General features: G+C 40.3%; 3 protein-coding genes across 7 annotated transcripts; all 3 read right to left on the minus strand.

Annotated features, from left to right (window-relative positions):
• Positions 1-725: 725 nt before the first annotated feature.
• Positions 726-124,975, minus strand: LOC136875923 (pancreatic triacylglycerol lipase). 2 transcript variants are annotated; one of them, XM_068228356.1, is made up of 10 exons: positions 124,857-124,975; positions 102,459-102,618; positions 82,390-82,546; positions 77,777-77,880; positions 75,710-75,849; positions 52,314-52,439; positions 40,661-40,756; positions 23,920-24,019; positions 12,112-12,248; positions 726-1,188 (listed from the first exon to the last, which is right to left on the minus strand). In XM_068228356.1, exons 1-10 carry the CDS (start codon positions 124,960-124,962, stop codon positions 1,100-1,102), a joined length of 1,215 nt encoding a protein of 404 aa, XP_068084457.1. In that variant the 5' UTR covers positions 124,963-124,975; the 3' UTR covers positions 726-1,099. The 2 variants fall into 2 exon arrangements, 1 of the variants encoding a protein (XP_068084457.1); XR_011018459.1 differs by lacking the exon at positions 23,920-24,019.
• Positions 124,976-140,254: 15,279 nt separating this feature from the next.
• On the minus strand, positions 140,255-483,691 carry LOC136876268 (inactive pancreatic lipase-related protein 1-like). 4 transcript variants are annotated; one of them, XM_068228354.1, is made up of 10 exons: positions 483,561-483,691; positions 453,152-453,311; positions 438,589-438,745; positions 434,218-434,321; positions 432,584-432,723; positions 408,031-408,156; positions 394,075-394,170; positions 391,593-391,692; positions 157,763-157,899; positions 140,255-140,717 (listed from the first exon to the last, which is right to left on the minus strand). In XM_068228354.1, the coding sequence occupies exons 1-10, from the start codon at positions 483,661-483,663 to the stop codon at positions 140,590-140,592; spliced, it is 1,251 nt and encodes a 416-aa protein (XP_068084455.1). In that variant the 5' UTR covers positions 483,664-483,691; the 3' UTR covers positions 140,255-140,589. The 4 variants fall into 4 exon arrangements, with proteins under 4 accessions (XP_068084455.1, XP_068084456.1, XP_067006176.2 ...); XM_068228355.1 differs by lacking the exons at positions 140,255-140,717; positions 157,763-157,899 and adding exons at positions 369,022-369,397; positions 388,453-388,589; XM_067150073.2 differs by lacking the exons at positions 140,255-140,717; positions 157,763-157,899 and adding an exon at positions 369,317-369,397.
• On the minus strand, positions 211,519-347,539 carry LOC136876267 (uncharacterized). The gene is given in 8 exon segments (XM_068228046.1): positions 211,519-212,143; positions 219,134-219,366; positions 219,368-219,871; positions 219,874-220,057; positions 260,199-260,302; positions 266,538-266,694; positions 313,974-314,133; positions 347,422-347,539. Coding segments are annotated over 8 exon segments (2,073 nt in total). The 5' UTR covers positions 347,528-347,539.
• Positions 483,692-547,337: the final 63,646 nt, after the last annotated feature.

Below are 547,337 nucleotides of genomic sequence, written 5' to 3' on the forward strand. Positions count from 1 at the left end.
TCCCTGAATGGATGGACTTTCGCTGAGTTCTCCCTCCGCAGTAGATATACCTTTGTTGAGTTCTTTCCTCCGAATAGATGTGCTATTGCTGAGTTCCTCCACAACAACATTTACTTAATTGAATATATTTCCTTCATCAGAATACGAGTACCTGTCGAATTCCTACGCGATAATATTTAACTGTGGAATCCTTCCTCACAGAAATTGTATCGGCCTAACTTCTTGTCTCCTATGATAAGTTTGTACTCTTTCAGACACAAAAATGTGGCAGGCTCTTGTACGGAACAAACTTTGCTTACCTCTTTGGTCTTCGGTAATACGTTATTTTTTGTCATACTCTCTGTCTACGTCCAATACAGACATTGCAAATAAATGTCGGAAGTTACGTTACTTTAGAAAGGTGACAAGAAGTGGTTAACGCAATTTTAAAGGAATGTTATCATTTAAATCACTTTTAAGTTCCCCCTATTATTGACAAGATGTAGATAAGTCTTAAAGTGTTAACAAGCCAAAAACATTTGTACAAGAATGTTTTCCTTTCTTTTGGTTGTGAAATTTTCAGTCTTTCTCCTTTCTTTATCAGGAAGTTTACTTACTTTAATATCTGTTTGTGACGGATAATTACTTTTACCATCTACTAAAATTGACTTATTCTAATAAGAGCCTATATTAAGTGGTTTTGGACATTTAATTTGTGGCGTATTACTTATCTAAAACGCCTGTATTATTCACATGATAAACAAGTTTATTACATATCTCGCTAAGAATTACATTTCAACTGCAAGGGAGTGTTTTTCTTACAAGTTGCTTTACGTCGCATCGACACAGATAGATCTTATGGAGACGATGGGATAGGAAAGGGCTAATAGTGAGAAGGAAGCGGCCGTAGCCTTAAGTAAAGTACAACCTTTGCCTGGTGTAAAAATGGGAAACCACAGGAAACCATCCTCAGGGCTGCCGACAGTCGAATTCGAACCCACTATCTCCCGAATACTGGATACTGGCCTCACTTAGCGACTGCAGCCATCGAGCTCGGTAGGGAGTGATTTAAAGTGAATCATTATACTCCTTCCCAAGAACACTGTTGCAACTGAACTTCTCAAAATGGTCCATACTTCATCGTCATGGGCTGGAACTTTCCTTGGTGATACTGCTTGTAAGCCTGCAGGAATTCCATGACACTGCGAGCTGCGGACAAGGAAATCAAATAACAATGTAGTGGTGTAGTGAGGGTTGACATATTATGAGGGGTAGGAACTCCAAATACTTTTAATCTATTACCAGAACAAAAATTAAAATTTTCTAAACATTTCTGCATTTGAAAATTAGAACTTTTCTGGACAGTGCGATATAAAATTATTTTGTCGCACATAAATATTCTGTTCTTCTATGCAATCCCTTGCCACCTATAAATCATAGCCTTGTCCATGTATTAAAAAAGGCACGCGATTGTTATATATAATATCAATGAATACTTACTATACAATAACGACGAAACGAAGAAATCCCAATAACGCCATTACGTTACATAAACCTTACTTCCTATTAATATGTTCTACTATTCTTGTTAAAAAAGTAGATAAAATTATGTATTAAATTTTTACGGCGTGAATCTTTTCATACCCTTATAATTTTAGCACTCGGCTAACGGCTGTTGCTTAAATCCTTCCACTAAAGGAAAAATGTCTATTTCACGGGCAAATTGCGTAACAACCTCTTCTTTCTTTCTTTCTTTCTTATTGTGCTCGTGGATTGACATTGCACTAACGTATATACAAACTAAATATCGTCAATAATGGCATAAGGAACGGATAGAACTGGGGAAGAGGCACCGTAGCTTTAATTTAAATATAGCTCCAGCATTTGCCTCGTGTACATTATGTGTACAGTACATGCCTGGTATCCATTCTGTGGCTGGAATCAAGGCCAGGAAGCAGCTTGCGCCTCAATATGTCCTTGCCCGACTTCACGCCGTCTGATGCGGCATGCAAAACAGCGCATGCTGTTCTTACTTATATCTCAAAAAGTAATATTTCGATTTTGAAAATACTTGCATATTTGAACTTGTACGCAGATGAACTTTAAAATCAGCTGTATGAATTTGTGCGGTTCCGTTTAAAAATATGGAGTTAGTATCAATATCTCGGTTGTTAATCACCCCATGAGATTAAGTAGCACGTTATTTTACAAGACCCTGCGTGCCATTTACGAATATAAAAACAAAATGCTGATATCTTTAATGGTTTAGAAGTTATTTCCGTGTAACCTGTTAGGTGAATAACCCTGCATATACAGATGGAAAGGAGAAAGGCTGTACGCGCGCACTTGTGGCAGTTTTTTGAGATGAGGCCACATCAACGATGGACTTCTCACCCCTGAGTTAGCAAGCGATGAGACATTTTAAATCATGACTGATGATTCTGAGAAACATTTGTTCTCTGCGCATACAATTAGTAGGATTGCCGTTTCTGTAATCTGCTGTTAATAGTCAATTAAAATCTGATGGACATGAAAGTTTTGTCAAGGTTAATATCTCCGTTATACGTCACTGAACTGAGAACGACGTGTTGCGTCAGAGCTTGTCATTGAGTAGTTCATGGTGTGGTGAAGAGGCGCCGTAGCTTTAATTTAAATATAGCTCCAGCATTTGCCTCGTGTACATTATGTGTACAGTACATGCCTGGTATCCATTCTGTGGCTGGAATCAAGGCCAGGAAGCGGATGAATGAATGGTCCGCCACACTGTTAGGGATGGGTCGTACCAGTTCATTCGTATGAACTACTTCACCGATTCTCAGTCTCTACTGTGAATCGTTCGAATGAAGTAGTTCGTTCAAGAAGTATTGAAGCCTGACAAAGCTGCTCACTACGTCATTCAGCAGCGACCTCGTTCACAGTGTCTCACTCACTAAATAAAGCTTCCTAATACAGAACTTAATAATATTACCATCAGATTGCAGAGCTATGTAATTATGGATAGAGCCCTGCGCGGATATACAAAATAATATCCGAATCCGCTCTGCATCCACACTTCCTTGACCCGTACTCGCATCCACATCCGCGCATGGTTATCCACATCCGCGAATGATTATGTATTTATGTTGAGTGTTCAGCCTGATGGCTGGTTTGGACCTCAACAGGCGTCACTGAAGAGGTGTACTAGGGAAATGAGTGAGGTAGTTTCCCCCATTGCTTTCCTCACTGAGCCAGAAGTTGCTATTACCTATCAGTCTGCCAAGCCCACTGAAATGCCCGCACCAACTGACCCTAGGAGCAACATTTTCATACCATTCATAACAGGGACTGGCTGCAGAAGAAATGGCACTACTAGCATTTCTTGTACCCCAGTCGCTTTCATATTGTCAAAGTCAAGGATGAGACTAAGACAGGTCAATGAAAGTAACAAATTTGTTCTAGCCCACACCCGAAGACATAGTGCACTGTAAACACTAGATCTTGCCAGCAAAGGCAACGCGAATGGTTATTCGCGGATATTGAAAATATTTAACTACCGTATATTAGACCATCCAAGGTACTGAAACGGATAGGTCTGAAACAGAACCTCTACAGTCACAGGATAACGAGGGATTTCTCTTGCGACAACAACGGACTATTGACTTGACTTTTGTTCCTTCCTTCCATTAATTGTGGGCAGGAGCCAGTCAAGCTTAGGTCAGATTTACGACTTAATGGTCTCAAGGCTATTTTATATCGCCACTCTCCTATACCAATGTCAAGGGTCGCCTAACTACAAGCAAACGTAAAAGTATAGCAAAGCAAAGCAAAGTCACCTCCGTACAGGCCATGAAGGTCCTTGGAGGAGCGGAAGGTAAAGGCTTCCACCATTGTTAACCTCGACACGTGATGGGGTAGAGTGGTTAGCTATACGCCCGGCCGCCTTTGCCCCCAGGAATTAACCTGGTACTCATTTTTGGTGTAGGCTGAGTGAACCTCAGGGCCATATGCACCTCCGGAAGTGGAAATCTCGTTTCTTAAATTTTACGGCTTCCTGACAGGGATTCGAACCCACGTCCTTCCGGGCGAACCGAGCACGCCTTTACCCCCTCGGCCAGGCAGCCCCTAAAGTAAGAGTATAACTGAGTGAAAATTAATAAACTTCATTATCAGAAATTATTAGAAAAATTATCCGCACTGCCATACAGTTTGCATCCGCCAAGACACTAATATCGCGGATATCCGCAGATGCATCCGTTCAAGGCTCTAATTATGGACACTCAATGCCTTACCCGCTAACATCATCTAGATGATGGTTGATAGGAACAAGGAAAAGATAAACAGGGAGGCTTGTCTCATATAAAGAAGGAAGTACGTTTAAAAACACAGTACACAGGTGGGATGGGCCTGGGTATGAAGGGGTTAGTGACGTAATGACTCAGATAATGGAAGGGCGAGGGCAGCGAGCGACAGACGAATCGAATGAGTTTTGAATGTTATGAATTGTGAAGTGTTTGAACCACCAGTTCATTGAAATTGAGTAGTTAGTTCACTCTACACAGGAGTGAAGCGTTCGTTTTGAACGACTCATTTGCGAGTTACCCGTCACTACATACTACAGTCTGTGGTTCATATCCAAGAATATTGTAAATATTTCTGGACTGTGTGCTGGAATGGAGTTCACTCAGCCTCGCGAAACCGACTGATATGCAAGCAATACGGCTGAGTATGTCTCCACGCTGACCACGTGCTACCCCAATACCTGCAGGCCTTCAGGCTGAACAGCAGTCGTCTTGGCAGATCAATGCCCTTAATGGGCTGCATGTGCCGCCGGTTTGCTTGGTAACTTAGAAGTATCTTTAAGGAACGAGGTATTAAGAAAGAGTACCGTAATTTGATAGTGGCATTGCCTCTGGAAACCCGGCCAATGCATAAGGAATTTTTCAAACGAAAGTTCATGTGTCTGTAGCTCAGAATTAACGTAAAACTCAAGGTTCCGATGCTAACAATAACATAGAACTGCAAGCTTGCTTGCTTCCTTGTCTTTTGTTTGTTTGGTTGGTTTGTTTAACTTGTTACCGGGTAAGTCAGTGTGTGAGGGAAATTCTTAAGACTGGCCCTGTTATGACAACTATTAACAGTTCCGTACAATTACAATTTTGTCCGTTCGCTTTGATAACGTTAGCGTGCTGCTTAGCAGTGAAGATTAGGTTAAATCACTCAGAACGACGTGAATAGGATTCTCCTTGAATTTACTTCCGGTTTTGAAGAATTACAGGGCGCTGGTATTCACTTAAACTAGAAACTGTACCGGTATATTTCCGGAGGGTTAAGGCCATGTGTAGTCCAGGTTCGTTGGCAATTGATCTGCATCGTGGCTTTCGATTTGGAGGGTCTTCGATCCGACTCACGGTCTGGTCGGGTATATTTTTACAAATTGCTTTACGTCGCACCGACACAAATAGGTCTTATGGCGACGATGGAAGAGAAAAGGTATTGGAGCGGGAATGAAGCGGCCGTGGCCTTAATTAATGTGCAGCCCCAGCATTTGCCTGGTGTGAAAATGGGAAACCACGATAAATCACCTTCAGGGCTACGGACAGTGGGGTTTAAATCCACTATGTCCCGGATGCAAGCTCACACCTGCGCGCCCCCCTAATCGCATTGCCAAATCGCCCAGTAGGTCAGGTATTTAATCTGCATCTGGTTCATTCTTCTGGTTGGAAGTCTGGGTGTTTGTGTTTATCCCTATACACACCTCTTCATCTACATACTGCACACCATAGTACGAAACACCACAGAAACACGCAATAGTGAATGCATTCCTCCATATAGGTTTAGGGCTAGAAAGGGCGTCTGGTCGTAAAACAAGGACGCATGTGTGGGACACTTGCATCCGAGAACCTACCAGGGTGTGGAAAGTAAGGGATAGATGTCGTGCGAAGGACACTGCTCGCCATTCCATTTGACCCATTCCTCAGCTGGTTGGTATATAAAAATGCTTAAATGCGAGAATCATGCCAATATACAGTAAAGTTAATATTATTATTATTATTATTATTATTATTATTACACCTCTACACCGCACATTTAAATCTTGCGCCAATTAGAATTCCTCTACAGGAGAAACTCTGAATTTGGAACTAGACCTATTTAAACCTTTCCTTTGAAGATGTCACTGTGTGAATTTCGATTTGTTGTTGTTTACTATTTATCAAGAAGTTTGGACATTCTCTCATTGGTGTCACTGCCGAAAAACTATGATCATGCACCCTGGTGCGAAGTGAAGGAACCTTTTTGAAGAAATTTTTTTTCTTTACTAAATTTCGTTCATTCTTTTGTGGGTTGGCAATATTTAGCTTTTCCTTCCGCCAGTCTTGAAGTTAGCCAATCAATAATTTCTGTAATTAATTTTCAGCCAATCCCGTATTTCTTCTTCGACTTTGAGTGTACTTTCAAGATTGACCAATAAAAGTAAGAGGGTGTGCCTTGATTATTCATGAAAGGTCTCGAGCTTTCCCCGAGGGTTTATAAACTGCTGATTTTCACGGCTCTTGGCCACTCAATCAACATCTACCTAAGTGTGTGGACGTAAAGCAGGAGGCGGAAAGCGCCACTTTCATCAAGCAGCAGGTCTTCAGCAAGGTAATGGCCGTTTAACATATTTATTTCCTGCTAGCTCAGCAGTTAACCCGCGGGAAAGGTCCGAAACTTTTACAATGTAACCTAACTTTCTAAAAATGTAATTTTCTGCCGGCTTATGTGAATACTTCAAAATCTGTAACTGTAATTCGGGGATAGATAGTGATTTATCCTCTCGAGCTCCCATTCATTTAGGTTTGAGGTGACTACGTTTTGGTAACTGATTTTCTTCTTTTCCTTAATGTTTTAAATTTCTTCCTTATACGAGTCACCTCCATAGTTTGGGAATAGCCCCTGTTTCATCGGCCTAGTGCTTTTTATGTTTTAAAATGAGTATTTAGGAGTGCAAGTACACGCCTCCATTCTTTTTTGTATTTCGGGCCATTTACTTATCCTGTTCTATTTCTGCTAAGGCCCTGTAGTCTGGGTTCGAGATACCCCTGTTTCATTTTTGTAAGTTGTGCCTTGATGGTAATTTATTGTAAAGTATGGTATTGCCTTGAGTAGGCTTGAAAAACTGAGAGCGTGTCTGCTCTTTTCTGGGAGGCTTGACATTGCAAAGTGGGAGCAAGTGTTCCAAGTTATTAGGGGATTTCTGCCCTTGAAACAAATTTGGGTTTGGAGCTAGAAACTCAAAAATTGTAAAAGTAAGGGCTTGTAGCCGAAGTGTGTTAAAGATTTAAAATCTTGATTTTTTTTCCTAAATATTGTTTTCAATTTGCTATGTAATTGTTATCTCACGAAGTGAGAATTTGGTAACTTGCTTGCTGTTCGAAAATATAACCTTCCATTTCAGTTTAAATTCTTTCTTGACAAAGTAGTTAGACCCATTCACCCCAGCACCTTCTTTCACCTCTGCTGATCCACAAACCCTGGTAATTATTATTATTATTATTATTATTATTATTATTATTATTATTATTATTATTATTATTATTATTATTATTATTATACCGGAGGTACACCCGCCCCGAGCATTTAAAAATAGCGCCTTGATGAAGGACCTCTAGATCAGGATAGCTGAAACTCATTTCGGAGATTGTGTGAACAATTCTCAACAGATGTCTCTACTATCAACTTATGTTGTATCCTCTGGGGTGAAGATGAACTATTAAAATTCAAGATACATTTCGTATGTTAAGTTTTACTAAGGTGAATTGTTTATAGTTTGTTTTCGGTGTTCTAAGGTTTACAACACTTCTGTCTCTTCCCGCCAACTTAAGATGTTGTCCAATGAAAATTTTTGTATATTTATTTTTCTGCCACTTAAAACTTTCTGGTACTTATTTGATTATCCAATGAAAATTGGGGGTGTGTCAGGGCCTTAGCCCAGAGTTTTCTGGAACATTCCTCTCCGCTATAAAAGCCGAAAGCTGGGGGGCCATGATGTCTTTGTGATCACTCCAGTCTACAGTCTAGTGTGTGTTCGTAATGGAGGCATTTAAGATAGTGAATACTGATTAAATTTGTTAAATGTAGGTTGTGCCTATGATAGGCCTGGAAATTGTAAATTTGTAGAGGAAAGGTGCTCGTAATTGGGAGATCTGTCTCCTTGACTGTTTGTTGAAGAGAGCAGTTGTGCTCATGTAAAATTTGTAAGTAAGAAGCTTCTGGCTCATGTTGTAAATTGTTGTTTCGTAAAACTCTGTTACGCAAGCTCTCGAGCTAGATTGGTACCTGATCCATTGTTATTTGCTCAGCAAAGTGTAAGTGTTCAAAGTTTGAAAAGAACGGAAAGAAAGGTTAAGAAAATAAATAAAACTGCCAATTTCAAATTTTAAAGTGATCTTTCGACTTTCGTATATCCACCCATTCATGCCCGCACTTTCTTTCACCTCTGCGTTCCACAGAATCCCCGGAACAATTATTATGATATTATAGTTTATAACTTCACGGCCTATTGTCAGTACGATTGGTGCCCCAACATATGCCCTTTCTAAATATGTAGATAGTCTACTTCAACCACACCTGGGTAACACCCCTTCCTATATTAAGGATTCCACACACTTCATTGAGAAGTTAAAAACTATATCACTTCAGCCAGGCGATATCTTGGTGAGTCTCGATGTGGTGTCTCTATTTACGAAAGTACCTGTCGATGGTGTTATGTCTCTCATTAAGAATATTTTCACTGAAGAGATCGCAAAGCATTTCTACCACTGTATGACCTCCTCCTACTTTCTATAGAATGGGAAATATCATGAACAGACAGATGGTGTGGCCATGTGAAGTCCTCTCTCTCCTGTTGTGGCTAATTTCTTCATGGAAAACTTCGAAGAGAAAGCTTTGTCGTCAGCACCTTGCAAACCGAAGATCTGGTGGTGATATGTGGATAATACGTTCGTCGCATGGACGGAAGGTGAAAACAATCTTGGTCACTTTCTGGATCATCTTATTCGCCAGCACCCTTCCATTTGTTTCACCATGGAAATGGAATCTGACGGCAAAATACCATTTTTAGGTGTTCTCGTCACCAAGAAAGTGGATGGATCTTTAGGCCCAGCGTTTATCGTAAACCTACACACACCAATAGATATCTCCACGCAGATTCTCACCATCACCCTGCCCAGAAACATGGTATCCTTACAACTCTGACTACCAGGGCCAGGATGATTTGTGAAGTGTCAGCTCTACAAGATGAAATTAACAACTTGAGAACCACCTTTGAGAGCAACGGTTACAGCAGAGCTTTGATATCAAGAGTTCTGAAATCGACACATAATCGGACGTCTATTAAGGAAAAAGATGTAAAAGGAACTACTTAACTACCTTACATACATAACACGACTGATCGTATTGATAAAATCTTACGTAGGTACCATGTACGAACTGTTTTTGGAACATCAATTAAGATTAGGCAACTCCTGCAACCAACTAAGGATAGTTTGCCTAAATTGCAACAATCTGGTATCTACAGAGTTCCCTGTACTTGCGGCAAGGTTTGTATTGGACCAAAAAGAAAAAAAACATACCAGATGTTTCTGGCTCAAACAACAAGCTGTTGCTGATCATGCCTTAACATCTGGTCATGATGTCTTGTTCCAAGAAGTGGATGTTCTTGCCCGTATAAAGCAATATCGCCCAAGAATTATCAGGGAGGCGGTTGAAATACGTAAACACCCTGATAATTTCAACCGCGATACAGGCTACAACCTCAGTGAATCATGGCTACCTATTAACAGAACCATTAGAGAGTAATGCTTTACTGTTGCCATTCGTTGTCTCTAGCTGGGGCTAAAATGGCGTCCCTTTTACATCTTAGGGCACTACTTAAAGTTCCTTGTTGCTTTATCCTAGCAACCTTCAGTGCGTCGTTTCATTTCTCTGTTGTCTCCTGATGAAGAAAGGCATGATTCCTTTCGAAACGCGTAGAATGTGTCTTATAATTAATTACACGGCATAAGCCCAAAAATTATACCTCATGAATAATTATTATTATCCTGACGTTGGTTAATTGTGGAAACGTTTGCCTTCCACTTCTTCAGTGTACGCCGTAGACAGCTGTTTAATCTGCGGTGTAGTGGTAGTGTGCCTGCCTTTTTCTGGGATATTCCGGGTCCAATTCTCGCGTTGTCTAAGGAGTTTGGTTTGAGGTTTAGAACAGGGCCTTTACTTCACTTGAAAAATGTTTGATATGAGAGGTAGTGAACACGACCATGATTGTCAACTATTTCAGCTGAGGAAGTGTCGCACTAACCTCCTGACAATCCAGTATTTACCAGCTTAAGTCTCTTAATGGGTCTTGTTGAATATGATTCTTATTTTGTCATGACAAGTTCAAGAAGACATTCAAGTGTGCGTCTAAGAATTCCGAACCTCATCGGCTTAACCGAATGGCATTCTTTTCTCCCAACAATTTGCTTTGCGTCACACCGACACAGATAGGTCTTAGACCAAGCGAGTGGCCGTTGCTTTGGGGCGTGTATCTATCAGCTTGCATTCGAGAGATAGTGGGTTGGAACCCCACTGTCGATAGCCCTGAAGATGGTTTTCCGTGGATTCCCACTTTCACACCAGGCAAATGCCGGGGCTGTAACTTAATTAAGGCCACGGCCGCTTCCTTCCCACTCCTAACCTTTCACTATCCAATCGTCGCCACAGTACTTCCGTGTTTCGGTGCGACTTAAAGCAAATGTATTTAAATTTATTTATTTATTTATTTATTTATTTATTTATTTATTTATTTATTTATTTATTTATTTATTTATTTATTTATTTATTTGGCGGCATTAGTAACTCAAATAGTTGAGCGCTGGCCTTCTGTCCCCAACATGGAAGGTTCAATCCTGGCTCAGTCCGGTGGTATTTGAAGGGGCTCAAATACGTCGATTCGATACGGGTTCGATTTCCGGCTCTGCTACGAAATTGAAAAGTGGTACGAGGGCTGGAGCGGGGTCCACTCAGCCTCGCAAAGTCAGCTGAGTAGAGGGGGTTCGATTCCCATCTCAGCCATCCTCGAAGTGGTTTTCCGTGTTTCCCCACTTCTCCTCCAGGTAAGTGCAAGGATGGTAATATAATTTACGGCCGCGGCCGCTTTTTTTCCCTCTTCCTTTTCTATCCCTTCCAATCTTTCCATCCCCCCACAACACCCCTGTCCAGCATAGCAGGTGAGGTGTCTTGGCGAGTTACTTGTCCTCCTCCCAGTTTTATCCCCGACCCAATGTCTCACGCTCCAGGACATTGCCCTTGAGGCTGTAGAGCTGGGATCCCTCGCTGAGTCCGAGGGAAAAACCAACCCTGGAGGGTAAACAGATTAAGAAGAAGAAGAAGAAGAAGAAGAAGAAGAAGAAGAATAAATAACACTGCCTTTAATGATTTCTACCATATTCGCGAGCATTATATAAACAGTATGGTTGTACTAATGCCATAAAGAAGCAGGTGCTAATATTATTCGGATGTCTATGATATTTTCGGTAGTTGGGTTACCTACCTCCGAAAAAATAAGGGGCTGGTGAACCACCCTGTATATGTGCCAATAATATCCTACTACCAGAGAGCTTACAGCGTCAGGAATATACAAATAAGACGACTGCTTCTGGGTGCTAGTGAGACCACAGACTGGACAGAAATATTCAAAACAAAATTATTACCACGATTATAATAATCTCGGTGGCAATAACGGGATTTTTCTTTTAAGAAACTTGTTGGTTGTTCTGTGTCATTTAGCAAACACGTGTTGGTGGCAGAATAAATAAATAAAAAATAAGAGGAAAAGTTTTGTGGAAACAAGATAATAGTCATAGTAAGGAGGCGAACTGAGCTTAAATGTAATTGTGAAATTGCTGTTTATCCATTGCATGAACTACCTATTTTCTAACCTTTGCCATTTAGTGTCGATATGCATTAAAAATTAAGCGGGTACTGAAAGTCGGAATTTCATTTGATTTAATTGGAAGAAAATTATCGGTTATTATGAGTATACACGATCCCAACATACACATATTTCACAATTTGATGTTGCTTAAGTAGTGACGATCGCTAAAAACCTTCAAGTGGGTGATAAGAGTTACTTACAACAAACCCTACGAGTGTCCACATCAACTATGCCCCTGGCTGGCAGATGTACCGGGTCGTCAAGTGTGGAGCACGCGTCCAGTTCACAGGCTTTCACCAGGGACTCCACATTGAACGCGTTGCTGTGCCCGGAGCTCCTGTAACATTCAACAGGTACACATTTCAGCTGTGACGTTCTTTAGCATGTAAATGAAATAATAATAATAATAATAATAATAATAATAATAATAATAATAATAATAATAATTGTTACCGTGGTATGGTGGATTAGCAGAGGTGAAAGAAGGTGCTGGGATGAATAGGTCTCAATATACGAAATTAAAGTTAATTTAAAATTTAACAAGGTTATATTTTCTTTTTAAGATCAAGAAATAACAAATATAACAGGTACTCAGTAGCCTAGCAACAAATCGAGAATGTACAATTACAGTGTTACAGGATTTGGGCTCCGAGAGCCAGACACATAATTCTTGAGCAATTAGCCCAACTTTAGCCAGATACCAGGTTTGACAAAGGGGCGGAAAACACCAATCATGCCCAGCTCTTGCTCCCTATTACTCAGTAAAGCCTGCTCGAGGCACACAGAAACCAAATTTAAGAAATAGCAACCCGCTCTTAAAGTTCAAGCCTATCAAAGGCCACACCAAACTCCACCTTCAAGCGGACCTCCCAGCACATGAAAACAGGGGTAAAAATACCCAACCTACTGAGGCCTACTCAATAAAGAAACAGGACAATTACATGGCCTCCAAAATACCAACTTGAGAGGAGGCGTCCTTGCACTCCTAATACACTTTATTTAAAACCTATTTGGCACTAGGCCGCATATGCAAGGGCTAATCCCATACTAAAGAGGTGACACGATAGGAAAACTTATTACATTACGAAGCGAAGAAAAATGGTTGAGAAAACGTAGTCACCTCAAAAACAATATGAAAGGGAGCTCGAGAGGGTTAGGCACTCTCTATCCCAATTTGTAGTTTAAAGAGATAGAATTTATACCAAGAGTCTATTACATTTTAGAGGAAAGTTACATAATAAAAGGTATCGAACCTGCCCCGAGAGTTAAACTGCTGAGCTAGCAAGAAAAGAAGTTATTAAAAGGCCATTACCTTATTGATGAACCGCTGCCCGACGAAAGAGGCGCTTCCCGCCCCCTGCTACATAATTTACACAATGATAGATGTTACTGAAGTGGCGCAGAGACCCGAAAATCAGCAGTTTATATACCCTCGTGGAACATTCGAGACCTTTCAAGAATAAGAACACCCGCCCACAAGCTTTTTATTGGACGGCCAAAAGATTACATGTCAAAACTGAAGAAGAAAACCAGGATTGGTGGAAAATTAATTACAGAAATTTATGATTGGCCAATTTCAAAACTGGCGGAAAGAAAGGGTTAACGTTGCCAACTTAAACAATGGCAGAAAGAAATTTAATAAAGAACAAACTTATAAATACTAAATTTCTTCAAAGAAAAGTTCCTTCACTTTGCACTAGGGTGCACAATAGTAGTTCTTAAGTGGTGCCATCTAGGAGAGAATGTTCACACTTCTTGCTACAGAGAAAACAAATATGAATCGAAAAGGACACAGTTCAGAACACTTCAAAATTTATAGTAATGACATCTTCTGATAAACTTGAGAATTCACCCAGTAGTTAAAGTTCAGTCTTCCTCCAGTAGAGGAGTTTCAACTGGCGCAAAGTTTGAATTAGCGGCGTGGAGGTGTACCACCCGGTACAATAACAATAATAATAATAATAATAATAATAATAATAATAATAATAATAATAATAATAATAATAATAATAAATACATACATACATACATACATTACCATTATAGACTGTTATGCCTTTCAGCGTTCAGTCTGCAAGACTCTGTGAATTTACTAAACGTCGCCACAATCCTCGATTTGCAACTAGTGTTGTGGCCTCATTTAGTTCTATACCTCTTATCTTTAAATCGTTAGAAACCGAGTCTAACCATCGTCGTCTTGGTCTACCTCTACTTCTCTTACCCTCCATAGCGGAGTCCATAATTCTCCTAGGTAACCTATCTTCTTCCATTCGCCTCGCATGACCCCACAACCGAAGCCGGTTTATCCGTACAGTTTCATCCATCGAGTTCATTCCTAAATTAGCCTTTATCTCCTCATTCCGATTACCATCCTGCCATTGTTCCCACCTGTTTGTACCAGCAATCATTCTTGCTACTTTCATGTCTGTTACTTCTAACTTATGAATAAGATATCCTGAGTCCACCCAGGTTTCGCTCCCGCAAAGCAAAGTTGGTCTGAAAACAGACCGATGTAAAGATAGTTTCGTCTGGGAGCTGACTTCCTTCTTACAGAATACTGTTGATCGCAACTGCGAGCTCACTGCATTAGCTTTACGACACCTTGATTCAATCTCACTATGTTACCATCCTGGGAGAACACACAACCTAAATACTTGAAATTATCGACTTGTTCTAGCTTTGTATCACCAACCTGACATTCAATTCTGTTGAAATTCTTACCTACTGACATCAATTTAGTCTTCGAGAGGCTAATTTTTATACCATACTCATTGCACCTATTTTCTAGTTCCAGGCATTCGGCACAATCTGCCATTAAGACCAAGTCGTCAGCATAGGCCAGACTGCTTATTATATTTCCACCTAACTGAATCCCTCCCTGCCATTTTATACCCTTCAGCAGATGATCCATGAAAACTACGAACAACAAAGGTGAAAGATTACAGCCTTGTCTAACCCCTGTAAGTACCCTGAACCAATAACTCATTCTGCCATCAATTCTCACTGAAGCCCGATTGTCAATATAAATACCTTAGATTGATTTTAATAATCTACCTTTAATTGCATAATCCCCCAGTATGGCGAACATCTTTTACCTCGGTTCCCAGATCTATGAAACGTAAACACAACGGCCTACTCCTCTCATAGCATTTTTCAATTACCTGGCGCATACTGAAAATCTGATCCTGACAGCCTCACTGTGGTCTGAAACCACACTGGGTTTCATCCAACTTCCTCTCAACCACTGATCGCATCCTCCCTTCCAAGATGCCAATGAATCCTTTGCCTGGTATACTAATCAACGAGATATCTCGATAGTTGTTGCAATCCTTCCTGTTCCCTTGATTATAGATAGGTGCAATTACTGCTTTTTTCCAATCTGAAGGTACCTTACCAACACTCCATGCTAATTTTACTACTCTATGAAGCCATTTCATCCCTGCCTTTCAACTATACTTCACCATTTCAGGTCTAATTTCATCTATTCTTGCTGCTTTATGACAATGGATTTTATTTACCATCCTTTCCACTTCCTCAAGTATAATTTCACCAACATAATTTTCCTCCTCCCCATGAGCTTGGCTGTTCGCAACACCACCAGGATGATTTCCTTTTACATTCAGAAGATGTTCGAAATATTCCCTCCACCTCTCCAGTGATTCCCTGGGATCTATTATGAGTTCACCTGAATTACTCAAAATACTGTTCATTTCCTTTTTCCCTCCCTTCCTATGATTCTTTATTACTGTCCAGAAAGTTTTCCCTGCTGCTTGACCTAGCCTTTCCAGGTTGTTACCAAAATCTTCCCATGACTTCTGTTTGGATTCAGCAACTATTTGTTTCGCTCTGTTTCATCTACGTACAAATCCCTGTCTGCCTCGGCCCTTGTTTGGAGCCATTTCTGATAAGCCTCCTTTTTACGTTTACGAGATTCTCTCTTTATCATTCCACCAAGATGTTCCCCTTTTCCCATCTTTACACACAGCTGTTCCTAGGTATCCCCTTGCGGTTTCTACTACAGCATACCTGTATGCCACCCATTCACTTTCTATATCCTGAACCTGCTTACTGTCTACTGTTTGAAACTTCTCACTAATCATATCCATGTACTTCTGTCTAATATCCTCGTCCTGGAGATTTTCTACCCATATTCGTTTGCAGACAGATTTCACTTTCTCTACCCTAGGCCTAGATATACTTAGTTCACTACAGATCAGATAGTGGTCTGTATCATCGAAAAATCGGCGGAAAACTCGTACATTCCTAATAGATTTCCTGAATTCGAAGTCTGTTAAGATATAGTCTGTTATGGATCTAGTACACCTAGCCTCCCTTGTGTAGCGGTGAATAGCCTTATGCTTGAAGATTGTATTCGTAACAGCTAAACCCATACTAGCACAGAAATCCAGCAAACGCTTCCCATTCCCATTAGCTTCCATATCTTCCCCACATTTACCAATCACCCTTTCGTATCCTTCAGTTCTATTCCCAACTCTCGCATTGAAATCTCCCATTAGCACTATTCTATCCTTGCTGTTGACCCTGACCACGATGTCACTCAATGCTTCATAAAACTTGTCAACTTCATCCTCATCTGCACCCTCACATGGCGAATATACGGACACAATTCTAGTCCTAATTCCTCCAACTGACAAATCTACCCACATCATTCGCACATTTACGTGCGTAACAGAAACTATGCTGCGTGCCCTACCCCAGACTCTGCCCTTCCCTTTCTAACACCCGTCAAGTACACTTTATAATCTCCTATCTCTTCCTCGTTATCTCCCCTTACCCGAATATCACTTACTCCTAGTACATCCAAATGTATCCTCTTTGCTGACTCAGCCAGTTCTACCTTCTTTCTTGCACAAGCCCCATTAATACTGATAGCTCCCCATCGAATTCCATTTCGTTCGCCAAGTTGTTTCCAATGAGTCCCTCGCCTGTCAAATGGGAGTGGGATTCCGTTATTCGCATAGGTCATTCATAGACAGGTTTGATGCAGCCCTCCATGCAACCGTATCCTGTGCTAACCTTTTTCATTTCTACGTAACTATTGCATCCTACATCTGCTCTGATCTGCTTGTCATATTCATACCTTGAACTACCCCTACCGTTCTTACCCACAAAACTTCCCACCAAGAACCAACTGCACAAGTAGGACCTACTGGGTGTCTTAAAATGTGTCCTATCATAATATCTCTTCTTCTCGTCAAATTTAGCCAAATCGATCTCCTCTCACCAATTTGATGCAGTATCTCTTCATTCGTGTTTCGATCTACCCATCTCACTTTCAGCATTCTTCTGTAACACCACATTTCAAAAGCTTCTATTCTCCTTCTTTCTGAGCTGGTTGTCGTCCCTATTTCATTTCTATACAATGCCACGCTCCAGATAAAAGTCCTCAGAAACATCTTTCTAATTCCTCTATCAATGTTTGAAGTAAGCAAATTTCTCTTCTTAAGAAAGCTCTCCCTTGCTTGTGCTAGTCTGCATTTTATGTCCTCCTTACTTCTGCCAACGTTAGTTATTTTACTACGCAAGTAACAATATTCGTCTACCTTCGTTCGAGACACTCCATTACTATTGTTTTGGACTTATTTATTTTCATCTTGTACTCCTTACCCAAGACTTCATCCATACCATTCAGCAACTTGTCGAGATCTTCTGCAGTCTCAGATAAAATAACAATATCAGTAGATACTTTTGGACAGTTCTGCAGCATCTGGAACCCGGTGGCCCCTGGACGAGGCCTGATCAGGTGAGTGACGTCATAGCACGGTTCGGGCTGCTAGCTTAGAGGGTGCCCGTTAGCTAATTTGGTTAAGAGCGTGCTATGACCTTACGCTGACTACATGTTCTGGCTTTACTTTACAGACCTCGGGTTCGACCGTAAGCTTAAGGGCCTAAGACACAAGTTCGATGCCAAAAAGTGCAAGCTTACCCTATGCTTAAGAGGGGAAGCTTAGACTTAAGGGAGCTTGGAGATGAACTAATAACAAGATGGCGGCTATAAGACTTAATACATATGTGTTATTCATAGGGGTGAAACATTGGAAAACGACTTAAGGGGGCTTGGAGATGAACTAGGAACAACATGGCGGCTATAAGGCTTAATATGTATGTTTTATTCATAGGGGGCGTATTGTCGGAAGGTGACTTCGTGCTGAACTAAGAAGAAGACGACCGAGCTCGATAGCTGCAGTCGCTTTAGTGCGGCCAGTATCCAGTATTCGGGAGATAGTAGGTTCGAACCCCACTATCGGCAGCCCTGAAAATGGTTTTCCGTGGTTTTCCATTTTTACACCAGGCAAATGCTGGGGCTGTACCTTAATTAAGGCCACGGCCGCTTCCTTCCCATTCCTAGCCCTTCCTTGTCCCATCGTCGCCATAAGACCTATCTGTGTTAGTGCGACGTAAAGCAACTAGCAAAAAAAAAAAAGAAGAAGACGGCGGCTGCACAGAGAACTAGGGAGGTGGTGTAAGGCTTAATACATGTACTTTCATATTTTTAGTGTCTGTAACTTGGACTTTGACCTAAAACGAAGATCGATATTGGAACCCCCTTGAACAAAAATAGAACTACTGCGGGACTAAATTCTTGCACGTCAGCTGCTCTAAAATATATTTAAGAATTACGTTAAGAGAATATCATTATTAATAGTTAACCCAAACAGATTTTGAGTCTGGAATTCCCTTGAACAAGAAAAGAACGACTATGGGACTAAATTCCGGCACTTCAGTGTATCTAAAAGCCGTTAATAGGACATAAACATTATTAATATTCGACGCAAAACAGAGATCGAGTCTGGAGCGTCCTTGAACAAAAGTAACATTAGTCAAAATATCTAACCTACACAGAGATCGAGTCTAGGACTCCCTTGAAATAAAGAAGACCGAATATCGAACTTGGAACTCTCTTAGACTGAAGCTCAACATTAACCAGGAAAATCTTGGACTGAACCGACCCGATTAGGATTCGAACCCACAGCTCCTCTACTTGGGTGGCTAACAAGCATAACTGTACATTTAAAGCTTGCGCGTTTAATTGAAACAACACAGCTCAAGTGCCTTCTGTTTAATTCGATACACTTAACGTTCGAGCTGTGGGAAATCACCACTCCGACTAGGATTCGAACTTGGAGCTCACATGGACTCAGAACTATAGAGCTTAAGTGAATAAGAGGGAAAATCGATGGTGAACTGGAAATGATGTGCATTTTAGCAACAAATTGACTGCACTAGCAAGTTGATTAGACTTGGAAGTATTTGCTGACACAGGGAATACAAGTTCCATTGTTTCCAGTTCTTTTATGTGACAGTAAAATCTACTAAGACGGGCTGCGCAGCTATCCTCAGTGTTTACCCTGGTGTCCAAGAGTAAGCGAATACCCGCTGAGTAGGTGTCAGGAGGCTAGCACCTTAACCGTCTGAACTACTCAGCCCGACATATCAACTATTAAGTGCCAAACACACACAGGTGGTGGTGATTCTTGTCTTAAGAGGAGGTACAACTAGGCAACCATCCTCTATGTGACCCTAATCAGAGAAAAAAATAGAAGGGATCCGACACTTCGAAAATGAAGGTATCAATCAAACAATGAGAAGGCTACGAATGGCGTGAAATTATAAGACTCCCTAGCTCTCGTAAACCTAATAGCGTTGGGGTTGGAAAAGAACAAGAGTTGACCAAGGAAGGTCGGATAGAATAGATGAAATCGAGGAGCCTGACGCAAGTAAGTAGAAGCAATGCCAAGACTCAGAGAAGAGCCCCGTGGTCGACAACCAACGCTCCAAAGTTCAGAGCCGCTGGGGCACCTTTTTAGTCGCCTCCTACGACAGGCAGGGGATACCGTAGGAGTTATTCTACCATTCCCATCGACAGGGACATACACACACGCCTTTCGTAGCCCTTGTCATTATTTGACCGATGCGTTCATTTTCTATTTTCTCTCTCTGTATACCAGGAAAAACAGCCACATAACTCGCCACCTGAACATGTCCTCGGACACTACTGGCACTAAAAACCCTACTCTAAAATAATAATAATAATAATAATAATAATAATAATAATAATAATAATAATAATAATAATAATAATATGTGTCCATCCCGATATAGATAATAGAATACCAGGTATGTCTAATGACAATGATATGTTATATTAAAAACACATTTTTAATCCTTCCATTTGTGGCTATATCTTAATGAATGAAGAATTTTTTGCACCTTCCTCTTGACGCAGGCCTGAGCTAATTGTAGCTTCCAGTGAAATCAGAAGCCTTAGTTGTGGCTATGACAGAATGGAAGCTGATGGAGAGAGAATGTTTCTGAGTCGCGACATTTGTAACTCGTCTAGTGTAACTGGATGCTGTGAAAGGTGCTACTGAGAGGGTCAGTGGTGCTTCATCAGGACTCTCCGCCTCAGTGAGGAAAGCAATGGCAAACTACCTCCGTTCTCGTCTTGCCTAGTGCGCTACGGATTTTGCTGTTTCCTCATAACTGCATAACTTTTGGCGGTGCTATTTGAGGATCCACCCAGTCTTCGGGCTGATAAAAACAAGAATGATTATGTCAAGTTATTTCTTTGTTTTTTCCTTCTATTCCTGCCCCTTTGTCGTTTCTCTGTAAATTTTCAGGCGTTTGTATAGTAGTATTTAAAATTATTATTATTATTATTATTATTATTATTATTATTATTATTATTATTATTATTATTATTATCCGACTAATTGGCTGAATGGTCAGCGTTGAGGCCTTCGGTTCAGGGGGTCGCGGGTTCAATTCCCGACTGGGTTGAGAATTTTAATCACCTGTGATGAGTTTGTGTTCGTCCCAACACCTTCCTCTTCATATTCAGACAACACACTACATTACAAACCACCACAAAACATGCAATAATGATTACTTCCCTCCATATAGGGTTGGCGTCAGGAAGGGCATCCAGCCGTAAAACACCGCCAACTCCACATATGTGTGACGCATTTCGCACACGCGACCCCACAGATATGGGAAAAGCGGTAGATTATTATTATTATTATTATTATTATTATTATTATTATTATTATTATTATTATTATTATTATTTTACCATCTATTTAATTCAATATCTCATTAACTTGGACATACTGATGTGGACTATCCAATATCTTCTTACTGAAAACTACTACTGTCAAATATTTAGTCTGGTTGGTGTTCCTGAGTGTTGTGGAGACATGATAGCAGAGTGGCATAGTGGCTGGCTTCTCACAAAGGTGGCTGGGATTGAAATCCTTGACAAGACTTGACAATCCCAGCCAATGCATATGAAATATTATATTATTAAATGTGAATCTTAGTAAGAATACTCGGCTGTAATTCCCCACTTAACTAATAGTTATCCCTATATTATAACATTACATGATGACGATTATTATCATATTATTATTATTAAAAATATTGTTTTTTTCTTTCTACTGGTTTAACTTCACACTAGTACATCAAAGGCTTTCTGTGACGCAAGGATGGGATTGGTAAGGTAGCGGCCGTGGCCTGAATTAAGGTGCAGCTCCAGCATTTGCCTGGTTTGAAAGTGGAAAACAGTGGAAAACACTCTTCAGGACTGCCGCCGGTGCGATTCGAACCCACCATCGCCTGAATGCAACCTCGCAGCTAAGTAATGTTGTTATTATTTCTGTTAATTTCTCCGTAGTTTTATATCATTATTTTATTTACGAAGCGGTATGTAATTATATTTTTTGTATGTTATATAGTGTATTGGATATTTTATATACAGACCAGCATGGTGGGGTAGGAATTAGATTCAGATTTTATGTTACTCGTGCATTCACAGTATTGGTCAAGTGTAAGGCAAGTGTCTCCAACTTTGCTAGTGAAATAAATCATGTGTCTATATCCCCAACCGGGCGAGTTGGCCGTGCGGTTAGGGGCGCGCAGCTGTGAGATTACATTCGGGAGGTAGTGGGTTCGAACCCCACTGTTGGCTGCCCTGAAGATGGTTTTCCGTGTTTTCCGATTTGTACACCAGGCAAATGCTGGGACTGTACCTTAATTTAAGGCCACGGCCACTTCCTTTCCATTCTTAGTACTTTCCTATCCCATCGTCGCCATAAGACCTACCTTTGTCGGTGCGACGTAAAACAAATTGCAAAAAAGAGAAAGAAGAAGAAATCTATATCCCGAAGTTTGAGTTTCCTTATAAGACTGCAAGACTCATGGATAGGAACACGATACCAACGGTCACATAAAACTACAATCTCTCCATTGTGTTTCTTAACGTGGTGTTGTAACTCTGACTGCAATTTCTTATCCTGGTACAAAGTATGAAACTATCATTCGAAATATAACAAGAAGACTTCATCACTCTTGGGATCTTCATACATCATATACTGGTTATACAGTGGTCTACTTCTGAACCAATTTTGCCCCTTGAGACCCTATCTTTACTTTCTTATTATTTCATTGCCCATTGTTTCCCATTTTCATTACAGACAAATGCTGGGGCTGTACCTTAATTAAGATAAGAATAATAATGTTATTTGTTTTACGTCCCACTAACTACTTTTTAAGGTCTTCGGAGACGCCGAGGTGCCGGAATTTTGTCCCGCAGGAGTTCTTTTACGTGCCAGTAAATCTACCGACACGAGGCTGTCGTATTTGAGCACCTTCAAATACCACCGGACTGAGCCAGGATCGAACCTGCCAAGTTGGGGTTAGAAGGCCAGCGCCTTAACCGTCTGAGCCACTCAGCCCGGCACCTTAATTAAGGCCACTGTCCATACCTTCACCATCTTTCCGTCGCCGCAAACCTGCAATGTGTTAGGGCGACGTTAAACCACTAGCAATATGTATTACACATCATGTCAAGAAAGGCACCTCGATCCAAGTTCGAAAACAAGTGAAAGTTCCGTCAATACTTTGTACCTGACAGAAACATGTTGCAATCCTGATACAGCTAAAGCTGATAGTGTGAAAGTAAACATAATATTCACATACACCATCTTGTCAAAAGCATCCTGAAACCCCTCTTTATACCTAAACTGTAGCCCAGATATCATTACGTCTGTCGCTGCTGCAATAAAAGGCGGCTCAATGCTCGATGGTGCTCAGTCAGCGCTACAAGATACTTACTGAAAGGGTGGAGCAAGGGTGCTTAATGACTTTGAACGTCATTTTGTTGTATCAGTAAACAATCAGTCAGGGCTATTTCTGCCCTGCTCAAGTTGCCCAAGTTGACTGTTAAGGTCCTGATTTTCAAGTGGAAACGGGAATACAGAACAACAATAAAGGTACTACCGTATAGCGACGTGTGTTGGTCAGGAAATACGGTTGAGCTTTGAAGAAGGTAGTACCGAAAATCTAACAACATAATCTGATACCATCACGCGTGAAATCCTCACCATGCCTGTGCGCCAGGAGATACGAGAATTGGGATTCAGAGCTCAGGCACCAGCTTATAAACTGCACTTTTTTACCGGTGAACACTAAGCCCATCATTTGGTGGTGTAAGGAGTGCCACCTGAGGTCCTTTGGCGACTGAAGAATCGTGATTTTGAGAACCGAATCATCCTTTAAAGTGGGGCAGTCAAATGGGAGGGTTTGGGTGTGCACAGCACCCAGAGGAGGAGTTGAGATGAGGGTCTAGGGGTGCTTTTCACAAAAAGGACTTAGTTTTCTCCTCATACTACAGAGCAGTTTAAAGGCAGAACGATGACATCACTCTAGACCCCAACGGCCATCATCACTAAATACATATGCCACAGTGCTACAGGAAGTTTGGTATTACATTCCCTCGGGGACGTTCCAACAAGAGACTTGCGCATAGGGGACAGTTTCTGGTAGATATCTGGATATTATTGATCAGATGTGGCATTGCACTTCACCAACTCTAGGGGCAAAAGAGATCGTCACCCTAACCTTACCACCAGATAAGCTACAGTTTCTTCATTAAATGAAAGCCATCAACTGCTCAACCACGTTGTAGAATAAATTGTTTGTTTTCTCACCAGGGGCCACTATTAGCTTGTACTCCCCAGTATCGGCAATTACGTGCGGTCAGCGCGTCCGTCAAGTAGTCGACTGCCATGAAGTGGCTGCACGCATGCACTGGAAGAAATAAATTTGCTGACGTCAGTTATAGAAGTTATAAAAAGACTCTTGTTTTTTCTTGGGTAGATCACTCACATAGTCACTCTATCACTTATTCATTCATTATCTCAAACAACCAATCTGTCATTTAGTGTTTTTATCATTCATTCACTCTTTCATTTACACAGTCATTCTATCGCTTATTCACCCACTCACTCACTCACTCATCGGTTCATTCACACAACAATCTGTTACACACTCAATCACTCATACAGCCTTTCCATCACTCATTAAAGAATTAACTTACCCATCGACGCACTCAGCCATTCTATCACTCACTCATTCATTCCGCCATTCGTACTCTAACTCACTCATTCGTTTATTCTGTTCATCATTCATCTGCAACTCACTCTGTCGCTCGCTAACTTATTCATTCTTTAATTGATTTATTTTATCACTATTACTTCCAAGCAAAATACTCAGTACAATATTACTTGATAGTCTAAGTTTAGTTGATAAAACGGTTAATGAATGTTGAAAAGTAGTTTTTAATCATCATCATTACGTTCGAATGAAAGTAGATCATTTTCAAGGATTCATTAAAATAAAATTTGTCAATTGTTTCATTACCGATGAAAATATGCATTAGGATTGACTGTACGTTGTTAGAGAAAAATAATTTAACATAAACAGAAAATCAAGGTATATTTGATCTTCTTGTGAATATTTCCATATACATGTGATGGAAGACAGTAGAACATTTTGCAACATGTTACGGGCACTTGGATGTGGAACCTGCATGTTGTAAGGACTCTTTTGCAGTTTCGTTCGGAATACATACAAAATACCATCTATTTATGTCTATTAGTTCATAAACAGGAATGGGAATAGCAACAAAACACGTTTAAAATTCTAATTTCTGCCTCAACTTTTGCACCAATTTTTACAGAACAAATCAGTAATAATTTCTTTCTGTTTATTCAAGTTAGCAGCACTATTATTTATAATAAAGACTGATAAGTCTATCCAGAAAGTATTTTTCTCTATTGAAATGAAATGGCGTATGGCTTTTAGTGCCGGGAGTGTCCGAGGACAAGTTCGGCTCGCCAGATGCAGATCTTTTGATTTGACACCCGTAGGCGACCTGCGCGTCGTGATGACGATGAAATGATGATGAAGACGACACATACACCCAGCCCCCGTGTCAGGGAAATTAACCAATTATGGTTAAAATTCCCGACCCTGCCGGTAATCGAACCCGGGACCACAGTGACCAAAGGCCACCTCGCTAACCATTTAGCCATGGAGTTTTTCGCTATTGAAATTGGCACTCGAAACGAAAGTAGTTTTCTCTTAAATATGCTGTGGTTACTGCCATAATAATATTTTGGAGAGAAGTACTTTCTTTGCAAAACTTCCTTTCAGCTTACAGCCAATTAAGGAAGTGCACTCAGTTTGATGTAGCTCTTATGGTTACTGAGAAAGTGGATCTAAAGATTCATTTCTGTACTTTATTGGAAATATAGTGTTAGCTGGAAGTGATAGTGGAGTTGCCATGTTTATATAGCCATTTAGAATGCACGTCTGGTCAGGTGGTGCTGGTGTTAATAGTCACAGCAGGTGCCTCCCCGACCGACCACATAGTAGTATCGACGCTACCGTCCACGTCCAAGGCGCATTCGACGCGTCCGCGCTCGAAACCGCCCTTTGGCATTTGCGCTGACGAAATTCCTTTGATCCTGCGCACTCTGTTTTTGATTCTGAAGGGATTAATTTAGTCTCATTTTGTTAGTAATTTAGTCCTCTTATCCAGCTAGCGTCAATTCAGTGCGGAACAATTTCTGAGCCAGCTGAACGAGGATGGAGGGTATATGCTTGACGTAATACGTACTGAAGGTCAGTGGGGAATACACATAATCCTCACACTACACGACTTTCAAGCCTGTGTTTCCTTTCAATAAATGCATGGATCCCAAAATTTTAGTTACTTAATCGCGAAAATGTACTTATTCAGGGCATATTGCACAATGCTCCATTTTCCCTTATTGATGAATAATTTTGTTGCCTTGTTAATCTGTGTCCTGATCATTCCATTTGATCCCTGCTCCAAATAATAACAATAATATAGTCATTCTTTCTTCCTTTCTTTCTTTCCTAATCCGTTTATTCTCCAGGGTAGGTGTTTCCCTCGGACTCAGCGAAGGATCTCACCCCTACCGCCTCAAGGGCAGCGTCCTGGAGCGTGATACTTTAGGTCGGGGACAAAACTGACGAGGAGGACCAGTACCTCGCCCAGGCGGTCTCACCTGCTTTGCTGAACGGGAGTCTTGTGTGGAGGGGATTGGAAGGGATGGGCAAAGAAGAGGGAATGAAGCGCCCGTGGCTTTCAGTTAGGTACCATCCTGGCATTTGCCTGGATGAGAAATGGGAAACCACAGAAAAACATTTCGAGGATGGCTGAGGAGGGAATCGAAACCGATCTCTACTCAGTTGACCTCCCGAGGCTGAGTGAATCCCGTTCCAGTCCTCGTACCTCTTTGCTAATTTCGGGAATCGGGCGTGGCGACAAATCACACTAGCCACTACACCGCAGAGGTGGACATAATATAATATAATATAATATAATATAATATAATATAATATAATATAATATAATATAATATAATATAATATAATATAATATCTATATAAATAAAATTGTTTCTGTTTGTCTGTTTGTCTGTTTGTCTGTTCCACCATCACGTCGAAACGGCTGGATAGATCTCAACCAAACTTCATATTTAGAGTATACTCATCCCGGGGAAGGTTTCGATATGCATATCATTTTAAAATCTTTGAATACACGGGGGGTTTATACGAAAACCAGAATGGTTTTTCCACCATCACGTCCAAACGGCTGGATAGATCTCAACCAAACTTCATATTTAGAGTACACTCCTCCCGGGGAAGGTTTCGATATGCATATCATTTTAAAATCTTTGAATACACGGGGGGTTTATAGGAAAACCTGAATGGTTTTTCCACCATCACGTCGAAAAGGCTGGATAGATCTCAACCAAACTTCATATTTAGAGTTAACTCCTCCCGAGGGATGGTTTCGATATGCATATCATTTTAAAATCTTTGAATACACGGGGGGTTTATAGGAAAACCAGAATGGTTTTTCCACCATCACGTCGAAACGGCTGGATAGATCTCAACCAAATTTCATATTTAGAGTATACTCATCCCTGGGAAGGTTTCGATATGCATATCATTTTAAAATCTTTGAATACACGGGGTGTTTATAGGAAAACCAGAATGGTTTTTCCACCATCACGTCGAAACGGCTGGATAGATCTCAACTAAACTTCATATTTAGAGTATACTCCTCCCGGGGAAGGTTTCGATATGCATATCATTTTAAAATCTTTGAATACACGGGGGGTTTATACGAAAACCAGAATGGTTTTTCCACCATCACGTCGAAACGGCTGGAAAGATCTCAACCAAATTTCATATTTAGAGTATAATCATCCCGTGGAAGGTTTCGATATGCATATCATTTTAAAATCTTTGAATAGACTGGGGTTTATGGGAAAACCAGAATGGTTTTTCCACCATCACGTCGAAACGGCTCAATAGATCTCAACTAAACTTCATATTTAGAGTATACTCCTTCCGGGGAAGATTTCGATATGCATATCATTTTAAAATCTTTGAATACACGGGGGGTTTATAGGAAAACCAGAATGGTTTTTCCACCATCACGTCGAAACGGCTGGATAGATCTAAACCAAATTTCATATTTAGAGTATACTCATCCCGGGGAAGGTTTCGATATGCGTATCATTTTAAAATCTTTGAATACACGGGGGGTTTATAGGAAAACCAGAATGGTTTTTCCACCATCACGTCGAAACGGCTGGATAGATCTCAACCAAATTTCATATTTAGAGTGTACTCATCCCGGGGAAGGTTTCGATATGCATATCATTTTAAAATCTTTGAATACACGGGGGGTTTATAGGAAAACCAGAATGGTTTTTCCACCATCACGTCGAAACGGCTGGATACATCTCAACTAAACTTCATATTTGGAGTATACTCCTCCCGAGGAAGGTTTCGATATGCATATCATTTTAAAATCTTTTAATACACGGGGGGTTTATAGGAAAACCAGAATGGTTTTTCCACCATCACGTCGAAACGGCTGGAAAGATCTCAACCAAATTTCATATTTAGAGTATACTCAACCCGTGGAAGGTTTCGATATGCATATCATTTTAAAATCTTTGAATACACGGGGTGTTTATAGGAAAACCAGAATGGTTTTTCCACCATCACGTCGAAACGGCTGGATAGATCTAAACCAAATTTCATATTTAGAGTATACTCATCCCGGGGAAGGTTTCGATATGCATATCATTTTAAAATCTTTGAATAGACGGGGGTTTATAGGAAAACCAGAATGGGTTTTCCACCATCACGTCGAAACGGCTGGATAGATCTCAACCAAATTTCATATTTAGAGTATACTCATCCCGTGGAAGGTTTCGATATGCATGTCCTTTTAGAAACTTTGAATACACGGGGTGTTTATAGGAAAACCAGAATGGTTTTTCCACCATCACGTTGGAACGGCTGGATAGATCTCAACCAAATTTCATATTTAGACTATACTCATCCCGGCGAAGGTTTCGATATGCATATCATTTTAAAATCTTTGAATAGACGGGGTTTTGTAGGAAAACCAGTATGGTTTTTCCACCATCACGTCGAAACGGCTCGATAGATCTCAACTAAACTTCATATTTAGAGTATACTCATCCCGGGGAAGGTTTCAATATGCATATTATTTTAAAATCTTTGAATAGACGGGGGGTTATTGGTTCTGGTTTTCCTCCATTTTATCTTATACTATTGATTTTCTGTAAGCTTCGTTTACCGTACGTGAAACGTCTCCTCATTATAAACAACTTTCGTTATGTTCATAATTTACCTTATTCTTTACATGACGGAGAAATTTACAATTTTCTGCTGGTACCATACTCTGCATTGAGTGACCGACAGACCGACAACGAACCTACAGGTTACCATGGCAACGTCTCTGACTGCATGCCAGCAGGGAAGTAACGCATTGCCATTTTCCTCATCATGTTTTTAAATTCGTGGTTGTTCCTTAGGTAGAAGGCAAGAGAGGCGTCAATCGGCCTATCTGCGGGATATTGGCGGAATATCGTTGGATGTTATAACCGCCTTCGAATAGATTAAGTAATAACACCATTAGTCATCTTCTTATTATTTGTTTACCTAGGAATCAATGGACCTAAATTTCTCCTCTGTTACCGCTTTATTATATCCATAACTCACACTAGCATAATTTATTGAGGGGCATTTGATTTTCCAATACATTAACTTGGCATTTACATATTTGTCGTTATCCGGCTGTCCTCAGTTATAATCCATTTTCTATTACTTTCAACTCTCTTAACTGTATTATTTTCTTCCTTAATTACGCCGTATGTACGCGAGTGCTACAAACTACTGGATGTATTTCCACCAATACTCATATTTAGAATACACCTGTCCTTGATAGGTTTTAGGGCAAATATTGTTTCTAAATCCCTGAACTGACTGGGGGTTTATACGAAACCGGAACAGTGATTTTGCACTTCCACAAAATATACACAACCAACGTTAATTTAAATCTACCTGCCTTGGTAGAAATTAATTTCTAAACCTTTTTTCTCATGTGCATCATTTCGATACGAGGATTAATAAGGGAGATATCATTAACGGACCGTTTTTTTGTACAAGTCCCATCGGACTTAACTCACGAGCGGGTGCGTGTAAAGCGTATTCCTTACAACTTGAAAACTACTGAAGACATTCTAACCAAAATTCATATTTAGCATCCACCTGTCCAAAGGTAGGTTTTAAACGTAAATAACATTTCATGTTCCGGAATGGACTGGCGGTTTATAGGGAACCGAAATGGTGATTTTACTCTTCCACAATATATACAGAACAAGACCAACCTGACTGGAAATCGACCAAACGTGATGGAATTCCACCTCTAAACCTTTTTTCATGTGCATTTTTTCGTCAGGAGGATTAATAAGGGAGATATCATGAATGGCCAGTTTTGCAGGTTAAGTCCAGCGGACATAGCCAAAAAGGTGTTTTACATGGAGCAGATTCCTTATCTATATAAATCAAATCGTAACGACTGTGTGCCTCTACACTGACTATTTTGGCGAAATTTTCGTACAGCTTTCCGTTTAAGGGGTAATAATGACCATCTGCATAATTTTTGGTTTAGTTTCCTGAAAGTCCTAATTTTTACCCGCCTCGCCCAAAATCCAGATTTCGGCATAATCTGCCAGAAGAAAAAGAAGATAATTGAAATTTGACAAAATTATACGTTTTAGCCTGTAACGAACGGAAAACATCCAAGATCATTACATTTTTCACTTTTTATCCCCGAAGAATATCGAAATATGCAGGCAATTTTAATGATGGTGCAGACCTTCGGAAATTCCTATCACATAACGGATTGCACAATCTCCGTTTAATTTGGAATGATCCACAACCTTGGTCTTATGACTTTTTGCCGTATCTCTATCCCTTTTACGTTTAATTTTTCTCTATTAATCGATGTTAAGTCAATTTGGAATTTTCACATGCATAATTCATACTTTCAATTACTTAAATCAAATACAGAATCATCAAACTCTTCACGAAAATTGGCCCACCCAGTAGCCATATGTGAGCCAAATGCTATGTATGTAGCTGTCACACAATTATCCGAAAAGTAATGTAATGTGAGATAATCTTACAAGAACGTTACCCTGTTCCACGTTTCTAACTCAATCTGACCAAAGAATAGATGACATATCATAGGACCAGCCATTTAGGCCACTAAATCCGGCCTCTCTTATGGTATAATCCTTTGTCGATATGACATACGTTTAGTAGCAGTTAATCTGTAAGTGAAGGTCTTCAATATTGTAAACACGCATATACTTTCGTATGTCGATCTATATATATTCACTGATGTCGATTTGTAGTGATCGAGAAAGGGTGGGTCTGCTATTGTAATCAGTGCTCCCCACACCGACTTTGACTGGCAGTATGAAAGGGTTCTTTCTCCAACTCCTGTGTAACTGTCATTAGTAAGGAAGGTCTACAATTGGAATGAATATTTCACTTCTCGATTTGACTTGCAGAAGGCAAGTGAGCATGCAGTTTTGTTTAAAACTCCCCTACCCGATTGTGTTTGGCAATAGGCAAGGGTGCCTGCCATTATAAAGAAATGTCCTCATCTAAAATGTGACTGGCATTAGGCATAGTGACCTGCTATTTTGATGGAAACTCACCAACTTGGTGTGACTGGCAGTAAGCTGGCTGGAAATAGGAAAATGGGCCTGGCATTATAATGATAACTGCACAACTCAATTTCGAGTGATAGTAGGGTAATTGCCTGCCATTATAATAAAAACTGTAATCTGTCTGGAAGTAGGAAAGGGGGGCTGCCATTTTAACGAAAACTCCCCAAATCGATTCTGTCCGCACAGTAGGCAATGGGGCTTGCAATTATAATGTAAACTTCCCAACTCGATTGTGAATGGCAGTAGGCAAGTGAGCCTGCCGTTATATCACAAATCCGTAACAAACACTTTACATTGGAAACAACGTACGGGGACCTCCCCATGCTCTTCCTCGGATAACGCTAAGAGACATGCAATTTTAAAACAATCTTATTTACTGCATGCACACTATTTACTTCGATATTCGAATACAATGTAGAATACCGTAGCGAAGCACGGGTACATTCGCTAGTAATATAATATAATACTGCAAGTACCGCCACGGTATGCAACCCGCCTGTCCGATGCTCTCTTCCCATGTGGCAGCCAGCCGTCCCGTGCGGAGCAAGTAAGGCTTGCTTGCTTGCTTGCTTGCTAGAGCTACTACTTAAAGACGTCTGCTCTCATCATTAGTTTAGTAATCAGTTGCTTTCGCTTGTTTTGTTTTAAACTTGGACATCCCGAAAATTTGACGAAAATTCCACATTTTTCCGAAGAGACGTCCGTCGCTAACAGATTCATCAAATGAAATGGTTTTACATCGTTTTATAGGATATATCTTAACCTTCCAAACGACACTTCGTTTTCCGAAATCGGCCTGACTCTTCCGAAATTATAACGATTGTCTTCGAGAATGGTAGTAGTAGGGCAAAGTGGTTCACACAGCGGGCCAATCAGAGCCGCGGATCGGGTCACGTGACGGCTGACGTTGCAGCTGCCATCTTTAAACAAGAGCGCATCGCCAGTGCTGTCATCCTTATGGCACTTAACCTCATAGCTGCTACCTTACGCACTTAGTGGCGGGCAATTTGAAATTCCACGTGCTTTTTTGGCTGCTGTCAAGGTGACAGCCGTTATCTTTAAACAAGACAGCATCGTGCTGGCAACTTGACGGGGCTAAAACTTCATGGCTGCCACCTTATGTACGTAGGCACGTGAAATTTGAAATTCTACGACTATCATCTTTAACTACGTAGGCTAAACTAAGTAAATGGTTATGCTTTATTGACTTCGGAGGAGTAAGGGGGGCTTAAAGATGTAGTCCTCTTTCCCCTATCTCCCCGTCCAAAAAGTAGGGGATGGAGAGATGTGCTCTCTCCGTAGAGGTCCACCCCCTTGGTAGTCCATTACCAAAAAATATTGCCCGGCTAAAAAGCTAGGCACGGCCGCCTCTCTCTTCGGAGAGAATGGCAAAGAATAGACACTATGCACTGCCTTTTTCATTGCATCGGAAAGCGGGTAGAAGGTGCGCAGACCGATGAGTAGTAGATAGCGGGGAGGTGCGCGCGCACATGGGATCGTTGAACGCTCTGGCGGAAGAAGTTTAGTGCGATAGTCGATGTATATACTTATCGATAGGTGCGCGCGCACGCATGCGATCGTTGTATCTAGCGGAAAAAGGTTAGTACGTTAGTCGATGCATGCATAATCGATAGGTGATGCGTACAAGCACTAGCGGTACAAAATAAAATACTTACTGACACTCTGTTCGCGAGATTTTTAAACATCGCTATTCTTACTGCTGCTATGTTCACAATTTTCAGACATAGCTATTCTTAGTGCTGCTATATTGACAGATTCTAAACTTATTCCTCCTACTGATTGCTGCAAGGCTAGAATCGAACACTATACTCGATGTCGTTACCTACAACACGTGTTGAGAACACTGATTGTTATGTTCAGAACACTAAATAACTGATGAAAACATGTTTACTGCATAGCAAGGGATACCTTTGTCGTAAGAAGATGTATTCGAACGGAAAAAATTTTTACTGCTGCTATGATCACAAGATTTTTAAACATTGCTATTCTTAGTGCCGCCCTGTACACAAGATTCTTAAACATAGCTATTCTTAGTAGTGCTGTCTCGACTGATTCTAACCTTATTGCTGCTACTGTATGCTGCAAGACTAGAATCGAACACTATACTCGATGTCGTTACCTACAACACATGTTCAGAACACTGACTGTTGTCCTCAGAACACTAAATAACTGATCAAAACATGTTTACTGCTTAGCAGGGAACACTATTGTAGGTGACGACACAAGCTCGGTGATCGCAAATTTACAAATATAAATACAGCTAACGTACATCTTCTATAATTTGCCAAGTGCGAAAATCAAAAACCGCGTAGCCATTCGCTCGGTAAACGCTAATTTACAAAATATGAATACAGCTAACGTACATCTTCTATTATTCGAGAAGAACAAAAATCAGAAACCGCGGAAACACAAACCGCGTAGCTAAATCGCTCGGTAAACGTTAATTTAAAAATATGAATTCAGCTAACGTACAACTTCTATCATTTGCCAAGTGCGTAATCAAACACCGCTGAAACACATACCGCGCGGCCAACTCGCTCGGTAAACGCTAATTTACAAAATATGAATACAGCTAACGTACATGTTCTATTATTTGCCAAGTGCGAAAATCAGAAACCACGGAAACACATACTGCGTAGCTAACTCACTCTGTAAACGCTAATTTACAAAATATACCTCACTCCTTATTTTATACACTGATATACGCACACACATCTCTCCTTTTTCGAGAAACTCTATACAGAGATATACGAATTACCTAAAATACTTACATGTAAAAAATGGCGGAAAAAATCAAATCATAATTTTGTTGTATGTATTCATGTAGTCTGTGCCAAGTCATAAGAGCAAATGAGAGCAAGTCTGTGACATTCTGGTACTGCTTGCAAACGTGAACGGAAGTCACTTGACAACGCAGCAAAATACTCATCGCCTTGTTCGGGCATAGACAAGTAAGACACACATTTAGTTTGAAATAAAATGCACGAATCCGCCGTTCAAATCCCGGTGACTTAATGTCCTGTTACTTATTAGACGTAGTAATTACATCTTAGCGTTGGCGTTAGGATGGGCATCCGGCCGTAAAACAGATTCTTGTGATTGTTTCGGTTCTCTGTTTCTTGATAGATCCAGTTTCTAGTAATGACATCTTAGCGTTGTTGGCAGGAAGGGCATCAGGCGGTACAAACAGTAGCTTTGCTTCTGGCTTTGGAACTAAAAGCTCACACAACAAACAGGCACACTATGTTTCTCATTCACCTACCACGTTATGTCCACCGTCTGTTAATGCCCGCTACTCGAAAGCGCCAAGTTTGATTCTGCAGGACCAAATTTACATGTGTGCCCAGTTCAGGGCCCCAGGGTCGCCAACTCACGCTCCCATATTAAGAGCCCCTGGAGCCCCTCTTAGTCGCCTTTAACGGCAGGCAGGGGATACCGTGGGTGTTATTCTACCGCCCCTACCGATAGAGTGATCTGAATTAATATATATATGTTGTACCAGGAAGGCATAGCCCCTGGCACATATGTGTTGTAAAATCTTTATTCATGAGAGGACGGCTACGTTACGATGTACGAACAAATTTACGAGAGAACGTTCTTGACTCTACTGCTCTGCGTGAGGAAGACAGCATGAGAGGGGCAAGGTCGAGTGACGTCAGCACTGCTTGTTGCTCACCTCCCCGCAGAAACAATTTTTAAACTTCTCAACGACTCGAGCAATAAATATGCAACTAACACAAAATTGTAGCTCACATTTTAAAAGTACAACATTGCAAATTTGAGATTAATCCGCCTAGTGGTTTCAAGGATATGACGAGTTGAAATTTGGAATGTATTTCCACCCCTCTGACGCCTGACTCAGAGAGCTGCTCCCAGCCGAATATAAATAGGTCGACGACCCGATGGTATAGTCAGCGTGTGTGTCACAGTGTATCTTAAACTCTATGACTCAATCATGACTAGACGTCGCTATGCTCCGTCGCGCTTCGCGAGAGATATGAAAGTTATACTCTAGAACTTTGAAACTGTGCGAGATCGTCGCAATTGAAATTTCAACCGCGTCGTGACGTGTGAACTGTTGTAAAGATTTACGAGTGTCTTGACTAAGTGAATTTACGATAGAGACTGTCCATTGAAGTATAACTGAGAATTCAAGTGTTTAATTTACCAATTGACGGTATTGTGGACTTTGTCAATCTCTCATAATTTTGAACTTTGTCATTGACAGTGATAGCATACAAGGACATTGTGCGTGATAAACTGAACTTTCAATTTATGACAACTTAATTTTGAGACGCATTTCTCGTATACTATTACGATTTTGAACTGTGTGAGATATCATTCCACTAAATATTCAATAATTAACAGGACTAAATGTGACTATTTTTCACGTATTTTTTCGAATTTTCGATTATTACCCTGAGAAACTAACTGAATGTTAAGGATATTTTATGGCAATAATAGGTCATACGAATTCGTGTCATATAAATTCAATCATAAAATCCTCTTAATCTATGAACATTAGTATTCCAGAGACTGTTATAGGAGTGATATTAATTGCACTTTCTCGAGTGTTTCATGGACTGTGATGGTTATTCTACGATTGAACCTAAGACGTAATCAGTGACTATTATGTACTGTGACAGTGTTCAAATCATGTTCTATAGACTGTGAGTGAATGAATGTGTTTCCCATTTTTGAAAACGACCTCAGGTCATTACTGCATTAAGTTGACTTATGGATCACACTGTAGCATAGACTGTGATATTCTGAGTCATGTATTTAACATCGTAAAACAAAAGTGAGAATACAAACTGTGCATTAAGAGTTGTGTCAGTGTAAAATACCAATCTTAATGATAATTAAGACTTCTACAACCCATTATATTGTGCCAATTGAACTTTCCGTGTTTCAACATTTCTGTTTAAAAGAACATCGGAAATCTTGGCGAAGTGTCGTGATATTACACTACGTAGAACGACATCTCCAGCATGGGATTAATCGTGGTTTCTTCGATCGTGGTATCCAGCGAGGGACTGGTCGGAGTTTCGGCGAGGGATAATAACGTGGTGTCTTCAATAAATGAAACGTGTCACGCTGCTAGTACTGAGTTCGAGTCTTGGCTGCACGCTGCAGAAAGTTCCAGTCACCAAGCCGCGGGACAGTACTTCATCAATCTTTATAAGCAGATTAAAGTGATATAAGTGTTTTTCATATATTTTTTGAATGAGTAATTCCACTTAGACACTAACTGACTTTTAACAAAGCACTCAATAATTCATAGTGCTACATTCGTCAAAAGAAAAGCGCTTCGTGTGGATTCTAATCCTTCTGTTCCTAATAATTTTAGGAGGATATTCAAGAAGACCTCAGGTCCTGTTTTGAACTGTAGATTTCTCTTTAAAATTTGTATAAATTGAAGTCATTTCGCCTTGATGAACTATAGGGTTTGCCATAAAACAAGTGTACTATTTTATTTTATTATAAAATCGATTTAGATGAACTGTAGGAGTATACAACAAGTAATTGAAGACATTCATTTGAACTAGCAGATTATTAATGGAAGTGTGTGTTAGTATTATGTTTAAAAATCTTAGAAAACTTGTAGGTTTGCATCACAAGTGATGGACTTCATTTTTACGCAATCTAGATATTTGGTTAAATGAAGTTCTATGTACAAAGTGTTATTTTGGAATTTAAATCTATATAAGAGATCCTAGATGAACTGTAGGGTGTTTAAGATCTCAGGAAATTGGTATTCAGCTTGGACATTTTTAACATCAAGTGGATGTCTCAGAATATAACAGCGCCTATATTTCATTTTTGCATTCTGAAGAGATTGATTGATAATTTAATTTCGATAAATCAACAGCAGAGTGATTTACGTGAAAATATTGTAAAAATTTTTTAGTTACCATCTATTATTCGCCCTGCGAAATTATCCTTCTCTGTACCTGCTCCAATAAGTAACCGCACACTACCTGAGTTTCTTCCCATGCTCTGGCCCCATAATCATTTCCTGGTACAATATATGTATATAAATGCTTTTTATTTTGTTCTGCATTACTTTAAATAATGCTATAAACAATGCGTGGGATGGCGATCCTGGGACCCTGAGCTGGACACACATGTAGATTTTGTCCTGTAGGGTCATACTCGGCGCTTTCCAGTAAAAGGCATTAACAGACGTGTGGATATAACGTGGTAGTTTAATAACAAACATAATGTGCCCTGTTTGTTGTATGAGCTTATAGTTCCCAAGCCAGAATCGAAGCTATTGTTTATACCGCCGGATGCCCTGATTTGATCTTTTCCCCCCATTTTTGCATGTAAGTATCTTAGGTAATTCGTATATATATATATCTGTGTAGAGTCTTTTTTTGCTAGTTGTTTTACGTCGCACCGACACAGATAGGTCTTACGGCGACGATAGGACAGGAAAGGGCTAGGAGTGGAAAGGAAGCGGCCGTGGCCTTAATTAAGGTACAGCCCCAGCATTTGCCTGGTGTGAAAATGGGAAACCACGGAAAACCATTTTCAGGGCTGCCGACAATGGGGTTCGAACCTACTATCTCCCGAATACTGGATACTGGCCGCACTTAAGCGACTGCAGCTATCGAGCTCGGTCTCTGTAGAATAAATTAAAACTCATGTGTAAGTATGTGTAATAAAATGTAAGAGCTATCTCGCAACATTCCTGCCCGTGTGTTCTATTTTCGAAAAAGGAGTGATGTGTGCGCGTATATCAGTGTATAAAATAAGGAGAGAGGTATATTTTGAAATTAGCGTTTACCGAACAAGTTAGCTACGCGGTTTGTGTAATAAGCGTTTCCGCGGTTTCTGATTTTCGCACTTGCAAATGATGAGAGAAGTACGTTCGCTGTATTCATATTTTGTAAATTAGCGTTTACCGAGCGAGTTGGCTACGCGGTTTGTGAATATGTGTTTCCGCGGTTTCTGATTTTTGCACTTGGCAAATAATAGATGTACGTTAGCCGTATTCATATTTTGTAAATTAGCGTGTACCGAGCGAGTTAGCTGCGCGTTTAGAGCAATATGTGTTTCCGCGGTTTCTGATTTTTGCACTTGGCAAATAATAGAAGTAGTACGTTAGCTGTATTCATATTTTGTAAATTAGCGTTTACCGAGCGAGTTGGCTACGCGGTTTCTGATTTTCGCACCTGGCAAATAATGGGTGATGTACGTTAGCTCTATTAATATTTTGTAAATTAGCGTTTACCGAGCGAGATAGCTGCGCGTTTAAAGCAATATGTGTTTCCGCAGTTTCTGATTTTCGCACTTGGCAAATAATAGAACATGTACGTTAGCTGTATTAATATTTGGTAAATTAGCGTTTACCGAGCGAGTAGGCTACGCGGTATGTGTTTCCGCGGTTTCTGAATTTTGCACTTGGCAAATAATAGAACATGTACGTTAGCTGTATACATATTTGGTAAATTAGCGTTTACCGAAAGAGATGGCTACGCGGTTAGTGTTGCCGCGGTTTCTGATTTTCGCACTTGGCAAATAATAGAACATGTACGTTAGCTGTACTCATATTTTGTAAATTAGCGTTTACTGAGCGAGTTGGCTACGCGATTTGTGCTTCCGCGCTTTCTGATTTTCGCACATGGCAAACAATATGAAATTATAGAAGATGTACGTTAGCTGTTTTTATATTTTGTAAATTTGCGATCACCGAGCTTGTGTCGTCATCTACTATATTGTTCTCTTCTTAGCAGCAAATATGTTTTAATCAGTTATTTAGTGTTCTGAACACAATAACCAGTGTTCTGAACACTTGTTGTCGGTACCGACATCGAGTATAGTGTTCGATTCTAGTCTTGCAGCATATATAGGCAACAATAAGATTAGAATCTGTCAAGATAGACTACTAAGAATAGCTATGTTTAAAAATCTTGTGATCATAGCAGCACTAAGAATAGCGATGTTTAGAAATCTCGCAAACATAGTGTTAGTAAGTATTTTACTTTCTACAGCTAGAGCGTGTACGCATCACCTAACGATTATGCATGCATCGACTATCGTACTAAACATTTTCTGCCAGAGTGTGCAACGATCGCATGTGCGCGCGCAACTCCCCGCTATCTACTGCTCATCGATCTGCGCACCTCCCCTGCCGCTTACCGATGCAATGAATAGGCAGTGCATAGTGACTAATCATTGCCACTCTCTTGGAAGAGAGAGGCGGCCGTACCTAACTTTTGAGCCGGAAAAAAAATTTTGGTAGAGGGCTACCAAGGCGGTAGACCTCTACGGAGAGAACACATCTCTACATCACCAATTTTTTGGAGGGGAGATAGGGGAAGGAGGACTACCTCTTTAAGCCCCCTTACTCTCCCTAAGTCAATAAAGCACAACTCTTTGCTTAGGTTAGCCTACATAGTTAAAGATAATAGTCATAGAAATTCAATTTTCGCGCGCCCTCGTGCATTAAGTGGCAGTCATGAAGTTTTTGCCCCGTCAAGTTGCCAGCACAATACTGTCTTGTTTATTGTCACCTTGACAGCTGCCAAAAAAGCACGTGGAATTTCAAACAGCCCGCCACTAAGTGCGTAAGGTAGCAGCTATGAAGTTTAGTGCCGCAAAGATGGCAGCACTGGCAAAGCGATCTTATTTAAAGATGGCAGCTGTCAGCTTGACAGCTGTCAAAAAGCACTTGGCTTTGTTTACAAACAAGAGCACGTGGCTTTGTTCACAAATTCAAACTTCGCGCGCGCCGAAATCAAATTTCCAGCGCTGCTGACGTCAGCAGTCACGTGATACACTCCGCGGCCTCTGATTGGTCGGCTGTGGGAACCCCTTTGCCCTACTACTCATGGTACCACCAAAATGTGGTCTTATTTGGCGGGCATACTGTTTGGACATTTGACGTCACAGATTTAGGTTTGCTTGCTTAAAATTGTAGTTTAAGAGTTTTCTTTGCCACGATACAATTATAATGGCGAGATCTTTAATAGATACGGAGGCATCAGCTTTGCACAATAGCGTCACGTTTTGCGGCAGGCGTTTTAACGCTAGTATACACCGAACGCCAGACCGAAAACAAAGATGTTTTCAGGTCAAAAAATGAGAAAAGAATTTTGAACTTGATGATTATTCACGTCCACGTGCTGTTACATATTACTATATTTGAACGATAACTTCAGTCTCATAGTGAGGTTAATGCAATATACAAAATCTCTTGAGAGAATCTTCTGAACTCTTAAGCATTCCACATCATACTATCACTAATAACACTTACTCTCCTGCACCGCTCTAGTTTTGTTGACTTCTCCAGACCCTGCTTCAGCGCACTCTGGCATATAATGACCACCATTCATGACGAAATCGACGTCGCCTGCAACAAACCAATGAAAAGACAAAGGGTAAGTTTATATAAGGGTCATTCAAAAGGAAACGAGCCGGAGGTTATGAAATTAAAACCTGTATCGTTATTTCAAAAGTATTGCCCAGCACTGCTGAGGCACTTGTCCCAGTGCGACACAAGGCGGTGAATGGCCGTCTCGTAACATTCCTGGGGCTGTGTTATAAACCCGTTCCGAACGTACTGCTTGACGTCGCCGTCCGAAGTAAATCGTTTGGCTCCTAGAGCATTCTTTAGCTAACCTTGGATTTTTTGGGTCCTGGAAACCGTGCATGCTTCCACTGGATATTTTGTCGTTTTGACTCGGGTTCTAAGTGATCACACCATGTCTCGTCTCTAGCGACCACTCGTGACAGGAACTCATTCCCTTCCTTCGCACAATGCAGCAGATGTTCAAGAGAGAGGTCCATTCGACATGCTTCCTATGCTGGTTGAATACTGTGAGGCACCCACTGGGCGCACTTTTAGCGAAATTTCAGTCTGTCCTTTATAATGGGGTGAACACTTTCGACGCTCACTCCGACCTCTGCAGCAATGGCTGCTACCGTACCTCGCCGGTCCTGCAGAATGAGGGCATCCGCCTGTTGGACAATGGCATCGGTAATGCGTTGTGGCGTTCCAGACCGTGCATCTTCGGCCAACGACATCCGCCGTTCGCTAAATCGCCTTGACACTTGCAACGGACATGCAGTGTTCTCCGTACATTTGTGCCATTCTTCGATGAATTTTCGTTCCCCTCACTACTTCTGCTGTCAGGAACGCCTCTACACACATTTGCTCTGTTTTTGAAGCCTCCATTTCATTGCGGTCACCACGATTGGATGCAGTGAGCGTGAGCGCGCTCGATCTGTCGTCAAGTGTTGTGCACCCATTTCCTTCCAGCGGCGAGTTTAGGACCTCAATGCTCTTATAGGGACTGCACCTTCTTCTGCAGGCAATTACATTACGATACTTTTCATTTTATATTCTCCAGCTCGTTTCTTTTTGAAATGCCCTCATACACTCAACCGCACAAGAATTGGCCGATGTTCTTTTAAAATCTTCCTGTTTGAATTGGGATGAAAATTATTGTGCAGGTGGTAGGATGAAAATGGTCATGTCTTCGACTACCGGCTAACCACAATTTACGAATGTCGTTGCGTTTCAAGAATCTGTAAAATTAAGTTTATTCGTGGCCGGCCAGTTTTTGTGCGGGTGAGAGGAAATGATTCAGTGAGTATTGTGTTCGAGTGCTAGGAAGATGGGTTACTGTACACAAGCCGACCATCGCCAGTTCACTCGTAGGCGCCGTCAAATGCTATTAGATATGTTCATTAGCGTACAAGGAAAGCGTAGAGGTGCGAAAATACTAGGTTTTTGTACTATTACATGACATATAGAACACTGAAGGGTACACTATATAGGACTGGTAGAGCACATGGCGACCATATTTATTTGGTGACGGAGGGGTGATGACGTCATAGCTGACGCCATTAAATGTTAGAGAGAGAGAGGGAATTAGTATGTGCAAACTTAGTGTGAATTTTCGCTACTGCGCATGCGTGACTGATTTAATTATTTAATATTTTACCATGGACATGCAGTACGTCTTATCCATATACTAAATACTAAGATTCCTATGAAATCACTCACTGAAATACAGCTACAAGAACATGAACGTGCTACAAAATGCAGTATTTGTGATGGTGAATTTTCAGAAAATGACTCTAAAGATTTCGATCATGGCCATTTTACTGGCTTGTACAGATGCCCAGCTCATAATAGCTGTAATCTTAAGTACAGAGTTCCAAAATTTATTCCTGTAATTTTGCATAACTTATCTGGTTACGACTCTCATTTCATTATTTCACAATTTGGAGCTACAGATGAAAAAATTAGATATAATCCCTCAGAACAAAGAGCGGTATATTGCATCTACAAAGTGCGTAAAAGTAGATGAGAAGCATACTATAAAACTGAGATTTCTTGACTCGTTTCGCTTTATGGCGAGTAGCCTTGATAAACTTTCCAGTAATTTGCAACCAGAAAAATTCACAGAAATTCGACGTGTTTTTCCTGAAGAAAAGCAGTTTATTTAATGCGGCGTAAGGGTGTCTTCTGTTAAAAATATATTGACTGCTTAGAACGCCTCGAAGAACGCACCTTACCATCAAAACAATAATTTTACAGCTCGCTGAATTCAGCTGATATTAGTGATGATTACTATGTACATGCACAACGTATCTGGGAACAGTTCCTCATTCAAACGCCAGGCGAATACTCTGACTTATATATAAAGACGGATGTACTTTTCTAAGCTGATGTTTTTCAAAATTTTCGCTATGTCTGCAAGAAAACATACAGCCTTGATCCATGCCAGTATTTTACAGCGCCTGGGTTAACTTGGGATGCCATGTTAAAATACACGCAAGTGAATTTGGAACCGCTAACAGATATCGATATGGTGCACTTTATAAAATCGTCTATTAGAGGTGGCTTAAGTCAGTATAGTGGGCGGTATTCTAAGACAAATAATAAGTACATTCCGAGTTTTGACTCTAGTCAGCAATCTCAGTATATTGTTTATCTTGATGCTAACAATCAGTATGGCTGGGCAATGAGTCAGCATCCACCATTAAATGGTTTCCGCTGGCTAACGCAGTGCGAAATTGACGATTTACAGCTGCACACCCTAGAAGTTGAAGCTAATAAAGGGTATTTTCTTGAAGTCGACTTACAGTATGCTAAAGAGTTACACATTTCCCATAATGACTTACCGTTTTGCATTGAAAATATTAAGTCTCCGTACATCACATCATCAACAAACATGCTAATCACCTATTTGTATGACAAATTTAAGTATGCCATTCATTATCGGAATTTAAAGCAGTGTTTGCAGCATGGTTTGAAGTTAACAAAAATTCATCGCGTATTAGAATTCTATCAGTCACCGTGGCTAAAACCATATATCGATCTCAACAATGATTTAAGAACAAATGCAGTTAACGAGTTTGAGAAAGATTTCTATAAGCTCGTGAATAACAGTGTGTTTGGTAAGACTATGGAAAATGTTGACAAACGAGTTGATGTAAAATTGATTACAAACTGGGAAAATATTAGGCAAAAATATAGTGCTAACAATTTAATAAGTAATCCGAATTTCCATAGCTGTACTATTATACATGAAAATTTAGTCATTATACAGATGAATCGTGTTATGGTTAAGTACGACAAACCTACCTACGTTGGCTTTGCTGTACTTGAATGAGCTAAAATACTGATATATGAATTCCGTTACGATTATATGATGAAGAAGTACGCTCATAATGTGCAATTACTCTACACAAATACCGATTCGTTTATTTACCAAATCAAAACTGATGACTATTACAATGATATAAAGCCAGACTTAGGTAGGTTTGATACTAGTAACTATCCTGAAAATAATGCTTATAACCTGCCATAAGTAAACAAAATTTCTAGGTAAAATGAAAGACGAATGTGCTGTAAATATTATAGATTCATTTGTAGGTACTAAATCCAAATCATATTGCATAATGCTCTTAAATAAGCCACAAAGAAATAGATTGAAAAGAATTAAAAATGTAGTTCAGAATGAGTTAATTTTGTAAAATTATGATCATTGTATACATAATAATCCGCCTGTTTTACATAAGCAAATGGCTGTTATTAGAAGTAAGAAGCATCAGTTCTACACTCATTTAATTAATGAAGTAGCACTTAAGAATGAAGACTGTAAATGGTTTGTCATTCCAAATTCTACCAACACTCTAGCCTGCAGACAAAGTGGTATTGATAAGTACTACTTCACCGAAAACAGTTGTGTGTGTGTGTGTGTGTGTGTGAATACACTTTTTGAATATTATGCTGGAGCTAACTACTTTGTAATATACTCTGTAATTTTAAGCTGTATTACTTCACAGATAACTGTATATATCTTAGTATTTAAACACAATTTTGTAAATATACTGTACACATTGTATAAAAGATCCGGTAGCTGGTGCTATCATACTTTGTAGTAAACGCATTTTATAGCTGTATTACAGTTGATATAATATATGATAAACTAAAACATGATTTATTTATTTCTTTGTTCTAATAAGCGTATACCTTTAACTACCACTCCTATTACCTCAATTAATTTCTGCTTTCATCAACGGACATATGTACAGCTATGCAGAAAATATTTTTCACTGTGATAAAGATAGGTATTATTCCATGCAGAAGTTTTAAAAGATTAGCCTGGTATCAAATCCTAGGGATATAGCGTCTACACATTGTACTGATAGGACAAGGAAGCGTACTGTAAGACTTAATACATGTGATATATTGATTGGATTCATATGATGTTTGCATTAATAAGGAAGAGGGAATGTAAAAGAGGAACGTAGCTATGCCTCGTCCTTATCAGATACCCCTTTACGCCTTACACAATCTCCCTAGTACCATGTCAAGTCCTGGGAGGTTAATGCGTGGTCAGCGCAACGTTAGGCCTGCAGGGGTATCGAACGTGAAGCGTAGGTAGACAATAAGCGAAATCCTGCAGAGCTAAATATCGGCACCTTATTAGGTATTCAGTATGAAGATAAGTACCTGCATGTATGTACCCCAGTCGCGAACTTTAGAAACAATGAAATTTGCATTCCCTGTGTCAGCGAATACTTCCAAGTGGCCTGTGCAGCCTTGCTGACATGTGCATGCTAGGCTAAAAGGTAAAAAAAGCAATGACCTCGCTATTTCATGTCTCCACAAAATAACTCCTGACAAGTACTTTTTCCTGTTACGACTTGACTTTAGCAAACAAAAGGTGCTTCTCCCTACCGAGACCCGATTTTATCTCTGTGTAGGTCCTACTGAATACGTTTTAGAGTCGGAATTTATCCCCGCAGTATTTCAGACTCAATCTCCGTTTTAGAACTTCAAAGATGCTTCCCAATATTACACTATATATCCCTAGTCCTATGTGTGTAGCCGTCAGCTTCTACCAATCTCGGCACCAAAGTCCCTGGATCATGTCTAGTTAGGTTGAGCCTCAAACTTGAGACTGTAACGCCCTTTGGTGTCAAATGCGTGGGCTAACCTAGCACTCTTAACCATAATCACGTTGGTAGTTAGCTTTCTAATGTCCTGAACAGTGTTCACAACAGCAGCTTCGTAAGTACAAAGGGCACTAGGGAAGTTTTACAATGTGATTGAACGCTTTAGACTTTTTCAAAATAATTTCCATCGCATTCAGTACACTTCTCCATACGTCGAATCCAGTTACTGAACTAACTCGGCCACTTTTCTTCGGGTACATTTTCACACTCTTGATCCCATGCTGCCAGAAGCTCCTCGTCGGATGCAAAACGTCGCCCTTTCAGCTTCATTTTCACTTCTGGGAAGAGTGTGAAGTCACATGGGGCAAGAGCAGGACTCTATGGAGGGTGATCAAGCACAGTCAAGCCTGACCTGGCAAGAAAATCCATTGTTACATTAGCACGATGTGCTGGAGCATTGTCGTGATGCAGGAGTCAAATGTTGAGCCGTGACCTTGGGCGGAGCTGCTTGAGAGCCTGGATGATCTGAGGCAGACAAGTCTCACTGTACCACTTCGCAGTAACTCTCCTTTGTGTTTCTATCACAACCCGAGTCAGGATGCCCCGTTTAGTGAAGAATACTACAATCTTCCTTTTCTTCACTGACCTTGACTTTCGCACAGTCACAGGAGTACCCTCATCTTCAAATAGCCACACCTTGTTCTGGGATTTTGTTGGGACATCGTAATAATAAAGCCAAGTTTCGTCACCTGTAACGATGCTATGGACTTTACGTGAAGTCCCATTTTCAAACTGTTTTAGCATTTTTCGGCACCATTTCACTCGATGTGTCCTTTGTTCCTCTGAAAGAGAATGGGGCACCCAAAGGGAACAAACCGTTCTAAAATTGAGATGGTCGTGTAGAATTGAATGAATAGCTCGTGCAGGGATGTGGAGGGTCTCTTTTACCTGCCGATATGTCAACCGCCTCACTTGCTGCAACATTTTCCTCACAGCTTCAATGTTTTCCTCAGTCACCGATTCAGACGGTCGCCCAGAACGAGGATAGTCTTCAACCCCAAAATTTCCCCTCTGGAACTCTTTGTACCAGCGGAAAATTGTTGTCCGATGTGGACAGTCTTTCCCCAGCACAGGAGTAATTTCCTCCAGGCACTTGTCAACAGTTAATCCACGAACAAAGTTATAGCGGATAATTGCGCGATATTCACCTTTAGACCACACTGACATCTTAACTTGCTTTCAATCCCACTGCTTGGTAACAACTGGTGTGGAGGTCGTGCATTGCTGTCATCTAGACCGGACTTTACCCCTCTTTTCATCCCTCACCGTAACAGGGGTGTCAAGCCAATCGTTTTTGCGTAATGCAAAACTTTCCTAGCGCACTTTGTATGTGAACAAAGTCTTGGAGTGTTGAAAAGAACAGCTTGGTTTAAAAAACTAAGTTCTCTAAGAGAAGTATCTCTTGCTAAGCAGTAAACATGTTCTGAAGAGTGTTCTGAACACCTGTTAGTCGATTCTAATGTTGAGAAGGACCGCTTAGTAAGAATGTGAACGAAGACTTGGAGTGTTGAAAAGAGCAGCTTGGTTTAAAAACAAACTTCTCTAACAGAATTATCTCTTGCTAAGCAGTAAACATGTTCTGAACACCTGTTGCTCAATTCTAGTCTTGTTGCAGTAAGCAATATCTATTTTTTCTGTTGGAATCTATCTACAAAAGTATCTCTTGCACATGTTCTGAACAGTGTTCTCTACAGCAGCTTCGTAAGTATGTCAACAAAGTTTTAGAGTGTTGAAAACAGCATCTTAGTTTAAAAACTAAGATAATAGTATGTTGAGAAGGGCAGCTTGCTTTATAACTATGATCGTAGGAAGGGCAGCTTGCTTGCCTGTCTGTTAAATTCCGCGCTATAAAATTTACTTTCGTCAAGATAACAGTAGGCCATGTGCATGTAGTTAAATATGGCGGCTGACAGCTGTCAAAAACCACGTGGAATTATTCAAATTCCCCGCTATCTCGTGCATAAGGATCTTGTTTAAAGATAGCGGCCTGACAGCTGTCAAGAAACACGTGGTTTTGAAGAGCACATGGCTAAGCTATGGGGTTTAGTAGCGTGAAGATAGCAGCACGATGCACTGTTGTTTAAAGATGGCCGCTGTCAGCTGTCAAAAAAGCACGTGGCTTTGAAGAGCACGTGGCTAAGGTAGTAGCTATAAAGTTTAGTGCCGTAAAGATGGCAGCACGACGCTCTGTTTTTTTAAGATGGCCGCTGTCAGCTGTCAAAGAAGCACGTGGCTTTGAAGAGCACGTGGCTAAGGTAGCAGCTATAAAGTTTTGTGGCAAAAAAGATGGCAGCACGATGCTCTGTTGTTTAAAGATGGCCGGTGTCATCTGTCAAAAAAGCACGTGGCTGTCAGCTTGACAGCTGTCGAAAAAGCACGTGGCTTTTTTTACAAACAAGAGCACGTGGTCATGACCTTGCCAGAGGTCAATGAGGAGGAGGCCTCTGCCGAGGACCGGAGGAGGAGACGGTACCAAATCCCGTGAAAAACAGCTACTGTTGTTGCCTCAGATATTACTTCCACCTTGAACTTCATATCTTTGAAATAGACGGTATTTTAGATAAGCCCGTTTGTTTGTGAAAGGCGATGTAATTTGTCTATTTGCTATGTCGTCCTCATATAAGACCATCCTAATATCTTCCGTAGCAACATTATCGATCACATCGTGGATCAAAAGGTTGAACATTCGATGATCTAACGGGTCCCCTTGGAGAACACCGTTAGTTTTGAACGATGAGACCAGAATGTACTCCTCTGCCTCTAATTGTCAGTAGGTTATAGCACAGTATATTTTCAATCAAATGTATAAAGGAATTACTGTATTATGTCCAATTAGGCAATATCGTTTCTTAAATAGTCTTAAAAATCATATCTTCCCTTGTAGGTATTGAATTCGCCAGCCCTTTTCTTCAGTTTCTTTGTCATAGAACCACACGTTAACTAGTTTACAAAGAAGATTTTCTTTTCCAGAATAGTCTATTTTTCTCAGCCCGTCTTCGCTTATTCATCACAATATTTCGATCAGATTCGTGCCGGTGCAGTTCCACAGGCAATCCGATACTGAAATTCAAGTTCGTCACGCTGAATTCAAAAATGAATTGTGTTTTTCCGTACAATTGTACAAAACGTTATTTTGTCGTTACGTAAAGTTATCGATGCTTAGTATTGGTTAAATTACGCATGCACAGTAGAGAGATAAAACATGCAACTAAATAAGTTAACAAGCAAAGTAAATTATACATAACTTTAAGGCTCACTCAAATTTACTCGGTCGTATTTTTATGTTTCTCGTGGAATTTGCGGATTTAAGTTCATGAGAGGTCTCTGGAAGGGTCGCCACGTGAAATTGACCAATAGTTATCAGCCATCATATTCACATCCCAAAATCCCTGGTAGCGCGGTTCTACAATTTTGAGATCCTGGTAGAGTCCTTACCTTGCTCTTCACTTACGGCTCTTAAATTTGGAAGGAAGTAGTCCAGATATGACTTTAAGAAATGAAAATGTATGTTCGTATTACAACCGAGTTGATTAAACTTCTTCAATATGATTATTACAGTTTCTTTATGTTGCCAAGGGTTTTTCTTACTACTTCTTTGAATGAGTTACAAGCATCTTCCTCAATTTTGGTCATCGTTTCTGTGAAGTACTCGTATTTGTCCATCATCAGATTACGAATCTGTGGTCCATCAAATACTCTTCCTAATCCTTTCCTGTGATCATGTAGAAAATTTCGTGCATAAATATTTGAAGCATGGGCTAGTTTTGTTCAACGCCTTAACATAGTGTTTCATGATTCCCAATTTGATGTGCAAGTGTGGAAGTAAATTTCTTTCATAGTCAATAAGACTTACATTCAAGACAGTTTTCGATCCTTGTTGAAGTTGCGCTCTTTCAGGCCAATCTACAGTATCCCAATGTTTATTCCGTGCCCTGCTGTCCCATTCGCTTAGGAAATAGGAAACTTGTTTTTTTGCTACTTGCTTTACGTCGCACCGACACAGATAGGTCTTATGGCGACGATGGCATAGGAAAGGTTTAGGAATGGGAAGGAAGCGGCTGTGGCCTTAATTAAGGTACAGTTCCAGCATTTGCCTGGTGTGAAAATGGGAAACCACGGAAAACCGGCTTCAGGGCTGCCGACAGTGGGGTTCGAACCCACTATCTCCCGGATGCAAACTCACAGGTGCGCTGCCCTAACCGCACGGCCAACTTGCCCGATAGGAATCTTTTTGTAGCGTTTTTGTTGTCCCAGCAGCAATCCTGTATCGCCATAAGACCTATCTGTGTCGGTGCGACGTAAAGCAAAAAATAAATATTTAAAAAAATTCCTATGACCAAATCACTGCTCGTAATATTTAATTCCTTCCAGCACCAACTTGAACGTCAAGTATGATTCGGACGGCTTTGTGGAGTGTGCAAGTTGTATGGAAGCCAGAACGTTACTGTTATGAAGCAAAACAACCTTAAGACTTCTTTTGGAAGAGTCATTAAAAAGGCGCCAGTAGCTAGGATAACATTCTCCCCAAGATTTCCAACATCCGTACAAAATAAAACTTGATCTTCTTGTGTATAATATTTTCGAAATCCTTTCTCACGGTTTCTATACCAGGAAAATGTAACTCCGGATGCCAACATATACTTTTCGCGTAGTCTTGAGCCAAGTAATTCACTACTTTTTTGGTTAACTCTAAATCGCTTGTCAAATCATTCAATTCGGATTGTATAAATTTGTTTGTTGGTCTGTTACATTGATGTGGCTCGAAATCCATTTCTTCAGCGTCCGATTGCAAAGAACTGCTTTCGGTTTCATCACTCAAGTTACCAGGTAGAGTAGTTACTGGTAAGTCAGGTCCATGATTAACGAGCCGAATAGCTGACAAGCGGTTAGGATATTTAATAATTTTGTTTTGTTTTTCTCATTGCAACCGAAGACGTTTGTCATGCACAAATAACAGTTGTCATAATTATTGTTCTGCTCTCGCCACTGCATGGGTATGGAAAATGGCACTGCGTTTTGTTTCCACTCATATCAGTAACGAAATCCCTCGACACAGGTATTGCATGCAGTATGAGGGGCGGAAGATTTATCTTAATCTCCATCGTTCAATTGGAAGCAAGAAAAATAAAGTTTCTTCACAAGTGAGAATATTTGATGCACCTTGGAATAAATTCCACAAATGTAGCAAAACGTTTGAGGACTTTGTTTACACTGCCTTATGTGCATTCCTGATGTACTAACCACGATGGCCTTAAAATTATATGATAAAAGTTTCATGAATAACGATCGATTGAAACACAGTTTCTATATTCACATTAATACACACACACCCGGATACAAATTAGTATAAAAGACGTACGAAGCGCATAATTATTAGGATGTGTCTCATCCACAACTGACTGTATCAACCTGATTATCTAAAAAAGGAATGACAGCCCACCATAATCACTGGAAAAGGATAAGGATATAAAACAAATCTGTTGATACATATGTTCTGAGATAGCAACTCTACTCTGTCATATGTGCAATCGAGCTTCCCCCGCGCTCTTAATATTGCATGTTTAAATTCCTAGGAAACAGAACCCGGAACTTCGGCCCTCGCTTACCTCTCGATCTGTCATCTTCACGCACAGGAATAATCACGTGTTTCCCTCCCTTGGTGCATAATGTGCTATTATTTCAAAGTGAGTTGCGTGAGAACATCTCTCATCGTTACATCTTACGAATGCGGATACTACAAAATAGAACTGAGTCAAAACTAGACGTGATACAAAAATTACAACATTTTCCATTCAGGGCATCGATTTCCATAAAAGAAATATAGTTTCTACTTTCTATCATGTTGGCTAGTGTAATGACACGTTTGATGTACTTTTGGTTTTAAGAGACGCCAGATTGCCTTAATTTGGTCTAAAAGGTATTCTTAGATGTGCCCGTAAATATAATAATAGTCACAATATACTAATAATATCTTGTGTTTTGAACATGTCTTTGAAAATGTGTGGGTTAAGAACAAACGTCGGTAGTCCTGAAGATGGTTTTCCATGGTTTTCCATTTTCACTCCAGATAAATGCTCGAGCTATTCCTTAATTGAAACCACGATCGCTTCTTTCCTAGTCCTCGCCATTTCCTATCCCGTCACCGTCAAAGAACCTCTCTGAGTTGCGCGACGTTACACCACCAGCCATTTAAGTTGCGCTACGATCTGTAATAGCGGTTACGTCAGAACACTCATGACAATGAGCCATTTCTCTACAACATGCATAAAAAATAACCCAAATCGGTATTTACAAAGTTTATTAGTCATCTTACGATTCCTTAGGATTCTTTGGATGGGTGGTAGTGAAATATTCAAAGATAGGCCTACTACAACTAATAATGACATAATTAGTATAACATCACTTATCAGAGCAATCGACTTTTTACTTACCCAGATTCTCGTTAATACCCAGCACGTATCGATCTGTGTGAATTACGTCTACGAAGATGGCATCATACGGGCACAGACGAGCTTCTGGAGGCAGATTTATGAACCCGATTCCTGCTGGATCCGCACCTGTTGTTACAAGAATTCATTTAACATGATAATAGATTCAAAATGAAAGAACAGGTGGTAGTTCTCATTTAACTTAATTTAGTTTTCAGTATTAATGTCTGACTCATTTTCTGAATGGTCAGCGTTGTGCCTTCAGTTCAGAGGGTCCAGGGTTCGATTCCCGGCCGGGTTGGGGATCATAATCGCCTTTAATTAATACTTCTGGGCCGGGGACTGGGTGTTAGTGTTTGTCCCAACACTTTCCTCTTCATATTCAGACAACACACCACATTACCAACCAGTGGCGTGCGGTGAACATTTTCGTTACCCCAGCTGCAAAAATGTTTCTTAAATATAAGCAATCGTAGCCCACTACACTCTCTAAAGTCAACATTACCATTTTATGAACTCACTTGAGAACTAAGTGGAAATATAACAAGCAAACAGACCAAACAATAAATGTGCGCTAATCCATCCACTACACAAGAAAGGGGATAAAACGAACATCAATAATTATAGAGGAATTAGCTTGATACCAGTTGCTCACAAAATTTTTTTCCCAAGCCTTGCTCACTAGACTTGAGAAACAAACAGACCATCTAATTGGTGAATACCAGGCAGGTTTCCGAAAAGGAAGATCTTGTACAGAACAAATCCTTAATCTCAAAACTAGCCTCCAAATGCGCAAAACCAGGCAAACAGTCATTACTTTTGTAGATTTCAGAAAAGCATATGACTCTATAGACCATCAAACACTTTTCAATACTCTAGAAGAATTTCAAGTGGATAAAAAAACAAGAGAATTAATCAAACAAACATTAACTGGCACAACTTCAAAAGTTAAATTCCTATGCGAAATATCTGAGCCTTTTCCTGTTAACACCGGGGTCCGTCAAGGGGATGGTTTATCGCCGTTACTGTTTAACTTGGTACTTGAGAAAGTAATCAAGACCTGGGAAAAGGAAACTAAAGGAATAACCCTTGGAAGACTACGTAAAGACAGAATTCACGTGCAATGTCTGCCCTTTGCTGATGACATAGCAATCCTTTCCAATAATAGGCATGAAGCAATTCATTCCATTGAAAAACTGCATGAAATTGCCATCAAAACGGGACTTCAGATTTCATATGAGAAAACTCAGTACATGGAAGGAGCCTCACGATACTTAGATGGACAACCTATGATAATTAAATTAGGCAAAATTGTTCAAGTGAACCAATTTAAATATTTGGGAGAAATTATTCAGCCCTCTGGTTTAAACCGCGAAGCAAATAAAGAATTTCCAAATTACAGAAAGCATACAGGATCACTTGGAAGAGGTATAATAAAAAATCAATATCTCGGAATGCAAAACTTAGACACTATAATACAGTGATCAAACCTGAAGCGTTATATGCCTCAGAAACCTTAATCATTGGTGGTGGATCTTTAACCAAAGACATTAAGAAACAGGAAAGGAAAATTTTACGAAAATTTTTTGGCCCAGTTTTTAGAGATGGAATATGGAGAAAAAATCATCCCAGGAGATATATAGTCATTCTGAAAAAATTTCTCACACTTTTTGGAAAAGACGATTGAAATTTTATGGACACAATATCAGAATGAACACTAATAGGCTAACTAAAAGAATTTTCAACCTGGCCCTTTCGTCTAAAACCAAGAACTGCTGGCTTCGTGAAATTGAAACAGATCTCCAGGAAATCAACATCTCAGAAGACGTTGTACAGGACAGATGTAATTTCAGAACCAAAATCGACAATCACCACTTTGAAGACAAACCCAACATTAGAGCTATTATAACTTGGACAGAAGAACGAAGGAAGAAGCTCAGCGAGAGGTTGAAGAGATTTTGGGAGGAAAAGAAGGCCAACACATCAGCTAAGCAAGTTCAACCGTGCTTCTGAGTAGGGCATAACGATGTAAATAAATAAATAAATAAATAAATAAATAAATAAATAAATAAATAAATAAATAGACAAATAAATAAATAAATAAATAAATAAATAAATAAAGGTATTTTAGGTATTGAAGAACTTTCGAAATTATAACTCACATGAATTATTTTTGGAGGTGAACTCAACTGCGTATATGCTCAGTAGCTGGTACTATGAAGTCGGGAAGGGGGGTTCAAATCCAGTCGAGATTTGTAATGTAAAGTAGAGTTTGGTGCACCTTGAAGAATTCCTTCGAGATGATATTTTGCCATTCTGCCAATCGTTTTGGCCGCTAAAGTAGTGGCAGTAAATAACCAGATTATTCATTTCATGTTGCTTAGTGACAGAGTGTTCCGTCCTGAATAATGTCGACAACGTTGACATCCTCATTTTAAATTGAACTCCTTTTTATATCCTGAGAAGCAAAGTAGCGAACAGTTCTTTCAAAAAATGAATCTTTCTGGCGAACGTCTTCCAGTAATGCTGCTTCAATGGAAAACAGTGCCAAGCTTGAAAGTCGTTTTTTCTCCTGTTCTGTTCATTGAGTAGGTTTTTATTCTTTTTAAAGCTGAGGTCCTTTCCACCGACGCAGTAGACACTGGTATGGCACAAATGATCACAATTAACTTAGGAAGTGGTGGGAAACAACAAATCAATGATCGTTCTGAAAAGAGGCTCACTAATTCAAATGGACTCTTTTCAGTAAACCCCTCGCTACTGTAGAACACCGTTAGTTCGTTTCTCAACCTAATTTCATCGAAATGGCTAGGGTATGAATTTAGAAGACTAGAAATTTCAGCTTGAGGGATATTTTCTGCTAAATATCATACTTTCCTTTCTCCACAGATATTAGTCCTAAGAAGTTCAATTTCCTATAATCCTGAAAACGCATTTCGAGGTGATTGTCAACATTATCATATATTCCACAGTAAATTTTTGTGTAATCACGACTGTTTCTTTTTGTTGGCTCACCTATTTCTTGTGCTGTTTCTGCATAGATGGACTCAAATTCGCCCATTGACGAATAAATGACCTTCCGAATTTCATCAACTTTTCTCCGGCAGAAAATGATGTCGAAAGTTTTCGTCTGGAGGATATTGTAGAGAAAATCAATGAAAGCAAATATTTTGTTAAATGTCCTAAGGAAAAAACAAAATCTGAAATCATTCAGCGTGAGGAGTTAACCTTTCACTGAAGCTAAAATTTCATTCTCAATTTCGAGGGAATTGCATAGCATTGAGTTAAAAACTTGGCACAAATCACTTCTGTGAATGAACGCGGTGCTCACTAACCTCTTTGTTTAGTTCCACCTAGTAGGTTAAACACTGCAAACACTCTTCCAGGAATTTAGCCCGTTTAGCTGAACATGAAAAGAAAGCAGCAATACCGTTGCGCCCTTCCCACGTCCAGGTACGACTCAGTAAAAATTTCCCGACAGCCAGATGTAGTCTCAGGGCAATTCTTCTCACAAGAAAAATATGTAATTTTTCTTCTTATGCTTAGATTAACGTGAGCTCCAAGAGAAGACAGGGATTGCACGCGACAATTATCGATGAACATCTCCATCCTGTCGCATTCTTGAATAAATCAATCATTCACCGCAAAAATTCGAAGAAAGTCGTATGAAAAATATCTTAACAACTAAGTCTATCTATAATCAACCTCTACAAATTATAACTCACTTGATAAAGTATTAAAATAAGACATTTATTAAATTAATCATGAATGAAAGAATAGAGAACTTGAATTGTCACGAAATTCCATAATCGACGTTAAAAATCAATCATTGTTCACAACACCAGATATGTCAGCGCTGGTTTAATAAAGAAAATGAATTCATTGGTTCTGAAATGAACTTGTGTCTTCTAACATTTTATCATGTCTGAGAATTAAATCAATTATTCAATTGCCGTGTAAATAAATAATTAACTTAAAAAGGAAGTTCATGATTCATATCAATAAGACAATAACATTGAAGTTAGAAAAACTCAAATATTTCCTTAAAATTGATAAATTTTGGATTTTGTAATCTGAATTCGTTATTCAAGTCATTCACTGGCGTAGAATTTTTTTTCTGATAATTGACGGACTAAGGTTACTATCCCTATTGCCTATCAAAATCTAGGCTCTTAACATCCTAGCCTATCATCTAAAATATTAAATAAATTATTAATTACCACTCAAGAATATAACAATAACCTACAACACATTTCTAACTAAATAATTCTTAATCCGCTACTATATGGCTCAATATGCATACACTCACTCACTAGGCTCATATTTATTATATCAAGCTTGTCCAAGTGACTCCGAAAGTACTTTCCTTATGATATCCCGATACTATTTATCTACGTTGTTCATGATGGCTATATCTCTCACTGCATACATGTTACGAGAATATATCATATGATACAAATATTCTAATATCAACACCTATATTTGACGTTATGGTAACTCCTTAATCTTAACTATACACATGTATCCACCATTCATACCTTGCGTTATATTATTCCCACGGCGTATATCTTTCATTTTGCTTGCATCGCTTATTTGATCCTTCTATGGATATCTCAACATTTACCGACCATATTTACGTCTTATTATCACCTAAATTCGCATTACCTTTCTCAAATTGCTTCATGTAACTTCATTCTCAACTATTTAACCTTCAATCAAATCCATATCATCATTATCAATACCACATTTCATATCTCATAACCTCTTCCTAAATAAATGCACTTATTAAGACGTATTGTTCTTCTTTGCATTAATACTTCGTTATATGTATCAATTCTCTTCTCATATAACGATGCTTAATCTTAATATTTCATTCATGCATCTAGTGACGTTATTTGACAAGGAATAACTCGTATATATATCCCACTTCTTCTCATATCATCCATTTGTGACGTAATCATAACCTGAATGGCTTCACGAGATCCGTAAATAATATTTAACATTCGCAAATACTCATATTTAGCTGTTCGATAGTCTACCTTCCTTCTCGTAATCTCAATTACTGTAATTATCCACTTAATTTATGCATAGCCATTTCCCTCGAGATATCGATCTAGTTACATGCTAACTTAATATAGCATCAACAAACTATATGTAACACACATCACTTCACTGGATCACTTGCACTTCTAAGTATCTCACACATATAATACTTTATATTATATGCATATGCCTAGCTAAATTGAGAATTAATATATTTATAGTAAGACTTAGCTCGTCATTCATGAAGTAAGCCGTCTGTAGCTCTCTTTCTCCGTCACATCGCTGGTCACAACTGGCCACGGGCTGCGGTTCGGCTGGAGTCCTTCTCTCACATCATGTATGGTCTGCTGGCTGGATCATATCACCCTCCAGGTTGGTCCATCTCGAGTTTAGCAAGACATCTTCTTCATAGTACAGCTGTCAGTATCATCAAACAAGTTCGACAAGTAACCGTTCATTTTGAAAATTTCTTAAATAATATTCTCCCTTTAAAGTATTCTAATTATTTTTCTTTGCGCTATATTATTTAAGCTTGTGCCCGTTCACATCTCGAAGACCAACAACAAAATGGCGGCGTAGGAAGGTATGGCCCATGCGATCTACTAAGGCAATGAACTTCATATCAATGCAGCGAATAGGAGGCTATGCACGTCATGGAAAGGATAAATTTCGAAGACACTGCAGAACAGTAGAGGCTCATTTTGAATTGTTTAAAAAAATATAGCAGCGGGAGGATTGTTTAAGAAGTCACTCCTAAAAAATTACCTTCGCGGAGACAAGACGCAGAAACGAGCGGAACTACATATTCGAAGAATATTCTTAGCTATTGAAGAAGAATATTATCTATATATATCGGCGATAGCATACGAGTAAATTATTCACTGGTGTATACTAGTAGAAGAGGCGAGAAAAGTATATAAATATATATAATTTTTGGTGATATACGACGGACTTGGTTTAGTGAGCACCAACTCAGCGATCGAAAGAATCAGAATTCACCATTTTATAATTTTGAATAACTTCATACGAGAAGATAGTAAATACCGTAGCAGTAAACCTAATAACTATTTACGGAGGAATCTTTTCAGAGCAAAGAAAAACTTCGACGATTTCCTTAAATATTAGAAATATGGAAAATATCATGACTAATTACAGCACACATGGAATTCTTTTCGTTGTCTACAGATATAAGATGATGACTGTCTGCTAATTTAACAAGATGGACCGAACTGGGGATATGTACCGTCGAGCCAGATGACCTGCTGTGGATGATTGGACCGGCCAACCAGTGGACATGATGACGTGGATGAGCACCGGCCAGCCAAAAGACCGGACGAGAAGGAGTGGTCCGACGAGCTGAGTGACCAGCTGATGACCATGAACGTGCAATCCAACCAGAGATCCATATCCGATCTGAGGGTCTAGCTGCAACCGAAGGATGGAGCAACCACCAGACCAAACGTAGCAACTGACGAGCTAAGTCCATACATTTCTTTAGTAGAGTAGTTTCTTGTAATCTGCACCCTCAATCTATTTTGGCATGTGCTGAATATTTGGTGATTTTTGAAGTAATTAAGAACGCGTGTGTAATATAAGTGAAGTGTGAAATACTTAAGGCTTTAAGATAAGATGGAAGTGTAGAATTAGAATGCTAATGTGACATATACGGGTTACCGCACTAGCATATCTACAGTGGAGCTAGTTTGGATAAGAGAAAGAAGTGTCACTTGTGAATTCCTTGTAGCAATGAGTCTAGCTTACTAGTGAAATTTCGATAAATCTCGCTTACCTGATTATAGATTACGTCACGAAATACCTGCGCGATGCGATGATTATTGTCAAATTAAGTATTCCTTTCATCATAGAAAGAGGGCATTGAACTCGTACTACTGACGTTAAGATAATGGTTATTAACTGCGTACTTTTACAAAGCAATTCTAGAATATTTAGCATATAGTTTTGTGAGTAATGGCTATATGCATACGGCCATATGGAAGCCGGTATTATGTTAAAGTGTCTTTGGAATAGTGTTGAAATGTGATTATTTATTGGAGTATATTGATGAATGGTTAAAGTATAGATGTTTGTTTATGTTCTACGGGAAGTGTAAGAATTGCTATTCGACGTGATAATGGTATATTAGAAATACAAGGTGAGTTTCTGTGCCGTATTTGAAAGTATATGACAAGCAGAGAATAACGCGCAGATGACCATTCTAAGGTAAGATAAACATGTATTATGTAGAATTGTGTATCGTGACAGTTATATTTATGTCTGACTTCGGTGAATAATAGGTACTGCGTATGAGAGAGTGTTTTAATATACGATTCAATAGACTCATGACTGAGTATATATCTAATATTTCGTGGTGCGGTGACGTTACAGGATAATCCGAATTCATTCTATACTATCCATACAAGTTCAGTAGCACGTATATATTATATGAAATATTGAGACAGTGCAGATCGCAAGAGTACATTGAGCCAATAATAGAGGAGTGTGTGGATAAGAAACTACTTGAATAAATAGTTAGATATTTATTTCTTTTCATACAATAATTATTTCAATTTGGGAATTTTAAATATGAAGTATATTACTATGCTTAGTTAGGAGCCATATGTCGTAGGCTTTAGGGTGGTATTGCCTTAGCTCGTAAGTTAGTTACTTGTGCGTACTCAAAATATGTGACCAAATAGTCAGAGTTCAGATCTATGAATGAATATAATCTGTGAAAGACTATAACTTATGAATGGAAAGTTGGAGGACACTTTTACAGTCTAATACTCACAAAAGAGTATATTTGGGAAATAATTACGTGAAAATATGAGCAGTTTTGCGTTTACAATTTAACTTTTTCCTATGTAATTTGATTACGTTTTCAAGTTAACAAATCATTTATTTTACCACAGTATGACGTCTCATATGTTGTGAGGATAATTTTAATAATTAACAGAGCAGTATTTACAATATGTAAACTTTATTTGATTCCATGAATGCTCAGTGATCGCGAATATAATTGGAGAAAATGTAATACTTTCGGAACATGGCTACGAATATTCAGATATGTTTTAATTGGAATTTGAACATTAGTTATGAGAGAATGTTAGCATTTTTTTAAGCTTTCATTATTTTATTTTATTTGAGCCAGCGCTGACTCTAGTTTTTTCAAATGATTAAATAATACAGAATTAATACTACCCAGATTTCACTATATCTCGAACATTATTTTAGTCAATAAATAATCTTATATATTTTTTCTTTAGTAAGTGACTGTGTTTTAATTTTTGATCGGGTAACGTCTAGTTCTAAGTTAGTCAATAAGTCTTCTAGATGTAAGCAATTGATATGTTCTTCAAACGAAAAGCGATATCCCTTTGAAGTTATCGGTCACAGGTTCGTTCTTGTGCGTTTAGATACTTCCGTGAAGCGTATCCCAGCGACCAATTTCTCTTTCGAAACCACGTAAAATAATCATATATAAAATCACAGATTTTATGAGCGGAATTGGATACCCTGAGAAGAAATAGAGAGCCACCGGGATAACTTGGCACTGACCGCTACATGAGCGGGTGCAAGCTATATGATCTCTCAAAATCCTACACATTTCCTCAGTTTTTAGCATACATCAGAGCTGTCCTCAATGTCGACCTACTATCTGCTTCTTCTTCATACATTGTCACAAAAAATTCCATTTTAATTTTCTCACAATAATAATTGGTTTGCGTTTCATGATTCATAAAACTACCATATTATGATCTCCATTACACATGTTTCTGACATTTGAGGAACTTTTACATTACAGTCACTCTCTTCACTCGCAGAACTTCGTAAAGGAAAACATTCTACCATTTATTTACTCTTCCAACACATATGATACGTCACTTCGCACACGCCTTCTTGATGCATGATTTTAAGTTACTCCATGGCCTCTACTATGACGTTTCCCGGACTAAATGTTATGTATGACCTTTTCTCTTCACAGCTGTTGACATAATTTCTCATTACTTATCTCTGCTTTGTATCCGAATTATTCTTAACTCAATCTTCTGTATACCACGGGGTTCTGAGCTTGATTTTTCTACTTCATTCCGTAAGATTCACCATAAATATGCGAGTTGTATCGGTTTTCATACGTGATGGAACGCATAAGCTGGCCTATACCGGCGATTCACGTACTTCTGTGCCGTTCCCATTGAGCTGTTTATTTTATAACTTTCAATGAATCCTTCGCTCTCGACCTCGACATCATTGAAAGGTTATATTCCCCCCTTTCTTGGAAAGAAATTTCTTATGTATGATTCTAGAAAACAGGATCCCTTTTTCCTCTTCTTTCACAAAGTGATGTTAATGTCCGACTTCATCTCCGAACAACTCGCAATTTATTTTCTTCAGATCGAGACTTGTCAACTTCTCCATAGTATCCCAACATCCTTACTTTCGCTGGTATATTTCACAGTGAATTCCACAGCTGTCTTCTTCTCCTTCCGTAAGATTATCTTCACTCAGTTCATCACCCGTTGTATAATCCTCGTGAATGATGTTGGCTCCTTCTTCTTCTTCACTGGTAACGGGGATGTAGTTTTGCCTTAAGTTTACCGAGTTGTATATAGATACATTCTTGGAGTCCAGACTTTGAATCTTGTAAGCATTATTGCCTAGAACTTCTATAATCTTGAATGGCCCAATATATACACTGACTGACAGTGACAATGCAACACCAAGGAGGAGTGGTTCGAAAGGGATGAAAGTTGGGGAAAAAACAGAGACGGCGCGGATGAATAATTGATGTTTATTTCAAACCGATATGCAGGTTACACAATGCGCACGGCATCGAATCAGTAGGATGTAGGACCATCGCGAGCGGCGATGCACGCAGAAACACGTCCAGGTACAGAGTCAATAAGAGTGCGGATGGTGTCCTGAGGGATGGTTCTCCATTTTCTGTCAACCATTTGCCACAGTTGGTCGTCCGTACGAGGCTGGGGTAGAGTTTGCAAACGGCGTCCAATGAGATCCCACACGTGTTCGATTGGTGAGAGATCCGGAGAGTACGCTGGCCACGGAAGCATCTGTACACCTCGTAGAGCCTGTTGGGAGATGCGAGCAGTGTGTGGGCGGGCATTATCCTGCTGAAACAGAGCATTGGGCAGCCCCTGAAGGTACGGGAGTGCCACCGGCCGCAGCACATGCTGCACGTAGCGGTGGGCATTTAACGTGCCTTGAATATGCACTAGAGGTGACGTGGAATCATACGCAATAGCGCCCCAAACCATGATACCGCGTTGTCTAGCGGTAGGGCGCTCCACAGTTACTGCCGGATTTGATCTTTCTCCACGCCGACGCCACACTCGTCTGCGGTGACTATCACTGACAGAACAGAAGCGTGACTCATCGGAGAACACGACGTTCCGCCATTCCCTCATCCAAGTCGCTCTAGCCCGGCACCATGCCAGGCGTGCACGTCTATGCTGTGGAGTCAATGGTAGTCTTGTGAGCGGACGCCGGGAGTGCAGGCCTCTTTCAACCAATCGACGGGAAATTGTTCTGGTCGATATTGGAACAGCCAGCGTGTCTTGCACATGCTGAAGAATGGCGGTTGACGTGGCGTGCGGGGCTGCCACCGCTTGGCGGCGGATGCGCCGATCCTCGCGTGCTGACGTCACTCGGGCTGCGCCTGGACCCCTCGCACGTGCCACATGTCCCTGCGCCAACCATCTTCGCCACAGGCGCTGCACCGTGGACACATCCCTATGGGTATCGGCTGCGATTTGACGAAGCGACCAACCTGCCCTTCTCAGCCCGATCACCATACCCCTCGTAAAGTCGTCTGTCTGCTGGAAATGCCTCCGTTGAAGGCGGCCTGGCATTCTTAGCTATACACGTGTCCTGTGGCACACGACAACACGTTCTACAATGACTGTCGGCTGAGAAATCACGGTACGAAGTGGGCCATTCGCCAACGCCGTGTCCCATTTATCGTTCGCTACGTGCGCAGCACAGCGGCGCATTTCACATCATGAGCATACCTCAGTGACGTCTGTCTACCCTGCAATTGGCATAAAGTTCTGACCACTCCTTCTTGGTGTTGCATTTGCTCTGTTAGTCAGTTAAATGAGCAAACTTAGAAATGAATCTTGTCTTAGGGTCAGAAATAGCAGGTTTCTTTATTAAAATGTAAGTTCCAATTTCTAGTGGTTTTCGAAATCTTTTATATCTTAATTTCTTCGCTTTTCTGCTTGCTTTATCATGCGCAACCGAGCTTGTCACACGTTTTCTTCGGCATCAGGTAATTCATCCGCAGGTCTATGAATAATATCGTTCCAAGGACGTTTACGATGACGATTCATATGAATTACACTTGGGATATTGTGTATGGAATCGTGCCAAGTGTTATTTATACACTCTGCAATCGTCAGCATAAATGTTGCACATGCACAATGACGTTCCGGACAAAAGATCCTACAATGTTTTGATATCTTCCGCATAATTCTTTCAGCAACATTCGATTCCGGATGCCGTATTGAACTGAACCTGTGCTGTATGTTCATTCTCTTTAGCTATTCGGAAAACTCTTTCGATGTAAATTGAGTTCCGTGGTCAGTAATAATGCAGTTCGGCTTTCTCATCTCCGGTATTACATGTCTCTCTAAACTTCTGATAATGGATTTTGAATTGGCCTTTCTAATCAGCTGCAGAGACATAAATTTTCACATCTGATCTAAAACCACAAGAATGAACCGGTCCCACGTTTGCTGACCGGTAACACTCCGTACAAATCTATTGCGAATATCTCTTTCGGTTTTTCCGGTATTTTTTGAATTGGTTGCCGATAAAGGAGTATTGAACTGTGCTTTACACGTTGACAAATGTCACATGTTTTAACTATCTTCCTGATGGATCTCCTAAGTCCAACCCACGTGAACGTCTCTCCAACGGTTGCTGTCAGCTTATCTATTCCCCCGTGACCAATCATACGATGCACGTACCATATCAGTCTACATCTTAGTTTACGCGGGACGACTACTCTCAGTTTCTTCTTCTCTTTATCCACGAATTTATACAAAAGATTATTGTCATAAACTTACTCAGCTGTTGGCGTATTTATCTCTTGATTTTCCGGATCATTATTGGCTCCTTGACATATCTCAATTATTGCTCTCAAAGATTGGTCATCCAACTGTAACTCCGACAAACGTTTTAAATCTCGGAGACATTCCTCATCCTCAGCTGTCACCTCTATAACATTCATTTCCCGTACGTCTTCTGGCGGGTTCCTGTTCAAGCTATCAGCTAGTATGTTAGACTTTCCAGTGCAATATTCTATCTAGAGATCAAACTTTTGCGCATATAACGCCCATCTGGAGACTCTTTCACTTGATAACGACGATTTCAACACAAATGTCAGAGTCTTAGGGTCGGTTCTTATAACAATCGGATACCCATAAATTATTTTCTTCCATGTTTGCAACGCATATATGATTGCCAACATTTCCAGCTCCGTAGTGGTGTATTTCATTTCATGGGAACGCAGCTTTCGGCTCACAAATTCTAAACATATCTTTGCACCATTCTCAACTTCGTCTTCTTGAAATAAAGCGGCTCCCACTCCAACAAGCAACGCGTCCGACTGTATAATAAATTTCAGATTAAAATTTGGATAGTCTTCTTCTTCTTCTTCTTCTTCTTTTCTAGCCTATTTCAATCCACTGCTGGATATAGGCCTCTTCCATATGTTTCCATCGTCTTCGGTCTTGAGCCACTTGGAACCAGCGTGTTCCAGCCAACAGCTTTATGTCGTCGAGCCATCTCTTCTGGGGTCTTCCAATGCCTTTCTTGTGTCCCCATGGTCTCCAGTGAACAATCCTAGAGGTCCACCTGTTGTAGTCTTGTCGAGCTACGTGTCCTACCCATTGCCATTTTAGTCTTGCTACTCTCTCTAGGATGTCTGTTACATTAGTTCTTCTCCTGATGTCCTCTGAACGGATCTTATCCCTAAGGCTGATCCCTATCATCTCTCGCTCCATAGCTCGTTGTGTTCGCTGAAGCTTGCGAGCGCTTTCCTTCGTCAGAGTCATCGTTTCCAGACCGTAAGTTGTAACTGGCAGCACGCACGTATTATAAACCTTGGTCTTCAGGTTAATTGGAACATCCTTGTTGGTGAGGATGAATCTTAGTTTTCGGAATGCAGTCCAACTCATACCTATTCTGCGAGGAAGTTCTGCACGTTGGTTGTCTTTTCCAAGTTTTATCTTGTGTCCAAGATAGATGTACTCATCGACAGCTTCTATATATTGGTTTCCCATTTTAAGTGGTCGACTCTCTGGGCTTAGTATTTTCGTTTTATTAATGTTCATTTCCAAACCAATCTTAGCAGAAGCAGTTTTTAATTCTTGGATCATGCTTTCTATTGACAGCATCCTTCTTTTGTTGCTATTGATATTGTAAGCTTGTTGCGCCTACGCAATCTGCGTTCATTTCCTGGTTTCGTATCGCATCTTCCCATCGCTTTGTAACTCGCTGTCGCTTCAATTCCTCAAGGTATTTCCTTTTCTCTTGATCAATATACTCTTCTTGATTTTCATTTCTCTGACTCGGTCTCCCTTGACTCCTATTCCTCTGATATGGCCACCTATCTCGATGATGATTCCATCGCGATGTCCTTCTAAATCGTGGATATCTTCTGTTTTCATTTTGAGGTGGTATCCATCTCCGATATTGCTGGCTATCTTTTTAGTTTCTATATTTTTCCTGTTTTCCTCCTTTCGCACAATGGCACTGATTACTTCCTCTACCTATTTCTTCTGGTTCTACAGGCGTTGTAACGTTCACAGTTGGATATGCATGCCTCACTATCCGGTTGCCAGCCTGCGTATTTGTACAATCAAGTTGCCTTAAGATCGCTTCGGCATGTACCGCGGATTGTACATTTGCTGCTGTCAATAATCGTTGGACATCCGGAGGAAACTGCTTGATTATGGCTCGGACCATTTCTAACTCCGTTGGCGGTGAATCTAACTCTTTCAACCGATGAAACTGCATGGTGAAATAATCAGAGAAACAGCTTTGTCCACTAAGAGATTATTTCTTGGAGTACAATTCTAATCTGACGTTTTGCTGAACGTCAATGCTCCAAAATCGTTCTAGGAATGCCTGTTTGAATCCAACGTAGTCCTCGAAGATGTACCGTACCTAAATGCCTTATGCCAAATTAATGGTGCTCCGTCTAGATGTCGTTCTACTGCTTTAAGTTGCATTTCTGGCACTATTTCAGCCTCTCGGAAGTATTCCTCAATCTCCAGAATAAAACCACGACGAGTCATGCCAGACTTTATATTTCCTGTGAATTTCTTCGGTTTATCCTCATTCGTACGAATAACGTTAATTATCTGGGTTCCGCTTCCCATGTGAGTAACGCTGTTTTCGCTACCGTCGGTATTATACATTGGTATTTCAAATTGATATTCCGCCTCTGTTCTTCTTTCATTATCAGTCGACGACTGTCTTTCCATACTAGCCAATACAAGCTTCTTAGTTATTTCACTATCAATTTTCATATTTTGCATGTCTTTTTGTACCATCTCTAATTCATTACTTCTTCATTTGCTGGCCCGCAAGAGTTCGATTTTTATCCGACTCTTCAATGATTGACTTGAATTTCCTATTAATGTGCTCCTTTGCCGTCGTCATCTCCTTGTAAACATTTCTATTGGCTTCTTCAATTTCTTCCGATATTTTCTTTGCCCTTCACACTACCATCATCAATTACTAAGCAGTGTCACCGTAGAATCCAAGAAGAAATTTAGAGTGAATTTTAAAAGTATAGCTTGTTTGTTCGAAATAACACGAGCCCAGACTACTAGTTCCTTCACTAATACATTTTCTTTGAAATTCCGAAGCTTCAGAATACACGTGATTTTCTCAAAGCGGAAAACTCCTCCCAATATTAATTACTGCGTTGTTGGTGGTGAAAGTCTCCATGGGGATCATCTCTAGGTGTTAACATAAGGAAAGAACTTCACGGGGTAATCACATAAACGATGTTGTAAAAAAAGGTTACGGTTCTCTGCACATGGTTATGCGGTTATTTAGGCGTTGTTGTAAAGATGTATAGGAGAGGGCATGTAAGTCTCTGGTAAGACTACAATTAGTGTATAGGACCTTCACCAGTATTTCTTGATTAGAGAACTGCAAAAAGTCCAAAGAAATCCTGCTCGGTTTATTCTGGGTGATTACCGATGAAGGAGTAGCGTTACAAAAAATTGCAATGCTTGGGCTGGGAAGACTTAGGAGAAAAGAGACGAGCTGCCCGACTAAACGGTATGTTCCGAGCTGTCTCTGCAGAGATGGAATACATCTACTTGTAAAATTTTCATCAGTCTGCATATCACGACTTTCATCACCGTCATATTCATCAGACTCGCTGTTATCTATTTCACTTGGCACCTCTTCATCTACTTCTATCAAAGTCTCATCTTTTGATAGATCACCTACTTCATTTTCACTCCCTCTGTATCACGTGATTGTGTTGCTATTATGTAGGTTAAATATTTTTTCTTCACTGCATTTTTATATACTAGGAAAGGTACTGCGCCATTTTCATGGCAGGTTATTCATTACTCGTGTTCTAGTTCGTACTTGAACCTGTATATCTGTTTCTCTTATGCTTTACTCAGTCACTTTAAAGTCCGGCTCCATGGCTAAATGGTTAGCATGCTGGCCATTGGCCACAGGGGTCCCGGGTTTGATTCCCGGCAGGGTCGGTAATTTTAACCTTAATTGGTTAATTTCGCTGGCACGGGGGCTGGGTGTATGTGTTGTCTTCATCATCATTTCATCCTCATCACGATGCGCAGGTCGCCTACGGATATCAAATCGAAAGACCTGCATCTGGCGAGCCGAACTTGTCCTCGGACACTCCCGGCACTAAAAGCCATACGCCATTTGTTTTTTTAGTCACTTTAAAAAGTCAATGTTTCCTAGTTTTGCCATCAGATGGCAGTGCTACGCCATCTTTAATTTCCAGGCCTTGCTTCCTGTCGTAATGATGTAATGATAGTTATTCCTGTTTTTTTTCAATGGAATCGAGGAGTATAAACAACAAGATGGACTCCACACTAAACGAGACCGCTTTTCTGACTTATCAGGAGGTTTTTAGCAGATTTAAAATATGAGTATCCCTATCTGACTATTTTAATTGTTCCTTTATATTTCTCAGGTACGTACATTTTATTAGAATTTTTCGGGACGTTGATTTTTATTTTACCATTTCGTGCGTGCTGTTCTGTCCTTGAGCGCACGGTTGTGTGTGTGTAAATGTGTCGGGCGAGTTATTTGCCTATTTGATGTACGGTCCCTGTGCTTTGAAATTTTGTGCCTCTACATTAAACGATTCCAACTGAGGTGCTCTCATGACCCGACCGGCCCCGGCGCTGTGCTGTAGCCCCGGTGAGGTGGTGGAGGAAGTAGGGGAATTGGCAGAAGCAGAACTACAGGTCGTCAAGTCAGCGCGCAGCTTACGAAAACAATATTATTTATGATAATTCTGTGAACACATAAACAAACAATTTATTCTATACATACATTGCGTTTGCCTTAATCTACATTTAGCGTTTAAGTCGATTGTTGACATCGTTTTGCGGCGACTAATTTACCAATATTGGGTACAATCGATATGGCAGTAGAAATTCTAAGTACAGCCTCTAAAACAACATCAGACAGAGAAGTCCCAGTTCTACATTTATGTAAATTCAGAATTGAGAACATCTGTTCGCATTCATTAGCTGTACCGAACATTGACGTGAATTTTAAGGCAGGTGCATGAAGTCTGGGAAATTCTTGTAGCTGTAGCGGTAGTACCTGTCCTTTAGGAAATATGATGGTGATTTTTCAGGACGCGCTGAAAATGAGTTCATAAATACTTCAAGTTGAGGTGCCATATCATGCATTTCTTTGAATTGGGCATTGAATTCATGGCACAAAGTCTGTAAGGACGTCTTATAATCTCTAAGATTTTCGTAAGTAGACAAATGTAATGATTTTAATGAAGTAAAATTGTCAAAATTTCGGGCTTCAATCGGACTTTTCAATAACAAACTCTGCATTTTGAAAGCCTTAATTCTATCACACATGGTGCTAATCAGTGTGTTTCTCCTTTGCAATGAAATATTTAAATCATTTAAATAAGACGTTACGTCCGCCAAGAAAGCGAAATCAGCTACCCATTGTTTATTCCGCAAATTTGGTTGTGGAGCACCTTTCCTCTCTACGAACAGAGCAATTTCTTCAATTGTTGAAAAGAAGGTTGCTAGCACTTTCGCGGAACTTATCAGCGCACAATGCAATAAAAGGGAATGTCGCTACATTCTGGCTCCAGATCTTTTAAAAATTATTTGAACTGCTGATGGTTCAAACCTTGCTTTCTGCAGAAATTTACACATTTTGACACAGTATCCATAACAGATTTAAAGTTGCGAAAGTTTTTTGCACAAAATTGTTCTTGAAGTAAAATACAATGTACTGCGTGGAGTAGGTGAGGAAGGAGGGGAACGGTGCTACTGAGTGCAGCGCTGGTGCGCCCCAGCACTAAGTGATCGAGTTGGAAAGGCCTGTTCTACATTCTTCGATTACATGAGTGTTGGTCATTCGTGTCAGAACCTGTATAATTGGCTCTGTACGGATTGTGGTCTCGTACACCTCGTGTATCTTAGTTTGCCTATCGCATGAACCTTGTGTTCGATGCTTCTCATTTCTACGGAATACTGTGTCCCTTATATTGAGGCAGTCTATTTTGGTAACCCGGCTTGATGGGGAAACCGTTGTGTGTGTAGTTGCCCTTGGTACGGACCGATGGCCTCACGCCACATATTTATTATTGTTTTCGGGCGGATGGTTGTGCGTGCGTGGGTGTTGTGTATATGAATTGGACGGAGCAGTAGCAGCACTAAATTATGTATATTTTGCCCTTATTAATTCATGTGGTTTTTTTATATTGCTCCTCCATTTTTGCTCGTACCTGACCGGGCCTTGTGTCTGACTTATTTTTTATGGTAGGCATTTTATTTCTCATTCACGGGTGTTTTTTCTTATTCTTCTGCTTACTTGACTGTTGATGTGCGCAATCTCGTGGTTTCCAGCCACGGAGGTTCATAACTGATTTCCTCGGCCCTCTTTGTCCTCTTTGACGCATGCATTTTTCTCCTTTCTGATGAGTCATCTAATGATTGCTATAATGAGCTAAGAGTAACAATATAAGTAAGTGAACATCGACTGTGTGGGCGTCTTGATAAAATGGAGAGAGAAGCATAAATATATGGTGTAATTGAACTTTTAAAATTTGAGCTATATTATCGTTCGCTATTTGGTGGGAAGCTTGGCCGAGAAAGCTTGGATGTCATGCTCTATGTGTATGTATTTATTTTTAACATTTTTTATTTCTTTTTAACATTTTCTATTCGTTATCCTATTTGCATGTTTCATTGATTAATTTTTCTGCTCAATTTACTCTTTCAATAAACTGGAAATTTTTGTGCTAATTCGCTTTTAATTCATAGTAGCGTTAGTCCTTTTGTATTATCACTATCATTAAGGGACTGATCTCCATTTCAAAGCTGATATTTTATCGCCTTTCCCTATAGCGATCGCTGGACCTTGTGTTATTTTTGCAAGCATTCCCTCGCGTTTCCCGCATTGATTCTCTCGTTTGTAATCTTTTCCCGGGATACGAGTGCGCGTATTGGCTAAGTACTCATGTAGAACACAGACGTAATCCAATAATCTACTGAACTAAAAGTGAATGCAAATGTCCAGCAACAACAGACAACAATTTGAAATACTGGAAAGTCATATCAACAACAACAATGGGCAAACAACGGCTGATAAATTTTTTTACAACATTATCTACTAAGAGGAGTCAACACAGAAATAAAAATTCTCTTAAGAGCCTGCGCTGTTCTCTAACATGACATGTAATTATTGGTAATATTGTTACTGATCTTACGTCCCACGAACTATTTTTACGGATTTTGAAGACGCCGAAGTGCCCCAATTTCTTCCGGTGAATTCTCTTACGTGCTAGTAAAAATACCGATACGAGGCTGATGTATTTGAGCACCTTCAAATACCAGCAGACTGAGCCAGCATCGAACCCGCCAACTTTAGCTTAGAAGGCCAACGCTCTGTCTGGGCAGCCTGGCTGACAAGTAAGACGGAACGCGAAAGATGATTCAGAGGTGCGGTTTTGTTGTCAGTTTTGCGTTCAAGTTCGGTGAATCGTGCACGGAGTAACATGTTGGTGAAACTTTTGGTTTACACCCCTGTAACATTAGCTTTGAGATCAAAAGCAAAAAGCGAGGACTAGATCAAAATAAAAGGCTTTGTTACTAGTTAAGAGAAACTGTCGCATATAAATTTAATGAGATATTTAATTGAACCGGGTGATCGGTACAATTATTTAAGTATGGTCTTCGCGTATAATTATCATCTGACCCATTTCCGGACTTCTAAGAATACTTGACTTTTTCAATTCGTATTAATTTTTTACCACTTCTTCTTGTTGCTTCGAGATCAGTTTCCGCCAACTTAACTCGTGACTCTTCATAAGCAACGATCTTTTTTGTTTTTATCCGTGTACTCTTCAAGGTTCGCCTGAATATTTTTGGCCGGAAGGGTAGGTGAGGTACTGGTATACAGTTTCTTAGTTTCTAATAATCAGATCCAAACCCCATGGCGCAACAGCCCCGAAGGGCCATGGCCTACCAAGCGACCGGTGATCAGCCCAAAGGCCAGCAGATTACGAAGTGTAGTGTGGTCAGCACGACGGATCCTCTCGGCCGTTATTCTTGGATTTCTAGACCGGGGCCGCCATCTCACCGTCAGATAGCACGTCAATTGTAATCACGTAGGTTGAGTGGACCTCGAACCAGCCCTCAGATGCAAGTAAAAATCCCTGACCTGACCGGGAATTGAACCCGGGGCCTCCGGGTAGGAGGCAAGCACGCTACCCCTACACCGCGGGGCCGGCTTCTAATCATCAGGTGGCGTGCCAAAATCCTGGATTCAGTTCCAGACCTCTACGTAGTACTCAAATATAGTGACGTCTGTGTCGCTGTTGATGGTGATTCGTCTGTCGGATGTAGACGTTAAGCCTTGAGCAGACTACATGCTCCTACTCGACGTGAGCAGGCTATGTGCCGGTACCGGGTTTCACCCTCTCTCTCTTTTTACTATGATATATCACGTCATTCATTTCATCTTATTAACTCTTCGGATGAGGTTGTCGTCAGGAAGGACATCCGGCCGTAAAACTCGCTACGAAGTTTCATCTCACTTCATACTCGAAGGAGTAGGAAAACGGGACAAGGACACACATCCACAGTAAAATACCAGATAACACTCCAAGAGATTCCATCGTCGTCGCCATCGCATGAAAGAGTTGTGTGTATCTGTTTCAGAGTAAAATCGTACCATCTGTTCAGGCACACCACCGATAGAAGTGAGCTGCATGCACCTTTTTAATCATTCACCAGCAATCCTGACAGTCTTAAATTTGTGGTAGTACTGGCAACCGAACCCAGACCTTTGAAGAACGGTCATTATACCAAGGAGGTGGACTTCTGCTTTTGTTATGCTCTATTTCATTACACCAGGGAATAAAGAAAAACATATGAACTTATTCCATCTAACTACAGTACAGTAATTAAGGTTTTATCGTTTAAAGTACCTTAAGGTTGACTGCTAAAAGAGTCTCGTCTCGAGAACTTTTCAAAATAATGACTGTAAGCAGAACAATTAATGCGTTCTTTTATGACTCGACATGTATCGAGAACTTAAAATTATCTAATATTTTGACATATTGGTCTTACTAGTATAAAGTGCAGCACCAAGCAAGCAAGCAAGCAAACTTTTCGCTTTACGTGACTACCGATATCGTGATTATGACCACCGAACCTCCAGTTTTATGTGGAATCCAAACCACAAGAACCTAACTTTCAAAAATTCTCAAACATCGCTCATACATTGACTGGGATTCGAACCGCGGCTGCCTTAGTGAGAAGTAAGTGACGTTATCATGCCTTAATTTGCATTAGTTAGACGTGTTTGTTATGTTGCCCTGCAAACAATTACGAAATAAGAAGGGGAACGGTCAGAGCTATTCATTTTAGCACTATGTTATTGTAAATGATGAAAGCAATTTACGATCTTCTCACTCAAATATATGATCTTAGTGGCTTCTGCTGAACAGTTGTAATGTACACGTATAATAATAGTTATTATTATTATAACTTCGTGTGGCTATTGCTAGCCAGGTGCAGCTCTTGTAAGCAGACCCTCCGACGAGGCTGTGCGGCATATGTCGTGTGTAGGAAACCGCTTGTTATTATTGAACCGTGAGTTTTATCTCTCCCCGCCTTAACGAACTTGATATGTGCGGCACTCCTAGTGAGCTCATTGAAATTTACTGTAATTAATTATGCGTGTTTCTGTCTATCTTGGCCATTGAGATGTTGTAATAAATGTGTTCGCTCCCTGTTCCTCACTTATGGCTCCATGGGCAAGGAATTCGTTCCGTCCTGGGGTGTCCCTCCGTTCTCGCCTTTCTCTTCGTATGTGTATCTTCTGCCATGCCCCCTCGCGTGCGCTTACCCCCTCTCGGCTGAGTGGACAGAATTACACTCCTGCTGCACTTGGAGCAGAGCGCTTCTCTTCATCGAACCAAGGACCGTGAGCGGGGCATGGGAGGTAAGATCTTCAGGTTTTCTATATGTTGGTAGGATGATGGGAATAACTAGGAACTACGATACGGATATGTAAAGCCATGTATCTGGCGACTTCAGGTTGTAAACTGATTACAGAAGGCTTGGTGCCGAGGTATTATTGAGTAATGAACTTGAAGTGTTATAGCTCTTAATTTCTATGTTTCTTGTATCATAACCTATCGGTGGCCACTAGAGCCTACGTTATCGATGTTAGTTTGTAATCAAGATAGGAGCCAAGGAAAGAGCTCACGCAAATGATATGAAGGTTCCAGAATGTTCTTGGTGTGTAGTTCGAGAAGCGATGTTTTACGTTTGCTATAGTACCCGAAAGGGATGTTAACTTGATGTTCACTTTAGACGAGGTAGCTGGTGAACTGTGCATACGTAGAAGCCTAGCAGTGATAAGTTTGAAGTTTGAAGTTTATATGGTACCAAGTCAAATAGTTATGTTCATGTTAGACCTCTAGTAAGAGGAGAGGATTACCTTTCTGTTTTACTTAAGATGAATGATGGAAACGGGTCAAAACCCTCCTTTTAACCATGTTAGTTCCCAAGCGCTTCCGAATATGTTGTAATTGTGTGTAAAATAAATGTTCTAGTCAAGCTGTTCGAAACTTGTCTTGACGTTGTACCTCTGGGTTGGTCCTTACGTTTATTAATCCAGATCCCTGGCTCTATCCTTTGGGTCGTCCTGCCGGTAGAGTCACGACACAATTATAGTGGAGGATAATGTTGCATGTGGTGTGTAGAGTTGTCACTTTGGTTAAAAATTATAAAAAGGAAAATTTTCATTGACATTTTCTTGAATAACTCATGCCTTCATAATTTTTATTAAATGCCATTTTCGATCAAAACTCATACATGTCTTAAACCCTATTGCTTCGTAACATGTTGGTATTTTGAAGATGATTTAACTTTATGTAGCAATCTTCTGTTACTATTAGGTAGTTAAAAACTCTTGCAGGGCATGCCGAAATTTATTACAATTTGAAGCTCTGATTTTATGAATACTGGTGAACACCTGCTCCTAACATCAGTCCACTTGATGCTTTCAGGGGATTTCACGATATTAACAAAATCTCTGGTACTTTTAGATGCTAATATGTTTTTCACTAATATTTCTGCCTTCATCTTGGCACAAGAAAGTTGTGTCTGGGTCTGCGAATATACACGACATCAATTTATTGCCGCAATCCAAACTAGCATAACTGAGGCAATGATAGCAGAGATAATAATCAAAATAATGTGTATTTTTAAGAATTGTTATGGGTTCTACAATAAGCCAGCGCCAAATATTGAAAAAGGAGGAAAGTCCTATACGGGGAAATAAAAAACGCAAGGCTAAATTAATAGTAACAAAGTAATAATACAGGAAAAGCACAACCTGTAAACGCTAGTGGTATGCGAGATGCGGCAATGTTGGGGACAGTAGAAAAATGAAGTCCCGAGCCATTTAATGATAAAATCTCCGATCCGGCTGGAATTCGAAACCAGGTCCCTCGGAACCGAAGAGCACTTCGCTGATCGTTTAACCAAGAAGCCGGACATTTACACGTTATAGAACGGGACAGATGAAACTGAGCTCTTGTCTCAGGGACTCACCTGTTATCCTCTCGACTGGATGATATCCTCGCCGTTTCAATTCCTTCCCGGCGTACCCACAAACCTGAGCACCGAGACTGTGACCAATAAGATGGAAATATAGGTCGGCGTGTAGAAGCTTACGTAAGTGCACAATGAACCTGCGAAATGAGATTTATACTGTTATCAGACGTGAAATGTTTGAAGCAAACATCTGCTTTGGAATAAGGATTCAATCGGGAATACGATAATCGGTGAGGAAATTTTGGAATGACAATATTCGAAGGAAATTTGAATTTCATAATAAGTTTCTCTTTTGTGTCATCTTCCAAAAGGACGCTGTCGGTCACCATAAAGTAGTCATTTCTACTCTGTCCTCGTGGTATTAACGAGTTATGAATGTGAAACCATTCCCGAACCAGTAAACGTATGCAAAATCACTCCACTTACAGTAGCCCAGATTATCACGTTGGTGGGTTCCAACACTGGTCAAATACGACAGCCTCATGTCAGTGGATTCATCGAAACGTGAAAAACTCCTTCAGGACAAAATTTCCTTTCTGTAAACCGTAAAAGTAGTTACTGGAGCATAAAATCATAGATTTATTAAAAATGCGTACAAATTATTTAATCAAGGAGTATACTATTGTTGTACTTCGTAATGGGACGTACAACCTATGACGATATTAACTACAGTGTGAGCCTCAGTAATGTTGCCCGTTATTCCTGCGCAGTCTCTGGGCAAGTGGATGAGCAATAGCCGTCTGACCCATATAGCTCATCTAGTCTGCGATAAGTTGCCGTACAGCGTGCAACGTGATCGCTTCTTATACGGCAATAACTGATCGGTTTATTGCATTTCATGGCTCCTGAATTAACTGTTGAACAGCTGTACTGTAGATTTTGAAATGTAATTTGGACAGACATTTTGAAAATTAATAAGGCTGAATTGCAAAAAGTGAACTGGAATATCATCACATACTACAATGCTTGTCGGCAGGTTGATGGAGAGCAATTTCAGCACTTACTGTTATGGGGTGTATGTCCGACTCGTTGGCTGAATGGTCAGCGTCCTGACCTTCGGTTCAGCGGGTCCCAGGTTCGATTCCCGGCCGGGTCGGGGATTTTAATCGCCTCTGATTAATTCTTCTGGCTCGGGGACTGGGTGTTTGTGTCCGTCCCAACACTCTCCTCTTCATATTCACACAACACACTACACTACCAACCACCACAGAAACACGCAATAGTGATAACATCCCTCCATATAGGGTTGGCGTCAGGAAGGGCATCCGGCCGTAAAACAGGGCCAAATCCACATGTGCGACACAGATCGCACCCGCGACCCCACAGGTGTGGGGAAAAAGCGGTAGGAAAAGAAGAAGAAGAACTGTTATGGGGTGTATATTGTTATTTTTATATCTGATTATCCATTCATCGAAGTTCTGTTTTCTACGGGCGTATGGAAACGGTGTGAGGGCAACCACGCTCTAGTTTACCGGTACGCGACATCCAGAAAGGACGGCTATCATTGCAGGACTCGCCCTACACGTTTACGGTTTTCACCGAGCGAGTTGGCAATGAGGTTAAGGGTGCGCAGCTGTGAGCTTGCATTCGGGAGGCAATGTGTTCGAACCCCACCGGCAGCCCTGATTGGTTTTTTCCGTGGTTTTACATTTTCACACCAGAAAATGCTGAGGCTGTTCCTTAATTAAGGTCACGGCCGCTTCCTTACCACTCCTAGAGTACGGTAGCCCTTTCCTATCCTATACTCACAATAAGACCTATCTGTGTCGGTGCGATGAAAAGCTATTTGTAAAAAAATACGGTTTTCGGAGACATCAAGGTGCCGGAATTTTGTCTGCCAAGAAGAGGCTGGCGTACTTGAGAATCTCTAAATGATGATCTGGGTTCGAACCCGTCAACTTGGGCTCGGAAGTCCAGCACTCTACCATTTTATCCACACAAACCGACGACCTACTTCTTTTAGCATGCTACAAGAAGAGACTCCTCTACCAGTGGGATGCCCCATTCGGCTTGGTCATAATAGTCCGGGATACCTCAGGATCACTGAATATTATAGTTGCTCACCTGGCTAAAACCGCTCCCACCACTCTGGTGTCCGATACAGACTGAGCGTAGTCCTCCGCACCACTAAGTGTTCCCCAATTCACCATCAGCACGTTCACATCCTCCTGTCAAGAAATTCAGATGATAATATAATATTAATAATTCAAATTAAAATATTTCTATGGATCGGAAACTCAAATTCTCAGCCTTCGCCTTCCTCTCACATGATCCGCCTGGATTCATTCTGGCCAGCCAATGATGAGTAGATACTCTAGTGAAGACCACGCCCTGAAACTCTTCCTGGTCCCCAGACTATAACAGACTACGGACTAGGGTGTTTCACATGCGTCATAGAACTTTCCTACTACAACAAGTCCATCTCATCAGACACTGGGATATACACATGACTCATCCAAATTTTCTAAGTTCAATATAGCAATGTTTTCCCAGCCGCTGTATCAAACAAATTACTCATACCACATATGGAGACCTCCCAGCTACAAATACTAATGACAAAATATACAACTGAAATACAGATAATAATAATAATTATTATTATTATAATAAATCGAATACTGACAATAATATCTCTCACTTCTACATATAGTGCGCGGGTGTGATGTATGTACTATCACATCGTCTATAAGGAATTATCCAATAAACAGGGGCAATGAGTGACCATTCTAAATGGCCTTAATGTAAAAATAAAAGGTTTAACACGATCGGCCATTAACAAAAGGCTAGCAGGCGAAACACTCCTTTCAGTAAATACTCTTAAAACCCTAAATGGGGTAATGGCCCGAAGTTGCAGAGGCGGAGCCTATACTACGGAGTGGTGACGAAACGAGGAATATTAAATGCAGAAAAAGTGGTAAGAATTTAGACTTTTAGAAAGTTTTAATCACCCCATACCAAGTAGAATGGGAGTCAACAGAGGGTGATCACTCTTTGTTCCCTTAATTTACATGTGTCCCAGCAGGGATTTGAACAGAGTACTCAAACTTGCCGAAAATCTACATTTAAAACCTTAATTGAGGATTTTACATAAACTAAAGAAGTTTGAAATCTTCCCCTCAAGCTCTCTGCCTGGAGGTATCATTTTTAAGAAATTTCTGTCATTACCATGAGGAGTTAGGCCTTCCGAACGCCGCCCTGCAGTCCCTGCCTCCGAATAACTCGCAACACGCACAAGACCGGAGCGATGAATATGGCAACACGGCTCTAAAGCGCTTAGCTTTTATAGCAAAATATTGTTTCATGTGTTATGTTGTACAATGAGGGAATGTAGAGCTGCTTTACACACAAGTTCAAACACAAATGAAATGTAAGTGGCAGAGTGTAGGTGTGAGCCCTCAACTGAAGTGCTACTTGCTTCGGCCCAGAGGGGCGAATGTGATGTTCGGAACATCACAAGTATGTAAACAATTATCGAACTGTGTAATTAATTGGAAAGATGTATATATTTAATTAGTGGTTGGTCATTTTTAATTATTATGATTGTATGTAGGGTTTTTAGTCACCCGTTTCACATCATCATATCATTTCTTTGTATCACGGCTATAACGTATTCTGAACGAACGACTTCTTCAGTAAGGTATTACAACATCACTCGTATTAATAGCTTGGAGTAAATTTCCAGTAGCTGAGGTCACGTGACCGGACTCACCATACTAATTTTGGCCCTTTACCAGAAAAAAGGCGTCATCAAGCTTGCAAGAGTCCTTACCCCTTCCATACTCTGAAGAGACAGTTAAAGCCTTGTTAACGCCTACTTTTCGAAGTTCGCTACATGACGTTTGATTCCCCGGGAAAGTTCAACCTATGTGAATGGACGTTACGGAACAAGATAATGGATATACAACGATGGATAGGAGATGGGATAGTACATCAGATCTTACTGGACCATGTGATATGGCACATGGAGGGATATTTTGGAGCCTATATACATCCACGACAAGAGCTGGAGAGGGCAATTCTGTCGGTCAGTTGTAATCTATTCTATCATGACATCGGAGGAGGTCTGTACGTCTTGACATCGTAGAAGGTTTTAACTGCTGAAGACCATAACTTAGTTCACGAGCACTACCCAAAATTACTCTCATTGAGACCTGATTATTTCAATGACGAGAGTTAAAGTCAACGAGAGATCGATTTTGACTGGTATAGGACAGGAGAAATTTTGTTATGTATTTAGTTACGCTACAATTCTGTAATACGGGACGTAACCCAAGGTGGTTTTGCTATTGAAATTAGGATTCATTACAACTTTATGTAAGGAGTGTTGTAGGAAGTGTTAAAGTCAGGAAAGTCATTGTTCAATTAGTGAGCTATGCACGAATCAGAAATAGAACTGGTACCTACAACGAGAGATAACGACGCCAGCACGAGAGATCCCTCAAATATCAGCTATTAACACAGATTGTGTCTAGATAACAGAGTCTACAAATGGTGAGCTAATGGCATAAATTACAAAGTACTGCAAGTCTCCGTGGAACAGTTCAGTTTATTAAATTTTATTTCATCAATTTTTCTTTTGCTTCCGTAAGTTCAGAGTTCGTAAATGCGCCGTCACGTTTTTCATCCTAATAGATAGTTATTTAATTGGTCATTGCAGAAATTCTTACTGAAAATGAAAACCTACAACCTGTTTTCCAGTCATTGACTGGGTCAGGGATGGAATGAATGAAGCAGATATAGGCTCCCAAAGTGATTTATTAATGACTGATAGATGCTATGAAATGAGAATGGAGAGCGTTACTGGAATGAAAGATGACAGGGAAAACCAAAGTACCCGGAGAAAAACCTGTCCCGCCTCCGCTTTGTCTAGCACAAATCCTACATGGAGTGACCGGGATTTGAACCACAGTATCCAGCGGTGAGTCCGACGCGCTGCCGTCTGAGCCACGGAGGCTCCCAGAAATTCTTACTAACGATCCTTAATTTCCAAGTTAGTGTGTATTTAATGGTCAGTGTTATGTCACCCCACCTGTGGGAGTATTTAGTCTCATTACCTATTATTATTATTATTGTTATTATTATTATTATTATTATTATTATTATTATTATTATAAGTTTGAAGGCTGGCGCCGATGGGATATTGCTTATGGAGAAGTATATGAGGAAGAATTTATTGATATTAAAATTAAGGTGACCCGGCACGTCACATATTGTCGCACATCTGTTTGCAAGAGTGGGTACGTCACAACCTTAAGTTTTGTAGATTGTGTTTTTTCATATGCTATTGTTGTCAACACTCCTACGTCTTCCTTCTTTTTTAGTTATTAACCAATCGGGGATTTTGATACAGGCATTCTGTCTCGCTCTATAGAGTTCTGGAAGTTTTCCCTCTGAGCTACTATAAAAGCTGGGCGCTTTAGGCACGTATTGCCATCTTCATCGCTCCGGTCTAGTGTGTGTACGTGTAATAGGAGTCAGGGGCTGTAGGCCCGCATTCGGAAGGCCCAACAGATCAAGGTAATAGCAGACACCTCTTAACATGTGATAGCCCCAGGCAGATGACTTGAGGGGAAGGTTTCAAACTTCTTTGATTAATGTAAGTTTCTAAAATCTCTGTATAAATGTACATTCTCTGCAAGTCTGAGGACTTCGTTTAATATCCTGCTGGGAAACATGTAATTTAGGGAATAAAAAGAGTTCACCCTCTGTTTATTCCCATTCAACTTAGTATGCGGGTGATTAAGATTTTCTAATCATCTAAATTTTTCACACTTATTTGGTACTTAAGATTTGGCATCTAGTCACCCCTCTGTAGTATAGGTTTAGCCTCTGCAACTTCGAGCCATAAGCCGATTTAGTATTTTAGTGTCTTTCAAGAAGGAGTGCAAGTGTTTCTCCTCGTAGACTTTTGTTCATGGCCCATCGTCTTAAACCTATTATTATTTTTACATTAAGGCCATTTAGACGAGTGTGTCGATCAGAAAACGTATTATCTGAAGTTTGTCAAGCATGATTGTGTAAGAAACTTGTGCCTCCAAGAGGCTGGATTATATTAACCTTTAGAGCACAAACTACTAGAAGATGTAAGTGAGTGGAGCAGTGTACCTTCAGAGATATATTGCTTATCCCTTGCAAATTATTGTGTCTATACTTTTCTTTATTGTACCTGATTTTCGGACTAGTTATCCGAGTTCACGAGCTCTTTAACTGTTATTTCTTGTTGCTTATTTAGATTATCTATAAAAAATTTTTAAAGGAAAGAAATTAATTTCAAAATTTAGTGCTTTAACTTATGCTCTGGTCATTTCCCTGTCCACGCCTTCAGCCCGGTACCTTCTTATACTAATAATGCCTCAGCTACCGGATGAAGGTGTTTTATGCGACGTATTTTGGGTTGCCTGCCCTTCAGTTTCGACTTCTTTTTGCTATCAGATTGGTGTCATTTAATGAAATTACGTATTATTATTTTTGACGGAGTAACACTTCAGGTGTCGCGTTTCCTTTTTATGTGGACGGTAAGCAGAAGAAGAAGAAATGACAAACAGAAATGCAGCCGAACATAGTTTCTACTTTCGTATGCCTAATCTAAAATAATAATATATTTGATAAAAATTCAAAGTTTACAAAGGAATGGGCATACACAAATCCTAAGTATAGTTATGAAAATTCAAATTTACCTCTAGTAGTTTGTTCTTCAAGCGTTGAAGGTCAAGACCACGACTGCTGCCGGCGTAGCCGTGGACAATGATGTAGTTCTTCAGCTGCGTGTTGAAGTCTCGCGGAATATAATAGCTCCAATGAGAGTAGAATATAGCGCTATTGTATTTTGTTTCTCTGAAATGTATGGAAATTAAAGAGAGTCTATTGCATTGTATGATATCCCTTACTAACTACCCTTATTCTCTATATTCTATAAAACAGTAATATTCAGTGTGGTACGCGGGGTCGTCTCAAGAGATACGCAAATGTATCGTAGCTTTTGTTTTCAGTGACCAGTTCAGGAAAGATCCGAGCCTGCTCATTTTCAATAAAAATCTTGTTTTGATTTAGTGTTGTTGTCTACTACTACACGGAGTCCCCTTTCCGAACTATTAATTCCAAAATATGTGTCAGTTTACATCTCCAATTGACTAGGTACTTAAAAATTCTTACTCATGGCGCATTAATCTTCTTGTTTCGAATCCACTCATTCCCTTCAATACCAGTGTATAGGCCTATGCAGTACAATAGTAATTGTTACATCAATAATTATACTTGTGCACATATAGTTCCTAGTCAATGAAACCTCGTAATTCCACACATGAGAAAACCACGTTTCTCCATCTACCTTGCCGGGTTGCCTGAGAACGGAACAGAAGACTCCAATGGTCGAACAATTGGGCTATCGTTAAGCGATGAAAATTCCTGGAAAAGTTCGCCGGCCATTGTTGACCGCTCAGTTTTCGACTTCTGCGAACTTTACTCTGAAGGAGTTACGAGGTTTCTTTTTCCCAACGACGAAATATATAGAATGCATTATTGTTATTATTGGGTAACAGGGTGGTGTAACGGCTCACCTTCATCTCGGTGACTTTTGTTTGATTCCCGGTGTTGCTGGGGTGGGATTTTCGATTGAAAATCCCATTGTGTCAGGATGTTCTTTCTGGTATTATCACAGTATACTCGTACGTCGGGGGTACGAAGGTAAAATAATTGGATTTTGGGGGCACACCAACCAAAAAATTTTGAATACCACTCTTCTGAAATATATTGCTGGATGTAGAATCCGTCATTTTTAGGCAGCAATTCCAATTTCGACCTGTCATGTAGCCTTATTGGAGCTGCGTAACACGGGTGGCAAAGGCATCCTCGGATCACTTAGAAGGACGTGGATTCGATTCCCCTCCGGGTGGCCACAAACTTAGAAACGACGTTTCTACTCCTTTAGAGGCACTGAATCCTGAGGTTCACTCAACATACACCAAAAATGAATACTAGGTTAATTCTTGCAGGCAAAGGCGTTAGGACATGGAGTTATAAACCCTATCCTTCCTGCTGATGAACCTTTATCTTCCACTCCGCAAGGTTCATCACGGCCTTTACGAAGAAGTCTTCGCTTTGCTTGTTTTATAGCCTAATGATATACACTAGTGTCCAAACGTTAAGCATAATCACCAAACGAGGCCATGCCGCCTGATAGGAATGTCAGACGGATTGCTGAACAAACGGAAGCTGACTCACACACACCATAATTCACACAACTTGTGCGAAAAAACGGTGTCAGGAAGGTTCTCATAGCTAAGGTACACCTTTGACAACAACTAACAAAACTTGGCAATGTCTTCCACAACAAAATATGCTGTTAATAGGGTGTATGGTTACCCCTAACGGCCACACATGCTTTGCAGCGATGTGTCATTCTCTCTATCCGATGGTCCAAGGGCTCTTGTGGCAGTCGATCTCATACCTCCGAAAGGACAATGCGAATGTCTTGGAGGGTCTTTGGTGATTCTGACGGGATGCAATTCGCCTCCCCAATGCATCCCAGGCATGTTCTGTAGTATTCATATCCGCTGATTTCGCTGGCCAGTCCATGCGATGAATGTCTTCCCCAGCCAGAAATTCATCCACCATTATCGGTCATCATCGTCCATTAAGAGGAAGTCTGGAATAACTGCACGTCTGAAGAGTCGAACATGTGGTCTCAGTACCTCATCCCTGTGTCAGAGCGTTAACAGTGCTCCTCGAACCGCCCATGAAGATGTGCAGGACCGTACGGCCATTCAACATGATGCCGCCACCACCAACACCATATTAGTCCCGTTCCACGATGTTTCTGTGGTTGTATCGGCTACCCAGTTCTCTCCAGACGAATGTGCGACGGAAAATCGTTCTGCAAACTGAAGCGGGATTCATCTGTGAAGACCACATGCCTCCATTCATTCATGGTCCAGTTTCGATGTTGACGGCTCCACAGTAAACGGGCCCGTCTCTGTGCTGGAGTGAGCGGGACGCACAACGCTGGACGTCGGGCAAATAGCTCCGCCGACACTTGCCTTACAGGTGCACTCCGATTACGTCGGGCAGTTAAGGCCAGATATCGGTCATGCTGTGGGGTGGTTACCCTTGGTCGACCTGGTACTGGCCTACGACTAACATCTCCTATGTCTCGAAATCGTCTCCAAAGCCTGGAAATGACACTTTGTGGCACATTTAAGGATACGGTGACTTCGGTCTGTGTCTGGCCTGCTTCCAGGCGGCCAAGTGTTCTATCCTGCAAAACGGGGTCCAAACGGCGTCGTTGTGCAATTATGTTGTCACGTTCACCACGAGGTTACACTCAGCACACTATAACAGGGCTGAAACGACTGAGGGAGTATGGAGCGGAGGCAGTGGCTGTGTTTACTTTGCGGTTACGCCGCTAGTCAAAGTAGGGAACAGTCCTTTCCTATAGAGAGCGAACACGTAAGGTTGGTAGGTGCATATGGCGTGCAATTTACGGTCTACTTCCTGTTGCCCTGCTTATTCGTAACTTATGATTAACTTTTGGACACTAGTGTAGATGTTGTTTCTCATAGGGAACCTGAAGTATTTGTCCCGAATGTCCAATAACGGACCAACTCTATTGGTAATACTACCCCTAGGCAAATTAATATCCTGTTGTCTATAGTCCCAACAAAATACACTGTTGTCGTCCACGCGAAAGGTAGTGACATCATGATCGAAGCCCCCTCAGTGCTGTGTCTTTAAAGTTTGACTGTGTGATCATAAACGTCGTACTCGTTGGTTTATAGTTAATTGGGTCTCCAGAATGAAAATATCCATACAGAGTCTGTTGCATACCGTACCATACTGTACCGAGCTCGATAGCTGCAGTCGCTTAAGTGCAGCCAGTATTCAGGAAATAGTAGGTTCGAATTCCACTGTCAGCAGCTCTGAAGATGGTTTTCCGTGGATTCCCATTTCCACACCAGGCAAATACACCACTTAATTAGAAAATTATCGTTTTTTTTTGTTTGTAGTCTCATCTGAAAGACATTTTCTTTCTGAAGATATATACGAAGTTTTATTCAAAAATATTCATAATTCGCTGAGTTATTGCAGTTTTAATAATAATATGTGCTGTTCTGTCAGCTGAGTGGGCGTGGCGTGACAAGGAGATATATTTGCAGAATTTTTTTCAGTGAATCGTTTCAATCTTGTTGGACTAACTATGGCTGCTGTATGTTCTGGTTACTACGGAGATGTTCTGGTAACTATGGAAAAGGAGGTTGCTTTCTTAATTACTCCTTGGCGACTGTGTATTGTTTGTTTTGATTTACCAGTCACGTGGTGGTAAGTTGCTTTGATTTGTGCTGTCTGTGTGATATTGGTGCACTATGAATAAGAAAAAGAGCGTTGCTCGTTATAAAAGAGGAACTTTTCACGGTAATCGGTATTCAAAACGTCAGGGTGATGAAAATTCTCCTAAGAGTTCTGAAACACATAATAGTGCTTCTGGTAGTGTACCTTTCCAAGGCATCAGTACATGAACCAGTTACCATTGTTCATAAATATGACGTTAGAATGGAGCACCATCGGTGAGCCTCGAACTCAACCCGGTTGTCGAAGCCTCACCCTCCCCTACTAGAATAATTCGCTAGCCGAGTCGGTATCGCATTTTCGGGTCTGTAAACTGTCCGATGGGGCGGTAAGTTCTTTAGTAATAGTCTCTATAGTAGGGGAAAAGTTAATTATGAGAGGAATACCATTTCATTACTAATGAGAAGAGAGACAATATCTTGTATAACAAATTTTTACTTATACTAGTGAAACACATTATTTACATGGATATGCCATACAAACACCTTACATACAGTAATTTGGGTGATCTTGACGTTTAAATGTTCGGTAGTCTTTTTCTACACTTCATTATATGTTTAAATATTCAAACTTAAGAAGGCGTTCCCTTTTGGGTTATTTACACTATCTCAGATTTAGAGGGGCGCTTCCTCTCGAATTATTTCACTCTACACTTACATTGAATCACACACACATATTTAATCAGTATGGACACACCCCGCCGTAAATCTGTTTACCTGCCAAGAATTAATATATTCAATTTGCATCAAATTATGATATAAGTTTGCTAGAATCGGATGAACAGAAATAGGCAATTTTCACTCCCAATCCTTTGAAAGTCGCGTTACAACACTTCCTTAAGTTAAACGTTGCCAAATATGCAGTATAATAAACACGCTCATTTCATTAGGATTTTTATCAATACATACATCAGGACATTATTTACACAACGTTGCTACCTATGGACAAGCACTTAGCGACTTCAATACCAGACATCATAAACAAAGTATCATAGCACTACCTGCGATAAATGGACAAGAATATATACATTTCACACACACACAATGAGTCACAGATGGTACAAGCCACCCGCTGTTGGTAACAGTGAACATAAACTTTCACTGTCTCCTGGAACGAACCCAAGATCTTCTGAGACGGGGTATATCTAACCTGGAATTCCCTGCACGCTATAAGTAATTAAGAAAAGAAATTGGGGGGATCCTTCCTTTAATGCTCATTTGGGATCTCTGCGACGTTGGCTCTATTTAAATTAACACACATAATCTCTGTGCCGAAAGGAAAGAAACTTGCCACTTGTATCTGTTCTATTTCACTGAAGAAAACGCCTTCACTCCCCCGTTTAAAGGGGCTCTTAAAACTCCAGCTGTTAGTTGCCCGTGACACACTTCCAAAGAGCGGTCCACTAAGCCTTCTCGGACAATGGTTTCACGGCAAATAATCTATCTTACTTCTTTTCTCTCGGGCCACAATGGCATTACCACAACTCTCGGCCCTATATCCGGCCGTACTCAACATATTCACATCGCGATATGCACCTCGCGTATCTTAATGACAGATTCCAAGGGAACTTCACATTTTCATTTCACAATATATATTATGGCTACAGCCTGTTCAGCCATCTCATTTCTCCTCTCGGTACATTGACTACGATGCAGAATTATTGATGATCTCCTGCCACCAGGGTCCAAATTAACTTGCGCATTTGCGAACTAATTAATTAACGATGTAATGTACCCGCTGTCTCTATGCCTTGTTCCAGGTGCCTTAGTTACTAATTAGGAGGGATCTCTACCAGGTGAAGCGCACCAAAAAAAATGAATTACTGAAAAATCTTGATGACTCGTATATGCTATGGAAAGATGATAACTGGAGTCATTTTTACAGAATATTTAAGCCATCTCTACTTGACAGCGCTTCACACATAATTAAGCCAAGGTCCTTATAATTACGTCATGCATTATCGAACCCTTATACAAGGATGGAAGTAAAATATGGTCGTCCCAAAACCATGATGAAAGTATTCTATAAAAGACCCAAATAAAAATGAAATTATTATTATTATCCCTCTGAAATGGCGTGCTTGCAGTCTACGTTACATCTATGTGAAAAATCTGCATATTTACAATGGGACACGACCTTCAAAGATATAAATACTTGGACATGTACTCAGCCTTCTGGATACCACGTTCACAGCTTTACAGGGAGGCAACCATGGTTTACTCGGCTTCCATCACGTCATCAGCGATGCGAAGACCCATGATGACTTCCTGGCAGGTCACGCACATGACAGCGACGTTCCAGACGTTCTCTGCTACCAGGCGAAATTCCGGCACACAGCTAGATGTCTCGTTCTCCCCGGTACACAGGCAAAACTCTGGCATTCAGCTGGATGTCGACGTTCTCATAGACATGTAAATGAGGGGAAGTTATCTCATGTGAATGCGTTAGTTTATTACACATCACAATTTGAATATATGGTTGGATATACTCATTAGCACGAGCATTCCAACACGATGTCGGTAATGTCCCAGAAACCCGATATTGATCCTTTCTCATTTATCTATTCTTCTTGTAGGCAGCTATTATAGGCCCAGAAATTTCACTAGTTTCCCTAGAAACGACAGTGGTTAGGCCACTAATGTATTAGCATTCTCGTATTTCATGATACTAGTTCAGGCCTGTTCTATTGCACTTAGCCGTAAGTCGAGCTCTCAACTGCACTACGGATTACTTTAACGTGGCACTGTCCTCAATTGGGTCGACAATGAGCCGTTCACTGACTTTCTTGGTAATTCACATTTATATCGAGCACGCTCGCTCCACACACTTCGCTAAGTACGTCCCTATATATGTTAACTGAGCCGTATTAGCTTAGATACATAGGAGGCTCGATGTGCGACCTCTTCTACACACGGACATCGGTTATTGCTGTTTCGCACCGTTCCTATTTTATTAATTAGCGGCACACTGTACACGCTAACATCTCACTCAGAGGGTGATTATTTCCACATACGTTCACAGGCTTTAATGAATCACTGCATTACACTGCTCAAATTACAAGATTATTTCTTCACAAACGACTCACACACAAACCACGACGAAATACTACCGTACTGGCGTTGCACTGAAAATGCACTGGGTAGTGTCTGCCTCTCAGCTCTTGAATACATAGGCGAGCTACGCGAGAGACCCGAATGCTGAGGGTGGGGGAAAATGCAACCCTTTCTCACACGTTGGTCCGTTAATACGCAACGTATAGTGACGAACAGGATATCAAATTGTAGCTCTTGCATTCTCATTTCCACTGAGTGAATGTTTTTGAAATAGCTTCGTAGATTCTCAAGCAATCTTAAAAGCGTCCTTTTGTCTCTGGCGGTGAATGATGACGAGCACTGGGGATTCCTTGTGTTCGCTGGCACGGTTAGGGTCCAACATCTGTTAGTCATTAGGACGCACCCTTATTTACAGCGTAGTTACCGCTCTATCAGTTAAGTAGAGCACTTCTCGGTCTCATAATTATGCGTAAAATTCCCTGATTCAAATGAATGTTTGCGCTTAATTATCCATTGGGTATTTTGCGATTTATAAAAATTAACAAAAATAAAACAGATGAATGCGATAAGTTGGCAGTGGTCAATGAGCGAGGAAAACAGGGTATAATGTTAGTTTTCACGTTGGATATACTCTCTGGGCTCAGCTAGTGACCTAGATTCTCTGTCACGTGATAACGCGTCCCTTTTCATCTCGCTCGCGGTTGGAGTGAGAAAACTTAGAGTACAAGCGCTCTTGCACTGCCTTGCTGCTAATTACCAGCAACTAGAGCTGGGTCGCGTGACTCTGGATACTGCAAATCGAGTCCTGGAGCTGGCAGAAAAATTCTAACTTGGGCAGGTTTTATCCCAGAATGACGCGGAAAACGGCATATTTCATCTCCTGGATATCATGGCATACCATAGGTGACGTTGTGAACGGTCACAATAGGAAGCTAGGTTTTTTTTGCTAGCGGCTTTTCGTCGCACCGACACAGATAGGTCTTATGGCGACGATGGGATAGGAAAGGCCTAGGAGTTGGAAGGAAGCGGCCGTGGCCTTAATTAAGGTACAGCCCCAGCATTTGCCTGGTGTTAAAATGGGAAACCACGGAAAACCATCTTCAGGGCTGCCGATAGTGGGATTCGAACCTACTATCTCCCGGATGCAAGCTCACAGCCGCGCGCCTCTACGCGCACGGCCAACTTGCCCGGTAAAAGAAGCTAGGTTTAGAGGTTAGCCCTTGTTCATCATTACGTCCTGACGGCAGTGAGTGTAACAGTGATGTAGGGTACAGAATTATCCATCTTCCCAGTTTGATGAAAGCTGTCAGTGAATATGTAAGTTGTAAAGTGTGTCATAATGAGATCACTTTAGTTGAAACTTCAGTGCTGGGTTTAGCAAGTACATTGAATTTTCAATGTGCTGTCTGTGAAGGCAAGAAAGCAGTTCTTTAGTTCTCCAAGAAGTAAATATAATATGCACGAAATCAATCGGAGAATAGTTTATTCCATGAGGTGTCTCGGGCAGGTTTTAACAAATATACAGATGTTTTGTGGTATTATGGACTTGCCACCACCAGTAAAACAGACGGCATATACTCTGATTGTTAACATAATTCTTAGTGCAACAATACCTGTGGCCAACGAATCAATGAAGAATGCTGTGGAAGAGGAAATAGATCTATCTGATGACCCATCAAGACGAGAAATCACTGTTTCTGGGGATGGAAGTTGAAAAACCAGAAGGGATATATCACGATATGGTATTGTGTCGGTAATTGGTTCAGAAAGTGGCAAAATTATTGATTTTCAAGTCAAATCTTCATATTTTAATTTGTGCGTGCAGTTGAAACGGGCACTGAAAGGGCCAGAACATAAGGCAAAGGTTGAAAAACACGCACATGTTTGCTCGGCAAACCACCAGGGGAATGTTGCGAGCATGGAATGTAATAGACTTCAAGAAATATTCAACAGGTCAGGGCGAAATTATAACAACAATAACGTACAACGGGTGATTGAAATATATTGACAGGGCGGACCAAACAATCACTCGTTGTACGTTATTGTTATTACGAGTCAATACGGACCAATTAAGGACCGATATGGTCAAGTTTGTCGACTTTCAAAATTATAATGTCAAGTGAAATGAAATGTCGTATGGCTTTTAATGCCGGGATATCCCAGGAAGGGTTCGGCTCGCCAGGTGCAGGTCTTTCTATTTGACACCCGTAGGTGACCTGCGCGTCATGATGAGGATGAAAATGATGATGAAGATAACACATACACCCAGCCCCCGTGCCATTGGAATTAACCAATTAAGGTTAAAATCCCCGACCCGGCCGGGAATCGAACCCGGGACCCTCTGAACCGAAGGCCAGTACGCTGAGTACATTGGGGATGGAGACACCAAACGCCGTACGGTCCAGATATCCATATAAGAAAAGTTGAATATGTGGGCCACGTTCAAAAGAGAATGGGTACCAGGCTCAGAAACTTGAAGAAGTGGTCAGGCAAGAAACTAAGTGATAGCAAAGGTATTGGTGGCACTGGTAGATTAACAGATGCTATTATTGATAAACTGCAGCTGTATTACGGAAATGCCATCAGGGAAAACAGAGATGATGTTAACAAAATGAGGAAAGCTATCTGGCCCATGTGGTACCATGAATCTTGAACTGATACTCAACCACAAAACTGGATGTGCCCATCAGGCCCTGATTCATGGTGTGATTATCGCCGAGCTGAGGCGGAAGGAGCTGAAGTGCACTACAGGCATTCCCACCCAATCCCAATGAGCATTATGATGGAGGTAAAGCCGATTTTCAAAGACCTAGTAACTACAGAACTTCTACGAAGGTGCCTGAAAGGTCGCACGCAAAATGTGAACGAATCTTTTAACAACAAGGTTTGGTCAGTGTGCCCCAAAACCAGTAATAGTGATCACAAGATAGTCAGAATTGTTGCTGCTGATGCATTAGTTTCATTCAATGATGCGAATAGCAGTAAATTAGAAATACTGAAACAATTGGATGTTGGTGTCGGGAAACATGCTAGGAGTGCACTGGGTTAACTTGATTTTGAAAGGGTGAGGTCAGCAGAAAAGCATCTTCGTGAGTCCACTAAGGAGGCATGGAGGACAAGGAGAAGGCTGAGACTCGAACAGCACAACAAAAACATCGAAAAGGAGGGCACAACATACTCAGTTGGAGCACTTAATGAAGTATGAAAGCAGTTTTTGTTGTTTTACTTTTAAAGCTGATTCCCCAAAAGTTGCTAATTCAGTTACAAAAAACATGATAACTCCCACATTTACCGCTCAAATTACGTGAAACTTTGCAAGTACATTACTTTTAACAAGTTCTAGTGGATGTACTAAGATAATTAAAACAATAAAAAATCAATAAAATGTTGATAGACATATGAAGGTAAAATCAGAATTTTTACCTAACTGAAACTTAAAAATATGTAGAAATTTTAATAATAGCCCCATAGCATTCTTACTAGTTCATCCTCGGGTACATGTCGTTTGCTACTCATAAAATAAAATTCAAACTAATATCATGAGTAGTTTTGCTAAAATCGTGTTTTTGTGAGATGTTATCATAAAAAGTTGGATAATTTTTCTTTGTAAATATTTTCATCATACTACTAAAAAACAAGTTTATGGTAGACGCAATTACAACGTCTTCTTTGTTGGTTTTTAAATTTCATGCTGTTAAATCAAAAAACAACGTAGATAGAGAGTTTTGAATCGTAACAATGCAGAGATGGCTATGAGCGGTGTATGAGACCCCTTAGGCCACGGCCAGTTCCTTCCCACTCCTAGCCCCTTCCTGGCTGTCGTCGCTATAAGACCTATCTGTGTCGGTGCGACGTAAAGCATCTTGTAAAAAAATACCACACTGCTCTGGTTTTGAAGAGGGAAACTACTTAAATACAGTTCTTATTTGATCTCGATCTCTAATCAGGAGTCAGTCGCAATTTTGGCAGTAGAACTCGGGCCAACCGTTCGAAATCTATCATGAAAAGACGACGGTAGTTTCACGGTAGATTAAAAAAAACGTAAATCTATATAAATAAAGTTGTAGGGGGTCCGCTGCCTGTAATTTCGTTTGTTTTGCCAATTTTCAGATACTTATCCATTTTAGGTAAACTCAAGACCGAATCGGTGGTTTTTATTTTTCGTGTCTGTTTGTCTGTCTGTTTACCTGTTCCGCCATCACGGCGAAACGGCTGGATAGATCTCAACCAAACTTCATATTTAGATTATACTCATCCCGAGGAAGGTTTCGATATTCATATCATTCTAAAATCTTTGAATAGATGGGGTTTATAGGATAACCAGAACGGTTTTCCTCCATTTTCGCTTATACTATCGATTTTCTGTAGACTCCGTGGATCGTATGTGAAACGCATTTTCATTATAAACAACTTTGGTCATGTTCATAATTTACCTTACTCTTCAAATGACGGAGAAATGTACTATTTTCTGCGGGTATCATGCTCTGCATTGAGTGACCGACAGACCGACAACGAACCTACAGGTTACCATGGCAACGTCTCTGACTGCATGCCAGCAGGGAAGTAACGTATTGCCATTTTCCTCATCATGCCTTTAAATTCGTGGTTGTTCCTTGGGTAGAAGGCAAGAGAGGCGTCAGTCGGCCATTCTGCGGGATATTGGCTAAATATCGTTGGAGGTTATAACCGTCCTCGAATAGCTTAAGTTATAACACCATTAGTCATCTTATTATCTGTTTACCTAAGAATCCCTGCGCCTAAATTTCTCGTCTGTTAGCGCTTTCTTATATCCACAACTCACACCAGCGTAATTTACTGTGTGACATTTGATTTTCCAATACATTCATTTGGTATTTACATATTTGTCGTCATTCGGCTATCCTCAGTTATAATCCATTTGCTATTAATGTCAGCTTTCTTAACTGTATTATTTTCTTCCTTAATTATTCCGTATGTATGCGAGTGCTAATCCAGAAAGCTGGACACACTTTTCTTTGGAAAAATATTCTAAGCTATGCAAATGTATGACTTTGGCCCCGGAAAATATCATTGGTTATTTCTCTGGCACGGGGGCTGGGTGTATGTGTCGTCATCACCATCATTTTATCCTCATCATGATGCGCAGGTCTCCTAAGGCAGTAAAATCGAAAGACCTGCACCTGGCGAGCCGAACATGTCCTCGGACACTCCCGGCACTAGAAGCCATACGCCATTTCATTTCATTTTCTAAATCCCTGTATTGACTGGGGGTTATACGAAACCAAAACCGTAATATTTCACTCCCACAAAATATACACAACCAAACTTAATGGAAATTTACCTGCCTTAATGGAATTTAATTTCTAAACCTTTTTTCTCATTTGCATCATTTCGATACGAGGATTAATAAGGGAGATATCATTAACGGACATTTCGGTACAAGTTCCACCGGACGTAACTCAAGAGCGGGTGCGTGTTAAGCGTATTTCTTACAACTTGAAAACTAATGAAGATATTTGCATCAAACTATATATTTAGCAGCCATCTGTCCAAAGGTAGCTTTTAACGGTGAAATGACATTTCATGTTCCCGGAATGGACTGACGGTTTATAGGGACCCGAAATGGTGATTTTACTCTTCCACAATATACACAGTACAAGAACAAGCTGATTGAAAATCGACCCAACTTGATGGAAATCCATTTCTAAAGCTTTTTACTTTCATGAGCATTTTTCCACAGGAGGATTAATAATGGAGATGTCATGAATGGTCTGTTTTGCTGGTTTAATACAGCGGACATAGCCCAACATGTTTTGTACGTGGAGCAGATTCCTTATTTATCTATATAAATAAAATCGTACATTGACTATTTTGGCGACATGTACGTACAGCTACCCGTTTAAGGGGTAATAATGACCATCTGCATATATTTTTTTAGTTTCCTGAAAGTCCTAATTTTTACCCTCTTCGCCCAAAATACAGATTGCGACATAATCTGCCAAACGAACAAGAAAATTGAAATTTGGCAAAATTATATATTTTAGCCTGTGTAACGGTCGGAAAAATTCCAAGATCTTTAAATTTTTCATTTTTTTATCCCCGAAGAATATTGAAATATGGAGGCAATTTTAATGATGGTGCAGACTTTCGGGAAGTCCTATCACATAACGGATGGCACAATCTCCGTTCAATTTGGAGTGATCTACAACCTTGGTCTTATGACTTTTTGTCGTATTTGTATCGCTTTTACGTTTGATTTTTCTCTATTTCTCGATGTTAAGTAAATTCGGACTTTTCACATGCATAATTCATACTTTCAATCACTTATAGGAAAGATAGAATCATCAAACTCTACACGAAAATTGGCCCAGCCAGTAGCCATTTGTGAGCCAAATGCTATGTATGTAGCTGTCACGCAATTATCAGAAATGTAATGCAATGTGAGATAAACTTACAAAAATGTTACCCTATTCAACGTTTCTAACTCAATCTGACCCATGAATAGATGATATATCATAGGACCAGGCATTTAGGCCGCTAAATCCGGCGTGTTATGGTACAATCCTTTTTGTCGATATGACGTACCGTTTTTCAGCAGTTAATCTGTGAATGAAGGTCTGCATTATTGTAAACATGCATGTACTTTCGTATGTCGATCTATATATATTCACTGATGTCGATTTGTAGCGATCGAGGAAGGGTGTGTCTGCAATTGCAATCAGTACTCCCCTCACCGACTTTGACTGGCAGTAGGAATGGGGTCCTTCTCCAACTCCTGTGTAACTGGCATTAGTAAGGAAGGCCTACCTTTGTAATGAATAATTCACGTCTCTATTTGACTTGCAGAAGGCAAGGGAGCATGCAGTTTTGTTTAAAACTACCCTACCCGATTGTGTTCAGCTGTAGGCAAGGGTGCCCACCATTATAAACAAATGTACTCATATAAAATCTGACTGGCATTAGGCATAGTGGCCTGCTATTTTGATGGAAACTTATCAACTTGGTGTGACTGGCAGTAAGCTGGCTGAAAGTAGGAAGACGGTCCTGTCATTACAATGATAACTGCACAACTCAATTTAGACTGGCAGTAGGGAAGTTGCCTGACATTATAATAAAAACTCCTTAACTGTAATCTATCTGGAAGTAGGAAAGGGGGTCTGCCATTGTAACGGAAACTCCCCAAATCGATTGTGACCGCGCAGTAGGCATTGAAGCCTGCAATTATAATGTAAACTTCCCAACTCGATTGTAAATGGCAGTAGGCAAGTGAGCCTGCCGTTATCATCACAAATCCGTAACAAACACTTTACATTGGAAACTAAGTATGGGGCTAAGAGACATGCAATTTTAAAACAATCTTATTTACTGCATGTACAGTATTTACTTCGATATTCGAATACAATGTAGAATACCGAAGCGAAGCATGTGTACATTTGCTAGTCTTATAAATAAAATTGTAGGGGGTCCACTGTCTGTAATGCCATTTATTTCGCCAAATTTTGGTATATTTTTCCGTTTTAGATCAACCGGAGATCATATCAGTAGCTTTAAGCTTTCGTATCTGTTTGTTTGTTTGTTTGTTTGTTTGTTTGTTTGTTTGTTCCAACATTACGGGTAAGCGACTGAATAAATGTCAACCAAACTTCATATTTAGAGTCCAACTCATCCAGGAGCAGGTTTCGATGTGCATTATCATTTAAAAATCACTGAACAGACTGGGCGTTTATAAGAAAACTAGAAGAGTTTTTTCAGTTTTCACTAAGACTAGTGATTATATGTCGACCAAAATTCATATTCAGAGTCCATTCAGTCAGGAGCATATTTTGATATGCATATCTCAAAAAATCACCTAACAGACTGGGGTTTATAGGAAGACCAGAAGAGACTTTTTCAATTTTATTTTACAGTATTGACTATATCTTGATCAAACTTCATATTTAGAGTCTACTCATCCAGGATCAGAAGAGATTTTTTTTTCTTACACTATTGATTATACCTCGACGAAACCATGTTTAGAGTCTAATCATCCAGGAGCAGGCTTCAATATGCATATCCTTAAAAAATCACGAGACACTCTTATTTCCCTCAGGATTTAGTCTTCAGGAAATTGGTTGTACAACTGTGTGGTGATTAGCTATTGTTTTTTCCCTAGGAATAGCCTTCTTCCATAACCTAACTCTTTCTTCATCAGAAGGAAACACAAATACTGGAGTGTACGCTCCTCTCTTATAATTTGCTTTGCAGCCAGGCCCACAGCAACTCTTAGCATGGCGATTTCTCTCACTGATAACCTTAATTCAGTTATATACACATCGTGGTTGATAATAAAACGCTGAATGCACTAACTCAATTCATTTTACACTATGGATATAACACTACACAAATAAATTACAGAATTAAAACACTGCAGAGCGATATTCTTAACCCTCAAGCACACGCGCCAAATCTTAGGACGCAGACACACGCGTCGGGGTGCTTTCCACCCCACATATCATTGTATTGTAAAATACGAATTACTGTATTAATTGGAGATTTTAAGATAGATTATGTACGAATGACTCTTTCTGCAGGGATCCAGACAGAAATGTACAAGAGCGGGGAGAGCACAGAAAAGGTATTTGTACACTTCACTAAGAAATAAAATGACCTGGGGTGGATTCCACCCCATACGCGTATGTTTGAGGGTTAATCTATTTCCCCACATGAATACACGCTCACACTAAGTTTTCTTCACTAATTGAGGACTTGTCACTTAATAATGCAGTTGATAACGACTCCGTCTGAGTAAACATGCGGCCAACGTTAAAAATTTCAATAAAACAGCGAAGAATTCACATGTAACTCAACTAACTCACGTGCTAAACTTCCCCCCTAACGATCAGCTGATTGCTTTACCGCGCTTGCTACAGTACGGCCTGTACTTCACGAAGGCAGTGCCTCAACATACATTCTCGTGCCAACTCGCTGTGTTTTGACAACCGCTACATGGCTGCCCTTTATTCACTTGCTTCCTCAGGGAGCGCTAATGTCAGGCATACAGCTCCTCTATGTTATTCTAGTTCGTTGGATCCAAACTATGCCGAAGTTCTTTGGCGACTTCTTGGTCACCTGGTTCAATATATTTAAAAGGAGATTCACTCTGCTCGTTCAGTCCTAGGACATATTCTTTCTTATCTATTGAGGTAATTAATCCAGAAGGGCGAAAGTCATTAAAAGGGGAATCCACATTTTCTGATTATTGGTAGCATTTGATGTTTACTGTAAGTGCAAAACAAAAACGAACTGCTGCTTCTGCTCCATGATGAATTCAGATGTGAATTTCAAAAACGAATTTAGGTTTATTTGAATTAGGTGCGGAGAAATAATGGCCAACAGAACACTGGTGGGAACTTAAACTGGAACCTTCTGCTACCGGGGCATTTCATGGTTGACTTTCAAATTAAGATACCAAGGTATAGGTTTTGAGAACTATCAAATGAACCCATTCTTGATAAAATGCATATTGAACCAATACGATATATAAAATGATCATCCTGAATGATTTGTCATACAAAAGAAGTTCAGTTTTGTTGTAGATAACATGAAGGTTTGTGATCAGTACCTTCCTTCTTTCGCTGTTCTTCGTGCAATTTAAATGTCTGCATTCATCATTTCGTGTCAGCCCCATTATATACAGGGATAGTGTGACTGTCGGGTTTCAATGCCGGCCAGTCCAGGGCTTTTGTTTGTGGAATGGGGTTAAGTCAGCCTCGTGAGACTAGCTATGAGAGGCAGTATATTCCGTCCCGAAAGCCGAACAATACGGCTGACAACTAGGCATATCTGCACACCATCTGACTGGGCAGGAATTATCTTAGCAAAGCAGGGCCCAAAAAGTGGGCTGTAAGGCCTGAATAAGTTTTAATCAGCGGGCGAGTTGGTCATGCGGTTAGGGTCGCACAGCTGTGAGCTTGCATCTAGGAGATTGTGGGTTCGAACTCACACTGTTGGCAGCTCTGAAGATGGTTTCCCTTGGTTTCCTATTTTCACCCCAGGCTCTACCTTGCTTAAAGCCACGGCCGTCTCCTTTCCACTCTTAGGCCGTTCCTTTCCCATCGTCGCCATAAGACCTAGCCGTGTCGGTGCGATGTAAAGCAAATTGTAATCGCTTTGTGAACTCTCGTGATGACCACAGTGTGAAATATAAATCTTGTCTCCTATAGATCATCCTCCTATTCAGAGCCAGATGCTTTCAACGTCACCCTTTCATCATTGTCGTACGGATACATTTTTCCATTAGTATCTGATATTGTGCATGCGTACTAGACATTGTCGGTCATTCAATGATATTTGCAATATTTAGATAGATGCTTTCACGGCCCGTAGTTGCACACAGGGTACTAAGATTTCTGGTCTTTTGTTGTGACAGAAAACAAAGTAAAATTCTTTACGTTTCGCAGAGAAATTTACTCTGCGTCTTCAGAAGAAAACCTCGTCTGTTCACGAGCAAGACTTTACTAATAATCTTCTTCTTCTTCTACCACGTATTCCCACACCTGTGGGGTCGCGGGCGGGAACCTTGTAACACGTGTGGAATTGGACCTGATTTACGGCCGGATGGCCGTCCTGACGCCAAACCTCTGGAGGGATTTATTCCCTATTTCGTGTTCCTGTGTAGTGTGTTGTCTGTGAATTAAGAGGGAAGTGTTAGGACAAACACAAATGTCCAGTCTCAGAGCCAGAAGAATTAATAACACGCAATAAAAATCCCCGACCCGGCCGAGAATCGAACCCGGAACCCTCTGAAACGAAGGCTTCAACGCTGAATATTCAGCCAACGTGTTGGACCGAAACTTTTCTAATAATGAAAGTTTGAATTAAGAACGCTTTACCGTCAGTCTATAGTAAGTGGTACTCTCGATCGTCACTAGATGGCTGACTGTGCGCTAGGCTTCCTGGTGGGAAGTGACGGCACCATGTTAGATCCAATTAAGCAAAATCTTGGGCGAATCAGGGACGAATGTGGTACACCTGTTACGGTATTATTCTTACTCTGAGACTGATGAGGTAGATGTTAGGCCCATTTAAACAATAGGAATTGTCAATACCTTCGTAATGTACTTCACGAAGGCAGTAGTATTGTCATCATGTTCTTACTATTTTTCACTTCCTTGATTTCTTCTACCACACTCGTCCCTGATTCTTCTGATGACCTTTCTGTTTACGCACATACGATGGAACTAAAAACATCTTAATTGGAGCTAACATGGTGTCCTCAGTTCCCACTAGGAAGGCTAGCGCATAGTGAGCCATCTAGTGACGGACGAGAGTACGACTTACTATCGAACACGATCAAGCGTTTTAAATTCAAACCTTTATTATTCGAAAAGTCTTGCTCGTGAACAGACGAGATTTTTTTTCTGACGGCGCGAAGCGAAGTTCTCTGCGAAACGTAAAGAATATCGCTTTGTTTTCTGACACGGCAAAATCCCAAAAGCTTAATATCAAGTCTGCATTAACAGCCTTGTTATTTGTTGAACTCAAAATGGGTTAGCTTTAGCACTTAACATTTGTATTTGAACACGACTGCAGTATCGGGGGGACAGACAAAGCTCGCTCTTCCTCAATATTTATTTTGTTCGGCTGGGGTGCCCCATCATCTATATCTCCGCACCACGCCGATTCGCAACATCATAGGCTGCCCCCACGTTGGTGGACTGCCGTACTCAGCTATGTATTCCTGTTTAGTCCATGATGTCGACCCAGCTCTCTCGCTCGAGGATATTACTAACGAACTTCGCCAGCTCGGTGTCCTACTCTGGTGCTGAACCTTCAACTGAAGTACTGCTTCATTTTCCTGCTGCCCGTACCTGCACGTCTCTTCAAGATACCGGAGTGGTTCTTCATCGCCGCCTTCATCACGTGACCTCTACTCCAGCTTACATCAGCGCTCAAGACCCTACTTCGCCTGTTGTACGATCATCTCCACCCTATTATTCACCCCCTCTTCCTCCGTCTTCCTGTTTCACAACTACTACCGTTCCTACCATCTCTGCTCCCGCCTCTCCCGCTTCTCTCGACATTTCGCTTACCGTATCCGTCTTTACCACCACAACTACCACCACCACCACCACCACTACTTCTGCCCTGGTTTCTTCCAACCCTCCCATTACTACTACCACTACGTCCCATCCCTCTCCCCTCCTGACCTCTCACCCTCTCCCTCCAAACCCCGCTTCTTCAAGTCCCCAGCAAACATCTCAACTGCCTTCTGTCGAGGGACCTTCTACTGCTCCTCCTGTGAATACGGAACGACCACCTTCGCCGCCATCACCATCAGATCGCCCAACAACTTCCAGCTGTGTTCTTCGTGGGATGGACCCCAGCCTGGCATCTGACGTCATCACCTGTAAGGAGAGCATCTCGAATATATAACATCGATGGTCCTACGTTCCTGGTGAGACTTCAGTTGCCGACCCACGCCGATGTCCAACGTCTCATCGATCAAGGAGTCCACCTCTACGGTCGTTATCATAGAGTGGAACCTTCTCATTCTCTACAACAGTCGCACCGTAATTCCTCGTCACGCAGTCGCCCCCGGCCTGTCCCACCTCCCCAATCCTCTCGTCCCTCTCTTCGCTTTTCATCTGCCCCACCCCATTCCACCTACTGTGCACCTCCATTATCTTTCCCAGACATTCTTCGCCTTCTCATCACTTCCCTCGTTAACTTCTCTTCATTTTACCACATTCTAGCCCTTCATCTACTCCCTACCACCTTTGTGTAAAGCACTGTTTCTCATCTCTTGTATTGTACTTAGTACCTCTTTACAATAAAGCTATGTATTAAAACAGAACAAAACTTAGGCATAGGAAAAAATTCATCTCCCATATCCTTCTTCTTCACATCGTTTTACCCACCTCCTTCTTCCATCACATCTCCTCAACCCACCCGCATCTCTTGGCCAGAGAGAGGGCGTAACCCTCTAGGTGGCCCGCCCCACCCCTTCAGGGTGGGGAATGAAAACTTTCTCAGCAGCAGCAGCAGCTGCAGTATCACAAGCTGGAAATAATGCAATTAAATTTAAACTGTTTTCCGTTTTCCTAAAAATTAATGGTGAGTTATTCTTTGACGAAGGTTAGGTTAATCTGAATAGAATCAACAGAAGAAAGTCAAAGCGAATTGCTAGCTATGAGCGACCGTCGCTCCAAATAAGGTAGAGAGGGCTCAGAGTAGATGTTTACTATTCTATACCAAAGATCTCCTACCATTGTTATGCCTCTAAGAAACACCAGTCGATATATTCGGTTTCAGCTCTATTCCCTGTTACTCAGACTTTCAGCCCTCCCAGTCTGATAGCAGCAGCCGCTACTTCCAGCTGTATAGTATCTTACCTGGTGTACAATAATATAGTTGTGTTGAGGGATTGTGGTGATCTTGGTGGTGGAGCTGGCTTCGTGGCGAAGAAAATGTTAGTATCTCGATATACAAGTCGATTCCAAGGAGGTAAGGTCGAGAAACAGCCTACCTTGTCATAACATACTTGATGTTTTCCTGTAAACAATGAGAACGCATTTATATTAAACAATATAGTTCACTTGGGTATTTCAGGTGTAATTATTCCGAAAGGAATGAGGAGAATTAAAGTGACAGTCATTTGAAAATTTCTACATTTTTATACTCACATTTCACGCGGAAAATTAGGACAAGCCTTTGCCGCCTCGGCTAAGCAGTCCCTCTGCTTATAACTTCGGTCACTATAAACAGTTCAGAAATTCACTGAAAGGTAGTGAGACGAATAAGGGGAAATAATGATATATCGTTACTTGACAATCGGAAATTCATCGTATCCATCAAGGGTTCCAGGACAAGGGTACTGGGGAGACATGCCAATGTTCGTTTCGGCGTTTCACCTTTGTGCAATACGACATTCAGTCATTTTGAATTTATGTCGGAGTTTGTTTATTTATCGATACTTCTGCTGCTGCATATTTCCTGTCGATAGTAAGGAAAATTGGATAACCTTTTTGATACCAGTATTGTGAACGTCTAGCAGCTCGTTAAATGGGGTAGAGGATACATCATGTTGAGAACGTCAAAACGAGCAGGTGGGTTATACAGGTATCTTCAGCTATAGTAGGACTCAGGGTCACCTGCCTGCTGTAGGGGAGAGGGTTTCTAGGAATAGTGCATTCTGTTTACTGCTGCACAAGTTATTCCGTATCTAACAAGATTCTAGTGTTTTTAGCGAGTCAATGTGGGTCAAGTTGTTGCTATATAGGAGAAGCATACACGCCTCCAAAGCAAATTGCTCATGCAGTGCCATGCAAACTGGAGTCTGGAGATGCACTGAAGTCTGACCAGCAGGTGGTGAGCAAGACTTACGAGACCATCGAAAGCAACATAAAGGAAGAAAGAAACGAAGACCACCCCTGAAAAAGACACAGCTGCTCTTCGTCCTACAGTGGAAAATCCTTTCCGTACGCTCAGCAGCATGTTTAAGAAATTTGGATTCTCTTCTGACGACGGTGGGATAGGAAAGGCCTAGGAGAGGGAAGGAATCATCCGTTGCCTTAATTAAGGTACATCCCCAGCATTTTCCTGGTGTGAAAATGGGAAACCACGGAAAACCATCTTCAGGGCTGCAGACAGTGGGGTTCGAACCCACTATCTCCCGAATACTGGATACGCAATTCACATAGTTTAGACACAGATTTGACTTACTCTATCGTCATGTTGTGATACTTGTATACCGTATCTGTTTGTGTGTGAACAAGTATGAAAACGTTTTGGTCGCGTAGATGTCAGCCTCCATTCCGAAGATGATGGTTTTGAATTCCACCGTCGGTAAACCTGAAGATGATTTTCTATGGTTTCCAATTTTCACACCAGTCAAAGGCAAAGAATAAGGTAATACCTTTATTACGGCCAGGGCTGCTTCCTAGTTCTTTCACGTCCTTGCGCCAGGAAAAAAATTTACGTCCCAGTACGATGTTAAAACAACTAGCAAAATAAAAAAGCATCAAACCTGAAATGAAATAGCCGGGGCAGATGACTTTCATTCCATCCTATATATTTGAGAATGAGCTCAGATCCATATCCAGTGTAATATAATTTTAACAGTGTCTTAATCCTTTTTTGGCGTGACGAAGGAGAAGCAACTGGTGCATGAGCTATATTAATATTAGTAATACCTTCCATTATGTAGCCAGTCCCTGTGATGATATGCAAAGGTGTTGCTCATACAATTGAAAAGGCCTAAAGCACTTAAATGTTTTTAAGATACACAAAGCTAGAAGTCTCCAGAACTCACAGCGGACCCACTGAGATTCATGCATAAACCGACGCTATGTATTTTGGTGTAATCATGTCACATTTACTGTCGAGTATGCTGAATACCCGTGCGCCATTGCTTTCATTGAGAAACAGGAGATGAACCCTGCGGCTATTTCAATATCAGGCGCAATACGTCGACGCTTAGTTTGAGTGATGCCATGGACTGTTTTAACCATGACGTGGGTGTAAATCATGTGACAGTGTAAATAAGGGGAAGTTGTATCCCATAGCAGAGTCAGTTGAATGCCGAGCCTTGCCATAGAGACTTGTAGTGAGATGGTAGTGAGCAGTCATGTGGCTAGTTAGGCCTATTATTTTTTTTTTGCTAGGGGCTTTACGTCGCACCGACACAGATAGGTCTTATGGCGACGAAGGGATAGGAAGGGCCTAGGAGTTGGAAGGAAGTGGCCGTGGCCTTAATTAAGGTACAGCCCCAGCATTTGCCTGGTGTGAAAATGGGAAACCACGGAAAACCATCTTCAGGGCTGCCGATAGTGGGATTCGAACCTACTATCTCCCGGATGCAAGCTCAAAGCCGCGCGCCTCTACGCGCACGGCCAACTCGCCCGGTAGTTAGGCCTAAGTCAGCCAGTCAGCTAGACGGAGAAAAAAGCAATTGTATGGATACGGAGTCTTCATTGAGGAGATGGATTAGATGTTCGAAGTGTGTTTCCATATATATGTTCGGTTGAGTTCTTGTGTCCGTTCGGTAACAACCGAAGATTGAGTCTTTGTAATGTAGACTAACAGTTCAGTGAATTACGTGTAAAGTTTATTGTGCAGTGTGGTTATGTTATCAAGCCATGATATCTCTCGTTTGTGAAACGAAAAGGATACGTCACCAAATCAGGTTTGAGATACCTACAGCTGATGCCACTTCCAAGGAATACGTCATAATAACACTCAAAGTGTTCAACATACCGTTAAGTGAAACAATGAGGGATACATTTCTTGTACAGATTTCAAATATCCGGTCAAGGGTATTTTAAATTTAATGCCTAGAGCTTCATTATACTTTATTTTCAGGGTTTTATATTGTAAACTTTATTATCGCAGTAAATCTCACAATTCTATTGAAAATTTAAAGAATATACACTGACTGACAGAGCAAATGCAACACCAAGAAGGAGTGGTTCGAAAGGGATGAAAGTTGGGGAAAAAACAGAGACGGCACGGACGAATAATTGATGTTTATTTCAAACCGATATGCAGGTTACACAATGCGCACGGCATCGACTCAGTAGGATGTAGGACCACCGCGAGCGGCGATGCACGCAGAAACACGTCCAGGTACAGAGTCAATAAGAGTGCGGATGGTGTCCTGAGGGATGGTTCTCCATTCTCTGTCAACCATTTGCCACAGTTGGTCGTCCGTACGAGGCTGGGGCAGAGTTTGCAAACGGCGTCCAATGAGATCCCACACGTGTTCGATTGGTGAGAGATCCGGAGAGTACGCTGGCCACGGAAGCATCTGTACACCTCGTAGAGCCTGTTGGGAGATGCGAGCAGTGTGTGGGCGGGCATTATCCTGCTGAAACAGAGCATTGGGCAGCCCCTGAAGGTACGGGAGTGCCACCGGCCGCAGCACATGCTGCACGTAGCGGTGGGCATTTAACTTGCCTTGAATACGCACTAGAGGTGACGTGGAATCATACGCAATAGCGCCCCAAACCATGATGCCGCGTTGTCTAGCGGTAGGGCGCTCCACAGTTACTGCCGGATTTGACCTTTCTCCACGCCGACGCCACACTCGTCTGCGGTGACTATCACTGACAGAACAGAAGCGTGACTCATCGGAGAACACGACGTTCCGCCATTCCCTCATCCAAGTCGCTCTAGCCCGGCACCATGCCAGCCGTGCACGTCTATGCTGTGGAGTCAATGGTAGTCTTCTGAGCGGACGCCGGGAGTGCAGGCTTCCTTCAACCAATCGACGGGAAATTGTTCTGGTCGATATTGGAACAGCCAGGGTGTCTTGCACATGCTGAAGAATGGCGGCTGACGTGGCGTGCGGGGCTGCCACCGCTTGGCGGCGGATGCGCCGATCCTCGCGTGCTGACGTCACTCGGGCTGCGCCTGGACCCCTCGCACGTGCCACATGTCCCTGCGCCAACCATCTTCGCCACAGGCGCTGCACCGTGGACACATCCCTATGGGTATCGGCTGCGATTTGACGAAGCGACCAACCTACCCTTCTCAGCCCGATCACCATACCCCTCGTAAAGTCGTCTGTCTGCTGGAAATGCCTCCGTTGACGGCGGCCTGGCATTCTTAGCTATACACGTGTCCTGTGGCACACGACAACACGTTCTACAATGACTGTCGGCTGAGAAATCACGGTACGAAGTGGGACATTCGCCAACGCCGTGTCCCATTTATCGTTCGCTACGTGCGCAGCACAGCGGCGCATTTCACATCATGAGCATACCTCAGTGACGTCAGTCTACCCTGCAATTGGCATAAAGTTCTGACCACTCCTTCTTGGTGTTGCATTTGCTCTGTCAGTCAGTGTATTTTGTGTAGTATCAAGTTCAGTTAAATGTTTTATTTTATGGTAGATCAGGTAACCCCAATTTTTTTTATTTGCTGGGGGCTTTACGTCGCACCGACACAGATAGGTCTTATGGCGACGATGGGATAGGAAAGGCCTAGGAGTTGGAAGGAAGCTCTCTCTGCTAGGGGCTTTACGCCGCGCCGACACAGATAGGTCTTATGGCGATGATGGGATAGGAAAGGCCTAGGAGTTGGAAGGAAGCGGCCGTGGCCTTAATTAAGGTACAGCCTGGTGTGAAAATGGGAAATCATGGAAAACCATCTTCAGGGCTGCCGATAGTGTAATTCGAACCTACTATCTCCCGGATGCAAGCTCACAGCCGCGCGCCTCCACGCGCACGGCCAACTCGCCCGGTACCTCAAATTTTAGTTGGGAAACCAAACGTCAATATCCTTTTCCCAGAACCTGTATGTTATGCTGTAAAAGTAAGCTTATTACCCCATACCCTAGAGATATTCAAGATTCTCATCCTATTATTGTTACATGTATTTGTAGCTGGCTCCCGTCATCAATTAAAATGTTAGTATTTCTGGTTACTTACTATGGAAACCCAAAGTTAAGTACAAAGTGAGACCGCAGTGTGTAACGATCGAATATTTCATTTCATTCATATTGTTACATGTATTTTTGAGCAGTCACACTACAAACTCTCGCGAAGTGCCGTATGTGAAACCACACACGTTCACACAAGCAATCGTGATGTCCTCTTTTATCTCTTCGGTTACCTTCATATTATTTACTTACTAGCAAATTTACTCGTGCTTTCCTACGGTATTCTACAATGTATACGGATTTCTCGGTATATTACTGTAAAGGCAGTGAGTAAGATTAAAATTGCATGTCTCTTAGCGCTAACCGAGAAACAAATCAGGGAGGACATCATACGTTATTTCCGATGTAGTGTTAACAGTGCACTATGTCTTCTGGTATGGGCTATATCAAATTTGTCACTTTCATTGACCTGTCTCAGTCTCATACTTGGCTTCATACGCCTCTTCAGTGCCGCCTAGGCTATTTATGACAGCTGTTGGTGGAGCTGCAGAGGATCAAACCAGCCTTCGGGCTGAATACCCAACAAACATACATACATACATACATACAAGGTAGACATTGGAGAAATGTTGTTGATAATTCAGGCCACATTTACTACTATCAATCACAATCAGGTTCCGGAATTTCTACTACTATAACGCCAGGCTCACTTGGCAACTCCCATTCACCAAATATGGAGAGTTTTCATTATAAATGCAGACCCGTGTTCCTAATGCCAGTCAAAATCGAGCTGGAGAGATTTGGTTATAATCGAGAAGTGCAGTGCTATCTAACGTATCAACAATCGACAAACGACATTAAGTCATACGACCAAAGTTATAGATGTCTCCAAATTGAACGGCGATTGTGCTATCTGTTTTGTGATACGACTTACCGTATAGCCACCAATTATCCCAAAACGAAGGTCTGCACAGTCATTAAAACTGCAACCATATTTCGATATTCTCCGGCGCCAAAAGTTATACGGTTGAACAGCTTGAAATTCTTCCTCAAAGAAAAGATTGCCCAGATTTCAGGATTAGCACTCGCATGCATACGGAGTAATTAAGGAAGAAAGTAATAAAGTTATGGAAGTTGAAATTAATTGCAAATACGACTATAACTGAGGACAGCCGTATAGGACAAATAAGTAAACACCAAATGGATGTATTTGAAAATAGAATGCCCCTCAGTAAATTGTGATGGCCGGAGTTACGAATATAAGAAGGCGGTAACAGAGGAGAAATTTAAGTGCAGGGATTCTTAGGTAAGCAGATAAGAAAAATACTTATGGTGTTATTACTTAAGCCAAAGAGGCAAGGCAGAGGTATGAAATTAAAGTGGAAAACAGAAATAGAATAGAAATACAGTAAAAATTATACAAAATGCTAGAAAACACCTTATGGTGTGAAATAATGGGCTACATTCCGCGGTACTGTTCAAATATTAACAACGCCCCTTAGTGTTATTCGAGGACGATTGTAACCTCCAACGGTATTCCGCCAATATACCGCAGAATGGCCGAATGACGTCTGTCTTGCTTTCTACCCAAAGAACAACCACGAGTTTACAGGAATGATGACGAAAACGGCAATACGTTACTTCCCTGCCGGCAAGCAGAGACATTGCCATAGTAACCTGCAGGTTCGTTGTCGGTCTGTCGGTCACTCAATGCAGAGCATGAGACCCGCAAAAAATAGTCATTCTCCGTCATTTGAAGAGTAAGCGAAATTATGTACATAACAAAAGTTGTATATAATAAAGGGGGGTATCACATATAGTCCATGGATTTTACAGAAAATCAATAGTATAAGAGAAAATGGAAGAAAACTGGTCTGGTTTTAGTATAAACCCCCTGTCTATTCAGAGATTTTTAAGTCATATGCATATCATCACATTGCTCAGGATGGGTATACTCTAAATATGAAGATTGGTTGAGATCTATGCAGCTGTTTCGCCGTGATGGTGGAACAGCCAAACAGACACGAAAAATAAAAACAACTGATACGGTCTTGAGTTGACCTAAAACGGATAAATATCTGAGAAATTGGCAAAGCAAACGAAATTACAGACCGCGGACACCGTACAAATTTATTTAAGAACTTATATATAATGTCTATAGCGAGAGCTATCGTCGCTTTCTTAACTGAGCTAGGAGATGCTATTACATATCAGTGTGTTAAGCCTACCGTGTCGTTTCTCATTTCTGTATGGTAACCTAGATATGTCTAGCTGATTCTGGCATACTACAATGCGTGTGTAGCTACTTTTCCTTTCCTCACTAAGCAAGGAGGTGGAAGGGAATAATGTGTGAAGTAGATTTTTCATTGCTTTCTTAGTCTGTATGTTAGTGTCGTGCATCGAATCAGCCCCTACATACGTATAAAAATCCCTGACCTGGCCGGGTTTCGAACTTGGAGGCCTTTGGTTACAAGGCAGACATCCACTGCTATGAGCTGAGGAGGCCCGGGTTCGATTCCCAGCTCTGTTACGAAATTTGAAAAGTGGTATCAGAGCTGGAACAGGTCCACTCAGCCTTCGCTTCGGAGAGTCCCGGGTTTGAATCCTGCCTGTGATAGTGATTTTATTCTCGTTTAATTAATTATTCTGCCACGGAGTATGAGTGTTTGTGTTTGTCTCAACACTTTCCTCTATATATTCGGACAACGCGCTGTACTAGGAAAATCCACATTATATAGGCTATCAGTTCGCACCTGCGAACCTACAAGTAGCGAAGAACCGTGTCATTATTATTATTATTATTATTATTATTATTATTATTATTATTATTATTATTACTCGCCTCTGTGGTGTAGTGCTTGTTGCGATTAGCTGCCACCCCCGGAGGCCCCGGTTCGATTCCCAGCTCAGACAAGACAATTTGAAAAGTCCTACTAGGGTTGGAACGGGGCCTACTCAGCCTCGGGCGGTCAACTGAGTAGAGGCGGGATCGATTCCCACCTGTACCATCATCGAAGTGGTTTTCCGTGGTTTCCGAATTCTCCTCCAGGCAGCCACGGCAGCTTCCTTCCCTCTTCCTTGTCTATCCCTTACAAGTTATAAATCTTATTTTACAACCGTATTGGATTTCAGAATAAGAAATTATTATATTAATAAAAACCACCTTTCCAATACTCAATGTCCTTTATATTTAGGATAAAACCATTTAATTATAATAATTTCTTACTTTGTCTATCCCTTCCAATCTTCCCATCTCCTACGACTCCCCAGTTCATCTTAGCAGGTGAGGCCACTTGGGTGAGGTACTGATCCTCCTTCCCAGTTGTATCCCCTAATCCAAAGCCTCACGCTCAATGACACAGCCCTTGAGGCGGTAGAGGTGCTATCCCTCGCCGAGTCCAGGGAAAACCAGCCCTAGGGGATAAACAGATTAAGAAAGAAAGAGAGAAAGAAAGAAAATTATTATTTTTATTATTATTGTTGTTATTATTATTATCATCATCATCACTGGACTAAAAACATACGGTAAGCACAATGTGCTTAAATACTATAATGTGACTGAAGTCCGTATTTCTGATCGTAGCGATTATAAGATTTGTTATGTGTTATGCAACCGTAAATGTGTTGATTAATATATCATGTCTTCTAGAGCTGCGGATTTTTTGTATATGCGTGTTATATGCTGAGTCGTGAGCTGATTCTTGCTTACTGCAATGCATGTGTAGTGCGGTTGAGTCACTTATGCAGCATGAGTGTCAATCTTTAAAAAAATAAGCTTATGTTTGTCACTCAGCACTGTTAACTTATTAGACAAGAGTCATAGCGTTAGCTATCTTCTGTACGTGTGATATGTGAGATGAGATGAAGGGGATGAACTAAGTACAACAGTTTACAGTAGCCTATAGCTGAGTCTGGCATACTTCAATGCACGTGTGAGTAGTCTTAGTTGCTAGAGTTGTACAATTTCTGAAAAGGTGTCATCTGCCTAGTTTGTGTATCAATACATATAAAGAACTATTGCGGTACAAAATTTCGTCTCCACTGAAAATACAATTTTCAACCCTTTAATTTCGTGTTTTTACGTATACAGTGTCCGGCTCCATGGCTAAATGGTTAGCGTGCTAGTCTTTGGTCACAAGGGCCCCGGGTTCGATTCCCGGCAAGGTCAGGAATTTTAACCATTATTGGTTAATTTCGCTGGCACGGGGGCTGGGTGTATTGTGTCGTCTTCGTCATCATTTCATCTTCATCGTGACACACAGGTCGCCTACGGGTGTCAATTCAAAAGACCTGCACCTGGCGAGTCGAACATGTCATCGGACACTCCCGGCACTAAAAGCCATACGCTATTTCATTTCACCGTAAATAGTGTGGAATGTATTATTGCATACGTACGTTTCAAGCTTATGTTCCAGTTCCAAGATTTATCAATGACGTAAGTATCACAGACATGTTAATGTTAAAAAAAGTGGTATGTGTTTTTTTGAGCACGAGTTTAAAGATTTAATTCATGCAGGCTTCAGGTCATTCTGCTGCTAAATGGGTGATAGGTGACCTGAAAGTAAAATTAACAGGTGTGTTTTCCTAACACAGGCTCTTTACCGTCTGCTCTTAGAAAAGCTTAATCAGTTTGATAACATGTAGTTGAGGTTAGAATCTTATTATGACATTATAACCTAACTTTGTTACTAGAAACGCTAACCTAACCTCCAACGCGATATTTCTTGACTCCCCTTAAAGGAGTTGAGCACGTAAGGTAACTTGTAGGTGAGGTTAACACATGTGTTAACCTAACCTTGCCTATAAACACTAACCTAACCACACACTGTCCCTTTTAAAGTGTCTCAATTACCGACTCCTCTTAGAAGTGTCAAACTGGTGAGGTTCATTCACCCAAAATAAACATGTAGATGTTCTTTTATGTTTAGAACACAAGATATTGTATGCTGACAGTTCAAATATTTTCTGTTCATAACAAAATACATGTAGATTTGAAATTCATGGACAAGGAAAGATAACAACCGACAATGCATGTTCTAAACACAAAATATAGGTTGTATGTACTCAAAATTGTCAAGTGTGACGCCATCTTGCTCACTTCCGCTACTTGATAGAGGATGCATGCTGTTCATTCCCCTCTACGCACAATTCATTCCCCCTACCTCGCACACCTCTATACTCCTATGAACAGGGTAATATAATATCAGGAAATGTACGTGCTTTAACACACAGAACAGTTGTATATTGACAGGTAAGCCTACCATCTTGCTCGCATACGCAACCTAACAGAAGATGCACAACTATATGTTTGTCCTATGTGTTAGTCATTTTCTTGTATAAACTTTCTTCTGTGTCGGTGCGACGTAAAGCCATTAGGAAAAAAAACCTCAATGTCCACGTTCAGACTTCACATTCCGGCCTAAATACTCAATTCCATTTCACCCCCTTAGAAACTCTTGTCTGAACCCTGTCACTTATCCCTCGCCCCTACCACTGAATTTTCTCTTCGGTGTACATTGAAGCGTCCAGTCAGCAAATGGCACTACGATGTGAAAGAAAGCCACAAAAATCACATCGTCGGCAATCTGCAATCACACTTCGCCTTCCAGAAGGATCATCCATCATCTTCTAACTACTCTGTATTACTCACTTCTTTAAATCATGTTACGTATTTTTTTCACATCAGGATACCGTAAAACCTCTCTATAAGGGACACCTTCGAGACCGAAAAAAATGTCCGTTATGAAGGGGTGACCACCCGAGAGAGGTTATGAAACCGGTACCATTAAACATAAGTTGGAACACAATAACCCATGTATTGTATGTGTTAACAATTCTAGCAAATGTACCTTCAATTGTATACTGTATACAGTATTGTACAATATACTGGACTGTACTCACATGAGAAAGTTGTACTGTAGATGGGCTGCAGCAGCTGCGATGTACTGTATTAAGGAGACAAAAACACTTCTATGGAAACCTCTATTGAGCACACTGCACACTATTACCGTTCACCATGTTAAAATTAAGAACATACGAGTGTTTGAAACTTTATTTCAATATGTAGATGTAGCAAACTCTAGCACAGTACAGTAAAACATTAGCACTTGAATAAATCCTTAATGTTTGTTTGGTTTGTCCATTTCGATTTAGCAATGATATTTTCACTATGTGCTATTAAATTCTGGGTCAAATTTACACCTTTTTCATCATTTTGTTTATAATAGAATTATTTCAGTCGCTTAACAAAGCCGAGAGCTTCACTGTACGAGGTTATTAGCAGCACATTAATTTACATATTTTCTTCAAAGTCGTCATTAGCATCACCTTCACTCTCGCTTTCGTCAGAATATTTTTGTCCTTCTTCTCTTGGATTGACTGAAGAATAGTTTTCGTGTCTCCACTCTCACACTCTGTTGGAATATCTGAATCAATTTCGATATAGGTGTTCACTTGTACACTGTAACCTGCTGCATTAATCAACTGTTGTGTTGTTTCCATGCTGTCAGGAAGGGTATCCGATTCTATTTCGGGATGTCCACCACTATCGGGAAACCCAGCTTTCAGAAAGCAGTTACGAATTGTTGAGTCTGTAACGTTTCTCCATGCATTGGTTATCCCCGAAACTGCTTGGAGAACATTCAGTCGCTTTGTCAGTGTTTGAAGGCTTACTTCATTCCCTTTAAGTTCTGATACTATGTGCTTCATCGCTAAATGTCTGTACATAACCTTGAAGTTCTGGATCACTCCTTGGTCATGCGGCTGAGAAACTTATGTTACATTTGGTGGGAGAAAGACGATCTTCACATTTTGCAACTAAATTGTATCCGGATGCGATGCTGCATTATCGAGGAATAATAACACGTTTCGCTCCTGGCTTATCATTTTTCTGTCCAATTGTCCTAGCCACTCTGTCATTATTTCGCTGGTCATCCATGCTTTCCTATTCGCTTTCCATTCAATGCCAAACTTCGTAACGTCCATATTCTTAAAATACCTTGGTTTTGCAGCTTTTCCTATTACAAGGGGCTTCTCCCGTCCTCCACTCATACTTGCACATAACAAGACCGTAAGACGTTCTTTCGCAACTTTTCCACCAGTACAACGATTCCCTTTGAAACACAAAGTTTTGTCGGTTAAATCATGGAAAAATAATCCTGTTTCATCGGCATTCAAAATATTTTCCGGAGCATACCCGTCTATGACTGCAGGTAATTTCTCTTGCCAATGTTCAACAATCTCCATATAACACTGGATGATGCTCCGCAAATCACCCTGAAGTTGATACCATGTCGCTTTCTGAATCTTTCTAGCCAGCCATTCGAGGCTTTGAAATCTCCAGTACCTAATTCTGCCGCGAATTCTAACGCTTTTGCTTGTATCATTGGTCCTGACACAGGGACATTCTGACTTGTTATTTTAACGAATCACTCTAACGTTGCCTTGTCAATGAGAGCTCCACTACCATTTTGAAACAGCTTAATGCCCTACTCCTCGCCTTTTAAATGCCATTCTTCCACTTGTTTTCCCACAATTTCATCTGCCTGTGTCTTTCCAATCTTGAACACTTCGGACAGTTTACGCACACCACACTTCTCACGTTTATGATAGTCTATTATGCCTACCTTTTCTTTTAGAGTTAAAAACTCCCTCGGAGCCATGTTTATACCAACTTACTAACATAAAAATGAACACATCAAAAGCCCACCAAAGACAATGAAAAGCAACCTGACAGTGAAAGTACGAATTCCAGCGCTGTCGGGCATGTCAGGTCACACAAATTCCGAAAGAGATAGCGTAGCTTAGTGTTGCCTGGACCAAACGTTATGGTGTCTGCGATTCTTGGAAGTACCGCCTGTGCAAAAAGTAAGCGAATACATGCTGTACAGGATACAAATACAGTATTTTTTGAGATAAAAAGTGTCCGTTAGGAGAGTTTTAATTGGAGTTTCTCGTGTCTATGGTGTGTGCGCGTCCGTAATAAAGGGTGTCCGCATAAGAGGGATACATTACTCATACACAACATGGTATTTAATTACAGACCTAGAAAATCGTCCATCGGTGAGAGGTGTCCATTAAGGCAGGTTTTACTGTATATGCATACTTTATGTAAAAGCAATCACTCTCCAGACCAACAAAAACAAAAAGCAAAAATAATAAAATTTAAAAAATCCCCTAATAAAGCAACCTTAACAAAGATACCGCTACCCTCCCATATCCACCTGAAATTCCTCAATCTCACTTTACCCACCTTCTTCCTCCCGTGCATCTCCCTTAACCCTCATCTCTCCTGGCCACAGAGAGGGCATTACCCGCTAGATGGCCCGCCCCTCCCATTCAGGGCATGCAATGAAAACGTTGATAGATAGATAGATAGATAGATAGATAGATAGATAGATAGATAGATAGATAGATAGATAGATAGATAGATCTCACTGCCACTTTCCGAAAGCCGGCAATATCTTTGGTCGAGAACCGGGAGGTGGTCCTCTGAGAGAGAGAGAGAGAGAGAGAGAGAGAGAGAGAGAGAGAGCGAGAGCAATCTCTCTCCCTTCCCCTAATTTTGGTAGGGGGCTGGGAGGTAGCCCCCAGGGAGGGAGAAGATGACCCTCTCCACACTCTCAAAAAGACCTCGCTCCCTAGCCTAACTCAATTAGGTTAGGTTAGCGTCCGTGGTTGCAGGTTAGGTTAAGACGTCACAATGACGTAATTGATTACGGGTCAATGACCTCGCCTGCACCAAAACATTTTGCAGACTCAGAAAAAAATTAAAATTTTCCTCCAAAAGCGTGGGATTATGCTGACGCAGCACCCATTGTTTTAGTTTTGTCTACTTCTAGAGTGGTTTCAGACAACAGAAGGGCTAGAAGGGTAAGATATTCAGAATGAGTCAGGTAATTGAAAATTGCTTCGAGAGGAATAGACAGTTTCGTAGATCTAGATCTAGAGAAGCCATATGACAGGGTACCGAGGGAAAAGATATTAGCCGTACGGGGGATTATGGGATTAAGTATAGATTTTTGCATGTAAAAGTAAATTGTAACCAGGTGAGCGGCAATTAGATTTAATCTGTGTTTTATTGACGTGGTAACTTGTACTATTTATCACTGACCATAAATGTAAAGATTTAATTACGCTACCACAATTAACATACTCATGAAATATGGTGGGGACATGAACTACTCTTAAATTTAGTGAGATAAAGAACAGTCACTAAAGATGCCAGTTAACAAACCGACGTTATTGTATCTGACACGGTGATAGAAAATGTATGGCGCCGATTAGTGTTCGAATCAATGTAGGAAGGTGCTTGAACGTCAAATTATGTTGTAAATTCAATGTAGATACTGTATTACAGGATTGTGTGATTTTTTAAAATTCTATTTTAATGAACACTAGGTTTGACAGTGTTGTATATAGTTGTATATAATTTAAAGGGTGATTTGATTCTTTAATTTAGTAAAAGTCATTGTTATTAAATTTCAACATTTCTCATTACCTTATTGAAGGACATCGCAACTAAATCATCACAACAATTAAATGTAACTGAGAAAATATGTCATCTCATTGAACCGACCTTGATAAATTAACTTCATGTCAAAATAAATGCTGCAACGTGGTTTGATTAAGTGTGCGGAAACCTGCCGCAACAGCACATAACATAATAAGTTGTAATTAGAAGGGTTGTTAAGTGTGATCAGCGGTATAATTTCTATAGGTGTAGAAAGGCGAGTTCCATTGATCAATGGCAGAACAAAATGTAGTCGTAAATCCTAAAGGGTCCAATGACTGTCACAGTGAGTAATATAAAATTATATTTTCATGGCTGATGTTTATGTTGGGTATTCATCCCGAAGGCTGGTTTGATCCTCTGCAGCTCCGCCAACAGCTGTCATAAATAGCCTAGGCATCACTGAAGAGGCGTACTAGGGAAATGAGGAGTGAGGTAGTTTCCCGCTGCTTTCCTCACCGGGCCAGCCGTTACTATTACATATCAGTCTGCCAAGCCCACTGAAATACATGCAGCAACCGACCCTATGAGCGATATTTTCACACCATTCATAACAGGGATTGGCTGCACAAGCAATGGTATTATTAGCATCACTCATACCTCAGTCACTTTCATATTGTCAAAACCAAGGATGAGACTGAGACAGGTCAATGAAAGTAACAAATTTGATATAGCCCTTACCAGAAGACATAGTGCACTGTAAACACTACATCTCGCCAGCAAAGGCACTTCATGGCTGATAAATGGTATTAATCAGTCATTTGTATTCAATTTAAAGACGGCCATAAAAGATAGCACCAAGACATTTGATAACAGTGTGTGAGAAAATATCACTAAAATTAATTACGACATGTTAAAAAATGAGAGAGTGTGTTCATGGTCGAAATGGGTTTGCACGATTAATATTCTGCAATGCTAGGTTACCAAACTATTTTGAATTAATAGAATTATCGCTGTAATGAACTAATTTCATTGATGATGTTTGGTCTTAAGAATTAATTGTGTTAAGACTCTTGAAACAGTTGGAAAAAATGTATTTCATTTTCTTTGACGATAATTCATTATATAATTTAAGTTGATTTTGAATTATTCCTAAGTACAGTTAGGTGATGGTTTTACTTTTGATTTTGGTTTAAACTTTAGGATTTCTTTCACTGCAGAATCATGGTTACTATGTATTATTTACGCTCTGTTAGCGGGATTAAATTCATTTCAATTTTGCCACATTTCGGTTGAATTGAATTTCGTTTGATTTCATTTTTTATTGTCAATAAATTTTATCATTTGGTTTTAAATCAGTCTGGGCTACGTTATTGTAGATTAGCTTGACCCATAGTAGTTGTTTGGAACCCCCATCGGAACATGGACGTATAAGCCCTGAGGTTAGTTTCTACGTACGCGATGAGTAGAGTTTTTTGTCAGGAGCCGAGGCAAGTCTACAGAACGACCACTGCCACACATGCCATCACAAGGGTACAATATGTATGTAGTTATTTTTTTTGTCCGACTCGTTGGCTGAACGGTCAGCGTACTGGCCTTCGGTTCAGAGGATACCGGGTTCGATTACCGGCCGGGTCGGGGATTTTAACCTTAATTGGTTAATTCCAATGGCTCGGGGGCTGGGTGTTTGTGCTGTACCCAACATCCCTGCAACTCACACACCACACACAACACTATCTTCCACCACAATAACGCGCAGTTACCTACAAATGGCAGATGCCGCCGACCCTCATCGGAGGGTCTGCTATACGAGGGCTGCACTCGGTTAGAAATAGCCACACAAAATTATAAATTATCTTTATTATTATTATTATTATTGTTATTATTATTATTATATTTATTATTATTATTATTATTATTATTATTATTATTATTATTATTATTATTATTTGTATTGGTTTTACGTCTCACTAACTACCTTTACGGCACTTTCAGACGTGGAAGTGTCAGTATATTTTCCCTCAGGAATTTTCTCACGTCACGATAAATCCACAGACACACGGCTAACATATTTGAGCGCTTCAAATACCACCGAACTGAGCCAGAATCGAACCCGAAGTCTTTTGGCCAAGAAGAGCAGCTCTTCTACCATCTGCGCCACTCAGTCCTCCTGTATTATTATTCATTCATTCAACTTCGCTAATCGGCCAACTAGGGACCACGATAAGCCTCACTTTACATTCTGGCATTTGTTCAGTTTTCGCTTGATCCACATCGTCTTCATTAGCTCACTGTGTTTAGCACGACGTTCTTCTGTCCATTTAGCACCAGTTGCCCGTTTTTCGTCCCGGAAAGTCCCAAAAGTCTTGATGGCTGCTCTGAAAAGATTTCGGTCTTGTGCATCTTCTGCTTGTAGGCCCAGTTCTTTAAGATCTTTCTTGACATTAACGTACCATGGCATTGCCGTTTTTGGTTTTGAGTCAAATATACTGAAGATACGTTTCGTCCATCGAGAGTCGATCATCCGTCGTGTATGACCGTAGAAGCGAACTCTGCCTTTACGCATTGTGTCCGTGATCTTCTCTATCTTAGAGTATATTTCCTGCCTGGATTTTCTAATGTAGATGCCATTTTTGTAGTTTGGACCAAGTATGGTGTATAGGATCTTTCTTTCTTTCCTCTCTAAATCCGCAAGCAAACATTTCTCGGACAGGATAAGGCATTCAGATGCATACAACGATACTGGTTTGATGACAGTGTTGTAGTGACGAATTTTTGTGTTCAGGGAAAAGCACTTGCGGGTGGTGTGGAAAGTGACTTCCATTTTCTTGATTCTTGCTGCTACGGCCTCTTTGTCAAGTCCATTTTGCTGAATCCATTCCCTAAGGTATTTAAATTTACTAACACGGTTTATCGTTCCATATTTGATGTTTAGTTGTGCCGTATCATCTTTGATATTTGACATTACTTCTGTCTTTTGAAAGGAAATTTGTAAACCTGTTTGTTCTGCTACTTCCTTCAACACATTGATCTGTTCTGTTGCACTGTTCTGTATTATTATTATTATTATTATTATTATTATTATTATTATTATTATTATTATTATTATTATATCAGACCCATGGTGGCCATGATTATTATGGCATCGAGTCATTATGCTGTGAACACGTGGTTAGCTAGTTCGATTCCCTTTGAAAGCAAAAGGTTTCATCAGAATATTGGTCGGCAGATTAGGAAAGGTACAAAATTTATAATCGCGAAATTGCGAGCCAAAAGCCTGAGTTCAGTTCTCCTGAGTGTTAATATGATGTGAGTGCACGTGACACTGTTGATGGTGGTCCGTCAAATGGAGATGTTAAGCTTTGATCAGCCCTCTTGGTTGTTACTGGACTGGAGTAGGGTATGTACCGGCACCGGGTTTCGCCCACTCCATACGATACCTTATTCACATCATCATCACACACACAGACGCGCATTTCACCTTGGGTGTCAAATAGAAAGACCTTGCACCAGCTCTTTCGGAAGGTTTTGAACTTGGGTAATTTTTTATTTTGCTATATTTGAGTTCATACTCTCCACTTCGTACCTGTAAAACCGTAATACAATTGATAGACCCCTTACTATGAAGATAGTGGATTGAAATTAGTAGGTTTTTAATTTTGTTAATAAGTTCAACGTACAAGTTTAAGTAATATTTATACCTGATAATGAGTTTATTTGGTTTTTAGACCAGTCGGAATTGCTTGTACAAAACATAAATCTACGTAATAATTAGTACAGAAATATTACGTGTGATTTATTCGGTCTCTTCAGTTGGTATAAATCACTGTTGCTCACGCACGGCCACCGTTACGTGCACACTATTGTCTAGTCGACACAGTTCTGAAACTATTTGAATGGAAGAATATGACTTGTAGAGCTGTAGTTTGCTGCCATCTATGTTTTTTTTTTTCGAGAACTGTATGAACCAAATCTTACATTGCAGTGCCGATGAATGCACACAGTACGTTTGTTTCGTAGTAAGAACGATGAAAACCAGAGAACGTACGCCGAGCGGGCTTCGTTTTCTGCAATACCTGCAGGGCACAGCCCATACGGCGTACGGCCTCCGACCACAGTGTGTTAATTTGCTACAGATGTGAATGAACGCACGAGTGTCAGAATTTTGTCTCTCAGTTCATTAACTTAGTTTCAGTAAGTTACAGGGTGTTATCGCATTTAGGTAGGTAGGTAAGGGTTTTTCTGCCCGAAGACAGGTCCGAACCTCCCCAGTGGTGTTCCTGAGCCGGTGTTTACGTGCGGTAGGGTGGCCAGTTCCTCTCCGCTCCTCCATTCCGTTACCCCCCACCAACAGCGCGTGGCAACCCATCCAACTCCTGACCACGCCCAATGTTGCTTAACTTCGGAGATCTCATGGGACCCGGTGTTTCAACACGGCTACGGCCGTTGGCTAACGCATTTAAAAACCCTCTAAAACCATTGACCTCAGCGAGGATCGAACCCGGTTCCTTTTGCTACTTCTTTAACGTCGCACTAATATATTGAAGGTTTTCGGCGATGCGAGAATGAGAAAGGGTTAGGACTGCGAAGGTAGCAGCCGTAGTCATAATTAAGGTACATTCCCACATTTGTCTGGTGTGAAAATGGGAAACCACGGGAAACCATTTTCAGGGCTGCCAACGGTGAGAAGTGAAGACACTATCTCTCGAATGCAAGCTCACAGCCACGCAACCATAACCGAACGGCCAACTCGCTCGGTTAGAAGCCGTTCACTTGCGAACTTTCTTGACAACGACTGCTCTGTCGGAGTCTGCACACTTGGAATTAATGTACATCGTATTTTATGTACGAGTAATTCCCAAATTCACTGTTTTAAACCTATAGCTGATTACATGGGATATAAAAGGAGGGAATAATTCAGCTGCAATTGTATGATGTTCTTAACCGCACAATGATCACTGCTCAGAAGGCTCGTATGATTCAACGAGACTCGGTCAAGTTTTCGTGTATTCTTTTCTAAGGCACTTACATCCGCTCTCCATAGAGTTATAGATGTCAGTCGACATAATAAAAGTAGAGATCATTAAAACTACAAGGGCAATGCTGGGCTACTCACTAATTTATGAACAGTGGATGTATTTTAAGTCGTTCCGCTGGATTAAACATCTTGAGGGAAGTCAGCTACTAATTCAATTCATGCGTAATAAGGACCATCTGTAGAAAATATGTAACTTACGAGTAATTCCCAAATTCTCTGTTTTAAACTTTTAACTGATTACATCTATACTAATATTATAAAGAGGAAAAATATGTTTGTTTGTAACGAATAGACTCAAAAACTACTGAACCGATTTTAAAAATTACTTCACCTATAGAAAGCTACATTGCGAGTGAGTAACATGGGCTGTATTTTATTTTCAAAACAATTCGAGGTGGGGGGCACGGGGGGGGAGACATAGAAATAATAGGCTAATATAGGCAAAATATCGAATTTGTCGTATAAGGACGAGACAAAGCTCATTTTAATCCTCTTGACGCAAAAAACAAAACTCGGTAAGCCCCACGGGCCCGAAAAACCATGTTTTAAGGCCCTAAAACCAACCGTTTCGGAGATATTGGCACCACACTACCCCTGCTCTAGGAATCGGATAAAGTAATGAACTGCCGTAACCATGGCGACGTCTGCTCCAGGATTCTACAGCAACGAAATTATCTTCAATAAATCACAAAAACTTAACATGTTACTGATATGAAAATTGATGTTTGGAATCCCCTTTAAAAATAAAAGAACACAAATATTCGCTTTGTAGAAAATCCACTTAAGGTGGGGGGGGGGGGTTGAAAGGAAGCGAGGAAGGAGTTGAATTATTTATATGAGGATAATTTACATATATCTAAAAAAATGAAGATGTTACAGACTTTAAAATTGGTACTTGGAATCTTCTTTAAAAATGAACACACTCTTTTTGGAAAATCCACTTAAGGGGGTGAAAACAATAAAAAAGTGAGTGAATTTTTAAAAATGAATATCTTCTTCTTCTATTGCTTTACCCACATCTGTGAGGTTGCGGGCGAGAACTGTGTCGCACATGTGGATTAAACCCAGTTTTACGGCTAGATGCCCTTCCTGACGGCAACCGTATGTGTAGGGATGTAATCTATACTTCTATACTAATATTATAAAGAGTAAAAAATGTGTATATTTGTTTGTAACGGATAGACTCAAACACTACTGAACCGATTTTAATAATTACTTCACCTATAGAAAGCTGTATTGCCAGTGAGTAACATGGGCTGTATTTTATTTTCAAAACAATTCGAGGGGGGACGACGGGAAGAGATATAAAACTATTAAAATAATATGCTAATATAGGCGAAATCGAATTTATCGTACAAGGACGAGACAAAGCTCGTTTTAAGCCCCTTGACGCAAAGAACAAAACTCGGTAAACCCTTCGGGCCCGAAAACCATATTTTAAGGCCCTAAAACCAACCGTTATGGAGATATTGGAACCACACTATCCCTGCTATGGGAATCGGATAAAGAAACGAACGTCAGCTCCAGCCAGCTCCAGGATTCTACAGCAGCGAGATTATGCATGTACGTTTGGGCATAACTGCCAACCAAAATTGATACACATATGCACATATGACTTACTATTTGGAAAAAATAAACTGTTGTGTAAGAAGCTCATAGCACTCCTTTGGCCGGGGATGGAAAGGGAGTGAAGTATAAAAACAATAGCCCCGGAGATCTCCGTAGTACAGCGACCAGCGATTGCCGACAAGCATCCGTTTTTACGTACTGTCTTAGGTTTCAGCATTTTGCGGAGTCTGTTACCTATAGTTTAAACTATTTTCTATCAAATAATGGAGTAGTAGGATCACTGATGTTATTAGTGCCGATATTTTGGTCCACTTTTACGATCATTTTAACCATGAAAACAACCTATATACTGTACCCAATTGTCAAGATGGTGCGCCCAGAACTTGAAAAAATTTCTCAACATTTATACTCAGATTCATTATATGATGTGCGACATGAGTGACAAGCCCTGATAATTATAATTCTCGATAATTATATTAGTTTCTTTTATGCATCGCGTATTTCCTTGATCATTTGTAATAGTTACGAAATGTCGGATCAAACAAATACATTCAAATAATATTTATATTTGTGGTACAATCTGGCGAAAGTATACTTACACTAAACCGGCAGCTTTGTGAAGGGAGCTGGTATATCTAGCTGGGAATGAAGGAAAAACATGGTAGCAAAAGATCTTAGAGGTCGACGCTAATTAGGAACTAATATTTAGAGGCCCCCATGAAGAAAAGAAGAAGAAGGTAGGCCTACACTATAATTCCAAACATGACAAATAATTTCTACGTACTTAAGTAAATACACCAGTGATATAAATTTCTAATGAAGTCAGTCACACCGATAGTATGAGTAACTAAAGCCAGTTTCTGATAACACGTACGAAGAACGGGTACTTCTGCTAGTGAAGTAAAAAGGGAGGGAGTAACTCAGCTGCAAGGCCGAGAGTTCGACTCCTCGTTAGACAGTCAAAATATTTAGAAACGAGGAAACACTTTCAGAAGAGGATAAATGGCTCCGGATATTAACAATGTCCTAAATTCAATCAAAATGATTTAGTGAATTTATGTGTATACGATAACATAAATTGTGAAATTTGGGGCTACTTTATTAAATACCGGCTTAAAAATTTGAACCTACACATGCTTTTGTAATCTGAAATGTTTGAAAATTGAAATAATATTCCTCGATTTTAAAACTAGTTTTCTGCTGGTCAGTGGTTTTCAACAAATGGATTTAAGTATAATTTGTAATTGTGGTGCCAAATTTCGTGAAAATTTAGTGAAAATATTTTAAGAAGTAACTTCAAAATAATTAAAATTTGAGAACGTTCTCACATTGCCGTCAAGGTGAACTCTTACCTGCACTGACATGCCGGACGAAGATGCCTGGTAAGAGCCAGCTGAAGTGGAGGAACTGGACCAGCGCCAGCATGTGAAATAGCAGCGGAGAACACAATATACGCATGGTTCAGCGCTCTATGATCTAATGTCCAACAATTGACTCACTCAGCGACTTATTAACATGTCCGCTATCACAAAACATTGCACCGCCGTTCCGTGACCAGAAATAATTACGCTCAGATTGTAGTTAAGTCACGTTACTTGATTTCATGAGTCCATGATAGCCGTCCTTGGCACTCGAGTTCACTCGTTCACTTTGATCGTTATACTCTCGACATGTTTATTGTAAGTCTGTAAAGTTTAAATTCTGAACCTGGGGCCGATGACCTTCCATGTTAGGCCCCTTAAAACAACAAGCATCATCATCATCATCATCATCATCATCAAATTCTGAACCACACTTCTTACGTAACTCAAATTAACCTAATGAATAGATCATAAATTGGTTTAGTTTCATTATTTCTGTATGTTATTTTTCTTGACAGGACCCGGTGCCTCTCTCTTAAACGGCTATTCGGTTGAGCTCAAAAGATCCATTCTAGTTCAGGATTAAAATCAGAGTACCAAATAGAGAGACAAGCAAGAAATTACAACAGAAAACTAGTTAGTAATTTTGCAAACGTGTCTGTTATAGTCAGAAAGAATGCTCTCCTAGCGTTTACATGCAACGGGCCTGTAATTCATCGCCTTAGCATTACAACTAGGTACCTTAGCAATAGCATTACCGTATTGTAAAAAACAGAATTGAAAATATCCTTGAACCGTAGGAGAAAAAGTTTTATTTCATTCACAGCACTCTTTAACATACAGAGACGCATATCTTACAATGAAATCATACAAAATAGATTCAATAAATTTGCACCAAATTAATTTCTTATGCATGAAAATTTTGGCAGGAAATCTTTCAAATGTGCTCGCCAAACTTCTCTTGTTATTTTGTATTTGCATAGTTAGCTGTCTGTTTTCATGCTGATAGGCATCTATATTGGTTTATCTTTGGAACCGAGTTAATGGTGAAAAGTGTTGTTTCCAGATTTCCCATTCAGTTTAAAATGTATATAATCATGAGGGGAATGAAAGACAGTTCAGGTAAGAGTCAGTGCAGATATTCAGAATTAGCCTAGGCCTATAATGGTACTAGTGAAACTACTGTAGAGCAATATTGTATTCCACAGGTTGCTGTTAAAAATAATAATAATAATAATAATAATAATAATAATAATAATAATAATAATAATAATAATAATAATAATAATTTATTATTCCCGGCTGGCTCGGAGAATTTTAACCTTAAATGGTTAATTCCCTTGGCTCGAGGACTGTGTGTTGATGCTGTCCTCAACATCCCTGGAATTCACACACCACAGACAACACCATCCTCCACCACGATAACACACAGTTAACTACACATGGCAAATGCTATTATTATTATAAATTTTTTTTAGTTCCGTTTGGGCCTGCTATGGACCATGTGGTTCTTATCTCTAGCAGCTTTCTTCTTTGACCAGTACTACTTCATTCTTGCACTGTGAATGTCTTTTCGCTCCTGAGTCCGTTTCACACCTCCTCCCGGACGTACTGTTTTTTCTGTTAGTGACTGGAGAGAGTTTGATGTTCTGATCAACGTTCTGCACCTATTTCTGTCATAAATTTCACTGGGAGCAATGCCCAATTCTTCTTCTTCTTCTTCTTCTTCTTCTTATTATTATTATTATTATTATTATTATTATTAACAGCAGCCTGTGCAATACAATATTGCTCTACAGTAGTTTTACTAGTACCAATATAGGTCATTAATGCCATTTCTAGGAAGGTGCAGCCCTTGTAAGGCAGACCCTCCGATGAGGGTCGGCGTCATCTGCCATGTGTAGGGAACTGCGTGTTATTGTGGTGGAGGATACTGTTATGTGTGGTGTGTGAATTTCAGGGATGTTGGGCACAGCACAAACACCCAGTCCCCGAGCCAAGAGAATCGATCGTAAAGGTACTTAAACGAGGGCATAAGTGAGCCAAGGGTCTCTGTACTTAGCACGTGTGTTGGGCTTCTTGGTCCTTATGACCTGTTTAAGAATAGGGATCCCTTGGTCGTTAGACTGGGTTGAGAGTATCCTGGACTTAGCCATTTTAGCTACCTTGCGAATCTGATATCTAATAGGGAGGATTCGAATGTGTCTTCTTATCTCCCTATTGGATCTCAACAATGGAGCTTTTGTCATTCTACGAAAAATTTTGTTTCGACAAGATCGAATTCTATCCATTGAAGTTTTTGGAATATAGCCCCAGGCATCACAGCCGTAGAGCAAAATGGGCCTGATGCATGCTAAACATAAATTTCTCTTCATGTTATTAGAGATTTATTTATTATAAACTAGCTGTTGTACCTGTGCTTCGCTACGGAATTCTACATTGTATATATTAGAATTCTACGTTAGGTAGTGTACACGTTGTTAAGACTGTCTTAGTGGTGTTCCCAACTGAAATGAACATAGCTAATTACAATGACGTCAGTAGGTTTGGCGCGATTAAAAGCAATGCTTTCATACAAAATACTCAATCAAACGAAAAACCATACGTCTTCTCGCTTTTAACAGACGGTACTACGCTGCCGATCTAGCAGTCCAAAATTCCAGAGCTGGAATGACCAGTCCGCAGACAGCCGTGATCCGTGAGCACTCTTCGTTTTCTGGATGGGAGGGGGGTGGGGGTGGTCGAATAATGGAGATTCCCAGGGCAAAAAACTATGCCCTTTTATCAAACTGTTTCCTAGGAGTACCCGATGGGTCGGAAAATCTCAATTCACTGTACTGGCGGAAAAATAAATTCTGACTTGGAGCCTAACTTTTGCTCGAAGCCAGAGGTGAAACTCCCTTTTCACTGCTAATCTGGAATAAAATTAATATAGAATTTAATAAAAGTGAAGATGAAGAAGCTTTTCTTCAGAAACGGCTCTTTGCAGGGTTGAATTTTTTGTTATTTAGTGAATTGTAGTGCTATAATTTGAAATAGGCCTAAATTGTAACTACACAGAGATCGATAGTTGCAGTCACTTAAGTTCGGCCAGTATACGGTATTCGGGTGATAGTGTATTCGAACCTCACTGTCGGCAGCCCTGAAGATGCTTTTCCGTGGTTTCACATTTTCACACCAGGCAAATGCTGGGGTGTACCATAATTAAGGCCACGGCCGCTTCCTTCCCACTCCTAACTCTTTCCTGTCCCATCGTCGCCATAAGACCAATCTTTGTCGATGCGACGTTAAACAAGTTGTAAAAAAATGTAATTCAAGACCAGGTCGTACAACTACTACTAAGTGAGCCTCTGCCTTAAGTGTGCACACTGCATATTCAAAACTGCGCGCCAAAGTATGTATCGAATAGACGGAATACTATGATGAACTAGTGTGCGTACCAGCAGTATAAGAAAATGTATGAACCAGAGGAATGGCATGCTAAAGAAAAAAGTTATCTAACTCCCCAGCTGTTTCGCGCTAATATTCAGGCAGGCTGTTATACTCGGTACGCAGCAGTAATCCCATTTATCGGAGTTGAGTGGTAGGATAAGAGACAAAGAACATCACATTAAAAAATGGTCGATGAAATGTTATTGTTGATCAATTTTGTGCGCTTTCCATATTGTAGGCCTTCACATTTAGTCTTTCTCCGACTCGGGAATACCACTCTTATCATAGTTGGTACGGTAAAACTGAATAAAACATAAATGATCGGAAATTGTATTCTGTATAACTTTTGTTATGTAGTACTTTTCGATATGACCAATAACATAGGTATTTAAAAATGAAATATTCGGCGTCTTCATAAATATTGAGAATTAAATTTTAGGCCTTCCCCTAAACTACCATTTCACTCAGCGTGAATAAAATGATTTATACTCTAGATTGTAGTGGCTCATCCAACGACTTTACATAACGATTTTCATTAAATCTACCTATAATATTTTAAAACTAGTTTAATTTAAAAATTGTGCCCTCTGGTGTGAAGAGGAATTATTAACATAGTTAAGAAATATTTTATTTTAAGGTTTACTACACTGTGTTGATTATTCTTTGTTTTTGGTATGTTAACGTTGACAACACTTCGGTCTCTTCCTGCCAACTTAAGATGTTGGCCAATAGAAAATTTTGTATATGTATTTTTTTTAGCGAATCAAACTATGTATAGTATTTATTTAATTACCCAATAGGAATTGAGAGTGTGTCGAGCCTTAGCCCATAGCTCTCTAAAACCTGTCTCTCGGGTATAAAAGCTGGCACATTTTTCGACCAGGTGGTCTTATTCACCGCTCCAGTCGTGTGTATGTGTGTGTTTATTAAGGAGGCGGGATGCCTCGTCCATCATCGAGCAGTCCATCAGCTCAAGGTAATGGCAGTCCGGATTTTAATAAGTGATAGTCTTTGACAGTGATCTCGAGGGGAAGGTTTCCGATTTTTTACTATGTAACTTAAATTTTCTGAAATGTAAATTCCAAGTCCAAATATAATTTCAAACAAGGCGAAAGAACTTAGCTGAAATCAGGGAACAGAGGGTGAGATACCCTCTGTCGTTCCCTATCAGCTTAATTTTGAGGTGACTATGATTTTGTAACCGTTTATAATCTCTGTAACGTAAATATTTTCTCCATCTAGTCACCTCCGTAGTATAGGATTAGCCTCTGTAACTTTGGGCCATAAGCCCAAACAGGGTTATATTTGGTTAATTGTAAACTTCTAGGAGTACAAGTGTTCGTCTCCACACAATTTTTGATGTTTGAGCCATTAATTGATCCTGGTGGGGGTTTTAATCACAAAGGCCTGGTGGAATGGGTAATAAATACTCCTGTTAAACATTATTTCATACCTTTAATGGCAGACGGTTGAACATCGAAGACAGTTGATACGGTTTTATTAAATGTAGGTTGGGCCTTTGATACGCCCAGACATTTCTAGAAATATGTTCATAAGTGTAAATTTTATTGAGCAAAGAGGCTCTGATTATTAATGTAAAAGTTGAATGGTGCCTTTAGAAGGCTGTAAAGAGCGCAGTCTCCTACGTAAATTTGTAGAACAAAGTTGCTCTGATTATGATGTAAAAGGTATGGGGAGATCCTTCTACTCGACTTTTTTTAATGGAGCCGCAGTGCTCTTGGAGAATGTACAGTTAGGGAGCTTCTAGCTCAAAGCTGTTGTTATTCGATCTTCTAAAGATGTTACCTAGCTTGTAAGTAAAATGTTGGTACCTGAATTTATAAAGTGTGTCTTTGAAAAGAAAAAAATATAGCTGAGAAAGAGATATAACCATAATTTTAAAGTTTTAAATCAATCTTCAGATTGCCTTATATTGACCCATTCACCGGGCGAGTTGGCCGTGCGCGTAGAGGCGCGCGGCTGTGAGCTTGCATCCGGGAAATAGTAGGTTCGAATCCCACTATCGGCAGCCCCTAAGATGGTTTTCCGTGGTTTCCCATTTTCACACCAGGCAAATGCTAGGGGCTGTACCTTAATTAAGGCCACGGCCGCTTCCTTCCAACTCCTAGGCCTTTCCTATCCCATCGTCGCCATAAGACCTATCTGTGTCGGTGCGACGTTAAGCCCCTAGCAAAAAAAATATTGACCCATTCATGCCCGCACCTCCTTTCACCTCTGTCTACCACAGTATCCCCCGGAACAATTATTATTATTATTATTACCGTATTATATATACACTGTCTGATAAAAAAATTAATCACTCAGAGGGGAGGAGGAAGATATATAAAACTTCACATGTTAAGAAGGTATATGACCTAATTTCAGTGATCACAAGGTCGAATCAAATTTACAAAGAATTTGGCGGTACGAGCCCGCTTGTTTATATGACGTTGCACACCCTCTAGCCTGGATACATGTACTGATTCGGTCGGGAAATGTGCCATAAAGCCGTTGTATTCTCTCCTCAGACAATTTGGCCCTCATCTGTCTTATCTGGTCCTTGATGTCCTGGATACTGGCACTGGGACATAATTGACGTCCGAGCTGGCCCCACACAAGTTCTATCGAGGACAGACTGGTGATCTTTCTGGCACACGGGAGTACCTCAACATCACGCAGACAATTCATAGACACACGTGCTGTGTGTGGACGAGCATAGTCGTGTTGAAAAATGATACCACGGTACTGTCGCATGAGAGATAATACACGAGGACGCAGGATGTCCGTCACGTACCGTTGTACCGTCAGAGACCCCTCAATCACTACCAACCGTGACCTGAAATCATACCCGTTGGCTCCCCATACAATGACGCTACGAGTAACACCGCTGTACCTCTCCAAAACATTGGAAGAATGGGACCTCTCCCAAGGTCGCCGTCATACTCGCAGACGATGGTCATCTGGGATAGTGCAGAACCACGATTCATCGCTGAACACAATGGGACGCCATTCATCAGATTCCTGGTCACGGCACCACACCAAACAGAGCCATTTATGTTGTGTTGTTATCGGCAGTAGTGCAGCTGCTGCTAGTCTCCCACCAATGGTGCGGGATGACGCAGAATGTTGCAGAGAGTTCATTACTTGATCTCGGATAGCAGGTGCAGATGTGCTTGGTGCACAATACGGCGATCCTCCCTTGTGGTGGTCAGACGTGTTCGAACGGGACCTGGGCGACGAGTAAACCTGCCCTCAATTTCCCATGCAGTTCAACATCGGGCCACTGTCACATCAGTATGCCCCACAAATCTGGATATTGCAAGATTTGACTTGCCGGCCAGGTGGAGACATACAATGAGGCACCTTTCAAACTCTGTCAGGTGATGATAACGCTGTCTCAAACTGGTACGCGCCATTCCCGTGTCCTTCAGTGATCACTCAACATCTGACGCTGTTCACGCCCCTTATATACCCTACAAGGCCTGGTAGTAACATTAAACACGAACAACACAATGCAGCCGTGCAGACGTGCATGCATTGTGTCGTACAGATGCCGGGTGTCACCTTGTGGGATGGTGTTTCATGCTTGTTGCACTTGGTCTGTCAATACAGGGACGGTTAATGCCGGCTGTGGATGACGCTTGAGTTGTCACCCAATGATGTCCCATACGTCCTCGATTGGGGACAGATCGGGGATCAAGCAGGCCAAGACAACATGTCGACACTCTGTAGAGCACGTTAGGTTACAACAGCGGCATGGGGGTGTGTATTATCCTTTTGGAAAACACCTGTTGGAGTGCTGTTCATTAATGGCAGTACAACAGGTTGAATCACCAGATGGTCTTACATATCTGCAGTCAAGGTGCGTGGGATAACCAAAAGAGTGCTCCTGCTGTCATAAGAGATTGATCCTTAGACCAGAACTTCCGGTGTACGTCCAGTGTGTCGATGCCGCTGACAGGTAGAATGCAGGCTCTCGCCTGGCCTCCTACTAACCAACACACGACCATCACTGGCACCAAGGCAGAACCGACTTTCATCGGAAAACACAACGGATCTCCACTCCATCCTCCAAGGAGCTCTCGCTTCACACCACTGAAGTCGCAGACGGCGGTGATTTTTCGGTAAGTGGAATTCACGCTCCATGGCATCTGGCTCGGAGCTGTCCATCATGTAATCGATTTCGAACAGTTCGTTGAGTCACTGTAGTGCCAACTGCCGCTCGAATTGCTGTTGCATATGCAGTCTGCTGCGCCAGAGCCATGCGCCGAATACGGCTGTCCTCCCTCTCGATGATGCCACGGGGACGTCCGGAGCCCGGTCTTCTTGCGAGCGTACCTTCTCATGACCACTGCTGCCAGCACGAATGCACAGTGGAGACATTCCTGCCAAGTCGTTCTGCAATAGCGCGGAAGGAATATCTACCTTCACGTAGCCCAACTATACGGCCTCGTTCAACCGCAGTGAGCTGTTGATACTGACTTCTTCGTCGTCGTAAAGGCATTCTTGACCCACTCACAGTAACTCCGTCCAATCTCACTGGTAACCAACGCTCTCGCACAGTACAGTCCGTATTTAAAGCAAACTTGATGTGCAACGTCATGCGGCCGCTACTAGAGCCACGCTAATGCGATATGCGGGAAATTTGATTCAGCGTCATCTTTCAGATGTATAAACACGCCTACCAACGTTCGTTAATCTAGCACAAACACTTCTCAGTGTTTAGACACTTTCTTCCGCCAGCGTATTTACGGCTCACCGATACAGACGGGTCTTTTGGTGACGATGGGTTAGAAAGGAAGGGTGGGAGGGAGGGAGGAAGGAAGGAAGGAAGGATGGAAGGAAGAAAGGAGACAAACTGGGTCTTAAGGTAACATTCCCTGTTGTGAAAATGAGAAGCCACCGAAAACCATCTTCATAGTTGCGGATAATGGGATTCCAACCCGCTATCTCGCGAATGCAAGCTGACACCTACGTGACCCATACCGCTTGGCGAACTCTCTGATTATTATTATTATTATTATTATTATTATTATTATTATTATTATTATTATTATTATTATTATTATTATTCCGAGGTATCTGTGGAACAGCAGAGGTGAAAGAAGGTGCGGGCTGGAATAGGTCTCAACTACAAAATTAAAGTTAATTTAAAACTTCAACAAAGGTTATATTTTCTTTTCAAAATCAACAAATAACACAGTATAACAGGTACCAAGTAGCAGATCAACAAATCAAGAAATTACAATTCGTTACCAGATTTGGGCTCCGAGCCTCAAGATTAATTTCTGAGCTCTCAGCTCACCACCACAATTACTAAAGGGCAGAAAAACACCTAAATGCATGGAGCCCTTGCTCCCAACTTTTAACTCAAGCCTCCGAGAGGCACTTTTCACACCCAAAAAAGAGCAGATGCGCTCTCAAATTCTTCAAGTTTATTTAAGAGGCCCTAAACACTAACTGCCCTCAAGGCACACATATAATGGCACTGGGGTACCTCGTACCCAATCTACTGGACCTTCACAAGAAGAAAACAAAATATCAGGTTAAGTTACTGGCCCAAAATACAAAATAGAATGGAGGCGATAACTTGCACTCCTACACAACGTTTTTGCCTAAAAACCTATGTGGCGCTAGGCCGATCATACAGGGGCTAATCCTAAGCTAGGGAGGTGACACGTATGTGAAAACTTACTACATTAAAGAAGAGAAGAACGATTATGAAAACGTAGTCACCTCCTTTTCAAAATGAAGGGGAGTTCGAGAGGGTGAAGCACTCTCTATCCCAGTTTTACAGTAAATGAGATTGGTAGTTTTTACATAGACTGAAAGGAAATTTACATTTTAAAGGTAGGTTACATGAGAAAAGTTTCGAACCTGCCCCGTAGGTTAAACTGCTGAGCTAGCAAGAAATAAAGTTATTAAACGGCCATTACCTTGTTGATGAACTGCTGCCCGAAGAAAGAGGATCTTCCCGCCCCCTGCTACATATTCACACACTAAGCAAGATGTCGATGGAGTGGCGACGAGCCATGAACCTCAGCAGTTTTATACCCACAAGGAAGCTTCGAGACCTTTCATGAAATAAAAGCGCCACACCCCTTCCCTTTATTGGCTAACATCAAAAGTTACACACAACATGAACAAGAAACCTAGGATTGGAGGAAAATTTAGAAAATTCGGGATTGGCTGAATTCAAAACTGGCGGAAACAGAGATCAATATTGCCAACCCAAAAACTGAAAGAAAGAAATTTAACAAAGAACAAACTTACGGATACATCACTTCGCACCAGAGTGCACAATCGTAGTCTTCTCTCTGTAAAGACATCTAGAAGAGAATGTCCACACTTCTTGATACAGGGCAAAACAAACACAATTCGAAATAGACACAGTTCAGAACACTTCAAAATTACACAATTTGCAGGGGTGACATCTTCCGAGAAACCGCTGAGTTAATTCAGTTTGTTAAAGTTCAGGCTTTCTCCTGTAGAGGAGTTTCAACTGGCGCAATATTTGAATTAGCGGCGTGGAGGTGTACCGCCCGGTACAATTATTATTATTATTATTCTTATTATTATTATTATTATTATTATTATTATTAAGTAAACTCGTGTCCTCGTACCCGTCGGTATGACATTGCTCTGTTCAGGCACACGTTTTGGTGATGTGATAGTCGTGTGGCATAGACACTAGTTGCTCACCAAGGCGAATGTGGTTCGAATTCCGGCCAGTGCATGTGGGTCTTTTTAATTGGGAGGTTACGTCCCAGTAGTTCCTATTTCAAGTAAAACTGCAGGTGGTGTGTCTACGATCACGATATCAAGAGACACATACAACTTTAAGCTTGCCTTTTAAGGCAAACCCCCGATATTGATGAACTGCTTGTACAATCATTCGTAAATAATGTGCGTATGGTATTGTGTAAATTCTTCGCAGGTACACTTTTATCAGAGACAATTGAACCTATATATATATGTATATATAATGATTGTTTTGCATATCCACAGGGCTTGTATCTACACGAAAGTAAAACAAAGTCATTTCCGTACAGGCAATGAAGGCCTGAGAACGCTTAGCAAAATGGTGGCGAAACGTTTACTTCCGTTACACGGCAGAAACCCAAAAGATTACCATGTATTATTTTTCTTCTTAGTGTCCTTTTACTCAGTTCATTGATGTTGTCTCTTGAAGCGGATTAGGAACAGTTTTAAGGACGGATGCCCTTCCTGACGACAACCATATGTGGAGGATGTATTCACTATTGATGTTTCTGTGATGGTGGATTGTGTGATGTGTTTTATGTAGATGAAGAGAAATATATTAGGACAAACACAAACACCCAGTTTCCAGTTCACAGGAATGAACTATGCCCGGACGGAAATCTAACCTGCGGCCCTCTGAACCTAAGGTCAGAACGTTGACCATTCAGCCAAGCAACCGGAAAAATGATTATAATGTCTATCGTTTAGAATTATCAGTGGTTAGAATTGGCAAAAGGCATATATGATTCAAAAGTTAGCGAAATGCATCATTTGATATCTGGGCAACGCTCTAAAGACGCGTTCAAAAGGTTTGGTGGCTGATCTCCTACTACATGGATAGTTCGTATCGTAATAATAATATAAGAGAATTTATTGGACACCAACCTATTCAATACATTACAGGATGTTAACATTTTTAGTTAAACATCGTTAAAATGGAGACATGTTTCGCCCTCCATGTGGGGCATCATCAGTCATATCAAAGCACCTCAAAATTAAACCAGACGTCTAGTTGGAAATTATGAACATAATATGTAAGAAAGAATACATTAAAAACACGTACAAAGTCCTATCCTAAACGAAATAACAATAGACTAGTTACACATAGTAAAATACGCTAGTGGTTTCTTAACATTAAAATGAGGTCATCATATGCACAGTATAAAAATGAAAGTAATCAAAGTCTATATGATATTGAGTTCGATGGTAGTTCTACGTAGTATATACAAATGGTGGCAAAATAAAACACAATTTATAATTACTGTACACTTCATTACTTGTAATAGTTCGTATCGTTGTCGGTAGATACGATTAGTCCATAGGATGAAGATTAGTTAATTGCATCTATAGAAGGAAGAAATGCATCGAAAACGGGTGTTTGGGGAAGAAATGAAGAATGTGAAGCAAGAAAATAAATGAGCTCCAAGTGTTGGAGTGACATATAACTTCCAGGACGAAAAACACCTGCACAGAAGACAAATGGCATATTTATTTTTGAACTTCCAAGGAAGTAAAAGCAGGTAGCAACTGAAATATTCTCTTCTTGATATCAAAAATAAGAGTCAACATGGTCTCGAGAAATGAGAACGAAGACAAAATTCAGGATCTTGGAATCGAATCTGAAATCAGTAGATACTCATCTACGAGCGCGAAACCTGGAAGGTGATTAGAAATATAACACGTAAAATCCGGACTTTCATCAACAAATATTGAATGATCATTTGAGGAGTGCGATTACGAATTGAATATTGTGGGAGCGCGCCGCACAACGTGTGCCTGAAATGCAGATCAAAGAGCGCGAATGAAAATACATACTAATACATACATACTAATACATACACACTAAGCAGAGGTCCTGATAGCATACCAAAACACTCTTGAATGGAATCCCGGAGACCAAGTATAACATGACGTGGGATAGTTGAAGCAGAGGCCGTTGGAAAGACCTGGAAGAACATTAAGGCCGTAGAATGGCTCCCTTAAAAACCTTTGGAAATTGTGAATAAGTAATATATAGTGTATACCCAGTATTTTCAAAAATAATTTCTACAATTTAACCTCATTGGAACATTCGTGGATTTCCTTTGCTACTTATCTTTAAATTTCTTCAGTGTGACTTCTAACTTTTAAATTAATTTCAGTTTAAATGAAGGAGATTAGCGAAATAAATCACTTGGAGTGAACTTCAAAGAAAGTTATAAATCGGCTTCCTATTTTTATTCCCTTTGAAATATTTTTCAAGGAATGTGCTTCCTACCATAATTTTGGGTAATATGATTCCTCCTTTTGAAATCTCAATGGAATTTCACTGCTTCCATTCTTTGCAGTACGGTATATTTCACTGTTACATCTCCCATCTTAGATTTTATTTTTCAATAAGAATATGCTTCTATTTTATCCATTTACTAGTAATTTACTGTGGAGTGAAACTTGGTTGGAAGTGTTTCTCATTTTCGTTTTCAACGCACTACGTAAGAAAGATGGATGTGGATGTGAGTTTCGTGATGGCTATTTAGCATAGTCAGTTACCGTCCGCACTGCATGAATCATTTTTAAAGGCATTTCTCATTAATTCATTAACAATGCAGTTTTCGTGTAAAATTGGCTTTTAAGTCGTTCCAAGACATGAGAATTAATGTGAGCATAATAATTATATCCTAATTTCTAGTCTGTCCGGTTGAGTAACGCTCCGCAAAAGGACTAGAAGGCCGCATAGTTACAATAACGATTTTGCTTCTTTCCTGGAGTTTCCAACTTAACTTCAGGCCAGGTTTTGTTTTATTCCTCAATTCAAGTCCTAGAAATTCTATAAAATTCGTAGCGTAAGGACTAAAAGTTACATTCATACTGCTACAGACTCCGCAGTAGTACAGACTGTGAAGCAAATTTAAGTATACGAGGCTGATGACCAGGGATCACTCAAGTCATAAGGACGTTCCCATGTATTCCCAACTCTGGAAGTTATAGCCGAAATCAGTTTTGTGGGGCGACAAAACAAACAGCAGGGTTTTTTTTTTTTTCACAGAATAAGAGTTTGTCCCTGAAGAGGTTTAAATTGAAAGCTTTCGGGACACAATATTAAAATAAATGTTATTTCCCGTTCTCTTTCCTATTGACATCCCTGAGCTAATATACGACACGTGTGTGAGGAAAGGCTTTTAATGGTCTCTAAAATCCCATCAGCGTGTGGTTTCTTGTGTGTAATAGGCAATTAACACTGTAGCACGCGCCAGGAAACATTCGCTGCGTGACACAATAGATAATAACTGTAGCAGACTTTATTCCTGCAATATCATGTCACGGACCCTTCAGAGCAATGCCGACAACCAATTTTGTGATTAAGGACGAAAGTATCCTAATAGGGTGAGGAAGGAATAGGGTTGACGGGATGATTTCCGTCGTAGGGGAAGTGATCCTTGGGGAGTTCTTTACTCAGAATTGTTTGTTCAGTTACTTGGCGAGGGAAGTTGAATATATTCCTTCCCGTACGTTTGTACCTCTAATAATAATGTTATTTGCTTTACGTCCCACTATTTACTTTTACAGTTTCCGGAGACGCCGAGGTGTCGGAATTTTGTCCCTGAGGAATACTTTTACGTGCCAGTAAATCTACCAACACATGACTCACGTATTTGAGCACCTTCAAATACCACCGGACTGAGTCAGGGTCGAACCTGCCAAGTTGGGGTCAGAAGGCCAGCGCCTCAACCTTCTGAGCCAATTAGCCCGGCCAAGTTTGTACCTCTATTGAGTCCCTTGTTGTCCCTTTATTGAGTTCTTCCCACGAAGATATGTATTTTAGTTGAGCACCTTTCTCAAAATAAACGTACCTTACTTGAGTTTCATCCTTTGAATGAACCTTTGTTGAGTTTCTTCCTATACATAGACCTACTTTAGTTGAGTGAGTTGCTTTCTCGGAATGGATGTACTTTTGTTATATTCACCCCATTCCTTTGTTTTTCCTAAAAGGAGATGCACTTTAGTTTTTGTTAACAATTTTCCAAAGAATACACATCCTTGCTCATAATATATGTATCTTTATTGAGTTTCTTCTTGTGAGATGATGCACCTTAGTTGAGTTACTTCCTGTGAGATGATATACGGTAGTTGAGTTACTTTCGTGGAATGCATTTACCTTTTTTGAGTTCTTTCCTCGGAATAGATGTACCTTTGTTGAGGTACTTCCCGGAATAGGTTACTTTTTTGAATCACGTCCCCAGAATAGATGTACCTTTGTTGAGTTACTTACTCGGAATAGATGTATATTTGTTGAATTACTTCCCCGGAATTGGTGTAATTTTGTTGAGTTACGTCCCCAGAATAGATGTACCTTTGTTGAGTTACTTACCCGGAATAGATGTGCCTTTGTTGAATTACTTCCCCAGAATTGGTGTACTTTTGTTGAGTTACTCACCCTGAATAGATGTACCTTTGTTGAGTTACATACCCGGAATAGATGTACATTAGCTGAGTTCTTTTCCCGGAATGGATGGACTTTCGCTGAATTCTCTCCGTAATAGATGTACCTTTGTTGGGTTCACTCCTACTAATAGATGTGCTATTGTTGAGGTAGTCCACAACAATATTTACTTAATTGAATATATTTCCTTCCCCAGAATACAAGTACCTGTTGAATTCCCACGCAAAAATATTTAATTGTTGAATCTCTCCTGACATAAATTGTATCGGCCTAACATCTTGGCTCCTATGAAAAGTTTGTACTATTGCAGACACAAAAAGTTGGCAGGCTCTTGTACGGAACAAATTTTGCTTACCTCTTTGGTCTTTGGTAATACGTTATTTCTTGTCATACTCTCTGTCTACGTCCAATACAGACATTGCAAATAAATGTCGGAAGTTATGTTACTTTAGAAAAGTGACAAGCAGGCTTTAACGCAATTTTAAAAGAATGTTATCATTTAAATCATTTTTAACTTCCCCCTATTATTGACAAGATGTAGGTAAGTGTTCAAGAGTTAACAAGCCAAAAACTTTGTACAATAACGTCCTTTCTTTTTGGTGTGAAATTTTCAGTCTTTCTCCTTTCTTTATCAGGAAGTTTACTTATTTTAATATCTGTTTGTGATGGATAATTACTTTTACCATCTACTAAAATTGACTTGTTCTAATAAGAGCCTATATTAAGTGGTTTTGGACATGATAAATTGTGGCGTAGTACTTACCTAAAATGCCTGTATTATTCACATGATAAACAAGTTTATTACATATCTCTCTAAGATTTACATTTCAACTGTAAGGGAGTGTTCTTCTTACAAGTTGTTTTACGTCGCATCGACACAGATCTTATGGAGACGATGGGATAGGAAAGGGCTAAGAGTGAGAAGGAAGCGGCCGTGGCCTTAAGTAAAGTACAACCTTTACCTGGTGTGAAAATGGGAAACCACAGAAAACCATCTTCAGGGCTGCCGACAGTCGAATTCGAACCTACTATCTCCCGAATCCTGGATACTGGCCTCACTTAAGCGACTGCAGCCATCGAGCTCGGTAGGGAGAGATTTAAAGTGAATCATTATACTCCTTCCCAAGAACACTGTTGCAACTGAACTTCTCCATATGGTCCATACTTCTTCGTCACGGACTGGAACTTTTCTTGGTGATACTGCTTGTAAGCCTGCAGGAATTCCATGACACTGCGAGCTGCGGACACAGAAATCAAATAACTGTGTAGTGAGGGTAGACATATTATGAGGGGTAGGAACTCAAATACTTTAATCTACTATCAGATAAAAAATTCTAAACATTTCTGCATTTGAAAATTAGACCTTTTCTGGACACTGTGATATAAAATTATTTTGTCGCACATAAAAATTCTGTTCTTCTATGCAATCCCTTGCCACCTATATATCATAGCATTGTCCATGTATTTAAGGGGCACGCGATTGTTATATAAAATATCAAAGAGTACTTACTTAGATACAGTTATGTATGCAATTTTTACGGCGTGAATATTTTCATACTCTTATAATTTAAGCACTCGCCTAACGGCTGTTGCTTAAATCCTTCCACTAAAGCAAAAAATATCTATTTCACGGGAAAATAGCCTAACGACCTCCTCTTTCTCTCTTATTTTGCTCGTGGTTTTGTATTGCAGTGACATATATACAAAGTAAATATCGACAATAATGGATATAACTGGGGAAGAGGTGGCCGTAGCTTTAATTTATATATAGCTCCAGCGTCTGCCTGGTGTTAAAACAGGAAACCATAGAAAACGATATTCAGGACTTCCAATGGTGGGGTTAGAACCTAGAATCTTCCGACTGCAAGCTTACAGCTGCACGGCCCGAATGACGCAACCAGTTCGATCGGTGGTGTTAAATATCCCATCCTTTCTAGCCTGGAATCATTCTCCGTAATGCTTGTTGCATCAGACGTAGAATAAGATAATTTGAGTCCTCCAAAACTTCCTGAGCAACAACATTGATTTTGAAACAGAGCACTGTCAGGATGAATTATTCTCTGAACTCACACTGGTAGACTTCCTCTTTTGGAGCTTTTTTTAAAAATTTGCTTTACGTCGCTCTTACACAGATAGGTCTTATGGCGACGATGGGATAGGAAAGGCCTTGGAGTGGGATGGCAGCGGCCGTGTCCTTAATTAAGGTACGACCCCAGTATCTGCCTGGTGTGAAAATGGGAAACCACGGAAAGCCGTCTTCAGGGCTGCCGACAGTAGGGTTCGAGCCCACTATCTCCCGGCTGCAAGCTCACGGCTGCGCGCTCCTAATCTCACGGCCAATTCGCCCGGTTCTTTTGGAGCTAATTCAATATTTGTGATGACATGTATACCGGTATTTCTCCTTTCTGTACCAGCTGTTTATGATTCAAGAAAAAATGGACTCTTCGCTCTATTTACAGTGAATTTCAATATTTCTGGATCAAGTTAAAGGACAGGGAATAACGGGGATAGAGTTAAACTTTCCGCACCACTCTACCTCGCAACCTGTCAATTTAGGAGCACCGAAAACGGGGAAAGAAGTTTTCTTAATCCATGTTTCTGTCACTTCGTTATGAGGCTATTTCTTTCAGAACGAATTATTTCCTAAGTAATTTAGCTGAGTGATCCTCAGATAAACGATATTTTGTTATTATCTTTCTAGTAACGCAAAAAAGTATACTTTACGCACAAATTGCACAAATGTATATTTTTCGCGAATTAACGTCGTGTATGTATTTGAGAGAGTGCCAACTTATGACGTGCAAACGATCTTAAAAGGAGCATAAGATGTATAATTCGAAGAATATGTCTTTAGATATATTTATCTTCTTTAGTCTTCGCGGATTTTTCACACTTAGAGTTGGTACTTCGTGTGTATTTGGTTCAGTTCTACGGTCGGATGCCCTTCCTAATGCCAGCTTTACGTGGAGGGATGTATTCTCTATTCCATGTGATAAGTTGTGTGCACATGAAGGGATGTGTGTTGAGACGTACACAAACACCCATTTCCAGAGAGTGAGGAATTAACACTAGGCAGTTTGAAAACCACGGACCACTCGGCTGATCATTCAACGAAGAATGTGGATACATCGTCTGATGTACTGCCGTTTAATACGTGTTGGAAAACAGATTTATATTATAATAATTATTTGGGGATATTAGCTCGTGTAATAATAAATAAATACCAGCTGACGCGTTTCAATCCTGCGACCAGGATCGTCTTCAGAGCAACAACAAAGCAAAATGGCTACGGTCTCTCCATAGTAAACAGACTCAAGATAGAGAGACGCTGTTAGAAATGTAGTTCATTCCAGGGCCTCCAGAGTCACGGAGAAAGATGTTGACGAGTTAACTATGGAGGGTAGCCATGATCTACTCAGTATATAGCCGTCACCTTTGTTAAAATTATTCGGGCGTTTAGCAATTTCTATCGCCTCACGAATGATTCTGGGAATAAAATGTTTCTCTTTACAAATGACAGAAGTAGCATCAAAAATTATTTGATGGTCATTATGTATGGCATGTTCTGCCACAGCAGACTTCTCTGGCTGGCAAGGACGTAAGTGCCTGCGATGTTCTTTAACCCTTGTTTCTACTTTCCTACATGTTTGGCCGACATAAACCGATCCACAGGAGCAAGGAATCATATATATTCCAGCGCAGTTTAAACCAATAGGATCTTTGACAGATCGCAAACAATTGCCTATGGTGACGTTAGGCTTAAAAATGGTCTAGATATTGTGCTTTCTGAGAATATTGCCAATCCTATCCCTGACAGATTACACGTATGGCAAGAAGGCCAGACTCAAAGGACGAGAATCACGTGACAATCTGTATTTTGGCTTAGGATGTAGCACTTCGTCAATCTGTTTCCCTGAATAGCCTTTGCTAAGAAATGTTCTGGATAGGAACTCAAGTTCACCGTTTAATTTATCCTCCTCACAAACTTCCCTTGCTCGGCTGATAAGAGTGTTAAGCATAGCACGCTTTTGGCAAGGATGGTGATGAGAGGACCCATGAAGGTATCTATTAGTATGGGTAGGTTTACGGTAAACCGAATGACCTAAAGTTCCATCTGATTTCTTAGAAACCAAAACATCCAAGAACGGCAAACATCCTCCACCTTCAGTCTCCATGGTAAATTTAATGTTTGGATGTATGCTGTTCAAGTGATCCAAAAATATAGATAATTCGTGTTCACCATGGGGCCAAATAACAAATGTGTCATCGACAAATCTCAACCAGATGGACGGCTTGAGCGTGCAAGATTGAAGACAACGCTCTTCAAAATCTTGCATATAGAAATTAGCGGTGACTGGTGGGTGGCGAATTATTTTCATAATTCTAAATTATATTCCCGCTGATGTCCCTACATGAGTTGCCATCTCTTAGCAGAATAAGTAGGTGCCTCATAATACGAAAAACGCAAAATTAAGCAATTTCCTCAATTGTGCCGAAAATTGAAGGGCGAGAACGGCCGGAAAGATTACAAGTTGTGGGTCTTATATAACTCTATCAAACCAATAAATAAAAATCGAAAATCACTTCCGGCCTAAAAGTAGTTCCGGAAAAACAGCCTAAATCCGCTAGTTTCTTTGCTCGTTTTCTTTTTATTCACATTCTAGCCAAATTAACTTATTTACGTAATTCCGTCTGCAATGTGTTCTTTGGTTCAATATCCAGAGGTGGTTTATGATTTTTGGAAAAATGTCCACACCGAATGTAGTTATAAGAGCTTAAGTGAAACTCTGCAATGAGTGGAATAAAAAGGCAAAATGCCATTCTAATCGACCGGATAACGTTGATTAAGAAAAGGATTGTAATTTTTACGAATAATAAAGCATTTATGATCATATGTTATTACTTTTTACCTAAATTTCGTAGCTCATATCCCTAGGATGTTTACAACATTGAGTTGCTTATGGAAATTCTAAGTTCCCATGGAGGGAATTAGATTCTTTTCCACCAATAGAGCATATCAAAAATCAGATCAAAAATTAGATGGAAGGCTTTTCCGGCGTTTGCTCTATTAACCAGCGTTTCGTCTTAGGTCTGACACTAGACTCTTCAGAGTGGGATGTGTCAGACCCTACCCACTGACGCTGGGGTGTATGCAGGTGTATCAGACTGTGCTTCATAAATAAGCTTCTGATAAGTTCACCTGCATACACCCCAGCGTCAGTGGGTAGGGTCTGACACATCCCACTCTGAAGAGTCTAGTGTCAGACCTAAGACGAAACGCTGGTTAATAGAGCAAACGCCGGAAAAGCCTTCCATCTAATTTTTGATCTGATTATTGAGTTGCTTGCCTGAAGGGCTAGAACGGTAGATTTTTACTCACTCTAATTCTTGCTAGGAGTGGTCGTGTGTTGTGATGCTCCATCTGGAAAGAAACTTAATTTATGTGCGTATTAAATCTTATTTTGATTTTTCAATTTGACAGTGAATTTGTTTTTAAGTGATCGTCGATAAAAGTCGTATGGCACTTATCAGACTATCACACATCGCGGTGTCCTACAGTACCGGTCATTGCTAGTTGTCGTTTTTGGTACCATATGGCAGTAGCTTATAGGTGGCATATGAAGGATGTTAAACACTGCGGTCCAAAAAATTATCCCCACCCTCGTTTTGCTCCATAGTGAACGCTTAAAACAACATTGGTGGTGATTATGATAAGTGTTATGGATTGAAATTAACATTTGGTGCAATTAAATTAATTTACCAGACAAATATCAACAGTTTAATATTCAGTGTACTTCACACGGGCTTTCTTGAGAGACTGAATCCTTCTTGGCATTGAGTGAACCAAACTTTCATACAACGTTAAGATCAATTTCGTGGTATCAGACATGAACGATTTTCTCTATCAGCTCAATGCTGGATTCACAGGAATACTGACTAAGCTTTCTTGACACTAATGACCAGAAATTCCTAATGGTGTTCATGTCTGGGGAGTTGGATGGCCACCAGTTTCAGTGCTATTTCTTCCAGGGGCCATTTCGTCCAGCAACAAATTTTCTTGAAAAACGTGCCATTTCGTCCAGTTCGGTTTTACAAATAATTACACAAGTTAATGAGTGCCATCTCGTCCAGACGAAATTTTGATAAGGGTTGAAGCAGTGCAGGTAGCCGGAGGTCAATGACCCCTGTGCTTACGTGCACGACCACGTGCTCTTGTTTGTAAACAAAGCCACACACTTTCTTTGAAAGCTGTCATCTTGACGGACGGACCCTAACCTCACTTTTAAGGACAATAGAGCATCGCTAACCTCACTGCTGCCATCTTCACGGCGCTAAACTTCAAGGCTGCCACCTTATGCATGTCGTAGCGCGGAATTTAAAATTCATCAACAGAACATCGCTAACCTCACTGCTGCCATCTTGAAAAGTTCAGTGTTCCAAACACTAAATACTATCAAGCAGATACTGATTTTTGTCAGAAAAACGCAACTCATTGCACCACTAGTAGGTCGGGGATTTTATTCTTTATAAGGTAATTATGATAAGACGTGGCCCCTAGATTCCGTTCCCTGTAATGTGTGGCATGAATTTCTTCGTTTCTGAACACAAAACTATTTACCAATAGAGATTAATTTGCTACACTTAACAAAGTAGAAGCGTTCCTGCTGATAACAATCGATGAGTGTGTTACTGCTGTTAAAATGTACCAACTTCAGCTAATTCCTTCTAGGAGGAGGAGGGCGTGGTGATGTGGTGGAGGAGGAGCCCTTTAGCCCATTAGCCTTTTAGCCCATTAGGCCTTAGTCCTTTAGCCCATTAGCCTTTTAGCCCATTAGGCCTTAGTCCTTTAGCCCATTAGCCCTAAGAGGAGGAGGAGGAGGACGCGGTCAGGAGGATGAGGTGGAGGAAGGGTCCTTTCATCCTTTTGTCCTTCTGATGGGTTCCATTCAATATCATGTGTGTAGCACGGTTATTTTTTCGGTTCAGCATTTTACATAGTAGCCCTCTCCTGCACAAGCTACATGCTTGTAACCCATGCCAACAGATTGAAATAATATGTTTCCGAACCGATATTTCATGTTACATGTTTATGCGATAACTTGTTCGACGTGCGGGACTTAAATGTAAGCAGATTATTTCTTATAGCACTAGGCGTTCTGTTTAATTTCACTTTCCATGTTTGCGATGAGAGAAGAGGGTTTTAATCTGTTTTTCTATTGTAACTGAATCAGATTATCATTTATCGAGCGAGTTGGCTACGTAGTATGGTTTTTGTTCTATACTTTTTGGTTTTCGCACAAGACTGAGAATGCTAATCATTTGAAGTTGTACGTTTGATATATTCATATTATCGTCTACCGAGCGAGTTGGCTACGCAGTATGTTTTCTCTGTAGTTTTTTATTTTCGCACAAGAAAAATGATAGAAGGCAAATCATTTGAAGTTGTACTTTCGTTGTATTCATATTATCGTTTACCGAGCAGGTTGGCTACGCAGTATATGCACTTCGTTATGCATAAGATCGCGTTGTATGTTCGATAGATATATAAAGCTATGCCTTACCCGAGCGGTAAGAGGAGGAGGACGTTATAACAGCCGCTATCTAGCACAAGCTGTTCAGAATTCTAGCCTTATTATTCTTTTTCTCTCTTCGAATCCATCTTCTTAGAACAAAGGTATCCCCTGACATGTTCTGAACACATGTTGTAAGTAACGACATCGAGTACAGAGTTCGATTCTAGTCTTATTATGTTTTAATCACTTATTTAGTGATCTGAACACATCAAACAATGTTCTGAACGCATGTTGAAGTTAACGACATCGAGTACAGTGTTTGATTCTAGTTTTGTTACGTTTCAATCACTTCTTTTGTGATCTGCAAGTCTAAACATGCATAATGATGTTATCGCTTCAATACGTGCACACCCTTGCATTCGCGATGCAGGTTAAACTTGTTCGATAGAGATATAAAGCTATGCCTCGAGAGTGGAGGAGGAGGCGGAGGAGGGGAGGTGGGGGAGGTGGAGGAGGAGGAGGCCTTAACAGCCTATGTATAGCCGCCATTTTTAAAGGTGGCCGCTGACAGCTGTCAAAAAAGCACGTAAAATTTTTCAAATTACCCTCCACCACATTTCAAAGGTATAAGGTTTAGTGCTGTAAAGGTAGCAGCACGATGCTCTGTTGATTAAAGATGGGAGCTACCAGAAAGCACGTGGAATTTTTCAAATTACCCTCCACCACATGTATAAGGATGAGGTTTAGTGCCGTAAAGATAGCAGCATGATGCGTTGTTGTTTAAAGATGGCGGCTGACAGCTCTCAAAACTACGTAGAATTTTTTCAAATTGCCCGCCACTACATTTCTAAGGTAGTAGCCGCTGCTCTGTTGATGAAAGATGGCCGGTGTCAGAAAAGCATGTGGAATTTTTCTAATTGCCCGCTACCACATTTCAAAGGTAGTAACTAAAGATGGCAGCACGGTGCTCTGTTGATTAAAGATGGCAGCTGTCAATAAACTCTTGGACATTGCCATCACCACATTTCAAAGGTAGTAGCTAAAGATAACAGCACGACGCTTTGCTGATTAAAGATGGCCGCTGTTAAAAAGCACGTGGAATTCCAAATTGCCCTCCACCGCATGCATAAGGATCTTCATAACAGCAGCCGCCATATTGCGCAGTAGCCTCTAAGGTAGCTTTCTTGATAAGAACCCATGTATAGCCGCCATCTTGCGCAAGCGTCCCTAGCGTGTCTCATAAGAGCCTAAGTATAGCAGCCATCTTGTGCGAGCACCCGTAGGACGTCTTATAAGGAGCTGTGTATAGCCGCCATCTTGTAGAATTAGATATCCGCCATCTCGCGGAAGCATCCCTAGGGAGTCTCATAAGAGCCCATGTATAGCAGCCATCTTGTGCAAACGCCCTTAAGCCGTCTAATAAGGAGCTATGTATAGCCACCGTCTTGTAGAATTAGATAGCCACCATCTTGCGCATGCATCCCTAGGGAGTCTCATAAGAGCCTATGTATAGCAGCCATTTTGTGCGAGCATCCCTAGGCCGTCTCATAAAGAGCTGTGTACAGCCGCCATCTTGTAGAATTAGATAGCCAAGATCTTGCGCAGGCGTCCGTAGGGAGTCTCATAAAAGCTTATGTATAGCAGTCATCTTGTGCAAGCACATTTAAGCCGTCTCTTAAGAAGCTGTGTATAGACGCCATCTTGTGCAATTGGCGTCAGGAAGTGCATCCGGCCGTAAAACTGAGGTTAGGCTCCTCCATGAGGTTAGGTGTGCTCCCTTATGCTAATCTCCATTGCCCTACTACTCAAATAACGTCTCGAGAATACCCATTTCCCTACTACTCAAGATAGCGTCGGGAAGGGCATCCGGCCGTACAACTGAGGTTAGGTTCCTCCATGAGGTTGGGTTTGCTGTCTTGCGCGTAAAAAGTAAGGTTAAGCCCCTCCAAGGTAGCGAATGTAAGGTTAAGCTCGTTCTTTTAGGCGTCAGGAAGGGCATACAGCCGTAAAACTGAGGCTAGGCCCTTCCATGAGGTTAGGCTTACTGTCTTGTGCGTAAAAAGTTAGGTTAAGCCCCTCCAAGATAGCGTCTGTAAAGTTAAGCTCACTCTCTTAGGCGTCAGCAAGGGCATCCAGTCGTAAATCTGAGGTTAAGTCCCTCCATGAGGTTAGGCTTGCTGTCTTGCACATAAAAGTTAGGTTAAGCCCCCAAGATGATAGATGTGAGGTTAAACCCGCTCTCATAGGCGTCAGGAAGGGCATCCGGTCGTAAAACTGTGGATAGGCCCTTCCATGAGGTTAGGCTAGCTCTCTTACGCGTTAAAAGTTAGGTTAAGCCCATCCAAGATGGCACATGTGAGGTTAAGCATGCAGTCTTACCCAGCGCAGTCAGTGTGGATAAGGCCTCTGCGGAGGGCCTGTGGAGGTGGAGGCCGCAAAACCCGTGACTTACGCTACTCTTGTGGCTAGGGGAATGGCTGTTTGTGTTTGTCGCAACACTTCCCTCTTCATATTCACACAACACACCATACTATCAACCATCACAGAAACACCCAATAGTGATTACATCACTCCACTTAGGGTTGGCGACAGGAAGGACATCCGGCCGTAAAACAGAGCCAAATCCACAGTGTGGCGCAGTTTGCACCCGTGACCCCTCAGGTGTGGGAAAAGCGGTGGAAAGAGAAAAAGTATTATTATTATTATTATTATTATTATTATTATTATTATTATTATTATTATTATTATTATACCGGAGGTACACCCGCCCCGAGCATTTAAAAATAGCGCCTTGTTGAAGGACCTCTGGATCAGGATAGCTGAAACTCATTTCGGAGATAGTGTGAACATTTCTCAACAGATGTCTCTACTATCAGCTTATGTTGTGCCCTCTGCAGTGAAGATGAGCTACTAAAATTCAAGATAAATTTTGTATGTTAAGTTTTCCTAAACTGAACTGTTTATTGTTTGTTTTCGGTGTGCTAAAGTTTACAACACTTCTGTCTCTTCCCGCCAACTTAAGATGTTCGCCAATGAATAATTTTGTATAAGTTATTTATTTTTCTGCCACTCAAAACTTTCTGGTACCGTAGTTACTTGATTATCCAATCAAAATTAGGGATGTGTCAGGGCCTTAGCCCAGAGTTTTCTGGAACGTTCCTCTCCGCTATGAAAGCCGAAAGCTGGTGGGCCATGATGTCTTTGTGATCACTCCAGTCTACAGCCTAGTGTGTGTTCATAACGGGGGCGGAGGCGCCTCGTCCATCTTCGGGAGTTTAACCAGCTCAAGGTACTGGCAGATTCAGTATAACTATGTGATAGTCCTTGAAAACTAGCTCGAGAGGAAGGTTTCCAATCTTTAGTAATGCAACTGTTCTTTTCTCAAATGTAAATGTCAAACAAGTCGAAAGAGCTTAACCGAAATCAGGGAACAGAGAGTGAGGTACCCTCTCGTATTCCCTCTTAACTTGATTTTGAGGTGGCTATGATTATGTAACCTTTTATAGCTTGTAATTAATTATTTTTCTCCATCTAGTCACCTCCTTAGTATAGGCTTAGCCTCTGTAACGTCGGGCCACAAGCCCAAATACGGTTTCAGCAGTTCATTTAAATTTCATAGAGCGCGAGTGATCGCCTCCTTACCGTTTTGCTTTTCGGCCAGTAACTTTAACCTTTTGTTTTGACCAAAGGCCAGGTAGAATGGGTACTTGTTACCCCTGTTACATTTAACCTTATCAATTTCAATTTAAGGCAATCAAAGTTTTGGGCATTTAAGATAGTGAATATTTTTAAATTTTGTTAAATGTAGGTTGTGCTTTTAATAGGCCTCGAAAGTGTAAATTTGTAGAGAAAATGTGCTCGTCCTACTGGTGTGAAAATTGGGAGATCCGTCTCCTTGACTGTTTGTTGAAGGGAGCAGTTGTGCTCATGTAAAATTTGTAAGTAAGGAGCTTCTGGCTCATGTAGTAATTTTTTTTATTTATTTTTTTCTGATTCTGTTACGCAAGCTCTCGAGCTAGATTTGTACCTGATCTGTTGTTATTTGCTCAGCAAAGTGTAGTGTTCAAAGTTTGAAAAGAACAAAAAGAAAGGTTAAGAAAAGAAATAAAATTGCCAATTTTAAAGTTTTAAAGTAATCTTTCGACATTCGTATATCCACCCATTCATGCCCGCACCTTCTTTCATCTCTGCGTTCCACATAATCCCCGGAACAATTATTATTTTCCTGACGTTGGTTAATTGTGGAAACGTTTGCCTTCCACCTCTCCAGAGAACGCCATAGACAGCTGAACATGGCCTTGACTTGTTTAATCCGCGGTGTAGTGGTAGTGTGCCTGCCTGTTTCTGGGATTTCAGGGTCCAATTCCCGCCGTGTATAAGGAGTTTGGTTTGAGGTTTAAAACAAGCCTTCGAGAGATAGTAGGTTCGAACCCCACTGTCGGCAGCCCTGAAAAAGGTTTTCCGTGGTTTCCCATTTTCACACCAGCAAATGCTGGGGCTGTACCTTAATGAAGGCCACGGCCGCTTCCTTCCCACTCCTAGCCATATCCTGTCCCATCGTCGCCGTAAGACCTATCTGTGTCGGTGCGACGTAAAACAACTAGCAAAAAAATAAAACAGGCCCGTTACTTCAACTTGAAAAATATTTGATATGAGAGGTAGTGAACAGGACCATGATTGTCAACTATTCCAACTGAGGAAGTGTCGCACTAACCTCCTGACTATCCAGTATCTACCGGCTTATCTCATAACGGGTCTTGTTGGATATGATTCTTATTTTCTCATGACAAGTTCAAGAAGACATTCAAGTGTGCGTGGAAGAATTTCGGACCTCATCGACTTAACCGAATGGCATTCTTTTCTCCCAACAATTTGCTTTGCGTCGCACCGACACAGACATGTCTTATACCAAGCGAGTGGCCGCGTGGTTTGGGGCGCGTAGCTATCAGCTTGCATTCGGGAGGTAGTGGGTTCGAACCCCAATGTCGACAGCCCTCAAGATGGTTTTCGGTGGTTTCTCATTGTCAGGAATAGTTGTTTAAGTTAATAATAATAAATATACCAGTAATATTCCGAATAAGGTGGTGAACACCATACAGCTAGACAGCAGGCCCATCACGATCAGCGAGCAATACTGTGGAACGAAACCAGAAGGCAAGGTCGTGGTAGGTACACGGACATTAGGTTGAATAGGGTAAATAAATATATCCCCTTTTTTTGAAAACAACGTTAGAGCAGAGCATATGTATTTTCAAAATTGGTATCGAAAAATTTAGTTATAACAACAGGATTAAAGTAAAGTGTTACAATTTTCCCTTTTTTGTTGTTGTGATACTCAAAAGAAACAATTTCGTACAACATCTAAGACCAACAAGGCCATTCAGCGAGTAGTTTCAATATGATTAGGCACAATAGTGATCCTGACTAAAATTTCTACTATTTTTACACGATAGGAAACAACACCCTTTGCATTACAGTAGGAAAGTGCACAAATATATTAAAGATCGTAACCCAAAAGAAGGTACAAAATTTGAGGGAAAATCACTGATTGTAATAATACCTACAGTACACATACGGAGTGAATAAAATCACTAAGATTGTACAAAGATTATCGACGATCGACAAAAATCTCACGACTAGAAGAAAGAAACAGAGTAATAAAGCACTTCTTACAAATGAAAGGGATCGAAGTAAAATGAACAATTTCACATGGAACAACGACTAGATCAGCACCAAAGTTGACGAGAAATGGTAAAACAGGCCAAAGCTAAAAGGAATTGGGATTTGTGAGCCACAATTTTATGAATCCCATAATACAATCTCTTTTGAAATCACCTTAATTGTACAAAATCGGTGTGAATGACACAACTAATTAATGACTGATCTAAAACATGATCATTTTCCAACTTTTGGTCCTTCACTTCTTTCTTTCTTTTGAGGATCAAAAGGGAATGACACAGTGGAAAGGTGAGGAGAGAGGATTAAAATGTCCGCGCACTGAAAATTCTTGACAGTTCCCACAAAATAGGTACATTCTATGAGACACCCATTATCAAATTCAAAATCATATGTCCACAGTTGAAGATACTGCCGCAACACTTTCCAAAATTCGGGAATTTCAAGGCTTGAAATGCTACCAAAATAGTTAGTCCCTGTTTCAAAAGAATTTTTACTGAAATGAAGTTTTGTATGTCAAGCCAGAAGGGCAACACCAATAACTCAAATATTCGTGTGCATGTTGTTTGCTCACCCACCTCGTTGTAGAAACCAGTTCGTAGACCAGAAGAAGTACAGTCTACTGTAGCTGTACAAGGACAAATAAATCCCTCCACATAAGTATCACCTCATATCCTAACTCGCCACAAATAAATTTTTTCTTCCCCCCCACCCCCACCTTAACTTTTCATTCCCGCCTGAAGGGCGAGGCGGGCTCCCTAGATCCACAAAGAAGATCAACGTGAGCTGTTCTAGGAGGAGGGTAGGGAACACAGAAAATGCGAGAAGGCTGACGTAATACGTGACGTGAGCGGAGGAAGGAAGGGAGCAAAACCATGCCCAGTAGGGATGGGCTAGAGCGCAGCTCGAGCAGCTCCAGCAGGTGATGTTACAGCTCGATGTTGGTCGAGCAGTACTGGAGCAGGAGTATGGCCCGCCATCTATGAGTGATATCCTTGTACTAAATCAGTTGCGTGGCAATCTTCTTTGCTCTTTGATGTCAAATACCGTGGTAATAAGATAAGTTTATATCGAAATATGTTGAATTATTAACGACTAATCCACTAGAATTACAAGAACATAATACCAGCTCTATGTGTCCAGTGATGCATTTTCGCAACATGCAATATGTACGGATTGTGAGATGTAATTTAAAAATCCTGAAAGTTTAGTTATATCCTATCTGGCTCAGGAATTCAGTTCTGTTCAAATTTTCTTATTATTATTACTATTCTCCCTCCTTTCCCTTTTCCTAGTTAGCATATACGGCAGCAAAGTAATTATAAATTGAATGGATACAAATTAAATATCGAAGGTCCCGTCGTACCAATGGTGTATTGTATACAGTCATGTCTTCATGTAGGAGAAATAGTACTATAGCACTATAATAAAATGAAAAGAATATGTTATTAAAATGTTACATCCAATGATCAGAAGAACCAGAATTGGAAGTAGCAACCAAGTAACGACAGACAAACCACAGAAATATTATCACTATGCAGAGCTCATCTTCATGTCGAGCACTCAGTCCCATTTGATAACAAAAAGTTATTCTGGGAATATATGGGTTTAACAAACTGATGCGTCCACTACGACTTGTGGTACGTCTGTACTTCTGTAGAATGATCGCTAATTATTACTCTACTACAACGTAGTGCCGGAATGTGAAGAACAAAGATAATTAGTGAAGACGGAAGTGTGTCTCGAGTCACACGACACACACGCCCTGCTTCGAGTGCATGCAAACCTTCGTCACGAAGAAATTTTGCGCTGCTCGATCTTGCTCGATCAAGCTCGACACAACAGTTCATGACGGCAGCACTCGAACCTGCTCGAGCAGGCGATCGAGTGGCACATCCGTAATGCCCAGTAAACGAAGAGCCAGCCGGGCGAGTCGACGGACAGCTGATCAGATGCGACACATAGCAGCAAGCGGCTCGCAGAATGCAGGATAGCAGGATCACGAAACATGTAAGATAGGCGAAGAAAAGTAGAGTCCCAAGTCACACAATGCAGCAGTGAGAGTACGTGATATCATTTTCACACCAGGCAAATGCTGGGGCTGTATCTTAATTAAGGCCACGGCCCCTTCCTTCCCACTCCTAACCTTTCACTATCCAATCGTCGCCACAAGACTTTCGTGTTTCGGTGCGACGTAATGCAAATTTATTTGAATCTATTTATTTATATATATATTTATTTATTTATTTATTTATTTATTTATTTATTTATTTATTTATTTATTTATTTATTTATTTATTTATTTATTTATTTATTTGCCGGGATTAGTAGCTCAAATAGTTGAGCGCTGGCCTTCTGTCCCCAACTTGGAAGGTTCAATCCTGGCTCAGTCCGGTGGTATTTGAAGGTGCTCAAATACGTCGATTCAATACTGGTACGATTTCCAGCTCTGCCACGAAATTGAAAAGTGGTATGAGGGCTGGAATGGGGTCCAGTAAGCCTCGCGAGGTCAGCTGAATAGAGGGGGTTCGGTTCACATCTGAGCCATCCTCGAAGTGGTTTTCCGTGCTTTCCCACTTCTCCTCCAGGTGAATGCAAGAATGGTACCTAACTTAAGGCCACGCCCAGTTCCTTCCCTCTTCCTTTTCTATCCCCTCCAATCTTACCATCCCCCCCACAAGGCCCCTGTTCAGCATAGCAGGTGAGGCAACACGGGCGAGGTACTGGTCTTCCTCCCCAGTTGGATCATCGACCCAATGTCTAACGTTCCAGGTCATTGCCCTTGAGGGGGTAGAGGTGGGATCCCTCGCTGAGTCCGAGGGAAAAACCAACCCTGGAGGGTAAACAGATTAAGAAATAGAATAATAATTGTACCGGGCGGTACATCTCCACGCCGCTAATTCAAACATTGCGCCAGTTGAAACTCCTCTACAGGAGAAAGCCTGAACTTTAACAACCATATTAATTCTAAGGTTTCTCAGAAGATGTCGCTACTGTAAATTTTGAAGTGTTCTGAACTGTGTCTATTTCGATTTATGTTTGTTTGCTCTGTAGCAAGAAGTGTGGACATTCTCTTCTACATGTCACTACATAAAAACTATAACTGTGCACTCTGGTGCGAAGTTAACGAACTGTTTTTGAAGAAATTTTGTATCCCTAAGTTTGTTCGTTGTTAAATTTCTTTCTTTCATCTTTTGGGTTGGCAATATTAATCTCTGTTTCCGCCAGTTTTGAATGCAGCCAATCCCGAATTTTCTTAATTAATTTTCCTCCAATCCTAGGTTTCTTGTTCATGCTGTGTGTAACTTTTGGTGTTAGCCAATAAAGTGAAGGGGTGTGGCTCTTTTATTTCATGAAAGGCCTCGAAGTTTCCTTGGGGTATAAAACTGCTGAGGTTCATGGCTCGTGGCCACTTCATCGACATCTTGCTTAGTGTGTGATTATGTAGCAGGGGGCGGGAAGCGCCCCTTTCTTTGGGCAGCAGTTCTCCTACAAGGTAATGGCCATTTAATAACTTTATTTCTTGCTAGCTCTGCAGTTTAACCCTCGGGGCAGGTTCTAAACTTTTCTCATGTAACCTATCCTTAAAATGTAATAGACATTTGGTAAAATTTTGGCTCTTTAACTATAAATTGAGATAGAGAGTGCCTAACCCTCTCGAGCTCCCACTCATATTGTTTTGAGGTGACTACGTTTTCATTACCGTTTTTCTTCTCTTCGTAATGTAAATAAGTTTTCTTATCGTGTCACCTCCTTAGTATGGGATTAGCCCTTGCGTAAGCGGCCTAGTGCCAAGTAGGTTTTAAAAGTGTATTAGGAGTGGAAGCTACGCCTCCATTCAACTCAGAATTTTGGGCCATGTAATTGACCTGTTTCTTTAATGAATAGGCCTCAGTAGGTTGGGTATTATTACCCCTGTTCTAGTGTGCCTGGAGGGAAGATTGAAGGTGGAGTTTGGTGTGGCCTTTGAGTAGGCTTGAACTTTGAGAGCGGGTTTGCTCTTTCTTAAAAATGCACTTTCTGTGTGCCTCGAGGAGGCTTAACTGGGTAATTGGGAGCAAGTGCTCCTTGGCATGATTGGGGTTTTCTGCCCCTTTGTTGAACTTTGTACATAGGTAAAGTTGGGCTCATTGCTCAAGGATTGTGAGTCTGGGGCTCGAAGCCCAAATCCAGTAACAAACTGTAATTGTACATTCTTAATTTGTTGATATGCTACTGGGTCCCTGTTGTACTTGTTATTTCTTGATCTTGAAAAGAAAATATAACCTTTGTTAAATTTTAAATTAACTTTAATTTCGTAGTTGAGACATATTCCAGCCCGCACCTTCTTTCACCTCTGCTGGTCCACCAAAACATGGTAACAATAATAATAATCAGAAGAAGAAATAACACTACGTTTAATGATTTCTACCATATTCGCGAGCATTATATAAACAGTATGGTTGTACTAAGGCCATAAAGAAGCAGGTGGTATTATTATTCGGATGACTATGATATTTTCGTTAGTTAGATTACCTACCTCCGAAAAAAATAAGGGGCTTGTGAACCACCCTATATATGTGCCAACAATACTCTACTTCCAGAGAGCCTACAGTGACAGGAATATACGAATATGACGACTGCTTCTGGGTGCTAGAGGAACCACAGACTGGACAGAAATATTCAAAACAAAATTATTATCACGATTATAATAATCTCGGTGGCAATAATGAGATTTTTCTTTTACGAAACTTGTGGGTTGTTCTGGGTCCTTTGGAAAACACGCATTGGTGGCAGAATGAATAAATAATACCACGAAAGGTTTTGTGGAAACCAAATAATAGTAAGGAGGCGAACTGAGCTTAAATGTAATAGTGACATTGTAGTTTCTCCATTGCATAAACCACCGATTATCTAACCTTTGTCATTTAGTGTCAATATGCATTACAAATTAAGAGGGTACTGAAAGTCGGAAGACATTTGATTTAACTGGAAGGAAATTATAAGTTATTATGAGTATACACGATCCCAACATACACATATTTCACAATTTGATGTTGCTTAAGTAGTGACGATCGCTAAAAACTTTCATGTGGGTGATAAGAGTTACTTACAACAAACCCTACGAGTGTCCACATGAACTATTCCCCTGGCTGGCAGATGTACCGGGTCGTCAAGTGCGGAGCACGCGTCCAGGTCACAGGCTTTCACCAGTGAATTCACAATGAACGCTTTGCTGTGCCCGGAGCCCCTGTAACATTCAACAGGTACACATTTCAGCTGTGACGTTCTTTAGCGTGTAAATGAAATAAAATAATAATAATAATAATAATAATAATAATAATAATAATAATAATAATAATAATAATAATAATAATAATAATAATCTCGGTGGCAATAATGAGATTTTTATTTTACGAAACTTGTGGGTTGTTCTGGGTCCTTTGGAAAACACATATTGGTGGCAGAATGAATAAATAATACCACGAAAGGTTTTGTGTAAACGAAATAATAGTAAGGAGGTGAACTGAGCTTAAATGTAATAGTGACATTGTAGTTTCTCCACTGCATAAACTACCGATTATCTAACCTTTGTCATTATTATAAGTGTTCTGTTTGAGTCATCGTTCCATAGACTGGTTTGATGCAGCTCTCCATGCCACACTATCCTGTGCTAACCTTTTCATTTCTACGTAACTATTGCATCCTACATCTGCTCTAATCTGCTTGTCATATTCATACCTTGATCTACCCGTACCGTTCTTACCCACAACACTTCCCTCCAAAAACCAACTGCAGAAGTACTGGGTGTCTTAAAATGTGTCCTATCATAATATCTCTTCTTCTCGTCAAATTTAGCCAAATTGATCTCCTCTCACCAATTTGATGCAGTATCTCTTCATTCGTGATTCGATCTACCCATCTCACCTTCAGAATTCTTCTGTAACACCACATTTCAAAAGCTTCTATTCTCCTTCTTTCTGAGCTGGTTATCGTCCATATTTCATTTCCATACAATGCCACGCTCCAGATAAAAGTCTTCAGAAACATCTTTCTAATTCCTCTATCAATGTTTGAAGTAAGCAAATTTATCTTCTTAAGAAAGCTCTCCCTTGCTTGTGCTAATCTGCATTTTATGTCCTCCTTACTTCTGCCATCGTTAGTTATTTTACTACGCAAGTAACAATATTCGCCTACCTTCGTTCGAGGCAATCCATTACTATTGTTTTGGACTTATTTATTTTCATCTTGTACTCCTTACCCAAGACTTCATCCATACCATTCAGCAACTTCTCGAGATCTTCTGCAGTCTCAGATAAAATAACAATATCACTAGATACTTTTGGACAGTTCTGCAGCATCCGGACCCCGGTGGCCCCTGGACGAGGCCTGATCCGGTGAGTGACGTCACTGCACGGTACGGGCTGATAGCTAAGAGCGTGCCCGTTAGCTAATTTGGTTAAGAGCGTGCTCTTAACCTTACATGACCTTACGCTGAATACATGTCCTGGCTTTACTTTACAGACTTCGGGTTCAACCCTAAGCTTAAGGGCCTAAGACCCAAGTTCCATGCCAAAAATTGCAAGCTTACCCTGTGGTTAAGAGGGGGAGCTTAGACTTAAGGGGGCTTGGAGATGAACTAATAACAAGATGGCGGCTATAAGACTTAATACATATGCGTTATTCATAGGGGTGTAACATTGGAAGCTTGGAGCTGAACTAGGAACAAGATGACGGCCATAATTCTTAATATGTATGTTTTATTCATAGAGGGCGTATTGTCGGAAGGTGACTTCGGGGAACTCTTAGTTGAACTAAGAAGATGACGGTGGCTGTACAGGGGACTAGGGAGGTGGTGTAAGGCTTAATACATGTACTTTATTCATATTTTTAGTGTCTGTAACTTGGACTTTGACCTAAATGGGAGATCGAGTTTGGAACCCCCTTGAACTAAAATAGAACTACTGCGGGACTAACTTCTGGCACGTCAGCTACTCTAAAATGTATTTAGCAGGACCTTAAGACAATATCATTACTAATAGTTGACCCAAACCGATTTTGAGCCTGGGACTCCCTTCAACAAGAAAAGAACGTCTATGGGACTAAATTCCGGCACTTCGGTGTATCTAAAAGCCGTTAATAGGACATAAACATTATTAATATTCGACGCAAAACAGAGAACGAGTCTGGGGCGTCCTTGAAGAAAAGTAACATTAGTCGAAATATCTAACCTACACAGAGATCGAGTCTAGGACTCCCTTGAACAAAAGAAGACCGAATATGGAACTTGGAACTCTCTTAGACTGAAGCTCAACATTAACCAGGAAAATCGAACACTAGATTTTTTCTTGGACTGAACCGACCAGACTAGGATTCGAACCCGCAGCTCCTCTACTTGTGTAGCTAACAAGCATAACTGCACATTAAAAGCTTGTGCGTTCAATTGAAACAGCACAGCTCAAGTGCTACTGTTTAATTCGATACACTTAACGTTTGAGCTGCGGGAAATCACCAACCCCACTAGGATTCGAACTTGGAGCTCACTTGGACTCAGAACTATAAAGGCACCTCGATCCAAGTTCGGAAACAAGTGAAAGCTCCGCCAATACTTTGTACCTGACAGAAACTTGTTGCAAACCTGATACAGCTCAAGTTGATAATGTGAAAGTAAACATAATATTCACATACACCATCTTGTCAAAAGAATCCTGAAACCCATCTTTATACCTAAACTGTAGCCCAGATATAATTACATCTGTCGCTGCTGCAACAAAAGGCGGCTCAATGCTCGATGGTGCTCAGTCAGCGCTACAACATACTTACTGAAAGGGTGGAGCAAGGATGCTTACTGACTTTGAACGTCATTTTGTTGTATCAGTAAACAGTCAGTCAGGGCTATTTCTGCCCTTCTCAAGTTGCCCAAGTTGACTGTTAAGGTCCTGATTTTCAAGTGGAAACGGGAATACAGATCGAAAATAAAGGCACTATCGGGATGGCGACGTGTGTTGGTCAGGAAATACGGTTGAGCTTTGAAGAAGGTAGTACGGAAAATCTAACAACATGATCTGATACCATCACGCGTGAAATCCTCACCATGACTGTGCGCCAGGAGATTCGAAGATTGGGTTTCAAGGCTCAGGCACCAGCTTATAAACCGAACTTTTTACCGGTGAACACTAAGCCCATCATTTGGAGGTGTAAGGAGTGCCACCTGAGGTCCTTTGGCGACTGAAGAATCGTGATTTTGAGAACCGAATCATCCTTTACAGTGTGGCAGTCAGATGGAAGGGTTTGGGTGTGAACAGCACCCAGAGGAGTTGAGATGAGGGTCTAGGGGTGCTTTTTACAAAAAGGACTTAGTTTTCTCCTCATAATACAGAGCAGTTTAAAGGCAGAACGACGACATCACTCTAGACCCGAACGGCCATCATCACTAAATACATATGCCACAGTGCTGCAGGAAGTATGGTATTACATTCCCTCGGGGAAGTTCCAGCAAGAGACCTGAGCTTAGAGCACAGTTTCTGTTTTTTTTTTTTTTTTTTTTTTTTTTTTTTTCAGATGGGCATTGCACTTCACCAACCTACAGTTTCTTCATTAAATGAAATCCATCAAATGTTCAACCACATTGTAGAATAAATTGTTTGATTCCTCACCAGGGGCTACTAATAGCCTGTACTCCCCAGTATCGGCAGTTACGTGCGGTCAGCGCGTCCGCCAAGTAGTCGACTGCCATGAAGTGGCTGCACGCATGCACTGGAAGAAATAAATTTGCTGACATCAGTAATAGAAGTTATAACAATACTTTTGTTTATTCTTGGGTAGATCACCCACATAGTCACTGTGTCACTTATTCATTCATTATATCAAACAACCAATCTGTAATTTAGTGTTTTTATCATTCATTCTCCCTTTCATTTATACAGTCTTTCTATCGCCTATTCAGTCACTCGCTCACTATTTCACTCACCCACTCAGCGGTTCATTCACACAACAATCTGTTACACACTCAATTACTCATACAGCCTTTCTATCACTCATTAAAGAATTCACTTACCCATCGACGCACTCAGCCATTCTATCACTCACTCATTCATTCCGCAATTCGTACTCTAACTCACTCATTCGTTTATTCTGTTCATCATTCATCTGTAACTCACTCTGTCGCTCACTAACTTACAGTATTCATTCATTAATTCATTTATTTTATCACTATTACTTCCAAGCAAAATACTCAGTACAATATTACTTGATAGTCTAAGTTTAGTTGATAAAACGGTTAATGAATGTTGAAAAGTAGTTTATCATTTTTACGTTCGAATGAAAGTAGATCATTTTCAAGGTTTCATTAAAATAAAATTTGTCAATTGTTTCATTACCGATGAAAAATGCATTAGGATTGACTGTACATTGTTAGAGAAAAATAATTTAACATAAACAGAAAATCAAGGTATATTTGATCTTGTGAATATTTCCATATACATGTGATGGAAGACAGTGGAACATTTTGCAACATATTACGGGCACTTGGACGTGAAACCTGCATGCTGTAAGGACTCTTTTGTAGTCTCGTTCGGAATACATACAAAATACCATCTATTTAAGTCTCTTAGTTCATAAACAGGAGTGGGAATAGCAACAAAACACGTTTAAAATTCAAATTTCTGCCTCAACTTTTGCACCAATTTTTACAGAACAAATCAGTAATAATGTCTTTCTGTTTATTCAAGTTAGCAGCACTACTAATTATAATAAAGACTGACAAGTGTATCCAGAAAGTATTTTTGCCTATTTAAATGAAATGGCGTATGGCTTTTAGTGCCCGGAGTGTCCGAGGACAAGTTCGGCTCGCCAGATGCAGATCTTTTGATTTGACACCCGTAGGCGACCTGCGCGTCGTGATGACGATGAAATGATGATGAAGACACATACACCCAGCCCCCGTGCCAGCGAAATTTAACCAATTATGGTTAAAATTCCCGACCCTGCCGGTAATCGAACCCGGGACCACAGTGACCAAAGGCCACCACGCTAACCATTTAGCCATGGAGTTTTTCGCTATTGAAATTGGCACTCAAAACGAAAGTAGTTTTCCCTTAAATATGTTGTGGATAGTGCCTTAATAATATTTTAGAGAGAAGTACTTTTTTTGCAAAACTTCCTTTCAGCTTACAGCCAATTAAGGAAGTGCACTCAGTTTGATGTAGCTCTTATGGTCCCTGAGAAAGTGGATCTAAAGATTTATTTCTGTACTTTACTGGAAATATAGTGTTAGCTGGAAGTGATAGTGGAGTTGCCATGTTTATATAGCCATTTAGAATGCAAGTCTGGTCAGGTGGTGCTGGTGTTAATAGTCACAGCAGGTGCCTCCCCGACCGACCACATAGTAGTATCGATGCTACCGTCCACTTCCACAGGTGCATTCGACGCGTCCGCGCTCGAAACCGCCCTTTGGCATTTGCGCTGACGAAATTCCTTTGATCCTGCGCACTCTGTTTTTGATTCTGAAGAGATTAATTTAGTCTCATTTTGTTAGTAATTTAGTCCTCTTATCCAGCTAGCGTCAACTCAGTGCGGAGCAATTTCCGAGCCAGCTGAACGAGGATGGAGGGTATATGCTTGACGTAATACGTACTGAAAGCCAGTGGGGAATACACATAATTCTCACACTACACGACTTTCAAGCCTGTGTTCCTTTCAATAAACGCCCGGATCCCAAAATGTTAGTTACTTAATCGCGAAAATGTACCTATTCAGGGCATATTGCACAATGCTCAATTTTTCCCTTGTTGATGAATAATTTGGTTGCCTTGTTAATCTGTGTCCTGATCATTCCATTTGATCCCTGCTCCAAATAATAACAATAATATAGTCATTCTTTCTTCCTTTCTTTCTTTCCTAATCCGTTTATTCTCCAGGGTTGGTGTTTCCCTCGGACTCAGCGAAGGATCTCACCCCTACCGCCTCAAGGGCAGCGTCCTTGAGCATGATACTTTAGGTCGGGGACACAACTGACGAGGCGGCCTCACCTGCTTTGCTGAACGGGAGTCTTGTGTGGAGGGGATTGGAAGGGATGGACAAAGAAGAGGGAATGAAGCGCCCGTGGCTTTCAGTTAGGTACCATCCCGGCATTTGCCTGGATGAGAAATGGGAAACCACAGAAACACATTTCGAGGATGGCTGAGGAGGGAATCGAAACCGATCTCTACTCAGTTGACCTCCCGAGGCTGACTGAACCCCGTTCCAATCCTCGTACCTCTTTGGTAATTTCGGGAATCGGGCGTGGCGACAAATCACACTAGCCACTACACCGCAGAGGTGGACATAATAATATAATATAATAATATAATACTGCAAGTACCGCTACGGTATGCAAGCCGCCTGTCCGACACTCTCTTCCCATGTGGCAGCCAGCCGTCCCGTGCGGAGCAAGTAAGGCTTGCTTGCTTGCTAGAGTTACTACTTAAAGACGTCTGCTCTCATCATTCGTTTAGTAATAAGTTGCTTTCGCTTGTTTTGTTTTAAACTTGGACATCCCGAAAATTTGACGAAAATTCCACATTTTTCGGAAGTGACGTCCGTCGCTAACAGATTCATCAGATGAAATGGGTTTACATCGTTTTATAGGATATATCCTAACCTTCCAAACGACACTTCGTTTTTTGAAATCGGCCTGACGATTCCGAAATTATAACGATTGTCTTCGAGCATGGTAGTAGTAGGGCAAAGGGGTTCACACAGCGGGCCAATCAGAGCCACGGATCGGGTCACGTGACTGCTGACGTCACAGCTGCCATCTTTAAACAAGAGTGCATCGCCAGTGCTGCCATCCTTATGGCACTAAACCTCATAGCTGCTACCTTACGCACTTAGTGGCGGGCAATTTGAAATTCCACGTGCTTTCTCGGCTGCTGTCAAGGTGACAGCTGTTATCTTTAAACAAGACAGCATCGTGCTGGCAACTTGACGGGGCTAAAACTTCATGGCTGCCACCTTATGCACGTAGGCACGTGAAATTTGAAATTCCACGACTATCATCTTTAACTACGTAGGCTAAACTAAGTAAATGGTTATGCTTTATTGACTTCGGAGGAGTAAGGGGGGCTTAAAGATGTAATCCTCTTTCCCCTATCTCCCCGTCCAAAAAGTAGGGGATGGGGAGATGCGCTCTCTTCGTAGAGGTCCACCGCCTTGGTAGTCCTCCACCAAAAAAATATTGCCCGGCTAAAAAGCTAGGCACGGCCGCCTCTCTCTTCGGAGAGATTGGCAAAGAATAGACACTATGCACTGCCTTTTTCATTGCATCGGAAAGCGGGTGGAAGGTGCGCAGACCGATGAGCAGTAGATAGAGGGGAGGTGCGCGCGCACATGCGATCGTTGAACGCTCTGGCGGAAGAAGTTTAGTGCGATAGTCGATGTATATACTTATCGATAGGTGCGCGCGCACGCATGCGAACGTTGTACACTCTAGCTGAAAAAAGGTTAGTACGTTAGTCGATGCATGCATAATCGATAGGTGACGCGTACAAGCACTAGCGGTAGAAAATAAAAAACTTACTGACACTCTGTTCTCGAGATTTTTAAACATCGCTATTCTTACTGCTGCAATGTTCACAATTTTCAAACATGGCTACTCTTAGTGCTGCTATATTGACAGATTCTAAACTTATTCCTCCTACTGATTGCTGCAAGGCTAGAATCGATCACTATACTCGATGTCGTTACCTACAACACGTGTTGAGAACACTGATTGTTATGTTCAGAACACTAAATAACTGATGAAAACATGTTTACAGCATAGCATACCTTTGTCGTAAGAAGATGTATTCGAACAGAAAAAATTCTTACTGCTGCTATGATCACAAGATTTTTAAACATTGCTATTCTTAGTGCCGTTCTGTTAACAAGATTCTTAAACATAGCTATTATTAGTAGTGCTGTCTCGACTGATTCTAACCTTATTGCTGCTACAGTATGCTGCAAGACTAGAATCGAACACTCTGCTAGATGTCGTTACCTACAACACTTGTTCAGAACACTGACTGTTGTCCTCAGAACATTAAATAACTGATTAAAACATGTTTTCTGCTTAGCAGGGAACACTATTGTAGGTGACGACACAAGCTCGGTGATCACAAATTTACAAAATATAAATACAGCTAACGTGCATCATTTCCCAAGTGCGAAAATCAGAAACCGCGTAGCCATTCGCTCGGTAAACGGCAATTTACAAAATATGAATACAGTTAACGTACAACTCCTATTATTGGATAAGTGCGAAAATCAGAAACCGCGGAAACACATATTGCTCTAAACGCGCAGCTAACTCGCTCGCTGATCGCAAATTCACAAAATATAAATACAGCTAACGTACATCTCCCATTATTTGCCAAGTGCAAAAATCAGGAAACGCAGAAATCAAACCGCGTAGCCAAACCACTCGGTGAACGCTAATTTACTAAATATGAATACTGCTAACGTACATAGTCTGTTATTTGCCAAGTGTGAACATCAGAAACCGCGGAAACACAAACCGCGTAGCCAAATCGCTCGGTAAACGCTAAATTACAAAATATGAATTAAGCTAACGCATAAATTCTATAATTTGCCAAGTGCGTAATCAGAAACCGCGGAAACACATACCGCGTAGCTAAATCCCTCGGTAAACTCTAATTTACAATGTATGAATACAGCTAACGTACATGTTCTATTATTTGCCCAATGCGAAAATCAGAAAACGCGGAAACACATTGCTCTAAACGCGCAGCTAACTCGCTCGGTAAATGCTAATTTACACAATATACATACAACTAACGTACATCTCCCATTATTTGCCAAGTGCGAAAATCAGAAACCGCGGAAATACAAACCGCGTAGCCAACTTGCTCGGTAAACGCTAATTTACAAAATATGAATACAGCTAACGTACATCTCCTATTACTTCCCAAGTGCGAAAATCAGAAACCTCGGAAACACAAACCGCGTAGCCAACTCGCTCAGTAAACGCTAATGTGCAAAATATAAATACAGCGAACATACATCTTCTATTATTTGACAAGAACAAAAGTCAGAAACCGCGGAAACACAAACCACGTAGCCAAATCGCTCGGTAAACGCTAATTTACAAAATATGAATACAGCTAACGTACATATCCTATTATTTCCAAGTGCAAAAATCAGAAACCCTCGGAAACACAAACGGAGTATCCAACTCGCTCGGTAAACGCTAATTTAAAAAATATGAATACAGCTAACGTACATCTTCTATTATTCGACAAGAACAAAAATCAGAAACCGCGGAAACACAAACCGCGTAACCAAATCACTCGGTAACGCTAATTTACAAAATATGAAATCAGCTAACGTACAACATCTATCATTTGCCAAGTGCGTAATCAGACACCGTGGGAACACATACCGCGTGGCCAACTCGATCGGTAAACGCTAATTTACAAAACATGCATACAGTTAACGTACATGTTCTATTATTTGCCAAGTGCGAAAATCAGTAACCGCGGAAACACATACTGCGTAGCTAACTCGCTCTGTAAACACTAATTTACAAAATATACCTCTCTCCTTATTTTATACACTGATATACGCACACACATCACTCCTTTTTCGAAAAACAGAACACACAGACAAGATGTTGAGAGGTAGATTTTACATTTTATTACACATACTTACACACGAGTTTTAATTTACTCTATAAAGAGATATATGAATTTCCTAAGATACTTACATGTAAAAAATGGCGGAAAAGATCAAATCATAATTTTGTTGTTGTATGTATTCATGTAGTCTGTGCCAAGTCATAAGAGCAAATGAGAGCAAGTCTGTGAGATTCTGGTACTGCTTGCAAACGTGAACTGAAGTCACTTGACAACACAGCAAAATACTCATCGCCTTGTTCGGGCATAGACAAATAAGACACACATTTAGTTTGAAATAAAATGAACGAATCCGCGGTTCAAATCTCGGTGACGTAATGTCCTGTTACTTATTAGACCTAGTAATTATAGCGTTGGCGTTAGGATGGTCATCCGGCCGTAAAACAGATTCTTGTGATTGTTTCGGTTCTCTGTTTCTTGATAGACCTAGTTTCTAGTAATTACATCTTAGCGTTGTTTGCAGGAAGGGCATCCGGCGGTACAAACAGTAGCTTTGCTTCTGGTTTTTGAACTAAAAGCTCATATCAACAAACAGACACACTGTGTTTCTCATTCACCTACCACGTTATGTCCACACGTCTGTTAATGCCTGCTACTCGAAAGCGCCGAGTTTGATTCTACAGGACCAAATTTACATGTGTGCCCAGCTCAGGGCCCCAGGGTCGCAAACTCACGTTCCCATGTTAAGAGCCCCTGGAGCCCCTCTTAGTCGCCTCTAACGCAGGCAGGGGATACCGTGGGTGTTATTCTACCGCCCCTACCGATAGAGTGATCTGAATTAATATATATATATTGTACCAGGAAGGCATAGGCCCTGGCACATACGTGTTGTAAAATCTTTATTGATGAGAGAACGGCTAAGTTACGATGTACGAACAAATGTACGAGAGAACGTTCTCGACTCTACTGCTCTGCGTGAGGAAGACAGCATGAGAGGGGCAAGGTCGAGTGACGTCATCAATGCTTGTTGCTCACCTCCCCGCAGAAACGTCTCGAAACAATTTTTAAACTTCTCAGCGACTCGAGCAATAAATATGAGACTAACACCAAATTGTAGCTCACATTTTAAAAATATAACATTGCAAATTTGAGATTAATCCGCCTAGTGGTTTCAATGATATGACGAGTTGAGGTTTGGAATGTATTTTCACCCCTCTGACTCCTGACTCAGAGAGCTGCTCCCAGCCGGATATAAATAGGCGACGACCCGAGGGTATTGTCAGTGTGTGTGTCACAGTGTATCTTAAACTCTATGACTCAATCATAACTAGACGTCGCTATGCTCCGTCGCGCTTCGCGAGAGATATGAAAGTTACACTCTAGAACTTTGAAACTGTGCGTGGTCGTCGCAAGTGAAATTTCAACATCGTCGTGACGTGTGAACTGTTGTAAAGATTTACGAGTGTCTTAACTAAGTGAATTTACGATAGAGACTGTGCATTGAAGTATAAATGAGAATTCAAGTGTTTAATTTACCAATTGACGGTATTGTGGACTTTGTCAATCTCCCATAATTTTGAACTTTGTCACAGTGACAGCATAGAAGGACATTGTGCGTGATAAACTGAACTTTCAATTTATGACAACTTAATTTTGAGACGCATTTCTCGTATACTATTACGATTTTGAACTGTGTGAAATATCATTCCGCTAAATATTCAATAATTAACAGGACTACATGTGAGTATTTTTCCCGTATTTTTTCGAATTTTCGATTATTACCCTAAGAAACTCACTGAATGTTAAGGACATTTTATGGCAATAACAGGTCATACGAACTCGTATCATGCAAATTCAATCATAAAATCCTCATAATCTATGAACATAAGTATTCCAGAAACTGTTATAGCAGTGATATTAATTGCACTTTCTCGAGTGTTTCATGGACTGTGATGGTTATTCTACGATTGAACCAAAGACATAATCAGTGACTATTATGTACTGTGACAGTGTTCAAATCATGTTCTATAAACTGTGAGTGAATGACTGTGTTTCCCATTTTTGAAAACGACCTCAGGTCATTACTGCATTAAGTTGCCTTATGGATCACACTGTAGCATAGACTGTGATATACTGAGTCACGTATTTAACATCGTAAAACAAACGTGAGAATACAAACTGTGCATTAAGAGTTGTGTCAGTGTAAAATACCAATCTTAATGATAATTATGACTTCTACAGCCCATTATATTACGCCAATTGAACTTTCTGTGTTTCAACATTTCTCTTTAAAATAACATCGGAAATCTTGGCGAAGTGTCGTGATATTACACTACGTAGAACGACATCTCCAGCGTGGGATTAATCGTGGTTTCTTCGATCGTGGTATCCAGCGAGGGATTGGTCGTGGTTTCGACGAGGGTTAATAACGTGGTGTCTTGATTGAATGAAACGTGTCACGCTGCAAGTGCTGAGTTCGAGTCTTGCCTGCACGCTGCAGAAAGTTCCAGTCACCAAGCCGCGGGACAGTACTTCATCAATCCTTATAAGCAGATTAAAGTGATATAAGTGTTTTCATATACGTTTTGAGTGAGTAATTCCACTTGGACACTAACTGACTTTTAACAAAGCACTCAATAATTCATAGTGCTACATTCGTCAAAAGAAAAGCGCTTCGTGTGCATTCTAATCCTACTGTTCCTAATAATTTTAGGAGGATATTCAAGAAGACTTCAGGTCTTGTATTGAACAGTAGATTTCTCTTTAAAATTTGTATAAATTGAAGTCATTTCACCTAGATGAACTATAGGGTTTGCCATAAAACAAGTGCACTATTTTATTTCCTTATAAAATCGATTTAGATGAACTGTAGGAGTATACAGCAAGTGATTGAAAACATTTATTTGAACTATCAGATTATTAATGGAAGTGTGTGATAGTATTATGTTTTAAAATCTTAGAAAAACTGTAGGTTTGCATCACAAGTGATGGACTTCATTTTTACGCAATCTAGAAATTTGGTTAAATGAAGTTCTATGTACAAAGTGTTATTTTGGAATTTAAATCTATATAAGAGATCCTAGATGAACTGTAGAGTGTTTAAGATCTCAGGAAATTGGTATTCAGCTTGGACATGTTTATCATCAAGTGGATGTCTCAGAATATAAGAGTGCCTATATTTCATTTTTGCATTCTGAATAGATTGATTGATAATTTAATTTCGATAAATCAACAGCAGGGTGATTTACGTGAAAATATCAATAATAATTGTCGAAAATTTTTAGTTACCATCTATTATTCGCCCTGCGAAATTATCCTTCTCTGTACCTGCTCCAGTAAGTAACCGCACACTACCTGAGATCCTTCCCATGCTCTGGCCCCATAATCATTTCCTGGTACAATATTTATATAAATGCTTTTTATTTTGTTCTGCATTACTTTAAATAATGCTATAAACTATGCGTGATATGGCGACCCTGGGACCCTGAGCTGGGCACACATGTAGATTTTGTCCTGTAGAATCATACTCGGCGCTTTCGAGTAAAAGGCATTAACAGACGTGTGGATATAACGTGGTAGTTTAATAACAAACATAATGCGCCTTTTTGTTGTATGAGTTTATAGTTCCCAAGCCAGAATCAAAGCTATTGTTTTTACCGCCGGATGCCCTTCCTGACAACAACACTAAGATGTAATTTCTAGAAACTAGGTCTAACAAGTAAAAGACAACAGAAACAAACACAGGAATCTGTTTTACGGCCGGATGCCCATCCTAACGCCAACACTAAGATGAATTTACTAGGTCTATCAAGTAACAGGACATTAAGTCACCGGGATTTGAACCGCTTTATCGTGCAATTTATTTCAAACTAAATGTGTGTCTTACTTGTCTATGCCCGAACAAGGCGATGAGCATTTTGCTGTGTTGTCAAGTGACTTCTGTTCACGTTTGCAAGCAGTACCAGAATCTCACAGACTTGCTCTCATTTGCTCTTATGACTTGGCACAGACTACATGAATACATACAACAAAAATTATGATTTGATCTTTTCCCCCCATTTTTACATTTAAGTATCTTAGGTAATTCGTATATCTCTGTGTAGAGTAAATTAAAACTCGTGTGTAAGTATGTGTAATAAAATGTAAGAGCTATCTTGCAACATTCCTGCCCGTGTGTTCTATTTTCGAAAAAGGAGTGATGTGTGCTCATATATCAGTGTATAAAATAAGAAGAGAGTTATATTTTGTAAATTAGCGTTTACCGAGCAAGTTAGCTTCGCGGTTTGTGTAATATGCGTTTCCGCAGTTTCTGACTTTCGCACTTGCAAATGATGGAAGAAGTACGTTAGCTGTATTCATATTTTGTAAATTAGCGTTTACCGAGCGAGTTGGCTACGCGGTTTGTGCAATATGTGTTTCCGTGGTTTCTGATTATTGCACTTGGCAAATAATAGATGTAAGTTAGCTGTATTCATATTTTGATTAGCGTTTACCGAGCAAGTTCGCTGCGCGTTTACAGCATTATGTGCTTCCGCCGTTTCTGATTTTCGCACTTGGAAAATGAGGAGAGATGTACGTTAGCTGTATTCATATTTTGTAAATTAGCGTTTACTGAGTGAATTGGCTACGCGGTTTCTGATTTTCGCACCTGGCAAATAATGGGAGATGTACGTTAGCTCTATTCATATTTTGTAAATTAGCGTTTATCGAGCGAGATAGCTGCGCGTTCAGAGCAATGTGTTTACGCTGTTTCTGATTTTCGCACTTGGCAAATAATAGAACATGTACGTTAGCTGTATTCATATTTGGTAAATTAGCGTTTACCGAGCGAGTTGGCTACGCGGTATGTGTTTCCGCGTTTTTGATATTCGCACATGGCAAATAATAGAACATGTACGTTAACTGCATTCATGTTTTGTAAATTAGCGGATACCGAACGGGATGGCTACGCGGTTTGTTTTTCCGCGGTTTCTGATTTTCGCACTTGGCAAATAATGGGAGATGTACGTTAGCTGTATTCATATTTTGTAAACTAGCGTTTACCGAGCGAGTTAGCTGCGCGTTTAGAGCAATATGTGTTTCCGCGGTTTCTGATTTTCTTACTTGGCAAATAATAGAAGTTGTACGTTAGCTGTATTCATATTTTGTAAATTAGCGTTTACCGAGTGAGTTGGCTACGCGGTATGTGTTTACTTTGTAAATTTGCGATCACCGAGCGTGTGTCGTCATCGTTTTTCTAAGCAGTGAACATGTTTTAATCAGTTATTTAGTGTTCTGAACACAATAACCAGTGTCCTGAACACTTGTTGTCGGTATCGACATCGAGTATAGTGTTCGATTCTAGTCTTGCAGCATACAGTAGCAACAATAAGGTTAGAATCTGTCAAGATAGCACTACTAATAATAGCTATGTTTAAAAATCTTGTGATCATAGCAGTACTAAGAATAGCGATGTTTAAAAATCTCGCAAACATAGTGTTAGTAAGTATTTTATTTTCTACAGTTAGAGCGTGTACAAATCACCTAACGATAACTATCGTACTAAACCTCTTTCCGCTAGAGTGTACCACGATCGGATGTGTGCGCGGTCAACTATCGGTAAGTATATACATCGACTATCGTACTAAACATTTTCTGCCCGAGTGTGCAACGATCGCATGTGCGCGCGCAACTCCCCGCTATCTACTGCTCATCGATCTGCGCTCCTCCCCACCCGCTTATTGATGCAATGAATAGACAGTGCATAGTGTCTAATCTTTGCCACGCTCTTGGAAGAGAGAGGAGGCCGTGCCTAGCTTTCTAGCCGGGCAATATTTTTTGGTATAGGGCTACCAGGGCGGTAGACCTCTACGGAGAGAGTACATCTCTACATCCCCAATTTTTTGGCTGGGAGATAGGAGAAACAGGACTACCACTTTAAGCTCCCTTACTCCCCCGAAGTCAATGAAGCATAACCATTTACTTAGGTTAGCCTACGTAGTTAAAGATAATAGTTATAGAGTTTAAATTTTCGCGCGGCCTCGTGCATAAGGTGGCAGCCATGAAGTTTTATCCCCGTCAAGTTGCCACCACGATACTGTCTTGTTTAATGATAGCAGCTGTCACCTTGACAGCTGCCGAAAAAGCACGTGGAATTTCAAATTGCCCGCCACTAAGTGCGTAAGGTAGCAGCTATGAAGTTTAGTGCCGTAAAGATGGCAGCACTGGCGATGCGATCTTGTTTAAAGATGGCAGCTGTCCGTTCGACAGCTGTCAAAAAGCACTTGGCTTTGTTTACAAACAAGAGCACGTGGCTTTGTTCACAAATTCAAACTTCGCGCGCGCCGAAATCAAATTTCCCGCGCTGCTGACGTCAGCAGTCACGTGACACGCTCCGAGGCCTCTGATTGGTCCGCTGTGGGAACCCCTTTGCCCTACTACTCATGGTACCACTAAAATGTGGTCTTGTTTAGCGGGCATATTGTTTTGACATTTGACTTCACAGATTTACGTTTCTTTGTTTAAAATTGTAGTTTAAGAGTTTTCTTTGCTACGATACAATTATAATGGCGAGATCTTTAATAGATACGGAGGCATCAGCTTTGCACAATATCGTCACGTTTTGCGGCAGGCGTTTTAATGCTAGTATACACCGAGCGTCAGACCGAAAACAAAAGATGCTTTCAGGTCAAAAAATGAGAAAAGAATTGTCAACTTGATCATTATTCACGTCCACGTGCCGTTAGATGTTACTATATTTGAACGATGACTTTAGTTTCTTAGTGAGGTTAATGCAATATACAAAATCTCTTGAGAAAATCTTCCGAACTCTTCAGTATTCCACATCATACTATCACTAATAACACTTACTCTCCTGCACCGCTCTAGTTTCGTTGACTTCTCCAGACCCTGCTTCAGCGCACTCTGGCATATCATGACCACCATTCATGACGAAATCGACGTCGCCTGCAACAAACCAATGATAAGACAAAGGGTAAGTTTATATAAGGGCCATTCAAAAGGAAACGAGCCGGAGGTTATGAAATTAAAACCTGTATCGTTATTTCAAAAGTATTGCCCAGCACTGCTGAGGCACTTGTCCCACTGCGACACAAGGCGGGGAATGGCCGTATCGTAACATTCCTGCGGCTGTGTTATAAACCCGTTCCGAACGTACTGCTTGACGTCTCCGTCCGAAGTGAATCGTTTGGCTCCTAGAGCATTCTTTAGCTAACCTTGGATGTTTTGGGTCCTGGAAACCGTGCATGCTTCCACTGGATATTTTGTCGTTTTGACTCGGGTTCTAAGTGATCACACCATGTCTCGTCTCTAGCGACCACTCGTGACAAGAACTCATTCCCTTCCTTGGCACAATGCAGCAGATGTTCATGAGAGGTACATTCGACATGCTTTCTATGCTGGTTGAATACTGTGACGCACCCATTGGGCGCACTTTTAGCGAAATTTCAATCTGTTCTTAATAATGGGGTGAACACTTCCGACGCTCACTCCGACCTCTGCAGCAATGGCTGCTACTGTACCTCGCCGGTCTTACATATTGAGGGCATCCACCTGTTGGACTATGGCATCGGTAATGCGGTGTGGCGTTCCAGACCGTGCTTCTTCGGCCAACGACATCCGCCGTTCCCTAAATCGCCTTGACACTTGCAACGGACATGCAGTGTTCTCCGTACATTTGTGCCATTCTTCGATGAATTATCGTTCCCCTCACTACTTCTGCTGTCAGGAACGTCTCTACACACGTTTGCTCTGTTTTTGAAGCCTCCATTTCATTGTGGTCACCACGATTGGATGCAGTGAGCGTGAGCGCGCTCGATCTGTCGTCAAGTGTTGTGCACCCATTTCTTTCCAGCGGCGAGTTTAGGACCTCAATGCTCTTATAGGGACTGCACCTTCTTCTGCAGGCAATTGCATTACGATACTTTTTATTTTATATTCTCCAGCTCGTTTCTTTTTGAAATGCCCTCATACACTCAACCGCACAAGAAATGGTCGATGTTCTTTTAAAATCATCCTGTTTGAATTGGGATAAAAATTATTGTACAGGTGGTAGGATGAAAATGATCATGTCTTCGACTACCGGCTATCCACAGTTTTTTTTTTTTTTTTTTGCTAGTTGCTTTACGTCGCACCGACTCAGATAGGTCTTATGGCGACGATAGGGCAGGATAGGGCTAGGAGTGGGAAGGAATCGTCCGTGGCCTTAATTAAGGTACAGCCCCAGCATTTGCCTGGTGTGAAAATGGGAAACCACGGAAAACCATTTTCAGGGCTGCCGATAGTGGGGTTCGAACCTACTATCTCCCGGATGCAAGCTCACAGCCGCGCGCCTCTACGCACACGGCCAACTCGCCCGGTTATCCACAGTTTAAGAATGTCGTTGCTTTTCAAGAATCTATAAAATTAAGTTTATTCGTGGCCGGCCAAATTTTGTGCGGGTGACAGGAAATGATTCAGTGACTGTTGTGTTCGAGTGTTAGAAAGATGGGTTACTGTACACAAGCCGACCATCGCCAGTTCACTCGTAGGCGCCGTCAAATGCTATTAGATATGTTCGTAGGGTACAAGGAAAGCGTAGAGGTGCGAAAATATTAGTTTTTGTACTATTACATGACATATATAGGACTGGTAGAGCAGATGGCGACCATGTTTATTTGGTGAAGGAGGGGTGATGACGTCATAGCTGACACCATTAAATGTTAGAGAGAGAGAGGGAATTAATATCTGAGTGTGAATTTTCGCTACTACGCATGCACGACTGATTTACTGTAATTATTTAATATTTTACCATAGACAGGAAAATTATCGAGACATCATAAGTATGACGTCACGCCACCCCCTGTACCTCTATACACAGCACATGTGGTACATCTGCGAGAATGTGACGTAAGGAAGAGCTACCAACCCTTCCACCTGGAAGGAAGGGTGCATAACACCCGCGGTCCTTATGAGCTTGGATTCATCTAAATATACACATATGCGTGTCTCGTAACGGGTTATTGAGAAAATGCATAACCACGATGAATAAACATTGTTCAATTTTTAAGTACAAATGTAATCATATGATTTTCTTTCTTCCTAAATAAACAGGGTAAGATTGGCGTTAGGGGTTGAAGGCAATCGTCAAGTGGTTACGTTCGTTAAGTTGGTACTTCTCATGCGCATGTGAAGATCGAAGTTGGAGGAGCGGTTACATGCAGCAATTACCACCTAGACAGTTGTGCCATTACTGTCAATTCAATTTATCATATTTATTTAAGGGATGCACATGGTGCGTTATTATCTAGTTAACTAATTAATGAATTATTCGTACATTCAAGGTGGATTTATGTGCGTTTTAGGTGTTTAATTATATATAAACTCAGTCTAACTCTCACTGACTGCAGGCAGGTCGTTCCTCTCTTATATACCTGCGCTGGTTCTTCTAGAATCGTCCGGATGCTGGATGGATCCAGGAACATCGCGAGATGGAACACTCCAGATTAATCGTGGAGTCATTTCCATACTCCTCTGCTACAGGACCGCGAGCGGAATCGAGTGGGGCTGGCCTAGCACTTAGCGCTGCTAGTGATTGGCGCAGTTGAAACGTAAGGGGTGGGTCTATACGGTGCCGGGCCGGGCCCACCACCAGTTGACATGGCGGACGCTATGACTATTACAATATTATTATCATACCTCTCCCTTCTCTTCCAAATAATTCTCAACTATACCTTAATTTGACGCTTGGAATCCTCTATCAATTATTCACTTGATAAATCCATTTCTTCTCAATTAATTTCATTACCACTTCATATTACTCTCATATCCACATATATAATTTTATTCTAATTTCATATGGCACTGTTTAATCTTCATACCTCAAGATATTAACCATCACTCACTTATAACCTTAACTATTCTACCGATATGGATCTCATAATTCATACATAATAACCTTTTAACGTTCTTAAATATCACTGCAATGGCACGTATGTATTGTTCACTTCACATTTCCTAGCCAAGGATTCGTTATGTTATTCAGATGACTACCTATTATCCCTGTATTCTGACATAAGTAGTAGTAGTAGTATTTATTCATTCATCATGTCGTTTACATATTTACAGGACTCTGTTTTATATATACATAACTCTTCTAATAACATTATTACTTGAGAAATATTAATCTTATAACTAAACCACATATATTACAGAAGTAGTAGTATTATTATCAACATATTAATACTTAAAATAAATTGAACTTGCAACTCTCTCTTGCACACATTAAATAAATTATTATTATTATTATTATTATTATTATTATTATTATTATTATTATTATTATTATTATTATTATTATTATTATACAAAATCACACCAACCTCAACAGAGTCGAGTAGTAAAATACCACGTAAGGCGAAACATTGTGTGTGGTAATTTAGAATTTTAATCACATAGTGAGAAATATATTTTAAATGATGCCTGAAATACGAGTATGGGTATGAGTGAATGACGGATATGATCAACAGCACATGGTGGAGCATTGAATAGAAATTGGATATGGTGACGTGATATTCTCATTTAGTTATTTCTTCCATAACACTTTTAATATCCCTGACAAAAGACACTTCAGACTCATTTTCTGACCTAATAAAGTAGTTTGGAAAGAACCGGGAAGGACATTAAAGAATTTTGGAATCTAAATCTGAGCTAATTTGAAGATTACAACGCTTAACTATCTATTCACCATCAAATATTAACGTTTATATTACAATTTGCAAGATTTAACTAACTTACTACGTTAAGAAAGAAGACTTATCTTTTTCCGTCAGCTCAACCGGGATTGAATTAGATGCTCCAGGACATCTGTGGTTCTAACTCGGCAATTACATCTTCTCGCTGGTCATCAGAATGCTCTGGGATAGGTAAGATTCCTTTGCCGTCACCTCAGCTCAGCCCCCTCCAGTTATCTCGCCATCGTCTTCGTACAACGTCATGAGAGCCATGTCATGCGCAAATATAACAGAATTAAACATATATGAAGTTAGTTGCGTCATAATACAAAATTCATAGCCTTCTAACATTCTAGCTTTAATGTGAATTCTGTCGTTTTAACTTTAGTGTTAATAGCGTCTGTAGACTACCTAAATGTCTACCCTTGTCTGAGATATCTGCATTTAAGTTGTTATTTTTTTGAGTTAAGTTAGCTATTTCTCGTTACCCTTGAGATTTTCTTCCTTGTAATCGTATCAGTGGTTAATCCTTCCCGTCTTCATAACCCAATGTATGCTCGTCTTTCTAATTTACTTCTTGTTTCGCAGATTTATTTACGACTTCCGTATTTATGCGTTCTTCAGTAACATTACAACTATGCGTGAACCTCTACTCTTTTGTCTTATCTCTTTTTTTTTTTTGCTATTGGCTTTACGTCGCACCGACACAGATATATCTTACGGCGACGATGGGACAGGAAAGGGCTAGGACTGGGAAGGAAGCGGCCGTGGCCTTAATTAAGGTACAGCCCCAGCATTTGCCTGGTGTGAAAATGGGAAACTGTCTTATCTCTATTGATAAATTGTTGTTCTGTTCAAACCTCAAGCTGGTTACGGTATCTGAATTTTATTAATTGAATTTTCATTTCTTCTAGTTGTTTAACCTTGCGAATCGAGAGAAGGACATTCAACTGAAGAGCGTGATTTGGCTGAAGTTGATACATTCTTTGACAACGGCGGCAACACCCTCATCGATCGTTATCTGCAAGAGTCCTTCTATTTTGTTATGTATGGAACATTAATCTCTAATAGTAAACTGTTTGATTCTTCTAACTTTAAACTCGGTTAAAACTTGGTTTATTCCGAACTTTACATCTATGTGTGTCTCCGTTACTCTGTTAGTCTGTTGTAACTTCAAACTCGCGACGATGTCTGACCTCTACATATTAAAACTTGGTTTCTTCCGAACATTGCAACAAAGTGTGTCTCCGTTACTCTTACATTTAATCTTTATTAGTAAATGGTTGGTCTCTTTCATAAGGTATTCTGCGAATTATTAATTTAATGTATTTGTTTTTCGCTCGAGATTGAACAAGCTGCAGCAGTTAACTGAAGTACTTTTATCAGCATCTACTATGTTTTAGAGTGATCTATGTATTAAGAGCTTTGCAAGGCGTGACAACCTTGTCAGACATAAAGATGCTAAACACAGTAACACTATGTTCCCCTGCGGCCAGTGTGATGCACATTTAAAAGACGGGGTAACCTTGCACGTCGTATTAAAATAAAACATCCTAGCATAACATCTGCTTTATGTGAAGTTTGTGGGGTATATTTTGCTAATGTAGAGCAGTACCAGGCTCACTTAGTAGAAGTACATCACCAGGCTCAGGTATCTACTTGCGTCTATAACCCTCAGGTTACGCGAAGAAAGCGTGTAAATACTGATGTAGATGAAGAAAACAGTAGTAAGAAAAACCTAAGGAAAATGAAATCAGTAAAGAACTTCAAACTATACACTGCGAACACTGTAACACTAATGTACTATCTTCACATTTTCAGGGCCACCTAAGAAGTAATGCACATAAAAACAATGCTTGTAGAAGTGCAGCTGATACAAACATCGAAGTAATGGACAGTGCATTTAGAAGTAGGATTTTGAGTTGCAGAATTCGTACTAGTCCGAAGTTTCAAAGCACTGAAAACTTTTTAATTGCGTTAAACTGGATGTGCAACAGCTTCTTAACAAAACTTTGTCTGATCATAATTTATTTAAAGTTTATTTTGAATTTTTTGCGTTATATATTAAGAGCACAGATGAAAGTGAAATAAGAGATATTAAATCATTTGATACTTAGAATATAGTTGTAAGTAAGTCAACTGATTTTAACCGAGCTCGATAGCTGCAGTCGCTTAATTGCGGCCAGTCTCCAGTATTCGGGAGATAGTAGGTTCGAACCCCACTATCGGCAGCCCTGAAAATAGTTTTCCGTTGTTTCCCATTTTCACACCAGGCACATGCTGGGGCTGTACCGTAATTAAGGCCACGGCCGCTCCCTTTCCACTCCTAGCCATTTCCTGTCCCATCGTCGCTACAAGACCTATCTGTGTCGGTGCGACGTAAAGCAACTAGCAAAAAAAGAGCAACTGATTTTAGTAATGTTTTTGGAGATATCTCAAACGTTATTTCAACTAAGAGTGAAGCGTTTCCAGAGAAAGAATCAGGGTGGTCTTTAGTTGAAATTTTGTATCTAGAGGTTAATGTCTTTTTTTTCTTGCTAATTGCTTTACGTCGCACCGACACAGATAGGTCTTATGGCGACGACGGGACAGGGAAGGGCTAGGAGTTGGAAGGAAGCGGCCGTGGCCTTAATTAAGGTACAGCCTCAGCATTTTCCTGGTGTGAAAATGGGAAACCACGGAAAACCATTTTCAGGGCTGCCGACAGTGGGGTTCGAACCTACTATCTCCCGAATACTGGACACTGGCCGCACTTAAGCGACTGCAGCTATCGAACTCGGTTGAGATTAATATCAATAAGTACAATCCCTTGCGAGGATCTTCATACATTTAGCTGCCGACATGGATTAAGCGAGAAAAGGCTGTTGTGGACGTTGAAAACAATGACGAGGCGAGTTTTGCATGGGCTATTGTGTCGGCTTTAAATCCTGCAAAATTAACTGCAGTAAACAGAACATCATCGTATCCTCACTACTCAACACAACTTAGATGGTATAGAATTTCCTATGCAGTTAAAGGACATTAAGCGCTTTGAACAACTAAATAATTTTAGCATTAATGTGTATGGTGTAGACAAAATGTCTGTAGTAGATCCTCTGTATTATACAAATAATAATAAGAGCACTCATTTTAACTTACTCTATATAGAAAATAGTGAGAATAGTCACTTTCGTTGGATAAAAAATTTGAGTAGACTTGTTAGTAGCCAGTTGTCAAAAGAAAAATGTAATATGCGATGGATGCTTGCAGTATTTTAGAACTGAAGATCAGTCAACAAACCATTCTAAAAATGACTGCATTCATGTACGTACAGAGATACCTGCTACAGATAATAATGTTTTAAAATTTACGAATTATAACAAGCAGCTGTGGGTGCCTTTCGTCATTTACGCAGACTTTGAAGCCATCCTCAAACCATTTAGCACATGCGCGCCTAATCCCGACAACTATTTTACTAATACTACACACATGCATGTCCCGTACAGCTTCGCGTATTATATCAAGTGTAGTTATGATAGTACGCTTACCGGGCGAGATGGCCGTGCGGTTAGGAGCGCGCGGCTGTGAGCTCGCATCCGGGAGATAGTGGGTTCGAACCTTACTGTTGGCAGCCCTGAAGATGGTTTTACATGGTTTCCCATTTTCACACCAGGCAGATGCTGGGGCTGTACCTTAATTAAGGCTACGGCCGCTTCCTTCCATTCCTAGGCCTTTCCTGTCCCATCGTCGCCATAAAACCTATCTGTGTCGGTGCGACGTAAAACAACTAGCAATAAAAAGCGATAGTACGCTTAACATGTTAGAGCTGTGTCGAGGACCTGATGCTACTGAAGTATTTTTAGAAAGACTTGAAAGTGATGCAGTACGTCTTATCCATATACTAAACACTAAGATTCCTATGAAATCACTCACTGAAATACAGTTACAAGAACATGAACGTGCTACAAAATGTAGTATTTGTGATGGTGAATTTTCAGAAAATGACCCTAAAGATTTCGACCATGGCCATTTAACTTGCTTGTACAGATGCCCAGCTCATAGCTGTAATCTTAAGTACAGAATTCCAAAATTTATTCCTGTAATTTTGCATAACTTATCTGGATACGACTCTCATTTTATTATTTCACAATTTGGAGCTTCAGATGAAAAAGTAGATATAATCCCTCAGTAGATGAGTAGATGAGAAGCATACTATAAAATTGAGATTTCTTGACTCGTTTCGCTTTATGGCGAGTAGCCTCGATAAACTTTCGAGTAATTTGCAACCAGAACAATTCACAGAAATTCGACGTGTTTTTTCTGAAGAAAAGCAGTTTAATTTAATTCGGCGTAAGGGTGTCATCTCTTATGAATATATTGACTGCTTAGAACGCCTCGAAGAACGCACCTTACCATCAAAACAATCATTTTACAGCTCGCTGAATTCAGCTGATATTAGTGATGATGACTATTTACATGCACAACGTTTCTGGGAGCAGTTCCGCATTCAAACGCCAGGCGAATATTCTGACTTATATATAAAGACGGATGTACTTTTCTTAGCTGATGTTTTTAAAAATTTTTGCTATGTCTGCAAGAAAACATACAGCCTTGACCCATGCTAGTATTTTACAGCGCCTGGGTTAAGTTGGGATGCCATGTTAAAATACACGCAAGTGAATTTGGAACCGCTAACAGATATCGATATGGTGCACTTTATAAAATCGTCTACTAGAGGTGGCTTAAATCAGTGTAGTGGGCGGTATTCTAAGACAAATAATAAATACATTCCGAGTTTTGACTCTAGTCAGCAATCTCAGTATATTGTTTATCTTGATGCTAACAATCAGTATGGGTGGGCAATGAGTCAGCATCTACTATTAAATGGCTTCCGCTGGCTAATGCAGTGCGAAATTGACGATTTACAGCTGCACACCCTAGAAGATTAAGCTAATAAAGGGTATTTTCTTGAAGTCGACTTACAGTATCCTAAAGAGTTACACATTTCTCATAATGACTTACCGTTCTTCCTTGAAAATATGAAGTCTCCGTACATCACATCATCAACAAACATGCTAATCACCTATTTGTATGACAAATTTAAGTATGCCATTCATTATCGGAATTTAAAGCAGTGTTTGCAGCATGGTTTGAAGTTAACAAAAATTCATCGCGTACTAGAATTCTATCAGTCACCGTGGCTAAAACCATATATCGATCTCAACAATGATTTAAGAACAAATGCTGTTAACGAGTTTGAGAAAGATTTCTATAAGCTCATGAATAACAGTGTGTTTGGTAAGACAATAGAAAATGTTGACAAACGCGTTGATGTAAAATTGATTACAAACTGGGAAAATATTAGGCAAAAATATAGTGCTAACAATTTAATAAGTAAACCGAATTTCCATAGCTGTACTATAATACATGAAAATTTAGTCCTTATACAGATGAATCGTGTTAAGGTTAAGTACGACAAACCTACCTACGTTGGCTTTGCTGTACTTGAATTAGCAACACTGATATATGAATTCCTTTATGATTATATGATGAAGAAGTACGCTCATAATGTGCAATTACTCTACACAGATACCGATTCGTTTATTTACCAAATCAAAACTGATGACTATTACAATGATATAAAGGCAGACTTAGGTAGGTTTGATACTAGTAACTATCCTGAAAATAATGCTAATAACCTGCCATAAGTAAACAAAATTTCTAGGTAAAATGAAAGACGAATGTGCTGTAAATATTATAGATTCATTTGTAGGTACTAAATCCAAATCATATTGCATAATGCTCTTAAATAAACCACAAATAAAGAGATTGAAAGGAATTAAAAAGAATGTAGTTCAGAATGAGTTAAGTTTACAAAATTATGAAAATTGTATACATAATAATCCACCTATTTTACTTAAGCAAATGGACGTTATTAGAAGTAAGAAGCATCAGTTGTACACTCATTTAATTAATGAAGTAGCACTTAAGAATGAAGACTGTAAACGGTTTTGTCATTCCAAATTCTACCAACACTGTAGCCTGGGGACATAGTGGTATTGATAAGTACTACTTTACCTAAAGCAGTTGTGTGTGTGTGTGTGTGTGAATACACTTTTTGAATATTATGCAAGAGCTAACTACTTTGTAATATATACTCTCATTTTAAGCTGTCTTACTTCACAGATAACTGTATATATCGTAGTATTTAAACACAATTTTGTAAATATACTGTACATATTGTATAAAAGATCCGGTAGCTAGTGCTATCATACTTTGAAGTAAACGCATCTTATAGCTGTATCACAGTTGTTACAATATTTGATAAACTAACATATGATTGATTTATTTATTTGTTCTAATAAGCCTATCCCTTTAACTACCACTCCTATTACCTCATTTAATTTTTACTTTCATCAATGAACATATGTACAGCTATGCAGAAAATATTTTTTACGGTTATAAAGGTAGGTGTTATTCCATGCAGAAGCTTTGAAAGATTAGCCTGGTATCAAATCGTAGGGATATCGCGGCTACACATTGTACTGATATGACTAGGAAGCGTACTGTAAGACTTAATATATGTGATATGTTGATTGGAATCATATGATGTTTGCATCAATAAGGAAGAGGGAATGTAAAGGAGGAACGTAGCTATGCCTCCTCCTTATCAGATACCCCTTTACGCCTTACACAATCTCCCTAGTACCATGTCAAGTCCTGGGAGATTAATGCGTGGTCAGCGCAACGTTAGGCCTGCAGAGGTATCGAACGTGAAGTGTAGGTAGACAATACGCGAAATCCTGCATCGTAATAATAAATCGTAATAATAAAGCCAAGTTTCGTCACCTGTAACGATGCTATTGACATTACGCGAAGTCCCATTTTCAAACTGTTTTAGCATTTTTCAGCACCATTTCACTCGATGTGCCCTTTGTTCCGCTGAAAGAGAATGGGGCACCCAAAGGGAACAAACAGTTCTAAAATTGAGATGGTCGTGTACAACTGAATGAATAGCTGGTGCATGGATGTGGAGGGTCTCTTCTACCTGCCGATATGTCAACCGCCTAACTTGCTGCAACATTTTCCTCACAGCTTCAATGTTTTCCTCAGTCACCGATTCAGACGGTCGCCCAGAACGAGGATAGTCTTCAAGCCCAAAATTCCCCTCTGGAACTCTTTGTACCAGTGGAAAATTGTTGTCCGATGTGGACAGTCTTTCCCTAGCACAGGAGTCATTTCCTCCAGGCACTTGTCAACAGTTAATCCACGAGAAAAATTGTAGCAGATAATTGCGCGATATTCACCTTTAGAACACACTGACGTCTTAACTTGCTTTCATTCCCACTGCTTGGTAACAACCGGTGTGAAGGTCGCGCCTTGCTGTCTTCTAGACCGGTCTTCACCCCTCTTTTCATCCCTGACCGTAACAGGGGTGTCAAGCCAACCGTTTTTGCCCAATGCAAAACTTTCCTAGTGCACTTTGTATGTGAACAATGTCTTGGAGTGTTGAAAAGAACAGCTTGGTTTAAAAACTAAGTTCCCTAAGAGAAGTATCTCTTGCTAAGCAGTAAACATGTTCTGAAGAGTGTTCTGAACACCTGTTGGTCGATTCTAATGTTGAGAAGGACCGCTCAGTAAGTATGTGAACGAAGACTTGGAATGTTGAAAAGAGCAGCTTGGTTTAAAAACAAACTTCTCTAAGAGAAGTATCTCTTGCTAAGCAGTAAACATGTTCTGAACACCTGTTGTTCAATTCTAGTCTTGTTGCAGTAAGCAATATATTTTTTTTTCTGTTGGAATCTATCTACAAAAGTATCTCTTGCACATGTTCTAAACAGTGTTCTCTACAGCAGCTTCGTAAGTATGTCAACAAAGTCTTAGAGTGTTGAAAACAGCATCTTGGTTTAAAAACGAAGATAATAGTATGTTGAGAAGGGCAGCTTGCTTTATAACTATGATCGTAGGAAGAGCAGCTTGCTTGCTTGTCCTGTTAAATTCCGCGCTATAAAGTTTACTTCCGTCAAGATAACAGTAGGCCATGTGCATGTAGTTAAAGATGGTGGCTGACAGCTGTCAAAAACCACGTAGAATTATTCAAATTGCCCGCTACCACGTGCATAAGGATCTTGTTTAAAGATAGCGGCATGACAGCTGTCAAGAAACACGTGGTTTTGAAGAGCACATGGCTAAGCTATGTAGTTTAGTAGCGTGAAGATGGCAGCACGATGCTCTGTTGTTTAAAGATGGCCGCAGTCAGCTGTCAAAAAAGCACGTGGCTTTGAAGAGCACGTGGCTAAGGTAGTAGCTATAAAGTTTAGTGCCGTAAAGATGGCAGCACGACGCTCTGCTTTTTATAGATGGCCGCCGTCAGCTGTCAAAAAAAGCACGAGGCTTTGAAGAGCACGTGGTTAAGGTAGTAGCTATAAAGTTTAGTGCCGGAAAGATGGCAGCACGATGCTCTGTTGATTAAAGATGGCAGCTGTCAGCTGTCAAAAAAGCACGTGGCTGTCAGCTTGACAGCTGTCGAAAAAGCACGTGGCTTTTTTTACAAACACGTGCACGTTGTCATGACCTTGCCAGAGGTCAATGGGGAGGAGGCCTCTGCCGAGGGCCGGAGGAGGAGGCGGTACCAAATCCCGTGTAAAACAGCTACTGTTGTTGCTTCAGATAAGGATATCGGTGCCTCAGATATTACCTCCACCTTGAACTTCATATCTTTGAAATAGATGGTATTTTAGATAAGCCCGTTTGTTTGTGAAAGGCGATGTAATTTGTCTATTTGCTATGTCGTCCGCATATAAGACCATCCCAATATCTTCCGTAGCAACATTATCGATCACAGCGTGGATCAAAAGGTTGAACCATTCGATGATCTAACGGGTCCCCTTGGAGAACACCGTTAGTTTTGAACGATGAGACCAGAATGTACTCCTCTGCCTCTAATTGTCAGTAGGTTATAGCACAGTATATTTTCAATAAAATGTATAAAGGAATTACTGTATTATGTCCAATTAGGCAATACCGTTTCTTAAATAGTCTTAAAAATCATCTCTACGCTTGTAGGTATTGAATTCGCCAGCCTTTTTCTTCAGTTTCTTTGTCATAGAACCACACGTTAACCAGCTTACAAAGAAGATTTTCTTTGCCAGAATAGTCTATTTTTCTCAGCCTGTCTTCGCTTATTCATCACAAAATTTCGATCAGATTCGTGCCGGTGCAGTTCCACAGGCAATCCGATACTGGAATTCAAGTTCGTCACACTGAAGTCAAAAATGAATTTTGTTTTTCCGTACAATTGTATAAAACGTTACTTTGTCGTTACGTAAAATTCTCGATGCTTAGTGTTGGTTAAATTACGCATGCACAGTAGAGAGATAAAACATGCAACTAAATAAGTTTACAAGCAAAGTAAATGATACCGAGCTCGATAGCTGTAGTCGCTTAAGTGCGGCCAGTATCCAGTATTCGGGAGATAGTAGGTTCGAACCCCAGTGTCGACAGCCCTGAAAATGGTTTTCCGTGGTTTCCCATTTTCACACCAGGTAAATGCTGGGGCTGTACTTTAATTAAGTCCACGGCCGCTTCCTTCCCATTCCTAGACCTTTCCTGTCCTGACTGTATCAAGCTGGTTTATCTTGAAAAGGAATGACAGCCCACCATCAACATTGGAAAAGGATAGGGGTTTAAAACAATTCTGTTGATACATATGTTATGAGATAGCAACTCCACTCTGTCATATATGCAATCGGGCTTCCCCCTCGCTCTTAATATAGCATGTTTAAATTCCTAGGAAACAGAACCCGGAACTTCGGCCCTCGCTTATCTCTCGATCTGTCATCTTCACGCACGGGAATAATCACGTGTTTTCCTCCCTTGGTGCATAATGTGCTATTATTTCAAAGTGAGTTGCATGAGAACATCTCTCATCGTTACATCTTACGAATGCGGATACTACAAAATAGAACTGAGTCAAAACTAGAGGTGATACAAAAATTACAACATTTTCCATTCAGGGCATCGATTTCCATAGAAGAAATATAGTTTCTACTTTCTATCATGTTGGCTAGTGTGATGACACGTTTGATGTACTTTTGGTTTTAAGAGACGCCAGATTGCCTTAATTTGGTCTAAAATGTTTTCTTAGATGTGCCCGTAAGTATAATAATAGTAACAATGTACTAATAGTGTCACGTGTTTGAACATGTCTTTGGGAATGGGTGGGTTAAGAACAAAATGTCGGTAGTTCTGAAGATGGTTTTCCATGGTTTTCCATTTTTACACCAGACAAATGCTAGAGCTATTCCTTAATTGAGACCACGGTCGCTTCTTTCCTAGTCCTCGCCATTTCCTATCCCGTCACCGTCAAAGAACCTGTCTGACTTGCGCAACGTTACACCACCAGCTATTTAAGTTGCGCTCAGATCTGTACTTCCGGTTACGTCAGAACAGACTCATGACGATGAGCCATTTCTCTACAACATGCATAAAAACAACCCAAATCGGTATTTACAGAGTTTAGTAGTCATCTTACGATTCCTTAGGGCTCTTTCGATGGGTGGTAGTGAAGTATTCAAAGATAGGCCTACTACAACTAATAATGACATAATTAGTATAACACTACTTATAAGATGAGTCGGTTTTTTACTTACCCAGTGACTCGTTCATACCCAAGAAGTATCGATCTGTGTGAATTACGTCCACGAAGACGGCATCGTACGGGCACAGACGTGCTTCTGAAGGCAGATTTATGAACCCGATTCCTGCTGGATCCGCACCTGTTGTTACAAGAATTCATTTAACATGATAATAGATTCAAATTGAAAGAAAAGTTGGTAGTTCTCATTTAACTTAATCTAGTTTTCAGTATTAATGTCCGACACATTTTCTGAATGGTCAGCGTTGTACCTTCGGTTCAGAGGGTTCCGGGTTCGATTCCCGGCCGGGTTGGGGATCTTAATCGCCTTTAATTAATACTTCTGGGCCGGGGACTGGGTGTCTGTGTTTGCCCAACACTTTCCTCTTCACATTCAGACAACACACTACACTACCAACCAGTGGCGTGTGGTGAACATATTCGTTACCCCAGCTGCAAAAATGATTTTTTTAAATATAAGGAATCGTAGCCCACTACACTCTCTAAAGCCAACATTACCATTTTATGAACTCACTTGATAACTAAGTGGAAATATAACAAGCAAACAGACCAAACAATAAATAAATAAATAAATAATTTTAGGTATTAAAGAACTTTTGAAATTATAACTCACATGAATTATTTTTGGAGGTGAACTCAGCTGCGTATTTGCCCAGTAGCTGGTACTCTGACGTCGGGAAGGGGGGTTCAAATCCAGTCGAGATTTTTAATATGAAGGAGAGTTTGGTGCACCTTGAAGAATTCCTCCGAGATGATATTTTGCCATTCTGCCAATCGTTTTGGCCGTTAAAGTAGTGGGCAGTAAATAACGAGATTATTCATTTCATGTTGCTTAGTGACAGAGTGTTCCGTCCTGAATAATGTCGACAACGTTGACATCCTCATTTTAAATTGAACTCCATTTTATATCCTGAGAAGCAAAGTAGCGAACAGTTCTTTCAAAAAATGAATTTGTCTGGCGAACGTCTTCCAGTAATGCTGCTTCAATAGAAAGCAGTGCCAAGCTTGAAAGGCTTTTTTCTCCCGTTCTGTTCCGTGAGTAGGTTTTTATTCTTTTTAAAGCTGAGGTCCTTTCCAAAGAGCAGTAGGCACTGGTATGGCACAAATGATCACAATTAACTTAGGAAGTTGTGGGAAACAACAAATCAATGATCGTTCTGAAAAGAGGCTCACTAATTCAATTGGACTCTTTTCAGTAAACTCCTCGCTACTGTAGAACACGATTAGTTCTTTTCTCAACCTAATTTCATCGAAATGGCTAGGGTATGAATTTAGAAGACTAGACATTTCAGCTTGAGGGATATTTTCTGATAAATTTAATACTTTCCTTTCTCCGCAGATATTAGTCCTAAGAAGTTCAATTTCCTATAATCCTGAAAACGCACTTCGAGGTGATTGTCAACATTATCGTATATTTCACAGTAAATTTGTTTGTAATTACGACTGTTTCTTTTTGTTGGCTCACGTATTTCTTGTGCTGTTTCTGCATAGATGGACTCAAATTCGCCCCTTGACGAATAAATGACCTTCCGAATTTCATCAACTTTTCTCCGGCAAAAAATGATGTCGAAAGTTTTCGTCTGGAGGATATTGTAGAGAACATCAGTGAAAACAAATATTTTGTCAAATATACTAAGGGGAAAACAAAATCTGAAATCATTCAGCGTGAGGAGTTAACCTTTCACTGAAGCTAAAATTTCATTCTCAATTTCGAGGGAATTGCATAGCATTGAGTTAAAAACTTGGCACAAATCACTTCTGTGAATGAACACGGTGCTCACTAACCTCTTTGTTTAGTTCCACCTCGTAGGTTAAACACTAGGAAGTCTTCTCTGCAAACACTCTTCCAGGAATTTAGCCCGTTTAGCTGAACATGAAAAGAAAGCAGCAATACCGTTGCGCCCTTCCCGCGTCCAGGTACGACTCAGTAAAAATGTCCCGACAGCCAGATGTAGTCTCAGGGCAATTCTTCTCACAAGAAAAATATTTAATTTTTCTTCTTAGGCTTAGATTAACGTGAGCTCCAATAGAAGACAGGGACTGTACGCGACAATTATCGATGAACGTCTCCATCCTGTCGCATTCTTGAATAAATCAATCATTCACCGCAAAAATTCGAAGAAAATTGTATGAAAAATATCTTAACAACTAAGTCTATCTATAATCAACCTCTACAAATTATAACTCACTTCATAAAGAAATATTAAAAGAAGACATTTATTAAAGACATTTATTAAATTAATCATGAATGAAAGAATAGAGAACTCGAATTGTCATGAAATTCCATCATCGACATTAAAAATCAACCATTGTTCACAATATCATTTTGTCAGCGCTGGTTTAATTAAAAAAATGAATTCATTGGTTCTGAAATGAACTTGTGTATTCTAACATTTTATCATGTCTGAGAATTAATTCAATTATTCAATTGCCGTGTAAATAAATAATTAACTTGAAAGAAAGTTCATGATTCATTGAAGTTAAAAAACTGAAATATTTCCTTAAAATTGAAAAATTTTGGATTTTGCAATCTGAATTCGTTTTAAATTCATTCAATGGCGTAGAAATGTTTTTGATGATTGACGGACTAAGGTTACTATCCCTATTGCCTATCAAAATCTAGGTTCCTAATATCCTAGCCTATCATCTAAAATATTAAATAAATTATTAATGACCATTCAAGAATATAATAATAACTAAATAACTAAATAATTCTTAATCCGCTACTATATGGCTCAATATGCATACACTCACTCACTAGGCTCATATTTATTATATCAAGCTTGTCCAAGTGACTCCGCAAGTATTTTCCTTATAATATCCCGATACTATTTATCTACGTTGTTGATGATGGCTATATAGACCTAATATATCTCTCACTGTATACATATTATGTCATATGATACAAATCTATATATATATAAAATAAATTGTCCTGACTGACTGACTGATTCATCATCGCCGAGCCAAAACTACTGGACATAAAGAAATGAAATTTTGGGGATACATTCATATTAAGATGTAGGTGCTCGCTAAGAGAGGATTTTTGGATATTCCGTCCCTAAGCGGGTGAAAAGGGGGGTTAAATTTTAAAATTAGTGTATCTATATCTCAAAACTTTAAAAGTTTACAGATGTAAAAATTGGTATTTAGAATCTTCTTTAAAAATAAGGAAACACGTATTTTTTTGTTTTCAGAAAATCCCAATAGGAGGGGTGAAAAAGGGTGAAAATGGGGAAAAATGGGTTGAATGCCTTTAATCAGGATACCGGCACATATATCTCAGAAACTGAAGATATTACAGACCTGAAAATTGGTACTTTTGATCTCCTTTAAAAATAAAGAAACACGTATTTTTTTTTTTCGGAAAATCGCAATAGGAGGAGTGAAAAGGGGTGGAAAACGGGTTGAATGCCTTTAATGAGGCTACTTATATCTCAGAAACTGAAGATATTACAGACCTGAAAATTGGTGTTTGGGATCTCCTTTAAAAATAAAGAAACACGAATTTTTTTGTTTGTGGAAAATCCAATTAAGGGGGGTGAAAAGGGGGGTAATATTTTAAAATGAGTGTATCTATATCTCAAAACTTTTAAAGGTTATAGATGTGAAAATTGGTATTTAGAATCTCCTTTAAAAATAAAGAAACACGTATGTTTTGTTTTCGGAAAATCCTAATAGGAAGGGTGGAAAAGGTTGAAAAAGGGGTCGAATGCATTTCATGAGTCTACTTATATTTCAGAACCTGAAAATATTACAGACCTGAAAATTGGTGTTTGGGATCTACTTTAAAAATAAAGAAACACATATTTTTGTTTGTGGAAAATCCAATTAATGGGGGGGGGGGTGAAGAGGGGGTGATTTTTTAAAATGGGTGTATCTATATCTCAAATATTTTAAAGTTTATAGATGTAAAAATTGGTATTTAGAATCTCCTTTAAAAATAAAGAAACACGTATTCTTTTGTTTTCGGAAAATCCCAATAGGAAGGGTGTAAAAGGGTTAATAATGGGTTGAATGCCTTTAATGAGGCCACTTATATTTCAGAACCTGAAGATATTACAGACCTGAAAATTGGTATTTTGGGTCTTCTTTAAAAGTAAAGAAACACGTATTTTTTTCGTTTTTGGAAAATCCAAATATTGGAGGGTGTAAAGGGGGGTGAATTTTTTAAAATGAGTGTGTCTACAACTTAAAACTTTAAAATTTACAGATGTAAAAATTGGTAGTTCGAATCTCCTCTAAAAAGAAAGGAACATGTACTTTTTGTTTCCTGTAAATCCTAATAGGAGGGGTGTAAAAGGGTGAAAAATGGGTTGAATGCCTTTAATGAGGATACATATATCTCAGAAACGAAGGATATTACAGAACTGAAAATTTGTATATGGGATCTCCTTTAAAAATAAAGAGACACGTATTTTTTTAGTTTTTGGAAAATCCAACTAATGGCGGTTAAACAGGAGTGACAAATTGGGGTGAATTTTTTGAACGACTATATCTACAGATTATCTTGGAAACGTACAATGTTACAGACGTAAAAATTGGGTGTTTGGAATCTCCTGTAAATGTAAAGAAACAGAGGTGATTTGTTTTTGGATACTCCACTTAAGGGGAACTCAAAAGGGGTGAAATTTTAAAATGAGAATTTTTACAGTATATCTAAAAAAACTTAACATGTTTCAGAAGTGATAAATGGTATCTTTTATCTCTATTAAACATAAAGAAACGTGCATATTTAGTTTTCGGAAATATCACTTGGGTGGAGGGGGGGTTAAAGTGACTGAAAATGGTGTTGAATTCTTTTAATTAGGCTACTGATATCTTAAAAATGAAGATGTTACAGACGTGAAATTTGATATTTGCAATCTGCTTTAAAAGTAAAGAAACACGTATTCTCGGAAAATCCAATGAAGCGTTGGGGGGGGGGGGTGAAAGAATTGAAAAATTAATTGTCTTAATTGTATAAGAATACATACATCTAAGAAAAACTAAAGTTGTTACAGACGTGAAAATTCGTATTTGGATCTCCTTTAAAAACAAAGAAAAACGCGTTTTGGGGGGAAACCATCTTGGAGGGCGGGAGTGTAAAGGAGATGAATTCCTTTCATGAGGACACATAAATCAAAAACTGAAGAAGTTAGAGTCGGTGATAATTGGTATTTAGAGGATCCTTTACTATTAAAGAAACAAGTATTTTTTGCGGGAAAATTCACTTGGGGAGGGGGGAGGGGAGTAGTGTGAAATGAAGTGAAGAAAGTAAATTATTTTTATGGGGATACTTATATCTCAAAACTGAAGGTAATAGACGTGAACATTGGTGTTTGGAATCTCCCTTAAACATATAGAAACAAGCCTTCTTTTATTTCTTTTGGGGGGGAGTGGGGTGGTAAATAAACTTAACGGCGGTAGGGTGTAGAAGGAGGTGAGACCAATTGATTTTACTGTTATTAATGTACTTATAAGGATCCTCCGTTGCTCAGGCAGCAGCGCGCCGGCCTCTCACAACTGGGTTCCGTGGTTCAAATCCCGGTCACTCCATGTGTGACATTCGTGCTGGACAAAACGGAGGCGGGACAGGTTTTTCTCCGGATACTCCGGTTTTCCGGTCATCAGCCATTCCAGCAACACATAATAATAATAATAATAATAATAATAATGTTCCGGACCGTCATCAAATGTGCGGACCGCGCTGGAAACGGCTACTGGACGGGTAATGACTAAGAATGCAGTCCGACCGCCGGTTCAGTGCCGCCAAGGCACCCAATATAACACCACGCCGGATCTCCTGAAGGATTTTATCCATATTAAAAACGATTATAGGAAAAGATGGCAAAGATTTACGTACACAACTGACCGGGAAGAATACCTGAACCTAGCCCGGGAAGTACGAACTAGATTGCTGGAAAGGAAGATTGAAAAATGGGAGGCAACGTGCCGTAAAATAAGAGAAAACGAGTCAGATCGGGAATTTTGGTGGATTCTCGCAGAAAATGAGTCAGATCGTGAATTTCGGCGGATTATATATCTAAAACAATAAGCATTCAATTATAAATTTCAGTATAATACCGTAGCGAAGCACGGGTGTCTTGCTAGTCTATATATATAAAATAGCTTGTCCTGACTGACTGACTGACTGACTGACTGACTGACTGACTGACTGACTGATTCATCATCGCCGAGCCAAAACTACTGGACATAAAGAAATGAAATTTTGGGCATAGATTCATATTAAGATGTAGGTGCTTGCTAAGAAAGGATTTTTGGATATTCCTTCGCTAAGGGGGTGAAAAGGGGGTTGGAATTTTAAAATGAGTGTATCTATATCTCAAAACTTTGAAAGTTTACAGATGTAAAAATTGGTATTTAGAATCTCCTTTAAAAATAAGGAAATACGTATTTTTTGTTTTCAGAAAATCCCAATAGGAGGGGTGAAAAACGGTAAAAAAAGGGGGGTTGAATGCCTTTAATCAGAATACCGGTACTTATATCTCAGAAACTGAAGACATTACAGACCTGAAAATTGGTACCTTTGATCTCTTTTAAAAATAAAGAAACACGTATTTTTTTGTTTTTGGAAAATCCAAATAATGGGGGTGAAAAGGGGGGTGAATTTTTAAAATGAGTGTATCTATATCTAAAAACTTTTAAAGTTTATAGATGTAAAATATGGTATTTAGAATCTCCTTTAAAAATAAAGAAACACGTTTTTTTTTCCTTCGGAAAATCCCGATAGGAAGGGTGGAAAAGGGTGAAAAAGAGGTTGAATGCCTTTAACGAGGCTACCTATATTTCAGAACCTGAAGATATTACAGACCTGAAAATTGGTATTGGGGATCCACTTTAAAAATAAGGAAACACGTATATTTTCGTTTTTGAAAATCCGGATAATGGGGGTGAAAAGGGGGGTGAATTTTTAAAATGATTGTGTCTATATCATAAAACTTTAAAAGTTTACAGATGTAAAAATTGGTATTTAGAATCCCCTTTAAAAGTAAAGGAATAAGTATTTTTTCGTTTTCTGTAAATCCCGATAGGAGGGGTGAATAGTGGGTTGAATGCCTTTAATGAGGATACATATATCTCAGAAACTGAATATATTACAGAACTAAAAATTTGTATATGGGATCTCCTTTAAAGACAAAGAAACGCGTATTCTCGGAAAATCCAATGAAAGGGGAGGGGGGGAAGAATTCTAAAATTAATTGACTTAATTGTATGAGAATACATACATCTAATAAAAACTAAAGTTGTTACGGACGTGAAAATTGATATTTTGATCTCCTTTAAAAACAAAGAAATGCGCGTTTTGTGGGGGAAACCATCTTGGGGGGTGGGAGTGGAAAGGAGTTGAATTCCTTTCATGAGGACACATAAATCAAAAACTGAAGAAGTTAGAGTCGTGATAATTGCTATTTAGAAGATCCTTTACTATTAAAGAAACAAGTATTTTTTGCCGGAAAATTCACTTAAGGGGGGGGGGGGAGAGAAGTGTGAAAGGAAGTAAAAAAAGCGAATTATTTTTATGGGGATACTTATATCTCAAAACTCAAGGTAATAGACGTGAACATTGGGGTTTGGAATCTCCTTTAAACATAAAGAAACAAGCATTCTTTTAATTTTTGTGGGGGGGGGGGGGGGGGGTGGCGGTAAATAAATTTAACGGCGGTGGGGTGTAGAAGGAGGTGAGACCAATTGATTTTACTATTATTAATGTACTTATAAGGATCCTCCGTTGCTCAGGCGGCAGCGCGCCGGCCTCTTACAGCTGGGTTCCGTGGTTCAAATCCCGATCACTCCATGTGACATTCGTGCTGGACAAAACGGGGGCGGGACAGGTTTTCCTCCGGATAGTCCGGTTTTCCCTGTCATCAGTCATTCCAGCAACACATAATAGTAATAATAATAATAATAATAATAATAATAATAATAATAATAATAATAATCCGGAACGTCGTCAAATGTGTGGACCGCGCTGGAAACGGCTCCTGGACGGGTAATGACTAAGAATGCAGTCCGGCCGCGGGTTCAGTGCCGTCAAGGCACCCAATATAACACCACGCCGGATCTCGTGAAGGATTTTATCCATATTAAAAATATTATAGGAAAAGATGGCAAAGATTTACGGACCCAACTGACCGGGAGGAATACCTGATCCTAGCCCGGGAAGTACGAAATCGATTGCTGGAAAGGAAGATTGAAAAATGGGAGGAAACGTGCCGTAAAATAATAGAAAACCAGTCAGATCGGGAATTTTGGTGGATTCTCGCAGAATACGAGTCAGATCGCGAATTTCGGCGGATTATATATCTAAAACAATAAGCATTCAATTATAAATTTCAGTATAATACCGTAGCGAAGCACGGGTATCTTGCTAGTAATAAATAAATATGAACCAGAGGAATGGCATCCTAAAGAAGAAAGTTATCTAACTCCCGGGCGATTTGGCCGTGTGGTTAGGGGCGCACAGCTGTGAGCTTGCATCCGGAAAATAGTGGATTCGAACCCCACTGTGGGCAGCCCTGAATACTGTATTCTGTGGCTTCCCATTTTCACACCAGAAAAATGTTGGGGCTGATCCTTAATTAAGGCTAAGGTCGCTTCCTACACAGTCCTAGCCTTTTCCTCTCCTATCGTCGCCATAAGACCAATCTGTTTCGGTACGACGTAAAGCAAATTTTAAAAAACTCGGTACGCAGCAGTAATCCTATCTATCGGAAATAAGTGTCAACAGAAGACACAAAGCACATCACAACACACAATGGTCGATGAAATGTTATTGTTGATCAATTTTATGAGCTTTCTTTATTGTAGTCCTTCACATTTAGCTTTCTATCGAGTCTGCGATATTAGGGCGTTTTATAAAATTATTTTTTAGCGTAGACTGTAGTTCCTCATTCTCCGACTTTACATACCGATTTTTATTAAGTTCGGTTTACCTATTTTCTCGCGACTCGGCGCTGATATGGACTTAGTAACAAAAGTCTAAATTCATGACTATCTCTGTGATCATAGCCGGTACGGTAACAATGTATAAGAGATAAATGATCGAAAATTTAATTCTATATAACTTTAGTTATGTCGTATTTATCGATACGACCATTAGTAACAAATATTTAATAAAATTGTAGGCTTTCCCCTAAACTACCATTTCAATCAGCGTGAATAAAATTATTTATAGGCTAGGTTATAGCGAACTATTCTACGACTTTGTATATCGATTTTCATTAAGATAGGACCGCTAATATAAATATTTGAGACTAAAATTTTAGGCCTTCCCCTAAACTACCGTTTTTCTCAGCGTCAATACAATTATTTACAGCCTAGATTATAGAGACTTGTTCCCAGACTTTGCCTACTGATTTTAATTAAGATACGACCACTAATAACATAAATATTTGAAAATTACATTTTAGGCCTTCCCCTAAACTACCATTTCACTAAGCGCGAATAAAATTATTTATGGCCTCGATTGTAGCAACTAATTCCCCGACTTTACATACCGATTTTCATGAAATTCTCTTCAGCCGTTTTCTCGTGACGCGTGTACATACAGACATACATACAGACAGACAGACAGACAGACAGACAGACAGACAGACAGACAGACAGACAGACAGACAGACAGACAGACAGAAATTACGGAAAAGAAAAAAATGCATTTCCTTGTTACTGTGGACATGACCGATGCAGAAATACGGATGTACAGAAATGTACAGACAAAACTCTTACTTTATATATATAGATAGATAGGATTACTGCTGCGTACCGAGTTTTTAAAAATTTGCTTTACGTCGCACCGAAACAGATTGGTCTTATGACGACGATAGGAGAGGAAAGGGCTAGGACTGTGTAGGAAGCGACCTTGGCCTTAATTAAGGATCAGCCCCAACATTTTTCTGGTGTGAAAATGGGAAGCCACGGAATACAATCTTCAGGGCTGCCCACAGTGGGGTTCGAATCCACTATTTTCCGGATGCAAGCTCACAGCTGTGCGCCCCTAACCACACGGCCAAATCGCCCGGGAGTTAGATAACTTTCTTCTTTAGGATGCCATTCCTCTGGTTCATATTTATTTATTATTAAATAAATCTCTGGTTCATACATTTTCTGATACTAGGGTACGTAACACATTGGTTCATCATAGTATTCCAGCTATTCAATCCCTAATCTGAGGCTTGATTGGAATGATCAGTGTGCATATTTCACGGAATAATGGCAGAGGAGTATTCACTGCTGTCTGCGGCCTGGTCATTCCAGCTGTGGAACTTTGGACTGTTAGATCGGCACCGTAGTACTGTTCGTTAAAATTGAGAAAATGTTCAGTTTTTTATTCGATCGAGTATTCTACAGTACATGATAACATTGCATTTAGTCGCTACATTCCTACTGGCGTTTTTTTATGACGTATGTTGCCTGGCCGAGGCGGTAAAGGCATACTCGGTTCGCCCGGAAGGACGTGGGTTCGAATCCCCGTCAGGAAGTCGTAAAATTTAAGAAACTACGTTTCCACTTCCGAAGGTGCATATGGTCCTGAAGTTCACTAGCCTACATCATAAATGAGTACCAGGTTAATTTCTGGGAAGTGGGGGCAAAGAAGGCCGGGCGTAGAGCTAACCACTCTACCCCACCAAGTGCCGAGGTTACGGATAGTGGAAGCCTTTACCTTCCACCCCTCCAAGGGTCTTCATTGCCTGTACGGAGATGACTCTCTCTCTGATGTTGACTTCAGTTAGGAAAACCACAAAGACAGTCCTTCTGAGAATCCCGTAGCGAAGCACGGGTAAATCAGCTAGTATTCTAATATTTCTAATATCAACACCTATATTTGACGTTATGGTAACTCCTTAATCTTAACTATACACATGTATCCACCATTCATACCTTGCATTGTGTTAATCCCACGGCGTATATCTTACATTGTGCTTGCATCGCTTATTTGATCCTTCTATGAATATCTCAACATTTACCGATCATATTTACGTCTTATTATCACCTAAATTCGCATTACCTTTCTCAAATTGCTTCATGTAACTTCGTTCTCAACTATTTAACCTTCAATCAAATCCATATCATTATTATCAATACCACATTTCATATCTCATAACCTCTTCCTAAATAAATGCACTTATTAAGACGTATTGTTCTTCTTTGCATTAATGCTTCCTTATATGGATCAGTTCTCTTCTCATATAACGATGCTTAATCTTAATATTTCATTCATGTATCTAGTGACGTTATTTGACAAGGAATAACTCTTATATATATCCCACTTCTTCTCATGTCATCCATTTGTGACGTAATCATAACCTGAATGGCTTCACGAGATCCGCAAATAATATTTAACATTCGCAAATACTCGTATTTAGCTGTTCGATAGTCTACCTTCCTTCTCGTAATCTCAATTACCATGATTATCCACTTAATTAATGCATAGCCATTTCCCTCGAGATATCGATCTAGTTACATGCTAACTTAATATAGCATCAACAAACTATATGTAACACACATCACTTCACTGTATCACTTGCACTTCAAAGTATCTCACACTTATAATACTTTATATTATATGCATATGCCTAGCTAAATTGAGAATTAATATATTTATAGTAAGAGCTCGTCATTCATCAAGTAAGCCGTCTGTAGCTCTCTTTCTCCGTCACATCGCTGGTCACAACTGGCCACGGTCTGCGGTTCGGCTGGAGTCCTCCTCTACATCAGGTATGGTCTGCTGGCTGGATCATATCTCCCTCCAGGTCGGTCCATCTCGAGTTTAGCAAGACATCTTCTTCACAGTACAGCTGTCAGTATCATCAAACAAGTTCTACAAGTAACCGTTCATTTTGGAAATTTCTTAATATTCTCCCTTTAAAGTGTTCTAATTATTTTTTTGCGCTATAGTCAATCGGTTATCTATATTTGCTTAGAATATTCGGTCCTTTCTTAGCAGAATCTACTATTTTAAATTATTTATCCTCTGAAAACTCAATTATTCCTTAATTCTTCCTCTCAAGGAATGATTCTTGCGTATCTTTCTCTTCCTACAACACTTCTAGATAATGAGCTCCGATGTTGGCTCTATTGGCGAACTATTTAAATAAAATACTCGTATTTTACGACGTCCTTATATATTTTTACTGTACTTTAGCAAGTATCTTGCCGTATTTTCTTATTTAGAAGCAGTAATACTTCTAAAATTCCGATATAGTCGTGATTATTCCTCTTTTCCGACGTAGTGGTAGCGACTTGCTTCCTATCGCCTTCAGCTCAATTTTTCAAGGGTGTATATTAATAATATATAATATTTTACTTGTTTTTTTGAAACAATTCACCTGACATTGCCCTGTTCTTCACAACTTCTTCTTCTTCTTCTTGAAAGGTGTGGTTGGACTCATGTGTTATCGTCCAGTCACGAAAACATTAATTACTTAACACTGACACATGTATCACTCGTATTGTACTTTAAAAAGTAATTGATAGAAAAAAAAAAAGAAAAAAAAACATTCCATAGGAGTCACACAAGAAACGATGATAACATATAGACAGAGGGTAAAGAGATTTATATCCTACCAAAATTATGATAAACATTTTGCAATGGAAGAGAGAGCATAAAGAGACTGTCAGAGGATTATAATATAATATGTGCTTCATCAAGAAACTGATTTATGCTGTTCACAAGAGTAGGAGTTAGAGAGGATAATAAACACGAAATACTTGTGGGGAAGGGGATGCCCATGTTAAGCAAAGAGGATAGGAAGCGCTGGCGGGGAACATCAAAAGCAGGACATTGTAACAGAAGATGATTACTGTCAGTATCAGACAAGCCACAAGCACAGGAAGTTGGGGGAGGAAGATGAAAACGATTTTTATATTGGGGAGTAAGGGCATGATTAAAACGTAAACGTATAATAGATGTGATATGGCGCCGAGAGTACGTACCATAATAAAACCACGGTTTAAGAGGAATAACAGGTTGTAATTGATGATAAAAACATCCCTTTTCTCGTGACGTTTCATTCCAATCGGACTGCCAATGTTGATATGCTATTTCCCGCACTTCATGAATGAGATCAGAAGGGGGGATCGCAAGAAAAAGAGAGGGGGATTGTTGTGATGCTCGTTTAGCTGCCTGATCAGCAGTCTCATTCCCCATGATACCAGAGTGACTGGGAACCCAAACTAGAGTTATATAAACACCAGAACGAGTAAGGATATATAAGAGATACTTAACGCTATATAAGTACCAATTAGGGGAAGAGAGAGGCGAGCATAAGGCATGCAGAACATTTTGTGCATCCGTGAAAATCGTAACCTTATCATACGCATGTGACCTGATGGTAATGAGGGCTTGTCGAATAGCAAACAGTTCGGCGGTAAAAACAGAAAAGGCAGAAGGGAGGGAAAACTCAGAGAGAGTATACGGTTGGGGGATATAAAAGGCTGCTCCAACGCCGTGTGCTGATTTTGATCCGTCAGTAAAAATGCTTACTTCCCTTTTGTAGAGGGAAAGTCGAATACGTTTAGTTGCAAGAGGGGAAAGAGGAGTGGAATGTGTTAGACAAGAAAATGATTCAGAACAAGATATAATTACTTGAGGACAAAAGGGCTGACTGTTATAAGGGATAGAGTATAAAGGCAATGTGGGTAAACGGAGGAGCTCATCTTCTCTTGGTATAAGAGAACGAAATGCGGTATATAAAGCAGGGACACGGTTTCCACGGGGAGATTTGGAAGAATAATAAGAATGTAAAATTCGTAGCTTGGGGATAAGCTGAGACCGGGTGACAGTAAAATGTTTGAGGACATACTTAGCGGCTATAGTCTGTCGCCGAATCTTTAAAGGCTGTTCACCGGCTTCTATTAATAAGGCATTGGTTGGTGTAGTTTTAAGTGCTCCTAAACACACACGTAGTGCGCGGTATTGTATTGTATTTAAACGTGCAAGGGTGGTAGCAGAAGCGGTGTCGATAAAAAGAGCACAATAATCTAGTAAGGATCGAATAGTTGCTCTGTAAAGGAGAATAGCTGTAACGGGGTCAGCGCCCCAACTTCGACGGGTGATCGTACGTAATATAGAAATAAAACGATCAGTTTTACGTTGAAGAGAGACCACATAAGGAGTCCATGATAATTTGTGGTCCAATATCACTCCAAGGTAGGGATGCTGATTAACAAAGGGGATAGTAAGACGATCAAGAAGGAGAGGAGAACGGTTAGGTGCGCGAGTATGGGTAAATAGGATTGCAGCACATTTGGAAGGCGAGAGTGAGAAACCATGTTCATGTAACCAGAGAGCAACCTCATGAAGGACACATTCTATTTTTCTCCTACACACATCAACACTATCATGTGATACGTATAAAACATAGTCGTCTGCGTAAGCTAAAACTCGTGCGTTCTTTGTAATTATACGTTCTAAATCTCGCATATAAAGCGCAAAGAGGATACCGCTTAGTATATCACCCTGTGGGACTCCATGCGAAACGTATCTTCCTGGAAACGGGGGGTAGGGGGATTTGAGAATGAGAGTGCGAGAAGTATATAGGCGTTCTAATAGAGAAATAAAAGCAGAGGGAAAGCCAAGCGAATCAAGGCAAGACCATAATAGGTGTAAAGGAACGGAATCATAAGCTCCTTGAATATCAAGAAAAACAGTAATAGTGCTATGTTTACGATGTCTAGCTAGTAGGAGATCAGTCAACAAAATATTGAGTGGATCTTGTGTGCTACGTCCTTTAAAAAAGGCATACTGATATTTAGGAAGGATCTGATGTTTCTCCATAACCCAGAGAAGACGCCGTAGTAGAATTTTTTGAAAGAGTTTCCTAACACAGGAACTTAAAACAATGCCACGATAACTTAAAGGAGAAGAGGGATCTTTCCCAGGTTTAAGAATTGGGACTAAATGAAAGTTGTTCCAATGTGCCGGTACCTGTAAGGTGAGAAGGATATTATTAAAAAGAGAAAGTAAGACAAGAAGACCGGTATGGGGTAAAAGTCGGAGCATAGTGTAAGTGATACTATCAGGACCAGGGGATGAACTACGAACTACTTGTAAAACGGACTGTAATTCGGACAGTTGGATGGGTTGAAGTAAAACAGAAAATTGGGGGGATATGGGACGGAAGGAAGAAAAGGGAGGCGGAATTGTGAAGTCAGGTGTTATAGTATATAGAAAAGAAAGAAGGACATTAGGCAGAATAATCGAATGCGCAGGGTGTACAGAAGTAACACGGGTAAGTGCGCGAATGGCGTTCCAAAGGGATGTTGCAGATACGCGATGATTAAGAGAGGAGATGAAGGCCTTCCAAGACTCGCGTCTCTTTGCATTAAATATGCGTTTGATACATGCATTATGACGTTTCAATGTTAAATAATTAGCTAGTGTCATATTCTTACGATACAATTTAAATAAAGCTGTTCGCCGCAGTATTAACTTGTGACATTCGTCGCCCCACCAATGTATTTTCTGATAAGGACGGGGGCAGAGGAAGGGGATAAATTTGAATGGATGGAAAGTCTCAACATATGAGGAGAGAATGCGTAGAAGGGTAGGATAGTCTAAGGTATTGGGCGTGTATTGAAGGAAATGGGTGTGAAGGAAACTACAATACGATTGTTTATCAAAATTTCGGAAAGACCGAATATTACTGAGGTGAGAGGGTGGGGATGAGGAAAAGGGTGGTTTACAAACACCAAAAGAAATAATAATAGGGAAATGATCACTCAGATGAGTGTCACTGAGTATATGCCACACGGTATTAGGAGTCATGTGGTCATGGCAGAGCGAAAGATCAACAGAACTAGGGGGTGAACCAGGAGGGGTGAGTCGAGTTGGGGACCCGTCATTTAAAAGGGTAAAGTGATGGGATTGAGTTGCCGTAAGAAAATTTGTCCCTTTAGATGTATCTTTAGAACTACCCCAGGCAGTATGGGAACAATTAAAATCACCAAAGAGAAAAACATTGTCTATGGAATCAAATTGGGTAAGGAAGTGGGACCAGTGAGAGGTAGAGATATAAACATCAGGAGGACAATACACATTGATGAAATATATATTTCGCACGATAATACCTAAAGCAAGAGTATTTGGAATGCAATGCGTCAGAGGAAAGGGGACATATGGAATAGACTTATGAATAAAAATGGCAAGGCCTTCACTTTCATTAGTATCAAGGCGTTCGACACGAAAATCAGGAAGATGAAAAAGGGTGTTTGCATAAAACCACGTTTCTTGTATTATAATGATGTTAGCACATGTTTCCTGAATTAACAGTTGAAGTTCATGTTTTTTATGAAAAAGACTTCTAGCGTTCCACTGCAAAACGCGTATCATATAGGGTAAGGATATGAGCGATGCGATCTCGTAGTTGATAAATTACCGGTGAAATGGGAGACTCTCCTCCCACATTCTGAAGAAGCAAGAATAAGATTTGTTGGATTTCTTGATGTACTTGGTTTCTTTGTATTAACAGTTGAGAGTCGTGGGATCGGGGCGGGTAACTAGGACCCGAAGTAGAGGGAGGTGATGCTGTGGGAAGAGAAGATGGTGTTGTAGCAGGCGGAGGAGAAGAAAATGGAACCCGGCCCGTAGAACCAGGGTCAGGGCGTACCAAGGCAAGATAACCAGTTCTATCATAACCCGGAGTCAAAGGCGGAGGGGCAGATTTCTGGATTACTTGTGTAAATTTACGTTTTCTAGAAGAATCTTGAACAGGGGAAGAAGAGACTTGTTCTGGTACCAGGGGGGGAAAATCCTGGGGGTGTTCAGACGGATGATAATGAGGGAGGGAAGTCTTGTTCTTAGCATCTTGAAATGAGATATGTTCCGTGCTCATGACCTTCTTTATCTCTTGTTGGTATTTGTGTTCCGGACAAGTTATTGCTCCCGTTGGATGTGGGCCTTTGCAATACACACATTTTGCAATCTGAGATGTACAATGATCGGTGGAGTGCTCCATTGAGCACTTCCCGCAGCGTGCTACCTGTGCACGACATTGGGCCTGTGTATGACCATATCGGAGGCATTTTCTGCAAAGAACAGGGGGAAAAATGAAAGGCTCAACATGCAAGTAGACTTGGAAAAGAGACACTTGTGTAGGCAACTTATGGGCTCGAAAAGTAATTTTAATTGACCCAGTGGGGACATAACCAACACCATCATTGGAAACAATGCGACGATTGAGACGTTGTACTGCTTTAACCGGTACGGTTGAAGTAAGATAAAGTCGAATGTCGTCTTCAGAAAGGTTCTTATCCACATCTCTAATAATCCCCACACGAAAAATATTAGATGACGGGATGTATGCCTTAAGATGTAGAGATGTGAGCAGAGGGTGGCACAGAAAATCGTTGGCTTGGCCCGCATTATTAAAAATTATTTGTAGGCGATTACGACCTTTACGGGAGATAGACTGGACGGGAATATTACGTTCATAAAAATGTCTCCCAAGGGCCATAGGATGGAGTTGCCCTAAATTTTTGTTTTCCAGAGATTCAACGTACACAATATAAGGTCCAAGGTGTGAATGGGAATACTGTTCACGTTCCATAGGCGGCAGTACATTGACACCATTAGAATTAGAATTTTGTGATAATTGTGAGTCTGTCAAAATTGATTGAGTTGCCAGGTTTCCAGAAGATTCGTCTTGCATCCGAACTTCTTCCTCCTGCGCGACAACTAACTTATCTCCTAACAAAAGGCTATCACCTCCACTGGAGGCAGCCATAATAACACACGGCACTAGCACTAAAACAAGAAAAAAGAATCCTCACAACCAAATACTGAAAACACGGAGCACACGACTAAGCGTATCGTAATGTGTAAGTATTAGGTAGCGACTGGAGGCACAAAGTTCTTCAAAATATACCAGTAAATAAACTTCAAACTATTTGCTGAAGTTCAAACAACACCTCTCACGGTTGCCAAGGAAAAAAATGTGTGACAAAATATTAATTCAACACACCACTACTTTGTTCTTCACAACCTTTTAAAAGTGTAGGTCCCATGTTAGTCATGGCCTCCTAATATACTCATATCTCGAGATTCTCTTGTATACAATCTTGACCTGTGTGGTCCATACCTTTCCTTGACGCCATTTTGTGATAGTCCGAAAATGCAATGGGCACACCGTTAAGAGAGCTAAAAAATATTTTGCATTCAGACAACTTGTTCACAGTTTGGTACAAAACTAGATTTAAGCATGCGCACAGCAATGAAGCTTGAGGATGTGTTCTTTTAAAAGCTTGCACTCCATTCATATGCCCGGCCATTGAAGCAGCTCTATGGTAAGATTGCGCAATTAACTTGTTATTACAGTCAAACTCAGTCAAATATTGTCTTACGATTTCTGAAATTCCTAAAGCTGTTCTGTTTTTACTGACGTCACTGTACCCGATAAATCTTCCCTTTGTGCCCATTGTAAAGATAACGTATAACAACGGAGAGTTGTGCAGTGTTTGGAGACATCAGTCGTCTCGTCCTCTAAAACTGAAACAAAGTTGGCTTCTTTCAATTCAGAATTCATTCCTTCCAGCAACGTGTTTGCCACTGCATCAATTAAATCTTTCTGAATTCTGTTTGATACATCCCTAAAAACTGTGGATGGCTCCAAGTCGGTTTTCAAAGGAGGGTCATATTCTACAGTGTATTTTAACAGCTCGATGTAGTTAGCCCTATTAACTGAGGTTTCACACTTGTCATGCCCTCGGAAAGAAAGTTTTTGCTTACATAAAAAGAACACAACATTAACGAAACGCTTCAAGAGTTCCCTGTTTTGTTTTACCCTCTCGTTATGAAATGTGATTCCCTGTTTGAGCTGGTCATCTAGTTGTTTGTCCATCCTAAGTGTACCAAACGTCGCTAAGAGATAAGATGCTCTGATGTGTCGTATAGACTCTTCGTGAGAAATAGCTGCATTGTAAAAATTCCCAGATTAATGTACACTGTTTTAGTCCAGCTGGTGTTTCTGTCTTTACCGAAGATAAGGCAAGACCAACAGAACAGAGCATTCACTTTGGTGCATCCTGTCAACCAAACATATTTTTCGCTCACCCGATTGCACGTGTAGGTGCCCGAACACTTCCGACATTAAAACAGCCCTAGGAAGTGGCGCAGCGCCAATGCAGTGGCGCTCTGGACAATCACAAACATACCGTCACACCTAAATGTATCACATTTAACAATAACAAGAAATGTTGAATTTAAATTGAACACATAGTCATATTATGTTCTTTCACCAATACATATGCCGGTACGAAACACGCAGAACTTCAACCAATATAAATGAGCAAAAATGTACACAGATGTTTAAATAATGAAACCTAAATTAACAAATTCAAATCCTACAATAAAAAGTACAGCACTAAACACAAACAATAAAGGACACTGATCATAATTAAAATCTTACAATACAAGAGCAAAGAATTTAACACCAACAAGAAATGAGACACTGAATGTATTTGCAAGTATCAGTCTTGAGCTGGCAATGGACATAACTTATGTACAGAACGCCTCAAAATTCCATTGCTGGTGCGAATTGTAACCGTACGCACTCGTCCGTCCTTTCCAGGATTAGTTTCCTCGACCGTTGCAAGTCGCCAAGAGAAAGAGGAGGAATGTTGTCGTCCTTAACTAAGACGATAGTTCCAGGCTGAAGATTAGGCTGACTTGTCAACCATTTCTGCCGCTGTTGTATGCTATTAACATAGTCATTAGACCACTGTCTCCAAACGTTCTGCTGCAGCGCCTGAATGTAGCGCCATCTGGAAGTATAACAGTGCATACTATCACTAAGGTCAGGTTCAGGGAAGGATAGCAGGAGAGCTCCGATCATAAAGTGGCCAGGAGTCAGGTATGAGGGTTCATCAGGGTCGTCCGAGAGTCTAACGAGCGGTCTTGAGTTTAGGCATGCCTCTATTTGGCTACGTATAGTATACATCTCGTCATATGTCAAGCAGGCATTGCCAGCGGTTCTTCGCAAATGATGTTTCATGGATTTCACTCCAGCTTCCCAGAGTTCCCCAAAGTGAGGCGAATCAGGAGGAATAAAATGCCAAGTGAATCCCTCTTGCGCTGCGTTGTTCAGCATTTCTGTCTGCCACTGTTCCGACTGGTGCACCTTCAACAATTCATTTCTAGCTCCTACAAAGTTAGTAGCATCGTCACTGTATAGGTTTGTACCCTCCTGGCCGCGAATCTCCGTAAGGCGGCAATAAATGCCTGTGTGGTCAAGTCCCGAACTAATTCCAAGTTTATTGCCTTGGTGCAAAGGCAAACGAACAATGCTACGCAGCATTTTACCTTGACCTTGCTCCTGGTTGCACCCTGTTTAATGTACAACGGGCCAGCGTAGTCAACTCCCGTATTCAAAAATGGCCGCGAAGGAGTCACTCGAGGAGAAGGTAGCTGCCCCATGAACTGCGTTGCTGTTGAGGCTCGTAGTCTGAAACACTTCACACATTGCTGAATGACAGTCCGTACCACTTTCTTTATGCTCACTACCCAATATCTTGTCCTAAGAGAAGCTGCTACATGATTCGCACCAGCATGTAGCAGCCGAATATGCTAGTTAGCCACAATCAACTTGGTTATATTATGACGCTGAGGTAATACGATTTGATGCCTTTCTGCAAATGGTTTCAAAGAGTTTTGTAAGCGTCCCCCTACTCGTAATACATCGTTCCCATCTAGGAATGGGTTCAGATTTATTATTGAACTTTGCGGTGAAACTGATGAGTTCGACTTCAACTCGCCTATTTCCCTTGCGAATGTCACCGTTGAGCAAGTTTGATACATATCTGAAGTCCCATTGTTAGCTCTTCTGCAGATAACGGTCCCGTTCTTCTTACGTTGTGTCTTCTGGAATTGAAAACAAATCTGTTTCAATAAGCCATCACCCTTTGTAGACGACGGAGAGATGAGAACCGTGTCGTGAGTTTGTCAGATGGAGTGGCACTAACTAAACATTGTACCGTATCCCTTCTTTCTGGAAGTTCGTCTGCAGAATCGTTTGAAACCTTAGTGGGCCAGGTACTTGCGTCTTCCACTAAACATGCCGGCCCATGCCACCATTGTTCATTATGTTGTGGGCTGAGTGGTCCTTCTCCCTTTGAAAAAACATCGGACAGGTTGTCTTCTGACTTAACATGACCCCACTCGGCTCTTCCAGTCAACTGCTGTATCTCAGAGCCACGATTTGCGACGAACGTTTTCCATCTTGTCGGTTCAGCTGCAAGCCACGAGAGTACTATTGTCGAATCAGTCCACAAGAAAGTGTTGTCGATTTTCAGATTCAGGGTGTTGGTAGTCTTATCCATCAAACGTACCAACAAAAGAGTCCCACACAGTTCTAATCTAGGTAGAGACTGTTGTTTCAGAGGAGCAACTCTGGATTTCGAACATACCAAATGTACCGAAACTTCACCGTGTTGATTGGTACTGCGGATATACACACACGCTGCGTAGGCCCGTTCAGAAGCGTCTGAGAAGCCATGAACTTGTATCTGGACGACTCTTCCCGTGCAAAGAATCAACCTATCGACATGGATGTTGTTCAGTGTTGGAAGATCAGTAAAGATTTTAATCCAGCCCTCAAGTAAAGGAGATGGTAGTGGTTCAATCCACCCTAGTTTTTCTTGCCACAACCGCTGCATGAAATTTTACACATTACGATTACCGGTCCTACGAGCCCTAGTGGATCAAATATAGAGGCTATAATTGAAAGCACCTTCCGTTTCGTATGGCCTCCATTGTTCTCCTTGATGTGAACCTCAAACTGGAACTTGTCAAGAAAGGGATGCCACAGCAATCCTAGCGTTTTAATATTGTCTTCCTTATCAAATCGTAGGGGTAACTGTGATTCTCTCAGTTCTTCTGGTATCGTCTCAAGTACAGCGGAGTGATTCGAAGTCCACTTGCGGCGCGGGAAGCCTCCGCTTTGCAGCAACTCTTGTAGTTCTTCACGCAGCTGTATAGAATTTTCCACTGTATCGGTACCACACAATACATCGTTCATGAAGAAGTCCCGCTTCAACACGTGAGATGCTGTAGGAAACACGTGGGCTTCTTCTTCAGCCAGTTGAGTTAGACACCTTGTGGCTAGGAAGGACGCTGGGGATGTACCGTATGTTACAGTCTTCAGTTGGTAGGTGCGTAGAGGCTCGGATGGATGTTTTTGCCAGAATATGCGCTGTAAGTTAACATCCTTGTCATCTACTCTGATCTGACGGTACATTTTTGTAATGTCTGCCGTGATCGCAATCTGATGTGTACGAAACCTTATCACAATTGATAGTAGATCTTGTTGAACAGTAGGTCCCACCGCGAGAGTGTCATTGAGGGAAACGCCATTGTCAGTTTTGCAGGACGCGTCGAATACAACCCGTGTCTAAGTAGTGGTACTTCCTGCCTTCAAAACTGCATGGTGTGGGAGATAGCAGAATGCTCCTTCGTCTTTGCATAGATCTGGGGCCAGCTTCATATGACCCAGGATCTCATACTCCTCCATGAAGTTCACGTAATCAGCTCGCAGATCAGGTCTCTTCTCAAGCTTCTTTTCCAGTAGTCTGAATCGTTTCTCTGCTATTTTGTAAGAGTTTCCAAGTTGCAGACATTCTGCCTTCGTAGGCAACCTCACAATGAAACGTCCACTGTTGTCCCGTTTGGTGTGAGTTATGAAATGCTCCTCGCAGTACTGCTCCTCCTTGGTTAGGGGCATTTTTCTAGCTGTCACTTCTTCTATTGCCCAGAATTTTTCCATCTTCCTATTGAGGTCATCTTCCTGTCTGAGGAAAAATGATGAAGTGGGTGGAGTTTCTGCTCTCTCACTAGTCCGAGCCCGCGATTTTATTGGACCTGACAGTATCCATCCCAATACAGTGTTCTTCAAGATGGGTAGCTCATCGCAGTTTTTCCGCTACCCTTCTTGCAACAACTGCATAAAAATCTCCGCACCGATGAGCATGTCCACTGGTCCTGGCTTCTTGAAGTGAGGATCCACCAATGTGATATCCTCAGGCAGGTTCCACGATTTACAATCAATATGGTTCGCTGGAATATCGCCTGTTATGTGAGGGAGCATAGAACACGTTATAACAGTTTCGAATCTGGACACATTAGAAATGATACGAACGTCAACACTTTGAGATGCGGTGACAGCAGTGTTATCTATACCACTAATTGGAATACAGTTTCTATGTCTCTGCAGCCTCATCTTACTTGCAAGCGACTCGGTTATGAAATGTGATTGCGATCCATTGTCAAGTAGAGCTCGGCACTGGTAAATTCGACCATTGTTGTCTGCAACTCCTACTATTGCAGTGGACAGCATTACTTGAGACTGTGTCTTGAATTTTAGTGTGCAGTAACTAGCATTACTCTGACCTTGTTCGTCGTCTCTAATACCGGTACCTCTACTAGCTAGTGTATCCTTGTTTGTAGTCGTTTGATTGTGTGTGGCACTGTCAAAGTGAATCAGAGTGTGATGTCTACGTTGGCAAGTCTTACAGCTACCAGTATTGCACACGTTGACACTATGATGCCTAAAACAGTTAAAGCATAAACCCTTTCTTTTGACAAAATCATACCGTTGTCTTGTGTTAGCTTGCAGAAATCCTTCGCACCGATGTAATGAATGATCTAAGTCACAAAAGTCACATTTCCCCCATGTAGATACGTATGAGTTAAGAATTGGGCTTTCATTGTTTCTCACATACTGGTGTTTAGCTGCATTTGCCGCGCACCCCCTCTGTTCCAGTGTTGCCATCATCAATTCTAACACGTGTGCTCTCTCTTCCAAAAAGGTGGATACCTCAGCGAGTCTCGGAAAATCATTGCTTGGAGCTTTCATTTCGAACTCTTTACAGGTAGCGAGATCTAACTTGTCTAACATCAGCTGCTGGAGTAAGGCTTCGTGTAAAGGCACTGAAAGGTTGAGGTTCTGAATAGCGTTTAAATTGCTTACTAAGTGGTTGTTCAACTTCCCAAGGTCTGATGCTATATCTTTGTGACATGTAGGTAATGACAATAGAGCCTTGATATGTTGTGTTGCTATCAGTTTTCTGTTGTCGTACGTCTTACATACGATTTCCCAAGCTCTTAAAAGTTAGAGTTACAAACAGGAATGTTCTGAATTAATTGATGAGGCTCGCCCTTGAGTGCTGAAAGTAGATAATGAAAACGCTGAACGTTGGATAGTTTTAAATTGTCAACAATTAAAGCCTGAAACGTGTCTTGAAAATGAGTCCAAGTCTCATACTGCCCATAAAATGTAGGGAGGTCAATGACGGGCAATCGTATTTCCATGGAATTCGGTTGGGAATTACCGCAAGAATGCTGACATAACTGATCGATATTCTGCTCGGGGTCTGTGCTCTTTTCTATCAGTGTGGTCATCCTCGCCTCCAAATCGTAATAGTTTTCTTCGAACTGTTCCCTATCCCGTTCGTGATTTTCGTAGTTCTTGTCGTCATTAATCTCGAGATTACACTGAACATGCTTATATTCTTCCCAGAGTGGAGGCAATTGTTTCAACCTGCTACGTAATGCATTAATATCGGAGCCCGCCACAAACGTGTCTACATATTTACATATACGTGTCAGTGACCCTTTAATGACCGCTCGTTGTTTCACTAACAGGTTTTTCTCATTAGACTCCATGATATGAGTTAGGAAAGACAGGAAAATTTAAAGGAATGACTGACCTCTGGTATACTGCTCTGATGTGCACTTATCCTTTGTCCGCCTCATCTAGTTCAGCATGCCGCAGGGATGATGATATACGTGCTCCAATATTCTCTCCACAGGTTGTCAGCACTCGAAACATACACTCGCAAACACCGGAGGACCACGTAATATTATAGCATTACGAAACTTTCAAGAATCCGGCCCGGTATGACCATGTTCCGACCTCATACGGACAGGTCCCCGAGAACACGTGGTGCTAGGAACCACATGCTGGTTCATACACATAGAAAGATGAACTGTACTTAATTATACAAATACTAGGTTTATTACGCTATATACACATCGTGATACATTTGTTTAACATGTCGCTCACGCGATGGTTTAGATATTTACAGAACTTGTCCGCATAGCACATTTTAACATAGTACGGCAGCCATGTTGCCTTCTCTAGTCACTCGTCGCTCACCCGATTGCACACGAAGGTGCCCGAACACTTCCGACATAAAAACAGCCCCAGGAAGTGGCGCAGCGCCAATGCAGTGGCGCTCTGGTCAATCACAAACAAATATTTTCCACTACACACCCACACATATTTCCAAATTGATATTCGCGGCAGTGACGACACCATCATAACTTAATCTACAGCGTCACTACGCTTAATACTCGTTATATTGATGAATAATGGCACATAACTCACGAAACCTTCACCTGTAATCCAAGAGGACCGCTACAAAAATTCACTATATACCACCATTACAGACAACCAAATAAAATATTCGCTTAGCTCTGTGTTCATGCTGGGCAACCTAAATATTTTGCTGAGACTATCGGAAAACATACTGTACACATGTCATCAATGAATTGCTCGAAAAAACTTTATACGTGCCGAAATCTAACAATAAAATATATTCTTTTATATTACTATTGATTTCATAAACAGGCTCTATTTTTGTTAGCAAGACGATGAGTAAGTGGCTAACTGTTAACTTGTTGATATTTTTATTATAGCCCCTAGTGTGTGGCGTTGAACACTTCGAGTGTCAAGTATTAAAACTAACAGGCCCTACCTAAGCTAGCTGGCCTGTCACCGTAAATTGCTATCTGGGGAGGGGCCACAGCTTCAAGGTTTAAACTTTATAAAAAGCGTTCTAAGGAATAATAAGGAAATATAAATACAAAGTTATTTACCCAAGCAGCGATGGGGTAGATGGGGTTCAGTGCACGCCACTGCTACCAACCACCACAGAAATACGCAATAGTGATTACATCCCTCCATATAGGGTTTGCGTCAGGAAGGGTATCCGGCCGTAAAACAGGGCCAAAATCACATGTGCGACACAGTTGCCAACCGCGACACCACAGGTGTGGGATAAGCGGTAGAAAAAGAGGAAGAGATTTCAATACTAACCTTATCAGCTTGATTGTGCTATGTGGGGCAGCTTAATAGTAAATTAATAATTTACTGTGTTTACCAAACACGATTATTCGTTGTCAGGCACAATTTCGTTATAAATGGAGATCAGTGTAGTGATACATAAACCTGTTAACCTACAGAGCCAGGTAACCGTTCTTATGTATTTACCCGTACATGCCCAGTGTTGCGTTTTCGCAACGCAATATACTGCTTTGAAATCTGTTGCTACAATTCAAGCATAATAATGGAAATGAATGAAAACCTACAACCTGTTTTCCCGTCAATGACCTGGGCAGGAATGGGATGAATGAAGCCCTCAACTTGTGGTGGGGACAGGAATTGTGCCGGCTGCCGAGGTCTGTCGCACTCCTCTGGGGTAATGCTTAATGACTGAAAGATGAAATGAAATGATAGTGGAGAGTGTTGCTGGAATGAAAGATGACAGGGAAAACCGGAGTACCCTGAGAAAAATCTGTCCCCCCTCCGCTTTGTCCAGAACAATTCTCACATGGAGTGATTGGGATTTGAACCATGGTATCCAGCGGTGAGAGGCCGGCGCTCTGCCGCCTAAGCCACGTAAGCTCATAATAATAGAAATACTGCTTTTAAATTGTCACTGAGCAATCAACAAATTGTATGACATCACAATAGTATATTTCTTCCTTCTATACCAAGATTCTGCCTGCTGTCACTTCTTGATGGATACAGTACTTTTGCATCCATCTCTTGGCACAGGCCAGAGTAAAGTGTAGCTTCCACCGAAGTCCCAGTCAACATCCATGGCTGTGACAATATGGAAGTTGCTGGGGTATGGGTAGAGCTGAGTAATGACATTCAAGCATGACTAGTGCATCTGACTGTTATGAAAGGTGGTGCTCATAGGGTCAGTCGTGCTGCAATAGTACTTTCTAACCCAGTGAGGAAAGCAATGGCAAACTACCTCACTCCTCATCTTGCCTAGTACGCCTCATTTTGGTGTTGCCATTGGTTTTTGGGGTTTCCTTATAACCGCATAACCTTTGGTGGTGCTATTTGAGGATCCAACCAGCCTCTGGGCTGATGACCTAGCAGACAGACATACCAAGATTAAATTTTTGGCAGTTTTTGAAGGTCTATTGAACTTGCTGCTACACAAAGGGACACTAAACACCAAAATGAAAACAGCACAAACAACAAGAAGAAAACAAGCACAATACTTACCGTAAGGGCAGTAGCACAAAATATGAAACGTGGAGGGCATAGCATGAATAAAAGGGCAGGATCTTATCATTAACGGTTGACAGGTTGCCAGGCTAATATTGCTAACTACCAAATGAGAGACCAGATTAAATTGAAAATGAAGAAATTTTAATAAATAAATAAATAAAAATGAAAATTTAAAATAGGTTAGAAACAATTAAATTTACATATATTCTTCTCTTTTAAAAAATCATAACGCAATTAAAACTCAAAAGGTGAAACACCATTTTATAATTAATTTTATATTAAGGTAAAATGAATCAGCTAACAAGATAGGGTTTCTCAAATAAATACTGAATTACTCAAAACAGACATCACTGAATAAAATTCTCAATAAGATTTACTTAAAATATGGGAGGAAAATATTAAAATAGGTTGCAACCTCTTCAAATAAATTAAAAGATAAACACTAGGAAATTAGTATATAGAAATTCATCGTTATTTTTAGAGTGATGATCATCAGTATACGGGCCCGCAATTACAAATATAGCTTAAAACTGAAATTTGCTACACTACAAAATAGTTAATTACAAGTCACACACAAGGACACACGAAAAGAGGAAAAATAGTGGCTCCAACCGCGAATAAAAATTACATTAAGTAACCGAACAAGATGAAAACACAATGAAATTAAAGTCGACAGCAGTCTCAACTAAATGAAGTACAGTATATCAAAGGAAAATTACAATGAACGTTCCTCACAAAAAATTATAGAATACGGAAGCACACCCTAGGAGCTACCAGTACCGACGCCAAGCCATAATCCAGTCATAGTCATCAAAGCCACCAAAATTTACAGCGGGTCAATCAGATAAGATAAGAAGGGATAATTACGTAATGAAAACAAAGGTACGGAGCCCAAAACAATGAGCAGAAGGAGACAGCAAAACGTAAAGGGGTCGGCATATTTAAGTTAAATATCGACCAGCAAATTTCAATCTTTTACAGACTCAACCTTATTAAAATCATAATAATAACTTTTTTCACTACTCCCATGGGTTACAATGCGAAATTACATTTACTTTTGTTAAACAGTACGCCAACTGCCTAAATAATTTAGAAAGGAAGGGGCTTTGGATCACGCCAAGATGCATATATGAGGTGTCACTTAATTTAAGTCCCAACAACGCAAATAACGATCACATCAAAATAATAACCAAGTTGAGGCAATAGTAACAGGTAGAAGGTAAATACGAACAACGCGGAAAATTAGGGAGGAAAACACACCTCAACATTAGTATCAAAATAATAATAATAATCCACATCATGAAGAGCAGTAGGCAAAAATGCACCACGACAAAAGCATAAGGTAAAACGACATACACAAAATACCACCTCATAGACGCATACTTAGCGATCCCGAACTCCCTACATTACATTAGTTTTGTATTTCATACTGATTAAGTCCAAAGATGATACACAAGATTATGGTTACAAAGTTATACGATGCCGAAAGGGTGCGTTTATGATGTTGGTCAAATCCACGATGAAATTACTTACTTTTAAATGTCTGCTCGTACGAAATTCCTTTAATTAATTGTAATTTCCAGTACTTACTTGGAGTTAGGGTATCCAGCTTACAACACTTTTAAAACTCCATACCGGAAACGGTAAGAAGACACAAGCTTACTTTAACACTAAAGAAAAAAAAAACAGGTTGGAACACACTAATAAACTTTTAAAATAGTAAGGGGCATTGCCCCAACATTCACACTCTTATCCTCCATCCGTAACTGTCTTTCTATGCGCCAAGATGTCCTCTTGGGAGCTTCACACAACACAGCCATCTTGGACTGTAGCGGCGAACGGACTGTTCGAGCTCACACTAAGCAAGCAGGAAGAAGCTACTTCCCATGATTCAAAGCGTGCGCGGCGTGATGCGCGCACCTCTCAAACGATAATCCCGCGAATCAAGTTGATCCACCAAATACGTAACAATCGGGAAAGGTTATTTGAATTAAATTTGCCTGGTAATTTCCACAGTTAGGCAACAGTTCAACAATGGCCGATAATGTAGATAGCGTCCCCACACATAAGTATATATGTCCAACGAATGAGGGTATCTTAAATTATTAAATTAAATTATTGTCTCAGTAGACAAGAGCTGAATGTTCGTTCTCGTTGATCTAATATAATCATTTTATAATGTGTATCTAATCAGTATGAATCCGCTGATAGATTATTATAGTATCTTGAGTTCTAAGCTCACCGGACCAAAAATCAGTCACCCTAGTGCACGGTGCATAAAGTTGCTGATTTATTGGTGTTTCGTAGGGGACTGTTACGTGTCTACAAGAGTGGTGTACTACACGTGGCCACGAAACATGACGTCAGAATTGTGGTTGGAAAAAGATCCTGAGTGAGAAGGACCGGAGACGCGTTTCACAGGTTGTGAATCAAAATCGCTTCCAAACTCGACAGGAATTGCTTCAGTCGGTGAATGAAGGTCCATCCCAACCTGTCAGCGTGAGAACATTGTGACGGGAACTGCATGCAATGAACCCTTGTAGTCGGTCACTTCGCAAGTGGCCATTGCTCACACAGGCACATAAAGCTGCGTGTCTTCAATGGGCTAGAAATCACCGAACGTGGACAGTAGCTGACTGCCGGAACGTAATGCGGTCTGACGAATCACGTTTTTGCCTGTATTTCAATGACGCACGTCGTCAAGTGCAGCGAAGGCCAAATGAAACATTTCATCCTCAATGTGGGCAAGGTCAGGTTTAAGCCGGAGGTGGGTCTATGATGCTTTGGAGGTGTTTTTCTTATCATAGATTTAACGTTCTACGGCTATGGAGATGAGCGGCTTCGAACCCCACCGTCGGCTGACCAGAGAATAGTTTTGTGTGGTCTCACGTTTTCACTTCCAGGCGAATGTCGGGGCAGTTCCTATTCATAGGCCACTGACGATTCGTTCCACCTCCTTACCCAGTTTCATTTACCATCATTAACTGCTCAATCGCGGTTGTGACGGGAAGGGCATCCGGCCGTAAAAACATTCGATATCATTTTATCTCACTAAATCGCTCAGCCCGTATCAGAAAACGGGACTAAGGGTACTTATAAGTACATTAATGATCTCCGCTTTTATGATACTTGTCTTAGAATCGATAGGAACTGAAAGAACTTAAACATATTGAATGAAATACAGGGTGTTTCAAAAAGGACTTTACAACTTTGACAACTTACTTACAGAAATGGTTTTGGTGTCATCTTAACTGACAATAGATTAAGTTTACCTAAACAGGTTGAATGGGACCTCCATCGGTCATGGGGCACATCTGAAGTCGATTTCTTGAAAAACTCGCTGCAGCATATCAGGCGTGACTCGTTCAATTGCGATGCAGGTTCTACATCTGAGTTCTGGTAGAGAAGCCGGTAAGGGTGGAACAAACACTGCATCCTTTACGAATCCCCATAAGAAAAAGTCAAGAGGTGTCAGGTCTGGTGAGCGTGGGGGCCATGCAATTGGTGCACCTCGTCCAATCCACTTACCCGGAAAGCGTACATTCAGGAATTCGTGGACGTCGGAGAGGTAGTGTGGCGGTGCGCTATCTTGCATGAAGTGTATGCTGAGTTCTTGGTCATCAGCGTCAATCTGCGGGATTAAAAAGTTTTCCAGCATATCTAAGTACACTATTCAGTTGATAGTTTTCTCACTGAAGAAGGAAGGCCCGTAAACTTCGCTCTTGCTCAATGCAAAAAACACGTTCAATTTTGGGGTATCACGTTCATATTCTAGCACTTTCACTGGATTTTCACTGCCTCAGATCCTACAGTTGTGTCTATTAACTTTACCACTTAAGTGAAAAGTTGCCTCATCGCTAAAGATAATCTTTCCAATGAAATGTTCATCTTCTTCCAACCGATGTAACATGTCCACACAAAAGTCCTTTAGAGCAATCTTATCAGTGTCTTTTAGTTGCTGTGTGGCATTTTGAACTTGTATGGTTTGAGATGTAACCGTTTTCTCAACACGCGTCAAATAGTCGTATGTGCGACGCCCAGCTCTCGAGAAGCACGCCGTGTCAATTTTCGAGGACTGTGCTCAAAGCGTTGTCTCACTTGCTCTACGACATCGTCAGACGTACGTGGACGACCTGAGGATTTCTTATGGCTTATCGAACATCCAGTTTCAATAAAGCACTTATGCCACTCATAAATAATATTATTTGTTTTATGTCCCACTAACTACTCTTTTTACGGTTTTCGGAGACGCCGAGGTGCCGGAATTTAATCCCGCAGGCTTTTTACGTGCCAGTAAATCTACCCATACGAGGCTGACGTATTTGAGCACCTTCAAATATCACCGGACTGAGCCAGGATCGAACCTGCCAAGTTGGGGTCAGAAGGCCCGCGCCTTAACCGTCTGAGCCACTTAGCCCGGCATGCCACTCATAAATAGTAGGCCTACTTGGAGGATCTTCACCATACTTTTTACGAAAATTACGTTGCATAGTTGTCGCCGACTTCGACTCTTCAAACCAAAACACACAGCGAGTGCGCTCGAGACCGGTGAAGGCAGCCATCTTTGCTGCAACTGTCGCTAGCGCTTGCAGTGGCGCGATTCTGTACTAGGGTACCACGCGAGTCAAAGCGTGATCTATTGTCAGTCAAGATGACACCAAAACCATGCCTGTAACTGAAATGAATAAATAACTTTGAGCTGTCAAAGTTGTAAAGTCCTTTTTTTGAAACATTCTGTATTCCAGCGATGAAATAACCCGCACTAGGATTTTTGGGTGGGGCTACACAACATAACATGACCATGACAAAGGCGAATACTGACATTTTGTGAGCGGGAGCGTGGAACGTAAGGAGGTTGAATCGCATAAGAATCTGCAGAGGATAACCAACAGGATTAAGTCGGAAAATAAATAATGCTATTGGATTTACGTCCCACTAAACTACTTGTATATTCCTGGAGACTCCGATGTGCCGGAAGTTTGTCCCGCAGGAGTTTATTTACGTGCCGGTAGATCTACTGGCACGACAGAGATATATGTGAACACCTTCAGAGACCACCGAACACACCAGCTTGGGCGTATAAAGATAACGTTGTACTCTCTGAGTCACTGGCGTGGCTAATTAAATTAGGAATGACGGGTATAATTGTGGTGTATTGAAATAGGTGGCTTGGCCTAAAAGCGAAAGCAAAATCATCTCTTTACATGCAATGAGGACCCGTGGAGGAGTGGAGGATTTTACCGTGCTATTAGGGTCGCGCAGCTGTGAGCTTGCATTCGCGAAACAGTGGGTTCGAACTCCACTGTAGGCAGCCCTGAAGATGGTTTTTCTTGGTTTACCATTTTCACATCAGGCAAATAATGGGGCTGTACCTTAATTAAGGCCATGGCCGCTTCCTTCTCACTCCTGGCCCGTTCCTATCGCATTGTCGCCATAAGACCTATCTGTGTCGGTGCAAGATAAAGCCAAAATGTATAAAATGTATATATATATATAATAAAAACCGGGCGAGTTGGCCGTGCGCGTAGAGGCGCGCGGCTGTGAGCTTGCATCCGGGAGATAGGGGGTTCGAATCCCACTGTCGGCAGCCCTGAAGATGGTTTTCCGTGGTTTCCCATTTTCACACCAGGCAAATGCTGGGGCTGTACCTTAATTAAGGCCACGGCCGCTTCCTTCCAACTCCTAGGCCATTCCTATCCCATCGTCGCCATAAGACCTATCTGTGTCGGTGCGACGTAAAGCGCCTAGCAAAAAAAAAAATATATATATATATATAATAAAAATTAAGATAGAGTGGTTATCTCTATACCTGGCCGCCGTTGTCCCGATGAATTAACCTGGTACTCAGTTTTGGTTCTGGTACAGACTGAGTGTCTTTCTGTAGAAGTGAAAAATTCCATTTATTTTTCGACTTGATGGCTCACGTCATTCCAAGTGAACCGAACACACCTTTACCATCTCGACTAGACAGCGAAAGAATCAGGACGTTCTGTGAAGATAAGCAAATACTGATTAGAAAACCGTAAGTAGGCCTATTAAGTAAAAACAAGGGAGGAAAAAGAAAAACCCATTCCCTCCATTGCTATAGACTACATTTTGAGAGCACCGGGATGTCAGGTAATGTATCGTTGTTGTGCCTGAGGAAACCTCCCTCTCCCCTCTCTCTATCTCGCTCTCTCTCTCTCTCTCCCTCTCTCTCAATCAATCAATCAATCAATCAATCAATCAATCAATCAATCAATCAATCAATCAATCAATCAATCAATCAATCAATCAATCAATCAATCAATCAATCAATCAATCAATCAATCAATCACTACTGATCTGCATTTAGGGCAGTCGCCCAGGTGGTAGATTCCCTATCTGCTGTTTTCCTAGCCTTTTCTTAAATTATTGCAAAGAAATTAGAAATTTATTGAACATCTCCCTTGGTATGTTATTCCAATCCCTAACTCCCCTTCCTATAAACGAATATTTGCCCCAATTTGTCCTCTTGAATTCCAACGTTATCTTCATATTGTGATCTTTCCTACTTTTAAAGACACCATCCAAACTTATTCGTCTACTGATGTCCTCCCACGCCATCTCTCCACTGACAGCTCGGAACATACCACTTAGTCGAGCAGCTCGTTTCCTTTCTACCAAGTCTTCCCAGCCCAAACTTTGCAACATTTTTGAAAGGCTACTCTTTTGTTGGAAATCGCCCAGAACAAATCGAGCTGCTTTTCTTTGGATTTTTTCCAGTTCTTGAATCAAGAAATCCTGGTAAGGGTCCCATACACTGGAACCATACTCAAGTTGAGGTCTCACTAGAGACAAATATGCTCTCTCCTTAACATCCTTACTACAACCCCTAAATACTCTCATAACCATGTGCAGAGACCTGTACCCTTTATTTCCAATCATATTTATGTGATTACCCCAATGAAGATCTTTCCTTATATTTATACCTAGGTATTTACAATGATCCCCAAAGGGAACTTTCACCCCATCAACGCAGTAATTAAAACTGAGAGGACTTTTCCTAAAACCCACAACCTGACTTTTATCCCCATTTATCGTCATACCATTGCCTACTGTCCATCTCACAACATTATCGAGGTCATTTTGCAGTTGCTCACAATCTTGTTACTTATTACTCTGTACAGAATAATATCATCTACGAAAAGGCTTATCTCTGATTCCACTTCTTTACACATATCATTGATATATAAGAAAACATAAAGGTCCAATAATACTGCCTTGAGGAATTCCCCTCTTATTTTTTACAGGGACAGGGACATAGTACCACTCTCTCACTACAGAGGGTACAAAACGCATGTGTTCGTTACGTGACAAATGCCAGGCGTAATGAACGCATAACACCCTATTACATATCGCTGCAATGGTTGAAACTCCATGAACGTCGGGAAATCCCAGTAGCTGTTGCTAAGCACAAAATGTTCAAACTGAAGACCCCATCCTACCTTTAAACCTATGGAATCGGTACATAACAGAAATAATAGGTTTACAAAAACTACCCTTCAAGTTCCCCTTCATCGTACCACTAAATTTAACAAATCTTTTGTTTTGCACTGCATCACGTATCATTAACGTCTTTAATCTTCATCGTTTCGCAAAAAACACGAACTGTGCCCAACTAAAGCAGTCAATACCTGTCTTCCTGAAGGAGTGCGCAAGGGGCTAAGATCAGGCATTCTTGTGCCTAACAATCAGAAATATGTGTATTTCTTAGAAAATTGTTTCTCTGTTTTAGCTTTGTATTCTTTAGATTATTCTAGTCCAAAATAATAATGAGGCTTAATGATTTACTTTCTTACTTATTATGTAATGTATGTTTTAATTTTACTGGATTTAGTATCTGTATTTTAAAATTTTTAAATTTGAATGTTTAACTGAATATATTAATATTATAGACATGCAGTTAGTGTGTTCATAACCCTGCATTGTATTAACCTGGTACTCAGTATATACTGAGTGTGTTTCTCTAGAAGTGAAAAATTCCATTTATGTTTCGACTTCCTGGCGGGGAATCGAGAGAATCCGCCAAAATTCGCGATCTGACACGTTTTCTGAGAGATTACGGCAAATCTTTCTTTCCAGTAATCGATTTCGTACTTCCCGGGCTAGCTCCAGGTATTTCGCCCGGTCTGTTGGGTTCTTAAATCTTTGCCATCTTTTCCTATAAGCATTTTTAATATGGATCAAATCCTTGAGGAGATCCGGCGTGGTGTCGTCATGGGTGCCTTGGCGGTACTGAACCCGCGGCGGACTGCATTCGTAGTCATTACCCGGCCAAGAACCGTTTCCAGCGCGGTATGCACATTATTATTATTATTAGGGTGAGCGATATTAGTTAAATTTACGTTATTATTTATTTATTTATTTATTTATTTATTTATTTATTTATTTATTTATTTATTTATTTATTTATTTATTATTATTAATGTTCTGAGTCCCGCAGCAAGATGCAAGACCGCTACTTGGCGGTAAATTACATCTGCTGCCATTGTCATTGCTAACAATGTGACCAGCACCGTTATCACGCGTAGGCAATTGCGCGGGATATCTGGCGATACGAATGATATACTTCCGTGCATTATTGACCTTATTATAGAGGTGAAAAATTGCACGGTCATTATCATTCCTATCGTTATTTTCAAATGTGTTTACATTTTTATTTTTATGCCAGGAGAATATACTGTAATCTAACTTTAAATTCTCCAAAGAAAAAATGGCTCTTGAAAACGAACCAAGGAAGGATTAAAAATGATCGGTTTATGACCAGAATTAAGGACATTGTGAACAGTAAAATTAACTGGTCTCAACTCCTTTTTCAACGCACCGCCGTTGATTTAGCCCCTCCCCCCCCCCCCCCCCCACAAAAAAGAAGAAGGCGTGTTTCTTTATGTTTATAGGAAATTCCAAATACCAATGTTCACGTCTGTTACCTTCAGTTCTGAGATATAAGTATCCCCACAAAAGGAAATAACATTTATCACTTCTTTTCACACTTCCAACCTTAAGTGAATTTTCCGGAAAAAATACTTGTTTCTTTACTAGTAAAGGATCGTCTAAATACCAGTTATCACGACTGTAACAACTTCAGTTTTTGAGATATGTGTCCTCATAAAAGGAATTCAACTCCTTTTCACCCCCGCCCCCAAGATGATTTCCCCCCAAAAATGCATTTTTCTTCGTTTTTAAAGGAGATTCAAATACCAATTTTCACGTCTGTAACAACTATAGTTTTTATTAGATGTAAGTATCCTCATACAATTAATTCAATTAATTTTTCAATTATTTCACCCCACGCCTCTTCATTGGATTTGCCGAAATAAAAGAAATGCGTTTTCTTTTAATTTTAAAGCAGAATCCAAATACCAATTTTCATGTCTGCAACATCTTTTGTTTTTGAGATAATAGTATCTTCATACAAATCATTCTACTGTATTTTCAATTCCCTCCTTCCTTTAAGTGGATTTCCGAAAACAAAAAATACGTATTTCTTTGTTTTTAAAGGAGATTCCAAATACCAATTTTCACGTCTGTAACATCTTCAGTTTTTGAGATATCAGTATCCTAATAAAAAGCATTCACCCGCATTTTCAGCCATGTTTCTTTAATTTTAATGTAGATTAAAAATACCATTTTCACTTCTGTATCATGTTAAGTTTTTGAGATATACTGTGGACATGCTCATTTTACAATTTCACCCCATTTTAATTCCCCTTAAGTGGAGTTTCCGGAAAGAAATAACCTATGTTTCTTTACTTTTACAGGAGATTCCAAATACCAATATTTACGTCTGTAACATTTTACATTTCTGAGATGTGTTGTAGATATAGTCTTTCTAAAAGTTCACCCCATTTTTCACTCCTGTTTAACCCCCGTTAATTGGATTTTCCAAAACAAATATATACGTTTCTTTATTTTTAACGGAGATTCCACCTTCCAATTTTCAGGTCTGTAATATCTTCAGTTTCTGAGATATGATTATCCTCATTAAAGGCATTCAACCCCTTTTTCACCCTTTTTCATCCCTCCTAATGAGATTTTCCGAAACAAAACACGTGTTTCTTTATTTTTAAATGAGATTCTAAATACCAATTTTTACACCTGTTAACTTTTCAAGTTTTGAGGTATAGATACACTCATTTCAAAAATTTCTAAAAATTCATCCCGTTTGTCACTCCTGTTTAACCCTTATCAGTTATTTTCCAAAAACCAAAAAATTCGTGATTCATTATTTTTAAAGGAAATTCCAAATACCAATTTTCAGGTCTGTAATATCTTCAGTTTCTGAGATATGAGTATCCACATTAAAGGCATTCAACCCCTTTTTCACACTTTTTCACCCTTTTTATCACCTCTCCTAGGGGGATTTTCCGAAAACAAACAATACGTGTTTCTTTGTTTTTAAAGAAGTTTCTAAACCAATTTTTACATCCGTAAACTTTTAAGGTTTTGAGATATAGTTACAATCGTTTTAAAATTTCACCCACCTTTTCATCCCCTTACCGGCGGAATATCCAAAAGTCCTCCCTTAGCAAGCACCTACATTGTAATATAAATGTATCCTCAAAATTTCATTTCTTTATGCCCAGTAGTTTTGGCTCGGCGATGATGTATGTGTCAGTCAGTCAGGACGTGTTCTATTATGTATATATAGAACATTTGTAAGACAAACCACTAAGTGATAATATTGTGCGATAAATACTGACCTGCAGCATATGTACCATCAAGAGCAAGAAATTTTTGACACCGGGCGAGATGGCCGTGCAGCTAGGGCTTATAAAGATAACGTTGTACTCTCTGAGTCACTGGCCCGGCTAATTAAATTAGGAATGACGGGTATAATTGGGGTGTATTAAAATAGGTGGCTTGGCCTAAAAGCGAAAGCAAAATCAATCATCTCTTTACATGCAATGAGGACCCGTGGAGGAGTGGAGGATTTTACCGTGCGATTAGGGTCGCGTAGCTGTGAGCTTGCATCCGGGAGGTAGTGGGTTCGAACCCCACTGTCGGCAGCTCTGAAGATGGTTTTCCATGGTTTCCCACTTTCAGACCAGGTAAATGCTGGGGCTGTACCTTAATTAAGGCCAAGGCCACTTTATTTATTGAACTTTAAATGACCGAGCAAAGTTGTAAGCTGAAATATTTCACACAGCGGTTTTCGCAGTTGCAACAACGGTATTCTTCAAAAAGAGAAGGAGACCAAAATCAGAGAGTAAAAGCATTTAAATACCCTTTAGAATGCCTCCGATCTCAGCCGGGGTCGAACCCGAAGGGCAGTGACCAGCTGCCTGCCCCACTGAAGTACTAAGGACGAAAATCCCATGAGGGCCTTGACCTGCCGAAACCAACGCTACTCAGCGAGGTGGCCACGTGGTCAACGTGATGACATACTCAGCCTATTGATTGGCTTTCTTGACCGGTACGCTGCCTCTCTTTGGTGCTGTTGTTGAGACCGAGTACATGAGAGTCCCAGGGCGAAAACTATACTCTTTACTCATCTGTTTTCGCGACGTGCCGATGAGTCGGAAAACCTCCATCACGTACACTGGCGGAGGAGAAGCAATCTGTCGTGTAGGAGTAAATTTACTCCCATGTCAGGGATGAGAAACCCTCTTCGCTAAACTGTTAAAAATCTACTTTTGGGGTCGCAGTAAATTTAGAAGAAGAAGAATTTAGAGAGGGTGGAAAGCTTCCCTTCTTAAAACAAACGGCTCTTTTCAGTGGGGGGAGGGGTTAATTTAGATTTCTAGTAATTGTATCAACAGCTCATCAGCTGGTCTCACGGGGTAGAGAAAAGTCCGTTCCAGCCCTTAATCCAGAATGGAAATCCTGGAATGGCCGCAAATCGAACCTGGGGCTTCCAGATGAGTAAAGGAGTAGTGATAAAAAGGGGACTCTGGGCCAGGGGCTAATGCGCAAGATGGCCGCCGCGCGCAATCTACCTCTAGGGCTACCGCGCAAGATGGCCGCCACGCGCAATCTACCTCTAGGGCTACCGCGCAAGATGGCCGCCACGCGCAATCTACCTCTAGCTACGCGCTACGTCCTCGGACACCTTCAGAAAATAGGATGTCGTTATCTTATGGAATACTGTCGAAAGAGGCTACTAAAAGGGATACCTGACTTGGAAGAGCAAGTGTTAGCGAACTAGGGGTCATTAGCTGAGCCTAGGTATGATGTATGCTAAGCTGTTGTGTATAACCTCCCTTGGCCAACTCCTGTAGGTCACTTTATTCCGAGGGGGCGGGGTTGATCAGAGTAAAGCTCCTCCAGGGGCACCGAGCAACCTGTGCTGTTGTTGTGTCTGCAATGGCGAACTTAGGTTTTTTTTACCTGAGTCTAGCTATGATGTGTGCTAAGCTGTCGTCTGTTTAACCTCCTTGGCCAACTCTTGTAGGACACTTCATTCTGATGTGGTAAGGTTCTAGCAGAGTAAAGCTCCTCCAGGGGCACCCTTGCCTTAGGTAGGAGCCGAGCAACCTGTGATGTTGTGCCTGCATTAGCGAACTCGGTTTTTTTTAGCTGGGTGTAGGCATGTTGTGTGCTAAGCTATCGTCTATCCAACCTGCTTGGCCAACTCTTGTAGGGAGTACTTCAGCCCTAGAGGAGCAGAGTAAATGCTACTCCTAAGGATTCGAACGTGGAGTTGACATAAACTCAAAACTAAAGAGCTTAAGTGCAATTCAAATATCCTCACCCTGATTGAAATATGTGTACGATGTGTACTGACTACAGTAAATGTGGAGACATGTTCATCTCAGCAGAAAAAGAATGATTTTGCGAGCTAAGCTGTATTTTCCCCTACCTGGTGTAGTACTAAGAAATGTTGACAATATGTTATGATGCGAGACACTTGACTTGAGAGAGAACGCGGAGTCTTCAGCTACAGGTCATAGCTTGTTCGCGATGACGGAACTACAGCTCTTGCTACCAAGATAACGTTACTCTACTTAGATCTGAATTGTTTTATGAGGTAGGGTGGAGGGGTAGATTTTTATTAATGGTATACTGCTAGTCGTAAGGGTAACTAACAGGGATGGGCTAACTCAGGAGAGAGCTGTGCTAGGACACAGAGGTAATTAGACATATACAGAGCCTTATAGACGCATTCTCTAGTTTTCTTCTTTCTTTCTTAACCTGCTTACCATCCAGGGTTGATTTTTCCCTTGGACTCAGCGAGGGATCCCACCTCTACCGCCTTAATGACAGTATTCAAGAGCTACAGACTCTGGGTCGGGGGGATACCAGTACCTCGCCTTACATGGCCTATCGTTAACTTCTTAAGACTTAGCTGCTTACCTGATTATGGTTAAGCGTGCTAGGTTAACCCATGCATATGACGCCAGGCTTAACTTTACAAGGGCGTTACAGTCTCAAATTTGAGATTCGATCTTACGCTCAACCCAACTAGACGAGATAAGACATGATCCAGGGACTTTGATGCTGAGATTGGTGGAAGGACTAGGGATATGGTGTGAGGTGTAATACAAATGCTTTATTTACAGACAGCGTAATATTGGGGAGCATCTTCGAAGTTCTAAAAACGGAGAGCCTAGCATAACATAGAAGAAATAACTGCACGTGCAAGTTGACTAGCTTTCGATGTATTTGCTAACACATAGAATACAAAGTATTTTTTCCCTACAAGTTTGCATCTTAGGTACAATCACGCAGGAAGACCTTACCTATCCTTGTACTGAATACCCAATGTAATACGTAAAATTAATGTGGTGCCGGAATATAGCTCTGCAGCATTTCGCGTATTATCAGAATTCCCGAATACAGAATAAAATCCTTACTTACACTTTACGTTTGATATCCCTGCAGGCCTGACGTTGCGCTGACCACGCGTTAACCTCCTAGGCGATGGTGTAAGCCTTAATACATAACATGCTTCATTCATTGAGACGTAAGGCTGAAAAGCAACCTTAGGTCCAGGGGAGATGAGCGACCGCGCAAGGTATCAGCCAAAGAAAGACAAAGGCTACGAAAGGCGTGAAAATTAAAGATTCCTTAGCCTTCGTAAACCTAATAGCGTAAGGGTCGGAAAAGAACAAGAGTTAACCGAGGAAGGTCGGATAGGATAGATAAAAGTGAGTGACCTAACACAAGTAAGTAGAAGCATGCGTATACATGGGGTCTTATGGCACTAACCCGGTGGAGGCTGTGCTAGGGCTTTTTGCCTTGTATCTAATAAAATCCATGACCCAGCCTGGAATTACCCTAATTCGAGGTTCTATCCTCCTAACCGGATGCCCTCCTAACTTGCAACTCTCGGTGGAGTGATGTAGGAGGGTGATGGAATACTGCTGTAAGAAACGACTAAAAAAGGGGTGCTCGAGGGCTTTTAACTTCCGAGCGTGGTATAAGCGACAAGAGGACCTCAAGCTGAGTCTGGCATTAATTATAGTTGTTTAACATTTTTGAATAGGGAATCGAAGGTTTAGTGACTCGAGAACAATCTTCTACTCACAACCACGAGGCTTTAGGAATCTGCTGACAGTGTAGCCGGTTACGCTATGTAAGCAACTCAGCTGTCGCAGAGATGCATGCCGTTACAATTGACATGAATGAAATATCTGACCCGCACACACTTCGACTCTTTGAATACAACTCTGCATCTGTTGGCACAAAGGGGTCTATAGCTGAGTCTGGCATAAGTCTGCAGAGCTACTTCAGGGTTTACAACTTGTAACTCATAAGCTATTAGTTTTTATTAGCTTAACATTCGGAACAAGGCTACTATGCAAGATAGCTGCTATACTTTATTCGTTTAGACTTAACTAGAGGGCTGTCTCATAGGCTGACAACTTGTACCTTAAGACCTCATGCATTACAATTGTGTCAAACACGGAATGTAGCGTACAGGACCTGTTATTTCTCTTTCTTCTTCTCCTCCTTAACCTTTTTCTCAATATATTTGGATTAACACGACGAAAAGCATAGTTCGCAAGCCAGAAAACGTAATCATGCACAGTTAAATTTATGACCCAGCCGAAAATTAAATCTAAGCCCTTGTTGATGTAGATGAAGAGAAGTTTATTACGACGGAAACACTTAGTTCTCAAGCCACAAAACATAATCATACGCAGTTAAAATCACGACCCGCCGGGGATCGAACCCAACGCCTTGTAAACTTAAGGTTAGTATGCTAATGATACAACCGAGGAGCCTTGTATCTAATAAAATCCATGACCCAGCCTGAAATTACATCAGCCCTCGACAATACAAACTATTAAGTGAACTACGAGGGGTTATTAACTGTGTGTCTCTTATTACTCTTAGAAAAACTGATAAAATGTTAGTCTCTTCTATCTTTAAAGTCGCAACGATGTCGCAACGTCCATTGGTTAACACTTGGTTTCTTTCGAGCTTAACATTTAAACTATATAGGCTATACTCGTATATATAACCTGTAGCGTGCCTGCCTCTTACCCAGAGGCCCCGGGTTCGATTCCTGGCTAGGTTAAGGATTTTTACCTGGACTTGTGGGTTGGTTCGAGGTCTACTTAGCGTACGTGATTAGAATTGAGGGGCTATCTGACGATGAGATAGCGGCCCCGGTCTAGAAAGCTAAGAATAACGACCGAGAGGATTCGTCGTGCTGACTACACGACACCTCGTAATCCGCAATCCTTCGGGCTGAGCGACGGCCGCTTGGTAGGCCAAGGCCCTTCAAGGGCTGTAGTGTTATGGGTTTTGTTTATGTGTATATAACATTTTACTCTTACGTCTAACTCTATTGATAAATTGTCGTTCTCTTCTGACTTCAAACTGGTTACCTATCTGACCTTTATTAATCCAAATTTCGTTTCTTCTAATGTTTAACTGCCTGTTGTCATTTCTTGATGGATACAGTACTTTGCATCCATCTCTTGGCACAGGCCAGAGTAAAGTGTAGCTTCCACCGAAGTCCCAGTCAACATTCATGACTGTGACAATATTGAAGTTGCTGGGGTATGGGTAGTGCTGAGTAATGACATTCAGAGCATGACTAGTGCACCTGAGTGTTATGAAAGGTGCTGCTCATAGGGTCAGTCGTGCTGCAATAGTACTTTCTGACCCAGTGAGGAAAGCAATGACAAACTACCTCACTCATCATCTTGCCTAGTACGCCTCATTACGGTGCTGCCATTGGTTTTTGGTTTTCCTTACAGCCGCATAACCTTTGGTGGTGCAATTTGCGGATCCAACCAGCCTCTGGGCTGATGACCTAACAGACAGACTAATTTTTAAACTTGCGACTCGACGGAAGATCATTTAACGATTCAGCTGAAGTTGGTACATTTTTGATAGCAGCAACACCCTTATCGATTGTTATCTGCAAGAACGCTTCTACTTTGTTAGGAATAGCAAATTAATCTCTATTGGTAAATGGTTTATCTCTTCTAACTTTAAAACTCGTGACGATGTGTAACCTCTGTTGTTCATGGTCAATGACTGTTCACAATGTACCTTACAGTAATGTAATCTATTCGTGTTGTGTATATCTGTGGTTATTCTTCAATAAACAACTGCACTGGATGATCTACTAGACTTATGGTTTTTGTTATAGTCCTTTACTATAAGCAGTTACAACCTAAGCTTCTCAACATTGTGTATTATTCCTGCTAAGGTACACGGGAAAATGATAAATGTCTGATTCTAAGAAAACGAAAAGTTTACCGTGCTAATGACAATGAGTTAAAACTGTGTGTTCAAAACCAAAAAGAAATTCGTGCTAAACACATGTTAGTGAACGGAACCCGGGACTTACGTCTTATTATAAGGCAAAAGGGCTTCCACCTCCTAGCAAAAGAGCAAAAGGGCTTTCTCCTCCTATCAAAAGGGATCCTGCTCCTAGTAAATGGGCTAAAGGGATCCTCCTCCTAGCAAAAGGGCAAAAGGGCTTTCTCCGCCTATCAAAAGGGATCCTGCTCCTAGCAAAGGGGCTAAAGGGATCCTCCTCCTAGCAAAAGGGCAAAAAGGGCTTTCTCCTCTTATCAAAAGGGATCCTGCTCCTAGCAAAAGGGCTAGAATTGAACTTGAAACGGAACAGTAACACGGGACTAGGAAAAAATGTAAACGATTTAATACTTATGCTTTTCACATAGGGACATAGCGGCTACACATAGTATTGATAGGGCTAGAAAGAATAGTGTAAAGCATAATGCATGTACTTTATTGATAGGGACAGCCCTTTTGCCCTTTTGATAGGAGGAGGATCCCTTTAGCCCCTTTGCTAGGAGCAGGATCCCTTTTGATAGGAGGTGAAAGCCCTTTTGCCCTTTTGCTAGGAGGAGGATCCCTTTAGCCCCTTTGCTAGGAGCAGGATCCCTCTTGATAGGAGGAGGATCCCTTTAGCCCCTTTGCTAGGAGCAGGATCCCTTTTGATAGGAGGAGAAAGCCCTTTTGCCCTTTTGCTAGGAGGAGGATCCCTTTAGCCCATTTGCTAGGAGCAGGATCCCTTTTGATAGGAGGAGAAAGCCCTTTTGCTCTTTTGCTAGGAGGTGGAAGCCCTTTTGCCTTATAATAAGACGTAAGCCCCGGGTTCCGTTCACTAACATGTGTTTAGCACGAATTTCTTTTTGGTTTTGAACACACAGTTTTAACTCATTGTCATTAGCACGGTAAACTTTTCGTTTTCTTAGAATCAGACATTTATCATTTTCCCGTGTACCTTAGCAGGAATAATACACAATGTTGAGAAGCTTAGGTTGTAACTGCTTATAGTAAAGGACTATAACAAAAACCATAAGTCTAGTAGATCATCCAGTGCAGTTGTTTATTGAAGAATATCCACAGATATACACAACACGAATAGATTACATTACTGTAAGGTACATTGTGAACAGTCATTGACCATGAACAACAGAGGTTACACATCGTCACGAGTTTTAAAGTTAGAAGAGATAAACCATTTACCAATAGAGATTAATTTGCTATTCCTAACAAAGTAGAAGCGTTCTTGCAGATAACAATCGATAAGGGTGTTGCTGCTATCAAAAATGTACCAACTTCAGCTGAATCGTTAAATGATCTTCCGTCGAGTCGCAAGTTTAAAAATTAGTCTGTCTGTTAGGTCATCAGCCCAGAGGCTGGTTGGATCCGCAAATTGCACCACCAAAGGTTATGCGGCTGTAAGGAAAACCAAAAACCAATGGCAGCACCGTAATGAGGCGTACTAGGCAAGATGATGAGTGAGGTAGTTTGTCATTGCTTTCCTCACTGGGTCAGAAAGTACTATTGCAGCACGACTGACCCTATGAGCAGCACCTTTCATAACACTCAGGTGCACTAGTCATGCTCTGAATGTCATTACTCAGCACTACCCATACCCCAGCAACTTCAATATTGTCACAGTCATGAATGTTGACTGGGACTTCGGTGGAAGCTACACTTTACTCTGGCCTGTGCCAAGAGATGGATGCAAAGTACTGTATCCATCAAGAAATGACAACAGGCAGTTAAACATTAGAAGAAACGAAATTTGGATTAATAAAGGTCAGATAGGTAACCAGTTTGAAGTCAGAAGAGAACGACAATTTATCAATAGAGTTAGACGTAAGAGTAAAATGTTATATACACATAAACAAAACCCATAACACTACAGCCCTTGAAGGGCCTTGGCCTACCAAGCGGCCGTCGCTCAGCCCGAAGGATTGCGGATTACGAGGTGTCGTGTAGTCAGCACGACGAATCCTCTCGGTCGTTATTCTTAGCTTTCTAGACCGGGGCCGCTATCTCATCGTCAGATAGCCCCTCAATTCTAATCACGTACGCTAAGTAGACCTCGAACCAACCCACAAGTCCAGGTAAAAATCCTTAACCTAGCCAGGAATCGAACCCGGGGCCTCTGGGTAAGAGGCAGGCACGCTACAGGTTATATATACGAGTATAGCCTATATAGTTTAAATGTTAAGCTCGAAAGAAACCAAGTGTTAACCAATGGACGTTGCGACATCGTTGCGACTTTAAAGATAGAAGAGACTAACATTTTATCAGTTTTTCTAAGAGTAATAAGAGACACACAGTTAATAACCCCTCGTAGTTCACTTAATAGTTTGTATTGTCGAGGGCTGATGTAATTTCAGGCTGGGTCATGGATTTTATTAGATACAAGGCTCCTCGGTTGTATCATTAGCATACTAACCTTAAGTTTACAAGGCGTTGGGTTCGATCCCCGGCGGGTCGTGATTTTAACTGCGTATGATTATGTTTTGTGGCTTGAGAACTAAGTGTTTCCGTCGTAATAAACTTCTCTTCATCTACATCAACAAGGGCTTAGATTTAATTTTCGGCTGGGTCATAAATTTAACTGTGCATGATTACGTTTTCTGGCTTGCGAACTATGCTTTTCGTCGTGTTAATCCAAATATATTGAGAAAAAGGTTAAGGAGGAGAAGAAGAAAGAGAAATAACAGGTCCTGTACGCTACATTCCGTGTTTGACACAATTGTAATGCATGAGGTCTTAAGGTACAAGTTGTCAGCCTATGAGACAGCCCTCTAGTTAAGTCTAAACGAATAAAGTATAGCAGCTATCTTGCATAGTAGCCTTGTTCCGAATGTTAAGCTAATAAAAACTAATAGCTTATGAGTTACAAGTTGTAAACCCTGAAGTAGCTCTGCAGACTTATGCCAGACTCAGCTATAGACCCCTTTGTGCCAACAGATGCAGAGTTGTATTCAAAGAGTCGAAGTGTGTGCGGGTCAGATATTTCATTCATGTCAATTGTAACGGCATGCATCTCTGCGACAGCTGAGTTGCTTACATAGCGTAACCGGCTACACTGTCAGCAGATTCCTAAAGCCTCGTGGTTGTGAGTAGAAGATTGTTCTCGAGTCACTAAACCTTCGATTCCCTATTCAAAAATGTTAAACAACTATAATTAATGCCAGACTCAGCTTGAGGTCCTCTTGTCGCTTATACCACGCTCGGAAGTTAAAAGCCCTCGAGCACCCCTTTTTTAGTCGTTTCTTACAGCAGTATTCCATCACCCTCCTACATCACTCCACCGAGAGTTGCAAGTTAGGAGGGCATCCGGTTAGGAGGATAGAACCTCGAATTAGGGTAATTCCAGGCTGGGTCATGGATTTTATTAGATACAAGGCAAAAAGCCCTAGCACAGCCTCCACCGGGTTAGTGCCATAAGACCCCATGTATACGCATGCTTCTACTTACTTGTGTTAGGTCACTCACTTTTATCTATCCTATCCGACCTTCCTCGGTTAACTCTTGTTCTTTTCCGACCCTTACGCTATTAGGTTTACGAAGGCTAAGGAATCTTTAATTTTCACGCCTTTCGTAGCCTTTGTCTTTCTTTGGCTGATACCTTGCGCGGTCGCTCATCTCCCCTGGACCTAAGGTTGCTTTTCAGCCTTACGTCTCAATGAATGAAGCATGTTATGTATTAAGGCTTACACCATCGCCTAGGAGGTTAACGCGTGGTCAGCGCAACGTCAGGCCTGCAGGGATATCAAACGTAAAGTGTAAGTAAGGATTTTATTCTGTATTCGGGAATTCTGATAATACGCGAAATGCTGCAGAGCTATATTCCGGCACCACATTAATTTTACGTATTACATTGGGTATTCAGTACAAGGATAGGTAAGGTCTTCCTGCGTGATTGTACCTAAGATGCAAACTTGTAGGGAAAAAATACTTTGTATTCTATGTGTTAGCAAATACATCGAAAGCTAGTCAACTTGCACGTGCAGTTATTTCTTCTATGTTATGCTAGGCTCTCCGTTTTTAGAACTTCGAAGATGCTCCCCAATATTACGCTGTCTGTAAATAAAGCATTTGTATTACACCTCACACCATATCCCTAGTCCTTCCACCAATCTCAGCATCAAAGTCCCTGGATCATGTCTTATCTCGTCTAGTTGGGTTGAGCGTAAGATCGAATCTCAAATTTGAGACTGTAACGCCCTTGTAAAGTTAAGCCTGGCGTCATATGCATGGGTTAACCTAGCACGCTTAACCATAATCAGGTAAGCAGCTAAGTCTTAAGAAGTTAACGATAGGCCATGTAAGGCGAGGTACTGGTATCCCCCCGACCCAGAGTCTGTAGTGTAACGGTTCAAATCCCGTTACAAGATGATATCTGTATTTTTATTATTGTATGATTTTATCTGTATTATTATTATTATTATTATTATTATTATTATTATTATTATTATGTCAGTATTATTATTATTTTATCTGTGATATTGTACTATTATTGTAATTATCCGTTTTATTCAATTTTGCAATTGCCTGTTGCTTGCAAGATTGCACTTAGATGTATGCATATATACGTATATGTAGTATAACACTCAATACCTGTACAGTGAGAATTGTTGTATATATCAGAGATTGGAAGTGACGTTGTTATATTGCTATACCAGTGGCGATTCTGCCAAGTCATCGCCGCGCCTTGGCTATGTCATCGTTTTTATTTAGGATATGCGCGCATCGACTCGTCGCCGCGGGGCTATTTCACCACTGGATGTAATATCTGTCGCGTAGGTGGGAGTATGTCATTGTTATTTCTGGAGATTACGTAGCTGTGTCAACCAAAGTCTATATAAGGTGGGTGCACATTGTAGCGTCAGTCATTAGTTATACGGATGCAGTACAGTGAACAAGTCTACTAGATCAAGAGGCCTTAGTTGGCCAGTGAACGAGAGATGGTGAAGACTCAGTGAGCCATTATTGGTCATTGAGAGAGTGAGACCAAATGGTTGGTCCGTCACTTAGTGGAAGATGCGGACGCAAGGCTTACCAAGGAGTCAGAGAGGGCAACCCTGGACCTGCCAAGAGGTCATACCATAGTGACTTACAAAGAAGTCAGAGGATATGGAGAAGAAGCAGTTTCAAGGATGTATCACCACGTTAGGCGTGACACATCTACAGTAAACACCAGAGCAATGGATTACGTCGTAATTACACTCAAAGTGTTGAAGGTACAGTCAAGTGAATCAGTGAGGGAAATATTTCGTATAAATTGTTAAATGTCCGGTCAAGAAGAATTCAAATTCATGCCTAGTTTCTTTCAATTGCAATGTCATAATTTCATATTTTCATCTGTTTTATCGCAACAAGACTCACTATTTTTTGATATATTATTTAAAGAATATATATTGTTCTATCAAACGAATTCATGGTTTCATTTCATTGACAGTAAAATATTTTAACCTCAAAATTAATGGGGAAACCGAACGCCAATCTCCTTTTCCCAGAACGTATATGGTATGTTGTCAAAAGTAAGCTTATTACCCCACACCCTAGAGATGGTCAAGAGTCTCATTCTATTATTGCTGTACTGAGTGACAGCTGGCGCCCTTCAAATAACGTATGTGTAAGTAAGCAGGTAACAAGTAAGTGCGAGTACAAGGTTCAACAAGTGTGTATTTTATTTAATGAATGTTAACTTTCATAATTTCCATTTTAAATGCAGATATTCAGATTTTCAAGTTAAATCCAGATTTATATGTTTGTAAAGTTAGTCAGACAGATAGGAAAGTCTCATTTTGGCGCCCAACGTGGGGCTCGAATAAATTCAGAATTTGTTCTGAATGACAGCATATCATAGGTTCATTTTGGGAGGAGTATGCGCATTTAAGCCAACGGAAATTATTACCGGTAAATTTCAGGACTATAATTTTGTGATATATATTTGTATTTTGGGGATATGTCAAGGGATTTGAAGAGGGAAATTAATTTGAGATCGCGTACTATCACTAGTGAACCAAAGATGGACAAGGAAGACAATAACAAGTCATATGACGACGAGGTCATTGCTTCTGCGGACATCCAAGGTGAAATTCAGAGTAGGGAACAGGTGAATACGATGGAAGCTTCTGAGTTAATTCAGGAAAGTGCAGAAATTGAGAAGCACACAGAAACTCAGAAGGAAGTCCCAGGGGGGAAGAACCAAGATCAATTTTCCTTGTTGATGGCCTTAATAATTAGTAGAAATGAAAGTCAGAAAAGAATGGAGGAAAAGATTGATACTAATAATGAAAATTTTAATAAACATATTAACTCTGTGAGTAGCATGATGGGTCAATTAATTAGCAGCAATAACCTAAATTGTAATGTGATCATTAGTAATATAGATACTAAGATATTAGAGATAAATAATCAAACATCTAAGTCAACATGTAAGTTAGAAAGTAAGTCAGATGAAGAATGTGTTGAAATTGAAGGTGAAATGAAGTTGAATCGGAGCGATTTTCATACTCAAATTAAGCATGATAAAGGAACTGGTACAGAGAATAGCGTAGAATTAAGTGATAAAAGTTCTAGTAATCGGAAAGAAATTCATGAGGTACCGGTAATCGAGAAGAGATTGGACGGGATTTGCAATGCAGTTGGGGAAGAGATGGGGGAACAGATTAGTAGAAATGAGCAAGTCGAAAGCAAACTTGTGGAGGTCACTGAACTACGGAACGAACAGGAAACGCTATCACAGCAGGTAAGAGAAAGAGAGGAAGAATTGCAGGATGACGTGAGAATAGTGGAAGAGAATGCTGAGAGAGCAGCGGAAGAAGAAGAAGAAGAAGAAATTTCGAGTTGCCAGGGAGTGATACGGCAGAAAGGTACAGGTGAGACGGCGAGAGAAGTGGTAATAGCGAGTGGTTTGTTAAGTAGGGATTGTGATTTAACCAAGTTTTCTGGAAAACAATTTAATCCTATGGAGTTTGTGAAAATAGTTGAGAAAAGATTTGCAAGTAAGTTGAGGAATAATGTTATTGAAAGGGAATACGTGGTGGAAATCTTGTCGAATGTTTTTATCGGTGAAAGTAAAATATGGTTTCGAGTGTACTGGGATAATATGTCTAATTTGGGAGAATTTAGAGAAAATTTCATTGACAGGCTTTGGAAGGAATGTGTGGAAGGGCGCGCGCGTGAGAGAGAGCGCATGATAGCTGAGGAAAGTAGTATAGTAGAGAGAGAGGGGAAAATGTTAGCCGAGTATCAGAGGAGAGGGGGTGATCATGATGAGCAGAGGATTAATAGTTGTGTTGATGGTGATAGTGGTCGGAAGAGTAATCAGAGAGAATTGGAAGATGGGAGGCGTATGTATTTGAGTTATGAGAGAGAAGGTCAGAAGAGTAATCTGAGAAAATCGGAAGATGGGAGGCGTATGTATTTGAGTTATGAGAAAGAAGGTCAGAGGAGTAATCAGAGAGAATCGGAGGATGGGAGGCGTACGGATTTGAGTTATCAAAGGGATTATGATAGTCTTAATATGAAGGTTATCAAGGTGTCGTTATCGAGCCAGAGTATCTCAAATTCACAGGGAATCGGGTAAATTAAGTGAACAGTCTGAAGGTAGTAGATGAACAGGTATTTAGTATAAGTAGTTATGTAGTGAAAGTAAATTTAAGAGTAGTGTGATTGTAACCTAAGTAATGTTAAGTGAGATATTTAAGTAATGACGTAATCGCAGATAATGAAGTAATTAATAGTAGTAGTAAGGTAGACGTAAGAAGTGTTCTGTTAAGTGATGTAAGTACTTGTAATGCCGAGAATGTGATGTAAGTAGTGAGGGAATAACTCCGATGATGGAAATTGTGATATGAAGAAGGTAAGTGAAGGTACTATCAGATCTTATAACAGCCGTTGGGTGAGTCAAAGTGAGTAAATAAAATGACAGCAGTACCGATCATAAGTAAAGATAATTGTAAGTTTCAGACATGCCTTGTTGTACCAGAACTTGTGTATTCAGTTGTTTTAGGAGCTGACTTGGTTGCAAATCATGGAAGTAGAGTAGACTTTGATTTAGGTAGTGTGTGTTTGTTCTATGAGGAAACTAGCAAAGAAGTACGTGTTAATTATGATGGTCTGAGGTAAGTGTGTTGGTGACGTGTGTTCTTTGAAATATATGAGAGGTAAGTGAAGTTGTTCCTAGTGAGAGGAAATGTGTTGTTGGGTGTGTTACGTGTCTATACGACCAGGATCTGAGGGATCGTCGGTATGAGGCAGTGACGTGAGGTAATTTGAGTGAATTACAGGAGGGGTAATTTTGTTCGATGTTAGGTAAGCATCGAGATGTATTTAGTGGTAAGTGAGGAAGAACACGTATATGAACATAAATTTGTAGTACATGACCATTGATCGTTTGTGGGAGGTAAGTACCCCAGTCAACTTAAAAATGCTAGTGAAGTCCAAGAACAAATAAACATTATGCTGGATTACGGAATAATTGAACCATCTTGTAGCCATAGTATTGATTTTTTAATTATTGTTGCCAAGTAGGATGTGATTTTTTGAGATATGTAAGTTAATGAGGGCAAAATTGATTCGTTTGAGTGACAGAGTGCTACTCAGAGTTCCATTTCATCATCTGCAGAGGCGGGAAATATGTTGAAGTTATTTTTATCAGGGGTATTTCACTATTGTGAACCGTATCGGGGAGTGTGCATATTCTTATAAAGTTCAGGAAGGGGATATTGTCGGTATTTATAGTATAATGAATGTAAAGATGTACTTCACGTGAGATTTGTTGAGATAATAATAAGATGATTAAATTTTGTGAGAAACTGGCAAAATAAAATTAACATCTGCGATTTGCGTGTGAACCAAGTGTCGTATTGGTGTATTGGAAGAATAAGTGCTACATTGTCATGTACTGTGTGACAAAAAAACGGAGAACAGGACATTGGACAGTTATCTACGATAACAATATGCGAGAAAAGTTCTCATATAAGTGAATTTTCACAAAATATTTTGATATGTTAAAAAAAAGGAGAAGAATGTTGTATATTGATTGAAAATTATTTGTGTGTGTTAAATTAAGGGCTATGCTCTTGTGAATTGTATGAGAATGGGACACTGAACAGTTATCTACGATGGCAATGTGCGAGAAAAATTCTCATATGTGATATTTTATAAAATGTATGGATGTTGAAAAAGAAAATTATTGTTGTATACTCATTTAAAGTGTTTATCTGTGTCTGTCATATATATATATTATGTTGTTCATAAATCAATCGATTCTTTGTTCATGTAAGGCGAGGTACTGGTATCCCCCCGACCCAGAGTCTGTAGCTCTTGAATACTGTCATTAAGGCGGTAGAGGTGGGATCCCTCGCTGAGTCCAAGGGAAAAATCAACCCTGGATGGTAAGCAGGTTAAGAAAGAAAGAAGAAAACTAGAGAATGCGTCTATAAGGCTCTGTATATGTCTAATTACCTCTGTGTCCTAGCACAGCTCTCTCCTGAGTTAGCCCATCCCTGTTAGTTACCCTTACGACTAGCAGTATACCATTAATAAAAATCTACCCCTCCACCCTACCTCATAAAACAATTCAGATCTAAGTAGAGTAACGTTATCTTGGTAGCAAGAGCTGTAGTTCCGTCATCGCGAACAAGCTATGACCTGTAGCTGAAGACTCCGCGTTCTCTCTCAAGTCAAGTGTCTCGCATCATAACATATTGTCAACATTTCTTAGTACTACACCAGGTAGGGGAAAATACAGCTTAGCTCGCAAAGTCATTCTTTTTCTGCTGAGATGAACATGTCTCCACATTTACTGTAGTCAGTACACATCGTACACATATTTCAATCAGGGTGAGGATATTTGAATTGCACTTAAGCTCTTTAGTTTTGAGTTTATGTCAACTCCACGTTCGAATCCTTAGGAGTAGCATTTACTCTGCTCCTCTAGGGCTGAAGTACTCCCTACAAGAGTTGGCCAAGCAGGTTGGATAGACGATAGCTTAGCACACAACATGCCTACACCCAGCTAAAAAAAACCGAGTTCGCTAATGCAGGCACAACATCACAGGTTGCTCGGCTCCTACCTAAGGCAAGGGTGCCCCTGGAGGAGCTTTACTCTGCTAGAACCTTACCACATCAGAATGAAGTGTCCTACAAGAGTTGGCCAAGGAGGTTAAACAGACGACAGCTTAGCACACATCATAGCTAGACTCAGGTAAAAACCTAAGTTCGCCATTGCAGACACAACAACAGCACAGGTTGCTCGGTGCCCCTGGAGGAGCTTTACTCTGATCAACCCCGCCCCCTCGGAATAAAGTGACCTACAGGAGTTGGCCAAGGGAGGTTATACACAACAGCTTAGCATACATCATACCTAGGCTCAGCTAATGACCCCTAGTTCGCTAACACTTGCTCTTCCAAGTCAGGTATCCCTTTTAGTAGCCTCTTTCGACAGTATTCCATAAGATAACGACATCCTATTTTCTGAAGGTGTCCGAGGACGTAGCGCGTAGCTAGAGGTAGATTGCGCGTGGCGGCCATCTTGCGCGGTAGCCCTAGAGGTAGATTGCGCGCGGCGGCCATCTTGCGCATTAGCCCCTGGCCCAGAGTCCCCTTTTTATCACTACTACAGGCGGCGGCCATCTTGCGCATTAGCCCCTGGCCCAGAGTCCCCTTTTTATTACTACTTAAAGGAAATACGAGATTCAAGATAGAAGAATATATGAAAAGTACCTAGGCCCCTACTACTACTACTACTACTACTACCACTACTACTACTACTACTACTACTACTACTACTGTACCAAGAGGAACTCTCCTTCGTCATGAACTTTTAAATTTACAATTCATACAGATCGATCTGCATATATTATATCTTTGTAACATGTGTGTTTTTTCTTCCTATCTTAATAAAGTACAAATGTTGTCCCGTTCCCTTATGGCCCCAGGGAAATGCGAAATTATTTCCGCCCTGGTGGCACCCTCCAAGTTGTGTTGGCAAGCCTTCCTCCGACCTGCGCACTTGTCGTGTTCTCTCTCCACCTTGCCCCTCCTCGCCTCTGCCGAGGGATGGCACGGTGCTCGCAGAAAACTTCCGCCAGTTCGCTTGGAGCGAGCAAGCAGCTTGGTCATCTAGCCGCGAGCGTAGAGGTAGGAAAGCTTACCAACCAACGTTAGGCTTAGGGAGGAAGTTGCCTTATATTGAGAATGTAACGTATTTGTTCTCTTGTTAATAGAGGCTAAGAGCCTCAGTAAATAGAATAGTAAGAGGGTTTGCTTCTGTAAAAGTTAATGTGTTAACGGGGTTTCTTTTAATTCAACATGTTGTCACTAAAAGGAGTTTGTTGAGAATTGAGAGTTGTAATATTTGAATTGTTGGAGGGCAGGTCCCCCAAATGAATACGGACTTCATTTGTGCGCACTTATTATTGTAATAAATGTTCAGCATTACAACGACTCAGTTTTCGCTGACTGCGTTATGGCTCTCCTTGCCCGTTACTGGTATTCAGCCTTCGGTCTTGAAGCCCGCACCTTCCTTATTTCCACATCGCTGCCAATTTTACTGGGTGCAGCAACTACTACTACTACTACTACTACTACTACTACTACTACTACTACTACTACTACTACTACTACTACTACTACTACTACTACTACTACTACTACTACTACTACTACTACTACTACTACTACTACTACTACTACTACTACTACTACTACTACTACTACTACTACTACTACTACTACTACTACTACTACTACTACTACTACTACTACTACTACTACTACTACTACTACTACTACTACTACTACTACTACTACTACTACTACTACTACTACTACTACTACTACTACTACTACTACTACTACTACTACTACTACTACTACTACTACTACTACTACTACTACTACTACTACTACTACTACTACTACTACTACTACTACTACTACTACTACTACTACTACTACTACTACTACTACTACTACTACTACTACTACTACTACTACTACGTTCCTGAAATCAACAGCCTTCAAACGTCTACCTAGAAAGGCCAAAACCTGGGAGAGTCCAAATCCTATGCTTGGTGAATTCCAATTAGACCCTGTTGCTATAGCACGGCAACATCATATGGACACACAGAACGTCCGGGTATTACGAGGAGCCAACGTAGACTCTGATCACTACCTTTCACTTGTCAACATTAATATGCAACCCTTTAGGAAAACACCAAATCTCCAAAATAGTCATAAGATACCCAGGTTCAACACTCTGCGACTACACGATGAGGATTATAATTTTCAGGATACCCTCAGGAAGAATACAGATAAAGAAGGATGGCCTGCATTACAAAAGGCCTGGCTGGATGCTGCCGCTCAAGAAACTATACCTGCCTCATCAACCAAAGTCAAACACCCATGGTGGAGTACAAAGTGTGACGAGGTTATAGAAGATAGGCGTAAAGCCTGGACTAGGTAGAACCAACATAAAATTGAAGCCAATTATGAAGCCTTCCTCATGCAAAGAAAACCTACAGCTAATACCATCCGCCGTGCTAAGAGAAATTACCTTAGGAGCCTAATGCAACAGGCTGAAAATAATTTTCAGAGAAACAACTCAAGAGACCTGTACAAAGGACTTAAGAAGCAAACGACCCAGTACACAGCTCCTACCCTCATCCTCCACGGGCCAGATTGAAAACTTCAACTGAACCCTAAAAAACTGCACCAAAACTCTTGCAGATTATTTCCAGAAGCTACTAAACGCGGAGGGACCTGAAGAAAAGCTTATTTTCCATGAGCCTTCACACAGGAATCCTGATTCTCAACCATATACGAAAGAAGTAATGGACATCATCGGTGGTCTCAAGAACAACAAGGCTTCAGGTGAAGACGGCATAGTTGCCGAGATGTGGAAACATGCAAATGACCAGTCTTTGCAGAGCATCCATCAAATCATAAAGGACATATGGACAACAGAGTCCCTACCCGAAGGATGGACGTCTGCCGTGATTCATCCCCTCCACAAGAAGGGAAGTAAGACAGACCTCAACAATAAAGAGGTATTTCCTTGTTACAAGGTCCTCTTTGTGGCCCTGCTCAATAGAGTCACCACACAGCTAGACTCACAGTTAGGTGAATACCAAGCTGTTTTCCATTAGACTAGATCTTGTCCAGAACAGATACACAATCTAAAGACAGTTCTCAATTACAAAAGCCGAGGTGGACATCCCTGGGTGGTGGTCCTAGTAGATTTTCAGAAAGATTATGACTCTGTGGACAGAGACACCCTTTTCTCCATACTATGGGAACTTGATCTAGACGGTAACGCCATCTCTCATGCCAGAGACATGTTCGGGCATGGTGAGGGGATTGGCGGCCGTGGCCTATACTAGGAGCTGTCCTGGCATTCGATTTAGTACAGGAGAATGAAAAACCACGGAAAACGATTCTCTGGACAACCAACGGTGGGGACCAGCCCCTCTCCGTCTCCCGAATGCAAAGGCGTAGAGATGCGGTGGAGCCGCTGTCGCCCCTCCCCTGCTCTGTTGGTCAGTGGGGGTGCAGAGCTGTCGAACCACGGACCAGCCGTGGCCACCTGGAGGCCGAAGCCTATTCTGCATCAAAGAAAAGTAAACAAAGAACAAAGAGTTGAGAAAGGTAGTTCACAGGCTGTGTTGTTTAGTTAGTAGGGCTCTTGTACAGGATATGAGGGTGAGGTCGGACTTAATTATGTACTGAGTCATGTTTAATTAACTCGCGGCTACACGCCTGGGTGACAAATAACTGCCCCATTATCTTGTGAAGCTGTGAGGACGTAATCGTGTGAGCTGCTCTGCGCAAGTCTTTGATACATACACAACGTAGAGTTTATTTACGATACTTACAGAAGGACAGGTGTACCTTGAACGATCCTTCAGTTTAATGACCTTAATTGTGTTCGCACCTTTGAAAGGAACTGTGATAAGGAGTACAATTGGTTACGTACGTTAAGTGGATATTCCTGAGTATGTTTGATCGCTTGTGATGGAGAAGTTGACAGTTATAAGGATCAAACCAACATGATTAACAGTCCCTAGTGTGGTGTATTATCTGAATATGAAGAGGGAATTTTAGGACAAACACAAACACCCAGTCCCCAAGCCAGAATAATTAATCGGACGTGATTAAAATACCTGATCCGGCCGGGCATCGAACCCGGTGCCCTCTGAACTGAAGGCCTCAACGCTGATCATTCGGCCAAGGAGTCGGACTTTACCCTTCACACTACCATCTTCAATTACTAAGCAGTGTCACCCTAGAATCCAAGAAGAAATTTAGAGTGAATTTTAAAAGTATAGCATGTTGGATCGAAATAATGCGAGTCCAGACTACTAGTTCCTTCACTAATACATTTTCATTGAAATTCCGAAGCTTCAGAATACACGTACTCGAGTTTTTCACAATGCTATCCTTGTCAAGATAGTGCGGCATTTGTAAGCCTCCACCCAACTTGTCAGCGTGTGATTTTCTCAAAGCGAAAAAGTCCTCCCACTCTTAATTACTGCGTTATTGGTGGTGAAAGTCCCCATGGGGATCATCTCTAGGTGTTAAAATAAGGAAAGATCTTTATTGGGGTAATCATATAAATGATGTTGTAAAAAAAGGTTACAGTTCTCTGCACATGGTTATGCGGTTAATTAGGCGTTGTTGTGAGGAGGTATAGGAGAGGGTATGTAAGTCTCTGGTAAGATTACAATTAGTGTATAGGACCTTCACCAGGATTTCTTGATTAGAAAATTGCAAAAAATCCAAAGAAATCCTGCTCGGTTTATTCTGGGTGATTACCGATGAAAGAGTAGCGTTATAAAAAATTTGCAATGCTTGGGCTGGGAAGACTTAGGAGAAAAGAGACGAGCTGCTCGACTAAGCGGTATGTTCCGAGCTGTCTCTGCAGAGATGGAATACATCTACTTGTATAATTTTCATCAGTCTGCATATCACGACTTTCATCACCGTCATATTCATCAGACTCGCTGTTATCTATTTCACTTGGCACCTCTTCATCTACTTCTATCAAAGTCTCATCCTTTGATAGATCACCTACTTCTTCATTTTCATTCCCTCTGTATCACGTGATTGTGCTGCTATTATGTTGGTGAAATATTTTTTCTGCTCTGCATTTTTATATACTAGGAAAGGTACTGCGCTATTTTCATGGCAGGTTATTCATTACTCGTGTTCTGGTTCGTACTTGAACCTGTATATCTGTTTTTCTTATGCTTTATTCAGTCACTTTAAAGAGTCAATGTTTCCTAGTTTTGTCGTCAGATGGCAGTGCTACGCCATCTTTTAATTTCCAGGCCTTGCTTCCTGTCGTAATGATGTAATGATAGTTATTCCTTGTTTTTTTTTTTCAATGGAATCGAGGAGTATAAACAACAAGATGGACTCCACACTAAACGAGACCGCTTTTTTGACTTATCAGGAGGTTTTTAGCAGATTTAAATTATGAGTATCTCTATCAGACTATTTTAATTGTTCCTTTATATTTCTCAGGTACGTACATTTTATTAGAATTTTTAGGTACGTTGATTTTTATTTTACCCTTTGGTGCGTGCTGTTCTGTCCTTGAGCGCACGGTTATGAATGTGTAAATGTGTCGGGCGAGTTATTTGCCTATTTGAAGTACGGTCCCTATGCTTTGATTTATGTGCTTCTACATTTATTCTTCGATTACATGAGTGTTGGTCATTATTGTCAGAACTTGTATAATTGGCTCTGTACTGATTGTGACCTCGTACACCTCGTGTGCCTTAAGTTTGCCTATCGCATGAACCTTGTGTTCGATGCTTCTCATTTCTAAGGAATACTGTGTCCCTTATATTGAGGCAGTCTGTTTTGTTAACCCGGCTTGATGGGGAGACCGTTGTGTGTGTGTAGTTGCCCTTGGGACGGACCGATGGCCTCACGCCACATATTTATTATTATGTTCGGGCGGATGGTTGTGCGTGCGTGGGTGTTGTGTGTATGAATTAGACGGAGCAGTAGCCGCACTACATTATGCATATTTTGCCCTTATTAATTCATGTGGGTTTTTTATATTGCTCCTCTATTTTTGTTCGTACCTGACCGGGCCTTGTGTCTGACTTATTTTTTATGGTCGGGTTTTATGGTCCCGGGTTTCTTTTTCTTACTCTTCTGCTTTCTTGACTGTTGATGTGCGCAATCACGTGGTTTCCAGGCACGGAGGTTCATAACTGATTTCCTCGGCCCAATTTGTCCTATTTGACGCGTGTATTTTCCTCCTTTATGCTGAGTCATCTAATGAATGCTATAATGAACTAAGAGTAACAATATAAGTGAACATCGACTGTGTGGGCGTCTTGAAAAAATGGAGAGAGAAGCATGAAGGATTCTCACAGAAGACAGGAAGGAAGATAGGACTCCCTCAAACAATGTACCGGTTACAGTAGGTGTACAAGAGGGAGGGGAAGGAAAGGGAGGAGTTGTAGAAGACAGGTGGTCTAATGTTCTAAGGGGAAGGAGATTGCTGGCTAAGGTCTCTATTCAGGATCAGAATTCAGGACAGGTGTCTGTGCGAAATCGGTACGAGTCACTCCAGGTAGAACAACAGAGGGAAGATGAGGGACAGGGAACTGTTGCTGAGATGTGTGGAAGTAGGAGGAAGGGAAAAGGTAGGAAAGGAAAATGTAGAGTAGAGGATAGGAAAATACAGGTGGAACTAGGTCATGGGAAGGAGAAAAGGGAGAAGGAAGTAGCTTTTGCAGCTATCAGGAAAGATAGGGCTGACCAGGAGGGGAGGGGATCAAATGAGGTGGGTAGGGTTGAGGCTCTGGTCATGGGGGATTCCATCGTTAGACACGTGGGGAAAGTGTGTGGAGGAAAGGGTACCAGGGTAGAGTGTTATCCAGGAATTAGGTTGAGGCAGATGTTGAGGAAAGTAGAAGAGAGGGAGAAGGGGAAGGAGAAGGTGGTAGTGTTTCACGTTGGTACCAACAATGTAAGGCAAGCTGATATAAGTACCAACATAGTTGGAGATGTGTGGGATCTGGTAAATGCAGCACGGGTGAATTTAAGAAAGCGGAGATTGTTATTAGTGGAATACTGTGTAGAAGGGATACTGACTGGAGGATAATGTCGAGATAGAGGAGGAGACTAAGGCTAAAGAAGTAGTACAATTAACATATGATAACAATGACATTTACAATAAGATACAAAAGTTGAAAACTAGAAAAGCGGCTGGAATTGGTCAGATTTTTGGGGATATACTAAAGACAATGGGTTGGGATATAGTACCATACCTGAAGTACTTATTTGATTATTGTTTGGTCGGAGGAGCTATACCAGATGAATGGAGAGTTGCTATAGTAGCCTCTGTGTATAAATGAAAGGGTGATAGACATAAAGCTGAAAATTACAGGCCAGTAAGTTTGACATGCATTGTATGTAAGCTTTGGGAAGGCATTCTTTCTGATTATATTAGACATGTTTGTGAAATTAATAACTGGTTCGATAGAGGGCAATTCGGTTTTAGGAAAGGTTATTCCACTGAAGCTCAACTTGTAGGATTCCAGCAAGATATAGCAGATATCTTGGATTCTGGAGGTCAAATGGACTGGATCGCGATTGACCTGTCTAAAGCATTTGATAGGGTGGATCATGGGAGACTACTGGCAAAAATGAGTGCAATTGGACTAGACAAAAGAGTGACTGAATGGGTTGCTATATTTCTAGAAAATAGATCTCAGAGAATAAGGGTAGGTGAAGCTTTGTCTGACCCTGTAATAATTAAGAGGGGAATTCCTCAAGGCAGTATTATCGGACCTTTATGTTTTCTTATATATATAAAAAAATATGAGTAAAGGAGTGGAATCGGAGGTAAGGCTTTTTGCGGATGATGTTATTCTCTATAGAGTGATAAATAAGGTACAAGATTGTGAGCAACTGCAACGTCACCTCGAAAATGTTGTGAGATGGACAGCAGGCAATGGTATGTCGATAAACGGGGTTAAAAGTCAGGTTGTGAGTTTCACAAATAGGAAAAGTCCTCTCAGTTTTAATTACTGCGTTGATGGGGTGAAAGTTCCTTTTGGGGATCACTGTAAGTATCTAGGTGTTAATATAAGGAAAGATCTTCATTGGGGTAATCACATAAATGGGATTGTAAATAAAGGGTACAGATCTCTGCACATTGTTATGAGGGTGTTTAGGGGTTGTAGTAAGGATGTAAAGGAGAGGGCATATAAGTCTCTGGTAAGACCCCAACTAGAGTATGGTTCCAGTGTATGGGACCCTCACCAGGATTACCTGATTCAAGAACTGGAAAAAATCCAAAGAAAAGCAGCTCGATTTGTTCTGGATGATTTCCGACAAAAGAGTAGCGTTACAAAAATGTTGCAATGTTTGGGTTGGGAAGAATTGAGAGAAAGAAGAAGAGCTGCTCGACTAAGTGGTATGTTCCGAGCTGTCAGCGGAGAGATGGCGTAGAATGACATTAGTAGACGAATAAGTTTGAATGGCGTTTATAAAAGTAGGAAAGATCACAATATGAAGATAAAGTAGGAATTTAAGAGGACAAACTGGGGCAAATATTCATTTATAGGAAGCGGAGTTAGGGATTGGAATAACTTACCAAGGGAGATGTTCAATACATTTCCAATAATTTGAAATCATTTAGGAAAAGGCTAGGAAAGCAACAGATAGGGAATCTGCCACCTGGGCGACTGCCCTAAATGCAGATCAGTATTGATTGATTGATTGATTGATTGATTGATTGATGAAAGTATGGTGTAATTGAACTTTTAAAATTTGAGCCTTATTACCGTTCGCTATTTGGTGGGAAGCTTGGCCGAGAAAGCTTGGATGTCATGCTCTATGTGTATGTATTTATTTTTAACATTTTTTTAAATTTCTTTTTAACATTTTCTATTCCATATCCTATTTGCATGTTTCATTGATTAATTTTTCTTCTCAATTTACTCTTTCAATAAACTGGGAATTTTTGTGCTAATTCGCTTTTAATTCATAGTAGCGTTAGTCCTTTAGTATTATCACTACCTTTAAGGGACTGATCTCCAGTTCAAGGCTGATATCTTATTGCCTTTCCCTATCGCGATCGCCGGACCTCGTGTTATTTGTGTACTCATTCCCTCGCGTTTCCCGCATTGATCCTCTCGTTTGTAATTTTTTCCCGGGATACGAGTGCGAGTATTGGCTCAGTACTCATGTAGAACACATACTACATACTACATACTACATACTACTACATACTACTGAACTAAAAGTGAATGCAAATGTCCAGCAACAACAGACAACATTTTGAAATACTGGAAAGTCATATCAACAACAACATTGCCTAGTGCGCGGCCAAAATCGATTTGGGGAGGTTTCATTACAATGGCAGATCCCATTTCCTACTTTCAGATAGATTACAGTTGAGGAACTTTTAATATGTTTGCAAGGACCTTCCTTACCGCCAGTCAAAAGTGAGTTGCGTTCTTATCATTATAACGCCAGACGCATTTTCTAATGCCAGTCAGCTTACTGCCAGTCACATCCAGTTGGTGAGTTTCCATTATAATAGCAGGCCACTATGCCTAACGTCAGTCACATTTTAGATGGGTAAAATTACTTATAATGGAAGGCACCCTTGCCTACTGACAAACAGGATCGGGTAAAAGAGTTTTGAAAAAAATTCACGCTCCCTTGTCTTCTGCTAGTCGAATCGAGAAGTGAATTATGCATTAAAATAGTGCACAGGATATGGAGGACGACCCCATTCTTACTGCCTGTCAAAGTCGATGTGGGGAGGAGTGAATACAATAGCAGACGCCCTCCTGACAGTCACTATCGATTTGCAAAGTATTTAATAATAATGGCAGATCGCTAGATCGCTACAAATCGACGTCAATGAAAGAATATAGTCGTCATACGGAAGTATATGGATGTTTACCTTTATTTACAGAATAACTGCTGCTAAACGGTACATCAAATCGAAAAAAGGATTGTACGATAAGACGCACTTTCTGGCCACATTTAGCGATATAAATAGGTGGTCCTATGATATGTTAATATTTATATTTACATCGTTCCAGACCGGCTTGCTTTTATATATATAGATGACGGATAAGCATGAGCACGTTGAAAAGTGCAGACTTCCACTTCTAGATTCATAACTCCTAAACGGTGCATGATATTAACAAACGGTTTACGCCACCAGACGCCTCATTTATCTCTCTATATGTTTGGTTCTTAACCATTTCCTCATATCTCCCCTATTTAGTGGGTAAATTGAGTTCAAAGTTTGAATAGGGTGAAATTTGGGTACATTTGTAACGTTTTACATTACTTTCTGCCTACTTATGTATAAGCTAGAATCATGAAATTTGGTCCACATATGGCCCTTGATCGTGCCAATGTGCGAACCCAACTTGACGATCCTATCATTCATATAAGTGTGTCAAACAATGAAATGTACTTGTAAAAATCACCAAATTTACGAACAATCCAGAAATACGGTCAAATCTAACGTATAAGGGAGCGATATACGACAAAATGTCATAGGACCAAAGTTGTAGATCACTCCAAATTAAAGTGAGATTGTGCCATCCGTTTTGTGGTACGTCTTACAGTTTAGCCAACAAATAGCTCAAAACGAATGTCTGCACAGTCATTAAAATTGCCACCATATTTCGATATCTTTGGGGGTAAAAAGTGAGAAATTTGAACATTTTGGAATTTTTCCGTTGGTTAGGGACCAAAAGCTATAATTTCACCAAATTTCAATTCTCTACCTCGTCTGGCAGGTTGTGCCGCCATCTTGATTTGGGGGACGGAGGATAAAAAAATAGGAAATTCCCGCACATTTTTAAGCCGCGAAACCTATAGGTTAACGTTTTGGATAAATTATACGACTGCGTTATTGTGCTGAGCCCAAAATTTGAGGCCCCCAGCGTGCCCCCTTGAGGGAATTTTGAGAATTTTCGATTTTTCTAGGGATCCTGGGGTCATCAGCTTCTCCCGTACCAAGTTTCAAATTTCTGAGATTTATAGAAGTGCCTCATTAATTCACGTCTTTTTTCATTTTTAAATATTTATATATACATCGCTCCAGGTCGACTTGCTTTTATATAATTATATAGATGACGGATAAGCATGAGCACGTTGAAAAGTGCAGACTTCCACTTCTAGATTCATACCTCCTAAACGATACATGATATTAACAAACGCTTTACGCCATCACACGCCTCATTTATCTCTCTACATGTTTGTTTCTAAACCATTTCCTCGTATCTCCCCTATTTAGTGGGTAAATTGAGTTCAAAGTTTGAATAGGGTGAAATTTGGGTACATTTGTAACGTTTTACATTACTTTCTGCCTACTTATGTATAACCTAGAATCATGAAATTTGGTTCACATATGGCCCTTGATCGTGCCAATGTGCGAACCCAACTTGACGATCCTATCATTCATATAAATGTGTCAAACAATGAAATATACTTGTAAAAATCACCAAATTTACGAACAATCCAGAAATACGGTCAAATCTAACGTATAAGGGAGCGATATACGACAAAATGTCACAGGACCAAAGTTGTAGATCACTCCGAATTAAAGTGAGATTGTGCCATCCGTTTTGTGATATGACTTACCGTTTAGCCAACAAATAGCTCAAAACGAATGTCTGCACAGTCATTAAAATTGCCTCCATATTTCGATATCTTTGGGGATAAAAAGTGAATAATTTGAACATTTTGGAATTTTTCCGTCAGTTAGGGACCAAAAGCTATAATTTCACCAAATTTCAATTCTCCACCTCGTCTGGCAGGTTGTACCGCCATCTTGATTTGGGGGGACGGGGGATAAAAAATAGGAAATTCCCGAAAATTTTTAAGCCCACGAAACTTATAGGTTAACGTTTTGGATAAATTATACGACTGAGTTCTTTTGCTGAGCCCAAAATTTGAGGCCCCCAGCGTGCCCCCTTGAAGGAATTTTGAGAATTTTCCATTTTTTCGAGGGATCTTGGGGTCATCAGCTTCTCCCGTACCATGTCTCAAATTTCTGAGATTTCTGGAAGTGCCTCATTAATTCACGTCTTTTTTCATTTTTAAATATTTATATATACATCGTCCCAGACCGAGTTGCTTTTATATATATAGAAGAGGAGTCAACACAGAAATTAAAAAAAAATTCTCTTAAGAGCCTGCGCTGTTCTCTAACATGACATGTAATTATTGGTAATATTGTTACTGACCTTACGTCCCACGAACTATTTTTACGGATTTTGGAGACGCCGAAGTGCCCCAATTTCATCCGGTGAATTCTTTTACGTGCTAGTAAAAATACCGTTACGAGGCTGATGTATTTGAGCACCTTCAAATACCAGCAGACTGAGCCAGCATCGAACCCGCCAACTTGAGCTTAGAAGGCCAACGCTGTAACGTCTGGGCAGCCTGGCTGACAAGTAAGACGGAATGCGAAAGATGATTCAGAGGTGCGGTTTTGTTGTCAGTTTTGCGTTCAAGTTCGGTGAATCGTGCACGGAGTAACTTGTTGGTGAAACTTTTGGTTTACACCCCTGTAACATTAGCTTTGAGATCAAAAGCAAAAAGCGAGGACCAGATCAAAATAAAAGGCTTTGTTACTAGTTAAGAGAAACTGTCTCATAGAAATTTAATGAGATATTTAATTGAAGCGGGTGATCGGTACAATTATTTAAGTATGGTCTTTGCGTATAATTATCATCTGACCCATTTCCGGACTTCTAAGAATACTTGACTTTTTCAATTCGTATTAATTTTTTACCACTTCTTGTTGCTTCGAGATCAGTTTCCGCCAACTTAACTCGTGACTCTTCATAAGCAACGATCTTTCTTGTTTTTATCCGTGTACTCTTCAAGGTTCGCCTGAATATTTTTGGCCGGAAGGGTAGGTGAGGTTGTGGTGTACAGTTTCTCAGTTTCTAATAATCAGATCCAAATCCCATGGCGCAACAGCCCCGAAGGGCCATGGCCTACCAGGCGACCGCTGATCAGCCCAAAGGCCAGCAGATTACGAAGTGTGGTGTGGTCAGCACGACGGATCCTCTCGGCCGTTATTCTTGGATTTCTAGACCGGGGCCGCCATCTCACCGTCAAATAGCACGTCAATTGTAATCATGTAGGTTGAGTGGACCTCGAACCAGCCCTCAGATGCAAGTAAAATCCCTGACCTGGCCGGGAATTGAACCCGGGGCCTCCGGGTAAGAGGCAGGCACGTTACCCCGACACCGCGGGGCCGGCTTCTAATCATCAGGTGGCGTGCCAAAATCATGGATTCAGTTCCAGACCTCTACGCAGTACTCAAATATAGTGACGTCTGTGTCGCTGTTGATGGTGATTCGTCTGTCGGATGTAGACGTTAAGCCTTGAGCAGACTACATGCTCCTACTCGACGTGAGCAGGCTATGTGCCGGTACCGGGTTTCACCCTCTCTCTCTTTCTACTATGATATATCACGTCATTCATTTCATCTCATTAACTCTTCGGATGAGGTTGTCGTCAGGAAGGACATCCGGCCGTAAAATCTCTCTACGAAGTTTCATCTCACTTCATACTCGAAGGAGTAGGAAAACTGGACAAGGACACACATCCACAGTAAAATACCAGATAACACTCCAAGAGATTCCATCGTCGTCGCCATCGCATGAAAGAGTTGTGTGTATCTGTTTCAGAGTTAAATCGTACCATCTGTTCAGGCACACCACCGATAGAAGTGAGCTGCATGTACTTTTTTAATCATTCACCAGCTCTCCTGACAGTCTTAAATTTGTGGTAGTACTGGCAACCGAATCCAGACCTCGAAGAACGGTCATTATACCAAGGAGGTGGACTTCTGCTTTTGTTATGCTCTATTTTATTACACCAGGGAATAAAGAAAAACATATGAATCTATTCCATCTAACTACAGTACAGTAATTAAGGTTTTATCGATTAAAGTACCTTAAGGTTGACTGCTAATAGAGTCTTTTTCAAAATAATGACTATAAACAGAACAATTAATACGTCCTTTTATGACTCGACATGTATCGAGAACTTGAAATTATCTAATATTTTGACATATTAGTCTTACTAGTATTAAGTGCAGCACCAAGCAAGCAAGCAAGCAAGCAAGCTTTTCGCTTTACGTGACTACCGATATCGTGATTATGACCACCGAACCTCCAGTTTTATGTGGAATCCAAACCACAAGAACCTAACTCTCAAAAATTCTCAAACATCGCTCATACATTGACTGGGATTCGAACCACGGCTGCCTTAGTGAGAAGTACTAAGTGACGTTATCATGCCTTAATTTGCCTTAGTTAGACGTGTTTGTCGCGCGGCTGTGAGCTTGCATCCGGGAGATAGTAGGTTCGAATCCCACTATCGGCAGCCCTGAAGATGGTTTTCCGTGGTTTCCCATTTTCACACCAGGCAAATGCTGGGGCTGTACCTTAATTAAGGCCACGGCCGATTCCTTCCAATTCCTTGGCCTTTCCTATCCAATCGTCGCCATAAGACCTATCTGTGTCGGTGCGACGTAAAGCCGCTAGTAAAGCCGCTAGCAAAAAAAAAAAAAAAGACGTGTTTGTTATGTTGCCCTGAAAACAATTATGAAATAAGAAGGGGAACGGTCAGAGCTATTCATTTTAGCACTATGCTATTGTAAATGACGAAAGCAATTTACGATCTTCTCACTCAAATATATGATCTTAGTGGCTTCTGCTGAACAGTTGTAATGTACAAGTATAATAATAAGAATTATTATAACTTCGTGTGGCTATTCCTAGCCAGGTGCAGCTCTTGTAAGCAGACCCTCCGACGAGGCTGTGCGGCATACGTCGTGTGTAGGAAACCGCTTGTTATTATAGTGGAGGATAATGTTGCATGTGGTGTGTAGAGTTGTCACTTTGTTGAAAATTAAAAAGGGAAGATTTTTCATTGACATTTTATTGAATAACTCGTGCCTTCATAATTTTTATTAAATGCCATTTTCGATCAAAACTCACACATGTCTTAAACCCTATTGCTTCGTAACATGTTGGTATTTTGAAGATGTTTTAACTTTATGTAGCAATCTTCTGTTACTATTAGGTAGTTAAAAACTCTTGCAGGGCATGCCGAAATTTATTACAATTTGAAGCTCTGATTTTATGAATACTGGTGAACACCTGCTCCTAACATCAGTCCACTTGATGCTTTCAGGGGATTTCAGGATATTAACAAAATCTTTGATACCTTTAGATGCTAATAAGTTTTTCACTAATATTTCTGCCTTCATCTTGCCACAAGAAAGTTGTGTCTGAATCTGCGAATACACACGACATCAATTTATTGCCGCAATCCAAACTAGCATAACTGAGGCAATGATAGCAGAGGTAATAATCAAATTAATGTGTATTTTTAAGAATTGTTATGGGTTCTACAATAAGCCAGCGCCAAATATTGAAAAAGGAGGAAAGTCCTATACGGGGAAATAAAAAACGCAAGGCTAAATTAACAGTAAAAATGTAAGAATACAGGAAAAAACACAATCTGGAAACGCTAGTGGTATGCGAGTTGCGGCAATGTTGGGGACAGTAGAAAAATGAAGTCCCCGAGCCATTTAATGATAAAATCTCCGATCCGGCTGGAAATCGAAACCAGGCCTCTCGGAACCGAAGAGCACTTCGCTGATCGTTTAACCAAGAAGCCGAACATTCACACGTTATAGAACGGGACAAATGTAACTGAGGTCTTGTCTCAGAGACTCACCTGTTATCCTCTCCACTGGATGATATCCTCGCCGTTTCAATTCCTTCCCGGCGTACCCACAAATCTGAGCACCGAGACTGTGACCAATAAGATGGAAATAAAGATCGTCGTGTAGAACCTTACGTAAGTGCACAATGAACCTGCGAAATAAGATTTATACTGTTATCAGACGTGAAATGTTTGAACCAAACACATGCTTTGGAATAAGGATTCAATCGGGAATACGATAATCGGCGAGGAAATTTTGGAATGACAATATTCGAAGGAAATTTGAATAACTTAATGAGTTTCAAAGTTGATTTTCTTCTTTTCTGTCATCTTCCAAAAGGACGCTGTCGGTCACCATAAAGTAGTCATTTCTCCTCTGTCCTCGTGGTATTAACGAGTTATAAATGTGAAACCATTCCCGCACCAGTAAACTTATGCAAAATCACTCCACTTACAGTAGCCCAGATTATCACGTTGGTGGGTTCCAACACTGGTCAAATACGACAGCCTCATGTCACTGGATTCATCGAAACGTGAAAAACTCCTTCAGGACAAAATTTCCTTTCTGTAAACCGTAAAAGTAGTTATTGGAGCATAAAATCATAGATTTATTTAAAATGCGTACGAATTATTTAATCAAGGAGTATACTATTGTTTCTCTGCGGAGGTTCGGACCTGCCTTCGGGCAGAACAACCCTTACCTTACCTTATACTATTGTTGTACTTCGTAATGGGACGTACAACCTATGACGATATTATTAACTACAGTGTGAGCCTCAGTAAAGTTGCCCGTTATTCCCCGTGCCGTCTCTGGTCAAGTGGATGAGCAATAGCCGTCTGACCCGTATAGCTCATCTAGGCTGCGATAAGTTGCCGTACAGCGTACAACGTGGTCGCTTCTTATACGGCAATAACTGATCGGTTTATTGCATTTCATGGTTCCTGAATTAACTGTTGAACAGCGTATTTTCATGTGCTGTAGATTTTGAAATGTAATTTGGACATACATTTTGAAAATTAATGAGGCTGAATTGCAAAAAGTGAACTGGAATATCATCACATGCTACAATGCTTGTCTGCAGGTTGATGGAGAGCAATTTCAGCACTTACTGTTATGGGGTGAATTTTGTTATTTTCATATCTGATTATCCATTCATCGATGTTCGGTTTTCTACGGGCGTATGGAAACGGTGTGAGGGTAAATACGCTCTAGTTTACCGGTACGCGAGATGCAGAAAGGACGGCAATCATTGCAGGACTCGCCCTGCACGTTTACGGTTTTCACCGAGCGAGTTGGCAATGAGGTTAAGGGTGCGCAGCTGGGAGCTTGCATTCGGGAGGCAATGTGTTCGAACCCCACCGGCAGCTCTGATTGTTTTTTTCCGTGGTTTTACATGTTCACACCAGCAAAAAATGCTGAGGCTGTTCCTTAATTAAGGTCACGGCCGCTTCCTTCCCACTCCTAGAGTACGGTAGCCCTTTCCTATCCTATAGTCACAATAAGACCTATCTGTGTCGGTGCGATGAAAAGCATTTTGTAAAAAAATACGGTTTTCGGAGACGTCAAGGTGCCGGAATTTTGTCTGCCGACAAGAGGCTGGCATACTTGAGAATCTCTAAATGATGATCTGGGTTCGAACTCGTCAACTTGGGCTTGGAAGTCCAGCACTCTACCATTTTATCCACACAAACCGACGACCTACTTCTTTTAGCGTGCTACAAGAAGAGCACTCTTCTACCAGTCAGATGCCCCATTCGGGTTGCTCATAATAGTCCGGGATACCTCAGGATCACTGAAGATTACAGTTACTCACCTGGCTAAAACCGCTCCCACCACTCTGGTGTCCGATACAGACTGAGCGTAGTTCTCCGGACCACTAAGTGTTCCCCAATTCACCATCAGCACGTTCACATCCTCCTGTCAAGAAATTCAGATGATAATATAATTTTAATAATTTAAATTAAAATATTTCTATGGATCGGAAACTCAAATTTTCAGCAGGAAAGTGAACATTAAAAACATTCTGAAGAAGGAACCCAAAATCTAAAGGAAAATACTTGGCTCAAAACGCACAGACGAACAATAAACTTTCTGATACAATGATGAAATCAAATAATACCCAGAAACTTCACAGTGGCATTAGAAGATTCACAATAAGTTTTACGGTACATGAAAATAATGAACTCCGAGAGACTTACAAAATGTAGTCGAATTATATTAAAATAGGGGTTAAGCCAAAACTGACTATGAAATACAAAATGACGTTATATTGGCAACACTCACACAAGAATACATCCGAAACAGGGAGATATTTAGATCTAAAATTCACAAATGGCAAGTTGATCAAGAGGGTAAACCGAAGAAAACAACGAACAACTTTGGACCGAAGAGAGAAAAGAAACCCACGGCAGAATAACGAAAGAAATGTTGGCATAAAGGAAGGCAAAAAAAATACCAATAAGAATTTTGCGTAGTCCTAAATGGGTTTATTTCCAACTAGTGAATAATTAATAATAATAATAATAATAATAATAATCATAATAATAATAGTAGTAATAATAATTGTTACGGAAATATCGTGGAACAGAGTAAGAAGGGGCCGAGGTGAATGGGCGGACAAGGAAACGACCAGAGCATAAGTTAAAGCACAAAATTTTGAAATTTTATTTCTTTCCTTCTTCTTTTTTATTTTAAAAATTGATTGATAGAAGATTTTGAACAAACAACAACAAATGAGATCGTCAGCTCTGATAAGAACAGCGGATTATAAGTCCAAAACTCAGGTACAAACTAGAGAACATTATCGATACGATAATCTAAAAGGGATGAGCAATATAGCTCTAAACATTTACAAGAGCATGTTTGCTCCACTCATTTACATTCTAGGAGACTGAGCTCCGAATGTTACTGCAGTCCAGCCTCTAAGAAGCACAAGCTTCTTACAAGGTTATGCTTGACAAACTACAAATACTGTGTTTACACTCACTGCTGCTCATCAGTCGTTGTAACTATGTGTGAATACCATTAAATAATAATAATAATTAACTATAATCATTGCCCCACACTTGGGTGCAATTTGTAACTTTACTCTTAATAATAATAGTAATAAAATAAATGACTGAGTAAATAACATTACACAAACACTTAATAAAAATAATTAACCGAAATGTCCGTAGTATGGGCGCCAGAGTTCACCAGAATGGATCCCTCGAATTTAGATATACCGTGATAATTCTATATCTCCCAGAGCGTGTACATAAAAGCTGCGTACTGGTCCATCTGCTCCAGGCCTTACCTAACCTTCTGAAAACAACTAAATAGGTGGGAACTGCACCTAGGTTCATCAATAATTCCACTAATTCTAAAATAACTAACTATATTCTCAATAAAATCCTTGCATGAGCACCTCATCAACACACCACAATATACGTATAACACACACACACAAAACATTGCTGGAAGACTCCATATTTACAAAAACAACAACAACAACAATGAAAGCAGTGAGAAAACGAAGGCGAGAATTAAGCCACTAATTGTAGTTAGTCCGTTGAACAATGTACATATATGTAGATAAGAACCCTTCACTGTCTCTGTATCAACACGACTTGCCGATTCTCATAATCGGCAATTATTATATCACACATATACTGTTCCCCATAATACTGTGTTCACTGACTTTAACACTTGTTTTAAAGATATATACATTTGAGCAACACACGCTTGTCGTTCCTGAACATAAATTATGGAAAGTGTGAGATATAGCGCCTCCCAGCTTTCAGCAACATGTAATACCAGACCGCCACAAGTGCTACAAAACTTAGTACCTAAGCACTCCACAATTGTAGGTCAGCCACGTTCCACAAACATAAAAAGACTATATTCCTCAAACGTTGGAAGTCCAGTCCAGTATAGTGCAGCAGTGCCACTCCACTTCCGTATATCCAGTTTCACTCCCGTATCGCGTGTCAGTACTACTTCATTCCCGTACAGTGTGTTCTCCCACTCGCCGTATCGTGTCTTCATATTTAGAGCTCAGCCTTCACCTTCCTCTCACATGATCCGTCTGGATTCATTCTGGCCAGCAAATCATGAGTAGATCCTCTAGTCAAGACCACGCCCTGAAACTCTTCCTGGTCCCAAGACAATAACAGACTACGGACTTGGGTGTTTCACACGAGTCATAGAACTTTCCGACTACAACAACAAGTCCATCTCATCAGACACTGGGATATACACATGACTCATCCAAATTTTCCAAGTTCAATATAGCAATGTTTACCCAGCCGTTGTATCAAACAAATTACTCATACAACATATGGAGACCTCCCAGCTACAAATACTAATGACAAAATATACAACTGAAATACAGATAATAATACAGATAATAATAATAATGATAATAATAATAAATCGAATACTGACTATATCTCTCACTTCTACATATAGTGGCGGGTGTGATATATGTACTATCACATCGTCTATAAAGAATTATCCAATAAACTGGGGCAATGAGTGACCATTCTAAATGGCCTTAATGAAAAAATAAAAGGTTTAATACGATCGGTCATTAACAAAAGGCTAGAAGGCGAAACACTCCTTTTAGGAAATACAGTTAAAAACCTAAATGGGGTAATGGCCCGAAGTTGCAGAGGCTGAGCCTAAACTACGGAGTGGTGACGAAACGAGGAATATTAAATGCAGAAAAAGTGTTAAGAATTTAGACTTTTAGAAAGTTTTAGTCACCCCATACCAAACTGAATGGGAGTCAACAGAGGGTGATCACTCTTTGTTTCCTTAATTTACATGATTCCCAACAGGGATTTGAACATAGTACTCAAACTTGCCGAAAATCATCATTTAAAGCCTTAAATGAGGATTTTACATAAAATTAAAGAAGTTTGAAACCGTCCCCTCAAGCTCTCTGCCTGGAGCTATTATTTTTAAGAAATTTCTGTCCTTACCTTGAGTAGTTAGGCCTTCCGAACGCCGCCCTGCAGCCCCTGCCTCCGAATAACTCGCCGCACTCACAAGACCGGAGCGATGAATATGGCAACACGGCTCTAAAGCGCCTAGCTTTTATAGCAAAATATTGTTTCATGTGCTATGTTGAGCAATGAGGGAATGTAGAGCTGCTTTACACACAAGTGTAAACACAAATGAAATGTAAGTGGCAGAGTGCAGGTGTGAGCCCTAAACTGAAGTGCCACATGTTTCGGCCCAGAGGGGGAACGTGATGTTTGGAACATCAGAAGAAAAAAAATTTATCGAACTGTGTAATTAATTGGAAAGATGTATATATTTAATTAGTGGTAGGTCATTTTAATTATTCTGATTATATATAGGGTTTTTAGTCACCCGTTTCACATCATCATATCATTTCTTTGTATCACGGCTATAACGTATTCTGAACGAACGACTTCTTCAGTAAGGTATTACAACATCACTCGTAATAAAATAGCTTGGAGTAAATTTCCAGTAGCTGAGGTCAGGTGACCGGACTCACCATACTAATTTTAGCCCTTTACCAGGAAAAAGACGTCATCAAGCTTGCAAGAGTTCTTACCCCTTCCATACTCTGAAGAGACAGTTAAAGCCTTGTTAACGCCTACTTTTCGAAGTTCACTACATGACGCTTTGATTGCCCGGGAAAGTTCAACCTATGTGAATGGATGTTACGGAACAAGATAATGGATATACAACGATGGATAGGAGATGGGATAGTACATCAGATCTTACTGGACCATGTGATATGGCACATGGAAGGAAATTTTGGAGCCTATGTACATCCAAGACAAGAGCTGGAGAGGGCAATTCTATCGGTCAATTGTAATCTATTCTATCATGACATCGGAGAAGGGCTGTACGTCTTGACATCGGAGAAGGCTTTAACTGCTGAAGATCTTAACTTAGTTCACTTCGCACCTTAGTAGAGCACTACTCAAAATTATTCTCATAGAGACCTGATTATTTCAATGACGAGAGTTAAAGTCAACGAGAGATCGGTTTTGACTGGTATAGGACAGAAGAAATTTTGTTATGTATTTAGTTACGCTACAATTCTGTAATACAAGAGAATACAAGTGCATTCTCTCCATGAACGTAACCCAAGGTGGTTTTCCTATTGAAATTAGGATTCATTACAACTTTATGTAAGGAGTATTGTAGGATGTGTTAAAGTCAGGAAAGTAATTGTTCAATTAGTGAGCTATGCACGAATCAGAAATAGGACTGGTACCTACAACGAAAGATGACGACGCCAGCACGAGATGTCCCTCAAACATCAGATATTAACACAGATCGTGTCCAGATAACAGAGTCTACAAATTGTGAGCTAATGGCATAAATTACAAAGTACTGCAAGTCTCCGTGCAACAGTTCAGTTTATTTCATCCTAATAAACAGTTATTTAATTAGTTATTGCAGAAATTCTTACTAACGATCCTTAATTTCCAAGTTAGTGTGTATTTAATGTTTAGTGTTCCTGCAGGAGTATTTAGTCTCATTACCTATTATTATTATTATTATGATTATTATTATTATTATTATTATTATTATTATTATTAATTAACTATTGTCTTCAAGCCATAAGTTTGAAGGCTGGCGCCGATGGGGTATTGCTTATGGAGAAGTATATGAGGAAGAATTTATTGATATTAAAATTAAGAATTAAGGTGACCCGGTACGTCACATATTGTCGCACATCAGTTTGCAAGAGTGGGTACGTCACAACCTTAAGTTTTGTAGATTGTGTTTTTTCATATGCTATTGTTGTCAACACTCCTACGTCTTCCTTCTTCTTTAGTTATTAACCAATCGGGGATTTTGTGTGCAGGCATTCTGCCTCGCTCAATAGAGCTCTGGAAGTTTTCCCTCCGAGCTACTATAAAAGCTGGGCGCTTTAGGCACGTATTGCCATTTTGATCACTCCGGTCTAGTGTGTGTACGTGTAATAGGAGTCAGGGGCTGTAGGCCCGCATTCGGAAGGCCCAACAGCTCAAGGTAATAGCAGACATCTCTTAACATGTGATAGCCCCAGGCAGGTGACTTGAGGGGAAGGTTTCAAACTTCTTTGATTAATGTAAGTTTCTAACATATCTGTATAAATGTACATTTTCTGCTCGTCTGAGGACTTTGTTCAATATCCTGCTGGGAAACATGTAATTTAGGGAATAAAGAGAGTTCATCGTCTGTTTATTCCCATTCAACTTAGTATGCGGGTGATTAAGATTTTCTAAACATCTAAATTTTTCACACTGATTTGGTACTTAAGATTTGGCATCTAGTCAAACCTCTGTAGTATAGGTTTAGCCTCTGCAAATTCGAGCCATAAACCGATTTAGTATTTTAGTGTTTCTCCTCGTAGACTTTTGTTCATGGCGGATCGTCTTAAACCTTTTATTTTTTACATTAAGGCCATTTAGACGAGTGTGTAACAGACTGTCGATCAGAAATGGCAGTAAACGTATTATCTGAAGTTTTTCAAGCAAGATTGTGTAAGAAACTTGTGCCTCCAAGAGGCTGGATTATATTAACCTTTGAAGCACAAACTACTAGAAGATGTAAGTGAGAGGAGCAGTGTACCTTCAGAGATATATTGCTTATCCCTTGCAAATTATTGTGTCTATACTTTTCTCTATTGTACCTGATTTTCGGACTTGTTATCCGAGCTCACGAGCTCTTTAACTGTTATTTCTTGTTGCTTATTTAGATTATCTATTTGCTTTAAAAAAGAAAGAAATTAATTTCAAAATTTAGTGCTTTAACTTATGCTCTGGTCATTTCCCTATCCACGCCATCAGCCCGGCACCTTCTTATACTAATAATGCCTCAGCTACCGGATGAAGGTGTTTTATGTGACGAATTTTGGGTTGCCTGCCCTTCAGTTTCGACTTCGTTTTGCTGTCAGATTTGTGTCATTTAATGAAATTATGTATTATTATTTTTGACGGAGTAACACTTCAGGTGTCGCGTTTCTTTTATATGTGGACGGCAAGCAGAAGAAGAAGAATTGACAAACAGAAATGCAGCCGAACATAGTTTCTACTTTCGTATGCCTAATCTAAAATAATAATATATGTGATAAAAATTCAAAGTTTACAAAGAAGGGCATACACAAATCCTAAGTATAGTTATGAAAATTCAAACTTACCTCTAGTAGGTTGTTCTTCAAACGTTGAAGGTCAGGACCACGACTGCTGCCGGCGTAGCCGTGGACAATGATGTAGTTTTTCAGCTGCGTGTTGAAGTCTTGCGGTATGTAATAGCTCCCATGAGAGTAGAATATAGCGCTATTGTATTTTGTTTCTCTGAAAGGTATGGAAATTAAAGAGAGTATGCTGCATTGTATGATATCCCTTACTAACTTCCCTTATTCTCTATACTCTAAAACAGTAATATTCAGTGTGGTACGCGGGGTCGTCTGAAGGGATACGCAAATGTATCGTAGCTTTTGTTTTCAGTGACCAGTTCAGAAAAGATCCGAGCCTGCTCATTTTCAATAAAAAACTTTTTTTGATTTAGTGTTGTTTTCTACTACTACACAGAGTTCCCTTTCCGAACTATTAATTCCAAAATATGTGTCAGTTTACATCTCCAATTGACTAGGTACGTAAAAATTACTCTTCTTGTTTCGAAATCCACTCATTCCCTTCAATACCAGCGTATATATAGTACAATAGTAATTGTTACATCAATAATTATACTTGTGCACATATAGTTCCTAGTCAATGAAACCTCGTACTTCCACACATGAGAAAACCACGTTTCTCCATCTACCTTGCCGCGTTGCCTGAGAATGTAACAGAAGACTCCAATGGTCGAACAATTGGGCTATCGTTAAGCGATGAAAATTCCTGGAAAAGTTCGCCGGCCATTGCTGGCCGCTCAGTTTTCGACTTCTGCGAACTTAACTCCGAAGTAGTTACGATGTTTCTTTTGCCCAACGACGAAATATATAGGTTGCATTATTGTTATTATTGGGTATCAGGGTGGTGTAACGGCTCACCTTCATCTCGGTGACCTTTGTTTGATTCCAGGTTTTGCTGGGGTGGGCTTTTCGATTGAATATCTCATTGTGTCAGGATGTTCTTTCTGGTATAATCACAGTATACTCGTACTTCGGGGGTACGAAGGTAAAATAAGTGGATTTTGGGGGTTCACCAACCAAAAAATTTTGAATACCACTGTTCTGAAATATATTTCTGGATATAGAATCCGTCATTTTTATGCAGGAATTCCAATTGCGACCTGTCATGTAGCCTTATTGGAGCTGCATAACCCGGGTGGCAAAGGAATCCTCGGTTCACTTAGAAGGACGTGGATTTGATTCCCCTTCGGGTGGCCACAAACTTAGAAACGAAGTTTATACTCCTTTAGAGGCACTGAATCCTGAGGTTCACTCAACCTACACCAAAAATGAACACTAGGTTAATTCTTGCAGGCAAGGACGTTAGGACATGGAGTTATAAACCCTATCCTTCCTGCTGATGAGCCTTTATCTTCCACTCCCCAAGGTTTATCACGGCCTTTACGAAGAAGTCTTCGCTTTGCTTGTTTTATAGCCTTATGATATACACTAGTGTCCAAACGTTAAGCATAATCACCAAACGAGGTCATACCGCCTGATAGGAATGTCAGACGGATTGCTGAACAAACGGAAGCTGACTCATACACACCATAATTCACACAACTTTCCGAGAAAAACTGTGTTAGGAAGGTTCCCATAGCTAAGGTAACCTTTGACAACAACTAACAAAACTTGGCAATGCCTTCCACAACAAAATATGCTGTTAATAGGGTGTATTGATACCCCTAACGGCCACGCATGCTTCGCAGCGACGTGGCAATCTCTCTATCCGATGGTCCAAGGGCTCTTGTGGCAGTCGATCCCATTCCTCCGAAAGGGCAATGCGAATGTCTTGGAGGGTCTTTGGTGGATTCTGACGGGATGCAATTCGCCTCCCCAATGCATCCCAGGCATGTTCTATAGGGTTCATATCCGCAGACCTCGCTGGCCAGTCCATGCGATGAATGTGTCTTTCCCAGCCAGAAATTCATCCACTAGAGAAGCGCAGTGCGATCGGTCATTATCGTCCATTAAGAGGAAGTCTGGAACAACCGCACGTCTGAAAAGTCGAACATGTGGTCTCAGTACCTCATCCCTGTGTCTCCGAGCGTTAACAGTGTTCCTCGAACCACCCATGAAGATGCGCAGGTCCGTACGGCCATTCAACATGATGCCGCCACCACCACCACCACCATACTAGTCCCGTTCCACGATGTTTCTGTGGTTTTATCGGCTAACCGGTTCTCTCCAGATGAATGTGCGACAGAAATCGTTCTGCAAACTGAAGCGGGATTCATCTGTGAAGAGCACATGCCTCCATTCATTCATGGTCCAGTTTCGATGTTGACGGCTCCACAGTAAACGGGCCCGTCTCTGTGCTGGAGTGAGCGGGACGCACAACGCTGGACGTCGGGCAAACAGCTCTGCTGTTCTGAGCCTCCGGTACACAGTTTTTCGGGAAACGGCAACTCCTGAGACGGCTGCACGCTCCGCTGACACTCGTCTTACAGGTGCACTCCGATTACGTCGGGCGGTTAAGGCCAGATATCGGTCATGCTGTGGGGTGGTTACCCTTGGTCGACCTGGTACCGGCCTACGACTAACATCTCCTATGTCTCGAAATCTTCTCCAAAGCCTGGAAATGACACTTCGTGGCACATTTAAGGATACAGCGACTTCGGTCTGTGTCTGGCCTGCTTCCAGGTGGCCGAGTGTTCTATCCTGCAAAACGGGATCCAAACGGCGTCGTTGTGCAATTATGTTGTCACGTTCACCACGAGGTTACACTCAGCACACTATAACAGGGCTAAAACGACTGAGGGAGTATGGAGCGCAGGCACTGACTGTGTTTACCTTGCAGTTACGCCGCTAGTCAAAGTAGGGAACAATCCTTTCCTATACAGAGCGTACACGTAAGGTTGGTAGGTGCATATGGCGTGCAATTTACGGTCTACTTCCTGTTGCCCTGCTTATTCGTAACTTATGGTTAACTTTTGGACACTAGTGTAGATGTTGTTTCTCATAGGGAACCTGAAGTATTTGTTCCGAATGTCCAATAACGGCCCAACTATATTGGTATTAATAGCCTTATTCAAATTAATATCCTGTTGTCTACAGTCCCAACAGCATACACTGTTGTCGTCCACGCGAAAGGTAGTGACATCATGATCGAAGCTCCCTCAGTACTGTGTCGTTAAAGTTGGGCTGCCTGATCATAAACGTCGTTCTCGTTGGTTTATAGTTAATTGGGTCTCCAGAATGAAAATATCCATAGAGAGTCTGTTGCATACCGTACCATACTGTACCGAGCTCGATAGCTGCAGTCGCTTAAGTGCAGCCAGTATCCAGTATTCGGGAGATAGTGGATTCGAACTCCACTGTCAGCAGCCCTGAAGATGGTTTTCCGTGGATTCCCATTTTCACAGCAGGCAAATACTCCACTTAATTAGAAAATTATCGATCTTTTGTTTGTGGTCTCATCTGAAAGACATTTTCTTTCTGAAGATACATACGAAGTTTTATTAAAAAATATTCATAATTCCCTGAGTTATTGCAGTTTTAATAATACTATGTGCTGTTCTGTCAGCTGAGTGGGCGTGGCGTGACAAGCAGATATATTTTTCAGGAATTTTTTCAGTGAATCGTTTCAATCTTGTTGGACTAACTATGGCTGCTGTGTGTTCTGGTTACTACGGAGATGTTCTGGTAACTATGGAAAAGAAGGTTGCTTTCTTAATTACTCCTTGGCGACTGTGTATTGTTCGTTTTGATTTACCTGTCACGTGGTTCTAAGTTGCTTTGATTTGTGCTCTCTGTGTGATATTGGTGCACTATGAATAAGAAAAGGAGCGTAGCTCGTTGTAAAAGAGGATCTTTTCACGGTAATCGGTATTCAAAACGTCAGGGTGATAAAAATTCCCCTAAGAGTTCTGAAACACCTAAAAGTGCTTCTGATAGAAGCTAGGTTTAGAGGTTAGCCCTTTTTCATCATTACGTCCTGACGACAGTGAGTGTAACAGTGATGTAGGGTACAGAATTATCCATCTACCCAGTTTGATGAAAGCTGTCATTGAATATGTAAGTTGTAAAGTGTGTCATAATGAGATCACTTTAGTTGAAACTTCAGTGCAGGGTTTAGCAAGTACATTTAATTTTCAATGTGCTGTCTGTGAAGGCAAGAAGCAGTTCTTTAGTTCTCCAAGAAGTAAATACAATGGGCCGGAAATCAATCGGAGAATAGTTTATTCCATGAGGTGTCTCGGGCAGGTTTTAACAAATATGTTTTGTGGTATTATGGACTTGCCACCACCAGTAAAACAGATGGCATATACTCTGACTGTTAACATAATTCTTAGTGCAACATTATCTGTGGCCAACGAATCAATGAAGAATGCTGTGGAAGAGGAAATAAATCTATCTGATGACCCATCAAGACGAGAAATCACTGTTTCTGGGGATGGAATTTGAAAAACTAGAAGGCATATATCACGATATGGTATTGTGTCGGTAATTGGAGCAGAAAGTGGCAAAGTTATTGATTTTCAAGTCAAGTCTTCATATTTTAATTTGTGCGTGCAGTTGAAACGGGCACTGAAAGGGCCAGAACATAAGGCAAAGGTTGAAAAACACACACATGTTTGCTCAGCAAACCACCAGGGGAGTGTTGCGAGCATGGAATGTAATGGACTTCAAGAAATATTCAACAGGTCAGGGCAAAATTATAATAACAATAACGTACAACGGGTGATTGTTTGGTTCACCCTGTCAATATATTTTATAATTTATAAATTATTCGAATACAGAAATGCCATCAGGGAAAACAGAGATGATGTTAACAAAATGAGGAAAGTTATCTGGCCCATATGGTATCATGAATCTTGAACTGATACTCAACCGCAAAACTGGATATTTGACAGGGCGGACCAAACAATCACTCGTTGTACGTTATTGTTATTACGAGTCAATACGGACCAATTAAGGACCGATATGGTCAAGTTTGTCGACTTTCAAAATTATAAAGTCAAGTATACCGAGTACATTGGGGATGGAGACATCAAAAGCCATACGGTCCAGATATCCATATAAGAAAAGTTGAATGTGTGGGCCACGTTCAAAAGAGAATGGGTACCAGGCTCAGAAACTTGAAGAAGAAGTAGTCAGGCAAGAAACTAAGTGATGGCAAAGGTATTGGTGGCACTGGTAGATTAACAGATGCTATTATTGATAAACTGCAGCTGTATTACGGAAATGCCATCAGGGAAAACAGAGATGATGTTAACAAAATGAGGAAAGCTATCTGGCCCATATGGTATCATGAATCTTCAACTGATACTCAACCACAAAACTGGATGTGTCCATCAGGCCCTGATTCATGGTGTGGTTATCGCCGAGCTGAGGCGGAAGGAGCTGAAGTGCACTACAGGCATCCCCACCCAATCCCAATGAGCATTATGATGGAGGTAAAGCCGATTTTCAAAGACCTAGTAACTACAGAACTTCTACGAAGATGCGTGAAAGGTCGCACACAAAATGTGAACGAATCTTTTAACAACAAGGTTTGGTCAGTGTGCCCCTAAACCAGTAATAGTGATCACAATATAATCAGAATTGTTGCTGCTGATGCATTAGTTTCATTCAATGATGGGAATAGCAGTAAATTAGAAATACTGAAACATTTGGATGTTGGTGTTGGGAAACATGCTAGGAGTGCACTGGGTCAACTTGATTTTGAAAGGGTGAGGTCAGCAGAAAAGCATCTTGGTGAGTCCACTAAGGAGGCATGGAGGACAAGGAGAAGGCTGAGACTCGAACAGCGCAACAAAAACATCGAGAAGGAGGGCACAACATACTCAGCTGGAGCACTTAATGAAGTATGAAAGCAGTTTTTGTTGTTTTACTTTTAAAGCTGATTCCCCAAAAGTTGCTAATTCGGTTCGATATGGAATGATGTGGTGGTTGTTAGGTTTGCCAAGGAAATACAGGTTGGATGCAGGGGAGGGATAAGACAAGATGTATACTTTGTGGAGCAGTGAATGATGAATTTCATTTGCTAAGAGATTGCGAGGAAACGAGGGAGATAAGACATGTATTATTGAGTGAAGAGCATCGGAAAATATTGGGAAGGGGGGATGAGAAAGCAATCTTGAGATGGATTATTAAGCAGTGGGAAAAAGGGGGTGAATTGAACAGGTATTTATGCGCGGCAAAAAAGGCCTGCGAGAGTAAAATGAAGGAGACTGAGTTAGAGGTTGGACAAGGGAGTAGGGGGGTGGAATAGTTTTGTATGTATATGGGAAGAGTGTGTATATTAGTAGTATTTATTTATGAACAAACAGGCTTTCCGCCCCATTACATGTTCACAAAGCAATAAGACACAATATTAATGATTATAATAATAAAAATAATAATAATACTAAAAATAATAATAAAATAATGATAATAATAATATAATACATAAAAATATAATAATGATAGGAATAAATAATAACAAAAATGATAACAATTCTGTAGCAGTCCTCGGCTCGAGGATCCAGCAAACTCATCACTTGTCCTTATGCCTACAGCAACTTTCGTCACATTCATTTTCCCTGACATACTCCCGATCAATACCAAAACATCGACAGTCAGCACTTACATTCTAACCAGCCATAACACAAACAAAAGTCCTCCACGTTCACAACAATAAATAACACAATCCTAACCCAGCAGAAAATCATAATAACTTACAATCAAAATTTCAACACTGGTCTCCCTCCACACTCACCTTAAATACCACTTTTATTTCAATGCATTACTACCTCTCATGTTGCAACTTGACCATTCTTTAGCCATGCTTAATCTCATTTTAAAACCCAAGCCATGCTCAGCATTACATTTGCTATCGCAACCACCACTCATTACGTGTCCTTGTGGATTCAGCACATACGTCATCTTCATTGTCCTCTAACTTACTCTCTGTCCAAACCATAACAACCAACATTCCGCAATTGCCCTTCAGTCCATCATACACTATATTTACCAACCCGCACTTAATACAATCATCTCTCCAACTCCAAAAGTTTCAGCAATAAATTAAACCATCTCATTACCAAACCATCTTCGCCTATACCAACACTTCTCCCACACCACATTTTGTTTCAATCGATAAATCTAAACTAATTCAGCAATAAATAAACCATCTACATACCAACTCCCGGATTCAGATACCACCTCTTACCCACAATTTCCATTCCAGATCCACCTCATATACCTTCCACAATACACCACTAAATCTAAATTTACAACATCTCAGATTTACAAAATAACACCGCTTAACACCGCTTCTCACCATATTTCAACCATAGTCCTCAATAACTGCGACCATTTTATACCACCACTTCTCCAACACCTCATTTCAGCAGTATGACACATCTTACCTTAATCGTATCTAGATACCAGGCCATCTTCACCTTAAAATACCAAACACTCATATACCATCTCTTCACCAACACCACATTCCAATCTCTACCATCCAAAACTCTTGTCCCTCTTAACACTCACTTAGTTAGCATTAAATAAACCTCCTACCAAACCAAAAGCTAATACAGCTACCCTTCAATACCAACACATCGCTTCATATGCCACCTCTCAATCTCATACCACACTATCATGCTATCCTCTCTCTTATATACATCAACAATAAATATACCACTTCACCATTGCCACATTTCAGCCTTCACAAATAATTACCATCACAACCTGATAAATTTACAGTGAATAACAATTACTGACATATCATAAAACTTACCAATCATCGTCAACTCCAAATATCACAATAAATATATCACTTCACCCTTACCACGTCTCAGCCTTCACAAATTATTTACCATATTTCAGTCTTCACAAATAGTTACCATCCTAACCTAATAAAATTACAATGAATAACAATTACTGACATATCATAAAACCAACAGACCATGCCATCCTGTCCTCTTACCCAACTCCCCTAACTAAATACTCAGTCCCTATATACACTAACCATTAAAATTTTAACCTACTATCTCCTTCCCTTATACAGATAACTATTCTACCCCCCTATGTATATAAGGGAAGGGGATAGTATGATAAGATTCAAATGAGCTAGGGAAGATAGGAGTTGTGTACTTAGTTGAGTATAGGGAGTTGGGTAATGATATGGGATTACATGAAGGCAAGGTCTTTCTGTTTGTGTTAGAGTTGGTGGGAATGCAAGTGTTGAAATGCTGAGTGGTGTTGTTTGCAGTATTGATTAGGTGTAGGTCAGTAACAATAAAGTGACGAAAGCGCAGAACGAAATAAGGACACTTGATGAGCATGCTTGAATATTGAGTAAGAGACTGCTACAGCAAATGACTGTTACGAATAATACTCTTATACATAGATTATTATTATTACTATTATTATTACTTTCATTATTATTATTACTATGATTCTCTCTTTTAGTTTTACTCTCTTGATTCTGGGGTGTTAATTCTACGGAATGAGGGGCATGGCACGAGGCTCTGAGGATGACTGCTGTGTTGGCTCTACTTTAGGGGTTTCACGTTTCCGGAGTGTCTAACGAGCCTTATGACATGCCCAGGGGATACGAAAATTTTCTCTTCTTTTTCTTTTTTTGGTGATCTGAGTGGTATATTATTATTATTATTATTATTATTATTATTATTATTATTATTATTATTATTATTATTATTATTATTATTATGAAATTAGGGCAGGTGCCTTTTCTCGCCATTCATGCATATTAGGGGGGGGATAAGGGAGGATGGGCAAGGGAAAATGACGGGGTGGGTAAGGCCCACTCCAAATAAGCAAAGGAAGGGAAGAATGCGATAGGTGGGATAGGAGAAGAGAGTGGATCCAGTTAGATGTGGTTTGTTGCAATGGAATGGTGAGAATAAACGCACTGTCATCTGGTTAGGATTGTTGGGGTTTCGCCTTAGGGCCCCATAGTTAGTGCCGGCTGTGTCATCATGAGTAGGGCGGCCTTTTTCTCACCAGGGTGATGACACGGCCGGACGGTAGCAGTAGTTAGTAATTTGTATTCTCTATTGTTTATTCTTCCTTTTCTCTGTATGTGAACATGTATAGGGGCGAAATCGCCTGTTATGTTCAATAAATGTTCAATGTTCAATGCTAATTCGGTTACAAAAAACATGATAACTCCCACATTTACCGCTCAAATGACATGAAACTTTGCAAGTACATTACTTTTTACAAGTTCTAGTGGATGTACTAAGATAATTAAAACAATTAAAAAATCAATAAAATGTTGATAGGTATATGAAGGAAAAATCAGTATTTTTACCTAACTGAAATTTACAAATATGTAGAAATTTTAGTAATAGTCCCACAGCATTCTTACTAGTTCATCCTTGGCTACATGTCGTTTGCTACTCAGAAAATAAAATTCAAACTAATATCATGAGTAGTTTTGCTAAAATCGTGTTTTTTGTGAGATGTTATCATAAAAAGTTGGATAATTCTTTCTTTGTAAATATTTTCATCATACTACTAAAAACAAGTTTATGGATATTAGACGCAATTATAACGTCTCCTTTGTTGGTTTACAAAATTCCATGCTGTTACATCGAAAAACAACGTAGATAGAGAGTTTTGAATCGTAACAATGCAGAGATGGCTATGAGCGGTGTATGAGACCACTTAGGCCACGGCCACTTCCTTCCCACTCCTAGCCTCTTCCTGGCTGTCGTCGCTATAAGACCTATCTGTGTCGGTGCGACGGAAAGCATCTTGTAAAAAAAATACCACACTGCTCTGGTTTTGAAGAGGGTAACTACTTAAATACAGTTCTTATTTGATCTCGATCTCTATTCAGGAGTCAGTCTCAATTTTGGCAGTAGAACTCGGGCGAACCGTTCGAAATCTATCATGAAAAGACGACGGTAGTTTCACGGTAGATTCACAAAAACGTTAATCTATATAAATAAAGTTGTAGGGGGTCCACTGTCTGTAATTTCGTTTGTTTTGCCATTTTTTCAGATATTTATTCGTTTTAGGTCAACTCAAGACCGAATCGGTGGTTTTTATTTTTCGTGTCTGTCTGTCTGATTTTCTGTTCCGCCATCACGGCGAAACGGCTGGGTAGATCTCAACCAAACTTCATACTTAGATTATACTCATCAGGAAGGTTTCGATATTCATATCATTTTAAAATCTTTGAATAGATGGGGTTTATAGGAAAACCAGAACGGTTTTCCTCCATTTTCGCTTATACTATTGATTTTGTGTAGACTCCGTGGATCGTATGTGAAACGCATTTTCATCATAAACAACTTTGGTTATGTTCATAATTTACCTTACTCTTCAAATGACGGAGAAATTTACTATTTTCTGCGAGTATCATGCTCTGCTGCAGAGACAACGAACCTACAGGTTACCATGGCAACGTCTCTGAATGCATGCCAGCAGGGAAGTAACGTATTGCCATTTTCCTCATCATGCCTTTAAATTCGTGGTTGTTTCTTGGGTAGAAGGCAAGAGAGGCGTCAATCGGCCATTCTGCCGGATATTGGCTAAATATTGTTGGAAGTTACAACCGTCCTCGAATAGCTTAAGTTATAACACCATTAGTCATCTTCTTATCTGTTTATCTAAGAATTCCTGCGCCTAAATTTCTCCTCTGTTACCACTTTCTTATATCCATAATTCATACCAGCATAATTTATTGAGGGACATTTGATTTGATTTTCCAATACATTCATTTGGTATTTACATACTTGTCGTCATTCGGCTATCCTCAGTTATAATCCATTTGCTATTAATGTCAGCTTTCTTAACTGTGTTATTTTCTTCCTTAATTATTCCGAATGCATGCGAGTGCTAATCCCGAAAGCTGGACACTCTTTTCTTTGGAGAAATATTCTAAGCTATGCAAATGTATAACTTTGGCCCCGGAAAATATCAATGGTTATTTCTCTGGCACGGGGGCTGGGTGTATGTGTCGTCTTCACCATCATTTCATCCTCATCATGATGCGCAGGTCGCCTAAGGGAGTAAAATCGAAAGACCTGCACCTGGCGAGCTGAACATGTCCTCGGACACTCCAGGCACTAGAAGCCATACGCCATTTCATTTCATTTTCTAAATCCCTGAACTGACTGGGGGTTATACGAAACCAAAACCGTAATATTTCACTCCCACAAAATATACACAACCAAACTTAATGGAAATCTACCTGCCTTAATGGAAATTTATTTCTAAACCTTTTTCTCATTTGCATCAAAATATATATTTAGCAGCCATCTGTCCAAAGGTAGCTTTTAAAGGTCAAATGACATTTCATGTTCCCGGAATGGACTGACAGTTTATAGGGAACCGAAATGGTGAGTTTTCCACAATATACACAGTACAAGACCAAGCTGATTGGAAATCGTCCCAACTTGATGGAAATCCATTTTATTTTCATGTGCTTTCTCGACAGGAGGATTAATAATGGAGATATCATGAATGGTCTGTTTTGCTGGTTTAATACAGCGGACGTAGCCCAACATGTTTTGTACGTGGAGCAGATTCCTTATCTATATAAATAAAATTGTAGGGGGTCCGCTGTTTGTTTGTCTGTTTGTCTGTCTGTTTGTCTGTTCCACCATCACGTCGAAACGGCTAGATAGATCACAACCAAACTTCATATTTAGAGTATACTCATCCCAGGGAATGTTTCGATATGATATCATTTTAAAATATTTGAATACACGGGGGATTTATAGGAAAACCAGAATGGTTTTTCCACCATCACGTCGAAACGGCTGGAGAGATCTCAACCAAACTTAATATTTAGAGTATACTTATCCCGGGGAAGGTTTCGACATGCATATCATTTTAAAATATTTGAATACACGGGGGGTTTATAGGAAAACCAGAATGGTTTTTCCACCATCACTTCGAAACGGCTGGATAGATCTCAACCAAAATTCATATTTAGAGTATGCTCATACTGGGGAAGGTTTCAATATGCATATTACTGTATTTTAAAATCTTTGAATAGACGGGGGTTTATAGGAAAACCAGAATGGTTTTCCTCCATTTTCTCTTATACTATTGATTTTCTGTAAACTTCGTTTACCGTACGTGAAACGTCTCTTCATTATAAACAACTTTCGTTATGTTCATAATTTACCTTACTCTTCACTTGACGGAGAAATTTACAGTTTTCCGCTGGTATCATGCCCTCCATTGAGTGACCGACAGACCGACAACGAACCTACAGGTTACCATGGCAACGTCTCTGACTGCATGCCAGCAGGGAAGTAACGTATTGACATTTTCCTCATTATGCTTTTACATTCGTGGTTGTTCCTTGGGTAGAAGGCAAGAGAGGCGTCAATCGGCCTATCCGAGGGATATTGGCGGAATATCGTTGGATGTTATAACCGCCCTCGAATAGATTAAGTAATACACCATCAGTCATCTTATTATTTGTTTACCTAGGAATCAGTGGACCTAAATTTCTCCTCTGTTACCGCTTTATTATATCCATAACTCACACTAGCATAATTTATTGAGGGGCATTTGATTTTCCAATACATTCACTTGGCATTTACATATTTGTCGTTATCCGGCTGTCCGCAGTTATAATCCATTTTCTATTACTTTCAACTTTCTTAACTGTATTATTTTCTTCCTTAATTACGCCGTATGTACGCGAGTGCTACAAACTACTGGATGTATTTCCACCAAGACTCATATTTAGAATATACACCTGTCTTTGATAGGTTTTAGGGCAAATATTGTTTCTAAATCGCTGAACTGACTGGAGGTTTATACGAAACCGAAACAGTGATTTTGCACTTCCACAAAATATACACAACCAAAGTTAATTTAAATCTACCTGCCTTGGTAGAAATTAATTTCTAAACCTTTTTTCTCATGTGCATCATTTCGATACGAGGATTAATAAGGGAGATATCATTAACGGACCGTTTTTCTGTACAAGTCCCATCGGACTTAACTCACGAGCGGGTGCGTGTAAAGCGTATTCCTTACAACTTGAAAACTACTGAAGACATTCAAACCAAAATTTATATTCAGCATCCACCTGTCCAAAGGTAGGTTTTAAACGTAAATAAGATTTCATGTTCCGGGATGGACTGGCGGTCTATAGGGAACCGAAATGGTGATTTTACTCTTCCACAATATATACAGAACAAGACCAACCTGACTGGAAATCGACCAAACGTGATGGAATTCCACCTCTAAACCTTTCTTCATGTGCATTTTTTCGTCAGGAGGATTAATAAGGGAGATATCATGAATGGTCAGTTTTGCAGGTTAAGTCCAGCGGACATAGCCCAAAAGGTGTTTTACATGGAGCAGATTCCTTATCAATATAAATTAAATCGTAACGAATGTGTACCTCTACACTGACTATTTTGGCGAAATTTTCGTACAGCTTTCCGTTTAAGGGGTAATAATGACCATCTCCATAATTTTTGGTTTAGTTTCCTGAAAGTCCTAATTTTTACCCGCCTCGCCCAAAATCCAGATTGCGGCATAATTTTCCAGAAGAAAAAGAAGATAATTGAAATTTGACAAAATTATACGTTTTAGCCTGTAACGAACGGAAAACATCCAAGATCATTAAATTTTTCACTTTTTATCCCCGAAGAAATATGCAGGCAATTTTTATGATGGTGCAGACCTTCGGAAATTCCTATCACATAACAGATTGCACAATCTCCGTTCAATTTGGAATGATCTACAACCTTGGTCTTATGACTTTTTGCCTATCTGTATACATTTTACGTTTGATTTTTCTCTATTAATCGATGTTAAGTCAATTTGGAATTTTCACAGCATAATTCATACTTTCGATTACTCATATGAAATACAGAATCATCAAACTCTTCACGAAAATTGGCCCACCCAGTAGCCATATGTGAGCCAAATGCTATGCATGTAGCTGTCACATAATTATCCGCAAAGTAATGTAATGTGAGATAATCTTACAAAAACGTTACCCTGTTCCACGTTTCTAACTCAATCTGACCCAAGAATAGATGACATATCATAGGACCAGCCATTTAGGCCACTAAATCCGGCGTGTCTTATGGTATAATCCTTTGTCGATATGACGTACGTTTAGTAGCAGTTAATCTGTAAATGAAGGTCTTCAATATTGTAAACACGCATATACTTTCGTATGTCGATCTATATATATTCACTGATGTCGATTTGTAGCGATCGAGAAAGGGTGGGTCTGCTATTGTAATCAGTACTCCCCACACGCTTTGACTGGCAGTATGAAAGGGTTCCTTCTCCAACTCCTGTGTAACTGTCATTAGTAAGGAAGGCCTACAATAGTAATGAATAGTTCCCTTCTCGATTTGACTTGCAGAAGGCAAGTGAGCATGCAGTTTTGTTTATAACTCCCCTACCCGATTGTGTTTGGCAGTAGGCAAGGGTGCCCGCCATTATAAAGAAATGTCCTCATCTAAAATGTGACTGGCATTAGGCATAGTGGCCCGCTATTTTGATGGAAACTCACCAACTTGGTGTGACTGGCAGTAAGGTAGCTGGAAGTAGGAAAATGGACCTGGCATTATAATGATAACTGCACAACTCAACTTCGAGTGATAGTAGGGTAATTGCCTGCCATTATAATAAAAACTCCTCAACTGTAATCTGTCTGGAAGTAGGAAAGGGGGCTGCCATTTTAACGATACTCCCCAAATCGATTCTGTCCGCGTAGTAGGCAATGGGGCCTGCAATTATAATGTAAACTTCCCAACTCGATTGTGAATGGCAGTAGACAAGTGAGCCTGCCGTTATATCACAAATACATAACAAACTTTTTACATTGGAAACAACGTACGGGGACCTCCCCATGCTCTTTCTCGGATAACGCTAAGAGACATGCAATTTTAAAACAATCTTATTTACTGCATGTACACTATTTACGTCGATATTCGAATACAATGTAGAATACCGTAGCGATGCCGGGTACATTCGCTAGTCTATGTATATAAATAAAATCGTACATTGACTATTTTGGCGATATGTTCGTACAGCTACCCGTTTAAGGGGTAATAATGACCATCTGCATATATTTTTTGTTTGTTTCCTGAAAGTCCTAATTTTTACCCTCCTCGCCTGAAATACAGATTGCGACATAATCTGCCAGACGAAGCAGAAAATTGAAATTTAGCACCATTATACGTTTTAGCCTGTGTAACGGTCGGAAAACTTCCAAGACCTTTAAAAGTTTCACTTTTTATCCCCGAAGAATATCGAAATATGGAGGCAATTTTAATGATGGTGCAGACTTTCGGGAAGTCCTATCACATAACGGATGGCACAATCTCCGTTCAGTTTGGAGTGATCTAGAACCTTGGTCTTATGACTTTTTGTCGTATTTTTATCCCTTTTACGTTTGATTTTTTCTCTATTTCTCGATGTTAAGTAAATTCGGACTTTTCACATGCATAATTCATACTTTCAATCACTTATAGGAAAGATAGAATCATCAAACTCTACACGAAAACGGCCCACCCAGTAGCCATATATGAGCCAAATGCTATGTATGTAGCTGTCACATAATTATCAGAAATGTAATGCAATGTGAGATAAACTTACAAACATTTTACTCTATTCAACGTTTCTAACTCAATCTGACCCATGAATAGATGATATATCATAGGACCAGGCATTTATGCCGCTAAATCCGGCGTGTTATGGTACAATCCTTTTTGTCGATATGACGTACCGTTTATCAGCAGTTAATCTGTGGATGAAGGTCTGCATTATTGTAAACATGCATATACTTTCGTATGTCGATTTATATATATTCAATGATGTCGATTTGTAGCGATCGAGGAAGGGTGTGTCTGCAATTGTAATCAGTACTCCCTCACCGACTTTGACTGGCAGTAGGAATGGGGTCCTTCTCCAACTCCTGTGTAACTGGCATTAGTAAGGAAGGCCTACCTTTGTAATGAATAATTCACTTCTCGATTTGACTCCCCTACCCGATTGTGTTCAGCTGTAGGCAAGGGTGCCCTCCATTATAAACAAATGTACTCATATAAAATCTGACTGGCATTAGGCATAGTGGCCTGCTATTTTGATGGAAACTCACCAACTTGGTGTGACTGGCAGTAAGCTGGCTGAAAGTAGGAAGAGGGTCCTGTCATTACAATGATAACTGCACAACTCAATTTAGACTGGCAGTAGGGAAGTTGCCTGCCATTATAATAAAAACTCCTTAATTGTAATCTATCTGGAAGTAGGAAAGGGGGTCTGCCATTGTAACGGAAACTCCCCAAATCGATTGTGACCGCGCAGTAGGCATTGGGGCCTGCAATTATAATGTAAACTTCCCAACTCGATTGTGAATGGCAGTAGGCAAGTGAACCTGGCGTTATCATCACAAATCCGTAACAAACACTTTACATTGGAAACTACGTATGGGGACGTCCCCATGCTGTTTCTCGGATAAGGCTAAGAGACATGCAATTTTAAAACAAACTTATTTACTGCATGTACAGTATTTACTTCGATATTCGAACACAGTGTAGAATACCGTAGCGAAGCATGGGTACATTTGCTAGTCTTATAAATAAAATTGTAGGGGGTCCACTGTCTGTAATGCCATTTATTTCGCCAAATTTTGATATATTTATCCGTTTTAGATCAACCAGAGATCATATCAGTACCCTTAAGCTTTCGTATCTGTCTGTCTGTTTGTTTGTTCCAACATTACGGGTAAGCGACTCAATAAATCTCAACCAAACTTCATATTTAGAGTCCAACTCATCCAGGAGCAGGTTTCGATATGCATTATCATTTAAAAATCACTGAACAGACTGGGGGTTTATAAGAAGACTAGAAGAGTTTTTTCAGTTTTCACTAAGACTAGTGATTATATGTCGACCAAAATTCATATTCAGAGTCCGTTCAGTCAGGAGCATATTTTGATATGCATATCTCTTAAAAATCACCTAACAGACTGAGGTTTATAGGAAGACCAGAAGAGATTTTTTCAATTTTCTTTTACAGTATTGACTATATCTTGATCAAACTTCATATTTAGAGTCTACTCATTCCGGACCAGATTTTGATATATATATATAATTTAAAATTAACTGAACAGACTGGGGGTTTATAGGAAGACCAGAAGAGATTTTCAATTTTCCCTTACACTATTGATTATATTTCGACCAAACGTCATATTTAGAGGCTACTTATCCAGGATCAGGTTTCAATATGCATATTATTTAAAAACCACAGAAGAGACTGGGCGTCCAGAAGAGATTTTTATATTTTTTTCTTACACTATTGATTATATCTTGACGAAACTTCATGTTTAGAGTCTACTCATCCAGAAGCAGGTTCCAATACGCATATCGTTTAAAAAATCACTGAACAGACTGGGGTTTATAGGAAGACCAGAAGAGTTTGCTTTTCAATTTTCTCTTACACTATCAACTCTATCTCAAACAAACTTCAGATTTAGAGTCTAATCATCCAGGAGCAGGCTTCAATATGCATATCGTTAAAAAATCACTGCAGAGACTGAGGATTTATCTGAAGACCAGAAGAGGTATTTAGTTTCTATTTCCTCTTACACTATTGATTATATCTCAACCAAACTTCATTTGTAGAGTCTAATCGTCCAGGAGCACGTTTTAATATGCATATCATTAAGAAATCACTGAATAGACTTGGAGGTCTATAGGAAGATCAGAAGAGGTTTATTCAATTTTCTCTTACACTCTTGATTATACGTAAAATCTGTGGGCTGTATGTGAAATCCCCCTTCATTTTAAATAAGTTAGTATTTATTTACGCCTGCTAAGCTGGTGAGCGTAATAACGGGAAGTCTTCATTCCAGTAGAGTAGAACGCAACTTTCTGAGTCAGAGAATCACAACATAGTTTAAATACACTCGCGGTAAAACTAACAACCGTGCGATGCAATCCAAGAGACTCATGAGCCTCAGCAGGACGTATGGATCAAGAATCGAACCAAGTAAACATTACCACACAATTTTCCAGCGGAGTTCATTATGCGTACGAAGCAATAACGTGGGACAGACCCAGGAGGTAAGTACATAGACATCTGGATGAAACAGGAAAAGAAGAAATGCCTTTTCTTCTTGGACAACCAAAAGGCAGCAACAGTATGAATTTTGAAAATAATTATTAAGAAATTTACAAACATTAGGACTAAAAGAAAATATTACAATATTTTTCTCTATATAATGCTCGAAATGTAGTTTTTTCACAACACCCAAGTCCAACAGGTCCGTCCATAAAAGGTAGCCACACAATGTTTAGGCATGACAATGAGTCTGACTCGAATTTTTGCACGCCTCACGCGTTATTGGAACTAACATCATTTGCAATACAATAGAACGACACACGAAAGGTCAAAGGTCATGGCACGAAACAAAGTGCGAAATTTGAGCAACAGACACTGCTCGTAATTTTATTTAGAGTAAGCATACGGTGTGAGTTGTTCCACAATGAAATAAACCACCAGGGTTGTACGAAACATTAGTGAAGAACGAAGGTAAATTTCAAATCTAAAAGCAGAGTAAATTAAAAGAATAAATCGTGGTAAAAAAACCATTTTGAATGGAAGAGCCACAAGGTTTGTATTAACATTTAATAGAAAAAGTTAAAGTCAAAAAATGGGATAGTAAGCCACTGTTCACAATTTCCACGATGTAATCTCACTTCAAACCACTCGAAATAGAATGTCCATAAGGGTGATACAACTGATTAATAAGGAATAGGAACAATTTTTACAGTTATTTTCTCTTTTTTACTTTTAACGAGAAGCAGAGAGGAATAGACACATTACAAGGGTGAGGAGAAAGAATGGGAAGGTCTGCTCACATAAATCCTTGATAGTTTCCACTAGCTTAATTCGTACTAAAAAATAGGCACAACAGTCCCAAGATCTACGAGACACCCATAGTTAAGTTGAAACTTAAATGTCCACAGTTGGAGATACAGCCGCAATACAGTTCAAAATTTATCAATTACGAGGCAATAAGTGCCTCAAAAATGGTGAGATCACTTTCAAATAAGTTTTGACGGAATTTTAAATGTCAGGCCAGAGGGGCGAAACCAATAGGTTGCAACAAGAAACGTTTGTGTGCATGTTGGTTGCTCACCTACCTCCACGTAGAAATAAGTCCCGTAGATGACAAGCAGTACAGTCCAGCTATACAAGGACAGAAAATACATCCACACAAAAATCACTCCATAACCCAACTCACGCTGATAACACCAACGCGAGCTTATATAGGCGGGAGGTAGCGAGGTGATGTGTAAGATGACGTGAGCGGAGGACGGAGGGAAGCACAGTAAGCGTAGAGCCGGCCGGGCGAGGAGACGAAGCAGCTGACCAGATGCGTCACACAGAAGCAGGCGGTTTGCAGAATGTAGAACGGCTGAATTACGAAATATGAAAGGTAGGCGAAGAAGTGATAACTGACCCGTTTAATTAGAGCTTCCACACCGAGCTCGATAGCTGCAGTCCCTTAAGTGCGGCCAGTATCCAGTAATCGGGAGATAGTGGGTTCGAACCCCACTGTCGGCAGCCCTGAAGATGGTGTTCCGTGGTTTGCCATTTTCACACCAGGCAAATGCTGGGGCTGTATCTTAATTAAGGCCACAGCCGCTTCCTTCCCACTCCTAGGCCTTTCCTATCCCATCGTCGCCATAAGACTTATCTGTGTCGGTGCGACGTAAAGCAAATAGCAAAAAAAGAGCTTCCATAATAATAATGGTTATATAATAAAAATAATACCAGGCGAGTTCGCCGTGCGGTTAGGGGCGCGCAGCTGTAGGCTTGCATATTTGATATTTATACACAAAACCTGTTTGTCACACTTTGTCCTCTCGTGCTAACCACAATATGAAGTTACACCTGACTCATCGCCAAGAGACCTGGTTCTGGTCTTACGCATAGTATTCTGTACCACCGAACTGAGCGAAGATCGAGCCTGCTAAGTTGGAACCAAGAAACCAGTGCTTTAACCGTCTGAGCAACTCAGACTGGCCACTTTTATTTTAATAAATTTATTAAGCACTGCAAGGACAGCAGTAAGTTATAATGCTTCTTTTTACCATAACACATATGCTTTTCGTTTGCAAGCACGAAATAATAATGTAATTTTTTTACGTCCGAATAACTACTTTGATGGTTTTGGGAGACGCCGAGGTGCCGAAATGTTGTACCGCAGGACTTTCGTAATGCAATTAAATCTACAGACACGAAACTGGCATATTTCAGCACCTTCAAATACCACCGAACTGAGCCTCCATCGAACCTGCCAAGTTGGGATCAGAAGACCAGCGCTCTATCGTCCGAGCTACTCAGCCCGGCATTAGAGCTTGGAGTAAGTTGGTCGCACGGTTAGGGACGCGCAATTGTGAGCTAGCATTCGGGAGATAGTGGGTTCGCACTCCACTGTCAGCTGCGCTGAAGATGGTTTTCCGTAATTTCCCATTTTCACACCAGGAAAATGTTGGAGCTGAACCTTTATTAAAACCACGAACGCTTCTTTCTCACTGCTACCCCTTTTCTGTCCCATCGTCGCCAAAAGACCTATCTGTGTCGGTGCGACGTAAACCCAATTTTAAAATGTCATCATATGTAGGACATTATACAACTTATGCCAGTGTAGCGCCACCAGTGAATAAGATGTGTAGTGGTAGTGCGTCTTATATTCATCTGTTAAGAAGAACTGCGCTTAGTTTGTGGTTTCCAGAGGGTATTTGTGATTATATTTTGGGTTCTGAGTTTATGCTAGTGTTATCTAGTGAGTCCACATTCATTTAATAGTGTTTTAGGGTCATATTTACTATCAGTTTTGTGCCATAAATATCTGCCATCTTGTTCATTGTTACAATAGTTCCACAGATATCACTACTTAGATGGAAACTCGTTATATCTATTTTAAACATTTTGCCCTAACTGGCACCCATTTTGTCTCGTCTGCTATAACTACCATGGAGATCACAAAGTAGATGTGCACTCTACTCTCTTTTCACCCGGTTGCCTAGGACACAGAGACTGCCCATTTTGTCAGCCGTCTTAGGAAGGGCAAATTTTGATACGACGTGTAGCGTCTGATCCAGAGTGGGCGGCTACACCCAGCGTCTGTTCTCCATGTTAGGAATGGCTGTATTCATACAGGAAAAGGCAACGGGAAACCACCCCAGTGGCAATATTCCCAGGAAGTTACTATGGAGAGGAAGAATAAATCAAAGGCCCCTAGTCCCGGGCAGCCCTTAAGTGGCAAGGGGTGCTAAGAATCCCCCGGTTTAACATAATTAAATATCAACTACGTATAGCTACATGGAATGTTAGAAGTTTATATGCAGCAGTTGGAAAGCTGGACAATATGACTCAAGAAGCCAGGCGATTGAAAATGACCATCTTAGGAATCAGTGAGCTACGCTGGCCATGTTCTGGGTTGTGTCGCCATGAACATGGCACACTCTACTGCTCTGGCAGGAACCCGCAAGACCGCAATCACTGGAATGGAGTAGATGTGTTCGTTTCGGTGAACTATGTCAGATATGTCAAAAACTTCATACCAATCTCTGACCTATAATGCTGTTACAGATGCAGTCAGCCCTTTAATGTAAGCATTATACAAGTATTTGCTCCAACAGCAGACACAAAACATGACAATGACGTTGATGAGTTCTATGAAATGCTAAATAAGGTGTGTAAAGGACTCAAAAGCCCTGACATAATATCAGGAGATTTCAATGCCAAAATTGGGCAAGGTAGAAGGTATGACTTACTGGGAGAATATGGATTGGGTTCAGCTAACCAAAGAGGTGACAGACTATTCTAATTTTGCCAAGAGCAAGATATAGTTGTTTGTAACACTTGGTTCAAACTTCATAAACGGCGCCTCTACAGATGGATTTCACCACTAGAAAAGGAAACAGGAAGACCAATCAGGAATCTGATTGATTATATTCTGGTTAACAAAAGATTTAGAAATATTGTTAAACGAGCAACAACGTATCCTGGAGCAGATATTGGGTCCGACCATGTGCCATTAGTGGCAGATATCAGATTGAAATTGAAAACCACCACATCAAAGCAAGTGTCTAACAAGTTTGATGTTACCAAATTGCGATATGGTACAATTAAAAAACCAGTAATACAAGATCTGAACAACAAAATGCAAACCAACAATAGCAACAACAATGACAACAGTACAGAATATCAATGGAAAATATTACATGATACACTGTTAAAAGTCTGTAAGGATCATCTTACATCAACAAGGCAAAAGCAGCAGAGATGGATGACTGATGAAATACTTGATCTAATGGAACGGAGAAGATAAGGAAAGGGCAGAGAAGACAGCTACCGACAGATACAAAGGGAGATTAAGAAGGAAATCAGATTAGCCAAGGAAAGATGGATGACAATGAACTGTGAAGAAATGGAGGAAATAAAGACCATGATAGTTTCAAGTTACACAAGAAAGTAAAAGAGATAGCTGGGCTCTACGGAAAACAGACGCCAATGACTCTCTTTGATGACACCAGCGAACCCATCCTAGATAAACAAAAAATCATACAGACCTGGACAGAATACATAAACGAATTGTTCAGTGATGACAGAGGTGAAATTGTGTACTTACACAATGCAAAAGGTCCAAAAATAACAAAAGAAGAAGTATTACATTCCCTCTCAATATCACCTAATGGTAAAGCAGTAGGTCCAGACCAGATACCAGCTGAGGTTCTAAAACTAATAACTGAAGAGAATGTTGACCAAATTGCTAAATTTTCAATAAATTTATGATACTGGAATAATCAAAGACGATTGGTTGCAATCGACATTCATCGCAATACCTAAAAAGTTTCATCAAATCAAATGCAGTGACTACCGTCTCATAAGTCTGATGAGTCATATGCTAAAAGCATTCTTACATATAATACACGCACGCATTAGAACGAAGTGCGAAATAGACTTGGATGACAACCAAATGGGTTTCAGAAATGCCTTTGGCACACGAGAAGCCTTATTCAGCGTCAATGTCCTGCTCCAAAAATGCCGCCAACTACACAAAGATGTATTTGCATGTTTCATTGACTATGAGAAAGCTTTTAATAGAGTGAAACATGAAAAACTGATAGAGATTCTCCAACGAAAACATCTCGATGGAAAAGACATACGCTTCATACAGAATCTCTACTGGGGCCAACAAGCAATAGTCAAAATCAACCAAACCAAAACATCAGATGTAAAAATCAGGTTGTATACTCTCGCCACTCCTTTTTAATATCTATTCTGACATAAATTTTAAAGAAGTTTTGCATGATGTTGAACTGGGTGTGAAAGTAAATGGTGTTTTGATCAATAATATTAGATATGCAGATGACACTCTGATTCTGTGCAATACTACAGAAGGCCTTCAAGATCTCCTGAACAGAATCCATATCTAAGGTTTACAGTATGGTCTCAATATAAATGTAGGAAAAACTAAGTTAATGGTATTTAGTAGAAACAGTAATGCAAATGTCACCTTGTCATTAAACAACTGTAAAATAGAACAAGTCCATCAGTTCAAGTACCTCGGCAGCATAATAACAGACAGTATGGATCCAGATAAGGAAATCAGATGCAGAATTGAGAACGCTAGAGCTGCATTTCGCAGGATGAGCTCTTTGTTCTGTAATAATCATCTGAATCTGAAGCTCAGACAGAGATTAATGAAGTGCTACATCTGTCAGTACTGTTATATGGAGCAGAAACATGGATCTTAAAAGTAACAAGTATCAATCGACTTGCCGCCTTTGAAATGTGGTTGCACAGAAGAATGCTTAGAATACCCTGGACAGATATGATAACAAACGATGAAGTCCTAAGGAGAGCTAGGACGAAGCAAGAACTAATAACAACTATAAAAGTTCGCAAAACAGCTTATCTAGGCCACATATTAAGAGGAAACAAATAAGGCCTCATAAAACTCATTCTCCAAGGTAAAATAGAGGGCAAATGGCGAGTTGGCAGACCCGAGATAACATGGTTACACAACATCAAGCAGTGGACCGGTATTGAGACAACTGAGAGACTCTTCCGACTAGCAGAAGACAGAAAAACTTTCTCCAGAGTAATCGCCGAAGTCTGGGCAACCGGATATGGCACTTGAAAAAGAAGAAGAAGATACAACAGTCGAAATCCATAGTTATAAACGATGAGAAGTATTTTCTGGGCAGATATTATTGGCGGAGAGTCAATAATAATAATAATAATAATAATAATAATAATAATAATAATAATAATAATAATAATAATAATGGCTTTCGCGTTCCACTAACTACTTTTGACGGTTTGCGCAGGCGCCGAGGTAGCAGAATTTTGACCCGCAGGAGTTCTTGTACATTCTAGTAAATCTACCGATTAGAGATTGACATATTTCAGCACCTTCAAATACCACCGAACTGAGCCGGATCGAACGTGTCAAGTTGGGGTCAGAAGGCCAACATTTTATCGTCCGAGCTGCTCAGCCGGGAATTACGTAGAGCTTAGGGCAAGTTGGTCGTTCAGTTAGGGGCGCGCAACTGTGAGCTTGCATTCGGGAGACAGTGCGTCCAAACTCCACTGTCGGCAGCCCTGAACTCTGTTTTCCGTGGTTTCCCATCTTCACACGAGGAAAATGTTGGGAATATACCTTAATTAAGGTCACGGCCACTTATTTCCTACTCCTAGCCCTTTTCTGTCCCATCTAAGACCTATATTTGTCGGTGCGACGTAAAACCAATTCTAAAATAATGTCATCATATGTATGACACTTACACAACTGTTGTAAATCATAGTTATAAACGTTGAGAATTGTTTTATTGTAATAACGTTATTGACGGGCAGTCAATTATTATTATTATTATTATTCCCGAGCGAATCGGCCGTGTGGTTAGAGGCGCGCGGCTGAGAGATTGCATCCGGGAGATAGTGGGTTCAAATCCCACTGTCGGCAACCCAGAAGATGGTTTTCCGTGGTTTCCCATTTTCACACCAGGCAAATGCTGGGGCTGTACCTTAATTAAAGCCACGGCCGCTTCCTTCCAACTCCTAGACCTTTCCTATCCCATCGTTGCCGTAAGACCTATCTGTGTCGGTGCGACATAAAACAACTAGCAAAAAATTATTACTATTTTATTATTATTATTATTATTATTATTATTATTATTATTATTATTATTATTATTATTATTATTATTATTATTATTATTATTATTATTATTATTATTATTATTATTATTATTATTGTTCCGAGGTATCTGTGGAACAGCAGAGGTGAAATAAGGTGCGGGCTGGAATCGGTCTCAACTACCAAATTAAAGTTAATTTAAAACTTTAACAAAGGTTATATTTTCTTTTCAAAATCAACAAATAACAAAGTATAACAGGTACCAAGTAGCAGATCAACAAATTAAGAAATTACAATTCGTTACAAGATTTGGGCTTCGAGCCCCAAGATTAATTTCTGAGCTCTCAGCTCACCACCACAATTGCTAAAGGGCAGAAAACCCCTAAATGCATGGAGCCCTTGCTCCCAACTTTTAACCCAAGCCTCCCAGAGGCACTTTTCACACACAAGAAAGAGCAGATGCGCTCTCAAAGTCTTCAAGCCTATTTAAGAGGCCATAAACTGACTTTACACTAACTGCCCTCAAGGCATACATATAATGGCACAGGGGTACCTCGTACCCAATCTACTGGACCTTCACAAGAAGAAAACAAAATATCAGCTTAAGTTACTGGTCCAAAGTACAGAATGGATTGGAGGCGTGAACTTGCACTCCTAAATACACTTTTAAAACCTAAGTGGCTCTAGGCCGAAACACAGGGGCTAATCCCAAGCTAAGGAAGTGACCCGTATGAGAAAACTTTAATATTTTAAGGAAGAGAAGAAACGGTTATGAAAACGTAGTCGACTCCATTTTAAAATGAAGGGGAGTTCGAGAGGGTGAAGCACTCTCTATCCCCGCTTTACAGTTCAAGAAATAGTAGTTTTTACATAGACAGAAAAAGGGAATTACATTTTAAGGAAGATGGATTACATATTAAGGGTTTCGAACCTTCTCCGAGAGTTAAACTGCTGAGCTAGCAAGAAATAAAGATGTTAACAGGCCATTACTTTGTTGAAGAACTGCTGCTTGAAGAAAGAGGCGCTTCCCGCCCCCTGCTACATATTCACACACTGAGTTAGATGTTATACTAGTGGCCCCGAGACAAGAAAATCAGCAGTTTTTATACCCTCGTGGAAAATTCAAGACCTTTCAGGAATGAGCATACACACCTCCTCAATTTTATTGGATAGCTAAAAGTTACACATCAACATCGAAAAAGAAAGACACTATTGGTCAGAAATTAATTACAAAAATTAGTGAATGGTTAAATTCAAAACAGGCGGAAAGAAAGGATAACTGTTGCCAACCCACAAACCACAGAACAAAATTTAGTAAAAACAAAACTTGGGAATACAATATTTCTTCAGGAGAGTACATTCCTTTACACCAGAGCGCGTAATCATAGTTTTTAGTAGAGACATCTGGTAGAGAACGTCCACACTTCTTGATCAAATGCAAACAAAAACACATCAAAATTCACACAGAGCTATCTTCGGAGAAACTGTTGAGTTAATACAGTTTGTTAAAGTTCAGGCTTTCTCCTGTAGAAGAGTTTCAACTGGCGCAATGTTTGAACTAGCGGCGTGGAGGTGTACCGCCCGGTACAATTATTATTATTATTATTATTATTATTATTATTATTATTATTATTATTATTATTATTATTGCATATGACTTCGCTCCATTGATTTATTCCAAAATATATTCTTATTGTTTACTTTAAATGTACCCTTTTGAGCCTCAACACACTGTTAATTCTACGTAAACCAATCACATGAGGAAACGGTTTGACGCAGCTGTTGCACATTCAGCGGTGGCGCGTGAACAAGTGAATGCGGCACTGGACGTAGGCTCCACCCACTGCCCCATCGTCATTGCTGGCACGTTGTCACTTGCTGTACCCCAGGCGTGCGACAGTTGTAGAGCTAACATCACTGTATCCAACTGATCAGATAATGGAAACATTTACGTTTTCAGAATTAGCTGATATTCACCTCGTTTACGGTGCAGCAGGAGAATCGGCACATGCAGCGAGGGAGCTGTACAGACAATGATTTCCAAACCGCCGTATTCCCAATAGCCGAACGTTCGTCGCTGTGCATCAAACGCTCCGGGACACAGGCTTGCTTCTTCCTCGGATCGAGGGTCGTGGACCGCATCGTGATCTGGCGGAGCTTCGGCGGGAGGAAGAAATGTTACGACTTGTCGAAGACAGACTGTCAATAAGAACAAGGAGCCTGGCAAATCAAGTAGGTACATCTAACTGGACTGTTCACCATACATTGCGTGAACAGCTATTGTACCCGTACCACTACCAGAGGGTTCAGCATCTCCAAGAAGCGGATTACCTACCAAGAGCTGAATTCTGTACCTGGTTCTTGCAACAATGTGAAGGTAATGCAGACTTTCCGCACGATGTGTTTGTTACAGATGAGGCATCTTTTACTCGTGAGTGTATCATTAATTTTCACATCGCCCATACATGTGCAGAGGAAAACCCTCATGCCATTCACCAAGGTCATTTCCAGCGCAGGTTTTCTATAAATCTTTGGGCCCGGATATTGGGAGATCAGCTTCGATCATTGGAACTGCCTGCACGATTAACTGGCTCTAGTTACCTCCATTTTCTACAGTCTTCTCTACCAGAGCTTCTGGACGACGTCCCACTACAGATACGTCAGCGGATGTGGTTCATGCACGACGGGGCACCTCCTCATGTCAGTACGGACGTTCGTCGATTTCTAGATCGCTGTTTCTCAAATCGTTGGTTTGGTAGGTATGGTCCCGTCAGCTGGCCATCGCGCTCCCTCGATTTAAATCCACAAGACTTTTATATCTGGAGGCACCTCAAAGACTTTGTGTACCAAGTGGAAATTGCCGATGAAGTAACCCTACGACTACGAATCTGGGATGCCGTCGCAACTGTGGGAGATGACGTGGATGTGTGGAGGCGGTTGAGAGCTTCGTGGTGTCACCGCATGGAAGCTTGTAGTCGAGCTAACGGAAGGCTTTTCGAGCATTTCCTATGAAGGAATTGAACTGTAACTTTGGACGTTCAAGTACATGTTCGCCCGCCTCTGTGGTGTAGTGGTTCGTGTGATTAACTGCCACCCACGGAAGCCCGAGTTCGATTCCCACTCATCCACGAAATTTGAAAAGTGGTACGAGGGATGGAACGGGGTCCACTCAGCCTCGGGAGGTCAACTGAGTAGAGGGGGTTCGATACCCACCTCAGCCATCCTGGAAGTGGTTTTCCGTGGTTTCCACTTCTTCAGGCAAATGCCGGAATGGTACCTAACTTAAGGCCATGGCCGCTTCCTTCCCACTCCTAGCCATTCCTCTCCCATCGACGCCATAAAACCTATTTGTGTCGGTGCGACGTAAAACAATTTGTAAGTGCATGTTTCGGTAATTTCCGAGACATGTCTGCAATTATAATATTAATAATAATTCGGACTATCTTTAGTGTTTTCTGACAGATTACGAGCTACGAAGTTTGAGTGGGGTGATTAACGTTTATTTTCATAATAGTTAGTAATAATAGACTAACACAGTTGTTATTATAATAATATTGCTAGTGGCTATTCGACGGATGCAAGCTGACAGCCGCGCGCTCCTAATCGCACGGCCAGCTCACCCAATAATAATAATAATAATAATAATAATAATAATAATAATAATAATAATAATAATAATAATAATAATAATAATAATAATAATAATAAATCTTTACGTGCCAATGGAGACGCGCGGTGTCGAAATTTTGCCCACAGGTATTCTTTAACGTGCCTGTATATATATCGATCAGAAGCGGTCGTATTTGAGCACCTTCAAATACCAGCGGGCTGAGCCAGGATCGAGCCTGCTAAGTTCATGAAACCAATGCTTGAACCGTCTGAACCACTCAGCCTGGCAACGTTTATTTTGATACGTTTAATAGGCACTGCAAAAGCAGCAGTAAGCTAGAATGCTTTAATTTACCATTACTCATGTTCTTTTCGTTTGGAAGCACGAAAGGAAGGTACGTTTAATTTATTTATTTTTATAACATGTCCCTTATTGGTATGAAGCAAAACGTTCGATGTATTTTGACAATTCTATTCCGATACTACTCACTTGGAAATCCTATCCCGTGCATTCTTGCGTTGGCGTAATAAACTTTATTTACGTACAAGTCAACACGGGGTGTTTCAGCATACGGCGAGTTGGGCTCCCAAAAATCCATGATATTGAAATCGCACTGTGGGAGAATATTCCACGTAAGCAGTTCGACAAAAGCACTAGACCTGTCACGTGCCGGTTCGGTTGTCTGCAGTTCCTAGCGACGGGGATATGGTTGGACGGGTTCCCCGCCCCCTACATGAAAGAGAACTAGAGGTATGAGCTGTCTGTCTGACCTTGACCTGAATAACAGCTGTCTGAGATGCGAATTATCGTCCGTACTAGTACGCGAGTTACTTCGTAGTAGTAGCATCAGTAGTAGTATTTGAATAATGCCAGTGTATGAATACCACGAATAACATGATATGCTGCTAGTGTATCATGTGGCAGAACAGAACACGGGTCGCCCTCCATGCATCTATCGGGGAAGGATTCGAGCAATTTATATTTTGTTTCTTATTCACTACGAGTTAAAACAGAAGACACTTTGCGTTTATAAGAGCCGATGACCTTAAAACAGCAATCATCATCATCAGCATCATCATCATTATCACGTATAAAAATTCAATGCAATGATTGTTTTATATTCATCACTACTGAAATAGGAACTACACTTAAGAAAATGGAAATTGCAACACCATGAAGGCATTGGTCGTTTGCGTTGATTTTCAAGATATGGAACGATGCCATGTGGGTATGTAAACGATCAACGTTTCAGACCCATTGGATTGGTGCAACAGGTCTCCCCACGTGATTGGTCGAGGAGGAATCAACTCCAGTATACGGACTCTGGTGTAGCGTAGTTGACTTGCAGTCTGTGCAGTGAAGTGTTCCCCGTCAAACATGCCTCGACGACAGAGAAGAGCACGCTATCAACAACTGTGGCCGTTTGAGAGGGCTCGGATAATTGGGCTGTGTGAGGCTGGATTATTGCTAAGGACTGTCGCTGCACGTGTTGGCCGACAGGCATCTACGGTACAACTTTTATGACAGCAGTGGTCAAATGAAGGTACCCACACTTGTGGACCTGGCACAGGCCCAGCGCGACAGACAACTGTGAGAGAGGATCGCCGTATCATTCGAATGGCCCGGATGGAACCCTATGCAACAGCAGCGCAAATTCGAGCAGCTGTGGCACCCCACGTTACACAACAGTTGGTAATCGCGTGCGTGCAGCTGGCTTACGAGCCCGTGTCCCTGCAGAAAGTGTTCCATTGACCCCACAAGAGCGACGTGTAAGGCTGGCCTGGTGTCGAGGAAGATCAACGTGGGTCGATGAATGGCGTAGGGTCGTCTTTAGTGATGAATCGCGCTTCTGTCTTGCCCGCAGTGATCGCCGGAGTCATGTGCACCGACGTACCGGGGAGAGGGGCCGCTCAGATCTTATTGTCGAGAAGCACACAGGGCCAACACCAAGCATTATGGTCTGTTGAGCTGTTGGCTTTAATGTGAAATCACAATTCGTGCTTGTTGAGGGCACCATGACTGGTCGACAGTCCCTTGATAGGGTACTCAATCCAGTGGTTGTCGCTATGATGGCGAACATTGTTAATGGGATGTTTCAGCAGGACAATGCCCGGGTTCACACTGCACGCATCTCCAGAGAAGTTCTCCACGACATCACAACCTTAGAGTGGCCCGTCAGATCCCCGGCCCTCAGTACTATTGAGCATGTGTGGGATATGGTGGGTCGACAACTGGCCAACCGTCCTCAGCTACCCACAACTCTGGAACAACTGACCCGTGCAGTGCAACAAGCATGGACCACAATTCCTCAGGAAGCGATCCAGGGCCTTATTGACTCCATGCCTCGACGAATTCATCAATGTATTGTAGCTCATGGTGGTGACATCCTGTATTGATTGTTGTCCAAACTTGCGGTCAGAGGGACCTAAAATTGTAATCATCGAAGCAAAACCGAGCACTCCTCCTGTATGTTGAATTGCAGCAATGTAGCACCACTCCTTCTGGGTGTTGAAATTTCCATTTTCTTCAGTGTATAAGTTAACACTTAAGAAGGTTGCCAAGAGTGTTTTGTTAATTTACGAAAGAAAGATTAAAATTTCTTTTAGTGCAAGGCAATCTGTATGTTTTTGTTTTCTAAACTGTTGTACTGTAATGTTTAACATAGGTACATTTTTGTTCATAGGCGTTTTCGTGTACGTTCGTAAATCCGTGCTTTTCTATTCGAGATAATCTTGTTACCGTCCACCTGGAATTACGGAGCCTCTACTGTATGTTTGTTCATTATTTTCTACAACAGAGTGTTACTAATGCGACTGTAGTTCCTACGACCACGCCACTCTTATGTCTGTGTCACTAATGCGGGCCTTGTTCGGCTCTGTCCTGCTTGACTTTGTGGATCTCGTTACCTTCTTCTTCTACTGCAGCCTTATGTCTTAACAGGTATAGTGTATTCTATCAACATCATCTTAACACGCAGTAGCGTAATCTGCTGCGATTTGTTATTAGCACCATCATAGTAAAATGTAGGATGTAGTTGTGGCGGAATCTTCTTAGATACGTTCAACATCTGTGAATTGTGTATAATTTGATAACTCATCTGTACTCATGAAAGCGACCGTCGGCCTGGCGTTCAGGTTAATAGCTACATGTCTCTAGCGTGTAACTGTAACCTTGTTTATGTTTCTTAGATTTGTTGATGTGTATGTTTGATGTTTATACACAATACGAGATTGCAGCTGACTCATCCCCACGAACTTGACCTGGTTCTCGTCTTACGCATAGTAATCTGTAGGTAACTACTGCGATCGTTGCTGCCTCACGTGACGTACATTTCATCTTATTTCCTCTCAAACCACGCATATTTTACTATTTTATTCCACGCATTTCAGCTTTCAATGACCTGATAATAATAATAATAATAATAATAATAATAATGTTACGTGCTTTACGTCCCTCTAACTACTTCTACGGTTTTCTAAGACGCTGAGGTGCCCGAATTTACTCCCGCAGGAGTTCTTTTTGTGTACCAGCAAATCTACCGACACGAGGCTGACGTACAGTATTTGAGCATCTTCAATTACCACCGGACTGGGCTAGGTTCGAACCTGTAAAGTTGGAGTCAAAAGGCCTGCACCTCAACTGTCTGAGCCACTCAGCCCGGAAGGAGCCACGATTTGTAGGTACGTTTAATTTATTTAGTTGTATAACATGTCCATTATTACTTTGAAACTAAACGTTCGATGTGTTTTGATAATTCAATTCCGATGCTACTCATTTGGACATCCTATCCCATGACTGCTTTCGTTGGCGTAAGAAACTGCCACCTTTCTTCTACCTTTATGCAATGCACAATGGGGATCGTACCGTATTTCTCGTCCCGGCGCGCCTATCCCAACCAATAATTACATCGCAGGCTCATACAGGTCCCGCAATGATACAGGTTTTCAGGTCATTTCCATACTCACTAGACCACAGGGATGATGACCACAGATATCCCAATCCCCTAAAGGACGTAACAGCAAATGAACCAGTATTAACGCTGACAATTCGGTACATCTCCAGAGTCCGAAACCGATGGCCAGGATTGTCTGAAGCCCCTAAGACGGAAGCTAAATACTAACAACAACAAAACCAGTCTGGCGAGAATGTAATGTAACATGGCATACACTACTGTAGTAGCCGCTTTCAGCTGTTATCGTAGTTCAGTTGCTCTTAAACATAAGACCAGTTTGACAAGTATGTTACGTAACATCTCGTGCATTGCATAGGTAGCGTTCAGCTGTTACAGTAGTACATTTGCTCGTAAACGTAAACAGAAACCAGTTTGGCACGGATGGCGCGTGACTCGCCTGTTCTCAAAGGGAAGCTATTCATTCAAAATAACAAGGTATACTACCTACTCTAAAAACATCGTATCTCTTTGCTCTCGAAAATAACTTCCGAGGATTACTAAAAGTTTGACATATAGTGGTTCGTCACATCGTTCTCTATTGCTAGAAGAAATATCTGCAGGTATACCCCTAACAGCCTGTATATGAGGTAAGGGCAAGAATTTGGTCACAGCAGCTGCGCTTTGGTCTGAAGCCCGCTTATTCAATAGGAATGTGTTGAAAGGTGATAGGGCAGATTCTGTAGCAAAGTAGACGTTCCAGGAGTTTGTAACAGCAGCTCAGTAAAGCTATTGGTCTATAATTTTGGGGTTGATCTTTCGGTTTGCAAGGTTTCCAAATACCAATAATCTTGCTATTCTTAAATTCTTTAGTTATGGTCCCGGTATATCTCTCAGCTGCTTACGATATCACTGAGAAAGCAAACCAGCTCCTAGCATTGTGGTCAAGGTGTATTAGGATCCAAACAACGAGCTAGAATAACATAGAGGGGCGGAAGGGCTGCCTGGCTAAAACTAATTGAACGTACGTACGCCATGTTTCCGGTGGTCACATAAGCAACGGGACGTGGTTTTCGAATGATTGAAAGATGTTGAAAATACGCATCACAGAATTTTTGGTGATTAAAGACCGTTAGTCGAAAGCGTAGAACATTATAATCATAAAGTGCGAATAACTGAATATCAAACTTCAATGAATCACGCATCAATCCCAGATGGCAACAAAAATGATCTCTCGGGGACAAAAGATAAAGAGGCTACCAAGAAATAATCATTTATGATAAGTCGGAAAAAGGGAACATTACCAATCACCATACACACGCAAGCATACGACTGGCATTCTTGAAAGCGAGAGTCTATTAACTTTTCATTTCTTAAAACTTACGATGATCAGTCGCCACGTACAATTTCCGTGTCACCTCAACCAACACCCCCTAGATAAAAAGGCCTCACAAACGTTCTGGGAATATGCCGTGACGTCAGCATCGGGAGGCAAGCTTGAACCTTTTCAGTAATAACACAGCAATGAGTTTGGCCATGTAACGCTGAAATTAGAATATTTTGAATTCGTTTAATGGTGCCAAATGCTAATACCGTTGTACGTAATGGTACTGATGTGTTGGGTACTCAACTGTAAGGAGAATTGCGACAGTGATAACGAAGTGCATGCATTAAATTTCCGAAATACGAGGTTATGCGGCTGATTTGTTTACGTGCAATTCCAAGACAAGACTACAGATTTACTTATAACTCAATGGTGAGTAACTATTATTATTACATTCTCACACAATCATAATGAGCATAGGCCTATGACGTATTTAACTACATGCAACAGCTGGTGATATGTATACATATTTACTCTTCAGTGATATAAGGTTATGTTAGCTCATAATCATGGGATACATTATTTCAACGGTATTATTATTTTTATTCTTATTATACGCATTAAAACATACCACCTACAAGAGCTGCTGGTGTAGGCCGATTCACTCTGTAAATGCACGAATTTCGCTCACGGTGATATTATTTTACAGGTATGTCACAGACATTTCAAAGTCGGTGATATTTTACGGGAAGTAACTGGTACTGAATCTCAGGAAAAACTTTTAACTAACTCCTCTTCCAAGACCATGACTGTCAGAGACTGCAGTGGCTTATATCTTTCCCAATTGTCCATCATATTTATCGTCACATTCTGGCAGGTGAAGAGAAGAACCAGGCAAAAAAAGTAGAATAGAAAGAGGAGCAATAAACAGAGCCATTGAAGATAGTACATATCTCATACACAGAATTTCAAGCCACAATCTTACACAACTGAAAAGTACAATAAACATGTTGTTACCTGATGGTTGTTGTACTGTGATGAAGGGGACGTAATTTTTCTGTACGTTGATACATCAAGGCAACTTTACTGCATAGCATATGCAATCATCTAATAGGACATGGCCTTTATTCTGAACGGGTTTTATTAAAATATCAAATATTTCTAATGTATATGTGGACAAAATTACTAATACAAATGCGGTATAATCTTTAGTTACAAAACATCATAGCTGCATCACAAGGAATGAGTGTAACAATGTGTAGAAAGATTCAAGAAATAAGTTAATTCAAGTCGTAGTTGGTGAATTGAACACCGAGAATGATGTCCCCACAGTTAATTTAATAGTCACAGTTCAAACATTTCTTAGTTCATAAAGGAGTATGTGTATGATTTTCTTGTTATTTGTTCAACCTTCTGTCTGATATCTCCTCATGTTTACAAATTTATGACCGACCCCGTGGAGAAGGGATATAATGCCTGTCTCCTACCCGGAGGTCCCGAGTTCGATTTCGGGCCAAGTCAGGGATTTTACCTAGATCTGAGGGCTGGTTCGAGGTTCACTCAGCCTGCGTGATTACATTTGCGAGCTATTGACGGTGAGATAGCGGCCCCGGTCCAGAAAGCCAAGAATAACGGCCGAGAGGATTCGCCCAGCCGAACACGAGACACCTCGTAATCTGCAAGCCTTCGGACTGAGCAGGGCCAAGGCCAAGCCTTTCAGGGCTGTTACGCCGTGCGATTTTTACAAATTTATGAGGCATAGTAGCAATATAATATTGCCACATATCAATACTTTTAAAAGAGTAGGCTCTAGTCTGAATGGTAGTCCAATGTTAGGACAGAAACTTACATACATTCTGGAATACATCAAACATAAAGTTCAAGGTTTCGAACAGAATGACAAATTGGTAACATCGATGGTAGTTGAAATTCTCATTACACCATACATGAACTTCAAGGGAGGAAACATTGTAGGCTCATGTGCAAATACTGCCATTGATGCTACATCAGATTAGATGTTAGGCCTAAGCTAATATTATACGTGCTAGTTTTATTTTAAGATCATGTAATGCCTATTTAAATTGAAATATGTTTGTAACATCCTGTTGTGCTGTTAGCAATTCGGCCTAAGTAAGTTAACATTGCAAAATGCTGTCGTGTTTTCCAACTGTTTGCTGTTTATCTTTAATGGCAGAGTCACTAAAATACGATAATAACGACAGTATAATTCAGTATCCTTTAAAATTTAAACGCTATTTGTTAGTAAATAAATTATTCCATTGGCCAAAAATATTAAAACTATGTCTGTGTTTAACCATGTTCCGCGTTTCTCTGCAATGCCAATGCCTCCTTAGCGTGACGTCACCACGCTGTTGTTAGGCCTTATTATCTAGGAGGTGTTGCTTCAACCACTGCCTTCGTGATATACAAGCCGTACTGTACCTCTGATGACGTCATGCTTTGGGTGGGACTTAGAGGCGATTCTCATCCTCTCCGCCTGAATAATGCACTCGTTTAAATTACTTAAGAAATTGTTAACACTTTATAAAACCAAAAACTATTCATAAACATTTGTTAGTTCTGTCATACAAGGCATAACCTTCCCCGTAACGTTCTACTTCTCGCGTATATCCGTTCGTTTCCGTGAGTACAGGCTAACATTTCGAGACATATTCTTGCGATTTCTATTCATTTTCTAGTCAACTGGAACGTTCACATCATACACACTCATAGAAAACAAGCAACCAATTACCAATACAATATACTACAAATGTAAATTATTTCTGTACCACCAATTCAGTACATAAAAGAAAGATTACGAGTAAGCTAACCTCCAAAAATAACATAACTTTTACTGTCACTGTCATGAAATTCAGTTATTGTCTTAAAAATGTAGATTTTTAAATAACAAATAATGCCTATATAATTATTTTCGTATTCAATTTTTATGGAATAACCCTGTTCCATTCCTATGATATGAAATTTGATAGGAAATATCTGAGCAGTGTTATTTCACAATACATTTCTACCTAAAATGGTAAAATGCATAAATTGGATTTGAATTTTCAGCTACACCGAGTTCAAATAAGCCGTAAGTCAGATTGCATAGAAATATATCTAATGTCACCAATGATTTTGACATAAGAAATATTAACTCATCATCTGGACGAGACACTCTTATTTCCCTCAGGATTTAGTCTTCAGGAAATTGGTTGATACAACTGTGTGGTAATTAGCTATTGTTTTTCTCTAGGAATAGCCTTCTTCCATAACCTAACTCTTTCTTCATCAGAAGGAAACACAAATACTGGAGTGTACGCTCCTTCTTATAATTTGCTTTGCAGCCAGGCACACAGCAACTCTTAGCATGGCGATTTCTCTCACTGATAACCTTAATTCAGTTGATAATAAAACGCTGAATGCACTAACTCAATTCATTTTACACTATGGATATAACACTACACAAATAAACTACAGAATTAAAACACTGCAGAGTGATATTCTTAACCTATATCCCCACATGAATACACGCTCACACTAAGTTTTCTTCACTAATTGAGGACTTGTCACTTAATAATTCAGTCCATAATGACTCCGTCTGAGTAAACATGCGGCCAACGTTAAAAATTTCAATAAAACAGCGAAGAATTCACATGTAACTCAACTAACTCACGTGCTAAACTTCCCCCTAACGATCAGCTGATTGCTTTCCCGCGCTTGCTAAAGTACGGCCTGTACTTCAGGAAGGCAGTGCCTCAATATACATTCTCGCGCCAACTCGCTGTGTTTTGACAACCTCTACATGGCTGCCCTTTATTCACTTTCTTCCGCAGGGAGTGCTGATATCAGGCATACAGCTCCTCTATGTTATTCTAGTTCGTTGGATCCAAACTATGCCGAAGTTCTTTGGCGACTTGTTGGTCACCTCGTTCAATATACTCTTTAAAAGGAGATTCACTCTGCTCGTTCAGTTCTGGGACATATTCTTTCTTATGCCCCCGTGGAATATGTTTCTTATCTATTGAGGTAATTAATCCAGAAGGGCGAAAGTCATTAAAAGGGGAATCCACATTTTCTGATTATTGGTAGCATTTGATGTTTACTGTAAGTGCAAAACAAAAACGAACTGCTGCATCTGCTCCATGATGAATTCAGATGTAAATTTCAAAAACGAACTTAGGTTTATTTGAATTAGGTGCGGAGAAATAATGGCCAACAGAACACTGGTGGGAACTTAAACTGGAACCTTCTGCTACCGGGGCATTTCATGGTTGACTTTCAAATTAAGATACCAAGGTATAGGTATTGAGAACTATAAAATGAACCCATTCTTGAAAAATTCATATTGAACCAATACGATATATAAAAATGATCATCCTGAATGATTTGTCATACAAAAGAAGTTCAATTTTGTTGTAGATAACATGAAGGTTTGTGATCAGTACCTTTCTTCTTTCGCTGCTCTTCGTGCAATTTAAATGTCTGCATTCATCATTTCGTGTCAGCCCCATTATGTACAGGAATAGTGTGACTGTCGGTTATCTGGAGATCCCGGGTTTCAATGCCGGCCAGTCCAGGGCTTTTGTTTGTGGAATGGGGTTAAGTCAGCCTTGTGAGACTAGTTATGAGAGGCAGTGTATTCCGTCCCGAAAGCCGAACAATAACTAGGCATATCTCCACACAATCTGACTGGGCAGGAATATTGTCTTAGCAAAGCAGGGCCCAAAAAGTGGGCTGTAAGGCCTGAATAAGTTTTAATCAGCGGGCGAGTTAGCCATGCGGTTAGGGTCGCGCAGCTGTGAGCTTGCATCTGGGAGATAGTGGGTTCGAACTCCCACTGTTGGCAGCTCTGAAGATGGTTTTCCTTGGTTTCCTATTTTCACACCAGGCAAATGCTGGGGCTCTACCTTGCTTAAAGCCACGGCCGTCTCCTTTCCACTCTTAGGCTTTTCCTTTCCCATCGTCGCCGTAAGACCTAGCCGTGTCGGTGCGACGTAAAACAAATTGTAATCGCTTTGTGAACTCTCGTGATGACCACAGTGTGAAATATAACTCTTATCTCGTTATAAGAACATGGTGCCTGTAGTTGAACGTGTGTGAAAGTGCTCCGTAATTCGCCTACCGAATATCAAAATATATCATACATATTTACCGTGAGTGGGATCCACTAGATTTATAAATATATTTTTCCTTTTTAGTGCATCGAACATGACACTCAAAGCTGTGAATGAGAATATTAGTGAATTTGAAAGACGTATGTCTCAATTCCAAGGGCGCCTGGAGGAAGCTCTATCTGCTACTACTAACAATGCCACTAATCCCAAAGAGTTGCTACGTGTGCTTGAACGTGACTTCCGTGACTTTCGAGAATCGATTTCAGCGGAAATATCCGATTTGAAGGGAAATATAAGTGAAATTTAACAGCGTCTTGAGATACAAGAAGCATTGTCAGATGAAGCGGCCCTATACAGCAAACGCAATTGTCTCCTGTTGCATGGTGTTAATGAGACAGCTGATGAAGATGTGTACAGCAAGGCCTTGGATACCATCAGAGATAAACTGCAGATTGACCTGAATATTGACTGCATTGATCGATGTCATAGATTAGGGCGATTAGACGGTTAGGCGAAATTAGCACTAGGAAATAATTATGATTGTGTTCTTGTTATTGCTATGGTATAATAGGCCTTTTCTATGTTTTAGGTTAGTTATGGTTAGTAAGTGTGTGTGTTTGTGTGAATCAGCTGGAAGTTATATTTTATATTATGTCGAGGTAAGCCGCTATCTTTTTATTCTCAACTTCTGCCTGAGGATTTAAGTATAACAATGCCATTCACTTCTATTGCGAGCATAGACTTGGACACAGACACCACCCCTCCTTTAACTTTGGCACCGATTTCTAGTTTTACTCCTCTTACCTTTCTCTCTTCCCAGATTCTCTCTTCAGATTTATCTGTTCGTAGTATTTTAGAAACGGAAGTGAAAGCATTTCCACGCGCTTTGTTGTGTGCTCATGTTAACAGTGTTACGACCGTTCTACAACATCTTACCTTCTGCCATCTGTTGCATTCTACTGCTCGCTCGCCCAGCTGTTTACTGACTGGCTTGTTGTCCGGCACTGCTCTTGCTGCCTGGCTGTGACGTCACACCTATGTGATCTTCGTCGAGTAACTTCTCGAATCTCTTCACTTCGTATATAAGCAAGCCATTCCTTCGTTTCGACGGTCAGACATTTAGTGCATATTAACTCAAGTGGAGAGAGCGAACTGTTCGCTGGCGGCTGGCCCGTAGCGATGCATTGTTTCCTTTTAATTTGTGAATAGCTGCATCGTGCTTCAACAGACTGGGTGAGCAAAAATTTTATAAGTTGTTGTGGTCCTTCGTTCTTTTAATCAAGAATTGAACTTTGAATGATTGATCATTTTTCTGGCTTCTCGGTCTCCATTGCAAAAGAGTCCTTCTGACCGAAAAATCTTAATCAATTTCATAACTTTAAAAGACTAATTCTGCTTGGACTAATGATAGAAGTGTTGCCACCTTTTGGACATTTTGGACATTTAAGCAGTCTGGAAGGATTCCCCCCCCCCCCCCCCTTCTTCCTTCCTTTCCTTTCGTACTCACTCTGTCCCCTTTTTCTTTTCTTTATTCCGATATTGAGTAATGTAATTCTCTTTCCTCCCGATGTGTTTTAGCTATCTTTCCCTCTTTCAGATTTCAAATAAAGATTGCAATAGTGGCCTTTAATTGGTATGGTGAAGCGTACTAATCCCTCCTTTTTACTGGAAGTCGTGTAATCTATTAGGTACTAATTGTGTTTTCTCCTTTGAATACGGGTCTACAGCTTTAGCTGAATATTATAACTGGTATCCCCAAGAATTTTTAATCATTATTTGTCTCGATTGTATTCTGGTTTTCAAGTAGGCTGAGCCCTTATCATATGTTTGTATTTCCTATCCTTCAACTGATTTATACATTACCTGTTCTAGTCATTTATGCTTAAAATATAGCTTGTTTTAAATTTATTCTTCACTCTTGTATTTGGTTCGATGCGTGTATCCTCTGTCCTCTCACTCCTTGCTTATTCTTTTTCTTTGAACTCGGTACCTACCACGGACAGCCCTCTCGGTTATTTCGCTAAGCTTCCGCTGCCTCTGTCCATTGGATAAAGCTAAGCCCGACATACTAATTTCTCTTGGTGTCGTCCCAGTTTATTGAGGTGTCGGGCATATGTCTTTTAGTGGTTTAACAAGTTTCCACCAGTGAAACAATAGTTGCTCGCCTCAAGCCTTCAGCGGCCCTTACACTGACCCAATACGCCACAACAGCCAATCTATTGTAGCTCACCATGATGAACTGAAAGCTATATTTGAAAACAGTTTATTTCATATAATTGCTGTAAGTGAGAGTTGGCTATGTAGTTCAATTCCTTCCAGTATGGTTGAAATACAAGAGTATCGTATTCATCGATTTGATAGGATGAGCAGGCGTGGAGGTGGTGTTGCATTGTTTTGTAAGCTTAATCTCAGGAGTACAGTGGTAAAAACTTCTACCACTACTACAAATCCTGTTCCTGAATTTATGTTTGTTGAAATTATTATAGACACTGTTAAAGTACTCATTGGGGTTGTATATAGGCCTCCAAATGCAGGGGGCATTGGTGAGTTAGAGGACGATTTAATGAGACTTTTACCATCTTATGAACACGTGATTATACTAGGCGACTTTAATACAAATTTGTTAACTCGGACTAGTGAAACAATACGTTTTCGAAATATTTTTCTCTCCTGTGACATGACAATATTGCCCTCGGAACCAACTAACCACGTTCATACTTCCACCGTCTCTTCTGATACACTAATTGATCTCATGATAACCAATAATCCACACAAGGTTCATAAACACGGTCAAATACCTCTTCCTGAAATATCAACTCATGACCTTATATACTTAGCGTATTCGCTAAGAGTTCCTAAATATAGGTCGACATACGTGACTTTTAGAGACTTTAAAAATATAGATTTCAATCACCTAAAAGAAGATGCATGCAAATGTCCTTGGGGTGACATAATACTAATGAATGACATAGATGAAAAACTGGAAAATATTAATTCTCATATTCATGGACTTTACAATAAGCATGCTCCTAAGCGCTGTGGTAAAGTAACACGCCAGCCCTGTCCGTGGCTGACAACTGAAATTAAATCTTTGATGGCTCAGCGTGATTCGTTATATAGACGTTACAAACGAAATTTATGAGCTGACACATTTGAACAATACCGTTTACTGCGAAATCGAATTAAACAAATTATCCGCAATAAGAAATTCGATTACTTCCGGCGTCTATCCAATAATATAAACGCTGGTAGTACTTGGCGACAACTTCGTTCATTAGGTTTTGGAAGGCCTCCTGTGAACCATGCTAAACCAGAAATACCGCTTGACGAGATTAATAGACACTTTTCAACAGATGTTTTTACTCCTGAACACGATATAGTGCAGGCCACCATCAAGTCTATAATACGACAACAATCATCTGATCGCCCATGTTTCGAATTTCGAACTGTTTCAGAGTCTGAAGTGAGACGAGTACTGATTTCAATTAAATCTCATGCAACAGGGGCTGATGAAATCCCTATTTTCTTCATTACTAACATTATGGATATAATATTGCCGGTTATTACTGACTTATTAAATGCATGCCTCTCGCGTAGTTATTTTCCGACAAAGTGGAAAGATGCACAAGTTGTCCCAGTTCCGAAAAAGGTCGCCAGCTAATGTAGCATCCGACTTTCGTCCTGTATGCATTCTTTCAGCACTGTCTAAAGCTCTAGAAAAATAGATCTATAGCCAACTTGAACAATATCTGGAAAAATATTCTCTGCGTGACCCCTTCCAATCTGGTTTCAAGAAAGGACATAGCACAGGGACGGCACTAATAAGAATTACAGACGAGATTAGACGAGCTATAGATGAGCGCAAACTGACTATACTTATTTTACTTGACTTCAGTAGTGCGTTTGACACAGTAAATATTGACATATTATTAGCGAAACTACAAAGATTTAATCTGAGTCACTCTGCTATTCAGCTCTTTGCTTCGTACCTCACCAATCGGAGATAACGTGTTGTCATAAACGGCATCACCACAGACTGGAAGACGAAGCAACAGGTGTCCCACAGGGATCCGTGCTTGGACCTCTTCTGTTTACTCTATATATCAATGATATATCTTCTCAGTTTAATAACTGTAAGTATCATTTATATGCAGATGATCTACAAATATATTATCACTGTAAAGCTATTGATATTGAGTTTGGAATTCATCAGATGAATTCCATTTTAAATCCGATTAGATCCTATTCTAATAAGAACTGTTTATTAATTAATCCTAAAAAGACACAAGCTATTATAATAGGGCAACAAAGGCAGTTAAATATCCTTAATAAGAAGTTAATGCCTTCACTTTTGCTTTGTGGTGTAGCTATACCATTTCAGAAGTCGGTAAAAATATCTTGGAATTATCATAAGTGACACACTAGACTGGAGTGAGCACATAACAAGCATCTGTAGGAAAATTCACTCGTCACTTCACCCTCTTAAAACTCGCCAATCACTTTTTCCACTAAGACCCTCATATTTCCCATACTTAATTATTGTGATATTGTAATGATAGATGCCACCATGGAACAGACACTAAAATTACAGAGGTCAATGAACTCATGCATTAGGTTTATATTTTCAATTAAATTTTCAACTCATATCTCCCCCTATTATAAACTTCTCTCCTGGTTCGATAAACTACGACATCTTCACGTTGCTACTCTCGGATTTCGTCTGCTGAATCGATCTAAACCCCTGTATTTATCCTCAAAGTTTAATTTACTCTCTTCCTCTCATGAACACAACACACGATCGACTACTACACTCTCAATTCCTGTGCATCGCTCATCTTCATTTAACCGCTCTTTTCAAGTGTCTGGTGCAAGGCTACGGAATTCCATTCCAGTTAGTGTTAGGAATTGCACTTCCTTAGCTTCTTTCAAATGGTCTTGCCGAGATTACCTATTAAATGTATAACCAGCTTGTATGAATGGCAGTATGAATGGAAGAATGAATGAGGTTAGGATTTATATTTTGTTATATTATTTCATTATTCTGTTTTATGAAGTTTATTAGATATGTGGTTAAGTGTAAGAGAAGGCCGTGAGCCTTAACTTCGCCACAAATGAAGGCATGAAATAAATAAATAAATAAATAAATAAATAAATAAATAAATAAATAATTATAGATCATCCTCCTATTCAGATCCAGATGCTTTCAACGTCACCCTAAGGTAAGCCTTTCATCATTGTCGTACGGATAAATTTTTCCATTAGTATCTGATATTGTGCATGCGTACTAGACATTGTCGGTCATTCAATGATATTTGCAATATTTATATAGATGTTTCACGGCCCGTAGTTGCAAACAGAATACTAAGATTTCTGGTCTTTTGTTGTGTCAGAAAACAAAGTAAAATTCTTTACGTTTTGCAGAGAAATTTAATCTGCGTCTTCAGAAGAAAACCTCGTCTGTTCACGAGCAAGACTTTACTAATAATCTTCTTCTTCTTCTACCACGTATTCCCACACCTGTGGGGTCGCGGGCGGGAACCTTGTAACACGTGTGGAATTGGACCTGATTTACGGCCGGATGGCCGTCCTGACGCCAAACCTCTGGAGGGATTTATTCCCTATTTCGTGTTCCTGTGTAGTGTGTTGTCTGTGAATTAAGAGGGAAGTGTTAGGACAAACACAAATGTCCAATCTTCGAGCCAGAAGAATTAATAACACGCAATAAAAATCCCCGACCTGGCCGAGAATCGAACCCGGAACCCTCTGAAACGAAGGCCTCAACGCTGACTATTCAGCCAACGTGTTGGACCGAAACTTTTCTAATAATGTAAGTTTGAATTAAGAACGCTTTACCGTCAGTTTATAGTAAGTGGTATTCTCGTTATGGCTGACTGTACACTAGGCTTCCTGGTGGGAAGTGACGGCACCATGTTAGATCCAATTAAGATGTTTTTAGTTCCATCGCATGTGCGTAAACAGCAAGATCATGGGCGAATCAGGGACGAATGTGGTACACCTGTTACGGTATTATTCTTACTTTGAGACTGATGAGGTAGATGTTAGGCCCCTTTAAACAATAAGAATTGTCAATACCTTCGTAATGTACTTCACGAAGGCAGTGGCATTGTCATCATGTTCTTACTCCTTTTCACTTCCTTGATTTCTTCTACCACACTCGTCCCTGACTCTTCTGATGACCATTCTGTTTACGCACATACGATGGAACTAAAAACATCTTAATTGGAGCTAACATGGTGTCGTCACTTTTCACTAGGAAGGCTTGCGCATAGTGAGCCATCCAGTGACGGACGAGAGTACGACTTACTATCGAACACGATCAAGCATTTTAAATTCAAACCTTTATTATTCGAAAAGTCTTGCTCGTGAACAGACGAGATTTTCTTCTGACGAAGCGGAGCGAAGTTCTCTGCGAAACGTAAAGAATATCGCTTTGTTTTCTGACACGGCAAAATACCAAAAGCTTAATATCAAGTCTGCATTAACAGCCTTGTTATTTGTTGAACTCAAAATGGGTTAGTTTTAGCACTTAACATTTGTATTTGAACACGACTGCAGTATCGTGGGGACAGACAAAGCTCGCTCTTCCTCAATATTTATTTTGTTCGGCTGGGGTGCCCCATCATCTATATCTCCGCACCACGCCGATTCGCAACATCATAGGCTGCTCCCACGTTGGTGGACTGCCGTACTCAGCTATGTATTCCTGTTTAGTCCATGATGTCGACCCAGCTCACTCGCTCGATGATATTATTAACGAACGTCGCCAGCTCGGTGTCCTACTCTAGTGCTGAACCTTCAACTGAAGTACTGCTTCATTTTCCCGCTGCCCGTACCTGCACGTCTCTTCAAGATACCGGAGTGGTTCTTCATCGCCGCCTTCATCACGTGACCTCTACTCCAGCTTACATCAGCGCTCAAGACCCTACTTCGCCTGTTGTACGATCACCTCCACCCTATTATTCACCCCCTCTTCCTCCGTCTTCCTGTTTCACAACTACTACCGTTCCTACCATCTCTGCTCCCGCCTCTCCCGCTTCTCTCGACATTTCGCTTACCGTACCTGTCTTTACCACCACAACTACCACCACCACCACCACCACTACTTCTGCCCTGGTTTCTTCCAACCCTCCCATTACTACTACCACTACGTCCCATCCCTCTCCCCTCCTGACCTCTCCTCCTCTCCCACCAAACCCCGCTTCGTCAAGTCCCCAGCAAAAATCTCAACTGCCATCTGTCGAGGGACCTTCTACTGCTCCTCCTGTGAATACGGAACGACCACCTTCGCCGCCACCACCATCAGATCGCCCAACTACTTCCAGCTGTGTTCTTCGTGGGATGGACCCCAGCCTGGCATCTGACGTCATCACCCGCGACCTTCGCCTGGCAGGCGTACCTGTAAGGAGAGCATCTCGAATATATAACATTGATGGTCCTACGTTCCTGGTGAGACTTCAATTGCCGACCCACGCCGATGTCCAACGTCTCATCGATCAAGGAGTCCACCTCTACGGTCGTTATCATAGAGTGGAACCTTCTCATTCTCCTCTACAAGAGTCGCACCGTAATTCCTCATCACGCAGTCGCCCCCGGCCTGTCCCACCTCCCCAATCCCCTCGTTCCTCTCTTCGCTTTTCATCTGCCTCACCCCATCCCACCTACTGTGCACCTCCATTACCTTTCCCAGACATTCTTCGCCTTCTCATCACTTCATTTGTTAACTTCATTTTACCACATTCTAGCCCTTCATCTACTCCCTACCACCTTTGTGTAAAGCACTGTTTCTCATCTCTTTTATTGTACTTAGTACCTCTTTACAATAAAGCTATGTATTAAAACAGAACAAAACTTAGGCATAGGAAACAAAATCCTCTCCCATCTCCTTCTTCTTCACATCCTTTTACCCACCTCCTTCTTCCATCACATCTCCTCAACCCGCCCGCATCTCTTGGCCAGAGAGAGGGCGTAACCCTCTAGGTGGCCCGCCCCACCCCTTCACGGTGGGGAATGAAAACTTTCTCAGCAGCAACAGCAGCTGATGCAGTATCACAAGCTGGAAATAATGCAATTAAATTTAAACTGTTTTCCGTTTTCCGAAATATTAATGGTGAGTTACACTTTGACGAAGGTTAGGTTCACCTGAATAGAATCAACAGAAGAAAGTCAAAGAGAACTGCTAGCTATGAGCGACTGTCGGTCCAAATAAGGTAGAGAGAGCTCAGAGCAGATGTTTACTATTCTATACCAAAGATCTCCTACCATTGTTATGCCTCTAAGGAACACCAGTCGATATATTCGGTTTCAACTCTATTCCCTGTTACTCAGACTTTCAGCCCTCCCAGTCTGATAACAGCAGCCGCCACTTCCAGCTGTATAGTATCTTACCTGGTATACAATACAATAGTTGTGTTGAGGGATTTTGGTGATCTTGGAGGCGGAGCTGGCTTCGTGGTGGCGAAAATGTTAGTATCTCGATATACAAGTCGATTCCAAGGAGGTAAGGTTGAGAAACAGCCCACCTCGTCATAACATACTTGATATTTTCCTGTAAACAAAGAGAACGCATTTATAGTAAACAATATAGTTCACTTGGGTATTAGAGGTGTAATTATTCCCAAAGGAATGAGGAGAATTAAAGTGACAGTCATTTGAAAATTTCTACATTTTTATACTCACATTTCACGCGGAAAATTACGACAAGCCTTTGCCGCCTCGGCTAAGCAGTCCCTCTGCTTATAACTATGGTCACTATAAACAGTTCAGGAATTCACGGAAAGGTAGTGAGACGAATAAGGGGAAATGATGATATATCGTTACTTGACAAGCGGAAATTCATCGTATCCATCAAGGGTTCTAGGACAAGGGTACTGGGGAGACATGTCAATGTTCGTTTCATCGTTTCACCTTTGTGCAATACGACATTCAGTCATTTTGAATTTATGTCGGAGTTTGTTTATTTATCGATACTTCTGCTGCTGCATATTTCCGATCGATGGTAAGGAAAAGTGAATAACCTTTTTGATACCAGTATTGTGAACGTTTAGCAGCTCGTTAAATGGGATAGAGGATACATCATGTTGAGAACATCAAAACGAGCAGGTGGGTTATACATGTATCTTCAGGGTCACCTGCCTGCTGAAGAGGAGAGGGTTTCTAGGAATAGTGCATTCTGTTTACTGCTGCACAAGTTATTCCGTATCTAACAAGATTCCAGTGTTTTTAGCGAGTCAGTGTGGGTCAAGTTGTTGCTATATATGGGAAGCATACACGCCTCCAAAACAAATTGCTCATGCAGTGCCATGCAAACTGGAGTCTGGAGATGCACAGAAGCCTGACCAGCAGGTGGTCAGCAAGACTTACGAGACCATCGAAAGCAACATAAAGGAAGAAAGAAAAGAAGACCACCCCTGAAAAAGACACAGCTGCTCTTCGTCCTACAGAGGAAAATCCTTTTTCGTACGCTCAGCAGCATGATTAAGAAATTTGGATTCTCTTCTGAGGACGGTGGGATAGGAAAGGCCTAGGAGAGGGAAGGAATCATCCGTTGCCTTAATTAAGGTACATCCCCAGTATTTTCCTGGTGTGAAAATGGTAAACCACGGAAAACCATCTTCAGGGCTGCGGACAGTGGTGTTCGAACCCACTATCTCCCGAATACTGGATACACAATTCACATAGTTTAGACACAGATTTGACTTACTCGTTCGTCATGTTGTGATACTTGTATACCGTATATGTTTGTGTGTGAACAAGTATGAAAACGTTTTGGTCGCATAGATGTCAGCCTGCATTCCGGAGATGATGGTTTTGAATTCCACCGTCGGTAAACCTGAAGATGATTTTCTATGGTTTCCCATTTTCACACCAGTCAAAGGCAAAGGGTAAGGTAATACCTTTATTACGGCCAGGGCTGCTTCCTAGTCCTTTCCCGTCCTTGCGTCAGGAAAATATTTTACGTCCCAGTACGGTGTTTAAAAACAACTAGCAAAAAAAAAAAAAGGAAAAATGTATCAAACGTGAAATGAAATAGCCGGGGCAGATGAATTTCATTCCATCCTATATATTTGAGAATGATCTCAGATTCATATCCAGTGTAATATAATTTTAACAGTGTCTTAATCCTTTTTTGGCGTGACGAAGGAGAAGCAACTGGTGCATGAGCTGTATTAATATTAGTAATACCTTCCATTATGTAGCCAGTCCCTGTGATGGTATGCAAAGGTGTTGCTCATAGCGTCGGTTTATGCATGAATCTCAGTGCGTCCGCTGTGAGTTCTTGAGACTTCTAGCTTTGTGTATCTTAAAAACATTTAAGTGCTTTAGGCCTTTTCAATTGTGAGATTACCAGCGTTTCACCCCAGTGTAGCAGTGGGCTCATCAATTGGAGTGTTACACTTTTCCAAGACGCCTGTGGCTAGTGCGCCGTTGAGACACCACTACAAGCTTTCTATATAGGACAACGCAGTGACGGTGCACTAGGGGAAACATGTGCCTCCATTTGTATAAATGCCTGCCTTTGGAAAGGTATAGCAGTCCAACTGGTGAGCCCATTGCTACACTGGCGCGAAACGCTTCTAATTTCACGACTGAAAAGGCCTAAATTGCTTAAATGTTTCTAACATTTGCAGTCGATGAAATGAAATCATGGTTTCCTTCTGGGAACTTAAATCTTGTGTATCTTGTTTGTGCTCAGCTCTTGGATCGCTGCCATAAGTAAGTAAATTCCTGTCCTTATCCTGAGGTACTGCAGCTCTTTCCAGGCACACCCCAAATGGAGGTGAGCTGCATGTACCATTTCAAGCACACACCATCCCTCCTGCCATTCTTAAATTTCTGACAGTATCGGGAATCGAAACCGGGCCCCTGAGGACGGCAACTAACAACACTAACCATTACGCTACGGAGGAGGACATCGCTGCCATGATTAAGGCGCACAAAACTATCCTCAGACGCGCAGAACGGTCATTTTCTTCTCCTTTGGTATGGCAACTTTGTGATAAACTTAATGAAAATTAAATAAAGGAATCATTACGTGCGTTCTTAGTGGACTCATGTCGCAAACAAACAAACAAAAAACAAAAAAAAAAGGAAGATGTTCCGGTTTTAATGGCTCTTGACCAAGAAACTTCTTTTTCGTGGTCGTTAGCTTGTCTTCCCTCGGGGTTCCGTCCGAGCGATAAATTATTTTTCCTCTACCACACAACCATAAAATGTATCGCAGCACGGGACGATTTGAGGAGCCTCATGTGTACGAAAAAGTAACTCCCGAGGAAAACAAAATCATTGCGGACATAAACATGGCACACTTCACAACTTAGCAACGTGAGAATTCTCTTCCCTCATTTCATGACATAGATACTTGATCCTACAATACCAACTTCCCAGACTTACCAGACTTCTATATACGACAACTGCCTCACTGTTTACACATCGTGAGAATGGAATCGAATCTATATAAATAAAGTTGTAGGATTTCCGCTGTCTGAAATTTCGTTTGTTTTGCCAATTTTTCAGATATTTATCCGTTTTCGGTTAACTCAAGACCGAATCTGTTGTTTTTATTTTTAGTGTCTGTCTGTCTGTCTGTCTGTCTGTCTGTCTGTCTGTCTGTCTGTCTGTCTGTCTGTCTGTCTGTCTGTCTGTTCCACCATCACGGCGAAACGGCTGAATAGATCTTGACCAAAGATCAAATTTAGTTTGTACTCATCCCTATGAAGGTTTTGATATGCATATGGTTTTAAAACCTTTGAATAGACGGGGGGTTTATAGGAAAACCAGAACAGTTTTCCTCCATTTTCTCCAATACTATTGATTTTTGTAAAATCCGTGGACTGCATGTGAAACATCTCTTCATTATAAACAACTTTTGTTATGTTCATTATTTAGATTACTCTTCAAATGACGGAAACAATTACTATTTTCTGCGGGTACCATGCTCTGCATTGAGTGACCGACAACGAACCTACATGTTACCATGGCAACGTCTCTGTTTGCCAGCAGGGAAGTAACATACAGTATAGCCATTTTCGTGATCATTCCTGTAAACTCGTGGTTGTTCCTTGGGTGGAAATCAAGAGAGACGTCAATCGGCCATTCTGCGCGATATTGGCGGAATGTCGTTGGAGGATATAACCGTCCTCGAATAGCTTAAGTAATAACACCATGTCATCTTCTTATCTGTTTACCTAAGAATCCCTGCGCCTAAATTTCTCCTCTGTAAATCCGTGAAATGAAATGGCGTATGGCTTGTAGTGCCGGTGTTGTCCGAGGACATTGTCGGCTCGCTAGGTGCAGGTCTTTCGATTTGACCCCGTAGGCGACTTGCGCGTCGTGATGAGGATGAAATGATGATGAAGACGACACATACAGCCTGCCCTCGTGCCAGCGAAATTAACCGATTATGGTTAAAATTCCCGACCCTGCCGGGAATCGAACCCGAGACCCCTGCGACCAAAGGCCAGCACGCTAACCATTTAGCCATGGATCCGGACTGTAAATCCGTAATTCATACCTTCATAATTTATTGAGGTAATTTGATTTTCCAATACATCCACTTGTTATTTACATATTTGTCCTATCCTGCTGTCCTCGTATAATCCTATGTTCTGTTAATTTCAACTTTCTTAACTGTATTACTTTCTTCCTTAATTACTCCGTATGTATGCGAGCGCTAATCCTGAAACCTGGAAAGTCTTTTCTTTGAAGAAAAATCCAAGCTATACAAATATATAATTTTCGGCCCCGGAAAATATCGAAATACGAATGCAATTTTAATGACGGTGCAGACCTCCGTTTCGGGATAATTGGTGGCTAAACGGTAAATTGTATTACAAAACAGACAGCACAATCCCCGTTCTATTTGGAGAGATCAACAACTTTGGTCTTATGACTTATTGTCCTGTCTCGATTGTTGATACGTTAGATAGCACTTCATTTCTCGATTATAATCAAATCTTTCGAACTCGATTGTGGTTGGCAGTAGGAAATGTGGCCTTCCATTATTCTCAAACCTTCCTCAATGCTTACCTTTCATCGAAAACAATGTATTCTGACCTTCCTGTTTTGTTTCTAGGATAGCACTAAGAGGCATGCAATTTAATTTAATCTTACTCACTGCCTTTATAGTAATTTAAGGAATGTGGAATATGGAACGCCGTAGCGAAGCACGGGTACATTTGCTAGTTCTTGGTATACAAAACACTAATGCGTTCATTTAAAGCAGCTGTTCGGCAGTTGCTGTGTGAGTAAATTTAAATGAAGATACCAATTGTTTTAAAGCGTTAGAACACATAATTTGAAAATACGACAATGTTAATCACTGACCCACTATAAATTCGCACTTAACAATTCAAACTGTACATATCTTATGCATAATGTATTTTAATTCACTGTTTTTTCATTCATTTTGTAAATGATAAATATTTCGTCATGTGATCGTTGCAGTTTTGGACTTGTACTTATTACACGTTCAAATGGACTGAATATAATATCTCTGTTACTTTATTTATATTCTATGTGTCAGTTATATATATATATATATTGAACCCGAGTGACTTAGGCCCATAATCAATCATGATTTGATCGGTAAAATAATATGATACATTTATTGAAATACAGAGGAGTGTATTTGAAAATATTTCGTTTATGTAATGTTGAAATCAGAGCGAAGGAAGGACGACAGACTGGAGCCTGACGGATTAGCTCAACACGACAACTTTAGCTACTTCACAGCAGGGAATATCATTAGTTGGCGTACAAGGAAATACAGAGTCCACAAATAAGTCTTGGTCAGAAAGAAGAAAGGGGAGAGTCATACAAAGAAAACCCACCACATGAGTAAGACCTTGGGATATTTTTGGTAGGACGGAAATTCCATGACCTCATGGAAAATTACAGCGGCTGAGTGTACGTTCGCTAGCCTAAGTTCGAGCAGGTGGAGATTTAAATCACGTGACCGCTTGCCGGCCAATAGTAAAAATTTGATGGGAGACTCAGTGATACCATCTTAAGGAATGATGGATGAGATATTTTCGTAACTACAAAAGTATTCAGTAATAAATTAATATGAGTACGCGGATGAATGTAATGAATTTATTAGATGTCACGCATGGAAAAATAATCAATACTTAATGGCAAATTAAATAAATTGAAGGCTGGATTTCTTGGAAACCGGACAGCTTGAATCTCATTGGCTGAAAGAAGACCACGTTGTCAGGGACGCTTACAAAGGCGCGAAATGTGAGGAGCGAAATCCATCCATATCTCCTAAATCTGTGATCACCTGGAGTTCATATTTTATCCAGCAGATATGCTAGCGGAGTGGATTAATCTGATGTAAATTTTAACTTCCAATTCGGAGTGCAAGTACCGATATTAAAAATCCACCCCCTCCCTAAGGGGCATGACGTCAACAAATCCGCGGGAAAAAGGCTTCATCCATATATACGGAGCTGAATTGACGGTCGCCAGCCACTTGTCTTGAATCGTTGGAGCTGAATTGACGGTCGCCAGCACACGTGAATTGAATATCGGGAGTTGAACTGTTGGTCGCCGGTAACTTAGAATTCTACGGACGTACAGTCATTTAATGGCGCGAGCATCCGCCAGTGTTTGTAAAGTGTGATCGCGCTCAAGCAACATGTTAAATCTGGAAATAGTTAACGTAGGATAGTGTTTTTTTTTATTTATGAATAATCAGTGACGTAAAGTAATTATCCTGCAAGAGAGTAGTATAAAATATATCACCATAAGTACGTACATAATAGACTGTGTGACGAACAGTACTTTAAGGAAGTAGTAGCCTGTACTTAGCTATACCGAACCGATGTAATGAACACGTCAAGAATGCCGTATAAATCGGGCGTATCGCGACGGGCGAAATAGTTGACACCTCGTCGTACGTGTCCAGGTCCATTGTGCGGTAGGTGGACGAAGATTAAATAGTGTAAATATATTAAATTCTTGGGTCTAGGATAGAAATTTATTGTATCCAAATTAAAGTATACAGTGTTAACGTAGTAAATGGTGAAGGTTTGTGGTAATCAAGATATGAGTGTAAAATAATAATAATGTGCCAGGAAATCTTTTGTGAAACTACGCCATCAAGGATGGAGGAGTAAAACGCAGAGAGGGGCTGGATGAAGCCTCTCGTCTGCAAAGCTGCAATGGAATACCGATAACTAAGATGAGTACTAAACTGTAAAATATATTTGGGAAATGTTATCGTGATGGGAAAAATGGGAATAATTTGATTATACTTGGTTACTTTCTGTAACAAGATGGGTCGCTTAACGACCCCATCCTAAATTTGTAGCACGGACAGTAGTAAATCATAATAATGTAAATAATCGGGTCTTTTATGTATTCAGTTTGTTGGAGATGTAAATTTGTATATATAGTTTAGTTCGTTAAGTCATGCATGCATTCATATTTTCTTTGTAGTCGATAATTTTCTTTACATTTTGATTTTGATTATGCTAGTTAAATAAGACCCGATATGTGCTTTTATGCTTTGTCAATTTTAACGAGCCATTTAATGACATGGAAGGAAAATTCAGCTTCGCCATACCAAGAGTGTTTTGTTGAAATTAATATGGTCATATTTTCAAAGTGAAGTTGTTAAATTTGTGAGATGCGATTAATATAATAATTTCCAAGTAAATCATATCTGGAGTGATTAGTGCCAGAATAATTTGAATTTGTAAAAGGGGTTATGCGTTAAACATAATAAGAGTGGACTACCGTATTACAGGCGAAAATATTATTTTTTTTAAATATTAATAATAATAATAAATAAATAATATAACTTTTTTTTTTAAAGAAGATATTTTTTATATATGATTTGGAGATAATAATAATTTATGTGATCAAGTGTCGAGTTTATTGGGAATCATTTAATGACGGGAGGTCGTTTTAATTTGGAATTAAAGTGCGTGATAACTTAATTTGATCGATTAATAATATTAAAATGTAGATCGGTGTTAATAATCCGTACATGTTAATGAACGTGTGGTTTAAATTACGGTCCAATTTTTTTTTACGTATAAATGTCGCGTTTTGAAGTTGCGATTCATTAGCCGGAACATGTAGTGCTAATATTACGAGACCATGATTGTCAAAATTTGGTAAATATAATTTCAAGATGTTACGATTATTTGTGGAGAATGAACTAAGGCATAGATCCAAATGAGATAGAAAATGTGAAAGAATTTGCAGTCAGATAATAAAAGGTCGTACGATGTCCGAAATGAATAAATAAGTCAGTTGATAATTCTGTGAGGAATAAATAAATGAGTCGAGGAATATTGAGATAGAGAGGAAAATAAATTCCGTACGAGAGACACTTAGGATATTGATATGAGTGTAAAATGTACGGGCAGTGTCACAGAGAAATACTGAGTTACGCAGCGGGTAGAATTCGAACCCGTGACAGCATGTACGAAATAAATAGACTGCACAGCTATTCGTTGAGATACAACGGATCTAAGGATAAGGAGAGTTCAGATTCCACAGAAATGGTCGTATATTGTATTCATTGTAATAACGAGCGGGGACAATCATGATGTCGTGATAATAATAATAATAAATATTGCAGATAAAGGATTGGACCGCCTTAATTAAATGAGCGTTGATAAAGATGTTAAACGAGAATCTAAATGATAATATGCAACCGATAATAATAATAACAATGTAAGGACGATGTTAAATCACCGCGGTCGGATTAATAATAATTGTCATAATAATAACTGTAATGATGTCGTTGGTTGATCAGTGAATTAATTTGTAATTGCGACCGATATCTTAATATATAATTTGGCGGAAGTGACCGGTCCATTAATAATAATAACCTCTTAAGTGACGTGAATAACAATAAATAATATCTTGGGTCACCTATTCATTAATAATAATAATAACCACGAGAGGGATATAATAATAATAACAGTAATAACCATTTGTGTTTGCATCCCGCATAATAATGATGATATTAATCAAACGTGACAGTGCCAGGAACCGTTGAGGAATAATAATAATAATAATAATAATAATAATAATTTCGAGGATGATAATTTTGTGGATTAAATTATTTGGTGACAACATCCCTCTATTCGTATGTTTGAATAATGAGAGTGATAATATTAGAATCATTTTTTTTACCGCGTTATTGTACGGTTTCCGTACGGGACGATGTTACAGTCATACTTGCGTGTTTGTTTACTTCGCTCGCGATGCGAGGGGGGGCCATGGCCACGGTATTTCCCACCGCTTCTCGTTATCTCATCTGTGGCAGTAGTCTACTGAGGCTAACTGGAAACAATTCAGATCACATGTAAATAATATGTAAATGCTAATTCATTGGTATGGCATCAGCTGGATATCGTAAGATAGGGACTGTCCGTGGAATCCAGTTTTCGCACTTCACGAGAAACATTACCCAGTCCGAGTACCGGTCTCGGAAAAATGTATATAGCCGGAGTACATCATCTTAGTTAAATCGGGAAGCCGACCGTAACATGGGTTATGCTCGGGCTCCCGATAGAAGGAAGCTATATCTTTGAGTGACGGTTCGATTCAAATGGAATCGATCCGTAAATTATACCTCCAAAATGTCATTTTATTTCAGAAGCAACGCAGCAAGATATTGATACCACTTGCGGTATGGCAAGTGATTTATATATGTAACATGTGTGTAAATTCAAATATTGTTGCCACGTGTATCAAAGTTTTATACGTCAAATGGCGTAATAAACCGCTCCTTCTGGCAAATTATTTCAAAGGAAACCACTCTCATAATCTTTTTATTGTAGTTAGATAATGCCCTTTTTAAAGTAACAGTCACTTCCTAGTCCTATCATGGAGTCCTTAAATTCAAGTTACAATCGAGCCTTCCCCCTTTTAATTTTAAGTTGCTCCGTTCATCCCCGTGTTCTATTATGCCGTTATATTTATATTTGATGATTTAAATAATGAACCGACACCCCTGAGATAAATGCTAGTCTGGGACTCGGGAGGTGGACGGGTGCAATATATATATATAAGTATTACTAATTACTTATCTGCTACCTCAGTTATCATGTACTTAATTTGCTATGTTTTTATAATAGTACGTTTAAATATAATGCAACGTACCCTTGTATTAGCCGATCCCGCAGTCAAGGGGTGGTGAGCCTTCCTCTAACCGGAAGATCCGGGGTTCGATTCTTTGCCAGGTTAGGAAATTTCTGGATCTGGTGGTTGGTTCGAGGTCCACCCATCCTACGTGAGAATAACTGAGGAGCTATCTGAGTTACTGTCCCCTGTCTAGAAAGCCAAAGATAACGGCCGAGAGGTTTCGTCTCGCTGACCACGCGCCACTTGGCCAAAGTTCATCAGGGTTATTGCACCATGGTGTTTGATTTAGTTTGGCAGCTCTTTATTAGTATTGTTAGATGTAACAGGAGGCCATCTGACCTGAATCTTGCCAAAATAATTGAAGAAACATCAATCAATTACTCACTCACTCAATGAAATGAAATTAAATGGCGTCTGGCTTTTAGTGCCGGGAGTGTCCGAGGGCAATTTCGGCTTGGTAGGTGCAGGTCTTTTGAATTGACGTCCGGAGGCGACCTGCGCGTCGCGATGAGCATGAAATGATGATGAAGACGACGCATACACCCATCCCCCTTGCCAGCGGAATTAACCAATTATGGTTAAAATTCCTAACCCCACCGTGAATCGAACCCGGGGCTCTCTGACCAAAGGCCAGAACGCTAACCATTTAGTCATGAAGCCGCACAATCAATCAATCAATCAATCAATCAATCAATCAATCAATCAATCAATCAATCAATCAATCAATCAATCAATCAATCAATCAATAAGTAGAATTTAGCACAGAAGTAAATCATTTGGATGATATGGCTTCGGTGATCGACATTTTCCCTCCAGCTTTCTTGTAGCCAGGAAATACTTTCGCGCGATTTTCTATTGTTTCGTTACTGCAGTGAACCACAAAGTTCATGGATCTGAAGACCGGATACAAGTGTTTGAGGACACAGTGAAGTAATTCTCCTTAATAATAATAATAATAATAATAATAATAATAATAATAATAATAATAATAATAATAATAATAATAATATAGGGGAAGGAGGGGGGGGCAAGATGGGGTCACGGGGAAAAACGGGGTGGGGGTTTCCTTGTCTCCATGGTGCTGCCACTGGCCTGAAAATGGAAATAGCTTGAAGGGCAGATGAAGGAAACACATTTTGTACGACTTCTAACCAGTGTGAGCTGTCTGGATGCTTGGAGTGGCCTTTTTACTGTTTCTCACCCCTGTGATCTTATACATATGTATCCTTTGGACTTTGATGAGGTAAGCTGGAATTGCAATACATTTGTTCTTGAACACTATCCATTAGACTGTACCTTAATGTATATATATTGAGCTTGTGGAGGTAATAAATAAATGAAGATATTTTTATTCCGTTAGTCTCAGTATAACATTTGGGGCAAGATGGGAACGTCCCCGTCTTGCCCCAGTCCCCATCTTGCCCCAGTCCTAATCTTGCAGTTTAGGATAAATAGTATTTCCCCTATAGGTACTTATATAATTCCTAGTCATATTTCATTTTTATAAATTATGCCCCCTGTTATAGGCCAAGGGACCAAATACTGAGTGCAAAGGGTAGTGGATTTCTCAATCAGTCATTACAGACAGCAGTGGCTACGCTGGCTAAAGAGCAGCGATAGGTCATGGGGTCAAGCTCTCTGCTGACTCGGTAGAGGCGTGGGTTCGAGCCTCACCGTCGCCCGTCCTTGAAATGGTTTTCCATGGTTTCCCATTTTCAACACCAGTTAAATGCTGGGACGGTACCTTCTGACAGTCCACGGCCACTTCCTTCGACACCCTTGCCCAGTTTCATTCATCTTCATCCATTCAGTCTCTCTCATCCCAACGCGCAGGACGCCCACGGGTGTCGACTTTAAAGACCTGCACACGGCCTCTCAGGAGGTCACACGAAAAAATCGGTCATTTAAAAATCCATATATTTTTACCATAAAAATGAATTTAAATTGTATTCTTGCTCATTATGCCATCTACGAGCCTTATGATGGTTTATTATGGTGTAATACTTTACGTTGATATTAGCAATTCAAGGTTATGGGAATAGATTCAAATTTTAGTATAATTTTTACTGAGAAATGCAAGTTTCCAGGCCAGTGGCAGCACCATGGAGACAAAGTATGCACGATTTTTTGTGTGTGGAGTTTTTGTGTTTGACTTTTCAAAATCTATTTTAGTGCACTATGAGAAACAGATAGTGATGCAACAAAATGGAACTATTTATGAACATATTATCAACATGTATAACGCACTTGAACTACTTTTTCCTTAGCGTCCCCATCTTGCCTCCCCCCCCCCCCCTTCCCCTACTTTAGTAAAGTATGTTACTGACACTTCCATTTTCATTTCCCGTTCCTCTAGTGGATAATTTGTATGTCAACTCCTGAATGAAATCGGATATATCTGCGATATACTGTTTATGCTCACAGGCACCGAGAGTTTTTCAAGTTTTCCCTAAGCATTCATCTGCTTCAGCAGGTGTAATCAGCAGTGTTAACATTCTAACGCTGGATGTGTCCAGATCGTGAACAACTAACTATTTTTTTTCTCTTTTCCGAAGTGCTTGTAAACACATTTCGTCACCACTTATTTTCGACATGAAGATATCACTTCAGTATTCCACTAATATACGTGCAGAATGCGCCACTACCAACCATGTAACGTTGTCTGCTTTGTGCTTTAACATTTGCTTGTATCCGTTCACGAATGGAGTTAGGCATTGCGCGTGCCATAGCTACTGGAGATGAACATTGAACTCTTCTGCTCCCCCTTCACCTGCTTGTTCGGCGAGTACTGTGAGTTTTTTACCAACAGTCCGGTCACGCTCGCATACGAGACTTGGAATACAATTCTCGATCGTTTAGTGAATTACGTCGAAGTGACACAGGAATAACTACAGAGGGATGCACAGACCTTCTTCTTTGCTAGTTGCTTTACGTCGCACCGACACAGATAGGTCTTATGGCGAAGATGGAATAGGAAAGGGCTAGGAGTGGGAAGGAAGCGGCCGTGGCCTTAATTATGGTACAGCCCCAGCATTTGCCTAGTGTGGAAACGGGAAACTACGGAAAATCATCTTCAGGGATGCCGACAGTCGGGTTCGAACCCACTATCTCCCGGATGCAAGCTTACAGCTGCGCGCCCCTAACAGAACTTATTACCAGTGGCTGTGGGCTCTCAGGAGCACGTGAACACGTGAACATCCAATTGTAATGCATATTCACGCATTCATGGATAATTCAAAATTGTTTCCTTTGTTTCGACCTGATTGAAACATTCGATGATAGTGAGCAGTCATGTGGATAGTTAGGCCTTAGTCAGCTAGACGGAGAAAAAGCAATTGTATGGATACGGAGTCTTCATTGAGCAGATGGATTAGATGTTCGAAGTGTGTTTCCATATATATGTTCGGTTGAGTTCTTGTGTCAGTTCGGTAACAACCGAAGATTGAGTCTTCGTAATGTAGACTAACAGTTCATTGAATTACGTGTAAAGTTTAGTGTGCAGTGTGGTTATGTTATCAAGCCATGATATCTCTCGTTTGTGAAACTAAAAGGATACGTCACCAAATCAGGTTTGAGATACCTACAGCTGATGCCACTTCTAAGGAATACGTCATAATAACACAAGTGTTCAAGATACTGTTACGTGAAACAGTGAGGGATACATTTCTTGTACAGATTTCAAATATCCGGTCAAGAGTATTTTAAATTTAATGCCTAGAGCTTCATTATACTTTAATTTCAGTGTTTTATATCTTTTATAACTTTATTATCGCAGTAAATCTCACATTTCAATTGAAAATTTAAAGAATATATTTTGTTTTGTATCAAGTACAGTTAAAATGTTTTATTTTATGGTAGATCAGGTAACCTCAAATTTTAGTTGGGAAACCAAACGTCAATATCCTTTTCCCAGAACCTGTATGTTATGCTGTAAAAGTTTAGCTTATTACCCCGTACCTTAGAGATATTCGAGATTCTTATCCTATTATTGTTACATTTATTGGTAGCTGGCTCCCATCATCAATTAAAATGTTAGTATTTCTGGTTACTTTCTATGGAAACCTAAAGGTAAGTACAAAGTGAGACCGCAGTGTGTGACGATCGAAAATTTTATTTCATTCATATTGTTACATCTATTTGTGAGCAGCCAGTATGTGAAACCACACACGTTCACACAGGCAATCGTGATGTCCTCTTTTATCTCTTCGGTTACCTTCATATTATTTACTTACTAGCAAATGTACTCGTGCTTTGCTACGGTATTCTACAATGTATACCAATTTCTCGGTATATTACTGTAAAGGCAGTGAGTAAGATTAAATTAAATTGCATGTCTCTTAGCGCTAACCGAGAGACACACCAGGGAGGACACCATACGTTATTTCCGACGTAGTGTTAACAGTGCACTATGTCTTCTGGTATGGGCTATATCAAATTTGTTACTTTCATAGACCTGTCTCAGTCTCATCCATGGCTTTGACAATATGAAAATGACTGAGGTATGAATGATGCTAGTAATACCATTGCTTATGCAGCCAGTCCCTGTTATGAATGGTGTGAAAATATCGCTCTTAGGGTCGGTTGGTGCATGAATTTCAGTGGGCTTGGCAGACTGATACTTAATAGCAACGGCTGGCTCGGTGAGGAAAGCAACGGGAAACTACCTCACTCCTCATTTCCCTAGTACGCCTCTTCAGTGACGCCTAGGCTATTTATAACAGCTGTTGGCGAAGATGCAGAGGATCAAACCAACCTTCGGGCTGAATACCCAACATACATTGTGACCGTTCACAACGTCACCTATGGTATGTCATGATATCCAGGAGATGGAATATGCCGTTTTCCGCGTCATTCTACGATAAAAACTGCCCAAGTTAGAATTTTTCTGCCCGCTCCAGGACTCGATTTGCCGTATCCAGAGTCGCGCGACCCAGCTCTAGTTGCTGGTAATTAGCAGCAAGGCGGTGCAAGAGCGCTTGTACTCGAAGTTTTCTCACTCCAACTGCGAGCGAGATGAAAAGAGACGCGTTATCACGTGACAGAGAATCTAGGTCACTAGCTGAGCCCAGAGAGTATATCCAACGTGAAAACTAACATTATACCCTGTTTTCCTCGCTCATTCACCACTGCCAACTTATCGCATTCAGCTGTTTTATTTCTGTTAATTTTTATAAATCGCAAAATACCCAATGGATAATTAAGCGCAAACATTCATTTGAATCAGGGAATTTTGCGCATAATTATGAGACCGAGAAGTGCTCTACTTAACTGACAGAGCGGTAACTACGCTGTAAACAAGGGCGCGTCTTAATGACTAACAGATGTTGGACCCTAACCGTGCCAGCGAACACAAGGAATCCCCTGTGCTCGTCATCATTCACCGCCAGAGACAAAAGGACCCTTTTAAGATTGCTTGAGAATCTACGAAGCTATTTCAAAAACATTCACTCAGTGGAAATGAGAATGCAAGAGCTACAATTTGATACCTGTTCGTCACTATACGTTGCGTATTAACGGACCAACGTGTGAGAAAGGGTTGCATTTTTCCCCACCCTCAGCATTCGGGTCTCTCGCGTAGCTCGCCTATATATTCAAGAGCTGAGAGGCCGACACTATCCAGTGCATTTCAGTGCAACGCCAGTACGGTAGTATTTCGTCGTGGTTTGTGTGTGAGTCGTTTGTGAAGAAATAATCTTGTAATTTGAGCAGTGTAATGCAGTGATTTATTAAAGTCTGTGAATGTATGTGGAAATAATCACCCTCTGAGTGAGATGTTAGCGTGCACAGTGTGCCGCTAATTAATAAAATAGGAACGGTGCGAAACCGCAATAACCGATGTCCGTGTGTACAAGAGGTCGTACATCGAGCCTGCTATGTATCTAAGCTAATACGGCTCAGTTAACATATATAGGGACGTACTTAGCGAAGTGTGTAGAGCGAGCGTGCTCGATATAAATGTGAATTACCAAGAAAGTCAGTGAACGGCTCATTGTCAACCCAATTGAGGACAGTGCCACGTTAAAGTAATCCGTAGTGCAGTTGAGAGCTCGACTTATGGCTAAGTGCAATAGAACAGGCCTGAACTAGTATCATGAAATACGAGAATGCTAATACATTAGTGGCCTAACCACTGTCGTTTCTAGAGAAACTAGTGAAATTTCTGGGCCTATAATAGCTATCTACAAGAAGAATAGATAAATGAGAAGGGATTAATGTCGGGTTTCTGGGACATTACCGACATCGTGTTGGAATGCTCGTGCTAATGAGTATATCCAAACATATATTCAAATTGTGATGTGTAATAAACTAACGCATTCACATGAGATAACTTCCCCTCATTTACATGTCTGTGAGAACGTCGTCATCCAGCTGAATGCCAAAGTTTTGCCTGTGTACCGGAGTGAACGAGTCATCTAGCTGTTTGCCGAAATTTCGCCTGGTAGCAGAGAACGTCTGGAACATCGCTGTCATGTGTGTGATCTGCCAGGAAGTCATCATGGGTCTTCGCATCGCTGATGACGTGATGGAAGCCGAGTAAACCATGGTTGCCTCCCTGTAAAGCTGTGAACGTGGTATACAGAAGGCTGAGTACATGTCCAAGTACACTGACTGACAGAGCAAATGCAACACCAAGAAGGAGTGGTTCGAAAGGGATGAAAGTTGGGGAAAAAACAGAGACGGCACGGACGAATAATTGATGTTTATTTCAAACCGATATGCAGGTTACACAATGCGCACGGCATCGACTCAGTAGGATGTAGGACCACCGCGAGCGGCGATGCACGCAGAAACACGTCGAGGTACAGAGTCAATAAGAGTGCGGATGGTGTCCTGAGGGATGGTTCTCCATTCTCTGTCAACCATTTGCCACAGTTGGTCGTCCGTACGAGGCTGGGGCAGAGTTTGCAAACGGCGTCCAATGAGATCCCACACGTGTTCGATTGGTGAGAGATCCGGAGAGTACGCTGGCCACGGAAGCATCTGTACACCTCGTAGAGCCTGTTGGGAGATGCGAGCAGTGTGTGGGCGGGCATTATCCTGCTGAAACAGAGCATTGGGCAGCCCCTGAAGGTACGGGAGTGCCACCGGTCGCAGCACATGCTGCACGTAGGGGTGGGCATTTAACGTGCCTTGAATACGCACTAGAGGTGACGTGGAATCATACGCAATAGCGCCCCAAACCATGATGCCGCGTTGTCTAGCGGTAGGGCGCTCCACAGTTACTGCCGGATTTGACCTTTCTGCACGCCGACGCCACACTCGTCTGCGGTGACTATCACTGACAGAGCAGAAGCGTGACTCATCGGAGAACACGACGTTCCGCCATTCCATCATCCAAGTCGCTCTAGCCCGGCACCATGCCAGGCGTGCACGTCTATGCTGTGGAGTCAATGGTAGTCTTCTGAGCGGACGACGGGAGTGCAGGCCTCCTTCAACCAATCGACGGGAAATTGTTCTGGTCGATATTGGAACAGCCAGGGTGTCTTGCACATGCTGAAGAATGGCGGTTGACGTGGCGTGCGGGGCTGCCACCGCTTGGCGGCGGATGCGCCGATCCTCGCGTGCTGACGTCACTCGGGCTGCGCCTGGACCCCTCGCACGTGCCACATGTCCCTGCGCCAACCATCTTCGCCACAGGCGCTGCACCGTGGACACATCCCTATGGGTATCGGCTGCGATTTGACGAAGCGACCAACCTGCCCTTCTCAGCCCGATCACCATACCACTCGTAAAGTCGTCTGTCTGCTGGAAATGCCTCCGTTGACGGCGGCCTGGCATTCTTAGCTATACACGTGTCCTGTGGCACACGACAACACGTTCTACAATGACTGTCGGCTGAGAAATCACGGTACGAAGTGGGCCATTCGCCAACGCCGTGTCCCATTTATCGTTCGCTACGTGCGCAGCACAGCGGCGCATTTCACATCATGAGCATACCTCAGTGACGTCAGTCTACCCTGCGATTGGCATAAAGTTCTGACCACTCCTTCTTGGTGTTGCATTTGCTCTGTCAGTCAGTGTATTTATATCTTTGAAGGTCGTGTCCCATTGTAAATATTTAGATTTTTCACTTAGATGTAACGTAGACTGCAAGCACGCCATTTCAGAAGGATAATGATAATAATTTCATTTTGATTTGTGTCTTTTATAGAATACTTTCATCATGGTTTTGGGACGACCATATTTTACTTCCATCCTTGTATAAGGGTTCGATAATGCATGACGTAATTATAAGGGCCTTGGCTTAATTATGTGTGAAGCGCTGTCAAGTAGAGAGGGCTTAAATATTCTGTAAAAATGACTCCAGTTATCATCTTTCCATAGCATATACGAGTCATCAAGGTTTTTTTAGTAATTCATTTTTTTTGGTGCGCTTCACCTGGTAGAGATCCCTCCTAATTAGTAACTAAGGCACCTGGAACAAGGCATCGAGACAGTGGGTATATTACATCGTTAATTAATTAGTTCGCGAATGCGCAAGTTAATTTGGACCCTGGTGGCAGGAGATCATCATTAAATCTGCATCGTGGACAATGTACCTAGAGGAAACGAGATGGCTGGACAGGCTGTAGCCATAATATATAATGTGAAATGAAAATGTGAAGTTCCCTTGGAATCTGTTATTAAGATACACGATATGGATATCGCGATATGAATGTGCCGATTACGGCAGAATATAAAGCCGGGATTTGTTGTGATGCCATTGTGGGCAGTATTGAAAGAAGTGAATAGATTATTTGCCGTGAAATAACTGTCTGGGAAGTGCTTGGCAGGCCGCCCCTTGAAAGTGTGTCACGGGCAACTAACAGCTGGAGTTTTATGAGCCCCTTTAAACGGGGGAGTGAAGGCGTTTTCTTCAGTGAAATAGAACAGATACAAGTGGCGAGTTTCTTTCCTTTCGGCACAGAGATTACGTGTGTTAATTTAAATAGAGCCAACGTCGCAGAGATCCCAAATGAGCATTAAAGGAAGGTTCCCTCCAATTTCTTTTCTTAATTACTTATAGCGTACAGGGAATTCCAGGTTAGATATACCCCGTCTCAGAAGATCTTGGTTTCGTTCCAGGAGACAGTGAAAGTTTATGTTCACTGTTACCAACAGCGGGTGGCTTGTACCATCTGTGACTCATTGAGTGTGTGTGAAATGTATATATTCTTGTCCATTTATTTGTTTATGATGTCTGGTATTGAAGTCGCTAAGTGCTTGTCCATAGGTAGCAACGTTGTGTAAATAATGTCCTGATATATGTATTGATAAAAATCCTAATGAAATGAGCGTGTTTATTATACTGCATATTTGGCAACGTTTAACTTAAGGAAGTGTTGTAACGCGACTTTCAAAGGATTGGGAGTGTAAATTGCCTATTTCTTTTCATCCGATTCTAGCAAACTTATATCATAATTTGATGCAAATTGAATATATTAATTCTTGGCAGGTAAACAGATTTACAGTGGGGTGTGTCCATACTGATTAAATATGTGTGTGGTTTAATGTAAGTGTAGAGTGAAATAATTCGAGAGGAAGCGCCCCTCAAAATCTGAGATAGTGTAAATAATCCAAGAGGGAACGTCTTCTTAAGTTTGAATATTTGAACGTATAATGAAGTGTATAAAAAGTCTACCGAACATTTAAACGTCAAGATCACCCAAATTACTGTATGTAAGGTGTTTGTATGGCATATCCATGTAAATAATGTGTTTCACTAGTAAAAGTAAAAATTTGTTATACAAGATATTGTCTCTCTTCTCATTAGTAATGAAATGGTATTCCTCTCATAATTAACTTTTCCCCCTACTATAGAGACTATTACTAAAGAACATACCGCCCCATCGGACATTCCACAGACCCGAAAATGCGATACCGACTCGGCTAGCGAATTATTCTAGTAGGGGAGGATGAGGCTTCGACAACCGGGCTGAGTTCGAGGCTCACCGATGGTGCTCCATTCTAACGTCATATTTATGAACAATGGTAACTGGTTCATGTACTGATGCCTTGGAGAGGTACAACATACATACAAGGTAGACATTGGGGAAATTTTCTTGATAATTGCAGGCCACATTTATTACTATCAATCACAATCGGGTTCCGGAATTTCTATTACTATAACGCCAGGCTCACTTGGCAACTCCCATTCACCAAATAGGGAGAGTTTTCATTATAACTGCAGGCCCCTGTTCCTAATGCCAGTCAAAATCGAGCTGGAGAGATTTGGTTATAATCGAGAAGTGCTGTGCTATCTAACGTATCAACAATCGACACACGACATTAAGTCATACGACCAAAGTTATAGATGTCTCCAAATTGAACGGCGATTGTGCTATCTGTTTTGTGATACGACTTACCATATAGCCACCAATTATCCCAAAACGAAGGTCTGCACCGTCGTTAAAATTGTAACCATATTTCGATATTCTCCGGCGCCAAAAGTTATACAGTTGAACAGCTTGGAATTCTTCCTCAAAGAAAAGAGTGCCCAGATTTCGGGATTAGCACTCACATACATACGGAGTAATTAAGGAAGAAAGTATTAAAGTTATGGAAGTTGAAATTAATAGCAAATACGACTATAACTGAGGACAGTCGTATAGGACAAATAAGTAAACACCAAGTGGATGTATTTCAAAATAGAATGCCCCTTAGTAAATTGTGATGGCCGGAGTTACGAATATAAGAAGGCGGTAACAGAGGAGAAATTTAGGTGCAGGGATTCTTAGGTAAGCAGATAAGAAAAATAGTTATGGTGTTATTACTTAAGCCCAAAGAGGCAAGGCAGAGGCATGAAATTAAAGTGGAAAACAGAAATAGAATAAAAATACAGTAAAAATTATACAAAATGCTAGAAAACACCTTACGGTGTGAAATAATGGGCTACATTCCGCGGTACTGTTCAAATATTAACAACGTCCCTTAGTGGTATTCGAGGACGATTGTAACCTCCAACGGTATTCCGCCAATATACCGCAGAATGGCCGATTGGCGTCTGTCTTGCTTTCTACCCAAGGAACAACCACGAGTTTACAGGGATGATGACGAAAATGGCAATACGTCACTTCCCTGCTGGCAAGCAGTCAGAGACGTTGCCATGGTAACCTGCAGGTTCGTTGTCGGTCTGTCGGTCACTCAATGCAGAGCATGAGACCCGTAAAAATAGTCATTCTCCGTCATTTGAAGAGTAAGCGAAATTATGTACATAACAAAAGTTGTATATAATGAAGGGGCGTATCACATATAGTCCATGGATTTTACAGAAAATCAATAGTATAAGAGAAAATGGAAGAAAACCGTTCTGGTTTTAGTATAAACCCCCCGTCTATTCAGAGATTTTTAAGTCATATGCATATCATCACATTGCTCAGGATGAGTATACTCTAAATATGAAATTTGGTTGAGATCTATGCAGCTGTTTCGCCGTGATGGTGGAACAGCCAGACAAACAGACACGAAAAATAAGAACAACTGATACGGTCTTGAGTTGACCTAAAACGGATAAATATCTGAGGAATTGGCAAAGCAAACGAAATTACAGACCGCGGACCCCGTACAAATTTATTTATGAACTTATATTATATACAATGTCTATAGCGAGAGCTATGGTCGCTTTCTTCACTGAGCTAGGAGATGCTATTACATATCAGTGTGTTAAGCCTGCTGTGCCGTTTCTCAATTATGTATAGTAACCTATTTAAGTCTAGCTGATTCTGGTATACTGCAATGCGGGTGTATCTACTGTTGCTTTCCTCACTAAGTAAGGGGTTGGAGGAATAAAGAGTGAAGTAATTTAGTTTTCTTCTAAGTTTATATTATGTTAACTAAGGTAAGTGTCATGTGTAAAATTACTTCATATGAAATGAAATGGCGTATGGCGTTTAGTGCCGGGAGTGTCCGAGGACATGTTCGGCTCGCCAGGTGCAGGTCTTTCGATTTGACGTCCTTAGGCGACCTGCGCGTCATGATGAAGATGAAATGATGATGAAGACGACACATACACCCAGCCCCCATGCCAGAGAAATTAACCAATGATGGTTAAAATTCCCGACCCTGCCGGGAATCGAACCCGGGACCCCTGTGACCAAAGGCCAGCACGCTAACCATTTAGCCATGGAGCCGGACTACTTCAATATGATCGACGTGTATACACCATTAACCGTGTTCGTAGTAAATACAAGCAGTGTTATGTGTTACGCTTCTGTAAACGTAGCGATTAATTTATATATATTTTATATAATGTCTTTAGCGAGAAATATCATCGCTTTATTTATTGAGCGAGAAGATACTATTACATATCAGTGTGTTAAGCCGGCCATGTCGTTTCTCATTTTTGTATGGTAACCTAGATATGTCTAGCTGATTCTGGCATACTACAATGCGTGTGTAGCTACTTTTCCTTTCCTCACTAAGCAAGGAGGTGGAAGGTAATAATGTGTGAAGTAGATTTTTCATTGCTTTCTTAGTCTGTATGTTAGTGTCGTGCATCGAATCAGCCCCTACATACATATAAAAATCCCTGACCTGGCCGGGTTCGAACTTGGAGGCACCGGGCGAGTTGGCCGTGCGGTTAGGAGCGCGCAGCTGTGTGGTTGCATCCGGGAGATAGTGGGTTCGAACCCCACTGTCGGCAGCCCTGAGGATGGTTTTCCGTGGTTTCCCATTTTCACACCAGGCAAATGCTGGGGCTGTACCTTAATTAAGGCCACGGCCGCTTCCTTCCCATTCCTAGGCCTCTCCTATTCCTATCGTCGCCATAAGACCTATCTGTGTCGGTGCGACATAAAACAAATAGAAAAAAACAACAACTTGGAGGCCTTTGGGTACAAGGCAGACATCCATATGCTATGAGCTGAGGAGGCCCGGGTTCGATTCCCAGCTCTGTTACGAAATTTGAGAAGTGGTATAAGGGCTGGAACGGGTCCACTCAGCCTTCGCTTCGGAGAGTCCCGGGTTCGTTTCCTGCCTGTGATAGAAATTTTATTCTCGTTTAATTAATTATTCTGCCACGGAGTATGAGTGTTTGTGTTTGTCTTAACACATTCCTCTTTATATTCGGACAACGCGCTGTACTAGGAAAATCCCCATTATATAGGCTATCAGTTCGCACCTTGCGAACCTACAAGTAGCGAAGAACCGTGGCATTATTATTATTATTATTATTATTATTATTATTATTATTATTATTATTATTATTATTATTATTATTATTATTATTATTGTACCGGGCGGTACACCTCTACGACGCAAGTTCAAATCTTGCGCCAATTGAAACTTCTCTACTGGAGAAACCCGGAACTTTACCACCGAACTAACTCTACGGGTTATCAGAAGATGTCACTATGTGTTTTTGATTTGCTTTTGTTTCTCATTGATCAAGAAGTGTGGACTTTCTCTAACAGATGTCTCTACCAAAAACTATGGTAATACACTATGGTGTAAAGGAATGAACCTTCTTGGAGAAATGTTGTATTCATAAGTTTTGTTTTTACTAAATTTTGTTCTGTGGTTTGTGGGTTGGCAATATTAATCCTTTCCTTCCGCCTATTTTGAATTAAGCCAATCAGTAATTTCTGTAATTAATTTTCCTCCAATCATTGCTTTCTTCTTCGAATTTCCATGTGTAACTTGTAGTCTACCAATAAAAATTGAGTGGGTGTGTCTACTCATTCCTGAAAGTTCTCGAATTTTCCACGAGGGTATAAAAACTGCTGATTTTCTTGTCTCCGGGCCACTCGTATAACAGCTTTCTCAGTATGTGAACATGTAGCAGGGGGCGGGAAGCTCCTCGTTCTTCAGGCAGCCGTTCTTCATCATGGTAATGGCATTTTAACATCTGTATTTCTTGCTAGTTCAGCAGTTTAACTCTCGGGGAAGGTTCGAAACCTTTAATATGTAAACTATTAAACATGTAAACCCTTTTCCTGGTAAACTTCAGTTTTCATGAACTTTAATTCGGGGATAGAGTGTGCTTTACCCTCTCGAGCTCCCCTTCATTTTAAAATTGAGGTGACTACGTTTTCGTGACCGTTTCTTCTCTTCCTTAATGTATTAAAGTTTCTCATACGAGTCACCTCCCTAGCTTGGGATTAGCCCCTGTGTATCGGCCTAGCGCCACTTAGGTTTAAAAAATGTGTATTTAGGAGTCAAGTTCACGCCTCCAGTCCTTCGGTACTTTGGGCCAGTAACTTAACCTGATGTTTTTTTCTTCTTGCGAAGGCCCTGTAGGTTGGGTACAAATACCCCTGTTTCTTTGTAAGTGTGCCTTGAGGGCAGTTGGAAGTAAAGTTTGTTGTGGCCTTTGATAGGCTGGTAAAATTGAGAGCAGATCAGCTCTTTTTGGTATTTTGGAAGGTGCCTCTAGGAGGCTTGACATTACGTGGTGGGAGCAAATGCTCCACGTAATTAGGGGTTTTCTGCCCTTTGGTAATTTGTGGTTATGAGCTGAGGGCTCAGGAATTGTAACTTGGGGCACGAAGCCCAGAACTGGCAAGACCGCGAAACTCGGGCTTTTCTTGTAAATCTACTCTGGTACCTGATTTTGTTATTTCCCCTAGTGGAAACTGGTTTAAGTTTTTATCTAATCTTGGACTTGTGTACCTGATTTAACTTGTTGTTATTTGTTGTACGCTCAAAATTCTATGTCACCATTGTTAAGTTTTAAAAATATAACCTTTATTTAAATTTTAAATCCATCTTTCGGACTTATACTTAGACCCATTCCAGCCCGCACCTTCTTTCACCTCTACTGTTCCACAGATACCTCGGAACAAGTGGTAGCAGAGCGTAGTTGAATGGGTCTCAATTTAGTCCCTTTTGACGGCTAAACATTGTTTTTGATCCGAACTCTAACAATTTTCTCCGTCGCTGGAATTTTTCCATTTTTCTAAATTTGTAAAGTGTCTGTCATCATGCCCGGCCCTCGCGATGTCCTCCATCCCGGCTATTTGCGCAAGGAGGAATTAATCTATGAACTAACAATTAGAAATGTGCAATCTGGAGGCACGGTTGCGGTAGATACCAACAAGCTTAAGGAGTCCCTTGATTTGCCTATTTCCATCCCAACTTTGGGAGAGAAAGAGATTGACGACTCTCTCTCCACGATCACTGACAATACTACTGAGCTAGCATCCGTAGTTAGTTTTTTTTTTAAGAAAATGATCCTTCTCCAAATCAACTTAAACGTGTGCAAGCTAGATTGTTTCATTTTTCTAATAGAGTTAACGATCTGTTGTCTCTAAAGTTGAAGGACATTCAAGGGAAGGAGGCTAGTGCTCTTCTCAAAAACCTTTCCACATTGTCCAGTAAGGTTAGTCTATTGTTAACTGGGACAGTCCCTCCCAAAACCGACCAACCCGCTACGGTAAACGTAGTTAGCGAGGAAGACTCTTCTAAAGGAGAAGAAAATAGGAAATCAGCAGGAATTCAACAAACCTCTGCTCTATTAGAAAATGAGTTTGAACGTCGTACCTCTTTGAATAATGCACCTTCTGAATCAGCTTCTCCGCCACTCAGGCCTCTACCTACTATGTCACCTGGCTTCAGCAGTTTGCCCCATCCTTTAGCAATGTTGCTCAGAGGTATTTCGAAGTTCTCCGTCAATTCCACCAGTGATGTTATTGCGTTTCTAAGATTTTTCGTTGAGTTTCAGGATCACGCTCTTGTTTTTTCTCTTTCTCCGTGTCAAATCCTACAAATTATTTACCCTTATTCCATTGGTGTCCTTTCAGACAAGATAGTAAGAGCCATTGCTGAACAATCATCTATTGAAGACTTCCACGCCCATTTGTTAGCTAACTTTATTCCGGCTAGGGCAAGGTCATCTCTAATACAGAAGTACTAGTATAGAGTACAGCGGTTGGATGAAAACTTGGCAGACTTCATCCAAGATATTAAGTTCTACACTAGAGTATTTGCTCTCCATTTTCCAGAAGATCAAATTGTTCAGGCTATTGTGGAAGGAATTTCACCATCTTACAGGTCCTACTTGTGTTTTGCGTCGCGTCCACAAACTTTTGCGAATTAGAGGCTATGGCTGTCTCAGCGGAAGGAGTTAGATACGCCGACACCTTACGTGTCGCGAAAGAACCCCCTACATCCTCTAGTAATTTTCGGCCTCCACCTCGCCGAACTCCCCCAAACCGCAAATGTTATGCTTGTGGGTCGGCAGATCATCTGCGTCATATGTGTCCGTTGATCAAATCTAATGGGACCAGGAATGGAGCAAGGTCATCCCAAGGCTGTTTTAAATGCGGCGCCTTTTCCCATATTGCCAAGAACTGCCCTAATGCTAACAGCACCCCCTCCTGCTCAACTTCTGGTGCAACTCCCACCAAGAATCAGAAGTGAGTAGTGGCTTCGGCTGAGTCGGCAGATTCATCTTTTCAAGGCTCAGCCCCGGTTAAATCCGACGAAACTTCAGGGAAAAATCAGAACTGTTCTACATTCCCATTTGAATGTCCCAAAGAATGTCTTAAGATTGCGGCGGATTCTTCCGCACCTGTCCCATTTCTCAAAATTGAATTGAATAATGAGCCTGTAACTGTTCTATTAGATTCGGGCAGTGTGTGTTCCATTATTTCGGCCGAGTGGTACTCCCAATTGAAATCTGTTTGTAAACTTCCTGATTATTGTTCGTCTTAGGTTCAATGTGTTTCGGCAAACTCCTCTCCATTAGAAATTTTAGGTTTTTCTAAATGCTAAAATTCGTATTTCTAAATTTACTTGGAAAGTAAAACTGTTTGTGGCTAAGCACTTGTCTTGCCCCATTATATTGGGAGCCGATTTCATGTCTCACACCGGTCTAGTGCTCGACATTCAGAGCAAGTTTGTCAGTAATTTCAAAATCCCCTTGTTATCATGCAGTTCTGTATCACGTTCATCTGTTTCGCCTACCCAGGATGAGATGTTGTAAGACCTTAGACATCTATCTGAGGAGCAGGCTGATAGTATTCACAAGTTGTGTCAGTCGTTTCCAGAGGTTTTCTCTGATACTCTCGGTGTTACTGACCTTATATAATACAAGATTGAGGTTACGGATTCGATCCCTGTTCGATTTCCTCCTTATAGATTATCTCCCTCTAAAATGAAGGCTTTGAAGGAAATTATAGATCAGATGTTGAAGGATGGTATAATTCGGCCCTCTAAGTCGGCGTATTCATCGCCTATTTTCCTTGTTCCGAAACCCCAAGGTGGCTTCAGGCTTGTGATTGATTACAGGGCTCTCAATCGAAAGGTGGTGTTACAATCTGTGCCCCTTCCAGACCTTCACTCTTGTTTCTCATGGTTTCGAAAGGCTAAATTCTTCACCATCTTAGACCTCAATCAGGCTTATAACCAGATACCTCTGGCGGAAGAATCTAAACATCTTACAGCGTTTGCCACCGATTGGAACTTGTACGAATACAACCGCGTGCCTTTCGGGCTAGACTGCTAGACAGGGTCTTCTCCGACATCAAATTTGAGTATCTATACCATTATCTTGATGATGTCGTCGTATTTTCTGACACCTTTGAAGAACATCTAGATCATCTGAAAGAGGTCCTGAGTAGCCTTCGTAAGGCAGGGTTAACGGTGAAGTTGTCCAAGGTTGCCTTCGCTAAGCCTTCCATGTCATTTCTAGGGTTTGTTGTGTCGCCCGATGGTGTCGCTGTAGATCATTCTAGAACACAGGCCATCCGTGATTTCAAACCTCCCAAGGACATCAAAGGTATTGCCAGGTTCATAGGCATGGTGAACTTCTTCAGAAAATTTATTCCTAACTTCGCTAATAGAGCGGCACCCTTGAACTTACTTCGTAGGAAAGGTGTCAAATTTGAGTGGGGGCCTTCTCAACAAGCCGCTTTCGAAGACCTCAAATTAGCCCTTTGTAATGCCCCTGTCCTCGCTATGCCCGATTTCTCTAAGAAATTCATCGTCCAAACCGACGCGTCGTCGTCGGCGGTAGCTGCAGTCCTTCTTCAAGAGACTGAACTAGGGAGGCGACCCATCGCCTATGCATCTAGGACATTATCGGCCCAAGAATCCAAGTAATCCATCTATGAACTTGAGGGTTTGGCTGTCTTGTTTGCTCTAGAAAAGTCCCGCCTCTATCTGGAACATGTCAAGTTCGACTTGGAGACTGATAACCAAGCCTTAAGTTGGGTCTTAGGTAGGCCACGTCGCACTGGTCGCATAGCCCGCTGGGCCATCAGAATTTCTGCCTTCCAATTTGATGTTAGGCATATAAGAGGAACTGAAAACGTGGTTGCTGACGGACTAAGCCGTATGTTTTCTAATGATGTAGAGACCCCTGAACAGGTTGATAGTTCTTCCCCTCCCGAGTCCATACTACCTGAGGTTAATGCCATTCTAACGGATGCTCCCATGTTGTTTAGGGATCTTGAAAAATATCAACGTGAAGATCCGACGCTGGCCCCTATCATGGAAACCCTTTCTTCTGGGGAACATGTCGTCCCTTATGTATTAAAGAATGGTGTTTTATGTTGCCCGTCGAGGCATGATCACAAGATGAAAGTTGTGGTTCCAGCCGTTCTTGTACCTATGATCTTCAAGTACTACCATGAGACCCCATTAGGGGGGATTTAGGTATCTTCAAAACTAGAGAAAAGATCAGAGAAATGTTCATTTGGAAAGGTATGGACGGTGAAATCCGGGAGTTGGTTAAAGCTTGTAAATCTTGTTGGCTTAGTAAACCCACCATGTCCACTAAGCTAGGCCTATCGTCTTCTCACCAAGCGTCGCGCCCCATGGAACGTCTTTACATCGACTACGTAGGACCCTTCCCCCAGTCAAAGGGGAATGCCAACAAGTTCATCCTTGTGTGTGTAGATGGCTTCACTAGATTCTCATGGTTATTTCCGACTAAGCTGGCTACCGCTCAGTCCACCATTTCTTGTTTAAATTCAATCTTCACTTCTTTTGGTCCATGTCAATATATTGTTTCTGATAATGCTAAAGCCTTCACCTCCAATCACTTCCGTAAATTCTGTTTTGATCTATCTATCTCACATGTAACAACTTCTGCATACTATCCTCAACCATCTCTGGCTGAACGGGTCAATCGTAATCTGAGGTCGGCTCTACTTGCCTATCATCATGACGAATACTCCAGATGGGACACATCCCTGCATTGGTTAGCCTTCGCTTTGAACTCGGAGGTTCACGAATCTCATAAATTCACCCCTGCTTCATTGATGTTTAAGTTTGTACCCAACACGCCGCTCTCTAACCTTTGGTCTCTTAGTGATGGTAGTAGTACCAGACCTGTAGCTCAGATCCTTTCCAACAGAACAAAGATGGCCTAGGCCACCATAGCTCAATTGGTAGAGCAACCGACGCGAAATAGGGAGGTTGTGGGTTCGGATCTCACGGGTGTCTGGTTGGCCATTTTTGTTCTGTACTTAACATCTCTTCAACGCGAACTAAATGTACGTAACACGACCTAATAGGTTGAAAGTCGGCTTCATTTCAATACGGTCGTGAAAATTCAATATTCAAGGAGTGAGGTAGTTTCCCGTTCCTTTCCTCACCGGGCCAGCCGTTACTATTACATATCAGTCTGCCAAGCCCACTGAAATGCATGCACCAACCGATCCTATGAGCGATATTTTCACACCATTCATAACAGGAACTGGCTGCATAAGCAATGGTATTACTAGCATCACTCATACCTCAGTCACTTTCATTTTGTCAAAGCCAAGGATTAGACTGAGACAGGTCAATGAAAGTAACAAATTTGATATAGCCCATGCCAGAAGACATAGTGCACTGTAAACACTACATCTCGCCAGCAAAGGCACTTCATGGCTGATAAATGGTATTAATCTGTCATTTGTATTCAATTTAAAGACGGCCATGAAAGATAAAACCAAGACATTTGATAACAGTGTGTGAGAAAATATCACTAAAATTAATTACGGCATGTTAAAAAATGAGAGAGAGTGTTCATGGTCGAAATGGTTTTGCACGATTAATATTCTGCAATGCTAGGTTACCAAACTATTTTGAATTAATTGAATTATCGCTGTTATGAACTAATTTCATTGATGATGTTTGGTCTTAAGAATTAATTGTGTTAAGACTCTTGAAACAGTTGGAAAAAATGTATTTCATTTTCTTTGACGATAATTCATTATATAATTTAAGTTGATTTTGAATTATTCCTAAGTACAGTTAGGTGATGGTTTTACTTTTGATTTTGGTTTAAACTTTAGGATTTCTTTCACTTCAGAATCATGGTTACTATGTATTATTTCCGCTCTGTTAGCGGGATTAAATTCATTTCAATTTTGCCACATTTCGGTTGAATTGAATTTCGTTTGATTTCATTTTTTATTGTCAATAACTTTTATCATTTGGTTTTAAATCAGTCTGGGCTACGTTATTGTAGATTAGCTTGACCCATAGTAGTTGTTTGGAACCCCCATCGGAACATGGACGTATAAGCCCTGAGGTTAGTTTCTACGTACGCGATGAGTAGAATTTTTTGTCAGGAGCCGAGGCAAGTCTACAGAACGACCACTGCCACACATGCCATCACAAGGGTACAATATGTATGTAGTTATTTTTTTGTCCGACTCGTTGGCTGAACGGTCAGCGTACTGGCCTTCGGTTCAGAGGGTACCGGGTTCGATTACCGGCCGGGTCGGGGATTTTAACCTTAATTGGTTAATTCCAATGGCTCGGGGGCTGGGTGTTTGTGCTGTACCCAACATCCCTGCAACTCACACACATCACACAACACTATCCTCCACCACAATAACGCGCAGTTACCTACAAATGGCAGATGCTGCCGACCCTCATCGGAGGGTCTGCTATACGAGGGCTGCACTCGGTTAGAAATAGCCACACAAAATTATAAATTATCTTTTTATATTATTATTATTATTATTATTATTATTAATATTATTATTATTAATTGTATTTGTTTTACGTCTCACTAACTACCTTTACGGCATTTTCAGACGTGGAAGTGCCAATATATTTTCCCTCAGGAATTTTCTCACGTCAGGATAAATCCTCCGATACACGGCTAACATATTTGAGCGCTTCAAATACCACCGGACTGAGCCAGAATCGAACCCGAAGTCTTTTGTCCCAGAAGGGCAGCTCTTCTACCGTCTGCGCCTCTCGGTCCTTCTGTATTATTATTATTATTATTATTATTATTATTATTATTATTATTATATCAGACCCATGGTGGCCATGATTATTATGGCATCGAGTCATTATGCTGTGAACACGTTGTTAGCTAGTTCGATTCCCTTTGAAAGCAAAAGGTTTTATCAGAATATTGGTCGGCAGATTAGGAAAGGTACAAAATTTATAATCGCGAAATTGCGAGCCAAAAGCCTGGGTTCAGTTCTCCTCAGTGTTCATATGGTGAGAGTGCACGTGACGCTGTGGATGGTGGTCCGTCGAATGGAGATGTTAAGCTTTGATCAGCCCTCTTGGTTGTTATTCGACTGGAGTAGAGTATGTACCGACACCGGGTTTCGCCCACTCCATACGATACCTTATTTACATCATCATCACACACACAGACGCGCATTTCACCATGGGTGTCAAATAGAAAGACCTTGCACCAGCCCTTTCCGGAGGTCACACGCAATCAATCAATCTATCTATCTATTTGTTATTTCTATATATTATTATTATGATTATTGTTATTATTATTATTTGTTCAACGACCCTTACCACATTGAGGTCTTGCTTACTTTCTTATATTTTAATCCTCCGCACTGGCCATTTTTTACTAATTTCGGATTTAATATTTAAATAAAAGTTTTGAACTTGGGTTTTTTTATTTTACTATATTTGAGTTCATACTCTCCACTTCGTACCTGTAAAACCGTAATACAATTGATAGATCCCTTACTATGATGATAGTGGATTGAAATTAGAAGGTTTTAAATTTTGTTAATAAGTTCAACGTATAAGTTTAAGTAATATAATATACCTGATAATAGGTTTATTTGGCTTTTAGACCAGCCGGAATTGCTTGTACAAGACATAAATCTACGTAATAATTAGTACAGAAATATTACGTGTGATTTATTAGGTCTCTTCAGTTGGTACAAATCACTGTTGCTCACGCACGGCCGCCGTTACGTGCACACTGTTGTCTAATCGACACAGCTCTGAAACTATTTGAAAGGAAGAATATGACTTGTAGAGCTGTAGTTTGCTGCCATCTATGTTTTTTTTTTTTTTCGAGAACTGTATGAACCAAATCTTACATTGCAGTGCCGATGAACGCACACAGTACGTTTGTTTCGTAGTAAGATCGATGAAAACCAGAGAACGCACGCCGAGCGGGCTTCGTTTCCTCCAATTCCTGCAGGGCACAGCCCATACGGCGTACGGCCTCCGACCACAGTGTGTTAATTTGCTACAGATGTGAATGAACGCATGAGTGTCAGAATTTTGTCTCTCAGTTCATTAACTTAGTTTCAGGAAGTTACAGGGTGTTATCGCATTTAAACACCCTCTAAAACCATTGACCTCAGCGAGGATCGAACCCGGTTTCCTTTTCTACTTCTTTAACGTCGCACTAATATATTGAAGGTTTTCGGCGATGCGAGAATGAGAAAGGGTTAGGACTGCGAAGGTAGCAGCCGTAGTCAAAATTAAGGTACATTCCCACATTTCTCTGGTGTGAAAATGGGAAACCACGGGAAACCATTTTCAGGGCTGCCTACGGTGGGAAGCGAAGACACTATCTCTCGAATGCAAGCCCACAGCCACGCAGCCAACTCGCTCGGTTAGAAGCCGTTCATTTGCGAACTTTCTTGACAACGACTGCTCTGTCGGAGTCTGCACACTTGAAATTAACAACATCGTATTTTATGTACGAGTAATTCCCAAATGCACTGTTTTAAACCTATAGCTGATTACATGGGATATAAAAGGAGGGAATAATTCAGCTGCAATTGCATGATATTCTTAACAGCACAATGATCATTGCTCAGAAGGCTCGTATGATTCAACGAGACTCGGTCATGTTTTCGTGTATTCTTTTCTAAGGCACTTACATCCACTCTCCATAGAGTTATAGATGTCAGTCGACATAATAAAAGTAGAGATCATTAAAACTACAAGGGCAATGCTGGGCTACTCACTAATTTATGAACAGTGGTTATATTTTAAGTCGTTCCCCTGGATTAATCATCTTGAGGGAAGTCAACTACTAATTCAATTCATGCGTAATAAGGGCCATCTGTAGAAAATATGTAACTTACGAGTAATTCCCAAATTCCCTGTTTTAAACTTTTAACTGATTACATGAGGTATGAAGGGAGGGAATAACTCAGCTGCAAGGCCGAGAGTTCGACTCCTCGTTTAGACAATCAAAGAAATGTTGAAACGAGGAAATACTTTCAGCAGAGCATATGGCTCTGGAGATTAATAATGTCCTAAATTCAATCAAAATGATCTAGTGAATTTATGTGTATACGATAACATAAATTGTGAAATTTGGGGCTACTTTATTAAATACCGTCTTAAAAATTTGAACCTAAACATGCTTTTGTAATCTGAAATGTTTGAAAGATAATATTCCTCGATATCAAACCAGTTTTCTGCTGGTCAGTGATTTTCAACAAATGGATTTAAATATAATTTGTAATTGTGGTCCCAAATATCGTGAAAATTTAGTGAAAATATTTTAAGAAGTAACTTCAAAATAATTAAAATCTGAGTACGTTGTCAAATTCCCGTCAAGGTGAGCTCTTACCTGCACTGACATGCCGGACGAAGATGCCTGGTAAGAGCCAGCTGAAGTGGAGGAACTGGACCAGCGCCAGCATGTGAAATAGCAACAGAGAGTACAATATACGCATGGTTCAGCGCTCTGTGATCTAATGTCCAACAATTGACTCACTCAGCGACTTATTAACATGCCCGCTATCACAAAATATTGCACCACCGTTCCGTGACCTGAAATAATTACGCTCAAATTGTAGTTAAGTCACGTTACTTGATTTCATGAGTCCATGATAGCAGGTCCTTGGCACTCTAGTTCATTCGTTCACTTTGATCGTTATACTCTCGACATGTTTATTGTAAGTCTGTAAAGTTTAAATTCTGAACCACACTTCTTACGTAACTCAAATTAACCTAATGAATAGATCAGAAATTGGTTTAGTCTCATTATTTCTGTATGTTATTTTTCTTGACCGGACCCGGTGCCTCTCTCTTAAACGGCTATTCGGTTGAGCTCAAAAGATCCATTCCAGTTCAGGATTAAAATCAGAGTACCAAACAGAGAGACACGCAAGAAATTACAACAGAAAACTAGTTAGTAATTTTGCAAACGTGTCTGTTATAATCAGAAAGAATGCTCTCCTAGAGTTTACATACAACGGACCTGTAATTCATCGCCTTAGCATTACGACTAGGTACCGTAGCTATAGCATTACCGTATTGTAAAAAACAGAATTGAAAATTACCTTGAACCCTAATGCTCTGCTGCAGGAAAAAAATTGACAAGAAAAGCACTGAATTGGTGTAAAACATCCTATGTTTTGTCGTATTATCGGAATGCTATATAGCAAATAATATTTTGAAATTAAAAATGATTTATCATGATTTTCAAACGGTCTGGAATTTGCGAGATGTTCAGGTAACCATTTACGACTTTGTTAAATGCTACATGCGTAGTACAGTAGCACTCATAAGTGTTTTACACTAACGTTTGTCGCAATAGTTTTAGTCGCAGCATTGTTTTACCTCTTGTACAAAACATAACATAAAATATGGGTAGGGAGGGATAAATATGAGACACACAAAAAGAGGGGGCAAATAAAATGCAAGCTTATTTTGAGCATCATTTACTAGGAGAAATTTCTTTATTTCATTCACAGCACTCTTTAATATGCATAGAAGCATATCTTACAATGAAGTCATACAAAATAGATTTAATACATTTGTACCAAATTATTTTTTTATGCACGAAAATTTTGGCAGGAGATCTTTCGAATGTGCTCGCCAAACCCCTCCGGTTATTTTGTATTTGCATAGTTAGCTGTCTGTTTTCATGCTGATAGGCAACTATATTGGTTTATCTTTGGAGTGCTACCGAGTTAATGGTGAAAAGAGTTGTTTTAAGATTTCCCATTCAATTTAAAATGTAAATAATGAAAAGGCGGAAAAAGACAGTTCAGGTAAGAGTCAGTGCAGATATTCAGAATTAGCCTAGGCCTATATCGGTACTAGTGAAAATACTGTAGAGAAATATTGTATGCTACAGGCTGTTGTTAATAATAATAATAATAATAATAATAATAATAATAATAATAATAATAATAATAATAATAATAATAATAATAATAATAATAATAATAATAATAATAATAATAATAATAATTTATTATTCCCGGCTGGGTCGGAGATTATAACCTTAAATGGTTAATTCTCTAGGCTCGGGGACTGTGTGTTGGTGCTGTCCCCAACATCCCTGAAATTCACACAACACACATAACACTATTATTATTAATTATAATAATTCCCTTGGCTCAGGGAATGGGTGTTTGTGCTGTCCTCAACATCCCTGAAATTCACACACCACACACAACACTATCGTCGACCACGATAACACGGAGTTAACTACACGTGGGAGATGCCATTATTAATTATTATTATTATTATTATTATTATTATTATTATTATTATTATTATTATTATTATTATTTCGTGTGGCCATTTCTAGCCGGGTGCAGCCCTTGTAAGGCAAACACTCCGATGAGGGTCGGTGGCATCTGCCATATGTAGGGAACTGCGTGTTATTGTGGTGGAGGATAGTGTGGTGTATGAATTTCAGGGATGTTGGGGACAGCACAAATACCCAGTCCCCGAGCCAAGAGAATCGATCGAAAAGATACTTAAACGAGGCTACAAGTGAACCAATCGCCTCTGTATTTAGCACGTGTGTTGGGGTTCTTGGTCCTTATAACATGTTTAAGAATAGGGATCCCTTGGTCGTTAGACTGGGTTGAGAGTATCCTGGACTTAGCCATTTTAACTATCTTGCGAATCTGATATCTAATAGGGAGGATTCGAAGTTGTCTTCTTATCGCCCTAGTGGATCTCAACAATGGAGCTTTTGTCATTCTACGAAAAATTTTGTTTCGACAAGATCGAATTCTATCCATTGAAGTTTTCGGAATATAGCCCCAGACGTCACCGCTGTAGAGCAGAAGGGCCTGATGCACGCTAAATATAAATTTCTCTTGATGTTATTAGAGATTTATTTATTATAAACTAGCTGATGTACCCGTGCTTCCCTACGGAATTCTACCTTGTATATATAATTCTACGTTAGGTAGTGTACACGTTGTGAAAGACTGTCTTGGTGGTGTTCCCAACTGAAATGAACATAGCTCATTACAATGACGTCAGTAGGAATGGAGCGATTAAAAGCAATGCTTTCATACAAAATACTCTATCAAACGAAAAACCATACATTTTCTCACTTTTAACAAACGGTACTACGCTGCCGATCTAGAAATCCAAAGTTCCAGAGCTGGAATGACCAGTGATCCGTGAACACTCTTCGTTTTTGGACGGGAGGGGGGGAGGGGGATCGAATAGTGGAGAGTCCCAGGGCAAAAACTATTCCCTTTTATCAATCTGTTTTCTAGGAGTACCCGATGGGTCGGAAAATCTCAATTCACTGCACTGGCGGGAAAAAGAAATTCTGACTTGGAGCCTAACTTTTGCTCGAAGCCAGAAGAGAAACCACATCTTCGCTGCAAATTTGGAATAAAATGAATATAGAATTGAATAAAAGTGGACATGAAGAAGCTTTTCTTCAGGAACGGCTCTTTGCAGGGTTGAATTTTTTGTTATTTAGTGAATTGCAGTGCTATAATTTGGAATAGGCCTAAACTGTAATTCCACCGAGCTCGATAGCTGCAGTCGCTTAAGTTCGACCAGTATAGACTATTCGGGACATAGTGGGTTCGAACCCCACTGTCGGCAGCCCTGAAGATGCTTTTCCATAGTTTCCAATTTTCACACCAGGCAAATGTTGGGGTGTACCTTAATTTAGGCCACGGCTGCATCCTTCCCTGCACCCTTTCATGTCCCATCGTCGCCATAATACCTATCTATATTGGTGCGACGTAAAACAACTTGTAAGAAAATGTAAGTCTAGACCAGGTCATATAACTACTACTGCCATGCCATGCCCCAATCTCGGATTTTAGCCCTCCGACCTAAGTGAGGTCTTGGGTGCTATCTCATAACACTTTAGCTGAAGCTGCATTGATGGTGGGTAGGGGGAACCTGCTAACAAACGGAATCAGAACTGGTCAGGATATGACCTGCGCCCTGTTGGGGGGCGACTAATCTAAGATTGCCTTGGGACGCTTATAGCGGTAACCTTCGGCATCATAATTACCCAGCGATGAGATGAGTGGGTTGGGCCTGTTGATTAGCCCAGAATAGAATTTCCGGGACGTCTTCTTGATTCTGGTTCTAATCTCCTCAATCCTAAGGGATTGGTGGATGTCATGATTCCGTTCAAACCATGGTGCACCAGAGATGAGACGCAGCGCCCGGTTTTGGACGCGCTGCACCTTATCCAGGTGGGTTTTGGCTGCCATTCCCCAGACCGGACTGGCATACTCCAGTATAGGTCGGATAGATGTCTTGTACAGCGTGAGCCTGTTTTCTAGATTTAGGCCTTGATCGGCTTTCATGAGGGGAATAATTTGGGATAAGCGTTTGTTCGCTTGGACCGAAATCGAACTGGTGTGATCTTTAAAAGTAAGTCCTCTGTCTAGGATTACACCTAGGTATTTAGAAGAATTTCTCCACCGGATCACTTCACCGAAAAAGACCAGTGGGAGGGGGTTAGTCATAGTGCGTTTGGAAAAAAACGTTGCATTGCATTTATTTACATTAATTTTGATTCTCCACTTCCGAAACCATGGTTCGAGGGTGGAGAGGGCATCCTGGATGTAATTTTGTGCTCTAGGTGGTTGCCAAGAGACAGAGGAGATAGCCGTATCGTCAGCATACATGTAGACCTTCGCGTGCGTTGGCTTAGGTATGTCAGTCATGTACAAATTGAAAAGAATTGGGGAGAGAACTCCGCCCTGCGGGACGCCAGCCAGAATAGGGCGTGGGCTCGATAAGGTTTTGTTAACCTCGACTTGGAATTTCCTATCTGTAAGGTAGCTTTTAAATAGTTGGATCATGAAAGAGGGTAAACCGAGGGTATTGAGTTTAAATATGAGACCTTCATGCCATACCTTATCAAACGCACGCGATATGTCTAGAAAACAGACTCCCGTGTGCCTTCTATCATTAAAGTTTTTAGTGATTTCCTCCGTAAGTCTCATGAGTTGGTGAACTATGGAGTGCTTACTTCGGAACCCAAATTGTTCATCGTTAATTAGGTGGTTTTCTTCAATGATGACGTTTAGCCTGTTGAGTAGAAGTATTTCGAATAGTTTAGATAATATAGATAGAAGAGAGATTGGCCTATAGTTTTGAGGGAAGGTAGTATTAGTAAGTGGTTTGGGAATCATAATGACTTTGGCGGTTTTCCATGGGGATGGGAAATAACCATATCGGAATATGGCATTGAATAACTTGGTGATGAATGTGAGAGCCTTTTTTGGTAAAGTTTTCAGGAAAGATGCCGAAATATTATCGAGTCCAGGAGTTTTCCTATTTTTGAGTTTGAGAATAGTTTTATATAGTTCACGGGGTGAGATAAATTTGAAGTTAGGGGGAAGGTTGGTGTCACCTAAATCTTCAACCTCATCCTCGACTAGGTCGATGAAATCATCGTCAGAGGGATCGTCGTTTGGGATGGAGGTATTTTCAAGTGTATTGGCTAGAGCATTTGCTTTATCGATATCAGTGTAGGCCAATCCTCGTAAACCATGTAAGGGGGGTATGCCAGTCCGTTTTCTAGTGAATTTACGAGCCATCCTGTGAAGGGAGTTGTCGGCCACGTTCACCTCAGCTAATCTGGATTTCCAGGAGTTTATCCTGTGGTGTCTGATAAGAATATTAAGGTTTCTTCTTTGTCTGTGCCATTTGGCTTTGAAGTAGGGATCACGAGTGGTCTGCCATAGTTTACGGGTACTGTTTTTAATTTTGATTTGGTCCAGAATTGCTAGCGGCAGTGTGTCCTTTCTGGACTGAACCACTGCTGGTCCCACGGTGGAAGATTCAGCGGCCGAAATAATGGTGTTAGTTATTTCAGTTACTAGGGCATCAATATCAGCAAGGCCTATCACGCTGGGATTGCCATTTATGTGGGTGTCTATGTGTTCTCTAAATTTAGTCCAATTGATTTTACGGTTGTAAATTGGAATGAGTAATGGGGAGATAGAGGGAGTAAAAGAGAGGGTCATGAGAACCGGGAGATGGTCAGAGTCAAGGACATCTATGGTATTAAGCTGAATGTGGTGTCTGATTCTGTAGGAGATGGCAATGTCCAGCGTGTCAGGTCTCACGTTGGGGTTGTGAGAGTAGAAAGTTGGTTTGAAGTGAGCCTCTTCCTTAAGTGTGCACACTGCTCATTAAAAACAGCGCGCCAAAGTAGAGATCGAATAGATGGAATACTATGATGTACTAGTGTGTTACGTACCAGCAGTATAAGAAAATGTATGAACCAAAGGAATGACATGCTAAAGAAAAAAGTTATCTAACTCCCCAGCTATTTCGCGCTAATATTCAGGCAGGCTGTTATACTCGGTACGCAGCAGTATTTCCATCTATCGGAATAGAGTGGTAGCATAAGGGACAAAGAACATCACATCAAATAATGGTCGATGTAATGTTATTTTTGATCAATGTTATGCGCTTTCGATATTGTAGGCCTTCACATTTAGTCTTCCTTCGACTCTGGGATACCACTCTTATCATAGTCGGTACGGTAAAACTGAAATTGCATTCTACAGACGTGTGCAAATTATTAGAATAATGCATGAATTTCGTGTTTCTTCCCTCATTTAGTACAAAAACCTCTATACATATGAATGGAAAAGTATGTTTCAACCTGTTTATGTATTCTTTGGTTCATGCAGTCCACTGATGGCCCTTTGGGATATCTGAGGGACAATTATTTCCCTCTCTGTAGAGGTTTCTAACACTGTTTATCGAATCAGCTGATGTTGTGGCAATTGTTGAATGTAGTTTCCATAGCTTTTTCTAGTTGAGTGTTGAGTTCCTATGCCAGAATTGAAGCCTAGAAGTGTTTTATATTGTTTATATATGTCTTTATAAACCAAGTTTTGGATAAAGTTGGGTTTTGGATTTGTTTCCTAGTGAGTTTTTGAAGTGGTGAACTGAAGTTGTATCTTCTTGCAAAAGTGAGGTTATGGTTAAGAAAACAGATCTTTCCCCCCATAAATTGACATTGACCGAATGTTTATTAAAGGAAGGTATATATTCTCAACAAGATATTGCTAGGAAATTGAATCTTTCGCAAGTATCGGTTAGTAGAATCAGCTCTGCATTGAAATCAGCGGAAAACCGTGCAGTCAAACGTAAGGGGAAATGTGGTCGAAAACCTATTATGAGCCCCATATGCAACGAAAATTGATTCAAATGGCTAAGATGAATCGAAGAAGCACCAGTAAGGACTTGAGCAATCAAATAAAGAACTGTGGGGTTGAAATATCTCCATCAATTGTCAGAAGCAGTCTTTGTGCTGCAGGACTTACTGCAAGAAAGCCGAGAAATAAAGCCAAAATAACACCTACCATGGCTGAGAAACGGCTGGAATGGGCAAAAACAATGCATAATGAGCTTAAGGACAATTGGGAAAAGGTAAGCAACATGATATATCCCATAATTTACTGTTTGCTAAGAAGTAACTTCATCCTCATGGGTTAAGTGGATTTTTTCAAAAATTCAGTTAGAGCTATACTGATTTATTTTCTTATATTTACAAAACATTCTGTTGAAAAAGCCATTCCAATAAGTGCTTAATATCTTGCAGGTAATCTTTTCTGATGAGTCCATATTTTCTGTGTCCGAGGAAAGCAGTCAATATGTGAGAAGGACCCTGATGAGGCATTTTCTTCAAACTGTACCACACAGAAAGTTAAACATCCAACTTCAGTGATGGTATGGAGTTGCATGTCAGTTCATGGATGTGGCAGATTATACATTGTTGAGGGCATGATGGAGCAGAATCAGTACAAGAAGGTGCTTCGAACCCGCCTGCTGCCTCAGATCAGGGATTAGTTTCCTGATGGAGATTGCATTTTTATGCATGACGGAGCACCATGCCATAAGGCCAAGTCTGTTAAGAAATTCTTCGAAGGAAAACAGTATAAAGACATTGCCTTGGCCTGGTAATAGCCCAGACTGCAACCCAATTGAAAATTTATGGGGAATTGTGAAGTCAAGACTGAGAAAAAGAACAATAACCAGAATTGGCCTCATTGAAAACATCATAGATATATGGCATCGAGATGAAGAAATTCAGAAAATGTGCAAGGACCTATCATGTCAAAGAGGATCCAAATGGTTATAAAAAAACAAGGGAATGCACACAAAGTACTAAAGAGGTCATTGTATATTGATAAATTATTATAATTATACTTTAAAAGTGAATTACTGTTAGTTTTATCATTTATTCTAATAATTTGCACACGTCTGTATATAACTTTAGTTATGACGTACTTTTCGATAGGACCAATAACATAGGTATTTAAGAATTATATCTTAGGCGCCTTCATAAATATTTGAGAATTAAATTTTAGGCCTTCCCCTAAACTACCGTTTCACTCAGCGTGAATAAAATGATTTATACCCTAGATTGTAGTGGCTCATTCAACGACTTTACACACTGATTTTCATTAAATCTATAATATTTTAAAACTTCTTTAATTTAAAAAATGTGTCCTCTGGTGTGAAGAGGAATTATTAACATAATTAATTATTGTTTTATTTTAAGGTTTAGTACACTGTGTTGATTGTTGATTATTCTTTGTATTTGGTACATTAAAGTCGACAACGCTTCGATCTATTCCCGCCAACTTACGATGTTGGCCAATAGAAAATGCAATTTTTTCAGCCAATCAAACTATGTCTAGTATTTATTTAATTACCCAATAAGAATTGGGGGTGTGTCGGGCCTTAGCCCAGAGCTCTCTAGAACCTTTCTCTCGGGTATAAAAGCTGGCACATTTATCGATCAGGGGATCTTATTCATCGCTCCAGTCATGTGTGTGTGTGCGTGTTTATAAAGGAGGCGGGGTGCTTCGTCCATTATCGAGCAGTCCATCAGCTGAAGGTAATGGCAGTCCGGATTTTATTAAGTGATAGTCTTTGACAGTGATCTCGAGGGGAAGGTTCCCGATCTTTAACTATGTAACTTTAATTTTTTGAAATGTAAATTCCAAGTCCAAATATAAATTTCAAACAAGGCGAAAGAACATAACTGAAATCAGGGAATAGAGAGAGAGAGAGAGAGAGAGAAATACACTCTCGCGTTCCTTATCAACTTAGTTTTGAGGTGGCTATGATTTTGTGACCGTTTATAATCTCTGTAACGTAAATATTTTCTCCATCTAGTTACCTTTAATTAATTACTTTGTAACTTTGTAACTTCGGACCATAAGCCCAAATAGGGTTTCATTCAGTCAATTGTAAACTTCTAGGAGTGCAAGAGTTCGCCTCCACACAATTTTTGATTTTTGGGCAATTAATTGAACCTGTTTTTTTTTACAAAGGCTTTGTAGAATGGGTACTAGCCTAAATACTCCTGTTAAACCTTATTTCATACCTTTAATATCAGATTGTTGAGCATCGAAGACAGTTGATACGGTTCTGTTAAATGTAGGTTGGGCCTTTGATAGGCCCAGACATTTCTAGAAATTAATACATAAGTGGTAATTTTATTGAGCAAAGAGACTCTGGTTATTAATTTAAAAGTTGAATGGTGCATTTCGAATGCTGTAAAGTTGTAAGGTTCGAGCGCAGTCTCCTAGGTAAATTTGTAGAGCAACGATGCTTTGATTATGATGTAAAAGGTATGGGGAGATCCTTCTCGCCGTTTTTTTAATGGAGTGCTCTTGGAGAATGTATAATTAGGGAGCTTCTAGCGCAAAGCTGTTGTTACTCGATCTTCTAAGGTTGTTACCTAGCTTGTAAGTAAAATTTTGGTACCTGAATTTATAAAGTGTGTCTTTGAAAAGAAAAGAAATGTAACTAAGAAAGAAATATAACCATAATTTTGAAGTTTTAAATCAATCTTCTGATTGCCTTACATAGACCCATTCATGCCCTCGCCTTTTCACCTCTGTCTACCACGGTATCCTCGGAAAAAGTGGTAGCAGAGCGCGGTTGAATGGGTCTGGATCAAGCCCACTTTGACGGTTACTTATAGAAATCGAATCCAAACTATAACAAATTTCTTGGTCGTAGGAAATTTTCAAAATTCATTAGATTTTCTATCAATATATCTGGTCCTCGGGAATTCCTTGCACCCGGGTATCTACGCAAGGAGGAATTGATTTATGATCTTATAATTATTAAGGTCCAATCTGGCGGCACGTATGTGGCAGATATTGCCAAACTTAAGGAATCTTTAGAACTTCCGCTCTGTATCCCGGTATTTGGCGAGAAGGATATTTATGGGGCTCTGTCCACGATCACAGATAATACCACGGAGCTAAATTCTGTAGTCAGTGTTTTTAAAGTAAGCGATCCTTCTGCTAATCTACTTAAAAGTGTTCATGCTCGACTGTTTCATTTCTACAATAGGACTAGGGACCTATTGTCTCTAAAATTGAAGGATGATCATGCTAAGGAAGCGAGTAATCTATCGGAAAACCTGTCTGATATGTCGAATAGAGTTAGTCAATTGTTGTCGGGGGCCGCTAGTGCTAAAATTGACCCTGTTCAAAGTGTAAACCTGGCTGCGGAAGACGACTCTAGTAGGGCTATTGAGAGTAGGAAATCAGGGGCTACGTGACAAACATCTGCCCCATCGGAACAATTGTCGAATCATCTAAGAAAACTTCCACCTTTCTTTATGAGTAATGCAGTGTTTGCACTTTTTCATCCCCCATTGCCGTCCCCTCTTACGTCACCCAGTTTTCGCAGTTTGCCCTACCGCTTAGCCACGTTGCTTAAAGGCATATCCAAGTTTTCCATTAACTCAACTAATGAGGTTATTTCATTTCTAAGATTTTTAGTGGAATTTCAAGACCGTACTTTAGTATTTGCACCGTCTCATTCCCAAACTCCACAAATAATTTACCCCTATTATGTAGGCGTCCTCTCGGACAAAGTAGTAAAAGCAATAGCTGATAGGTCTTCGATATAATATTTCCATGCCCATCTTCTGGCTAACTTTATTCCAGCTGGAGCAATGCCATCCTAATTCCAGAAGTACTACTTCAGAGTATAGAGGTTGGATGAGAACCTTGCCGACTTTATTCATGATATAAAGTTTTATACTAGGGTACTTGCTCTTCATTTTCCAGAATATCAAATTGTGCAAACCATAGTAGAAGGAATCTCTCCGCCCTACATGTCGTACTTATGTTTCGCCTCTCAACCCCAAATCTTCTCGGAACTCGAAGCAATGGCAGTGTCAGCCGAAGGAGTGAGGTATGCTGACACTTGAAGAGTCGCCAGGGAACCCCTTTCGTCATCTAACAGTTCTCGGCCACCACCTCACCGAACATTCCCCAACGTCAAATGTTTTGCGTGCGGATTGACTGAACACCTTAGAAACAAATACCCCGTGGTAAAATCTAGCGCAACCAGGAACGGAGCAGGTCTTTCCCAAGGTTGTTTCAGGCGTGGGTCGTTTTCTCACCTTGCTAAGAACTGCACACCGTCTTGTTCAACTTCTGGTGCTGCCTCCACGAACCCAGGCGATAGGAAGTGACTGGCGTCATCGGCTGAGTCACAATGTTCCACTTTCCGAGGATCAGCCCCCGTTAAACCAAGTAACGAATCCTTCAAGGAAGAGACTTCCTCTAATTTATTATTTGAAGGCCCTAGGGAATGCCTTAGAACTGCTTCCAATACTTTTGGATTCGTGCCATTTCTGAAAACTGAAGTTAATAATGAACCCGTCGCGGCGTTATTAGATTCAGGGAGCGATAGCTCCATTATTTCCGAGGAGTGGTACTCTGAACTAAAAGCTTGCTGTAGATTTCAGGACTATTGTTTGTCGTCTATTAAATGTGTTTCGGAAAACTCGTCACCATTACAAATTTTAGGCTTCATTGTCTCTAAAATTAGATTCTCGAAATTTACTTGGAAAATTAATTTATTTGTGGCTAATCAGTTGTCTTGTCCTGTAATATTGGAGGCCGATTTCATGTCTCATTCTGGTCTGGTGCTCGATCTTCAGAGCAAGTCGTGCACATTCAAGTTTGCCAGTAACATTAATACTCCTCTATTGAAATGTAATTCTGTGTCATTTTCATCTATTTCGCCTACCCAGAGTGAGATGTTGTTGGATCTTAGGCATCTACCTGAGGACCAGGCTGAACGTATTAGAAGGTTGTGTCAGTCTTTTCTTGACGTATTTTCAGAAAACCTTGGTGACACTAACCTTATTGAATATAAGATCGAGCTAACAGATTCCATTTAGGTTTCCTCCTTATAGACTACCTCTACCGAAAATTAAGGCCCTTAAGGAGATTATCGACCAAATGTTGAAGGACGGTATCATGCGACCTTACAAGTCGGCGTGTTCGTCGCCCATTTTTCTTGTCCCGAAACCCCAAGGTGATTGATTACAGAGTCTTGAACCATAAAGTCGTATTACAGTCCGTGCCACTTCCTGATCTTCAATTTTGTTTTTCATGGTTTCGCAAGACTAAGGTCGTTACCATCCTAGACCTTAAACAGACATATAATCAAATATCCCTGGCGGAAGAATCTAAACATCTAACGGCTTTCGCCACGGATTGGAATTTGTATGAATACAACCTCGTGGGTGCGGCTGTTCTTACTAGACTGCTGGATAGGGTCTTCTCGGACATCAAATTTGAATATCTTTATCATTACATCGACGATGTCGTTGTGTTTTCAGAGAACATCGAAGAGCACTTAGATCATCTGAACTAAGTCCTAAATCGCCATCGTAAGGCAAGGTTGAGAGTTAAATTATCTAAGGTAGTGTTTGCTAAGCCTTCTATGTTATTCTTAGGGCATATTGTGAACCCCTATGGAATTTCTATCGACCATTCAAGAGCGCAGGCTATTCGTGACTTCAAGCCTCCTAAGGACATCAAAGGAATTGCTAGGTTCATAGGCATGGTAAATTTCTTCAGGAAATTTATTCCTAACTTCGCTAATAGGGCGGCGCCCCTAAACCTACTTCGTAGGATAGGTGTCAAATTCGAATGTAGGGAGTCGCAGCAAGCCGCTTTTGAAGACCTTAAATTAGCTCTTTGTAACGCCCCTGTATTTGCCAAGCCCGATTCCTCTAAGAAATGCATAGTCCGAACAGATGCATCTTTCTCTGCCGTTGCTGATGTCCTTCTTCAGGAAATGGAAATCGGAAGGCGGCCTATCGCCTGTGCGTCTAGGACATTATCGGCTCAAGAAGCCAAGTATTCCATCTATGAATTAGAAGTTTTGGCAGTACTGTTTGCCTTGGAGAAGTTCCGCCTCTATCTGGAGCATGTCAAATTTCAATTAGAAACAGATAATCAAGCCTTAAGTTGGATCTTAGCTAGGCCTCATCGAACTGGGCGTATCGCCCGTTGGGCTATCAGAATTTTAGCCTTTCAATTTGATTTGCGACAAATTAGAGGAACAGAAAATGTAGTCGCAGATGGACTAAGTCACCTGTTTTCTAATGATGTTGAGATCAGTAAACAGGAAGATAGTTCTTCTCATCCCATGGCTATACCTTCTAGAATTAGTGCTACTTTGACCGATGCCTCGATGTTATTTCGTGATATCGAGAAATATCAACGAGAAGATCCGGTGCTGGCTCTTATAATGAAAATCCTTTCAAACTCTGTCAGGTGATGATAACACTGTCTCGCACGGGTACGTGGTATTTCTGTGCCCTTCAGTGACCACTCAACATCTGACACTGTTCACGCCCCTTATAAACCCTACCAGGTCTGGTAATAACATTAAACACGAACAACACTAATGCACTCTGATGACCGTTCTACCTCTCACAGAGCGTTGCAACTCTAATCATTAACATAACCTCCGATGTTGTGTTCGTGTACGAAGTTACTTTGACATCCAACCATTTTTCCTGACTGCTTCAAACTTTTTGTCAGGAAGTTGCAGGTATACACTGGCGGAAAAAATACCCAAACACCATGAAATAAGGAATGTAGAATACGGAAATTTGGGAATAGACGTATTTGTCGATGTAACATATTTAATAGATTAACGGTACAAGACTACAGGTTAATATCCGCATGAGAAAAGCCATCGCAAATTTGCCATGCTGGTCTACTAATAACCGGTGTAATCGCCTGACTGTTGAATGCTGCCATGAAAATGTGTGTGCATTATGTCGTACAGGTACCGGATGTCAGCTTGTGGTATGGAATTCCATGCCTGTTGCACTTGGTTGGTCAATACAGGGACGGTTAATGCCGTTTGTGGATGACGCTGGAGGTGTCATCCAATGATGTCCCATACGTGCTCGATTCGGGACAGTTCAGGGGATCGAGTATACTAAGGCAACATGCCGACAGTCTGTAGAGCACGTTGGGTTACGACAGCGGCATGAGGGCGTGCATTATCCTGTTAGAAAATTCCTCCGGGAATGCTGTTCATGAATGGCAGCAAAACAGGTCGAATCCCCTAATAGAAGTACACATCTGCAGTCAGGGTGCGTGGGATAACCACGAAAGTGCTCCTGCTGTCGTATGAAATTGCTCCCCAGACCAGAACTCCCGGTGTTGGTCTAGTTTGTCGACGCCGCAAACAGGTGGAATGCAGGCGCTCACCGGACCTCCTTCTAACCAATACACGGCCATCACTGGCATCAAGGCAGAACCAGCCTTCATCGGAAATCACAACGGATCTCCACTCCATTCTCCAATGAGCTCTCGCTTGACACCACTGAAGTCGAAGACGGCGGTGGCTTGGGATAAGTGGAATGCACGCTGCGGGGCGTCTGGCTCGGAGCTTTCCTTCCCGTAACCGATCTCGAACAGTTCAATGCATCACTGTGGTACCAACTGCTGTTCGAATTGCTGCTGCAGACGAAGTCCGCTGCGCCACACCCATACGCCGAATACGGCGGTCTTCCCTCTCAGTGGTGCCACGAGGACGTCCAGAACCCGATCTTCTTGTGAGCGCACCTTGCCTTGACCACTGTTTCCAGCACACACGCACAGCGGAGACATTCCTACAGAGTCGTCCTGCAATAGCGCGGAATGAAAATTCACCTTCACGTATCCCTATTATACGGCCACTTGCAACCGCAGTGAGCTGTTGATCCTGGCCTCTTCGTCTTCGTATAGGCATTTTAGACCCACTCATAGTCCCTCCGTCCAATCACACAGGTAACTAACGCTCTCGCACACTATAGTTCGTATTAGAAGCAAACCTGATGTGCACCGTCATGGGCCCGCTACTGGCTGATCTCCTACTGCCTGGGTAGTCATCTCCATGGCTAGCTCCTTACTGACAGTTCGTATCGTGGTCGGTAGATACGGTTGGTCCAAAGACTAAAGATTAGTTAACTGCATCTATAGTAGGCAGGAATGCATCAAAAGCAGGTGTTAGGGGAAGAAACGAAGAATATGAAGCAAGAAAATAAATGACCTGTAAGTGTTGGTGTGACATAAAACTTCCAGTACGAAAAACGCTGTTACAGAAGATAAATGATATAATTTTTCAACTACCAAGGAAGTAAGAGAAGGTAGCAACTGAGTTATCCTCTTCCTGTTGTCAAAAATAGAGTCAACAAGGTCTCGAGAACTGATAACGAAGCCAAAAATTGAAGATCTTGCAATCGAATGGGAAATCAGTAGATACTCTTCTACGAGTGAAAATTGTGGAAGGTGATTAAAAATATAACACGTAAAGTCCGGACTTTCATCAACATACATTTGATAATCATTTTAGGAGTGCGATTGCGTAACATTATTACGAATTGAATCTTGTGGGAGCGCGCCGCACAACATAGGCCTGAAATCCAGATTTTTAAAACGCGAATGAAAATGGATAGGTCACATACTACGCAGAGGTCTTGGTAGCATGCCAAAACACTCTTGAATGGAATCCCGGAGACTAAGTATAACATGGCATCGGACAGTTGAAGCAGAGGCCGTTGGAGAGTCCTGGAAGAACATTAAGGCCGTAGCATGGTTCCCTAAAAAAAATTGGAAATTGCTAAGAAGTAATATATAGTGTAGCGTATACCCAGTATTTTTAAAATGAGTTCCTACAATTTAACCTCACTGGAACATACGAGGATTTCCTTTGTTCAGTATGACTTCTAAATTTTGATTTAATTTCAGTTTAAATGAAGGAGATTAGCGAAATAAATTGCTTGGAATGTACTTCAAGGAAATGTTTAAATCGGCTTCCTGTTTTTATTCTCTCCATGTTCTGCGTTGCCTAGGCTACAGAGTTTGAATTGTTTACCTACACCTTCTGCCCTTACCTTGTCCGTCATCTTTAGGGCGGGCAAACAGCATCTACCGGTTTAAGGAAATTCTTTAGATGGAGTTGAAGTTGCTCACGTCCGTATGTTAAACTTTAAAGTATCCTACACGCGACCCCTACGTGGTGCTAAGCGAGCAACAATATTCTGGCAGCCAGTCTATATGAAAATATTTCTTGGCTATCACATGATGTCAAGAACACCTAATGAAAACAGCTCTTTCCAGAGCTCCTTAACAAGATACACTGGACTTTCTATCCGTATTTTACAACTCAACATCGAAAGTATCAGCAAAACCAACTGTGACTTTCTCTCGAAAGTAACAACATAGATATTGCTGTCACACAGGGAACACATACTGCTCATGAAGAACAGTTCCAGAAGAGGGGTCGCATTGCAGGTTATACAGCTCCTGGAGTGACGGTGTTGCTACCTATGCTCGGAATAACATCCATGGAGCGAGCATCACTTCTGTTCCAAAGTGTAGATGGAGACATTCACAGTGTAACGATGCGGCTGAATGATGTCACCATTGTCAACGTTTATAAACTAACCGCCACATCTTGGCCCGACGAAGTTCTAACAACTGCTGAAACATCCTGCAGTCTATATGGGTGATTTTAACAACCATCACGAGTCATGGAAGTACTCAAAAAATAATTAATGCGAGGTTAAACTCTCAGAATGGGCTGAATTCAATAACATTAATCTAGTTTTTGATGCCAAATATCATGACATCTTGCATTCGGTTGCATGAGTGTAGAGATACTAATCCTGATTTGTGTTTTGTCAGCTGCAATGAAAATGGACATACTCTGCACATCACACGAAAAGTGATTGGGAACTTCCCTCACAGTCAGCATCAACCCGTAATAGTAGAAATTTGCATCTCAATCCCAACTGTACGATCGACACCACATGCCCGGTGGAATTTTCGAAAAGCAAATTGGAATTCCTTCTCTGCTGACCTGGATAAGTCTATTCGCTGGATCCAACTGAAGCACCAAATCTACAAACGTTTTTAGGTGTAGTAATGTGAGCAGCCAAAGAAAGCATGCCGTGGGGGTACAGGAAGGAATACATCCCTGGTTGGAGTGAAGAGAGCGAGGCACTTTACAATGTCTTCCAAAAAACTGGAGACTTACATGTTGCTGACGAACTCATTAGAGGTTTGGATGCTATCCGAAGGAACAGATGGGTGGAAACTGTAGGAGATATGGACTTCACTCACTCTAGTAGAGAGGCATGGAGCCTCGTTAGAAAACTTGGAGAAAGCGCACCAGTTGTTAAAAACCAGCCTAAGCTGACACCTGACCAAATACCATCTCACATCGTTGCAACATCTCGGGTTCCAGCTGATAAGAAACACACCAGGTACATCAGACGGCAGCTTCGAGCTTTGAAATTAACAACGCCTCGCACATCAGACTACTCTCGCGCCTTCACATCAGACGAAATATATGCTTCACTCAAATACCTGGAGTCCGGTAAAGCTCTTGGTTTCGACGGAGTTCACCTAGAATTCCTCTCACATATGGGTAAAAATGCCAATATATGGTTGGCAGAGTTCTTTACGGAGATTTTTAAACACTGGAGAAATCCGACCAGAATTCAAGAAGGCGAAGATAATATATATTCTGAAACCAGGAAAACTCGCCAATAGAACTGAAAGTTATAAACCAATAGCTCTTCTTAACTGCTGCTTCAAACTGTTTGAGAGGCTTGTCTTTAACAGAATTAACTCCACAACATTGGCACACATTCCTGCAGATCAGTCAGGATTTAGACCAAATCGCAGCTGTTGCGATCAAGTACTATCGCTCACATCATATATTGAGGCAGGATTCCAAATGAAGCTTAAAACATCTGCTGCGCTTGTCAACCTCACTGCTGCCTTCGATACTGTCTGGAGAGAACGCATGATCTACAAGCTCCTCAAAGTCACACCCTGCAGAACCATCGTTCAGGTTGTCAACAACATGCTAAGTGACAGGAGATTCCAGGTGTGCTCAGGCAACAGTAAAAGCACAGAGAGAAACCTCAAGAATGGCTTGCCTCAAGGATCAGTTCTGTCCCCTCCGATATTCAATTTGTACATCTCTGATCTTCCTGAAACAAATTGCAGGAAATTATTTTATGCTGATGATCTTGCACTATTCACACATCATCAAGGTCTCAAAAAAACCGAAGAAATCCTAACAAGGGACCTGTCCACTCTAGAGGCCTATTACAAGAAATGGAGTCTCAGTCCTAGTGCAAGTAAAACAGAAGTATCATGCTTTCACTTAAATAACCGACTGGCTAACACAAAATTGAACATAAGCTTCTGTAACCGAGTTCTTCGTCATAACCGTTTCCCCAGATATTTAGGTGTAACCTTAGATCGCACTTATTTCAGCCACAATCACATCCACGCCAACCCATTGGCTCCCGCTGCTCACGAGAATAATGTCATCTGATCTGAGCAGATCGAATGCCATCTTAAGAGAGCACTATAAAATCTGCAGAAACCCCCAACTATCCGTACAAGAAAACATCCCTGCACTTAATCTTCAAAGATATAAGTCACACCATCCACCTTTGCAAGATGCTGCTAACATGGCTCCCAACAACCTCGACGCTGTGAAAGTTTGGAAATACCGTTGGGAAACTTCAACGGCATTGTCCCTACACAACATCTTTTCTGGTGAGAAAATTGCTAGTGGATCCCATCTACCACGGAGGCAGTGGCCCACTGTTAACAGAATACGTACAGACCATGGAAGATGCAGGGACTCACTCTACAAATGGAACTGCTTAACGTCATCAGAATGCGACTGTGGTCCTCCACGGCAAACCACCCCTCAAATCGTTGACAGATGCAAACTACGAGCCTACTCGGGTAGCTGAGCTGATTTCTTGATCCCATCAAAGGGAGTATTAGAGTGGATAGAAGGACTAGACATTTCGATATGATCATGATTTCTTGTTATTGTACCATATTTAATTGTATATATGTATATTTATGCCATACGCTAAATAATAATTTTCAAGGAATGTCCTTCCTACCATCGTTTTGAGTAATAGGATTCCTCCTTTTGAAATCTCAATGAAATTTCACTCCTTCCATTCTTTTCAGTACGGTATATTTCACTGTTATATCTCCCATATTATATTACACTTTTAAATAAGAATGTGATTCTCTTCTTCCATTTACTGAACTAGAAATGTGTTGTGGAGTGGAACTTGGTTGGATGTGTTTCACATTTTCATTACCAACGTAATGCGTGAGAAAGATAGACATGAATATGAGTTTCGAAATGACCATTTGGTATACTCAATTAATTTCCACCAGGCGAGTTGGCCGTGCGGTTAGGGGCGCGCAGCTGTGAGCTTGAATCCGGGAGATAGTGGGTTCGAACCCCACTGTCGGCAGCCCTGAAGATGGTTTTCCGTGGTTTCCCACTTTCACACCAGGCAAATGCTTAATAATGCCTTAATAAAGGCCACGGCCGCTTCCTTCCCATTCCTAGGCCTTTCCTATCCCATCGTCACCATAAGACCTATCTGTGTCGGTGCGACGTAAAGCAAATAGCAAAAAAATAATTTCCGTACTGAGCAGGCTGCATGAATCATTTTTAAAGGCATTTCTCGTTAATTCATTAACAATGCAGGTTTTATGTAACATTGGCTTTTAAGTCATTCCAGGACATAAGAATTAATATGAGCATAATTTTGCCCTAACTTCTAGTCTGGCCGGCTGAGTAATGCTCCGCAACAAGACTAGAAGGCTGCATAGTTATAACAACGATTGTGCTTCTGTCCTGCAGTTTCCAACCTCAGGTTTTGTTTCTTCCCCAATTCAAATCATAGCCATTCTCTAAATGTGGTAGCGTAAGAACTGAAAGTGGCATTCATACTACTGCAGACTCCATAATATGAAGCAAATTTAAGTATACGAGGCTGATGACCGGGGATCACTCAAGTCGTAAGGAAGTTCTGATTTGTTCATAACTCTGAAAGTTAGAGCCGAAACCAGTTTTGTGGGGTGACATAACAAACAACAGTTTTAGTTCCCACTGAATAGGAGTTTGTCCCTTAAGAGGTTTTAATTGAAGTTTACGAGGCACAATATTAAATAAATGTTATTTTCTGTTCTTTTTTTTCTATTGGCATCCTTGAGCTAATATCCGACACGTGTGTGAGGAAAGGCTTTTAATGGTCTCTAAAATCCCATCAGCGTGTGGTTCTTGTGTGTAATAGGCAATTAACACTGTAGCATGCGCCAGGAAACATTCGCTGCGTAACACAGTAGATAACAAGTGTACCAGAATTGATTACTGCTGTGTCATCTCACTGGCCCTTCAGAGCAATGCCGACAACCAATTTTGTCATTGAGAGACGAAAAGTAGCCTAATAGGGTGAGGAAAGGATCAGTTTGACGGGATGATTTCAGTCGTAGGGAAGTGATCCTTGGGGAGTTCTTTACACAGAATTGCTTGTCAAGTTACGTGGCAAGGGAAGTTGAACATATTTCTTGCCGTACTTTTGTACCTCTGTTGAGACCATTATTGTCCCTTTATTGAGTTCGTTCCCATGATGATAAATGTATTTTAGTTGAGCGCCTTGTTCAGAATAAACGTACCTTACTTGAGTTTCATCCTTTGAATGAACTTTTGCTGAGTTTCTTCCTGTGAAAAGATGTACCTTAGTTGAATTCCTTCCTCGTAGTTAATGTACTTTTGTTGAATTCATCCCATTCCTTTGTTGTCTACCCATGAAGAGATGCACTTTACAGTAGTTTTTGTTAAGTATTTTCCTAAGTTGCACGTCCTCACTCATAATAGATGTAACTTCGAGATTCTTCCTATGAGATGATGTACCTTTGTTGATTTACTTCCCTGGAATAGTTGTACCTTTGTTGAGTTAGTTACCCGGCAGAGGTGTACGTTTGTTGATTTCCTTCCGCGGAACGAATGGACTTTTGCTGAGTTCTCTCCCTGTAAAAGATGCAACTTTGTTGATTTCTTTTCTCCGAATAAATGTGCTTTGTTGACTTCCTTCACAATAACATTTAATTCAAAATATTTCCTTCATCAGAATACAAGTACCTGATGGGTTCCTAGGCGAAAATATTAGTTGTGGTATCCCTTCCTCACAAAAGTTCTATCGGCCTAAGTTGTTATCTCCTATGAGAAGTTTATACTCTTGCAGACACAAAAACTTAGCAGGCTCTTATACGGAACAAACTTTGCTTTCCTCTTCCCGTGCTTTGGTCTTTGGTAATACGTTATTTCTTGTCACACTTTTGTCTACATCCAGTACAAAATTCGCAAATAATAGTGAGTAGTTCTCTTACTTAAAAAAATGGCGAGCAGCTTTTAACGGAATTTTAAACGAATGTTATCATTTAAACCCCTTTTACGTTCCCCGTATCATTAACAAGATGTAAATAACTTTTGAAGTGTTGACAAGGTAAGAAATGTGTACAATAATGTGCTCCTTCCTTTTGGTCGTGAAATTTTCAGTCAATCTCTTTTTCTTTCTTTTTTTATCAGGAAGCGTACTTATTTGAATATCTGTTTGTGGTGGATAATTACTGTTACCATCCAGTAAAATTGACATGTTCTAATAATAGCCCATAATGAGTGGTTGGGGACATGATAATTTGTGGAATATTAGTAATCTAAAAAGCTCTTATTATTCACATGCTAAACAAGTTTATTACATATCTTTCAAAGATTTACATATTAATTGCAAGGGAATGATTTTTTTTTACAAGTTGCTTTACGTCGCAACGACACAGATAGATCTTATGGAGACGATGGGACAGGAAAAGAATAGGAGTGAGAAGGTAGCGGCCGTGGTGTGAAAATGGAAAATGACGAAAAACCACCTTCTGGGCTGCCGACAGTGGAGTTCGAACCCACTATCTCCGGAATACTGGATACTAGCCGCACTTAAGCGACTGCTGCCATCAAGCTCGGTAGGGAGTGGTTTAAAGTGAATCATTATATTCCTTCCCAAGAACACTGTTGCAACTGAACTTCTCAATATGGTCCACACTAGTTCGTCACGCGCTGGAACTTTCTTTGGCGATACTGCTTGTAAGCCTGCAGGAATTCCATTTCACTGCGAGCTGCGGACAAAGAAATCAAATAACAGAGTGTAGTGGTGTAGTGAGGGTTGACATATCATGAGGGGTAGGAACTCAAATACTTTTTATCTACTACCAGAACAAAGATTAAAATTTGCTAAACATTTCTGCGTTTGAGAAATAGACCTTTTCTGGGCAGAACGATATAAAATTATTTTGCCGCACATTCTGTTCTTCTATGCAAGCCCTTGCCACCTATAAATCATAGCCTTGTCCATGTATTTAAGAGGCATGCAATTGCTATATACAGTAGAATATCAAAGAGTACTTACTATACAATAATGTACCCAATGTTTATTTTTGAGTTCCACGGTGTCTTTCTCTTCCCGCGACCACGTTGGTCATCCTCTCTCTCTCTTCCTTTTTCTGCCCCACTGTTGGAAGCCAAATTTTCTTGCACCAATCTTTTTATCCCTTTACCTTTCCCTCTTTAACAGCTCCACAGTTGGGCGACAAATTTCCTTGAACCTATTATTTCGGTGTCCTCTTCTGGCGTACAAAAAAACCTCAGCTAGCTACGAATTATGTCTCATGGATTTAATTATACAAAAAATATTTTTTTACGTGTGTCGAACTGAGAACCCCCTCTCTTAATTTTTAGTATCTCGGCATATCAATCAGTCATCAAATTAAAGTATACCCGATTTGAAATTAAATTATTCATCAGCCTTCATGAAATTAACTTAAATTGATCCTTTAACATATATATAATAATAATAATAATAATAATAATAATAATAATAATAATATAATAATAATAATAATAATAATAATAATAATAATAAGTTAAATTCTTAACTACTAACTTTATTCAAGGTCATTTCAAAAAAATAGGATAATTTGAAATCTTTCCACATCAATCTCTTGTACACAGTAGCATTTTATTCAAGGTATAAAAAATATTAATCTGAAATTATTATTTTCCTCATACTCTTCAATTCAAATCCATCAAACTTTCTTTATTATCCAAGGTCTCATTTTCATAAATATAATCATTTAAATCCTATATTTTCCTCCAGAAATAAATTGTTCATAGAAACTCTCTTGACCTGATATTGATACATCGACATCACTTCATTCTCATGTAAACGAAAATAAAAAAATATTTAACTACTTATCATGACGTAAATTAATCAATCATTTCAACTGCCTAACTCAAAAACTAAAGAAACTATATAATAAGAATAAAATAAAATGTAATTCTTCGAGAATATAACCTACGAGTTGTTAAATTCTTTTGAAATATAAAATCTTGACATGTCACTACGTTCCATCCGCATATCAAATCTTTATATGATATTGTGTTTTACATATGTACATAATTATTAGAGAAAATAGAACGAAATGAAATGCTTTTTTCTTTAAATAGAATCAATGAAATGTTTCTTTTTCTTCTTTTTTGACATAATCTATCATTGTTTCATGTTGTTTAAAATGAATTTTATTAATAAACGTACGCAGAATAAGTCATGTTTCACGTGTCTAGCATTCAATGACTACCTTTAATAATATACTAATATATATATAGTACTCGCTTCGGCGGTACATATACTAACCTTTAATAATATACTAATATATATATATATATATAGTACCAGGAAGGCATAGGCCCTTGCACATATAAATTAAAAATTTTATTTTCAGCATACAATTCCATTCGGATACGTGATCAGCAGTGCGAGAGAATGTTCTAGTACCTACCACACTCCACGAGCGAGTCAAGCAAGGTCTTAAGTGACGTCACCGCCGCTTGCAGTTTACTTCCCCTACAGACGTTTCTAGACTGTTTTCATGAACTTTTTAATTCCTGGACCGATTAAAATGAGACCAACGCTGATTTGTAGCGAATATTCTGAAAGCAAAACTCTGAAAATTTGAAGTCAATCCATCCAGTGCTTTTAGAAATATAACAATTTAAAATTTGGGAGGAATGATCACTCTCTGTATCACCTGATTCCTAGCACCGCCCACCTGGCGTGTATATATGGGCCACTGGGCCAAGGCCATGAGGAAATGCAGTCTGGTCAGTGCAGCGAGTACAGTCTGTTAGTGCAGTCTCGTCAGTGCAGAAAGTATGCTCCGTCGCGATTCGCGAGGGCAAAGTCATAGCCATGGTCGAACGCTGTTGAACTAGTAAAGAACGTCGTACCGTACGTGAAGTTTCTGACGCGCCGCGACGACGGTAAGAATCTAGACGTTTCTTGGATAGTGAATTATCACAATATAACACTTGTGAAATTATTAACAGAGTAAAACTATAATTTGGAGTGAGAATTCAAGTATCCGATATTTTACGGACTAGTACACGACATCGTGGACTTCACTAATTTCGTAGAATTGTGAACTATGACTGTATCCTAAATTATTGTGTCTGACAAACGGAAATCATAATTTACGACAATTTCAATCATTCTAGGACACATTCCTTTTACGACAGTATATCGGTGAACCGTGTGTAACTTTATTTTCTCAACATTCGTCCCAAAACAGGACAAGACTTTATTATTTTCCTAGTGCACTTTCTCGATCTTTCGATCATCACTGAAAGAAACCCAGTGAACATTAAGGACATTTCATAGTAACATTAAATAATACAGGCTAGTGTGGTATAAATAAGCCCATAAAAACGTCTTAATCTGTCACTAATAGTTGTTCAGAGACTATAATAGAGATTGTTGCAAATTACATTTTCAAGTGCTTATGAACTGTGCTTACTACTTCATAATGTCCGACTCGTTGGCCGAATGGTCAGCGTACTGGCCTTCGGTTCAGAGGGTCCCGAGTTCGATTCCAGGCCGGGTCGGAGCTTTTAACCTTAATTGGTTAATTCCAATGGTCCGGGGGCTGGGTGTTTGTGCTGTTCCTAACATCCCTGCAACTCACACACCACACATAACACTATCCTCCACTACAATAACACGCAGTTACCTACAAATGGCAGATGCCGCCCACCCTCATCGGAGGGTCTGCCTTACAAGGGCTGCACTCGGCTAGAAATAGCCACACGAAATTATATATATATACTTCATAATCATATTTTTAGACGTAATCAGTGACGATTATGAACTGTGTTTTCTACAGCAAGGACTGTGAATATTAATTTCATATCGTAAAATGAGTGTAAAAACAGAACTGTGCGTTACGACAGTGTGTGGTAGTAATATCTGTGAGTACTGAATTTAATAGTGCCAACTGAACTTTCCGTGTGCTGATATCACCTTCAAGAACTACGGAAATCTTGGCGAAAGTACTACAAGTTCCTGTTACATCAAACGTCGCTTCATATTTCTTCATTTATGGTACCCATCGAGGGACGTCGACGAGGGAGATTGACATGGTATCTTCACTGAACATCGCCGGTGCTGAGTTCGAGTCTTCGTCCGCACTCCGCGGAATGTTCCAGACACCATGTCTCCAACTCCAACACTCGAAAGCAGATATTCATCTTCTGAGTGAGTAATCACAAATGACTGACTTTTACAAAACATTTAATCCAGTACAGTGATATTACCAGTGCTTTGTGCGGATGTTAATCCATAATTTTCTCGTTATTTCAAAGAAGTTCACATTTTGTTATAAATTCATTTTCAAAGTTATTAATTAATTTGAATTCACATTACCTAGATGAACTGTAGGAATTTTAAGTGCTTTATTATTTCCATTTCTTTCAATTCAAACGAACTGAGATACATTCAATAAGAAGTTTAAATATTTTATTTATTTTTTCCATGACAAGTGTATGTTCATTTTTGTGGCTTAAATTCTAGAAAGACTGTAGGTCAGCACCATAAATAATGAACTGATCCCAGGTGCAAATTGATATTTTGTGGTTTAAAACTCAAATTAGAAAGACTGTAGGTTATTTATGTCATATGGAAGAGTGATGATTATTCTTAGTATTCTCAAACTGACTTCAAGAAGATCACAATATAAATTTTCGATTTTGCATTTTTTTGCCAAATATTAATGACAAATTTGAGTGTCCATTCAGACTGCAGGGTGATATATCTTTGGATATTATTAATAAATTTTATAAAAAGTATAACCATATATTATTCGCCCTGCGATATTATACAGTACTTCTCTGTATCTACTCCAAAAACACCGAACACTACCTGAGATCTTCCCCCTGCTCAAAACCCACAATCATTTCCTGGTACAATATATACATATTAATCGTAATTAGACGTATTGCAAAATATTCCCTAATATGCAAAAGTCTCCAACATATCCTCAACAAATTTGGAAATAAGGTTATATTATGTTCGCATCGCTTAACAATTCGATTATATGGTAGTAAATAGTCAAGGAATACCATAAATGAAATTTTCTAGCTTGTTAATGGTATTGGTAAAACATTATGAAGACACTACCGTCAATAATTTGACATTTCTACTTAAATCAGTTGAAATACTCAGTATCATTTGAAATTCCCCTTAAAATACCATCATTACTCTTTATTATAGGTTATTAGTAATTATTTTGATGATCGTACTCTGTTATTAACCTATGATTCCACTAATCAAATGCTATCAACACTTATTACGAGTCAACCCGTAATACACGTCGCTATAACATCAAATATGACCTCGTTCTTTTACTGCGTTACCTAAATTAACATTACTTGATTTTACGTAGAATTATTTTCTTACATGTAGTCGTATTTGTTATAATTCCTCAATTAGCATAACAACGAATGTATATTGTTTAAGACATTCATATTAATCATAACATTCACAGTTCTTACCTCATATCTCCATTGTATTTTAACTTCGCCGCAAATATGAACATCATTCAATCTGTTCTAAGTAACGCTTAATTCATACATTTCCATATCCCAACCAAAAATGATGCTTCATGGAGCAATAAGCGCTATTCATAACATTATGCACTTCTTTGGTTAAAGTATGAACATCTTAAGCCTATAATTACGTATGGCAATAAGTTGACGTCGAATACGATATCAGTAATCTACAATTCACCAAGCTTCAATTTTCACATTTCCGATACACCAGATCACATTATATATGGTATAATTCTTTGGAAGTAAACTGATAATTGATAGCAAAGCAGTTCATTGGCAAATATTGTCTTCCCTACATGTTGTGTAATTATATGTCTTAGACGATTACCTAAATCCATCATTTAACGTCACTATTGGTATATTCACGCTGAAGCTACACATTGAAATCATATCTCGAAGATATATATCGACCTACCTATTATTACAACTCCACCAAGAACTCGCTACTAAATAAATAGACATAAATAAATTTTAAATAAATATAACGAAACTTAACTCATTCTGCCTGCGTTTCTGGACTGGGATCGATGTTCACTCGTTGTCTTGTGGGAAGATCATCTCCGGATTACGGCTGCCACATATCTGGGTTGTGGTCTCCAGTCTCGGGTTCGTAGGAATAGCCGATCGGGTTACAGCCATACGTCAATTCCATCTTCAGTTTAACTGATCATCACGGTGATCTCGTAGACAAGCATAAGAAACATATTTGAAAGCGTCATTAGTTTCATATCTTGCTATATACAGAACTTTCTTGAATTATTTCTATGATAAACAAGGTAGATTATGACGTCTCAATGTCAATACTTTAGTTTCAATGATCTAAATGGTGTCCTAAATATTGCCTTGTTTTATGATCAAATACTTTAAGTACGTGATTTTTAACGTCTTCTCTAATAAATATATGATATTCTTTAATTCGGTTCCAATCTGCGCTCAGCTATTCTTTTCTTCCTCTTTAGGATATTCCGATTAAGAATCTTCTTACGTATAATAGGAATATAGCGTTATGATTAAATGTTCCGTCTCGTTTTCTCAGAATTCAAAGAAACCTTCCTTTTAAAACAAGCTATTTTTCTTGCGTATCAATCCTTACATAAAACTTCGTCTTGAAATTTTTTTAGTGTAATGTTTGATTGTTCCTGCCGTTGGTCCTTTTTAACAATTTAAACTCAACGCATTTATCTAACTCACGGCCATTTGGATTCTGGTGGTCTGTACTTTCTTACTGCATATTTACGGCCTCTTTGATTCCACATGTCTGTAAGTTATAGTCCGTATTTTCTGCCTCTTTGATTCCACATGTCTGTACATTTCTGTCGCATGACTTATGACACTTTATCGTTATTCACGACAAAATAGCGATTTTAATATCTCGTTCCGAAATAATCAGGGCAATGAAATGGTACAATTACGAAGTAAGGAAGAAATCCCAAGAACACCATTACGTTATATAAATCTATTAACTATTCTTGTTATGTTAATAGATAAAAATTTGTATGTAATTTTTACGCCGCGAACCTTTTCATACTCTTATAATTGAGGCCCTCGTCTGTTGTTTAAATCCCTCCGATAAAGCAAAAGTTAACTATTTCACGCGCAAATTGCATAAAGACCTCATTTTCCTTTCTTATTTTGCTCGTGGATTAACTTCGCACTAACACATATACAAAATAAATATACATAATGATGGGACAGGAGACGGATAAAACTTGGGAGGAGGCGACCGTAGTCTTAATTTAAATATACGTAATTTGCTGGTGTGAAAATGGGAAACCATAAGAAACCATCTTCAGGACTTCCAATGGTGGGGTTCGAAGCCAGAATCCTCCGAATGCAAGCTTTCAGCTGCGCGGCCCGAATGACGCAACCAGTTCGATTGGTTGTGTTTAATATTCCATCCTTTCTTGCCTGGAATAATTCTTGGTAATGTTTGTTGCGTCAGACGTAGAATAAAGATAATTTGAGTCCTCCGAAACTTCCTGAGCAACAACATTGATTTTGAAACAGAGCACTGTCAGGATGAATTATTCTCTGACCGGGCGAGTTGGCCGTGCGCGTAGAGGCGCGCGGCTGTGAGCTTGCATCCGGGAGATAGTAGGTTCGAATCCCACTATCGGCAGCCCTGAAGATGGTTTTCCGTGGTTTCCCATTTTCACACCAGGCAAATGCTGGGGCTGTACCTTAATTAAGGCCACGGCCGCTTCCTTCCAACTCCTAGGCCTTTCCTATCCCATCGTCGCCATAAGACCTATCTGTGTCGGTGCGACGTAAAGCCCCTAGCAAAAAAAAAATTATTCTCTGAACTCACACTGGTACGCTTCCTCTTTTGGAGCAAATCCAATATCCGCGAAGAAAAATATACCGGTATTTCTCCTTCCTGTACCAACTATTTATGATTCAAGAAAAACTAATGATGCTTCGCTCAATTTACAGTGAATTTAAATATTTCTGGGATCAAGTTAAAGGTTAGTAAATAACGGGGATATAATTCAACTTTTCGCACCATTCTATCTCGTAACCTGTTCGTTTAGGAGTACCAAAGAACGGAAGAAAGATGATTTTTAAATCCATGTTTCATTTATTTTGTTATAAGGCGATTTTTTTAGAAACTAATTATTTCCCAAGTAATTTTGCTGAGTGATGCTTATATCTACGGCATTTTGTTATTATCTTTCCACTAACGCGAAAAACATTTTATACACAAATTGCACAGGCTCTAATTTTTCGTGAATTATCGTCGTGGATGAAATGAAATGGATGAAATAGCTTCATAGAGTAATAAAATTAGCACGGAGTATTGGTAAAGTACCTTCAGATTGGAAGAAGGCAGTAATTTCACCTATCTATAAGAAAGGGAACGGGAAGGATTGCAACAACTATCAAGCTATCTCATTGATTAGTATACCAGGCAAAGTTTTCACTGGCATCTTGGAAGAGAGGGTGCGATCAGTGGTTGAGATGAAGTTGGATGAACACCAGTGTGGTTTTAGATTACAGAGGGGATGTCAGGATTAGATTTTCAGTATGCGTCAGGTAATTGAAAAATGTTACAAAAGGAATAGACAGTTGTGCTTATGTTTTGTAGATCTAGAGAAAGCATATGACAGGGTACCGTGGGAAAAGATGTTTGCCATACTGGGGGACTATGGAATTAAGAGTTGATTACTAAAATCAATCAAAGGCATTTATGTTGACAATTTGGCTGCAGTGGGAATTGATGGTAGAATGAGTTCTTGGTTCATAGTACTTACAGGGGTCATACAAGGCTGTAATCTTTCACCTTTGCTGTTCGTAGTTTACATGGATCATCTGCTGAAAGGTATAACGTGGCAGGGAGGGATTCTATTAGGTAGAGATGTAGTAAGCAGTCTGGCCTATGCTGACGACCTGGTCTTAATGGCAAACTGTGCCGAAAGCCTGCAGTCTAATGTCTTGGAACTTGAAAAAAGGTGCAATGAGTATGGTATGAAAATTAGCCTTTCGAAGACTAAACTGATGTCAGTAGGTAAGAAATTCAACAGAACTGAATGTCAGATTGGTGATACAAAGCTGGAGTAGGTAGATAATTTCAAGTATTTAGGATGTGTGTTCTCCCAGTATGATAATATAATAAGCGAGATTGAATCAAGGTGTTGTAAAGCTAATGAAGTGAGCTCGCAGTTGCGATCAACTGTATTCTGTAAGAAGGACGTCAGCTCGCGGACGAAACTATCTTTACATCGATCTCTTTTCAGACCAACTTTGCTTTACGGGAACGAAATCTGGATGGACTCAGGATATCTTATTCATATGTTAGAAGTAACAGACATGAAAGTATCGAGAATGATTGCTGGTACAAACAGGTGTGGACAATGGCAGGAGGGTACTCGGAATGAGGCGATAAAGGCTAAGTTAGGAATGAACTCGATGGATGAAGCTGTACGCATAAACCGGCGATTGGAGGACGATAGGCTATCTAGGAGAATAATGGGCTGTGTTATGGAGGGTAAGAGAACTAGAGGGAGACCAAGACGACGATGGTTAGACTCAGTTCCTAACGATTTAAAGACAAGAGGTATAGAACTAAATGAGGCCACAGCACTAGTTGCAAATAGAGGTTTGTGGCGACGTTTAGTAAATTCACAGAGGCTTGCAGACTGAACGCTGAAAGGCATAACTGTCTTTAATGATAATGTAATATATGTATGTATGTATGCAACGTCGTGTATGTATTTGAGAGAGTGCCAACTTATGACTTGCATACGACCTTAAAGGGAGGTTATGGTACGGAATTTGAAGAATATGTCTTTAGATATAGTTATCCTTTTCCGTCTTGGCGGTTTTTTTTACCAGTTTCTTATGTTTGGCACCTCGTGTGTATTTGGTTCAGTTCTATGGTCAGATTCCCTTCCTAATGGCAACTCTACGTGGAGAGATGTTTTCTATTGCGTGTGATATGTTGTATGTACATGAAGAGACCTGTATTAAGACTTACACAAACACCCTTTTCCAGAGAGTGAGGAATTAACAATACGCAGTTTGAAAACTCTGAAGCAGGCGCGCGGCTGTGAGCTTGCATCCGGGAGATAGTAGGTTCGAATCCCACTATCGGCAGCCCTGAAAATGGTTTTGCGTGGTTTCCCATTTTCACACCAGGCAAATACTGGGGCTGTACCTTAATTAAGGCCACGGCCGCTTCCTTCCAACTCCTAGGGCTTTCCTACCCCTTCGTCGCCATAAGACCTATCTGTGTCGGTGCGACGTAAAGCCCCTAGCAAAAAAAAAAACCTCTGAACCACGGACCACTCCGTTGATCATTCAGCGAAGGATGTGGATACATCGTCGGATGTACTGCTATTAATTACTCCGTTTAAAACCTGTCGTAAAACGGATTTATATTCTTTCATTACAGATGTGGGTGACGAATTATTTTCATAATCCTAAACTATATGCCCGCTGAAATGAAATGGCATATGGCTTTTAGTGCCGGGAGTGTCCGAGGACATGTTCGGCTCTCCAGATACAGGTCTTTTGATATGACGCCCATAGCCGACCTGCGCGTCGTGATGAGAATGAAATGATGACGAAGACGACACATACACCCAGCCCCCGTGTCAGCGAAATTAACCAATTATGGTTAAAATTCCCGACCCAGCTGGGAATCGAACCAGGGACCCCTGTGGCAAAAGGCCAGCTCGCTAACCATTTAGCCATGGAGCCGGACAATATGCCCGCTGATGTGCCTACATGAGTTGCCATTTTTTAATGTTGAAAACATCTCGTAGCAGACAAAATAGGTGTCTTGTACTACAAAAAAGTAAAATTAAGCAATTTAGTCAATTGTGACGAAAACTCAAGGTATAGAGGGTCCGGAAAAGTTTTCAAATTGTGAGTCTTGGATAACTATCAAACCAAAAAAATATATTTGAAAACCACTTCCGGCGTAAAGGAAGATTCAGAAAAACAGCCTAAAATGGCTAGTTTCTTTACTCGTTTTCTTTTTTATTCGAATCCTAGCCAAATTAACTTATTTGCATAATTATTTCTGTAACGTGTTCCTTGCTTCAATATCCTCAGGGAGTTTTTGATTTTTTTAAATGTCCACACATAATATAGGCTTAAGTGAATCTCTGAATTGACTCACGTTAGCGCTCGTAGTGGTGCTTAAGTGAAACAATGCATTGACTCACATTAGCGCTCGTAGTGGTAGCGCTCGTAGTGGTGCTTAAGTGAAACAATGCACTGACTCACATTAGCGCTCGTAGAGGTGCTTAAGTGAAACAATACACTGACTCACATTAGCGCTCGTAGTGGTGCTTAAGTGAAACAATGCACTGACACACATTAGCGCTCGTAGTGGTGCTTTAGTGAAACAATGCATTGACCCACATTAGCGCTCGTAGTGGTGCTTAAGTGAAACAATGCATTGACCCACATTAGCGCTCGTAGTGGTGCTTAAGTGAAACAATGCACTGACTCACATTAGCGCTCGTAGTGGTGCTTTAGTGAAACAATACACTGACTCACATTAGCGCTCGTAGTGGTGCTTAAGTGAAACAATGCACTGACTCACATTAGCGCTCGTAGAGGTGCTTAAGTGAAACAATACACTGACTCACATTAGCGCTCGTAGTGGTGCTTAAGTGAAACAATGCACTGACACACATTAGCGCTCGTAGAGGTGCTTAAGTGAAACAATGTACTGACACGCATTAGCGCTCGTAGTGGTGCTTAAGCAAAACAATGCATTGACCCACATTAGCGCTCGTAGAGGTGCTTAAGTGAAACAATGCATGGACTCGCATTAGCACTCGTAGTGGTGCTTAAGTGAAACAATGCATTGACCCACATTAGCGCTCGTAGTAGTGCTTAAGCAAAACAATGCATTGACCCACATTAGCGCTCGTAGTGGTGCTTAAGTGAAACAATGCATTGACCCACATTAGCGCTCGTAGTGGTGCTTTAGTGAAACAATGCATTGACCCACATTAGTGCTCAAAGTGGTGCTTAAGTGAAACTCTGCACTGGCTGACATTAGTGCTCGTAGTGGTGCTTAAGTGAAACTCTGCACTGGCTCACATTAGTGCTCGTAGTGGTGCTTAATGAAACTCTGCACTGGCTGACATTAGTGCTCGTAGTGGTGCTTAAGTGAAACTCTGCACTGGCTGGCATTAGTGCTCGTAGTGGTGCTTATGTGAAACTCTGCACTGGCTCACATTAGTGCTCGTAGTGGTGCTTAATGAAACTCTGTATTGACTCAGATTAGCGCTCTTAGTGGTAGAAAAAGGCAAACAGCTACTCCAATCGACCGGATAACGATGATTAAGAAAAGGATTGTAATTATTAGCAACAAATAAGGCATACATACTCATAATTTATTATATTTTATTTACCTAAAATTCGTAGCTCATATCCCGAGGATGTGTTCAATACTGAGTTGCTTGCCTGACGGGCTAGAACTGTGGATTTATCTACTCACTCTAGTTCTCGCTGGGAGTAGTCGTGTGTTGTTATGCTCTGTCTGGAAACAGACGTATGTATGTGTTAAGTCTTTGTTTCATTTATCTATTAGACAGTGAATTTGTTTTTAATTAAACATCCAGAAGACTCGTATAGCATTTAGGAGACTATCACTGGATGTACTAGTGATATATCGCATTGTAGATACGGATAGGAGAGAGAGTGCGCGCGCGCACTTCTGGCAGTTTTTCAGATGAGGCCACATCAACGGTGGACTTCTCACCCCTGAGATAGCAAACGATGAGACATTTGAAATCACGACTGATGATTCTGAGAAACATTTATTGCCTGCGTAAGAAATTAGTAGAATTTCTGTTTCTGTTATCTGCTGTTAATAGTCAATTAAAATCTGATGGACATGCAAGTTTTGCCAAGGTTTATATCTCGTTATTCCTCACTGAACTGAGAACGACGTGTTGGCTCAGAGCTTGCCATTAAGTAGTTCACCACACTACTAGGGATGGGTCAAACCAGTTCATTCCTATGAACTACTTCACTCATTCCCACTCTTTACTGTGAATCGTTTGAATGGAGTAGTTAATTCAAGAAGTATTGAAGCCTGACGAAGCTGCTCACTATGTCATTCAGCAGCGACCTCGTTCACAGTATCTCACTCACTCAATAAAGCTTCATAATGCAGTACTTACTAACATTACCAACAGATGGCATGTAATGTAATTATGGACACTCAATGGCCCGATTGCAGAAACGGTATTTAGACGATGTCTACGGTTAAACAATGTCTAAGTATGGCTGCTGACGTTATTTATTACTACGACACTGTCTAAAACCGTTGTTCAACCGGTCATGTCTAAACACTGCCGAGAGCACTGTTTAACCTCAAATGAGAGGAGTGAATCACAATCAGAGGTTACGTACCATGAAATTTGTAATTTGTGCTATAATGTTGAGACGATTCCGGGAAGAGGGTTTAGTCCGACGTCATCTCTGTGTGTTGCCCGCTGCTAAATCACAACATTTCGTTTGACATGTACGGGGAGATAGATCTTAAAATAAGGTTTTGTTTGTTTGTTTGTTTACTGGTTTGTTTGTTTAACTTGTTACCCGGTAAGTCAGTGTGTGAGGGAAATTCTTATGACTGTCCCTGTTATTACAATTATTAAAAGTTCCGCACAATTACAGTTTTGCCTGTTTGCATTGACACGACAAGCATTGATAATGTTAGCGTGCTGCTTAGCTGTGAAGATAAGATTGAATCACTCAGAACGACGTGAGGATTCCCCTTCAATGTCTTGAATTTACTTCCGGTTTTGAAGAACTACAGGGCGCTGGTACTCAATTAAACAAGAAACTGTATCGGTATATTTCCGGAGGATTAAGGCCATGTGTAGTACCGATTCCTTAGCAAAACTGCGTCATGGCTTTCGATATAGAGGGTCTTCGGTTCGATTCACGGTCTGGTCGGGAATTTTTGACAATTTGTTTTACGTCGCACTGACACAGATAGATCTTTTGGCGACGATGGAGCAGGAAAGGTCTAGGAGTGCCTAGGAAGCGCTCGTGGTCTTAATTAAGGTACAGCTCCCACATTTGCCTGGTGTGAAAATGGGAGACACCGGAAAATCATCATCAGGGCTACCGACAGTGGGGTTCAAACCCACTATGTCCCGGATGCAAGTTCACACCTGCGCCCCCCTAACCGCACGGCCAACTCGCCCAGTAGGTCAAGTATTTAAACCGCATGTGGTTCATTCTTCTGGTTGTAAGTCTGGGTGTTTGTGTTTATCTCTATACACACCTCTTCATCTACATATTGCACACCATAGATCCAAACAGCACAGAAACACACTGCATTCCTCCACATAGATTTAGGGATAAAGTTCGTCCGGTCGTAAAACAAGGCCACATGTGTGGGACACTTACATCCGCGACTCTACCAGAGTGTTGAAAGGAAGGGATAGAAGTCGTGCGAAGAACTCTGCTCGCTATTCCGTTTGACCCTTTCCTCAGCGGGTTGGTATTTAATAATGCAATGCGAGAATCATATAAATATACAGTCTTCTTCTTCTACCTCTTTTTCCCACACCTGTGAGGTATCGGGTACGAACTACGGCGCACATGTCGATTTGGTCCTGTTTTACGGCCGGATGCCCTTCCTGACGCCAACTCTATATGGAGGGACGTAATCAGTATTGCGTGTTTCTGTGGTAGTTGGTAGTGTGACATGCTGTCTGAATGTGAAGAGGAGAGTGTTGGGACGGACACAAACACCCAGTCCCTGAGCCAGAAGAATTAATCAGAAGTGATTAAAATCCCCGACCCGGCCGGATATCGAACCCGGGACCCTCTGAACCGAAGGCCAGTACGATGGCCATTGAGCCAACGAGTCGGACCATGTCAATATACAGTATAGTTAATTTATTATTGTTTGTATCCGTCTCTTGGCACAAGCCAGAGCAAAGTGTAGCTTCCATCGAAGTCCCAGTCTCATCCATGGCTGTGACAATATTGAAGCTGCTGGGGTGTGGGTGGTGCTGAGTAATGACATTCGGAGCACAACTAGTGTCTGAGTGTTATGAAAGGTGTTGCTCATAGGGTCAGTCGTGCTGCAGTGGCATATTCTGGTCCAGTGAGGAAAGCAATGGCAAACTACCTCACTCCTCATCTTGCCTAGAACACCTAATTTGGGCTCTGCCATTGGTGTTTGCGGTTTCACTATAACTGCATAGACTTTGGTGGGGCTATTTGACAATCCAACCAGCCTCTGGGCTGATGACCTAACAGACAGATTATTATTATTATTATTATTATTATTATTATTATTATTATTATTATTATTATTATTATTATTATTGTCCGACTCCTTGGATGGATTATCAGCGTTGCGTTGAGGCCTTCAGGTCAGAGAGTCCCGGGTTCATTTCCCGGCCGGGTTGGGGATTTTAATGGCGTCTGATTAATACTTCGGGCTCGAGAACTGCGTATTTGAGTTTGTCGCAACACTTCCCTCTTCATATGCAGACAACACAACACACTACCAACCACCACCAAAAAACAAACATGCAATAGTGAATACATCACTCCACATAGGGTTGGCGTCAGGAAGGACATCCGGCCGTAAAACAGGGCCGAATCCACATGTGCGACGCAGTTGCACCCGCGACCCCACAGGTGTGGGAAAGCGTATTATTATTATTATTATTATTATTATTATTATTATTATTATTATTATTATTATTATTATTATTATTATTATTATTATTATTATTATTATCCTGTTTAGTACTGACGTTGATTAATTGTGGAAACGTTTGCCTTCCACCTCTCCAGGGTACGCCGTAGACAGCTGAAACATGGCCTTGATTTGTTTAATCCGCGGTGTAGTGGTAGTGTGCCTGGCTGTTTCTGGGATGTTCCAGGTCTCATTCTCCCTTTGTCTAAGGAGTTTGGTTTGAGGTTTTCAACAGGCGCTTTAGTTCAACTTGAAAAATGTCTGATATGAGAGGTAGGGAACACGAACATGATTGTCAGCTACTCCAAATGAGGAAGTGTCTCACTAACCTCCTGACAATCCAGTATCTACCGGCTTAAGACTCTTAGTGGGTCTTGTTGGATATGATTCGTATTTTTTCATGATAAGTTCAAGAATACAGTCAATTGTACGTGGAAGAATTTCGAACCTCATCGGCTTAACGGAATGGCATTTTTTTCTCGCAACAATTTGCTTTGCGTCGCACCGACACAGATAGGTCTTAGATCGAGCGAGTGCTAGCTCTGAAGATGGTTTTTCTTGGTTTCCCATTTTCACACCAGGCAAATGCTAGGGCTGTACATTAATTAAGGCCACGGCCGCTTCCTTCCCACTTCTAACCTAACCCTATCCAATCGTCGCAACAAGACCTCCGTGTTTCGGCGCGACGTAAAGCAAATTTCAAAGAAAAAAAGATAGGTATTATGATGACGATATGATAGGAAAGAGCTAGGAGTGAGAAGGAAGCAGCCGTGGTCTTAACAAAGGTACATCCCGAGTATTTGTTTGGTGTCAAAATGGGAAACCACGGAAAACCATTTTCAGGACCGCTGACAGTGGCGTTTGAACCCACTACCTCCCGAATGCAAGCTCACCGCTGCACGACACTACCAGCAAGGCCAACTTGCTAGTTTGTTGTTGTTGTTGCATGATTTGAGAACCTGTGGACATTGCGGTGGTGAATTGTTCTGTGTGCTTAATATATATAAAGAATGTCTTATCATTTGTATTGGCGTGATGTGGTTAAGTCTATTGTAATTAACTGGTTCTATCTACGATTGGGAAGGAAGGGGTCGGGCCAAGAGCTGTGTTAAGTACAACATAGAGAAAGTAATTCAATGCTGGCCGGTTGTAGCCTACCCACCTTTCAGCTCACTGTCAGACTAGCTGAGGTGCGTAACAGGCGCTCTAGTATCATCAAATTTATTTATTTATTTATTTATTTATTTATTTATTTATTTATTTATTTATTTATTTATTTATTTATTTATTTATTTATTTATTTATTTATTTGCTGGGCTTAGTAACTGAAATGGTCGAGTGCTGGTCTTCCGACCCCAACTTGGCAGGTTCGATCCCGGCTCAGTTCTTACTTAATCCGTTTTCCCTCCAGGGTCGGTTTTTCTTTCGGGCACACGAGGGGTCTCACTTTTACCACATCAAGGGCAGTATTCTACAGTGTCCTGGAGCGTGAGACTTTGTGTCGGGGGGATACACCTGAAGAGAAGGACCAGTACCTTGCCCAGGTGTCCTCACCTGCTATGCTGAACAGGGTCGATGTGGGGAAGATTGAAAGGGATAGACAAGGAATAGGGAAGGAAGCGACCCTGCCATTAAGTTAGGTACCATTCCGACATTTGCCTGGAAGAGAAGTAGAAAACCACGGAAAACCTCTTCGAGGATGGCTGAGGTGGAAATCGAACCCTCCTCACTCAGTTGACTTCCCGAAGCTAAGCGGACCCCGTTTCTGCCCTCATACCACTTTTCAAATTTCGTGGCAGTGCCGGGAATCGAACCCGGGCCTCCGCGCGTGCTGATAATCACACTAACCACTACACCACTCAGGCGGACACTTTCTTTGTAGCGTATTTGATGGAACCAAGTTTCCAGTGAAATGAAAAGGCGTATGGCTTTTGGTGCCGGGATTGTCCGAGGACATGTTCGGCTCGCCAGGTGCAGGTCTTTTAATTTGACACCCGTAGGCGACCTGCGCGTCGTGTTGGGGATGAAATAATGATGAAGACGACACATATATACCAAGCCCCCGTGCCAGCGAAATTAACCAATGATGGTTAAAATTCCCGACCCTGCTGGGAATCGAACCCGGGACCCCTGTGACCAAAGGCCAGCACACTAACCATTTAGCCATGAAGCCGGGCCAAGTTTTCAATTGTTGACACTAAATGTAACATTTGCCAATACATTTATATGTTCCCCCGATTTGCATTATGACTGCATATTCTGAAATTGAAGGTAGCGACTGCTTTTGTGTCTGAGAGAGTCGACTTAATTGTTTTATAGACGTCTTTGTTCTGAAGGAATGCTTCGTAAACAAATTGTTCGAGTAAGAGTAACTCGGATATTTTTGTCGCACCTGCGGTCGTTTTGAAATAGAAGGCAGAACTTTACTAATTTTGTTGACCAGGCGTATCACAATTGCCTACCTGTAGTATCATGGTGATGACGATAATAATAATAATAATAATAATAATAATAATAATAATAATAATAATAATAATAATAATCCGCCAATCTACGGGTGGTGAAATGCAGTGGGCTGTCATCCTCGGAATGGAGATACGTGCTAAATATGACGGCAATGGTCACCGCAGACTGGACGTTCTACGTATCTATGTGCACAGGCCACTGCAGTGGCTATGAAACCCTACCCGATGTACTCGTGAGCTGCCCTCAGGGAGAGTTAGTTCGCAGTAAGCGTCATAACACCGTGAGATCATTATTACCAAGCAATCAAAAATTTAAAAAAAGTCTTGATGTTCATGAAGAAGTCCACTGTGTAGCAGAAGGTGGACGTAACCGTCGTATTGATATAATTGCGATCAATCGGAGACAAAACAAACCAGAAATCATTGACTCTCTTTCCTAGTCAGATGACGCAGATAAAGAAAAAGAGGTTATATACAGTATGTGCCAACAATACCCTACTTCCAGAGTGCCTACAGCGTCAGGATCAAACGAATAAGATGGCTGCTTCTCGGTGCTAGAGAGACCATTCCCAGAAATTTTTGTCGAATGGCGGCACTTGTACAGACTGGAGAGAAATATTCAAGACAAAATTGTAACCACGATTAAAAAGTTCTCGGTGGCAATAATGAGAAAGCATGCATGGAAAACCTAATATTCATTTCTTCCTGCAGCAAAACAAATATATATATATATATATATATATATATATATATATATATATATTCTTCAGTACATTTAGGTCCATCTCTGTGGTGTAGTGGTTAGTGTGATTAGCTGCCACCCCCGGAGGCCCGGGTTCGATTCCCACCTCAGCCATGCTGGAAGTAGTTTTCCGTGGTTTCCCACTTCTCCTCCAAGCAATTGCCGGGATATTATCTAACTTAAGGCCACAGCCGCTTCTTTCCATCTCCCTTATCTATCCCTTCCAATCTTCCCATTCACCCGCAAGACCCCTGTTCAGCATAGCATGTAAGGCCACCTGAGCGAGGTACTGGTATCCTCCCCAGTTGTATCCTCCGACCAAGAGTCTGAAGCTCCAAGACACTGCCCTTGGGGCGGTAGAGGTGGGATCCCTCGCTGAGTCCGAGGGAAAAACCGACCCTGGAGGGTAAACGGACAAAGAAGAAGAAGAAGAAGAAGAGTACATTTAGATTTTTCTTTTACGAAACCAACAATTCAATTATTTTTTTCAAAGAACTTGTGGGTTGCTCTTTGTCCTTTTTCAAACACGTATTGGTGTCACCAGGAAAGGTTTTGTGGAAACAAGGTAATAGTAATAGTAAGGAGGCGAACCGAGCTTAAATGTAATTGTGAAATTGCAGGTTCTCCATTGCATGAACTACTGTCATTTAGTGTCGATTTGCACTACAAATTAAGCGGGTACTGAATGTCGGAATGGTACCTGATTTAATTGGAAGAAAGTCATCGGTTATGATGAGTATACACGACCCCAGTATACACGTATTTCACAATGTGATGTTACTTAAGTAGTGACGATCGCTAAAAAGCTTTAAGTGGGTGATAAGTGTTACTTACAACAATACCGACGAGTGTCTACATCAACTGTACCCCTGGCTGGCAGAAGTAGCGGGTCGTCAAGTGTGGAGCATTCGTCCCGTTCACAGGCTTTCATCAGGGACTCCACATTGAGGGCCTTGCTCTCCCCGGAGTCGCTGTAACACTCAATAGGTACACATTCCAGCTGTAAGATCCTTTGGTATATAACTGAGAAATTATTATTATTATATTTTACAACTTGCATTACGTCTTATGGAGACGATGGGACGATGCGACGATGGGCTAGGAAAGGGATAGGAGCGGGAAGGAAGGAATGAATGAAGCGGCTGTGACCTTAATTAAGGTATAGCCCCAGCATTTGCTTGAAAATGGGGAACCACAGAAAACCATCTTCAGGCCTACCGACAATGCAGTTCGAACCCACTACCTCCAGAATTCAACCTCACATCTGCGCACCCATATCCGCATGGGGCCAACTTGCTCGGTATTATTATTATTATTATTATTATTATTATTATTATTATTATACCATCTATTTAATTTAATATCTCATTATCTTGGACATACTGATGTAGACTATCCAATATCTTCATACAAATACTACAGTCAAATATTTAGTCTGGATGGTGGTCCTCAGTGTTGTGGGGACATGATGGCAGAGTGACATAGTGGCTGGCTTCTCACAAAGGTGGCTGGGACTGAAATCCTTGACAAGAATTGACAATCCCAGCGAATTCATATGAAATAATATATTATTGAAAGTGAATCGTACCGGACGAGTTGGCCGTGCGCTTAGAGGCACGCGGCTGTGAGCTCTCATCCGGCAGATAGTGGGTACGAATCTCACAGTTGGCAGCCCTGAAGATAATTTTCCGTGGTTTCCCATTTTCACATCAGGCAAATGCTGGGGCTGCACCTTAATTAAGGCCACGGTCGCTTCTTTACAACTCGTAAGGCCTTTCCTAGCCCATCGTCGCCATAAGACCTCTCTGTGTCGGCGCGACGGAAAGCCGCTAGAAAGAAAAAGTGAATCGTAGTAACAATACTCGTCTGTGATTCCCCAGTTAACTAATCGTTATCTCAACATTTTAACATAAAATGATAAATTATCCAGATTATTTTCATAATAATAATATTGTTTTCATTTCTAGTGGTTTAACATCACACTAATACATCAAAGGCTTTCGGTGACGCAAGGATGCGAAAAGGCGAGGATTGGGCCGTAGCTTGAATTAAGGTACAGCCTGGTTTGAAAGTGGGAAACAGTGGAAGGCAATCTTCAGGGCTGCCGGTGGTGCGATTCGAACCCACCATCGCCCGAATGCAACATCACAGCTAAGTAATACTGTTATTATTTCTGTTAATTAGCGCGTAGGAATTATATAATTATTTTATTTACGAAGCGGTATGTAATTTTTTGTATGTTATGTAGTATAGTGGATATTTGATAGTAGGGTAGCAATTAGATTCAGTTCATACGTTACTAGTGCATTCAAAGTATTGGTTAAGCGTAAGACGAGTGTCGCTAACTTTGCTAATTAAATAAATCATGTATCTATAGCCCGAAGGTTGAGTTTCCACATAAAACTGGAAGACTCGTGGCTAGGAACACGATACCAACGGTCACATAAAACTACAACCTTTCCATTGTGTTTCTTAATGTGGTGCTGTAACTATGACTAATTTCTTATCTTGGGCACAACGTATGAAACTGTCATTCGGAATATAATAACAAGACTTCATCACTCTTCGGATCTTCATACATCACATACAGTAGTCTACTTGCCCCTTGAGACCCTCTTTTTCCTTTCTTACTATTTTGTTGCACACTGTTCCCATTTTCATACCAGACAAATGCTGGAGCTGTACCTTAATTAATGCCACTACCCCTACCTTCCCAATCCTAGACCTTTCTCGTCCTTCCCTCGCCGAAAACCGTCAGTATGTTCAGGCGACGTTAAATCACTGTCAATATGTATTACACATCATGTCATAAAGGCACCTCGATCCAAGTTCGACAGCAAGAGAAAGCTCTGCCAGCACTGTGTACCTGATAGAAACTTGTTGCAGCCCTGATAAAGCTAAAGCTGATGTTGTGAAAATATACTGTACTTATTCATATGCACCACTTTATGGAAATAGTCCAGAAACCCCTCTTTACGCGTAATTTGGACCCCAGATATCACTACGTCCATCGCTGCTGGAATAAAAGGCGGCTCAGTGCTCGATGGTGCTACAAGATACCTGCTGAATGGGTGGAGCAAGGATATGCTTAATGACTTTGAACTTGGAAACGTTATTGGTTGTTGCATCAGTAAGCAGTCATTCAGGGCTATTTCTGCCCTTATCAACTTGCCCAAGTTGACTCTTAAGGTCCTGATTCTGAGGTGGAAACGGAAATGCACAACCACAATAAAGCCACTACCGGGATGGCCATGTGTGTTGATGAAGAAAGACTGTTGAGCTTTGAAGAAGGTAGTACGGAAAATTTCACGACATCCTGTGATACCACCACGCGTGAAATCCTCACCATGACTGTGCGCCAGGAGATAAGAGGAGTGGGGTTCAAAGTTCAGGCATCGGCTCATAAACCGCACTTTTTACTGGTGAACACTAAGCCCATCGTTTGGTGGTGTAAAGAATGCTACCTGAGGTCCGTCGGCGACTGAAGACTCGTGATTTTGAGAATCGAATCACCTTTACCGTGTGGCTGTCAGATGAGTGGGTTTGGGTGTGCACAGCACACAGCACCCAGAGTGAAATTTGACGGAGGTGGGATGAGGGTGTAGTGGTGCTTTTCATAGAAAGTACTTGGTCTTCTCCTTATACTACAGAGCACTTTCAAGGCAGAACGATGACTTCACTCTAGACCCCCAACGACCATCATCGCTAAATATATATGCTACAGTGCTGCAGGAAGTTTGGTCTTACATTCACTCGGGGACGTTCCAAAAAGAGACTTGCACATAGAGGACAGTTTACGGTAGATACGAGGTATCTGGATATTCTTGATCAGATAGTGCATTGCACTTCACCAGCACTTGGGGCAAGAGAGATCGTCACCCTAACCTTACCACCAGAGAAGCAACAGTTTATTCATTAAATGAAAGCCATCAAATGCTCAACCACGTTGTAGAATAAATTGTTTGTTTCCTCACCAGGGGCCACTATTAGCTTGTACTCCCCAGTATCGGCAGTTACGTGCGGTCAGCGCGTCCGCCAAGTAGTTGACTGCCATTACGTGGCTGCACACATGCACTGGAAGAAATAAAGTTGTTAACGTCAGGGATAGAAGTTAGAACAAGACTCTTGTTTGTTATTGGGTAGATCGCTCACACAGTCACTCTGTCACTCATTCATTCATTATCTCAAACAACCAATCTGTCACTTAGTGTCCTTATAATTCACTCACTCTTTCATTTACACAATCATTCTATCGCTTATTATCTCACTTACTCACTCGCTCACTCTCTCTCTCACCCACTCATCCATTCATTTGCACAAACATCTCTTACACATTAAATCATTCACACAGCCATTGTATCACTCATTAAAGAATTCACTCACCCATGGATGCACTCAGTCATTCTATCACTCATTCATTCCGCTATTTGCACTCTAACTCACTCATTCGTTTATTCTGTTCATCATTCATTCTGTAACTCACTTTGTCGCTCGCACACTTACTCATTATTTAATTCATTTATTTTATCACTCTTAGTTCCAATACTCAGTACAATATTACTTGATAGACTAAGTTTAGTTTATAAAACGGTTAAGGAATGTTGAGAATTATTTGTTTTTATCATCATTTAGTGCGTTCGAATGATAGTAGATCATTTTCAAGATTTCAAAGTAAAATGTCTCAATTGTTTCATAACCGATGAAAACATGCATTAGAATTGACTGTACATTGCTAGAGAAAATAATTTAACATAAACAGAAATACAAGGTATAGTTTTTCTTGTGAATACATGTGATAGAAAACAGTAAAACATTTTGCAACATATTATGGGCACTAGGACATGAAACCTGCATGTTGTAAGGAATATTTTGTAGTATCATTAGGAAAACATACACAATACCATATATTTGTGTCTCTTAGTTCATAAACAGGAATAGGAAGAGCAACAAAACACGTTTAAAATTCAAATTTCTGCCTCAAATTTTGCTCCAATCTTCACAGAAAAAAATCAGTAACAAGTATTTCTGTTTATGCAAGTTAGCGACGCTATTACTTATAATAAAGACTGATAAGTGCATCCAGAAAGTATTTTTCGCTATTAAAATTGGTACTCAAAAGAAAAGTAATTTTCCCTCAAATATGCTGTTGTGGTTAGTGCCATACTGTTATGTTAGAGAGAAGTACTATTTTTCAAAACTTCCTTTTAGCTTACAGCCAATTAAGGAAGTGCACTCAGTTTGTTGTAGCTCTTATGGTCCCTGAGAAAGTGGACCTAAAGATTAATTTCTGTCCTTTTCGGAAATATAGTGTTAGCTGGAAGTGATAGTGGAGCTGCCATGTTAACATACCCATTTAAAATACACATCTGGTCTGGTGGTGCTGGTGTTAATAGGCACAGTAGGTGCCTCCCCGACCGACCATACAGTAGTATCTATGCTATCGTCCACTTCCACGGGCGTACTTGACGCGTTCGCCCTCAAAACCGCCCTTTGGCGTTTGCGCTGACGATATTCCTTTGATCCTGCGCACTCTAATGATTCCTGAGAAAGTGGACCTAACGATTAATTTCTGTCCTTTTCGGAAATGTAGTGTTAGCTGGAAGTGATAGTGGAGCTACTGTTAATAATAATTATATTATTATTATTATTATTATTATTATTATTATTATTATTATTATTATCATCATCATCATTATTTATATGGTAACATTACATCCGTGCGGTTACTGCAAGTACCGCCATGGTATGCAAACCCCCTGCCTACTGCTTTCTTCTCATATGGCAACCAGCTGCTCCGTTCGGAGCAAGAACGCTTGCCCGCTGGAGCACCTACTTGATGACGTCTGCTCATATCAATAGTTTAGTAATCACATGTTTTCGCTTGTTTTGTTATGGTTTAAACTTGGGCATTTCGGTAATTCCACATTTTCCAAAGAGACGTCCGTCGCTAACAGCTTCACCAAATGAAATGGCTTACTTCGTTTTATAATATATTATAGGTTTCCAAACGACATTTCGTTTTTCGAAACCGGCTTGACGGTACCAGCAAAATGTGCTCTTAATTGGTGGGCGAATTATTTTGACATATGACGTCACAGAATGAGTATTTTTGGTTTAAAATTGTATTTTAAGGGTTTTCTTTGCAACGATATAATTATAACATCTTTAATAGATACGGAGATATCTGCGTTGCACAATAGCGTCACGTTTCGTGACGGGCGTTTCAACAATAGTATACACAGAGCGCCAGACCGAAAAGAAAGATGTTTTCAGGTCAAAAATAAGAAAGAAAATTGTGAACTTGATGATTTTTCACGTCCAGGTGCCGTTAGATATTACTATATTTGAATGATAACTTTAGTTTCATAGTGAGGTTAATGCAATATACAAAATCCCTTGAGAGAGGCTTCTGAACTGTTAGGTATTCCACATCAAGCTATCACTAATAACACTTACTCTTCTGCGCCGCTTCAGTTTTGTTGATTTCTGCAGACGTTGATTCAGAGCACTCTGGCATATAATGACCACCATTCATGACGAAATCGACGTCGCCTGCAACAAATCAATGATAAGACAAAGGGTAAGTGTGTATAAGGGCTATTCAAAAGGAAACGAACCGAAGGCTATAAAATGAAAACCTGTATCGTTAATTCAAAAGTATTGCCCAGCACTGTTGAGGCACTTGTCCCACTGCGACACAAGGCGGTGAATGGCCGCCTCCTGAGGCTATGTTGTGTACCGGTTCCGAACGTACTGCTTGACGTCGCCGTCCGAGGTAAATCGTTTGCCTCCCAGAGCCCTCTTTAGCTCACTTGTTTTGGAGTCCTGGCAACCCTGCATGCTTTCACTGGAGACTTTGTCGTTTAGACTCGGGTTCTAAGTGATCACACCATGTCTCGTCTCCAGTGACCACTCGTGACAGGAACTCATCCCCTTCCTTGGCACAATGCAGCAGATGTTCAAGAGAGAGGTCCATTCAACATGCTTCCTATGATGGTTGAATACTGTGAGGCACCCATTGGGCGCACTTTTTGCGAAATTTCAATATGTCCTTTATAATAAATGGGTGGAACACTTCTGACGCTCACTCCGACTTCTGCGGCAATGGCTGCTACTGAAACTCGCCAGTTTTGCATAATGAGGGCATACGCCTGCTCTGCAATGGCATCTGTAATGCCGTATGGCATTCCAGACCGTGCATCGTCGGCTAACGACGTCCATCCTTATCTTAATCGCTTGTGCCACGCCTTGACGCTTGCAAGCGACATGCAGTGTTCTCTGTACACGTATGCCGTACTTCGATGACTTTTCGTTACCCTCTTTCCTTTTGCTGTCAGAAAGCGCTCGTCACGTGGTCTTCACCCATGTCCCTCCAGCGGCGAGTTTAGGACTTTAGCCCTCTTATAGAAACAGCCCATTCTTCCGCAGGCAATTGCATTACAATAATTTCAGTGGTTTTCATTGTATAGCCTGCGGCTCGTTTCTTTTTAAATGGCTCTCATACACTCGACTGCACAAGAATTGTCCGGCGTTCTCTCAAAATCATCCTGTTTGAATTAGGATGAACATTATTGTGCATGCGGTAGAATTCCATGTATCATGTCTTCGACCACGGCTATCCACAGTTTATGAATATCCGTTTGTTTCGAAAATCTACAAATATTCTTGGCTGGAGAATTTGTGGCGGTTGAGTGGATATATTTCAGCGAGTATTGTCTTCGAGTGTCCGAAAGATGTAGTTCGTTGTAGGGTCCTCAAACATCGTAGTGCAAACCTGAAGCATCATGTGAGTACATATCGTACTCACGTTTACTGTATCTGTTTATGAGAACTCACAAGGAAACCCTTTCATCTGTAAGTCTCCGATATGATTGTGAATTGTTACAATGACTTCGGTAGGAATGTTTTATTCATCCATGTCAAAATTAGATGCCCAATCGTATATTTAGCACCTGTTTAGGGGTACCAAAATTTGTTCATTTGAGCACCGCATAGGCAGGAGTGAGCGGAGGGAACTAGCTAGAGGTGACGCGGCCCGCCAGGTCATCTGCCACGCCCTCATTCTTTCGCACACACGTTATTTTTATTTCAATGATTAAAAATGTCTGCGGTCACATTTTTTTTGGCCGACCAAAATACAAAATTCGCTTCACTAAATGTGTGCTCATATTTCACTACGCGTAACATGTCCCGATAGAGACCTATTAATCAACCTCAAGTCAGTCCTTATCGGAACTAAATGATAATATAAACACGAGTGGTTGTAGGCTACTGGGAGTAATAGAAATAGGATGCCGCTTTCATACAAGTAGGTACTTGTAAAATAATAGTAATAATAATTGTACCAGGGTGTTCACCTCCCCAGGCTACTTAAACTGCACGCCTTCCCTTTGACCATCTATGCCAGTGAACACGAAATTTTGAAAACATTCTAAAACTTTCTCCTCCGATGGTCAGATGGATCTGCCATCTGTTTTTAGTGATATCTGGTGGATTAAACATAAACTAATTACGGAAGTTATTTTTGTTATCGTAGTTGGTACACCTTCTTTTGATGATTGTTTTTAATGTACCAAAGTTGTGAACACTTCACCTGGTCCCTTCTCTAATGTAATCTACCTATCACATAGCTGTAAGTATATTCTCTAGCCAGTCAAACCCGAGGGTGTGTATGGAAATTTACCCTATCAGCGCTTCGTAGTTTAATTTAATGTGAAACTTTCCTCTGCGGAACTATTTAAGCACAGCACTTTAGGGGCCGTCTTATCTGACTTGCTCCGGATATTGAGAGTGCGACTTGACGGAGGTTAGAGAAGCCAGGCAGGGGCGTGGCCGGCTTGAAGAAGATCCAGCGCTATAATGTAATTGTAGAATTTATTTAAACATGTGCTTGTGCCTGCGGGTAGTAGGAGGGAAATGTTTCAGCAGTTTTCTTAATATCTAACATGTAATTCTGTAATTTCGGGATGAAATGTAGGACCTCCTGCGCAGTCTCTGGACTCTATTTCTATTCCCGTAGGGGGGCAAGAGTGGTGACCCTCAAACCTCCCCCCTTCAACTTTTGACCTGGGTGATTAAAGTTTACAACCTCTAAATTTTGGAAATTTGTCTCGGTTTTTTAAATTTTCCCCTTTAGTCACCCTTTTTGTATGGGATTACCCTCCACATCATCGTGCCTTAAGCCTACGTAGGTTCTCGTCTCCTCCTGAATGTTCGCTAAGGTGTGTTAGTGTTTTGCCTCCTTGCCTTTTGTTAACGGCCTGTTGTGTGTAACCTTTCATCTTTATTATTAAGGCCTTGTAGTATGGGTAAATATGCCCCTGCATATTCTTTATAGTTCTTAGGGTAACCATGTGTAGGTTTTGGTTCCCTTTGGGAACAGTACTTTAATTAATTGTGGAACTTGATAATAGATAAGTCCACCATGGGGCAACCAGTATATAAATATGGAGTGGGATCACCGTAGGGGGTTGTCGAGTGTAATTAAGACTGTGAAAAGCTACTGATTGCCTGATTGAGGCTACCTTATTGTATCTTGGAGCTAAGACTCCTATAAATTGTAACTGTTCGTAACAACCATGCTCTTTTATAACATTGTACCTGTCAGGAGCAATTATGCTTTTCCGTATGTAAATTAATGACTGGGAGTTTCTCCCAATTTATTTTTTACCTGATTTAGAACTTCTAAGTCCAATGCTTGTTGGAGTTGACGAGCTCGTTGTTAATATTTAAACTGTCCTTGAAATGTAATTGAATTATTCTCTCTCTCTCTCTGAATATTAGAAAAAAGGAAAGAAATAAAATTTCCAAATTTTATTAACGTAAATATTTGCTCTAAGTAATCCCCTGTCCAGCCATTCAACCCAGGTGCTTCCTATCATTCTGTGAGCCACGCAATCTCCGTAACAAATAATAATTTCGAACCTCACCGTCGGCAGCCGTAAAGATGATTTTCCTTAGAAACATGTTTACACCAGGAAAATGCTGGACCGATATGTTAATTAAGACCACGGCCACTTCCTTCCCAATCCTAGCCCTTTTCCATCCTTACGTCGGAGAAAAGTTTGGTGTGTTAGTGTGTAAGCCACTCAGCACGACAAAGAAAAAGCTATCTTTAGAGCAATCTTCAAGCCATTCCATAACTGAACCGAAGGATTTCACAGTCAGGAATGGTGGTAAACTATTGGGAATAATGACTACGTACGATAATTGTGCACGAAGGTTCCTTGAAATAAAAATAATAAAAATGGAGATCTATTAAACGCACTATAAAAATGTATTAAAATTTGCAAAACGTATTAATACAAAGTTTCGACTATATGAGTAAAAAACTAAATAATTTTTCCTTCTTTGTCATCTCAGAATAATATTATACTGTCGCCATTGCTGTCCACAAAGGATGCAGATGCATTCAGCTGAGGCCTGACGACATTCTCTTTGTCCACAGATTCTGTAATAATATTCATGCACAGCACAGCATTCCTACTGAACACTTGTGGCCGTGCAAAAATGGGCTGTTTCTATTCGTCTGCTTTCGTGGCATGTGTTTGAAATGACTCAGTATCTACCGAAGCCGCTTTCTGCTCTTTCGCTGCATTAGGAATTTCGTATGCTGGAGTGGCTCGTATATTTTGTTTATTTGAGCTATATCCACAGTGAGGAAGTCGGTGCCAGTTAGTAAAAATACCAGTCGAATCAGTGCATTCCTTGGAAATTGACCCCCAGGGGCTCTGAACTTTGGAGCGTGGGTTGGCGACCACGGGGCCCTTAGCTGAGTCCTGGCATTGCTTCCACTTACTTGTGCCAGGCTCCTCACTTTCATCTATCCTACCCGACCTCCCTTGGTCAACTCTTGTTCTTTTCCGACCCCGACGCTATTAGTTTTGCGAGGGCTAGGGAGTCTTTCATTTTCACGCCCTTCATGGCCCTTGTCTTTCTTTGACCGATATCTTCTTTTTTCGAAGTGTCGGTTCCCTTCCATTTTCCCCTCTGATTAGTGTTATATTGAGGATGGTTGCCTAGTTGTACTTCCTCTTAAAACAATAATCACCACCACCACCACCTTGGAAATTGTAGACTTTTTATTAGACACTATCAAATGTACCCGTCCTTCGCTACGGTATTCTACATTGTATAAGGATATACGGATATACGGATACTGTACATGCAGTGAATTTTTTTTTAAAAAAATCGCATCTCTCTTAACGTTATCCGTGAAATGGCATGGGCAGGTCCCCATACGTTGTCTCAATTGTAAAGTGTTAGTTGCGGAGTTGTGATGATAACAGCAGAATCACTGACCTACTGCCATTCTCATCCGATTTGGGAAGTTTACATTAAAATGACAGGTCTCATTGCATACTACGCGGTCACAATCGATTTCGGAAGTTTTCATTAAAAAGACAGGCCCCCCTTTCCTTTTTCCGGACAGATTACAGTTGAGGAGTTTTTATTATAATGGCATGCAATTTCTCTACTGCCAGTCAAAATTGAGTTGTTCTGTTATCGTTATAATGACAGGCACCTATTAATAATCATTCTAATTTGCTTTACGTCCCATAACTACTTTTATGGTTTTCGGAGATTGCGAGGTGCAGGAATTTAGTCCTGCAGGATTTCTATTACGCACCAGTAAATCTACTGACTTATTTGAGCACCTTCAAATACCGCTGGACTGAGCCAAGATCAAACCTGCCAAGTTGGGATTAGAAGGCCAACGCCTCAACCGTCAGAGCCACTCAACCCGGCAGGCCCATTTTCCTACTGCCAGTCACACGGAGTTGGTGAGTTTCCATTAAAATAGCAGGCCACTTTGCCTAACGCCAGTCATATTTTAGGTGAGTACATTGGTTTATAATGGCGAGCACCCTTGCCTGCACCCAACCACAGTCGGATAGGGGAGTATTGAACAAAATTGCATGCTCCCTTGCTTTCTGCAAGTCAAATCGAGGAGGGAATTATTCATTACAATGGTATGACCTCCTTACCAATGCCACTTACACAGGAGTTGGGGAAGGACCCCATTCCTACTGCCAGTCAAAGTCGATATGGAGAGTACTGATTACAATAGCAGACACATCCTTTCTCGAACGCTACACATCGATATCAAAGAATATATACAGATCGACGTACGAAAGTATATTGTAATGGGAAATACCCGTACTTTGGGTTTGAAGAGTACAAGACTTCACGCAGGGCGTGAACGGTACATTAATGGAGTGACAGAGGGAGAGAAAGGTTTGTTCAAATAAAGTTCGTGGATTTTTTTAGCTGTCTGAATTTATTGATGAAAGATTAAATTTTCTATCACATCTGTACAGAAGATAAGTGGGGTATAAACTATTCCCATCTTGTGGTCGGCGATGCTCCTCGTAGGACCGGGCGAGTTGGCCGTGCGCGTAGAGGCGCGCGGCTGTGAGCTTGCATCCGGGAGATAGTAGGTTCGAATCCCACTATCGGCAGCCCTGAAAATGGTTTTCCGTGGTTTCCCATTTTCACACCAGGCAAATGCTGGGGCTGTACCTTAATTAAGGCCACGGCCGCTTCCTTCCAACTCCTAGGCCTTTCCTTTCCCATCGTCGCCATAAGACCTATCTGTGTCGGTGCGACGTAAAGCCCCTAGCAAAAAAAAAATAGCTCCTTGTAGGTCGTCTGCTCCCCTCGTTCCTCCACGGATCAGCTTTCTGCACCATGGAACAATGACTCCTCCAGTGATGAAAGCTCTAGATGTTCTGGAAGGTCTAGAAGTTCTGGAAGGTGTGGACGGTCTTGAAGATCTAGCAGTTCGGGTACTGAGATTGGTCACTTGAAATATAGACGTGAACACACGTATTTAAAATTGTGGACGTGCTAATGTGGAAAGCGGCTTCTGCACAGATAAAAATAATAAGTTTTAAAATGATTTATAACACCAATGAACAGTGCACTCAGAAGAATAGAGTAGTAACTTCCCACGGTAGAATGTCAATGAAATCTAGTCCGTAGTTCAAGATTGATCATATGAAAATAAACTTTTACGCGGTCGAATGTTTACTGGAATCGAACACGCGACCCAATCATATCACTCGCGAGTAAAGAAATAGAGTCGAATGTTAATTAAATTGAACTCACAAAATAAATAAATTTATCACTTAGAAAATTACTGCAGTACCCTTTTGTAAGTCGAATGTCATTGGAATCGACAAGTTCGAAATGCGTGACGCTTGGCATAAAATAGAGTCCTACGTCTTGGAGAGAAATATTTACACAGTTCATTAATCACTTTTATTTGTCAGAAAAGAAAATGATTTGCTTCGTGAAATTAGTCTCGTTCACACGCATTATGCGGTAAATAATAATGTTAGACAAATAAATGGAAAGTGATTGTGTTCGCTAACAGTTTCTGTCCCAATCACACGTAAAGCCAAATTCTACTTGAATAAACACTTGCCCTAACACACAGTTCTTACTCTGTTATCTACAAAAATGACTTAAATACTTGAAAAATGTTCTCCACTAGAGAACAAGTATAAGTTCAATAACTCTGTCACGAAGTCTAAGTTAATTTATCAGAGATATATTTCAATCACTTGAAAATGTTCATCACTTAAGAAAAGGCAAGTCTTACGAAACAGTTCTACATATGTTATCTGTCGAAATATTTTAGTCACACGACGAGAATACACGTTCTATCACATTGGTCAAACTTTGTCAATCGAAAATATTCCTATCACCTTGAAACGTGAGTACTTGGAAAAATTGGAAGTTCCAACACACTTGTTTCGGATCGAAGAAATAGTTAATCACCTTGAAATGTTACTGTCGAAAAAAAACAAGTTCTATCACACTGTTCAGAATTTAAGTTCACCACAGAAATAATTCAGTCACTTTGACACTTGGCGAAAATCGTAGACTACTACATCGCGGCATTTACTTGCACACGTCGACCGTCGGGTCTTGACTGTGGGACTTCACTGATCTCATATGAGAATCCGCTATCCTTATATACAAAAATCGTGGGAATTGAAGTCATTACATTACGATGAATATCTTCTTTAATACTTGGCGGATTTCCATCAAACTTGGTAGAAATGAATATATTAAAGGGACCAATACGACGATGTTTTTGTTGTTTTTTAATCGTAATCCCAAGAAAAGTTATTAACAATAGAACATTTAGAGTGTTGGATGGCTGATGCAATCTCGCCGTGGCAAGGCGAGGCAGGATTTAACGTCATCCGCCCACATCACACACAGCCTACATGCTGCAGCCAGCTGTTGAGTTGGCACGTGGCGCGTATTTCAAGTTTGAAGTGCGGGAACATTATACTGGACCAGCGTTCCTGGTACAATATGCATGTTTACAATATTGCAGCCCTTCATTTACAGATTAACTGCCGCTAAACGGTACGTCATATCGGCAAACGGATTGCACCATAAGACGACATATTTAGCGGTTTAAACAGCTGGTCCTATGATATTTTCTCGTATCTCATCTATTTATCGGTCAGATTGAGTTAGGAACGTTGATTAGGTTGAAATTTGCGTAAGATTGATTCAGAGTGTACTACATTTCGGATAATTATGAGCCAGCTACAAAGATAGCATTTGGCTCATGTATGGCTACAGGTTGGACCATTGATCGTGCAGAATTTGATGAGTCTGCGTTTCCTACGAGTGATTCAAAGTATGAATTATGCTTGTAAAAATTGCAAAATATACTTACAGTTGAGAAATAGAGACAAATCTAACGTATAAGGGATAGAGATACGACAAAATATCGTAGGACCAAAGCTGTAGATCACTCTAAATTCAACGGAGATTGTGGCATCCGTTTTGTGATAGAACTTACCGTTTAGCCATGAAATGCCTCGAAACGGAGATCTGCACTGTCATTAAAATTGCCTCCATATTTCGACATTTTTCGGAGATTAAAAAAATTGAAGATCTTGCAACTTCTCCATCGGTTACAGGCTAAAACGTATGATTTTTCCAAATTTCTCTCTTCTAGCTCGTCTGGTAGATTGTGATGCTAACTTGATTTTGGGGGAGAGGGTAAAAATAAGGACTTTTAAAACTCTGAAGCTTAAAAAATTGTAGGTGTTCATTATTACCACTTAAACGGACAGCTGTACGAAAATTTCGCAAAATAGTCAATGTACAAACACACGGTCGTTAGGATGTTATTTATACAGATAGATAAGGAATCTACTCCACGTACAACACCTTTTGGGCTACGTCAGCTGGACTTAGGCTGCAAAACCGACTTATTAATCCTCCTATCGAAATGATGCACATGAGAAAAAACTTTTAGAAATTGATTTCCATTAAGGATGGTAGATTTCCATTAATTTTGGATGTGCATATTTTGTAGGAGTGCAGTTTAGTGGTTTCGGTTTCCGATAAACCCCCAGTAAATTTATTTATTCAGAAATAATATTGGCCCTAAAACCTACCCAAGACGGGTGGATTCTAAATATCAAGTTTGGTAGAAATATATCCAGTAGTTTTCAAGTTATAAGAACTAAGGCAAACCGGCAAACAGACACCAAACCTAAAAAATATGCAAAGGGTTATTACTACACCTGAAGCGAATAACTGTATGGAAATTTCGCCAAAATCGTCAATTTAGAGACACACGGCCATAACGATTTTATTTATATAGATTTATAGTAGCTTTTACGGATTCTTAGTCCTTAGACTGGTCTACTTTTGGATGATAGCATAGAATTTTTCTGGCGCAATTTTTAATACATAAAGAACAAACATAGTGCGATTTACAAAGATAGTATTACTAGGTTTTGATCTCAAATACAGACATAACTGCTGTAGTATACTTTGTTCTATGTGACTGGTGAACGTTCTTCCAGTTAGATGTAAGGACAGGCCTAAGTATCGAAATGAGGTCACAAATTCTAACGGGTTGTTGTCGCAGATAAGGATATCGCTGCCTCAGATATTGCCTCCACCTTGAACTTCATATCCTTGGACTTACGGTATTTTAGATAAGCCCGTTTTCTTATGAACGTTGATGTAATTTGTCTATTTGCCATGCCGTCCGCATATAAGACCATCCTGATATCTTCTGTGACAATATTATCGACCACATCGTGGATCAAAAGATTGAACATTAGTGGATCTAAAAGGTCTGCTTGGACATCACCGTTAGTTTTGAGCGATGACACCAGAATGTTTTACTCTGACCCTAATTGTCAGTAGGTTATAGCGCAGTATAGTTTCAGTCAAATGTATAAGTACGCAGTACCGTTCCTTTATTAGAATAGTATAATTTATTAAGAAAAGTGATTTAATTACCGGACCGCTACCATTTTAATGAAACCAACCCTAACCTAACAGCCCTGAAGGGCTTTGGCCTACCAAGCTACCGCTGCTCATCCCGAAGGCCTGCAGATTACGAGGTGTCGTGTGGTCAGCACGACGATTCCTGTCGGCCGTTATTCTTGGCTTTCTAGACCGGGGACGCTTTCTCACCGTCAGATAGCTCCTCAATTCTTATCACGTAGGCCGAGTGGACCTCGAACCATCCCTCGGATCCAGGTAAAATTTCTTGACCTGGCCTGGAATCGAACCCGGGGCCTCCGGGTAAGAGGCAGGACGCTGCCCCTACACCACGAAACCAACCCTCCCTAGTGTATTTAATGTCTTCTTTTGGTCTTAAATATCATCTCTACCCTTCCAGGCATTGAATCCACCAACATTTTTCTTCAATTTCTTTGTCATAATACCACACGTTAACTAGGTTACAAAGAAGTTTTCCTTTGGTAGAATAGTCTATTTTTCTCAGTCTTTCTTCGCTTATTCATCACAATGTTTTTGATCAAAATCATGCCGGTGCAGTTCCACGGGCAATCCGATATTTGAAATCCAGATCAATCAATGTCAGGAATGACAGCGCCTCATACAGCTGGAATATGGAACTAAAAGGTTATGCGAGTAGCGACAAACAGTTTCATTAAGAGCTTTACTGCGTGGTAGCACGATGAAGATTAAAATACATGATGTCGGTCAAAAGATTGAAAGAGCGTTGAGAGAAGTATTAGTAAATAATACTACTACTAAAATAATAATAATAATAATATGAATAATAACACTAGCCTGCAAAGAAACACTTTTTGTGCAGTACAAAGTAGGTGTGTTGTAATAAGTTCGTCGCAGTTTTTCCGCACCAAGTCTGGTTAAATTGCAATTGTACAAAACGTTATTTTGTCGTTACGTAAAATTTTCGATGCTTAGTGTTGATTAAATTACGCATGCAGAGTAGAGAGATAAAACATGCAACTAAATAAGTTAACAAGCAAAGTCAATGATACATAATTTAAAGCTAACTCACATTTACTCGGTTGTACTTTTCCTTTTCTCGTGGAATTTGAGTATTTAAGTTCATGAGTGGTTTCTGGAAGGTTCGACACGTTAAGTTGACCAACAGTAACCGGCTATCATATTTACATCCCCACGTCTCTGGTAGCGCGGTTTTACAATTTTGAGATCCTGGTGGAATCCTTACCTTGCTTTTCACTTATGGCTCTTAAATTTGGGTGGAATTAGTCCAGATATGACTTTAAGAAACGAAATTTTAGGCTCATATGATAACAGAGTTGATTAAAATTGTCCGATATGTTTCTTACAGTTTCCTTACATGGAGGATCCTTGGTTTTGCCAAGGATTTTTTTAACTACTTCTTTGAATGCGTTCCATGCATCTTCTCCACTTTTGGTCATCGTTTCTGTGAAATATCTGTCCATCATCAGTTTACGAATCTGTGGTCCATCATATACTCTTCCTTTAATTCTTTCCTCTAATAATGTAGAATATTTCTCACACCTTAACATACTGTTTCATGATTCCCAATATGTTGTACAAGTGTGGAAGTAAATTTTTTTCTTGGTCAATAAGACTTGCATTCAAGACAGTTTTGGATCCTTGTGGAAGTTGCTCCCTTTCAGGCCAATCTACAGTACCCCAATGTTTATTCCGTGTCCTGTTTTCCCATTCGCATAGGAAACAGGAACTTTTTGTAGCCTTATTGTTGTCCCAACAGGAATCCAATATCGCCATAAAACCTGTCTGTGTCAGTGCGACTTAAAGAAAATTAATAATAATAATAATAATAATAATAATAATAATAACCCAATGACCAAATCACTGCTCGTGATATTTAATTCTTTCCAGCACCAACTTAAATGTCTCGTATGTTTCGGACAGCTTTGTGGAATGTGTGCAAGAGGTATGGAAGCCAGAATGTTGTTGTTATGAAGGAAAAAAAACCTTAAGACTCTTTTTGAAGAGTAAATAAAAAGGCGCCAGTAGCAAGTATCACATTCGTTCCCTCGAAGTTGATACAGAAGATATCCTATATCCGTGAAAAATACAACTTGATCTTCTTGTGTACAATATTTTCGAAATTCTTTCTCACGATTTCTGTACCAGAAACATGTAAATCCCGGATGCCAATATATTCTTTTCGTGTAGTCTTGATCCAAATAATTCACTCTTTTCTTGGATCAACTCTAAATCACTTGTCAAATCATACAACTCGGATTGTGTAAATTTGTTTGTTGGTGTGTCACATTGATGTGGCTCGAAATACATTTCTTCAGCGTTCGGTTGCAAGGAACTGCTTTCGGTTTCATGACTCAAGTTACCAGGTAGCGTAGTTACTGGTAAGTCAGATCCATGAGTAACGGGCCGAATAGCTGACAAGAGGTTTGGATATTTATTTTTTTTCTCATTGCAACCGAAGACGTTGATCATACAGAAATAACAGTTATCATCATAATAATTGTTCTGCTCTCGTCACTGCATGGGTATGGAAAATGGCATTGCGTTTTCTTTTCCGTCATATCAGTAACGAAGTACCTCGACACAGATATTGCATGAAGTATGAGGGGCGGAAGATATATCTTGATCTCGAAAGTTTAGTTGGAAGTAAGAAAAAACGTTCTTAACAAACGAGTCTATTTTATGCAGCTTGGAATAAACTCCACAAATGTAGCAAAAGTTTTGAGGGCTTCGTTTACACTGCCTTCTGATATAGTAGCCACGATGGCCTTAAAATTATATTATACAAGTTCCAGAAATAACGATCGATCGAAACACAGTTTCTATATTCACATTAATACACACACACACGGATACAAATGAGTGTAAAATACGTACGAAATGCCGAGTTGGAGTGTGTCTCATCCACAACTGACTATATCAACCTAGTTTATCTTGAAAACGAATGCCAGCCTAACATAAACATTCGACCGAGCTCGATAGCTGCAGTCGCTTAAGTGCGGCCAGTATCCAGTATCCGTGGTTTCCCATTTTCACACCAGGCAAATGCTGGGGCTGTACCTTAATTAGGGCCACGGCTGCTTCCTTCCCACTCCTAGTCCTTCCTTGCCCCATCGTCGCCATAAGACCTATCTGTGTCGGAGCGACGTAAAGCAACTAGCATAAACATTCGAAAAGGACAGGGGTTTAAAATATTCTGTTGACACAAATGGTCTGAAATAGTAAGTTTACTCTGTCATATCTGCAATCCAACTCCCATCGCGCTCTTAATATTGCATGCCTAAATTTCTAGGAAACAGAACCCAGAACTTCCGCCCTCACTTACGTCTCGATCTGTCATCTTCACACACGAGAATAATCACGCATTTCCTTCCCTTGATGCATAACATGCTATTATTTCTAAGTGAGTTGCGTGAGAACATCTCTCATCGTTACAACGTACGAATGCAGATACTACAAAATAAAACTGAGTCAAAACTAGACGTAATACAAGAGAAAAAGTCATTTTCGGACTCAGAGCATCGATTTCCATAAAAGAAAAATAGTTTATACTTTCTATTATGTTTGCTAGTGTAATGACACGTATGATGTACTTTCGCTTTTAAGAGACGCCAGATTGTTATAATTTGGTCTAAAAGGTATTCATAGATGTGCCCATAAATATAATAATAGTAACAATATACTAATATCATCACGTGTTTTGAATATGTCTTTGGGAATGGGTGGGTTATGAACAAACGTCGGTAATCCTGAAGATGGTTTTCAATAGTTTTCCATTTTCACACCAGTTAAATGCTGGAGCTATTCCTTAATTGAGACCACGATCGCTTCTTTCCTAGTCCTCGCCATTTCCTATCCCGTCATCGTCTGAGTTGCGCGACGTTACACCACCAGCTTGTTAAGTTGCGCTACGATCTGTACTTCCGGTTACGTCAGAACAGACAAAAAGAAAGGAGCCTTTTCTCTACAACATGCATAAAAATAACCCAAATCGGTACTTAGAGATTTGAGTTGTTACCTCACGATTATTTAGGGCTCTTTCGATGGTTGGTAGTGAAATATTAAAAATACTACAACTAATAATGGCATAATTAGTATAACTCCACTTATAATAGTAATCGATTTTTTACTTACCCAGTGACTCGTTGATACCCAACATGTATCGATCTGTGTGAATTACGTCTACGAAGACGGCATCACCCGGGCTCAGACGATTTTCTGGAGGCAGAGGTATGAACCCGATTCCTGCTGGATCCGCACCTGTTGTTACAAGAATTCATTTAACATGGTAATAGATTCAAATTGAAAGTGCAGTCGTTAGTTCCCATTTAACTTAATCTAGTTTCCAATATTAACCGTATTAGCTTGATTGTGCTTTGTGGGGCAGCTTAATAGTAAATTAATAATGTGCAGTATTTATCAAACACGATTATTCGTTGTTAGACACAATTTCGTTATAAATGGAGACCAGTGTCGTAAATCATAAACCTGTTTCCCTACAAAGCCAGGTAATCGTTGTTATGTTTTTACCCATACATGCCCAGTGTTGAATTTTCACAACGCAATGTACTGCTTTGAAATCTGTAGTTAAAGCACAAGCATAATAATGGAAATACTGCTTTTAAATTATCACTTAGTAATCAATGAATCGTATGGCACCAGAATAATGTATTTCTTTCTTCTGTACCAGGATTAAACTGTTGTGAGTTTTTGAAACTCTATTGAACTTGCTGCTACATGGATGAGTCATGGTAGACAAGAGCTAAATGTTCGTTCTTGTTGATCTAATATAATAACGTTATAGTGCGTATCTAATCAGTATGAATCTGCTGATAGATGATTATAGTGTCTAGAGTTATAAATTCACCGGACAAAAAATTAGTCACCCTAGTGCGTACGCACAGATGGATCGTTAACCTGTACAGATGGCGCAGCGAACGAATCCCGTGCTCGATCAGTGAGACGTTGATGTTTCGAGCGGATAGTGTACGTAGATATAAGGCTGTGACAGAGTGGCAAAAATGGGCAATCGTGTTTGGCCGTGCCCATGGCCATACGGTGTAGCGTTGCCAACCGTACGATCTGGATCGTACATGTACGATAATTCAATACTGTGTACTATCGTACGATGCAACCCGCGAATCGTACGCCTATTGTACGATCCTAGAACGTATCGTAAATTTTGTATAGTTTTCTTTTTAAAATGTGTAGATTTTTGTTCCTTCTTGTATTCATGTTAGTTATGTTCTGTCATAGACGACAAGTTGGAGAGAGAGGGAGAGGCTTTTTGAATAATGATATTCCCAAAGGAAATTTACCAATTTCCTCCTTTCTGAGTTACTTCACGGTCTTGCGCCTGTAGATCATAGTATTCGCCTTCAGCAGATTGACGATGACCGGAGGAAATTACCCTTTGTCAATGTCAAGGACGATATTAAAGCCTGCTCTGAAGTAAATGCATTTTGGACTAACTTACAGGAGGTGAAAAACACGTTTGGTGAACGTGAGTTTCCCGCAATTACAGAATTTTAATTCTATGTTTTGTCACCTTTTCACTCGAATGCTGATTGTAAAAGAATATTCAGCAACATTAATCTCATTGAAACTAAAAACAGGAATAGAATCAATACTTCCATAGCGAATATTTTAATGGTTATTTAAAATATACGATCGTTTTGGAGTCATTGTACGATCCTGACAACAGGTTGGCAACGCTGATACGGTGCGTGAAGTTGCTGGATTTGCTGGTGTTTTGCAGTGGACTGTTCAACGTGTCTGCAAGCAGTGGTGTACTACACGTGGCTACAAAACACGGCGTCATAATTGTGGTTAGAAAAAGATGAGAGGGACCGAAGACGCGCTTCACAGCTTGTGAATCAAAGTAACTTCCAAACCTGACAGGAATTACTGCAACCTGTTAGCGAGACAACATTGCGACGGGATCCGCATGCAATGAACATTTGGAGTCGGTCACCTCGCAAGTGGCCATTGGTCACAATGGCACATAAAGCTGCATGATTTCAATGGCCTAGAAGTCATCATCATGGACAGCAATTGACTGGAAGAACGTAATGTGGTCTGACGAACCACATTTTTGCCTGTGTTCTAATGACGCAAATCGCCGAAAGCACCGAAGACCAAATAAAGCATTTCATCCTGGATGTGTGTGCAAGGTCAGGTTTAAGCCGGAGATGGTTCTGTGATGTTTGGGAGGTGTTTTTCGTATCACAGATTGGCTCACTCATTGAGGTGACCACTAAAATGAACCAGCATGTTTATTTAAACATTCTTGATGATCAGGTGCTGCCTTTCAATCAAAATCTGCATGATGAGTTTGCTACTGATAACCCGAATTTTCAAGATGTCAACAGCAAAGTTCATCGGGCTGGACGCATATGTGACTGGTTTTATGAACTCCTCCACACTATTACATTTCGGTTGGCCTCCAAAATTACTGATTTGAACCTTACTGAAAATCTGTGAGACATGTTGGAACAGCGGGTAAAACGACGATATCAGCGTCCCCACAATTTGGTGGAATTCGGGATCAAATCCTCACCGAATGGCTTAACCTGGATGCAACTTACTCGCACAGCCTTATGGACCCCCTTCCTAACCGAATCCGGGCGGTTATCAAGTTCGTAGGCGAACAATAGAAGAGGGTGAAAACATAGTTTTTCAGAATTCAGATGCTATAGATACAGTATTTTTATAACACCACCAGTATCCCCAGAAGATAGTTACGAAGAGGATGCTGGAAGCACCTTCAGGAATCTGAATGCCTATCAGTTATCTTCAGAAGTAGAGGTTGTCCTACAAGCTCGGGATAAGGAATACATACGGATGTCTGGTGATACCGATTTGCATCTAGTATGTGAACCAAACCAAACCAAACCAAACCAAACCAAACCAAACCAAACCAAACCAAACCGAACCCTATGGCACTACAGCCCTTGAAGGACCTTGGCCTACCAAGCGACCGCTGCTCAGCCCGAAGGCCTGCAGATTACGAGGTGTCGTGTGGTCAGCACGACGAATCCTCTCGGCCGTTATTCTTGGCTTTCTAGACTGGGGCCGCTATATCACCGTCAGATAGCTCCTCATTTCTAATCACGTAGGCTGAATGGACATCGAACCAACCCTCAGGTACAGGTAAAATTCCGTGACCTGGCCGGGAATCAAACCCGGCGCCTCCGGGTAAGAGGCAGGCACGCTACCGCGACACCACGGGGCCGGCCTAGTATGTGAACCACCCCCAATAAGACCTTGAAATCTAGTCCGGGTTAGAAATAATATATCGAGTAACCAGAAAGGTCATACGGCATGGAAGTGAGAAAAAGTAGATCTGCACCAGACAAAACTGTGAAGTAAAAACTGATAGCCAAGTTCTATTATATTCTCAGCCACAGTTCACAGGTCGCCCTAAATCTAGGGCGAGTGCCTTAAATACAGATCATTGATTGATTGATTGATTGATTGATTGATTGATTGATTGATTGATTGATTGATTGATTGATTGATTGATTCATTCATTCATTCATTCATTCATTCATTCATTCATTCTTCTCTTCAGTTATTCGAACTGTTTTACTGATGAACTTGTTGACTCGATAGTCAAATAAAGTGTTACCTATGCTATGTAAAAGAACAAACGCAATTTCAGCTATCACTGGAGGAAGTAAAAACTGTCCTGACCTGTGTTATTGTGAGTGGGTTTGTTCCACTTCCTAGACACCGAGGGCCGATTACAGAAATAGTATTTAGACGCTGTCTACGGCTAAACCATGCCTAAGTATGACTGCCGCATTGCAGAGACGTTATTTATCGCTTAAACACTGTATAAAACCGATGTTCAACCGGTCATTTTTTTTTTGCTAGGGGCTTTACGTCGCACCGACACAGATAGGTCTTATGGCGACGATGGGATAGGAAAGGCTTAGGAGTTGGAAGGAAGCGGCCGTGGCCTTAATTAAGGTACAGCCCCAGCATTTGCCTGGTGTGAAAATGGGAAACCACGGAAAACCATTTTCAGGGCTGCCGATAGTGGGATCCGGTCATGTTTAAACACTGACGAGAGCACTGTTCAAACTCAAACGAGAGGAGTGAATCACAATCAGAGGTTACGTACCATGAAACATGTCATTTGTATTATCATGTTGAGACGATTCCGGGAAGAAAGGTTAGTCCGACGGCCTCTCTGTGGGTCGCCCGCTGCTAAATCGCAGCAATTCGTTTGACATGCACGGGGAGATATATCTTAAAATAAGGTTTCGCTTTTCGAGAGACTGACAAAGTGACAGTCCGGTAAATGTCAACTTGAATACAATTCTTGGCAACCGATATACTTTATTATATACATGGGGTAATTTCCATGGAATTATAGGTCACTTCGACTACATACATATCAGAATTACGTGTCCCGATCGTCAGAGGGCTGTCACATACATCAGCCGGGAGGGATCCACTTATATTTACTGTCAAGTAAACACACAGAATAGCGAACAGTAAAAAGTAGGTTCTATGGGTTATATATATATAATCGTATAAGTTTTCGGCAACTATCAGATAGGAAAAGGTAAGTGGTGGTGATTATTGTTTAAAGAGGACTGGAGAAGAAGAGCCGTGGCCATAAAAACAGCCCTAGTATTTGCTTGGTGTAAAAATAGGGAAACTACGGAAAACAGTCTTCACGGCTGCCGATGATGCGTTTCGAACCTACGACCTCCAGAATTCAAGCTACATCTATATGGCCCAGTTACACTCGGTTACACATTACTATTGCTTCATCTTCCCTTCGTCGAAGCTACCGCATTTATGGGTAGATTACACTCACTGTAAGAACGCTATAATGAAAGCTACATTTACCCGTACGGTGGCGTGTCTCTTTAGTGTCGATAATATTATGAGATTTAATTTCCACCGAAAGCGATACTCTTTATCTGTGGGCAAGTCGTGTCAGCCATATTTGAGTAATGTGTATGAAGATAAACAGCTGACTGGCGTTCGGCGCGCGCACCAACGAATTTCATTGGTTGCGACAAGCAAAGACTTGCATGAAAGATACTTCTGTCTCCATTATCAAACCAAAATTTAAACTTTAAGCGGTGTCTAGTTGAACAAAGACTGAAGATTGTTTATGCAATGAAAGATCGCGCTCGATTTAGACGTTTTTTAGGTAGACGATGTCTAAGGCTTAAAGCTAATCATCGTTTCTGCAATCGGCCCCGAAAGTTTTGAGGGTAAAGCTGGTGCTGTATCCAACGTAATGCGACGCGATCGGTTCAAAGAGATCACTTGTTTCGTACATCTCAATGATTTATTTATTTATTTATTTATTTATTTATTTATTTATTTATTTATTTATTTATTTATTTATTTATTTATTTATTTATTTATTTATTTATTTATTTATTTATTTATTTATTTATTTACTTATTTATTTATTGTGTACATAACAGACCATGAGTCCCAGTTACAGTGTTCACGGCAGCAGTTACTTATATGTAAAACTAACTACAATATTCTTAAAATTACTTTCAAGGCCACGTCCTCTTCCTTCAGACTCCCACCCCTTCCCTATCCCATCGTCCCCGTAAGACCTATCTGTGTCGGTGCGACATAAAGCAACTTGTAGAAAAAAACTTTCCAGTGACTTACAATTCAGATTAAAAAATACATGAAGCATAAGGTTACTAATACTGATTAAAATTAAACATATTATTGAAACAGGATCTTTACTTGGGATATATGATTTTGAAGGTTTACACAAATTATTTTTAATTTCTTCATAACTATTAAATTATGTTTAGAAACACAGTGTTGCATTAATACGTGAGTGTAGCTTCTGTCATACTCAAAATATCGACGTATGGATTAATATTATTGTAAATTATCCTAGCTCTGTTAATTGGTGTGTTCTTATGAATTTCAGTCTTAATGTCTGAAAGAAAGGAGATATTTATAGGACGATTTAATGTCTGTGCTGTACAAAAAAAGGAGATTGACTGCAGCATATTTGTCATCAATACTAGAATTAATTATTTTGTCCGACTCGTTGGCTGAATGGTCAGCGTACTAGCCTTCGGTTCAGAGGGTCCCGTATTCGATTCCCGGACGGGTAGGGGATTTTAATCGCTTCTGATTAATTCTTCTGGCTCGGGGACTGGGTATATGTGTCCGTCCAAACACTATTCTCATCATATTCAGGCAACACACTACACTACCAACCACCACAGAAACCCGCAATAGTGAGTACATCCCTCCATATAGGGTTGGCGTCAGGAAGGGAATCTGGTCGTAAAACGGGGCCAAATCCACATGTTCGACTCAGTTCGCAACCGCGACCCCACAGATGTGGGGAAAAGCGGTAGAAAAATAATAATAAGAAGATGATTAGAATTATTTTATACAGGAAATTCAAATATTTGCAATTTAGTATGTAGCCGCAGAACTGCAAACGGAATTCCAATTTACCAATTTGTAAACTTACATAATTTATAGTTGATAATTTATAATTTATAATCTATGTTTATATACCAATTACGTGTCTGTTGTTTCTAGATTATTGTACAGTAGAATGTTTCAGATTTACTTCAAATTCGCGCTAACGGTATTATATTAGTACATGAATGTAAACTTCGCACGCCAGTACAGTGTATACTTGAAAGTTCCTTTTGTCAGCGACAACATGAATTACTTGCGTTACTTGTCTTTTCATTTCTTCTGTTTTACGTTATTTGTGTTACCTCTAGAATTTGGACTAAATGATTTAAAATGTAGGAAAATAAAAACTAAAATGGGAAAGGAATTTAGGAAGGAGGGACAGGAAAAGAAGGAAAGAAAGATTAAGATTTAAAAGGTCATGAAAAATGTAAGAGTGAAATAGACGATAAATGGCTGAACGAAAGCATAAAGAAACCAAAAGGGAAATGGAAAGAAAAAAACGAAAGAAGAGGAAAGAGAATGGAAACAAGAATATATTAACGAATGAATGAATGAACAGGAGAGAGCGAAAGAAAACTGAATGGAGTAAAAGGAAAAGGGAAAGAGAGACGAAGGAAATAAATGAATAATGAAGAAAATGAAAAGGGAAGAAAGAAAGAACAAATGGAGAGAGGAAAAGGATGGAAATTAGTGAATGAAACAATATAAAAAGGAAGAAGAGTAAACGCAAAAATATATGATGCAAGCTTCCACGTCTGACATCAGTCGTCAAGCTTAGATAGTGTTTCAGGATATTAGGCCTTGTAAAGATTTTTAAAAAAGCGTCCCCGTTTCAGCTACATTGCGGTAGTACTTGTCTGATCTAAGATTGCCGGTTAAAAAAAGAAATTGAGAAAGAACGGAAGTAATGTTTCGCCATTCTCTTCCCATCCATAAACCTATCTGTTCAGTATATTCCATTTTCAACGCACAGGGGAAAGAAATGACTTCCGCCTTAAACTACCGGTAATAGAGTAGTGAGCCGTTAAGCTATCAATCGATAGCGGCGACTGGTCTGATAAGGAAAGTGTACAGGATTTGAGTAACCCGACGATACTTGACTCGCTGATAGGACGGGCAGACTCCAAAAGGGGTTGCCCTCTGGAGATTATGGGATCGAACTTGAGTGTCATCCAGGCACTTAAGTGTGCTTTAATGTGACAGAGCTTTGTCAGTATATATACTGGAATATTAAGGATTCCTGTTTACCGCGTGGAGTGACCGCGCGTTTTAACGTACTACGAATATGGAGCCTCGCATTCTGCATTAGGGAGATGAGCAGCTTCGAACCCCACTGTCAGCTGTCCAGTGAATAGTTTTCTGTGGTTTCCCGTCTTCTCTTCCAGACGAATGTCGGGACAGTTCCTATTCATAGGCCGATTCCTTCCACCTCCTTACCCAGTTTCATTTACCATCATTAATTTCATTTTCATTATCCCCTCAACCGCGGTTGTGACAGGTAGGGCATCCGGCCGTAAGAACATGTCATATAATTTTATCATACTAAATAGCTCAGCCCGTATCAGAAAACTGGACTAAGGGTACTTATAAGTACATTAATGATCCCCGTTTTTATGATACTTGTCGTCTTTTAGAATCGATAGAAATTGAAAGAACTTAAACGTATTGAAATATTCCAGAGGTGAAATTACACGCACTGGAATTTTAGGGTGGGGCAACACAACATGTCATAATCATGACAAAGGCGAATACTGACATTTTATGAGTTGGAGCGTGGAACGCAAGGAGGTGAATCGTAGAAGAATCTGAAGAGGATAACCAACGGGATAATAAATAATAATGCTATTGGATTTACGTCCCGCTAAACTACTTTTATATTCTTGGAGACCTCAATGTGGGAAAAGTTTGTATCTTATGAGTTCATTTACGTTCCGGTAGATCTACTGGCACAACAGAGACATATTTGAACACCTTCAAACACCACCGAACACACCAGCTTAGGCATATAAAGATAGCGCTGTACTATCCGAACCACTAGCCCGACCAATTAAATTATATGTGACCGGTGTACTATAAGTGAGGTGTATAGGAATAGTGGGCGGCTCGGTCTGAAAGCCAAATCAAAATCATCTCTTTACATTCAATGAAGACCCGTGGAGGAGTGGAGGGTAACATCCCTCCACTTACCGTAACTTTGGCTCTAAATGAGATAGAGCCGTGTGGTTAGGGTCGCGCAACTTTGAGATTGCATTCGTGGCACAGCGGGTTCGAACCGAACTGTGGGCAGCCCTGGAGATGGTTTTCCGTGGTTTCCCCATTTTCACACCAGGCGAACAATGGGACTGTACATTAATTAAGGCCACGGCTGCTTCCTTCACCCTCCTAGCCCTTTCCGATCCCATTTTCTCCATAAGACATATCTGTGTCCGTAAAACCAAATTGTAAAAAAGGAATGAAAAAAATGGTTATGTATACATCCGGCCTCCTTTGACGGAGGAATTAACTTGGTATTCAGTTCTGGTGTCGTATAGACTGAGTGTGTTTTTCTCTAGAAGTTATTATGTTAAAACAAGGAAGAAAAAAGAAAAAAACATTCTCTCCATCGTTATAGATTGTAAGAGCAGCGGAATGTTGGAAATGTATCGTCGTTGCGCCTGCGGAAAACTCTATGTCATCATATTACGGGAGAAATACTGACCCGCTGCACATTGCACCATCCCGCGTCCAGGTTGACTACACGAGTTTCCAGACTAGCTCTTGATAATACTTTCATCTGCCGAATATTCTTGGGTTGTGAGTTCCGCGTGAGAAAGAAACACCGACGGCCTACGGTAAATACCAACCTACGTAGATGAACGTCTTCAACACGCTATTAGTCGGTTACCGTATATTTTTGATACCAAAATTTATCGCAAAAATCAGATTATCGTGGTTTACCAAGAACATCGTACATGACATCATCATGATCGCAACGAAAATCAGTCATTCCAAGCTTATACCTAGTACCTATTCTAAGTAGACATTGAAAGAATTCAATATTACTCTACTCAACTTTTATTCATAAATTGATTTATGGATGAATTGGAATAAACGTTGATTACCTTGAAAATCATTTATACAGTATAGCAGGTTTCCTATTCAATCAGTTTCTCAATTAATATATTGATGTTGTCTTGAAGAAATAGGTTTGGGAAAACCTCTGATAAATAAATAAATAAATGAACTTAGGCCTTATTCATCTGACTCATAATCTTAGCCTATCGGAAAATTATATTCTAACTAAGTAGTTTCCAAGGGATTGAAATGAAAAGAAAAATAATTAAATTACACAATAAGTAAAAGTACTCAACATAATTGAAAAAGTTGGATAATTGCAATAATTATTATAATGTTTGTAATGAAAGAATTATTTGGATGCATCCGAAAGCTCTAAGTAAAATAAACTATATTCCTACTATATACAATTCAAATTAAAGTTCAATTGGAAAATGAGGAAAACGCAAAGAAAATGGCCAATAATTAATCACTCAATTAATTAATTAATTAATTAAGATCTGGAATCTCTGAATATTAAGCTAAATTGCTTCTCGAAATCATCAAGCTTCAATTGCCTGAATTAAATTCACATACAATTACAGAAATGTATATCACTCGGTTGAAAACAGTTCATCTCAAAGTCCACGCACAGTAGAAAAATCGTGTGAAAAGATTACTATTTGATCCTTAGGTATTTACTCTATTCGAAGTTTCAATTTGTTCAATGTTTCATATTTTGTACCAACTAGCCTCCATATAAGCAAAACTAAGTCCACTTTAAGTCGTAAGCATCTTCAAATTATTCCCATCGTAAGGATTACATTGCTAAATTATTCAATTATTCCTTTAATTCATGGTTAAATTTCAGCTAAAGTGCGTATATGACTTACCATAACGTTTCCAAGTATATTACGATTAATATTCCAACGAAATACCATGTGTGGAAAAACTGACACATAGGAAGACTCTATCCTCATCTAAAATCCACATATGAAAGTCTAAGTTACCAGTGATGTCTAATATTGCTCCAAAAGAGTAATAAATAAATCGTGAACTGACTTGCCGTAAGTGAGAATATATGAAAACAGTCGTAGTTATGTCAGTGAAAGTCTAAATGTTTATGTAAGTGATCTCTCGGCTCTTCGAAGATCCTACTTATTCAATTAATTCTTTAGTGATGGCATTACGATCGTATTCTAAACTGTATCATATATATATTAGGGAATAAAATAGCAATCAGAAACAGTACGTTTCACCTCCGACACCTTAGCATGTGCAACCCACACATACTACCATTTCTCGAAGAAATACTATGACCGACACCTTAAATAACAGTAACTATCACCATCAAAATACACTAGCAATTCATATGCTAACTATATTTATTATTTAACACTTCCATTATCGCGTAACATTTATAATTGAAGCACTCATTCCATCAAAACACAACATATGTACTATCACCTGCACATATATATATTCATTACCATTACTGTCATAGTATCAAATAAATAGTACACTGTAACCTTAAAATTGTGCCATCAAATTTCCTTGTAATACTCCCTAAATACGATCTTTACGCTTGCTATTAGTCAAAACCATCATGCATATAAATATTAGGTTCCTCATAATACTCTAATATTTCACTGACAACCAATTATGAAAAAAAAATATCAATCACTTCTCCACTCTCACATTGACAGATTTACGAACGGCATTTCACTGGTACTTTAACGCCTATGTTTGGAATTTACGGTAACTTTGGATGAATACCTATTTCCTTGTGAACACACACACGTATATTAATTACGCACACAAAATGTTACTACATATATTATGCATTAACCCAAAGAATAAGGTTTTCTACTTACGATACGACTTAAATGGGGACTTATCTTTGCTTATTGGATCTGGCTTCCATCTCGCTGTTAATCGTCATGGGATGGTAGGTCTTGCTCCCTGGTTCGGCTTAAGTAATAAGGAATCATCTCGTCATCACAGCTGACTACTATCCTCCTGGATCATCCATCTCGTCAAGCGTTACCATAGCCAGAGTAGTCCTCGCCTCAGCTTCTTAGAACATCATGACGGCCTCCATTGCATCAAGGACAGAATAATACAAGGCATTAGTGGATTTATACATGGTAATCTGCTTAGTAATGCTAATGTGGTCAGTATATTTGTTTTCTGTTCCGCTTAATTTGCCTATAAGACTCTAAATATCGTCTTGTTTCAAACTGCCTTGCTCGCCGAAACGTTATGAATTTTATGTGCTTTAAGGATTGCACTCTGTTCCGTCTACTTCAGTTCTCTTGATGTTATGCAGCATCGGGCAAATAAAATGTTCCGAGCCCAACCGTGACGTAGTGAAGCTCCAACTTGACGTTTCTTATCAGCTGGTCTTTTATCTCACGTATATGTCAAATACAGCTGGTGTTTGGCGGGTTATCGTTGACTTGATCTTATCTCTAACAGTAGACTAAACTCTCCAATTATTACTGGGTTTCTTTACGCGATTCCGTCTTTCTTGGTGTAGTGCTCAATTAAGAATCCTTTCTCTAATGGAAGATTTTTTTTCAATAATGGATTTAAATAATCCGCTCTCGTCATTCTTTCGCACTGCCTTCTAAAAAAAGAATTCCTTCTGTGATTGCCGGTTGAATTTATCATCTCTTCAGTTCATACAGCTGTTAATTGTTTTTTATTCTGACCCGCTAATAGCCGAAGCGCCATTTTTGTTCCAAATATAGTAACTATAGAACGGTGAAATGGCACATTTACTCCTCCCACGTTGACTTAAATATATTGCTTGCTATATATTTATCCTATATATTTCTAAGATCATAAATGGGACTTTTCACTGTTCATAGTTAAAATTTTGAGAGCATTACTGTAAGTTTTTTTTTTTTTTTTTAATTGGATTAGTTCGTTCTTCTCATAAGCCATTCCACTTCTCATTCCTTATTTAACTACGTCATTTGATGGATCCTAATTCCTTTGTTCCTTGTAATATAACTTAATATTTGCCGCATTGTGTATTCCTTTACTTCTACCATTCAGATCGTGAACTTCATAAGCGTTGTTTCCAAATGACCGATGTATAACAAATGGTCCATCGAATAAATGTATGAACTTTGCAAATATTTTAGTGGATACGTTCGAGATTGCTGGCTTCCTTACTAATACAAGGATTGATTTCCCACGAGTCTACTCGTGTAATAACTATGAATTTTGGAATTTTTCATTGCGTTTTCAACATTCTCCTTGTCTTTCTATAGATAAGTTAACATTCTTCTCCTTCCGTCTGGTAATCTTGACGTCCACTTTCGTTCGTCTTCTTCTCTTCTTGCTTTCGTTTTCACCTTTGAACATGGTTCTTTCTCTTCATCCGTATTTGCTTGCCATTTCTTTGAAGTAACCTTCGGTTTTCTTATGAATCGTTTGGTCAGTACTGTGCTAGCCTCAAGTAAATGAATTTCTTTCTCTTCTTCTTGCAAATCTGCCTTATGCATGTTTACATGATTCTGCATCTGCCAAATTTCTGCTTGAACTATCTTGGTTTCCATTTTTCTTCTTTTTCTTTGTCTCTCCTCCATTCTCGCAATTTGCTTCATCTGCTTTCGTTGCCATTCTTCTCGTATGTCTGGTTTTTCTGGTTTTTCTCTTCTTATTTCTTCTCTGAATAGTTCTCGTTGTTTCTCCTTCGGTTGTTCAATTATTTTCAGTAGTTTTTCTTCTCGGTTTTCAACATCTTCTTCTTTCTTCTCCTCCGGTTTCCCAGCTTCTTCTTGTGATGATCTTCGTTGATTTTCATGTTCTTCTTTCTTCTCCATTCCTCCTTTAATTTCGGCTCTCCATTCATCTATAGTGTTAATGATCTCGTTTGCAGTTGATCGTACTTTCAAGATTTCTTCCTTTATCTCCATTACCATTATTCTGTGTTTTCTTTCTCGTTCCCTAGTTATCTCTTCCATCTTTTCCTGATATTTACCCAATTCTTCCTTCTGCTCCTGACGACCTTTCTTCATCTCTTCCCTCATCTCCTGCTTCATTTCTTGCTTCATCTCCTCCATCATCTGCTTATGTTTCTCTTCCTGTTTACTACTGATTTCTTCCATGAATCTCTTATATCTCTCTTCTTGCTTCCTCTCCTTTTCTTCCTGTTCTTCCTTCTGCTTTCTCTCTTTCTCCCCTTGTTCTTCCTTCTGTTTTCTCTCCTTCTCTTCCTGCCTCTTCTCCTTTTCTTCCTGTTCCTCCTTCTGTTTTCTCTCCTTCTCTTCCTGCCTCTTCTCCTTTTCTCCCTGTTCTTCCTTATCACGCTTTCGGTTTTCTTCCATCATTTGCTGTTGCTTTTCCATCATTCCTCTTAAGATTTCGAACATTCCCTGTTGTTCTTCTTTCTGTCTCCTCTCCTTCTCTTCCTGTCTCTTCTCCTTTTCTTCCTGTTCCTCCTTTTGTATTCTCTGGTATTCTTCAAATTGTGCTTTTAATTGACTCAATGTTGACATCTTTACTTTTACGTATTATCTCCGAATTCTCTATTATTTCAGAAAATACTCTAATTCTGCCCTACTTTCTCTATAGTTCAATATTCACAAATATTCTTATCCTTACTCACTCAACTGTACTGATACAATGCTTAAATATAGGCTTAACTACTCTGACTAGGCTTTGCTTACGAGGATGACCCAATTACTCCACAAAATATGAAACATTTACCTTAATGACTAAGATTCCAAATCCTAATTCTGGCCTAAATAATTAAAAAAAAATTCAAATAACTCAACTTATCATCTACTTCCTATATCTAAGTTATTTCATAATAAATGGTGACCAACATGTTAGTAACATCCCTTACATTCACTTACAATGTTTTATATTTACAATTATAAAGTCCTCATATTCTACTTTAGCTTCCTCTGGACAGAAATTCGATTTTTTTCTAGCCATCCTGAAATATTTTCTTCCTCTCATCCATCCGTTTCTCTCCCCTTTTACTTCTGATTATTATTATTATTATTATTGGGCATCTATTCGATTTCACAGTCCACTGTTCTGCTGTGCTTCCTTCGATCCCAATATAATATCTGGTCAAACGACAATTTTTTTTATCAGATATGACTAAATTTTGCATGATACCTCCATTTTCACTCCATTATCTGGTCCATACATTCAAAATCCTCTGTGAATCAACTCCTAAAATATACCTTTCCTTCTTATCAAGGCTCTCTCAGTAAAATTTGAAATTGCCACATGTTTGTGTAATTCTACAATACTCAACAACTCCACTTCTTGACCTTAATATCTTTCTCTTCATTCTGAATATGACGTAACATCATATGAATATGGTTTGATAACCAACATCTCTCTCCCACGGTGTTTTTCTCTTGAATTATTCCACTATTGCGGCATCAATTACTACATGTTTTAGCAACATTCTGCTCCACAGTGTCCCTCTATATTTGCCACAGATTACTCCCACGGTGTCTTTCTCTATTTGCTACGCGTATGGGCGACAATTTAACTACAATTGGTGACCATTCGTGTACACCTTTACCTCATTTCGCATGGCACCAATTTAACTACAAGTTTTGGCGACCCTTTACTGCCACGGTGTCTTTCTCTAGAATTGCCCCGCAGTTGGGCAGCCAATTAACTACATGCACCATCCCGCGTCCAGGTTGACTACACGAGTTTCCAGACTAGCTCTTGATAATACTTTCATCTGCCGAATATTCTTGGGTTGTGAGTTCCGCGTGAGAAAGAAACACCGACGGCCTACGGTAAATACCAACCTACGTAGGTGAACGTCTTCAACACGCTATTAGTCGGTTACCGTATATTTTTGATACCAAAATTTATCGCAAAAATCAGATTATCGTGGTTTACCAAGAACATCGTACATGACATCATCATGATCGCAACGAAAATCAGTCATTCCAAGCTTATACCTAGTACCTATTCTAAGTAGACATTGAAAGAATTCAATATTACTCTACTCAACTTTTATTCATAAATTGATTTATGGATGAATTGGAATAAACGTTGATTACCTTGAAAATCATTTATACAGTATAGCAGGTTTCCTATTCAATCAGTTTCTCAATTAATATATTGATATTGTCTTGAAGAAATAGGTTTGGGAAAACCTCTGATAAATAAATAAATAAATGAACTTAGGCCTTATTCATCTGACTCATAATCTTAGCCTATCGGAAAATTATATTCTAACTAAGTAGTTTCCAAGGGATTGAAATGAAAAGAAAAATAATTAAATTACACAATAAGTAAAAGTACTCAACATAATTGAAAAAGTTGGATAATTGCAATAATTATTATAATGTTTGTAATGAAAGAATTATTTGGATGCATCCGAAAGCTCTAAGTAAAATAAACTATATTCCTACTATATACAATTCAAATTAAAGTTCAATTGGAAAATGAGGAAAACGCAAAGAAAATGGCCAATAATTAATCACTCAATTAATTAATTAATTAATTAAGATCTGGAATCTCTGAATATTAAGCTAAATTGCTTCTCGAAATCATCAAGCTTCAATTGCCTGAATTAAATTCACATACAATTACAGAAATGTATATCACTCGGTTGAAAACAGTTCATCTCAAAGTCCACGCACAGTAGAAAAATCGTGTGAAAAGATTACTATTTGATCCTTAGGTATTTACTCTATTCGAAGTTTCAATTTGTTCAATGTTTCATATTTTGTACCAACTAGCCTCCATACAAGCAAAACTAAGTCCACTTTAAGTCGTAAGCATCTTCAAATTATTCCCATCGTAAGGATTACATTGCTAAATTATTCAATTATTCCTTTAATTCATGGTTAAATTTCAGCTAAAGTGCGTATATGACTTACCATAACGTTTCCAAGTATATTACGATTAATATTCCAACGAAATACCATGTGTGGAAAAACTGACACATAGGAAGACTCTATCCTCATCTAAAATCCACATATGAAAGTCTAAGTTACCAGTGATGTCTAATATTGCTCCAAAAGAGTAATAAATAAATCGTGAACTGACTTGCCGTAAGTGAGAATATATGAAAACAGTCGTAGTTATGTCAGTGAAAGTCTAAATGTTTATGTAAGTGATCTCTCGGCTCTTCGAAGATCCTACTTATTCAATTAATTCTTTAGTGATGGCATTACGATCGTATTCTAAACTGTATCATATATATATTAGGGAATAAAATAGCAATCAGAAACAGTACGTTTCACCTCCGACACCTTAGCATGTGCAACCCACACATACTACCATTTCTCGAAGAAATACTATGACCGACACCTTAAATAACAGTAACTATCACCATCAAAATACACTAGCAATTCATATGCTAACTATATTCATTATTTAACACTTCCATTATCGCGTAACATTTATAATTGAAGCACTCATTCCATCAAAACACAACATATGTACTATCACCTGCACATATATATATTCATTACCATTACTGTCATAGTATCAAATAAATAGTACACTGTAACCTTAAAATTGTGCCATCAAATTTCCTTGTAATACTCCCTAAATACGATCTTTACGCTTGCTATTAGTCAAAACCATCATGCATATAAATATTAGGTTCCTCATAATACTCTAATATTTCACTGACAACCAATTATGAAAAAAAAATATCAATCACTTCTCCACTCTCACATTGACAGATTTACGAACGGCATTTCACTGGTACTTTAACGCCTATGTTTGGAATTTACGGTAACTTTGGATGAATACCTATTTCCTTGTGAACACACACACGTATATTAATTACGCACACAAAATGTTACTACATATATTATGCATTAACCCAAAGAATAAGGTTTTCTACTTACGATACGACTTAAATGGGGACTTATCTTTGCTTATTGGATCTGGCTTCCATCTCGCTGTTGATCGTCATGGGATGGTAGGTCTTGCTCCCTGGTTCGGCTTAAGTAATAAGGAATCATCTCGTCATCACAGCTGACTACTATCCTCCTGGATCATCCATCTCGTCAAGCGTTACCATAGCCAGAGTAGTCCTCGCCTCAGCTTCTTAGAACATCATGACGGCCTCCATTGCATCAAGGACAGAATAATACAAGGCATTAGTGGATTTATACATGGTAATCTGCTTAGTAATGCTAATGTGGTCAGTATATTTGTTTTCTGTTCCGCTTAATTTGCCTATAAGACTCTAAATATCGTCTTGTTTCAAACTGCCTTGCTCGCCGAAACGTTATGAATTTTATGTGCTTTAAGGATTGCACTCTGTTCCGTCTACTTCAGTTCTCTTGATGTTATGCAGCATCGGGCAAATAAAATGTTCCGAGCCCAACCGTGACGTAGTGAAGCTCCAACTTGACGTTTCTTATCAGCTGGTCTTTTATCTCACGTATATGTCAAATACAGCTGGTGTTTGGCGGGTTATCGTTGACTTGATCTTATCTCTAACAGTAGACTAAACTCTCCAATTATTACTGGGTTTCTTTACGCGATTCCGTCTTTCTTGGTGTAGTGCTCAATTAAGAATCCTTTCTCTAATGGAAGATTTTTTTTCAATAATGGATTTAAATAATCCGCTCTCGTCATTCTTTCGCACTGCCTTCTAAAAAAAGAATTCCTTCTGTGATTGCCGGTTGAATTTATCATCTCTTCAGTTCATACAGCTGTTAATTGTTTTTATTCTGACCCGCTAATAGCCGAAGCGCCATTTTTGTTCCAAGTATAGTAACTATAGAACGGTGAAATGGCACAACATATATAATCAAGAGCGGGAATTACTCCCACAATGTACAGTATGTATGTTGAATACTCAGCCCGGAGGCTGGTTTGTACCTCAAAAGCTTCACCATCAGTCGACATAAGTCGCTCAGGCGTCACTGAAGAGGCGTGAGGAGTGAGGTAGTTTCCCGTCACTTTCCTCATTGAGCCAAAAGTTGCTAATACATCTCAGTCTGCCAAGCCCAATGAAATGCCCACATCAACCAACCCTATGAGCAACATTTTCATGCCATTCATAACAGGGATTGGCTGCATAAGAAATTATGACACTGGCATCACTCATACCTCGGTCACTTTCATATCGTCAAAGCCAAGGATGACACTGAGACAGGTCAATGAAATTAAAATATTTCTTCTAGCCTACACCAGAAAACATAGTGCACTGTAAACACTAGGTCTGGTCAGCAATGACATACTCCCACAATATTGAACCTTAAATGAACGGCCAAAGTTCTGAGCTGAAATATTTCACATAGCGGGTTTCGCATTTGCAACGACGGTATTCTTCAGGAGATCTTAAAAGGTAAGGAGATCAACAGCACGGAGTAAACACATTTAAACACCCTTTACAATGCCACCGACATCCACCACCTTCGAACCGGAAGGACAGCGACCATCTGCCTGCGCCACTGAAGTATTTTAGGCAGAAAACTTGTGGCAACACAATGCATTAAGGGCCTTGATCTGCCGAAACCGCCGCTACCCTTCCAGGTGACCTGCAAGTACTGGAGTGCCACGTGGCCAATGTGATGACATCCTTGATCTGCCGAAACCGCCGCTACCCTTCCAGGTGACCTGCAAGTACTGGAGTGCCACGTGGCCAATGTGATGACATCCTCAGACTATTGATCGTCTTTCTTGACCGGCACGCTGCCTCTTGTATCAACAGCTCCTCCGTTCGTGTCATAGGACATAGGAAAGTCCGTTTCAGCCCTTAGTCCAGAATTAAAATCCTAGAATAGCCGGGAATCAAACCTGGGGCTTCCAGATGAGTGGCAGGCACGCTACCTCTGCCCCACTGGGCTTGTACTAAAGAAAATACGAGATTAAAAATAAAATAATATATGAAAAGTAAACAGAATTCATAAAGAAATGAACACGGTATTATGTCCAGAGGAGTTGAGAAAGGAAGATCACAGGCTGTGTTGTTTAGTTAAGTAGAGCACTGGTACAGGATATGAGGGTGAGGTCGGACTTAATTAGGTAGGAAGTCATGTTTAATTAACTCGCAACTACACGCCTGGGAGACGAATAACCGCCCCATTAACTTGCGAAGCCATGAGGACGTAATCGTGTGTGCTGCTCTGCGCAAGTCATTCACACACATATAACGTAGAGGTTATTTACGATACTTACGGAAGGACTGGTGTGTCTTTAATGATCCTTGAGTTTAATGACCTTAATTGTGTTCGCACCATTCAAAGTGAACTGTGATAAGGAGTACAATGTGTTACGTACGTTAAGTGGATATTACTGAGCATATTTTATTGCCTGTGATGGAAAAGTTGACAGTTATAAGGATCAAATCAACATGATTAACGATCCCCCGTGATATGCTTCAGTAACAATAGTAGTAGTACACGGAGTAAAGTATGCTTCTTCTTACAGTAGCTAGTTTTGTCTAGCATTTTGGAGGGCCCGATAGTCGAAGGGTGGGGGTAGGGGGGTGTTTCGGGGAGTAGGACGTGTCCCACCTTTGGCTGTCCTGAGAATGGTTTTCCGTGGTTTTCAATTCTCCTGAACTAAGGCGAATGCCATGGCTCCAGCCGCACCCATCATACTTTCTCTGCAAATCACATCACTGAAACAAATACCTCTAGTCTGAGGGACAGCGTTACCAACTAGGAGGTCCACCATACCCTGTCCGGGTATGGAATGAAAACTTCAACCCACCCACCACTAGACTAGTAGTAGTAGCCCAGTCCCTTTAACCTTCACATTTCTTCTTCTACCACTTTTCTCACACCAGTAGGATCCCGGGTGCGAATTGTGTAATACATGTGGATTTGGCCCTGTTCTACGGCCGGATGCCCTACCCCATGGAGGGATGTAATCACTATTGCGTGTTTCTGTGATTGTGTATGGTCTGAATATGAAGACGAAAGTGTTGGGACAAACACAAAAATAACAAGTCTCCGAGCCAGAAGAATTAATCAGACGTGATTACATCCCTGACCCGGCATCCAACCCGGTACCCTCTGAACTGAAGGCCTCCACGCTGTACATTCGGCCAAGGAGTCGAACTTTACCCTTCACACTACCATCATTAATTACTAAGCAGTGTCGCCCTAGAATCCAAGAAGGAATTTGGAGTGAATTTCAAAAGTATAGGTTTTTGATCGAAATAATACGAGTCCAGACTACTAGTTCCTTCTTATTTTTATGAAATTCCGAAGCTTCATAATACATGTTCTGGAGCTTTCACAACGCTATCCTTGTCAATATAGTGGCGCACCTGTGAGCCTCCAACCTGTCAGCGTGTGATTTTCTCAAAGCGTAAAAGTCCTCCCAATCTTAATTACTTCGTTGATGGTGGTGAAAGTTCCCTGTGGGGATCATCTCTACGTGTTAATAAAAGGAAAGATCTTCATTGAGGTATTCACATAAACGATGTTGTAAATAAATCTTACAGATCTATGCGCATGATTATGAGGTTATTTAGGCGTTGTTGTAAGGATGTAAAGGAGAGGGCATGTTAGTCTCTGGTAAGACCACAATTAGTGTATGGGACCTTCACCAGTATTTTTTGATTAGAGAACTGGAAAGAAATCCAAAGAAAAGCTGCTCGATTTTTTCTGGGTGATTTCCGACGAAAGAGTAGCGTTACAGAAATCTTGAATGTTTGGGCTGGGAAGGCTTGGGAGAAAAGAGACGAGCTGCTCGACTAAACGGTATGTTCCGAGCTGTCAGCGGACAGATGGCATAAGCCTACATCTACTTGTATAATTTTCATCAGTCTGAATATCACAATTTTCATCACCGACATCTTCATCAGCATCGCTGTTATCTATTTCACTTGGCAACTTACTCGTCCACTTCTATCATAATCTCTCCTTTTGATAGATCAGCTACTTCTTCATTTTCACTCCCCCTGTGTCAGGTGACTGTGCTCCGATTACGTAGACGAAACACTTTTCTTCTCTGTATTTTTATATACTGGGAATAGTACTCATGTAGCCCGACTGGTTGGCTGAACGGTCAGCGTACTGGCCTTCGGTTCAGAGGGTCCCGGGTTCGATTCCCGGCCGGGTCGGGGATTTTAACCTTAATTGGTTAATTCCAATGGCACGGGGGCTGGATGTATGTGTCGTCTTCATCATCATTTAATCCTCATCACGACGCGCAGGTCGCCTACGGGAGTCAAATATAAAGACCTGCACCTGGCGAGCCGAACCAGTCCTGGGATATCCCGGCACTAAAAGCCATACGACATTTCATTTCAGTACTCATGTAGAACAGACCTAATCCAATAATCTGTTAAACTGAACGTGAATGCAAATGTCCCACAACAACAGACAACAATCTGAAGTACTGTAAAGGCATATCAAAAACAACAATGGGCAAACAACCGCTGATAAACGTTTTGTACAACACTATCTACTATGAGGAGTCAATAAAGAAAGTTAAAAAAATATTATCTTAAGAGCCTGCGCTGTTCTAAGATGACAGGTAATTATGGGTAATATTGTTATTGATGTTTCGTCCCACTAACTATTTTTACGGATTTTGGAGGCGCCGAAGTGCCCCAATTTTGTCTAGCTAAAATCTTTTAACATGCTATTAAATCTACTGTCACGAGGCTGAAGTAGTTGAGCACCTTCAAATATCACCGGACTGAGTGAGCATCGAACCCGCCAACTTGAGCCTAGAAAGCCAACGCTCTAACGTCTGGGCAGCCTGGTTGACAGGTAAGACGGAACGCGACCGGGTGATCGGTACAATTATTTAAGTATGGACAATACCATAAACTTGGCGTGTAATTATCATCTGACCCATTTCCAGACTTTTGAGAATACTTGACTTTTTCCGTTCCTTTTGAAAACTACTTCGTATTGATTTTTTATCATTTCTTGTTGCTTCGGGATCAGTTTCCGCCAACTTAACTCGTGCCTCTTCATAGCAACGATCTATTTTGTTTTTATCCGTGTACTCTTCAAGGTTCGCTTGTACACTTTCGGGCGAGAGGTTAGGAGAAGTGTTGGCACACAGTTTCTCATTTTCTAATCATCAGATGGCGTGACAAAATCCTGGATTCAGTTCCAGACCTCTACGCACTGCTTAAATATAGTGACGTCTGTGTCGCTGTTGATGGTGATTCGTCCGTTGGATATAGACGTTAAGCCTTGAGTAGACCACTTGCTCCTACTCAATAGGAGCAGGCTATGTGCCGGTACAGGGTTTCACCCTCTCTCTTTCTACTATGATATATCACGTCATTCATTTCATCTCATTAACTCTTCGGACGAGGCTGACGTCAGGAAGGACATCTGGCCGTAAAAACTCGCTACGAAGTTTCATCTCACTTCATACTCGACCGAGTAGGAAAACGGGACAAGTGTTGGACACACATCCACAGTAAAAACCAAATAACATTCCAAGAGGTTCTATCGTCGTCGCCATTGCATGAAATAGTGTTTTTATCTGTTTCAGAGTAAACTCGTACCACCTGTTCAGGCACACCACCAATCGAAGTGAGCTGCATGTACATTTTTAATCATATACCAGCCCACCTGTCAGTCTTAAATTTGTGGTAGTACTGGCAACTGAATCCAGACCTCCAAGAACGGCCATTATACCACGCTTTTGTTATGCTCTATTTTAGTACACCAGGAATTGAAGAAAAACATATGAACCTATTCCATCTAACTACAGTACAGTAATTCAGGTTTTATCGATTAAAGTACTTCAAGGTTGACTGCTTTCAGGATAATGATTGTAAACAGAACAATTAATACGTCCTTTTATGACTCGACATGTATCGAGAACATGAAATAATATATTGGTCTTACTAGTATAAAGTGCAGCTCCAAGCAAGCAAGCAAGCAAGCAAGCTTATCACTTTACTTGACTACTGATTTCGTTTCGTTATCATGGCCACCGAACCTCCAGTTTTATGTGGAATCCGAACCACAATAACCTAACTCTAAAAAGTTCTCGGATATACGTCATATATTGACTGGGATTCGAACCGCGGCTGCCTTAGTGAGAAGTCAGTCACGCCTTCATTTGCCTTAGTTCGACGTGTTTGTTTTGTTGTCCTGAAAACAATTACAAAAGAAGAAGGGGAACGGTCAGAACTATTCATTTTAACACTATGTTGTTGTAAATGATGAAATCAATTTAGGATCTTCTCACTCTAATACACGATCTTAGTGGCAATTCCTCAACAGTCGTAATATACACGTATAATAATTATCATAATAACAACTTCGTGTAGCTATTCCTTGCCTGGTGCAGTCCTTGTAAGGCAGACCCTCGGACGAGAAAGGGCGGCATCTACCCTGTGTAGGAAACTGCATGTTATTATAGCGGAGGATAGTGTTGTGTGTGGTGTGTATAGTTGTCACTTTGGTTAAAAAGGAAAAGTTTTCATTGACATTTTCTTGAATAACTCATGCCTTCATAATGTTTTTTATGCCATTTTCGATCAAAACTCACACGTGCCTTAAAACCTATTGCATCGTAACTTATTGGTATTTTGAAAGTGATTTAACCTTAGGTAACAATATTCTGTTATTCTTTAGTAGGTGATACACTCTGTACAGGTCATGCCGATATTTATTACAATTTGAAGCTCTGATTTTATGAGTTCAGGTGAACATCTGTTCCTAACACCAGTCCACTTGATACTTCCAGCGTATTTCAGGATATTAACAAAATCACTTCACACTTTTAGATTCTAATACGCTTTTCACTAATATTTCTGCCTTCTTCTTGCCACAAGAAAGTTTTACAGCTGTTTCTGAATCTGCGAATATACAGATCATTTTATTGCCGCAAACAAAACTTGCATAACTGAGGCACTAATATAAAGACAGTAATCAAAATAATGTGTATATTTGTTATATTAAGAAAAGGAATTGTTATGGGTTCTACTATAAGCCAGCGCAAAATATTGAAAAGCGGAGAATGTCCTGTACAGGGAAATAAAAAACGCAAGGCTAAATTAACAGTAAAAAATAAGGGAAAAACGTACAACCTGGCAACTCTAGTGCTATTAGAATTGTAGAAATGTTGGGGACAGTACAAACATCACGTGCCCGAGCCATTTAATGTTAAAATCTCCGATCCAACCGGAAATCGAAACCGGGGGCCTCGGAACCGAAGAACACTACGCTGACCATTTAACCAAGAAGCCGGATATTTACACATTATAGAACCAGACAAATGCAACTGAGCTCTTGCCCCAGGGACTCACCTGTTATCCTCTGCACTGGCTGACATCCTCGCCGTGTCAATTCTTTCCCAGCGTAGCCACAAATCTGAGCACCGAGACTGTGACCAATAAGATGGAAATAAAGGTCGTCGTGTAGATTCTTACGTAAGTAAACAATGAACCTGCGAAATGAGATTTATACTGTTATCAGACATGAAATATTTGAACCAATCAGCTGCTTTGGAATATAAATGGACGGATTCAATCGGGAATACGTTAATCGACGGGGAAATTTTGGAATGACAACATTCGAAGAAAATTTGTATTTTCAATAAGTTTCAAACTTGTTTTTCTACTTTCCTGTCATCTTCCAAAAGAACGTTGTCGATCACCATAAAGTAGTCATTCCTACTCTGTCCTCATGGTATTAACGAGTCATAAATGTGAAACCATTCCCGCACCAGTAACTTATGCAAAATCCTTCCAGTTACAGTAGCCCAGCTTAGCACGTTGGTGGGTTCCAACACTGGTCAAATACGACAGCCTCATGTCAGTAGATTAACCGGAACGTGAAAAAACTCCTTCAGGACAACATTTATTTTATGTAAACCGTAAAAGTAGTAATTGGGGCTTAAAACCGATAACTTTATTACAAATGTGAACGAATTATTTAATAAAGGAGTATGCCATTGTTGTACTTCTTAATGGGATGTACAACCTATGACGTTACTATTAACTACAGTGTGAGCCTCAGTCAAGTTGCCGGTTATTCCCTGAGCCGTCTCTGGGCAAGTGGGTGAGCAATAGCCGCCTGACCCATATAGCAGCTAGTCCGCGATAAGTTTCCGTACAGCGTACAACGTGATCGCTCCTTATACAGCGAATTGATCGGTTTAATGCGTTTCATGGCTTCTGAATTAACTGTTGAACAGCGTATTTTCGTGTGATGTAGGTACTGAAATGAAAATCACACCGATATTTTAAAGATTCATGAGGCTGAATTGCAGAAAGTGAACTGAAATATCAACACATGCTACAATGCTTGTCTGCAGGTTGATGGAGAGCAATATTACAACACTTACTGTTGTGGGGTAAGTTCCATTGTATTTATATCTGATTATCCATTCGTCGACGTTGATGGGTTTTCTACGGGCGTATGGAAACGGTGTGAGGGCAACGAATATGTTCTTCCGTGATTTTACATTTTCACACCAGAAAAATGCTGGGACTGTTCCTTAATTAAGGCCAGGGCCACTTCCTTCCCACTACTGATGTTTGTTGTTTAAAGGGGCTAATATCTAAGGTCATCGGCCCCTGTTTCCACTCCTAGTGTATCTCCCTTTGTACTCCTATCTTCGCCATAAGACCTATCTGTGTCGGTGCGATATAAAGCATATTGTAAAAAAATTACGGTTTTCGGAGACGCCAAGGTGCCGGAGTTTTTTCCCGTAGGAGTTCTTTTACGTGTTGGTATATCTGCCTGCAAAAGGCTGGCGTATTTGAGAATCTGCAAATGATGATCTGGGTCGAACCCGTCAACTTGGGCTTAGAAGTCCGGCACTCTACCATTTTATTCACTCAAACCGACGACCTACTTCTATGAGTGAGATGCCCCATTTGGGTTGGACATGGTAGTCCGGGATGCCTCAGCATCACTGAAGATTACAGGTACTCACCTGGCTAAGACAACTCCCACCACTCTGGTGTCCGACACGGATTGAGCGTAGTTCTCCGGACCACTAAGTGTTCCCCAATTCACCATCAGCACGTTTACATCCTCCTGTTAAGAAAGTCAGATGATAATATAATAATAATTTAAATTAAAATATTTCTATGGATCGAAAACTCAAATTTTCGGCAGGAAAGTGAACATTGAAAACTTTCTGAAGAAGGAACTCAAAATATAAAGAAAAATTCTAAGCTCAAAACGCACAGAATAACAATACAATTTCTGATACAAAGATGAAATCAAATAATACCCAGATACTTCACAGTGGTATTAGAAGATTCACATTAAATTTTACGGCACATCAAAATAATGAACTACAAAAATGGAGTCGAATTCTATTAAATAGGGGTAAGGCCAAAACGGACTATGAAATACAAAATGACGTCATATTGGCAAACACTCACACACAACTACACCCGAAAAAGGGAGATATTTAGATTCGAAATTCACAAGTGGCAAGTTGACTAAGAGATTAAACCGAAAAAAAACAATGAACAACTTTGGACCAAAGAGAGAAAAGAAACCCACGGCAGAAGAATGAAAGAAATGTTGGCACAAAGGAAGGGAAAAACAGTAAGAATTTTGCGTAGTCCTCAATGGGTTTATTCCCAACTTAATAATAATAATAATAATAATAATAATAATAATAATAATAATAATAATAATAATCTCCTCCTTCCTTAGCGTTTATCCCACACGATGGTGGGGCCCGTTGTCTTGGCTCTCTATCCCCACTTTACACGATCGATCATGTGCCTCATCAGCTCGTAGGCCTATAACCCTGAGATCTTCGTGCGGGGTGTCAAGCCAACGCTGCTCTGGTCTTCCTACCAACCGTTTCCCATCTACATGCAAAGAAAATGTACTCTTTACTACTGTTGCTGCTTCTGCTCGAAGTACAGTACATGTCGGTACCATCGTAGACGGCCACTCTCAGTTTTTCAATGATTGGTGCAAATCCGTATCACCTGGAAACTTCATCATTTGTGATGTGGTCATGAAATGGCTGGCCAGATATCCAGCTGAGCATTTTCAATTCCGTAACTGCAAGTCGTTTTTTCACTTATTTTGATCAAAGCCAGTGTTCAGCATAATACAAAGCAACTGGAAGAACTACAGAACGGTCTACTTTTGACATAATAATAATAATAATAATAATAATAATAATAATAATAATAATAATAATAATAATAATAATAATAATAATAATAATAATATGTTCAATTTCTTTAGGCGCAGTGTTTCAATATAGTCTGTTGTATTGGCACAACGTTCCCTGCACAGTGGTTCCAAATGCCGAAAACCTGGCCAAAAGTCCCTAAAACCAACTTTCAACTTAGGTACATTTTTAAGACCCTAAATAGTTAGGTTGGTACCTGCAGTGTTAGAAATAAGCCTTTAGAACGTCCGAAAGAAGTATACGACTTTCATGACCTCACGCAAAGAGTCCGTTCGAGCGCAGCGTGTGAGAAGGCTGTAAGTAGCTTGATGTTCGACGGTGCTGAATGTTTGTGCCTGGACGTTTTAACGACTGATTTTATCTCAGAACCAACTACTGAAAGTAAGTATATTATTATTTGTATTTAGTAACGAAAATATCATTAAATGTAATTGTTATTACATTATTTAATCAATTAAAATACCCTAATAATTGTCGGTAAACAAAGATTAATAATGTATCATTTAAAAGTCCAAAAATATCCCGCCAGAGATTTAAAAATCCCTGCTTCTGACATGATTTTCTTATAAATTACACAAAAAAGCAAGTGTCCATTCTTGTCCATTTTTAATCTTAATTTTTCTGTGGTAAAACCGCTATTTACTTTATTCGAGATTATTGATGTTCGACCGCGTTGAATGTTTGTACTTGGACGTAATAATAATATGGCCATAGTTATTTGTTAACGCATGACCATTTGACACCATTTTAGCTGTCTATACATCAATTTCAACGTTCCGTCTTATTCCTACAGATGGCAGAGTAACCAGATCACTATTTGGCAACCTACTTCGAGAGTTTTAATTTTTGTCAGTTTAACGCCAAATTAATGACCGCAGACCTTTTATGTGCCGATAATAATAATAATAATAATAATAATAATAATAATAATAATAATAATAATACCTCAGCTATCGGATGCAGGAATTTTTATTTGGCGTAATTTGGGTTGCCAGCTTGTCAGTTTCGGCTTCTTTATTCTATGAGATTTGTTTCAATTAAAATTATATATTTATTATTTCTGACAGAGTAACACTACAGGTGACCCCTAAGAATATTTCATATGTGGACGATAGTAGTAGTAGTAGTAATAATAATAATAATAATAATAATAATAATAATAGTACCGGTTGGTACACCTATACGCCGCACATTTGAATTTTCCGCCTTAAAGTACTCCTCTACAGCTGAAACTCTGAACTTTAAAACTGAATTAATTCAACCGTTTATCAGAAGATGTCAATGTGTTAATTTCGAATTGTTTTTGTTTACTAATTATCAAGAAGTGTGGACATTCTCTGACAGATGTCTCTACCAAAAACTATGATCATGCACCCTAGTGGGAAGTGATGGAACTTTTCTTGAAGATACTTTATACTCATAAGTTTTCCTATAACTAAATTTCGTTCTTTCATTTGTGGGTTGGCAATACAAATTTTTTCTTTCCGCCAGTTTTGAAGTTAGCCAATCAATACTTTCTGTCATTAATTTTCAGCCAATTGTGTCTTTCTTCCCCAATTTTTGATGTGTAAATTTTAGTTAGCCAATAAACGCCTGTGGGTGTATCTTATTTATTCATGAAAGGTCTCGAATCTTCCCCAAGGGTATAAAAACTGCTGATTTTCTTGTCTCTCGGCCACTTCAACAACATCTAGCTTAGTGTATGGATGTATAGCAGGGGGCGGGTAGCGCCTCTTCCTTCGGGCAGCAGCTCTTCAACAAAAGTAATGGCCTTTTAACATCTTTATTTCTTGCTAGCTCAGCAGTTTACCCCTCGGGGAAGGTCCGAAACCTTTTCAATGTAACCTACCTCTCCAAAAATGTATGCCGGCTTATGTAAAATTTCTTATTACTTTAACTGTAAATCGGGAATAGAGAGTGCTTTACCCTCTCGAGCTCCCCTTCATTTGAGTTGAGGTGACTACGTTTTCATAACCGATTTTCTGCTTTTAATGTATTAACATTTTCTATTACGAGTCACCTCACTAGTGTGGGAATAGCCCCTGTTTAATCGGCCTAGTGCCCCTGAGGTTTTTTTTTTTTTTTTTTTTTTTTTTGCTAGTTGCTTTACGTCGCACCGACACAGATAGGTCTTATGGCGACGATGGGACAGGAAAGGCCTAGGAGTGGGAAGGAAACGGCCGTGGCCTTAATTAAGGTACAGCCCCAGCATTTGCCTGGTGTGAAAATGGGAAACCACGGAAAACCATTTTCAGGGCTGCCGATAGTGGGGTTCGAACCTACTATCTCCCGAATACTGGATACTGGCCGCACTTAAACGACTGCAGCTATCGAGCTCGGTCCCTGAGGTTTTAACAAGTATTCATGTAAGAGTGCAAGTACACGCCTCCATTCTTTTTGAGTTTAGGGCCATTTAAGTTAACCTGTTAATTTTCGATTTAGGCCCCGTAGGCTGGGTACTAGATACCCCTGTTTCATTATAAGTTGTGCCTTGATGGCAATCATGTGTAAAAGTCTGGTATTGCCTTTAATAGGCTTGAAAGATTGAGAGCGGGTCAGCTCTTTCTGGTATTTTTGAAAGGTGCCTCTAGGAGGCTTGACATTTCTAGGTGGGAGCAAGTGCTCCATGTAATTAGGGATTTTCTGCCCTTTGGTAATTTGTGGTTGTGAGCTGAGAGCTCAGGAATTGTAAAAGGTGGGGTTCGAAGCCCAGATCGTTAAAATATCTCTATATCTTGAATTTCCTGGTCTTTTACCTGATTTGTTAACTTGTTATTTGTTGTATGTTCAAAGTCTATATGAAATATGTTAAGTTTGGTTGTTTTAAAAATATAACCTTTATTGAAATTTTAATTCATCTTTCGGACTTGTAGTTAGACCCATTCCAGCCCGCACCTTCTTTCACCTCTGCCTTCCACGGATAACTCCGAAATAATAATAATAATAATAGTAATAATAATAATAATAATAATAATAATAATAATAATAGAAGAAGAAGAAGAAGAAGAAGAACCGAACATAGTTTCTACTTTCGTATGCCTAATCTAAAATAATAACAATATATACGAAAAAAATCAAATTTTACAGAGGAAAGGCCATATTCAAGTCCGCAGTATATTTATGAGAAATCAGACTAACCTCTAGTAGGTTGTTCTTCAAGAGTTGAAGGTAAGGAGCATAACTACTGCCGTCGTAGCCGTGGACAATGATGTAGATCTTCCGCTGCCGGTTGAAGTGTGGCGGTATGTGATAGCTCCCATTAGAGTAGAATGTAGTGCCATTCTGATTTGTTTCTCTGAAAGATGGAAATTGCAGAGAGTCAATTGTATTGTATGATATCCCCAACTAACTACTATTGTTCTTAATATTCTAAAACAGTAATGTTCAAATTGTGCTACGCAGGGTCGTCTCAAGGGGTACGCAGATGTATCTTAGCTTCTGTATTCAGTGAGCAGTTCACAAAAGAGCGGCGCGTGCTCATTTTCAACAAAAATCTTGTTTTGATTTACTGCTTTTTACTACTACTACTATTACTACATTGAGTCCCCTTTACGTATTATTCATTCCAAAATGTGTGTCAGTACCTCAAATTTGACTAGGTATGTAAAAATGCTTACCCATGGCGCATTACTCCTTTCTATTTTTGTTTCAAAATCCACTCATTCACTTCAATAGCGGTGTATATATTGTACAGTAGTAATTGTTACATTAATAATTATATTCGTACATATATATATCGTTAAGCGATGAAAATTCCTGGAACAGTTCTCCGGCCATTGCTGACCGCTCAGTTTTCGGCTTCTGCGAATTTTACTCCAAAGAACTTGCGAGGTTTCTTTTTCCCAACGACGAAATATATAAAATACATTATTGTTATTTTGGGGGAACAGGGTGGTGTAGCGGCTTACCTTCATTACGGCGACCTAGGTTTAATTCCTGGTGTTGCTGGGGTGGGATTTACAATTGAAAATCCCATGGTGTCAGGAATTTGTTTCTGGTATAATCGCATTGTACTCGTAATTCGGGGGTACGAAGGTAAATCAATATTGGATTTTGTGGATGCACCAACAAAAGAGTTAGAATACCAAACCAAACCAAACCCCATGGCACTACAGCCCTTGAAGGGCCTTGGCCTACCAAGCGACCGCTGCTCAGCCCGTAGGCCTGCAGATTACGAGGTGTCGTGTGGTCAGCACGACGAATCCTCTCGGCCGTTCTTCTTGGCTTTCTAGACCGGGGCCGCTATCTCACCGCCAGATAGCTCCTCAATTCTAATCACGTAGGCTGAGTGGACCTCGAACCAGCCCTCAGGTCCAGGTAAAAATCCCTGACCTGGCCGGGAATCGAACCCGGGGCCTCCGGGCGAGAGGCAGGCACGCTACCCCTACATCACGGGGCCGGTAGATAGAATACCACTGTTCTAAAGTATATTGCTGTATTTGGAGTCCGTCATTTCCTATGCAGCAATTCCAATTGCGTCCAGTTCATTTAGCCTTATTGTAGCTGCGTAAAAAGGGTGGTAAAAGCATACTCGGTTTATTTGGAAGGATGTGGATTCGATTCTCTTTCAAGAGATCAAAGTTTAGAAACGATATGTCTACTCTCACTGAACCCTGAGATTCACTCAACCTACACCAAAAATGAATACTAGGTTAACTTGCAGGAAAAGGCGTTAGGACATGGAGCTAACAACTCTATCCTTCCTTCTGATGAGCCCTTATCTTACACTTCCCAAGGTCCATCACGGTCTTTATGAACGGGGCTTCGCTTTGCTTGTTTTAGACCGGGCGAGTTGGCCGTGCGAGTAGAGGCGCGCGGCTGTGAGCTTGCATCCGGGAGATAGTAGGCTCGAATCCCACTATCGGCAGCCCTGAAAATGGTTTTCCGTGGTTTCCCATTTTCACACCAGGCAAATGCTGGGGCTGTACCTTAATTAAGGCCACGGCCGCTTCCTTCCAACTCCTAGGCCTTTCCTATCCCATCGTCGCCATAAGACCTACCTGTGTCGGCGCGACGTAAAGCCCCTAGCAAAAAAAATGCTTGTTTTAGAAGCCTTAGGAAAATTAATATCCTGTTGTCTATAGTCCCATTAACATACACTGTTTCCGCCCTCTCAGCACTGTGTGTTTAAAGTTTGTCTGTCTGATCATAATCGTTGTACTCCTTCGTTTATAGTTAGTTGGGACTCCATAGAGAGTCTGTTGAATACCGTACCGCACTGCCCTGGATTTAAAGAGAGAAGCTACTTAAAAATAATTAATTTTTGATCTCGATCTCTGATCAGGAGTCACTCTTCATTTTTGCAGTCGAACTCGGGCCAAGCGTTCGAAATCTACCATGAAAAGACGACGGTTAGTGGACTCCGAGTTTCACGCAAACGTTAAAATTATAAATAAAATTCTAGGGGTCCGCTGTCTGTAATGCCAATTATTTCGCTAAATTTTTATATATTTATGCGATTTAGGTCAACCAGAGATCATATCAGTAGTTTTTAGATTTCGTGTCTGTTTGTTTGTTTGTTCCACCGTCACGGGTAGGGGATGGATAGATCTCAACCAAACTCATATTTAGAGTCTACTCAGTCAGGAGCATGTTCTGATAGGCATATCTTTTAAAAATCACTAAACATACTGGTGGTTTATAGGAAGACCAGAATTTTTTTTTTTCAATTTTATTTTACACTATTGATTATATCTTCATCAAACTTCATATTTAGAGTCTACTCATTCCGAACCAGATTTTTATATGCATGTCATTTAAAAATCACTCAACAGACTGGGGGTTTATAGGAAGACCAGAAGGGATTTTTTTTTCAAATTTTCTTAGACCAAACTTCATGTTTAGAGTCTACTCATCCAGGAGCAGGTTCCAGTACGCATATCTCTTAAAAATCACTTAACAGACTAGGGGTATATAGGAAGACTAGAATAGCCTTTTCAATTTTATCTTACACTATCGACTATATCTCTGACAAACTTCATATTTAGCGTCTAATCATCCAGGAGTAGGTTGCAATAAGCATATCATTAAAAATCACTGAATATACTGGAGATTTATAGGGAGACCAGAAGAGTTTTTTAATTTCCTCTTACACTATTGACTATAGCTTGACCAAACTTCATATTTCGAGTCTAATCTTCCAGGAGCACGTTTTGATATGCATATCATTAAAAATCACTGAATAGTCTGTGGGTTTATAGGAAGACCAGAAGAGGGTGTTTTTTTTTTCAATTTCTTCTTATACCATTGATTATACGTAAAATCTGTGGGCTATATGTGAAACCTCCCTTCATTTTAAATAATATTTGTCATGTACCTAATTTCTCTTACTCTTCATGTGACAGACAAAAGTACTATTTTCTAAGGGCCTCATGCTCTGTAGCAGTGACGGACACCCTCGCACACCTACAATTATTTGAAGGACCCGTAATAGGAGAAAATCAGAGGATGCATAATATTTCTCCCTAATGTAACTGAACACCGAGGAAACATGAGGTAGAGCTTTTCCTTTTGGTGTCTGTCTGTATATCTGCTTGTATTTTCCTAGAAGTGGAAAACTGTTGGACTTACTTCAACCAAATTATTTACTTGGAATCTACTCACTCCCGATTGTATTATCGGGTGCATACTATGTCATGGTAATCATATGGAATCGGTATTTATAGGAAGACTAGGTGATGTATCCGTGCTTCGCTACGGAATTCTACATTGTATATAGAATTGTAGGTTAGGTAGTATACACGTTGTGAGCTAGACTGTAGTAAATTGCATAGCTCTTAACGTAACCCTATAAACGTGATGGAGAAATCGCCAAACGTCTTTTCTCATATGAAGACTGGGTTAGAGAATTTTCATTGCAATGGCAGGCACTCTCCACCTGCCTGTTTACATCCTCAGAAAGGCTGTCCAACTGAATTGAACACAGGACATTACAATGACGTCAGTAGGGATGGTGCGAGTAAAAGCAATGCTTTCACATGAAATAGTCTATCAAATGAAAAACCACATATTTTCTCACTTTTAGCGAACAGTAATACGCTTCCGATCTAACAGTCCAAAGTTGCAGAGCTGGAATGACCAGGCCGCAGACAGCCGTGATCCGTGAACACTCTTCGTCTTTTTTTTTCGGCAGGGCAAAAACTGTGCCCTTTTACTAATCTGTTTCCTAGGAGTACCCGATGAGTCGGAAAATCTCAATTCACTACACTGGCGGCGGAAAAATATATCTGACTTGGAGGCAAATTTTTCCTCCAATTCAGAGGAGAAACTCCCTCTTCACTGCTGATTTGGAATAAAATGAATGTAGAATTTAATAAAAGTGAAGATGAAGAAGCTATTTTTAAGAAACGACACCTTTCAGGGTTGAATTTTGAGTTATTTAGTGAATTGTGGTGCTATAATTTGGAATTTGCCGAAATTGTAATTCAAGACCAGGTCATACTACTACTAAGTGAGCGTCTGCCTGAAGTGTGCATACTGCTTGTTCAAAATAGCGCGTCGGCTGGAAAACTATGATGAACCAGTGTGTTACGTACCGGCGGAACGGTATCAGAAAATGTATGAAGCAGAGGAATGACCTGCTAAAGAAGAAAGTTTTCTAACTACCCAGCTATTTCCCTACAATATTCAGTCAGGCTGTTACACTCGGTACGCAGCAGTAATCCCATCTCTCGGAGTTGAGCGGCAGGATAAGACAGAAAGAACATCACAACAAATAATGGTCAGTGTAATGTTATTGTTGATCAATGTTATGCGATATTGTAGGCCTTCACATTTAGTTTTCTTCTGACTCTGAAATACCACTCTTATCATTGTCGGTACGGTTGAAGTTAATACAAAACATAAATGGTCAGAAATTGTTTTCTCTATAACTTTTGTTATGTAGTACTTTTTGATAGGACCGATAACATAGGTATTTAAAAATGAAATTTTAGGCTCCATTCCCTACACTACAATTTCATCCAAGGTGAATAAAATTGTTCATAACTTAGAGTGAACTTTCTTATTCCCCGACTCTATATACCGATTTTCATTAAATTCTGTTAACACATTTTCTTATGGCTCGGCGTTGATATGGACTTAGCAACAATAATACAAATTCTTGAATATCCGTGTTATCAAAGCCGGTACGGTAACAATGTATGACATCGGAAATTTAATTCTGTATAACTTTAGTTATGTAGTATTTATCGACAGGACCACTTATAATATAAATATTTGAGAATTAAATTTTAGGCCGTCCCCTAAACTACCATTCTACTCAGCATGAGTAACATTGTTTATAGCCCAGATTGCAGTGGCTCATCCCCCGACTTCACATACCCATTTTCATTAAATTCTCTTCAGCCGTTTTCTCGTGATGCGTGTACATACATACATACATACAGACAGACAGACAGACAGACAGACAGACAGACAGACAGACAGACAGACAGACAGACAGACAGACGTTACGGAAAAGTAAAAAGTGCCTTTCCTTGTTACTATGGACATGACCGATACAGAAATACCATCCTTTTCAAATCCTGAGCAATGTAAAGACAAAACTCTTATTTTATATACATAGATTACTCTCAAATATTTTCGTTGATATTAGGTCTATCAAAATACTGTATATAGTTTAAGAATATGTTATTTCCGTTCCTTTATGCCATGTACGTATGTATTGTACGACGGACATTAACACAGATTATTATGAAAAATTGGATTTTTAGTCCAAGGCCCGAGGGGCATGTCGTGCATGTCACTTCAAGGTGGGTAACGGGATAAACTAAAGAGCCATTTTACTCCTTTCGGTAGGGAAGATATTAAGCGGGGTATCATGAATGTCAGAGCACCACGCCAGTGGTCACAGATACAATATGCCATTTGAGAACCACAGGAAATTTCGCACAACTTCGGAACAGGAGCTATACCATACTATAAATCGACCTCTGTCTCTCTCGAATTTGTTCAGCTTCATCATATTTAAGTTACTTCCCTGTGCTGTCGTAGGAAAATATCATTTTAACACGTCGCATTAAGCGTGTGAACAGAGCCATATTTCTTCGCATAAATTCCCGAAGGAAACATGTAATCCACTGCAAATTCCCGTGCGAAGAACGGGTACAAATGCTAGTTTTTCCATTAAATCATATCATATCATATTCACTGTTGTGGTAGACTACATTTTTCTATAATATGATCTCTAGATCCTGTAATTTTATGTGTGACTAGCAAGATACCCGTGCTTCGCTACGGTATTATACTGAAATTTATAATTGAATGCTTATTGTTTTAGATATATAATCCGCCGAAATTCGCGGTCTGACTCGTTTTCTGCGAGAACCCACCAAAATTCCCGATATGACTCGTTTTCTATTAGATTACGGCATGTTTCCTCCCATTTTTCAATCTTCTTTTCCAGCAATCGATTTCGTACTTCCCGGGCTAAGCTCAGGTATTCCTCCTGGTCAGTTGGGTCCGTAAATCTTTGCCATCTTTTCCTATAATCATTTTTAATATGGATAAAATCCTTCAGGAGATCCGGCGTGGTGTCATATTGGGTGCCTAGAAGGCACTGAACCCGCGCCCGGACTGTATTTTTAGTCATTACCCGTCCAGGAGCCGTTTCCAGCGCGGTCCGCACATTTGACGACGGCCCGGAACATTATTATTATTATTATTATTATTATTATTATTATTATTATTATTATTATTATTATTATTATTATTATTATTATTATGTGTTGCTGGAATGGATGATGACAGGAAAACCAGAGTATCCGAAAAAAATCCTGTCCCGCCTCCGTTTTGTCCAGCACGAATGTCACATGGAGTGAACGGGATTTGAACCACGCAACCCAGCTGTGAGAGACCGGCGCGCTGCCGAGGATCCTTATAAGTACATTAAGAACAGTAAAATCAATTGGTCTCAACTCCTTCTACACCCCACCGCCGTTAAGTTTATTTACCGGCACCCCCCCCAAAAAAAATTAAAAAAAGGCTTGTTTCTTATGTTTAAAGAAGATTTCAAACACCAATGTTCACGTCTATTACCTTCAGTTTCGAGATATAAGTATCCCCATAAAAATAATTTACCTTTTTCACTTCATTTCACACTACTCCCCCCCCCCCCCAAGTGAATTTTCCCGCAAAAAATACTTGTTTCTTTAATAGTAAAGGATCTTCTAAATACCAATTATCACGACTCTAACTTCTTCAGTTTTTGATTTATGTGTCCTCATGAAAGGAATTCAACTCCTTTACACTCCCGCCCTCCAAGATGGTTTCCCCCCAAAACGCGTTTTTCTTTGTTTTTAAAGGAGATCCAAATACGAATTTTCACGTCTGTAACAACTTTAGTTTTTATTAGATGTATGTATTCTCATTCAATTAATTCAATTAATTTTTCAATTCTTTCACCCCCCCCCTTCATTGGATTTTCCGATAATACGTGTTTCTTTATTTTTAAAGCAGATTGCAAATATCAAATTTCACGTCTGTAACATCTTCATTTTTGAGATATCAGTAGCCTAATTAAAAGAATTCAACACCATTTTCAATCACATTTACCCCCCTCCCTCCACCCAAGTGGTATTTCCGAAAGCTAAAAATACACGTTTCTTTATGTTTAATAGAGATAAAAAAAATACCATTTGTCACTTCTGTAACATGTTAATTTTTCGAGATACACTGTAAAAATTCTCATTTTAAAATTTCACCCCCTTTGAGTTCCCCTTAAGTGGAGTTTCCAAACACAAATCACCTATGTTTCTTTAGATTTACAGGAGATTACAAACACCCACTTTTTACGTCTGTAACATTTTACGTTTCCAAGATAATCTGTAGATATAGTCTTTCAAAAATTCACCCAATTTTTCACTCCTGTTTAACCGCCATTAATTGGATTTTTCAAAACTAAAAAATACGTGTTTCTTTATTTTTAAAGGAGATCCCATATACAAATTTTCAGTTCTGTAATATCTTTCGTTTCTGAGATATATGTATCCTCATTAAAGGCATTCAACCCATTTTTCACCCTTTTACACCCCTATTGGGATTTACAGGAAACAAAAAATACGTTTTCCTTTATTTTTAGAGGAGATTCTAACTACCAATTTTTACATCTGTAAATTTTAAAGTTTTAAGATGTATACACACTCATTTTAAAAAAATTTACCCTCCCCCCTTTTTACCCCCAATATTTGGATTTTCCAAAAACGAAAAAATACGTGTGTTTATTTATTTTTAAAGGAGATTCTAAATACCAATTTTCACATATATAACCTTTAAAAATTTTGAGATAGATACACTCATTTTAAAATATTACTCCCTTTTCACCACCCCCCCCCCTAAATTGGATTTTCCAGAAACAAAAAAATACGTGTTTCTTTATTTTTAACGGAGATCCCAAACACCAATTTTCAGGTCTGTAATATCTTCAGTTTCTGATATATAAGTAGCTTCATTAAAGGCATTCAACCACTTTTTAGCCCCTTTTCACTCCTCCTATTGCGATTTTCCGAAAACAAAAAAATACGTGTTCCTTTATTTTTAATGAAGGTTCTAAATACCCATTTTTACATCTGCAAACTTTAAAAGTTTGGAGATATAGATTCACTCATTTTAAAAATTCACCCCCTTTTCACCCTCCCATTAATTGGATTTTCCAAAAACAAAAAATTACGTGTTTCTTTATTTTTAAAAGAGATCAAAAGTACCAATTTTCAGGTCTGTAATATCTTCAGTTTCTGAGATATAGGTACCGGTATCCTGATTAAAGGCATTCAACCCATTTTTCCCCATTTTCACCCTTTTTCACCCCTCCTATTGGGATTTTCTGAAAACAAAAAAATACGTGTTTCCTTATTTTTAAAGAAGATTCTAAATACCAATTTTTACATCTGTAAACTTTTAAAGTTTTGAGATATAGAGCAACTCATTTTAAAATTTCACCCCCGTTTTCACCCCCTTAGCGAAGGAATATCCAAAAATCCTCTCTTAGCGAGCACCTACGTCTTAATATGAATATATCCCCAAAATTTCATCTCTTTATGTCCAGTAGTTTTGGCTCGGCGATGATGAATCAGTCAGTCAGTCAGGACAAGTTATTTTATATATATAGATTTTATTGGAAGTTCAATTGGTTACTAGGCAGAGGCTTTTAATGACGGTACCCGGGTGCTTTATGCAATCCTTCCTACAGCAATACGAGGAGCGTTATATTATCTCGAGTAGCGTAACCTCCACTCTCTAATAGTTGTAAGGTACAGAAGTGAAGTAAAACTGTGCTATGCTGAAGGAAGACCCTCCTCCATGAAGGGCTCTCTCCATAACGAAAACGAGGTGCGAAATGAGTCTGCCATTAAGTTAGGTTTTCAACTATTAGGCCCTGTCAAAAACATATCGTGGATGATAAAGAGATGTTAAACCAGAATTTATTTAGAATATGACTTTTACATGCATGACTATAGTATCGATTGAAAGATAATAAAAAGTCTATATACAATAAATATACATAAATACACATGGAAAGAAACAACATGTCTATATTGTTAAGTTCAAACTATCCAGCCACTGTATCACAGAAGGTGTGGCCTGAACAAAATCTGTTCGATCACCTTCGTAGGCCCGCAGACTGCACTCGAATGTGATGTGTTGTATATACTGGACAAGATCACCACAGTCACACTGGGGGGACTGAACTTTGCCCCATATGAACAAGGACTCTGTGCAGATTCACATATTTGTGCGGTTTATACTTAGAGCGGACAGTGCCCTCCTTGGGAGATGACATCGGAGAACAGGGCTGTCCTTGCTAAACAGACACCAAATCAGACGGTCGGTATTGGCAATCCACTTTTCCACTCTGTGAATGAATTAAAATGGTTTGCAGTTAGTTCCTGGGAATACAAAGAAGGTGGACGTCTGGACTTTAGCCTGCCCCTCTGAAGGTCTAGGATGTCGTCGTGAATAGGAAGGTCCAGATTAGCCGTGAATTTGTCATATTCTCTGACAAGAGGGGCTTTTCTCGGCAGGTGAGGTTTCATGATGTGGCTGAGAACAGGAAGCCAACAAATGGGAGTGGATCTGATGACTCCGGTAATCTTCTGCATGCTATTGTTGAGCTGGAAGTCAACTTGCTTCACGTGTGGACTGCTTAGCTGTATTGGAGCACTGTACTCAGCCACAGAGAAGACAAGACTCATGGCAGAGGTACGTAGGGTTTCAGCAGAGGCACCCCACGACATACGAAAAATGTTTATCGAGGACGTTGTGGCAACTTTTATTTTAACTGCTGTATTCTCAAGGTGTTTCCTGAAAGAACGGGTGCGATCCAGGGTTACCCACAAATATTTAGTAAATTTACTGTTCCTGAGGATTGTTCCTCCAAAGGGTACTTGGATGGCATTGTTTGCCATCTTGTTGTTGAGATGGAAACAAGGTACCACATCAAGTCTCCACTTAAAGAAATAGCTTTCAAAGATGGCCAGATATCTCCCAGTGTTGTGACAGTCGGTTACCTGGAGATCCCTGGTTTTAATATCGGCCACCGAGCTCGATAGCTGCAGTCGCTTAAGTGCGGCCAGTGTCCAGTATTCGGGAGAGAGTGGGTTCGAACCCCACTGTCGGCAGCCCTGAAGGTGCTTTTCCGTGGTTTTCCATTTTCACACCAGGCAAATGCTGGGGCTGTACCTTAATTAAGGCCACGGCCGCTTCCTTCCCACTCCTAGCCCTTTCCTGTCCCATCGTCGCCATAAGACCTATCTGTGTCGGTGCGACGTAAAGCCAATAGCAAAAAAAAAAAAATTAATATCGGCCAGTCTAGGGCTTTTGTTTGTGGAATGGGGTTAACTTAGTCTCGTGACACTAGTTATGTGAGGCAGTGTATTCCGTTCCGAAAGCCGAACAATACGGCTGACAACTAGGCATATCTGCACACCATCTGACTGGGCAGGAATCGTCTTAGCAATCCAGGGCCCAAAAATGGGCTGTATGACCTGAATAATTTTTTATCAGCGAGCGAGTTTGCCATGCTGTTAGGGTCGCGCAGCTCTGAGCTTGCATCTGGGCGATAGTGGGTGCGAACCCCACTGTCGGCAGCCCTGAAGGTGATTTTCCGTGGTTTCCCATTTTCACACCAGGAAAATGCTGGAGCTGTACCTTAATTAAGGCAACGGCCGTTTCCTTCCCATTCCTAGGCCCTTCCTATCCTATCGTCGCCATAAGACCTAGCTGTGTCGGTGCGACGCAAAGCAAACTGTAGAATTTTTAATCACTTTGTGAACTCCCGTGATGACCACAGTGTGAAATATAAATCTAGTCTCCTATAGATCATCTCCGTATACATATCCAGATGCTTTCAACGTCACCCTTCCATCATTGTCCTACGGATACATTTTTCCATCATATCTCATATTGCCCATACGAACTAGACATTGTCGGTTTATTCAACGATATTAGAAATATTTAGAATGATGATTTCACGGCCCGTAATTGCAGATAGGATAATACGGGTTTGGAATTTTCCCGTATCAGAAAACAGTGAAGCTCATCACGTTTCGCACAGACATTTTCTGCGCGTCTTCAGGAGCAATACTTAAAGACAGCAGTGGAAATTGATTAAAAGTTCTTAATTTATTGTTTTAATTTTTTATTGTTGTATAAGATTTATTTTGTTTGGACTTTTGGACTTGGAAGAATTGTTTCAATTTCGTGAACCTGGATCATTCCAGATCATTCTAAATTCTGTTTTTAAAACTCTTGTGGCAATATAAAGACAGCAGTGGGAATTGATTGAAATTTCTTAAATTATTGTTTTAATTCTTTTTGGTTGTATATGATTTTATTTTGTTTGGACTTTTGGATTTGGAAGAATTGTTTCAATTTCGTAAACCTGGTTAAAACTCTTTTATTTATGGGTTGAATCAAAATTATATTTATCTGTGAATTTTAATTTTTTGTTGTCAAAATTTGCGAAACGGCGTGTACCTACACGCGCAGTTTTGGAAGCGCATTTCCTGTTGCGTAAATGAAGACTTTTCTTGAACATGTATTATCACTGTGTCAGTAAGAACGAAGAGACTTTTGATTGGAGAAAATAAGAGCTAATGTAATTGGTGAATATGAAAGTCTATATTCTGATTGGTTTTCTTTGGTGGTCACACAATGTCCTGTTTCTCTATCTTACCCCGCTAGCCATCTTAGTGGGCGGACATGCTCCTCCTTTGGTCCCCTCGTGGGAAAACTCGTCTCAGGGTAAGCACTGTTTCTACGTTTATTTCGGTTTTCAACTTCATTTCTTTCCCATTTCTTTCCCATTTACTTTCTTGCTTAATCTGTTTACCCTCAGGGTTGGTTTTTCTCTCGGACTCTACGAGGGATCCCACCTCTACCGCCTCAAGGCCAGTGACATGGAGCGTGAGACTTCGGGTCAGGGGATACAACTGGGGAGGAGGACCAGTATCTCACGCAGGTGGCCTCACCTGCTATGCTGTAGAGGGGCCTTGTGGGTGTGATGGAAAGAATGGAAGGTATAGACAAGGAAGAGGGAAGGAAGCGGCTGTGGCAATAAATTAGGTACCATCCCGGCATTTGCTGAAAAAAGAAGTGGGAAACCACGGAAAACCACTTTCAGGATGGCTAAGGTGGGAATCGATCCCACCTCTACTCATTTGACCTCTCGAGGCTGAGTGGACTACATTCCTGCCCTCATACCACTTTTCAAATTTCGTGGCCGAGCCCGGAATCGAACCCGGGCCTCCGAGGGTGACAGCTAATCACACTGACCACTACACCATAGAGGTGGACTTCTTTTTCATACGCAAGAGTTTATTCTCGAGTTACACGTTCACCGCTAAATTTGTCGAAATGATTTATATTCACTGGCATGTTGGAAGGGAGGGTGCGCTCAGTGGTTGAGAGGAAGTTGGATGAAAACCAATATGGTTTCAGACCACAGAGGGGCTGTCAGGATCAGATTTTCAGTATGCGTCAGGTAATTGAAAAATTCTACGAGAGGAAAAGACAGTTGTGTTTATATTTCGTAGATCTAGAGAAAGCTTATAACAGGGTACAGAAGGAAAAGATGTTCACCGTACTGGGGGACTGTGGGATTAAGTGTAGATTGTTAAAATCAGTCAAAGACATTTATGTTGACAATTGGGCTGCAGTTTAGAATTGATGGTAGAATGAGTTCTTGGTTCAGGGTACTTACAGGTGTTAGAAAAGGCTGTAATCTTTCACTTTTACTGTTCGTATTTTACATGGATCATATGCTGAAAGGTATAAAATGGCAGGGAGGGATTCAGTTAGGCGGAAATGTAGTAAGCAGTTTGGCCTATGCTGACGACTTGGTCTTTCTGGTAGATTGTGCCGAAAGCCTGCAGTCTAATATCTTGGAACTTGAAAATAGGTGCAATGAGTGTGGTATGAAAATTAGCCTTTTGAATACAAAATTGATGTCAGTAGGTAAGAAATCTGAGAGAATTGAATGTCAGATTAGTGATACAAAGCTGGAACAGGTAGATAATTTCATGTATTTAGGATGTGTATTCTCCCAGGATGGTAATATAGTAAGCGAGATTGAATCAAGGTGCAGTAAAGCTAATGAAGTGAGCTCGCAGTTGCAATCAACAGTATTCTGTAAGAAGAAAGTCAGCTCCCGAACGAAACTATCTTTACATTGGTCTGTTTTCAGACGAATTTCGCTTTACGGGAGCGAAAGCTGGCTTGACTCAGGATATCTTACTCATAAGATGGAAGAACAGAGATTAAAGTAGCGAGAATGTTTGCCGGTACAATGAGGTGGGAACAATAGAAGGAGGGCACACGGAATGAGGAGATAAAGGATAAGTTAGGAATAAACTCGATGGATAAAGCTGGACGCATAAACCGGCTTCGGTGGTGGGATCATGTGAGCCAAATGGAGGAAGATAGGTTACCTAGGAGAATAATGAACTCTGTTATGGAGGGTAAGAGAAGTAGAGGGAGACCAAGACAATGATGGTTAGACTCAGTTTCTAACGATTTAAAGATAAGAGGTATAGAACTAAATGAGGCCACAACACTAGTTGCAAATCGAGGATTGTGGCGACGTTTAGTAAATTCACAGAGGCTTGCAGATTGAATGCTGAAAGGCATAACGGTCTATAATGATGTATGTATGTACGTATTTTCCGCTTTCCGTAAAATTAATGGTTAGTTACTCTTTGAAGAAGGTTAGGTTCTCCTGAATAGAATCAACAGAAGAATATCAAAGTGAATTGCTAACTGTCAGCGGCTGTCGGTCCAAATAAGGTAGAGGGGGCTCAGAGCAGATATATACTATTGTACACCACAGAAGAAGCACATTGACGATCTCCTACCAATATTATGCCGCTAGGGAACACCAGTCGATGTATTCGGTTTCAGCTTTATTCTCTGTTACTCAGACTTTCAGCCCTCCCAGTCTGATAGCTGTCAACGGCAGCAGCCGTGTCGAAACACCGGATCCCATGAGATCTCCGAAATTAAGCAACATTGGGCGTGGTCAGGATTTGGATGGGTTGCCACGCGCTGTTGGTGGCGTTTAAGAGAATAAAGGAGCTCACCACTCTACCGTACCTAAACTCCGGCTCAAGCACACTTCTGTGGAGGTTCGGACCTGCCTTCGGGCAGAATACACCCTTACCTTAGTCTGATAACACCAGCCGTCACTTCCAGCTGTATAGTATCTTACCTGGTATACAATGAAATAGTTGTATTGAGGGATTCTGGTGATCTTGGAGGTGGAGCTGCCTTCGTGCTGAAGAAAATGTTATTCTCCCGGTATACTGTTCGATTCCAAGGAGGTAAGGTCGAGAAACATCCCACCTCGTCATAACATACTTGATGTTTTCCTGTAAACAAAGAGAACGCATTTATAGTAAACAATATAGTTCACTTGGTTGTTAGAGATGTAGGCTAATTATTCTGAAAGGAATGAGGAGAATTAAAGTGTCAATCATTAGCAATATTTGTACATTTTTCGACTCATATCCCACGTGGAAAATTAGGGCAAGCCTTTGTTGCCTCTGCAAAGCAGTCCCTCAACTTATAACTATGGTCACTACAAACACTTCAGGAATTCACTGAGAGGTAGTGAGACGAAAAGGGGAAGTAATGAGATATCGTTACTTGACAATCGAACATCGTATCCATCAAGGGTTCTAGGACAAGGGTACTGGGGCGACATGTCAATGTTCATTTTGTCGTTTCACCTTGGTAGAATACGGCATTCAGTTCATTTTGAATTTATGTCGGAGTTTGCTTATTTATCGATACTTCTGCTGCTGCATATTTCCGATCGATGGTGAGGAAAAGTGAATAACATTTTTGATATTATTGAATTTCCCATAACAGAAAAGAACCCTATTTTTTACATAATATACCTTATTTGCACAGATAGAATATAATCATGAAAGCTTACTGAAGACGTGTTAAATGAATGTGTGAAAATGAGAATAACAACGCCGTCTTTTAAAGACAGAGAACAGAGGGTTAGCCAGTTCCTTATTGCACGAATTTAAATGGCATTCTAGAGTAAATCTTGCTCTTCCAAAAACTGGACAGTCAAACAGAAGATAATGCACAGTTTGAGTTGAGCTACAGAAGCAAGGGTGACCATCTGCACTCTTAATCTTAAATCGCTCGAAGTATGACTTAAATTTACCGTGGACAGATAGGAACTGAGTAAGCTCAAATTTCGGTGTAAGATTTTTACACTGAAGTCGATGCTGGATTTCAGGAAAAACTAATTCTCTCGTAACGGATCCTTTCGAAGTAGCGGTCCAGACATCATTCCACTGAGAAGTAGTAGGTATATTCTTTAATATTCCTCTTCAAGAAACATATTGGAGCTTTGTTGTACGAAACTTCCCAACGTAGATTTTTGTAGCTTGTTTTGCTTCGAAATCTGCCTTTTTATTTCCGGTAGACCCTGTGTGTCCACGAACCCAGGACAGACAAACGCGGGTACTTTGTTGAGTCATTACCCTTATATCAGCAACTATGTAGTTCATATTGCACCTGTCGTTTATTGCATTAAGTGCAGCCTGTGACTCAATGTACAGCTTTGCGTTTTTCTTGTTATCTTTATACCATTGTAGTGCTGATTTTATGGCCCACAGTTCAGCTTGGAAAATTGCACAAAATGTAGAGAGCTTGTATTGTGCTTAAAATATTTCGATGTTCTTTTCATATACAACAAAAGCGCATCGAACCTGGTCAGTATCATCATCACCAGGTTGTTTTACAAGTGGCTTTACGTCGCACCGACACAGATAGGTCTTATGGCGATGATAGGATAGGAAAGGGCTAGGAGTGGGAAGTAATCAGCCTTGGCCTCAATTGAGGTACAGTCTCAGCATTTGCCTGCTGCTGACAGTGGGATTCGAACCCACTATCTCCCGTATACTGGATACTGGCCGCACTTAAGCGACTGCAGCTATCGGGCTCGGTCACCAGGTATTCTAGAACCGTCCGTGTAGATGATGGAGTTGTAATAGCTTGAGCAACAGTTGTTAACAAGTCTCTTGAAAGTGCTAGGATGTCCAAATTGAAGAAAATGTCATTTTTTTCCAACGTAATCTCGAAAATTGGCGCCGGTGATGTTTTATTTTTCTTGAGTAGTGTCAGCTCAGCTTTACCAATCGCCGTTAGAAATAGAGGCCCAATTCCTGCGAGGGAAAGTGCAGCATCAGTGGACGCATGCGGTAGGCGCGGGAGATACGAAGAGCGAAACGTCGTTAAAGTTGCATCAGTTTTCTTTGAGCCCACTTCTTATCCAGTGTAGGGCGGAATGAAGAAGCACAATATGAAATCAATGGTATGAAAGCTGTGTGGTGAATTACACTTAGTACCGCAGAGTTGAGGCCCCAAGACGGCCTACCTTGTAAAAACTTACTTGTTTTGGTCTTCAGTCCGTTAAAGTGAGCTCTAAAACTCATACGTTTGTCAAGCATAATCCCCAAATATAGGAGATGATGCTCGAACGCTATTACGTGACCATTCATCATAATTTGTGGATTTTTTACTTTCTTCCCTCTTGTGAGAAGCATGGATTTGTTTTTTGTCGAATTATACTGTAGTTTGTTATTACATCCCCAGTTAAAAAATATTTCTAAGGATGAGTTTACTTGCAAGAGATTTAGTTCTGGCAAGTCATCAGCTTCGATTAGAATAAGTGTATCATCAGCTCGATTTCTTTTGGGTGATTTCCGACAAAAGAGTAGCGTTACAAAAATGTTGAAAAGTTTGGGCTGGGAAGAACTGGGAGAAAGAAGTCGAGCTGCTTGATTAAGTGGTATGTTCCAAGCTGTCAGCGGAGAAATGGCGTGGAATGACATTAGTATACGAATAAGTTTGAGTTGCGTCTTTAAAAGTACGAAAGATCACAATATGAAGGTAATGTTGGAATTCAAGAGGACAAACTGAGGCAAATGTTCATTTATAGAAAGGGGAGTTAGGGATTGGAATAACTTATCAAGGGAGATGTTCAACAAATTTCCAATGTCATTGAAATCATTTAAGACAAGGCTAGAAAAACTACAGATAGAGAATCTGCCACCTGGGCGACTGCCCTAAATGCAGATCAGGATTGATTGATTGATTGATTGATTGATTGATTGATTGATTGATTGATTGATTGATTGATTGATTGATTGATTGATTGATTGATTGATTGATTGATTGATTGATTGATTGATTGATTGATTGATTGATTGATTGATTGATTGATTGATTGATTGATTGATTGATTGATTGATTGATTGATTGATTGATTGATTGATTGATTGATTGATTGATTGATTGATTGATTGATTGATTGATTGATTGATTGATTGATTGATTGATTGATTGATTGATTGATTGATTGATTGATTGATTGATTGATTGATTGATTGATTGATTGATTGATTGATTGATTGATTGATTGATTGATTGATTGATTGATTGATTGATTGATTGATTGATTGATTGATTGATTGATTGATTGATTGATTGATTGATTGATTGATTGATTGATTGATTGATTGATTGATTGATTGATTGATTGATTGATTGATTGATTGATTGATTGATTGATTGATTGATTGATTGATTGATTGATTGATTGATTGATTGATTGATTGATTGATTGATTGATTGATTGATTGATTGATTGATTGATTGATTGATTGATTGATTGATTGATTGATTGATTGTAAGCAATGACATCACATCCAGTCGGAAGAGGCAATTTTAGGAGATCATCGTATAGGATATTAAAAACTCCCGGGCTGCGGCTTAATCCCTGTGGACATCCCTTGTTGACACATTTAGCAGTGATTGCATTTACAATTCTGAGTGTAAATTTTCGATTGTAGAAGTATGCTTGTATTATTTTATATAAGCTTTTAGGACGTTGTTTTCCCTTCACATGGGATAGAATTTTAAGCCACTAGGCATTATCAAAAGCGCCTTTCATATCAAGGAATATCAATACAGCTACATTTTTCATTCTTAAAACTTGTTGAATCCACAAAACTACGGCAAGGAAAGGACCTTCGGTCGAATTTTGAGGCATAAAGCCATATTGCTTTTGGCTCAGGTGACCACGGCATTCAGGTGGTACATCACTCGATCAGTTAGTAACTTCTCGCATATCTTCTCTAGTACTTGAAACAGGCAAATAGGTCTGAAGGATTTATTGGTGAATTTGAAGGAATTTTCCTTGTGTATTATTTTAACAGCTGCAAGTTTCCAGTTTGAAGGAAAGAAATGCAGGGACAGGCATTTGTTTAAAAGAACGACAAACAAGGATGGGAAACAAAGGTGAATGTTTTTGATAATATTGGCTGATATACCGTCCCAACCTGGAGCTTTCCTGTCATTTTGTAGAAGGATAATACGCTAAACTTCCTGTTGTGAGAATGGATCATCATTTTCCGAATTTGGAGCATCCTCAGAGTAAGTTCTAACTGTTCTTCGTAAGTCCATATCTTCCGCTTCTTCCCAGAATAAGGCGTTGATTAAGGCAGAGGCAGAATCGTAAAAGGGATTCGTGAAGCCATTCTCAGTCTCGATGGAGAAAAGTTTATTGTTTAAATGTATAGGTTTCTGAGATAGTCTATAAATAAGTCTCCATGGATTTGTTTTTGTTGGAACTGAGTAGAATTCATTCCAATTATCGATTTTCCGTTTCGTTATTAAATTTCTGTACTCATGTTTTATTGCCAAGTATATCTCTTCATATCTCCATTTCAGAAGTTGGCAACGACTTTGGTTGTAGCGTCTATAGCAGGCTGACAGACGCTTCCGCATTATTTCAAGTTCTTTATTTCACCAGAAATTCTTAGGGGATTTGCGAGAAATTTTAGGTAGATTTGTTTCAGAAATGTTAATTATAATGGAATTTAAATTATCCACCGCCTGGTCCAGTTCATTGGCTGTTTTGTAAGCCTGTATCTCGTTTAGAGTATAACCGAAGATGTCTTTTAGCAGAAAGTCGAAAAGGGGACCATTTAACGTTTCTTGCCTTGTATGTTTTCGTTAGGCAGTTAGAGGCATTGATTGTGGGCATTTCTGCCGTGTATTTCAGTGCAATCATTATTAAATAATGGTCTGAAAGCGTAGGCGATTCACTCACATTACAATCACATATGATTGGAAGAGAATTACTCCTGAAATATGTCGGTTTATCCCCATTATTAAGTATAATTAGATTTTTTGCACCACAAAAGTCATAAAAGAGTTTCCCTCGAGCATCTTCAAGCGGATTACCGCATGATCCATGCTTAGCATTTATATCTCCAATAATAAGTAGTGGTTTTCCATACAGATCGTCAAGTATTTTCTGGATAGCATTTAAATCCATAGTTCTGTCAAGCATTGCATATGCATAGTTCACGTTTGTTATATGTTGTACAAACAACTGTTCTGTCGGCAGTGTCGTACTTGGTTAATAACGTAACATTTTTAGATTTTTTGACAATAGCCGCTTGAACTCGTTTTATTTCTTGAGATATGAATTTGAAAGGCCTTGGCCGAAACCTATAACTTTATTTTCCATAACATTTGGTTCTTGCAAACATAAAATTGTTCTCTCATCATGCTCGACATTCAAGAGTAGCTCCTGCTTAGGCACGATAGATTTATGCAGATTTTCTTGTTATATCAGTAAATTAGCCATAATTTACTTTCGATTTTTTAATGTTGAGTATTTTTCCGTAAATTGGACAATCTAGTGAAGAGGCAGCATGACGAGTGTTCAGACTTCCTTGCTGATTTCTTGTGCCATATCTCTGGTTTTGAACCTAGCAGTTTATACACTCAGTCTTTAGTTTTAGAAAAAAATTGCCATTGTGGGCATCTGAGCATTGGAGGCAGGCTTGATCCTTTCCACAATCAGAGGAGAAATGACCGTAGCCTTGGCAATTAAAACAGCGAATGACTGAAATGTATTCTTCTTTGAAGTTACATCTAGAGTATCCACTGTAAAGCTTCTCAGTGTTCTGTAAGGCCCGGAATATGGCAGGGTGACTTCTACTACTGCATACTGTGTGTCTCCGTCTCTCGACTTCCGCATGAAACAAACCTTCATATCTTCTCGGCCACCAGACGTCACTAGTTGCACAGCTGGATTTTGTTCCGTGGTCGACTGTATTAACTCGTTCTCGGAGAAGTTAACCTCAATTCGAAGTATGATAATCCTAGGATTTTTCTTACGCGGAATTGATGCTCTCAGGTAGGAGCAGTTTGTCTGAACGGAATTTGCAATAGTTTTACACTCTTCTTCATTCCGTAACTCTAAAACGACTGCTGACGAACATGTAGTGTACACAGGTATCTTCAGCTATAGTAGGACTCAGGGTCACCTGCCTGCTGTAGATGAGAGGGTTACTAGGAATAGTGCATTGGTACCCCTTTTTACTGCTGCACAAGTTATTCCGCAACTAACAAGGTTCCAGTGTTTTAGCGAGTCAAGATGGGTCAAATTGTTGGCATATGGGAAGCATACACGCCTCCAAAACAAATTACTCATGCAGTGCCATGCAAACTGGAGTCTGGAGATGCACAGAAGCCAGCCAGCAGGTGGTGAGCAAGTCTTACGAGAACGTCAAAAGCAATGTAAAGGAATAAAGAAAAGAAGACCACCCCTGAACAAGACACAGCTGCTGTTCGTGCTACAGTAAAAAATCCTTCCCGTACGCTCAGCTGCATGATTAAGGAATTTGGATTCTCTTCTGGCGGCGATGGAATAGGAAAGGCCTAGGAATGGGAAGGAATCGTCCGTGACCTTAATTAAGATACAGCCCCGGCATTTGCCTGGGGTGAAAATGGAAAACCACAGAAAACCATCTTCAGGGCTGCGAAGAGTGGGGTTCGAACCCACTATCTCCCAAATACTGGATACACAATTCACATACTTTAGACACCGATTTGACTTACTCGTTTGTTCATGTTATGTTACTTGCACACCGTATCTGTTTGTGTGTGAACAGGTATGAAAACGTTTTGGTCGCGTAAGTGTTAGCCTGCATTCCGGAAATTATGGTTTTGAATTTCACCGTCGGTAAACCAGTCAAAGGCTAAGGCAATACCTTTATTACGGCCAGGGCTGCTTCCTAGTCCTTTCCCATCCTTGTGTCACGAAAATAGTTTACGTCCCAGTACGATGTTAAAACAACTAGCAAAAAAACAGTATCAAACCTGAAATGAAATTGCCGGGACAGATGACTTTCATTCCATCCCATATATTTTGAGAATGAGCTCAGATCCATATACAGTGTAATATAATTTTAACAGTGCACTGTATATTCTGGTATAAGCTGGAACAAGTCTGTTCATTTCATAGACCGGTCTTAATCCTTTTTTGGGCCTGACGAAACGAAAGCAACTGGTGCATGAGCTATATTAATATTAGTAATACCTTCCATTATGTAGCCAGTCCCTGTGGTGGTAGGCAAGGTTTTGCTCATCGTCGGTTTATGCATGAATCTCAGTGGGTCCGGTGTGAGTTCTGGATACTTCTAGTTTTCTGTGTCTTAAAAACATTAAACTCTTTAGGCCTTTCAATCGTAAATTTACCAGCGATTCGCCCCAGTGTAGCAGAGCGCTCATCAGTTGGAGTGTTACACGCTGGCGGCTAGTGCGCTGTCGAGACACCATTATAAGACTTTTATATAGGCAATGCATTGACGATGAACTAGAGGAAGACCGAGCTCGATAGCTGCAGTCGCTTAAGTGCGGCCAGTATCCAGTAATCGGGAGATAGTGGGTTCGAGCCCCACTGTCGGCAGCACTGAAGATGGTTTTCTGTGGTTTTCCATTTTCACACCAGGCAAATGCTGGAGCTGTACCTTAATTAAGGCCACGGCCGCTTCCTTCCCACTCCTAGGCCTTTCCTATCCCATCGTCGCCATAAGACCTGTCTGTGTCGGTGCGACGTAAAGTAAATAGCAAAAAAAAAAAAAAAAAAAAAAAAAAAAGAACTAGAGGAAGCATGTTCCTCCACCTTTGGAAAGGTGTAGCAATCCAACTGATGAGCCCACTGCTATACTGGGGGGAAACTCTTGTAATTTCACGATTGAAAAAGCCTGAAGTGCTTACATATTTCTAACATTTGCAGTCGATGAAATGAAATTATGGTTTCCTTCTGGGAACTTAATTCTTGTGTATCTTGTTTGAGCTCAGTGCTTGGTCCGCTGCTGCGATGATTACAGAGAACAAAACTATCCTCACACGTGCAGAACGGTCATTTTCTTCCCCTTTGATATGGTACCTTAGTGTTCAACTTAGTGAAACAAAGGAACCATTACGTCATTAAAACTTACACGTGTGTTTTTAGTGGACTCATATCGCAAACAAATGGAAATTTTTCTGGTTTTAATGGCTCTTGAACAAGGAACTCTTTTTTTGTGTGGTCGTTTGCTTGTCTTCCCTCGAGGTTCGGTCCGAGCGATTAGTTATTCTCCTTCCACCACATTAGCATAAAATGTATCGGAGCACGGGGCTATTTGAGGAACCTCTTATGTACGAAAAAGTAACTCCCGAGGGAAAAGAAAATATTTGCGGAGATAAACACAACTTAGCAACCTGAGAATTCTCTTCCCTCATATCATGACAGAAATACTCTATCCTACAATACCAACTTCCTAGACTTACCAACCCACTGATCCTCTACATACGACAACTGCCTCACTATTTTCACATCGTGAGAGTGGAATCGAATTCTTGATAATATCAAGGTTATACAAAACACAAATACGTTCATTTAAAGCAGCTGTTCGTCAGTTCCTGTGTGAGTAAATTTAAGTGAACTTACGAACTGTTTTAAAACTTTAAAGCATCATTTGAAAATGCGACAGTGTTCCTCACTGACCCATTTTACATTCACACAATCATAACAATTCATACTGCACACATTTTATGCATAATGTATATTAATTCACAGTTTTATCATTCATTCTCTTATTGATTAATATTCACTCACGTGATCATTGCAGTATTGGACTCGTGCTTATCACACGTTCAAATGGACTAAATATAATATCACTGTTACTTTATATTCTATGTGTCAGTTATATTGCGTCGACGCATAACTTCGTTCGGTTCTTATATTTTATTTTATTTTATTTTATTTTATTTTATTTTATTTTATTTTATTTTATTCTATTTTATTTTATTTTATGTCACTGTCACGCACTGTAACAATCACAATCACTCAGTGATGTATTCATCTCCACTCTCTATGACCTTCTGACAACGTTCAGGTAGCAGTTGAATGCCTCGCCTGTAGAACTGTTTTGGTTTTGACTGGAAGAAATCTGTTAGTCATTGGTCATGAGAAGCTTCGTCAGCAAACACTTGCCCCTGAACGAGTTAGGAAGAGAGCGGAAAAGATGGAAATCTGAGGGGGAAAGTTTAGGGTGATACGGAGGATGAGGAAGAGGTTCCCAGCCAAGTTCAGCAATCACACCTTTGGTCAATTGTGCTGTATGTGGACGAGCGTTATCATGGAGCAATAAGACTGGTTGTTGTCTTTGCCTTTTGTTGTCAATAGCAACGGCAAGCCGTCTTAGCTGGTCACTATACACAGCAGAGGTAATCGTTACGTTTTTCGGAAGACGTTCATGGCGAAGAATGCCATCCTTGTTCCACCAAAAACACAGCATGATTTTCTGTGGACGGGCACTATCCTTGGCACGGGGAGTTACTGATTTTTTTGATGGGCTAAGCCACTCTTTCCTCTCCTTCATGTTGACATACAGACACGATTTCTCGTCACCGGTGACACTGATCGAAAGGAATGCTTCGTGCCTGTCACAAGCCAACCGGTGCAGGGCAAACAGTGATTTTTGTTACTGTCACTTAGCACACGTGGTACCGGTACCCATATACCCAATTTCTGTACCTTACCCATCGAATGCAAATGGCGTACAATAGTTGACTGATCACATTAAAAAACTTGCGCCACTTCCCGCGTTGTTTAACGAGAATTCTCATGAAGCAACTTATTCAAGCGATTTTTGTCATAATCTGAAGGTCTTCCAGAACGTGGATCATCAGACAAATCAAACCGTCCCGCCCGGTAGCGGGAAAAACAGTTTTGTGCTGTTCTTTCAACAATCGCTTCATTCCCGTACACTTCACAAGTCGTACGCGCAGTTGCTGCTGCACTGGATCCTCGGTTAAACTCAGAGAATAAAATGCGCCGGAAATGCTCACTTTTCTCAACTTGACATCATTCCATATCCGTTTGTCTCAAATATCCACAAGTAATACGTTCACAATCAAGAAAACGTGTGTTTCACAACACACAAACTCCAAACTCATTTGAAACAACGGAATAACGATAAGCAATCCCTTCACTCCGCATTGTTGCCAACCCAAAAGAATACCGCACGAACTTATGCATTGACCCAATATAAGTATTATTAATTACTTATCTGCCATCTCAGCTATCATATATGCCTACTTAATTTGGAATGTTTCTATAATAGTACATTTAAATATAATGCAACTTAACCTTGTATTAGCCGACCGCACAGTGAAGGGATGGTGAGCCTACTTCTAAGCGGGAGATCCCGGGTTCGATTGTTTGTCAGGTTAGGAATTTTCTGGATCTGGTCGTTGGCTCGAGGTCCACTCAGCCTATGTGAGAATAATTGAGGATCCATCTGAGATAGTGTACCCTGTCTAGAATGCCACAGATAACGGCCGAGAGTTTTCGTCGCGCTGACCACGCGCCACATGGCCAAAGTTCATCAGGGCTGTTGCACCATGGTGTTTGGTTTCGTTTGGTTTCGTACTGTTAGATGTAACAGGAGGCTATCTGACCTTGATCTTGCCAAAATAACATCGATCAATCGCTCACTCACTCAATGAAATGAAATGGCGTCTGGCTTTTAGTGCCGGGAATGTCAGAGGACAAGTTCGGCTTGGCAGGTGCAGGTATTTTGAATTGACGTCCGTAAGCGATCTGCGCGTCGCGATTGGGATGAAGACGACACATATACCCAGCCCCCGTGCCAGCGGAATTAACCAATTATGGTTAAAATTCCTAACCCCACCGGGAATCGAACCCGGGACCCCTCTGTCCAAAGGCCAGCACGCTAACAATTTAGTTATGGAGCTGGACACACACTCACTCACTCATTGATCCACTCACCCAATGAATGAATGAATGAATCGATCAATCAATCAATCAATCAATCAATCAATCGGATTTAGCACAGAAGTAAATCATCTGGACGATATGGCTTCGATGACCGACATTTTCCCTCCACCTTTCTTGTAGCCAAGAAATACTTTCGCGCGACTTTCTATTGTTTCCTTACTTTAGTGAACCTCAAAGTACATGGATCTGAAGACCGGATACAAGGGTATGAGGACACAATAAAGTAATTGTCCTTAATAATAATAATAATAATAATAATAATAATAATAATAATAATAATAATAATAATATAGTTTAGTAAAAGTACGGTATGTTACTGGGTATTTCCATTTTCATTTCCCATTCATCTAGTGGACAATTTGTATGTCATCTGATGAATGAACTCGGGTATATCTGCGATATACTGGTTATGCTCACTTGTACCGCGAGTGTTTCAAGTTTTCCCTAGACACTCATCTGCTTTTGCAGTAGTAGCCAGCAGTGTTAACATTCTGACGCTGGATGTGTCCAGATCATAAACAACTAACAGTTAACGTCATGTAGGCCTACTTTCCTCACAAATTTCGTAATACATGGTGTGATGTTATGAATATGCATTAGGTAGAATTTTTGCTTGTGAATTGCAACTATATTTGGATAGACTATTATGCACGAATGGAATATTCTAGACTTTTGAGATCTAGCCTGCATTTGATTCAAAATAACGTAACAGCATTCCTTGGTGGCGCTTTCCATATTCAGTGAATTTGTAGCACAGGTAAAACTTTCTTTTCTTTTTTTTAAATGCTTGGAAACGCATTTCGTCACCTCCTATTTTTGACATTAAGATATCACTTCAGTATTGCACTAATATACGTATTGAACGCACCACTACCAACCATGCAACCTTGTCTGCTGTGTGCTTTAGCGTTTGCTTGAATCCGCTCACGAATGGAGTCAGGCATTGCGCGTGCCTGGAGATTATTGTTCGCATTGAAGCTAGCTTTAACGGACAAACGCCACATATTTATGCCAGAAAACTTGGAGAAGACTGTTGTAGTGTAATGCAAAGCAAATCAAGGACGGGAAAAGTAGGGTCTGCAGTATAATATGAAAGATGAATGTGTACTTAAGTGTGTTTTTCACGATATTCTTACAACCTTACTAACTGATGTACCATGTGTATTAAATAACACACTATGTCTTATCTAGGAGGCCTCCTCATGGAGGCAGAAGGTGCCACATGTACGTCAGCCATGTTCGCTTAAACATGCACACCAACTGACCCTATAGGCGGCACTTTCACGCCGTTTTCCTTAGGGATTGGTTGCTTAAAGGCGTGTTGATACGAATGGACTCGCATTCGCGCCGCTACTCGCATCGTGTCAACAGGTCTCTTGGCGGGATATTCGAATAATTTTACTGATTCGATTAATTTGATTCTATTCATCTTACTGACTGGATACAGTGATCCAGTACATGGTACATTAGAATCACTGTTCTTGTTGCATCTGCGTATTGTCAGGTAGCAGCAACAAAGGTCAATGCGCACCGCTACCATCTAATTTTCATTAAATGAACTGCTTTCCTATGCATTCTAAGTTCCCATTATTTCTTCTGAACGTGTATTTCTTTCTTTTTTTTTTGCTATTTGCTTTACGTCGCACCGACACATATGTCTTACAGCGACGATGGATTAGGAAAGGCATAGGAAATGGAACGAAGCGGCCGTGGCCTTAATTAAGGTACAACCCCGGCATTTGCCTGGTGTGAAAGTGGGAAACCACGGAAAACCATCTTCAGGGCTGCCGACAGTGGGGCTCGAACCCACAATCTCCCAGTTACTGGATACTGGCAGCTATCGAGCTCGGTAAACGTGTACTTCAACTCGTTGGCTGAACGGTCAGCGTACTGGCCTTCGGTTCGGAGGGTCCCGGGTTCGATTCCCGGCCGGGTCGGGAATTTTAACCTTAATTGGTTCTTTCCAATGGCACGGAGGCTGAGTGTATGTGTTGTCGCCATCGTCATTTCATCCTCATCACGACGCGCAGGTCGCCTACGGGTGTCAAATAGAAAGACCTGCACCTGGCGAGCCTAACCCATCCTGGGATATCCCGGCACTAAAAGCCATACGACATTTCATTACATGTGGAGTCCGACCCGTTGGCTCAATGATCAGCGTTCTGGCCTTTGCTTCAGAGGGTCCCGGGTTCGATTCCCGACCGGTTCGGTGATTTTGACCTTCATTGGATAATTTCACTGACTCGAGGACTGGGTGTTTGTGCTGTCCCCAACATCCCTGCAACTCACACACCACATACAACACTATCCTATTCCACAATAACACGCAATTACCTACACATGGCAAATATCGCCCACCCTCGTCGGAGGGCTAGCAATAGTCACACGAAATATAGACCGGCGGTACATCACGTGCTCGTGAAAATAACGTCACATTTCGAAAGCAATTTTTGAACCTTAGGAATCCAGGGTTTTTAGCTCAGGTAACATGATCTTTCCACCTCCACTTCAGGAAGTATTCTGATATTACGTTTTTTTCCAGATAAGTAATTCTGATTAATCGTGGTATTTTTGGTTGATGTGGAGGACTGGACGTAAGCTGGTGTGAGAAGTAACATGATAAACAAAAGAATACTGAAACTCGACATATTCACTGATATTAACTGATGTAAATTATAGGTACTTCAAAATCTGACAAGACTAGAGATCTATTGTCAGCCCTCCATACCGCTTGGGCACAAAATCATCCTCAGCTGGTAAATACTCTGTACCTCTGTTATGAAATAAATAACTATTAAATAAAGAACAATACGTACTGGAGTAAATAAGGTTTCGTCTCATTCATACTAGAGCAGTATTATTATTATTATTATTATTATTATTATTATTATTATTATTATTATTATTATTATTATTATTATTTAAATGGCGTTAGACTTCGAAAGAACATGCAGCTAGTATTTACAGAGTGGGCATACATTTATGGTACATACATGTCGTGGTTGAAAAGAAAATGTCATATCTTATAAATTAATATTACAATCTGATATATATTGGAAAATTACAGCGCATAATTGTGGAGTTAGGTTTGATACGAGGATAGCAACTGAAGTTGTCAGTGGGGTATTTAACTTCGTCAAAGGAGAGTACAGATGGTTCTGTTGTTGGGAGTATGATGGATGTGTGCGGGCATTACAGAGGTGCAAAGCCTTGAATAAACACATCTATGTAAGTAGCTCAATGTTTCTTGTATATAACGTAAAAAAGGGCCAAACGTCGTGTGAAGAACAGTGACTCTGTATGGACAGCGTGGCGAAGTTTAGTCCAGCCGCCTTGTTTCATACATATACTCAGTCAGCTGATACATGACGAGCGATACGATTATTGTGTCAATAAAAAATAGTTCAGTGCTTTAAGATGTTAATTATTTTGCTTATACTATGTATAAATATTAGGATTTGTTATATTCAATGTCTGACAACCGGACATAAGAATTCAAAATTTAGATTTGTACGTGGTATACAGCAAGTCATTATCATTTAAAAGGTTAGAAATTCTGTGTTTGTACGTAGGCCTATGACATTTACACAATAGTATAATACATATGGCATAAAAGAGAATACTCATTGTCTTCAATAATGTATGCGATGGCTGTAAAGTTAACCTACATTTAAACAAATACTTTTAACATTACCATGTTCCTGGTTCCATGGTTTTACATATCTATATTATATAAAATCGTACGGCTGACTGACTGACTGATTGACTGACTGACTGACTGACTGACTGACTGACTGACTGACTGACTGACTGACTGACTGACTGACTGACCACCCCAAATAAAATGGCGGATGCTATGTTGCAGTGCGCTAGAATATTGAAATTTGGCTCAGTTATAGCTCTTAGCCTGTAACCGACGGACAAATTCAAATATTTCAAAATATTTCACATTTTACTCCCGAAAAATATCGAAATTCTGAGGCAAATTTAATGACGGTGCAGAACTTAATTTCGAGGTATGTTGTGGCTAAACGATAATTCCTATCAGGAAACGGATAGCCCTTTTATGTCCTAGAATGAAGAGATCAACAACTTTGGTCCTATGACTTTTTGTCGTATCTCGACTCTTCTACCTTAGATTGAACTTCATTTTCCAATTTTGCGTCTTATTTTTCTCGTTCATATATTATTTCACTGCTTGAAGCACTCATGACAGGTAGAATCACGCAGTTCAGCAGGCCCCTTGCTATGTTCATTACCGGGCGAGTTGGCCGTGCGCGTAGAGGCGCGCGGCTGTGAGCTTGCATCCGGGAAATAGTAGGTTCGAATCCCACTATCGGCAGCCCTGAAAATGGTTTTCCGTGGTTTCCCATTTTCACACCAGGCAAATGCTGGGGCTGTACCTTAATTAAGGCCACGGCCGCTTCCTTCCAACTCCTAGGCCTTTCCCATCCCATCGTCGCCATAAGACCTATCTGTGTCGGTGCGACGTAAAGCCCCCTAGCAAAAAAAAAAAATGCTATGTTCATTGGCCATACGTAAACCAACTTTCTTATTATAGTTGTCAAGAATGTATGCGAATACGGACGGAATATGTTCAAACACTACTCAAATTTCAGCGCAATCTAAGTTTCTAAAGCAATCAAAGGCGTAGCCGATGGCGATACGACCAATCGCCAAAGGACCAAAATTGCTGATCATTTCGTGGTCTATAAGCCTGCCAAGTTTCAAGACTGTAGCTGTCTGCGAAGTTAGCGAAATACCGAGCTCGGCAGTTGCACTCGATTAAGTGCGGCCTGTATCCAGTATTCGGGAGATAGTGGATTCGAACCCCACTGCTGGCAGCCCTAAAGATGATTTTCCGCGGTTTCCATATTTCACACCAGGAAAATGCTGGGGATGTACCTTAATTAAGTCCACGGCCACTTTTTTCCCACTCCTAGTCCTTTCCTATCCCATCGTCACCATAAGGCTTATCTGTGTCGGTGCGACGTAAAATAAATTGTAAAAAATGTTTGCGAAATCATTTCTCAGCTTGTGGAAAAAGTACGAAATTTGACCTAATTTTAAACATTTACCTGTATCTATGGCATAAATAGCTGAGATACGAGAAAAGGTCTTAGGACCAAAAATGTAGTTCCTTACAAGGGCCTCTGGTGGCACAATTCGTTGGTCGATACGACGTACCGTTCCGCCACAGTAAATTTCCAAATGAAGGTCTGCACTTATAACCGTGCACATCTCCAATCCATGTTTCTATTAGAATATATAAAGCCAAAAGGCTAACTGACTGACTTACTGACATTAATGTTTACGCACTTCCACATGAGCAAGAAATTTGAAATTCGGGAAACTGATAGTTATTAAGCTGTAAGCTAAGGAAAAATTCCAGAAAGTATACATTTTAAATTTAACCCACCCCTCAAACAAAATAGCTGACGCAAACTACCATGCGCGCTAGAATATTGAAAATTGGAATAATTGTAGCTCTTGACCACCTACCGATGGAGAAATTCCAGAAAGTTCCAGTGTTTAACTTTTTACCTCCGAAAAATATCGGAAGGTGGAGACAGTTTTTATGACGGTGCAGACCATCGTTTCGAGGTATTTTTTGGCTACACGGTAAGTCATATCGCAAAACGGACAACACACCCGGCACCCATCATGGAGAGATCTACAACTTTGATCCTATGACCTTTAGCCATGTCTCGATCCCTTATGCCTTAGATAGAGGTGCAAATTCTGATTTTACCTCAATTTTGTGCATTTTCCATAATTAACTTTACTGTTTGGCACACTTAAAAGTGATAGATTCATGAAAAACGAAAGGAATATGTGGAAAATGTACTCAAATTTCAGTCTAATCTAAGTTTCTAAGCCAGCCTAAGGTGTACCTGATGCAGATACGACAAAACGTTAAAGAGCCAAAATGTAAATCGTTCCATCCACGATACGATTCCAAGGTTTCAAGACCGTAGCCGTCCATTAGGTGAGGAAAACATTTCGTCTTGTGTAAAACGTATGAAATTTGCCCCAGGTGGAAAGGCTTACCTCTAGCTATGCTATAAATCGCAATATACGAGAAAATGTTGTGCCCAATGCATTTTCTGACGTGTTTAAAAATGGCGCCAAGTAGAGGTATGGACCAGACAGGCCGGAATTGTATGGAAAGGAATCTTAAGGTATAAGTTTATAGGAGGCCATGACCAAGTTGGAAGATACAATTTTAAAAGGCTGTGAGAAGAGAACAGAACAGAACAGTATCGAATGAACTGTTCCGAAAAAAAGTAAAATATGATATATTATTATTATTATTATTATTATTATTATTATTATTATTATTATTATTATCACACATATAATTGAACGGACAGAGACCAGAAGCATATCATTTCTACTGCGACGAAAGAGAAGAATATTTACCATTAGATTCAAAATTACAGAAATATTACCTGTGGTAGACAAGAAAATACAGCATAATACTTGTTATACGTCATTGAAGAGTGGAATAGCGGCGTAAAATACGAATATTTCATTCAAATACGTTCACCAGTTGGATCAATACGAAACTCCACGACACGTCGAAACTAATTACAAGCAGAGCGTAAAGAAGAGAAATATATACAGAAATATTTTTCCGATAAAAATAATTCAAGATTAATTTAGTCTTCAAGAATAGAAACGACTAAAATTACAGATTCTTTTAAAAATAAGGTCGAAGACATTGAGACAAGTGTAAAAATATTTGGTTGACCGAATTGATACGAAACATATAAGGATATTTAAGAAAATATTATTATTTTAAGAAATTCTGAAAATGACCAATTACTTGTTGGATTTCTTGGATATTATTACTATTTCCAGAATGAGGAAGCAGATGTCTTGCTAATTTCGAGGTGGACCGACGTGGAGATGAATATGATCCGGCCAATAGACCAGACCTGATGAGAGGAACGACTCCAGCCGAACCACAGACTGCAGCCAGCCGAGACGAGTGATTTGACGCGGAGAGAGAGCTACAGAGACGGCGTACTTGCTGAATGACGAGCTACGTTTGCTATATATATTAGTTCTTAATTAAGCTAGACATAATGATGTAATATAATTTACAATAAGTGTGAGATATTTAGATGGTGAAGTGACTCAGTGAAGTGATATATATAATCGATTGATACCATGCTAATTTAAGCTATGACTAGATCTATATCTCGAAAGAAGTGGCTATAAATATATTGAGTGAATCATCATACTAAATGAGAATACGATTATTTGCGAGAAATAATGCAGGTTATCATACAGCTGAATATGAGTATTTGCGTGTAGTAGATTTCATTAATGGATTTTGTGAAGCCATTCATGCTTATATAACGTCATTATGGGATGATATGATAGGAACTATGATATATACGAGTTATTCCTGGTCGAAATACGTCATCAAATGGAATTACGAATTACCCGAGGTTGAGCATTGTTCTATGAGAAGAAATATGATCCAAATAAGTGAATATGATTGCAACGGAGATTTATACGTCTTAATAAATGAGTTATTTTAGGAATAGGTCATGATATATGAAAGATGGTTATGTTGTTGGTTTTATTGAATTGATTGAGTAATATATAGTTGAAAATGGATTAATGTGAAGCGATTTGAGTAATATAATGGTAAGTTATGTTGTAATAAGACGTCAATATGAATGCTAAATGTTTATATATTCAGAAGTGGATCAAATATGCGATGCAAGTACATTGAAAGAGATACATTGAGGGAATAGCGAAACACAAGGGATGCATGACAAACCCATATGTGTACATAAGAATAAATGGTTTCCTAATGTCAAATACAGCTGTCGATGTTAGGAAATACTTATAGCAAATAACATATTCTGGTAATGAACTCTACGGGAGATGTAATGAGTGTGTGTAGCCCTAGTGAACGACATAGGTGGATAATATCGAGATATCATAATTGAAATGTTTAAAGTCACTTAGATAAGCTTGACATGATAATATAAGCCTCGTGAAAGATCAAATGCATATTGAGAGGAAATGTGTAGGATTAATTAAGAACTATTTTAGTTAGATATGTGATGTAGATTATTTTATATTTCGAGAGGTGATTAATGATTTATTTTATAAACGTAAACATGATAGACTAGGATGATAGGTGCCGAGATTTTGGAAGGCAATAGGGGTAGTAATTTTAGCACGTCATTCAACAAAATAACTACATACAAGCTTCCGATAAGTTAATTCAGATTGCAAATTTTCATGAAAATGTTAGAAACTGAATTGAGTGTTGTGATGCCAGTGATACAAATGATATACTTTAGTTCAATTCAATAATTAATTAAATAATGTAATTAATTCATTGAATGATTTTCACACTAGATGGAATGTATTGAGATATTCGTTCATTTCAGAAATGACATTCATTTTTCTTTTGAAAGCCAGCGCTGACTTTAATGAGACTCGTGTATATAATAATTGATTTTAAGACACAGTTGGAAGAATTTCAACATTTTATAGGTTCTCTTTTCTTTCCTTTTCAATTAATTTAATAAATTTCTTCTTTTGATTGTTTAAATAAGTGAATTGTGATTTGTAGATGTTAGATGTATATTGACCTAGTTTTTAAGGTGTTATTTATGCGATTTACTTTAAGACTTGCGGTGATTGACTGGTTGATTCAAAAAATGCGATAGGATGGAGACGTTCATCCGAAGATGTATATGTTGCGTGCTATCCGTGTCTTTTCCTCTGAATCCACGTTAATCTAAACCATTTTTTCGAAGAATTTCCCTGAGAGAGCACCAGCTACCAGGAAATATTAACGTGTGTCGTACCTCGACGCGGGATGGGCGCAATGTTATAGTTAAGTAACAGGGCCGTCTGGTGGCACAATCCATTTCGCGGTACGACGTTTCGTCATAGTAATTTTCCAAATGACCGCTTCTAATGAACATCAACTGTGGGGTTTTGAGGCGGAGCCCCAACGAGCAAACGCGAGTCAGAATATACAACGCAGTATCATCAAACTATAGAAACATATGTACTTTTTGGTATGACTTATCGGTACGTATATAATTTTAACATGTGCAAAAAATAGAAAATTTTGAATTCAGGAAATCTGTTAGGATTTTGCGGGTATTCCGGGGAATTTTGATGATACAGATCGCTGTCTGATCTCTAGTGAACTGAGTATCTCTCGGCGATAGGGAAAGTGAAATCTGTCTGCATACGAATAAGAATAGGAAATCTCTAGAATGGAAATATTAGACAGAAGTACATGAATATGATTAATTAAAAAAGTTCCAAACAACGGACAGTAACCAGTTTCGGAATATAGAAAAAGAGTGGGTGGCATACAGGGATGCTGTAGTAGAAATAACAACGAAATGTTTGGGAAAAACTGTGTGTAAAGATGGTAAAAAGCGAACATCTTGGTGGAATGATGAAATGGGGCAGCTTGAAGACGTAAAACGAAGGCGCATCTGAAGGACTGATGCGGACAGGGATTTTTACGTAGATGAAAGAAACAGAACAAAACAAATAATAGTTGAAACCAAGAACAAGTCTTGAGAAGATTTTGGTAATAACCAGGAGAGACTACGTGAAAGCAACGGGGAAACATTTCTGGACAGTAAGGAAGAATCTTATGAAGAAAGGAGATAGGCAATGAATGGTGTTTTGGGTAAATTAGATGAACTCATAATAAATCCCGATGGAATCACTGGATAGGTGGAAGGAATATTTTGAAAATCTTCTCATCGTACAAGGAATTCTTTCTGGTGACGTCCCGAACAACCGAACTCATGGGTAGGAGGAGAATAATGTTGGTGCCATTACGGTTGAGGAAGTGGAAAGGATGGTGAATAAACTACGTTGTTATAAAGCAGCAGGAATATATGAAATTATACGTGAAATGGTGAAAAAACGTGGGAAGGCAGGATGAAATGGCTTCATAGAGTAATAAGATTTTAGTAAGGCACATTCTGATTGTACGAAAGTAGTAATTGCACTTATCTATAAACAAGGGAACAGGAAGTATTGCATCAGCTATCGAGTTGTTTAATTGATCAGTATATCAGCCAAGGTGTTCACTGGGACTTGAAAGGGACTGTGCGATCAGTGGTTGAGAATAAGTTGGATGAAAATTGGGGTGGTTTCAGACCACAGGGGTGTTGGAAGTGTCAGATATTCAGAATGTGCCAGGTAATTGAAAAATGCTACGAGAGGAATAGGCAGTTTCGTAGATCTAAAAAAGGGCATATGACAGAGTACCGAGGGAAACGATGTTAGCCGTATGGGGGATTGTGGGATTAAGGGTTGTAACCGTACAACAGGGTTACAGATTTCATTCAGCATTTATTATTATTATAGCATGAACTGACCCGATTCATTAGATTTTATATTCTGATTTTCATCATTTAGACTGTAATATAATTAGGTATCACGCACATTATGTCATTTAATCATAGGATAAGAGGATTTTGTTTGTAATTATTCTGTACATAAATAAGTGAGGTATGTTGATTTGAAATGGGCATGCTGTGACTTGTAACTGTGGGTAGGTGAGCTGGCGTGATATTTTGCAACCGAGGCTGTTTAACCGCGGCTGTAATAGGCAAGTAAATTTTCCACTGACACATCTTTGTAGTCACCGTTTTCACTCATGGGGAATCTATTAAGACACATGACTACTTTTGTATAGTGCGTGGCAACGTGGTTTCGATAGTGTGTCCGTATTCACCAGCTACCCTGTGTCGATGTGGAAGGAATGACCAGATATTAGGGAGATAAGTGGTCATCACGAGTTTGTATAAGTCGGTCTAAGAGCGGTGCTAAGAGGTGTTTAGAAGAGGTTTAAGAATCGTCGAAGAGGTGTAAGAATGGTGGTCTGATCTGAGTAGAGACTTGTACTGGGCTGATAGTGAAGCAGCAACATCTAATTGCGGGGTAGAACTTTGCAAAGTGAGTTTATTTCAGGAGATTTACCAGAGATGTAGTGCCGTAGTCTGCAGAGGTATAGGAAGTATGTATATATACTCGTATATATCGAATTTAACCGATATATGCAGTTAACAGTCGTCATGATACTTCGAATTCTTTACTGAATTCTACTATGCAATTCGCGAAATTTGTTCGATAATTGAATCTAACGTAGATATATCTAACATCGCATATAACTGATGTATTTAATTCAACAGCCTCTATATTAGTTACTATTATTATTATTATTATTAATGGTATTGCTTTTACGTCCCACTAACTACCTTTACGGTTTCTGAAGACGTGGAAGTGCCGGAATGTTGTCCCTCAGGATTTTTTTACGTGACGATAAATCTGCCGACAGCCGGCTTGCTTATTTGAGCACCTTTAAATACCAGAGGACTGAGCGAGTAGTATTATGTAGTATGCCTGGATATTACATGTTCTTTCAGTAAAGTTTTCCAATTTCTAACTATAAATATTGAGTGGACGTAACCGCATTGGAGCTTACTATACTCGGACAGGAAATGTAGGTCAACTCCAGGTTACATAAGGAGATAACAGCAGACGGCTTCCGACTTCTACCCGATGGTTTTTCCATGAATGTCAAGTTCAATAGTGGTGTGTACAGACATCAGGTAATTACAGCATCAGACATGTTATGCATTAATAACATGAAGAAGAATGTCATCAGCGGCGGTATGATAGTTCAAGTTCCTGCCAATAGCTTTCTTTATTTAGATCAAATTTTCTGTATATGTAACAACAAATCTCACAGGATATATTTTTAGTGTTAAATTAAAGTAAGCCAATGCTAGTTCATCGTGAGGTAGAGTATGGTCATAAATTCAGTTTTCTTTTAATAATAATAATAATAATAATCATAATAATAATAAGTGATTCTATTTCCAAGTACAATCCTCAATTGTGGGAATGCAATCGTAATAAACAATTGTCCTGATCCATGTTCCTGTGTACTGCCAGATGTGTGAGTTTATCACCTCACGCCTTGAGAATTGAGATGAGAGGCATGCTCTCCGAATTTTGTTGCTTATTGCAGCAACTGGCGCTCAACCAATGTATAGTATATTGTGTGAAAGAGATTAACAGTAATAGTAGTACTAGGAGTGAACCATGGGCAACGCCTGAGTGGCCTAATAAGTTGTCCTGAGAGTCGGGATACCAGTTGCTATGGAATGGGAGTGGGCATCTCGGACGTATTCTGAGTCGTGGCCCTCCTTGTTGTCAGGCGGTTAGAACTATGCAATTAACCGGTGGTCCCTAACCCGGTAGAGGAGAGATCCTCACTTGGACTGTGTGTAAGTAAGGGTAGCATCCTACTTCACAGAAATTTTCATCGAGCACGCTCAGAGCAGTTTAAGGAAGCCGCGGACCTATGGGAGTAACGGAGTCCCCTTCCTATTTGACAGGCGAGGGACTCCTTAGAAACAATTTGGCGAACCAGATGGAATGCGATGGGGAGCTTTCAATATTACTGGAGCTTATGGATGAAATAAAGTAGAACTGGCTGAATCAGCAAAGACGATGCGTCTTGATGTCCTAGGAGTTAATGATATTCGGGTGAGGGGAGATAGCGAGGAAGAGAAAGGAGATTATAAAGTGTAATTTGACGGATGTTAAAAAGCGAAGGGCACAATGTGGGGTAGGACTGTTCATAAGAAACACTACTGCACGCAACATAGTTTAGGCAAGTAAATGAGCGCATGACGTGGGTAAATTGGATGGTTGGAGGATTTTTTTTTTGCTAGGGGCTTTACGTCGCACCGACACAGATAGGTATTATGGCAACGATGGGATAGGGAAGGCCTAGGAGTTGGAAGGAAGCGGCCTTGGCCTTAATTAAGGTACAGCCCCAGCATTTGCCTGGTGTGAAAATGGGAAACCACGGAAAACCATCTTCAGGGCTGCCGATAGTGGGATTCGAACCTACTATCTCCCGGATGCAAGCTCACAGCCGCGCGCCTCTACGCGCACAGCCAACTCGCCCGGTGGTTGGAGGAATTAGAACGAAAATTGCCTCAGTGTATTCACCATATGAGGGTGCAGATGAGGATGAAGTTGATAAGATTTATGAATCATTGGGTGACATCGTAGTTAGGGTCAACAGCAAGTATACCGTAGAATAATGCTAATGGGCGATTTCAATGTGAGAGGTGGAAATAGAACTGAATGATACGAAAGGGTGATTGGTAAATGTTGGGAAGATATGGAAGCTAATATGAATGGGAAGCGTTTGCTGGACTTCTGTGTTGGTATGGCATTAGCAGTTACAAATACATTCTTCAAGCAAATCCACCGCTACACATGGGAGAGTAGGGACACCGGATCCATAATAGATTATATCATAACCGACTCTGAATTCAGGAAATCTGTCAGGAATGTGAGGGTATTCCGGGGATTTTTTTTTATGCTACAGACTACTACTATCTGATTTGCAGTTAACTAAGTGTCTCTAGGCTTAGGATAGAGGAATAGAAATATGTCTGTAGACAGATAAGACAGAACGAGGAAATTAGACAAAAGTAAATGGATGGATGAAACGTTCCAATCAGTGCACAGTAAGCAGGTTCAGGATATAGGAAGAGAATGGGTGGCATACAGGGATGCTATAGTAGAAACAGCAAGGGAATGTCTAGGAATAACTATGTGTAATGATAGGAAAAAGCGAACCTCTTGGTGGGACGATAAAGTGAGAGCATCTTGTAAACGTAAAACGATTTTCAGTACGCGGCACGTAATTGAAAAATGCTACGAGAGGAATAGACAGTTATGTTTCGTAGATCTAAAGAAGGCATATGACAGAGAAGCGAGGAAAATATGTTCACCGTCCTGGGGGACTATGGTATTAAGGGTAGGTTATTAAAATCAATCAGATGCATTTATGTTGACAATTGGGCTGCCATGATTATTCACAGTATAATGAGTTCTTGGTCCAAGGTACTTATAGGGGTTAAATAACGCTGCAATCATTCACCTTTATTGTTCATATTTTACATGGATCATCTGCTGAACGGTGTTAAGTGGCAGGGAGGTATTCGGTTCGGTGATAATCTAGTGAGCAGTCTAGCCTATGCTGACGACCTGGTCTTAATGGCAGATTGTGCAGAAAACCTGCAGACTAATATCTTGAAACTTGAAGATAGGTGCAATGAGTAGGCCTATGGTACGGAAATTAGCCTTTCTAAGACGAAATTGATGTCAGAGGGTAAGAAATCTGAGAAAACTGAATGCCAGATTGGGAATATAAAGCTGGAACAGGTAGATAATTACAAATATTTAGGATGTGTGTTCTCTCAGGATGGTAGTATAGTAAGTGAGATTGATTCAAGGTGCAGTAAAGCTAATGCAGTGAGCTGCCAGTTGGGATCAACAGTATTCTGTAAGAAGGAAGTCAGCTACCTTTATATCTGTCTGTTTACAGGCCAACTTTGCTTTATGAGAGTGAAAACTGGGTGGACTCAAGAAATGTTGTTCATAAGTTAGAAGTAACAGACATGAAAGTAGCGAGAATGTTTGCTCCTACAAACAGGCGAGAGCAATGGCAGGAGGGTACACGGAATATGGAAATAAAATCTAAGGTAGGAATGAACTCGATAGATGACGCTGTACGTATAAACCGGCTTCGGTGATGGGGGTCACGTGAGGCGAATGGAGGAGGATAGGTTACCTAGGAGAATAATGGACTCTGTTATGGAGGGTAAGAGGGGTAGAGGGAGACCAAGACGACGATGGTTAGACTCAGTTTCCATCGATTTAAAGATACGAGGCCACAGAACTAGTTACAAATAGAGGATTGTGGTGGCGATTAGTAAATTGGAGGAGGCTTGCAGACTGATCGTTGAAAGGCATAACAGCCTATAATGATGTATTATTATTATTATTATTATTATTATTAATGGTATTGCTTTTACGTCCCACTAACTACCTTTACGGTTTCTGAAGACGTGGAAGTGCCGGAATGTTGTCCCTCAGGATTTTTTTACGTGACGATAAATCTGCCGACAGCCGGCTTGCTTATTTGAGCACCTTTAAATACCAGAGGACTGAGCGAGAATCGAAACCGCGTTTTTTCAACCAGAAGCGCAGCTCTTCTACCGTCTACGCCACTCAGTCCGATTCTGTTATTATTATTATTATTATTATTATTATTATTATTATTATTATTATTATTATTATTATTATTATTATTATTATTATTATTATTATTATTATTATTATTATTATTCGGCCCGTGGCGGCCACGATTATTTAGTGATGAAGTCGTAACCCTGTGAACACGTGGTTAGCTAGTTCGATTCCCTTTGACAGGAAAAGTTTTCATCAGAATATTGGTCGGCAGGGTAGGAACGGTAGTGGTATAATATTTCTAATCGCTAGATTGCGAGCCAAAAACCTTGGTTCAGTTCCGAAACTTCTCCTCAGGGTTCATATGGTGTGAGGGCACGTGACACTGTTGCTGTTGATGGTGATTCTTCCGTTGGATTGAGCCGTTAAGCTTTTAGCAGCCATCTTGGGTGTTATTCGAGTGGAGTAGACTATGTACCGACACCGGGTTCCGCCCTCTCCATACCTCATTTACATCATCATTACATACACAGACACGCATTTCACCCTTTTGCTTCAAATAGAAAGACCTGGCACCAGCCCTTTCCGGAGAGCACATGCAATCAATCAATCAATCAATCAATCAGTCAATCAATCAATCAATCAATCAATCAATCAATCAATCAATCAATCAATCAAATTATTATTATTATTATTGTACCGGGCGGTACAACTCCACGCCGCTAATTTAAAATTTGCGCCAGTTGAAACTCCTCTGCTGGAGGAAGTCTGAACTTTATATACGCTATTAATTCGCTACCTTCTCAAAAGATGTCACTACGTGGAAAATTTTGAGTTTTTGAACTGTGTCATTTTTGATGTGTTTTTGTTTTGCTTGAAGTAAGAAGTGTGAACTTTCTCTTCTAGAGGACACTACTGAAGATCAACAATAGTGCACCCTAGTGCGAAGTCAAAGAACTATTTTGTTGGAGAAATTTTTATTTCAAATGTTTGTCTTTGCTAAAAAATTTTCAGTTATTGTTTAAGTTGGCTGTATACCCCTCTCTTTCCCCTTGTTTTGCATTTAACCAATCCCGAATTTCTGTTATTAATTTCTGACCAATCGTAGGTATCTTCCCCCAACTTGAATATGTTGCTGTATCCTACCCAATAAAAAGTTTGTGGGAGGGTGTTTTCATTCCCCTGACACCTAGAACCTTCCGCGAGAGGATATAAACTGCTGATTTTAGGGTCTCCGGGCCACTTCTGTTCCATCTTTCAGTGTATAAAGTACATAGCAGGAGGCGGGAAGCGCCTCTTTCCTCGGCAGCGGTCAACAACAAGGTAATGGCCGATTAATAACTTCTTTCTTTGCTTGCTCAGCAGTTTAACTCTCGGGGCGGGTTCTAAGCGTTCCACCATGTAACCTTTCCTAAATGTAACTACTCTTTTCATATATTCTCTTTTAAAGCTACATACTGGGATAGAGAGTGCTAACCCTCTCGAGCTCCCACTCATATTGTTTTGAGGTGAACTTATTTTTCTCAACCTATTCTCGTTAACGTTAAACAAATTGTTCTCTTCTTAAGTCACCTCTTTAGTATGGGATTAGTCCTGGTATTATCGGCCTAGTGCCAAGTAGGTCTTAATCAAAGTGCAAGTTCGCCTCCTCTCAAATTGTTACCTTAGAGGTCATTTAATTAACCTTCTTTTCATTTTATAGACCTCAATAGATTGGGTATTTTACCCCTGTGTTTATGTCCGTTGAGGACAACTTGAAGGTGGAGTTTGGTGTGGCCTGGGAGAGGCTTAAATTTGAGAGCGAGTGGCTCTTTTGAAAATTGAGTGTTGTATGCCTCGTGGAGGCTTTTCAGTGTAATTTGGAGCTAGGGCTCCTAGGCATGAATGGGGTTTTCTGCCCCTCTGTTGAAACTTGTGTTTGGAGGTAAAACTGAGCTGATTGCCCAGGTATTGTGTTTTCAGGGCTCGAAGCCCAAATCCTGTAAATATTGTAACTACCCTTTGACTTGCTACTTTGTACCTGCCATGCTTGTTATTTCTTTGTTTTTGAAAAGAAAATATAACCTGGTTAAATTTTAAATTAATTTTACTTTAGTAGCTTGAGACCCGTTCACCACCCCGCACCTTCTTTCACGCATAACTACCACAAAAATACGGTAACAATTATTATTATTATTATTATTATTATTATTATTATTATTATTATTATTATTATTATTATTATTATTATTATTATTATTATTATTATTATTATTATTATTATTATTATTATTATTATTCAGATCTTAGAGGAATTTGGCTTGTACGGTAACACAAGAGCGATCATCCAGCAGTCTCTCACCAACACCATTTCAAAAGTGAAGTTCAGACTTCAGAAGCCTTTGAAATACAGATGAGGAGTTAGGCAGGGAGATGGTCTCTCACCTCTGTTGTTCAACTGCGTTCTTGGGAAAGTGACTGTGAATGTTGCAGAGAAATGAGTTATGAAGGAGTCGAAAGCGGAGTAAGACCAGGCCACAAGAACAAGAACCATTCAATTGGCTGTCTAGCATTTGCAGACAATCTTGCGGTTTTCGCTAATTCCTTGGATGTGGCCACGAAGCAGATCAACCAGCTTGAAACACAAGCTGCAAAGGCGGGCCTCTAGATCTCCTTTGAGGAAACGAAACCTCAAACTGGCACCAAGTGAGCTAGAAGGGAGTCGCGAGAAAGTCAAGCGGGTTGAAAAATTTAAGTGTCTTGGTGAATGGATAGAACCTAACATCTCCGAAAAAGAAGCCGTTGCATCACCATGAATAAAATTAAAATGACTTGCCATCTAACTAAAAATTTCTCTATCAAAGGATCTATATCTCTAAATGCAAAAATCAAACACTATTGCACTGCCATCCGGCCAGAGCCTCTATATGCAGCGGAATGTCTCGCCATGAACAAAAAAGGCATGATGGAGGAATTGGTGGCTAAGGAAAGGAAGATTTTGAGGAAAATCTTAGGTCCAGTCAAAGGGAATAGCGAGTTTAGGAGACGGCACAACCAGGAGCTGTACACGCTTGTGGAGAAAATAACCGACATGATGCAGGATTACTTTTTATGGACACATACCTCGAATGAAGTCAATTCGGTTGACCAACCGCATTTTCACTTGCATTTTCACTTTCTTCCAAAAGTAAAAGGCAACGGGGCATGGTTCAGTGAGGTACAGAAAGATCTGGAGGCGACTGGGAATTCCTTTGAAGATATCCAGTAGCGTGACCCACTTAACAAAAACTTCAAGAACATCAGAGTTTCCAACCAAAGCCGAAGCTGAAAAATGGAAGGAGTGACATCGTCTAGGAATTAAGGAATGCTGGACCAACATCAAAGCTCAAAGGAAACAGATGAAATGACGTGGTCCTTAGTTGGCCGAAACGAAACGGGAAGAAAAAATATTATTATTATTATTATTATTATTATTATTATTATTATTATTATTATTATTATTATTATTATTGTGTGTTTACGACCCTTCATTTGCTACACATTTGAATGAACACCTGAGTGTCAGAATTTTGTCTCTCATTTCATTAACGCAGTTTCAGTAAACTACGGGGAGTTATCGCATTTAAGCAGCCTCTAAAGCCACTGATCTCAGCAAGGATCGAGCCGGGTTTTTGCTACTTGTTAATCGAATGTTTGAGGCGATTGTAAGAATGAGAAAACGCTAGGACTGGGAAGGTAGCGGCCGTAGGCGTAACTAAGGTACAGTCCCACATTTGCCTGTTGTGAAAATGGGAAGCCAACGGTGGGATCCTAACCCACTATCTCTCGAATGCAAACTCACAGCTACGTTACCCGTTCAGTTGCGAAGTTTCTTGATAACACTGCTCTATCGGAGTCTGCACACTTGAACTTTTTATTGGAAAATATGTACGACAATTCCCAGGTATAAAAGAAGGGAGTAACACAGCTGCAAGGCCGTGAGTTTGACTCCTCGTTGGAGAGTCAAAAAGTGTTGGAACGACGAAATACTTTCAGAAGTTCATATGGCTCTGGAGATTAATAAGGTTCTAAATCAATCGAAATGATCGAGTGAACTTATGTGTATACGATAACATAAATGGTGAAATTTAGGGCTACTTCATTAAATACTGTCATAAAAAATGTGCATCAAAACATGCTTTGGTAATCCAAAATGTTTGAAAATTGAGATAATATTCCTTGATATAAAAACTAGGTTACTATTGGTCAATGATTTTCAACAAATGGATATAAATATAATTTGTAATTGTGGTGCCAAATTTCGTGAACATTTAGTGAAAATATTTTAAGAAGTAACATTAAAACAATTAAAATTTGAGTACGTCCTCACATTCCCGTCAAGGTGAACTCTTACCTGCATTACTATGCCGGAAGATCGGTGGTAAGAGGCAGCTGAAGTGAAGGAACTCTCCCAGCACTAGCATGTGAAATAGCAGCACAGAATACAAGATACGCATGGTTCAGCGCTCTGTGATCTAATGTCCAACAATTGACTCACTCAGCGACTTATTAACATGTCCGCTGTCACAAAACATTGCACCACCGTTCCGTGACCAGAAATAATTACGCTCCCAGCTGTAGTTAAAAGTCACCTTACTGTGATTTCATGAGTCCATGATGGCCGTCCTTGGCACTCGAGCTCACTCGTTATACTCTCGTTACCTGCAGAAGAGAAAATATTGGCCACGATAACGTACATGGGATATTTTACACTCTAATCTACACACAACATGTTTATTGTAAGTCTGTAAAGTTTAAATTCTGAACCACACTTCTTACGTAACTCAGATTAACCAAATAAATAGATTAGAAACTGGTTCAGTCTTATTATTTCTGTATATTTATTATTTTTCTTGACCGGATCCGGTGCCTCTCTCATAATGGCTATTCGGTTGACCTCAAAAGATCCGTTCCAATTCAAGATTTAAATCAGAGTGGAAAATGGGACAAGCAAGAAATTACAACAGGAAACTTGTTAGTAATCTTGGAAACGTGTCTATTACAATCAGAAAGAACGCCCCCTAGAGTTTACATGCAACATATATCAAGTTGACGAACCTGTAAATCGTCACCTTAGCATTACAACTAGGTAAATTAGCAATAGTGTTGCCAACTTAAATTTTCAAGATCCGCTAATACTACTAAAAATCCGCTAAAATTCCGCCATGAAATCCGATCTCAAATATTGAGCAATAAAATGAGCAAAAATAATAATAAATAATAATAATTAATAATAATAATAAAAGTAAATGTCTGCACTCACCTGATCTGTGAGTTTCACTGGGATTAACCCCCTGCCTGCAAGCCGGCGAGCTAAAAGGTGTACCGGTAGGCGTTTTATTGCCGGGTGCAAACTAGGTGAATCCCCTACCTCAAGGACCACACACAGAACAGGCCAGTTCATTAAACGGTCTTTCTTCATAGCATAAATATAAATGCTACTCTCTCACAGTTTTATTATCTGTCGTCATTCGTAACTAAGAGATAAGTGACCTTTCCCCCACGCATTACACATTTATGATACCTTGATCCAAAGAACATGTTTTCCTCATTTGACTGCTATCTCCTGATAATAAATACGGAATCGCTCGGAGACAGCCTGGAGTACAAATTTTAAAAAAATCGTAAAATGGATAAAACTCTAAATTCCGCTATAATAAATCTAGAATCCCGCCCAAAAATCCGCTGTCCGCTAAATGATATATTTCTCCGCCGACAGTCTTCTAATTCCGCCAAATTTAGCGGAAAATCCGCTAAGTTGGCAACACTGCTTAGCAATAGAATTACCGTATTGTTGAAACAGGCTTGAAAATTTCCTTGAACCCTAATTTGCTGCAGGACAAAAATTGACAAGAAATTCGTTGAAATGGTGTAAAACATGCTATATTTTGTGGTATTGTCGGAATTCTATTGAACAAATTATATTTTGAAATTAAAAATAAGTTATCCTGATTTTCAAATGATCTGGAATTTGCGAGATGTTCAGTCACCCATTTACGATTTTTTTAAATGCTACATACGTAGTACAGTAGCACTCATAAGTGTTTTGACAGCAACGTTTGTCTCAATAGTGTTATTCACAGCATTATTTTACTTCTTGTAAAATACATAACATAAAATACGAACAAAAACAATCAAAACAAACTGACCTTTTGAGCGCAGAATATTGTTTGTATCAAAATTTCATTGCAAAATTCAAAGCTCATAAATATTTTGACAGAGAATTTTGTTCTAATATATCAAGTATTCATTTTCTGACTTGGCAACTAATATCTCCTTGCATGATCTTTTGCTTGTCTCACAACGTCACATCTCGCAGGAATGGAAGCAATAAAGTATCACTTTTTTTTTTTTTTGCCCTTTCATTCTCAAACTGTTTAAAGAAATCCGCATTATTTTTATGTGATCCTGTTCTTACTCGTGTGTCCAGCAGCTCCCTCATGTGTTCTATTGGATTTAAATCCGAATTTTGACTTAGCCCTGGTAAAACGTTTATCTTCTTCCCTTGCATATAACCTGTTAAACATTTACATCGATGCTTGGGATTATCCTTTTTGTTTTTTCTACTTGCTTCACGTCGCACCGACACAGAGAGGTCTTATGGGATATGAAAGGTCTAGGAATGGGAAGGAAGCGGCGTGGCCTTAATTAAGGTACAGTCCCAGCATTTGCCTGGTGTGAAAATGGGAAACCACGGAAAGCCATCCTTAGGACTGCCGAAAGTGGGGTTCGAACCCACTATCTCCCGGATGCAAGCTCACAGCTGTGCACCTCTAACCGCACGGCCAACTCGCCCGATTTTGGGATTATCATCATATTGAAAACACCATTGTCGAGTCATATTTTTCTAGGATATGGTAACATATCCTTGTCCAAAATATCCGTGTAGTCATAACCCTTCATCCCACCGAAAAAGCATCTCCAGACTATGACGTTCCCACCTCCGTGTTGTACAGTAGGAACCTGGCAGCCACAAGTCAAAAACATTTTTCAGGAGAAGCTCGCAAAGGTTTGAATCAGTGGGAAAAATAGTAAATAATATTTTAGGGTAATGAAACTTGTATAAGACGGTCCTCTGACATTCAACTTTACAACGGAAGAATGCGTTATGAACATATTATAACAGAAGTTCATTAATTTTAATTCATACGTGGAAAATTTTACTTACGGCAGTTTTCTATTGAGTGGTCATCGGCATACCAACACTTACGACTAAAATACAAATCAATAATTTTACTAAATTTGTATTTTAACGAACTTTCCGACAGCTCTGTACCCGGAATAAAGTTTACAAGTGCTCTTTACTGATTAGTCACAGCTGCAATGCTAATATTATTTTAATAATTCTGCTTAGTTTATTTGATAATAAAGACCTGACTACCAGATGTAGTACCGAGCTCGATAGCTGCAGTCGCTTAAGTGCGGCCAATATCCAGTATTCGGAAGATAGTGGGTTCGAGCCCTGAAGATGGATTTCCGCGGTTTTTCCATTTTCACACCAGGTAAATACTGGGGTTGTGCCTTAAATATGGCCACGGTCGCTTCCTTCCCACTTCTAGCCTTTTTCTGTCCCATCGTCGCCATAAGACCTATCTGTGTCGGTGCGACGTAAAGCAAATTGAAAAAATTAACAGATGTAGTAGGCCTTACAATAAAGATATCTTCGAACTCTTCTCGCTTGGCTAATTCCCAATTTATTAGGGTCAGTACTTAATGTAGTTCTGGCCCAGTTTCATAGCCGGATGCCCTTCCTGAAGCTAACCCTATGTGTATTCACTATTGTGCTTTTTTATGATGATTGATAGTGCGGTGTGTTTTGTGTAATCGTATTAAGACGCACACAGTCAATCCAAGAACTAGAGGAATGAACCATGTTCAGTTAAAATTCTCGGACCATGCCGGATTCGAACCTGGGGTGCTCTGAGCCAGTATGCTGACCGTTCGGCCAAGCAGCTGGACAATACAAAGACCTTCGAATGTTGAATATAATTATCAGAGATAGTTGCGACACAAGAGGCGTACACTACTGTTTCTGGTTTTATGTTCCCACCTACGGTGCATGGATAAAGGGAAAAACGGTGTAAAATCTACATATATACAATTGAATACACTACAATAACAAGAAAACAATATTTCATATCAGGATGTCCAGCTCTTCCAACCACTCTAACACTGACTCTGGTGGTATTAAAAAGTTAGCCCAGCTAACCGAGTAAGCACGTAGCTTACAGCTGCCAACGATGTGAGCGATGGTTTGCCGAGGGGCACCACAGTCGCATTCCGGTGACGTTATGCGTTTCCACTTGTAGGGTGAGTCCCTGCATCTTCCATGCCTTGTCCGAACTCTGTTAAGAGTGACCCACTACTTGCGCGGTAGATGAAGTCCACTAATAATTTGCGCACCAGAAAATCACGTTGTGAAGGGACAATTAGTCTGTTGAAGATTCCCAGCGGTCTTTCCAAACTTTCACAGCATTAAAGTTCTTGCAGGTAATATTAACAACATCACGCAACAGTGGATGGCGTGACTTCAACCTTGGAGATTGCGCGCAGGGATGTCTTCTCTTTACCGGTAGATGGGAGTTTTTGTAGATTTTACGGTACTCTCTTAAGAGGGGGTTCGATCTGCGCAGATCAAGTGGCATTATTCCCGTGAGCATTGGGAGCCAATAAATTGGCATGGATCTGATCGTGCCCGACATAAGGCGTATACTGTTATTCAGCTGTAAGTAACAAAATTAAAGCATTGATTTAGGCACTGAGACAATAAACGTACATTATTATTATTATTACAGCATAAAACTAACCTATGTATGACAGAAAAACGCTTAGCTCATTATTGACATCAGGGTTGTAAAGAAACAAAGTTGATTCATTTTCATCTATGAACTAAATTTTAGGTTAAGCTATTTAACACAGTAAAGAAGTAAGAGCATCATTACATAACTTTATTATGCGACAGACGATAACATTGGCAATCATTATAACGTACAATTTATAAATGTGTCATACCTTGCGTTATACCTCAGTAATAGTATAAGGGGGACGCAGATGAAGAATACACACACGCTATCCCCTGCCTGTCGTGAGAGGCGACTAAAAGGGGCGACCAAGGGATGTTAGTATTAGTACCATCACGCGGGGAACACCATGGGTTGCCTTTACTTGCGAGTAGTACCACGTTAGGTACACAATAGGTTTGTGATTAGTAGCAGCAGAGAGTGGTTCACTGTGGGTTTCCAGTACCCGTGATTAGTACCATTGTGGGAAACACCACGGGTCTGGGCGTTGCCTGTGATTGGTATGAGGAACACCGCGGGAATACCAGTGCCCGTGATCAGTACACCTAGGTGAGGAACACCATCGGTTTGCGTTGCATACGTGTGGCGCCGTTATGTGAGAAACACCATAGGTCTGTGTTAACTGTACGACGTACAATACTTGTGAGTAGTACCATCATGCGTGGAACACCGTGAGTCTACGCTACTTGTGATTAGTACCCCAACATGACAAATACCATGGCTCTACTTTACTAGCGATAAGTACCATTATGAGGGGCCGTTCACCCGTATTTTGGACCCCTTTAGACAACAAGCATCCTCGATTCAGGATTCTGCTTTAGAAGTGGTCGCTTGGTCAGTAATACTATTTTTATGATAGTTTTTGGGGTCGGATCCACTGATTGTTTTAAATTTCATATCCATCCATTCATTCTTCATGACATTTTTTACTTTGGTCAGTGGATGATAATGAACTTTTAATTTGTAATTTCATTTCGTACCATCAGGGACCGATGACCTAAATGTTAGGCCCCATTAAACAACAAGCATCATCATCATCAAAAAGTTTCCGTTCGACGGCAGTACAGTCCTGAATCGAGATGCCAATGATGCAAAATAGCCGTGAGTATTGAGGCACTCATCCCACCGACGCACCAGGTTGAAGATCCCCGTGTGGTAAAACACAGTGTCCTGCTGAGTAATGAAATGAAATTTCGTATGGCTTTTAGTGCCTGGATATCCCAGGACGTGTTCGGCTCGCCTGGTGCAGGTCTTTTTATTTGACTCCCGTAGGCGATCTGCGCGTCGTGATGAGGATGAAATGATGATGAAGACAACACACACACACCCAGCCCCCGTGCCATTGGAATTAACCAATTAAGGTTAAAATCCCCGACCCGGTCGAGAATCGAACCCGGGACCCTCTGAAACGAAAGCCAGTACGCTGACCGTTGAGCCAACGAGTCGGACACCTGCTGAGTGAAGAAGTCCGTAAACACCTGCTGCACATTCTTGTCCGACAGTAAACGTCGGCCCTTCAAGGCCTTTTTGAGGGGACCGAAGGCGTAATAATCGCATGGGGAGAGATCAGGACTGTAGGGCGGGTCCTCGCCTCATCCACCGCCCGCTTGTTGTTGTCCGTAATGGATGAGACTGACCTCCCAGATCGACCGGGTTCTTGTGTCGAAACGCGACCCGCATGGAACTTGGTGCAAACATTAAAACGGTGTTTTTCGACAGACATGCTGCCCCATACACAGTCTTAATTCTCCGATGGATGTCCATCGGTGTTCGTCCTTCGGCAGCCAAGAACAGAACAGGACGTTGGTCCTGTTTGGACGCATTTGATGACAATGTCGCCATAGTTCACGTGGCCGCATTTAACGCACGCACGACACGACTGCCACACTAATCCCTTTGCCTACATGTCCGTGCTTATATACCCGCATCGGAGTCGCGCTACTTTGCATGTCCGCTGCAGCAACGCCCTCAAACGGAAACTTTTTGATCACGCCTAATACATCCGGCAAAACACATAGGCACTTTGTTCCAGCTAGAAAGTAATAAGACTGAATTATACGCAAAGAAATAACACAGCACTGTACATAAACAAAATACAGAGATTTACAGGAATCTTACTTTTCAGGTTTGACTGATGCTTATTCCCTTAGACATATCTTGTTAAAAGGTCTCTGTAATACTGTTACTGCACAAATGGAATGAGATTGGCGTCGGATGAAGATACAAAGTATTTATTCTTGGCTTCAGATATGCCAAGTGGTTTGCTATAAACCTTCCTCAACCTTAACAGTCCTATCGTAGGATGTCTCCTTTGTTAATACCTTACATCTGTCTGCTTTAAATCTTCGCCAAAGTTTGACTTGTACTCCGGAATAAAAGGTGTATTATTTCTTGCTCGTAGCACTTTAATATCACTCCAGATAAATTTTTCATCGCTCACATTTGTGGTAAAATTATTTCCATTTTCACCTGCTAGATGCTTCAGATCATAAAAAAATTGTATGTTGTCATTTGTTTCACATCATAAGGGTCGCCAGATATTTTTAGCAGTTTGGATCACTGTGACCCATTATGCTGGGATCGGGGCAAATATCAATGCCCTTTTCTTATTTTTCCAATAACACTGTGCACACAATCACCGTAAGAAACGTGTGTGTAATGGAAAGAATACTAAACAGTGGCGTACACTGAGGGCTACCAAGGCTACCGGTGAAGCCCTAACCTCAAATGAGAAGGATGGAAGTCTAAAGCACATTATAACACATTTTTCCATTTATAAAACTTGAACGCAATGAGATAAAACGTCGCTCGTATTTTTGAGTGCAAGGCATCGGAGGAAGATATTGCAGCCCAGGCACTGCGTCCTTCTCCCCTCGCCACGCCACACACGGCTTGCTGCAGCATGCTCTATACATGCGGGGACCGGGGGGAATGGTGTGCTAGGCCTGCTAGGCTTCGGTCCATCAGACCGCCACTGCTAACGAAGGAATAAACTTGTCAATAACGCACATTATTAACACCTCTCTTATGACCGGAATCTTTCCTGAGAACTGGAAAAATGCCATCATCCGACCCTTGACGAAAAATATTACCCCCCAACCCTTGACGATTACCGTCCTATTAGTACCCTCCCTGTACTAGGAAAAGTATTGGAGAAACTAGAACACAAACAAATGACAGACTATCTCTTACATCATAACCTACTCGACAGATATCAATCAGGGTTTAGATCGAACTACAGTACCAACACAGCATTAGTAAAAGTAACTAACTACATTCAGCTAGCAATGGATAACGGACAAATGGCAATTCTTATTCTTCTCCACCTTACAAAGCCATTTGACTGCGTAGACAAAAACATTTTACTAGCCAAATTATAAATGATGAAATTTTATTTTTATTTTTGCTAGTTGCTTTACGTCGTACCGACACAGATATGGCGACGATGGGATGGGAAAGGTCTAGGATTTGGAAGGAAGTGGCAGTAGCCTTAATTAAGGTACAGCCCCAGCATTTGCATGAAATTTTCTAATAATGCATTATGCTGCGTACGTTCCTTTCTAAGTGGACGTAAACATTGTGTGTCAGTGGGAGATAATATGTCTAGATGGCGAAATACTGAGATGGGGGTAGCACAGAGTGGGGTGTTATCACCCCTTCTGTTCTCCTTATACACGAATGACCTATCAGAACAACTGACGAGCTGTAAATATGACATCCAATTGTATATTCATACCAAGCCGAATGACATACAAGAAGCAACCATGAAATTAAACGAAGACCTATATAACATTACCGAACGGACTAGGAGCCACTGCCTGAAGGTAAATCCATTAAAACCGCAAGCCATCATAATAGGATCTAACAAAGCGCATGCCAAGTTAGAAAGCATCAATATACTGGTTATCAAGATCAATGGAACACCTATAACACTGAAAGACTCCGTTAAGAACCTTGGAATAATTGTTAATAAGTATTTAAGTTGGTCAGAGCACGTGACAAAAATTTCTCAACGTGTATTCGGTTCATTTCACTCACTCTGCAAAATGAGGGACTTTCTACCTGTCAAAACCAGGAAACTGCTCGTTCAAGGACTAATATTACCAATATTTGTTTATGGTGATGTAGTCTATAATAACATAAGTTATTCACTTGGTTCTAAACTTCAACAGGCGCATAATGCCTGCGTTAGATTCATTCTAAATGTTCCGCTCCATTCCCACATCAGCCCATTCCTCCATCAGCTGTCCTGGTTAAGATTATGTGATAGACGTAAGTACCATACTGTTTCTCTTCTGCACAAAATACTGCGAACAGTTAAGCCACATTATCTGAGAATAGATTTCAACTACCGCTCTCCTCCAGGTAGAACACCCTCAAGGTCATCAGTACGATCCCTGCAGTCCATCCCCACTCATTACAGTAGTACGTATAACAAGTCATTTGTACCGGGGACCATACTGTACGTTCCTGGAATTCTCTCCCGGCTGAAATTACAGACATAAGCAACCTAAAGCTATTCAGAAGAATGTGATGGAAATTTTACCTACATTAAGATTAATTTACTCTTAGAATCACCCTTAAATGTTAGATTATTAAGTTAAATGAATAAATGTAAATATAAGGTTAGAAACATTATAGTTTATATTTTTTTTTTGCTAGGGGCTTTACGTCGCACCGACACAGATAGGTCTTATGGCGACGATGGGATGGGAAAGGCCTAGGAGTTGGAAGGAAGCGGCCGTGGCCTTAATTAAGGTACAGCCCCAGCATTTGCCTGGTGTGAAAATGGGAAACCACGGAAAACCATCTTCAGGGCTGCCGATAGTTTATATTTTTCGAGATATAGTTTTAATAATAGTAAATATTATAAATTCATTTTAAAATGTTAAATTTATGTTTATGATGCTCTGAATTTCAGTTAAATTACATTTCACGTTCTTTAAATTATAATAAACATTTTTAATTATAAGTAGTTATAATGCTCTGTATATTATGTTTATGCAGGTGCATAATTATATAGTTTGGCATAATAGCAGGCTTCATAGCCTGAGCCCCGTCATGTACAGAAAGACATTAATAAATAAATAAATAAATAAATAAATAAATAAATAAATAAATAAATAAAATGAACGAAAGAAAGATCTCCAGAAGTTCCCGAATTGACACATGCGTTCCTCACCGCATTGGCCTCTATTTCCTCACCTCATATTTCTGACTTAATTATACAGATAATAGAGTACTAGTATTTCACTCCCTTTTGCTTCTACGTCGTTAGAGGAAGACACTACAGGCCATTGTTATAGGAGTAATAGTTTTCCTGTACAGGTTGATCTGCTAAAATGAAATGCAGTCTGTCAGGTTTAGTGTTTTCTTTGGTTGGTTGGAATCGAACCTGTGATCATGGGTCGGACACCACCACGAATCTCCCGAGGAACCTAATACAACAGTGAATGATGGGTACGACTGCTGGTAATGCTGTAAATTTTAACATTTAATAATAATAATAATAATAATAATAATAATAATAATAATAATGGTGCATGGCATCTGTATGGGCTTGGTGGTGACTTATTGATAATAAAATGAATGGCGAAGACGTGATAAATATCCAGCCACCAATCCAGGGGAGTAAGAGTAGGAGGGGGTGATTCTGAGAATTGAACCGGACTCATCGACCAAAGGTAAGCATTCTATCCATTTCGCCAAAAAGCCGGACTAAGGCTACCATCCCCTCTGATCAGGTGTTGATTATTGACAGTAACAGAGGCCAGGGCAGTAGCTTGTGAAACAGCACTGACAGCACAGCAGGCTACTACTTTGGCTATTGGCTACATCTCATAACGGTTAGGGCTTGACATTCACTAAGCCAGCTATCGAAGAGCGGTAACCTAAGTCTAGTGGTAGCCCACGTCTTGATCCCAGCATACGCCTCTGATACTTAATGTTTCATCCAACACCAACAGTGATTCTATGCACGCGGCTATGAGCTTGCATCCGGGAGGTAGTGGGTTCGAATCCCACTGTCGGCAGCCCTGAAGATGGTTTTACGTGGTTTCCCCATTTTCACACCAGGCAAATGCTGGGGCTGTACCTTAATTAAGGCCATGGCAGCTTCTTTCCAACTCCTATGCCTTTCCTATCCCATCGTCGCCATAAGGCCGTTCTGTTTCGGTGCAACGTAAAGCCACTAGCAAGAAAAGATTCTATGTGTAGTGAGTTTCTCTCATCGGTTGGCCGGCAGGCGCGCCCGGCTTATCTGCCTCCCGCCCCGCGGCATAGCAACAAGGACAGCACTTCGCTCACTTTATCCGTGCATGACATGAGATAACAATTAAAATTAAGAAAATAAGAATTTAAAAATTTAGTAATTAAGAAAAAAGCTCGAACTTTATGACAGGAAATGTTGGGAATGTTCTCCTCCTGCATCCACAACATCGTCTTAGGAAACTCCGATTCACACGTATAAGCTCGTCTTCCGTAATTGAGGCTATTTCAATGTTAACATTTTCGTAGCCCGCCTTGCTGAGCTCTTCGAAACCGCGGCTTCTAATCCAAATCGTCTTACGGATTTTGTAGGCGTATTTTCTAATCTGTCTGCGATTTCACTTACTTTTTCCTCGCTAAGAACACGTTTTTTTAACACTTCGATTCTTATCGTGTAAAGAACCGGTTCCTCTCAATTTGTTTAGTAGTTTCCTCCCTATGTGGAGGGCGTGCACCTGGAAATTGTGTTACAAATCGCCTAACGACTTCCCTACAAGACTTTGTTTTCACATAATTATCGTACATAAATACCCTTTGCTGTACGGTGTATACAAGTGGGGGCATCATAAAAATTATACCCCGAAGTAACACTTCCCAACTCGAGAACATTTGGAGCGACAAATCAACACGTACAAACGGACCTGAAGTGCGAAGTGCCGGTATTCTCGTGCAGTCGCTGCGCTGTGTAGCGGGAAGAGATGAGTCAATGGGAGTCAGATAAGCTGGGCGCGTCTGCCGGCCAATCGATGAGAGAAACTCACTGTACTTATTTTTATTCCGACCACAGCAGTTATCAGAATAAAGTATAACATTTTGGACCCTGAAATTCGTATTCAGAAATTCTAGAACCCAGGAGTCTATTACATTCGATCCTCTTCCTACACAACAAAAAAACCATTAGAAATGCCCAAAACAAAGATAGTGAAGTTATATACTGACAGTTTCCTTTTATAATAAAACAGAGAAGCTTTCCTTCGGCAGTGTTCAAAATAGCCTGCACATCATAACATGCAGTTACACACTTGTCTTCGACAGTAACTCATTTGTCTTTTTATTTCTCTTCTGTGCACTTTCTTTTGCTTTCAATATGTTCTTCATATCTCTCTTTAAGTAATTCCTTGGCATCACTAGTAGCTAGTTTAAATGATTACTCAGAGCATTGGTCTTCTTTTGGCACGCAGAACCCTATGTTATACACTTCGTTGAAAATTTGGGAGTATACATTAATGTTGCCAAACGAAAATTCCTTTTCCTTTCATTCTTCACTAAGCCTTTGCGACTGATAATCCACTATCAATATAGTCACGGTTCGTTTGGGTCCGTAAATAGTGTGATCGAAATGCTTGTGATAACCATGTTTGCCTTTTCTGTCACCCGTGGTGACACGATTACTAGCTGACTTGCTTATAGCTGACCGAACTAAATGCTTACCAACGTCCAGGATGGATATAAACATTCTCTTGCAAACTCTTATGCGTGAATTTATTACAGTAAAATAATATGCCATAGTTAGTCCCTTTGAACTGTTGTGAACTTTATATCTGTATGCAGGATTAATAGCTTGAGAATTGTTGGCGATATATTGTCTCTGGCGCATGATATCACCTAATTGCAAGAAGTCTTTTAGTAGCTATCACTTCCCTTTCTGCATCATTAACTTCCGTTTTACATGCTATCCTCCATTTATTACTACGCGATGGCTTGAGCAATCTTGCTGGCACAAGCTTACCTGAGCCACTTGCGAATTCTTCTCCACGATCTTTCCTCTTCTTATCAGTGTTCTTCTTCCAATTATTTTCTTGCCAAATACGTTTCCTGGTTTTCCTCTCTACAAATAATTTTAAGGTTTGATTTAAAATCACTGACATAATCATATAGAGGCATGATATTTTCGCAGTAACGACAAGCGTGAAAAGAAATATTCTGCAGCGATTTTGAGGTATCTTGACGAATTATGTGATTCTGGTTAAGGAAATAGTGAATTCGTTTCCGCCGATTTAAAGCGACATGGCAAATTTAAATCCAAATTTACTTATTTTGTGTTAAGCGCGAAAATGCAGCGAAATTTATGGAAATTATATTCCAATATTACGTGCGTGAAGGGAAACAGAAGACAGAATAAGGATTGCTCCTTTCGACAGAATTATCTCTTTCTACCCCTTAATAGTATGACCATATAAGGTGAAAGCTACGGCCATGAAGGGTGAAAGGGTAATCTGTTATGTAATCCTGATTAGCTCTATATTATAGTTCTAATGAAGATTACATAATGAATAATGAATGCTTGTCTTTATTTATCTTTCCCATAAATAATTCACAAATCTCACGAAATAAACTTTTTATGAATAATTTTAGGAAATGATTTACGCGTAATTAAAGCGATGGGGTCAGCCCTATTTCGCGAAATACCACGAAAAATCGTTTCCTTATCGCGGAACCGAACATAAATTAATGCGAAGAAATCACGCCCCTAAACAGGTGCAATAATATCACTTAGAAGTTTATCAGATTAATTTTCTACACTAACTTTCATCATTTGGTAAGGAAGTTTCAATGGAATCAGAAGAATCTGGCTCACCTTCCGTATTCCATGTTTTATCTAAACCGGAATCATTATGATTTTCTTCTTCTGTTACCTCCATAGTATGATTTATATTAATCATCAAATCTAGCATGAATTTTCTCATCATCAGGAAGAGTCCCATTCTGAATTTCTTGATTGATAACCTGCAAGGAATCCCCTTGGTAAATTTTATCTCAAGTCAATATATTTACTAGAGTACTAGATACAAATACGTCACGATAAATGGGAGAAGCTGGCATTATTATAAAATTACAATAGTCGCATTTCCAGTTTATAGCGCACATTTTCCTTCGAAACTGTGTTATATGCAATTATCAGAAGTTGTTAGATTCTAAATGAATGTTTATTGTATTCTGATGGAATGTTTATTCTTTGGGTTTGTTGCTCGATGGGATTTGTTCACTCTATGTAAAGCGGGTAGTTTTACTGCAGTTTCTGACATATTGGAAACCCCAATGTGATAAAATAACGCAGGTAACTGGTAAGTCTCAAACTGGTTATTTTCTACAACAGTTAGCAACGCACCCAATAATAAAGCACCGGTCAGATCCTCGTCCGCTAGAAATTATGAAGCTTTAATGCATGAGCCGTGCAATGAAAACCCGAAATAAGAAACTGTAAGAACGAAGTTGTCAACGTTAGAACGCTTGTACAATAACCTTTGTAACCTTGATGAACAATTGAGTGCATTAACACTACAAGACGACGAAGCATCGGCAGATGACTATGTTAAAAATATGAAACAGCAGAGATGTGTAGATAAAAATGGATCATGTGCATATGAAGGTTACACACATTTTTTAATTAAATACACGGGCAGGTAACGTTAAAATTGACCAGTTAAGTAGCACTTTGTTGGTTAGTCATAGAAAGAAGTTAAAGCTTCCAAAATTGAATTAAAGAAATGTAATGGAGAAGGAAAATATTTTCTTAATTACTGGGTCAGTTTAAGCGGATTCATGGCGATGAAGACTTTGAGAAAGAATATAAATTCCCGTATCCTATTCAATCTACTATTGAAGACTCCAGAGCCAGAGAAATTGTAGAAAGCTTCCCACCTACCGCCGAGAATTACGGCAAGGCAATAGATAGGTTAAAGAATAGATTTGGAAGAGAACAGCTGGTAGTTTAGAATCGCATTTACGTGCTTTAGAATCAAACAATGTGACGTCTGATAGATACGAAGCCATGCTGTTTCCGTTGGTGGAATCCTCCGTGCCTGAGGATTTGCTCAGCGTATGGCTAAGGAATCCAGAGTCAGTTAACCACGACGATAAAAACGAAATGTATGGAGATAGACTCAAACAACTGGCGCAGTTTCTTAGAAGAGAGGTCGAAGCCGAAGAAAGGATTTCACTGGCGAAGGCTGGATTCAAACTTAATAACGATATTCCCCGAAAAGAGATAAAGAAAATGCAATAAGAATAATCAGTGCCGACCGCTTCAGGATTTTTCCCGGCCACCGGAAGAAACATATGTGTTTGTTCTGTAAAAAATCTCACGAATGCAAGGATTGTTTTTACGCACAGAAATTACCTTTTACGCAGAAACAAGAAAAACGGATAAAAAAGAAATTGTGTTTCGTGTGCTTGAAGCAAGTTCATCGAGCGGAGGACTGTAAGCAGAAAGTGAGTTGCATTATATGCTCAAAGAAGCAAAGAAGCTATAGGCGAAACAAGGAAGAAAATCCAAGTGCTTCGTTGTCAAACCAGTACTATTCACAAATACTGTTTCAAACTCGTCTTGTTAATCTGGAAACAAGCGGGAAGAAACGTACATTAAGAGCAATAATCGATACTGGTTCACAGCGATCATACATTTTGAAAAGAACAGCTCAAGAAATGGGTTATCAACCGTTAAGAAGAGAAGTAGTGGTGCATTCCTTATTCGGAGGAAGTTCGACTAAGAATTTGAAGTATCAATGTTACATTCACTTGGCCAGTCTGGTGGGCGACTTTTCCTGTAGGATTTCGATGTTGGATCAGCCAATGAAATGTGGACCTGTTTCACGGCTCGAACCAGGTGTTTTTGTGGAGGAGATATGAAAAGAGGGTATTCAACTCTTAGATGTTGGAGTTGGACAATCGCCAATTGAAATATGGATTGGTGCAGATGCACTGAAATGAAATGTCGTATGGCTTTTAGTGCCGGAATATCCCAGGACGGGTTCGGCTCGCCAGGTGCAGGTCTTTCTATTTGACACCCGTAGGTGACCTGCGCGTTGTGATGAGGATGAAATGATGATGAAGACAACACATACACCCAGCCCTCGTGCCATTGGAATTAACCAATTAAGGTTAAAATCCCCGACCCGGCCGGGAATCGAACCCGGGACCCTCTGAACCGAAGGCTAGTACGCTGACCGTTCAGCCAACGAGTCGGACTGCAGATGCACTGAGCAAGCTTTTCACCGGTGTTTTAAGGAACTACAGTGTGTGCTCATAGAAATAGACTCGATTAGGATGGACTGTGATGGGAAAAATAGGAAGAAGGCTCCAATTCCAATAGCCACTTCTTCATGCTGATCACACTGTTGACTCACATCTATCACCGGCCTGGCCTGTGGAAACTAGATGTTCTGGTAATATCAGATCCCTGTGAAATCTAATCAAATAATGAAGTGGAGATTGCTGTAAAAAATCACTTCAAGAGCACTGTGAAGAAAGATTCGGAAGGAAGGTGTAAAGTCAAATTCCCCATGGTCGCGAACTACTGAGCCAAATTAGAGGAACTTCAAAGAAGAGATTAATTTCAATTACCTCAAAACTTACGGAAGCAGGAAGAATCAATGACTAAGAGTAAGTATTGCAAAATTGGTTGAAAGAAGGCATAATAGAAGTACCAGATGATAAAATATTAAAAGATGGATATTATCTGCCACACCGAGCAGTCCTTAAAGATAACTCGCCAACAAAGGTGAGACCTGTCTTTGATGCGTCTTCTACATGAAAGGTTGACTATTCTTTAAATTAATGTTTAGCTAAGGGGCTGAATTTGTTGGATTTGTTACCCGGAATTCTACTTTAAGTTTCGTGGCAAGAGAATCAGAGTTATTGCAGATATCAAACACGTTTTTCTGCAAATTTCGGTTCATGAAGAACAATGAGACTACTTACGTTTTCACTTCATAGAAATGAGGAGAATCAAGGTCATGAGACATCGGAAGGTGCTCTTCGGGATGAACTGTAGTCCATTCTTCCTGCAAGCAGTCATACAGTATCATCTAGAACAATATATATCACCGTTGAAACACGTGGCTGAATAATTGAAGGTTTCATTTTATGTAGATAACTGTGTTACCTCAATTTATTAAGATGGAGAACTGGAGAGATTTGTAAATCAAGGTACGGAGACAATGGCCGAAGGAAAATTCGAACTAGAGGATGGGAGAGTAATATGTCTTCAGGTGTCGATATCCAAGTAAAGTCATCTTCCATTCTTGGACTTGTGTGGGATGAAGCCGAAGATAAATTATTCTGTGATGTCACCGGAATAAGTCAACTCCAAGGGGCAATGACCAGAATATCTGTTCTGTGTGCTGCGCAGAGAGAGTTTAATCCTATGGGTTTCAGCTGCCCCGTGATACTTCTTCTGAAACTGAATCTGCAAGAAAGCTGCAAATCAAAATTAAGCTGGGATTCTAAGCTACCAGAAGAACTGAGTCAGAAATGTTTGAGGTGGATGCAAGAACTGGCACATCTAATGAAAGTAAGAGTCCCGAGATGAAGAAGTTTTATACATTGCATGGCTTTGGTGATGCATCCAAATTTCCATTGCAGCGGTAGTATTCCTCAGGTGTGAATATGATCAGACTGTGTACGTGCAAACTAAACCTACAATTGCTCCTTTATGGAAAATAACCATTCCAAGACTGGATCTACTGGCCTGATTAATTGGAATACGATTAGCTAAGCTTGTGGAGAGTGGACTTCATATGGAAGAGATAAGATATTATTACTGGACTGATTCCACAACAGCTCTGCACCAGATTACTAGAAAAGAGCAATAGGGAACGTCTATAAAACGTAGAATCAACGAAACTCATAAACAATCCATCACCACAGACCGGAAACATGTTCCTTGTCAGGAAAAACCCGGCTGACTTGCCATCCAGAAGCTGCAGCACAATTAAAATACTAAAATCCCGATGGTGGGAGGGACAGAGTTGGCTGAAACTTCCCGAAGATGACTGGTCGAAGTCAGACTTGGTTGTCAATGAAGAAGTCAATAGTGAATATTATACAATGGGAGACATTTGATTCAGGAATAAGTACAATCTCAAAAACATTGTGTGTTTTGAAGGACTGTGATGGAATTATCAGGCTCAAAACTGTATTAATAAGACATCAGATGAAGAAAATTTTGAGCTTCCTCTGCTCCTTCAAAATAACCACAGGATTACTGATGTAATAATACTTGAGCAATACTTGAAGTCAAATCATGCCTGACTTCATATCACTCTCAACCCTACGAGAGAAGTTCTGGATTCCAAATGGAAGAAGGACAATACGGAAGGTACTCTCACAATGTGTTAGATGCAGACATGAGACAAGGTAGGTAAGGGTTATTCTGCTCGAAGGCAGGTCCGAACCTCCGCAGAGGTGTTCCTGAGCCGGCGTTTACGTGCCTTAGGGTGGCCAGTTCCTTTCCGCTCCTCCATTCCCTTACCCCCACCAACAGTGCGTGGCAACCCATCCAAATCCTGACCACGCCCAATGTTGCTTAACTTCGGAGATCTCACGGGATCCGGTGATTCAATACGGCTACGGCCGTTGGCACATGAGACAAAGATAATTGAAAATTGGCCTGTTACATTTCCTGAAGACCAAGTAAGAGATGCAAATATATTCGAGATTACCGGAGTAGATTTACTACTTTTTTATACTGAAGGGTTGTGAAAAATTGTCGGTAATATTGTTCACATTTGCAGTGTTTTGAGTTATGCATCTATATCTTACAACATCCCTTTCTACAAAGAGCTTTCTATGGGGGTTGAGGAGATTCACTGCTAGACGTGGAAGACCCAGAGTCATAGTACAACTTTCATTGGAGCGAAAAGTAATTTTAAATACATTGATTGAGAGAAAGTGGAAGCGCAAGCATCAATAAAAATAATTCAGTGGTAGTTCAATCCACCTACAGCTGCCTGGTGGGGCGGTTGGTGGGAGCGCCCGATACAGATTATGAAGATATTACTAAGACGTATGTTTCGAAAGGCATTGTTAAACTATGAGGAAAGGCTTACTGTGTTATATGACTGCAAGGCGACGCTAAATTACAGACCCTTGACGTATTCCTCAGAAGATCCTGCAGATCCTGTACCACTGATACCAGCTATGTTTCTTCAGGACATGAGGGAAGTAGGGGTACCTGATCTGGACTATCTGGACCAAATAGGTATAAACAAGAGATTCCGATGTCAACAGAGGCTTAGAGAGGAGTTGAGGAAAATTTTTCTGGCAGAATATCTCAGCCAACTGATACAACAACGTAAACAAAAGGAAAGTAATATTGAACCAATTGAAATTGGAGAAGGATAGTGAAGGGAAGAAAGAACATTTTGGCCAGTGGGGACATCGCTCAGGTTTACCCTAGAAAAGATGACCATGTCAGTGTTGTGAAGCTGACAACGGATGCTGAAGAGATAGTGAGACCTACACAGCGAGTCCTCCCTCTTGAGATAGCAGTACCTGCTGTTTGTGAAGAGCAGAAACAAGGATCGACGCCAAAGACAATGACCCCATCTTCCACTCCAAGAAAGGAGTTGACAAGTAGTGAAAGAAGAATTAAACTCAAACTGAAGTTTTGGAATAAGCACTTTGTTATTGTGTTCATTTTATTTTCAATATTATGTTTCGTTTTGATTTAACTGTTACAATCAAAAGTTGGGCGTTTTTCAGATTCTAAATTCATTATCATTGTAATCTGAGGGGTGTTTATTCTTTTGGGTGTGTTGCTTCATGGGATTTGTTTACCCTATGTCAATATGAAGCCATAGGAATGGCATTGTTTATGTAAGTATGTTTGACAGTTTAGAAAATAAAAGTATGCTTCAAGTTCGTAAATTAGAATTAAATACTGAAGTGGAAATTGTAAAACGGGTAGTTTTACTTCAGTTCCTAAGAAACCTATATACTAACCTAGTCCTTCTCAAGTATAGACTTAAATTTTTTGAAAATGGTACTGGTTAAGAAGAATCCTTTACAACAAGTAATCCTTAAATAGGACAATATTTGAGTAGCCTAAATCCAATGTACTTCGTTCTGCATCATAAACAACAGTCGACATAAAACGATATCCCAAAATAACCTATAACCTAATGCTCCTTACATGAACGGCAGATTCCTTCGATATTTAATAGGTTTCTACGATCCCTTCACTATTGTTTTCAATATCTATATGGTTACGTGGCATTGACATAGTTAATGTGGCTCTATAACTTATATTCAAACGAGCAATTGTTTCCAATTTAATAAAACAGCCAATCTTGGCTACTCGGTACCACAGACAATATCAGTATCAACTCAAAATGGCGCTCATTTCCCATCAAACCGCATGGAGGGAAAACTGCCATATCTCGAGTTATGGCAGTCTTCCGTAACAGGTTATCAAAAGAAAACTACCATATTAAACATGTAGCAGTCTTCTAGTATTTGAGTTGCAATTTTCTTGTAAGTAGAAAACTGAAACACAGGCCGTAGCAAGGCTGAAAGTACGATTTGACTTCTGGCACTTTTTCAGGACATAGACTAAATATAAACCATTCGTATGTACGTACTAACTCAAAATCGAACTTGTTCTTACTTGTTACAGTCTTCTTCCGGAAGTGCGTAAATATCATCAGATAAGATCATAATAAATTTGGCTTTAGTCGCCGGATAATACCCCAGACCATTCCTGTTGTGTCCAATTACGGTGCTCTTTTGCAAAGGGGAGTCTCTCCTTTTTTCCGTGCACCTATGAAGGGTACTCTGCAGCTAGAGCTGAAGGGAATGACTTGAACAGAGAAACAAGAGCATCATACTTTTCCTTTGATATAGGCTGGAATTGATGTTTGACATTGAGGGCCTGCTGATGTTTGTTGCTTTTTGTTACAATCTAGATCACGATAACCACGATGTGATGTAGAAGGGAACATCAGTCGGATGGTTTCTCCCGGAGAACACGTAATGAACCCAGGGAACCTGCACGAAATAAAAACTTTCGTCCTGTAATTCGGAATTTGTTCATTAGCTCTATTAAAAGTACGAAATTTAAAAAAACTCGTACATCTATGTAAAACAATTAACAGCAAATGAAATAATTTGCGAAACACTGCTTCAGAACTCTTGCTAACGCTAGTGGCCAATTAACGTATTGCTCGCCAGTATCTGACGCTAAACTAGGAAGAACAGCTTTAACCATCTTTTTCCCAATGGAGCCCATAGTTAATATACAAAACTCACTGAAAACACACAATCATGACTGATGGCCCGTCAGTGCCGTACATTCTACATATAAGTGTCCCGCATTCACTAGTGATGAACGGGATGCCTAATCGCTGGTTTACGAGGAGCGCTACAACGTACTATATTTCGGATGTGAGACAAATAGCAGTCATTTTACTACACTAAAAAGTTACTTTAAGTACCTTGAACGATTCACTAGCTATTAATTGTAATTGTGTTCGGCAAAATACCTGTACAGAAAGGAGGCGGTCGTTTCGAAACTCCTGCGTGTGCCGTCTGCGAGCTTCGACTGCGTTCTGACCGGATCCTCCAAAAATTAAAATTATATCTTTGTATTCCTCGCCGCTGAACACATCAGCCATTTTCGATATGCTGACATTAACTGTACCAATTACCAGCCTCCTACTGAGCGTTCGAAAACGAGGCTTACTAACGCAAGTGGGCGCATTAGACGGGTAGCGCTTTGGAACATGCCGTCTTGTCGTTACCCCTTGGTATTCTGACGTAATCTACCTGCAGGCAGTAATACCCCAGTGAAAATCAGTTATTAGATATCCCATTCATCATTATTGCGTACGGGACACTTATAGATAGGAAGTACAGAGTTGGCAGGCCATATGGCGCATATATATGCGTCCCTTGTTCACAGTTTACAGCATGAATTGAACACAGCCACCCTAAACAATGTACGTCGATAGTTGAAAAATGTGCACATTACAAATAGAGATCAGTAATGTAGACTGAGGCTTTCCTAACTGTCTGACTAAATTTACAAACATATAAATCTGCATTTAACTTAAAAAATCTGAATATCTGCATTTAACATGAAAATTATGAAAATTAACATTCATTAAATAAAATACACAATCGTCGAGCCCTGGACTCACACTTACTTCTTACCTGCTTACTTACACATACGTTATTCGAAGGGCGCCAGCTACCACTCAGTGCAGCAATAATAGAATGAGAATCTTGACTATCTCTAGGGTTTGCGGTAATAAGCTTACTTTTGACAACATACCATATAAGTTCTGGGAAAAGGAGATTGGCGTTCGGTTTCCCCATTAATTTTGAGGTTAAGATATTTTACTGTCATTGAAATAAAACTATGAATTCGTTTGATAGAACAAAATATATGATTTAAATAATATATAAAAATAGTGTCTTGTTGCGATAAAACAGATGAGAATATGAAATTATGACATTGCAACTGAAAGCAACTAGGCATGAATTTGAATTCTTCTTGACCGGACATTTAACAATTTATACGAAATATTTCCCTCACTGATTCACTTAACTGTACCTTCAACACTTTTAGTGTAATTACGACGTATTCCTTTGATCTGGTGTTTACTGTAGATGTGTCACGCCTAACTTGGTGATACATCCTTGTGACTGCTTCTGCTCCATATCATCTGACTTCTTTGTAAGTCAATATGGTATTACCTCATAGCAGGTGGTATCCCTCTCTGACTCCATGGTAAGCCCTTGCGTCCGTGTCTTCAACTAAGTAACCGACCAACTAACTTTGGCCTCGCTCTCTCAATGACCAATGATTAATGGCTCACTGAGTCTTCTCCATCTCTCGTTCACACTCGTTGACTGACCGACTGAGGCCTCTTCATCTCGTAGACTTCTTCACTGTTCAGCTTCCGTTTAACTAATGACTGTTCACTTATCCATTTTGGCTTCTTCACTGTACTGCTTCCGTTTAAATAATGACTGTTCACTTATCCATTTTGGCTTCTTCACTGTACTGCTTCCGTTAAAATAATGACTGTTCACTTATCCATTTTGGCTTCTTCACTGTACTGCTTCCGTTTAAATAATGACTGACGCTACAATATGCATCCACCTTTTATAGACGTTGGTTGACACAGCTACGTAATCTCCAGAAATAACAATGACATACTCCCACAACGCCTCAAACTGTTGCATGTAATGGTGAAATCCCCTGCGATGACTGAGTCTCTGAGCGCATTGCTAAAAGCTCACGATGACGTAGCCATGACGTAGCAATGACTTGGCAGAATCGCCAGCAATATTGCACAATGTAACGATGCCATATCCAACATCTGATATATAACAATTCTCACTGTACATGACTTGAGTGTTATTCTACACATACGTATATTTGCATACATCTAAGTACAATCCTGCGAGCGACAAGCATTGCAAAATTGAATTGAATAAGAATGATAATTACAATAATAGTAATAATATCACAGATAAAATAATAATAATAATACTGACATAATAATAATAATAGTAATAATCATAATAATAATAATAATAATAATAATAATAATAATAATAATAATACAGATAAAATAATAAAAATACAGATATCATCTTGTAACGGGATTTGAACCGTTACAAGACATCTCAGCCGATGATACTTAAACAATTATGTATCTTAGGGTATCCACTTGTAGCATGAAAATATGCTCTACACAAACACATGTTTACTTGTTTAAGTGCAGATTGGGCTACAACGGTGCATTTTCTGATATATCCAGTTGTAGCATCAGACAGACTCCTTCAAGCAGCTACGCGCAGAATGCATAACTGAAAACTTGAAAAAAATAGAGTTACCTAATTGTAGTACTAAGGTGACGAATTATCCGCCTTATGTTTATCACCCTCTCCTTTGAAATCCTTCATACAAACGGAAATGAAATATGTAGTTCAGATATGATACTATATCCCAACCCTCTGGATTTAGTATATCTTCAGAAATTGTATCTATTCCAGCAGCTTTTCTAGCTTTTAACTTGTGTATCTGTGTGTAAATATTTTTATTATCGTAGGTGAAGCCAACCTGGTGGCGACGACAGTTGAGACATCAAGTCGCTATGGTCTAGGACCGTGGATAGTTGTTTCGAGGCCCATCATTGGAAAAAATGAGCATGAGAATGTTGGCCGGTACCACCGGTAGGTGGTATACAATTTTTAAGACGAGATTGAATTTCAAAAGCCAGGGTTCAATTCCAAAACACTGCAGAGTGTTCGTATGGAATTAGGATGTTTGGCGCTCTTGATAGTGATTCATCCGTCGGATAGCAATGTTAAACCTTCAGCAAACCCCTTGGTGTTACTCGATAGAAGTAGGATATTTACTGACACTGACCCTATCGAATTATTATCACCGTCATCACACATCCACACGCACATGGGCGTCAACTAAAAGATATGCTCAAATCCTCACCGCAGACAATTCGATATGGCGCCATACAGTAGGTAAATTTCAGGTCTTCGCTAGCACGAATCAGTCACCTCTTCTGCATACACATTATCCTTAGGTACAAATGGTGTAGTGCAAGAAATCACACATTGAAGGAAACGCACAGTGAAAATATCTCACAGCAAGTCTTTCGTGTACCTCGATCGATCTCTAACCCTACCAACGTGTCAATCACAATACCGCGTGGGTCATGATCTCTTCTTCCATCTTTTTCTATATAAATAAAATTGTAACGACCGTGTGTCTGTACATTGACTATTTTGGCGAAATTTTCCTATAGTTATCCGTTTCAGGTGTAATCATGACCATCTGCGTATTTTTTTAGCTTTGGTGTCTGTTTGTCGGTTTGTCTGTCTGATTTTTTGTTTGTCTGAGTTCTTATAACTTGAAAACTACTGGATATATTTCTACTAAACTTGATATTTAGAATCCATTTGTCCTTGGGTAGGTTTTAAGGCCAATAGTATTTCTGAATACGTACCTAAATTTACTGGGGGTTTATCCGAAACCAAAACCATAATTTTGCACTTCCGCAAAATATGCACATCTAAAATTAATGGAAATCTACCATCCTTAATGTAAACCAATTTCTAAAGTTTTTCCCCCTGTGCATCGTTTTCATAGGAGAATTAATAAGGGAGATATCACGAACGGTCGGCTTTTGAAGCTAAGTCCAGCGGACATCGCCCAAAAATTGTTGTGCGTGGAGCAGATTTCTCATCTATCTAAATAAATGAAATCGTAATGACCGTGTGTCTGTACATTGACTATTTTGGCGACATTTTCGTACAGCTATCCGTTTAAAGGGTAATAATGTCCATCTGCATATTTTTTGGATTTAGTTTTTTGAAATTCCTAACTTTTACCGCCCTCACCAAAAATCAAGAATGCGGTACAATCTGCCAGACGAGCTACAAAATTGAAATTTGACTAAATTATACGTTTTATGCTGTAACCGACGGAAAACGTCCAAGATCTTTATATTTTTAACTTATTATCCCCGAAGAATATCGAAATATCGAGGCAATTCTAATGACGGTGCAGACCTTCGTTTCGAGGTATTTCGTGACTAAACAGTAAGTCCTCTCACAAAACGGATGGCTCAATCTCAGTTCAATTTCGAGTGATCTACAACTTTAGTCCTATTACTTTTTGTCGCATTTCTCTCCCTTATACGTTAGATTTTGCTGTAATTCTAAATTGTAAGTAAATTTTCCACTTTTCACACTCATAATTCATACTTTGAATCACTTATAGGAAAGATAGAATCATCAAATTCTACACAATCATTGGTCCACACAGTAGCCGTGTGTGAGCCAAATGCTATGCTTGTAGGTGTCACATAATAATCGGAAAAGTAATGCACTGTGAGACAATCTTATCCAAATTTCACCCTATTCAATGTTTCTAACTCAATCTGATCCATGAATAGATGGGATGCGAGAAAATATCAGAGGACTAGCCATTTAGGCCGCTAAATACGGCATCTTATGGTACAACCCGTTTGTCGATATGACGTACCGTTTAGCAGCAATTAATCTGTAAATGAAGGTCTGCAATATTTTAAATATCCATATACTTTCGTATGTCGATATATACGTATATACTGATGTTGGTTTGTATGGATCAAGAAAGGGTGTGTCTGCTATTTATAATCAGTACTCCCGACATCGACTTTGACTGGCAGTAATCATGGAGTCCTTTTCCAACTCCTGTGTAAATAGCATTAATAAGGAGGACCCACCATTGTAAAGAATAATTCCCTTCTCGATTTGAATTGCAGAAGTCAAGGTAGCATGCAATTTTGTTCAAAACTCCCCTACCCTATTGTATTTGGCTGTGGGCAAGGGTGCCTGCCATTATGAACAAATGTACCCATCTAAAATGTGACTGGTATTAGGCATATTGGCCTTCTATATTAATGGGAACTCACCAACTCGGTTTGACTGGCAGTAAGCTGGCTGGCACGAGGAAAAGGGGCCTGCCTTTATAATTATAACAGCACAAGTCTATTTGACTGGCAGTAGGGAAGTTTCCTGCCATTATAATAAAAACTCCTCAACTGTAATCTGCCTGGAAGTAGGAAAGGGGGCCTGCGATTGTAACGAAAACTTTCCAAACCGATTGTGACCGCGCATTAGGCAATGTGTCCTGCCATTATAATGTAAACTTCCCTACTAGATTGTGAATGGCAGTAGGCAAGTGAGGCTGCCGTTCTCGTCACAATTCCACACTTCACACTTCACAGTGGAAACAACGTATGGGGAACTTCCCATGCTGTTTCTTGGATAACTCTAAGAGACATGCAATTTTTTAAAAAGAACTTACTCACTGCATGTACAGTAATTTACTTCTGTATCCGTATACAATGTAGAATACGTAGCGAAGCATGAGTACATCTGCTAGTGTTTAATATGTTCGCCGCAAACTATATTATTCTTGGAATATTTCAAAATCGATAAACCGATTCCCTTTACACATTTTCCAGGCTGTGGACTGGCTAAATGATTGGCAAACATACTTACAATCAACGAGGTGTGTTTAAAATAAGCTTGAATTTAGCTTCGTCAATAATTTGTATTGTATTTACATGTATTTACAACAAGCTATATCACTACAGGAAATAACACAGAAAATTGGTCTTGGAATATCTTTCGAAAAGACAGTAATCATGTTAACTGACCCACCACTCATAAACAATATTGCCATGGCAGACCAAGAAATCAAAATTGTAGATAAATTTAAATATCTGAGAGAAATAATAGCATTTAACCTCAAAGCAAAGCCAATATGGCATAACAGAATAAGTAAATTGACGGGAGCACAATATGACACTAAGAATACTTACAACAAAAAGGGCCTGTCAATAGCAACAAAATTAAAACACTACAAAACACTCAACCACAAATAGCATATGCAAGTGAAACCATCTTCAAGAGAAGTAACACTGCACAGATAGAAAAAATACTCAATATAGAGAGAACAATCATTAGAACGTGCATCAACAAAACATGCAAAAAGGTTGGACGCTGGAGAGTAGCTTCTAATGAAAGAGTCTACAAGGAAATAGAACCAGTAATGAGCACAATCAGGAAGAAACTTGTTGCATTTTTGGAAATCTAATCAGGACACCAGAGAACAGGATCATCAGGAGAATAATAGAAAAATTATGGAATAGTAAGTGCAACATTAAGTGGATTACAGAAATCAAGGAAGATATGGATGAATTACAAATTACAGTGGAAGGCCTGAGAAACTGGTTTTTTTTTGTTATTTGTTTTACGTCGCACCGACACAGATAGGTGTTATGCAGGAAGGGGCTAGGAGGGGGAAGGAAGCGGCCGTGGCCTTAATTAAGGTACAGCCCCAGCATTTTCCTGGTGTGAAAATGGTAAACAACGGAAAAACATCTTCAGGGCTGCCGACAGTGGGGTTCGAACCTACGATCTCCCGAATACTGGATACTGGCCGCACTTAAGCGACTGCAGCTATCGAACTCGGTGACCTAAGAAACAAAACCGACAATATCAGGAAACTCACAGACAAACAAACCAGACTGCAAACCAGAATCAACAAACAGACAATAGGAAGGGTGATTTACGGTTAAGAAAGAAAGATAAGATCCGAGAGATTGAAGAAGTACTGGGCTGACAGGAAACTGAAAAATTCTTTGTATAATGTTGGCTAGAGTGGTCCAATGACGGCCATAAATTGTAAATAATAATAATAAATAATTTCGTGTGGCTATTCCTAGCCGAGTGCAGCCCTTGTAAGGCAGACCCTCCGATGAGGGTGGGCGGCATCTGCCATGTGTAGGGAACTGCGTGTTATTGTGGTGGAGGACAGTGTTATGTGTGGTGTGTGAGTTGCAGGGATGTTGGGGACAGCACAAACACCCAGCCCCCGGGCCATTGGAATTAACCAATGAAGATTAAAATCCCCGACCCGGCCGGGAATCGAACCCGGGACCCTCTGAACCGAAGACCATTACGCTGACCGTTCAGCCAACGAGTCGGACTAATAATAATAATAATTTACATGTAGAAACTTGTTTTAGATTTGTCATTATTTATTTTTCTACAATCATTTACTTCTCTGTAGCTTTTTCAACAGTTCTAAGTTAATCTAATTTCGCTTTTGTGAATAATCTGTTTTCTACAAACAAGATCTGATGTCTCCAGTTTTCTTATACTTTACCACAGTTTTCTTTTTCTAAACTTTCATCAATTTTTAAGTATTCCTTCTGCCTCTTTTTCCAAATACAGTTCAGTTAGGCTATCATGTACTGTACATATAGCCTCCGTTTTGTTCTTCTATCTTCATACAAAGTAATGCTTCTTTGATCCTGGGATTTGGTTTCGCGAGTTGGTGGTTGATTTTTTGTTCTAGCGTGGTGCCACATCTTGCAGCAAGTCTAGAGTTCAAGAGGAATTTCTTCACATTTCTATGTAATAGTCAAAATTTCCTATTTGTTGAGAGCCAGTGGGTGGGCTCCACGCAACCATTTACGACGTCGTCAGGTTTCAGAAAGGCTAGCGTAGAATACATCTGAATGTGCAGTCGAATGTCCTTATTTAAGTAGTATGTATCAGTGGCTTCCACTCTTCTCCATAAAAAAAATTTCATATGGAAGTAGGACCCGTTTATCTCCACGGAAGGAAGCACACCCTTAAAGTCGGAAATCATCGCTGCCACGAAGTCAGTTATTTTGTGTAGTTTCCAGTTAGGTATAATATTTACAATTTAATGGAAAAGTCGGATGTAGGTCTCTATTTTCTTATTTGTTAACAGAGCAAACACTTCTGTTCCGATTGAGAATTATAACTCTTTTTCCTGAGTTATCATATTACAAGAGAAAAGTGGTACCTTATTTCATCTGAAGGACTTCCATGATCTTCAACAACGTTATATCGGCTCTTCGGCTCCGTTTGGTTTACAAGCGATTTGCTTCTGTGTTGGTACAAAATGCTCATAGTCGTTGATTGGTGTAGCGTTTCTGTAACAACTTCATAGTCCTAACTATGTAGCTCTCCCAATTTTTCGGTGTATATTCCTGAAGCGGGCGCGCTTTCTTCGTGAGCTTTATTCCTGACTGACACATTTCACAATCTCTTAAGGGTGTTTCGTCCAGTGTTGACACAAATTGTTGGTCACATCACAATTTCGTCATTTTTTTCAGCATTCCACGACATGTTATGAATCTTTCCTTCTGTCATCACCAAACGATTGTTCCATGCTAATCTTATTACTCTCTGAAGGCATTTTTTATTATTATTATTATTATTATTATTATTATTATTATTATTATTATTATTATTGTGCCATGAATTTGATTTCCCCTCTCAATTTATCCTATTTATTATGTCTATTTTAATGTTTACTGATTATTTTATGCATAACAATGGAATTACGCCCCCTTGTGTAATGCCCTCGGGCAAAATGAAATTATGCTCCTAAACTATGGCCCTAGGGTAAAGGAGCTTTCTGCCCTAGGAGCGATCTGCCCTATGCTCTCTCCCCTTGCTTCCCTCCCTTACCCCTGCGGATGCGCCGTGCTCTCTTTACGCCGCCTGCGCGAGTCGCCTTGCGCGATTGCCTCGCTTGGCGAGGTCGGGCGGACTCGCTGTGAGCAGCTGTTCACTTCGTGCCTGGCTCTTTTTCTATCTCGTGCACCGCACGGCTCCGTCGAAACCAGGTCCACTTGGGGTATGGGAGGTAAGCGTCTGACTCTTCATTGAACTTGTGGATGATGGGAGGACATTTCTTTTCTTCTAAGCCCCTTGATGGGCGCTAAAGATTGGTTTAAGGCTTTTTAGAGGCCAAGTCGTTTAAAACCTAGCAAGTGTATATTAGCAAGTTCTCGGTGAACCATGCGTTCTGATTCCTGCAGTTTAGAGCATGTTTTCGAAAGTTTGTACCTCCTTGGTAGGTGTAAGAAATGATGTGGGGCAGAGCATTTGCTCTTTTAAGAAACATTTGAAACCATGGGCGCCCGCAAGGGGGGGGGGCAAGGGGGGGCGCTTGCCCCCCCCCCTGGAATTTTAAAAAGTTGATGTTCAATTGTTTAATATCATACCAGATTATTTCATAAACTGAACTTACTGACAGTCATTTAGCATATGTTATATTCGCAAATTTCTGTAAACAATTTAATGATGCTGACGTTATATTGGTATTTATATTCATGAAAATTGTTAGTGTGACCCCCCTTGGAAAAGATCCTGCGGGCGCCCATGTTTGAAACCATTGAATGGTCGCTAGGGGTACCTTGTGCTCCCCCCCTTCTTGAGTCACTTGAAGTGGCGTATTATTGATGATATATGTAAACAGAGTTATTTATTGTTTTCGAGTCCACTGTATGTTAAATGGTGAACAGGGCTGGTCCCCTGTGAATTGTACGAGACACGTGTCAATGTAAACCTCAGGGATGTTAGTTTTTGAAACATTTAACATTTTTCCTATTCTCTTCGATGTTTGTTTTCCTTGCCTAATAAACTTTGTTATACTGTTTTCCTGCCGGTTTCACTGTTTTGCCCTCTGGGTAGGTTCCATCCTTACTTAGTCCAGATCCTATGAGGGCCGCACCTTCTTATGGTTAACCAGAGATAATTTACGGAACTATTATTATTATTATTATTATTATTATTCCTATAGCATGACTCAGGCTGTAAAGCCTGCTATTCTGTCAAACCATTCTTATAATGTACAACATAATATTACACATAACTTATTACACGCGCGCGCGCACACTATAGTACTAAACTAAATTACTAAACTTTACACATAGTTACAAAAACACATTAAAGGAAAGAAAAAATAAACATATATAAAATAACCCAGAATAAAGAAAATTTTCGTAACGCATCAGTAAAAAGGAATTCAGTAAAACTTAGTAACACACGGAAGAAAATAACAAAACAAGAAAACAGAATTAATATATTTATGTTCAACTTGATCCGTCCAAGTACCGCTGCCAATATTTATTTCTAAATCCCGGTTTAGATAGTGTGTCCCTTAGGTCATTGGGCAACAAATTCCATGTTCCAGTTGTACTGACAACAAAATAATTATTCTAGAGGATGGATCTGTAATTTGGTATCTTGAGGGTTAGGTTAGCTGCAACTCTGGTCGGGATGTTATGAATGGATGAGAGCAACTGGAAATAATCTGATAGATAAGAGGGTGTGTACTTGTATATTATTTTGTGGAGTAGAAGCAACGAATGATAACTACGACGCTGGTCTTGTTTGAGCCAATTTAACTCGTGGAATGGTACCGTTGAATGATGAAATTTTGCAATGTTCAGTGTAAAGCGGATGCAATCATTCTCAGCTCTCTGAAGTCTCTTAGAGAGGGCGCAACATAGTCTGCCCGCACACGACGTCACAGTAGTTAAACAAAGGCATCATTAACTCTTGAACCAGCAGCTTTCTGACCTTGAATGGAAGTAAATATTTCCTTCCCTTATGTGAGCAAAGCGAGAAAATTACTCCTTGGCATACAGCTGTTACGTGTTCTGTGATTCAAGGCTTTTGTTTAGTATTAATCCTAAATCTTTAACTTTGTTTTCGAAAGAGATAATTATTCCATTCAAAGCTAAGCTTCCTGAAGAGGAATTCACGAGTTTTAAATCCATGGTCTAAAAGACAACCCTGTATTTCTTACTTACGCGGTGAAGTCTACAGATTCTCAAAATGGATCAGTTCAAAGCATTTATTTACCAAGCTGCCATTGATCATGATCTATTCTGTACAAAGATGCACATCGAGTCATATAGAAATCTGCGAAGGTATATTAATGCACGTTTCCCTGATTGTCCTAATCTACTCCAGTTGCTACCAATTCCTGTTTCTTTCCGTAACATGAGACAGACTGTCACCTTTCACTTACACAAATGCAGAACTGAATCACGAAGGAAGTCTTAGTTTATGCACGCCCAAAGATCCCGGAATGAAATTAGTGGAAATGTGGATATATTGTGCACGTCAGCTAGTGAAATTCGTAGGCTTTTTATGGACGTCTCATAGACAGAGAATTCTTGGTATCCTGTTCTGCGTATTTGGTAACTGAAAGTTATACATCCTTCTGTTATGTAATGATCATTTCAAAAATATACATGCAGTAATCTTCAGATTTCATGTACTTATTTTCATACGAGTTCTGTAAATATGTATATATTGTTTTGTAATAATAATAGTAGTAATTATTCGTTTTGTTACTACTCTGTTAGAAGCTGTTGATGATATATCAACCAATAAAACTAAAACTGAATCAGGTCTCTCACAGAGTTATGAGTGTATTTAGGGGTTGTAGAAAGGATGTAAAAGATAAGGCGTGTATGTCTGTGGTAGATCCCCGATTCAAATGTGTTTCTGGGACTCACGCCAGGATTTCTTGATACAAGAACTGTAAAAGGTCCACAGTAAAGCAGTACAGTTTGCTCTGGATTAATTCCGACAAAAGAGTAGTGTTACAAAATGTTACAAAGTTTGAGCTAGGAAGACATGGGAGTAAGAAGACGAACTACTCGACTAAGCGGTATCTTCCGAGGTGTCAATGGAGAGGGAGCGTGGACTGACATTCATAGACGAATATTCTTCAGTGAAACCCGTAAATGAAGAGAAATTTGGATTTCAAGAGGACAAGTAGGGCCAAATATTAATTTATAGGAAGAGGAATAGAGGGAGTGGATTTATTTATGAAGGGAAATGTTCTATATATTTCCAAATTCCTCAAAATCGCCTACCACAAGACTACCTAAGCAACTGATAGCAATTCTCCCACCTAGGCCACAGCACTAAATGCAGATCTATGATTATTGATTGACTGACTCTGATTTCAGGAAATATGTTACGAATGTACGGGTATTCTGAGGATTTTTCGATGTTACTCACAGTGAACTAAGCATCATTAGGCATACCACAGAAAATTTGTCGGATAAGGGTAGTGAATCATTAGGTCGAGGAAATTAGAAGTACATGGATATTAGTGACAAGTTCCAAAGCATAGACAGCCATTAGGATGAGAATATAGAAGAAAAATGGGTGGCATACAGCGATACTGTAATATAAACGTTAAAGGGAACATCTAGGAACTAGTGTATACAAAGATGTGGAAGAAACAGAACGTCTTGGTGGACTAGTGCAGCCAGAGCGCTTGTGAACGCAAGAAGAAGGGGTATCAAAATGGTTTGAAACAAGAACTCACGTAGATGAGAAATGTACATAAATGAAAGAAAAAAAGCTATAAAAATCATTGTAGAGTCCAAGAAAATATAGATAGAAAGTCTTGGCGAGCGGCAGAGAAACGTTTCTGGACTGCAAAATAAATCTTAGAGAAGGAGGGGAAAAGAGAAATGAATAGCGTTTTGGGTAAATCAGGAAAAATCATAATAGATTTCAGGGAATCGCTGACAGAAGGAAGGAATATTTTGTAAATCTTCTCAACATAAAATGAAATCTCTCTTTTGAAGTCCCGAGCAACGGAGTTTATTGGGAGGAGAACAATGGTGGCTGTGAAATGGGTCTCAAAAATAAACTGCATTGTCATAAAACAACAGGAGTTCGATATGAAGTACCGAAATATAATGGGATGGATTCATAGAGTAACAGAATAAACATGGAATGTGTGCAAGGATCCTTCTGGCTCGAAGGAAACAATAGCTGGACCTATGTACAAGCAAGAGGATAGGAAGGATTGCAAGGACTATCGAGGTATCTCATTGATTAATGTACTAGGCAAGGCGTTCACTGGCATTTTGGAAAGGAGGGTGTGATCAATGACTGAAAGTAAGTTGGATAAAAAACCAGTGTGGTTCGAGACCAAATGGGTCTGTCAGGAACAGATATCCAGTACACGTCAAGTAACTGGAAAATACTGTACTATGATAGGAATAGACTGTTTATGTTTCGTAAATCTTGAAGTCTTATAACTGATATGTTGGCAATTGCGCTGCAGTGAGAATTTATGGTAAGTTCTTGGTGCAAAGTACAGTAGTTATAGGGGTCAGACAAGACTGTAATATCTCACCACTGTTGTTTACAATATACATGATTCATTTGCTGAAAGTTGCAAAGTGGCAGGGAGAGATTAATCTGTGTGGAAATGCAGTTTGGAGCTTGGAAAGAGCTGCAACTATATGATACGAAAGATGTAAAGTGCTTACCTCTGTAAAGATTTTATTTCGATGGAAGTTACTTTATCGGACATACGGGGTTCCCCAAATTACCACTTACTCCAATACATTACGTGCTTGTGTGGTAGAAGAATGATTTTATTTCGATGGAAGTTACTTTATCGGACATACAGGGTTCTCCAAATTACCACTTACTCCAGTACATTACGTGCTTGTGTGGTAGAAGAATGATTTATCGCTCGAGCCGAAACTTGAGGGCAAGGAAAGGAGTTTCATGGTCAAGAGCCATTAAAAGCAGAACAAGTTCCTTTTGTTTGTGACATGAATCCACTAAGAGTACACTTAAGTTTTAATGACATAACTGTCATTATCGTAATCTTTCCTTTGTCTTCTTCACACCAACATAAACGGCCTTCACAAGGTTACCGTACCAAGGTGAAGAAATGACCGTTGTTCGCATGTAAGGATCGTTCTCTTTTTCTTAATCAGGGCAGCGATCCAAGAAATAAGCACAAACAAGATACACAAGGCTGGAAGTCTCAAAAACTCACAGGGGACATTTACCAAGAAGACCTCTCTGATACGGATGGCAGGTATCGCAATCTCACAACCTCCAGTTTGATGCTTTTGTTCTCAGTAGCGTTTAAAGTAAATTAGCAAAGCGTAGGTCTGCGACAGTCGATGATCTGACTCCTTTCTAGCCTCTGCTGGGGTAGGCCAGCAGAAATATATGTATGTATGTATGTATGTATGTATGTATGTATGTATGTATGTATGTATGTATGTATGTATGTATGTATGTATGTATGTATGTATGTATGTATGTATGTATGTACGTATGTATGTATGTATATATGTATGTATGTATGTATGTATGTATGTATGTGATGTAACAGGAATGCCTAGGCCCTGGCACATATGGATTTAAGAACTTTATTTCAGCATACAATTCCCTTCCGATATGTGAACAGCTGAGCGAAGGAACATTCCAGTAACTACCAGACTCCACGAGCAAGTCAGACAAGGTCATGTGACGTCACCTGCCGCTTGTAACTTGCTTCCCCTAGAGACGTTTCTCGAAGTTTTCTTCTTTCATGAACTTTTTAACGCCTTAACCGATTGCAACAGGACCAACGCTAAATTGTAGCTGACGATATAAAAGTAAAACCCAGCAAATTTCAAGTCAATCTGTCAAGTAGTTTTTGAATTATTACAATTTAAAGTTTGAGAAGAATATGCACTCTCAGTCACATGATTCATAGCGCCCCCCCTCATGGCGGGGATATATATGCCACTATGTTAAGGCCGGCAAGCAGTGTGTATGTGTGAGACAGAGGGAGAGAGAGCAGTCTGACCCTCGTACAGTCTGTCAGTGCAGTCTCGTTCGCGAAGGAAGTACACACTGTCGCGTTTCGTGAGTCCGTAATTATGACCATAATCGATCGCCGGCGAACTTGTAAAAGACGTTGCAACGTACTTATTCTATCGTGCCGCGACTACGATAAAATTCAGGACATTTCGGAAGATCACACTTGTGAACTTATTGAAGTGAGAAGTCAAGTATTTGATATTCACAGACTAGCGCATGACATGTGGTTCGAAAGGGATGAAAGTTGGGGAAAAAACAGAGTCGGCACGGAAGAATAATTGATGTTTATTTCAAACCGATATGCAGGTTACACAATGCGCACGGCATCGACTCAGTAGGATGTAGGACCACCGCGAGCGGCGATGCACGCAGAAACACGTCGAGGTACAGAGTCAATAAGAGTGCGGATGGTGTCCTGAGGGATGGTTCTCCATTCTCTGTCAACCATTTGCCACAGTTGGTCGTCCGTACGAGGCTGGGGCAGAGTTTGCAAACGGCGTCCAATGAGATCCCATACGTGTTCGATTGGTGAGAGATCCGGAGAGTACGCTGGCCACGGAAGCATCTGTACACCTCGTAGAGCCTGTTGGGAGATGCGAACAGTGTGTGGGCGGGCATTATTCTGCTGAAACAGAGCATTGGGCAGCCCCTGAAGGTATGGGAGTGCCACCGGCCGCAGCACATGCTGCACGTAGCGGTGGACATTTAACGTGCCTTGAATTCGCACTAGAGGTGACGTGGAATCATACGCAATAGCGCCCCAAAACATGATGCCGCGTTGTCTAGCGGTAGGGCGCTCGACAGTTACTGCCGGATTTGACCTTTCTCCACGCCGACGCCACACTCGTCTGCGGTGACTATCACTGACAGAACAGAAGATTGACTCATCGGAGAACACGACGTTCCGCCATTCCCTCATCCAAGTCGCTCTAGCCCGGCACCATGCCAGGCGTGCACGTCTATGCTGTGGAGTCAATGGTAGTCTTCTGAGCAGACGCCGGGAGTGCAGGCCTCCTTCAACCAATCGACGGAAATTGTTCTGGTCGATATTGGAACAGCCAGGGTGTCTTGCACATGCTGAAGAATGGCGGTTGACGTGGCGTGCGGGGCTGCCACCGCTTGGCGGCGGATGCGCCGATCCTCGCGTGCTGACGTCACTCGGGCTGCGCCTGGACCCCTCGCACGTGCCACATGTCCCTGCGCCAACCATCTTCGCCACAGGCGCTGCACCGTGGACACATCCCTATGGGTATCGGCTGCGATTTGACGAAGCGACCAACCTGCCCTTCTCAGCCCGATCACCATACCCCTCGTAAAGTCGTCTGTCTGCTGGAAATGCCTCCGTTGACGGCGGCCTGGCATTCTTAGCTATACACGTGTCCTGTGGCACACGACAACACGTTCTACAATGAATGTCGGCTGAGAAATCACGGTACGAAGTGGGCCATTCGCCAACGCCGTGTCCCATTTATCGTTCGCTACGTGCGCAGCACAGCGGCGCATTTCACATCATGAGCATACCTCAGTGACGTCAGTCTACCCTGCAACTGGCATAAAGTTCTGACCACTCCTTCTTGGTGTTGCATTTGCTCTGTCAGTCAGTGTATAATAATAATAATAATAATAATAATAATAATAATAATAATAATAATAATAATCCTATGGCCTCAGCTACCGTGTGCAGACATTTCAAGTTGACACCATCTGGCTGTCTGCTCGTCAATTTCGACGTTCCGTTTTACTCTAGGCCCACTAGATGGCAGACCGAGTAAACCGAAACTCTCTTGGGCGTCTATGGCTGAGATTTAATTAATTTTGTCGGGTAAACACCAAATGTGTCACCAGAGATCTTTTACATGCCGACATCGTACGACATGGAGTGTCGAATGGACTTTTTTCCGCCCTTCAAAAATCCAACTACCTCTGCCGGTTTTGAACCCGCTATCTTGAGACCCGGAGGCCGACACTCTACCACTGATCCACCGAGGCAGCTCACCATTTTTATATAACACTAGCTGTTGTACCCAGTCCGACTCCTTGGTTGCCGGACTGAGTGACTCAGACGGTTGAGGTGCTGGCCTTCTGTTCTCTACTTGGCAGGTTCGATCCAGGCTCAGTCCTGTGATATTTGAAGCTGCTCAAATACGTCAGCCTCATTTTGATATATTTGCTGATATCACTCATAGTCTACCTCGGTCACTTTCATATTGTCAAAGCCAAAGATGAGACTGAGACAGGTCAATGAAAGTAACAAATTTATTCTAGTCCATACCAGAAGACATACTGCACTGTAAACAATACATCCCGCCAGCAATGGGATATAATAATAACCATGAAAGATAACCTCGAAAATCATTGTGTCAAACAGGAGAGTCAGATTGAACATAAAACCTTGAAGTGTGTCAGTCTATAGAAACTAATGCAAGGTTCTTCAGGTCACAATAATCACACATTCGTAATCAATAAAATTAAAAAGTTATATTATAGAAAGTGATAATATTCCTTAAAGAAATTATTATTATTATTATTATTATTATTATTATTATTATTATTATTATTATTATTATTATTATTATTATTTTACACCCCATTAACCACATTTTATAGTTTACGAAGACGCTGAAATGGCGGAATTTTGTCCCTCAGGATTTCTTCTACGTGCCAATAAATCTACAGACACGAGGCTGGCATATTTGAGTACCTTAAAATACCACCGTACTAATCAATCAATACTGATCTGCATTTAGGGCAGTCGCCCAGGTGGCAGATTCCCTATCTGTTGCTTTCCTAGCCTTTTCCGAAATGATTTCAAAGAAATTGGAAATTTATTGAACATCTCCCTTGGTAAGTTATTCCAATCCCTAACTCCCCTACCTATAAATGAATATTTGCCCCAGTTTGTCCTCTTGAATTCCAACTTTATCTTCATATTGTGATCTTTCCTACTTTTATAGACGCCATTCAAACCTATTCGTCTACTAATGTCATTCCACGCCATCACTCCGCTGACAGCTCGGAACATACCACTTAGTCGAGCAGCTCTTCTTCTTTCTCTCAATTCTTCCCAACCCAAACATTGCAACATTTTTGTAACGCTACTCTTTTGTCGGAAATCACCCAGATCAAATCGAGCTGCTTTTCTTTGGATTTTTTCCAGTTCTTGAATCAGGTAATCCTGGTGAGGGTCCCATGCACTGGAACCATACTCTAGTTGGGGTCTTACCAGAGACTTATATGCACTCTCCTTTACATCCTTACTACAACCCCTAAACACCCTCATAACCATGTGCAGAGATCGGTACCCTTTATTTACAATCCCATTTATGTGATTACCCCAGTGAAGATCTTTCCTTATATTAACACCTAGATACTTACAATGATCCCCAAAAGGAACTTTCACCCCATCAACGCAGTAATTAAAACTGAGAGGACTTTTCCTATATGTAAAACTCACAACCTGACTTTTAGCCCCGTTTATCAACATACCATTGCCTGCTGTCCATCTCACAATATTTTCGAGGTCACGTTGCAGTTGCTCACAATCTTGTAACTTATTTATCACTCTATAGAGAATAACATCATCCGCAAAAAGCCTTACCTCCGATTCCACTCCTTTACTCATATCATTTATATATATAAGAAAACATAAAGGTCCGATAACACTGCCCTGAGGAACTCCCCTCTCAACTATTACAGGGTCAGACAAAGCTTCACCTACTCTAACTCTCTGAGATCTATTTTCTAGAAATATAGCAACCCATTCAGTCACTCTTTTGTCTAGTCCAGGATGGAACCTGCTAAGAAGGTCTCAGAAGACTAGCAACCAATTAAATATCCCTAATCCACTTCACTGACACAGGGGATAACCATGAAAACCATTGTGTCAATCAGGAGAGTCAAATTGAACATAAAATCTTGAAGTGTATCAGTCTGTAGAAACTAATGCGAGGCTCTTCAGCTCACAATAATCACACATTCGTAATCGACAAAATTAAAATATATATTATAGGAACTGATAATATTTTTTCAAGAAAGAAACTTGCCATTCTGTTGTTAACTGAATATTTTGTTTTCCAGATTTTTCCTAGCATTTTTAATCTAGCATTAGTTTCGACAGGCTAAAAATCTTTAAGGTTATAAGTTACCTGAGTTTCGCGGGAGTTGGGCGTGCGGTTAGGGGCGCGCAACTGTGAGCTTGAATTCGGGAGATAGCAGTTTCGAACCCCACTGTCGGCAGCCCTGAAATTGGTTTTCCGTGGTTTCTCCTTTGCATACCCGGCCGTACGTTAATTAAGGCCATGGCCGCTTCCATCCCACTCCTAGCCCTTTACTCTCCCTTAGTCGCCGTAAGATGTATCTGTGTAGGTGCGATGTAAAGGAACTTGCTAAGAAAACAAAACAGAAAAGTTACCTGAGTCGAAACTGAAACAAATGGCTTCCTGTTTCACAATAGCCGGGCTGAGTGGTTCAGGCAGTTGAGGCGCTGGCCTTCAGACCTCAACTTTGCAGGTTCGATCCTGGCTCAGTCCGATGGTATTAGAAGGTGCTCAAATACGTCAACCTCGTGTCGGTATATTTACTTGCACGTAAAAGAACTCCTGCGGGACTAAATTCTGGCACCTCGGCGTCTCCAAAAACCGTAAAAGTAGTTAGTGGGAAGTAAAGCCAATTACATTCTTTTTTTTTCTACCACTTTTTCCCACACCTGTGGGGTCGCGGGTGTGAACTGTGTCGCACATGTGGATTTGGCCCTGTTATATGGCCAGATGTCCTTCCTGACACCAACCGTATATGGAGGGATGTAATCACTATTGCATGTTTCTGTGGTGATTGGTAGTGTAGTGTGTGAATATGAAGAGGAGAGTATTGGGACGGACACAAACACCCAGTCCCCGAGCCAGAAGAGTTAATCAGAAACGATTAAAATCCCCGAGACAGAAGAATTAATCAATGATGATTAAAATCCCGGACCCGGCCGGGAATCGAACCCGGGATCCTCTGAACTGAAGGCCAGTACGATGACCATTCAGTCAACGAGTCGGACGTAAAGCCAATAACATTATTTATCATTATTTAACAGTAAACAAGCAAATGGAATATTTGTGATTATATATTAGTCCAAGCATTGCCTACCTTGTTCTTGGTTCCTTCTACACACACATACAAACACTTGCACTGCAGCTTGAACAGTGACCTACTCTCAGTCAGCAAACGAGTTATTAATGCCAGGAACTAAGGCGTGATACTTCATTTTACTCTCACTCTTTTTTTCGTTGTTTGTTTTGTTTGTTTGCTTGCTTGAGCCACTTAGTTCTGCATGACGACGACTTTTAAACTGAACATCAATTTAGTAATGCTATGTATTCATAACGGAGCCCTAATTCCAGTAAATGGTCGATAAATGACCCACTTGTGAATTTTCCATGGACATAATACTGGATTTTCGAGAGAACTGTTAGATGCACCAATTAAATCCTTTACTGCAGTCCAGGAAATTACCACTCCTAAAATTAACTTACGTGATAAGACATTGTAAGTGGGATGTTGACCAACAAAGTCGATCGACCGTGAGTCTGAGGCTCTGTGCACGGTAAGTACTTTGTCACAAACGTCACTTGGTACATAAAGAGGAATTCCCTTGGGTTAACTAATTGCAAAGCTACGATATCAGCTCCCTCCGTCGATCAGGAGTAGAACGACGGGTTCTCGATACTAATATTTTGGATTCAAACCCGACAGAGGTAGTCGAATTTTTGAAGGGTGGAAAATGTCCATTCGGCATTTCATGTCGTACGATTGTCCACTAGTAAAACATCGCTGGTGACACCTTCAGTGTTTACCCAACAAAATTAAAACGCACGTCATACATCGTCTAAAAGAGATCCATTTCTCTGAAAACCCAACGTTGAAACTGACACGTAGGGAGTGCAAACGCCGTCCAACCTAAATATTATTATTATTATTATTATTATTATTATTATTATTATTATTATTATTATTATTATTACTATTATTATTATGGGATTTCCGTGGTTCACATAGGGATAAGAAGCACCTGGATTGAAAGGTTAGACAAGGAATTAACTAGGGCAAAACTTAACACAACAAATTTGGAAATTTTATTTATTTCCTTTTCTTTTTTCTAGTTTAAAATTGATAGCTAGAAAATCTGAATTAATAACATACAAATATGACAGGTTATTAATGAACTCGCCATCTCTAGATGTCCGAACATCAGGTACAAAACTTGTAATAATTACCAGGCTCCTGACAGGTACAATATTTACAAGAGCACTATTTGCTCCCCGAAGGTACACTACTCAGGAGTCTGAGCTCCGAAATATCCTAGTGCAGCCTCAGTTTCAGTTTTCCTTGATACACTGACATTACACTAGGTCACATCGAGTGACTTCACTTTAAAGTTTTCATCAATTAATCCACAATAGCATCGATCGCTGTTCCAAAAGGGAACCAAAATCGAAGAAACAGTTACCCTAAAATAGACAAAAGAAAATGATTACACATTACCGGGCATAAACAGAATGTGAGGAGGTGAAACACCATCACACCCTAAGTGAGCTTACGGCCCAAAGATACAGAGGCTAACCCTGTACTACACAGGGGTGACTAAATGAGAAACGTTAACGCCAAGAAAAATTTTAAGAAATTTAGTTTAGTCACCCAGTGCAAGACTGAATGTGAAAAGGCAGAGGGTCATCACTCTTTGTTCCCTTACATTACATATTTCCCAGTCGGAAATAGAACCAGAGTCCTCAGACTTACCAAAAATTCTACATATGAAACCACTAGTTTTGAACATTACATTGAAAAAAAGAGGCTAAACCTTTCCCCTCAACCTATTCGAAGGAGCGATCACATGTCTAAGTAAATTCTGCCATTACCATGTGCCGCTAGATCTTCCTCACGCAGTCCTCGCCCCTGCCTCAAGGGGAAGCTTCCACTACTCTTTACTGATAGGCCGGATTCCTGTACACACTCCCGGTTTTACTTGACTAGAGAACATATTTCCAAGAATCTGATAGATTGATTGCAATAGAGCAGGACCCCCTGAAGAGTTAACAACTTCGGTACATTAAAACAACAATCCTCAGAAGCAGCAATTACAAATCCATGGTCTAGTCATCTAACTGAGACGACAAATATCTTAGGAATTTTACAAGTTCAAGTCCGTTGGCATAGATGGCCTTAGAGAAGGCGCGCAAAACTAGCTGGTGAAGGTGTACCCCTGATACAATTATTATTATTATTATTATTATTATTATTATTATTATTATTATTATTATTATTATTATTATTATTATTATTATTATTATTATTATTATTATGTGCCGGCCCCGTGGTGTAGGGGGTAGCGTGCATGCCTCTTACCCGGAGGCCCCGGGTTCGATTCCCGGCCAGGTCAGGGATTTTTACCTGGACCTGAGGGCTGGTTCGAGGTCCACTCGGCCTACGCGATTAGAATTGAGGAGTTATCTGACGGTGAGATAGCGGTCCCGGTCTAGAAAGCCAAGAATACTGGCCGAGCGGATTCGTCGTGCTGACCACACGACACCTCGTAATCTGTAGTCCTTCGGGCTGAGCAGCGACCGCTTGGTAGGCCAAGGCCCTCCAAAGGCTGTAGTGTCATGGGGTTTGCTTTTGTTTGTATTATTATTATTATTATTATTATTATTATTATTATCTTAGCATTCGCTTTCGTGGACGAAGAAATATACAGAGAAACGTCACAGTCTGTATGGCGTCCGTTAACTGCTTGTTTCGTGCAGTGTTCTGAAGAAAATACAGTGGATATCATGGATAAATGATGATGATGATGATGATAAAAACCGTAATAACAATAACAATCGTTTGAAATTTCCTTAACGAATTTATAGAACAGCCTATTGTCATATTTAAAAAGAAGCTGCCTACCCGAGGCGGTAAAGAGTGCTCGGTTCACCCGGAAAGACGTGAGTTCGATTCCTCGTCAGGAAGCCGAAATGTTTAAGAAACAATATTTCCACTTCTGGAGAGAAACATGGCTCTGAGGTTCACTCAGACTACACAAAAAATGAGTACCATGTCAATTCCTGGGGGAATGGCGGTCGGTCATAGAGCCCGAACAATTACACTAGTGTAGCAGTGAGCTAACTATATTATTATTATTAATGTAGGACTAATAATGTTGTTGTTTTTATGTCCATCTAGATACTTTTCACGGTTTTTGGTGACGCCGGGGTGCCGGAATAAATCCCGCAGGAGTTTCTTAACGTACCAGTAAATCTGCCGATACGAGACTGACGTATTTGAGCACCTTCAAATACCATTCGACTGAGCCAGGATAGAACCTCAGTCTTGCTTGTACAGCCGGCCAAGCAGGTTGTCAGGCCGGTCCGCTGCTAACTTACGAGGACAGTAGTTTGAGGTTTTACTCGAAATCGAAGTTATTGAACGAGTACAGTTAGGCAAAATGGCAACCAAAATTACACGGCAAAACACACTGAAAGTTATATTCGGCAAGGAGCAAGAGACCAACAGCCTACGAAATTCGCCAGTGGATACAAGACGTTTTAAAGGTATGTGTCGATGAACTACAAACATTTCAACCAGTAGGAAAACAGAATGCAGCCTATCTTAAATTTAATCATGACAGAAGCTACCAGAAGTACTTACATTCCTTTAGAGGTACAAATACGCTTACATTAATGAATGGCTATTCAGTGACAGTTACAATCATGCCCGGTGAAATAGAACTTACAACTGTACGATTAATGAATATACCACCGGAAGTACCGAACGAGCGGGTGCAGAACGATGGCAAAGTACAACAGGTAGAAGGGAAACGAGAATTGGTCAAATAGATACTCTATCAAGTCGATACAGGAATAAGGGTAGTTCAGATGTCAACTGAACAACTCATTCCTTCAACCCTCACTGTAGCGAGTTATGAGGCATATGTAACCTATCCCGGACAGGAGTTTTTCATGTGGAACTTCTTCTCATATTCGGAAAAATTGTCCCACTAGATTTACTAACAACAAAACAATGATAGCATCTAGACCACGCCTCACATTGAGCGATCTATTCAAACATCCCTCTTTTGACAGCCCACAGTCAGATACAGAACCCACTCTCACGGGTGTAAACAAACCAACGTCCGTACAGAAGAGGGTATCGAACGGTGCAGTGGAAAGTAGCAAAGATAGCAACGTCAACCCTACAACACCTGGCTCAAGTCATGACAATAAGTTATATCACATGGACATAGAAAACCTATCGGTGTTAATTGCCAGTTCACAGGATATAGCTAACGCACCTGCAGAGGACCAATTTGCATTTGATTCCAATGACACTTCACACTCAGATACCATATCAGTACAAGAAACATTAGATCCCAGGGACATACACGAATCAAATCAAGGAATCATAGAAGAAAATAAATCGGTGAGAAACAAACAGAGACAGGAAGACCAACAACTTGAAACAATGTCCATCACTCTTCAACCTTTGAAAAGGTCAGAGGCTGAGAGCCAGCGCCCTGGAGGAAGATACTTTATCTTCGTCTGATATGGATAGGTCTGTGAACAGTGAACACAATCCTCCCACTCTCGGATCGAGGAACAGTCAGATGGACCTAGAGGAGGAAGAATTGCGTAGGGAGGACCCAGTAGCAGAAATATCGCTTGAAGTAACTAAATGTAACCCCGGTCAGCAAAAAATATGCAAGTTAGCTAGTAAACAATTAAACCATCTGTATAAGACAGGGACGAGTAAGCAAGTAAGTAAGTAAGCAAGGATTACAGTTTGACAGAATATCGATATGTGGGCTGCATTCTATTTTTCTCTCTGTTGTAGTGCAATGATGCCTTTGATGGCAGGACCTAGTATTTACAGTGAACTATATCTTCTGCTATGGGCTAGAGCAATGTTGTTACTTTCATTGACCTGTCTCAGTCTCATCCTTGGCTTTGACAATATGAAACAGACTGAGATATGAGCAATGCTAGTAATGCCATTCTTTCTGCAGCCGGTCCCTGCTATGAATGGTGTGAAATTGTTGCTAGTAGGGTTGTTTGGTGCATGCATTTCAATGGACTTGACAGACTGATATGCAATAGCAACTTCTGGCTCGGTTAGGAAAGCAACGGGAAACTACCTCACTTCTCATTTCCCTAGTACGTCTCTTCAGTGACGCCTAGGCTATTTATGACAGCTGTTGGCGGAGCTGTGGAGGATCAAACCATCCTTAGGGCTGAAGACTGAAATTCTTACGAACATTATCAAGACGAAAAACGTCTAATAAACCTTTACTTTTGGTGCATTTATGACTTACAAGAAAACTAACAGCCATCACCAGAGAGAAAGTAAAATAATCCGCTATAAAGCATAAATACTTGCTATATTTCATCAACGAATGCAGGGACTCAAGATATGCAGTCGGGTCAACGAACCAATCGAAAATGAGCGGCTCAATCTTTATCATTTAATGAAGGACTTCAAGCGTCGCAGATTATCTCTCACATCATTGAAATTTCAGGACCCAGAAGGACACGAGTACACAACACAACCGACTATAAGTAAGGCTTATGATTCATTTTATCGACAACTGTTTGATGCCGATCCAACCCAAGGCAATGAAATTAATTTTCTTGCTGACTGTAAGCCTCCATCGCTAGGCGACAACGACTTACCCGTTATCATTATACCCCGGTAAGAATTGCTGTACATAGGAGGATGCGAATACGCCGCCATGCTTTATGAGGTACTTCTCTTGCGAGGAGTAATTAGGAAACTCAATGCCTGCTATTTGGAAATAGGAATCGCTGAGAGAAAAGGACAACTCAAGCCTTGAAGGACCCATAACATAAGAAGAGGTTTTAAAAGCGATACGTCAAGGGAAGAGCTCAAAAATACCTGGGATTGATGGAATATCTCAGGAATTTTACTCTACCTGCTGAACGATAATTGGACAAGACCTCACTTGCGTGCTGAATAGGACTACTGCTTTCCAGAGGAAACAACTTTGTGAAACACACCATCGAGAGATTGTTTTACTGATAAAGCAGTTTCAATGACTATCGCCAAGTCAATCTTCTAATTTACGACTACAAAATATTAGCTAGGATTCTCGTCAACAGATTACGACCATTATTATCCTCCATCATTCACCCTGCACAACACTGCGGAGTGCCTGGGCGAAAAAAAATTTGATGTTACCTGTTCGCTGCGTTATTACGTGGCGTCAACCGAATGCAATCATTCACAGAGCTTACTAGTGACCTTAGACTATCCAACATGCCGTGATCAAGATGTACTTTCATGTAACTAAGCAACTTATTGCCTGTTATTGTCAATGTGTCGGACTCGTTGGCTGAACAGTCAGCGTACTGGCCTTCGGTTCGATTCCCTGCCGGGTCGGGGATTTTAACCTTAATTGGTTAATTCCTATGGCACAGGGGCTGGGTCTATGTGTTGTCTTCATCATCATTTCATCCTCATCACGACGCGCAGGTAGCCTACGGGCGTCAAATAGAAAGACCTGCACCTGTCGAGCCGAACCCGTCCTGCGATATCCCGGCACTAACAGCCATACGACATTCAATTGTCAATGTGAATATGTGTGAATAAATGTGTCCTGTGCTCGCAAAACTCTAAGAGAAGTCGATAGTCGTCTGTGTTTTCGCCAGCCATAGTGCAAATTTTATGAGTTGAATCGAGAAGAAGAAGAAGAGCAGCAAAGTAGTCTCAACAACGCCAAAAATAATTAGATCAACAGCGAATACGTATACAATTGCAATATTTGAATGATCGAGCTTCTTATCACCAAACTGCTTCTTCATACGAACCGGATATTCATTTACATAATGTAAATTCGTTTAAATCTGAAAAAAGGTCAATGTTTTTCGTCAGTGCACAGCAATTAAATTTAAAGGAGAAATTCCTGGAATGTGCTGCGCGAGCGGCAAAGTGAAACTACCTGAACATTAGCAGCCAAAATAACCAGTGAAAATTTTGTTCAAAGGAATTACTGATGATTCAAAACATTTTCTTAGAAACATAAGAAATTGTTTTCAGATGACTTCATTCGGCGCTGACGTTATATCAGAGCATTTTTGCCGACATTTAAAATTCAGAAAAGAAGTACCATAGATCATTAGTCCTTGCTTCCTTTTCATAGCAATAATCATAAATTTCTCCAAATCTATTTTATCGGAGATGGAAATGACCAAGTGAATGCACACGGCCAAACCTCTACTGGAATCAGAAGGAATATTGCTGTTGATTCGTTTCAAAAAATGTTACATGACAACAGTAATTCAATTCGGATGTTCAGAAGTGCGATTGATCTCATGTTCGATAGAATACATTTATTTACTTACCCATTCATTTCATATCAGGAAGAGCCACAGCTAAGCGTGGCCGGGTTTAGCTGGTAATCGGATAGCATCAATATAATTAAAATAGTCCAAATCAAAATTCATAATTTATTCTTAACCGTTCGATGAACGGTTCTCCAATCTGAAAATACAAATTAACTTGTTAAGTTAATTGACATTAATCAGAACATTAAAGCTAAAACATTACACTAGCATAATTTATTACATTAATGTGTAACACGGACTTCCCGGTAAACAGTTTACTCAAAATCTTCTGTGTCGCTTTCACTGGTTTCGGTATCCGATGCGCCGTCCTTGCCACTGCTCATACCAGTATCAGATTCTCCGTTACTCTGCCACACTGCTTCATCTTCGGATCCATCTATTGCGTTCGAAATCCAAACCTTTTTTGAAGCTCTTTCTTGCCTTTTTACGGCTTCCTAACAGAGAATCGAATCCACGTCCTTCCTGACGCACCACGCACACATTTACCGCCCCAGCCAGACAGCCCTAACCCTTTCCTAACTCTTATTGAAATGTCTCCTTCTAGCTACAAGTTTAACGTCGCACCAAAAAATCGAAAGTTTCCGGCGACGGAAAGATGGAAAGGATGGATTTTGAAAGTACCGGCCTTGGCCTTAAACAACTGTCTGTGTCAATGTGATACAAGACAAATAGCAACAAAACAAAAAACTAAAAAGCTTATCATCTGGAGTTTAAGCGACTCTACCATGAAGAAGTGCCTGTTGTTATTTCTTGATGGATGCAGTAGTACCTTTCTGCATCTGCCCATTGGAACAGACCAATTTACATTGAAACATGCAATAATAATAATAATAATAATAATAATAATAATAATAATAATAATAATAATAATAATAATAATCTACTGCTTCTTCTTCGATCTATCTACCGTATGGCTTTTACAGTACCGGTCAGAAGTTTAGGACCACGTAAATAAATCACGAAATGTCATCTAGAACCTAAAATTATGCCACGAGATATCTGTAATTTTGTTTCTGGGCTCTCACATCTAATAGGATATATGCCGCCTGATTTCATTGAGTTAGTCCAAATAATGTGGAAGTTATGAATTTTTAACTCTTCGATGATCACAACAAAAGATCAAAAATTTTGGTTATATAATGTACTGTACACTCTAATTGGTTGCAAGTATCACCGCCAAGATTTATTTGTAGACTTAGAGATAGGTGGGGGCCATTTTAGTATAAATATAAAACTTCCGAAAATATGCGGCACCTTTTTTTTTTTGCGTGTTTAATTTTTTTCGAACCAGGGCCAAAATGGTTGATTTTTCTTTGCCTTTGTCATGTATGGCCCAAGGTCTCAGGACGAGCTATAGGCATGAAACTTATCTGCCCTGATAGTTCCATTTGCACTTTGTGGATGGCAACCAAGAACACATTTCTGATGACGATAGCTCACACTGAGACCTATGACAAGAACAAGGAAACACTGACTATTTTAGAGCTGATTTGAAACAAAAAATAAAAGCACAAAAGTCGGTGCCGCATTTTTTCGGAATTTTTCTATTTATACTAAAATTACCCTCAACTATTGCTAAGTCTATAAAAGAATCTTGTTGGTGATACTTGAAGCCGATTGGAGTATATAGAACATAATATTTCCCAAAATGTTGACTTTCTGACGTGACCTTCCAACAGTTAAAAATGTATAACTTATACACTACTTGGCGTAAATCACTGAAATCAGGCGACGTATATCATATTACGTAGATGCGAGAACTCAGGAAAAAAGAATACAGAGATCTAGTAGCAAAATTTTAGATTGTAGATGGAACTTCATGATTTGTTAATGTGGTCCTAAACTTTTGACCGGTACTGTAGGGCCGGAAGTATCTTAGGACATGTTCGGCTCATCTGGTTCAGGTCTTTCTATTTGACCCCCATGGGTGACCTTCGGGTCTCCATATGTAATTATACTGAGAGAGAGAGGGGCTGAAACCCGGTGTCGGCAAGTAGCATACTCATTTCGAATAACTCCAAGAGGTCTGCTCAAAGCTTTACTTCCCCATCCGACGAACGAATAACAATCGACATCATCATATGTCTTCACTCCATATGAATCCTGCCGATATGTTTGGAATTTAATCCAGAATTTTGGCACGCAATCTAATGATTAGAAATTATATACCACCACCTCCCCTAATCTGCCGGCCAATATTTTGATGGTGAAAATGTTTTTGATCAACGGGACTCGAACCGGTTAACCATGGTGTCAAACCATATAGACTTGACGCCTTAACGATCACGGTCACCAAGTGGACTATACTAAAATAATAATAACAGTAATAATTGGTGGGGACGTAAGTTCACAATGTAATGTATACAGCAGGAATATTCAGCCTGGAGAGGCCACAACCCGCTCTACAGTCGCGATAGAGCAGTTGCCACCCACTCATTAACGTAGGCAACGACTTAGCTGTTCAATGCAAACTCTTATACGATTAGCGAGCCCATCTTTCGGCTCGAGTGGTATTGCTTAAAACACTCACCGTGCCAATCTATTGGCTCCTTGTTCGGATGGCTATATTAACGGACTCCCAGATTTCAGGAAAAGACAGCATTAGTAGCTTTTGGATTTAGTTTACACTTTTCTCAAGAGATAGAGACACTAAGCTCATCTGTTTAAAAATAATTGAAGTTATCAGACGTGTATGTTTACCGCATGACGAGTGAAAATGGCTGCTTCCGAGTATAGTCTTCTTTAAGCTTCAAAATACGAGTACCGGGCTCGATAGATGCAGTCGCTAAAGTGCGGCCAGTATCCAGTATTCGGGAGATAGTGGGTTCGAACCCCACTGTCGGCAGCCCTGAAGATGGTTTTCCATAGTTTCCCATTTTCACACCAGGCAAATGCTGGGCTTTACCTTAACTGAGGCCACGGCCGCTTCATTTCCAGTCCTAGCCCTTTCCTGTTCCATCGTCGTCATAAGACTTATCTGTGTCGGTGCGACGTAAAGCCATTAGCAACAATGATAATAAAATACGAGTTTTCCTTGGTTATATTGTTTTCATTTTAATAGAAATTTAATGTTTGTTATATTTTGTTTATATTCAACATTTATCGATGTTCTAAAGTGAAGTTTAGTTCAACATTTCGTCTTATTAGATTTTCGTGCCGCGAGTAGGCCTAAATTTTAAACATGGCTGGGCCAAGTTTCAGGTTAAATACTTCCGAAGTCTTAGATCATTTATATGCTTTAGACGATGACAGTGGCTTTGTAGCCTAGAGTGATTCGGATTTTATAGATAGTGATGATAGGAGAGTGTTTTACAAAACACCAATGCTGACTCCGAAATGTACGTGTACAGTTCTTTACGTCAGGTGCTATAACTCATGACTAAATAAGAATACAAAAAAAATGATATCATGTTATACAGAATTAAATACTCTTATTATCAGAATGGCTGATCAACAATATCACTAAATAAAAGATTACCTTTTTTCGTATTTCAAAACGGATTTTTTTTTGTTTGTAATTCATTTTCTAATTTTCAATTTTTGTTTGTAGTAGAATATGCCTTGAACAATTTTGGGATACTTTTTCCTTAAACTATACTGAATAGTGTAGTGTTGTGAATTTTTCAATTTTGTACCTGGGGATTTCTTTACACGGCATTTTTTTTAATTTTAACATGCATCATAATTAAAAATGGCCTCATTGTTTTGGGCTTGACAGGTGAAAATATTCTGAGAACAAAAGGGGTTCGTGACTGTGGCAACCTCTCTAGCATCTGCTGCGGTTCTTGTACGCTAGTGTACAGACTCCTTGTACTCTTTAATTATCGCAAGGGCAAAGTCGCTTGATTTGCACTGTTTACGGTGAATACGCGGTAACCGATCGGGCATGCCAGAAATGGTTTTCTAGGTTTCGATTTGGAATTACTTCCTTAAAGGACAAATCCAGCACCAGAAAATCCATTGCTTCAGCCGAGGGAATACTCCAGGAGTTGGGTAACAGTGAAAGAAATAGCTCCAGTTTGAATATGTCGTCCCGTAATGTGAAGTCACCGGAAGAGACTTGGTTATAGTTTTCGTTGCGATGTTTGGGTGCCATATGAACTCAGTGAACGAAATTTGGTACATCGCGTACCCATTTGTGACCAAGGCGCAATGAAAAAGACCCATTTCTGAAACGCCCGGTAACGGGTATGAAATGTGGATCATTTCTGACAATATTGTAAGGATAATGTGATGATGAAGAACAGGCGAACCTCCACTCACAGCTGCGAAACTAGGTCTCCATTCCACATCTTAAAACACTTGCCCCTGTGGGTGGGGACTGTTAAATAGCACCCACGGTATCCCCTGCCTATCGTAAGAAGCAACTAAATGGGTTGGAGACTAAGGGGCCTTTAGCTGAGTCATGATATTGCTTCCATTTACTATCTGAGCTCTCTTGGTCAACTCTTCTTCTTTTTTTACCCCGACGGTATTAGAGCATTCGAAGCGTAGCGAGTCTTTCATATCCACGACTTTCGTAGCCCTTGTGTTTCCCTGGCCGGTACCTTCATTTTTCGAAGTGTCGGATCCGTTCCTTGTTTTCCCTGTGATTATAATGTTGCTTTACGTCGCACCGACCCAGGCAGGTCTTGTGGCGACGATAGGACAGGAAGGGGCTAAGAATGGGAAGGAAGCAGCCGTGGCCTTAATTAAGGTACAGCATCAGCATTTTCCTGGTGTGGAAAATGGGAAAACACGGAAAACCATCTTCAGGGCTGCCGAAAGTGTGGTTCGAACCCACTATCTCTGCAGCTACCGAGATCGATGTTAGTGTAAATAGAGGATGGTTGCCCATTTTTACTTCCTCTTAAAACAATAATCAACACCACCACCTCTCCATTCCAGAAAAATGCTGCTTTGCATTTGGTGGAACTGGGAAGACATTCTCTATTACAAATTGCTTCCTAACATCCAAACATCAATTCAGTGAGATTTTGTTCTGAAGTGGACCATTTGATACTAGCCACTGAAGAGAAACGGCTAGAATTAACAAACAGTGAAGTGTTGTCCCATCATGACTCGCGAGAACACATGTTTCTATTGCGACTCTTTAGAAGTTTCAGTCTTTTGGTAGTGAAGTGTTAACTGATATCGTTCCATCAGATTTTATCTATTTGTCTGCACAGAACGTTCTGAGAGGGAAACGTCTTGCTTCGTTGGAGGGCTGCCAAAGTACCATCGAACAGTTCACCTAACAAAAACCTGCAACCTGTTCGAAAACTGGTATTTTTAAGCTACCGGGGAAATAAAAAATGTAATTGGTAATAATTGTTTTTGCTGGTTGCTTTAAGTCGCACCGACACATATAGGTGGTATGGCGACTATGGGAGAGGAAAGGCCTAGGAATGGGAAGGAAGCGGGCGTGGCCTTAATTAAGGTACAGCCCCAGCATTTGCCTGGTGTGAAAATGGGAAATCACGGAAAAGCATCCTCAGGGCTGCCTACAGTGGGGTTCGAACCCACTATCTCTCGGATGCGAGCTCACAGCTGCACGACCCTAACCGCACGGCCAACTCGCCTGGCAATTGGTAATAATGGAGAGTAATGTACAAAATAAAACTTGTGCGATGAAATAGTGCAGATTTAAAGAAATGCAGATAATTCTTATTACACCCTGATGTAGATTTGAATAAATCTATTTATGCTTCCTTTTATCTGATTCCCAGACATTCGATTGAAATAAAGTTTACTTTGTTAGATTATCTATGTTTCCCACTGCACCGATGGTGCTGTTCTACGAACCTCATTCATTCTATGCTGTTAACGTTGTGAACATCATCACGTCGAAACGGCTGGATAGATCTCAACCAAATTTCATATTTAGAGTATACTCATCCCGGGGAAGGTTTCGATTTGCATATCATTTTAAAATCTTTGAATAGACGGGGGTTTAGAGGAAAACCAGAATGGTTTTTCCACCATCACGTCGAAACGGCTGGATAGATCTCAACCAAACTTCAGATTTAGAGTATACTCCTCCCGTGGAAGGTTTCGATATGCATATCATTTTAAAATCTTTGAATACACGGGGGGTTTATAGGAAAACCAGAATGGTTTTTCCACCATCACGTCGAAACGGCTGGATAGATCTCAACCAAACTGGAGAACTAGGAGTTACGTCGGCAAATCGTCCATCCACGCTGTTAAGTGGGCATGCATACCTTCCAGGTGATCTAAACGGTAATATGAACGGATTTTGTCACCACCAAATGATAATAATGTAGAAAATTATATACGTATATTTGGATAGAAGAATAATACAAAAATAACAAACTAACATTAACAAAATACAGGCACCTAATACATCATCCAATATGTCTATATCACCATCTTCTTGTTTTTAAATCTCGTTTATATTATCTTTTTTCCGTACTGCCGACACCAATACTACTATAATAATAATAATAATAATAATAATAATAATAATAATAATAATAATAATAATAATAATAATAATAATAATAATAATACCGGAGGTACACCTTCTCCGTCCATTTGAACTGCGCGCCTTCTAGAAGGCCATCTATGTTATGAATCTGAAACTGTATATCTGAAGAAGTTTGGACCTTTAATCCTTAGATGTCTCTACGATCGGCCTATGTGCCCAATCTGGCGGGAGGACTGACAATAATTTTCAAGGGAAATTTATCTATATAAATAAAACTGTTCGTGTCTGTTTGTTTGTCTGTCTGTTTGTCTGTTCCACCATCACGTAGAAACGGCTGGATAGATCTCAACCAAACTTCATATTTAGAGTATGCTCATCCCGGGGAAGGTTTCGATATGCATATCATTTTAAAATCTTTGAATACACGGGGGGTTTATAGGAAAACCAGAATGGTTTTTCCACCATCACGTCGAAACGGCTGGATAGATCTCAACCAAACTTCATATTTAGAGTATGCTCATCCCGGGGAAGGTTTCGATATGCATATCATTTTAAAATCTTTGAATACACGGGGGGTTTATAGGAAAACCAGAATGGTTTTTTTACCATCACGTCGAAACGGCTGGATAGATCTCAACCAAACTTCATATTTAGAGTATACTCCTCCCGGGAAAGGTTTCGATATGCATATCATTTTAAAATCTTTGAGTACACGGGGGGTTTATAGGAAAACCAGAATGGTTTTCCACCATCACGTCGAAACGGCTGGATAGATCTCAACCAAATTTCATATTTAGAGTATACTCATCCCGGGGAAGGTTTCGATTTGCATATCATTTTAAAATCTTTGAATAGACGGGGGTTTATAGGAAAACCAGAATGGTTTTTCCACCATTACGACGAAATGGCTCGATAGATCTCAACTAAACTTCATATTTAGAGTATACTCCTTCCGGGGAAGGTTTCGATATGCATATCATTTTAAAATCTTTGAATACACGGGGGGTTTATAGGAAAAACAGAATGGTTTTCCCACCATCACGTCGAAACGGCTGCATAGATCTCAACCAAACTTCAGATTTAGAGTATACTCCTCCCGTGAAAGGTTTCGATATGCATATCATTTTAAAATCTTTGAATACACGGGGGGTTTATAAGAAAACCAGAATGGTTTTTCCACCATCACGTCGAAACGGCTGGATAGATCTCAACCAAACTTCATATTTAGAGTATACTCCTCCCGTGGAAGGTTTCGATATGCATATCATTTTAAAATCTTTGAATACATGGGGGGTTTACAGGAAAACCAGAATGGTTTTCCACCATCACGTCGAAACGGCTGGATAGATCTCAACCAAATTTCATATTTAGAGTATACTCATCCCGGGGAAGGTTTCGATTTGCATATCATTTTAAAATCTTTGAATAGACGGGGGTTTATAGGAAAACCAGAATGGTTTTTCCACCATCACGTCGAAACGGCTCGATAGATCTCAACTAAACTTCATATTTAGAGTATACTCATCCCGGGTAAGGTTTCGATATGCATATCATTTTAAAATCTTTGAGTACACGGGGGGTTTATAGGAAAACCAGAATTGTTTTCCCACCATCACGTCGAAACGGCTGGATAGATCTCAACCAAACATCATATTTAGAGTATACTCCTCCCGTGGAAGGTTTCGATATGCATATCATTTTAAAATCTTTGAATACACGGGGGGTTTATAGGAAAACCAGAATGGTTTTTTTCACCATCACGTCGAAACGGCTGGATAGATCTCAACCAAACTTCATATTTAGAGTATACTCCTCCCGTGGAAGGTTTCGATATGCATATCATTTTAAAATCTTTGAATACACCGGGGTTTATAGGAAAACTAGAATGGTTTTCCACCATCAAGTCGAAACGGCTGGATAGATCTCAACCAAATTTCATATTTAGAGTATACTCATCCAGTGGAAGGTTTCGATTTGCATATCATTTTAAAATCTTTGAATAGACGGGGGTTTATAGGAAAACCAGAATGGTTTTTCTACCATCACGTCGAAACGGCTCGATAGATCTCAACTAAACTTCATATTTAGAGTATACTCCTTCCGGGGAAGGTTTCGATATGCATATCATTTTAAAATCTTTGAATACACGGGGGGTTTATAGGAAAACCAGAATGGTTTTTCCACCATCACGTCGAAACGGCTGGATAGATCTCAACCAAACTTCATATTTAGAGTATACTCCTCCCGTGGAAGGTTTCGATATGCATATCATTTTAAAATCTTTGAATACACGGGGGGTTTATAGGAAAACCAGAATGGTTTTTCCACCATCACGTCGAAACGGTTGGATAGATCTCAACCAAATTTCATATTTAGAGTACACTCATCCCGGGGAAGGTTTCGATATGAATATCATTTTAAAATCTTTGAATAGACGGGGGTTTATAGGAAAACCACAATGGTTTTTCCACCATCACGTCGAAACGGCTCGATAGATCTCAACTAAACTTCATATTTAGAGTATACTCATCCCGCGGAAGGTTTCAATATGCATATCATTTTAAAATCTTTGAATAGATGGGGGTTTATAGGAAAACCACAATGGTTTTCCTCCATTTTCTCTTATACTATTGATGTTCTGTAAACTTCGTTTACCGTACGTGAAACGTCTCTTCATTATAAACAACTTTCGTTATGTTCATAATTTACCTTACTCTTTACATGACGGAGAAATTTACAATTTTCTGCTGGTACCATGCTCTGCATTGAGTGACCGACAGACCGACAACGAACCTACAGGTTACCATGGCAACGTCTCTGACTGCATGCCAGCAGGGAAGTAACGTATTGCCATTTTCCTCATTATGCTTTTAAATTCGTGGTTGTTCCTTGGGTAGAAGGCAAGAGAGGCGTCAATCGGCCTATCTGCGGGATATTGGCGGAATATCGTTGGATGTTATAACCGCCTTCGAATAGATTAAGTAATAACACCATTAGTCATCTTCTTATTATTTGTTTACCTAGGAATCAATGGACCTAAATTTCTCCTCTGTTACCGCTTTATTGTATCCACCGGGCGAGTTGGCCGTGCGCGTAGAGGCGCGCGGCTGTGAGCTTGCATCCGGGAGATAGTAGGTTCGAATCCCACTACCGGCAGCCCTGAAGATGGTTTTCCGTGGTTTCCCATTTTCACACCAGGCAAATGCTGGGGATGTACCTTAATTAAGGCCACGGCCGCTTCCTTCCAACTCCTAGGCCTTTCCTATCCCATCGTCGCCATAAGACCTATATGTGTCGGTGCGACGTAAAGCCCCTAGCAAAAAAAAAAAATTATTATATCCATAACTCACACTAGCATAATTTATTGAGGGGCATTTGATTTTCCAATACATTCACTTGGCATTTACATATTTGTCGTTATCCGGCTGTCCTCAGTTATAATCCATTTTCTATTACTTTCAACTTTCTTAACTGTATTATTTTCTTCCTTAATTACGCCGTATGTACGCGAGTGCTACAAACTACTGGATGTATTTCCACTAATACTCATATTTAGAATACACCTGTCCTTGATAGATTTTAGGGCAAATATTGTTTCTATATCCCTGAAATGACTGGGAGTTTATACGAAACCGAAACAGTGATTTTGCACTTCCACAAAATATACACAACCAACGTTAATTTAAATCTACCTGCCTTGGTAAAAATTAATTTCTAAACCTTTTTTCTCATGTGCATCATTTCGATACGAGGATTAATAAGGGAGATATCATTAACGGACCGTTTCTTTGTACAAGTCCCATCGGACTTAACTCACGAGCGGGTGCGTGTAAAGCGTATTCCTTACAACTTGAAAACTACTGAAGACATTCGAACCAAAATTCATATTTAGCATCCACCTGTCCAAAGGTAGGTTTTAAACGTAAATAACATTTCATGTTCCGGAATGGACTGGCGGTTTATAGCGAACCGAAATGGTGATTTTACTCTTCCACAATATATACAGAACAAGACCAACCTGACTGGAAATCGACCAAACGTGATGGAATTCCACCACTAAACCTTTTTTTTCATGTGCATTTTTTCGTCAGGAGGATTAATAAGGGAGATATCATGAATGGTCAGTTTTGCAGGTTAAGTCCATCGGACATAACCAAAAAGGTGTTTTACATGGAGCAGATTCCTTATCTATATAAATCAAATCGTAACGACTGTGTGCCTCTACACTGACTATTTTGGCGAAATGTTCGTACAGCTTGCCGTTTAAGGGGTAATAATGACCATCTGCATAATTTTTGGTTTAGTTTCCTGAAGGTCCTAATTTTTACCCGCCTCGCCCAAAATCTAGATTGCGGCATAATCTGCCAGAAGAAAAAGAAGATAATTGAAATTTGACAAAATTATACGTTTTAGTCTGTAACGAACGGAAAACATCCAAGATCATTAAATTTTTCACTTTTTATCCCCGAAGAATATCGAAATATGCAGGCAATTTTAATGATGGTGCAGACCTTCGGAAATTCCTATCACATAACAGATTGCACAATCTCCGTTCAATTTGGAATGATCTACAACCTTGGTCTTATGACTTTTTGCCGTATCTGTATCAATTTTACGTTTGATTTTTCTCTATTAATGGATGTTAAGTCAATTTGGAATTTTCACATGCATAATTCATACCTTCGATTACTTATATGAAATACAGAATCATCAAACTCTTCACGAAAATTGGCCCACCCAGTAGCCATATATGAGCCAAATGCTATGTATGTAGCTGTCACATAATTATCCGAAAAGTAATGTAATGTGAGATAATCTTACAAGAACGTTACCCTGTTCCACGTTTCTAACTCAATCTGACCCAAGAATAGATGACATATCATAGGACCAGCCATTTAGGCCACTAAATCCGGCGTGTCTTATGGTATAATCCTTTGTCGATATGACGTACGTTTAGTAGCAGTTAATCTGTAAATGAAGGTCTTCAATATTGTAAACACGCATATACTTTCGTATGTCGATCTATATATATTCACTGATGTCGATTTGTAGCGATCGAGAAAGGGTGGGTCTGCTATTGTAATCAGTACTCCCCACACCGACTTTGACTGGCAGTAGGAAAGGGTTCCTTCTCCAACTCCTGTGTAATTGTCATTAGTAAAGAAGGTCTACAATTGTAATGAATAGTTCACTTCTCGATTTGACTTGCAGAAGGCAAGTGAGCATGCAGTTTTGTTTAAAACTCCCCTACCCGATTGTGTTTGGCAGTAGGCAAGGGTGCCCGCCATTATAAAGAAATGTCCTCATCTAAAATGTGACTGGCATTAGGCATAGTGGCCTGCTATTTTCATGGAAACTCACCAACTTGGTGTGACTGGCAGTAAGCTGGCTGGAAGTAGGAAAATGGGCCTGACATTATAATGATAACTGCACAACTCAATTTCGAGTGATAGTAGGGTAATTGCCTGCCATTATAATAAAAACTGTAGTCTGTCTGGAAGTAGGAAAGGGGGGCTGCCATTTTAACGAAAACTCCCCAAATCGATTCTGTCCGCGTTGTAGGCAATGGGGCCTGCAATTATAATGTAAACTTCCCAACTTGATTGTGAATGCCAGTAGTCAAGTGAGCCTGCCGTTATATCACAAATCCGTAACAAACACTTTACATTGGAAACAAAGTACGGGGACCTCCCAATGCTCTTTCTCGGATAACGCTAAGAGGCATGCAATTTTAAAACGATCTTATTTACTGCATGTACACTATTTACTTCGATATTCGAATACAATGTAGAATACCGTAGCGAAGCACGGGTACATTCGCTAGTATTCTATATGTTTGTAAATCTGAAGTGTTTGTAGATTGTTCGATGTGCTAAGGTTTCCAGCACCTCTACGACTTCCTTCTTCCGTAAGTTATTAACCAATCAGAAATGTTTGTACATATTTTTATAGCCAATAAAAATTGAGGTTGTGTACTGGCATTCTGCCTGGGTCAATAGAGTTCGGGAACCTTCCTCCTGGGTTACTATAAAATTTGGGCACTTTAGGGCGTCTTGTCTTCATCGCACCGGTTTAGGTGTGTGCGGCATAGTAGGTTGCAGAGGCAGACTTGCCTGTTGTCGGACATGGCAGTTCAAGGTAATGGCAGATATGACTCTTTGGCTGAATGGTCAGCGTACTGGCCTTCGGTTCAGAGGGTCCCGGGTTCGATTCCCGGCCGGGTCGGGGATTTTAACCTTCATTGGTTAATTCCAATGGCCCGGGAATTGGGTGCTTGTGCTGTCCCCAACATCCCTGCAACTCACACACCACACATAACACTATCCTCCACCACAATAACACGCAGTTACATACACAAGGCAGATGCCGGCCTCCCTCATCGGAGGGTCTGCCTTACAAGGGTGCACTCGGCTAGAAATAGCCACACGAAATTATTATTATAATGGCAGACATCTTGTAAAATATGCGTTAGCTTCAGACAGTTAACTTGAGGGAAAAGTTTCAAATATAAAATTCTCAAATTTAAAATCAAATTTTAAATGTAAATTTTCAGGCAAGTCTAAGGGCTCTGTTCAAATCTCTGCTGAGAAATGTGTAACTTAGAATAAAGAGTGTTCACCCTATATTAATATCCATTCAACTTGGTATGGAGGTGACAATGATTTTCTAAAACTCTACATTCTTCAAAACTACTTTGATAATTAATATTTCACATCTAGTCACCCCTCAGTAGTATAGGATTAGCCTCTATAACTTCAGACCATAAGCCCATGTAGGATTTTAAGTGTATTTCAAACGGAGTGTAAGTGTTTTGCCTCCTAGCACTTTATTCAGGGTCGATCTGTCAAACTTATTCTTTTGTACACTAAGGCCATTGCCCCTGTTTAAAGCGTCATTAGTTATTGACGAGTGTGTAACAGACTACCGAGCTGAAATGAGAGTAAATGCTGTTTGAAATTTCTCTAGTGAAAAATTTGACAGAAAATTTGTGCCTCTGAGGGGCTAGATTGTAGTAACATTTTAGAATGTAAGTCAGTTGAGCAAACAGGCTCTTTTTTAATAATGTAACTTTAGAACTACTAAGCTCATCTCGTGTAACTTATTGTGTCGACAATTTACTCTATTGTACCTGATTTTGCGAATTATAGTCCACCCTTTTCATCCGAGCTTACAAGCTCTTTAACTGTTATTTTTTGTGTCCAGTCAGATTATCTATCAAAGTTTAAAGTCAAAAGAAGGAAAGAAATTAAATTTCTGAATTTAGTATTTTAAATTATGCTTGGATCTTTCTCTGTCCACCCATTCACCCTGGCACCTTCTTACACCTCTTTAAACCACGATATTTCCGTAATAATAATAATAATAATAATAATAATAATAATAATAATAATAATAATAATAATAATAATAACAGGAATAACCATTGGGACTGGTAGGAACGAAATTAAAGTGACATATTGGCTTCTGCAGGTGACCTAGCTGTCATCACTAAGAACAAGGGGGAAACTAAGCATGATATCGAGACATTACACAGAATATCATCACAGGCAAGCCTTCATATATCATTTGAGAAAACCAAATATATGCAGAATTTTCCGCAAAAGTGCAGGAAAGATCAAATTGAAACGTCATATGGGACAATTTCACAGGTATCTTATTTTAAATACCTTACACAAATAATCCTTCCTTTGGGATCAGATAGAATGGCCAATACAGAAAGGGATTCAAAACTTCAGAGGGCATTTAGACTGACATGAGATCACTACCATAAACGAGTAATGTCACGTAGTGATACAATGAAACATAACAAAACAATTATTCTACCGGAAGCTCTACATGCATCAGAAACCTTTAGGAGGTTATTAACAAACAAGAAAGTAAAATTCTTAGAAATATTTTCGGCCCCATACCATAAAATGGAATTTGGACACAAGGCAAACTGCAGACCTCTGTAGTTACACAGATAGTTTCATCAATACTGCATGGAAGAGACCTTTAAAATTTTGGGCACATTTTTAGGATGTATAATAATAGACTCACAAAAATGTTATTCAATGTAACAAATTCCCAAAACAGAAGAATACATAGGCTGAAGGAAACAAGAGGAGACCTGAATTAATTGATCATAGGGCTAGACATCATGAAAAATTGCCAAGTCTTCAGGTTCTCAATAAACAAACACACATTTGTGGTCAAAACTAGTAACATGACTGGTACAAAGTGCTCAGAAGAACGAAAGAAACAACACAGTGAGTTCATGAAGAGATTTTAGAATAATAGGGAGGCGGAAGTCAAGCAGAAGAATAATTATACATTTTTATTAATAATTATAAATTAGGACTAATTGACTACTGGTGTGGAGACACGCAACTATTACAGATTCCAGCTCCCACTGTTGCACGGACGGCAGCCCGTGGTGCGTCGGCTTAATTCCGTAAAAAGCTTCTTTCCAAAAACACAGGTCCTGGAGGAATCATAAGGAGTGAACCATATTTTAAATGAAGAAGGCCACTGATCGATCCATACGTTCCGGTGAAACGACGACGACGACGATAAAATTTTACATTCCCCTCCCGGAGGGGAAGGGGTGGGCCATCTAAAGTGAAACGGCCTCTCTCTGGCCAGGATTTTTGGGGGTAGTTGGAAGACGAAACCCTCCGCGGCTCAGGCGGCAGCGCGCCGGCCACTCACAACTGAATGCCGTGGTTCAAATCCCGGTCACTCCATGTGAGATTTGTGCTGGACAAAGCGGAGGCAGGACAGGTTTTCCCTGTCATCTTTCATTCCAGCAATACTCTCCATTAACATTTCACCTGTCAATGATTTATCATTGCCCCATAGGAGTGCGACAGGCTTCGGAAGCCGGCACATTTCCTATCCTCGCCGCTAGATGGGGCTTCACTCATTCAATTCCTGACCCGGTCAGATGACTGGAAACAGACTGTGAATTTTCAGTTGGAGAACGAGTGAAGGATGTATGAGGTAGGTGAGCGAAGAAGCGAGGTGCTGGAGAGGAAGGAGGGAGTAATGGCCTCGCGGGTAGGTGCTTTATTTGATTCAGTGTCTGATACATGATACAGGAATTGAGTTACAGATTGCAAACAATTGGTCCTTAGATACAGTGAGTAATTTGAAGATCTTGCAGTGCTAGACATTATTGGCATTATAACCTTTCTCATAATTTTAAGACAATACATTTCTCCTATACTAAATTATAGATAATATGAAAATACAGGAAAACATTTAACAGTATCATAAAGATCACAATGAATTTAATCTACCACATCTATGATATGATATATTTATACCAACCGGTGAAAATGAAACGAGGGTTACTTGAGCCATCAGCCGTCCGGTGAAATAAGTCTGTTCTGCACATTACACTGAAGTGGGAGTGACACTGTGGAAGGTCCACAGCATACATGAACAACTGCGTTGCCCTTAGACAACAGTCACAGGCGACGGTAGTC

Source organism: Anabrus simplex, chromosome 6 (genome assembly GCF_040414725.1).
Source record: "Anabrus simplex isolate iqAnaSimp1 chromosome 6, ASM4041472v1, whole genome shotgun sequence".
Lineage (NCBI taxonomy): Eukaryota > Metazoa > Arthropoda > Insecta > Orthoptera > Tettigoniidae > Anabrus > Anabrus simplex.

Excerpts from the sequence above, each read along its gene's own strand:
- LOC136876268 (XM_068228354.1), bottom strand. The coding sequence starts at position 483,663 with ATGCGTATCTTGTATTCTGTGCTGCTATTTCACATGCTAGTGCTGGGA. Across the intron at positions 438,746-453,151 it reads ACTATTTCATTGTATACCAG|AGAAACAAATCAGAATGGCA; the intron begins GTAAGATACTAT and ends TCCATCTTTCAG. Across the intron at positions 391,693-394,074 it reads AACTGAAGCGGCGCAGAAGA|TGCATGTGTGCAGCCACGTA; the intron begins GTAAGTGTTATT and ends TATTTCTTCCAG.
- LOC136875923 (XM_068228356.1), bottom strand. The coding sequence starts at position 124,962 with ATGCGTATATTGTGTTCTCCGCTGCTATTTCACATGCTGGCGCTGGTC. Across the intron at positions 75,850-77,776 it reads GTGGGAGCGGTTTTAGCCAG|GTTCATTGTGCACTTACGTA; the intron begins GTGAGCAACTAT and ends CTCATTTCGCAG. Across the intron at positions 52,440-75,709 it reads TCCAGTCGAGAGGATAACAG|GTGCGGATCCAGCAGGAATC; the intron begins GTGAGTCCCTGA and ends TTGTAACAACAG.